The sequence below is a fragment of the Idiotropiscis lumnitzeri genome, chromosome 2 (genome assembly GCF_059441095.1).
Source record: "Idiotropiscis lumnitzeri isolate Australia: NSW breed Sydney's pygmy pipehorse chromosome 2, RoL_Ilum_1.0, whole genome shotgun sequence".
NCBI lineage: Eukaryota > Metazoa > Chordata > Actinopteri > Syngnathiformes > Syngnathidae > Idiotropiscis > Idiotropiscis lumnitzeri.
In genome coordinates, this window is record NC_142392.1 from 2953639 (window position 1) to 3519180 (window position 565542).

The following is a 565542-nucleotide window of genomic DNA, read 5'->3' on the forward strand; positions in this document are numbered from 1 at the left end:
AGTCTCAAGTTACTTTGAAAAAAAAAAAGAAAAAAGTCAAGTAAAGATTTCAAAGTCACAACATATATTTGGGATCTTTTTTTCAGTGATCATAACAAAAAAAAACATTTCTAAAAATTCTATGAACACAAGTATGAAATGAACCGATACATCATTTATTCTGACGGATGAAAATAAACGTCAGAAAACGTCCAAAAAAAAAGAAAATAGAAAAAAAAAACAAAACATATATATATATATATATATATATATATATATATATATATATATATATATATATGTATATATAAAATTACATTATATTATGTATATATATTAAATATATATATATATATATATTTTATTTTTTATTTTTAACGTAAACAGAAAAAAAATATATATATGTATTTTTTTAAAATATATATATATATATATATTTAAAAAATATATATTTAAAAAAATATATATTTATTTTTAAACCTAAACAGAATGAGGCAAGTCTCGAGGTTCAAGTCAAAGTCAAGTCGAGTTTTTCATTCTTTTATGCCAGGCGAGTCATAAAATGAGTGATTTAAATCAACTCGAATCCAAGTCATGTGACCTGAGCCCCTCCCTACCCCCCACGTCTGGGAATTCAATTGGGTCTTTGTTGACGTTCGGCAAACTGAACAAGCAAATGAAAAGACATCATTACATCGTAAAAGTCGACTCTTGACCTTACAAGCCCCCGACGTGGCTTTTCGAGCCGCCTCTAAAAATACGTACGCGTGCTAAATAATGCATTTCATAGACAGTTTGCATCTCTCAATCGTATGATCCGCGACGTCAGAGTGCATTTTGTTGGGATAAATCCAATCTTTGGCCTGGACAAGGATCAGTCAACTTTATGAAGTATTCATGATTGCGCAGCCCCACCCCCCCACGCCCCCCCCGCCTCTTTCAGGCGTCTTTTTGCTGAGGTTTGATCTGAATGCGTGCGATGCAGTCGTTCACAGCTCTCATGGGAAATCATCATCAGACGTTTTTATTTTTTTTTTTTATGTGCGCCACTTCTCGGATGCAAGCCATGAAGAAGAAAAATGGCCAGTGGCACGGCGATGAGCCGTCGCTGTCCGGCCTCGGTGTATTTCGGCACATGCCTGGGATGCCTCCCACTTTGCTTTGCTCTAATTGCCGCCTTAGTCAGCGGTGTCAGCCAGCCCAAAAGGGGTCCAACAACATTTGCATCTCTAATTTGATGCCGTTCCCCCACGGACACATAAAACCCGACACACCACAGGGTATACGTGGCCACATCAGAGTCCCGGAGTCACCCGCGGTTATTTTTAGCCCCCACCACGCCACATCATTTTGGTAAGCCGACGATTGAAATGGATCCAGCTCGGCTTTGTTGGTGGAGGCGAATGTGACGTGGGTCATGCGAAGTCATACAACCGGCGTGTTCTTACAGGCACTTTGAAAGCTTTCGTCGTGATTCTTGACGATTAAAAATCATGCGGGTTGATTGACAACGTGCGTGTGTCGCGCGTAGCCGGCAGGTCGGCTGTATGGATTAGCATCCCGTCTCAACATTACGCAACAATGTCAGCCTGGTCAGTCTGGTAATCTGCCGGCCGCATTGCGTAACCGCTCATTAGCGCTTTTCACACATTCCCTCGCACCTTCTCTGTATGCAGATTTGGCCGGAGAACACAGTATATGTTTCCGTATACGCGACATATGGAGATAACTTATGTTATGATTTGCCGTGCAATAAATAAAATGCACCGACTTGACTATTTACCGGAGATGCTCCGCCACGAGTTGTGCTCGTGTTCAAATTTAGCCATCTTGAGGGTCAAACGGAGGGCAAAGCGACATTCCGAGTCCTCGCTTTTGCTTATCGCCTCCTGGGTCGACAATAATAGGTTGAGCGAAAAAAACAAATTAAAATACGGCGCTGGCCGGCCGGGGGTTATTTAATTTCCGCGTCACCGCCAACCGGCAGGTTAATGATGCCCTCGGTGAATGACGGAGCAAAAGCGGCTTGCGGCGTCCACACAAACAGAAGACGAAAACAAATGTGTGCACGCACTTGGGCCTGCTTCCAAACTTTTTCTTGATTTTGCAAGACCAAGTTTGGAAATTTGCAGTCGTAATCGTCCAACCTTTGTATTTTATTTTTTTTTTGCACTATGTAAAATTTCCATTTAAACACGACCATGTTTCTACATTTTGGTGATGCAAAATTGAAGTGTAGAAAAAAATCTCACATTATACAAATTTCACCTACAAAATTTTTAGTCACTTCAGTCGACTGAAAATGACATCACAGTTGCTCAGGGCTCGCATAACGACCAATTACGGCTCAGCTTCAGAAAACAGGCGAGACAAAATGGCCGCCCCCATGAGATAGCTAAAAACATTTGGATTTTGCTGCTTAACTCCTATTCCACAAACGCAATATTAATCAACAAGCCACGTTTAGACTCGTGGATGCAAGTAGAACATTTTATTGCCAAGATTATTTTGAGGGTTGACCTCCCCTTTAATTTCTCTGAAAAATTTAATCGCACTTCATGTACTTTCGGAATTGTACTTCCTCTAAACCGTGTAACATGTACATTTTCCAGCAGGAAAGCAAGCTCCATTTTGATGATCCAATTCCAAACATTTTTTTTTCTTCTCTGGCTTGCCCTCAAGGAGATATGTCAGCGATTGTAACGATCATGATGACATTGCACATTTTGCTTTACAGTTGCCATAAATGGTCTCCAAATGGAATTTCCACGCTTAGCCCAATTAAGAGCTTGTTATTTACTAGTCAGTAATCACTCTGTAAGTCTATTGCTCTAACCGTTAGGAAAAGCGATCAACCCCCCCCCCCCCTTTGCTGCCGCTGCGTCGGTGCTTAATCCTCATCGGCAAAGCGTCCGTATATAATTTACCCATACTGTATACAAAGAAGTTGCAGCTAAGTGCTCCACTTCCCTTCACTGACTTGATCCATTTAACTGCCCATCCCTGTCTTAAGAGGATACCGAGACCAAAGCTTTAAATCCCCCCCACCCGAGCCGCGACCCTGGGAGGGGTGGCCAGAATACGAGCAGTTGTAATCTCGAGTTTAAAAATAGACGTGGAGACCAATTAACACACTCCGGGAAAAGAAATATATATATTTTTTTCCTCGCATTTGGTTCCCTTTGGGCCCTTTGACCCGAGCGGCGAGCAACGTGATTGGCTCTCTGCTTTGACGGGCATACTGCTGACTGCGTGTCTGTGAAGGCCCGAGCTCGGACGGACACGAGCTGCCCGCTCAGCAGTCTTGTGGCCCGCACACACGAACGCAACTTTTATTTTAGCAGCGCCCGCGAGCGGCTCAGAAGAAATTGCGCCACAATGTGCAGGGACGCTGATAGAAACATCACCACCCCCCCCCCCCCTCAATTTGAAGCCACATCATTATTAATTCACTAGCGTGGCTAATAGCCACATGTCACCGCCAAGCAACACCGAAGACCTTAATCCGCTGGTTCCGATGGCACGACACGGCGGCAATAGCAAGAAAAGCGGCTTCGGACCCCCTCGCCGTGACACAGCACAATAAAAGCCCCCCCCCCCTCTGCCCCGCCCCCTTTGCTCCTATCCTTCACACCTGAGCGCTCACACTGAAATGAACAACACGGCGGGGTCGGAGGAGGGGCCGCCGGGGGTGTTGGGGAGGGGGGGGGGGTGTTAGCTGCTGTGCATTATCTTCTAACTCAATTTGGTTCTGGCCCGGTTAACATGACCGCGGTAATTAATGTGTGTAAGGTGCATTCGTGATTGACAGCTCATCTAAGCTAACCTTAGCGTCATTTTTTCCTTGTGTGCTCATTGTGTTAGCGTCGGCTAACTTCAACTAGCATCAGCGCTAAAGTGCTAAAGTTGCATTTCCTCCGCAGCAAGTGTGGCGTTCTCTTTGTAATTCTTCATTTGGGTCGTTGGGGCTAATGATGCTGATTAGCACAATGACCTTCTCCTTTGAAAAGCCGCACATGCACACCCAGTTAATGAGAATACATGGCGTAGCGATGAAACGTCTCCTAACGAACGGCCGGCTAATTGCACGTCGATGGGCGTCGCACACTCAGCATTTTGAAACACAAGAAATGCCCTTTTTTTTTTTTTTCCTTGCGCGGTGTCATCAAAACAAGACTTGGCGCGTACGTAACAGTCCAATTATTCCCCACGCGCGCCAGCCTTGTCAATATTAGTAGCGGTAGATTAATCAGGATGTCAACAATGAAGCTTTAATTAGCAAAGCGTTGTTGGAGGTGGAGTCATCCGAAATATGGTGGATGATGTGAACGCTGTGTCAAAGCGCCACGGTCGCCAAGCCACGCCACGCCACGCCACGCCCGCCCCGCCGCTACATTTGCGGCGTGCCGTCTTATGACACCTCGCGTGCAAATCAATGTTGCCGCCTCATTCCTTGGATTGTGGCGCGGATGGATTGCGGGGCCTTGAACGGCGGGGTAATTACGGCCTGGAATGCGCACAGCTGAGAAGTAGCGTGTTGGCATGGCAACCACCAAGGTGTTAATTATTTTCTTCCTCGAAGGAAAGGGAGGAATCCCCTCTTCAAAGGGAGAAACACCCGCGAGTCGAACCCCCATCCTCAGTTTCCCGTTTTATGGCCTCCGCCGTTTTTTTCGCAACTGTTTTCCGCTGCCGATTCTCCCAATTTTCACGTCGCGTTCTCGTCTCGCTCTTCCAGGTGAATTGGCGCATCGGAGGCGTAACGGTTGAGCAGGTATTCTCCAAACTGGTCCTACCTCTGACCTTTGACCTCTGTCCACGACCTGGGCAAATGCATTACAAGATTTTATTTGGCTCCGAGTGCAAATATTTTAATTTTATAAATGCGATACTTGACCCAGTTGGGGACGATTACAGGGATGGACAAAAAGCCACTTCCGTCCTTGCTTAGTTTGTCCATTTTACAAAACTTTGTCCATCCGTTCCATCCTTGGGACACAACGGTCATCTCTCTCGTTGTGTCCAAAATATTTTTTTTGAACAAAAGTGCACGGGGAAAGAATGATGAGTTTTAATGATCTTGGAGAAGGCGGAAGAACTGGTTTGGTTTGGACGACACCTTCTTGGCTGTCGGGCTATGACGCAAACCGCACTGAACTTGGGGGAATGCAATTCCACAAGGGAGGGAGGGGTCGAATGATGAAAGCGCGTTTCATGTTGCCGTCTTGGTTTTGTGGAGGAGCACACAGTAGCTAGAACCCTGCTGTCATGACAATTTGGGAGTATTTAAAAATAAATAAATAAATGTCGTTGACAGGCACGTGCGCACATAAAGCTCTTGTGGTGCTCCGGTACCAACAAAGCTCTGGATTTTAAAAACTGCCATCAATTGCCCTTCGAATCAAGACACACATTTGGACTACTACTGAGATCATTTTACGTTTTTTTATCTCCCTAAATTGAGCTTGAAGCATTGTCTTTTGTTCAGTAAAATGAGATCCAAACTCTTGTTTATAATTCCAATCGATTTTCCTTTCACCACTCCATAACAACCAGATTGTTTTTCCTCGGCTTGCCATGTTTAATTTGAGTGATGGGCAAAAACAGGTCCACCCCCATTCTTCCTGCTCTTTAATTGGTTCGTCAACAGGACCCCCTGCCTCTGTTTGTGCGCGAGTCCACAACGCACACACACACACACGGAAAGTCACACAAACCCATCAAAACCAGTAGGGGTGTGTGACCATTCTGACTGGGGCCAACTCTTTCCAAAAAGGGGGAGCGGGGGGGGACGGGCACTCTGCCCCCCTCTCAGCTGATTAGGAAACTACTCGTAAGGTCATGGCAAACTTTCCTCCGACACGGAAAGCACCTTGACATGCACGGCTCGTGTTTGTCTTTGAGGCGCACGGTGTTGGCGGGTAAACACTGGCGCTGGCTCGCTTCTATCGGACTAATCTTCCATTTCAGAGGCCCGGCCCACCCGAAAACGGCCACTGCTTGCGACGACAATACAAACACTGACTCACATTTGACTTTTCCATTGAAAACACGGTTGTTGTTGCACTCATCCCGGCGTGGAATGCAGGGAAAATTCAGATAAAGAATAATAAATAATATTGATTGTGGTTGAAGAATAAAATGGCGGTCAATGGAGTTCATCAAATTTTCTTTGCCTCTGATCAAATAAAAGGTACAAAATGACAAGATGTGACATCAACATGACCGTTACCTGAGAGGAGAAGAAACTCGGAGTTAATCTGAATTTTTTTTTTTCTTCTTCTAGGAATTCACAAAAAATGTAAAAAATAATTTTGAGGAACTGAAAAAAAATATATATATATTCACACATTTTTCTATTATGTATTTAATATGTTTATTTAATATTGTTTAGAGTAGCACTGAAAAATATAAATGTATATGAAAATACACATTTAAATATCATTCAAAAAAATTAAAAAATATTCATATTAACATTTTTAAACAGGCACTGTGCAATATTCATTTTTAAGAACAAAAATTCATTTCACTTGCAAAAAAAAAAGAAATTGCCTGATGTGACGTCGACGCGGAGACAGCGTTCGATTTGTTGAGGATCGGGAAACAGCTCTAGTGGGAATGCTGCCGCATGTCACCATGTGTGGTTTGGGAACGTTCTAAAAAAAAAAAAAGTCAGGACACCCACACACACACACACACACACACACACACACACATGGAAAATAAATGTACAGTCCGAACGATATTTTTATTCAGTCTTATTAGATTAGTTTCAGGAAGCAGAGTTTCTCGAGGTCAATGAAAAAAAAAAAAAATGGTCAAGACGCACTGATTGTTCCGGATGTCTTGGCGCTCGGAAGTTCATCATTCCCGGCTGCTCAGTGGCCTCCCATGTCCAATAACCGGCTACATAGCAATATCAGCAGTGTATTACCGGACGCGGATTAGCACCGCGGTGTGTGTCGAAGGGTCAACACGCCGCGAAGCTCTGCGGGCGAGCTGATTGATGAAAGCGGCCGCAACAAGGTTTCGGGGAAAAGTAATAGAAATCTTTGCTGACCTGCCGCCGTTTTTGACATAAGCTGCGGCTTTGTTCTCGCCGGCCCAATCAAAACATCACATGTGTGAAAGTCTGATAAATGGCATGCTGCCACGGCAAAGTTCAAATTCCATTTAGATTACGAGCACGCACACACACAAGCAGGCATACAAATCACATGAATGTCACTTTCAACACAGTCGAACATGAAATGACGCTGCTAGAAAAGATAAATTCCCAAAAAAATGCTGGGTAGCATTGCAGCAAATTAAGGAGAAACTTGAAACTGAAAGAGGGAGGGCCATTTTTTTTTTTTTTGTCATTGCTACTGTGGGAAGCTCGCAATTCCGAACCAGGACACGGACAAAATGCGTGCAAAATAAGAATATTTAATTGATGACATTTGTCAACAACAAATAAACAGATTTTTTTTTTCTTTCTGCACTCTTGCATGAAAATCACCATTCAAAGATGGCACAAGACAGCGCAACACCAAACCACATTAAAAACTATTTTTTGGGTATTTTTCACAAAAATCAACTCATTCAAAACTTGAATATTATTTTCCTGCATATCATTACAAATCCACAAAAAAAAGACTCGATGTAAGCAGAAGTCATGTCTGCCACCAAGTGGTGAATGTTGAGATTACAACTTAAAACTCCAGTCGCCCTCTGCATTCTCGGCCTTCTCGGACTCGCAATTTTTTTCCCCCGTTATATATATATATATATATTTTTTTTTTCAGTCGTGCTTAAAATTCTTCCCTCTCATTTTGAAAAACTTTTTGGGGCGAGGGAGACTAATCAAGGGGCCACTCAGAGTGCGGCTTCCCCTTTTATGAATTGTTCAAACCCTGCTTATGACGACGCTCCCAAATGCAATATGCAAAACTCGCGAGCTCGCTGACGTGATCACTAAAACGAACCTCGCAAATTCTGAGGTCGTTGACAAAACATTTTCGATGCTGACGAGGAAAAATTAAAAACAAAAAAAAACAAAAAGGTCTGCAAGGTCTTGCAAACCTCAACATCTGCATATGGCGTCGATAAAATGACCATTCCACACTTTTCTACAACCTTGGCTACTTCCCAGGTACTTTTTGTGTGGCTTGGCAAGGCGTTTTAATGAAGACCACGCCGAACCTTGCTCGAGAAACAATCCAGAGTGGCTTTTCGAGTAAACCATTACACTGCAGGACTTTGCCTCGGGCGCAAACACACATGGGCATCAAAAGCAAACAGCGCCACATGTTCTTAGCATGTTCCAAAAAAAAGTGCATGCGTGTCCTCTCACGGTACGTCCCGGCACCTTTGTCTTTTTACGAGCTGGTTGCAAGGGGAGTTCTCCCGCCAGAAGCCCGTTTTCCCTTCCCTCCTGCCTCATGATCAAAGCTCCTGCAGCGCCACCGCGTCGTTTTGATGCCGTGGCAAAAAAAAAAAAAAAAAAAGAAAGAAAGAAAAGGAGAGCCTGTAGTAAGTTTGGATTTCTTCATCCATTCTGCTCGCCGTAAAAGGCAGGCCACTTTCGGGTCGCATTTACGTCTTTTTGACGTCTATATCCGTCAATGGCAGTGAATGCGCAAGTTGAGCTCCAAGGTTATCTATGAGCGATTTAATTTCCATTCCCGAAGAGAGGAAGATGACTTGAACAAATTAGAGATTTAATTTTGTAGTCATCATTTTTTTGGGGGGGGGGATTTAATACAAAACAATTAGTGGGATGACTGCTTAAATATTAGTAAGCTTCCTTACTAAATTGGTTGAGAACGAACACCTTGCCTCGTCCTGAGCCTGGTGACTGACTTCACAAGATGTCCTATTATCTGTGTCACAGTGTTCAAAGTCTCCTTTTTAATCTAAAAAAAAAACACAAAAAAACGTCATCGTCACAAAACCAGCAAAGAAGCTCCGCGGTTGCTTTTGAATAGCTGATTTCGCTCCCCGACATTTGAATGGGAAATACATTTCATTTGGATGAAAAGGAACGGGCAGGTCGAGTTTGATTATGCGCCTTAAAATATCATTAAAAAGCCCTTGACATATTTTTCATATGCCGCCGCCGCCGCTTCATTTTTCGCTGCGCTTCAATTAATATTCAATAAAGCAGAATGATTTGACCTGAAATGGAGATAATGTGTACTCGTCATGTATTAAAAAAAAAAAAAAAACTTTATTTCTTTGAGTCGTGTGCGAGGAAAAAAAAAAAAAAAGAAGAGAGTGTATGATTTGATGAGTTTATTTTTATGCAGGCATGTCCTGTATGTGTGGAGCATGCGTTTAACCTCGATCCATCATGTGAGCATCTGACAGAACACGGTACCGCCCGTCTTCATAAAGGATGCATTGTTGAGACCGGAGATGCTTCGAAGTGACGCTTCCGTGTCCCCAGGCGCAAACCTAAAAAGGTCGCGGAGGTCACAAGGCAGGGATGGCGAAGCGACGCATCGCCGAGTGGCGCTCTTCAAACGCGCGATTATGCGGAGCGTCTTCATGCATTTATTGAACACGGGCCACCATACGTGTGACCTCTCACATATAAGTGCGTCGTGAGCATGTGTGCCCCCCCCCCCCCGTCATTGGCACGTGTCTGACGGTCACCCTGCAAACCGCGTGCGCACGTGATGCCGGCGAACACAATGAGAAGGATAGTCCATGCGTCATCGGCATCATAATCAGCGATAATGGATTTGCAAATGGAATTACGGCGACGGGGGGGAATAATGAAATAGTAAATGAAAATTGAAGTCATCCGTCGCATCTAAAATTTGATCTTAGACTCAGTGTAACCTGATTTTTTTAAATGTAAACTAAAGCTAAAATTTGTATTTATTTATTTATTTATTTAATTTAATTTAATTTAATTTATTGTTTTTTTTGGGGGTATGTTTGACTTCTTTCCAGTGCAGTTGAGCGCGAATTCGCTACGAGTCTCAACCGATTATTTGGTCGTAGGACGCGAGGAACCATCATGGCAAATTTGTTTCATGAATTCATCCACCTAAGCGCAGAAGGAATCTCCTTGGAAACAGGAAGAAAGCTCAAAAGGCAATTGGCTGGCTCCTCTATTTCAACTATTGTCACGCTTGTTTCACAAAAACCAGAACCCGAACATAAAGGGGCCGTGCCGTTTGACCCACGGACGGCTTTTATCCAACTTTTGACTCCCATCCAGAATTCTGCTGCTGAGGGATGACCTGCCATTCCAGTATTTATATATTCGTATGCTGAATTTGGCCCACGGCGCACCACCCACCCCCTTTTCGCACCCCCCCGCCCCTGTCCCTATGGTTCAACATGCAACATTGATGCTACCCTAAAAAGCAACAGCTGTGACCTACCTTCTATGGCTTGATGTCTCTATGTATAGACCACAGACATCCAGAACAGGCGCCCATGTCCCCGATATAAACTTCGAACCTCCTTTCACACCTCCTACAGTATCATAAGCCCTTATGTTTGAGGTGTGAGCAGCCGCGGCGCAACACAGCACGCACGGCTCAGACGACGTGCTGCCGCGGCAAGCGTGTGCTATCTAGTCGCCCTCCGGGGGGAATGGAACGCGCGCGCTGAAGCACAAAATGTACCAGAAGATGATGTGGAATGGGGCGAAAGGTGAAAAGAAAGGATTACAAGAGTCATTTATGAGCAGAACGTCATCATAAGAAGTAGAATTCATCGAATCAGCATTTTAAACGATGAATCGTCTTGAAAATAGATGCCTGCGCAAATTTAAAAAAAAAAAAGATTTTGGAACGCGACATCCGACATCTTGAAGCGTAATTTTTTCCTGTCGTATGACGGCTTTTTTTCCACGAGCCCTATTGACGGCGCGTCCACTCCAAGTTGTGTTGAATGTCAACATGACGCCGTCTGCCGCGGTGTGATGTGGCAACAAACAAGCGGAGACGACGCAAAGGTTGCGGCAAGCGAAGCGCAGACGCGTCGCAGGCCGACCTGCTGCCACAATAGCCGATGTTGACATGACATCACGCAAATATTCCACCATTAAGTTTCCATCACACGTCTTTTTTTTTTTTATTGCATATTCTTGGCCACATTTAACTCAAGCAAATTTCCTTTTGAAAATTCTCAACTGAATCACATGATTGGAATTGGCAACAAGAATTAATTTCTTGATAGTGACGCTCTGGCTGCAGCCAAGCAGTTGTTGCGCGTGCTAGGCGTGCTCATGTTGACCCTCCCAGGATAAATAAAGTAAAACAAAGCCGCAGGGTGGCGGTGGCGTTGGAGGTGGGGGGGCGGGCGAGTGGGGAGGTGAAGTTGGTCCAAGGAGTGTTCCGATTCCTAGGGATATCCCTATCGAGTGTCAGCCTTCGCTGGATAAACATAAAGTCGCTAAGCCGTGACTCACCTTTCCCAATAATGACACATCGCAACCTGTTTGACGAAAATATAACGTATGCGTAAGCGCCCGGTGCGCCCGATGAGTCACAAGCGCAATCATATTCGCGTTTGACTCCGGGTTCTCGTCTGCATTTTGCTGCATTCAGGCGCACTCGGACAAAAAAGTGATCGGCGGCGGCACCAAATGTGACGATTTTGCATCACGAGAGCGAGGTGGACGTCGGCCAAGCGTTTTTTTTTTGTTTTCAGGTGCTGCTGAATTTGCACAACGAACGGGCAAACGCAGGTGCTTTGGACCTGAACTTTTCACCTCCTCAGCATTTTTCTTGCACTTTTTTGTCCCAGAAAGGAAGCTTGTCCAAATAGAAGCGCTTTTGCAAGCTGGTGGCACGGGTGAGATTCAAGCAAGCACGTCTGTTCGCTGTATTCAATTAGCACACCAAACTCATTAACACCTCACGCGAGTTTGCGTCTCATCTTGTGCCAAATTTAACACAGCACGAGCTCACGTGTGATTTAACGCAAAGTTCTCCTAAACGCGCAACTTGTTTCGACTCGTGTATTTCCAACCTCACGCAGTCCGACATGCTCTCATCGGAGCAACTTTGCCGAACTCGGAGTTTGGGAACGTTCACCCTGCAATTGTCTGCCCCCCCCCCCCCGGGTTGCCAAAATGAATCGACATGCTAAAACGACGGCGCTTTGAAATGTCACGACTATATTTAACCGGTGTGAGACGCACAAAGTCGCTGTCTGTGCTCCCCGCAGAATGAGATCTGGATCGGTACCAACGTGGACCATAACAAGACTGACCGATTTTCCGAGCATGCCAACAAGTCCGAGGCGGCGATTATGTTACATAAAAGCCCGCCCCCCCCCCCCCCCATGTGTCGAACACAGCGTGAATTTACGACTCAAATAATGCTATCTTTGGCTGACATCAAAGCGGAGGGGGGGAGGGGGGGGGGGGGGGGTGATGTGAGCTTGGCTGAATCGAATTCGATCCAAACGGACTAGAACTAAAAGCGCAAATGTGGTTGAGGATGTTGCCAAAAGATTGCGCAATCCCGCTCGAAATAACCCCACGCTGCACAGCTTGTTTATTCTTTTTTTTTCGGGATAAGAAACTGTCGCAGAACTTGTTTTAACGCTTTTCTACAGAACCAGACCCGATCAATCAATCCACATTCCCGCACCTCCGACATCGCCGAATAGCTTCCGCCTTCTTTCATCCTCGTGACCCATTTAACCGCGAGACGCTGCGCAGGTAAATCTGCACTGATATCATTGTGCTCCCATTAAAGCCCCCCCCCCCCCCCCCCCCCCCCCACTCTCCGGTGTATCCAGGGTCCAAGGGATCCAAGCAAAACAAGTTAAATAAGAAGTTCATCTGGCACGCTTGTTCGGTCTCGGCCGAGGAGGTTTTTTTTTTTTTTTTTTGCCTTGAACACAATTTGCTGAACATAATGCCTACTGTGTCGCTCTCCATGGTTGTTTAGCGCCAATGAAAACATTTACGGGGCAATTCAATTTATTGAGCATGGACGGGGAGAGAGGCGGCCATCTGTCATGTCGAATTTCCCGGCCAATTATGAGCCGGCCCGTAATGTTGTTTGCCCGCCGCTTCTTTATGAAGAGCGAAAAGAGCCGTCGGACGAGCGGAAAGTAGAAAGACATTCACTGCCATTGACGAGTATCGTAGGCAAAAGGTTGAGAATCCGGCCTTGACGCGTGATGACACCAAAATGTGTTCGGACTCAATCGTCAGGCCGGGAAACGTCAAGTCTCGGGCCATCAGAACATCATCGCAAATCCCTCCCTCCCTCGTCCGCCCGTCAGGAATATACTCGGGGAGAGAGTGAAACGGCGAGAAATCACCTGGAATCTCGTTAGGTTGAATGGCTTTATTCCAGAGTGCGGTCAAGCTCCCGGGGGAGGAAGTGCGTGCGGATTAGTTAACCCCATCGAACCCGAGGTGCTGCTCGACTTTATCCCCCCCCTCGCAGCATAAGCCTCCCCTCTCTCGTCTTCCCGTGGTCTCCCCCCTCCTTATCGCCCCCTTTTCCTCCCGTCTTTTATTTCAATCTTAATCTCTCCTCACCGGTCGCTCGACTCCTCTTCGTCTCGCACGCACGCGCGCCATCTTTTGCCCTCTCGACCCCCACCTTGCGGGAAATAAGATTAGGGCCGTTCTTCTGTTTCAGTTAGCGCGAGACGAAGGTAGAAAGGATTGTGACGTTTAAAGATTTTGATTTTCTACCGTTGGAGTCGGTACCTTTACGGTTCTGGGAACGGTCCCCCAAAATAATAAAATAAATAAATTAATTAAAAAATAATAAATAAATAAAAAAATAAATAAATGAAAAAAATTAATAAAAAAATAAAAAATAAAAATAAAAATAAAAATAAAAAAAGAGACCGTTGAGTGAGCTCAAAATTTCAGCGGAACGTTAGCGTTAGCATTAGCATTACATTGGCGCTAATTAACCAAATAAATGACCTTAAGTGACGAGTCGTCGCAAGTACTCTGACTGCAGTTTTTCCCAAATTAAATTTACAACTCTCCAGCATGACATTAGTGGAAAAACATTCCAGGCTGACCTTGCCGTTGCGCGTAAGACAGCCATACATTTGTGGCGCTTGCATTTTTTTGGGACCAGTGAGCAAGTCATAATAAAGGAAAACGCGAGTATGAGAACACACATTCTCTTGTTGACACTGCTCATAGCCACGATGACACGCACTTTTGGAACTCGTGAGCACACCAAACATTAAAATAACAGCCCGCTGGTCAGTCTAGACGTTTTCTATTTTGCTGGACTCCCCCACACCTCTTCTTCTGTGCGAGGTGACCTCTTGCATAAGCGCCTCCCACACGTGCATCATCGCAACGGTTCGGGACTTTTTGATTTATTTCTGCAAAATGTGTGTACGACTCGAGCGGCGCTGGAACATATATAGGAGGAGTTTTGTTTAGGCGGATGCATCATGGAAAGCGTGGCTCACCTCGCTCTGCCTTATAAGGTAGCGGCAGTGTCTCACGGGAGAGAAATGAGATGTTGTTCCAGTCTCTGGCCATAGAGCCACTAAGTATGCAGCGGTCGGCATGAGTGTGTTTGAGTGAATGGTGAGTATGCAGGGAAGCCAGCTTTTCTATTTAGGGGAAAGAAATGATCCCATGGTCCATTAAAGGGGGGGGGGCGGACGAGCAGAAGGACTAAGATATAGCAAAAGGTACACAGAGAGTCTTTGTTAAAGCAGCTCAGGGAGGATACCTTTGATAGGGCTCCAACTCCCATGTTTGACTACAACCCCCCCCCCCCCCCCCCTTCTCTTGGGGGTCTGCAGTCGGATTAACCCACCGCCAAGGAGCCCTGCTATCTCACGTGAGGGGAGCTTAGAGGGGGGGTAAGCGAGGAAAAGATGAGGAAATGAAGGAGAAGTTTTGATCACAATTTCTCACCCCCCCACCGCCCCAATCCGACCCCCCCACCCCCTCCTCCTTTTTACTTTGTTTAAATGCATTCCTAGGATGGTACGCGCTGTTTATAAAAGAAATCTCTGCATGTGAGTGTGTGGTCTTCGCTAGTTTGGTTTTGTGCGCGACACACTCTACCCCCCCCCCCCCCCGCCGCCGATGAATGGAAATCTCCGACACGTGGCCCCTGATGACTATTTCCTAGAATTCAAGAGCGAGAATTAGAAAGCAATAGAGGATGTTATCTTGCGAGTGAAGGGCAGTAAATAACATCAGGGCACGCCCCCCCCCCCCACCCCTCCATTGCTCACTGCTGAGCAGGGTCATCTCCAGGTTGACCTGACACTGACCCAAGCTTGTTATAAGTCCGAAAAGTTATGAGTGCGGCAAATATAAGCAGATAAAATAGGATTGCAGCGCTCTCAGCTCATCTATCGCAGAGACCCCCCCCCCCTTCGCCCCCCCCCCTTGTTCGGGCTTAAAGGCCGATTATGCCATATGATATTGAATCCTCTTTGGGCTGGAGCTATTGTGTGTGTGTTTAAAGCTGGCCCAGCGGGTGTACGTGTCCGTGTGCCTGGATAGAGGCGACGGCGCCGCGCAAAGCAGCGCCAGCCTCCGCCCGACCTTGCGTCAAGGGGGCGAGTGAGGGGGGGGGGTGTAGGTCAGGAGTTCAGCGGGGGAGCAAAGTAATGACCTTCAATCAGCATCCATCACTTCCTGGCGGGATGCATGACCGCGTCCACGCTGGACAGGTAGACGCTGGAAAGTTTAGCGGCACTGATGAGGCGCCATTTGGTTCGCAGAATGTCCTGATTTTATATTTCACTTTTTTTTACGTTCAACAAGAGCAAGTGCGAGGATAGTAGAAATTCTTTTGTTATCATCTCCTCTTCTGCGAATTGCTTCTGCCGTAGAACAGACTTGAATGTCAAGAAAAAGGCAAATATTTGGTTTCGGTCAAAGCCAGTGTTTAGCCGTTAACACGCGGTGCAGGTTGGTCTGACACGGGAGGCGGACCGCGTTCATTTGGCGAAGGCCGGCCCACGCTGACTGATTTACAAGGTTATGGCACGCCGTTGTAAACTTTAAAACGCTGTAAAAGCGTTTGACTGACAGGTCAACCTGAACTCTTGAGCAGCGACGCCTCTTTTGTTTGAAACGTCGCCATCTCTACGCAAACACAACGCGGGCCGAGCGATGACACACGGCGGAGAGTTTGCAGATCGGAAAAGGGCGATTTGTAAACAATGGCTTCGGTTCAAAGGGCAGTAAGTGAAGAGCGGAAGAAAAATCGTAAAGAGCAAGCAACGTGGTATTTTTTTTAAGGCCGATTCCGATATTTGGGAGGATAAAATCCGATTAATCGGTCGATTAATCGAAACAAATATATAATAATTATAAGATTAACTGCATTACTCACAACATCTTTTTGCCAAAAGAGCCAATCAGGAGCAAGTGTGCCCTTTCTATCGACTTCTTCCAGGAGTCATTTTTGTCTTTCAGGGAATTTGGGTGGAAAACAAGAGTTCTGCTCTCTTCATGTGGTGGTGGGCAATTTTTTCCGACACGGTCCCCTTGCTCGAAAGATAATGTATGGGTGGGGGCGAGGAGGCATTACTGTGGTGAAAGAGTGGCCTGGTTTTCAATTTCACCGGAGCGCAACACACACACACACACACACACGCTGAACTTTGCTGCACCTGTTGCTAATTGTTGCCCCCAAATGTGTGTGTGTGTGTGCAGATTGTCACTCTGTGTGTGTACAACCAAAACATCCCCCTTTTGTATATAATGAGTGATGACGATCGTATGTCACCGCCGCCGCAAGCGTGGACTCGCCCCTCGTTTACTCGACGCTTCCTAAAAAAAAAAAAATGAAGCCGCCATTATTCAGCGTCTGTTTAGCCAATAACAGCCTGCGCAAACTCCCGCCCTGTAATAAGAGCGCCGACTCCAAAGCACGTCAAACCATGTCATGCCACACATACATCAAAGTGGATCCGTTTTCAGGAAATCAGCCCCACTCGACGACCGCCTTTGAATGTCGCCGAGGCGATATTAGGGCCACACAAGACCAGAAACACGACATGCGGGCACCGTTTGTTATTTTTACGGCGCTATTTTTGCTGAGCGGCTGGCTTCGGATCCGGTCAAATTATATCGTCAGCTGACTGCCAGCATGTTGTCGCTTTTATTGGCCGTCGGCGGAATCAAATGAGCACCAGCGTGTCTGTTTTTATGAGCAGACATGCTCATGCGGTTTTCAATGGCTACGGCGTATCCGAGCCCAGCGCCTCCTGCAGACCGCCGCCCTCATTCGGACCGGTCTTTGTCTCGTCTAATTAAAGAGTGCGCCCGGCCGGCCCGCTCGGCTCTGTTTATTTGAGGCCCAAAATTGACACGAGCGCCATTAGCAGTCAGCGCCCGCCTCTTTGGAGAAGCCTCCGCCGCATCTTCAAATCCTTTCCCTTCCCACTCAAAGGCAAGCCAGCGGCGAACAAAGACAGGAAGTGCCCCTGACATTAGCGCCTTACAAAGTTATATTTAGTCGTCGGGTTATATCGGGCGCCATTCTGCCGGATTTAGATCTGAAGCGTGTGATTGTGGAGGAGCTTGTCGCGCGCCTGCAATCGCTTGGCTTTTCCAGTGCAGCTGCTTGAGGTTATTCAGAGTTTTATTGTACGAGCAAAAGCTTGGCCCGTTCTTTGCGATCTCCTCGTGATCTTTCGCCTTCTTAGTTGATCGCGTGCCAGGTTCTCTCCCTTGTTGCGTAACGACTTTTAATGCACTTTGCATGGGAAATACGACTGATTGTTTTTCTGACTAAATCACGCCCCCCTCCCCCGCCCCCCATAAACACCGCCCCCCCAGCCCCCGGTACCGGTATCCCCCATTAACAGGTGGAACGCGCAGGTGACGTGATGTCACAATAAGGAAATAGGGGCAATTCAACCATGATCATGAAAAAGGCTGGATGGTGGAGGGTGGAGGGTGGGGGACTGCCCGGCAAAAAAGGGTCAAGTGCCCAGCTCCGGTCATATATTAATATTAACACCGCCGTCCTCTTATAGTGTTGCTCGTTGCATCCTCGTGTGACCACGAGTCCAAAAAAAAAAAACAGAGCCTCACATTGTCGCCCACTTGCAAATGATCCCTTATAGCGCGAGTGCTTATTACGGATGCATCCATTTGGAATGATTGCAGTGGCCGGTCACCGTCTCTGGCTCTCTCGCCGCCCCCCCCCCCTCCGGGAGCAGCGCAGCCACAATCCTCCCACGCCTGCACTCGCTAACTCCCCGCCGCTGACTCACGACACCAAATTCTGTTGGAGCCCAAACCAACCCGGTGACCTCGGTCTTGCTCTGATCCGCCCGTGGCATGCGAGCCAGTGACCGAGGTTTTGATTCAGGCGGCATCTGCTCCAATAAGATGCGTACGCTTCACCACGAAAGACGGTTTTCACCTCAGTGCCTCACACTGGGTTTAATTCCGAGATATATTATATATATATGAGATAGATTTTCTAAAATATTTGTACTTAAAAATGTCAACATTTTCCCATAGGTGCTCGAAAGAGTGAAACTAGTCCGCGTGAACATGAACATGAACTGAGTCAGTGTTCGAAACGAGGATACGGCTCGCAGGGGGCCAACTTCTGGTCACATGATGCGTCCCAGCGAGACCGTGTAATCACTGTCTGGCTTTGACTCGGACGAGATGAGCTGCCGGTTTTGTTTGGAGTGCACGAAACACACACTCACTCAGTGGGATAGAAAGCTGACGCTTGAGTGAAGTCAAATCAACTGCGGGAAGATCTCAACGTGCGTTGATATAAATAAATATTAATGAATGGTGTCCAAATCCGCCGGCCTGCGCTTTGCTCAAAACCACCAAAAGTGTGTTAGAGCACCTGCACCACAACTTAGACCGGCTTTTACCCGGTCTAAGGTGCCGCCTACTTTCTGTTACCAAATTATTCGGTGCGTGGAGCCAAATCCCAAAACGTGCAAAACTCGACTCGCCTCGGCAGTTTTTACGCCGAGCGGACGTGTGCCCAGTTGGGTCGTCTGTCACTTCACAGCAATGACTTGACTTGCTTTCACGTAGAAATAATAATCCTCAAAAAAGCGCGACTCGGAAAGAAGCCAAAATCCAAAATAGACCCATCAGTTGACATAAGTCCCTCCGAGCGCTAATACAGTTGGAGTTGTTTTGCCGGTCCGACTCTCCTCCAAGAGTTTTGCGGGGCCGCGGCGGCATACAGATGTTGAGAGTTAGTGACAGCGAGAGAGGGGCCGATGCTGCGGCTTGGAAGCGGCACCCAAACGGGGCCCCTCGCTCCTCCAGCAGCTCCTCTCCTTTCTTTGTTATTGTTTTGACTGAGTTGGGGGGGGTGGGGGGGCAGCGGGTTCACGTGGGGGGTAAGGCCCGGCCTATTATGTCTGAGCATCTTGGAATCTAGGTCAGGATTCAACCTCATCTTTTCCACCCGTCCTCCCTCCGTCCCTCCATGGCCACTGCCAAAAAATCTTTAATCCCCCCGCTGCCTTTTTCACTCCTCGCCATCTTAATCGATGCACCCTGCCCGTCTAAACCTTCCCTTGCTCCTCCTCCTGCCCTATCTCGCCCTTGTCTCGTGGCGCCAAATGCCAGGCATTTATCGGGGATAAGCACATGTCCTCTTTGCTTCAAAAAAAATAAATAAATCAATCAAATGGAGACCACATGAGCGGCAGGTGACGGCCGACGTTGAAAAGCCCGCTCACGTTCATCCGCATTTGCTCCCTTGAATGACAACTTTTCCCCCATGAGGAAATTCTTAAATAGTAATTCCACTTTTGTCGATACAAACGCAAATTTACAGGCTTTGAAAATGCGTAAACAAAAATGCAAGGCGCGTCAAGTGTCTGCTCAGTGCCAAGCATGAAGATATGAGCGTCAACACCTTTGAAGGTTAAAGCTGCGGCAGATGCGTCTCATCTCCAAAACAATAGCAGAACTCAGACAGTCCGCCGCCTTCGGGGCAACCAAGACCGGTGACCATAAAAATTTTGTTGGGTTTTGCAATTTTTATTTGAGCAGTTTTTAATCAGAGCAGGTTTTTTGGTTTTTTTAAGCTTTAGTTTTTTTTTTTAGCTTTATTTTATTTTTTTTAGCTTTATTTTATTTTTTTTAGCTTTAGTTTTTTTGACCTTTATTTATTAATTTTTTTAGCTTTAGTTTGTTTTTTTCAGCTTTAGTTTTTTTTTTTTTTTTTCAAAAATGCTTCATTTTAGTTTGGCTTAAATTGGCTCTAGCATTAGTTTTATTTTTTATTTTTTTAATGTGTATTTCTTGTGCGTTAAAAAAACATTGTAGTACGTATTGTGTCGTAAAAATTAAACAAAAATATTTTTTTAAACCATTTTAAAAACCTTCAAATTATCAAAACAGGTACTGTGTAAGATCACATTACAAAAATTAAAATTTTATTTTATTTCATTGATGTTTTTTTATTTGTCAATTTTAATTTAAGTTATTTCTTAGATTCCCCAAAAACTTTGGTGGTGTCAAATGATTCCAGATGCTAAAATGCTTTTATCTTCAATGCACTCTGATAAGCGAAACGAAGCGTCACCTTGGCAGCGCTAATCATTAAAACGCTACAACAACAACACGGGTTGTTGTCGAGGGAGTTCCGCCCCCCCCCCCATCAGATAACAAAACGAAGAATTCTCTCCGACACCCTCAAAGACCGTTCGAAACGTCGACTCCTTGAAAAATCTGCTTCATGTTGTCCTTGTCGCTAATTTTGCAAATCCTCTCAAGCGTCCGCAAGCTTGACTTTTTTTGTCACAACAGCAAAATCATTCTCCTCCTCCGTCACGACAAACTCCACACTCGGCCACCTGACACATGCATCTAATTTGATCGCTGACATGATCCGCGAGGGTCAGAGTTCCACCCGAGGCACGGCGGTGACACGCGAGGACAAGGACGCTCGGACGCAGCCAATTAGAGGCGACTTCGCCGGTTATCAGCAAGGCTGCGATCGACGGACGCCACGCAAACAGAAAGAGGAAGCGATAAGAGGCCCTAAAAGGCAGATTGGCGAGAGTGACTCAAGGTGGTAAAATGCGCTAACGCCCACACTGGAATTGCGATTAGTAAGCCACTTGTATTTCAGGAATTGCGTGTAAACAAACAGCGAGGAGAGGAGAACGGGCTGCTGCTCAAAGCTGTTTGCGCGACAAATATCCAAATTAAAAAGCTTGGCAGAAGAAAGAAAGAAAAAACAAAACGTGTTTTTCGCTCTCTTTGTGGCTACTAGCATCATCCAAGCTAGCGCTAAGCCAGGGTGGGCAAACTACGGCCCGGGGGCCACATGCGGCCCATGAAACGTTTTAATCCGGCCCGCCAAACTTGGAAAAAAATGAAATGAATAAACCTTGTTTTAGTTTCTAAATATTGCGGCGTGTCAAAGAGAAATATTTTTTGTAATGCTTTTGTTCATTTTCATTTTTTTTTTTCTCCGATGAGGTGAGGTGACCAAAACACTCCATCCGTCTGCTCCCGGTCCGGCCCCTCGGTCACATTTTAGAACCCGTTGTGGCCCGCCAATCCAAAAGTTTGCCCACCCCTGATCCGAGCAGTCCTGGCGTGTTCGAACTCGGTACTCAATTCGATGCACAGCTCGAGTCACGTGAACTTTTTTTTTTTTTGGAGCCAAATCATGGAACGCGACAAGATAAAAGGCTTTTATGATTAACAGTTTGGGAAATCCCCTTAAAAGGCCCGGTTGGATGATTTTGGCGTGGAAGAACTTGACAAGTCCATACAGAGTAAGAGTCCGGATCTTTATTTGGATTAATAATGACGGTAATCCACACAATGCAATTTTTTTTATTTTTAGGGCGCCGCTTTTCAATCGAACGCTTATCCTATAATCGTCATCACCGCTATTAATGCGTTACCTTTGCATGACCTTGGCTGCAAAATTATTTTAGCGATGCCTAAAATACCCCCCCCCCCGTCCTGTCGGAATTACACGCCGATGCTTACGCCGGCGCCATTTAATCATGGCGAGCCGCCGCCGCTCTAATCATCCGATCGCCATTACAGTGAGAATCGTTTGCGTTATTAGTCAACAGATGCCGTCAACTAGTTTTTTTTTTTTGAACGCCCCTCATTCTCATTTCCATAATTCGTCCACTGACTTATTAAGAAGATAATCTCCTTGTTACACGGTCGCCATGGAGGAATTCACCAGGGAACCGCGGTGGGTGTTTCCAAGAGGGGTGGGGTCATATTAGGACATGTGAACTCCTTCGCCTTTCCCTCCTCCCTCCTCCTCCTCCTCCTCCTTCATCCGTCTTGCGCCCTCCTTCCTCCCCGCGTCAGCTGCTCGCAAATGCTAATGATTAATTGCTTATTTGCCAAGCCGGCCTATGATTGGCGTGCGTGCCGAGTAAACTTGACGAGCCGCCAAAGCCGTCAGACGGGATGCACGACAGCAGAAGCGAGCGAGAGAGAAAGGGAGAGCGAGGCTGATAGTAAATAGTCTGCGGATCAGAACCGTCTGAAGCTTTTATTGCCGCAGCCGCACATTGCACGCTGGGACGCAGCCAAGGCACCCTTTTAACGAACACATAATAGAGAGAGTGTTCCTTTTTTTTTTTTTTTGGGTGGAGGGGGGGGTGTCGACAGTTTAGCGTGGTAATTATCATCCATTTTGGTTGCACACTTCAAAGATCGTGACATAATAACGGCATTGTATCGGCATCGAACTTTGTAAAAAAAAAAATAAAAAAGCCGAATAGGAATAAACCTGTCTTGCCTAAACCACTTGAACGAGCGGCGTTCTCGCCGACTGACATCGTTCTGTCAATCAGACGCGCGCGCCGCCGCAGCCTCCGTTTTAATCATCGTTAGAGGCCGCGGCCGCGCTCATCGCAGATCAGTGCCCGTCAAACCGCTCGGTCGGTGCCGCAAATGACTGATTGCGTGCATACACATGAAGGAAAGGACAATCAAGGGAAGAGGCGGCTCACTTTCGCAAACTCAATTGACGTCTTCGTCGTCTTCATGAAGGGATTTCATTGGATCATCCATTCCGATGCAAGTTTTTAGCCTTTATGATCACGTTAAGTTTGCAAGCAGCCGAGAAGCGGTGACGCCACGAGCATCCAACCATCTCCGATAAGGACACAGACTAATACTTGTTTCATTTTGCTAACCCAATATTTTTTACTTTGCTTAAACATTATTGTATCATCAGCTTTTTTTTTTTTGCAGACATTTGTTGAGCAAACCCGCAAAAATTAAAATGAGAAAAATCTCATTTGCCCCGAAAAAAATTAAAAGCAACCCAAATTGGGCAAAATAACCAAATATCACTGGGTTATATTTACCCAGCATTGGGTTGAGGAGTTGACCCAGCAAGATTTTGATCCAACAAGGCAAAAAAAAAAAAATGACTTACACAGTTAAAGATTCATCCCAATCTAATCATCCAAAAGAATGAACCCAACGTTGGGTAAAACTAACCCAATTTGCTCAAAATCCTCAGCAAGCCATCAGGTGGCTAAGGAAAACAAGCCAGCAGTATTTCTGGGTGTCTATTTGTTCCATAACCCAATTTACTTGAATTAAAAATAACGTGTTGGAAATCATTTCAATTCCACAAACAAAAGTGCAGAAATATTTTTAAAAAAATAAATAAAGACACGCACGCAGCGATCACGATATACCCGTAAATAGACCACAGCGGAAACATAGGATCGATTTCTTTCTAGGTTGCATGCTCCATTCTTGATTTATTCTTTTCGCTTTTTTTTTTCAGTGAAGAGCAAATAACACTCCAGCATCGACAAGTTGGCTTTCGGCACTCATGAATGCAGAAATAAACAAAACATTTCAGGGAGAATCGTTAAAGCGCGTACGCAAATAAAGGCTGCATTTGATTAATATTTGGTGATTTGCAAACGGAAAGTTCTGTGAGGATAACCTGAACGTCGACTCGCACGGCTGCATTTGACCCCGCAACGCAAACACGTTCCTTTATTTATTTTTTAAATTTTTTTTTTAGTTTTGCAGGGTTACTACGTGACCTTATTTCAAGAAACGAGCATGAGAGTCAGAATGGATTTTTTTTATGATAGTTATGACTTTTGCTTTTTAAATTCAGTTAGTTTGAATTTGTTTTTACAGCAGGTTTGTTAGTTATCGACTTTTAATTGATCAAAAATGCTTCATTTTCGATTTGTTTTCGTGTTAGTTTTAATTTGAAATAGATGGCGTATTTTTCAAGTGCAAGATAAAAATTTGAATTACATTACTCATTTTTTCTCAATTTTCGCTTAATTTTCACATGATTTGCTCGACATTTCTCGTCATTCATTTGATAATCGATTAGTCGTCGATTAATCGTTGCACCTCGACATGACTGAATTTGACAGGAGAAAAATCTGTCTATTTTTATACCGTCCTATAAATGTCACCCATTGCAAGAATGAAGAATAAAAAAATCTTATTGCGGCTACCGACACGTGACTTCCTGGTCCTTGATGTGGTCGATTCAGAAAGCATCGCGTGCGCATTCCTCGCGGCGACGCACCCACGCCGCAGAGCGCATCAGCTGACATTTTTTTTTTTTTCCTGCCAAAAAGATGCCAAATTCATCACATGCAAATACACGCTTCCCCTTTGTCGCACGTGCTGGAATTCCATAGCTGGCACGGCTCCAAATGACCCCCCCCCCAACCCCGCTTACAGTCAGGAGACACTTTTTCACGAGTAGACGCGAGGCGCTTATTTTCGGCATTCTTTTGGAGGAACAGCCGTGAGGAATCGGGCCAAGCCTGGTGCAGATGTAAGACACACAAAGAAAAAAAAAAAAGGCAGATGGGAAGAAGGGATGCAGGCGAGCTGAGGAGAAGCGAAGGATGCTGAGGCGGGAACGGGAGGAGGGGGAGGGGGAGGGGGAGGGGGGGCGCCGTGTCCTCAAACAACCTCTGAGAAATCGGAGGGAGAGGCAGAGATGATGAGAATGAGCAGTGCGGCGTGCTCGGGAACGAGGTTAGTAAACCATTTGGAATTGGATAACAGCCTCCCAGCGTCGTCACGGTTCTCACATGACGACGGCTCAGCGAATGAAAATAGCAGATTAACCGAGATATGGGCCGGGACAGATGGCGCTGATTTAATCCAGCGCGCAAAAAAAAAAAAAAAAAATCCAACACATATGACGGATTTAGCGCGCTCTGATGAAGCGAAGTGAAGTGTGCCGTTTGCGTCCACACTGAGTGAGCCAATTAGGAAAGACTTGATTAGGTTCAATCGGGATGCGGAGGCAGTGGCAGCCAATCAGAAGAAGAAGACCAAAACGGGAGGGGGAGGGGCTGAGGGGGGGGGGGCTCCAAAATGTCTGCAGTCGGAGCTGCAGTGTCACTCTGCCTCTCTTTGTTGATTTTTGGGGAACAATTTGTCCTCACAGGAAAATGTCACGCTACCCTGTCACCCCCCCCCCACTCACTGTACGCCACCCACCACCGTCTCTTGCTTCCTCTCACTTCTCGTTGCAGCTTCCTCCCTCCTCTCACTTCACATCTCATCATGTCCTCCCTCCCTGCGTTTTTTATTTATTTAATTTTTTTAGGCGAGAGGACCCACGGAACACGGTGTTCGACATTTTTACACAAAAGATGGCACCGAGACGGCGGCATCGCTTCACCTCGCTCCCGCCTTCCATATTTGAAGACAAAGAGCTGCACAGGTCACACACACACACACGCACACCCCCCCCCCCCCCCCCCCACACACACACACACGGCCAAACAGTTGCAGTGGCCATCGAAGACAAAACACGCTCAATAAATTGCAGCAGGAAATTTGCAAGTGGGAACTGTCGGACGTGTTGGCAGGCAGGATTGAAAAATAAAAACCACGACAGGTCTTGGAAGGACGCGGGCACGTTTATGTGACAAATATCATATTCGTTCAATGTGACTTTGAAAGTGGAAGGCGGATTCTGTCCTGGGTGTGAAAATTTTTTTCTTTTCCTTGAAATTCAAAGTCAAGGAATCATCAATCATTTTTTTTTTTAAGACATAGGTCTCTCAAGATCATTTTTGGGGGTGAAGCGTTCCTAAAATGAATCCAAGCACCCCCAAAATTTCTTGACATTTTATTGACTGTATATCCTTTTTTTTAGAATTCTTAAAACTAGGTGAGTGTCGTGTATCGGGTACTCGTGGAGGCTGCCGATACCAACCACCGATGCTTAAGCGTGGCATCGAGTAATCAGCTTGACCCACGTGCAAAAAAACAAATAAAATAAAAAAAATTAAAAATTTTCACAATTTCGAAGCCTCAATATATGCATCACTTGGCGATTTTTTTTTTTTTTAAATAAAATTTCCGCAAGGTTGTTAGCGACAAATTCACGAGACGGTTTAATTTTCTTTTTACAAGGCACGTGAAATGACAACTATTCATGATCACTTTGCGCAATAAATCCAAACGGTGACGCTGATGCATATTCATGTCGTCCTTTTTTTTTTTTTAATTTAATTTTATTTTTTTGCATTTCGGATCGTGCGAGTCGCTGTACACGGACATTTAGAGGTTGTCACGAGCACAAGTGTGTCATTATTCAAATCTTGATTAACATCTGACAGGCAACGACTTCCATTTAAACACCATCACGCCCCCTCATCTGTGCCCCCCCCCTCCCATCCATGCTCACACACCCCTCCCATGACCTATTCCTGCCATGGCACTCGTATCTTATGAGCACGCTCGAGCGTCACCGAGCTTACTCAACAAGCCGGAATCCATAAGCATACCCGCACACACACACACACACACACACGAGAGCGCTCCACCGAAATAAACATACGGCGGGTCACGCTCGGGACACTCGAGCACGTGAATGTCAGAGCAAAGTCGAGCGACAAATGCACACACACACACACTCACACACACTCGTTTATATTCTTCCACTCTGGCTTTCCACGCCATTCATGGCAGCGCATCCATTTATAGTGATGACTCAGCGCTGCAGCATCTTTCGTCGTCACGACGATGGCTTCCGATGACACAAGCGGGAAATGCACGCGAGGATGTTTTGGGACTCGGTCAAGGTCACATTGAGAATTGGTCAAAAGGAAGTGCGTCCGAGGTAGTTAGCATTTAGCAACCGACTCTTATTTTCTGTTGTTTTTTTTTTTGTATGTTCTGCCGCTTTGCTTCGGAATGTTTTGTCAACGCTTGTAGGTGCTTGTGTATGAAACGTGTCGTATAATTAAAGCGGTCGCGTTTTGCCGAGCTAGCCAAGGTGGCAAAACGTACACTGTAAAAAAAAATCAACTCGAAACAAGATCGGATATTCCAAATCAAGGGGAAATATTTCTTCTGAGTAGGCAATTTTTGTGTTGGAATAACAAAAAAAAAAAATTAAAAACGGACAGACTTGCTACTTGAGTCATTTTTTTGGAATTGTTTTATAATTTTTGGCCTAAATTGGGTTCTTTTTGACTGAGCTGCAACTTGGCTTAATTTGACGGAATTTTATTTATTTATTTATTTATTTTATTACCCCAAAATACCGAAAATTTTGATTGTTTTGCAGAGTTTTTATGTTTTACGAAATCATGCCAAGTCAAATGTTTCTGTTCTACTGGCGGGTCATTTTCCGACAGCCGATTACGATGAAACATACAGTTTGGTGCGGATCTGGAAGGCGGCAGATAAAAAAAAAAATAATAATAATAATTAATGCTCTTTCATCCCTCACGAAAATTTAAGACAATTGCAGCCCACACTGACTCACACGCAACTTTTCTTTTGTCCGCCAACGTTTGATCCTCAAACGACGCTTCAGGGCTCTCAAGGACCGTTCAAAAGCGAACGCACTTTTCAAAAGACTTGCTTGCTTATTTCCCGGTCACATGCTTCTGGCCCCAAAATAAAAACAACGACATTCTTTCATGACGTGCCGTGGAAAATGCAAAGTATGTCTGGAATGTGCGCGACGCGTGGGCCCGCATTAGCGCGACGCCTATCATGCGCGCTGGCTTACAAATAAGCCACGCACGGTCAAGTGCACGCAGACGCACGTGCACGTGCACGTGCACACGGGCGACGCCGAGGCGTGTGTGTGAGCGCGCGAGGCCAGATCAGGCGGTTAAGACGATCCACGCCTACAATAAGCACCTTAACAATGTAAATGTCACTGCGATGAACTCGCAGGTGCGGAACACGAGACCACCGTTGTTTGAAGTCGTGAACTGTCTCCTACTTACGTGAACTTTTTTAAATAGAATAAACAAGAGTTGCAACATTTTTTTTTTTTTTTTTTGCTTTTTAGGATTTAGCGCCTTATTCGTGCTTCTAATTGGCTGAAATTGCAGGTCATAAAACGCCATCGCGTATTTCGGTCGGATCAAGTACGAACGCCAAAGGGTGCCGCCCTGCTGCATGAATAAATCGGAAAAAAAAAAAATCGGAAAAATTTTTTTTAGTCGCTTATGTCTTGGGGGAAAAAAAGCAAGCCTGAATCTTTTTTTTTTTTTTTTTTTTTTAATTGTACCGCATCCTATTTATTAAACCGGAAAAACAAAGTGTAATTGTCAAGGAAGTTGCCACAAGAAAATATTTTAAAAAAAATCAATAAATAAATTAAAAAAAAAACTTCCGTCGTGTCAGTCTTGCAATGTGGCCGACCAAAAGAACAGTCAAGCCTCTTTTAAATTCGATGGAGAACTCCAACAGAACTCAAAGTCATGTTCACGTTCCGATCAGGATCCTCGCTCAAGTCAACGTGTACGACGTGTACTTTGCGGTCAAGTCAGCTGCAAGTCACCACAGGTAATCCCCACAATGGACCGAAGCGGCTCGCTCGTGAATTCACGTGAAATCAGATAGTCGCCGCTTCAAAACTTGCTCATTGAGTTCAGGGTCACACGTGAAACACACGACAAGGCCTCAAACTGCCGACGTGGAGAAATTCTCATTTCAAACAGATCCAAATGTAGAGATCAGGGACGAAACATCCCGGACGGGCGGCCATTTTGGAGACGGAGGCCGGAAGATTTGAAAAAAGACTGAAAGTTGGTCTGGTGAAAAGGAAGGAGGGAAGTGCTTAAAATGGAGGACGGACGGACGGACGGAGATGGGGACGATTATTTTTTTGTATAAGGACGGACTCCGGCTAAAAGGTAAGAAGGAATACCCCGTGGCATCATGGGAAAAAAAGATTTGAGCATTTAGCCGCCTGAATGTGCTTGACCCAAAAGTACCACAAAAGCGCTGCAAATCCAATGAGGATTTATTTGGGCAAAATGAGGTAGAGAATTCTTTGCCAGGACCGTCGCCAAAGATCCGATTCATGTAACGGCTCTCAAATCCACTCGGACTTAGAACACGCCGCATCGTCTCGGGTAACGTATGGAATTGCAACCGAGTTTTTGGTCGAAGCGGGTCACGTCCCCGCCTGCTCGCTGAGACGCTTGACCCCCTTTTGCGCTTCAACTGTGTGTGCGTGCGGCAAAAAAAAAAAAAAAAGAAACCGATGCATCGTCGAGCCTTGAGAGCACGTGACCATCCCGCGAATCTTTTCTCACCTTTGCTCTCACGGTGACGCAGCTCGTTCGATGCACGATGATGCGACTTTGAATGCTTGCCATCCGCCGCGCGCGCGTGTGCGTGCGTGTGCGTTATCTTTAGCCACCTCACGCCAGCCGTTGACCTTTCGAAAGGTCGCGCTGTCCAGTTGTCCAAAAGGAGACACGCGCGACGGATGACTGACCCGCTGCGGCATGTTTGGATTTGACAGCACATTGCCAAAAGGTTCTCCAACGTATCAATCATCCAATTCATAAACAGTTGATTTTTTTTTTTTTTTTTCATGCGCTATGTAGGGCAGAGGTCAACCCACACGACACGAGTTTTTATTTATATTTTCTCTTTACATTTAATCATAGAAATTTGCACAACACTAATTAACACAAATAAATCGATTTATACTTAAAAGTGCATTATGGACGGACAGAGTTTGCGCAAGGCACCAAAATGCCAAGTGAGGTCAAAGGTCGACGTTGCGTTGAAAACCACGACGGCAAAAGCCGTGGCAACAAAAACAATCCGGATTCGCCTTCAAATTTCATTGGAGGTTACTATAAATAATGTTGGCGTGTCAGCTGGCATTTGGCTGCCACTCAACATTTTGCCGTGTCGAATCTATTCGCGGTCGCCGCAGGGAGAAACAGTCGCGCGATTTCCCTTAATGCGAAAAGATGCGGCGCTGCACGTGATTTCCATCTCGCGGCTTTTGCATTGGCTCGCTTCGGCGACGACGAGTGTGTTGTTGCGTAAAAATGGAGCAGAAGTCACTTCTTGTGCACATGTTTAAAAAAAAAAACAAAATGAAGGAGGTGCTGGAAATGGGCCGATTGGTGGCGGGTGGGGGGAGGGGGGGGGTGTAGACCTTTGCACCAGAGCGTCCTCAAGTCGTAATGTTCAAGTGTGCTTTCAATCATTACATGTTTAACTCCATCAGTGGGATGGACGTACTCGTCAGTCATCATTTGACCTTTGACCTAATAAGTACGCGATCTGGACAATTTACAGTTAAAACAGCAGCTCAGGCCATTAAATCAGCCCTTTTTTTTTTTTTTCTGTCCAGCGATCAGCCGGGCCACCAACAACGCTAGTCCTGAAGACACCCGCCCCCTCCAACTCTGCAACTCTGAAGCGGTGACCTTCCTCTATTTAGCCTGGAGTGTGCCGACGCCTCCGTGTAAGGTTTTCGAGCGCCGTGTTTACTCGCGAAACATCATAAAGGGCTATTCTTGGAGCGGCCAACTGTCTGACTGCGCGTAGCGGAGTGACAGAACCACTTGAAGTAGTTAAGAAGCTTTCCACGCACACGCACACGCTCGTCTACCTTAATCCGAGCGGTCGGTGCCAAAAAAGGCTCAGCTGTGAGTGACACATAACCGCTGACCGATCAATGAAGCGAAGCAAAGAGCACACTTGGCATTGTTTAACTCTAATCCGGTGTACCAGTTTGACCCGGCACTCGCCGATGTTCTCTGTCGCACGAACAGGCCACCTACGGGATTAGGAGAGTTTGTCATTTGCCGTGACGCTTTGTTTTTATTTGAGGTTAAATTCTGTTAGTTGGAATTAATTAAAAATATAAACATTTTTTTCCAGAAAATGCTTTTGTTTTGAATAGCTTTAGTTTTAGTTTTAGTTTTATTTAAGCTAAGGCTGATATATTTTTCAAATTGACGGTTTTTCGCCTTGAGACTTGGCTCCACTTGGCCCGAGTGGACCGAAACGACGGGAAAAACGATTTAAAATGAAACGAACGTAAAAGCCACCGTTGTCAGTTCACCCAAAAGAAAATCGGCGAGATCGAAAATGAATAGACACGCTGGCTGAGATGGGCGGCGCCGGTTCATGTGAAGGTTCTCTGAAAGAACGAATGGCTAGCTGCTGTTTATCGGCGATTTCCTCCCCGGTGTTTGTCTTACTCGGCCCGAGCGCATCATCTCTCATCATTAGCGCGACGGCATGAGAGGCCATTAGAGAGAAATTGACCCCGCTGGCTGTCGGTGGTTCGTTCGCAGCAGGCTGCAGCCGGCGGCCTCCTTCCCCCGCGAGGAGCGATGCTTGATGGTGCTTGAGAGCGCATTGGCACACTTTCAAACATTTATCAATATGCCACTTGACCCCCGGGGCATCGCTCACACGCTCAAACAAGCCGCAGACACTTTTGCGCCGTCGTCGTGCGCCGACGAAAACATCTGCTGGTGATTGGAATATTTTGCAGCTGGACAATTTTTTTTTTGTGTTTAAGTTCTTGCTTTGCCAACATTTATAAATTAAAAAGGAAACATTTATTGTGTATTTTCCAGAAATGATTTTCTCACAGGTGGTCATTATAGCGCCACCTTTCTGTGTGTTTTAACTTCCAGGTGTGAATCAAGGTTGGTATTGTTAAAAAAAAAAAAAAAAAAAAAGTCAAACTAAAATAAAAAAATAAATTAAAAAAATTCAAGCAAAAAACAGGACTTTTCTTGGTTACCCCCCCAAAAAAACTAAAACTAATACACAAAACTAAAAATTCGATTTCTGATCAAATAAAAGCAAAATAAATAATGCTGAAAATACTGTAATATTGTGAGGGTCTATTAATTCCAAAAGTTGATTAAGAATCGCTAAATTGCTCCCAACGTGCAAAGTCAGGATGAACTCGCAAACATGACCTGATGTCATTGTTGTCGAGAAGAAAATATTCCCACGTCAACATTTGAAATGCTGGCGGGTCCGAAGTCCACTTGTGTCATGAGCTTGTTTATTATCGGCGGTGCGACGGGAAGCCGATCGTTACCTCAAGTTAACCAATTTACGTGCGGATGCGAAAGACGGAGGCGCGGCTCATTTTTATCGGCCCTGCCGACACGTCAACACCAGATTTCGATCATTTCAAGGTCCTTTTGCTCGCGCTCGACATGTCTGGAGCAGATGCTTGAATATTCATGGGTGGACTTATGTTCTCGTCGTGGATAGCGGTGCATTTTTGCCTTGAAAGCATCACGTGCGTGTGTGTGTGTGTGTGTGTGTGTGTGTGAGGCTCCAAAGATCAGGCGCAAGACTCCAAAGCTGCAAGCGAGCGAGCTCTCTGGGGGCCGATCCTTGACAGACTCGCTACTTGTTCGCCACTTGAGCGCGCGTGCCTGTCCGTCCACAAGCGTCTGTTTCAAAGCGCCGGTGGTTCCCGACGTTCGCGACGCAACGCTTCACACGCGTTAATAGGACAGGCCGGGGTGCGATCATTTAAAAAAAATTGTTTTTTTTCAGTCGCAGACAAAAAGTCAAACGGGATTAAAGTGCAAGTGTGGGCGTGACCGAGGCAACAAGGCGCTTGATTGGGAACAAGCCAGCCCATTGGGCGGACCCAAAAGGGGCGGGACTTTGCCAGGTGAAACTCACCATCAGTAATTAGAGTGCCAAGGGGTAATTAAGTCCGATGTCAACAAAAAGAAAGTTCCCGGCGAACGGAACATGTGACGTGAGACGCGCGTGGTCTTCCTGTTGTTAAATTCTCAACAATGACACACTAAAGTCACACGCCTTTATTTAGAAATGAACACAAGCGCGACCTTTATTAACGCATTCACTACCGGCCGAGTTAAAAAAAAAAATAAAAAAAAATAAAAATCAATCTTTGACGTCTTTATCCGTCAATGGCAGTAAATGAGTTAATATCCAACTCATTTTTATTCTTGTTCTTTTTTACGAAGTGAGCGCGCGAGTGCGCGTTGACACGTCCTACTTGAGGTGGCGCCATTGGGGAACACGCGCTCGAAAGAAACGAAAATGTCTCACCGCCGTGAGCAGAAGGACGACATGAGCATGACCGAAAACAATGACGAAGTCGCGAGATGTGTCGTCTATTTCCCATTAAATGTCTTGTTGATCGTCTTTCGAAGATTTCTTTTGAACCAACCACAAATTTTACGCAATGAATCGGCAATTTAGCTCGGCGCTCGCAATGAAATGAAAAGATGTTCATTGTGTTTCTCTTCCGTGACGATTCATCCGTAAAACACTTTGGGCTGTTTTACTGCCGCTTCCCGTCTTTGTTGCCCCCCCCCCCCCCGTCTCCGCCCTTAACGACTCTCCAATTCGACTTGACGGACAGAACGGCCAAGACAATCGCTTGAATCGAAACCAAGCTTGCCGTTTTCGTTCGCCGTCTCCACGCCGACCCGCCATCGTGTTGGTACGCGTCCACTGTACGTACTGTAAGCCGGACGGCGTGTTCTCATATAGAGCTCATTTTGCGCTTGTTTCGAGGTGCCAAGGCCAGAAGGGGCTCGGCTGCATGCGCGCGCGTGTGTGTGAGGTGCCAGTCGAGGCTGTCTCGACGGCTGCTTTATTTTGGCTCCAGTTACCATAGCGACGCAGTGGGACTTTGAGTGTGTCTGCTCCAGTGATCCAATCAGCGATCTGGCGGCGCGCCTTTTGTGTGTTTGTTCCAAGTCGCGAGTAAGGTTAAAAATAGCCTTTTTGAATGAGTGCTGATTTTCACGGAAGGTACATAAAGTAAAAAATGCTTTAAAAAAAGAAAAAAAAAGCCATGTTCTTTCATTTAAGTTCTGGTAAAGGCTCGGCCTCTTATCGCTTGCTGGTGGTGACCTCATCGCCGTCGTAGGCGTGTTTACCTGCGTCCCAGAAAATAGTGGAAAGGACAACAGTTGCACAAGAAGTGCATTCCGGTAAAGCTAACAGACGGCTGCCAAGCAGAACTGCAAGAATAACCTTCGAGCAACAATGTTAGCGTAGCGTGGGGTTTATCTTATTCGCCTGACTGAAGTTTGCGTGGAAAAGTTTTATTTTCCAGGACAAATATGCACGTGACGTTCCCACGGCTGACGAAGTAAACAATCGCTCGTCTTGCGTACTATTTGTGCAGACTCATTAACACCCTCCATTTCTCGTTCCTGCCGGGACTCGCGTCGGAACGTCGATGAGTGACGACGAGAGGCATGCGAAGCACGCGGCGTGCACGCCTAGCAAGCACTCGTGAGAGGAGAAAAAAAAAAAAAAAAAAGCCCTGAGAACGCGACTCGGTTTGATGGGCGTGACCTCAGATGGCCCCACGTGCGGAGTTCAAAAATCCAAATCATCCTTGACGAACAAGTGTAGCGAGGATTTTTTTTTTTTTCTCCAGATTCGAAAAATCACCCAATGCCAGAATCCGATTTTGCTATTTGGAAGACACTCCTGCCAAAAATAATTCTTTCCCCATATGGCAAAAAAATTGTGTTTGGGGGTAGTTTGCAGTTTTACGCTAGCTCATGTTAGCCACGGCGGCTACGTTGGTCACATGACTTTGTGTCATGACGTGAAAGTAGAACACGAAAGGAGGTGCGGTTTAAATCTATGCAGGGCCGAGTTTTGATATCTTCACATCTTAGCACCGTTTTTTTTTTTGTGACGACCAATCGAAACGGCTTCTCGCAGTCTCTTTAAATTTGCCGTGCGAAAGGTCTCTGACATGCCTTCAAAGCTATTTAAATTCTCCTCTGTCTGAAAAAATGTTTTATAAGCGGCCCCTAACTGAAGACTTGAAAGCTTAAAAGATGAATAGAAAAAAAAAAAAGAAAAGAATCCATCCATCCATGCAAGTGTTCTGTAACTTCCGTTCATTTAAGGATACGGAGGCGACGCTTTGACTTCATGGTCGCGTTCCATTCACTCTTTTTCCCTCAAATAAATTATGACTGCACGGGTGACGCACAAGCGATTAAAAGGAAACCCATTCAAAGTTTCGCCTTGAAATTCAACTAGTTTCATTTTTTTCATCCTCCATTTTCAAAAAATACATCGATAAATCCAAGTTGCGCAACTGAAAGAAAAGGATCAAATCTGAGTGGAGCAGGAAATATTGACTTCAACAAGTGCCAGTAAGCTTCCGGGACGCCGTGTGTGCTCACGTGTGTGTTTGTCAAGTGTTGAAATCAAGACTGGGGGGGGACAGGATGGCATCACAAGCGAGAAAGTCAAAGGGATACGAGCGCGCTCACGTGCACGTGTGTGTGTGTGTGTGTGTGTGTGTGTGTGATGAACTCCTGCCACCGCCTGACTCATAGCTCCCTTGATGCAAACATCAGCGAAACTCTGGAAAATGAGCCGATAACGTGAAAAGAACCACGACAGGATACAGCGCAACATCGCGCGAATATGCTGACACGGGCGGCCCGGGAGTCGCATTCAAAAAAATTGGTCAAAATAAAGCAGAAAATAGTTCCGTGGTAAAATGACTTTTCAAGAAACCACCGCACCAGAGGAAAAACAACCAATTAGAGACTACTTTATATCCATACAGAGAAAATGTCAAACTTCTTCCTGTTGTTGTGTGAAATCGTCATCGGGCAAAAAAGTTACGCCTTTCATCCGAAATGCAATTTTTATCAATTAGTTTCATATTTCGGCCAATATTAATCATTATCCGGCGAGTCGCTTTGAAGTTCTATTTGCAATCAAATTGGGCTCAGATTGCATCTTAAAAATCTTTCCTTTTGTCCAAACGAAGCTCCCGAAATGTGCCAGAGTGGAAAAGGCCACTTGGCGTCGCTGACTCAATGCTGAGTCATCCTTAAAAAGGCAGCTGAGCTTTAACAAGTGCCAGTAATTTTCTTTTTTTATTTTTTTTTTTTTATTTGACACAACAACAAAAAGCCCGCACATTGCCAAAAGGAAGTGGACTTGTTCATTTATTTCTTTTTTTTTTCCTGGCGGCCTCATGCCATCGTTCATTTGGGGGATTTTTCATGAGGAGACTTCGAATCTGCGGCTTTACGAGGGAGAAAATTTTAATTCCCCGCAGAAATTTCGTGTGAATGCGGCGTGATGCGCATCATCGGCAAACAACGGTGCCCGGCAGAAGTGTTTTTTTCCAGATGCCACACGGTGCCGCCTTCATTAGAGCTCAAATGGGGGAGATGATTTCCATTTTTTATCTCAAAAATCTGGCGGCCTTTTCAGCACGATTCATTTTGAACAAGTTTCAAGCTCACTTCTGATGACGCTTTCGCCCATTTAGGCGCCGCTCAGACGTTGAGGAATTTTTTCTTTTTTTTTTTTTTTCCAATACGGAGAATTCCTGGTATGCGACGACTCGCCTTTCTCTCGCCATGCGCCGCATTCTAATAATAAGCCAGCGTCGTAAAATAACAATTGAAGGATCAGTCGGCAAGGACGCCGCGCGCAACAATACGAGCCGAGGCGTCTGTTTTTGTCGGAACCGCTACGTGTGTGTGTGTGTTTACTCGCGATCCCCACACTCCAAATAAGGACGTGTTTATATTCTCCCCCCCCCTCTCTCAGGTAGCCCCGCCCCCCCCCAAAAAAATACGCTAAGAGGCTCCCCCTTCCTGTCCGCCCCCGTCACCAAAATAAACTTGAAAACAGGATGGCGGGAAGACACTCTGGCTTGCGACCCTGCCGTTTGTTTGTGTGTGTGCGCACGCACGTGTGTGTGAGTGAGAGTGGTAATGGGGGGTTGGGGGGGGGGGGGGGGGGCGACCCCACAACAGAGGAAGCCAGCAGGAAGTCTGAGCCGATTGTTTTTCTGGTTCACCGAGTTCACCACGGCTCGCGTCTTCATAACAACGACCGACCCCGTCCGTGTGTTATTGGAAAAAGCTGCCGTGTGTGTGTGTGTGCGTGTGTGTGCGTGTGTGTGCGTGTGTGTGTGTGTGTGTTGTCCATGTCATGTAACGCAACATGTAATGGGATTATATGAGGTGGGAAAATAGCTCTTATGCCGTTTTGGAAAGCGGCGAAGTGACTTGCGATTACGGCGAATGTCGTCGCTCGTGCCTGAATAAACATTAAATGGAAAAAAAAAAAAAAACACGTGTGCCGTGTTTGCCTTTTGTGCGGAGACGGCGGCACATGAAAGGGATGAAGGTCAGAGGTTATCGGGCGAGTCAACCCTGGCCGCAGCCGCAAAGCATCGAACGTTGCGATCGAGGACTTAAAAAAAAAAAAAAAAAAAAAAAAAAAAAGAATTGGGCAAGCCGAGTGAGGGTCACCTTAACGGGGGGGGGGGGGGGCAAGAGCTCCTGACTGCGACGTCACAAACATGACCTGAATTCGAGTCAGCCCAACCCGCACTCGGAAGGTGACCACACGACCACGACATCATCGTGAAACCCCCCCCCCCCCCAAAAAAGGAAAGAAAATCGCAATACAGCACCACAAACAAGCGGCTACATTTTTTTTTTTTTCACGCTCATCTGAACTTCCCTCAACCCCCGCAGACACGCACGATTAATTCAATTTGATTTGTTGTCAATATGCTTGCATAACCCAACGTGGTCATCATTAAGAATTTCCATTCGGAAAAACTGAGCGCTTGTTCACACGACAGGGAATCCTGACGATTTTTTTTTTTTTTTTTTACAAACCTCCATTTTGCACGTGATGCACTTGATTCAAGTCGAAATTTGCTTTTTGTTGTCTTGACGACTTTTAGGAGGTTCAAATGAGCGGCTCGGCCGCCGATGCGATTGACGACGAGAATTCAATCACAAAAATGTTTATTTTGATCATTACAAACAATTTGACCCGGTCCTCATTCTTCTAAACCACAAAAAGTTGAAAGCTTCTGATTGGCCGACCGCTTCCCGACAGTAAAACCTGGAAATCCGTTCGATTGAAATTCATCCGCTCGCGACGACATCAACGGCGTGACACGGCGACGTGTTCATGAGACGCACCTTCGACCATTTCCAGGAAGCAGCCAAGCAGGCGAGCGTGTAAGCGTGCACGTGTGGCCTTCCGATCGCAGCCGTGCCGAGTGGAAATGTAAACACGCTTCCACCTTCCATGTAAACACGTGCGTATGTGCGTGTGTGTCGACGGACCAGGATACGCCTTCTCCAAGTGGTCCGACAGGAGAGAGCAGGAAGTGACACCCCTAATATATAGATATAGATAGATAGATATTTTTTTTATTATTTTAAATATAAAAAAAAAAAAAGTGATTTTTCCCAACGAGGCCGACTCCAGCATCTCGGGCATTTTCTTTCCCACTTAGCACTTTGCGTTGACTAATTAATCCTGCCACCGCAGCACTTTTGCGGACGCGGCGAGACAGCGGGAACAACAAAAGAGCAGGTCATCATTCGCCAGCGGCGTCCGTACGACGCTAAGTGAAGTACTTTGCTTTTTTAGTTTGGGGAAAAACATACTGTACATTATTTTACCTTGAGGGGCCAAATTCTTTGGCGCTGAGGTCTTCTCAAAGTTTCGCATATAGTACCGTTCGTGTGTAAACGTGTTTGCATTAAAAGTGACATGTCGGGGACGGGCCAACTATCTCAGCGGTTATGAAATCGTACCGATTGTCACATGGAAATTCGATTTTTATTTATTTAGTTGTTTTTTTTTTGGCACAGCCTTCCACTGCTGATATTCCGTCCGACATTGAGATCGATAGTGAATTAGGCCCGATCACAGCTGCTCGCCCTGGAGACAAGACACGCACGCAGGGGTGAGGCGGCATCAGCCTGATAACGCCCCCCCCCCCGCCGGCCAGCTGCAGATACCGACGGGGCGAGACGGGAGGCGGAGAAAAGAAGCTGTCAGACGGGCAGCAGAGAGGGAACGATGCATCGATCAGAGACGCGCAAGAGAAAAAGACAAACAGAAACTAAATGCATGGGGAGGTGGTGAGGAACGATGTCGAGTCCGCCGGGTGTCAAACTCGTTGACGTCGCGTGGACCGTGAAAACCGTCACAATCTTCCCCTCTAAGAGATTTTCAAACGTAAGGAATAAAGTGAATTTGAAATTAGAAGGGATGGAAAAATTGTGGCGCGCAAATATGTGCGGAAAGCGTGCTAGCTTAATGCTAACATGGAACGCAAAACATTAGCATAGCCGTTGAAATCATTTGGAGTGTACGGCAATTCTCAAAACGTGATCACGCGCTGAAATTTCTTGAAATTGGCCTTCGTCTGTATATCGTAAAATAAAATTTTTAAAAACGATCGCTTCAAATGTTGCAAAAATGTGAACACCGTATAGGAACGCTAAAAAAAAACAAAAATGGTTGAAAAGTCCCTAAAGTTTGGATTGCATCTCATTTCAAATCAGGCGCTCGGAGCGACGAAGACAATCCATCCGCCCTACTGGCAGCGCGACCTGATGCCCCCCACTACGCCGCCACCCCCCCCCTTTTTCACATTTCTTGCCCGTACCTGCAACACACATCAGCCCGACTTGTTGACATGAACACTATATGACAATAAACGAAGGCCACCTGTGCTCACTGCTCCGGTTGTCTGGATTGGTTAGCGGGGGCGGGCGAGATTGATGTGGGGGGGGCGGGGTTTGATGGACGTATAGCTGCGGGGTGGGGGGGGGGGTGCTTTTTGGAGCCGTTTTCCAATGGTGCCGTAAAAAGCAGCACCATCTGCGACGGGCTCTCTAATGAGCGCCTTAATGGCTTTGCAACCTTGTGCTTCGCGCTGGCACGTGCACACGTGCGCACTCCCGTGCGCGCTTCGACGCCCCGGCAGTATGGACTTAGCGGGGCTTTGCTCATACTTTTACAAGACGACGGCGCTCCAATAAAAATCGGACATATATTATGGCTTACGTCTTCATGTATATTGGTCTAAAATTCAATTTGGGCTCATATTGTCTCCACCGAGGCTATAAACGTCCCTCACAGCTAGATAAAAAACCAATATTTATTTTATTGCACTCTAACAACGGATTCCGCATACGACCGGCGATGTAAACGGGGTATTTTTTTTCCCCGTATTTCGTCGTCCCTGCGCGCATTCAAATGAAGCACATCCGAAACACGACGGCTGCATGCGATTAATTCGCACCTGCCCAATAAAAGTGAGAAATACCTGCAAGCGGAAAAAAAAGGGAGGATTTATTTATTCATGAGCTGCAACAGTGAGGTAAAACGCTGAAATGAACCCGTATGACGCGCGGCGCAGGAGGAAAAAGATTCGATTGCTCTCAAGTCATCGCCTGCCACTGAGGGAGTCGATTTGCATTTTGCGATGATTAAAAAAAAAATAATAATCATAATACAAAGAGTATACATATGTCGGCACGATAGAAATCCACAGCTCATTAACATAGAACAACCTGTACGCCTCGCAATTGTTTCCCGTAATGAATTCTCTTTATTAGCATTCTCCTCGGAATGCTTGCACGCGCGCGCAAAAAAAGCATTTCATGAAGTTGCCAGCAACAATTAGCGCAGGGGCGGCGTGTACGGCGCGCTCACACCGGCAAATTGGGATCATTAATGGAGTGATTTTTTTTTTTTTTTTTACAAGACAAAGATTACACTTCATGGTTTTTATTTACTTATTTTTTTTTTTACAGCAACAAAGTAATTCATTCTAAAATCCTAAATCTAAAAAAAGGGGAAAAGGAGTTTTTTTTTTTTTGGGGGGGGGGGGGGGGGGGGTGGAATCATAACAGTGCAGGTTGTTGCGTCAGCGTTGCCGTTTCCGTCGGCCTCAGCCGCGAGGAGCGCGCCGTTTGCATCAGCATTGACTTTGTCTTGCCTCAACGCACGCAATTCAAGCGCAAAACAAAATGTGTCAATAGGCTGCAATCACGAAGGGGGTTGCGGGGGGGCGATGCTTCGTTTCTTACTGTCGGTCGGCAAATGCTGACGGAAACCCACTTTGAAACCGGAAGCAGTTGCGCAAATCACATGGCACATGAGGAACTTAAATTTGAAGAATTTTAGGCTGAACTGGCCGCTTTAGAGCGCCTCGTTGTCACGGCGTGGAAGTTGCATATATTCAAAAACATATTTTCGCAGGTCAAATCTGTCGTTACGTGTCCACAAATTAGCAACCATTTTTCCAGTTTGTAGCAGAGTCATTTGATGGGTGCTTGACTGCTGTTTGAGAGCGGAGACAAGGGCTTGACATTTCACGATTTTCAAGCCTCATTTTATATCGATCCAAAGCAGTTAGACAATTATTACACGGAAAACGTTGTCATCTCCGTTCGAGACATTTCGATGCTAAATGCAACACGAGCAGTTGAAATCACCGTCACCAATCAAATGACCTCGCCAGCCGCGGACGTGAACGTTTAGCCTTCCGATAAAACCCAATCATCATTTTTTTTTTTTTTTTTTTTTAAATATCAGTCAAGACGAGCTCAATGTTCATGTAGCCCAACAACGTGTTGGGTTCATTCGAGGTGAGCCGGCAGTTGCTTCGACGCATCTGAAATCCAAGCACGCAAGCATGCAAAACAAGCCCCCGCGCGGCGGTTAAGCGAGGTCGTAAAAGACCGCGAGACGAGTGGAATTATCTACTGCCGCGGCACGTCAGGTGCGCAGAAGCGTCAGGTCGGCGGAAAGCGTGAGACATCTCCCGCATTTTGGCCCGACGCGTCCTCGTGCGTCCTCGCGGCTCCCGCCGGGGGGGCCGAGGCAATCAATGCCAGCCTCAAACCGATTAGCATCGCTTTGAACGAAACACATCTCCGGCAGTCGCTCTCTCACTCTCTCATGAGAAACTCTCACACATACCTGAAATGCTCTCTCATAATATTAAAAAATGATCCCCGCCTCTACTGAATCACTTTCAAACACACTGTTGAGACGCTCTCACACACACTACTAAAACACTCACATAAACTACAAAAAGGCTCTCTCACATATTATTGAAACGCTCAGACATTTTCTGAAACACGGCAACATACAATTAGAATTATTAAAGCAATTCCAAACCAGGAGATTTCTTTTGCAGCTTATTTGCAGGTAGCAGGAGGTGTGTGCATGTGTGCGTGTGCACGTGCGCATGTGTGCGCGCGTGTGGGCGTGTGTGTGTGTGTGTGTGCCAATAGAACAACAAACACACCTTAGCAGCATGTTCTAATAACGCAGTGAGCAATAAGGGCGGGACTCCTGCGTCATAAAATGCCACAAGTGCACACACACACACACACACACACACCTTCACATTTTTGTAATCAAGTCATCCATGTGGACAGAACACACCCTTGCACACACTGTGGACAAAGACACACACATACGTGCACGCGCAGTTCATTTAGTCTCGAGAAATACATATGATAACATTCCCTATGCAAATGCAAGCCTCTCATACATACAAGTGAAATGCTCTCAGACACACACTAATGAAATCATCAAACATGCACGACTGAAACGCTCTCACACAGTACGGTATTACTCGTAATCACACTTTTGAATTGGTCTCACTTTGACTGAAATACTCTCACATTTACTACTAAACGCTCTCACACACTACAAACCTGCTCTCACACTGACATCTTAAACTTGCTTGGCGACTCGTGCTTCTGAAAAGCTCTCCCATGCGAGAGAAACACTCGTTCTCATATGTACTACGGGACCGCTCTCTCACTGCTGGCTTATATACTCTCTCTCTCTATTTAAATGCTCCGTCGCATGCTCTCACGCCCAAAAAGGTCACTCATTTCAGTAGCGTGTGCAAGAGCGTTTCAGGTTTATGTAAGAGCTTTTCAGGATGACTTTTGATCACAGCAGTCATGTCAAGTCTGTCATGTTTTTTGTTTTGTTTTTTTGAAACACGACATTTAAGTGCTTGATTGTTTTTTTGAGGGGGGGAAATGGTCACATTTCTTAGCTCCTCCCTGGTTGCCATGGCACTGAAAGCTGACAAGCGGCTAAAAAATATACCGTATGAAAAAAGGAATAAATAAATAAATAAATAGTAATAATTGTACGGGTCTTCTTTAATGTGTAACTTTTACAACTTGGGAAGCTTTTTAACTGCGGAAATGGTAGCTTGAAGGTCAATAATTAACCCGACGAGTGGCGATTGTACCGGTAAAAGATTTCTCGAGGCGCACATGAAAAGCGCACGTGATTCAAATGATGTGTTATCTTGCGGCGTATGCATACGGGATACTAGTGGGCGTGGCTCACGCAGGACAGTCTTTAAAAAAAAAAATCAATATTTACAAGTAATAAATGTGCTTTAAAAGCAGAAATGGAGACGTGCCATTTGGGGCTTGAATAAACATAATCAAGCACGATACTTGAGCGGCCGAAAGGTGGGGAAGGACTGCAGACACACACATGCACATATACATACATACATATACATACATATATATATATATATATATATATATATATATATAATTACACATTATTAATATTTTTATGTGTTCATTTACTCCAAATATAACATATTATTGTCATATTATGTAATTAAATTGATCCCAATAGCAAAACATGACTCACGCTGGGAACATGAAGTCTTTCCAAAAATTAAAAAAAAAAAAAAATCAAGAAATAAAAACAATATTTACAACGTGCTTTCAAAGCATAAAAATCCAGACATGTTGTTGAATAGACACGTAAATTATTTGTCACATGATATTTTAAGGAGTTCAAGTGTGCAAAAGACTGCAGAAAACGCAACTAAATAAACGAGACCACGCGCATAAATAACTCTAACCCTGCCCCGCTATTTAATTTTTAAAAATTTCATTTCTTAATTCAACCGGAGAGGAAAATGACAAAACATTCATATCTGTATATTTTGAAAGTATGTATATTGTATATATCTCCGAGCCAAAAGACCACCGAGGTGGAAGTGCGGACAAGAAGGAGGAAGTGCAAAGATGCTGAGCTCGCTCCCGTCACTCCCTGGTCGCCCATCAGTCTCTTTGTGTCTCGGGAAGACGGGGAGGGGGGTGGGGTGGCACGGCTTCGCACGAGCTGACACAAACCCGATGCCCTCACACGCACACACACAGGAAGCAAAATGCGCTGCAGCGACACAAGGTTTCAGTGATGGCAACCATAGAACGGGAAGGGATCCATTTCGGTTAGATTTGACGATTGCAACCGTTTTGGTAAGTAATGGAAACATTTGCATGTTTCTGGTTGAAATATTTCAGGCCTGTTAGTAAACGTTATACAATAATGTAGGAGATTTAAATCAGCACACACACACACACGCATATCGTATTCTGGAGCCGTCGTCTGCCCTTCCTCTCCCCTCTGACACAGTGAGCTCCAACCGGAAACTCGGCTCCTTACCATTCTGCAGAGAGAGGAGCTTTTGTCTGCACTACACAGATGCCCCATTCTCTAAACGCTCTACTCCGTGTGTGTGTGTGTGGCAAGTGTGGATAAAAGTTAAGGGTGTCTGAGAAAAGAAAGCGGGTGTACCAAAACCCCCAAAAAAAACTCTGAGAAAGCCCACGTTGGAACGCTACTGGAGCACTTTTAAAAAGATGCCGTCAGCCTGAAAAGCGAGAATGCAAATGAGCTGCAGTGTTTGGGATGACATCACGGCGTGTGTGTGAGCGGAATCGAAAGTTACGGAGCACTCGCTTTGCCCATTGGGAACACGAGGAATGCGAGTATTGATGGCGCCTCGCTGTCGGGCCGCTTTGAAGCCCAACAGGCGGCCTATTGCCGACGCCACTTTCGGGGGTGAAAGGTGAAGAGCGAGGCCATTTTTTTTTTTTTTCCCCCAAATACATCGGAGGCGACCAGTTACTTAACCAAGACTCCATAAATATATATATATATATATATATATTTATATATATATATATATATATATATATATATATATATAAATAAATAAATCTAAATATATATAAATAACTAAATTTAAGAAGAAAAAAAATATATATATATGTATATATATATAAAAATAAATAAATTTATCTAAATATATATAAATAAATAAATTTAAGAAGAAAAAAAATATATATATATATATAAAAATAAATAAATGTATCTAAATATATATAAATAAATAAATTTAAGAAAAAAAATAAATAATATATATATATATATATATATATATATCTATCAGACAACTTGATAGCTTCACATTGATCGCGAGGGACACCGACAAATCTAATTAACACGCTCAAAGCGTATTGCAGTTGATATAAACTAGGATGAAGCTGTTTAAACAGCTCAGCAATCTCCACTGACATGGACCCCGCCCCCCCCCCTCCCCCCTCCCCTCCATTCATCATTCATGAAGCAGACTGGAGCACGGTGATCAATAACCGAGCATGCATGACGCAGCACACGCGGCAAGCTGTGCCTATTAAGCCATTTCCTGCGCGATTTCCCACAATGCCCGGCGGCGTCCACATACAGTAGAGGCGAGCCACACCCGCCCTCTCTCAGCGGCAGTCTTCCCCACGTTTCGGGGATATGACTCAGGCCCGTTTGTACAGTAAACGTCGTCTCTCATGTGGCGAGCATCTGGGATTGATTTCCCCTCCCCACACCATTTTGAAACAGCTGTGGCCGAAGCTTTTCATGTGTCGCGGCGGAATGCGGGACAAGGTAAATTACAGGGAGGGAAGCCGGGCGGCCGCTTCGGAGGTCAATTTGTACGTTGAGGCTTCTGGATTTTGACATTTCTCAACCCCCCCCCGTCACAGTGTGTCACTGCGACAGATGTGGCCTCGGCAGTCATGTGCCGTGACAAACGACTGGACCAGACGACTCGCAACCGTTGGCTTGAAAAGGGGCCCTTTTGCCCACCGCAAGCATGTTCGACTAGTTTGTGAACACAGTCATGCAAGTGTCATACGATCCATCATTCAAGTCAAACTGGGAGAGGCGCAAGTCTTTTTTTTTTTTTTTTGGGGTGGGCACAGATCATGGAAGATTGACAAATTAATTTCTTGGCTACAAATATTTGGGGAGCAGTTTTCATTTTTTTTTTTTTTTTTTTGAACGATCTCACCGAGATGGCGTTTCGGTGTTCATCTGATGAGCATACCATCCGATTTTCAGCACAAGTGCAGGTTGCGACGTTTCTAAAACGCTCCTTCCTGCAACAGGAACCGTTTCCGACTCTTTAAATACACGATGGTTTGCAAAAGTGCCGTTTAGCGCTTCCTTGCGGGGCTCCTCATGTTGTTTTAGTGGGCCGGCGCCAAGAATCAAAAGGCTGCGGAACAGATTAGAAACGCGCGTAATGTACAGCTGTGAAAATGGCTCCCGTTAAGATATAAATATCGACGATTGCCTCGTGCGACTCGGGGCTGTTCCGGAACATGATGCGACCGAGGTGCGGTGCCCGTTATTAGCTCGGGAGAAAGAGTGAAAAAAAGCAATAGTACACTTTTGTATACTTTCTTGTTCTTAAGTTGACATTTCAGGTATATAAATGATATTTTTCTGCCGAGTTTTAACTCTTACTATCGTCAGCTATGCTGAAAATGTTTTTTCATTTTTTTTTTATTATTTATATATTTAGAATTTTTTATTTATTTATGTATTTATTTTAGCCAGTTCACAAAATTCAAAAATGGCCAAAAAATATATGTCTTTGGACTTTCACTAAAACGGTTGAAAAAGTGTGAGTATTTTTGCCCTTTCTGGGAAAACAGTCCATGACGAAAAAAAATTAAAAAAGTTGTTGAGAGACAAGCCGGCACAGGTCTTTTTTTTTTTTTTAGTTGATCAAAGGAGTCGAGGGTTAGCGTTCCGACGTTAATGGACGGCGGGATAAAAAAAAAAAGAGCTTTTATCCGCCGCTTTCAGCAAAGTCATCACAAAAGGCCAGCGTAGCGTCGAGTTCCTAAACAGGAACATCATCCTCTTGTCCTTTTTGATGCCAGGCCAAATTGTTCCTGGAGGGCACGAGCTGCTTCATTTACTTGTCTTATCAGCACGAAAACGCCCGTCAAATGCAAAAACAAATGTTTCCATCAGATGACGCGAACAAGAAGCGCGGATCCGATTTTCACGAACATTTATGGAAAGGGGGCGGCACCGGCACCAAAATCGACAAGCAAATCTTTACAAATATAAAAATAAAATCATCGTATAACGTAACAAAAGCAAGAATGAAGTGATGAGAGCAAGCGCGCCGTCTCAGCCCGTACGCACGACAACGCGACATCCATTTTGGGCCAAGAGTGCACAGGACGCCCCCGTCTTTTCTTTCTTTCTTTTTTAAATGGTGCAGTGGAGCACAGCCCCCCACCCCCACCCCCCCCCCCTCCCCCCGCCGCTCGAGTGCCGTCGTATCCTACGCGGAGGCGGAGGCCGAGAGAGAGAGCGAGAATTTTGACAGAGCGCCAGGCCGACCTCGTTTCCCCCCCGCTTGGCGTGCGTGCGTGTCGCAGTGGCACTGTCGTGGCGCCGGCCCAGCTCACCCATCTCTGCCCTGCACTTTATACACGGAACACGAGCCGCCCATCCAATAACACACGCATATTGCACACAATCCAGCGACTTTCCTCGTTCACTGCCATTGACGGGTATTGAAGTCAAAATGAGTTGAAGGGGGCGGGGTCTATGAATCGTCATGAGGCTCTTTAACAAACATTTTTAGCCGCGTGTGGGCATGCATGCTACGCCATGTGTGTGGTGCTAAAAAAATGCTAGAGGGGCTAATTTAAGACTATTGGATGTAGTGACACACTGATTGTGTGTGTGTGTGTGCATCCCTGGCAAGCCCCCCCCCTGCAAGGAACTCATTGACCTGAATCGGTGCAGAGCCGCACCCCTCCTCACGGCTGCTGCAGAAATCAGAGCGAGAGAGTGAGAGAGCCTCTGGTGGCCGCAGCACCAAATTGTGGATTCCCGGGACCTCATTTTTTTTATTATTTGGTAGTCAACGCGACACGCGTCATAAAAAGCAGTCTGACGAGTCTCGGCTTCATTGCGGAATGTTCGTGCGTCCGGGTTGGAGCGCGTTAATCTGTCACTCACCGGATGGACGCTAGCGTTGAACGGATTAGCCGTTCGCTGGCGAACGAGTGGACAATGAGGATTAGATTTTTATCAATGAGAAGTAAGAATAATTCAAAGAAATAAAGCGGTTGAAAAAAAATAAAAGCCCTAAAGTCAATCAAATATTGACCGATTGAGATTTTCTGGGGGGGTCGGACAAAGAAAAAACAGACGGCAGTGATATTATATTCCCTGCCCGTGGCCTTATTATATTTTTTTTTTCTTTTTGAATGTCGTCAGCAAGAAGACTGATTTGTGATGAGTACATTGTGTGCCGCGCCAGCTTTCAAACCACAAGCGTCTGGCATTCAAAAAATTCGAATCTGGAAAAAAACCAAATAAATAAATATCCAGGTAAAGTGTCTTCGCACACATTCCGCTGAAATGCAGCCGACTGGAAAAACTCATTTTAGGTCAAACCAGGCTAATGAAGCGGTATCGGGTACGAGACGGTTTCAAGTACGAATCCTCGTATCGATATCGATGCATTCCTGTTACATTTGAGTCTGCGCTTATTTTGTGTGTGTGTGTGTGTGTTGACACAGTCACACGCACACACACTCTTCCTAAATTAGGACCTTTTTCATTGAATTTCCAGATGAGGCGCATTTGAGTGGAAAAGCGGCAGCGTTCTATATCAGGAGTGTGCTTTGTGAGTGCATCACAGAGACAAATTTGCGAGTGGGAGCTAAAAATAGCAAAAGAGTTCAGAGGAGCCATCTTTTTAGGGAGGATGCGCGCGTCTGAACGACAAGCAAAAGACTTTGAAATGACAGCAACAAAGACAAAGGCAGAGTGACGGTTATTAATTTTTACTTTTGTCGACGTTTAAGTACAAAGTCAGGCAACTCCATGCAGAACGTGAACATCACTTTAAACGCATCGATAAATCGGAAATTAGGTCCTGATCGGAAAACAAATAAATCAGCTTTTTGTGGTGTCTACTTGTGGCTCGAAATCAAGTTTGTTTGCACAACCGCTGTGTCAGGTAAACCATCACAGTGGACACGTGTGTGTGCGCGTGTGTGTGTGTGTGTGTGTGTGGCTGGCTGCGATTGGCCCGCACGGCACACTCCCCCCCATCGTCCCGAAGCCCTCCTCCTTCTCTGCATCCGGAGCGGCTCAGACACACTGGCCCGGTCGCCATGACGACGGCCACGTCAGGAGGGTAGCCCGGTGTAAATATCTTCCCTCGCGTGAACCTCGCTGCCTTTTTATTATTTTTATTTTTTTTTTTTTACATCTCTTCGGTATGCAGTATTTTGCCACCCTAACATATTTAAAAGGAATGAAAGGAAGAAACTGCTTTCATTGGCCAGCACTGATGTCAGCTGCGACCACACCCACAGCGGCGCATCCCACCGCATACAATAGAGTGCAATTGTTCTTTTTGTTTTTTTTTATTCACCACCTAGTTTCTCCGGTGATGTATTGCACGCGGTGTACGTCATTTATCATCCTATTAAATCCACTTTCGGTGTAGATGAGGATTATCGCGGCGCCATCAAATTATCAGCAGCATTAAGTAGGGAGGGGGGACATATTTGAAACGGATTGGCTTATCGGCTCCAGAGGAAAAGCTTTCTGGGATGACTTTCGTAAGCATTCCCGCCCTGACGCTGAACGCCGATTTGATTTCCGTGCGCAAAAACCAACACAACCAAAATGAAACGAACAAAAGAGTTCGACCAAAAATGTTTTGGTCAAATAATTTCATATAAGCGTTCTTGGGGTTGTGAGAAGCGTGATGATTTTTTTTTAAATGTTAGAAATACACAACATTGTTCTAAAACTAAAACTAAAACTAAATTTCAAAAACACCAACGACAATGAACGTTGAAAAACTATTCTCGTCCTCGCCGGTGAGTCAAGAAAGCATCACTTCAGGTGATGTTGTTGCTGCGGATTATCCGGCTTCTTGGAAAAGCTCCACGTGTGCGCTTCTCGGACACGAAGCGGTCGTCACGTTGCGGACTGACCGGTCCGGTGTGACTCACTCCTTCCGATAAGGAGGAGGGCGAAATGATGCCGAGCTGCGGACGAGCCCCACTTTCCACCCTCGTGAGTGCAATCTGTTATCGAGGCAGCCTGATTCCGGGATGATGCGCGGAAAAGGCGGGGGGGGGGAACCCGCAGCGCAACACGGGTTGAATTATTCATCAGGCGAGACGGCAAAGGAGCGGAGAAGGTGAGAGTCGAGGGATGGAGGATGCGAGGAGGGAGGGATGGCGCAGGAGTCTTAACTCGCCGACGGTCACGTTCGCGCCGTCTGAAAGCAAAACGCGCGCACCTGGAGACGGTGAAAACCACGCGCGCACTCCGAGACGGAACGCGTCACACTCGAAACACATCAAGCGTCTCGGCGAGGGGCCGGGGATGCTTCAAACGCGCCTCACGTGCTAAGACAGACAGACGTGGGAGGCGGTTAGGAAAGAAAAAATTTTTTTAAAAATGGCGGCAGACTTGGAGAGGTCAAATGAGGAGAAGGAAGGCAAAGTCAAAGAAGCAGGCAAAAAAAAAAAATAATAATAAAAATCCAGACCGGGGGGGTGTGGGGGGGGGCTTTTTGTCTTGTTTTAATACCAGCAGGCAGGCTGGCTAAAAAAAAATAAAAAAAAAAAGACGACAGTCTTTGTGTCTGGCACATGCAGTACAAAATGTACACAAGCTAGCGAGCGAGAGCGTTTCGCATTCATCGAGGGGAAGAGAGCGAGATCATTTGAGGAGAAGCACGGATGCAAAAAAAATAAATAAATAAAATAAAAAGCAGCGAGGAAGGGAAGAGCTGCTGCACTGTCAACGGCATGTCCCTCGAGCATCACACGCACGCCCAAAATCCGCCGAACGTCACATCAGTGCCAAGAAAAACTGGCGCAACATGTGACACACAACAATGTCGCTGGTAGACTTCACGAGGGGGGGGGGCGCAAATACATGAATTGGAAAAGAAATATAGGTCAGGACATGTTGCCTCTCTGTGACATTTGAAATATTCCATATTGGACAAAATGAAGTCCCAACTAAAATTTGGCTTGAAATCGTCAGCAGCGACGACCTTTGACCCTGACAGTCCCCCACTGGAGCGCAGCGGGTAAAAGTCAACAAGCGATCCGGTGACTCAACGAGGTGGCCGATGGCTTTGACGTTGCCCATTAGCTCAGTGGCACGAGCTGAGCTTCATGCCCATATAAGGGCATCTTAATTTCACCCCCCACCCCCCACCCCCCTTGTCTAAAAATCCAAGTCCCGTCAGTTAAGACCATGATCCATCCAATACGGGCCGGCGCTAAGCCGGGCATCGTGTTCGCCGCAGTTTCGCGTGACTGAGGCGCATTACGCCGGTCGGCCCCCGTCGAGTGTGCGTGTAAACTTGCGTGTCTTTGTGTGCGTGCGCTTATAAGTGCAATTACATGCACGAGGGGGGGGGGCTCGCATGTATTCAGAAAAGCTGCGGACATGCAGCGTGCGAGAAGCGTCGCATGATTGCGTGCATTTTATTTTTTTTTGCGCATCCATCTGTGTGTGGCCCTCGTTGCACGTGGACAGATGTAATTTGGGGGGGGGGGGCGGCGAGAGCACATGACAGCGGCCCACTCGCACACTCGGGCAGCGAGATGAGCGGCCATCGCTGCTCTTCCTCCTGCCGAGCATGACAGAAGCGTGTGGAGGCGAAAGCGATGACAACCGATCGCGAGTATTCTATGGCCGAGCTGCGTGAGAAATTTCAAGATTTGTGCTTTGTGGGGACTTAGTCGATTTCAGCGCCCCCCTGTGGCGGATTGTGGAAGAAATTTCAAGTTAGTTAAAAATCCAGGTTCGTGCCTCCTACTGATGACTTTTTTTTTTTCTTTTTTTTTCTACTGTTGATCCAAACATCACGAGAGGAAGAGTGCTCCCACTCAATCTCATGTCAGGTTCAAAGATCTTCCAAATCACGTCTCCTTCCCTTCATCAAGACGTTCGTTGATCTATTCATCACTCGGTGTCGGCCTCTCGCTAACCTCGCGGAGCACATCGGCGTTCGGTGGCGCTGCCACTTCGCTCCGGGGGACCTTATTACACCGAGGTGAGAGGTCACGGAGGGGTGTTTTTCTTTGTTTGCTGGGGGCGGGGCGGGGCAGGAGGGGGCGGGGTCACTGAAGTGTACAAGCAATGACCTTACCTGGCTGTCATGCATCTGTTACAGTAAAGCACCGATTCCAAACAAGCAGATGAGGTCCGACCCAGCTGCTTAATCCATTTTGACATTTACAACTCCGCGTGTGCGTGTGTGTGTGTGTGTGTGGCGCTGGTCGCGATGAAGGAAGCGTTCCATAAATGTATCGATTCAATGAATGGCAAGTGTAAACACAGAGGCGGCGTTGCGTTATGCATGAGAGGATAGCGTGCGTGTTTACATGTATGTAGCGGAATAAAACCACCTGGCCGTGATTCCACAAGACCGATCATGCATAATGCATCAAAACAAGACGGACGCGTTTCGAATATTTTTGCTTTCCACCGATTTGCTTTTGTAACACACTCGAGACCGAGGAGGGAAACTAAATGAATCGTAAGCTTGTTGAAAAGAGCAAAAAGTGGCAGATAGGGCGAAAAAAAAAAGAAAATAGCAACAAGTCACGGCCACCACGCCTCTCAACATGCAACTATCAATCAAAAGGTCCCGGAAGGGGAAATGTTCTCGCGTTTGTGCTTCTGTCAATCAGTCGGCGATTGCGACACAAGCACATCTGCGCAGAAATTCCAAAGCACAACTCCAACCAAGTTGGGACGTTATGTACGCTACAAAGACTTCAAATTGACATTTTTATTGATTTTTTTTTTTTTTTTTTTGCAAAGATTGACTCAGTTCGAATTTAATGCCTGCAACACGTTGCAAACTGTTGTAACTCGTCTGATGATGATTTCCAAAAACAATTACAAATGTGGACTCGTCAGACCACAGCACTTTAACATTTTGAAGAATGGCGCTTTATGCGTATTATGAAAATTTTAATTATTTTTTTTTTATTGGCATAATCACAATTTCACACAAGCTAATTAAAAGTTAAGACAATATAGTGTACATTTAAATATATACCGTATTTGAATTGATTGATGCATAAGAGAAATAAATAAGAACCATACATATGTTTTAAAAAAAAAGTCAATATTTTTCAGCATTTAAACGGCAAATTCGGACAATGCGGCAACTTTTTATTATTTGATGAAGGTTTTCGACTAAATTAAAAATCCGGGATATGAAGTGATGTTGCGTAATCGATTATAATTTGCTTTGGGTGACTTCACGCAGTCGTTCAACGCGGCCCATTTGGGTCCATTTATGCCCATGCGGTTCCATTTTTCTACCAACTTATTGTTCACATCGTTAAAAAAAAAAAAAGAAAAAGGGCTGAAATCATTTCCTGGCTGTAAACAATTGCAGCTTGATGAGTGAACTGACTTGCAAGCATAAAAAGGGAAATTTTCTTCCAAAACGCTTAGACTGGCTTTGTTTGGTGGCGCGTAAATATCAAAGTTGACTTGCGTGTTGCGTTCACGTGCGCGATTGTTTACAATAGAGGTTTGTGCGCCTGGCTTTGGCGCACGGCAACCTCGCATGACTGCCAGCCTCTGCTGCCCATTTCTGGTTACTTAAAAAAAAAAAAAAAAAGAAAAAAATTCTAGGGTGTCATATTGTTGAAAAAAAAAAAAAAAAAACATGTGCAAATGGCAAACTTTCCACAACCAGGAGTCAAACCACAGAAATTTGAGGCTTGGCGACCGCATCTCATTGGTGCCATTTTATTATTTTTTTTTTAAAGAATAAATTTCCAATTTCTCTCCCCAAGTGACGTCCAAATGTCCTCCAAGTGCGAGTACATCGCTCGCTGTGTGTTGTCTAATTTTCACGGGTCTTAAAAGCAAACATGAGCCAGCTGTAAATGTCAGAAAAAGTTACAAGTGAGACGTAAGCGATTGGACAAAGTCAGAAAAACTGCGGGAGGGATGACAAATGGAACACACACACGCACCGAGGGAATATATTATTTTCCACAAAGATGTTAAAATATGCTGTCATCATCATGCACGGTTTATAAAAAAACAAGTGTAACTAAAAAAAATCGAATCGCCTTTTCTCCTCCCACTTGGAGGCAAATATTTCTTGAGGAAGGATCACATCAGTCCGGTTCCCAGGACAGCCACCTGCTTTCCCGCCTATCTATTTGTTATTAATTCCACCGTTATGGACGTCTCATCTTCTCGATTTGTCTCCTGCTTGCGGTCAGCAGCTGACACCACGGGGTGTGTGTGTGTGTGTGTGCGTGTGTGTGTGTGAGACTACAGTGAAGAAATGTGAGCATGAGGACACGCATGAGAAGAATCAGGTGACGGGGCGCAGTCAGACCAAAACAATAACAGAGCAGCTCGCACGTGTGCACACACACACACACACACACACACACAGCTGTCAAAAGTCGGCCCCCCTCTCAGGGTTCGCCGCCTTTGTTTTGACCTCTCTGATCATGTGCAAAAAAAAAACCCTTCAAATTCACCTAAAATGAAACCCAAATGACATTTTTACGATCCGCCCAAACTTGGAGCGAGATCTCAAGAATTGCCCCCACTCCTAATCGGATTAGGAGGACAGATCGGTCCAGGGAGGCCTGGATTGACTCGGGGGTTTATGACAAAAGCTACAGATGGCTCCTTTTGTTTCGCCAGGGAAAGGTACGAGCAGAAGTGCTCGCACTCCGCGTATGCAAACGTGATGAACGGAAAGCAAAATAAATTGTCAGAGCGTGGGGGCGAATATTGATTTATTGAGTCGAGCCATCCAGAATTTGGACTCCCTTCGGTGCTCAAGTGAACCGACGCGAACCAACAGGCGTCAAAAAAGGCGGAAATTATTCAGCTGCGAGCCTCACGGGCAAGAAAACAAACGGTTTCAGACGAATCTCAGTGGTCGCGAAACAGATGTCGTCGCCATGACCTGGAGAAAGCGTTTGAATAGCTTTTCATTTCCTTTTTATCGATTTAAACCCAGTCCCAATGAAACATTGGGGGGCGGGGCTACAAACGAGAGGTTCTGGAAGCGGTAGGAGTGCGATTGGGGTCGCCGAGTGAGGCGGAGGAGAGCGCAGGGAACATTTGCATTTTGTCCTGGTGTGACCCGAGGGGTGGAAAAAAGTCGTGGAGCGGAAGAAAATGGAAGGATTCAAAGTAAGAAGAAGGGGATGAAACGTGACAATGTTCGTGAGCGGGGTCGAGGACGAGGAAGAAAGTCTTTGTTGATTTAAAAATCCATCGGCCGTTTTGCTTCTTCTTGTTCGTCAAGACGACGAAGAACGGTTGTCATGGCAACTCGGCATATTGTCTCGAGTCAGCTGTTCGATATTTATTCTTCATTTTCTCTAGTCCGGACAATTTCACTTAAAACGGGGGACAATGAAACAGACCTAATATTTATTTATTTATTTACATTTTCCTATACCGATAACCAACTCACATCGTTTCCACGCAACTCATCACGTCAAAATGTGGCCCGGACATGGTCCATCCCGATATTGGGTTAGTTCTCTCACCTCACTTGGGTTACTTTGAACCGAGCAAGCTACGGTTGCAAGAACACACGCGGACGTGTCACAGCGAGCCCCAAATGATCAAGCAGCCACTTGGATTTGGATAGTAATGCTTTTGGCCCCCAGCCAAGGTCGAGCCTGCTGTTGACACACACACACACACACACACACTCGGAGCACATCCCACACCTTTAAACTGTGGAAAATCAAGATGCCCTTTCCCCATTTGGACGGAAAAAGAAATATGTTTCAATTAGGCCCAAACTCGCCATTGTAAACAGTGTGTGTGTGTGTGTGTGTGTGTGTGTGCACAAGGGGCTCGGAGGGCTCGTGAATAGGCCCATAGAGCGACTGACCACAGGCTGGCCATTACACCTAGTTACAGTCACCGCCGGATCGGCAAGGAGACAGACAGTCTGCGACACTGACAGAACGCCACTGTGCGTGATTTCCAAGCGTAATATTACAAAATCAATCGAGAGCTCGAGATCTTAAATACGTCTGGATTTGCGCCAATGCGTCACTGAGCTTCGAGAGCAATTTCAATCGGAGTCAATAAAATTAATAATGGTGGTTATGAAGGCCAGTTAGCACCTCGTATCAATAAAAGCCCACTCCCAAAGTGTTTACGACTACCTTCGCGTTCCAAAATATGACACGTTCATGCCTCTTTCTGATCCTCCCGGGTTCATTTCGGCAATTTTCCCATTGCTTCTCTGTCTATTTATACACAGTTCGTTAGTGTCCCCCCCCCCCCCACGCTCTCTTGGCTCCCTCGAGCGCCGTTTTTGCCAGCGCACGCCGTAGCCTTAAATGGAAAGTCTATACATGCGGCGTGTTTGTGAGCCGCAGTCGAACAGCTGAACATTTAGAATGGTTTGTTTATGTCTGAAAAGGGCTTTCCACAGTAAGCCACTGTCGTGCGCGGAGCCGGCCGGGTCGCCGACAAGCCGAGGCACACACGGGCTGCTGTGCTGGAGAGCGTCGGGAAGATGGATGGGAGGGTGACGGCTCCAAAAAAAAAAAAAAATTGGAGGCTGAGACGTTTCGAACACGCATCGTATGGAGGAGCCACCCGGATTCTGGGACATTAGGGGCTCAGAAATGGGAAGGAGGGACCGACCCCGCGCTCGAACCGTCGACGGGTGAGGGGGCTTGCCCCTCCTTGGAATTCCGAGGGGCATTTAAAGTGGTCACAAAATCGGGCGTCGCCCTTTTTATTCCCGATGGGGATCTCCTAAACTAACCCGAAGCCTTCCACATTTCCTAAAGTCAAAGCATTTAAAAGCATTCGGATATTTTTTTGCAAACGTTCAACATTACGATAAATTCCCCAGCAATTCAGTTTGGCGCCATCTTTTCCGCATTCCCTTTTACACAAACGGCCTTCTCCATTTTAGTCGTATTATTCTAATCATAGCCCGTACATGGCAGGCCGTGCCGCTGGAACGAGAGGGAGGAAAAAGCGAAGGACGGGAGGTGGAAAAGACGACTCGGGGGGAGATAGGAGGCTTATTATTGGTCGCTGGGAAGCCTGGAAAGTCTGCCTTCCAGGAAAAAAAAAATGTTGGTGGAAGCGGCCTGTGGTTTTGTGCGCACGTGCGCACCCGCCACTGTGTGGCATATTGAACAGCATGCCGCTCTGCTTGCATGTGTGTGTGTGTGTGTGTGTGTGTGTGTGTGGTTTGATTGACAGGTGTCAAGGTACCTTGCACCTGACGGTGCCGAAGAGCAAGAACGCAGGGGGTGGAGTCGAGTGCGAGGAAGGATGGAGTGGTCCTCAATGACAGGCACATGTAGGGGGGGGGGGGGGTCGTTAATTGCCCCCTACTCCATAACCCGCTGAGCTGAGCTGAGCTGAGCTGAGCTGAGGGAGGGGGGGGGGGGAGTAGGAAAGAGTGGAGGAGGGGTGGCGCTGTCTGCCATCTGCTCTGATTTCTGACCCCTCCCGCCTCCCCGCAAACGCACGCCACCAACCTCTCCCGCCATTTTCCACAGTTAAAAGAAATCCCTCCAAGTGTATGTATAATGTACACACACACACACACACCCCCACACACACACACACACACACACACACACACACACACACACACGTGCCTCCCTAATTGGCAGTGTAATGTTAACATTCCAATCGGTTATGTATGCAAAGATGCTCGTGTCAAGCTGTGCATTATGGGAAGAAATCTGATCGCAAGCTCTGTAACAAGTGGCCGCTTCTTCGTGTCTCGATGTATTGATGCGGCGGCAACAGGAGACGGGCTGTCGGGGCCTCGTGATTGACAGCGAGATGAATTGTGGATCAGCGGCGTGTGCGTTTGCGTCCGGGACGACTGCACAGGCCGACAGCACATGTGAAGAGCTGAGGGGTTATGTTACAGAGACGACTAACGCAACAGGATATCTAATTAGCATTTATGTCAAATCCGGTTTGAATTTGCAATGTAAATGCTTTCCGGATTGCACATTCTGCACCGTTTGAAAATGTTGTTCAGATGCAATGTCTAGTGGACTCACAACAAATATCAATATCTGCCGAATCCAGTTTGAGTGGAATTTACCGTGTAAACGCACAGATCAGATGCTGATCCAGATTGCACGTAAACCAAAAACAACGCTTCCAATTTAAATTGGATGAATGTGCAAAATGCTGACAGCAATTCTTTAAAACTCCCATGATTAATGAAATAAGAAAGCAGCAAGTGGGAATGAAATAATAAAAGTGCCGATGAATGAGTCCTTCCTACAGGAGAATTCTGACAATAAAGTCTGATTTTATCTTTGCTGACAGCTTGCATGCTTTTACCCCTCCCTGACCTTTCTGATCTTTCAACCCTCGAGCCCCAAAGGGCGCAAGGGACTTGCTCCCAGGGTAAAGCGCATCCATGAACATTTGGTTCGAAAACGCCAGCGCAGCATTCGCGTGGCAAAAGTTGTTCTGGCGTGACCTCGGTTAGCCCTTCAACGCTGCACCGCCAGCTCCCCAAATTGGGAAGCACCAACAGTCCATCAGCGCTGTGGCATTAATGGCCCCGTCCCAACACCCTTTGGGGGACTGTCGCAAAATTACTGGGCGTTCACCCTCAGGCTCGACCCTCGTGTCGGCTTAAAAAAAAAAAAAAGTGGGCCCATCACGTGGATACGCGAAATACGTGTGCAGCGGCAGCAGCAGCTCCCCAGGGATGTTCGCTACAGAAAGGTCGGAAGGCCACTAAAGGGCCCCTGAGGTGACAAAAATAATCAAGGCACGGGGAGGGGAGCGGTACTCAAGCGGCATGATTACAGCGCTATTCCATCCCCCAATATATATATATATATGTTGCAACCATATGCTATGATGAAGAGAGGCGCTCTATGATATTGATTTCTGCAGCAAAACAATGCAGGAACTAAAGTAAAATGGATCGAGTTCACGCCAAAAAAAAAAAAGTGCCTGGAAATCTTTAAATGGAGTAAATAACTCCGATTGCTGCAGTGGGAGCACATCACGTCACCCTCCGAGCTCGTATCCATTTGCTTTTCGCCAACGCGGGGTTACGTTCCACATAAAGACTGCCGTGCGCATACCTCGCCGCCGCCTATCAGCCGCGCATGCACAGCAGCGATTATCAAGCAAAGCCCGACAAGTGGGGGGCTTATCGGGCTGCGGGGAAGGCCTGGCACTCATCCCCCCACCCCGCCTCCGCCGCCCCCCCCCTGGCCCGCTCTGCTTAGCGCCCAGCGGGGGGGGGGGTCAACACACACACACACACACACACACCCACACACACATATTGTGCCACCGGGTTCCTCGTTTTCGTAGCCAATCACGAGCTCGGAAGAAATTGAGCCATCTTGAAAGACGACTTGTGTGTTTGCCCAGAGGAGGGAAAAACATCAAAGTTTTATTTTTTTTATTTTTTTTTAACAGTATTTGCAGTGACTTTGGAACATAAAAATTGACATTCGGAATCCCCCTTGGTAGTAGATAGACCGATTATCGGCGCCGATATTTGACATTTTGCCGATTATCTGCATCGGCATTTTTTTTTTTAACTTTCAAGGCCGAAAAATTAAACGGTTTATTTTGTCTTGCTGCAGCTCTCTCTCTCGCTCACTCTGCTGTGCTCGTGGCCCTGCCTGCAGAAGTGGAGTTTTTAATTTTTCAAAATTTTGACACCATTCAAATCCTTTTTTTCAGCAAATGAATATCGGCTTCAAATATCAGTTCTCGCCTCCATGACGACTAATAATCTTATCGGTATCGGCCCTGAAAAAAAGCATATCACTCCCCCTTTGTCTGCGGGCAACAATGCATGTGCTGAGTTGGCTGCCACTTGAATCCCCACTGATGCTTTTGCTTTTGTTTTGTGGTCTTTATAAAGGCGATGTGACGCCTGTTCGCTCCACCTGCCAGTGTCACACACACACACACACACTCACACACGCACACACACGCACACACGACTGTGGGACCGCCACAGCTGGCCGATCGGCACGTGTCCTGACCTCAGCGGGTCGCCCTTCCAAACTGATGTGCGTGAGGTTGGAACGGAGGCTTCGTTACCGCCGTGTACTCACGTGGCTCGAAAAGTGACGACAAACACTAGCAGGGATGATAGGCAGGGGGCGCCAGCAGCGGGCCTGGCGCGTGCCGGGGTCAGCGGGGGATACAGTTGGACAAAAAGGTGACGGTTGCTGCGCTCGTTTTGGCTCTTCACGTGCATTTTATCGCCCGGGCAACCTGGCATTTATGGAGGAGAGTGACAGCTGCTAATTAAAAAAAAAAATCTTGTCTCATGACGTCTTACTTTTACTCCTTACATTTAAGAACTGGATATCTGTACTTTCTACTCCTTACTTTGTCCAAATGGGCGCTCAGCTCATCAGTACAACACTAATACAAGTCACTCTTCGCAGAAGATAAAGAATATATGACCGCGAGTACGGTAGCGGCGGGGCTATTTGTTAGCTTTTAATTTCATTGTGACTTTTTTTAATGCAGTTTTTAGAGCAGGTTTTTGTTCATTCGTATTCATTTTTTTTTGCCGTCAATCACTACGTTACGTCGCTAACACCTCGTGAGGTCAGACGTCAAGTCCACTTTCCGCAGATATTAGCCGGTCTACATTACACACACTACCAGTAAAAATCGAATCGCCGGCCACCCACCCTCTTTCTGGTAAACCCAAATACGGTAATCCTCAAACAGAACGACTTGAAGAGCAAAAAAAAAAAAAAAAAAAAAAAAAGGAGAAAGCTGAGGGAGGGATGGCGCGAAGATGGGAGTTCCACCGAGAGCCATGAGCTCATGGGCCCCCGTGCAACTCGGCGCCATTATCCCTAAACCCCAAAACTCCTCTTGTCTCTGCCTCCTATTATCCCGTCTTCCCAAACCCCGACGCACAATGTCACACACTCATCCCACTGTTCTGTTTATTGATGACTCAAGCTTGCCGTTTTCTTTCCGGAAACACAGTCAACGCCGAGCGGCTCCGGCACCTCGGGGCCTAATGGACTGATTTGGACTGTTTACAGCTGCGCTCCTTTCGACAATGACTCACAAAAGGAACAAAGGGGCCTCTGTGTAGATGTGAGGGAGCTTCTCCGGTTCTTGTCAACAAGACCTACACGAGTGCGCTGGACTTTTTCTTCGAAAGCCCTCCGCCTTTGATTAGCTCTTTCCGCAAATTTTTTTTTTTCCCGGCCCCCTGTTTCATGACTCGAAATACACGTGCGTGTATTTTAGTGTGCGGAAATGTTCACACACACACACACAACTCTGAACAGTAATGTTAGCATTGATGCTAACAACATGTGGTGGCCTGACTGGTCTGCCCATGCTACATGCTACATGCTAACATGCTAACATTTCTGTTTTCATATTAAACAAAAAATGTTAGCGTTGATGAAGAATGTGTGTCCTAGGCTGGCGCTAATTTTTAAAGATATGCTAACCACGCGGCTCGGACTGCAATGCTAGCAAAGATGCTAACGCTAACGCAGTGAGAGTTGTCCTGGCTGGTCCGCCAATGTTATAAATTCCTAAATTAAGTGCTCAAAGGGGGTGGCAGTGATGGAGAACTTCACACGTGTGTGTAAAAGTCCTTTGAAGGAACCATCTCCATGTCATAAAACTTTATAAGCAAACCTCTTTTACGACAATGTCACATCCGTCACAAAGAATGAGGCCCGGAAAGAGAAATCAGTCATCTTTGAGAATTTGGGGGGAAGGAACTTTCGGGTGCAAAATTTATTTTTCTTCATTTTTATTTCGGGTGTTCCACAAAATTTGAATGAAGCGATTAAAAGGCTAATTTGGATAATAAGTCAAAACGTATCAAGTGGATTGTCGCCCTCCCCCCTTGAACCTTTCACCCAGTCCCCTCACGTTCCTCCTGTCAGTTGTGCGTCTTTCCGCGCATACCTGAGGGCATGAGTGCCTCCTCGGTTGTGTTTGACATCAAATTTCCACTCGGCGTGGTTCTACAAGACCTGTTTGTTTAGCGCAAAGCCCGGACGCGAGCCCCACTCGCCGATTAACTCGCCCGGGGAACAACACCCAGTTGGAATGTCTGGAATTCTCCACAACAAGGATTAGCTCATCCCTGTCTGTTGTCTCTGGCTTGTGTGTTTGTCATTCTTTCCCCCCGCGTGGGCTTAGAGATGGACCAACTGATAGACACACACTTGCACACACTTACACACACACAAAAGCCCAACCTGAAGGCCTGAGATGCCAGGCCAGCTACAAAGAGCACCAAATCACTCTTGAATTGTCTTGCAAAAAATAGAGCATGAAAGCTGTTACCTGACCTTTTCTTTTTTTTTTTTTTTTTTTTAAGCCGAGTGGATCATTATTTGCATGTGAGGAGCCTTTCCAGCCGTCGTTAACATCAGTGCGCCGCAGAGTTCAAAATAGACCTTTTCAAGAATAAGGAGCCTTTTTTTAACAGTACGTAGACAGAAACAAAGCACAATAGCGACCATTTATAGTGAGGATTGGACTTAAAAATGCACCTTTTCAGGGATCAAAAGACAGGCAGCGTACCACGATCAGCACAAATATCCAATTTCAGTTCATATGCAAATAGAGAGAAAGTGATCTGTTTCAATAAATAATAGTAATAATCGGTATCAAAAGCACTCTCATCACTTGAATTGTTCCGCTTCGTCAACATGATAGCAGAACTAAATCAAAGCAATAGTTGGTCAACATCGCCCTCTTGTGGACAATGTTATATAGCACCAAAAATAAAAGACGATTGCTGACGAAATTATTATTATTCCGGACGTCGTTTTATGAGATAAGATTGAAGAAATGAAATAAAATAAATATATATATATATATATATATATATATATATATAATCCATACAGTATTTACTACTCAAAACAATGACATATTGGTATTCTGTATGTATTGTATTGAATTTGATTTAAAAAAAAAAAGAAAGAAAAAGAAAATTTCCTCCCGACAATTCACTTTACATTTTAATTTAATATATAATTTAATGTTCAGAATTATTTAATCTATTTATCCATTTTCTTGCATTTTCACCTCAAATGTTTTCAATGCTAGTTATTAAAATTATTATAGTAAATATAATTTCAGCATTGATGCATTTAAATTATTGTAATAGTATATTATTATCATTGTTATTGATTCAGATTACAGTATTGGTATCAAAGGTGACAAAGTAAAAAAAAAAAAAAAAAAGACAATGACCCGCGTGTGACTTTGTACAGAGTGAGTGTGGAAATCCCATATGACAAAATGTCACTTGTATTTCCCCACCCTCAAGGCAAACCACCCGGAGCTATAAATGGCATTTATTAAATAAGGAAGTGTCATACAGTTCACGCTGTTTAAGGAAGCGCTTTTGTCATTTTATCAAGATTACAAAAGAGTACATTGTTCATTGACGTTTGAGTCACTGAACGCTTCCTTGCGGCAACTTTTCGGAGAGCACCTGGAAAGCGAACGTTTCAAAGTGACAAAAGCCTCACGGTCGAGCATGTACATGTGCAGGCCTCATTTTGAGTTAAAAGTTGACATAAAAAGTCAACTCACTCCCAGTTCACTCAGTTGTGAGAGGGTGTGCACACTTATGCTAACACATCTGTTATATATTTTTTTTTTCATTTGAGTTGTATTAGTCACATTAACAGTAGGGTGGTGGTGGTGGTGGGGTGGCGTTAAATCACATTGGGAAATATGCAGACTTTGAACGGGAAGCGACGACTCATGATAAAAAAAAAAAAAAAAACAACTATATAAACAAGTGGAGACGCGTACACATTGAGAAACAACCTGTGACTCAGCAGGAGTTCAAAACAGACTGACGGGAAATCCGTGAGGCAAAATATGTGAGCGTGCTGATGGGACGTTTTTTTTTTGTTTTGTTTTTTTAAATGAGGTCCAAGTTCATTTTGGAGTGTTCACGTAGACGAAAAGTACGCTGACTTGACTGAGTTCGAAAGTCATCAGTTGGGACAAGACATGACTTACTTTTTGGCTTTTCCAACGCACTGCATCTTCGTGTCCTTTCTCTTCTGATAAACTAAAACAGGAAAACGCAACCATAAATAAACTCGCATGTCAGAACGTAAGGTCCACTCGAACGTTACCTGCGATCATAAGTAGGAACGCCAAGACGACGACGAAGCAGAGACAAAGCAGGATGTTGCAAGTGGCTCGCGAGGCGAGAACACGCGACGCCTGACCTGTGAAGAAAATTGACGTTCAAAACTTGACTCAGTTGTCATGACTACACTACAGTTGCTTGACGTAAATGATTGCCAATAAAATACATTTTAAAAATGAAAAACGCGTGCTGCCTCCTTACCGGCTCGCTCGGTGACACAGTGAAGGACGGCGGCGGCGTAATCCACATCCATCCGCCTCACCTGTGCAAACACAAACGTGCCATCAAATTTCTTGTCGACAAACCCACGCACATTTCAAATAATGCAAACTTACATGAACACAAGCGCCAACATCCGACAAGTTCAAGACGACGGCTAAGCCTTCGCCCTGGTGAAGACATCATGGTTGCCATGGTTTCTTGCAGACAGAAAACGACTTGACGACCTACCACTTGCACCGTAGCGGAAGCGCCCGTCGTGTCGCACGTGGCAGAGTCATGCGATGGCGTACACGCGTCGATGTGGAAAGTGGCGTTGATCTGGGAGGTCAGCTTCAACTCTTCTTGAGTCAAGGTCACATCCCAGACTGAAAAGAACAACTTTATTTCACTTCGCACCATGGTGCCACAAGATGGCGCCAAAGCATAATCGGCGAGCTCACAAAGAGTAGAGAGTTCCAAATAAAACTGCACGACAACAAATCGTCGAGCTAACTATTAAAGTGTGTTATATACCTTTTTCCTTAACACCTACGAAATATAAAGACAATCTATTATTTAAAAAAAGTCGCACCTTGCAATCTCTTGACAAAAGGACACCTAATCCAGGACTGGTTGCCTGCAGTGAACTACAAAAAAAAAATACATATGTAAGATAAATAAATAAAAACATAATAAAACAAAATTATATTTAATACATTTCAGCAAATTGTGAATATTTTTATATGTTTTAATTTGAATAGCTAAGCTTTTTATATATACATATAAAATCAACTTTATTTTTATTTTTTTTTTAGGATTTATATTGTATTTACATAATATTTTCCTCACTACTTTTTGAGATTAAAGTTCATGTTGAAAATATGATAACAACAAAAAGAAAGAAGTGTTACCTTTATGCACAGTTGAGGGTGAGGGTCCACTTTTGCAAACGTTATCTGAAAGGCAACATTTGAACATTGCTTGTGGGTTGCACAAAACAGTCCGAGCGAAAAGCGCTCCAGCCGCTCGGGCGTTTCAATTTGATGCGTCGTTGCGTGTCTCCAAAGTGATTTAGGGAGAAATTCCACCTTTCTGTCTTCGGCCACAAGAGGGCAGACTTTCACCAAAACTTTCTAGAGTTTTATACAGCTCCAAAGAGATGTATTCTTCTCCTTTTTTTTTTTATCTTGATTGATAAGAATCGAAACTGACGGCAGGTATAAAAAATGAACAGTCATACTGGCAAAGTCATGACGCAGTTCTATAATACCAAACATGTCACAACAGCGTCATAAACTCCTTCCTGAGTCATCCCCAACGTACAATGAACGGAAGACATGACTCATCACAATTCGGCTACCTTTCCCCTGCTGATGTTTCGTCTGGCGTGCTCCACATCCAAGCAGCCGCCGTTCGGCTCGCTCTGACACAGCGCCACTTGGGCCGACAGCGGACATGCGGCAGTCCACGAAAGCGACTCCTCCAGAGAGTCGAAATGGATCCCGTGCCACATCTCCTCCATGTCTGCATGGACGCGTCATGTCAAATTCAAGTTTTGTTTTGTTTTTTTACTGCCCAATATTGTCCAACAATTTCAAACAACTCTTTATGTGCTGACAAAACACTTTTAATATGTTTTAAAAAAGTGCGTTTCAAGCCTGCTCCGCGCACCGAATCGCATATTTTGAGTGGCCCCGGAACGGATCCCATCACTGTAAGCGGGTGAGTAAACGGCAATGAAAGTGACTCACTGTCTTCAAAAGGGCAGACCTGCACTCTCGGGGCGTCGATCACGGCGGACCAGCCCTGTGGAGGATCGGAAACGGATCAATCGGCGTGAGGTGACTCGAATTCGCTGGGGAGTGTTACCTCGATGCACAAGCATGGCAAAGGTCTGGAGAAAGCGAGAACAGCGCTCTCTTGGGGTTCGTCTTTCTTGATCTGGATGGTCGACAAAAAAAAAAAAAAAAAAGATAAAATTGGACGTAGTTAATTCATGATTTTGTCGCGTGGCTTTACCAGAGCGCTGGCCCCCGTGCTGGTGCAGATGAAATCCTTGTGGCACAATCGCACTTGGTAGTCTTGACCCTGCAGCGCGTCGCTCACGGTGACGCGCACCTCCTTTCTCTCCAAGTTGACGTCGTGCCGTATCCGACCAGCTGCCAGACAATCGTTAGCGACGATGGGGCGGGTGGGCACCGTAGATATTGAGAGGCGTACTCACTGATGCATTCCGGGACGTTTCTTCTCAGATCTTTCCATGAGCAGTCTGGAGTGAGACGGGTGAGGATGAAATGACGCGATTGGAACGTCGGTGTGCAAAACGTGCAGAATGCGGCACCTGGAGCCACGTAGGTGGCGCTCCGAGTTATCCCGCAGTAGCTCGGGATGGTGGTCACGGTTACTCTCACTTGCTGCCGCGGGTAAACGTTGACGCAGTCGTTGTCCACCTCCACCTGTAACGACAGATTGTGACGGTGAGAAGGAAAAGTCCCACGTTTGCGGCAATGAAATGTTCATCGGTAGGAATAAATAATAATTTCGAATGATCGTGACGTGTACCTGCATCCCCGCCATTTTCCGCCTGGACGCTTTGGAGATGCCAATGTTTCGGCACTTCGGCAGCATTCCCGGCGTCTCGGAACAAACGGACAAGCCGTGGATGGACTCTGTGGATTGGAAAAAAATCATAATTTGTAGAGATGTGCGATATCACGATACCGATACCTCTAGCACTTCGGATATTGAAAATTGTAATTATCACAATGACAACAAAATTATTTAATTAAAAATTATTTTTGACAGAGCTAATGCCAAAGAGGACTTACTCAATGTCAGATTTTTTTTTGCCTTAAGTATCGTTTGTTGGTATCGACGTCCTCCATGAGAACTCGATACCTTAAAATTAGGCCATTAATAGACCGATAAATTCAGCCCGATTCAGATCCCAAAAACATTTTTTTTAAATGTACTTTGACGCACTGCTAAGGTGTACGACGGTCTTGATCCGAAGATGCAGGGAGCATTTCTGGCTCCCCTCGCACATCACGACGGTGGACAGGCTGAGGTTGCGGAAAACGGAGGCGGCGGCGAGGCCGGCGACGGGCTTCTGGCACGGAGGGGGAAGAAAATCTGTCACAAAAAAAGGTCATTTTTAACAAGGTCGCAAAATTTACTTCCTCCATCATGACACGTGTAGTTCCTGTTCAACCGGACAGGAGACCACTTTGAAATGTGCGTGCGTCCAAACTCACAAACTGGTTTGGTCTTGCACTCAAGCCCCTGAAGGAAGAAAAAACAAGTCCAAATTAGTCAAACATAAAATAAATCAAATTAAAAAAAATCCTGGACTGTCAAAGATCTTCAAGAGGTCCAAAAGAATTATTTCATACTTTGACTCCATTTTAGGGTATATTTCAAGTATTTTTTATTTTTTTTTACCTGAGAACACGTGGTGCCACATGTGTTTATCCTTTCCGCCTCCACGTGTTGTCCATCCGCACCACAGAGGCCGTAACCGGCGTGACAAAGCAGCAAGGCAGCCCACAGGATCATCTCCGCAGTCCACCACAACTAATTCTTCTTCTTTGGAATTTTTCCGGCGGCTCCCGTTCTTATTTGTATGATGTGGGATGCTGATGTCATCCACTGGTGGTGTGATGGGCCAGGGACTTCGTGGTAAATGTTGTTATGACGGGGGCGGAGCTTAGAGGATAAGTTATGCATGTGTCTGCGGAAAAATAAATAATGGGGATTCTATTATTAGCAACAAACGGGGAAGTTATGCGATCAATGTGTGCGGACAACAAAAACCAAAGTGTTTCGATCGACTCGCATTGTAAAGCAAATACCTCCAAAAATATATTCAAATGTAGCACTAGTACATATTTTATGAGATGATACTGAACTCATGTCGAGGAAACATTTACTGGAAATTCTCCAATGGTGCTGGTACGTATACATAAATCCAACAAAAGGAAATACTTAGAAAAAACATGCAACAAAGTTCAAATCAGTCCATGATGCATATTTCTTGGAATCGCAGGTTGGAATTTTTTTTGCCCTCTAGCTTTTTATGTGCTCTTGATTTATCACTGATTACACACTACACGGCATAATTTCCTTCATCTCATAAATGGCACTGGTTGAGAACGTGTGAAATGGCGCCCTCTGGCAGGATGCAAGATGTATTGCAGGATGCCGCTTCAATTACGTCACCACAATAAATCTTACGTCAGACCTTTATAAATACGTGTTTGCAATCTATTATGAAACAACAATTATGGCTGACATCCTGTCCATTTTTTTCCTCGTTTTATTTGTGTATTTTACTTTCCGGGACTGAGCAACATGTTATCATTTATATTTAATAAATAGGTGCCGACTGACATAGCTTGCTTAGAATGTCAGTCAAAGTGCTATCGGTGTTTAATGCACTCAGATGTCGGTTGCATCTCTGTGCAGCATCTACGAGGAGGATTTATCCTGAACCTGCTGTCAGCTGCTGGGAAGCGCTCATCCTCTGCACGCTGCAAAAAGTGCCACACACGACAAGCCTTCTTTGTGTGGCAGTAAGAGGAAAAGGAAAAAATAACATGTCGTCCGTTCGGAAGTTAGATTAGCGCACAAAAATTAAACTAAAATGACACGTACTATCATCGTTTTTCATACACAAAACATGTGATGAAGGGAATGAGGTGGGAAGGACATGAAAAGTGAAGGAACAAGATTGGGAGGAATGAAAGAAGAAGGGATTCAAAAATACACACACAAGCACAACAACAACACTCACAATTTGGATGTAACGTGCGTATCTACTTTTGGCCCACGCTGCATGCTGTAGTTGTGATGCATTTTTAATGAAATAGTAATTACACGTACGCGTACGTGTCTGGTCATATGACGTAAATAAAAGCAGAGGGTGCATTTCTTGCAGCGTGGGTTTACGGCGGCGTCACGTGACCCGCTAATTCCGCGTTCCCGACGCCCGGGATGTTGTCTCCGGCTCTCCATGGAGGTGCGCCCGGCTTTGCCTAAGCCATCCTAGCCGCTACCCCTCCACCCCATTTCCTCCCCCCGGTGCGAGCCGTCCGCGCGCGCCCCGCCATCGATGCGGCATTGAGCGAGCGACCGCGCGGCTTCTCGTCGTCCCGTCGAGCCCTGTCGTCGAGCAGCGCGGCCGAGCTGGGGGGCAATCCGGGGAAAGGGAGCCGCGGCGCCGCGCATCGGCCGCCCGACACTCCGCCGCGGCGCACCACCAACATGCTGACCCGGGTCAAGTCGGCCGTGGCCGGCTTCATGGGTGGAATCATGGCCGGCGGTGGGTCCGGCGGAGGTGGCAGCCCCGGCTCGGACCTGCCGCTCAAATTCCCCTATATGAGGCCGGAGTTCCTCGGACTATCCCCGGATGAGATCGAGTGCTCGGCGGATCACATCGCGCGGCCCATCCTCATCCTGAAGGAGACCAGGAGATTACCGTGGGCCACCGGATACGCGGAGTAAGTCACCAAAATAAGGGGCTTGGGTTTGGGGTTTGGGGTTTTGGGGGTGCATCGTAACAATCATGCATATGGAGCGCATGCGCAGACCGCTAAGCTGCACCTGTTGTGAGCTCCGATGCGTAACCCTTCACCACCGGTGCACGTCATTTGGCGTGCATGTTGCGTTCAAGTGTCCAAGTGGCTTGGAAATCACACCCACGCAAAACAGGATGCATCGAAGGTGAACGCAAGGTCACCGTTATCCATTAAATCAGTTTTTTTTTTCTTGCAATCGCAAGGAACGAGACAGGCTTTCACTGTTTCATCGAAAAATTAATAGTCAATGGATGAATTATTAATCAATTTTCTCTCATCCGGAGCAACTAAGAGTTTATTATGTCCTAATTCCAGGCATTTTACACTTTAAGATACTTATAGGTGTGAAACGTGTGTAATTACAAATATTTGGTCATCATTAATCCAATTGGGCCTGCTTCCTTCATTTTCTTCAAGTTGAACTAAAAATGTTCTGCTCAGAGTAAAAGATAATCTAAAAGATGAGCTGAAAAACTGAAAAATGCCTTATTGTTTTCTGTTCCAGAGCCACGTCAGGCAGATGTGTGCAACACTAAAGCGAAACTAACAGCACTCTAGATTTGTGACACTTGAAGGAGATCTTCATGCTGAATGGCAAGAAAAGCAAAAGTGTTGCCTTTTTTTCCAGCACAGTCAATTTAAAGCGGCACAAAGCGTGAACGCTAAAATGGTTCCTCGCCTCCATGATAGCCGTCACATGGATCGGGTTTGACCGTGTTCACTAGTGAGGCTTGCAATTGAAACAATGTGTTGATATTATATAATCGCGCGTCTACCGTCGCATCAGCCCCTTGCATCTGTGAGTCAGAGACGCTGCCGAGCACAAAACAACCCACAGTCGGGCTCTAAAAATAGTCATGCTAATTTCTCTCACACACCCTCCAGAGATGTCTGATAGGCAAGCGGGGCTCACTTTGATGTCCCCTCCTTCCTTTTTTTCTTTTTTTTGTCCGTGCAAAAGTGAGCTCGAAAATGTGACACACTATGATGCATCCATAATGTTGTCCTTCAGAGTGATTAATGCTGGAAAGAGCGCTTTGAACGAGGACCAGGCGTGCTGCGAGGTGGTGGTGGTGAGGCGGCGGCCCATGAGCTACTGCCCCCCCTTGACACCCAGCAAGACACCCACGGCCAAGAGACGCAACTCGCTGCCCAACGGCGAAGGCCCAGGCCTGCGCTTGGAGCACAGCAAGCTTGGGGAGGTATGGCCATACATTCATTACTGCAGGTTTTTTTTTTTTTATATATAATTAATAAAGTAGAATTTTACATTCCCATTACAACTTAAAATGACTTTTGCTTGTTTCATAAATCAATGTGGCCCTCAATCACCAAGAACCATTTTTGTTTTTCATTAATCAAGTTAGGTTCAGCAGATTTTAATTAAGACTGTTTGAAAGAATTCAAAGCATTGGACTGATAATTGAGCCCTGGGTGACACCGTCGCAAAAAAGTTCAAGGCAACACATTTGGAGGCACTATTTTGCATTTCCAGGACAACGAGGGACTAGTGTTCCACTACTGGGCCTTGTTCGACGGCCATGCCGGTTCTGGCGCCGCCGTGGTGGCTTCGCGCCTGCTCCAGCACCACATCGCCTGTCAGCTGCAGGCCGTCATCGAGATCCTGCACAACCTAGCCTGCCTGCCGCCCACCATCCTGGGCGAGGAGCCCGAGGGTAACCCCTGCCTGCAAGGCAACACGCCGGCCCCCCACCAACGCTCCCTGACCAGGGCGGCGTCGCTGCGGGGCGCGGCGGGGGCGCCGGGCTCGCCCAGCAGCACGCCGCCGCCGCCGCGCTTCTTCGCCGAGAAGAAAATCCAGCATGAGAGCTTGGTGATCGGCGCAATGGAGAATGCCTTCAAAGAGATGGTAGGCGCTCCCGCGGGGCTCCGTTGTTTCACGTTTTTAAGTATCTGGTCCTAAATTTGGACAATTGTTGTTGTATGTGTAGGATGCCCAGATTGAGAGGGAGAAGCAGGGCTACAACATCACAGGAGGATGCACCGCTCTCACAGTGGTCTACATGCTGGGGAAGCTTTATGTCGGCAATGCGGGCGACAGCAGGTCAGTGCGGCTCGCCTAGTTTCTATTTAAACGGCCGCACGTTTAAATCGAACTTGTGATTGACAGGGCCATCATTATCAGGAACAATGAGATCGTTCCGATGTCAACAGAATTCACGCCGGAATCCGAGCGACAGAGGCTACAATTCCTGGTACAAATCATCATCGATGTATCATTTATAATTATTGAGTTTCTGTCTTTGAGCTATTTTTGCTTTTGCAAACCAAATCCAAAACAACGGCGGGCTCGCGCGTCCGCAGGGTTTCATGCAGCCTCACCTGCTGGGGAACGAGTTCACGCACTTGGAGTTCCCGCGCAGGGTCCAGCGGAAGGAGGTCGGGAAAAGGATGCTCTACAGGGACTTCACCATGAACGGCTGGTAGGCGTCGGCACGCACGTCATCGCTTTCTGCACACGAGCAAATGTGCCGCACTGAATGGTCATAAATGTCAATTGGAAGTCACGTGAAAGCTTGCAAGAAAAAGTTCGGCCATTTATTGGAATTACTTGCATTTCTGCGCCATTAATTAAGTCGCAATAAGAGATACAATGGGTTTAAACAAATGCCACACAAAAAACTTTGAAGTATTAATTAAAAAAATATTTTTTTCTCATAAGTGAGACTAAAGTTTCACTAACTACTTTTTGCCTCGTAGCATGCCAATTTTTTTTTGACAAAATATTTAAATGTTTGATTTGTGAAATTTAAAAAATATTTTGTGACTGAAATATACAACTTTATTGCAGTAGTCAAGCCGATCACTTTTATTTATTTTTATTTCATTCTATTTATTTGTATTTTATTTATTTGTATTTTTTATTTATTTATTTTAATGTTATTTATTTTTATTTTATTTTATTTATTTTTATTTTTGTATTTATTTTCCCCCGATGCAATATTACAACAATTTTACAGAATACATTATTTTTTCCTTCTTAAAATATGTTCCTTCTTTTTTTCATGTAATATCACTTTTGTGAAACCGTCACTTTCAGGCATTGTTTTTTTTTTTTTTTTCCATCATTTCCTAACTTTTTTTTTGTGACTTTTATGATGACTGCTGAGCCTTCTGAACCTTTTGTCTGTTGTGACTTGGACAAAGATCAGGACCAACAAAATTTAAAAAAAAAGGCATCACATACTTTTCTTGCAACTGCATAGTCCGTACGTCATACTCACATCTTTGCTCTTGTCTTTCAAACAGGGCGTACAAGACCGTTGAGGACGAAGATCTCAAATTTCCGCTAATATACGGCGAAGGGAAAAAGGTCAGGTTATAACGCTGCAATTCAAACGTAACACTTAAAAGTTCCGACTGAAGGAACGGCGGCGGGTGGATTTTCCAGGCTCGAGTGTTGGCGACCATCGGCGTGACGCGCGGCCTCGGCGACCACGACCTCAAAGTCCACGACTCCAACATCTACATCAAACCCTTCCTGTCCTGCCTTCCAGAGGTGAGCGCTGTTGGGAAACAAACATTCCATTCAGACGCGCACATGACTTGGATGTTTGGCTCGACACAGGTGAAGGTGTATAACCTGACGCAGTACGAGCACGGCGCCGACGACGTCCTGGTGATGGGCACCGACGGCCTGTGGGACGTCCTGTCCAACCAGGAAGTCGCCGAGGCCGTCTCCACTTTCCTCGCCAACTGTGATCCAGACGACCTTCACAGGTTGGGACTCGACTTTTTTTTTTTTTTAATTGAATGTAATTTCCTGACGACCTCTCATTGCCAGGTATACAATGGCAGCGCAAGATTTGGTGATGCGAGCCCGCGGCGTGCTAAGGGATCGAGGCTGGAGGATCACCAACGAGCGCTTGGGATCCGGGGACGACATCTCCGTTTTCATCATCCCGCTGATGTACGGCAATCGTCAGCCGTGAGCAGCCAACGATGCGCCTATATATATAAAAAAAAAAAAAAGTCCCCCGTCCCCGAATCCTTTTTGCACATGTTTCTTTAGGAGTGATCAGCCAAAAAAAAACCAAAAAAAAAAACCTCGTGGCCACAAAACTGGGCGACAGTGACTCACCATTGCCTCTTGATGACGTAAGCGGCATTCTAACCCAAGAGCCTGCAGCTACACAATATGGACTCAAGTTCTGGGACACATTCTCAGCTAAGAGAAGTGTCAGGTGTCTCCGTTTTAGAATCCTTATAGTCTAGCTTTTGAGGTGCTCGTAAAATAGAAGCAAAGGGTTTTTTTCTGTTCCTGCTGCAATGTAGCTTTCAAGGATCTACTTTTCTGAATGTAGCATCCCGGTTTAAAGTCCTAAGATTTATAAAAAAATAAAAAAAAAAAAAGCTTCCTTGCATTAATGCATGGATGCACATTGAAAAATTCGGTTTAAAGCATAAACAAAACACATGACTTGATTGCACTTTAATTCGACCGGCGTCACTTAAAAAAGGACATGAAGAGGAATTAAAAAATGAATAAATAAATAAAAATAACGGTTGTTTTTGTGCATGCATCAAAGTTTTGGGGAGCAAACGTCGACTCAATTTGTATTGCTGTAACTTGTCGTTCGTTTAGTTTTAGTTGTGATGGCGGAGTTTATTTAAAAATACGGTTATTTACCGTCGTGACTACAAAATGAAGGATAAATGGCAGCCTGATACTTTTTGGGGGGGCGAGTGAATCTAAAAGATGTGCAGAGGGAAGAATGAGGAAGTTCCATCTCATTTTTTTTTTTTTGTTGTTGTCATTTTTACAACCTATGCGCTACCTGCATTTTTCCTCCCGTACATTCCATGAGAAATGTATTTGCGTAGAATTCATATGATGCATTTTGTGTGCCGGTAAAAAAAAAAAAAAAAAGTATCGGAAGCCTTTTATCATATCCTCTGATGTCAAACATATCGCGTCAGGGCTCGTGTTGAATGTTCATCCTCGCTTGACTTGTCATTCAGCCTTCATTTCTGTCCATTAGATGAATGTAATTTATTTATTAATTTTTTTTTGGGGCCCCATCGTGCCACCCAACTTCTGCACATCAACTCAGGTTCAATGTTGGGTCAAACCGGTTGATAGAGAGAGCGTGGACGTGCTCAAGGTTGGTGTATTATTTTTAAGGTCACAGCAGATGTAAATACGCTTTGCTTCCCTCTCTGAAGTTGTTCTACTTGTAATATGAAATAGCTGTGCTTTTTTTGTTTTTTTTTTGCCGGGTATTTTACTTCTAGAAAAAACAGCCACGAGTGGGGATCATAGTGGCCTCGTGACCTTCCTGCTTTGTGAATGTCAACTGTACCTTTTTTGTATAAGGTTCCTCCAGAAGTCCAAAAAAAAATACAATTTTAATGTTTACGTTAATGTGCAACGCTACTGTTGCAAAAGTTGGAAGAATAAAAAAAAAATTAAAAAAAGATGTCTGATTGAAATGGCTCAACCCACAATAGGTCACATTAGGACAGAATAAATGCAACATTTTTGACCAATGATGGAAAAGTAGGGCAAGTGAGTATTGGAAAGACAATTTGGAAAATTCTTTCCTTGGTACAAGCAAGACACGTCGAGGGACATGTGAAGAAAAGCCGCTAAAAAGCTTGACACAACTTTATTGAAGATTGTGTATAAATACACATGCACGTTTCAAATGTAAACCCAAGTGAACTCAAGTGCAGCCAAACCCGGAAACTCCTCCTCATGCAAGGATGCCTGGATTATTTCTTTCGTACAAAAAAAAAGTCCCCAAAAACAAGAGCAATCCTTTTATTTAAAAAAAAAAAAAAGAAAGAAAATTCCCTTCCTGACAAGCGTACAGGCAACACCACCTCATCGTCTCTGTTCCCAATCTTTCTGCTCTTGCCAGGATTTTAAATATGCTATCTTACTAAAGGCTTACATATAAATAAATAAACTTTTATCAAATGTGCACTCACAGAGTGAACTCTTATGTACAGTACAGTATGTCTATTGTAGCAGTCTCATTTTCGCTCATTCGGGAGGAGGGGGGGCGAAAAGCAAGGCAAGAAGCATGAAACCAGCTGAAAGCACAAGAAGAGCAACACTCCACCATGGAGGATAAATGCATCGCCGATGGACGAATATCCCGCAACAATCTGCCACAAAATAACTTCATAGTGATTCCGAATACTTTAAAGCCCCCCCCCCCACCTCAACCCTTATCCCCCAAGAGCACAACAAGAAGCATGTCACATTCAGCCAATGGCGAGAGAAGCCATCGTCATCACATATTCAACCAACCTGGAAAAAAAAAAACATCGCCCTGTTGACAGTTTCAAATCCAATTCATTCACATACATGTGGTCAGTGTCAGCGCATACATTACGGCCCTCCTGTAGATTACAACAAAAAAAAAATAAAGAAAATTATGTGGTTTGTGATATGACAAGCAATCATGTTGACATTCAAGTGTGTTTAAAGGGGTCATGCAAAAAAAAAAAAGGGGGGGGGAGAAGTGGGCGAAATTTAAGAGTTAAGGCTGAGCACACACACGTTTGTTGTTATCTCACAAGATGGAGCTAACACGAAAATGCATAGCAGGCTGTTGAAGACACCATTCCGATTTGATGTTTGCACCTATGTATGGCACGTGGTCAATCAAGGTCTTAAATTCAGCACAAAAAGACGCAGGCATTGGGGGAGGAGTGAAGGAGGGTTAGATGGCCAACAGAGGGCGCTAAAGACAGCTGGACATGAAAACAAGGTCACAGCAAGAGTAGCATACCAAAGCTCTGGTGCAAGTTTGGCACTTTATAAAGAAAAAAAAAAAAAAGAAAAGCAGTATTTCATCAAGCGTCCAGACTTGAGCTGCGCATCGCCTGCGCAAATGAAGGCAGATTCCTGTGCACGTTGTTGGGGTTTATCAGAGAAAAGTCACATCACATTCGTCTCTGAAACGACTGCGGTTGTCTGGCAATTAGAACATTAAAAAAAAAAAAAAAAAAAGTGGATGGTTGGTGATTGTGCAAGTTCACAATGCTTCAGCGCAGAATGACAACACAGACTGCTCAGTGTTTAAAATATGTACAAACTAACCGTACTAAAATCATACCGTTCTCTCAGAGATATAAAAGGCTTCATGGGAATCTGAATCAAACGGCCACAAATTCCTTTAGAAACACAAAAGCAACAGGTGACACGCACACGCACGCACACACACAAACAGTGATTCAGCCACAGACGAGGGCTCCGAATTCTCAGCGTACCGCCAACGCCACGCCCACTTTGGCTCCACCTGGCGAGCCCGGGTGGGCCTGATGGCGCCGGCTTGCCATGCTGTGTGTCCATATGGCTTTGGATGGAAAGATACCTATCTCTCGCGCTCGCTCGCTCCGATTGTTCGCGTCGCCGCTCGTCAGTTGGCGCTCATGGTAACATCTCGAGCGGGCGCCTCCTCTTCCTCCTTGTGTCCCGACTCGTTGTCGTTCTTACCGCACTGGTTCTCGTTCGGGTCCTCGCTCGCTGCCGCGGCGCTGACGGGGGTCGCCGCGCCCCGAACCGAGGAGGTGCTCCGTCTCCCTTCGTTCTCATCGTCCTCCACTTCTTCTTCCTCCTCCTCCTCCTCTTCTTCTTCTTCATCCTCCCCTTCCTCCTCTTCGTCCTGTTTCTCCCGGTCGAGCGCGAAGTAGCCGGTGCCTTTGACGGTATCCTGGCGCTGGTAGAAGAGCACGTAGCCCGCTTTGGACTGCACATGAGCACAGTGGAGCCATGAGGATAGATTTTTTTTTTTTGTCCATTTGCGCTTCTGCTGTATTTCACAAGTGATCAAAATAAAAACCGCTTTCATATGATCGCCCTTTATGGCATATTTTCATCCCCCAAACGTGGGCCTGGAATGTTGACTCCATTTCATTTCAAAATGCGTTACACTCCATGTCACCGCGCTCACGTGAGCTCACTTCCACTGCGCTCAGCTGAAATGCGACTTAATGACGTGCTACGACAGGCATCATTTAGCTGGACGACGTGGAAAACTTGAATAACAATTTCATTTATGCTGAGCTCACGTTTTTTTTTTTTTTTTTCCACCGATATAGAATTTCCCAAGTTTATATAGATCATTTAACAGGGTCATTTTTTGATTATTTCCCACTGGGTGCTATTAAAAAAAAACAGACTTGTCGTTTTGATGAGCGCACTCACCACTATTTGATCCTCGCTGGCAGGCGACACGCTGCTGTCATCAAAGTTGTACCACTTCCCATCATCTGCGTTCTTGGCGTAGGCGGTATCTGAGCGGCAACGACATGACGACACGTTAGGGGAAAAAAATAAATAAATAAAAACGGATGCAAAAAGTGCTGGAATGTGGATGCGAATGCCTCACAATGAAGCACATGAGAGTGAATCTGACATGATAGAAAACTGAAATTCATTCAAGCGGATGACAAAAAGCGTCACTTACAGTGGCCTCCGCCCATGCCGCCGTAGTGGTTGGACACGGCGATGAGGTCGTAACGACACGGCCCACTGTTGGGGTTGATCAGAAACTCCGACATGTCCAGATCGCTGGAGACGACACGTGCGAAAGCGCGTCAACAAATCCTGCACGATCAAGGATGAGATGTCGCCTGTACCTGAGCGGGAAGTCAACAAGCGAGTCGAGTTTATCTCGCATGTAGCGACTGTAGGAGAATCTTTTCAAGTGGACCACGAGCACCGGCGGCAGCGACCACAGGTCCAGCTTCTTTGTGGCCTGCTGGTGCTGCTTGCAGTTCGGACAGTACCTGCAGACACGCGTCACATGTTATTTTTATTTTTTGAATACAAAGAGTTAAGTGCAAATGTACTCGGGCAGCGATTGCGCCCACAACCACACTCGGAAAATAAACGGCGGAAATTAATATTGAGCTCACCAAGGGTCCTCAGCTCCCAGCTTCTCCTTCGTGGTGAACAGTTCGATGCAGTCCTTCAGCTTGAAGTAGGCTTTTTTCTGCGGCTTGTACTCCATGCTTTCGTGCTTGTCAAAATCCTGCACAAGATTTACGTTTAAAATATCTGCCGCCGATTTGGTTGTTACGTAAGAGTGTTCCCTTTGAAGTTCCGTCATTATAGCAACATTACCTCCACAACCATGTCGTCAAAGTACTTTTTCTTCATCTCGGGTTCCCAATCCAAAGAGAGATACGATCGGTCTGGAAGAGAATGACCGACTCAAATGAGTAATTAAGAAATGAGAGCCCGCGACGCGAGCACACGAGGGGAACGTTAATTAAAAACGGCAGGCGTCCTACCGTTGAGCCACAAGTGTCCTTCATCGCACCGGATCTGCCTCGTGTCCTCCTTGATGAGCGAGAAGTCCGTTTTTCCCATGTTAATGAGCTGGAATGTGAAAAGTCGCTTTTTGCCGTGCCCGCCGGTCTGCTGTTGGCCTTTGGTGGAGTTCTGCGGGGTCACCGTGCCGTTCTCCAGCTCGTTGTCGCCGCCCACCGAGTCCTCAGACTGGCTGTGGTCGTTCTCGGAGGGCAGCTCTTGATCCTGACTGGACTCGTCGTCCTGCTCATCGGTCTCCATCTCGCCTATCAAAGTCATGTTTGTTCAATAACGATGTCCCCAAAAACAAAAACGAATGTTTCAGCGAGTAAGGACTCACTTGGCGACCCCTCCTCCAATACGCCATTGCTCGCATTGCCGTTGACGGCGTGTTGTTTGCTTGACGGGGTCTCTTCACAGTCGTCCTCATCGTCCACTACGTTGGATCTCACAAAGCGGCTGCAAGAACCGAAACAACTTTCAATCACAGCGAAGCAGTGGGAGGCATTCAAATAATTGCCGCGTTTACGCCGTATGGCGAGATCGAACGCAAAGGCGTCCAAACCCACCAGAGGCGCAGGAGCAGCATGTTGTAGAGTTTGTCCTCATTCAGCGTCCGAGGCACAGCGATGAGGAAAGGCTGTCCGAACAGTGGAGTGCTGGTCTGGTTGTATCCCGACTGTTTATACTTTTCCCGCAGGTGCACGGGGATCACAACGTGGTCCGTGTCCTCCACTCGGTTGACCGCGACCTCAAATCTACAGAGCGTTCATATAACACATCAATGATCGTTTATTTGATTTATTTTTGACGTGCCCTTTAATAGGTGACGTGACACTCACACGTAGATATCATCCCTCTCCATGATGCTGGTAAGATTTTCATTGGTGGCAAAGATCCGGTGGAAACGGTGGCTGTAGATGTCGGTTACGATCATCTGGAGACACGAGCCAGGCAGAATGTGATTTGGTTACACTTTTTTGATCACATTGCAAGATGAAAAGGCTTTTTTTTTTTTTTTTTTTTTTTTTAAACAACAAAATCCCAGCGTATGTAAAGAGTGGATTTCTATTAAGGTTTGCCATCCGGTGCCAAATGAGAATGGTTCAACCTTGGCAGAGCCTTTTCTGATTCAATAAAAAAAAAAAAAAAATGTCACTGTACGTGCTAGTGAGTCTCTGCGATCAAGGACGCTTTAAAGGATTAAATGTCCAGACTGGGCTGCGTGACAGTGGAAACTATGGGTCGGCGTTTTAATGTGACGGCTCCGAAGAGGCGACCTTACCTTCTCAGCGGCCACCCCAGACAAACTGGAGAGGGAGGTACAAAGGTCAGAGATGTAGCCCACCTTTGGCACGATCAGTTTGTACTGCAAAAAAAAAAAAAAAAAGTAAATAAATCAACACGCGAACGAACACATCGAGAGGACGCCGACGGCTTTCCGTTACCTGTGTGGGTTTGGCCAGAGGATCCAGTCGGACGAGATAAACCTCCAGCGTGCGCTCCTTCTTCATGGGAAGAGGCAGCGTCAAGTAACAGAAGGGATCAAAGGTCACAGAGACCTTGGCGCACACGGGACACACCAAGGTGGATTTAAAAAGGCCATGAAAGATGTCCACGATTATGGAGTCGTTCCTCTTGATGTGGTTCTCCCAAGCTTCCTCGGCCACCACCTGCTCAGGACAAATCATTTTTAACAACACGCCCAATTCTCCCTCGCACGAACGCTCAGATCCACCTTATCGGGCCGGCCGTTAGCATCCTTGAGCTGGATGTACGGCTTCTTCCTGATCCGGTTCAAGTCCTCGTGGAGACCGTCCAGGAGAAAAGCCAGCAGCTCATGAGAATCCTGCTGCTGGAAGCCTGAGAATTGAGGGGCAAAGCGGCCCACTTGGGTCTGTCGGGAAACACAGGAAAGGGGAACCCAGGTCAAGTAAAAACAATAATTAGCAAAAATGTGTTTTGTTTTTTTTTCCCCAACCTTGAAAGGCCTTGGCGTAATATAGCTGTATTTGCAGCACCACAGTTGCTTTATAAGCTCAGCGTAGGCTCTGGCAATCTCTCCCTTCATGCCCAGCGGGTTGTCCTCGTTCAGCTCACTCATGTACTTGTCTTTGACGAAGTAGTCCGTCAGGGGAGGGATGTTACTTAAACACTGCGAGGACACGAGAGCGGCGGAAGGACAATGATCATCACATAATGGATGGGCTTCATTTCCATTTCAAGCGTCACATTCTCCTTGGCGAGCCCTCATCTGGTTTCAAATCGAGTGCGGACGGGCCGTTACCTGCACAGCAGAGCTCATGAAGCAAGTGTTGCCGAGGTTCGACAGTCCGCAGAGGCCCGGGTGCTCACTTTGCCGACTCTGCTCCGAGTAGTCGTAGCTGTTGCTGTACGAGTGGTAGGACGGGAGGCTGAAGGAGGAATTCTTCACGCTGCGAGAAACAAGTGAGACACATTTGTCATATCGAGCTAAGAACAAACGCAGAAAAAACATCAACAGTAAGTCGTAACCCCTCCACGTGTCGAAAGCATTTTTCGGGCAATTGACTAAAACGACCAAAGGGCCGCAGCAAGCAGACCTCCGAGAGGGCTGCGGGTCGACGTTGCTGGTTTGGGGCTCCCACTGTTCGAGTGAGACGGCGGTGATGGCGGTGGAGGCGCCGGCCTCGCAGTTGAGCACGCGGTGGTCCACCCTCCTGCTGTCCAGCTCTACCGCTTCAGACCTCAGGCACCACCAGCAACACAGGAGCATGACATCGCAGCTCCACCCCGGCCCATGCCGGCATGCATGTCTCTACGAAACTGAATGAGCGGCAGACTGCTGCCGGTTGCTTTTAAACGAGAACGCAGATTGTGGCGTAGGACAAGTCCAGTCTTAAATCGTAATCCAGCATCAGCAAAATTTTAGGCCAGAACATCTTGAATGAAAGACTCCCAAAGGCCAACAACTAAAAGATTCCAAAACAACTTTGTCCTCTACATGACCGGGAGGAAACTAATCATCAACCATCTTCGCTTGGCAGACTTGTTTACATCCCCTCCACCTGTCCTGTTCCGTCCTGTCCTCTGGTCCGGTCGGCACCTCCCTCTGGCCTGCCTGCTGCTGCTGCCGCTCTACTGCTACCGGGAGATATTTATAGCAGCAGCAAGGATGCTCAAGAGTACCGCTACCGAAGCTCGAGGTGCACAGAGGAAGAGAGAGAGAGAGCGTGCGGCGTGGTGGGCGGAGGAGGAGGGGCGGACAGTACGAGGTGGTGGGGGGGCTGAATGAAGCCAATCGACTGCATCGAGCTGAGGCTGCAGTCTTCACGAGCCTGACGCCCCCTGTAAATGTACACCGATGCATGTTCGTACAAACCATTGCATTCACTACCCCCATGTACACACCTCTTGGGTCAAAGCCGCACTTTGGCACCGCCTCTCTAATGCTCTTTGATATAGCGAGCTATTTAAAAAAAAAAAGGGGGGGATAAATCAATGCCAACCTGAAGAAAATGCATTTTTTATGACACAGGGCTTCGGGCGTACGCGAGGAGGAAAGTAGACGAAGAGTACACTGAAGGTCACCTGCCTGCGAGAACGCGCGCATGGCAATGAGCTCGCCGGGACAAGCGGGAAGAGCCAGAGGAGAGTGAGGAGCTGTTGCAGAAATGCCAGCGACGCGATGCTGCGACCGTGCATTGCCACCAAAAATGAGGGATGGTGGGTAATAAAATAAGACGCGCGTTACGTCATGCTGGACCATTGCGTGTGACAAAAAAAGAGGCCGCATGCATAATTTAGAAGAACGCGCTTCTGCCAGGGAAAGTCTACATTCTCAAACTCAGCAGCCCGCCACCCTAAAAAAAAAAAATGTCCTAAATGTCGATGAAGATGCTGCACGGGCTGTGAAATGTCAACATGAATCCATGCGACTAAACACCTTCAATGCATGTGGATCAAAGTTCACGTAGCAGCTTTTAATATGTCGATATTATCTCTTTTTCTTTTTTTTTTTTAAAACAGCATGCAGCAAAAAGATGCCCCCCAGCCTCCCAAAGAAAATCAATCCTATTTTCCCCTGCAGTCACCTCCAACAATTGAAACTGCATCTTTGGCAATTTTCTCTACGCCCCGAATCCACAGCCAGAGATGTGCGTGCTAGAGTAAAAGATCCTGTAAAGCGATAGTGATGGAATTTGGGAATACGTCGCGCCAAAGTGATCAACATCGCGCCACTCCATCTCTGGCTGCTGACATCCACACATGGACCCCGCCTCTACGACTAAAGTCTTACTTCCTGCTGTTGAAGCTGCTGTTATGATTGTTTGTGAGAGATGAAGGCGAGATCTTTGGCAAAGCAGAGAGATTGGAAGCGCCGGATGACCTTCGAAAAGATAAAAGAATAGATCATGAGTTAGCGAAGGGAAATAAAAAAAATATATAAAATATTTAAAAAGCTGCAGAAAGGTGCCGAGTAAATCAAACTTGGATGAATCAAAAAGTGGGAGTGTGTCAGCGATGACAACTGAAGCAAAACAGTTCACAGGAGAGAATGAGTGAGGTGCTAAAGTGACGTACGGATTGTTTACAGAAGATAATCTGACTCGGATTCTATCATGCTTTACAATAAAATTACAATCTCAATCTTCACTTTGCGCGGAAAACCAAAGTTCTTCCTTTGGGTCCACAAGCAAAAATAAGAGCCGGGACTGCTCTCACTTGGGTGCGTCTGAGCCTCGAGGCCACGAGCCGTCTTCGTTCTTCTGCTCTATGACGAGAACCTGCAAGAGACATCACAATAGGACAAGTTGAGGCGACGCGGGAAGAAGGAGGAGAGAAAAAAAAAAAAAGCCTCCGACTGCTTCTGCTCATTTCGAAAGCAAATGAAAGAAAAATAAATTGGATAGAAACTTTGAGTTGCACGTCAAAACCGATGCGAGGCAAGCGTGATTCAAATTTGCATACATTTCCATATTTTCCCCAAAGTTCTACTCGTCCAACAATTTTTCTCAACCGTTTGTGCGTAATGAGCACAAAGGTGGCTTACCTGTCCTTGGTAGAGGCCGGCATCTTGGATGGTGCTGTCGGGTTTGTTGAGAGGTTCAAAGGTGTTGCTCATGTAGCGGTTCCAAAGTCTGGTTTCCTTCTCGTCGGGGATGCTGAAGAGCTTTCGCATCTCCTTCTCTATTAGGTCTGCAAAAAAAAAAGGAACGCGTACGTTCAATCAAATTTGAAAAACTCACTCGTGGATATAATAAGCGTTCCTCGCACGTGACTTACCGATGGTGTCGGCTTTGCTAAAGCGCCTGGTGATCACGTTGTCCATGTTGCTGTCCTCGCATAGTTTCAGCTCAGTCAGGTACACCTCCACCTTGTAGTGCTTCACAAACATACCTTGCTCGACCACCTGGGAAAGACAACACGGCGGTGAGAGTATTTTTAATGCTCCCTGCCCTCCATCCTGAGAAAATGAACAAGCCTCCTGCTAGTGCGTCAGACATTTCAGCATTGACAAAACAAGCATCAATTGTGACGCGAAAAATTGAGCCGAGAGTGTCTCGTTCTTTATTTGGCAGTTCATGCGCTGAAGGCATTTCTTTTAGGTAACTGTGTCATGGCTGCCACTCGTCTGACAGAAGCACAGTCAAGAGTGGAAGGCCGAAATTAGCAGCACCTTGTGGAAACAGCTGAGGGGTCCCAGCCTATTTATTTCAACACTGCACCGACGATGACACGCACACACACGCTATTTAACAAATGTGCAGCCGTACTGCAGCAACCACGCACGCCGGCTCGTATTCACCCCCAGCCCTCCACACTCGTCCCCGTCCCAAACCTCAAGACTCCGAGCGTGCCCGACATCCGAGTGTCCGTGAGCTCGGAGGAAAAGTCACTGCCGGGGAGAATTCCTCAAATCACCGCCGAGCCAACACTTTTATCCCTCCCCGCCTCCCTTCCCGGTGACGCCACTCGGATTCGGTGTGACCTCAGCAGGCCTCGCTGCGCTTCACATGAAACAAGGGGAAAATCATGTGACGAGCGAAAGAAAGGAGCGCCAATCTCGTGACGCGAGTCCTCGTGCGTGACCCCTACCCCACTAAAAGACGGAAACCCGGGATGGCGAGTCCACGGAAGACGCACGAGATCAAATTAAAAAGCATGATGAACCTCCTGCATGTTGTGCCTCGTAGCTCGCTCCATGTAGCTTTTCAGTCATCCAGAACGTCGCCTGAAAATAGAAACCCTTCGGCCACCCGATACGTCCCAGCGCATACATGGCAAAATGGGAGGGTCAACGGACGGGGGAGGGAGGGTGCGAGGGAGGGGGGTTATCACATCGGCAGCCATGATAGCATGACTAGCCAAATGTGCAGGTGGCATCTGACACTCGCAACGTTGTTTCCACCGACACTAATACAGCTGTTATTTGTTACAACCAGCAAACAATTGCCATCCGTCCCATGAGCAAAACGATAAAAATCAATAAAAATAACAATTTAGTATCATCAACAGATTTGTTTTAAATGCACAATAAATTAGACCACAGCCAATTGCTCTACTAATCAGAAGCACTTTCAACAATCAACCGTGCAACACAATTGTCCCGAGTCATACCTTGCGTGCGATTGGCTCCTGACCCTCCGTCAGCCCATACCAGCTGACCAGCTTATTCCAGCCATCCGTGGGCACGAAGATGTAGTCGAGCTCATCGATGAGATGATCCTTGATGGCCATAACGTCATGATCTAGAAGTAAAGTAAAGAGGTGAGAGACAGGTATGCAGAAAGGCCCGATGGGCACGACAAACAAGAGGTACAAAGCCAGCTGACAAAGAGCACAAAACACAAAGAAGAAGGTATGCCGCAGAGAATTCCATGAACCGTGCAAAAAAGAGAGCCGGTCAACAATGCCGTTTGTGCTCCTCTGAGCAATTTGTTGCCAGAACGACGCGTCTATTCTTATGGAGTGAGTTCCAAAGTCTAAGGATGCAGGTAAACAACTGCCTTACCTCGGAGAAGACCAACGTTATCAATAGGTCCGGGGTAGACATTCTGGTCGCCTTTTTGATATTTGTCCCAACTATCAAATCCCACATATTTCTTCCACTGTTTGATCCAGTGACTGCCTACCAGGTACCTACAATGACGGGAAAAAAAAAAGTCAGAATTTACATGAATTCTCATTGTTATTTGAGACTGTTGAACATGCTTTAAATGTGGATGATTTTCAGAAAACTAAACCGCACCGTCGTTTAACTTTAAAGTGGTAAATATTAGTTTTAGCGCTGGTACCGAGTTGAGTTCGGGTTTCTCAAAGTGTGGCCAGCTGGCTCTGTGATTTTGACAGGTGCTTCTTTTTCCGACTCCGCCCTAAACAAGTCGACGGACGTGCCCACTGACAGCTTCGGGATTAGCTTTTAGCTTGACCACACCGGAATCAATAAACGCGACGTCCCACGGTCATGTCATGAATTAAAAAGCGGCGAATTAAACGAGCCGGGACGGGCACAGTAAGAGGAGAATGACGACATTTGAACGGATTCGGCGAGTCAATGGGAGAGAGCTGACACACATGAAGCTGACGGCTAACTCGAAGCTAACTGTCAACACGGCCCCGCTTTCGCCACTTTTCTCCGCCTTCGTGACGTCGACAGGCGCGGCCGAAAACAGCGGCGCCCTCGAAATGTCTCCGAGGCAACTCTTACCAAGTGTCGCCCTTTTTTAATTGCGTTTTCATCAGTGCCGCGACCTCTCCTCTCTGGGTTTCCAGATCGGCCGCTCCTCCTTCCGCCATCTTTCCTCAGTCATGCCGCGGTGCATGATGGGGAAGGAGGGTGGGGGGAAAAAAGCGGCGGAGGCGTTTCAGAGGCACGTAGTGCGTGAAAAGGGAGTGACGTAGGAGGTTGCAGCCAATCGGGAAGGCGTATGGGCATCTTTTCAAAAGGAGCACAGGTGTCATCTTTAGGTTGTGTCATTTCTTTTTTTAAAAAATGATGACAAGTGTTTATGTTGCAAGAGATTTACGGATGAGTCATTTCAGTTTTTATTTTACATAACAGAAACGCATTTATTTTTTTAAAATGTAAATTCACTTACAATTATATCTATTCATCAGTTTTTACATTTTTATTCTTTAAACCGTATCCATTTTTTAAGATCGTTTGTTCCATAAAGAGGAGGGGGCCACAATTTTTCATCAGTGTTCCTAAATAGGACCACACACTTCCTGACCAGATGACAAAAATGCAAAATATGTGCTCTTAATATATTTAATTTTTCATTCATTTGTCATTGCATGTTTAAAACATCACTGTCCTAACCCAACAACAAAAGGGTTGAAGCAAACAAACCCTTTCCAGTCCAAAGGGCTCTTTGCATTAAAATTGCCATTCAAGGATGGCACAAAACTGTTAAACACATTTTGTGCATTTTTTTTTTGCAAAAATCAACACACTCAAAATTTTTAAAATAAGTTATTAATTTGTCTTGCATGTCATTCTTAATTCACAAAAAGATATTAGGCCTACTCACATTGCAGTATTGGGTTGTAAAAGACCCAGTGTAAGCGCAACTAAGACATGGCTTCCATCCAGTGGTGAATGGTGAGTCTTCAAAACATTTGGTTCACGAGTGCCCCCCCCCAAATTTTGAATTACTACAGATTATTAAAACAGGCAATATCAACTTCCCCTCAGGATTTTACATGTTTATTTAAAAAGACACTTAAAAATTTATATGTACAGACAATTTGTCACAGTATAAAATAAGAGACTACATTGACATATTAGTTCTAACACAGTAATCTTGATGACATTGCATATTTCCATGAAACAAAGAACAAAAATGCCAAATCACTTCTGATGATCCAATTTTACAATAAAAATAGCGCTTTGGAGCCACGTAGAGCTATTGGATACAGAGAGTTGGCTGCATTCACAAGCAAGCTATTAGTGATTCAGTTGTCTTTCATTCTATTCAGCTCTTAAAAATCGAACCAAAATCCACCTGCGTAGCGCCACTTGTGCTTCATAAGTTTGAATCTTGCTCCGACACAGGACGGTAGCCGTTTTTATTCCTGCTGGTGTCTTCCTCCGGTGCAAAAATGGCCAACAATCTCTCTTGCTCTCTCTTGGTTTTAGGCAAGTCCTCCGATGGTGTGATGAGCAGCTGGACGCGCTGGAAGAAGACACAAAACGTGTGCGTGACCCGGAGATGCCGCCGCTGAGTATGTATTTGAAGAATTCTTTCAATTATTTCCGAATAATTACCTCCCTGAACGTCCCCTGCGTGGTGCCGATCTTATACGCCATCCACAGCGGGATGCAGACCATGGAGGAGAGGGCCAGCAGCCAGCCAATCACGTAGCCCCACCACGGATACACATACTCATTGTTGTATTTGAGGGGCGTGTATTTAATGAGTGAGAACGCAAAAGTACCCTGGCGAGACAATCAATAAAAAATGTAATTCCATCCCACAAAAGCACCACATTTTGCGTCCCATCCTAACTCACAATACACGTGGCCGGGGTGAAGAACATCCAGCAGTACTTGATGTAAGGCCCAGGACGGTAGCCAATCATGTCTTCAATGTTCTCGTAAAAGCGGTCAGCACCTGGACAGTCCCATTTGAAATTGATTTTTTTTTGTATTTTTAAGGAAATAATTTTTTTTTTTTACGTTTGATGATGGCTCACCGTAGACCCACGCAATGCAGACGGTCTCAAAGAGGCCCATGAAGAGAAGACACATGCCACTGGCAGCGTAGTAATCAAACAGCTGGAAGACGTACATGCCACCCTGGAGGGAAACAAAACACAACCAGCAACACTTCAGTTAATATAGTTACACACAAATCTTTGAATTATCAACACACACTTTAGGAGGTTGCGTGTGTTTTGAGTTGAGCATCATTTCCAAAGCAGATTAATAATGGACCAAGTGTGGAAAGGATTGAAGTTGAATTCTCGTTACTCAGTTTATTGTCAAAATTACGGAGAAAGGGAGATTAAAGTCAAACGGTATTCCGAGGCTTTACCTCCATGAGCATGATGAGGCCCACGAGGAAGGAGAGGAAGACCACAACGAGGAGGAACAGCTCCCGGCGGTTTTTACGGCGGAAGGTGGCGGGGTACATGTCGACGACGGCGGTCACGAGGCTTTCCACGCACACAAACTACCAAAAAAAAACAAGAGTGTCACTTTAATCATTACAACGGGACTGCTCAGAAATTCACAGAGCGGCGTCGAATAATCCCACCTGACTGTCCAGCCCAAGAAAAACAATCATGATGAAGAAGAGGGCGGCCCACAAGGGAGAGAAGGGCATCATGGTCACGGCACGTGGGTAAGCGATAAATGCTAAACCAGGGCCTGCAAAGAATCACATCCAACAAGCTAGCATGCTATGGATTTCTTTTTTTTTTTTTGTATTTCTATTGCAGCCCAGCCGCACCAGATTCCGCCACCTCCGAAATGGGAACGTTCTGCTCATAAGACATGAAGCCCAGAATGGAGAAGATTGCAAATCCGGCCACAAAACTGGTGCCGCTGTTCAGAAAGCACAAGGCCAGGCAATCCCTGCAACATAAACAGCATCCCTCTTTTTTTTTTTTTTTTTGTGCATACCAGAATTACTACGCATGAGTGTAAAAATCCGACCCTACCTGTAGCAGTTGTTGTTGTATTTGTTATAGCTGCCTAAAGCTGTCAGAGAGCCTAAGCAAATTGCGTAGGAGAAGAAGATTTGGGTCCCAGCATCCATCCATACCTGGAAAAATGATAAAAGGCAAGTTATGTAAAAAGAATGAAAAGCAAAACTTCGAAGCGTGTCTGCAACTTGTTTACAGTCCCACTTTTACAGCGCAGATGGACGCAGCGGGCTCCCCCCAGCAGAGCGCCGTGGGGAACTTGCATCTGGTGCATCCTCACCAGCAGGGGGCGCAACACCAAAAAGGCTCGCATTCGGGATTTTGGACTGGGACTCGAATACATGTCGTCCATCAACTTTTCGTTTATTTTACTCCCTAAAGTTTGTGAAACTTTCGTGGGCGTAGTGTGGCGTTTTTGCTACCTGTGGGTCTGCCAGACGTCCCAAATCAGGGTAGAGGTAAAACTGAATCCCAATCGCTGCGCCAGGTAGGGTGAGTCCCCTCACCAGCAGCACGATAAGCATCAGATAGGGGAAGGTTGCCGTGAAGTAGACTACCTAAATATTCAAACAGATAAAAAAAAAAGAAAAATGACCAGCTTTGTCGCCATATTCCTAAAAAATAACTTTTCACTTGCCACCCACTTTTCCGGTGGATTTAACCCCCTTCCAGATGCAGAAGTAACACATGACCCAGGCGATGAACAGACACAGGACCAAGTCCCAGTTGAGTGAGCCCATGTGGTCGATGCCCGGCGAGATCCTCAGCGCTCGTCTCCTGCCGAGACCCAAAAAAAAAAGAAAAAAAGACAAGCGCGCAGCCGTCACAGCCCGGCACATGTGGTCCATCGTCACAATTTAAAGAACTCACTCCCAGAACTCCATCACCGGAGATGTGGCGTTGCTGGAGATGGTTTGGTTGATGGAAGTGTTTCTCCTCTGGAACTCCACGCAGTTTTCTGGAGAAGAAAATGTTGTCACTCAGGGAGCGCTGATGCAAAATGAAATTGTCCTTTTACCTGTGTTCCACGAGTTGTTGCAGGAAGACCACGGTAGATCCCAGGAGAAGGAGAAAGACAGATAGAACATCCCCCACGCCAGGACGATGATGTAGTAGAAGTTCAGCAGGGTCACGATCACTTGTGTGCCATAGCCAAGACCTGAAGAATAAGGCTCAGTTAAAAAAAAAAATATCATATCCATAAATAAGACAATTTGGAGAGTTTTTTTTTTTCTTTCATTTCTAAATAATACAAATATTTTTTATTTTCAGGCAACAAAAGCACAAAAACAGATTTAAGGACATTTAAAAGCAAAGGGAGGAAATAAACTAGAAGAATGGTTGGGGAACAAAAAGCCACGTTTTTAACCAGGATTTAAAATCTAATTCCATTTGCATGCAGCATAACAACAAAATGCCGCTTCACCATGTTTGCTTTGTACTCTAGGCAGAAGTTTAAAATTTCAACAGGGGTGTGTAGACTTTAACTAATGTAATTCATGAAGGCCGTGATTCCTTGCAGCACATGTACCTTCAAACAAAGGGCTTATTTTCCTCCAGCAAGTGACGCCGCCCTCGCTGGTAAACTGCCCCAGGGCCGTCTCCAGAAAGAAGACGGGAACTCCGCAGGCAAAAAGGAAGATGAGGTACGGAATGAGGAAGGCACCTAAAGGAGCGGAGGAGGCAGACGCATTTATTTCGGGCGTCCATTTTAGAGCTTTTCACTGAAAGTTAAGCTGGAAGGGTCTTCTTTCCCCCTGATGGGTGGCCCGAGATGTTTGGCGGCGCGCTCACATTTCCGCCTCTCGGCGGGGACAGCTGCTGCGAGCGAGGAGCAACAACAGCTGTGTGACCCCGCTAGGCCCTGAACTTCGACCCCGCCGCCCCGCGGAGGCAGAGCGAGGAGAGTGAGCACACGCTGTTTCAAGAACACCCCCCTGCCCCCGTCCCAAAAGGGTGAAAATGATCTCTTTCAAGAGGACTGCATGCAAAGAAGACGGCAACTCGTCTGCATTTAAACAAAGCAGTAGGGGTCGTAAATAACCGTCTGAAACATTGGCGAGAACTAGTTTGATCTTTCCAGATTGCATTTCTTCCCTCTCTTGCGCTCACCTCCTCCGTTCTTGTAGCAGAGGTACGGGAAGCGCCACATGTTGCCCAGGCCGATGATGGAGCCGGCAACGGACAGGATGAATTCCACTTTGTTGCTCCACTGGCCCCTCTCCTCCATCTTCACCTCCGAAGGGGCCGGCGACTCCCGTGCCTGGGCGGCGGCGCCATTCTGGAGGCCCACCTTGGCGGAGTCACCTAAAGAGGACAAGTTAAAAAAATATGTGTTGGATTTTATCCGTAACATCGAAGCAAAAGTGGGCGTTGATGAGCTTACCCATCATTGCACTTGTCCTTGAACGCCTCACGCGTGTGCTGGCCACAGGTGGTTTACCAGTAAATGCTCAAGATTTAGAATTTAAGTAGAGAGAGTGTGTGTGGGGGGGTTGAGGAGGAGGCGGGGGCTTGAAATGCTAAACTTAGGCCAGCCTCCACTGTCTTTTCTGTCATGCGGCTGCTGAAGAGCAAAGTGCATCGCTTACACTTGACAGTCAAATTGATGGCGCCGGACATAGAAGACCACCTGAGTCGTGAAAAAAAAGGTGTCACCTTGTCATTTTGGGGCGCTTATGAATCATATGGTATGCAACGGGCAAAAAAAAAATTCGTTACGAGCGAATGTATCTTTCTATGCTAGTGACCTATAGTGACAGTTTTTTTTTTTTTTCTCAGCATCGCGATTTATTATCAATTTATTTCCTTCCGGGTCCTCTTGTGTATTTTTTAACAAACACAATCAATAAATTAAGTATTACAATAAATATTAGCAAATTTACTCGACATAAATTTGCCCGAAAATAAAGGCGAATGAACCGCAAGTTAATATGAAAGAATTAAATCACGACAACAACTTTACTCTTGCAAATTAATCTGTGGCTCGATCACGTTTCACGAAACTACAAAATGCAAACATGTAACATGTGGACTGCTGCGAATTATGTCACAATCACACAACTAAAAGTGTGCAATTACACAGAAACAAATTCTAAGCATTCAGAATTAAAAACTCTCTCGGGGCATGTGACTCACTCAGACGAAGACGGCGAAAGCGGCTGAGGCGAGTTTGCGCCAGAACGTACCGAGGGGTGAGTTATGACTACACCGCCCCTTCCTCCTTTCCCCACCACATTCCTTTCTGCAAAAGACAAAATAGAAAAACTGCTAGACTGATGGAATTAAGGTGAAAAAAAAAAAGAGCACCTGTAAACATCAACTGTTTGTCTAGGAATCGTTTATTAAAAGGTGAGAAAAAAAAAAAAAAAAAAAGAAAGCCACAATCCATTAGTTTAATTGCTTTTGAGCTATATACATTATAAATAATTCCACTACATTACAACCATTTCTTTTTTTACCTAACCAGGAGTCCGACAGACAAATCCGAAGGACTGCGCAGAAGGAAGAGTCGTTTGTTTAAACGCGACACGTGTTGGCGGTTTGACTGGTGACAGGTTATTGAACGTGTGGGAGATCTGGGAAGCAGCTGGTGGATGTTTCTCGCGCTAAAACTCCGGTTGGGTCCAAGAAGGTTGACAAAGATTTGTGTGTTGAGGTTTGCGATGCAGGGAGTTTAAAAAATAGGCTTGACGCTACTTCATGGAGGGTCTATTGCCATCGCCATTTCAAGTCAGTTTTTGCGGCGTGACGTAGCGCTAACTGTTCTGGTGAGGATCCTCGGCGGGGTTGAGATGGACGGCGACGGCGGCGGGGCGGGACCACGAGACGCCGGCGCCGGCCAGCAGGTTCGGCGTGGCCAGCATCACCACCGTTTCCTCGGCCACCTCCACCTCGGCCGCGCCGCCCCCCCGCCTGGACCCGACGGCCTTGAGGGAGCAGTCCACGCAGATGTAGTCTTCGTTCTCGGCCATTTCGCACGAGACGCCCACGCACACTTGGTGGAACCACTCGTCGCAGCCGCCGTCGCACTGCACCCAGTCCACCTTGACGATGAAAAGGAGACAACACAAAAAAGGTATTGCGGAGGAATGGCGAGGCGGCTCGTGATGTTAAAATGTGAACGACTGTTTCGATTTTTAGAATTCTGTTATTAGAAATTATTTAGCGGACCGAACTTAAACTCGACAAATGTAAATAAAATTGCGCCGGTGGGCCAAGCCTACCAAATTCCACGGCAGTGATTGGCCGCCGCAGACTGGCCATTTGTTAACTTGGTAACGAGCCTCATGTGACGTCTCCCGAAAGGTTCACGCCGGCTCGGTCTGTTAATATGTTACATGTAAATCTCTTTAAGGTGTTCCAGTGCTGTTGTTGTCAGCTGTGGATATACTACGAAGTTCCGTGATGTTCATTTCAGGAAATTGTTTGTGATTAACTCAAAGCAAACGCAACAAACACGAGAAACGTGTCGGTGAAACCCAAATGGGACCGGTTCCTCAAAATTACATAATGGGGGCCGTATTGATTTAACAATTTTTTTTTTGACTGGTTTAAGGATTTGCACTTTTTTTTTTCTTTTACTAATCTCATTATTAATTGCTTTTTTTTTATTGAGAATAAAATTTTCGATATACAGACTCTTGACTTTTTTTATTTTAATGATTAAAGTTCATTATAATAAACTAAAAAGATAATTTTTTAGTTTTTACATTTTCGAACCGTATTAAGGAGTGATCTTGGTGTCTACTTTAAACAAATAAATAAATAATTAATTGTGGCTCTAAATCCCTGGGCAGTGCAATAATAGTTTGGAATTTTTCATTAGTTTTCTTTTTCAGTTACTTTTAATTAGGTTGGTTTTTATTTTATTTTTTTAAATTGTGTTATCTTAATAGTTTCAGTTTTTTATTTATTTTTCCATCAGAAAAGAAATGTTAGGTTCTGTTTTTGTGAGGGCATTATTTTTTATTTCGTTAACAAAACGATTTCAAATTTTTTGTTTGAGTTATTTTGTTAGTTTTAGTCAAATATAATAATATAGCTTGTATAATATATTTCTTGCATGTAATAGATAGTTTTATGGCAAATAGAGGAAATTCTTAAGAGGCCTACAGTTACATATAAACAGTGTAAAATATTGCTAAGATCACATGTTCACTTGTGACTTCTGTTAACATGTAAACCATCGACTATCAATTATCTGTAATGTAGCGGTTATGTTTTTTTTTAAGTGCAATGTGACTTCCTGACAACATAAACATGATGCGCTAACTCAGGGAATAGTGAGTGTTTCTCATCCAAAGTTCTCACCTTGTCTTTACACGGTCTTTGGCAGTTTTTGGCCGCGCACACGGCGTTCTCGTCGTTGGAGTCTTCGGCACCGGACCACTCGTACTTCGAGGGAATGTCGAGAATCTTCTTCTCCTTCCTCTTCTCCAGTCCCTCTCTGATGGCCTCTGCCTTGGCGGCCGCTTTCTCCTTCCGCTTCCTCTCTTTCTCCTCCTTGGCTAAACGTTTAGCCAGCTGCTTCATCTCCCGGTTCTTATCCAGGCCCAGTTTCAGCTTCTTCTTCTTGGGTTTGCCCCCGAGGCCGAGCTCCAGGCCGGCCCTTTTGAGTTCCTTGGACTTGGACGGCCGCGCGCCGCCCAGCGTCCCGACCGCGCCGGTGGAGGACATCAGCATGTGGTGATGGTGGTGGTGCTCGGCTCGCTCCAACTTGCGCTTCCTCTTCTTCTCTGAATCCTTGATCTTGATTTTCAGAGATTTCTCCATTGGACCGTCATCAGGCTGTGGGAAAGAATAGTGATTACGATATCCCATGCAGACATTTAAACGTATGAAATCCCACCTAACCATGTTGAAAATAATGCAAATGGGGTTTTATATTGTGATCATATTTCTGCTAAATTGTTGTACGGTGACTCCTTTTCACAAGGTTGCGGCCGTTAGTTGCCTCCGTACCTCCATGACCTGCAAGAATCTCTCCTCCAATGGGGGATGCGTGGCCTGCAGGATCCTCCAGATGTGCTGGGTCTCATCGAGAGAAACCTCCAGGAGGTCACCGAGCATCATCAGCTCCTCCAGCTGGGCCTTGGCTTGTGGCGACAGCTCCAGCACCGGCGGCTCCAGACTGCGAGGTACCAGAGGAGTCTTCCTGGGTTGCTTTCTTGGGGTTCCCACATCTGGAATATGATTGATTTTTTTAGTACTTTCAGACATGGTAAATACTTGTTTTGCGAATGAGCGATAGAGAAGAGCCTCACTTTGTACAACCGACTTGGAAGCAGAGGAGTAGGCGTGTTCGGCGCAGAACGAGGGCGTGGCAGTCGGCCACATGTGACTAACCACCTCTTCTGACTTAACGGGGATCTCGTCGTCGCAGAAGAGGTAAGGCTTCACTTCTCCAGGGTCCTGGAAACACAACAGTACCAATTGGGAGACTTAGGCGGCTCTCTATGATTGAGTTCATGCCTACTTTTACCTTCATATCGTAACCATACGTCTCCCGGATGTCCTCATCTGAGTCAGTCTCCTCGTCGTCGTAGTCCACAGACTGACGAGGCGACGTGGCTCTGCTGAAGCCTGACTGCTGAAAGGTCTGGATGTGACCCTAGAGGACAAAAATGATGGGTTTCAAATTTTTCTCTATAAAAGTCATAATGCATTTTGCTCGTCGTCCTACCTGCAAGTCGGGGTTGGCCGCGGCTTTCTGCAGCTCGGCGTTGATGATCTTCTCCGTCTTCTCCCGTGCAGCTTGCTCCACCATGCGTTGGCTCAAAACGGACAGCTTCGCGAGGGCGGACGACAGTTCCTCCGTGGCCAGCGCTCGACGTGCTCGGTCCTGGTAGTCAAGTTGACAATGAGTTCAAATAAATTCCCCGGTTTTTCCTCACTCGTGGGGGTTCTGAAACTTGGAACGTGATACCGTCGATCTCAAGTGCATACCTGCCAGCTCATTGCCCTCTCAGTTAAACACTGGAGGGCCTCTCCTTCCGGAAGTCTCACGGGAAGCTTCTGCAGCGACACCAGCAGAGACAGGATGGTCTCCAACCTTGGCCGCCGGGACCGTTGACACAGCGGGCAGAGAAATTTGGAGTCCTTGCTGTTGCTCTGCCAACCGGCGCCGAGCTTCTTCTGCGTTCCCGTCTTGGGCAGAGGCACGCACACGCCGTGGAACCAATCCTTGCACAGCTCGCACTGCAGCATGAAGCCACTGGCCGTCTTCCGGCAGAGGCAGAACTTGACTTCCTCGATTCGGTCGGCCATGGCCATCTTGGCCAGGTTGGCGGCGCGCAGGGAGTGGATGGCCTCCACTTCTTTCTGCTCTTTGGCTTTGAAGGCGGCCACCACGGTGGAGGGGTCTCGCGCCTCCTCCAGGCTCTCGTCCAGGTCACTCAAGGTGTCGGGGTCGAAGCCTCCTCGCTCCTTCTCCAGGAGCTCCCGCACGCGTTTCCGCTTGCTTTTGCTGTTGCCGTACACGCCGATGTCCACGCGCGGACTGAGGACCTTAAAAGCGCATTTGAATCATCAGAGGGGGAAATTCGGTTTCACTCCAACACGGCAATCACCTGACGTCTCACCTGGAGTAGCGTGTACGTTGAGTTCTTTTTCAAAAAGGTGCGGCCAGTCCTTTCCCGCCAGGCTCGCGCCGAGGCCACCTGCGACTCCACCTGGGCCAGCGGATCGAGACGGACCGGGATGGAACGACCCCGAGCCAGCAGGCTCTCCAGCTGCTCCAGGTAAGCGTAGCTATTCCCGCTCTGTGTGTGGAGACAAAAAGTCTTTGTCACAGATCTTAAAACGCAATCGCCACTAAAGCGATGATTCCCCAATCACTGTGTTGCGCCTCAAAAAGGGTTGTAACATGTAAATGCCTAGAGCAGGGGTGTCCAAACTACGGCCCGAGACATGTTCTGTACCTGAATAGCGTCCACCTTGGTAGTCCACTCTTTGGCTTTTTGCAGGGCTTCTCGTAGAGCCAAAATATTCGGTAGGTATGCCGGAATGTTCCTGGCCTCCAGCACGATACTTTCCAATGTCACCATGCTGTGTCGTGGCCTTTGTATGAAGACAAACAGGCAGGCGTGACTCAGCGTACGACATTTAAGCAACACTTTGTATGCAAGACGTTATCTTTGGGCAATTGCGTGCGGCGCAATACCTGGCCTGCAAGCAAGCACGAGCCTTGTCCTCCCATTTCTCGGACACCGTGAGAATCTCCTGCAGTTCAGCCATCGCCTTCTCCACGGCATGATGGGGGGCCAGGCCCACCCCGGAATCGATTAGTCGCTTCATCAGCTCCAGGGTGACGCGGTGAGGTTCCGTTAAGGTGATGCGTACCTTGAAAAGACACCAGATGACACATTCTTACAACCGATATATTTAAATGAAAGGGATTCGGATTTTTTGGGGGGTCCAGCGACCTTAATTGGGGAGACTTTTTCCTAAGGACACCTGTAGCACTTTTGCCAAGTCAGGAATTTGGTCACTATATTTTGCAACTCCTTTGTGGCTATTAAAAAAAAACAAAAAAAAGGCCTTTATTCCCGCTTATTATATTTACTTTGCTTATATTGATAAATTATGTGGACCCCCAAGTTACTATTCGCAGACCATTGTGGATCCGGGAACCCCAGTTTGAGGACCACTATTTCGCAACGTATTTAAAGGCTAACCTCATCGAGCCAACGGGCCTGCTGGAGCTCCTGTTTGAGGCGAGGAAGCTCGGGCAGCTCCACGTCCAGGCCGCTGCCCAGGTCCAGAAGGGCCTGCAGCTTGGAGGAATCCGGCAGCTCGTCGGCCAACGCGATCTGGGCTCGCTCGTGGAAGTCTTCCACAGTCTCAAGTAACTCCTGTAAACACGTGCGACGTGAGGGAAAAAAAAAAATCGTATAGCTCCGACTTTTTTTCTGTCAAACCACACAAAACGGGTCGAACCTTCACTTGTCGGGCCTGGCTGATGATGCAGGGCAGCTTGTAAAGCTGCTCCACAAAGGCCTTGAGCTCGTCCACAGTCAGTTTGCTGCGAGTTCGACTGCTCTCGGAACGCAGGCGGCTGCTGCGGGAGAGGAAATAATAAAAAAAAATAATTAAGAAAGAGCGACTCAGCATATCTTAAATGCACAATTGTCTCACTTGTAACGTCATCTTACCTGTGTCTCTGCTTGCGGCTGAGCAACATCTGCGCAACAGAGGAGCAGGTCTCGGCTTCTTTAACCATTTCTCTGAGGCGACGGAATAGAGAATTCTCAGGGTACTTCCTGTCCTCTGCGTCCTCGAGCAAAACCTTCAGCTCAATTAGATCTACGTGAGAGAGAGGGAAATTAAATACAAATTCTAGAGAGCAAGGCACAAATTTATTCGGGCTGCAATTAACAATTATTTTAATAACACTGGTCGACATTAAATGTTATTCAGAGATGGGTTAAAAATCTCTAAATGTACATTTTTTTTAATAGCACATCAGCTTTGGGAAATATTTTCATGTTTTGCTTCTTAAGTTTTGATCTATAAAAGCTCGCACAAAATGGATTTTTGCATGCATTATAATTTACCGCGATGATTATTATGAAAATCTAATGAATAAATAATTCTCGATTAATTTTATCATTTAATCATTGCACTTATAGCAAAAAAAGCTCACGGCACACCAAACAAATAACATCACAACAACTACAGATTAATATTGAAGTGATGCTGATTTCATCTCAATTTACTCACAAAATTGTCCTAGTGTGAGATTTACAAATTCTGTGACAATTTCCGACACGCAGTGGCCGAGAATCACTGAGATAGAAGATAAGTCGAAACCTTTTTTGTTCTTCTGGTCTGCAGCCAAGGCCTCGTTGATCCTTTTAGCCCACGTGTCGTACGACTGTGCACGATTCTTCACACCATACAGCATGGCCGGAAGCTCCTCCAGATCGTAGCGATACCTGAACATGAAAACTTTGACCTAAGCTTTGCGGGATCCAAGAAAAAGTCAAGAAAAAAAATTAATAATTTCAAGAGCTTGCCTGAGGCACTTGTTGCTGAGAGGGCAGTCGCAGAGATCCGCTGCATGATGGAGACAAACCAGCCGATCAGGACAACATGAGCAGGTGAGCGCCGACAGGAAGCAGGTGGTCTTGCACTTGTGGCACTGGCGCTCGTCATCCGGGACCAGCTCAAAAACTTCCTGCTCAGATGACAGCACCCCCTACAGGCCGAGGAGAAAAAGTCATTTTGCCGCAAAAAAAAAAGACAATAGATGAACCACAAATGACTTACCATTTCTTGTATCGTCTTTCTGAGCTGCGTCTCCTCGTCCATCATTTCCCCCATCTCCTTGACGACGGCCGCGGCCAGCTCCACGTCCAAGCTTTCGGGATCAGCGGCCATCTTGCACAGCAGCTCGTCGTGCGAGAAGACGCAGTAGCGGCGAAGCCGTCGGTAGTGGGCCACGCACTGACGGCCCATTGGTAACTGGGAAGGACGACACCAGATTCGGATTTTAGAGGCCACTCATCACGGGGGGAAATTATTTCACCGGGAAGCCTTACCCAATCAGCGGTGCAGAAGTTGACAGCCTCGGCAAAATTGTAGCCCTGGTTGAATCCGCTGTGGTAGGCTCGCGGAAAGGTGACCACAAACTCACCTGCACACTGATTGGTCCTGTAAACCTGCAAAGGGAATAGATCACACACAAACATGACATTAAAATGAAAAAGTAGCGTTCCTAAAAGTCTGGCTGAGAAAAAAGTCTGCTGGGAAGGATAAATAAATAAAAACCACAATAAATATGGCCAGCAGATGGCAGCATTGGGACTCGTTGGTTGTGATCACATGTATAAAAACAACGCTAGAATTTGAGAAAATAATTGATTGAATTTAAAATAGCAAAATGCTGGAGAGGCTTAACCGGAGCTAGACAGATTTCGTGTGGTACCATCCACGACAAACACACTACAAAATACTACTACTACTAAATATTGTACAAATCATTTGCAGTTCGTCAAATGTAAAACTTTGACATTGACAATATTTGTTAAGACGCTCTATTGCCATCAAAAGCACATTTTCACTGTTGCTGTCGGTATTATAAGGACTAAAAAGGGCTGTTCACGTCACATACAGGCACGCCGTGCTCCATGAGGACGTTGGGGTTCATGATGGTGACCAACTGATGGAGGAGGTCCGGCTGCGATTGAAACAGCTCCGGGGCCAACTTTTTCATCACCGCCTCGAGCTGCTCCGCCGCGGACGCCGGCACTCCATACCAGGTCTTCGGCTCGCCCCTGAAGCCCAAAGACAAAAATTGAAACTTTCTTGCAACGGGGGATCGTGACGAGCGTCTTTTCAATAATCTCACCAATGGAGGAAATTTATGGAGTAACTCCAGTGGTCCTCGATGTGCCAGCAGAAGGACGAGAAACACATGCCCACGTAGAGCCAGGGCACCTTCATGCCCGAGATGTCCACATTGATGTGCGTGAGGACCGACTGCTCCAGCACCGGCATGTTGTTCAGATTCCAGCCAGAGTTGGCGTACTCCTAACAGGAACAATAAACGATGCGCTATTATAAAAAAAAAAAAATCTAATTTATTTGATCTAAATGGAGCAGTCGTCTCACCTCTTCATCTCCCAGCAGCCTCCTCTTGCCGTCTCTGACGGGGAATCCGCTGCCCACATCTTTCGAGCTGATGTCGGCGCCGTACTCCACGATGACGTCCTCCTCGATGCTGCTCACCAGGCGCCAGAACTCTTTCTCCACCAGCTCGGTGGGCACCATCTGCAAAATGAAAAAAAAACTCATTTTAACATGTCTGCACCAAGGTTACTATCGTTCACAAAATGTTCCAAATCATTGAGCAATTCTTTACACACATGGACCGGCATGTTGAAATAATCCGACTTGAACTGGTCGGCCATCTCGCCGAAGCTCTGCAGCGAGTACTCCCGCACGGCCTGCTCAAAGCCAAACGCTTCTCTGGGCTTACTGCACTCCTACGTCGACAAAAGAAGGAAAGAAACATGAAAAAAAAAATACAGACGGGAAAATTGATGACGGTAGTTGTGTTAGGTTTACCTCGGCGACACATTTGGGACAGCGCCAGTCACCTTTGGGCACATCATGCAGCGGCGGAATCAGGCAGAAGGTGTGGTAGCTGTCGTCGCAGCCATCGCACAGCAGCAGGCGTTCCTCCTCGTCGCCTCGTCCGCACATCAGACAAAAGTAGAGGTCGATCTGCGGGAGCGTCATATTCAAGCGAGGAAAGCCGACGGTTGCGACGAAACGGCAGTCCGACACTCACAAAGTTGACTTCCAGCGTCTCCTTGCGCGGTCTCATTTTGATGGCGAAGGCTTGAGCTTTGAGGTGACGATGTTTCTTGTTGTAGCCGTCGTCTAACGAGGAGGGAAAAGGTTTTACGCCGATGATTGAAGTTGACGAGGGATATTAAAATGCAAGGCAGTCTCCGATTCTTACCTGCCGACACAATTTCCAAATCCACCATCTTGGGACTGGTACCGAACAGTTTGAGGCCTTTGGGCTCTTTGTTTTCCCTCTGGGAGATCACAACAACATTTTGTTTTTGTTTTTTTGAAACAAATCCCCCCCAAATTTTCATAAAACGCTGAAAATAAACATTCAGTATATGTTTACAAAAAAAAAAGATGCTGGAAAAAAAAAAAATCGCAAAATTAAAAAAAAATAAATTCTGCAAGTTTTCAAATCCACGAGTTTAATTGCCGGTTTAACTTGAAATATCAACAATCACCACGAGATAGCAGCACTGTCTTTGTTCGGTAGTTTTGTGCCATCCTTGAATGTTCACCAATTCAGCATTTGAAATAATTAAAAAAATAAATAACTTGAAATGAGTTAAATTATTCAGTATACTACAAAATTTTTAAATTTAAGTCCAAATCCTTCTCGATACCCACCTCCGATTTAAGTCGCCTCGAGCGTCTTTCGGCCAGAGGACGCTCTTTCAGCTGTGCCGTATCAACTTCTCCGTCTTTGTCCTCATCTTCCTCTTGGTCGTCCTCCTCCGCTGCCTCCTCGCCAACGCCCTCATCCACTTCCTCGCAGTCGTCTCCCTCTTCGTACAGTGGCTGAATACCCTAATGGAAGGAAATGCGTGAGGATTTAACTACAATATTAAAAAAAAGAAGATTTATGGAGCAGCCTTACAGTTAGAGTGGCTCCTGACTGGAAGAGCTCATAGGGGTAAAGGATCTTCTCATAGTGAGACCGCAGGAGTGAGCCGGTGCCTTTCCCTGGCGGGAAGCCCATTCGACTGCTCACTTTGGACCACCTCTTCTCTTTACATGCCGTCACAAAGCCGCCTTCTGATGACACAACCTGAACAAGTGCAAGAAAAATGATGTTGAATTTGCCACCAGTAGAATCCCCCACACAATAGACTCCAGCTGTACCTTGCTGAGTTGATACAAGTCCAGGACCTTCCGCTCCACGTGTGGGAAACGAATCTTGGATCCTTGCAGCTCCCAGAACTTTGCGATTTGATCCAGGAAGTTGAGCTTCACCCGAGTAAGTGCCTGGAACCAGAGGAGAGAAAAGCTGAAGTGAGAGGACAACACAGACACGAACATCGGGCAGAGCCAATACAACAATTTGAAATGTCCTGAAAAAGAAAGAACTACTGAAATGCTGAGTAACAGACATCTCTGGTGAGGTTGATCAGTGCTTGATGCTGTTACTGTAAATGAGGGTTACGCAACCGAATATGAAATCTTATTCATCATCGGTGACCCAAATGTCTTCAGTAGACAACAAAAACAAAGGAGTTGGCCATAATGAGTTTGCATTATGGTCTACACAGCAAAGTGAGAGAAAGTTTAATATTCAACACAAATAAAAACGTACATATTGATTGAATTAACTAAATGATGTACCCCCAAAATGTTTTTTTTAATTATATTATGATGCAGTGCAGTTTTATGCCACCAAACTGCAGTGTTATTGTTTGTATATTTAACACTCCTTTACAATGTACCTGTATTGACTTCTTGAAAATAATTTCCCATAACAAATATTAAACTGAACACATTTCGTCATAACAATAACAACAAACTCACCTCAAGTTCATTCAATCTTTGTACGCGAGGGGTGAACCGGAAGTGACGCACATCGCACGCAAACGGAGGCTGCCAGTCCTTGTTGAACAAGGGGAAAAAATAAGAAAAAAAGGAAAATTACTTGACGCATAAAAGTAAAATAAGAGGCTTAATCACGATGTAATACGAATTATAGCATCCAATTTTCCGAGCCAGTGTTCCACGACGTTTTTAAGGAAATGGTGACTTTGAAGTGGGTTGTGCTTCGTCCTGGCCCTGCCCACTTTTTCATAGCTTTTTTTGTTAATTTTTATATATATTAAAGGAACTCGTTCTTATAAGAACAATAACAACACGTACGAGGAAATTGATAAAGTTTATAACGGGTACTTTTAGGCCTACACACCCGACAACAACAATGTGAGGCGTGACTGGGCTACCTGAGGCCTGACGTCGAGTTGAGGTAGCTAACGTAAATTAGCAAGCTAAATACAGAAAATGTGAGGGGTGTTTCTCACTATTTTACACCTTGAATAAGATTTTTTTTTGGGGGGGGGTTATATAAAATTGCTACGTAGCATGCAATGAAGGAGTTATAGTGGTGGTGCACACGACAGAAGCCTTGTGTGACCTCTAATTGGAGTGATGAGAAGTGCTCCTGTTTTTTTTTTTTTTTTTTTTTTTAATAAATTAATAAATAATAGGTCCGACTGGGGAAAATAGACAATACTTGGATGTCTTCGCGTTTTCGTGTTGTTACATGGATGTTTTTCAGTTTACCTCCGGGGGTCTGATCTTGCAGATGCCAGTTTTCTCAGCGATGGGTCGGATCTTGTTGATAAATCCAAGGGGGTCCGAGAAATCCTCCCAACTTGGTTCAAAAACTGGACATTCGGGAGGGGGAACGAACTCACCGATTGCAGACATGTTTTGATGTTTTTTTCCTCCCCCGCGTGAGAAGTCAATTAATTGTGTTATAGTAAATATCCCCAAGTTGCTTTCACCAGGCCATGACTGGATCCAAATGTTCCTCGTCGCGTGGAACAACCTCCATCATCTTCCTTGGTGTAAATAACGTCAATGACGTTGAGGATAAGGGATGAAATTGAGATTTTTTTTCACGGTACTCCAGTTTGGAGTCATGTAAAAAGCTTGGATTTGTGGCGCTTTGTCGCCTCTCCTACAGATGACAGAGGGCAGTGTCAGTCCAAAACGCCATCACGCCTCTTCTCTCACGGCGGAGATACACAATCGGGGTGAGTAGACGACCTGATCCACTATTTGAGGGTAAAACACACAAGTTGTTGGAAATGCAAAGAATCCAATCCAGGGGAGCAACGTTAGCTGCGAGTGCTAACCTAGCTCGGTGTGTATACCTGAGTTATACATGATCACTTCGCGATGTTGCACTTCCAATCGAGCGCACCCACGTCGAGCGGTGCGCGACCACTTAAGGTATTCCCTTGTGACTGATAAAATCCATCATGTTCCGTCCAAGTAGGTTACTATCGTCCGGTGTTGACTGATGCCTTCATTCGCCTCCGCCATTCATTGACGCGTACGGGAAACTAGCACAGGGGGCTAATAGAGTTAGCTTAGCCACGGAGCATTGCGCAGCTAACGTTAGCTTAAAACGTCGCTTTGCCGGGGTTCATTTGACATATTGTGATGACGAAAGCGTTACTCGTCGTGGTTAAAATGTTTAAAAAAAACAAAAACTTATTTTTCTCACGTCACTTTTTATTAATTTCATGTCGCCTGTAGCTGTTGTTGCCTCAGTAGTCGTGGTAGCGCCGCTTAGCGGCACGGAGTCGTCATTGGCGTATAGAAATGGTTAAAAAATAATTTAATATAAATAAATCATGAATTCTATAAAATAAACGAAAATTATTACAAGTAGTTGTATAGATTTTATTGAATATACTTTATAATAACAAGCAAGGTACATTTGTGCAACCAAATTAATGTAGCAAATTACGACATACTGGATAAAGAAAAGAGCAATAATGATAAAAATGACCACATTTATTGATATTTCATGCTTGGTCTTCGAAATAATGCATAAAATGGAATGGTTAATACAAAAATACAAAGGAAAAAATTGAAATAATTAAAATCATTTTGACATGACATCGTTAATTGTAATAGATTTGAAATTATATGCTCAGGGGTGTCAAACGTAGTCCGTGGGACAGAGCCAGCCCGTTGAGGGTGTTCAATCTGGAGAATCACATGAAATGCGATTTTTCCGTAAAAGAAACAGTTGTTGCGAAATTTGTCCACTGGAGGGCGCACTGACAAGCAACAAATGGCTTTTCTTCACGATTTGATGATGCCTGATGGAGTTGCAGTTGTAAAGGCTAAAAGTAAGCCTTCTTGCGCTGATGTGTCCACAAATATACTGGTACTTGAGTTTAAAATAAGTTTGACACCCCTGACTTACAAGCACATGCGATATGATTGCAAAAGAGCCGACATGTGCTCCTCAAAATTGTTGTTTAGTAATCATCATGAAAGGGATATTCAGGATGGTCAGCCCACCTGTTGAATAACATGACAAAATATGAATTAAAAGAATATAAATGTCAAACGATGCACTTTTACTCACATGAGAAGTTCCACAAAGCGAATGTTCTTGTTCAGACCCTCGATAGCTTTCATGTCCTCTTCGGAAATGCAGAAATCAAAAATCTGCACAGATGGTGCAGTGCAGGATTTTATAAATGTTTTTTTTTTCAAATTTCCAAATGACATGTCCTAAGCTGTAGAGTCAAACCTGAAAGTTCTCTCTAATACGAGACGGGCTGAAGCTCTTCGGAATGACCACCACTCTCCTCTGTACGTTAAATCTGAGTGCAAGCTGAGCTGTGGTTTTCTTGTACTTATTAGCCAGCGTCACGAGAAGCTCATCCTCCAAAAGTGGCGGGCAGGTTAAGTTGACCCTGCCGGAAATGAAATATTTCAATCTGAGACATTAAAAAAAAAAAAAGAATAATAATTCCCCGAATTGGGAGGGTCTGCATTACCAGGATGCGTCTCTGGACGTCCCCAATGGACTGTATCCCACAATAACAATTTCTTTCTGCCGGCAATACTCCAGCAACTTTGGTTGAGTGTAATACGGATGGCATTCAACCTGAAAAGATGTGTCGTTACAGCCGTGAGTCTTTTGTTTTGCAAAATTTAATTAGTATTAACAACGTAATTTGCCCAGCGGCATGTTTGCAGTTTTATGTCATTTGTTTAGGATAATGACTTTGGACCAGTTTTTGACATCATCGACCTTGTTCAGCAAGTGTTTTTTTTTTTGTCTTCCTTGTACATCTGTCACCTGATTTGAAACCGGTTTGTGTTTCAGTCCAGGTTTGTTGAGGATCAACTCTAACTGGCGCTTGTTGAAGTTGGACACCCCGAGGGATTTTGCCAGCCCGGCGTCCTTGCAAGCTTCCAAAGCCTTTGACAGGAGGAGGGAATGGACAGTTAATAGGCCAAGCAAACAAAATGCACCAAAAAAAAGGTCTACCAGAGTTTGAGCAAATATTAGGAATTCCCAGTCATGCACTTGCTTGTTAACAGTTAATGCTTAACTTTTGAATGACTTTACATTTAGACAGAGGGATGGCGTTTCATTCTCACCTCCCAAGTTGCACAAAGGTCCGTGTCATGATAAATATACTTCCCGTCCTCATCTTTTGGGTAGAAGTTATCTCCTGGCTGCAGACAATCATCAATAGTTTTAGCTAATAAATTCTGCAGTGCGCATTGCTTCTGTTGCATCCGATGCAAGCGTACCTTAAACGCCGTGGGCAACTCGACGATGTACAGGTCGACATATTCCAGTTGTAAGGTCTTCAAAGTTCTCTCCAGAGCAGGTCGGACCAGTTCAGGCGGATGGAAGGTATTCCAGAGCTGCACAACAATGCGGTGTTTACAGAAAATATGAATCCATGCGTCGACGAGTGAGCAGTTCCAAATACATTCGGATGAATTGCAAACCTTTCCGCAGTAGAAAATCTCTTCTCTTTTTACAGTCCCATCAGCAATTTTCTCCCTGATGGCTTGTCCCACCTCATGTTCGTTGAAATAAACCAAAGCGCCATCAATGTGTCTGTATCCTGTCTCAATAGCCACTTTCACAGCATTGTATGCACTGCCTTTAGGAGTCTGTGAGAGGTAAAGGAGTAAAAAAAAAAAAGTCCACAGTGGCCTAATATGAAGTTATTTCTTGATGATCTCCAGATGTGGTGCAATGTTTCTTACCGTGCGTGGATCTGCGTAAGTACCCAGTCCTACCACAGGCATGTTCATCCCGTCGCAAAGAGGGACCGCGTGACTCTCAGCTGTCCAGTTCATATTTTGCAAAATGTGAATGATGAAACGCAATTTCTCAGCTCTGCAAACGTGCGCACCGAATGCTCCACGCTGCAATATCTGATATTTAAATCCTGCAACAAGCAGTTGCTGCGTGCCCTTTGGTCACAGTTAAAAAAAAAACCCCACCCATGTCCAAAGAGCGACAATGTAAATATGGGAAGTGGAACAACAACAGCAGCGTCACGTAACCCATTATTTGACTCCAGACATCAAATTTTTTGTTTGGGAGTCAAATAGAATGACGTAGATCGTATCGAATGAAATTTACCGTTTAACTTAATGGGGCACTGTACCTTTAAGACGCCGCGGTGCATTGTGGGTATGTCGGCTGTTTTATTCAAAAGGAACCGATGAGCGTCTTTTCTAAAGATATAAGCGTCAATAAAACGTATGTAGTGTTCATATAATTATTTGGTCACCACGTAAACTTGTATTTAAAGCAGTTTTAGTCATAAATCCCGTGAGAGACCCGAATTGTATGACTTGAATAACAAATTAATGCGGAAGCTATGTTGCTAACGATGCTAGCTTTCCAGTCCCGCTTCGTTTTGAATAGTTCTGACATAACCTTCTCAATTTGCCAGATTGTGATGACAAATATTGATAATTTATGCAAAGTATGATATGTTTGCCATGTCCCGAGGTATAACGTCAAAAACTAGGCTGGCCTTTGTTTCCCTACGTAACCTACGTAACGCCACATAGACTGACTGCCCGAAGTAATCAATACGTGTCATCGAAATGGATCCGAGTGGCACATCTGCTGCCAACGACGACATTGTCATCATCGTGGAGAACGAGGCAGAGCCACAAGTCGCCTTAGGGCTCATGGACACATGTCCCATCTGCATGTTGAGCTTTCATAACCGAGAGCCCAAACTCCTCCCTTGCCTTCATTCGTTCTGCAAGAGATGCCTGCCTATACCGGTCAGAGGGGTCGAACCCAGGAGGGACCACGCCCTCCACCCCCACGGCCACGTGGAAAACAACCAGCAAAGTGAGTGAAGCTGCAGCACCACCTATCAACACTGTTTGCAAGATGGTTTATCCAGTTGGAAAGTATGTATTTGAAAGTTTAAACTGGTGACTAGTGACATCGGCAAAAGCCCTTTTTAATTATTTTTTTTTATAACTTTCAAGGCTGATAAATATAAAGCTGGTTTATTTTGGGTTGCCGCTGCACACTTCTCTCTCGGCTGTGCTGGTGGCCCTGCCTGCAGAAACAGACTGACCCACCCACAGTGCCTTGTGTAGTTGGCAGCAGCCAAGCAGTTTCCTTTTTCACCTCGAGTCACACGCCTAAACAGACCTAAAATGGAGTGAGCATGAGACTTATCGATGATGCTTATGTGATCTCTCCATCCAGTGGGTACCATCTGCTGCCCAATCTGCCGACAGGAATGCTGGGAAATGGACATGTTGGACAACTTCTTCGCCAAAGACTCGGTCGAGGTGCCGAGCAGCACCATGGAGAAAAACAGCCAGGTTGGCTAGCTGACGTTTGGGCGTCCGCTTTCGTCCAGGCGTCGGCCTCGTCGTTACGTTTTTATTCCCGTGTTCCGGCAGGTGTGTATGAGCTGTGACGACAACACGGAAGCAACGGGCTACTGTTTGGAGTGCGTCGAGTTCTTGTGTGTGACCTGCATCGAGGCGCACCAGAGGGTGAAGTTGACCCGGGATCACACGATCCGGCAGAGGGAGGAAATGTCTCCAGGTGGCATGAATCAAGCAGCTTATATGTGTGTGTGTGTGTGTGTGTGTTTTTTTAAACATCAAACCTCCTTTCACGTTTGCAGAAGCCGTAGCTGTTTCCTCGCAGAAGCCCGTGTTTTGTGACATCCACAAGCAGGAGCCGCTGAAGCTTTTCTGCGAGACGTGCGATCGACTCACCTGTCGAGATTGTCAGCTGCTACAACACAAAGATCACAAGTATGCATATCCGCTCAATCAAAAAAAAAAAACTTGCAACAGTGGCAGGAAGTTTGTCAGTCATCATTTCATTGCTTTTGTTTCAAAATTGTTTTTTGCGTAGCTATCAGTTTTTGGAGGATGCCTACAGGAACCACAGACAGTATCTGGAGAACATGACGCAGCAGCTGCAAGGAAAAAGGAAGGCCATCGAGGAGGTCTTCAACTGCATCAACAATGGGTAAACTTTTAGGAGGTGGGAAATTTCCTTCTTGTCGATTGATAACAAATCTTGTTTTAAGGTTGCATCAAGTCAAAGAAAACCGAAAATCCGTAACGACTGAAATAAAGAAAGCCATCTGCAAGCTGATTGTGGAGATCAACAAGAAGGGGAAAGTCCTCGCCAATCAGCTCGAGGTTGGTTTGAATCGCTCCCACTTGGGAATCGTTGGCACGTCTGACTTGATCAACTTTGTTCTGTGGCCAGACTTTGACGAAAGATCACGAGCTGGGTCTGAAAAAGCAGCAGAATGCAGCCTACTTGCTGCGGCAGCAACTCGATCACGTGATCGGCTTCACCAAGTGGGCCATGGCGAGCCACAGGGGCACCGCGCTTCTCTATTGCAAGCGACTGGTTGGTGACTGTCGAAGCATTCGCCAGAAATGGCCCAAATATTTGTTTTAATACCAAATCTCTTTGCAGATTCTATTTCAGATTCATTATCTAATGGGCGCCAGATGCAATCCCTCCATCATCCCGCAGAGTTCTGTTCGCTTCCAGTGTCGCTCCGGTTTCTGGGCCACAAATGTCGACCTTGGTATGTCCTGGTAGTATGCATTTTATTTCTTTATTTTTTTTTTTATAAAACTTGTTTAGCTGCGGTGTATATATCGTTTTATTTCAGATCGATACCACAACGAGTATTCATTCTTTGAGGTGTCGCTGATTATTTAGATGACAAAAAATGTGACCAAAGACCTTACTTTCTGATTCAAGCTGCTGCACTATAGCGCCAACTACTGCCGAGGAGGACTTACTCAAAGTCCGATTTGTGTTCATTTTTTGCCTTCAGTATCGGTGGCTGGGTTTCGGCCCCCTCGACGAGTACTCGATAACTTTAAATAAGGCTTGATATCCGTCCGTGGCCATACTTTCTTTCTTTATGTTTTTTTATTTCATGATTGACTTGTGGTCTCCAGGTTCTCTTGTGGTTGAACGAAGCTCCGTTCAGGTGTCCATGCCCAACCAACAGGCAGGAGGTGCCAGAGGCGAGCCGGCGTCCGGGGGGTTGTCGTTATCCGCCCAGCAGCGCCAGAGCACGCTGGCCCAGCTGCAGATGCAGGTTGGACGATTTGCCCTCAACCTTGACGCACTCACCGGCGCATTTGGATAACGCCACACATGAAATGTTCGCTCTTTGCTTTGACAAATCCTCTCTCAGGTTGACAACATTTCCCAGCAGCCCCACAGGCAGGCCGCGTCCAACAATTGGTCCTGGTACCAGAATGCCCAGCTCCCCGGGCCCCCCGCCCCCCCCGGCCCGCCACCTCCGACCCGACCCATCCGGGGAGGCTCGTCGCCATCCCTCGGCCACGGCAGCTTGGCGCCGATGGGACGGCGATATGGACCCGCCCACGCCAACACCAGGAGTCCCAACTCGTCTATGCTGCAGAACACCAGGTTCCCACCTCCTCAGGTGAGAGACCAGCACGGAATAAGTTCATCCACATTTGTTCCTACGCTCGTATGGAAACATTTGGAAGTCTGAAATAAGACTTTGAATACGAGCAACCAAATTCCTCCATTGTCCTACATGCAGTCCCTCGGAGACATGCCCAAAACTTCGAGCATCCCTTCCAAACCCGTGGATACATCACAAGGCGCCTTTCGCTACCCGCATCCCGTCTCCGCTGGAGGGGCCTCGCATGTACCACCAAACCAGGTCGGTCCAAAACCCCCGACGCCCCACATCGTGTTCCATTTTTTAAATCTTTTTTTTTCTCCCAGCGGAACCTGGCAGAGCTCTCCTACCTGAAGAGGAGCGAAGCCGGTGGTCCCGTCAACAACTTAAGCATCGCTCAGGCGAGAAGCTTGGCGTCAACGAGTGCCGACAAACCGGGTACGCACCACAAACGTCACACTCGGCGCCGTGATTACTTGTGAGAAGTCATTTTCCTCTTCCTTTTTTTTTTTGTGAAGTTCAAGGAAGACATAACTCGCCCGTGGTTAAACCATCGTCTTCGGAACGAAGCGTAGGGTAAGAATTGAAACTTCCTCGGAAATTGTCTTGGAATTCTTTCGTATAAATAAAAGGGAAATAAAGATAAAAAAATATCACACATGCATTTACGATTTAAAAATGTGAATTTTTAAGACAACTGAAAGAAAAACAAGTGTTCTGACCGAACCGCATCCGAATGGCCTCTCTTTCTCTTGACATGAAGGCCGGCGTCGTGGAAGCCGAGCACCGAGGCGTCGTCCGCCCCCTCGGCCAAGCGACGGCGAAGGTCGTCCCCCGGGCTCGTCATCGTCATCAAGGACGAACCAGAAGACGAGGACGAAGTTCGTTTTGTAAGCGCGATTCTATTTTTTGGCGAGCGTCGCGCCAGTTCTTTGGAAGCACGAGGACTCTTAACATCTTTAGGTGCAGTCCAGCCTTCCCGACAGCAGCACGGGGGCCTGTCCCACCTTGCAGCTCAAAATCGGCCCGCCTTTCTCCACCGGCCAATCGGTGTCGGAGCAGGCGGCGAAGCCATGCCCTCGTCCCGGCGCCGCGCAGCCAGAGTCGGTGAAGAACGCGGCGGTGGAAGACGACCCCAACGAGGACTGGTGCGCCGTTTGCCAGAACGGAGGCGAGCTGCTGTGCTGCGACAAGTGTCCCAAAGTTTTCCATCTGTCCTGCCACATCCCCTTGCTCAACGAGTCGCCCAGGTAACAAAATCCCAAACCCGAACGTTAGAACGTTTGTTCCTTCCTCTGTGAATTTAAAAACTGCAAACCTGCTTTGGGCCCACCCTTTGTTGTCTAATGCGTTTTCCTCTCTCAGTGGCGAGTGGTTCTGCTCCTTTTGCCGAGACCTGGTCTCACCCGAGATGCAGTACGGATGTGACAAGCAGGAGGACGCGCTTGCGCCTGAAAGACTGCCCCCTGTTGACCAAAGGGTGCACATTTGTTTTCCATTAGTGTTTTTTCTTTTTTCTTTTTTTTTTTCCCCTCTTCTTATTGTTCGTCCTCATTTGCAGGCATGTGAGCGGCTGCTTCTCCTTCTCTTCTGTAACGACTTTAGCACCCACTTCCAGCACGCATGCGTAAGATCCTCCACTTTCTGTGAAAAAATGATGGCGTTTCTGTTGATGTGTCTCCAAAATTGCTCAAAAAAAAAAAAGTCACCAAAGATATTCAGTTAGTTTTATTTTTAAAATTTTTGTCTTCTTTCCTGCAGGAGTCCAAAAGATACAAAGAGGTGATCACAAACCCGGTGGATTTATCTCTTGTTAAGAGAAAGCTGGAGAGGAAGGCGAGCGGCGGCAAACGTTATCTTACTGCCGAGGAGTTTGTCGCTGACGTGAGGCTCATATTCATGAACTGCGCCAAGTATTATAAGGTAAATTCATGCAAAACGGTCAAGAGGGGACAGCATGTGTCAGTGATTGGTGCTCTGGCCACACTGCTATTCCGTCGGGAGTTCAGCAAACTTATTTGAACATCCTAAATAACCACAAATGGATCCAAAATGTATTTCTTGACTCGGAGCGTTTGTTTGATTGCAGGCGACCACGGATGTGGGCAGTGCCGGCTTATATTTGGAAGACTACTTTGAGCAGCAGCTGAAGCAGGTTTACCCTGACAAAATTTTCCCCGGCGAAAGCGAAGAAGGCATGATCCCGCCGCTGGAGGACGAGATCGACGACGACGAAGAACAGCACCAAGAGCAGGAGCGGCAGGCGCCGTTGCAAGAAAGCGCGACGCTGCTGCAGGACGGCAAAGCAGCCAGCCCCGCGGAGAACGCCACCCCGCCGGCGGAGGAGACCACGCCCCCTCGGCGGGAAGCCGCCGAAGACGAGGTGAATACAAAAGAGCAGGCGACGGACATGAGCGAGGTGGGAACCGACGCGAATGTGACGACTGAAGACGGAGGCAAGCCGATTTCCAACAAAAAAGTCAAGCAAGAGGACGAAGCTCCGCCTCCAGTTGAAGAAAAAACCTCCCAGGCTGCGGACGAGGCACAAGAGGAAAACACCGCTCTCCCTAACGGGCAGATTTCCGAGCAAACTTGTGATGATCCGAAAAGCACGCAAGAAAATGTCCCGACTGAAGAAACACAGGACAAAGCAGCAGACGAAATGTGTCGTTCCAGCGAGGAAGACGTGGAGAACAAAGTCGGCTGATGACGTCTTGCATTGTTTTTGCAACAGAAACTTTTAGATTACCGTTATTTCATACACTTGGAAGTCTGTTCATGAGCTTCTTTTTGAGATTCTGCAGTGCAGACGTTTTACAGTTTGACAAAAGTTAAGGAGCCGATTTCCTTTGTTGTGAATGTTAAAAATCAGGCCGTCAAAACAAAATGTTGCTTCACACGCATGATGAGTCCTCCGTTCTCTGCTGATACTCACATGTCTCTTTTGTTCTATTACGCGATAGAATTTCTTCTTCTATCCGTAATGTATTGATGACTCGATATGTTGTGAGCCGCTGTGGCTTCTGTCGAGATTATGTTGTCATTTGAATTCCTTTTGATGAACAAAAAAAACAAACAACAGTGACGTCTCATCTGCTCTTTTATTCTCGCCGATGAGCTCATCAAGCTATTTATCAAACGGCAACCCTGTTTGTTTTTAAAAAAAAGTTGAGTTTTTGTCCTTAATCTTTGCTTGCCACTGACCTCTTTTTTGTTGTTGTTGTTGTTATCAGCTGCCGATAATTCCGAGACGTGAGAATTCCTCTCACTGTACGTCCTTGTACTTATGACACATCACAATTCCTCTCCAGGACAAGATTGGAGCGAACATGAGCCAACACGTCAGGAAATGTTTCGTTCTTATTTGTCGTGGGTCAAAAGATAAAAAAAAAAAAAAATGACACTCTTTCTAAAAGCTTTTAATTACAAAGAAAGCAAAAACATTATGCTTATAAGGTTCAAAAACAAAAAAAATGTTTGGAAAAATCTCACAAAATGAGGACAGTTGCGATTTATTATGGTGATAAAATGTACTAGAAAAAAATATTTATTTAAAATTAATATTACGACGTAAATAGAAGCATTAAAGTACATTGTCAATTAATGGCAAATATATAAATTTCGTGAAGTGTACCTAATAATTTGGGTAGAAGGCAACTTAAAAAAAACCTTGTGGACTAAGAAGTATACAAAAATTAATTACAATTACAATTCAATTTATCTTTTTTATTGAAATTGTAAATCTTTTTTTCAAGTGTTCTGAATATTTTGGTTTAGAGACATGGATGGTGCATGAAAAGACAAAATAAGTTGAAGTCAATATTTAAATAAAATTCATTTAAAATTAAGATTTAAAAAAATAAATAAATAAAATAGGGCCATTTTGGGCAGGTAATAAACGTCCCGTTAATTTATGCACAACATTTATGTAAATTAATTTTCTGAAGTCTTGCTTGTGCTGATGCCAGGTTAACACCCCACCCCCCCACCCCCCTCCCCTCACTCCCACCCCATCCCACGACTCCCAAGGCGAGACGCGTCCTTCCGTGCGCAACTTCCATCAAGTCAACACGCAACTCAACTTTGTGGACCACCCCCGATGGCCCTGTGGACTTTATTTCTTGCGATGTGCGCGTTTCCTCGTGGGTACGGTAAGACCAACCAACATCACACTTCCTTTCCACGCAATTTCCAAAACATGATGCCACTGAAATGAATGACATCGCTTCCATGTCAAAAAGATTCCACGGAGTCGGCGCATCCTCACGCGTTGCACGGCTGCTGCGCGGATGGCAAAGAGAGGGCTCGAACCTTGAGCAACTGCAACGACCTTCCCTACATCTCCCACTTCCACGCGTGCAGGTAAAGATCGCACCTGGCTTTATTTGTGCAACCTTTGCACCTCCTGCTATAGGCTGACACTCGATTTGTTTAGTTTGCCCACAATTCCGGTGGCTTTTAATGGGAAAATTCGTTAATTGCATCTTAGGTGGAGATTTTTCGGGAATCGCCTCAGGATTGCAAATCAACGCCACACATTGTGGTGGGACAACATTTTTTGAATTTGAAATGCGTCTCTGCAGCACTCAAAACAGCTGGTCCACATATGGAAGTCCGAGGAAGCATTTTGGGTCAACTTGTCACTCATTTTGGGCTCATTTGCCTCCACGAGCGCTGAAGTTGAACTCAAGGTCCGCAAATTTCTGGTATTTGATCCTGAATCAGGACAACCCTAGACGAAGTCAAAGCAGAAACTAAACATATAAAATTGTTTGTTATTAATATGTTCATGAATTGTAAAGAAAATTTGCATCATGAATTTTGTCATTCGCACACTCACCAATTCTTGGAACCCGATGTTAAGCGATGATGCCTGCATTGTAATAGCGGATGTCGCCATCCGGTGGCCAAAGTGTGAATCACACTTGTATCTTCAATATTTGCTTGCCTCTCATTCCAATCTTTTATTATTGCGCTCTTCCAAAATGAATAGTCACAAAGATGTGTTTTTTTGTGTGTGTGGTGCAGACTGGCCCAAGAACAATGCTGCACCGCGGTCGTGGAGCAGCGGCTGTGCGACAACGGCGCCTCCATGGCCACCTGGCAGGAGGCTTGCGAGAGGCACTTCTTCCCTGGCCAGCCTTGGGAAGCCCAAATCGCCAAGGTGCAACATCACCGTCACATCCCAGCTATGCATTTTTTTTTAATTTAATTTGATCCTCATTCCACTCATTTGTGCGTTCAGAAGTGCTGTGACTGCTGCATGTTGGGCATGGCGTCAGCGGACCAAGACCCGGCCTGCGGGTTGAGTTACATGTCGCTGGGCAAAGAATGCGACCAAGTCGCTCGAAACTGCTGCGTCAAAAACAGCACGAAGGGATTTAATTCGACTACAGGTGATGCACGCTTTTGTTGGTTGAAGAAATGATACTTTAACTACCACTTTACACGCAGTCGTTAATGTTAATTTAATGTTAATGTTAATTTGAAATGTGGTGGTTTTGCAATATATGTCGGCTTTGTTTGTTCCTATTACCATATTGTTGCCATGGCAACGCATACGCAATGAGTTCCCCCACCCCCTAAAAAAAATGTACATAGTCTAGACGACAATTATCTTGAAATGCGGCGTATCGCTCTTATCTATGTACCATTGAAAGTAAGGCCATGTTCCAAAAATATGTTCCGACAAACATGTTGGACGTGCATATCGTGTGACGGACATCGTGTTTTTGTTTTCAGCACAAGTTACCTCACAGATGAGCGCGACTGGTTTCGCGATGCCTCACGTGGATTTTACGTTGGTGCCTCTCATGACGACAGACAACTGCACAGGTTTGACCTTTTTAATGACCTATTTTTTTAAAAATCTACTTATAGTATTTTAATTTAAGAGATGTATTCCTCGTCTTTAAACTCTCCAGTTTTGAATTGCACCCAACGTTGCATTGAGGACGGCGTGTGCGCTTGTTACGTTGGCTATCGACTCCGACGCGACGGGATGACCTGCGATGGTGAGTCGTGATATTCCGTTTCAGTTTTGAATTCATACAAATACTTCTTCCTTTTGTTTGATGCTGCGCGATCCTGTTGGTAGATATTAACGAGTGTCTGCTCGGCGCTCACAACTGCGTCAGCGGTCAAGCGTGCATCAACACGGAAGGCTCGTTCCGCTGCCAACGGGAAACCGGCTGCGGCGCCGGGTACGAGATCACGGACAGTAACCAATGCATAGGTAACGTCGGGAAACAGCGTCGTCATTCACGACGAAGTCCATGCCTCATTTGAGATTTCCTATTTATTGCAGATATTGACGAATGTGATTTGGATATTCATAACTGCGACCCGGATTTCGAGTGCACCAACACCGAAGGTTCCTTCCGATGTTATCCCAAGATGAGGTGTTCTGAAGGTTTAATTCAAGACGCTCTCGGCAATTGCATCGGTAACTAGGATGACACTTTAAAGTCATACTTTTTTTTGCGATCCTAGAAGGTTTTTGGCCTTAAAAACTTGACTGTTCCTTTTGGGGAAAAAATGCTGGCGCTTTCTGATGGTATTTGCGGACCAAGCATGGAAACCGACTTGCTTTGCTGCCCTCTTGTGGTACATGAAGGCAATTACAAACCTTTTAGAGTGTTTTGTTCATGACAACGGAAAACGCGGATCTGCCATTGTGGGGTAAAATATTTTTGGACTGGCAAATAGGTTCGAACGTCCAAATAATTTTTACACCATATCATTAAATAAGCGTTGAGACATAAAAACAAACCCAATGTATAATTTGACATTACAGTAAAGCCTCGGTATTCAAGGGAAACATAAAAATCTGTTGAAAAGTGGTTGCAATTGCGCGTTTACGCCACAAGATGGCGTTAAAACACTAAAATAGGCTGAAAACGCACTAACACCCCGATCATTTTTTAGTTTAATTAAAAAAAAACATTCTCACAGTAGACATAGAATTATGGCAATAATTTAGTGTCAACAATAAAACAATAAAATTAAAGCATGCCTATAAACAATGCCTATCTAAAAATCATTAAAAAAAGACGCTAGCACTAACACTTTGCTCACAAAGTATTAAATCGTTAATCTCACCACTTGGCATTTACAGACGATTATAAATGTTAAGGAATATTGTGCAAGAAAATGAGAGAAACAGAAACATACTTTGACTTTTGGTGCACTTTCTAAAACGACGAATAAAACAGGAAATATTAAACAGATGACAAACAATGAATTAAAACTTAACAAGATTCCACCCGACACAGCCAAAATAACACTTTTATTGCTTTGGAGCAAATAACACAAATAATAAACTTGTGCCACTTAAAACTGACTTGAGGCCATCCATTGTGGTGGTTTTTAACCAAAAATGTGTCGGCTTTAGCCAGGGAAATTAGGACTGGTCTTTTGCTTTTATGAAACATTTCTTTTGCATGCTTGACACAAAATGCATCCTCCCGTTTAGACATCAACGAATGTGTGGCTCCCTCAAATCCGTGCCAACCGGACTTCGCATGCGTCAACACGCTGGGCTCGTACGTCTGTAACCGGAACACGATCACATGTGGACGAGGCTACCACCTGAACGCGGAGGGCACTCGCTGCGAAGGTACGCGCTTTTCCGATTGGACCCGTTTGGAATCTCAATTATTTTGTTTCTTTCTCCGACAGATGTGGACGAGTGCCAGGCGGGTTTGTGTCGGGGCCACGGCTGCGTCAACATGGTGGGCACGTACCGTTGCACGTGCAATGATGGCTTTGTGTTCAACAGCAACAGCAGGCTCTGTGAAGGTAAAAAGAATATTTGATTGAATGTCTGTCGAGTGTCTTCCAGTGAGCGGCGGAAGCCCCGAGCAGCTTTTACGACCTGAATTGTGATAGCCATGATGTTAGATGCAACTTTAATTGGACCGCAGTCATGAGTTCAAAATTCAAAATCATGCTCTCCATTCAAATGAATGGAAATGACATTAATCCGTTCCAGCTCTGCATAAAATCCAACAAAAATGTCTTTAGAATATGATTTCGTACTTTACAAAATATGCACACTAGAAAAAGCCCACCACTTTTTTTTAAATGCATTTGTCGTCCACTTTCAAGATATCGACGAATGCAAGCATTATCCCAGGAAGCTCTGTGCCTTTGAGTGTGAAAACACAGAAGGGTCTTACCAGTGCAGCTGCTCCGCCGGCTTTCATCTATCCTCCGATGGCAGGAATTGTGAAGGTGATGAATTACAAAAAAAAAATGAAACTGAAGAAAATCAAGCGTTCATATTCTTTGGATTGGACTGCCTTTTTTTTTTTCAGACGTCAACGAATGTGAGTCGAACCCATGCAGCCAGGAGTGCACCAACGTCTACGGCTCGTACCAGTGCCACTGTCAAGATGGCTACCAGCTGAGTGACATCGATGGGAAAACGTGCGAAGGTGCGGCTTTGACCTGCGAGGCAAACTATACGCAGGTGTACCTAATAATTTGGGTGCGGCGTGCGCATGATCCATCGCCACTCACGTGTCGCTGCGTTCCGTTCACCGTCAGATATCGACGAGTGCGCGCTGCCCACCGGCAGCCAAGCGTGCGCCTACCGCTGCGTCAACTCACCGGGGAGCTTCTCCTGCGCCTGCCCAAATGTGGGCTACACTCTGGCGTCAAATGGCCGCACATGCCAAGGTAAGGCGAGCACTTTCACTGCATGTCGATAAATCGTTTGCTATGATAAAAAAAATAATAATAATTGATGCAGACTCACATGTGCCGATACGGATGGATGTGTTTTTAGATATTGACGAGTGTGCAACCGGGAGCCACTCTTGCGGCGCTTCGCAGACCTGCTTAAACGTCTACGGAGGATACCGATGCTTGGTCTTCAGTTGCCCGGCTTACTACCGGAAGTCGATACCCGGGTGAGCACACTGTTGGGCCAGCTTTTCTGCGGGTGGCGTTTTGATCATTCTTCTTCTCCGGATTGCCTGTGGGGCAAGGGTGGGCACATTTTTGGGCCAGGAAATTTATAGATGAGGTACATAAATAAATCGTAAAATAAAATAATAATAATAATTAATTCTCATTCATAAATAGTATGTATTATATTTTATTAATCAGAATAATTCTCTAATAATTGAATTAAAAAATTAGATATTTTATTTTTCACAATAAATATTTGACAAATATTTTGTCATTTATAAATGATTTTATTCATACACATTTTTAAAATAAAATGTGTTAAATTTATTGAATATAAAATGTATTTAATATAATTTATTTAATATAAAAATGTATTCATTTATTTAATATAAATTTTATATGATGTAATAAGTTGTCCGTCATTGTTGCGGACATTTAATTTCCAGTGTTTTTGCCGTATAATGTATAAGTGCGTGTTAGTCACCATACGGCACAGTAACCTTTTTTTTTAAGTGTTAAATTAATGTAAGATATATAATAGGACTCTTAATAATGTCGGCAGGATTAATAAAAATTGTGGCCCTTATATGGCCCGAGGGCCATATTCTTGCCCACCTCGGCTGCCCTAAAATGTTCATCTGAATGTCTCGTCGCATCATTTAAAATGAGAAGGGACAGCCTTTGGTTTCCGTGTGAGCTTCAAAAATATAAAGAGTACAGGAAATGAATCAATGTCAGCATCCCTCGTCTTGTCCGAGCGTCCCCCACCAACCTTTCATCTCTCCCTTCCAGCCGTTGCGACCGCGTAGCCTGCAAGTTCACACAGGACCCCCCGTCGTGTTTGTCGTTGCCCCTGAGAATCACCTTCTACAACGTCACCGTCCCCATCTCCACGCCCGTCCCCGTCGACATCTTCCGGATGGGCCCGTCCCGACCCGTCCCGGGAGAGCAAATCCAGCTGAGGATAGCGTCCGGAGACGAGCTGGGCTACTTTGCGGCCCGCGAGGGAGTCATCTCGCTGCGGCGCGCCGTCTCCCAGCCTCAGGATTTCCTTTTGAGCCTGGAGCTAAGGCTGACCCGCTTCGGGACGTCCCACCTATTCGTGGCCAACGTCGCCGTGTTTGTCATGGAGGCGCTACTGCCTTCAACATCGGGACCATTATAGAAAAGAAAAAAAAAGGCCCCACACTCCATTTATTCTCACTTACTCCCACCTCCTAATCACATAACGGGGACATTTTTGAGGATGCTGCATAATTCATTTTCTTGTATTCTTTTCATTTTTGTCTTTTGTGTATCACATCATTTTTTTATAAGGAGCTTCAAAATTAAACGGTGGCCACACTATACCTAACGTGTACGCAAAATGCTCATTTGAAAGAGTGAGCACATCTGCCTCACAGGCCCGGAGTGGCCCATCTGGACCACCGTGAAAATTCCCGATGGGCCGGGACATGCGAGGCCGCTGTTGAGTCACTCCTTCTATTCCTTGATCATAATTTATTTATATTTAATACATTTATAACAATCAAACCGACAATTGGTTTTAATCTAAATTTGATTCTTAAAGGCAATGTCAATCAAAATATTTTTTTTTTCCACAATAGCAGTGAACCAACATGGCTGAGAAATCAGTGTTTGTCATACCATCCACAGTCAAAAATCAAATGCACACAACACATTTATAATACAAACAGGAAAAAAAAAATAATTTGAACGAATGAGCCATCAGTGATTCGATTGGCTGTTAGCTAAAACATGCAAATCAGTTGCATCAAATTACCTCTCACTGGGAAATCAAAGTTGTTTTTTTTATTTTTTATTTTAAGAGAAAAAAAAACATTTCAAGGTAACTCTTGCATTGGGGCAGCAGTACACTCTTCAACCTGTTAGAGGGCGCTGGTTGGCCGTTGACCGCACCATGACTAGATGGCCTCTTTCCATCCCATCTGTGTGGCAGCTTCTCTTCGTGTACCTTTATTTGCGTTTGCAATTAAACCGTCAGAAAATGCATGTGAAAATGACCTTTACACACACGCCCCCCCCCCCCCCCCCCCACACACACACACACACACTACCTGCTTCTTCTCTTCAACGTTCCTGCTTCTGAGAGCAAGTTTTTCCAGTCATCCTCAGCGGACGGCAGGAAAAATAAGCTGGCCACTTGAGTTTTGGGCACCCTGGGGCCCCCGGCCAGCATCAGCACGGCGACCCAATTAGCGGTGGAACCGCTCATGATGGATGGTGCCCGCGAGTGTCGGTGTCAGGTCATTAACACCTCATCTGCAGTAGCCGCGTCGGTCAGCTGGAGAAACGCAAGCGGACACTTTTGATTTTTCCAGTGTTCCACTTTCCTGCGAGGGGTTGATAAAAAAAAAATATAGCATAACTGCGGTGATGGTGAATCTTTGGATCGGAGGAGAGGGGGGGGGGCTCCTTGACAAAATAGCACATTCATCATTTCATATGTAACAGGACAATAATTACAGTATCTGTAGTTTGGGAATCTTATTTTTGGAGTGAGGCTTGTTTGGATGTGTATTACTTGACAAAATGTTGATGTCGTGATGTCACTGGATCACATCAGTATAGATTTTTTTTGGCATCGGGGGTCCGACCGCATGGTCTTGGCCGCGGAGTCGGCGAACAACTTGGACTCACCTGCTGGCTGGATCTGGTCCCTGTGCGCGTTTTTTTTTTTTTTTCTGTGGTTTTATTTTGAAAGCCTCACTTGTATTCACTCGGGTAAGTGTTATTGTAGAGATGGAGCGTCGGGTTTGGACGCATCCCCTTCGGGAAAGGAGGCTATTCAGGTGCTGCCAGGTTTCTCCGGCGGCGGCTTTTTAATATCCAAGTGTTCTATTCTCTCGCCGCAGATCGGTGAACAAGAACACCGTCAGCGCGCGTTGCCACAAGGCCTGCCAGCCCACCAACTTGGCTTGCGTGCGAGACCCCGCCCACATCGTCACCTACACCGTCCTCTCGCTGCCCACCTACAAGGTCATCCCTGAACCCAAAGGTGAACCCGACGGCGTTTGAATCTTCCGCTCCGTGCTGGATAAACGTTCACACTTTCCTCCCTGCAGAAATCGTTTTCCTGCGGACGGCGTTGCCGTCTCAGTACGCCGACGGTAACACCGACGTGCTCTTCGAAATGCTGACGGCGGACGACGCCTACGATGTCGTCAAGCGCTTTTATCAAGGATATGTCATTGGTAAGTCCAAACGGATGAATTGAAAGCTCATTTATTTATTTAACTCATTCACTACCAGCCAAGTAAAAAAAAAAAATCGTTGACGTCTTTAGCCGTCATTGGAAGTCGATGAGTCAATGGGAAAAAAAAACACGTAGCACCAAACAAAAATGTCACGCACCTTTTTGCGTTCTGTGACACGGATTTTACATTTCATACACAAGACAATTCAATGTTCTTCACACAAAGATGGTCGAGAGAATTGAATTTAGAAAAAATGCCTAAAAGGCCTTTATCAAAGGAATGTCTTCAATATTTTTAATCTGACTCCCACGTAACTCACCAAGCCGGGCTAAGCCACACGCATTCAAAGTCACAGATACTACAGTGTAGTTTTAAAAAAAAAAAAAATCTTTTTGGAGTACTGCATTGAATTTTATCCCGCCCTTGCCCGTCTGCGCCATTTTTTCCCCAGGTGTGGTGCGCCAGGTGAGGCCAGTCGCCGGGCCGCGGGACGTCAAGCTGCAGGTGGCCTTGAACTACATCAAGTCGGGATTGGTCTCACACCGCAACGTCGTCGTCATTCACATCTACATCTCCGAGTTCTGGTTCTGAGCCGGATCGCATCCACGGGGCGAAGTATTTCCTGGAATTGTTTAATCCATTCCAGATTTGCAACAAAAATCTAATGTATGGTTTGGGAAAGTGGAATGTTGAAGGCAATTATCACCTCGGGGTGCCCAATTGCTTTGCATTCTATGGAATCATTGTTGAACATTTTTTGCCTGGGATTTTGGAGATATGAAGACCAAGTGTCAACTTAATGGTACTATTAAAAAAAAAAATGTGCACGGAGAATGTTTGGGCAAATGTGCTTCCGTCAGATGCAGCTTTGCAAGTATTTTTTCATACAGAAAATATACATGGATATAATGTCATGGTTTTTTTTGTAAAAAAAATATGATGATAACTTTTACACTGGAATTTCTAGCAAAACCATCCAACTGTGCAATTAGTTGTGACAATTAAAGACTAATTGTAGTGACTGTTTTACACGGAGAAAAGCCACCACATCCTCCATCAGCCAACTTGCAGCGAATGTAACAGAGGTTCCCTCAAGTCATCCAAGTCTTGCAGAATGTCCTGTTTTCCCTGTAACTTTACACGGCCAGTTTCCTCAACAAACTTCCAGTTTGGTGAGGAGATTTCCACTTATTTCCGCTCGCAGGGATGAATAATCAGATATACAATACTGGAAATGTTTTGTTCTGTAAATAACTCATGTTAAAGATGAAAAATGGCTTGAGGGCGAATACTTTGCCACGTATATATAATCAACTGATCTGACTTTGACCACCACCGTCGTGCTGCACATGGCCAACCAAAACACAGGGGGGCAACCATAGCGAGGGGGGGGGGGATCCTGTGATCTAAACTTGACCACACTGCATGGAAATCCCAGATGCGTGTCCTGTGGCAACAACTGTCCCGCAACTTGTCTCGTATAAATGAAAATCTGGACCGCAGACTTTAAACATTGCACTCGCTGAATGGATTTCATATGTCGCTGTTGAACTTGTGTGAAGGATTATTAACTTAACGGGTGTGGGTGGTAATTATATGTAATTAAACGTTGCAGATGTCAAATTTGCAATAAATGTTATCTGCACCTCTGATTCACCTACTCTGAGCGTTTGTTTTCATTGAAATGCGTGAAATACGCATGAAAACACCAGCACATGTTTTGACTCCGCCCCTAACTGCGACTCGACCAATGAGCTTTTAGAGTTACGTCCGCGTTTCCGTCATTCGTATGAAGCGAATAAACATGGCGGCTACTACTAACACAGATGATTTTTTAGCGTCTATCGCGCTTATTTTGAATGAAAAACATTGCCAGCAACACTTGGAAGCTCTCAAAACGTTTACGAGCGCATTGCGGGACCAGAAATACAGGTGGGAACAAAGTCGCGTGTTGTCTCGTTGTTCGAAGCGTAGTTGTTAGCTTTTGCTAAGCTAACCGAACTGTCATGCATACAACGAAAGTCATCATTCGTCTGTGTAAGAGCTGAGTATGCTTGTGTATTAATCTCACTTTATATAACGAGGAGGAATTAAAACTAATGAAATTAGAGTAAGTGAATGTAGTGACCTCATTCAGCTGCGTCACACTGATACAAAGAAACGTTAAAAGTTAATAATCATTTCGGTCCATTTGCTGCAGCACTAATGATGACCTAAAAAAAAAAAGACCATAAAACGTATTCTAAACACTGCTGCATGTACCTCAATTACTCATTTAATTTTGAAATTGCCGCTTGGTCATGTGATAAAAGAAATGTTGTCTTCTGACATTTTGTTTGCTCAACCTGCAGGGATGTTGTGGACAGAGAGGCTTTCTCCACTCTTCTGAAGCTCTTATCCCGACTAAGTGACGAGCTCCAAGCCGATCAAGACCTGAAATCCGTCGCCTTGCCGCTGCAGCTCGCTGCTGAGTGCTTCCGGGCTTTGAGGAACTCCTGCGTGGAAAGTGCTCGCAACCAGAGCCTCCTCAGGTAACAACATGCATAATTCACGTGTGTGTGTGTGTGTGTGTCAATACGTCAGCATGTTTCTTCTTTCAGGGAACTTGGTTTTGTTGATGTTTCCATTCAACTCCTGAGATTCCTTCACACAAATGTAAAGAGCGCGGATGGCGTTATTGAGTGTAAGTTATCAATTCTCAATGAAAACTTTTAATAGCACAGTAATTCCATTTATCTGTTAAACGTACATACTTTAGATACAAGGTGTTTTAAAACTGGCTCAATGATTTACATTGAGGTGAAATTTCAACATTTAATGTTTCCCAAAACAGTGGGATGTAAACATGTTACTCTATAAATAAATAAATATAATATACGACAAAAAAATAAAGCCTACTGACAAATAGACTTAATTTTTTTCTAAAATTGTGTTTGAAAAAAAAAAAAAAATTGTGATTTTGTTCTCTTTAACCCATTTTTCTTCAATGATCTTTTCTAGCTCTGCGTTGTGGGATCCAGTTTCTTGGCAATCTATCCGTGGGGAACCAAATGTGTAAAGATGACATTTGGCGGCTCAGTTTTCCAAGTCTGCTCTTGTAAGTTGATGCAATGGCCAGACAATTTATATGATATTTTTATCAAGTTGGGAAAGAAAATGTAAACATATAGTCTAATATTTCAGAGTGAGTACATAAAATGCTCATCACAAGCACATTTCACCACAACGCGAGCAGGCAGCTGCTGAACGCGGACGACGAGAAGACGGTGAGCTACGTGTCCATGGTGTTGCACACGTGCCTGGATGAACGCAAGGTGGAAGAACTGGCCGAGACGCACAACATCCAGCTGGCGCTCAGGGTGATGGCGCTTTGCCGAACCCAACCCGAACTGGACTGGACGTAAGCGACGATTGGCAAAATAGTCCATGTCGCAGTGGAGTCCGCTTTTTTAAAAACATTTTTTTAATATTATTTACTTTTTTTTTTTTTAACAGAGTCCTGATTGCAACTCAGCATTTTCTCACGTCTGCCGCTCTGGTTGAGAACATGTACTCTGCAATGTCCCCCTGTGAAAGGTAATTATTGTTCATTCATCCACAAATATTCTCTATGTGAATGTTTTTCTCACTTCAGGTTGTGTTTTAATTTTATTATTCAAAAATTCGAAGCAAACCGAGCTGGACTTGGACCCTCCCTGATCTGCAGCGTTAAATTTTTAAGCTCTGAAAAAAAAAAACCATCAGCCGAAAATGTGCCACATTTGTGTTTTTTTCCAGGCTCACCCTCTTAGAGCTGATCTCTGCCCAGCTAAGCGGCGGCGAGTCACTGGATAGCGGCATCCCTCCCGGCGTGGCCCGTTTCCTCGCCTCCTCCTTCCAGAAAGGTTGCGGAGCCGTGCTGAGCCTCGCCACCAGTTCGGCCTCCAGCGACGAGGTACAGCATGTCCGTGACCATCTAAAAAAAAAAAAAGTCCCATTCATGCCTCTCAAAACTAAAGTCTGAGGTCTTTTTATTGATACATTGCTGGAGTTCCGTACGTCATTCAATGTACGTTATTTGTTGTCGGTGTAAAAAGCAGGATTAACAGGATTTGACAGTCTATTATCAGCAAAAACAAGGCGGATCTTAAAATACTTCATGCTGTCACTCTTGTTTCAAATTTACAAACAAAATAGTACGCCACCATCTACTGTCCGGCAGTGGAATTACACCCAAAATAAAGAGGCGGTTGAACAAAATTATTTTAAATTGTACACAGCAGCTGACATGGAACCGTTTACTGTAAATGGTATTGCAATTCCACGCAGGTCCTGCAGGAGGCGCTGACAGTGATCAGTCTCCTCGACGTCTTGTGTGAGATGACGTCACACCAAGGACAGTTCATGTTCCTCCGGGACCATCCGGACCTCCTGGTGACCACCGTAGGTAAATCAAATCCCAAACCTCCTCGAAGAGACCCGCCTCCCCCGCCTCGCTCCTGTCGTAAAGGTGTCATGACGGAAAGCAGATTCCCGCACGCATTCCGGCCCCGTAGTCAATAAAACACGGATTTTAACGCTCTCTCTCCTGGTTTTCATCAGAGCTCCTGAAGCAGGTTCACACCATCGGGAAGAGCAGTAAGAACATGTTCAGCTCGGCTCAGAATTTCGATGCCCCGCTTGACGGGGAGGCGGACCCGTGCGGCCAATCTCCCGTCGTCAGCTTCAAGGCTCACCTCATCAGGCTTGTCGCAAATTTGTGCTACGCTCACTTCAACAACCAGAACAAGGTAGAGAGAGACGCATGTTGTGTAGAAATAACCGCATCGAGCTCGGATGAAACAATGAACAATCGGGAGTCTTCGGCTTTGGCGGAGGTCCTTACATTGTATTTCTTCGCTTTTATTTTCAAGCGAGATTGGATGTCGCGCTTTTTCTTTTTTTCTCGAGCGCGCGAGAAATTAGGCGGCCGCCAACTCAGCTGGACGACGACAGAAAGGAAATGAGTTGATGGACTCTGCGTGTTCCTGTCCTTGCAAAACATGTTCAGGCTCTCTCACTCACTCGCTCGCCCGCCCGCCCGCCGCCGCCGCGATTTTATCAGTTTGACTCCATCGCCTGCTGTCAACATCTCACTCGTCACATCAAGATAAATATTCCAGCGGCGTGGGGAGGAGGAGCTGGCCTCCGTGCGTGCCACAGTCCCGTTTAATAGGAAGCGATTGATGGAATGCTTGTGGGATGGACACCCTCAGTTGGCCTCGCCGTCATATTTATGGACGCTGATCTGCGGCCTGTCAGTGGTCAGAAATCACCCCGTATCTGTTTTCAGCACGTAAGTTCCAGTAAACCACATTTTACTCCGTTCACCGTCTGGAGCGATTGGAGCATAAGATGTCCTCGACAACTGGATGAGAATAAAGCCGAAGTCCGGTTGTTGCGATGGAAAATGCCGTTTGTTCTCGTCTTTGACAACAGCAACATTTTATTTTTTTTTCAGCTTGACTATGAGTTGCGGTGCTCTGTTTGGAGAGCAACCGCCGTGACAAGTGGAGGTCAGCAGCAAGCAAATGCAATAATTGGGCCGATAGACGCAAATAAATGATAAGAAGCAGATGATGCCGTTGTGACAGGCTGAGGCGAACCCACAACTATGCCGCTACTTTTTTTTTTTTTTCCCTGGAGGTATCACTTGCCTTCAAATAATAACTCGGAATTTTTAAACATGGGCTGTATTTCCTCACTTATTATAAGAGACAACCTCGGTTTTGTTGAGCGTGCTACAATTGGACAGGACATGAAGAGAATCTAAATTATAATTTTTTTTTATTTTATTTGATAAATAAACCGATTTGATTTGATTTGCATGCAAATTTGTTTCGTCAGGTGAGAGAACTGGAAGGCATCCCCCTCATTCTGGACAACTGCCGAATCGACAGCAACAACCCCTGTATCCTTGACGCGGGCTCACTTCTTTAAAATGACACATGGAATTCTGTAAGACTCGTCTCTTGGGCCACCAAAAGTGGAAAAAAAAAATGACGCTGTCTTGTCTTTCCTTACATAACACTCCCAGTCATCAGCCAGTGGTCCATTTTAGCCATTCGGAACCTCTTTGATCGCAACCCGAAGAACCAGGAGCTGCTGGCGTCTCTGGAGCGCCGCGGCGACGCCGACTACTCGGCGCTCCAGGACTTGGGCTTTCGCGTGGAGGAGCGCGACGGCAGCTTGTTGCTCAGACCCACCGAGAAGGACGCGTGAGGTTCTGGATTGCGGCCCTCGACCGGTTCAGGTTTTCAAATTGGGAGGACAGTTTAGGACCTTAGCAATGCTTGATGGTAGAGTATTCAAATGTACAGGATTTGCTTTGTAGAAAAGTGAAATTTAGGCTGAAGGACCTTCTAATGCTATTTTTTTTGGGATAAACTGCGCTATAATCCAAAGATTAGAATTATGAAGCAAGTATCATGATGATGATTGCATTTGGATTCAGGGATCGTGTTTTGGATAAACTACGCGATAAGAGACGCGACAAAAACTGCAACTTCATCTGGCGCTACGAAAGCCACAGACAGGTAAGATTCGTTAACGTGATATTGAAAAAAATGACAAGAGTATCAAAGAGCCCATAGTTCGCGAAAATCAATGGCGAGGAAAGCCTAAAAAAAACACTTTGACCAAAACGTGTCGGAGGTGGGGGTGAAAAGTGGCAGCAAAACAGGCCAAAATCCAAATGTCAGTTTCTAAAACAGGGCAAGTAAATTTTGAAACATTTCTGGACACTTAATTGACATAGCTCGAGAACTATTTGGTTCTCCAAAAGACCAGCATGTCGAGTATAGCTCTCAGAATGGAACATCCGGTAAGCTATTTCACGCGTAAGTATGATAGACCCAAGTTGTTGCAACTTGTGAAATTTAGTCAGCGCTTGCATGATTTTCTTTTTTTTTTTAATTAAATTAAATTGAAACGTACAATGCCAGTGACGTCTGCAGCCGTCAAAAAAAAAAGCAAAAGTTACTTCTCGTGCGCTGTTCAACCTCACAACGTTGACTTTTCACACCTCATGCAGCTTTTTCTTGACTTTTTATAAGCAAGCTAACTGTCTTCCCGCTTCGGCCAATAGAACCTGTCATTTACTTTTGCGTTGCGGCGACGAGCCGTAACTCAGGATGAGACGACAAGGCCAGAGAAGCGTCAGTTTACAGAATGGCGAGCCGATAAGCTGAACAGTCCTGACGCTTCAACAATCGTGTTGCTTTACGGGCCCGCCCGCGCTCTGTTTGCTCTGTCTCCCATTTTGTTAATGACAAGATGCACTGAAACAATCGGCCAGACTCTCCCCTCAATCCCGCCGCCATAGTGCGGGGAGCTTACGCGGTTCCGGTCCCCGAGGATTTCAGACAGCTAACAAAACAGCGCTTACTTGCGCTCGACCGGCTGGCTGCAATGCTTTTCAGCGACACAGGAAAGAGGCTGTGCGAGTCATTCAGCGCCGCCACGGCCGTCTGGTCACCTCCTATCATATTAGTCCGGCCCGCGACTTGTCGGGTTTCCCATATCAGCGTTTTATGCTGCATTGTGTTTGTCCCTTCAGCAAAAAAAAAATAATAAAATCCTTGTCCGTATTAGAGATCAGGCTTAATAAAGACATTTGTTTGCTCCCCATATTTTGTAATGACTTTATTGGAGCCAAGAAAGGCCAGATGCGAAAAAAAAAAAAAAACACAACAGGCATTAAGAGGAAGCTCAAAATGTATCAAGGAAGTCGCTTTTAGAAAGCCATAATTATAAAAAGACTGATTTGAATTCACCAGAAGTGAATTTCTGGTCTAGGTTGAATCGTAAAGGATCATCCTAGAATCTGGACTACGTTCATACAGCATGGATTATTTACAAGTTAGGAACAACCGTATAAACCCCCGAATAATTTAGAGCTCTCAAATGTGAAGCCAAGACAATATTAAAACACTTTTTTCAATGGCGACGTCCTTTCCATTTGTGAATGACATAAAGTGCCATGTTCCTCATATAAAAATATACTCTTCAAATGGTTTTTGTCACTTCTGGAAACCCTAAATAAACATTATTTAACACATGATTGGGTGATGGACCAAAAATAGCTGCCCCCGTTTTGGTCTGTGTGGTTAAGGCGCATGCCATCCACCCAGGCGGGCTTAAAGCGCGCTGGAGGCGTGGAATTCCGGGTCCGACGCATTCATGGGAACGTCCGCTGCGGCCCGACCCGGTCGCGGCACCGCGGCGGCCATTTCGCGGCCCTTCAAAAACAACAAAACAATGAACACAGTCGGGGGTGGAAAGTGCCACTCACGAGGTTGGATGCTAAAAATAAAAAAAAAAAAGCCCGTGATTGGCGAATAGGTAAAGGTGACATTTTAGAAATCGCGGCGACAAAAGGTGACAGATTTGCCTGAATATTTCATCAAGACTGACGACGCCGCAGAAATCCAGTTTGCGACAGTCGAGCGCAAAGGAGAAGCAAAGAAATGGTGAGTTGTTGTTTCCATCCTCTAGAATTATGCAATAAAGTCTAACATAAATTATTTACTTTTAATTTCAGTGTTCAAACAGAATACAGTGTGAGTTACAGTCATTAGTGTTCCCTCAATTTTGACTGCAGGACTTCCAGTTAAGAGTTTTCCATTGTCCCCCTTGTGTCGCCATCCTCGGAATTCATTTCCTTACATGTGCGACACCTTTTTTCCATATTGTTGGTTTCAACCAGATGTAAAAGCCTTTCAATAAAATGGTTTCTCTTGCAGGATCTGTTCTTTCCCACGGGAAGTGTCCATCTCCTGTCCTAAAGGATGTCAAAAATGTGCAAAATGTTTGAATAAATACTTGGAATCAAGCCGCTGACGTTACGTGCCGCTTTTCTACTTGCAGGTAAACACTTCGGATTTCTCACTGCAGGTGTTGCACTTGACGACGCAGCACCAGTGGAACTTGCAGTTGCACTGCCAGACCCGCGTGTAGTGGTGCGTGTCGTAGCCCCGACCGCAACACATCACGTTGCAACCGTCCGTGTGCGCCGACGTGCCGTTGCAGAGTCGACCCCGCGTACCCGTGCTCCCCGTGGCCTTGTCCTCCTCGCAGTAGTTCGGCGAGCGCTCCAGGTACACCAGGTCGGTGTCGGTGGGCTTCTGGTAGGCCCGGCCTTCCTTGAGGCGGAGGAAGGAAGGCTGGCGGAGACGCGAGGCCTGGACCGGCTCCACTTGAACGGCCCCACCGTAGCGTTCCTTGAGCAGGTAACCGATCTCTCTGAATTTGGGCAAGGTGATCCAGCAGGTTTTCGTGGTGCAGGAACCCGAAACGCCGTGGCACTTGCACTCCAGCTTCATCCTCTCTTCGAGGATCTGTTCACAAACACACATTTTTTTTTTCAGATCTCCATTTCAGCACCATCTTGCATCGCTTAGTTTGGAAAAGAAAATCCGTACAAAATAGGCGCGCTACTTTTTTCAGTCTCAGCAGGACGAAGACATGATGTACAAAACACATACTGTAAATCGAGAGGTAAACTCAACCGCGATTGAGATCTTGATTGATTGAGGTCCTTGGGTCTTCTAAGCAGAAACAGGGACGGGGTCTTTTTCTCTTATTTCACTTCTTTTTCAACCCGTGTCTGTAAATCTACTTACGTTCTGAGTGCAAGTACTTTTGCCACTTACGTAAGCAACCACCCCGGAGCAGTTTTACTAAATCAGTTTACGTCATATAAGGCATCGTCTGGTTCCAGATACTTTCAATGTGATTCTGTTGTCAAAAGTAGATCGTAGACCGATCTGTATCTTATCACGGTTTTTGGAATGCAGTAATCCCCCTCGATATCGCGGTTCATCTGTAATTTTTAAAGATGGTCTCTATATGGCGGATCTTCACTTATCACGGGTTGATCTTGGACATAACTCTCAACGAGGAGTCATTGTACCATTGGACCAGAGACGGGGTTTACTTCTTGACCTGGACTCGAGTTGACTCGCGTCACTTGTTTCGTTGACTTGGACTTGATCGGAGATGTTATCCGTACGTACGGGTTCGATTAATTGGCCACGACGCTCATGGTCTGACCTTATTGATCTTCTCGCTTTATGACGACCGGATACCGCACGTAAGACTGGATCGATAAGGTCACTCTAATCTAAGCAAGACCCGTCGTCTTGGTTTATGTCTTGGTCGAAACGTGTCTTATAAAAACGCTGGCGTGACCGTTGAGCAACTCTGAAATGGAATCGGATCGATTGTGCTCCCCTGGGTACCTTCCGTCCCGCCTCGTTGTTGTGCAGGTTCATCAGGCGTCGGGCGTTTTTCTTGATCTCGCGGGCGTCCACGAAGCGGCGCGAGAACTCCACGCCGTACTTGACGTCGGCCGAGCAGCCGCCCCACTTCCAGCCCTCGTCGCGGTCGTGGTAGCCCTGCTTGTCGCGGTCGCAGCCGCACTGGATCAGGTTGCCCTGGCTGCACGCCGTGGTCACCGCGTGCGCAACACCGGCAGCCGTGATGGCGTACGTGAAGGCCGCCTCCCGGCTACCTGCAGAGTCGGACGACAAAAAACAACAGAAATGTTTTGAAATGAAGAGAAAAGACCATCATGGAATCCATTTCACGGAACAAATATTAGAATGAAAGTTGTCAGTGCTACTGATGGTTTTTAGGCCAGAAACGAAGTCCCGGTTCGTCCAAACAAGCCATCTCTGGTGTGAGGTAACTCTGGCCAGCGGTTCTTTCAAGTAGCACAAGCAGAATGTGGCTTCGATTAGACGACGTCATCTGGTTTGCAGTACCAGACTCTGCAAGTTGCGCAGGCGGCAATGAAGCTTTTTAATTGCCCGTGATGCCGTAGGCCACCGAAAACACCGTCATACCATCACGGATGCCGACTTTCTCAGCCTTGATATTGGGACGCATCTGGATGGATCCCTTTTTTTGCCTCTTTAGTCAATGAGGACATGAAAAGCCAAGAAGATTTCCAAACCTAATTTTTGAAACATGGACTCGTCTGACCACAGCGGACTTTTCCACTTTGCGTCATCTCAGACACAGCCCGAGCCCAGAACTGGCTTCTGGATGTTATTCATATATGGTTTTCCCTTTGCAAAGGCTGAGTCTCACTTTGATTTATTTATTTATTTCAACCTTTTTTTTGTAGATGTAGTGACCAATTGCATTTCCTTAAAACGTTTCCCCCCCCCCCCAAACTCCTTCCAAGCCCGAGTGGTAATATCCTTTATGGACTCGTGTCAGTTTTTAAATGCCTGTCGTTCAACATCGGTTTCTCCTTTGCATGGCGTGATTTGGACGCATTCTCCGGATATTTTATGGATATTATGGTTTTGTCCATGGAATCCCCATAAATTCCTGACAATTATTTCTTGAGAAATGTTGTTCTTAGACGATTGGACCCTTTGCCCACATGGTGAAGCGCCAAAGCTTTCAAGGATGCCCCCTTAAGACGCAATTACGACACGATCGTCTATTCACAACTTACTTGTCCAATCTTGCGATCGTTCCTCGTGCGTTTTTCTGCTCGTGAAGGCCAATTTTTGTCCGCTAATTCCTGTCAAGTGTGCACAACGGCAGGCTGAAGTCATCAGCAGTTCTGGTTGACTTCTTGTCCAAACTTGAGGAAAGTGACATCTACTGGCTGACCAGAATTTTTTTTTTTTCTTCCCCCTCTGGATAAGCCTTCCTGTTTTGTTTTATGTGTTTCATCAATGGAATTTCTCACACATCTTGAATGTCCGTCGTTCGGCGTTCCACATTGTTTTTGCAAGCGATACGACTGTGGCCGAGCTTGACTGACACATGCCCATTTCCAAGCGTTTTTTTCACGTGTCACCGTTTGAACTGGAGAATAAACACCCCTTATATTTGATGGCATGCTGCGTGTGTGAAGGGGGGGCGGATTAATTTACTGGCACCACGGTGGGTCGGTGTAATACGATATCCGCCCGAGCCAATCAGTGTAATGCGTCCTCTCAACAGGCCGCGGTATTAATGCACCGCGTCTCGGGTAGAAGCCATTCTAATGGCGCCCCTCCAACCTGACAAAGTGAAACCATCGGGCTTGCGGTCCCCCCTCCCCGCTCCCCCCCATCCATAACTAATAACAAACTGAAGTCTTCTCTCATCAGACTAAATCTGTACAATCCACATATATTGTCCGCGGAGCATTTCTCAAGGCATCAGGCGCAGGCGACGGCCAAGCAGCCATCTCCTCTCGCCGTGATTTGTTTGGATTGTACAGCAGCGCATTGTTGCCATCCAGCTGCCGGCCGGGCCTGACTTCCATTAGTGGTTAGCGTGATTCAAACCCCCGGCTCTTTCTCAACGCTTAATGAGTTCAAAGGCGCGGCGGTCAAGCAGATGAAGTGGCGCAGATGGTACATTAGTGGCGTTTCTGTTGACGCTCTTGAGCAATTGCTGGCCAAATCAAAGTGACTTGTGTCACCGATGTCGGAGCGAGTCGTAGATGAGCGGCCGTAAAGCCTGTAAAGTGAAGTCAGAAATTTAGCACAGTTGGTTTGCTGACGTTGCGCTTTGGAGTGCCTCGTCGTTTCCCATAAGTGCACACACAGCATGCACAGAAACGGCAATGATTTAGGAGCAGGGATTGTTTTTTTTTTTTGTTTTTTTTTCAAGTCCAAGTTGAAAAGCAGGACCGGGACTTCGGGTGGCGTTGCCATTTTAGAGTGCCTCGTTGTTGCCGTAAGTGCGAGGGATGTGTGTGTGCGTGTGGGCGGGAGGAGGCAATGGCTTATTTCATTTATTTTTTTTAAATCGTTTTTTAATTTTGTTTTCACTCTACTGCACAGGTGTCAAACTCAAGGCCCGGGGGCCAAATCTGGCCCGCGACCTGATTTTATGTGGCCCGCAAAGGGGGAAGTCATGTGTGTCAACTTCCTGTTTCTAACATATTTATTTCACTTTTAACAACATTGAGATCTGAGATATTGTCGTTCATTTGTTAGCAATACTCCCCCTTTAAAATAAATTGTTGAACAAACAATTACTTCCTGGCTTCTGATTTCAAAACTTGCTAACCCATCAGTTTGTTTCGGTACGCGGTAACGTCATAACGGCCCTCTGAGGGAAACCGTAACCAAAAATGAGTTTGACACCGCTGCTCTACTGAGACTGCTAAATTAGCTAATGCGAACAAAAAAAATACACCTTTGTGTGCATTTTTTTCAGATAAGACGGAGAAGTTTTGAACAGCAGAAGCTTGTGGGTTTTTTTTTTTGGACCTGTCAACATCAATATGTTGTCCGCCTTCGTTCATGTTTCCAGAATTTTCTCAAAGTTTCTGCCATCGCGGTTTTTTTTTTTTCTGCCTGAGACCGCCAATTTTTGATCAAGATAACTCTTTTTACGTTCATCTTTTTGGGGAAAAAATAAATTCTCGAGTACTTAGAAACCGTAACAAATTATTTATACTTTGTTACTATTCACCACTCTATAAAATCAATATACGGTCGTGGAGAAAGTTCTTCAAACGAAGTCTCCGTGGGCAGCAGGAGCTCGATGCAGCGCGTACTCTTCTCGGCGGCGTTTACACGCCACAGAGTGAAAGGAGACATTTCCTTTTGACAAAAGAAGCAAAAGGATCCAGATGTCTGTCTCTGCGGAACAAAAGTGATTGCTCCCAGAGCTGCGAGATTAAACGCGTGTCCAAACCCGCAACTCGCAACGCCACCGCAACAAAACATTTCACATGGCAATACAATTTATAGAAGGAGGAGGGGGGGGGAGGGGTGCTAGCAATGAGGAGCCAACACGCTTGTGTGGGAAGCGGAGTGGACTCGAAGCTCTTTGACGTAAAGTTGTCACATCTTGATGCGAGGGTGACGTTGCGCTGACAAGTCTGCAGTCACATTTCGAAATCAGTTGGCTTGAATATATTTTAGGATGGGCTGTATTTTTCTCGGCTATTTTACCCCCAAAGGGGCTGCTTTTTGCCATTGGAACGTCATTTGCATAATGGATCCAATAAGAGCGGTCAACAGATTTGAATCGATCAATATATCTGAGAAGTCATTATTTCTCCTGCCATCCACAGTCAGAGTTTCATGACTTGAATTACCAGAATTCTGCTCAGATCGGGTCTAAGTTAAAAAAACGGAAAACCTGCCAGGTGATACCCGACGACCAGTCCCGGCCCGATTTAAGGGTTCGGTTTTGCAACAGGTGGATTTTTTTTTTTAATTTATTTTTGGAAACGGCATAGTTGTAAATGACAATGCAAGGTCTCAAGTGTGCAAGCTTTTACGGCTCACTTTGGTCGTGCTGCCCTACGGACATCTAATGGGTCCAAACTTGAACTGTTCTGATCCCTTTCCCATCTCATGGGTTTTACCTTAAGGGGCAGAAAACGCCTCTCAGTATTGTCATTTGTATGCTATGAAAAATCAAAAGTGAGTCGCTAATGGACTGACCTACTCTCAGCTCTTGTCCGAAGACCGTCCTCTCGCCCAGGGCCGAGCAGTTCCAGCGCCCGTAGCGGAACTGGTACTGGCACTCGTTGATGCCCAGCTGGGCGCCCTCCCCGATGACGATGATGGCGTCCGGGCGGCTCTGACAAAGCGCCCGCTGACGAGGCGCCAGGCCCGGTATCTTGTTGCAGATGATGTTGGCGCCCAGAGCGACCACGGATGACAGCGTCCTGTATGCAGACGGAGACCTGGATTAAGTCACGGGTCAGAACCGGATGCGGTTTTCGTTGACAAGGTTTGGTTTCAAAATGACATTTAATGAGGTAAGCGCATCATTAGGCACATCATTAAGTTCTACATCAGTGGTTCTCTAACTGGGGTTCCCGGATCCCAGGATGTCCATGAGCTGTGGAATGATGGCCCGACTTTTTTTTTTTTTTTTTTTTTTTTTTTTTTTAGTAATACTAAAACTTATATCACGACATAAATCTTACCGCTGCATGAATAATATATTTTTTATATTTGAAATATTCCAAGAATATATTTTTTGCCTTTTTAGTCTTTGAATTCACCATATCCCAACTTTTATCTTCTCTAAGAAAAAATGTGAATATATCTTGTAAAATTATGATTTTTTTTTACTTGGAACGACTTGGAAAAATTCCAACTTTATGACACCCATTTAGGCGCCATTACAGGTCCCTGGACTCAAATGTTCTCCCCCACTCAAAACTACAATAATGAGAATTATTATTTCTACTAATTAATCATAATTAATTGTACTTGCATGTTAATAAACAACATCTAAGAATTTGACCATAGATAATAGAGTAAAAAAAAATTGAAAAGACTAGATAGTCCAAGTCACATTTCTTTCTCCTTTTCTAAAAATATTCTGTCTCACCAAAGAGGAAGCCCAACAAGCCCACAGCACCTGCGTCCTCGCGCGGTTCGCCGTGCGTAAAAGTGATGTTATCCGAAGCGAGAGAGGTGCGCAAAAGGAGCGGCGCGGTAGGTGGGTGGGGGGTGCGAAGGGGGGTGGGGTGGGGGGGGACGTACAGGTAGCTACCGCTGGTGAGGATGAGGAAGATCTGCGGATAGTAGACGGACAGCAGCGCGCTGCGAGACGAGATGATGAGCATGGTTGCGCATTGAACGCAACTTGATTTCTCCTTTAATGCGAACCAAAATTAAAAAAAAAAAAAAAAGTCCTTTCCCAAGGCGTCCAGGTAGCTCGTGGGTTCAAGGCTTGCCCGTCGGTGCTCCAGCTCCAGCTCCGAGCTCCACTGGCGGTACGCCGAGGGTAAGCCGCTGCATCCCGAGGCCGAAGTGCGCGCTCCCACCTGGGCTGCGAGAGTGCGAGGGTGGGCGTGGTGCGGGTGTGGGTCGGTGGGTGGGTTCGTGGTTCGTGGTTCGTGCGCATCCGAAAAGTGGCGCTGTGGTTCTCTGCAGCCGCACATGATCCGACTGTGTCGCCCACCTCCAAGACCGGGCCGGCCCACCCCTCCATGTGATGGGATGAGACTATGCTTCAGTCACTGTGGATTGTTCCCCTTGAGCAATGATGAGGACAAATATTTAAAATAGATTGCATGTATAAGAAAATTAAAATATAGAGAAAGCAGAAGCTTTATTTTTTTTAAATCACTTACTTATGACTGTAAACCACTTTCTGAACATTCACACCACATTTGTTTCACGAATGAATGGAAATCCTACTCATTGTGCTCTTTGCAGTGTTTGCAATGTGGCCACCAGGGGGCAATATAGTAAAAGCAAAACTGCACATGGAGGAATTTCACAACTGACTCACGTTGCTGCAACACTTGTGATAGTTTTTGTCCTCTGCAGAGGATGAAGAATATATATGCTTGTAAGTAATGATTTATTGTCTGTCTACATGTGTTGCTTCGCCATATGTATTCAAACATCTGTTGCTTGGTGGCTGGTGATGCTGTTTGTTAGCCTGTCTATGGCGTTTTGCGTTGTGTGTTAGTCCCAAGACGCAAGTTGCGTGACTTTAAATAAATAACACGCCAGTGATTCTTTACTTACCACCAGGGGGCGCTCGCATACCACTAGTGGCCTTGTTAAAAAATAAATTATAATTCACTGGCATTGATAAATGAACAAATATAGTGTTATCTTATTAGATACATTATTCGTTGTGATAAAAAAAAATAATGCTTGGGCCAAGTCATCGCAATTGAATTTAGCGGATCCCTCCTTTGGGTAAATCTGGAGCACACATCTTTGCACAAATCCAACATCTTTTCATGTAGCCAAGCGTATCGAATCATTTTGTCACCTGGCGCTTTTTTAACATGCTGCTTTTCTTTGAATCCTTTTAGCAAAGAGTTGAGAGGTCACTCTTGGTGCTGTCCTGGCCTGGGATGTTGAGTTCATCAGCATTTTTGCGCCCACTTGTGGTAGCGAAGGGGGACGCATCTGCAGCTTCAAATTCAGGTAAATGCTCTTTTTAGTCTTAAATCATGAGCGTAATAATTGGAGAGAAAATTGTGAGCACAAAAAGGGGTCGTCATTGCCGTCTTGTTTATTTGAAAGCGTTTTGCTGTGGGACTGTCACGGAAATTAATAGGGAGTGTTGCGTTTAATTCCTCAGTTTCAAAGTATGAGCTTTTTTTTATTAGTTTCCTCCACAAGAGGACAAAGTATATATTTAATCCGTCGCACTCGTTAATTCTGGAAACCGTACTTTCAAATCTTTACAACCGCAGGGCAATTATGATTTTTTTTTTCCAAATAAATATGATGCGAGACGCCCCCGGAGGAAAGAAGGCTCTTTAATTCCAATTGATTGAAAATGTAAACAGTTGATACTCTGAAAAGATTGCACAAAGGCTCATTTGCCTCTTTTGAAAACTGTCCAATCAGATGTGCAGAGGCCGGATGCTGAAACCTGTGAGTGACCCCTCCTAACCGCGTTGCGAACGCCAAGATCGCTCTTAATAGTGCGCGTTCACGTCTTGGCAGTTGCGCCGCGATATCTGTTTCTTTTCACATTTCGAGACGAGGACTTGACTTTCGGGGGGCCCCTTGTGTTGGGAACGCGTGTGCCGCCAAGCAGGATATCAAATCAGGGATGAGAGAAGCCGTAAAGTCTTAATGAGTTCATGTCCGTCAAGGGTGTTGACAGAAGAGACATTATCTGCTTGGTTAGAGTGATTGACTCGCGAGGAGGCTCAGCACGGGAAGGGTCATAAAACGTTTTTACCGGGCTTGGATGTACGGCGAACCCCCGTTTATGGCGGGCGGGTGCATTCCAGACCCACTCAGAATCCGCAACATAGCGAGCTCATTTTGTTTGACGTCCTCCCTGCAGTTTCGCAGACAGTGAGCAGTTGATCACAAAAAAAAAAGATAAATAAATAAATAAAAAGAAGCTTCAAGCTGTTTGTTGCCACTCCCAGTTACGCATCTCACAACGTGGCCTAAAAAATATAATATTTATGATATTTGAACACAAAAGATGGCGCAACACGTATAGACAGACAGATGTGTGTATTATACTGCCCCCTGGTGGCCAAGGCAGGATCACCTGAAGGAGCGAATCAATGAAGCAAGAAGATTGTTTTTAAGTTCCTTCTCTCCACAATTGTATGTTTACCAACGACTCGTTGAATGTTCGCCTTCGTCACTTCCCCCTTGTGCCTCAATCCTCTCAAATAAAGCACATGAAGTGTGGAACATATCCCAGAGGGGGAAAAAAAATGAAATCAGGCCATAATTGGCCGTCAAAAGTGAACTCCATAAATCAGTGGAAATATTGTAGCGAAGATGACATGAGGAGCTGCTTAATGTGCCTCGGAGCTCATTTAGCAGTCAAAAATAAGTAGGAAGAACACTTGTTCCCATTGATATTGCCAAGGTTGTCTTTAAATACAGCTGTAACCATGACACGCACAATTATGTCTCCTGCACGGAGGAATCGGAGGCTTGAGTCGCGCGCCAGGGATGTGTCAGCGTGACGAACGTTTAACCTTATTTAAGAGGAAAATCTGAACGCGGGAACATCAAGCTGCTTTGCGAGCGCCTTGTAGCCTTTACATTTTATGATTTCCTTTCTAATCTCCGGGGACATCTTTCGCTTCCTCTGCTCGGCGCGCCACGTCGTCAAAACTCCTTCACAGCCAGCCCAGGTCAAGCGAATCGACTTTTTGACTTTGATATCCGTCAATGGCAGCGAATGCGTTTAAATAAGCCGACTGGCTTGAAGATAGAGTAAAATTGTTTTCGAAGGGGTTCCATCCGACCGACGGACCAATCAAAAGCGAGATTCGTTCTCTTTGTAAAGGCCCGCATCGCATTGCGCACATATTGCGGTGACTTCGAGGCATTTGTTGCATAAGCCGTCTCGACACAAGAGTGTGTGTCAAAAGCCAAACTGAACGACAGTGAATTTACTCACATTAGAACGATTATCTGAAAGCAAGCGAGGCCACCAATTGATTCCAGAAGAACAACATTTGGGAAAGGCGTCATAAGCCTCTCTTGAAGGCGGATGAAAGACCTCAGTTCATAAATGTCACTAAAGTGATTTTTTTTTTTTCCTCCCCTTTTATTTCGGCAAATGCTTTTTATTTATGTTCTCGGTGCATGTGGGGTTGCAAACATGTTGCAGATGTGGAGGAAGTGGAAACACGACATGACAATGGAGCCTTTTGAGAACGGCATCGCTCGTAAAAGCGGGAGGGGATTGATTTGAAAGGATTTTTTGATTTATTTTTTAGATTTTTGTTTTCTTTTCGGAGACCAATTTGACTCTTGCGCTATTCAGATTGGACATATTTAGATTTTTCAATGGGCCAGGTTATTTGTAGATGAGGTAAAAGAAAAGAAAAAAATAGTGTGTGCATGGAAATTTTGTAGAATAGATTTGATAATTTTATAGAAATAATTTAATTATAATTAAGTACACAGTGAAAAAAACACCACTTTTATTTTTTGTTTGCTCAAAAACAATTTACTGTTTTTTTTTTTCACTTTTATTTTCAATATGGGTGTCAACGCAAGGGAAATTGACTTCTGTTAACTCTTATTTCGTTGTTGGAAATGAGCAAAATTTTAAATATTTAAAATATTTTGTCAAATTGTCCAAATTGGCTCAAAGTTTGTCGCCTTGAAATTTCACTTTTTTTTTTGTGTAACCAATAATTTAATCGAGAATAGTTTATTGTTCAGTTTCCAGTTTCTTTTACTTTATTTCAACCACATTCAGATATTTTTAAAATATGTCCATGTCTTCTTTTATGTTGTCCTTGTGTGTCTTATTACTATTTATTTCTTGAGTAAAAAATTTTTAATTTTTGCCCTTAAAAATATGTTTGTGAAATTTGTATAGAATCTATTTATTCATTTATTTTTTTGTAATTTTGCCATTCCAGTTACACCGAAGCTACGGCATTTTTACAATTAAAAAATTCATAAATGACCAGAAAATAAAAACTAAAACGTAAAAATGAGAAGCAGCATTTGAACAATTTCTTCTCAAATTAATAGAACAAAATCTTATGAGACTTTCAATAAAAATTAGTCTTGCTCGAACTTGAATTCCGAAATTTCTCTTCTTTTCATTTCAGGCCTGAAAACGCCGCCATCCGAATGCCGCCATCAGGTTGCAACATTCCAGCGATGTAAGTAGCTCCGAGATCCTCAAGGGGGCTCTTCACCCCCACGTTTCATGCGGTGCACCACGCTAAACTGCACAGCAGCTTAGAAAGCTCCAGCAAGAGTTCCACCATTTTAGTTCCTACTTTCCAGATTGGGCCTTTTGCTCCGGCAAGTCCCGGGCATCCCACCTTTTTCCCCCCACATCTTTCACTAAAGTGTACACACCCAAAAACATTCGTCAAGCCGTTTCATCTTCTTACAGTATTTAAAGGAGTATTGTAATCCTGAATTAATGCCACCGTGAATTAAAAGCTGCCCGAGACATGACATCATGCATAAAAGAGGGTGTGTGTGTGCGTGTGTGTGCGTGTGTGTGTGTGTGTGTAAACAACCGGTCGACATGGAATGCAGGCAGTTACATTTTGTCGAGTATGTGGGGAAATATTTGAAGCGCTTGAGGAAGATAATTAATACTTTGCCACGTACTTTCCAGATTGTTTCGTGGCGTATTTTTTTTTTCCGCAAATTAAGACGATTAACTTAACTGAGAAGTTTAGTTCTGAATTTTTATTCTGCATAAGGCAAACGGGTTGATTGCGCCTTCTGCCGTTTACTGGAAGAATATTCAATTGCTGTTATCGGACGATTTAATTAATTAATTAATTTATTTATTTTTTTTACCCACATTGCAACATTGGGACAAGATACAATATACAGGCAATAATATTTTTACTGTCCAAGAGTTAAGGGACCAAAAATAAAGTTGTTTTACTCACTGTAAATATTTTTTTAAATTAATATGACGATGAATCAGATTTATTTATTTATTCTGCCACATGGAAATTGCCATCGGCCTCGAAATAAATCAGTCAGGCCCTCGTTAATGAAGGACCAATAAATTTCACATGTGACGAAAAGTGACGACATCAGGTGCATTCAAACAATTTCTCAGCACATTGACAGAGCGGGTGCGTTCCATAAATGCATATTTTATGGTTTAAATGTGTGAATGTGAACCGTTCGGGCTTAAGGCTTAATTGAAATCATATTCGCGTTTGTGGAAAAAAAAAATGAAGACAATACTTTTTTCATAGACGCTCAATTTATAGCTTATGTGAGTTTATTTAATGTACTGTGTTAGTTTAATTGCATCCATTTGTAACTTTTTTTTTTTTTTACCCGGAGCAGCCTCATTTGATCTGTTTGTAATTTGCATGGGAAACAATTGCGCTGGGAGGGGGAGGGTCTTACAGAGTGAAATAATGATACACTTCTGAAAGTTTCTGTTCTTGGGGAAAAACGCAAACAAATCATAGAAGAAAGAAAACCGAGTCACGTCGTGTTTGTGCTGACCTTGCTGATTGTGTTTGCTTTCAATCACACGGGTCAAAACGCGGGTCAGGCCCCATGGATCATTTACTTTAATGGCCGCTTCCTGCCTTGCTCACACGCACGCGGCACATGCAGATGTAACGTTATTTACTCGACGTGATGCGGCGGCGATGAAAAGGCCTCGGGGGGGGGGGGGGAAGGGAGCTTTTGCGCCGATCGACGGAAAGCGAGGGAACGGCGTGATTTTGTGCCCTGTTGGGACGACAGATGCGCGGGTGATGTCATGTCGAAAGAGGATAGGGCGGAGTGAGCAAAGCGCGGGAGGACGGGCGGATGAGGAGGAGCCTCCAGACGGGAGGGGAGGAACGTAACGAGGGAGGGCAGCGAGGTAGCGGCACATCACATCCTCCATTGCTGTCACGTGACCATTTCATAAGATGGAACCCAGCTTCCAAACTACCTTCGCTGGAGGACCAAACAAAAGCCGGCGCTGTTCTCAGCTGAGCTTGGACGCTACAAATGTGCTGAACTATTTTTTTTTTGTCGCAGGACCTCTCACAAATGGCATCCTTTCCAAACCACACAGGCCGTTGGAGCTATAATTTACTTAGCGCAGTCATTGCTGAAGTTTACCCTCCCATGCCGGGACGGGCCGCAGCATAAGAACCCAATTGTTCTCGCGGTCTCGAGTGACAATGGCTGTTTGTAGCCCTCCAACCAAGGGGGGGAGGGGGGGGCGGCGAAGGGAAGAAAGGAGAGCCATTCCATCCGAGGCATTTGCGATAGATACGCGCTTGCCGTCCACCAATGAGATGCCGTTTTCTGGAAGTCTATCACGGAAATTTGAAATGGCCTCACATGAGGGAAAGGAGAGCCACAGTGGCCAACATTCCAAAAAAATAAAACACGTAACACTCAAGAGCTGCTGTCAGCCGCAGCTCACACACCCACACTCACGCAGACTCACTGCAACTTGGCCTACAGCTGGCCGTCGCATGCCATCTGAGTAGGCCCCGCCCCTTAAAGGAGAATTCAATACACTACAATAATTAGAGTATTTTCTTGAGTTTGATGCTGGCAGAGAAAAACCATCTTGTTTTCTCAACCGTCTCCAAGCAGCCAGACGTGACCGGTTCGAACCGTCCGGGCCACTTTCAAGCCAGCCGTGGTCAAGGGGTCAAGGGGTCAAGGGTGACCACAGAAACCTCACAGACGCCATTTGACTCCATTTCTTCGCCAGGATGTCGCCTGCATGAATGCGGCCCATTCCTGGCACTGTGTGTTTGAACCACACGGAGAGGCTTTGTGCGCTTTTAGGAAAATTGCAGGCAGGAAGGTGCGTGTAAAAAAAAAAAAAAAATTTAAAAAATGGCGCCACTCTGCGTGTCGCTCGCTCATATAACAGCTTAAAAATGAGCTGTCAAAATGCATGACGGGAGCTCTATTGTCATGGTGAGGCGAGGCAAAATATTGGTTGCACATACCTCGGGTCAAAAAGTTGCAACAGCGACCCAAATGAACTCGATTTATCGCCGAATCCTGTGAAAAAAAGATGCAGCTCGGACTCTCTCCCTTGGGGGTCTGACCTGCACTTGAGGACAATCCAGGCCTCACTGGGTGATCATTGACCCGTTACCCGTGGCAACCAAGCCACAACATACTGTACAACCACTGCGCTGCAGATAATAAAGTGATAATGTCTCCACAGGTGCATGAACCCACTCAGACAGTTCACACGGAATGTGTGAGGCCATATCACATTTATATTTCCTCGCGGACATGGAACACGGAAAAATGTTTTGCCACTTTTGATAGTGTTAAGGCCAGCATTGAAGGCCTTGCTGGCCCTGACCACTCGCCACAACTGTTATTATAAGCACGTGCATGATATTAGCAGATAGACAGTTTTATTAGACTTCACAAAGTCCCGGCTCAGATTTCAGTCGGGATCCCACGGCGGGCTGGTCCCGGCTCATTTCTGCCGATCCTCGGAAGCGCAAAATCGATCTTTTAGTGGTGCAAGGTGGGGCGTGCGTCGCACTGCAGCACTTATTTGGAGTGGGGCATGCAAGGGTAAAAAAAAACAAAAAAAAGTGGAAGGAGTTGGGTGGGATGGGAGGCGGCAGTTTGGCCCTTTGCAAGCAAGAGCCACCTCCCACTTCTCACTTTTTCCACACCTCCTCACTCCCCGGCCATTTTCGCCTCCTCACGCCGAACTCCTCCAGAACTCGCCTATGGCCTGGAATTCAACTCAAAGGAGCCTCGGCTTACTTGGTTTCAGCTCATATGGCTTGATAATTATGCTTTCAGTCAAAATTTGACTCGGCCCCCTTCCTTGATACTTTCTTCATCGATGGTGTGAGTGAATCAATAAAACAAGACATTATTATTATTATTTTTTAAGGTGTGTAGCTGATAAAAGCCAAACACCTGCAGCAATAACAAACCAATTATTTATAAAAGTGATTTTACACACCACTGCAAGTTTTCCATTTTTGGTTGTGTTTTTTATTTAAATAAACCACAAAACAGGAGAGTTAAAGAAGTTTGTTTGGAAAACACACCTTATAGAAATTAATTGAACTCCAATTACTTTGATAAAGATACACATTGAGTTTTATGGACAGATCCAAATGAATTATTTTTATAACATGAAATTCAATGCTTTCATTTTTGTATCAGTGTGTTAAGTAATGTGTAGAATATATCAATGGTAGAAAATGTCATATCAAATGTATATCTGAAAAATACATGAATGCAATCATGTCGTGTTAATCAAATGAATGGAAAAGTGCTGGTGTACAAATGGTAAAATATCTCCCACTGCTCCTTTTTTGTTCCATTTTTTAATAAATTCAGACACACTATTACATGACATTATTATGTCTCTCAATATTAAGAAATGGTAATACGCAATTTACAATTTTCATTTCGAATTAATTGAAGTTTTTGACAGCGAGCTCGAGGCTCCCAGTTCAACCGATGGACCGGCAAACACACATTTGTTGCTCATGCACACACACTCACACACTCACCCCCTTCAAGTTATTTGAAGATTAAAAAAAAAGATAAACATTACGCTGTTTTTCTTTAGGTGCTTAAGACTCGATGAGTATGAAAGTCTTGCAACTTTTAATACCTTCAAACTATAGCCTAAATGCTTTATTCGAGACTAGTCAAGGTAAGAACACACACACACACACACTCACACACACTTAATTCTATAGTACTTATATGTTTATGATTGTCCACGCAAATAATTTGGTAGTATAAATACATGTAATATTACCAGACAAATCTAGTAATACATTACTGAAGTGTATTTTGTATTTTAGCTAGTGACACATTTATTTAAATGAATTATTTTTTAGGTAGCTGGAAGAATGATTAGATAAGAACAATGCACTGTAGATAGATTATTTATCCATTTGTCCACAAGGAAAATATATTTGTTTCTGTGAGCTCCAAAATTAGAACACATTTGACATAGCCGGCTGGCCAATTTATTAATAATATTAAATGTATTAAAAAATATATTAAATATTAAACAGTAACTAAAGAGTTTAAGGATATGAAATATATGCAAGTCACCTTCCATTATATCTCTGTGTTTACAATTCATAAATGCAAAAATAAAAATATCAAATGTAAAAGTTTGAGTTTACCTATAGTTGCTTTAGTTATTATGAATTAAGATTATAATGTTAGGTATTTGTTTATTTAATAATTGGGTGCCCGTTTTTGGGGGGTGTCCTATACTATGCCTGATTATTATGGTAGCTAAAAAAAGATGAATATATTTTTTCCTAAATATTGAAACGTTTTTTGAATATAAATGACTAAATGGTCAATCTCTTGCATAAATGGCTGCTCTATGTACTATTGATTTGACTGGTTTCTGATGTGTAGTTCACTTAAAAAAAAAAGGACAACAACATTATCAGGTCCATATGATCACAGCCTCAATTAGGACCCACAACCAGTTATGATGATGACGTAAGTACTCCACAGACGACATTTTGGCAAGAGTTGATCATCATATTTTTGGTTCAATAACTTATTTTTTTCGCGTGTTTAGGTATGGTGAAACTTAATTAAATATATATCAACTTTTAATGAAGCACTAGGAGCTAATTAAGACACACGCTCGTGTGGAAATCCACTTTCAATACTTTCAAAGCTAATTAGCCAAACCGAGCTAAATAGCTAACAATTCACTTTTTTTTTATTTCATGCGTTTGTGTCTTCAAAGCCATGTGAGTCATACACACGCACATTTCCAGTTAATTCCGGTTAAATAGTCATATTACAAAGTGGGTAATCTTCAAAGAAGCTGTTTGCCAAGTATTCTAGAAAGTACATGACCAGGATCGACTTAAACGCCTCTTCTATCACCATATTGTATTTTCTCTTTTTAAATCCACTTGACTCGTGGTTATTTTCCCGTCAAAGTAAGCTTTTAATTATTAATTTTTGTGCACAAAGCTTACATCAGGCAATCTCAAATAGTGCTATTTTTCCCATTCGCGGAAGGGGCGAAAAGGAGGGGGGTGAGGCACAGAGGCAGCCCTTCAATACTCATCTCAACGCAGCCTACTTTTTTGCTGCTTTTGCAACGTCAAGTGTCTTTTCACTCGTGCTGTTGTTTTTTAATATAACCCCCCCCTCTCTCTCCTCTCTTAAACAGACATTAAAACAAGCTTCGATGGGGGAGCGGGGGGCTGCTTGCGTAACGGGCTGCTTTTCACCTCAGCTGAACTTGACGCATCTGCTTGAGCGGCGGGCACAGGACGCGCCGTGTCCCCGCTGAACCGAGCTGCCGTGGCCGGGGGAGGAGGCGAGCCGAGAGCGGAGAGCGGCGTCACCATTACCCGGCTGCCGTCTCCCAACACGGACACTTTTTTTTTTTCATTCTCCCCTTCCCTCCTTCCTTTCGCCGTCTGGAACGTGTCTTTGTGAGAATTGCAGAACGTTGGACTTGAACGCGACACCTTCGGGTATGTACTTTCGCATTCACTCTGTGGTTTGTTTATTTTGTGGTGTCGAATGCAGGACGTGCTCATAAATTACCGCAGGTGCAGAACCGTCTGCAGTCTCTATCGGAAGAGAGGCTTTTAAGGGGATATTAGCCTTGACCGTGACGTGCCAGAGTTCCGACTGGCACATGTCAAATCCTGCCCTTTGTTGTCGGATCGAGGTATGCTCGGCTGGGGTAGCCGCTCACAAGCACGTCAGTGCTGGGAAAGAGATGTCAGGCGAGCCGCTGCAAGTTGATGACTCGTAAAAAGTGGTGAAAAGCCATGACCCGGGATTCACCTATGGTCACATATGGTCCAGGAGTGCGGTTTTTCCCCCAATGTGTCACTGTGGTTTCCCCCTGCGAGATGTTTTTGATGGAAATTAATTCAATGAAATGTGAGCCGGGCTTGCACAGCTGTGGCTGGATGTGATTTTTTTTTTTTTAATGGTTAAAAGGCCTGCGTGGGCTGCTTTAATTTATTCCCAACCTAACACACAGTCCAAAATATATAATAATATCGATCCAAGCGATGAGTGGGAGGGAGTTATGATGGTGTTTACAGATAAAAGGACATTTAAGATTATAAAAGTAGCAAAAAAGATTTTGTCGGCTTTCATTCGACAAAAAAAAAAAAAAACATCTCAAAAGGCACAATTGTGCAATTTTCCCTTTAAAGCTTGCTGACACTTTACTGTGGCTATTGTCACCCACTTAAATCTTTGCAAGAGTCAGAACACACTTATGTCATTTTGTTTAGATGCTGCCCATGCATGCGCCTCGGCTTCCCAAAAAAAAGATCAGGCGACTGGAAGTAGGGAAAGCGCTCCCTATTGGGACGCCCACGCTCGCTCATGTGATGTATTAATTCCCTGACGTTGCATGTTTACAGTGCAAACTCGCTGCTTATAAACAGGAGAGAAAAAAAACCCGCCATTGTGCCTTGGAGAAAATAGAGCAGCGACACAGGTGGCAGGACAATGGCCCCGGGAGGAGCTCATTTCGCCAAGGAGAGTCAGTGGCATGCACATGGCCGTGCAGTGAGAACTGGCAGTCTGATTTTGCCCAGCTCCGAGCTCTTGTGTGGCCAACATGGCTGAGGAGAGAGACCTGCAATCAACCAGGATTTTGCTCAGGTTCGTCATCCCTCCTCCCTGCGCCGTCCTATCTCGCGCGATTGATTGAGCGCCGATATGGCGAGATTAGGCTGAGTTCAAATCCGCCTCTCTATGAAGAGTTGATTGGATGTGCTTGGCATGTTGTTCCTTGAAGGGTATTTCAGGCGAGAGGGCAGAACGCGGCGTTCCGGGATTTCTTTTTTTTTCTTCTTGGGGTACGGCCAAGACAGCTGATATTGCCGTGTAATATGTTCTGATGTCCCGAATGAGGTCATTTAAGGTGCCTTTTAGGCGCACTTTCATGCGTTTTTAAAAGCCATCTTGTGTTCTAACTCACACAGATGGCTTGTTTATCAACTTTGATTTCACGTCTGCATACTTTGTGAACGTGTGTGTTTGCCTCCGCTGTCCTGACCAAACAGTTGCCGTTTTAAATCTGCGTTCATCTCCGTGCAGGGTACTTAAGTGCTTGACCTAATTTCTCGGGCAGCAAAGAATCCACCAGTGAAGGCCTCGCTCTGTGTGTGTTTGTGTGCGCATGCGCGTGTTGCTCTGGGTGTTTCCTCTTTGCCTTTCTAACAGGAAGCTGATGTGGAGTTCAAGCGAGGACAAGGAAAAGGCCTTTTCTTTCCACTGTGAATCATTTGAGAGCGAGGGCGAAAGACGCAGAGAGAGGAGAGGGAGAAAATACTGGCCAAAAAAAAAGACACTGAGGGGGAAAAAAAAGAGAGCGAGAGAGAGCAGGCTTCTGCCTCGATTCAGCAATCTGTCCTGCTCTCACTTGATTTCCGATTGCCTCTCTCCTTTTCTGCTCCCGTTTTCACTTTGTCTTGCAGGAGAGACGGCGGCGTTCAGCAGGGAATGTGCAGGTTTATGGAGAGTTCACAAGTCCTGTGAGAAGATAGGGAGGGGAGAGGAAAGGCGAGAGCAAAAAAAAAAAAAAAAAAAAAGCAAATGAAGCGGACCTCTGTGGGGAGAAGTGCAGGTTCCTCCGGTTTAGTTTAAACATGAGCGCAAAAGAGGCTGGCTTGACTGCCCGGCATGCTCAGAGGCACGAAAGAAAACCATGCCAGTGGCTCTATTAAGGCCAGTGAAGAGTCCCTCTATGCCTTCAATCGGCGATAGCATGGAGAGAACAAATTGCTGCATTCCCGTCGCTATAAATAGCAGATAAACCGCTTTGAGCGTGAGCACCGGATGAAATATTAAAGTCCGTTTCCACTCAGAGCAACACTGAAGAGCAGGATAAATGGTGTTTGCGTCCATCGTGGTGTTACGAGGACGGGAGCGGATGAATGCTCCTCTTTTAAAGGCGAGTCCCTCTATTACAGTTGAGTGGAGTACGTACTCGGAATCACGTTGGAGCAATTAGAGAAGTAACATGTTGCATATTTGAAGAGCGAGTATGCAACATTGCCTCGTCAACCTCAAGAAGATCATTGTTGTCACGACTGAGCTGGACATACCGCAGTACAGCCGAAATATTCCACAACGCATGTTTCTTTGGAAGGCATTTCACTCGAAATAGAAGCGAACAGAAAAGTGCTGTGTCATTTTCCGGCCCTTGATTGTTTTGACCGCAAGGCCAGAAGAATAGAGTCCTTGATTACAACACTTTGCTCGCTCGTCTTGTACTACGTTAAAGTATTTAGCGCAGATCATAAGGCGATAATAGAAGAATTAAAAAAAAGTGTTAATACCATTTTGTGTATTTGATGTGCCATATGAAAATGTTCCACCCAGCCCAAAAAGAAAAACGTGTGTGTTTATAAGAAATATAAGTTGACGAAAAGCAGCAATGTGGTCCGGTGCCAGACAACGCTGACATGTTCCAGCAGGAACGTTGTGTGCTCAGCTTGCACCCACATTCTGTGTGCCACTCGTTGTTTGTCTCGCTTGAAAATCCGCAATCCTCACTTTTTTTTGTGTGCATTTTTTTTAAGCCCATTTCTGTTTCCTGTGTTTGCTGCAGGGACACCAGAGGCCACGAGCACCACGTGCAGAAGGCCGTCGGACGCCTGACGACTGGTGAGTTCCCGTTCATACGAAAAACTACTCTGGACAACGTTTTGGTGTGAATCAACAGTTTTCATTTAAATTGGGAGGGCTGAACAATTAATTACATTTGAAAAATGCAATTTTCAAATTGCAAAGGCTGCAATTTAGAGGGAAAAATATATATATATTTCTATATAAAAAAACATTTATTATTTCGATATATATATTATGCAGTGTCTCAAAGAAGTGTAGCCCGTATTTACGTCTCCTCGTTTAATGAATCATGAAAAAGTTGAAGTGTCGCCGCACGTTTGTTTGCTGTCCTATTGCCGTAATCTGATTTATGACTTTAAAGCTTACGTCACACTTATGTAAAATTAGTTTAATCAAATGATATGAATTTTCCTTAACTTTTATTTTAGCATAAGCCTCGCGTAGAAGACCAAAACATTTTTGTATATTGTTTATTGTGTTGTAGATTAATTAGTTGCTTGTGTTTGCTAAAATATGAATGGGACGAGGACCGTGAAAAAAATAATTGCATATTCAATGAAGTCAATTGCGGATTTTTAGCGGAAATAATAATAGCCATATATGATTAAACTCATGTTGGCTGAGAATATTATGAAGAGCGACGCTACAGACGTCAACAAACCGGTTGGCAGCATGCTGATGTGTCATTTTTATTCTCCTCCTCTACGAAAGGGTGTTGAGAACAACATGAGGTCCTTTCGCCCTCATAAATCCACACACGATGTCGCCGTCGTGGACTTGACGCACTTTGAAAAATGTGGTTTTGAGCGCTTTACTGACTCGAGCGCAGCTGCGGTCATCCGCTGGCAGGCTCGACAGATTCATAACTTTTTCGCTGTGTGAAAGCGAGGCGGGTGTCAGACTTGTGACGGCCGAAACGGTGTTCAAGTAAAGAGTTGCACGAGTGGGATCAAGCCAATTTCAATCAAAATGATTTCAAGTTAAAAAAAAAAAAGGCCTTCCTTTGTTTCCTATTAACACCGGACGACGAGCTTGTCAAATGTTTTTCGGGAGGCTTTGTGACAGGAAATGCTTTTGACAGTAAAGGGAAGGCCGAGGGAGCTCCAAAAAAATGTTTTTCATGTTCCAGCTGGCCAAAATCAGAGAGGTACTTTAAGGTTTTCCTCATGACCCCCTGCACACATGATCCCCCTCCCCGTCCAGTAAAAAAAGGTGGAAAACAACTTTCGGAACAACTCTCTGTTGCCTTGAAATATGCTTTGAAGGGCGCATTTTTTTTTACGCCGTGTCCCAGCGGCTTCAACAATGTTTCCTGCTGTATTATATTCGCAAACAATCAAATGTAGTGTAACTCCAGCCAATATTACACATTAAAAAAAAAAAAAAGGCTTCAGCTGCTCACTTTCAAGCAGTTTGAAAACACCCGCTCGCAAATAAGATCATGATCGATGAACTAAAGCCCCCAAAAATGTTTGACTTAATTGCCAAAGCACAAACGGAACGCAAAGATTTAATCATGAGAACAGGATGCCGATGAAAGATCTCCTGCCAAGATGAGTTGTTCTCCGCCACTTCAAATATTCCAAATATTCGGCAGACCTAATCGATTGGAGGGAGCCATTCGGCAGATTTGCGCCTCGACCTGCAGAACCGCAGTCACCTTTCTGTCGCTTTTAGCGCGAGGGAAGGATAGCGAGCCGAACCGTTTGAAGGGGGGGGGGGGCGAGAGGTCACGAGACTTCAACATTATCAGGAGGATCTTGTGCTAGCAAATTAGTGCTTGTGTGCAGCTGACACAGCATTTAAAAAAAAAAATTAGGGGGGCTGAAAATCTGAGGCACGTAGAAGTGGAAGGCCAGCCAAGAGAAAATAAACACGGAGGTTAAATTGATGTACATGTCATTTCTGGCAGTATCGTCGATACTCTGTCTTGCATATTCGCACATTTATTTGAGTGTTTTTGCAATTTCTTCGCCTATTGTCATTTATTTAATTCACAAAAGCTGGTGGATTTAATTTAATTTCAATATTTAGTTTCTTCCTTTATTTTTCTCTTCGTTTGGGGACATAAATACAAAAACAGAAATCATAAATTCATCAACAGTAATGAAGTGGTTGTCCTTCCTGCTTGCAGTCCAACTCACAGACGCAAAAGACTTGAAAGAAAATATTTCGAGTCACTTGGAAAAGCTGCGCTTTAACAATTTGTGTCAAATTGATATATCAGGCAAGATCGAAATGTGTTGGCCTTTGTACATTCGGAGCAAAATTTGATCAAATGATCATCTTGGCGGCCCACTGCTCAGATCAGGTGTTAACCAGATGTGCTGGAAAGAGACAACCTCAGGCTCCTATCAGCTATTTTGCGGAGAAAAGCCGGAACCAGAAAGCCCTCCCGGGAGGCTCATGTGCTGCGCGCTGTACGAGACGCTAACCGTGCTGCCGTTGCTGTCTAAAAAGAAGCCTTACGACGTCGGTCCTTTTGCCCGTTTGATTGGCTCAAAAGCCCTTCATTTTTTTTTTTAATTTTATTATATGGTCCTTTCTAATATATCTCGATTTGACTTGATCAAACCCAACTGTGCACTTACAGATTATTTGTTGCCTTTTATTAGAGCTGCTCGGATGTTTAATTTAAAAGTAGGCCGCTTTATCTTATCTCGGCTTTCTACCTCCCTTCATGAATTTTATTTCCTCCTAATTTCCTATTCTGTGGGGAGAATCGAATAGAATGATGTAATATGCACGTTTAAGGCGCCATCTCATGTTCAAGATCAAGTTTTGTTTCTAAACAGGATCCAATTAGGAATTGTTGCACACAACGCACGATGTAAATAATACTGGGCAGTTTTTTTTTCGCCCAAATAGGACCGTCCGTGTGTTTGCTGTGCCAGAATGAACCGCGCCGTGGTTGAAATGATCTCTCCTCTCCCCCTTGCTGGGACCAACCGGGGGACTTGCCCAGCCGTCACAGAGTGCTCGGCCACTGCAGCATTGTGGCCTGGGGCCTCATTTGAATGGCCCTTTAGTCTTGCGTGTGAACAAGTCGGCGCCATTTGCATTTGTTCCTGTCACAAAGGTTTAACAGGTCAATAGGGACTGCCTGGTAGAAAACTAACACACCAGGGTACTCCCCCCCCCCCCTTCTTTCTTTCGTCCGCCCCTCTCGTCTCTTTCAGTCGACATCTAGTAGTCGTCCGATCCGAGGTCGTGCAGTGTGTGTCAAGCTTTGCAGCTTTGAGCAGTTCAGCCTTTCTGCGTGGCGTTTGCATGTTGGCTCTGCTCCGCCTGCGCCCCACAACCACAAACACGTATGTGAGCTTTAAGTCACTGCCAGCTGGCCGCGACCCTTGCGCATGAACCGTGTGGCACTGCAAAACGGTTCTTTTAGTTCCACCCGGTTCCGACGAACTAAATCTTCATCGGCCCACCTTGCTTCGAGCGTCGACGTTGTTTGAGCGACGACATTCGCCGATCTGGATGCATCTGTTCATCTGTGAAGTTTGTTCGATGTTGAGAGACCGGCTGGTTGAATAAACAACATGTGGCCGAGGCAAGCTGCGATCGCCGATGCACTTTTCGATGTTTACGGAACGACGGGGAAAGAGTCAAATACACAAACGAGATGAGAACGACCGAGAAGGGCCTGCTGTGGGCCACAACTCATGGCCAAGCGGCTCTCGCACAGGCTAACCTGCTCCAAGCGACGCGCATTAGGCTCCGCCCCTTAACGTTCCATCAATCATCCCCATCTCCAGGAACGTCCTGCTTGTGTAATAACAAACGAGCTCATTAATTTCTCATAATTTTTTTTTTAGCAGCGTTTTTGCATTGATGCAATTTTGTCCTCGGAGCCCAAATCTGAACATGTGCGTTTCCGCTTCTTTTGTGCATGTACAACACATGGATAACCCCAATCACTTGTTTATTTCTTTACATTCTCTCTCATTATGTTCTGAATGTTACAGCTGTTTGCTTTTGTGCTTTTTTATGACTATTGTGGCACAAAAACTTCCCCTGCCGATGTGGCACACATTGCCTACTCGGATTTATTGGCCAAACGGAAAATCCACCCCCGTTTGGCGCGTGCCAGAAGTTAATTTTGGGCCACGCGCGTGTTTGTGCGAAAGACGGCACTGCCATTCTGATCACGGACTATTTACACTCCTAATAAAAGTTGTAAAACAATCCAAGGCGATACGTGGGCATAATTGCGCCTCGCCGCCCCCGCTGCGACTGCGATTGCACGATCAGTGCGACCGCAGTAACACTTTGCTTGAAAGGTTTTTTTACTTCTACTCTCCGTGACCTTCATTCACGAAGATGATGAGGTTTTGCTGTTTGTACTGTTGAGATGTATTCGTTTAGCTTCGGGCTCGGAGTTTTTCTAAAATTCTTTTGAGGATTGTTGAAACTTTTTTATGTGTTCCAGAGCAGATGGTTTTTTTTTTTTTTTTTGGTACTGGATGTATCATTTTAGTTCTGGAGGATTAAGATGGAGTCTGTGCAGATCATATCAAGTGAAATAAATTGTTTCAAAATGTAAAAACCAGCGAACATCATCCCACAGAAATATGTATTCAGCAATAATATTATTTTATTTGGACTTTCATCATCCCAAATAAAAAAGTCAAATGATTTATATCTCGCACACAAAAGTCATTTCCTATGGGATCGCGTTTGAGATCAGTTTTAAAATGGCTGTTTTTCTCATCATCGCAAGACGAAACTCCCTAACACTTTTCTGGTTCGTGTAATTACCCGTATTAAAGTTTGAAAGGTTCCATCCAAATATTTTCACATCTTGATAAAACACCATCTTGCTAATTTGAGCGTGCGCTCGCCAAATATCGCCTCTGACACCGTACAGCGGTTGTGTTTGTGCCAGCAGGCATGTCGGAGAGGAATCGCAGAATCGTTTCGATGAAGCCGCATTGTGACTTTGAGAAAGGGAGCCAGTTTCTATTTTCTCTCCCGAGTAATTCTTCTGCCGCTCATGTGGCTCACATGAGGCTTTCACAGTCCTAAAAATAATTGTGGAAATGTATTTTTCTGCAATGACTCCATGATTATTTGTAATATTTTCCTGAAGGGTTCTTAGTGCACACATTAAGCCATCGCTCTTGAAATAATCCCGGTCCACCAGAGCCACTCCATGTAGGATTCGAGTTCAGTCGGGGCAGCGGGATGTCTCGGTGCTGGCGGAACTTGTCCTGCATTTAAAATGTCAAACGCCCCGGCCGGCCGCGCTGTTGAGCGGTCCTCGAGCGGGGCGGCCGATGGCCGCCTCCCACCTGCCGTCGCCTCCACCTGAGTGCTCACATGAGTGCTGAAATGTGCGGCGTCAGGCGAGCAACGCCGTGCAAAAATCCTTCATTACGATTTCCCCCCCCCCCCTTTTGGGTTTAGTGACATGTGATCACTTGCAGGAAGAAAAAAAACAAACAAAAAAAAAAAAACATGGACGACATGACACATAGTTGGGAATTCCCACAGTGAAATTCCAGTTTGTATTGTTTGCTTTGAGAAAAAATAAATCATCTTTGTATGAACTGAAGTTAGATGAGATTATTTATTATCAGTTACGTGCTCGGCTTCAGAGAATAAAAAAAAGTTTGTCACTGAGCTGTCGCATAGTGTACAAGTCACACCTAATTTAATAAAAAAAAAAATACACACACACACGTTACTAAAAATAATCAACTCGCGTTAGTGTAAAAAAGAAAATTAGGTTGACAAGACAAATCAAATAAACTCCTTTTGCATGAATGAGGTCGATTCCAGTCGGTGTGATGCTGGGTTTTGAAAAAAATAACGCACGTTTGCCAAAGTCTTCATATTGCTTTAAATGTAACAAAGCCGCTATTAAAAGATGCTTAATTGCCATAGCAACGGCGTACAGGTGAGTTAGGTTCGACTCATCTGGTTTTTTTGTTTAGTTTTTTTTCTGAATAGCACAATGAGCTTTCAGTCTTCGCCCGTCATGCTTTGGCAGTACCGCGCGAGCGCGAGCCACCATTTGGACCTGCGCTCCATTCCCTTCGGGGACGTGCGGCAAAGAATTCAGGTGCCGCAAGCTGCTCGCCAGGCCCGCAGCCAGGGCCCCGAGAGCCAGACCTGGCAGCGCTGCGGCCGCGACGTGTGAAACGGCGCACACAAAGGAGCTCGCTCCATCTGTATGCACCCGACATAGGCAGGCTTTTGTTGCAGCCGACAGGCGCATGACTGCTAGCATCTTAACCCCTGAGAGCCAGCGTCTCTCTCTTGCTCCCGTCTGCACGCTGCTGCAGACACCACCTTGAGTTGAAAGACGCGACACTCGGAGCTGGAGCCATCGTTCTCCACGAGGAAAAAAAGAGGCAAATCACATTTAATAAGTTAAGATTCAAATCCATTCCTTCCATTATTTAGTTGAAGCGAAATGAAAGGATATTGTTTGATGAGCTGACTTTAAATATCGAGGTCAGGCTTGAAAAGAGAAACCAGGGAACAACAAATGAACAAAAAAGTCGTCAAGTGCATTATTACACAAAAAGAAAACAAATCTGATTTGAAGTATTTATTTCTAGAAGGGAGGAATAGTTTTTATTTTTAACAGACGAACTTTATGTGGCTTCACTGTTTTAAATGTTAGGACGCCGACAAAATTCATATAAAAATCTAAAGAGCTCAAGCATGCAAGATCTTGTCAAGCGCGCTTCATTTTCCAATTTGCTTCGTCACCGTTCCTGAAGTACAACGTACGCGCTCTTTGCTCAAATCAAACCATATCAAAAATGCGCTTTATTTCGTCGTCTGAAGTGACAACTGTTGCGCACATGAGCAGGTTCGGCAGGTTTCATCTTGACATACTGCCGTCACCCAGACGACTCCATGCGCCACGTGAAACCAAATCTGGAATGGATGATATCGCTTGTAGTCGACGTTTGCCGCAAAATCTCAACGTGTCCCGTTTGCTGCGTAGCTTCAACACGGCTCCCTCCTGCGCCACCTTTCTCGATGGGGGCGGGAGGTGGGGTGGGCTGGTGCGCAGCGAGGTCACGCGGGCCCCGTCCGGGCTTCGATGTGACGTGGCATCGAGCTAGAACCAACAGCAGGTCCGATTCGGTTTTAGAGGACGCGCCACACCCCTGAGCGTACCAGACGCTCTCACACCAGCTCTGATAAGGTCGACCCAAAAAAAAACAAAAAAAAAACAGCTCTGGAAATGTGTGTAGTAAATCACCAATTGCCTTTTTTTTTTTTGTTGTTCTGAAGGGCGGCGTTGTTTGTTACAGCCTTGAGAGCATTTGACTTGCCGTGCAGGAAACTTTTTTTTTTTTTTTTTTTTTTTTGTGCTCCGGCACTGCAGCATATTTGGATGCCAGTGAGTGACGCGCCGCGAAGATGCAGCGTGAGTGTTGGTTTACTTTCTGCAGCGCTCTGCACGCTCCGTTGAAATTGCACGAGAGAAAACTGATCAAGATCAGATCAGTGTGGCCTCCCTCCGGATAAATATTTGTGTCATCATAATATCTATTCAATTGGATCGAATATCTAAATTGGGAAGGGAGCATGTGAAGCAAGAGTTGTCGTGCCAAAAGGGAGAAGGGGGGAGTCTCATGGTTAAAAAGTAGGATGAAGATTCTTCTAAAGCACTGCCCTTTCTTTAAACGAGGGCAGAGCTGCAAAAAAAAAAGGGGGGGGGGGGACAAGCTGCGAGCATTTATCGCCCATTCTGCATTTTTATAAGCTACTAAAGGACACTTGTTCCTAGCAAGCACAGGCCCCGCGTCCCTCTCTGCCTTGTTCCAAACTTTGCCGCAGAGAGAGGCTCGCTTCCCCGGAGGTGAGTGGCTTAATCATTATCAAAGAAATGAATTTATTGCAACAAGAATGGTGGGGGGGGACCCTGGAACAATTTATTTCTAAATGCTTCCCAGCATATTTTTAAATTGCAAAGGCTGCATGAGACGGTTTTTTTGTTTTTGTTTTTTTCATCCCTTCAAGTTTTTGAGTGTGCTATAATATGCAGCAGTTTAGCTCAGTAAACCTTTTGAAAATGATTCATTGAATTTATGTTCACGGGGTTGTGTGCAAAAGTTAAAACATTTCCCGGAAATTTTGAAGCAGCAAAATGCAAAACAAGAAAATTTGCATTTTTATGCTTTTAAAATAATTATTTTGCAAACGTATCATTTTATCCTGTAACTTGAAAATATTTTTAAAAAGTTAAACTTTTATTTTTGTCTTTTGCTTTAAATATATATTTAATAAAAAAGAGCAAATAATTCAAAATGAATTACTTTTGAGTATTAATTCAATAATTTTGTGTGTTATAATTTTCCTTTATTTTGTAGTTTGCTCTTTTTTTTCTTCTTGCTTCTTTGACATTTATATTTCCACCATTGCAAAAAGAATTGTTTTATATTTGTCAGGGAATGAAATACAATATTGTAATAATTGTGAACAGAAATGCGATATAATATTTGGCTCATTTCGGGTTAATTGTCTTCAATTTGGTTACAAAGGAATTCACTTTTTTTTTTTTTTTAACCTTGAGGTGCCTTATTCCCCAAATGCTGTGTGATTTCCTTTATTTTTTTTTCTTTTTTGAGAGCCAAACTTTTAATTGTATTTCTTTTTCATGGAGCGCAAGAGAGGCAAATTCCAAATGATGTGTGAGAGGCTGCGTCACTCAGGCCGCCATGTTGTCTCTTTGCGTCCTCCATTTTGTGCTTGTGACTCTCTACGAGCTCAGCTGCTTCCACCAAAGTTTCCCCTCGATATCAAAGCGACTCATCTTGTATTTTTATATCTTTTTAAGACAACTTCCTCGGACCTGTCTGCTTTCCTGATCTGTACTTTTTTCCCCCTCCTCGTGAAAGGCCTGCCCGATACCAACCTCGTGAACAAGTTGCAAACTTGCCTTAACAGGTGAACCTCCAGGGATCGGGAGTTTATTTGCGCCTGCAAAACATTTTGTCAGTTTTATCAGCGAGAGGTCGCGCGGAGCGTTAGCTTTGACGGCTCCGCGGCGCGAGCGCATGCGACCTCCGAGGCCCGATAATGGCCGCCGAAGGTCACGGAGGTTAATAGAGACTGCCGTACGAGGCCCCTGAGTGACATCCCAAAGGAGACGGCCCCTTAATCCTTATTAGGCCTCGGCGTGAGCGATCCTTACCTTTCAAAGCAAACAGCACGCTCTCTTTGCGTTGGGGGGCCCCAGGCCTGCCCCTGGCGTTTCACTTCTGACCCCGGGGTCGTGCCCTTTGTTCGCAACCCTTCAGCGGCTGACCTCAGAGGTCACGCTTGTAATGGAGAAGTTGTCGCGGCGCGTGCTGCCGAGGGGCCCCTCCGCGGACCACCTTGTAGACGGAGCGGGGGCCGCCAAGCGCGGGCAGCGGGCGGGAGCATTTGGTAAAAGTTTTACATAACGCTGCGAGATTCATCAAATGCAATCTTTTAATTTTTTTAAATTTTTTTTGTTTGTCAGGTCCTCGCTGATGTACATTGCTCATGCTAGCTTAGAGATTTGCTTGCTATATTTTGGAGCAATTCCAACTGCTTTAAAAACTATTTTGTGAAATTGAAAAAAATATATCGAACCACTTGAGTTTCAGATCGTTTGCTCGCGTGTGTTTGACAACAAAGTAGAAGAATGGCAGTCAGTTGCGCCAAGTGTTGGCAAAGGCGCGGTGCCCATTAAGACGTCACACAAGAAGTGATTTATTGACTGCTTGGAAACTTTTGACCCGAGGTGTGTGCGCCCAAGCCGCAAATAATTTGCCAAGGTCGCGATACAACTCCATATGAGAGAAGACGGACACAGCTGGCGGGGGTGGAGGATGTTACTCATTCAAAAAATTATTTTATGATGGATGATTCGTCGGCAAAACTGTTTTTTCTTTTTTTTTAATATTACATTATTAAGCTGGAGAAAAAAATTGTATCACAAAAAATAAAAAATATCCTTGAAGGGAAAAAAAAAACAAAAGCCAAAGCTTGTTTGTGTTAGTTTTTTTATTTTTATTTTTTTCTGTAAATGGGCAAGAAAAAAATTAGTAAAATAGGCAAAACAAGTTGAGGTTCTGTTTTATAGTTTTGTCATCACTTTTTCGTGGTTGTTGGTTGTTGTCGACGATGCCTGTGGGGCGGATTCGTCGAATCCAAAATGCAATTGTTGCCGAGCACGTTGAGACGCATGTCCGGCTCCCGGAGTTGTCCCGAGGCAAACCCGTTAATATCGGAGCGTCATCACTTTGGTAGCCTTTGGCGCCGAGGCGTACAGTGTCAAAAGTGGCACCCGAGCCAAAGCCGGAGCCGTATCCTCGAGTGAACCCTCCGTGACGTGCGGCGGAGGAACAGGCTCGGCCAAGTTTTTTGAATTCCTGCCACATATTCGACAGCTAAACAACCGTCTTGATCGGTGAGGGGCCAGAAAAATGCTGCTAAATGCATTTTGGTCCGCTATTGTTTTGATTTCGGCACGCGGCCGTGGTGGCATTCGGTGCCGGTTGCGATTGGTTGAGCGAACGTGGCGAGATATGACGTCAGCAGGATTCAAACTAGTGACCGTTTTGTGTTTTTCTCATCATGAGTGTCTCCACAAAGAAGCTTTGCTCGCCTCCCGACTCGCCGGATTTGCTGTCACCCGTGTTTACAGCGTGTGCGTGTGGGGGTGTGTGTGTGTGTGTGTGTGTGTGTGTGGCGAGAGCACAGCACTCTGCAGAATACAAGGGGACTGAGTTCTTCATTTGAGATTGTGGAAAGCTGAGAAGAGTTGCACTCACTGCCGTGTGTGTGTGTGTGTGAGTGCATTACATACCTATTTTTTTTTTTTTTTTTTGCTAAGCACGAGCAGAGACTGCGACTTTGCAAAAAGTGCGCTTTCCTTTCCCCCGCATTTGATTAGTTACTGTAAGCATGAAACCAGCAGTGTTACATGATGCGTCGTGTTTCTGGACACTTTTTTCCCTTCCCCTCCCACCAGCCGACTCTCTTTTGTGCAACATCGAGGAGAGGAAAATTTGCTCGGTGCTGAGTTGTGGGCTCCTTTTGGGAAAGAGAAACTGAAGGGGAGGGGAACAGCGTCCGAAAGAGAGGAAGTTTAATTTTTGTTTTTTTTTAAACAGTGGGGGGAAATCTGGCGCAAAGTGCTTAAGGGCATGACAGTAATTTGAGCACTGAAAGAAGTTTGGAGATGGAAGTTGGGTGGAAAGTGGCCGTGGTGCGGATGACCTTGGCCGGGCGGATGCGGCGGCTCGCAAAGGTGTTCGGGACGGGTGACAGACGAAGATAGCAGGGGTGTTGTTTGGCACAAAACACGACGACAAAGACCCTCCGCTCGAATTTAATGCTCGCCAGGATGTTTATTACCGGCGCTTGTGGAAGGACAAGAAAAGCTGAGCGACAGAATCGCGAGTCTCGGGAGGCGCGACGGGGAGTCCATTTTGTCATCGTGACAATTCTTCCCTCATTCGTGCGCAGGTTGGCCCCGTGTCGCTGCGCCAAATCGGAACCCGTTTTTTTTTGTCACGGCCAGGTGCGCGTTTGGCTTTGACTGAGCCGCAACACATCAAGTCATTAACATGTTTGTGGCGGAGGAAAGGGGAAAAAAAAATGACCTTGACTCAAGAACGGCGATGGTGATTGGCTGGCACTTCCTGGCGGGTTGTCTGGTGTTGCTAGCCTCCTCCACGCTCTCCAAGGGTTACTTTCCCATTTGCGAGGCATGTTACTAATATGTTTGGTTCATTGGCGGACTCGCCCACATGTAGCCACGCCCCCTCACCACAACCACCACCACCTCCCTTCCCGTGGCGAGTATTGCACCGAAGCGGTGATGAAACGCGTCGTGCGTACCCACTCCCATAAGTCCCTGTTTCATCATCAGCTGAGCCCTTTCTCCTCCACTCACAAGCCCTAACCCCAACCCCCCCCGCCCCCCCCTTCTCTCTCGCTCTTGCTTCTTTTTCTATCCATCGCCCTCCTCCTTCTCTTCTCCGCCTGGGTCCGAGCCACATGCGAGAGGGTAGACTAGGACGCAGCAGCTCTGAGAGAGCGAGCGAGCGAGGGGGGGAAGAAAAAAAAAAATGCTCTGCTGCTATTTCTCCAGGCGGGCCCTCCCCTCGGTGCCAAAAGAGGGAGGGATATTTTACTACTCGCAGTCCCAGGATTTTAACCCTGTGCCTGCTCCTGCGCCTCACTACCAAGCAACAAGTGGCTTCCTTTCCTCTCTTAATCCCGCGCCGAAGACATTTTTGGGACCTCGGTATTTTTTCACTCGCTTCAACTCTGCTTGCTGATTTTGTCGTAGGCGTTTGTGATCACGAGGCGTCTCACTGTGGATTTTTGTCAAATATTTTCCTTATCTGCCCTCCACCTTCCTCTCCCATCTCTCGACCTCTCCCTCTTTTTGGGTGTTGCGCCCCACCCTCTCTCCCTTTTCCCCTCTCTCTCATTCTCTGCATGTGTGTCTGCATGTCTCGCTCTCTCTTTCTCCTCCTCTGTCTCGCTCGTGGGCAGTCTCCACTGAAAGCAGAGCAGGAGGGCGGAGCGGCCGACCAGGCTTTTTTTTTCTGGGACAGGTGCCAATTCCAAACAAAAGGCACCGAAAGCCATAAAGGAGCGAGATGATTCCGAGGGGGAGGAAAAAAAAAAAAAAGTAACGTGTTTCAGGAACCGATTGGCGTGTGCGTCCGCGGGTCGACTGTTGCACTCGCGCACGACTTTTGTTTTAGTGGATTTGAAGGAGTTGCCGCCGAGCGCCTGAATCGCCGTTCCTCCTCGCTGTGCTCCCGTGAAGGCATTTGAGTTTAGAACCGGGGGGAGAAGGGCGGGGTGGCGTCGGGCTGAGGCAGGAGCAGCACGAGGGAGGAGCTTCAATTCCTCTGCTCCCTTTGCATTATTCATACGGCCGGGCCGGCGCTGCAATCTGACTGGTCGCCCGGCTTAGCATTCGGCCGTCGTGCAGCGGCTCTGTTTGCTAACATTCCTCATTCAAAGCCTCGTTAACTGCCAGACGGGAGGAACACGCGACTCCATGGGAAACCACATGGCCTCCCCCATTGTGGCGGGCCCTGACAGTCTCGGACTGGAAGGTGGCAGACAGCGAGGGAAGCCCCCCTTGTAAATATTAGAAAAGCTTTTCGCCAGGTTCCCCCCTCGATGCTCGCAGGCGGTCTGGGCCAAGGTGGCAGAAACCAGACACAGGGTCCAACAGATGGGCACACACACACACACGCACACACACACACACACATGCACACACTCGACTTTTTTTTTTTTTTTGCGGTAGTCCGGACGCGGCGCTCGCTGGCACACTGGTGCAAAGCTTTGTGACCGAACCCGCGTTGGTTCTCTGCCTCTCCTCCACAGAGCGGATATGCGGACGCGCTGCAATGTGGTGAGCCAGACGTCCGCCACAATGAACGGCGGAAAGCTCTCGGCGTCAAACCTCGCTGGGTAAGTCGCAGAGTGTGTGTGTGTGTGTGGGTGTGTGTGGGTGTGGAGGTTCCGGCGCGTGTGAGCAAAAATGAAGGTGCATGCACATATGTGGCGTGCAAAAGTGCCACAACTACGTCGAGAATGAACGCTTTGTGTGATCCGACTCCCACGTTTGGGTGTCCGCTTGACCACTCGGAAAGCTGACCCAGGGGCAAACGTGGCATCGGCGAAACCGAGCCCATCGCCATTCCGGTGCGTCCCGACTTGCATTTGAAGCCGCACATTTGATGTGTTGGAAAGAGACGAGGAGCACGAGCTGTGCAGTGCTGGGCTCGGGTCCAGGCAGGGCCCGCTTCGCAAGGCCCAGCCCGGCTCCTGACGCTTTTTCGCCCGGTCTTTCGCCTTTTTGATGAATCCCCGAACGATCGCCGACTCTATTGATCGGAATGTGTCTGCGTTTGTAATTATGAATAGAAGGCTTAATATTCCAAAATGGGTCATCGGTGACACGTGGCCGCACATAGCTTGCGCGGGCCTGAGAGGCAAATAGTTTTTGATTTTCTCGTAAAACATGCGCGCACTGAATCTCTTTGAGTTTCATTGTTTGGTGTCGCTTTTTGACATTTTCTTTTCAAGATCATTGTAAGGCAGTCGACCTCAAAACGGGTGCGCCGTTTAGCCGGAAGGTTTGGACACCTTGAAGAAATTTTAATGTTGCAATATTAGCATTAGCATCGCAACCGCCAACACCCCTGCAAGACCATTAGCAGCCTTATTTTTTTAATTGCATTCATCATTTTATTTTAGTCCGTATCTATCTATCTATCCCGTCCCTATTTTTCTAAACGGATCCCTTAGATGTCGGTTGTGTGGCATTCCTCTGCAGTCCGAGGAGAAAGCGCAGTGATGACAAGATAGGAGTGGAGGCAGCGTGAGTCACCAGCGATACGCCGTGGCCATCACACCTACTACCTACTTCTCATCTGCCACACGTTCGTTAACCGTCTCCGTCGCCCCAACAGGAAACCCCAAAAGTTACATTTGTGCTCGATACGTCCGAGGCCCTCCCCTCGGCGAATGTCGAATGCATGAGGCACGCCACTCGCGCTCTTACACGCTCAATTCTTTCGGTCTGCTTTTTGCATTCTTTTCCAGTCCATTTAGTTTTGTAAGATCTACACGATTATTTATTTATTTTTAAAACATGACACACTTTGCAGCACTTTGTGTAATCGGCCTGATGAGGTCATTATCAGTGGCGTTGAAGGCTATGAAATTAATTTGGATTGAGTTGAGTGAAAAAGCAAACGTCATTTTGCAATGACTAAATCACCGTTTTAGTTTGCTCAATGAAATATTTCCAAAGTTCACACGTCAATATTAATTGAAAGTGAGGGAAAACACACACTCGCTCACCCTCTCCCACACACACACACACTCACACACCCACTGAGTGCAAACAGCCAGACACATTTGATGGTGTGCACCCCACAATGAAGCGGCGGCTCCCCAGATGAATGGGGTTCCCACGCCTCTCCCAAGGAGTGCAGGGCGCAGCCGCCTCCTCGGAGCATTCACACGCACAATGGCCCGATACAGATGGCCACTGTCTTACTTAAACACACACAGGTGCATTGGCTTGAAATTTGCAAACACACACACACACTTAAAAGTTTGGCCACGTTGAGCGTGGAACATTCAAATTGAAAGCGCTTCGTATTTATCAAATACACATTTCGTCTTTCGGTCTCACAAGATTTGTCCGTCGGGGTGTGTGTGTGTGTGTGTGCGTGGTCTGGGTGTATTTTTTTTCCAATTCACAACGGATCACATTTTGATAACCTGCTGCTTCATTTTTTAATTTGTGTATAAAAACTATACAATACAACTTTATTTATAGAGCGCATTTCACAACAGCTGGAGCTGTGACAAAGCGAGAGAAAAGCACCGAAATTAAAAACGGCAAATTTGAGACTTTTAAATGTAATGTGGTAAGATTTATTTTGTAACACGACAGACTTTTGGAATAAAGTGGCTGTAATTTTTTCTCAATTTTTTAAAATAAATAGTACAATGTTGTTTATTTTGTTAATTTTTATTTTTACAATTATTTATTGTAATATATATTACTAGACATTTACGTGTGTGTGTGTGTGAGAGAGCTCAAATAAGTGATCATTCAAGTTCACACACACACACACACACACACACCCCAAAACTCGCTCACTTTATTTGCTCCCGTATTTTCAATAACTTTTATGATTCAATTTGCATTTTTCGTGTTTTTTTAAATTATCAACATTTTTGGAGCTTCGAATTTGCCGAGTAATTTCTGCATTCTATTTTTAGCAACCATAATTAGAACCAATTTCAAGGCATTTTTTTTTCTTCCTGTTTCAGCCAAAAGCCACAAAGTGAGTGTGCGCTTAGTGAACGTGAAATGGTCCATTATTGTTCGCAGTCGCCTCTTTGCCAGTCAATAATGACTTTGTGGTGAATGTCGGCCAAAAGTGGGCGGCAGTATTCTTGAACTGTGATCACTCCAACATATGCTGCATCAGCATTTAATGACACACTCATTTTATTACCAAACAGGCTCCATGGACACCTTACTGCGTGTGTGTGTGTGTGTGTGTGTTTCTGTGCGCCAATTTGACCAAATGTAGCTGACTTGTCATTCTTTCATTTGCAGGCTCAGAGTATTTCCGGGCAAACCTCAACTTCAAGGTTTGTTGTTTTTTTTTTTCTCCACTTTTCATTTAATATCCTCTTGAATGAATAATGTGATTAGCAATGCGCCGCTACCTGGTCGGTTCCCTTGTGTCTGGCGCCAATCCGGTTTCCTCTTTCAGAAAGCCCGAAGACTCCGGCGGACGCGACCGGTCCCGTCAGAGGCTCCTTCGAGCACGTTGTTGTGTGTCGAGTCGTCTAAATCGGTACGTCCCTGAGATAATCTCCTCAAAGGAAACGAGCACAAGGGGGGGTGAAGAAGAGGGAAGCAAAGCCGTGGGCCTAAAAGGTCAAACGAAGATTAGAGGGGAAACAGTACACGAGGGCACAGCGGCTGGCACCCGGAACTGCACAAAGGCCTCATTGTCACGAGATCCCTCGGCGTGGGCCTCTCATGCTTGGGAGGACACCTGTTGGCGGCGTTGTTCAACTGCAGCCGGGCCCGGCGCAATGCTTCATCTCAAATGGTTTCAGCCATCCTTCGTGACAGCTTCACGCGGCTTTGCGACTTTATGCCGCGCTCCCCAGACAGGGGAACGATTTTTCCTCGCCGCTCATTAGTGACGTTTATTTTATTACAGGCAGCGTGCATGTGGTTTTAGCTCCTCACCTTTATTTTATTTTTTTTGGGAGTCCTAAAACCAAACCGAGGCAAACTTTGATGATGGCTGTGTGTAAAAAGTCTCAAGTGAGAGTTTTTATTTTATGTGAGCTGTGGCCCTGTGTGAACATTTGCTGACTCAGCTTCTGTGTATTTTACAGGCCTGGACATTAAGTGGAACGACTGTGACATTTATGAGTTAAGACGAACAGCGGTTACAAGAAAAAAAAAAATGTGGTTAGACTCACTCACTGAGTCACTTTCCAAAATTGCGTCTACCTGGGACCGAATTCGGTGCGAGGTGCGGCCCGGACGCGTTGCCAGCCAATCGCAGGGCACAGACAGACAAGCAAGCATTTCATCACATGTTTTGGGAGTGTGAAAGGCAGAACATGTCGACTGCCCCACTTTGAGTCCAATTGGGTCCACCTGCACAGCGAGGCGACGAAATCCAACGCAATTATTTAGTTTGGAAAGTGCTCTCGATATGACACAGTGTGCATCGTATACAGTATCTCCTTTTCTCTCCGTGGAGTGTCTGGCCAGAGCCTGACGCTTTGACAACTGTCACATGATCCTCGGCTGTAAGGTGAGAGCCAAGCGAAAGTCGGACTCTCTCCTCCTCCCTTGCGACCTTCAGGCCGAGCGACGGACACGCGTGCGGCACGAGTAGGACTACAAGCGCACCTTTGCGGTGTAAGTTCTGAAAATGTGGCTTTTTTTCCCCCTCTGTTCTCTCAGGTGGGCAGCCAGCTGAGGGACGTGAGCGCCACCTTGTGGAAGAGTTTGAACGGTCCTTTGGGGTGAGGTAGTAGGTTGTATAGTTTTTAGGGTCCTTCCCAAACTGTCAGATGACTATACAACTTACTGTCTTTCCTGAAGCGACTGTAAAGGCAGCGGCGTCACAAAGTTGTTGTATTCTCATGTGAACGTCTTTTTTTTCCACTCTATCTAGTAGAATGAGTGTCAACGACTGCATTCAGCCTCATGGGCGACTCATGGTGTTCGTACAGGGTGAGGTAGTAGGTTGTGTGGTTTCAGGGTTGTGATTGTACCCCATCAGGAGCTAACTATACAACCTACTGCCTTCCCTGGAGGGCAGCAATTCGTCCGAGCGGTTGCACGTCACCGCGCTCCAAACACGTCAAAAGGGCGGCGATTGATGTCAGAGGGCGCGTCCGTGGTGAGTCTGACTCAATATTTTTATTTGCGTCATATGTATCAGAACTGTAATTGTTTGATTCAAAGACCAATAAAGATGGAAATAAAATACGGGTAGTTTGTTTTATTGCCTGAATGAGCTCATTCAATCATAAATGAAACAAAATAAATTGGAAGGGGGTACACAATGAGGAACGAGCCCAATAGAAGCAAATGACTCAACAAACCCTTCGGGTTCTTATCTGACCACTAGAGGGCGCAAAAGACGATGCATTTGGTGCCAATTTAAGAGCTGTGTGTCTCGTGAGGCGCACTTAATCCAAATTGAAAAATAACGAAGAACCGCAAACGATTTGTTGTTTTAAAATTTTGTGATTTTTCTTGAAAAGAAAATTTACCGGTTTCACCACTTTACCTGAATTATAAATCGCACGTGTTTATGGTCATCCAAATTGAAAAATAACGAAGAACCGCAAACGATTTGTTGTTTTAAAATTTTGTGATTTTTCTTGAAAAGAAAATTTACCGGTTTCACCACTTTACCTGAATTATAAATCGCACGTGTTTATGGTCATCCAAATTGAAAAATAACGAAGAACCGCAAACGATTTGTTGTTTTAAAATTTTGTGATTTTTCTTGAAAAGAAAATTTACCGGTTTCACCACTTTACCTGAATTATAAATCGCACGTGTTTATGGTCAGTTAAAATCTTCATTTATTCATTGTTTTGTTTTAATTTTACAACCCGGAAGTGTTAGCGCTCCCTTCGCTGTGATTGGTCCAAACTATAGGTGTGTCAGGAGGTGTGCTCGTTCGGTCGCTCTCTGCCGACGTCATTTCCTCCGGAGAGACGAAGGGCGTGTTGAGTGAACCCAGGCCGGAGTAGGACGCTGGCAGAGCGGCTACGCTGATCGGACCGTCGCCCGTCTTCATCCGCACTGCAAGGCAGACGAGCGCCCCCGGGATTTGTCATCTGGAAATGCTCCGTAGCGAACTCCCTGCGGTAATACAAACCATTCAAAGTTTACTCGTGTTATGTAAGTGTGATTAAGAGCCGCTAAGAGGATTTTCCGCCCTATCTTCTGAAAGTTCTTCAACAGTCGTGGAGGGGGAAATATTTGTCGAGGTTTAATGACCTTGTCAGGCATGAGGGCGATAGCGAGCAAGTTTAAACTTTGAATGCATTTTGGGGTTTTGACGCTAAACAGATGCCCTTGCAGCAGGGATCAAAAGCCTTCTCACTGTTGTTGCAGGTGCAAAAAAAAAAAAGTTAAAAAGAAAATAAGGGCAGCTTTACCCTGCTGGGTCTGGATCACATATGGCGTTTAGGTTTTTGTTCCTCCACATTTGCTTTGGATCCATGTGAGTCTTTGTTGACATGCATTCTGCAAAGCTCTTGTTTCCTCTCCCCCTGTGACCTAAATATAGAAAGCCCTGGGAAGTAAAACACAATGAATGCCTGATCAGGTGACACTCAGGCCATAACATTAAGTGCACCAAATGAGAAGAGCAGAACAAAAAAAACTTTTGAGTTTATTTAACTTGATTAACTTAATGTTTTTGTGCAAGTGGTTTTGTGAGTCTGCATCTGCAGTTGGCATGAGTAGAGATATGCAAAAATTCATTTAGTTAAGATATGTCCAAAGTCATCTGGAATTTTTACTATTGATGCATTTTTCTTTATTATTTTCGATGCATTTGACCCCTTTTGAGCACGTGTATGTTTGACCTTTTAGCTCAAACAAAGACGTCGATGCCAATTTATTTTGGGGTGTTAATCATGCGGCAGACCACTCGAGTGATTGCAAAACCTTGACACAGTGCCAGCTGCAGAAGTCGTCGGCGTGATCCAACTTTAATGTCACCGACTTGCACTCACCTGGCTTTGCTTTTATTTGTGTGTGCGTGCGATTAAGTATGCGAGCGGAGTGTTTCGCTGGTTCCGCGGCTCGCTGTCGGAACATGTCCTGCAGAACATGCTGTAACACACTCCTTCCACGTCAGTGCTTTTCAAATAGTGGGGCATATTTTTTTTTTTCCGCCGTACAACCATAAAGTGTAATTGCACATTTACGCCAGTAGTTGTCAGTGGCGCGGTCTAATCGAGAAGCATTACTCCACATAAACAAGAGTGATTGGATTGATTGAGAGGTCCACATTTGTCATTTTTTGGGCAGATGTCGGTGTGTTGAACGTTAAAAAATGAATTTGAAACTGTTGCCATGGCAACGTGCAGTTTGCCAAGAAAATTAGCAGATTTTGAAGGTCTACACAGGAAACTGCCGACGCATCAAGACTTGGAACATCATCGGTATTTTATTACTTTGTTGTGCAATTAAAAAAATGGCACAGTAGCACCTTTTACAAATACTTTTATATTTCACCAAGATCTATGAAAATTATATGCAACAACAAAAAAAAATCTCCCGGAGCCATACGCCAAAAAAATCCCATTCCTATTGTTGTCGTCTGAAATCGGGCTGCATTCTGCGCTTCATTAACGTCAGAACATCTGCCGCAGTCAATTACTGGAAGTTGGGGGGGGGGGGTGCGTGTTTTTGGAATGGCTCAAACAGATGTTTCGGCACGCTCACTACACAACATTGGTGTTACTTTTTTTTTTTATGGTGCTTTAATTGTCGGACCCAAAACTTATCAAGTTTCACTGTTGTCTGTCTTCTTTCCGTAGTCGGGTGAGTGAGGTCGTCATCCGGCCATGGCAGGGGATCTCTACTGCCCCCCGTCCCCACTGGCGGACTCCCTCATGGACAGCCCCCTGTGCGCAGACCTCATGGAGGATCTTCGCGACATCTCCCAGTCCATCGGAGACGACACTCTGGGGTTTGATTTCCCGGAGTGCCAGAGTCCCGGTTCGGAGTCGGAGCACTCCATCGCTCTGGGTGAGTCCGATGCACACCTGTGCAGAAATGTGCAATAATAAGACTTAATAATAATTCATTAATAATAATAATAATAAAATTAATAATAAGCCACTAATGTGGAATTGGCGCACTTCATTTTTCGTATCCAGTGAATATCTTTTATTTAATTAATAGTTAATAATTGATAATTGATCATTGATCATCAATGATCAATAATCAATAATCCGTAATCAATAATCAATAATCACTGCTCAATGATCAATCATCAATAAATGAATACAATAACAAAAAGTTTTCCTTTTTGTTTGTTTCCTCCCGTGATGGCCGGCAGACACCTTAACCCCGGCGTCTAGTCCGTCGCCGGGGGGCTGCGGGGAGACACCACAGCCCAGCGAGGTCTTGAGCCCCCTCAGCTTGGAGTGCCGCGTGTGTTCGGACAAAGCGTCGGGCTTCCACTACGGCGTGCACGCCTGTGAGGGCTGCAAGGTGAGCCTCAAACAGTTTGAAATGGAAGCCGCCGCAAGGACTCGGTCACCTTCCCTTCATACGTTCACCTAAATAGTTCTGGCTACGCAAGGCGCATGACCTCGAGGCCAGTGGAAAGTTCCGGAGACGGCGAGCCAACATGTGAGGTCCTCGGTTGGCTCGTCACCTCTCCCCCGCTTGGCTCGCAGCCAGCCTCGGTGACGTTGGAGCGCTTGCACACGCGTGGAGCAATGCCACCTCTCATGGGAAATTGGCCGCGGGTCATCGGGACCAAACGGGCCGTCTCATATTGTTGGCTTTTGTCCGAGGGGCGCTCATAAAAAAAAAAATGTGACGTATACAAGAGGTGTGAGTCGTCAACGCATGCGAGTCCACGCGCTGGTTTTAATTTAAGCAAACTTTTTTTTTTATTGTTTAGCATCTAAGCTACCTCATGCTTATTGGAAATGGCTAATATTACACAGATTTGTTTCAATTTTTGCATTTAAATATTAATTTCAAGTGGTAGTTGATAGGACCGGACCGATTAGATCGGTAAGTTAGTTAACGTTGGCAAAAAAATCTATATTGTTGTTGCTTGCAAGCACTAAAGGACTAAAAAACCTACTTTATGCGTACATATTTTTTTTAATTAATCGAACATTTAATCAATTATTGGAATTCCAGTCTGCAAAGTATTAGAATCGGCGTTGGCCTAAAAAAAAATTCAAAATCCACATTGTTCCAGCAATTCATTTGAAGGCTCAAAAATGTGCTGTCATTTATGCTATTAATTAATTAATTAATTAATTAACTAGTAAAATGATCAACTAAAACCCAAAAAAAATGCCTCTCAACAGGAAGTGATGTCTGAGACTCAGCGCTAAACTCCTTAAATGCGCAAGCTCATCACATTGCGCAATAGTCACTCATGTACGCCAACTTCACGTCAGGATTTTGATTCCCTTCCACCAACCTTTTTGTCTTTGTCGCAGTCTGTCCAGGCGGCGAGCCAGCTCGCCTCAAATTACGCGAGGCCAGATCCGTTGGCCTTCGGCTCAGCGCTAAATCTCTTGAACGCGCAAGCCATCTGCAACAAAGTAAAACAGCTTCTTTCGACTGATTGCGCCGTAATCTGAGCCCGCCTAATGACAGTCACTCCGGAATTTACAGACGTACGCGAACATCGCCGGCGAGGGGAACTTCACTCCATTAACATTCAGTTTTTGCTTTGTTTTCGCTCAACACGAACGCCGCCTTCACGGCCCATTTGTGCAGAAAAATCACAAACGTGCCCCAAGGCTCCGATGTGAGCCCCTTCACATTATCAAAACGAAAGCGGCTCCATCCGACTGATTTCAGAGGATATGAGCGAGCCGAGTGACATTTATTCACGTGCGTGCATTTCAACCGTTTGCGGAACCTCGCGCAAGCGACGCATCATAGTTGAAGCGGCGTGAGTTTGAGTCATTCAGGCATGTTGTTTTTCTCCTCGCGTCGTAAATCATAGCCACGCCTCTTGTTATGTTTGCGCGGCGCACATGCAAAGACACGCTTGCTGGAATTGTTGTTGTTGTTGTTATATGCCGTTTATTAATAGCCCAGAATGATACAATACCACCGGGCCCTTTTGCCGGTACCTGAATGCACCGGTGGTGCTCGGATTATGTTAAAGGCAGACACTCATCGGAATGGAAAGAAAACAAAGCCAAGAGACAAGTTACTTTTCTGTCATTTAAACACCAAAATGTAGCTGAATGCTAACATGTAATGTGAAACGCAATGCACAGGCTAACTCGAATTAGCATAGCATCAATTCATTTCTATTAAAACGCAGCAGCATCGTATATGAAAAAATTAAAAAATTGTTTTGACGCCAAAACTCTGCTCTTGTGGCCGAATGTGGTACTGCACGGACGGTGAGAAATGTAAACATGTTGACGATGTTTCTTTGATGCCTCCGCCAGGGTTTCTTCCGGAGAACAATCCGACTCAAGCTGGAGTACGACAAGTGCGAACGCCGCTGCAAAATCCAGAAGAAGAACCGAAACAAGTGCCAGTACTGCCGCTTCCACAAGTGCCTTTGGGTGGGCATGTCCCACAACGGTAAGGTCAAAAAAATTTGCTTTTAGGTTGGAGGGTTTTTTGTTTTTTTTTTCTTCAGGATTTCTAGTTCAAACCAATATATAAGGCCAGGTGGAAAAAAAAAAAGGTTTTCGGTTCCTAAAAGTATATGAAAAAAATCTAAACCTCCACCACGGAAGTCGGGCTTTATGTTGCCTGCGTTTTCTTTTGTTGTTTTTTTTTTTGAGGGCGTACGTCCCACTGGAGCTTTCCACTGACAAAACACAGAGCCCCCCCCCCCCCCCTATAGCCGGTGCACATCTGGCGTGTCCTCAACAGCTGGGGTCATCGGGTTCGTCCCGGCCGAATCACGAGAACACCGCGGCCGTATCATTTGCGAGCGAATTTACATGCGGGACGTTGAAAGGAATGTTTCGGCTCAACAGCCATCCGCTTCGGCCGCATGCCGCAGGCGGAGAAGATGAAGCTGAAGGTGGAGCGCAAGATGGCGGAGAAGAAGAAGAAGGAGGAGGCCAGCCCCACGCTGTCCGACCACAAGGTTCTGATCGGGCGCATCCACGACGCCTACATGAAGAACTTCAACATGAACAAAGCAAAAGCGCGGCTCATCCTCGCCGGGAAGACGAGCAAGCCGGTAAAGCGAGCGACAACCTTTTTGGCGCTCGTTCGTTTCGCCGTCAGCTCGCCTGAACGCTTTTCTTCTTCAGCCTTTCGTTATCCACGACATGGAGACATTCCAGCTAGCGGAGAGGACGCTGGCGACGCAGGTGGTGTCCGAGAGGGACGACGAGGAGCCCGAGCGCGGCCTCCCGGCGGGGGTTCTGGTCGCCGCCGTGGGATGCGGCGGGCTGCAGCAGAGGGAGGCGGAAGCGCGCCTCTTCCACTGCTGCCAGAGCACGTCCGTGGAGACGGTCACTGAGCTCACCGAGTTCGCCAAAGCCATTCCCAGATTCCAGAATTTGGATCTGAATGATCAGGTAGTTTGGCTGTTATTCATTTTTTCATTTTTTTCTAATTCTACGTTTTTGATATTCTTCAGGTGTGTCAATGGAATTGCTTCAAAGCAGTTGCTCCTTTACTCCTATTTCTGACTTGTTGCGTTTTTTTTTTTTTTTTTTTTTAGGTGACTCTCCTCAAGTACGGCGTATACGAGGCCCTCTTCACGCTTCTGGCCTCGTGTATGAACAAAGACGGCCTCTTGGTGGCGCGCGGCGGCGGCTTCATCACTCGCGAGTTCCTCAAGAGCCTGCGGCGGCCTTTCAGCGACATGATGGAGCCCAAGTTCCAGTTCGCCACGCGCTTCAACTCCCTGGAGTTGGACGACAGCGACCTGGCTCTCTTCGTGGCCGCCATTATCTGCTGCGGAGGTGAGTCGACGTTCCGTGGCGACGATCAACAAGGTCCTCATCCCTTCCTCGCCCTCCTCGTCTTTGTAGACCGTCCAGGTCTTGTGGATGCGACTCTGGTGGAGCGACTCCAGGAAGGCATCGTGCAGGCGCTTCGGCTCCAGCTGCAGGCCAACCACCCGGATGACGCCTTCCTCTTCCCGAGACTGTTGCAGAAATTGGCCGACCTTCGAGAACTGGTCACCGAGCACGCTCAGTTGGTGCAGGAAATCGAGACGACGGAGGACGCGGCGCTTCACCCCCTCCTCCAGGAGATCTACAGGGACATGTACTAAGAGCTGGCTCGTTTACCTGCGGTCACCCTTATCAGTGTACTGTCGATTATTATTTTGGGGAGAAGCGCAGTTGTGAAGAGAGGGCCAGAGATAATTAAAAAATAAATAAATATGCACGTATAATATTGCCTAAATAGCGTGGCGGCCAAAATCTCAAACTCACATTTTATTATTATTATTTTATTATCGGTTTTATGCCTTTTAATGTGTGATTGTGACTTCCACCCGAAAGTGACCACTGTAAAATAAGCGATGAAACATTTGCATCAAAAGTTGGATTTCTTTGAGTTTTGAACCGCACTTTTAAAGGTTGAATTACGCCACAGTTTTCATAACTACAAAATACTGAATGTGCCAATGTGAAATAAATTGTTCTCACAAGTAAGACAATAATTGTTTGTGAGATTTTCTGCAAGTGATCTCAAATTCATTTTTAAAAGTGTATAAAAAAAATTTTATTTTAAAAAATTGTCAAGGTTCTTTTTAAATGTGTGCCTTACTCACTAAAGTGTCTGCTGTGAAATAAATGATGAAACCCCTGAATCAGTCAATTTATTTTGACCAAAAAACACAATCGGTCGGCATTATTTCTTTGAGGGGATGCAGAATGTGATGTTACTTTATAATTATTGGTTCGTGGTTGCTCTTTAATGCATCAAGATGATTTGTAGCGTTAGAAAAAATGTTTTACGTTTCCACACGTATTTAGCATATTTAATTACATTGTGGATATATTGTGTTGTTTATTTATTTCTTTACATGCATTTTGCTACAATGACGGAAAGCCACATGCATTTCTGCCCATTTGAATTCCTGCCATTTCTCTCCGGTCCGCTAGGTGGCGGTAAAGATTCATCCAACAACACAACTGCAGCTGTAGCGGCAAATGAAAAAAGTCGTCCCGTGTTAGCAAAACAATGGAAGAAAGTCCTCGCGAACGCCGTCAAAAGACATTTACATGCCAGTTGTGTGCTCTAAGCTGTCCTTACACTTCCTACGGACAGAAGCCACCTAACACAAGAGCCATTGTGTAAGTGCACAATAAAGCCAGCGTTCATTGTGGAGGCTAACGATGCTAATGCTGTTAGCTACTCCGTGCGGAACATTCATAACTGTCCACTTTTTCCTTCTCCACAAATTTTGATCGAAGTCTTGTCGTCCAGGTTGCTGGAGGAGTGCTATGTGACGAAAGACCCCTTCAGTCCCGATAAGGAGAAGTTTCTCGTTTTGGGTTCCAAATGCAGCATGTGTGACGTCACTGTATGTGTTGGTTCGGTAAGAATTCGGTTCAAATTCCATTGAAATGCTCCATTAACAATTTAGAAGTCAATATTAACTGACGTGTAGTTAAATTTAAATACATTTTATTGTCAAGCCTTTCTGACCTAGAAACATTTTGCAACTTCCCCTTGTGTGTGGTTTTAATAGTTGGCTCTTATGACTTGGGTGTCATGTGGAGCAATGCACACTTAAGTGCTGAGTGAGCGTTTGTGAAATCAATTAAATCTACTTTTAGCACAATAAAATGTCCCCTCTGCACTTCCTTGCCCATTCAATGTGACCTGTCACATCGACTGTAAAGACAAACTCAACCAACTGATTCTCTCAACTGGCAGGACTGCAGTCTGTTCTACACCAAGAGGTTCTGCCTGCGCTGCGTCAACAAAAACCTGCAACAGTTTCCCCGACAGATCCGGACCGAGTTGGCCAAGAAGCTGCCGCCATAGGTTTACTATTATAGATAGATTTTTTTATATAAACATCGCATGGGACACTTCAGAACCGCCACAATCAAATGAAACGTAAACTGTGTTTTTATTCCAATGCTTTTGGGCGGTTTATAATATCTTGTCATTCATTGCTAAATATTTCCTTCATTGGGTCAAATACTGAATTAGGGCTGAATGATTTTGGGGGGAAAAAAAGAAAATGGCAGGTTTATTATACATAAATATTGTGCTTTGAGATTAGTCATATGTGAAAATAAAAGCAAATAAAATAAATTGATGTGAAAGACAAATTATTTACTTCAACCATAGTGTTAGATTTGACCTCTTTAATGATATAATTGACTTTGGCTAGTCTCTCTATAACAGCCTTTGTTCACATATTAGTTGAATTTAGTTAAGGCCGTGTGGTCACACATTGGCTCGGCAGAGCCGTCCCGGAGTACGAGAGAGCAGAAATCATGTGAGAGGGAGTTAGACCTCCTTCTGCATCTTGCAAAATAAGGTTTTGTAAGCCATATTAACAACAAATAAATGTTTAAAGGGCCTCTTATGGAAATGCCGCATACAATCATTTTTGTCGCTTTCCTCACACATGATTAGGCAGCGGCTGCTCATTGCTGACTCCTGTGGAGTCCCAAAGTTGTTACTTTGTACTCATTTTCCTGAGAAGAAAAAAAAAAAGAAAAGATTTTAACTCACATTGTATCTTGTGTACCCGTCACAAGACGTTTGACCTTCAAGGCTGCAAAGGAACAGTTGAAGTTGGAATCCAACACGAAGCCCCGTTGGCGGTGATGTTGCCACAATTTTTATTTATTTTTTTTTCCGAATCCACGCTGAGTGGATTTACCGCGATTCAATCAAGTTGTTTATGGGCTGCCGCAATTGGATCAAGCAGGGCTGTCTTGTCAGCACGGTTCCAATCAGCTGATGCTGGCGATACGATAGTACTACGCGGCCGTGCTGGATGACTTACGTTTTATCTGTTAACTGCAAACAATTGGCCTTTATAAAGTCTTTCCAGTGCAAGAGATTGCAATGATAGAGAATTGGCGCGGTTGGACTTTGGATGAATTATTAACTAAATGAGATACTAGATTGTGTTTTAGTGTGGCTACAATGCAAGTAATTACATTTTGACTATCGCACTTAGTATAAGTAGTATGAAAATAAAAATATGTATTTAGAGTTTTGCATCTCTTTGCTAGATCGTTTTATGTGTATGACAATTAATGAACAATGTGAATTTGGCTTAGCAAAAAAAAAAAAAAAAATTGAGTTAAAATTTTTTGGGGGACTGAACTAAAAAAAAACATATAAAATTAGTGTCCAGAGTTAACGATTTAATTTTGACAGCCCAATTTACACACCAAATGTATATTTTTTATACGAATCTCAGAAAATCTCTTCTGCCCTCTCGTGGCCACAAGCAGCATAGACGTGACCTCAGAACAACCTGATTCAATTCTTTTGTGGCTTTGCCGTGTCAATAATTTTTTTTTTTTCCTTCTTGTTGCCTTTCAAACTCGGCTCATCTCTTTCATCCAACAGCTAAAAGTGAACTGTCAGCAGCTGTGATGTTTTTTTTATATTGTTATTTTTGAGGAGCATAGCAAAAAAAAAAAAAAAAATACAAATAAATGTCCTGAAGTATGAAAGCAATCTGTGACTTTTTTTTGCCAGTTTGTCAAAGAGATTGAATTATTTTTTTTAATATAAAGCTGGAGTGGAAGTCCTGGGCGGTTCTCGTTTTAAGTGTTTCTCTCTCGATTGGTCCGCGCACTTGCTTGGATCCGCCCACCGTCTTGTTCTGTTTAAATCGTCTTTCGCGTCAATTTGCCTTCTTCAGTCTTGCTCACTCGAACGCCATGTTGGCTTTTACGACCTGACTTGTGCGTTTGCGCGACTTCACAGGAGTCCTTTTTTAAACCCCCCCCCCCCGTGCCTTTTTTTGTGGATATTTTTTCCTTTTTTGCATGGCGCACTGGAGTACGCGCGTTGCATTCCCGTCGTGACTTCGCAAGGGATCCTACAAAGCCAAAGGATTTGAGATTGTTGTCGTCGTTTCTATGTGCAACAAAATGTCAGACGTGCGCCTTTCCAACGCCAGTCCGCCGCTGGAGAGGGTCGACGCGCGGCAGCAGGACCGCGTCCGACCCCCGGTGTGCAGGAACCTCTTCGGCACACCTGACCCACAAGAGATCCGGGACCGTTTGACGGACACTTTGGAGACTGACGTGCGCTCGTTCGAGGAGCGCTACAACTTCGACCCGGTCCACGATCGACCGCTCCCGGATGGGGACTTGGAGTGGTCGGAGGAGCAGGCGGCGCCGGAGTTCTACACTCGGCCGCCGCACAGGAGGCGGGGACCGCGGGCGAAGGACTGCGGGGAGTCTCCTCGGAGCCAAACCAGAGACTTTTCGAAGAGAAGACCGTCGGATGCTGCAGGTGACAACAACAAGCACACGCCCTCTCGAAGCTATCTTTGCGGACTTCGCATTTCCTTCGGTTTTTCCCCCCTAGCGAGGACGTGCAGCTCCGCACAGCAGCCCCCCCCCTTCTAACACCCCCAATCCCTCCCCTTCTCCACCTTCCTCCTCCTGATCACTCTTTCTCTACCACCAGGTCAGTCGAGCGAGTGCCCGACGAAGCGGTCGCATTCCGGGGCAGACGACAACGACGAGCCGCCCCGGGGCGCTGGAGGTCCGGCGGGGGAGGTCCAGTGAGCGAGGCTGGAACCAGGTCAGAGCGTGACATTGAACGCACCACAAGACCTTTAATATCACTTACCTCTTTTATGATCACTACTGTTTTGACGATGATGACTACTCTTATTACGTCATTGCATCGATGCACAAAGTCGAAAGCATTTCTCATGTGTTGTTTTTTTTGTAGACAGCATCATGGAGGAGACCCCTCAGCAGACCCCCCCCCCCCATAGGAAGGCAATAGAGGCTGCACAAGCACTGAAATATGTACACTATCAAGTTTTGGCACTCTTATTAATATTATTTTGTATTCTTAAATTGCCTCAGAAGCAGCAGACAATGTAGCAAGAAGTGTGCAAATTTATTTTCCCTCCTGACCCTCCCTCCATTTTGTGTTCTTACTACCTATGTATGTTATTTTTATTTTTAATTTTTTTTTTAATATGTAGCACATAAAAAGCATTCTGCTTTTCATGCCTGTGTTATTGGATATGTGTGAATTTTGACAAGGGCGGCGTTGCAGTGCAATTTCCACCCTAAAAAGATGTTTGTTTTTTTTGTTCAAGTGGTCGTTAATGTGTCATTACTATTCAGGTATTCCACTTTTTTTCGGGGGGTGCAGGTTTCAATGAGTCAGGGTTGTATGGAAGCTTATGTCTTCTGTTTTGTTTTTTGTTTTTTTAAATTATGGCTTTGTGTGTCCCAGTGTTTTAGCGCGTTACACTGGCAAGGTTCCATCTTCTCTGGGAATAGCCACAAAAGATTACGTTTACATGGTCTCCTCATGTGCCCCCTCCTTTATTTCATTTTTTTTTTTTTTAAAAGAAGAAGAAAATCAGGGTTTTGCCAAAGTGTGTGCCTTGTTTTGGCTGAGCGATAGTTGACCAAATTTCACAGTATTTGCCGATAATCCTACGAATTCAAAACATATTTGACCGGCTTTTACTGCAGCAGTTATGTTGAACTGTGGCGTCCAGATAAAAATGTTTTTGGGAAGAAGAAAAAAAATCACTGGGCTACTTATGCAAAATATGTGAAATTCATGTGGAACATGTAATTGCACTATTGTTAATTCAATTTTTTTTTTGTGTTGTCGGCAGAAAAACAAAGTTGCACTGCCTCAGCGAGAGTGAAAACTCTGAAGTGTACCTGTGTGCCTTTTGTTTTGAAAAACACTGAAAAATTATACTAACTTATTTATGTTTTTTGTGTGTGCGTTGTATGAATTTTCCAAAGCAACATTTTTTTTTAAAAAAAAAGATGTTTTAATCATTGTTTGTAAAAGATGAATAAACGGTTGCAAACCTGATCCTATTATGTCTTTCATATAATTGGTCCTTCCAAAGTCAACTTAGGACGCCAAGTTCTTTGACAGGCAGTCTAACCGCTAATCAAAGCTCACCAATATGCACTGGGAGCTTTATTTGCAATACAGTGTAACCTCACATGCACTTGGCAACAACTGCGCGATAGTAAGTGAGCTCAAATGGCCCTCGAAAAAAAAAAAAAGACTCCAGCACAGTCGTCAAAGTAGTGGCAAGAAAGCTGCAGTGAAGGCATGCGAGCTGCAGGAGGGGAAAGAGAAGTGGCTTGCCCCCAGCCAATAGGAGCGCAGAAAAGAAAAGCAGACCACTTCGGTGATAGCCAATCAGAAGCCGGGAGGCGGGACCTCTGGACGGTACATGCTGTTCTTTTCTTAAAACACACACGCACACGTACGCTGCAATTAGTTTCATTGGCTGCCTCTTTCTTGTTGATATCAGCGTGTGGGAGGCAAAAAAAAAATAGAGCGTGTAAGAGAGCTATTCCTGTACAGAAATATCTCACTGCGGTTGTGGGTGCGTAATAAGTGTGTGCTGATTTTCTTTTTTTTTCCCCCTTTACCTTTGACAGCCCAACAGAACGTTACCCTCGCCTGAGTACTAATCTGTGACGTCAAAAGAGTAAACAAGTGATTTTTAATCATTTATATATTTTTCTACATTTTTGTCACGTCTGTTTTTGTCAGTCCCTCCCTAACTTTCTCAGTAGTTAAAATGTGTATGTAAGCCCCGCCCTACTCCTGCAACCTCAGCCAATCAGCTTCTTCCCTGCCCACCTCCCACCCCCAGCTGTTCTTCGACAACTATTTATAGCTCAGGTGTGTATTTTTTTCGTCTGTATTTATTATTATTTTTAAATATTGTTCATAAGTGTGTTGCTTTGACTCACTTTTCAAAATGAACTCCAAATTTGTGAGCGGCCTTCGCTAGTACGGACTGAAAAAAAAGCGTAGCTTCTGTCAATTTACTATGCTATGCTATGCTATGCTATGCTATGCTATGCTATGCTATGCTATGCGATGTCTAAATGAAATGAAGGTATTAATTTAGCAATGTTTACTTTGGTGGTAAAATAGTGTCGCTAAAGTTTAGACAAAGTATGTCTACATCAATAGTGTTGCAGTTTAATTATCATCACTGAACCAAAGTAGCAAAGTAGAAGGAGTAAAATAAATTTTTGGTATGTCTTTACTTTTTTAACACAAAGATTACGTAAGATTTGTTCTAATGTAGAATATAAGCCTTGTTTGGAAAAGGTCACCAAATCTAGTAACTTTTAGGCTGACTTTACAATATTGATGTCTTGTACAGTGCCATATTTTTTTTTTTTTTTTTTTAAGTCATTATTTTTTATGTTCCGGCCATGTCAGGAAAAGGTTTCACATTAGCCGAGTTAATGTACGGTAATTGTTGCTCCAGATAACGACCGAGGGCCATAAACGCTGAAAGCTATGAATAGATATTCACCAGAAGGCCTATAAAAGAATGAGCTCACTTCTTGGCCATCTTTGCCAAAGAGGAAGGCAGAGTGCGGATATTCCTTTCCAATTTGTTTTCGTGTGGAAATACAACTTCCCCAGGCGAGCTGGTTTTAATTAAGCCCTTTTTTCTGCGTCATTTTTTGCCTCGCGGTCACGCGATCGTGATGGCGGCGCTCTTTTAATTTTAGGCGGCGTGGCGCTAAAAGCAACCGTTTGGCCAGACCTTTTTGTGGCGTGGGGATGTAAATAAACAAATGTGCCATTGCGAGCTCTTGCGCAGTTTTGGCTCTGGCAAGCGTGCACTCCATCCGGCGTAACCTTTCCTCAAGTGAAAGAAACAGACAAATTAAATGTGAAAATGCTATTACAGGGTTGACTCATGTTTTTTTTTTTTACACTCTTTAAATAGAACAGGAATTGCACAGATTGTTCAAAACAAACATCGGGAATTTTTCAAGGACTTGTCGCCATGGAAACTAAACTATGACACTGGTTTTAGAAATCTGTACGTAGGACAGTACGCCAAAAAAAAACAAAAAAAAAACTTGCAGTACCGAAACTGACCTGTGAGAGGCAGCGTCATGTAGAAATCTGTTGCTCACACACCAAACATATAAGAATTTGTTATCGTAATTATTGAACAGGTTTAACATTTACGATTGTTTGCAGATCAGGAAGGGAAACTATTAACACCCAACACTTCGCTCACACCGTTACGGACGTATTGCGACCGATAAAATTCCGATAACCGATTCATCGGGCCGATGAATAAAAAAAAATATATCATGAATTAAAATCACACCACGAGGAAGATCTTTTCGAGCCATCCGACAATTTGTACTCCTCTCTAATCCTCTCCCGAGCCATCTCCTCCCGGTTGTGGTTTATGTTTTTCATTAGGCCTCGAGAGCGGAACATTCGAGAGGAGACGCCAATCAAGCGCCGCTCACACTAATAACCTCAGGCCACGACTTTTCCCCAAACGCGTGTTTCCACTCGTCGCCTGGATACGCGTGGCAGTATGTCACCTCAACAACATATTAACCAAAAAAAAAAAAATGTTTTGGAACAGGCTGATCTTTGAACATTTGACCCACACCCCCTCGAGTTAGCGGGCTTAAGATCCCATGACTAATGTTTGACCCGAGGGCAGACGTGCGGCTACAGGAAGTATCGAGATTGGCGGTGGGGTGGCACCCATGTCAAAGTGTTTCCATGTTGCTTTTATTTAAAAAAAAAAAAAATTGTATACTTTTTGGTTGTTCTGTTAATTGTGTCGTGAGCTAAATGTCAGCAACCATGTGCTTGAGATGAGTGCTGTTGCTAGGCAACCCAAAACAAAGCCTGATTTGGAGGCTGGCTCACACGCCTTGATTTATTTTTAATTATTTTTTTTTTCTCATCCTTCATACAAACACACAAACACCCAAGTGTTTTTTTTTTTGTTTGTTTTTTTTAAACTTGTAATCCCCCACTGTGGCCTCGCCACCGCCCACGGTGTCTTTACACTGAGCGTCTCACATGAGAAGCGCTCACTTTTCAGTTTGGGGTGATTAAATACTGCTCAATGTTGAACAACTTACCCTCCATGCAGTTTTTTTTTTGTCAATACGGCACACAGCATGACTTCATTTATTATTGCTAGTCATTATGATACTGTGATAAGCAGTATCGTGTTGTAAAATGTCGGAGTCAATTATTAACGTTGCTTCAATTCACATGACAGATGGAGAGGAAGAGCCGTGGCGAGTAGTCGAGTGAATTTCATCAAGTCAGTGTGGAGGTAATTTCAAACAGTTTGCAAAATGTGTCACTGTGACTTTTTCACCGTAACGAGTCGGCGAGGAAACTGTGAATTGGATTTTATTGTCGTTTGTTGCCCCTCTCAACCCTGTGCAGACGTCGCCGGAGTACGATAAAACCAGATTTCACAGCGCGGTCGTGGCCTTCAACGTGCCAGAGTGCACGCTAATCTCCCCGCCGCGAACCAAAACACGCCCCAGAACAAATAACCAGCTCGTGATTATGTTTCACGACGTGTGAAAAGTGTAAACGAATCACATTGGTGAGGAGAGAAGTGGATCTTGGCCCAAAAAATTATCGCAGCAAATCAAAGAAATCCTCAAATTAAAGGTTACGTTGGATTATAGAATTGTACAAACATAAAAAAAAAACGTCATTCACAATACAACTGAAACAAAATTATTTTCTTGCATCACTTGTTGCTAGGCAGATAAAAAAAAATAAATGAAATCTTTTGAACATTTTTTCCGACAAATATAAAAATATTGAACTATCCAATCATGAATGTTTTTTGATGAAATATTTATTGATTTATTTACTTTTTTGGCTGACCTTCCTGTTTGCAATGACGTCACCTTCCCGGGTCACTTGTTACTAGGCAGATTTCACCAGGCACGATCCTACCTGCCGGCTAAAAACGTCACGTCACTCTGAGTTCATTTCTATACATCCCCGCTCCGTCTCGCTCGTAAAAGTTGATACACTTTGCTCAAGGGAGGCCGTGTGGAACGAGGGCGCTGCAGTTTGGCCCCGGTCCAGTTTCCAGAATGACTGCGGGTTCGACGTGCTTTCTTTTGTCACCTCATGCGTGCTATCTGACAGCTGTTTTAAGGAACGCTGCTCCGTCACGCGATATCAGGTCAACACGGAGTGCAAATCAGGCCGCCGCGGTGATTTATATCACGCTGGACATTCTTGTTTGTTCCTGCCAAATGTATATAAAGAAAGGAATGTTTTCCACACGTAGTCGCCACATGTGGCTGATACGTGCGAGCCGTCCGCAGCGCATTCCAAAATATTTTCGCATAAATCCAAGCGAGATGTCCTGGCGTCTTGCGCGCAAAAACGCGGCAGTTTCGCCGGCGGTTTCGAGGGTGGGGCTGCTCTTGACTGTACAAAAAAAAACATTTGCTTACGAAGGAGCACACAAACACACATTCGGTGCAAAATGTTTGGGTGCAAATCCGTGCAAAAATTGATTAAAAATAAATAAATAATTTTTTTTCAGATTTTGGAAATTTTGGATTCATAACATAACTCCCCCTGTCTTGGAGAGAAAATTGGTATGATCCTCTTGTATTATGTAATTGGAAAATGGTCCCATCGTCGTGTTTTTTATGTTAACATCCACAAAAGTGGCCAGGCTGGACAAACACAAATATACAAAAAATATTTTTGCTTTTCTACGTTTATTTCCACGCAGGATCGCTCACCCCTGCCCCAGAATGAAAAATGGTACGATCCAGTCGGCTTTTATTATTATTATTATTCAGCCTGAAAGATTATTATCTATTATGCTTTTTAGTATTACAAGGCTTTTTTTTTTTTTAATGCACCGTATAGCTTCTGCTCCAATTGAACATTTTTATTCTTTTCATTTGGAGTATCTCATGAAAGAATCGTCCTACTCTCTTGCATAACTGGTTGTGGTCACGACTGCACGAAGGTTGCATCATGTTTGGTTCAAATACAAACTTGTGTCCTTTCACTCTATTTTGGGAACAAAACAAACATTTCGGGACTTTTGTTCCTTGTTTGGGGCTCAGCAAATTCAAAACACATCTGAGGAACTGATTTTCGTCACCAACAACCAAACTGGTCCAACCAGCAATTCAGCAGCCGTGTAACTGTTTCCCCTCCGCAAAAAAATTAAAAAAAAAATGGATGGTTTGACGCAGGTGCAGTGAGTCTGCAGCTCAGTACATTTCCAAAAAGACTCAAAAGTCATTTTCCAAACCTTGGAAGATTTATTTTTTTTCTCAATTTGTCCAATTCCTCATGAAAACTGACGCAAGAAAAAGCCTTTTAATTTTTGACTGCACATAAATAAACGGGTGTGTGTGCGATGATGTGGGCGTGTTCGTTCGTCGATTATGGGTGTGTTCCCTTCCACCATTTGACCTTTTTGCCTTTTTCAAAACAGCATGTAACATGTCTGCTCGGCACACTTGGCGATGCAATAACATGTGGCTCACGCTCGGTCCTAACTCGGCAAAATGTGAGCCAGTATAAATCCTGTTGAGCAAAAAAATAAATAAATAAATAAAAAAAAAAAAGGGCTCTAATCTTAACTGTTCCTGACTCATTAATGATAATAATACCCTTCTGGAGGCTATTTTCGGCCAACGGCGGTTCAAGTCCGAGACATTTTTAGCCTGTTCTGTACTTATTTATTTATTTACCCCCCCCCCCTTTTTTTTTTCCCAGTTTCTGAGGGAAAATAGACGCAAGCCGAAAGACCTCAGACCACAGCACGGAACGATGTCAGGCCCATGAAGAAAAAAAAGTAAGTACAGGGCGCTTGCCTTTCCAGTCACGGAGTGTGATGATGCAAAAAAAAAAGAAACCTAAACACAGACCTTTTTATTATGTACACTTGGCCTAATTGTCCTAAAAGTCCCTTAGCTGTAAAAAAAAAAAAAAAAGAAAAAACATGTCTAATAATGTTAGCAATGAATCTGTCGAGCGATTTCTGCGGATTGATTTCCGATGAGTACAAGCAAGCGTTTGGAATGTGATGGCCGTGACATTTGTCACACAGCAACAACACCCAGGCCACAAACTGCCACATTCTTGCCCCGATGACACACGGCAAACCGTCACAAGGTGGACGTGACACGTGATTTTTGAAAGGGGGGTTTTCGCGATGAAGACAGCAAGAGAAAGTTGGGTATGGAGATGAGCGTAAGAGGAAATGCAAAAATAATTGAAGTGGCCGGAATAACGTGACAGACATGAAACTCCTGCACGGCGACTGTCATTTTCAAAGCATTTTCCGACATGGGCAAGGGTGTGGTGACATTTTTTTTATTTTCATGGTGATTTATTCTTATGATTTGTATTTGTATTTTTTTTAGCCACGCCCTTGTCAGCTGACGGTGCACACCCTTGGAAAAACACACCTCTGGCAGTGTTGTTGGCAGTTGTATTTCCACCGCGGGACTCACAAGGTTCTTAACCCTCATTTTCAGTTTTTTTAAAAATGAAAAAAAAAACATGTGGTGAGAGACACCACAGCATTACCGTTATAAAGACAAAGGTCCTAGAAAGGCGCCTTGAGGTACGCCACAACGACTATGACTGGACACGATGTACACAAAGATTGCATTCAGACCGCAATTTCATCATTCAATTGTTCACTCATTTATTATCCACTATTTGAAGTTCAAATGTAATATTCACTTTTGTTGTATTGTTTGCTTTGTTTTCCTCCCGAGCGCTCTGTCTCGATTATTAGCGGCACATAAAAGCAGGTGTGACGTGGTTCGTTTGGGCGTGCGTGCATTTATCGGGTAATTAGAAAAGCAAGCGATCCACTTTTCATCAAGCATAAAAGATTGGCTGTCATTTTTGATTTTCCAAAATTCTTCCTCGTTGTTGTGTAACTGCATGGCTCGCGTACAAATGATCAGGGTGGAGCGCATGCTCTCTTGTTAATTACCTTGTGTGGCGTTTGTATTTAAAACAAAGACTTTTCTCATGCTCCGGCTTTTGTTTCGACAAAATGGTCTTATTTTGAATTTCGATGAAACGCGTAGCTCAGCTTAGGTTTCATTTAGACAACATGATCGTCACCGGTTCTTTTTATTTATTTATTTTTTTGTATATTCCGAGAACATCCTCCGGCCTGATTTCATTTTGACTACAAACTACACTTTGTCTTAACTGGGTTAAAAATAAAAAAAATAAAAAAAAACAAAAAACAAAACAGAGGAGGGCATTTCATTGATACGTGCGGGATTTTTTTTTTCCTGCTACGTGTAAAAATAAACAAGCACGCTTTCATGGCTGCTAAAAGGAGCCAATTAGAAACAAAATTGCTGATCGTAGCAGAACACGCCGCCAGGCCTCCATATGTGCAAAAGAACTCGCAGCTGAGGTCACGGCATACATGCACACGTGCATGACGTCCACATTTTGTGTACATACGTGCCTCCGTTTGAGGGCCACTTCAATGCTGTGTTGTTAGTGGGAAGGCGGGGGGACTCCCGTTATTTGCAAGTCCGTCACAATAAACGGCGTCTCACACACTTACGCATGCATACTTGAGGCCTTTTGTTGAGCTGTGGCGTGCGAGCAGGCTTATGTACTCAATCACGCCTAAACACCGCTGACAGGCCGGGCACGCACACGCACTTTGAACATCACGCAAACTCCACAAATATGCAGCAAAGCGTTGTTCCCCAGGAGGGCCAAATTCACACTTTTGACGAGATTGTGCAGTCAGCACCTGCTGTGCTAAGTGAACGCCAACAAACAGCGTAATTTTTTATTTTTTTTTTTGTGTTGGTGTGCTTTGTTTGTTTTCCGCCACATTCATTTGGGTAAATAATATAAAATAAAACAAAATTACTTTATGTATAGCAAGACTGATAATACTCAAATAATTTTTAAATTTTTTTTTTCTTTAAATAAAATTCAGGAGACGTATGATGTTTCACACCCAAATGTTATGAAGTGTTTTAAAACATTATTGACATGTTGAAATTCTAGATACAGCATGAATTCATTTTTATACTTGAAATTAAAATAATTAAAAAAAATACAATAAAAATAAAAAAATATATATATATATGATTTTTTAAATTATTGATATTAAGTTTTATGAATTATTTTTTTTATCATGAAAAATAATTCATAAAACCTTTAATATCAATTATTTAAAAAATCATATTCATCTGCAATTTTTTTGATTTTATTGTTACATTTAAATTGTATAAATAAGACAATTCTATTTAAAAAAAAATAGCTAAAAAATATTCAAATGTGGGGAAAGATTTTTTTTGTACAATGTCACAAATAAAACAATTCTAATGCATTCAATGTTGCTGAATTAAAAAAGTAAACAAACCTTAAGCTCAATGTTTCAAGTGCGCACTCACTCAACACGAGTCACAAAAAATGTAGCCTGTAGCACTGCTCAGACTCCGCTGTTTACTTGGACTACTTTGGAGAAAAACAACAAAAAAAAAACATTGTGCAACAATGACGCCATTTATTCCATAATATTGTATCTCTCGTTTTATTTTTCAATCAAGTTGAACCTCCTGAGAACAATTTTTAGGCTGCATCTTGCGCAACATCCTGCGCCGCTATTTCAATGCCGACTCCGTACTTGGTAATGATTACTAAAAATGATTTTGAAAAGTATTTTCCAGCTTCCCGCGTTCCCTCCCTCGCATCTGTTGTGCTGAGACGTGTCTGCATTGGAGCGCCCGGGGGCCATGGGGGGGGCCATGTTTCTTTACCGAGCAGGAGGCAGCACACGCGACTTCCACTCGTCCATTAATGCCGGCGGATCAGCAACAGGTGGTTCGCATAATTCCGACGAGGCTTTTTTCCGACGCGGGGGGGGGGCGCTCGGAAAAAATATATGCTTCGGCTGACTTGGGATAACATTCTATAAGATCGCGGGGGATTACGTGTGATGGCGTGTCCCCTCGCTGCTTGTTTCTATTCCAAGCATGACAATCGGGTTAGTTTGACACGCTCGCAATCTGCGGAATTGATTTCATCTCTCAATGTGAGATTTTCAAACGTGTGTTATGTCTGCGGTCAGCCAAGCGGCGAGCTCGTTGAACGTGGCGAGGATGCGTCATGTGTCTGGAAAATGAGCAACAGGTGAAGGTCCGACGGCATCAGACATCCATGTGAATGAGGAGTTTGTTTGTTACGACCAGATCAGGAGTTCTATAAAAAAAATTAAATAAATAAAACACTTAATGTACTCATTCTACGCTCCAAAAGTTACCAACGGCTGCAAGCAAGTTCATCTTTGTCAAAATGTACACTTTGCAACGGTTTGGTTTCAAATATTGGCAAAAAGACGCTGCTTTCTCTAGCAACGGGCAGATTGCGCCGTTGTGGGCGTGAACACAGCCGACTCCATTCTGCAATCAAAGTGGCTTTTCTAAATCACAATCGAATGGCGGAATCTCCGTGTTCATGTGGTAGGCAAGTCGATCAAGAGTTGACGCCCAAAAAAAGTCTTAAAAAGTCATACCCACAAAAACGTTTAGAATCGAAGCAGCCACAATTTGACATTTTCCTCCCGCCATTAAATTTGCGTCTGCATTAAGGTGTGCTACAAATGAGCCTCACTGTATATTTGCCACCGCAGAATATTCCCGCGTGACCCCAATCTTTCCCAAACACGCCGTCTTAAATTGTTAACTGTTACTGACGGCTCATGAGCCACTCTCAAAATAACGCCGGGTATGTTTTGGCACCGCCATGAAAAGAAACCATGAAACTCTTCACGTCCATTTCGGTAGTTTTATTGCAAAGGTAAACATTCGGAAGGCCGTACATCAAAGCCGGGGGGTGTCGGATAATCCCCCCCCCACCCCCGGTTCATTTGGATCTTTGTGACCATGTTCCGACCTCGTCAGGCAGCGGGTGAGAAGGGCTCTGTGCTTTAGTTGGAGGCCCACCAAAAAAATGCAGAAACGTCACATTTAATCCAGCCGGGACGCAACTTGGCAAATGCCATTTTTTTGTTTTTTTTTTGCAAGGAAAATTAATATTTTTTGGGCCTCCGTCGTTTTCGTTATGCGCCAACGTATTGCGTTGTATTGTACTGCGAGAACTGTTCCCAGGAGAGTCCTAAAATGTCCAAACTCACCTTTCTGCCCCTCCTCATTTTCCATCCCGCCACAGGCTGTAAAAATAACTTGTTGAATATACGTCCTGGATTGACCCACAAAAAAAAAAAAAACAGAGACAGGAAGTCAGCCCTTTTTAGTTTGAAGCTGAGGGTGATTATTAGAAGTCCTTCAAAGAAAATTGAAACCACGGAGCCATGATGAGCAGACCCACAAAAAAAAAAAAAAAATCATTAGAGGACATGTCCAAGAAGATCAAGAAAATCGGACATTTTGGCCAATTGCAGTCTTAGAAAGATTGAAAAAAAATAAAAACCTGAAAGAAAATTCAGCTATGACATTTTTCTCTGTCAGGTTATCGAAATTTTAAATATTATTTTCCAACATATTTCAACCCAAATTGCACTTGCGCAACTTAAAACGAGCTCGGCCCGTTTTAAGTATTTCCTGTGGATGGCTCTCAAAGCACCTCGTAAAACATTTCGTGCCAATGTTCTGTTCCGCCAAGAAAGGTGTTTTATCTCGGATGATGTGATCACAGGACCAACCCTCAACTAAAAAAAAAAAAAAAGTCCATAATTGGTCACAGGTTTCAAAGTGTGCCGAGCAGCTGATGAGTGGAAATGTCAAGCGCAAAATGTGTGCGGGTTTTGTGTTTCCTGCCTCGCTGCTCCCTTTTCCTCCTCACGACTGGCCTCCTTTTCCTGCTTACTGGCCTCACGTGAGCTCCCCCGTCCTCCGCTCGGTCTGCGTGGGCTCGACGACGACACCGCCCTGTCTGGGTCCTGATTGGCCCGGGACTCCCGCCTAGCGCGTCTGGGACAAAAATACGAGGCAACAAGCCAGCTGCTGTCCCGAGGGGCGAGCGCTGGTTGGCTTAAAGGAGACATGATAGGATTTTCTTTTTTTTCTTTTCGCAATTTAAAATAATTCCGAGAGTTGAGTGTTCGCAGCTTGGCATCAATCGACGATTTTTATTTATTTATTTTTTTTTAATTAATTAATTAATTTATTTATTTATTTTTATTTTTAAATTTTATTGGGGGGGGGGGGAATATTTTGGTTTCCCACCCCAAAAAATCTTTCCAATACATTTCATTGCGGTCCAACCCGATCCATGTCCTTTGCAAATAGCGAGCTTCCCTTGTATAGTTTTAAGTTGTAATATCCCCATTCACCTCTAGATGGCAAACTTGATTTTATACTGCTGTGTTCTACAAGTATTCATTTTTTGCAATATTTGACATGCATGACAAACATCGTAACTCAATAATATTAAAATTCTGAATGAATGGATTTTTTTTTTGTGGTGAAAAAAACGCTCAAAATGAGAATTCCTGTTGATTTACTGTTCATTAGTTTTGTGCTGTCCTTGAATAATTAATTTCGTTTGGCTCAAACATTTTATTGACTTCATAAATGTATTGCAAAATCGAATACGAGCTACGCCTTCATATTGATCACATCTTTGAAATGTGCTTTGCATTTTAGGAATTCTGAAGATCTTTTTGTCTGGTGGACATGATGTCACCAGATAGCAAGTGGGGGAATTCTTCAACATTCCTTCAACGGGTATGTGAGCGTTACTGTCAGTTACCCCCCTTCAAACCCGCTTGTACACTTAACAACTTCACGATGCAACGCAAGCACCCATTAATGTGTCGGGATCCGTTGGAATGAGACGTTGCTCTCAAGAGTGCGCATGAAAGTGAAAAGGAGACTAATGGAGGGCCACAAAATGTCATTTCTTCGCATATGAACGCAGATGAAAAATCCAGATGTCCCCCAGCATAGGTTGTGGTTGTCTCCCGCCGTGCATTTCAACTTCCCTAGTGGAAATAATGCGTCATAAAAAATGCATCAAGACGTAGACGAGGCACTTTCCACAATTCCTCCAATGACTCACGAGCGCAGACAGGCCCCTCTCATGTCCTCGTTCGTCGCTACTTTGTTCTCGTTTGAAAGCGCCAGACATTGACAAATAAATAAGCTCTGCGAGAGTCTGCGACGGGGGCCTTTCATCACTCGCCGATGCGTCAGCCGCTTCAGACGTCTGTAATGTGATCACGTTTGACCTCTGACCCCACCGGCCCGGCCCCTGCAACCTCTCATCTTTGTGAGGAGGGTGTGACGTTTAAATGCTGCCAGACCTGCGGGACATCTGAGCGCTATTGAACGTGTGACCCTTTAATTAACACTCAATGGACTTTTTTATTTTATTTTAATTTTTTTTTTGATAAATTTATTTACATTTTTAGAATTTTTTTTGTCAATGTTTCTATTTTAAATTATATATTTAGAAAATATATTTTTTAGATTATGAAATAATACTTTTTTTTTACCATAAATATACATTAAAAAAGAAAATTAGAAAAATGGTACTTTTACTTCTCCGTACCTGACAATCGGAACCGAACCGTCTCAAATGTGAACGGTCCCCATATCTATATAAATACCAGTTTATTATTTGAACCAAATGCTTTTTATTCGTAATACGACATTTTCAATAATTCAAAATCAATAGTCCATACTGTACATCTTTGCTCATTCTTCCAGTGACATACATTGGTGTTGTTTTAGCCCCCCCGCTGTTAATTTCCCTGGCAAAGCATCTGTGTGGAAAAACTGACATGTCATTTCCATAAACAAATGAATGAACGATGTGAGCACATGCGCCACATGTGAGTGTTGGCTTCGCCCGCCGCCATGTTAGCAGTTTTGCATGGCGCTCGATAACCGCTGGCTGGCGTAGAAAAGTGAACGGCGTGGGGGGGTGGGGGGGGCTGTTGAGGTCTGAATAATGAGGAACTATAACTGTCACGGCCCGAGCACCCTCGACATCACACACACATAAGAACAATCCAGCCAGAAATATCATCGAACATAAATCCTTAATGAATCCGTTCCAGCAAAATTGATTTTTTTAATGCTTGGTTCGATTTTTTTTTGTGTTTTGTGAAAAAATTATTATTATTATTATAGGATGGTGACAATATGTGTTTAGAATTGACTCTTCAAATGAAATGTGTGGAAAAAAGTTTGTGTTACAATCTCGTGACCAGACATTCACCCGAAAGACACAATTTCTTACCTATTTTGTTGTATTAAGTTTTTCAGCGATGTCTGCCATCTAGTGGTGAACACTGTCATTACAACTTAAACAAGGTTTTCGCAAATCAATCCAGGCCAAGGTCTGACCTATGGTGGTTGAATCGTCGGATTAGTGGGGCACAAGTGTGCGTGGCGCGTTGCTTCCTTTTCTTGCCCTGACCAAGACACACACACACACACACACACACACACACACACAGAGCATTCACTTGACCGTGCACTGTCACATGTTCACATGTTTATTATTAAAAGTGGCTGTATGATAGACATGTGGTGAAAGCCATGCAGTGTTGAGGGAGGAAAAGACGAAGAAGAAGAAGAAGAAGAAGAAGAAGAAGGATGTGAAGGTCAATGGGTTCCTCCACGCTCCGCTTTACCACAGAATCCCTCCTCCTCCTCCTCCTCCTCCTCCTTTTTGCCTTACCACACACCAACGGTCTGACTCTCAAAGTGGGCCGCTTACGAAATTTGCCCCCCCCCCCCTGGCAAAGACGGCCGAGATGCAAACCAAATCTTGCGCTGCGTCTTTCAGCGATCATCTCAGCGGGCCGTGGCCACATGTGCGCGTTGAGCGTCCTGCTTGCGGCGTACTTGTTGACACGGAGTCTCACTTTTCGAGGCCTCATACTGCTCGCCTCACGCTGGTGGAGAGGAACCTCAATGGCGAGAATGAAAAGAAAAGAAAACCGAGGTGGCGGATAGTTGGATGCAGAGCTAATAAGTCGGGAATTGTGGGCTGTGTGATGGCAACGCCCGCAAACACCACTTCTCCATTTCATTGCCAGCGCTTTAAAGGGGAAGTCAACCCCAATTTTTTTTTTTTTTTTTTGCAAGAATATGTTATATGCAGGCACACTAGATGAAACATGGCATTCTGATTAATTTTACCTTTGAGAAATATGCGTTAAGCAGCAAAATTCACCATTTTTTAGCCATCTCAGGCGGCGGCCATTTTGTGACTTTTCGCTGAAAATGACATCACAGTTGAACCAATCATCACTCAGCTTCAGAAAACAGGTGAGCCATGATTGGCCGTTATCTAAGCCCTGAGCAACTGTGATGTCATTTTCAGTCGACATAAGTGACAAAATGGCCGCCCACTAACATGGCTAAAAATCGCCGCTTAACCCATCTTCCACAAACGCAAAATTAATCAGAATGTCGTGTTTAGACTCGTGAAAGTGCACAGAACATTTTATTGCAAATCATTTTTTGAGGTTGACTTCCGCTTTAAGGGAATATTTCTGGACCGAAACGCAAACTCTTATGAGTTTGAATTTATAATTTGATAATAAATGTCACGATAAATAATAATAATAATAATAATAAAATATTTTAAAAAAGCTTACTTCGGACAACTTATTACAAAAGTGCATTTTCATTTCCTTTGTTACAATCCAGCAAGTTAAATGTATGTCAATTTGAAGTATTTGGTTTGGAACAGAAAAAAGAAATTACCACAAAAAAAAAAAAAAAAATGTAGAAGACCTAAAACAAGCAAGCTGCCATCTTCCTTTTTTTTTTTTTTTTAACTTTTTTATAGTAACGGCTTGTTTTTCTTCAGCGCTCAAACGTGATACTTTCGACAACCACAGTGACCTTTTTGTGCGTTTGTATTCTGCCCACAGTATGCAAATGACACACACGCCGTGTGCAATAATTCCTGCTCATATGCACGTTAAAAAAAAAAAAAAGAAAAAATGCATCCGGTATTTATTTGTGCAGAATAATTTTGTATGTTTTTGTCCTGTTAGAAATAAATAAATAAATAAATAAATGAATAAATAAATGATCACCTGTCAGGGGAACCAACGAGACAGGAACCAACTACTACTGTCGGTCACTCCTCAAACTTCACTTTTCCGCAGAAACCACTGAAAGTTTTTTTCCTTTTTATTAAGCCTCATTTCCTTCTAGGGATTTGATATCAGATTCCAGAAAGCGATTTGACCTGAAGGGGGGGGATTATGCCTGGTTTGCCACGTGAAATCTCTGATTAGCGGCCACTTTATTTACGCTTAATATAGTTGTCCAGATAAATCGAGCGTGCTAATTGCACACCATTAGTAAAGAAAACAAACAAACGCCAGAAGGACCAGAATCCAAACGCTGCTCGAGCGGCGTGTCCGAAACGTTTGCAGACACGCTTCCGATGTTGCCGCAGGTGTCGCCCCGCCTCTCGCTCAAAGTCAGCTGGCTGGCTCCAACGCACCTGCCAACCCGAAAGAGTGCCACTCATGAGGTCGTCCTGCGCGTGTCCGGAGCTCGTTTTATTTGTTATGACATGACATGATTAAGAAAGCTCTCAACACTGCACTCTTCATCTTTTTTTTTTTAAAGTTGGATCTCATAAAGCCCCTCTTACCTGGATTTCCCGTTTTGCTTTTATCTCGGCTACCTCGGCTTGCGTCGCAGTCCAGACGTGAGCGTTCCAACCCTAATTCCGCGTCTTCAAGGGCCTCCTTGCTCGTTTCATTTCAGTCCAGATGCGAGCCCACGGATGAGTCAGTTGGCACCCGGGCCCTTTCTTTGCCAAAGTGCGACCGGTTCTTGCTCCAAAGGCCCGGAGACGAACAATCGTCCAGATGTTTTGCGGCGCTGATTGGCTTACTTATGCACTCAGCAAAGCCTAGAAGGGAGCACATTTGCAATCAAAATGCACATTTTTTTTATTTTTTTTTTTTAGTTTGCTAATCAGCAGCGCTTCCGGCTTTATTCCATTTATTTTTACATGCACACGTTAACATCCCAACCCAACTTAGACTTGCAAAATGAATTCTGGTCTTTCATCTAAAATGTTTCATCGCCGGGTTTAGCGTTTGTTTGCGCAAATTAGGTTTAAATCCGATCACATTCATATTAATAAGACACCTGGTAAATATTTTTGATTGGGAACATTTTTAGAATAAAAAAAAAACTTCCTTGGTTTCAGTCTTACAAACCAGTTCTTAGTGTGTGAAAGTTTGATTTAAATTCCTATTCGGAAAAGTTCACAATTTGGCATATCAATCGGACACCCGTTGTCTTTGCAGATGTGAAAAAAAAATGTCAATGTTGAGGTTGTTTTAGTCTAACCTGGCGTTTTTTTCAGGGCACTCTTTCAGATTTTGACTGTTTTTTTTTTTTGGTCCTTAGCAGCTCGACATAACAATTGTTCACTTGTTTTATTTTCACATGGAATTTTTAGGCTGTGGTTGTTGTTGCCAAAATAGTTTTGGTTTTCACTCTTTCAACCAAATTCCAAGTACAAGAAACCATGAGGTAAAGTAATGGAGTACTTTCTGGAAAAAAAAGCTCACTTTTCAGATTTTTCACTCTTTAGGCGGCATAACAATTGTTTGTGTTTTATCACAGTTTTAAGAGATTGGCATAACAATTTTTCTTTTTTTTTTTAAGCCATTGTTAATCGTCATCTGCATTTTTTGCCACTCGACTTCACCAGTACGTCGACGCTCTCGTCTTGAGTCTTGATTTGCTAACTGGTGCAGCTCGAGTGGCTTCTCACCGGAGAACCCTCGGCCAATCCTCTCGTGCCTCCACGTCCAAAACAACACTCAGGCCCACTCCAGAGCACTCGGATGAGCTTTTTTTTTTCCCTCTGGCGCAGTCACCAGTACAATAATCTGGCCGCCGTCCAAAGACAATATTTGTCAGAGTAGCCCCGTTCCAGCCCTTTTTCTGTTTAGTACATTCTGCAGCCTGGGAACAAAACGGTTTTGGGTTTCAACCTGGAGTCTGAAGAAGTATCAAGCCGGTTGTAGCGCTCGTTATGCAGTTGAGTCCAAAGCTGGACGGGAACATGACGCATGAGGAGGAGTGCTGCTCCAGAAAGAATGTCAGCCGTCGGCGGCATCCTTCATATTTCGCCCTCCGTCTTCTTGCAGGAATGTCTCGGTTTTAAGGCCAAGGTGCTGATTGCTCCAAAAAAGAAAAAAAAAGGAGGCTGGCATGCTTGGTATGCGGCAACACAATCTACCCTCGCTTTCTTCGTCTCATTGAAAAATACTTTCTGGCGTACGCAACCATTGATATAAAAAAAATATGCACTCGAATAAAGCCGGTCCATTTGCATTTTAAAAAGTGTCGATTGCGCAATATTTGAGCTCATTCCGCCGATGATTTTACATCTTACAGGAAGTGCGAGGCCTCAAGCATTTCCTTTTCCAACACCTGCTTCAACAATTTGCTCTTGATGGGGTGGCTTCATTTGTCCCGATCGCCTCCCGTAACATTTTTCTTCCTTCCCAACCCAATTTCAATTTGGGCATAACAATCGTTCACCCGGTTGCTGTTTTTAAAAACCTTGGGCCAATTTCGCATGTGGATTTGAACCACAAGTGTAGTTCTGATTGTCTTTCCGTTTTGACGTGTGTTGATCACTTATTGAAGAGTTTGGGCAAGACAATTGTTCACCCGGTTTTCTTTCTGCCGATTTTGTAAAGCATTTAAAAATAATTGAATTTGAAAACTCCCGTCAACCTGCTTTCAGTCTCGACAGAATCGTGAAACTGTTGTTCTCGAGCTCGGGAGCTCAGGACAAAGTCTGTGTTTGTTCAATCGTCTCATACAGGACGCGTTTCTCAATGAGCCCGAGTGATGGATGATTATGGGAATCGTCATTTTTTTTTTTTTTCTTCTTCCCTCCACTCGGAAGGGTCCAGTCGGATTCCACAGACGCCTGCCTCACTTCCCAGGAATTCTTGTGCATGGCTGAGTCTTTGTATTGCTGTTTGTTTGTTTTGAACAAGTCACATTTTCTACAGCAGACTCAAGTTTATTTGAACAGCCTTAATGATTCCAAGCGCTTTTCGTGAGTGTGAATCGGTTCTTACCGACTTTCTCGGCAAAACATCTTTTGCTCTTTTGGACGTGACAAGAGCGGATGAGCGATCCGAGCGAGGATCTGCACAAATTGACAACATGTGTACGAGAGGGTAATGCGACACTGAGCTCGCCGACAACCCAAACACAGGCCACCTGCTGCGGGGGTTTTTTTTGTTTTTTTTTTTGCGAGAGAGCAAAGTCGATCTCGCGCCACCGAGCAGGCCTTTCGGAGAGCGACGGTTGAAATGAGGCCACAATGGCACGAGTTCAAAAAAGCAGCCTGACATCCAATGTTGAAAACGGCGGAATTTTGCCCTTTGCAGCTGCAGAACAGGATGAGTTTGAGGTACATTGATTTTGAAACTACTCGTCATGGACATTAAATACCTAAACTTAGAGTTGGGGCCAAAACCGTTCCTGGTTGTCAGTGTAGAGCCAAGAAAAAGCCCGACTTAAAATAATAGAGTACTTTTTAATCCCAAAATTTCCGCGTCACCTTATTTAATGGTTTTGCATAACAATTGTTCACCCGTTTTCCGTTTTGCAGCAAAAACTGAGGATTAGGCTGAAAAACCAACCATGGTTTCTGTTCTAGAACCAAATTCTTAGTAGGAGGAAACCTTGACTTAACGTCATCGGGTTATTGTTTTGCTCGCTTATCTCATAGTTTGGCAGAACAATTGTTCGCCCGTCTTCTTTATAGATATTGTTTTTTTGCAGCAAAAATTGAAGGTGAGGATAAAAAAACCAACCCTGGTTTTGTGTTTTGGACCCAAATTCTTAGCGGGAGGAAACCTTGACTCAAAGTAATAGGCTTATTGTTTTGCTCACTTATCTCATACTTTGGCAGAACAATTGTTCACCCGTCTTCAGTATGCACGTTGTGTTTTGAGACTTCAGTTATTGAACCATTTTCCATTCCAATTGTTCACTCGGGTACCTTATGAATATTCTCATTACGGCATAATAGGTCAATATGTTCCGTATTTGGCGGGAAAAAAATTGTTTTTGCACATCTTGATGTCATTAACTCAGTTACTCTTCACACTGAGTGCTCTTCCTTGTCACTACTCTCTGTTTAGTATCCCAACGCCGTGGTGAGAATATAGATGCATTGCGACCGCTTGCCAACTCACACGCGCACACACTCTCCGACAGACACACACGCACTTGTGCTTGTCACTTTTAGAACGACCGTCAGCGACATGGGCGGCACACCGATAACACCGGGCCGGCCACTTCCTCTTTTCCCACATTTATCATCGCGCTTGCGTTCGCTCATGTGAACGTGTGCGGCGACGTCCATGCACATGTCACGAGCACGACTTTGTTAAACAGTCCAAACGGGGCAAACATCTCGCAGTCGCGTTAAGCCCCCCCCAAAAAAAGTGGTGTCAGATGATGTCTATTTATAGTCGATGCCGCACTTCTGGCATGCCGGAGCGGTTTTCTCGATCAAGCCGAGATCTGGAAATGTCCTTACCACGATCACGCACATTTTCTCCGATGGATCGGCCATGTGCTTCCCGTCCCAAACCCGCGGCCTTGTGTAAATCATCGTGGAGGGGGTTATGGGGGGGGGGGGGTCTTTCGGCATCGATCACGATGACGTGACAGCGCGGTGGCACTAAAAACGGACTCGGTGCCATCTGCAGTGGGTTCCGTTGGAAAAAGTTTCCAGACCGGTGGTGGTTCTAACATGGAGCAGCACAAATCAGAGTGACATGCCTCCAATGGAAATTAATGAATGCCCCCCTCAAAAAAACATGGAAAATGGCCATCCACATGTGGACCTTAGGGTCTCACCCCTTTTGCGTTTTTTGGATTTTGTCGTTTTCACCCGAGTAGCAACACATAAATAATCTCGAATGGCAGTCAGGGGAGCAAACATCTCCACCAAGGCATAACAATCCTACGCAGGAGTTCAACAAGGCCAGCGAATCCTACTGGACCAGTTTGGTTACTGCCGCACTGGACCCCGATGCAAGTGGACCTCGATAAAACTCCTAAAATATTTTTTTAAAGTCCTTTTTGTCAGGGGTTCTCATTCTAAGAATTTGGTGCTGGTATCGCTTTTAGTTTTATTTTTTCCAAAATATCTTAGTTAGGTTTTAGTGTTAGTTTTATACAGAGTATAAAATGATAATAATAAATAATAAAATAATAAATACCCGCATAAATAACCACAATTTGGCCTTCAACAACCGCAAAATTGTGAAAATTGTCATAACAATCCGGATCATCACCCAAACAAATTTTATATCATCCCAACAAATTGACGCGCTTACGATTTGACAGCAGCTTAATCGCAAGAGCGCGTACACAGCAAGTGCAAATACTATACCAGGTCTCACACACACTTTCCTGAAATGTAAATCATTGAGGACGCTCAAAGTGAAAGCCGGCTAAAAGCGCCTTTGTGACAGCTCTGCAGTAAAACAAACAGTCACCAGCAGATAAGGCGACCATAACGCGCCGTGATGAATCACTAAGTGACAACTTCAAGACTAACTGCAAGTGGCTCACTGCCTACCGAGCGCCTCGTTAAAAAAAAAAAAAAAACACTCCACTCACTGCTGTTCAATAGTCCAAATGAGTTTTTAATCATCACCACTTTTTGGTCGGGACTCTTCGTCGAAGGTATGACGAGATCACATTTCCAGCCAGAATTCGATTTTTGCAGATGGTGGGGAGGAGGGAAAAAAAAAAAGCAAATTGTTGTCGACTGACTGGCAGTCGCCATGTTGACGTTGGCGAGCGAGCGCCTCGGCAAAAAGAAAGAGGAAGGAGGAGGAAAACTTGTAAACGAGCCTGTACTCGAGCGTTGAATTTAATAAACTCGCGCCGAATGAAATGTTCTCCGGCTCGTAATTTAACGACGGGAGGCTCGCTTTTGTTTGAGACATTAATAGTTGGCAGGGGAAGAGGATTCACTGCCTTTTTGTTTCACTTCTGGGAAAAAAATACATTTCAATTTAGTGATTTGCAGCTCAGAGAAAACAATCCCAAGTGTAACAGGTTTGAATTGTCAACTTTGCGCTATTCATCCGCAGTCTGGACGCACTTTCAATCCAACGACGTTGCATAATTGAATCCGAATTGGGATTGTTGAGCCAAAAAGCAGGCGATGCGAAGCATTTTCGATGGGTTGAAAGGAACTTTGGGAACACACACAAAGCGCAGGATGGGGAGACATGAGTTGACGTACCGATGGTGCGGACCACCTTGGAACTGCGCTGACAAAGACTCCCCACAATTTGGAGTGCAAGATTGCGTGTCCACTCAAGAGACTACACACACACACACACACACACACACACACGCACACGCACACGCATGGTCTCCTCAAAGTGGGATGCAGGGAGGATGTTAGAAATTGGGAGATTGAATTTTTTGGTTGTTTTTTTTCCAAATGCTGATTTTACAATTTGGCTTAATAATCGTTAAAAAAAAATCTCATTTTTATTGCATACATGCCGTGGATGACTCTGCAAAATAACTGCTGATGTTGTGGTTGTGGCAGCCAAACTCAAGTTTTACCGTTTGGTTTTTGCATTTTTTTTCTTTTTTTAAATAATTTAAGTTTTTAATTGTTTGTTGTAATTTTCAGTCCTTCAACCAATTTAATTGTGCCGGAACCTTGATTTAACTACTTTTTTTTTTTTTTTTTTTCTTAAAGGGGCGTTGTTTTCTAATCTTTACTATTTTCCCCACTTATTTAACCATTTGGCATAACAATCGTTGGCTAATTCGAAAGGCGAAAGGATGGGTGGCAATGTTGTGACTAATGTTGGTGTAATAGCTACGTGGGCACACATGGACGCACGCATTGCAGCTGCAGACCACGAGGCGACGGTCGTGAGTCCGCAGTGACGCACCCTCATCAGGCCTGCGAAATCGTTGTGTGTGGCCCACGCCGGACTCGTCCCCCCCCCACCCCTACTCTTTGAACTCTTGCTCGCCGTCTCCCTTTTTTTTTTACCATGAAAAGAGGACAAACATAGGCCTGAAAAGAGGGTCAAGCGCATGACCCACAAGTTTTTTTTGTTTTTTTTGGGGGGAAGGGCTTCGGCTTTGATTAATTTCTCACACACCTTTCACTTTTTTGTTCCTCTTTATGCATAAAAAAGGGGAAAAAAAATCTCCGCTCACAGGCAAGTCATATTTAATTTTACGCTATTAATTTAAACACAGACCAGTGAGCCGACACAATGCAGCCCACTCTGAAAAAATTAGTTTTTAAATAATTAAAATAAATAAATTTGACGATCATATTGTAGTGTCTAAAACAAGAGAGTAATAACATAATTTAATGTAAAGAATTGTGTGTCATAATTTGATGCTGCAATTCATTCATTGGGCTGCTCCTTCTGATTTACCTACCTTGGCCACTGGGAGGCAGTATAATTTTGAATGTATTATATATATATATATATATATATATATATATATATAAAATAAATTCAAAATATAATATATATAATCGTAATATATATTTCAGTCCTTCACTCATTTCCTTATTTTTGGTGAAAGTGTCCTCCGAGCATTTGCGGGCAATTTCTGTGGGAATTACAATTGCCAGCATTCCCAAATGGCCTTTGATGGCTCCCCGTCCGGCCATCGGAAATGATTCAGGGCGCTGGCATGCGCGTCGGAGCTCGCAGCTGGACGTTGCACCTGCAGCCGGGACAACAAGCAGTCGGGTGCAACTTTTTTTTTTTGCCACACACTGTTTGCATGTGTGCTTTGCAACCATTTTTTTTTTTTACGTTAAACTCCATTGCACTCTATATGTCAGGTTCTACAGTAAATCAAACTCAATGACTCCGTTTACGGGAGAAAATTGTAGTTTGACGAAAGTACTCCAAGGCAACCTATAATAATCTGCCGAAAATATCATATTGCACAAGGGATATTAAAGTAATAGAAGAAAATGTCCATAGCGGGTTGTTTGATTGATGGGTGTGGCGGAAGGTTTAAAAAGTATGAAGGAAAATGACATGGGCTTTCCATTGTGACTGATGGCGAGTGACGCTCGGTTACCGCACCTTCCCTAAAGCGCGCATTACTCCATAAATCATGTAATTAGTACAAGGCCACCTCGGGGGAGTCTCAAATGTGGCTCGCAAACTTTAAAATGAGGTCAATAAATCTCCGGAGAGAAGTCATGTCAAGTTGGTGGTTTGCTTTTAATGGACTGTGAAGTTCGCATGATGCTTTCCACACAGTGCCGTTAGAAAGGTTTGCCCCCTCGCTGATTTTTATCACACTTAAATCAAGACGGACAGCGCTGAGCTGGATTTGAAGCCAATTTAATATCTCAACATTTGATAAAAACAAAATCATGCTTGATGGTGACAGTGAGGCGCTCTTGCTTTGTTACTCCAGGACCTGGACCATTTTTGCATTTCCTCGTTTTGACTTTATGGGATGTTAAAATTGATCTTAAACACTTCAGTCTGCTAAAATAATAATTCAAAAGCAATCAAGGACGGGGCAAAATACATTTTCACTGCACTCTATGTAAAGCGTGCCACTTTTCCTTTGCAGGAAGATAAGACTTCCCTTGCTTTGTGAGCAAAAACATGTGACACATGCGTGGAGAAAGATATTCCGCAGAGAAGTTGGAAACCTCCGGGGGTCAACCCTTGCTGACTGGAATTGATTTAAACCGTAATTACCTCCGCAATAACGCGCCCGTCGGTTTGAGCTGAAGCCCAGGTGTAAAGCAGAAAAGCAGTCTGGGACCGTTTTGGGTTGATGGCATCTGGCCAAGTGTCCATGCACACACAAACGCCATCCCCTCCCCAGACCCCCGCCAGAACCTGAGAGAGCAATCTGTCAGCAGCTGTCAGTGCTCGTCTCTCTCTCTCTCTCCCTCTCTCTCTACATTTTTCTTTCTGCGGGCGTCTTGAGATCTGCCCATGGCATAACTGCTTTCCCACCTGGGGGAGCACATGGAGCCACGGCTGTTGATTTGCTAACCACTGACAGATTTACTGTACTTTACTGACCTGTTTTATTTATATATACATATATAGTGAGTGAGAGAGAGAGAATATTGTCCATTTTTTTTCTTGTCAATATTTTCACAAAATGTGTTTCAACAAAATCTTAGTCCTGAGGTGTGCCACAAGGTTGTATCCTTGGCCCCTTCATGTTTTCTTCGTATTTACAATATTCTCAGCCATAAAACAGCCATATCTTATTTGCGTTCCCACCGGCAGAAAATCATATTTACAGCATATATTGGTGGTTTGTCTTAATCGGGTCGATATATGAATGATGTCGCGTGTGTACACAGCCTGCAGCCGCATTTATCGTGTTAGCGGCTCATGAACGTATTTAATAGCTGACATGTCTGCGATTTGCATGTGCATTGAGTGTGCAGCACATTTGTGTTTATGCATCAACATATGTCCATCGGGTGCGACGGCGCACCAGCCCCGAAGGCTTCTCAGGCCGAGACAATACCCGACGATGTTCTTTTCTCCGCACCTGCGTTATGCTTTCACGGCGACAAAAGATGTGCTCTTCCTCTTTGTGGACGCCTTTATTTCCATGACTCACATCCCAAAAATAGTGCTTGGCGTAAGCCAAAAACTCTTTGTAATGACGAGGCCTGGATGTCTTTGAGCACACAAACACGGCGGTCGTGTGGTTTGTGAATGTTTGGCATGCGGACCAGTCATCGGGTACAATTGGCACGCGATTGCTGAATGAGCACATCGTTTTTGTGCTGCCTTTCGAACCTCATCCCCTCCCTCCCCAATCATGTTGTAGGGAAAACAGAGCTATTTAAAAGTTGCGTCAAATTGACCCCTTAGGACAAAAAAAATATATAAAAAAAATAAAAGTTAATCTGGATTTTTTTTTAATTATAACATTTATATACACAAATATCAATTATTAAATATTATTGTTAGATTATTTTGTATTAGGATCTCAGGATTGGACATGCAGCTGTACCTAATATTTTGACCAAGTGATTGGTTGCGTTAAACGGTGCTGCTCACCCCAAAAAAAAATAAAAATAAATAAAACAAAACACAAAAAAAACACTACTGCCCCCTAGTGGTTCCTGATGGGTATTATGACATTGTCATTTAGATACACTGTTTTCATTTTAATACATTTTACTGTTGAATTAGGTTGCATGAACATTTTAATGTTATTTTCACAGTTTAAAAAAAAAAAAAGTCATCATCCATTCGCGGTGATTATTTCTTGGACAAAAATTTCATTCTGTTGCCTGTGGAAAAAAAAGAAAAAACAAACCGAATTAGATGGGGATGACGAAGACGCAGCATCGACTAAAAACTGATCAATGTCCTCACCTAAACCTTTGAGAAATCTATTAACTCTCCGGTGTTCGCTCTCGTGGATGGTGTCGAGATATTCGTGCACCCTCATTTCAAAAAGCCCTGAGGAGACGTTTAAAAAAATAAAATTATTTGACGACAAAGCGGGGGAATTACCCGTACCTCTCAGACTAGGCGCGTGTTGCTCCCTCTCCTGGATGAACCAACGGAACATCTGCGTCTCCATGAAGACCTCCAGGAAGCGCCTCGTCGTCTTGGACGGGACGGCTTTCCGGAAGGCCTCCCGTTGGAAGGAGCAAGGGACGGACGGCGCCGAGGAGACGTCGTCCTCCCGTTGGCTGAAGAAGAAGAGCGGGTAGTGGCCCACCAGCTCCACGAAGAAGCGGACAAAGGCCTCGGACACAACGGTGCTCAGGTGCTCTAACGAGGAGACGAGTCGGCAAGATGGGTGATTATCCGATGTCACGAAAAGAAGGTTTCGCCACTTTACCGCCGATTGTGTCGCCTCCGCCGGCGAGCTCTCGTCTCCTCTCCAAAACGTTCTCCAGAGCGGACTGAAGCTTCCACGGCAGGATGGAGTCCTCGTCATCCATCTTAAAAAGACGCCCCCTCAAATAAAACTAGATGTTCTCCACATGCCGGCTTTCACAAACAACCCACCTGTTTTAGGAATCGACTTTTCCCCAGATTGACGACCAGAACCTGCGCGGCGACAAATCAGCATCATTAAAGAAACTCCACGTCTTGGCGCGTAAACATCTGGCCAACCTCTTCCAGGGGCAGCTCGGCGAGTTGGGGCAAGGCGGCGGACAGCAAGCCCACGATGAACGGGGTCGGGGTGCACGCGATGTCCAGCATGGCCGAGGGGAGCACGGGGATGTAGGTGTGCTGCCACACGAACGGGTAGAGGAGCGCCACCACCGCGTGGCAGCACTGGGACAGGGTACTAGAAAAAAAAATTGGGGATGAGTTTCTCTCTCTGATTCTGAAAGGAGCAACCAACACTTCCATCACGACGTCTACTCAAGTCAGTGTTAAATTCCGCCATCTAGTGGCGAATTAGTATATCCTCCATGCAACACGTCCAAACCTGAGTTTATCCGCCGTAAAGACCACCCTGCGCTCCAGAAGCAAAGACGCAAACACCCTGAGAAGAAGCTTCACACTCAGGCACGAGAAAAGACACTCAAAGTCCACGTGCTCCAAATGCGAGTCGGACGGTCGACGCAGCTCCATCACCTAGCGGGGGGCGGAAGGGAGGAAAACACGGCAGCTAGGAACGCCCATGCTCACCTCTAGACTTTCACCGACACATTGTACCTCCGTGCCCGAGCCAGGTAGGAAAGTCTTGACTGCGACGGTCCTGCCCGGAGCTGGAAACTGAGCCTCCATGATGGCTCTCATGAGCGGCTGCACCAGCGCGGGAGACAGAGCCCGCCGCCTCTCCACCTCGTCCAACACCTGCAGTGGAGAAGTCACGGAATTCAGTATCCAAACGTGGAAGAAAAAAAAAAAAAGCCTTACCTTGGAGAACAGTTTAAAACAGCCGAGGCGGCTGACGATGCAGTAGACTTCTGGCAAACGTTTTCCTCTACCATTGGGCTGAAACGCAAAATTGGACGGCATGAAATGAGGTGATGTTGGATCATTTCACGCACACATGCTGCCCTTTCCCAGACACACGCACTTCCTGTCTTCCCACCAGCATGCCAACATTTCTGGCGCGGTTATTTACTCAGCCGTGATCGGCGGTATTTGGCCGCTTCCTGTTTTATGATTTACCAGTAAACGGCGGCAGTATCCGAACCTCCTGCTCCCGTCCTCGCCAGTCAAGACGAACGAGAACATCTCACTAGTGGAGGGATAAGTCATGTTAAAGACACAAATGTAGACGTGATTGGCATGTTATGACTGCGGGGTTTTGAAAATAGACTCTGCCAATGATGATGTCAACTAAGGGTGGGTAAAGTAGGGCCCAGGGGCCACATGTGGCCCCCCTCTCTTCGTTATTCTGGCCCACTGAGCATTTGCGTAATCAACTAACGGATGGATGGATGATGTCTGTGAATGCAAATGTTCCATTTGTGAACAACATTGGATGCCGAGAACTGGAGGGGTCTTAGAGTACAACCTTGTGGAACACCGCAGATTTTTTTCCCCTCGCTTTTTATCTCAAAATTGGTGAATTTAAATGTATTATTTGATTTTTTTTAAATAATTTTTATTAAATAATTTAATGATAGATTGATTCAAATAAAATTTATTAAGTGAAAAAATAAATCCTTAAAATAGGTTAAATGTCTAATTTAATATCGATTTAATGAATTTATTAAAATGATTAATAAACAATACACTTAAAATGAAAAATAATATTCTAGGAAACTATCGTATGTATTATATATATTTATATAATAAATAATTGTAACTTTTTATCTTATTTATTTTTCTTTCATCCATGCCCAAAATGTGGCCCTCGAGGACGCAAGAGTTTGCCCACCCGTGGTATAATCTCAGAGGGCCTTTTTCAATCCATCCATATGACATTCCTGTGAGCTTGTATGATTTATTTTTTTTGCTTACAAATATGCCGTGACATTGCCTCACCTCGGGTAGCTGTCTGCCGGCTCCCAGTCTTTCGCATCTGGGAAGCAAAATTTGGGAATAATCTTGAGCTGATCCTCTGTCTCCCTCAAGAATTTGAAGTTTCGCTCCAGCTGTAATACAACAACAACAACAACATGACGTTATAGCGTGCCACCAAATATGGAACATACCATGTCTGACCTTTGGGGGGAACTGCTGTGTGACTTCGGGGACGTAGTGTCCGGCCGTTTTGGCCTTCTGAAGCGACACAACCAGGAAGTACTCAAAGAGCTGCCGATGGTGATTACTATCCAAGTTTCTGGTTTTGGTGCTGCTGCACCGGAGCCCCGTTTGGCTTGGGGGGCTCAGTATGGACTGCACCGAGACCAACCTCTGTTGGTGCGCTGCGTCGGAACAAAGAGTCCATGAAGGAAAAGTTACAAAGCTCTTCAGAGAGGTTCCCTACCTTTGGCTCGCTCTTCAAGTTCACTCTCGGAATCGCTGTTTTCGTCGGTCACTGTGAAGAAGAACGTGAGACTCAAATCGCGAAGGGCACTTTGACGTCAAAATTAAATCGAACTGGACATCCTGAAGGTGATCACCTCTCCCTGAGCTGGTCTCCGCATAATGGTAAATCCTCCGTAAGTGTTTCTTCCCGATCCGAGTCTCAAAGATCCCGTTGATCCTCAGGACCACCTTGAAGAATAATTTTTAGCACTCCAGCGGAATCAAGACAAATCTCGCACTAAACATACTGTTGGTATCCTGCGGTAGGTGCGGCTGTAGTCGTCCGAGGATGACCACGGAGTATCAGTCGGGGTCGACGGGGGGCTGGGTTGGGATGGGGAAGCAACTCCGCTGTTCTGCCGGTTACCCCGACGCAGGTCCAGCAGCTTAAAACTCCGACCGGAATTCTGTCTAAAGAAGCCGGGCCTTAAAGCCTGGGGAGAAGAACTCTCAGAATGACACCACCGCGAACAGGCTGCAATTTTAGAATCCATCAATCCAAGACGAGACCCCCCCCACCCACGAGATAGTGTCAGAACCTTGCTTGTGTCAGCACCAGGAGAGGACGGTAACGAAGACCGCTGGGAGCATTGACTCTCCAACTCAATGTCCTCATACGGGTTCTCTTTGTCTGGAACAAGACCAAAGAACAGGGTTCCAGGTGGTCTGGAGCCTTTCGCCACTGCCACATGCTTAGTTTTGTGGTTGCCATGGTTACCCAGTATGTCTTCATAGTGATGCTCCAGAGTCAGTGAGAGCGTTGAAGCTGGCATGTCTTCATACTCAAGTGTTTTCCTTTAATAAATTATAACAAATAAATATTTGTAAGGGAACTTGAGGGGTCAAAATCTATAATATTGCGGCACATCAGAGAATCTGAATTTTGTTTAAAAACACTAAATTCTCGTATATACTGTAAGCATTTGTAGAACTTGAGGGGGCCAATGATACAACCTTGTGGAACGCCTAAATTAAAGCAATATTTTTATAAATGCAAAAATTATTTTTTACTAAAGAATAATAGCAAAGTATTTTATAGAAATTTAAACTCAATAAGAAATTTCTAAATTAAAGCAATAAAATTTTTATTTAAAAAAACAAATGCAAAAATTATTTTTTAATAAAGAATAATAGCAAAGTATTTTATAGAAATTTAAATTCAATAAGAGATTTCTAAATTAAAGCAATGATATTTTTATGAAAAAAATAAATGCAAAAATTATTTTTTAATAAAGAATAATAGCAAAGTATTTTATAGAAATTTAAATTCAATAAGAGATTTCTAAATTAAAGCAATGATATTTTTATGAAAAAAATAAATGCAAACATTATTTTTTAATAAAGAATAATAACAAAGTTTAGAAATTTAAATGTAATAAGAAATTTCTGTTTACCTGTTGTTTTGGTTTTGTCGCCCCCTGTTGGCTCCAGGCAAAGGCCTTGAGGCTGTTTTGGGCAGCGGAGGAAGGTTGCGGTGCCCTTTGCTCTCAGGATGCTGGAAGGTGCGCTTGGGCTTGGGGAGCGGGTTCACAGTCGGAGACATGTTGTCTTTCCTCTTCCCCTCCGCTTGCTTGTCCTTGCTCGGCGGGCTGAAGTAGTTGCCGAGCTCCGGGGGAGTCTTCCCGTGATTGGGTCCCATGGCGTCCAGCTTCTTAAAAAGAGCAAATACGGCCCGCGTATCTTCGTTGCTTTGTTCTAATGTTTTTGTTGCGTTTAATGTCTTCCGTGGAGGCGAGCAAGGCCTTGAATCAAACGTTTCCACGTTCTCTTTCTGCTCGTCGTAGGCTCCGTTATTCTCCGTCCTCGATTCTGCGCCCACGTTGTCTTTATCGCAATGGATTTTCAGAACTTGTGCTTTCTTGACATTTTCCATCTCACTCTGCTCACCCGTGCTCTTCAAGCACACACAGGAGGAATTTAAGAGTTCTTTTCCTTCCCAAAGAGTGATCTTGTCCTTGATGTTGCCGCCGCTGCCGCATACGGAGCGCTTGTTGCCTACCAGGAGTCTATTCTCATTAATCCGACGGTCCGAATTGGGCCTCGGGTGAGCCATTGTGAGCTAACGTTGCTACACGCTTTTTTTGACGACAGATCTTCTCTCACTGCACTGCTTTAATCTAAACAGATTAGGAAACGAGAGCAATTTTGAGCGAGTGAGTCACAAAGTGTGGCATTAATACTGTTAGTGGTTCACAGGCGCCCTCTAGTGGTCAATCAGTGTTCTAACTGCTTTTGATAGCGTGGCTATTTATTTTTAATTTAGTACCGTCCATTTCAGTAGAGTTCAGTTGTATTTAACTTTAATGTGCAATAGATTTTAATTTATTCTTTTAGGTGGTACTACAAATAATTGGCTAATTCATCAACATGATAAAAATTAATTTGAGCAAAATTAATTTTAAAAAATGTATGTCGTTTGTTTTCCAGCCCATTCGCCTTGCAAAATACTTAATTATTATTATGAAAAATGTATGCATGAGGAAAAAAAATCTAAAAAATAAATTACTTTAAAAAAATTTGTTAAAAATTCGTTGACCAGCGTTAGGATTAAATTAAATTTGAATATGTGTAATAACCTGGTTATACTCTACTTGTATATATTTTTGATGAACTAATTGGTCAGTGAATTTGTTGACAGCAATAAAACACATATTAGGAAAAATAAACAATTTTCCATTCATACAAAAGTTTGCACACCCCAGCCTCAACAGAACAAACAGTTGCACTCATACACTAAAAATAAATCTGACATTTGCCATTCTGCAGCAAAAAGCCTGAACAGACTTTTAAAGAGGATCGTGAACTCCCCAATGAGTCACTTGAGATCGTCCCGTTCCAGCAACGGTGGGAAAATGGAGCCGCCCGGAGAGGCCTATGAACCCCGAGCGTCTTCCTCTCATCGGCCTTTGTAAAATAAACACATAGTTGGATCGTGGCCCGTTTCAGCAAACGATTATGTTTTAATAAATAAACCAGAGGAAACGGAAAGCCCTAATTGGCGAGATGTTTTGTTGGCGACCGCAAGGCAAATGTGGCTTTTATTTCCCAAGCACCGGATTAAGTTTATTGTTTGTAATGTTCTGCTTTTCTGTCCTTTCTGATCCTTTTAATAGCCACTGTGACGACTTTGCACCTCAGTAGGACTTGAGTATGCATTTTCGTTTTTACTGCCATGGGGGCTCTTTATTTTTCTCAAGTTTCAAGCGCATATTTGTCGGCCAACCTGATTGCAGGCTTCACTATAAGAAAAAATATTTTGAGGCGAACTCACTATCAATACTTAACACTCGATTAAGTCACATTAAATTCAAAATAAGTTTGATAGATTTTCAACTTACCTCCCGGTACAATGCACTCTCCTCCTGCAGGAAAAGCGGACTTGATGCAATGGGTGTTCCATTAAAAGTTTCCACCACTGTGACTTGGAGACACTTGCATTCGAAGAGGATTTTTCTATCTCGCTCCATTCATTTGCTTCACTACATTCATCTGCTGTCATTCACGCTCCCTGCACGGAGCCTGAGCTCTTTCTCTCTCTCTTTCTCTCTCTCAAGGGACGTTGCACGCGTCACAGGCGACTTGAATTCAAGCAAATAAGATGCACTTTTTTTCCCCAGTCATTCTTTTTCAAATATGGTCAATAGGCATGTGTTTGTAGACAAATTAGGTTCATTAAAAAAAATGATATGAAATTCTTTATTACGCCAGATTCTCAGAAGCAAAATATTCTTCATCTATGGCCTTATTTAAAAGAATTGTTTAAAAGAATACCCTGTGTCCTGTGCGAGCCTAAAAACTCAAATTCTTCCCATTGATCTGAAAGGCACATACAAGTAAAGTGGTTTTTGTTTGTTTTAGTTTTTTTTGTTTGTTCAGCAGTGACTTTGGAATTTGATCAAGACGATAGTTCATAAAAGGAAAGAACTTCTTACTTCCTTGTGTCAAGTTATCAATATGGAGTTTTCTGTATAGAACTGACAGAAAAAACTATTTTTACTTTGGTACATTTCAATCTGTACTTTTTAACGTTTACTGACGAAACGTGTTGAATCAATAACCTAGCAGAGTATATATATATATATATGTATATATTGTAAAATACACTTTCAATTCCTTTCCAGTTGAAATGCGCCTAAGAGTTGTAATACGACCCCTGGCCTGCTGGCGGCGGTAGCGGCCCGCAAAACCACGTGCACGCCCCGCCGTGACGTCACACTGACGCGTCTGTACTGTAAACAGATGTTTATGGTCCAAGCTGCTAGCTTATATAGCAAGACACGAGCACGAAGGTAAGAACCATCGCTGTGTTTTTTGTTGGTTTTTTTTTTGCCGTTTATCAACTAAAATCGTTCTTTCGTCGTTTCCTTTCTTGTGGGCTGTCTCTTTTTTTCCCGAAGAAATTGATGGAGGTACAAATGGAGGCTTAGTCGCAACATTTAAAATGCTTAGTTGGTCTCCCAATGAGGCACATGACAACTGTTCGACGTGTATCTCTCTCGCTCGTTTATCTCTCTAAAATTAAAAGCAAACTACTGAAGGTAAAAAAATACTTGAACATATTCATGTCAGGCGAACATTTTTAATTCACCACGAGGGATTGTCATTGTTTGTAAAAAAAAAAAAAGCGAATTCTTGTAAAAGAGCGTCGAATCTTGAGCCGTTAATCGTGACCGGTGCTGCGTTCAAGGTACAAAAAGACACTTGCAATCGCATTTTATTGCTGTCATTTCCTGTACGCAGTGAGATTGAATAAAATGTCTTTTTTTGTGTGTGTATGTGTGTTTTACTCAAGTAAATAATGAAATAACTTGAAATATTGTGATACAGCCAGTGAGCTCTTTTTTATTGCTTTCACTGGTGCAACGTGAGAGGGAATAAAATGACATTTTATTGCAAGTCAATGAAACTTGCACACGCACTAATAAAAACGAACTTGACATGGAAAGCTCTTGTTACTAAGCAACGTTTGACATTGACTTCCCTCTTCTCAGGCACGGTGTCTTTTGCCCCTGTGATGTGCTTGCACCGCTTGGCCTTTTAGCTCAACTCCCTACCCGTCCTTCCTCGATCCCCACCACCCACAACCAATCTCCAAATTCTCCTACTCCTTCCAGTCGCCCCTGTGATGCCTCCCTCGTGCTGTGGCTACCTGTCACAGTACACCCATCATCACCTGGTTGTGTTCCTCCTCACCTTCTTTAGGTAATTTGTCAAATGTAGATGTGTTTTTTACATCCGAAAACTGTGTGGTGTGCTTGGTGTTCAAATTTTACTCTCAGGCGGGCTTGTACTTTTTTCTTTTTTTTTTTTGCACGGACCTCTGGAATGTAGTTTCGAAACAAGGTGTGAATCCATGTCAGGTATTCATGCGGGTCAAAAGTCTTTGGTGCACATGTTGTCACGATAGTTTTTTTGCATCTCATGCAAACTGGTTTATTTCTAGACCTGCTGCTGTGCCTTCATTTGTTTAAGGTGTGCTGCTTATGTTAATGTTTAAGTACTTGTTCTGGTGAGGTGGAGCGAAGCTCTTCAAAAAAAAAAGATAATGTGGTTTCCTGCACCGTTTCCTGTTTTTAGACTCTCACTCTGGTGAGTTTTTCAGAAATTCATGGGAAAGATAAAGAATAAATAGAAGCGTGCCAGTCAGCTCAAACAGGGTGGTTTGATTTATGTATTAATTTTTAATTTGCTTTGCAATTTTAATAGATTTTCCCCATCAGGTGATGGAAAATGTCTATTTCTTCAGAATTGAAATAAAAAAAAAAGAATAGTCACTATCAGCAAGTGAAGTGACAACTGTCCTCGTCATGTGAATTCTTAGCAATGATTTTTCTCTCCCGTCCCAGCTATGTGTTCCTGCACGCATCCAGGAAGACGTTCAGCAACGTGAAAGTGAGCATCTCCGCCCAGTGGACGCCTTCTCCTCAAAATGGCAGCGCCCCCGCTCTCTTGCCCGATGAGGTACGCCTTCTTTTCCCGCCGTAGGAACCTCCAAAGTCCAACCATGAGCTCTCATTTCCCAACCCGCACATCCGTTTGTTTTAGACGTGGGAGAAAAACCGACTGTTCGCCAATGAAGAGCAGGCGACGCTCTTCTTGGGCGCTCTGGACTCCATCTTCCTCTTCTCCTACGCTGTGGTGAGGCACCAGTGGTGTTTTTGTAAACTGATAACTCGTGATAGACCGATTTATCGACTGGGCCGATATTTGGCATTTTGCTGATTATCAGCATTGGCCTTTTTTTTTTTTTCAACTATCAAGGCAGATACTTTTTAAATCCGGTTTATTTTGGCTCACTGCAAATCACTTCCCTCTCTCTCTCTCTCTCTCTCTCTCTCTGCTGTGCTGGTGGCCCCGCCTGCAGAAGCAGATTGGCCTGCCCACAGCACCATCTCGGCCTCCATGACTACTCATAATCGGTTTCGGTATCTGCCCTGAAAAAAAAAGCATATCGGTCTATCACTACTGATAACAAAAAAATAAATGAATCAAAAATCTAAATCGGTCTTCCTCCACACAGGGTTTGTATCTGAGCGGCGTGATAGGCGACCGAGTGAACCTGCGCTATGTGCTCTGCTTCGGCCTGTGCGGCTCAGCTGCCGTGGTGAGTGTGGCACATAGCGTGCAATCCTATTTCCGTATAGTCGATGCTTTTACGAGTATCGAGCTATCAGTTGTCCTCGGTGTCATCTTACCGTCCGGTATTTTTGTCTCGCCCCTGTTTGTACAATCGAGCTCATCCGCATCCCTCATCAAGCCAAGCGCGATAAAAAATCGGTAAATGGCTTTTTGTTGATGATGCAATAATGTGCGTGCGTGTGCGTTTGCAGAACTTTGTGTTCGGCACGTTGACCGAGTGGCTCCACATCTACAACGTCTACGTCTACTGTGGCCTGTGGGTGCTCAACGGCCTGCTGCAATCCACCGTCTGGCCCTGCGTGGTCGCCGTCATGGCCAACTGGTTCGGCAGGACCGGGTGCGTGCGTGTGTGTGTTTGTGTGCCCTCTTATCAACGCGCATCAAGAGGGATAAATTTGCACAAAGGCGAGCATTCATCATCTCTGACGGAGATGCCATCGAGGCTTAGCAACAGGACTTGTCAAGGAAATGAGCGGGAGGAAATGTGTTTGTTTTGAGAGGGCGGTGTTCAAAAATGAAGAGGTCGTCTTTTTTTTTTTTGTGTGTGTGTCCAGGCGTGGCTTCGTGTTCGGCCTGTGGAGCGCTTGCGCACATGTGGGCAACATCTTGGGCGCCTTCTTGGCATCCAGCGTGCTCAAGTACGGTTACGAGGTATGGAAAGCATGTTACGTCACATTTATTATTATTTTATTTTATTTTATATTTTTTTTTAAACCTTAGCTTTGCAAGAATCTTGGAAGATTTCTTGCTATTTTCCTCGAAAATTGGTCAATTAAAATCTGTTTAATCCCATTAAATGATTGGTTGAATAATAGTCAAATCAAAACTATTGCAGAGTATATATATATTTTTTTTAATTCATTCATTATTTTTTTTGGTTTTGTTTCTATTCATTTATCTCAATTAGTCCTGCAACGTATTTTAATAATTGATTCGGCTGTCTGTTTTTTTTTTTTAACTGTTTTCAATTAACCGCACGCGATGAATCACATTTAAAAAAAAAAAATAAAAAATCAGATTTCCATTCCTTGATTTAATAACAGGGCTTTATTTCAAAGTTTTCAAAAAATACTCAGTTGGTTTTAATTGAGGACGAGAGAACTTTTGAGAGGCTGAAATTCCAAGAATTTGGCCAATTGTAAATTACGCAGGGTCTTGGAATTATTAATTAATTATTCTAATCGATTAACTAGATAATCGATTAATCGTTGCACCTCTTATCTCAGTAACTGTTTAATAGTTTTTTTTTTTCCTAAATAATACAATGAAACTATTTTTTAAAAAATTTTACAAATGATAATGATCATTGTTTTTATCGGAATTAACAATATTTACAGATTTATAATTAAAAAAAAAATATTTTGACTATTTCCTTTGACCTCATCTCCAAATGACTTCTTCAAAATGACTCTCATGTGCTTCCTCTTTTGCAAGTATGCCTTCCTGATAACGTCCGTGGTGCAGTTCGCTGGCGGCGTTGTGCTCTTCTTCGGCCTGCTCACCTCCCCAAGTGAAATCGGTAACTAACGTGCTATTAAATCCGCTTTTGCAACACCTTGTTTTTGTTGCCGATGTCGAAGATTTGTGTGCGTCAGGTCTGAGTATCGATGGTCAGACGGGACTCCGCCCCGTGGACTCGGACACCCGCAGGCCTCTGATAAGCGACGAGGAAGAGGAGGAGGATGTTAACGACCGTCACGGCCACTCAGTGCAGCGGCAGGACGAACCGCCGGACGAGTCGCCGAAAGCCGTGGGTTTCTTCCAAGCGTTCTGCCTGCCCGGAGTTCTGCCGGTGAGCTGCCAGCACTTCCTGGCTAATGATTTCCCGACTGAACTTTAACCCGTTGGCGTGTGCTCGCTCTAGTATTCCCTGGCGTACGCGTGCTTGAAGCTGGTCAACTACTCCTTCTTCTTCTGGCTTCCTTTCTACTTGAGCAACAACTACGGCTGGAAAGAAGTCGAGGCTGACCGGCTATCCATGTGGTATGACGTCGGGGGGATTATCGGTGAGTGGTGCACCGGTGCGAATGATGGAGTTTTAGTTTATACATCCCAAAATCTTTTTTTTTTTTTAATTTAATTTAATTTTCCTCTCTTATGATATCAGGCGGAACCATTCAAGGTTTGGTCACGGACTTCATGGGAAAGCGGTCACCAGTGTTGGCTTTAAGTCTTACACTCGCCATGGCTTCTTTGGTGGGGTACAGCCGTGAGTTGTCACTTTTTTTTTTCTGCACCCAACATGATAAAAACAGGGACAAAAAGTTTGGAGAGTTTTTTTTTTTTTTTGCAAATGTATTCACCACCTTTACTCATTTTTTGATGCACCCTTGGCAGAAATCCATAAATAAATAAAATATATTTTTTAATATAATTGGCAGGGCAGTCGATTAAATTATTTTAGGAATTATATATTTTATTTTATATTTTTTTAATTAATCAGTAATCTGTATTTTTTTTATTTTCTGCCAAAAATTGGCCTAAAAAATGCACAATTTTTTTTTTAATGTTTTAGCATTTTTTAGGGCATTTTGGTAATATCGTCTTTATGCATTGTATGAAAAACTATTTTAGGCTGTAAATATAAATGAATTAAAAAAAAAATTAGGACCATTATAAACCGCGGCCTCCAGCCCTCTACCTCCTGAATTTGCACTGCCGCATTTCAGACTCGCCAAACGACAAGACGACCAACGCCGTCCTGCTGGCCATCACGGGCTTCTTCATCGGCGGTCCGTCCAACATGATCAGCTCGGCCATATCCGCCGACTTGGGGCGGCAAGACGCCATCAGGGGCAGTCGGGAGGCTCTGGCCACAGTCACCGGCATCGTGGACGGCACGGGAAGTATCGGAGCAGCTGGAGGACAAGTACGCGTTTTCCGTTTCATGACGGCGTGTCAGGAATGTCGATTTAATGAATGAATGTTTTTTTCCAGTACCTGGTGTCACTCATTGAGAGCAAGTTGGGCTGGATTTCCGTGTTCTACTTCTTCGTCGTCATGGTAAGACGATTGATAAAATAGTCGAAGCAGATAATTACATGACTTATAAGTGCCTCAATTTTTTTTTCACATCAAATTGCATTATTTGACAAGACATTATTAACATCCCAGACAGGGGGCAGCATTGTTTTCATCGCCCCCCTGCTCATGACGGAGCTGCAAGCCATGTGGCGAGAGCGGCAGACGCGGCATCACCAGCTCTGAGACAACCGTCTCCTTTTGACCTCCTCGAACGGACTTGAAACAAAATCCCTCCGGAGGTGAGTTTCCTTTTCCTCCGCTCCACCCACGGTGGCGATTGAAGAACGACCAGAGGATGGCGTCCTCTCTAAAAGACTTGACACGAGCGTGCGCATCTTCTTCAGCATTTGCAGTTTGACTGTCCGGAGCTGCGAAATGTACATATTTGAAATTGCTGTAAATACTAAAAAAAAAAAAAAAAAATGCACAGTGGTGTTACTTGGAGACATATTGCAATCCGGGCTTGCCCATAGATGACATAGATAATGCACTATATTTAAGTCTTGAGATTTCATAGTCAACCTCCGCCTTTTCATTTTCTCATCATCGGGTTAAAAGTGTCCTTTCACTGATTGTTTGTTTTCCTCCCCATCATTCCAATTTCCTTGAATGACTGCAACACTAACGCTCTTGTCGTTTTGAGTCTTAAATGATATGTTGACTATCAGTCGGGCGAGAATTAATCCTCTTAAGGTGTGCGCAAGACAACTCAGTAGAAGTCAAAAAGGCAGACTTTGTGTAAGTGCAGCACAGCGCGCCTTTTCCATGTCCATTTTTATCTGTATTTATGTGCACATTTCAGCACGTTGGGATGTGTGCAAGAGCATTTTTGTTTTAAATAAATGGGCCTTGCAAGATGAATGTGTGGCTTTATGAAGCGCTCAAAAGTGTGCAGTGTCGCCTTTCACCACCAGAGGGCGCTGTTGACCAGCGAAGAAATCTCACACGCTTGAACTCCATGAATCGAAATTATTTTTATTTATTGGAGCACATGTAATAAAACGGCCAGCCCAGCAATCAGAATCTCTTCAACAATTGCAAACAAATGTATGATTCTGTTTCAAAATCTCACATGATTACAAATGGTGTACAAACGATTATCATATCATTTATGCAGAATACAAAAAGGCTGGCAAAGATTGCATGAAGGCTAGCTTGATCTTCTCGAAAGACGATGAGGAAATTGTGCCCAATGGGAAAGTGTGAGGAACCAAAAAAAGCTTAGTAAAGAGTTGTCTTTTTTTTTTTTTTTTTTAAAGATTATCATACAAAAATAGCTCTCTGTCAACAATGTTGAAGTAGTGCAAAGATCTCAGAAATGACACAATTAGTAATCGCAACAAAAAAACGGGATTTTCATCATTCTCAACAAACACAATAAAAATAAGTTATTTTTTTTTTGTCTTTAACACAACCTCGTAAATGTTTGCCACACACACGCGCTACTAAAATAATAGTTTTCTCAAATCAACCCTTTTAAAACCACAACGGTGATTTTTGCAGTGAGTGAGGCGGTTGCAGCAGCAAAGAGAGATTGAGGGATGAAAAAAAAAAAGAAGAGGTAATTAATCATGATACTGCCATAATAAAAAAAAATGACTTGATTCCAAAGCGTTTTCTCAGACGAGCTTACGTCCCCCTCCCCCACTTTGCTGTCAAAGCAACTCAAAGGCCGAGTGAGTGACAACAAAAGCGCCGTGCACCCCCCCTCGAGGTCCCCCGCGAGGGACATCGCTGACTCTTTTACGCAATGTGAAACTGAGCGCTACGACTTTGACCACGAAAACAACAATGAAAAAAAAGAGTACCCCCCCCCCCCCCATCTCTCAGTTTGTCTTTACTGCCTCAAGATGCAAACAACCTGAGGTACATTTTATTTATTTATTATTTTTGTGTGTATTTTACTGAATGAGGTAGTCAAGGATTCATCCAACTTATGACTTTTAAAAAATACATTTATTTTTCTTTTTATTTTATTTTTTTTAACACCCCATCGGCCCCTCTGAAATAATTAAACCACATGACCAAAAATGTTTGAGATGTCCCAACACTTTTTGTCCACATGATGTAGTTACAGTATACAAACTGGCCTCAGCTACCGCCACCTTTTCACTAGTAGCTCCCCAAAAAAAAAAAATAAAAAAACTGGAAACAAAAACAACAAAATAAAGTTTGTCTGGACTGCTGCCGGAATATAAAAGATGTTAAATATCCCTTTATGCGATTAATACAAAGTTAGAAGCGCGTATAGTGTGAATTATTTTTAATTTTTTTTTTTTTGCAGTGTTGTGACGTTTAATCGATGTTTCCTAGCGACCACGGCGGCGCCATAATCACGCAATTTTGGGGGCAACGGCACGCGGATCCACAAACATCTTCTTTGACCTCGTTTTCACGTTGCGCATCAATTTGAGTTTTTTCCACAATGATCTAGCATTGAGAACAATAAATAAATAGTCTTTATTATTCCGATTGCAATTATTAATCAAACCACGTGACCTCATCGTTGAGCCCCCCCCCCCTCCTGACGTTGATCTCTCACCTGCAGCGAATTTATTTATTTATTTATTTTTTATAACCCCGCCTGAGGTTTTGATGGGGGTGTGAAACAACGACGACCAGGAATTGTAGCTCATCGAATCCAAACTTGTTAAGCGAGGCGAGGTGAGCCCCGTTTGTTGGCTGCGAGAGTGCACGTAATATCATTTCACAGTATAGCGAAAAAGCGGAAGAAAACAGTTTGTAGAATCTAAGTTTGAAATGCTACATATGTACATGTGATAATCGGCGCATCGGTCCGAGGTGGTCCTACTGCCGGGTTGGGGTCTTGTAATGTAGAAGCCGCTTCCGCTTCACCTTGAAGAAATCTGCAGTGGGACGACAACGCAGCGGTTGGTGAATCGGGTCGTCGTATTTTTTTTCATAATTTGGTGAATTTACCGGTAATGGAGGCTTGTCTGCGTTTTTCAGGCCGTTGCAGCCGGTAGTACCCCCTGGCGGTCACCTCCAGGTACTCGTCGCCAGATCCGGAGGAGCTGCCGGACGACGGGGACCGCTCGGCCGACGAGGTGGAGCTCCGCCTCACGGGCTTGCCCGACCGCGCCGCTGGCCTCACCGTGCCGCCGCGGTAGAAGGCCGGCACGTCCTGGCGCCGGACCTCCTTCCACTGGACGTGGGATCCGGTGCCCGGCGTGTCTCGGAGGAAGTCGTAGTTCCAGCGTTTGTTGGCCGCCTCCATGTTCATGGACAGCAGCCGCTGGAAGTCGTCGCGTAGCTGCTGGTGGTCCACGGGGCCGAAGAGGTTTCTCCGCACCGGGCCCACTTTCAACCTCAGGGCCTCGACGCCACCCAGGCGTGAGATTTCGGACTCAGTTGTTGACGTCGATGGCATGTCCATCGCCATGTCCCTGTTGGGCAACAAACACGTGAAAAAGGTGAGAGCTCAGCTCCACTCGTGACTCATGAGATGGAACCTTTTTTTACTTGGCTGGTCGACAAACGTTTACTTTTATTTTATTTTGACTTTTGGATGTTATTAATTCGTTTTTAGAGCATGTTTATTAATTTTTGGAAGAAAGTGTTTTTTTTGTTTTTTTAGAATAGTTTTTATAATTTATTTATTGACTTATTTATTATTATTTCGCTTTTATTATTATTTTTATTTATTTTAATAGATGGCATATAATTAACAAGGATGGAAATAAAGGACATTTTTTTTCAATAATTTCAGTTGTAATGACAGGAATAGTTTTAAACTATATATTAAATTTAGCAAGTTATAGTTTTTTTTTTAAGCACTGTCATTTTTATTTTGTTAACGAAGGCGGTTTTACGACATCAGTTTAAATCATGTCAGTAATTTTTGTATAATAATATAAAATAACCTTGTTCCGAGGGGGCGGGGGGCATTTTCTAAAGACTCTCTCATAATCCTAACGCCAATCAAAAATAAGTAAGAAAAAAATGTCCCTTTTAAAATGATACACAAATTTTTATTTCTTGCAGACGCAACGGTTGGAAGCATCTGGGATGTTAATACAACAACAGCAACAGGTGAGTACATGAACACCACATCATTTGATTGACTCGCATCGCACCACAACTTGCTCTGGTGCGTTTGGGCCGAAGGGCTGAAGTAAAGGTGAAGGGTTGCACGTACGGTATACTCATGAGGAATGCTTCATCGCATTCCTCGGCAGATGTCTGACAAAACTAATTAGCACACTGCTGTTGCGTTCAGAGAACATGATCTTCAATTTTACATACAATCTCAAAGTAGCCGTTGGACACACAATTTATCCGTATTTTTTTATCACGAGAAATTGAGTTCTTCAAACGTATATTTGAGCAGATTATGTTATCTGTTCATGCATTGTCTAAACCAGGGTCAGCCAACGTATGGCAAACAAACTATAGATATTCCTTGCATTGCATTCATCACATTCCAAATAACATTTATCATAAATGATGTCCATGAGGACACAAAAGAGGCTGACTCCTTGTATTGTGAGTTAATCTGTCACAACCACTAATTGGTGCATAATCCGAAATGAAATTTGCATTTAATGTCGTCGTCTCAGATTAATTGAGAGGCGGTGGGGGAGAGGGGCTTCATCAGATTATTCATGACCCCTGCGGTGTCTTAATTAGGCCTGTCTGTCTGCATATTAAATAGAATAATAACAGCACCGTCACCAACAGGTGGTCTGCTTAACACAACATGAAACTCTTCCACGGCTTCATTAAAATGACACAATTTTTTATTGGTCATTGCATATGCTCGGTTAAGAAAGCAGAGCTGTGGAAAAACAAGTGGGTGGAGCATGTTGCAAAGTAAAGTAAGCAGACAGAAAGTACAGTAAGTGCACTTTGCACGTCAGACGGAAAAAGCACGAAACCACTGCACGTTTGAACAAATCCAACCACTTGTCTGTGTTTTTCACAAATAATATCGCTCCAAATACACATTTAGATTCGTTCGAGAAAGTTGTTTGCGTCAGAAAATGAAGTGGGCGTGTCATGCAGATCAAGTTACAGTACACTGTGTACGCACTAAACCCAAGCTGTCACCTTTCTCCAAATATAAAAGCATTACAGCTGAGAACTTGGAATTCACGCTGCAAAGGATCGGAAAATTCCGATCGGCTGTACTCGCGGTAATCGATGACGCAGTTTATTTGGCAAGAGGATGTAGGTCAATGAGATGGGACACACAAACCACAACCGCAACTTGTCAAAGCTCCCACCGCACGCAACAATGTAAAACACGCGACTATATCGATACAAAACTACAACGTGTGAGACATTATGGCAGAAAAATAGCAAAAATAAATTTAATAGAGCGTAAAACTTACCATTGAAGTCTGAAAAGAAACGAAGTCAAAATTTCCGACGGTAATTTTTTACAACTGAAGTACACGCCAAAAATACGCGAAACGAGTGGAATAAGACGCGTTCGTGACAAGCTCGTAGAAAACGTTGTCACGTTGAAAGTCCGTCTATGGAGTCCGCGCAGAAGGCTTGCTCTCGTTCGCTTATTTCTACCACTTGGTTGTACGCGAGAAGTCACTCACGTGGTTCCAGCAAAAAAAAAAAAATCATACATTGTACGACCGTTACTTTCAATAACGCTAAAATAACCGTAATGCAATTAAACGCAGCAACACGATGAAAACAACTTTATGCGTACAGCTTTCTTTTTGAAGGAAAAATGGAAAAAACGGACAAATTGACTACCAAAACTAGTATAAATTTTAGAACCTCAATACAAAAGTATTTTAAAAAGGTTACTTACCCTGTTGCCATGTTTGAAACGAATAGTTTTAGCGCGCTCAGCCCCAGACGTGTTGCCCTCTGCTCACTTTGCCTCCTCTGTGCTGCTTTGGGCGCTGCACGGAAACTAGGTCAAAGAAACTTGGCAGGGATTGCCATTTCCCTTCTCCCGCAAAATGTGACACACATTCTCGAGTTGGCCTTGCATCATGTTTTTTTTTTCCCTTTTTCTAGAGCCACGCCCACCTAGTGCAGTCACGTTGCACTGCAACGTGAGCACACTTTTTTTTTTTTTTTTTTGCACTCTTCTTGAAGATGTATAGCCACAACTGTGTGTGCCTTATTTTATGCATGCAAAGGAAAATAAACCTTGTTGTGCGCATCGGTAAACTTTGCTAGATGCAACAGCTTTCTGACCGCACCAAGTGACCCTCGGCGAACAAATTGAACTCATGTTTGTGCTGTTTACTTTATTGCACAAACATGATAAACATTCAAGACAATATGCAAGCAGCCTTTTTATAATTGCCTTGGCAAAAAAAACAAAAAAAAACTATACTGCTATTTTTAACACAAGCCACCACCCAGAGGGCCTCGTTTCGTCTGCTTTAGCTTTGAAACGTCTGCAAATCTTTATTCCATCGAAACAGCCATTGCGAGGTTGTTCTTCCCACGTGATCGCCACGGCTATAGGCGTGCTTACGTCTCTCCTCCGGGATGTATCCCTGTTGAAAAACAGAAATCATGGTTACAATCGTGGTTAGTTTGGTTGGAGTTCAATTGGTTGTTGCACGTGTACTCGTATTTTGAAGAGGGTTAGAGAGTGGCCATAAAAAAAAAAGAATCCTTGGAAGCTCTTCCACTCGTATCTTATCCTTGTACCAATTTATGCTGGCCAACATTTCCCTCCCGTCTCTTAATGAAGCAACTGTTCCCGAACCTGAGACCTGTCCCATTTGAGCTCTCTCATGCTGATACATAATGGCGAGTTAGCAATGCTGACCCAATTCCTCACGAGCAGACTAATCTGTGTGTCAAGTGGCTCTTTATACGCCGTCATATTTGAGGGGCCACGGCTGCAAAACGAGGCCTTGGCTCCAACGGGCGCACAATGTGTTTGTCAGCACGCTGACCTGTTATTTACAGTCAGCTTACTGCGCCACATTAAAATCCTAATCCTCTTCTTGTTGTCTTCGGGCACCGCTTCCCACCCGACACATTTCCTAATCCAGGCCTGCGTGTGCACTATTTGAAAGCATTGTCTTCCCTCGGCAGTCTTTGCCCCTTGAATAAATTAGCTGACCCGAGAAAAAAAAAATGTCCTGTGCAACAATGTGAGTGGAAAAAAAGCACTTAATGTGTTTTTTTATTTATTTTTTTTTTTATACCATTCAGGTGTCACAGTGGGGATGAGATTTGCAGTGGACCACACGCGTGTCCTCCCTCGCCGGAGGCTTTCCGGTGAATTCGGTGGTTCGTCTCGTAATTAAAGGTGTTGCGGGAAAGGGCATGACGTTGTCCTGTGACCGTGAGCTTGGGGGTTGTCCTATTCTTTCTAGTCTTCTTTCTTAATTATTTAAAAAAATATACTTTGTCTTCAATCAAACAAAAATAATTCTTATTTTAAACTTCATTTGTTTTTACATTTTTGTAAAATTTTAGATCCTTTGCCAATAAAATGTTTTTTGATTATGAAATGATTTAAAAAAATATATAAAAAATCCAATATTAGCTTTTAAAACACTAAAATGTATTTCGACACCAGTCTATTTTAGAAACAACCAGCCTCTATAAAAAGAAAAAAAAACTGAACTTGATCTTGCATGAGCAGGAAGTGACGGAATAGTAACGACAAAGACGAAGTCGTTGCCTCACAGGCCCCATTTGAGGCTTTCCACTTCCGTTTTGTTTCTCGATTGCGGAACCAAAACGGAGAAGCGGTACGCCACAGATAATCGATTGTCTTTTTCCCTCCTGTCGGCCTTTTTTTGGCTAATTTGAGTTTGATTGTAGGTGCATTTTCCAGTTTGTCAGGACAAATGGCTCTAAATTTGCAAGTGTTGTTTTGAGCGTCCCAACGGGGGCCGCTTGGGGTGCTTGTGTCCCATTTTTATTCCCACGCGGTGCTTTTCAGCCTGTTTAGGTATTTCTTGCGTGAGTCGGCACTTTTTCAGCATCAGCTGTTGGCTCATCATGGCTTTAAGTTAGTTGTCGGATAGATTGTGGGCGTGTTTGGCAGATTAGGGGCCGAGAAAGGGGTTAAAGGTCAACCCCCCCGCCCAGGGTGTAAATTGATCCTTTTGTTTTCGTCCTGGCGTAAGTGTCTGAGAGGGAGGACTTTGAGACCTCGTCCGTGTCCCGATTTCGGGGAAAAGTGCTTCCTGAGTATATGCATCTGTGGGGGGGGGGGGGGGGGGGGGGTTGGGGGCGTTGAGGTGAAAAGGTGCCGTGTTTTAGCAGAGGTGTTTTTTTGCTCCTTATCTTTTTCTATGAGACATCTGGTTCACATCTGGGCCCGGCTGCGTACTGTAATACTGGCATGTGTACCAGCATGATAACGCGCATGAGACAAAAGTTGTCCTAAACACAAAATGCCATTCGATCGTTCCAGTGGCTCAAAAAAAAATTCATCAAAGTCAGATAGCACTCGAAAGTATTGTATTTTGCAAAATAAAGTGCAATAATGACGTGATTAAATATCATATTTGATCATTCAAATGGGGCATTGTTGTGCCACTCCTGCGTGTTCGCCTGGGCCACCAGGGGGCAGTGTACAGTCATGCATGCAACTTTTTTTTTTGTCCTAGTCAGGAAGTTTTCCATACACTCCGCATCCTTGGAACTTTTAATAAACTTTGGCATTCGAGGGCATGTCACGATCCACCGCCTAACTTTTTAATAACCACCTGCCAGCCGCTCCAAAATATTCCGACTCAAAGAAATGCCGCGAAGGACATTGAACCTGTTATGTGCTCTTTTTTTTTTTGAGGAGCTTGTTTACTGTGGACGACATATTTGAACCAGATTCCTGAGCCTCACTGAGTACCGAATGAGGGCGTGCCTGCTTCCCGCCTTCTCATGTCACAATTCCTAGAAAACGTCGGCGCTTTTGGAAAGTGTGTGCGCGCTGTGCTTGTGAGCGTGGAACCATGTGTGCGCGAGTGTGGGACAGGAAGTAACAAGGGCTCCTTTCTTCGTTCGTAAAGCCGCGTCAGAGAGTCTGTAAAAAGATGTCAAGGTTATCTCCGGTGTGTATTTGTTGGAGCTCTTTTGGAAAATAGAAATAGAAGTAGCTCAGTGAGGGGCAAAATTCACCACGTGTGACAAGGTGCTCAGCTTCCACTTTTTAGGAAAATCATCAGAAGCTCGAAGTCTAGTGAGTAAGAGGCCAACGAAAGGGGAAATAATACACTTCCCTAAAAAAATAATCGTCTGAAAAACATCTCTTAACGTGACCTCTATTGCTGTAGCGCCACCTGGTGTTTAATAAAGTCCTCGCGTCATTCTTGTAAGATTGTTGTCCTAAAATGTCTGCTATGAAAATATTCTAACTGTAGTCTTTGCAACAACAGCTCCCTCTGCTGGTGAAAATTGCGAATGACGGCTTTCAACATGTTTCTATTGATGACCTCCAGCCTGTTTGGTCGTAAATACACGTGACAAAACAGACACACACACACACACAGTCCTGTGTTTAAAAAAAAGTGTGTTAATACGATCATGTCATCATAGTTTCACCTCTAAATCAATTTCGAAGTGATGGCAGAGACGTGTGGAATTTTTCATTGGCTCGCCCCCGGGGCACCTCGTTGCATGTGCCTGCCTGTTGCTATTTCTTCTTCTCTTTTTGTTTCCACCCATCCCTTGCGTCTCTCTGTCACACTTTTTTTTTTGTATTCTCTGTCAGCCAGGAGGTTGTTGCAGCGGATCACTCTGTTGTTTGTCCATGGCCTGTCCTCCTTCTGCCTCCTGCTCCTACACGGTGGTTCTTATCCCGCTCAGGAGCAGCCTCTGCAGCCTGGACGCGCTTCGCTTCTACTTGTGGGTGAGTTGCATGACAGAATAAGCTTTTATTTAAAAAAAAAAATCCTTCTTATTGTAATGTCAATTAAATATCAGAAAATGATAGAGGCAAAAGTCCAAATATTAAACACTTTGCTATACAACCAGAATTAAAAAAAAAAAAAAAAAGGATCCCTTCATGGACATTTAAAAAAAAAAGAAGCTATTTGTCCACGTATTTTACTTATTTAAATTTTACTCCTCCGTGACAGTCCGAGCGAGTGCAGGCTTGCAAGCAAGCCGTTAAGCGCTGACACAGTATGCCGAAAGGGGGCGTGGCCTGCGTCGAGTCAGAACCAAAGGACTTTGCACCACACCTATTTGCGTAATCTTTCCATCTGCAAGTTTCTATTTATTGTCCTGTGATGCGACTCAAATGTATTTTAAGTCCATTTTTTTCCATCTTGGCTCGCGCTAGCTTGGCGTTCGCCATCATCGGTGTGTTCCCGCTGAAGGCTCAGAATAACAACCGAGTGGAAACATATTCTCACCTCGCTACAAATAACATCCACGCAGTCAATTTAAATAAATGCAGACTTCCCTCCAGAATACTCGGTCTCTTAAAGTGCTTTGAGTCCAACTGAGTGGTTTTTTTTTTTGCTCTGTTTCAGATTAAGCATCTCAAGGATCTGGAAAAGGAAAAAGACATCCTGTACTGCGGTCTGGAGATTCTGGAGCAGGCCCGACTCTGGTACCGCCATCGGCTTGAAAAGAACAGGGCCCATCAGGATGACCCCGACGATAAAAGTCGGGTCGACCCAAGCCGGGAAGACGTAGGAAAGGTACCGAGATCCAAAGTGACTGTGGCGCCGAAAGTTCTAGCAGTGCGATTCGGATGTCAAATGAGGTCCGACTTGGTACCACTTTGAGCATGCTTGTTGTCCCCGCAGGCCGAGTCATGCTGTCTCAGGTCACGCATGCAACGGGTCAGCACATCGCTGGCTTCTGTCATGGCTGAGCCCAACGGCACCGCTACCGGCAGCAGCAGCAGCTGTGATGCTGCAGCAAACAGCGCCCTCCTGTGGCAGCACTCCATAATTACACAGGTCAGGACTAACTTTCGAGAAATTCTGCATGTAAAAGCGCAACATGAACATTCAAGATCACACGTGTGTATGTACAGTTTTAACAGTGGCTCTTTATTTTTTTCTTTTTTTTTTTAAATAGGAATTGAGTCTCAAGAATCGCCAGATTTCCATGTTGGAGTTGGAAAAAGACGAGCTCCTCAAACAACTAAATGACGTTTAAACTGCAAGGTGCACGTCTGCTCATTTGTGAAGATGTATTTATTAAATGTAACGTTATCGTGGATCGTTGGACTGACATTTTGTGACCGCGGCGTGACGGGAACGTTTTTAGCTAACATCAATTCCTGTCATTATTATAAAATAGTCTTTATTTTCAACACTTCACATTTCAGTCGCTTTTCACTTTAATTTCATTTTTGTATTTTTTTTAGATTTCTTTTAAATTTTATTTAAACTACTCCGATTTATTGATTTCTCATATTTACATATATGCATTTTTTTTTCCCAACCGATGAAATTGCAAATAACAAAATGAGATCAAAATAACATCCGGCGCAATCGTTATTATTGTATTAAGTCAGTGCATGATCTTCCGTTTCTGTTACACGTGTGCATGTGGGCTCCTTTGCCTCGACACGCCGACCCATCCCGGTGGTCCCGTACTGATCTTACTTGTGCTGATAAACTTTATCTGAGATGGTCATCGCGCAAGTTTACGGGAATTTTCAGCCCCCTCCTCTCACCCTTCTTTTTTTTTCGGCCACAGTATAACCAAAAAAAAAAAAAAAAGCTACCATGCTGTGTTGACTTAGACATTTTATTCGCTCTAATTACTTTTTGCGACTAGTGCCGATATTCTGACGTGTGATTATTTTGTTGCATTTTCCAAATTGTCCAGGAATATAAATCTCCGTCATGCCCTCGTGAGCGCCTTTGCACACTTCCTGCAAGGAATCCGATTAAAATCAGCCCGTGCGCGTCCAAAAGGAAAACATCCATTCTGGAGGAGGCTTTCATTTAAGTAGCTTCATGCTCTCAACCTTCACAGCGCCACTGAACCATCAAGGTCAGGGTACCAGCACTTGACGATTTCGCGGCTCCGATTCACACGCCAGGCAACTTTGTTTTGGGTCTGTCACGCCTCAACGGTTCGGCTACCGCGCGCTCCATACGGGCATGTCCAAAATCCCGAACGTACAATGTCAATCTGGTTTTATTTTCCTTCCGATTTTTTGTGGGTGCAAACGTCAAGTGGCTTCCGTGCAGGTTTTTGCGGCGGTGGCGAGACGTAGGGGTCCCTGATAAATGAGGAGAAAACTTCCTGTCGGCCTCGCAGCAAAAAAAAAAAAAATAATGGCTTTGTATTTACACAGAATTCACATTTTCCACGAAAAGGTGCACTTCATTTTTTTTTAATGATGCTTTAAGGTAAGTAAATAATACTGGAGCAAAAGTGAGCATTAGCTCTGTAAAAATAGAATCAGGATGACCTGTTAAAAAAAAGATCTTCAAGGGAAGTTTTCCATTTTTGTCCAAGCTAATGTGCTGTCGTGTTTGGGGGCGGTCAAAAGTAGGTGCCAAATATATTAAAAATGCTTTTCTCATTTCCTTCCTTTTACTCAGACCTGTTTTTCACTTGTGCATCCTTTGCTGACAGTTTCCTTCTTTCTTTCTTTCCTGTCTTCCTTCCTTCCCTCAGAAACACTTTTTTTTTTTTTTTTAATTTTTGCATCATTCCTTACATTTCCCACCTTGCTTCCTTCCCTCAGACCTGCTTTTTATTTTGCATCCTTCCTTTGTTTAAAATGTCCTGTCTGCCTTCCTCAGATTATTTCGTACATGTTAAAAATGAAAAATTAAATCAAGTTCCACATCTACTTTTTAGGCAACTAGTATTTAAGGATATCCAAAGTCCTCACTGGTATTGAGGCGGTTTGTGGCCAGCTTGCAGTGAGATCCCGGCTACGTTGCCGTCCAAAAGGCCCTGCAGATGTTTGATATAGTCGATGGCGGCCCGCAGCGTCTCCACCTTACTGAGCCTCTTGTCGTCGAACTCCCTCGGCAGGCGCTCCCGCAGGCGCGCGTAACCTTCGTTGACGCATCGCACCCGGTGGCGCTCCCTCTCGTTCCTCTTGCGAATAAACGCCGGCTCCAGCGAGTATTCGCACACGCTCACCGGACCGGGACACGGGTAGTAATGCACTCCTGCGTATGGGAACTTGGGGCTGCGGTGGACGCGGTCGAGGTAAGACGGCTCCAGGTGGAAGGGGGGCAGACCCAAGTGATGATGCGCTGCGCTGATGTCCACGGAGAAGCAGTGGAGCGCCAACGGGGGGATGTATGGAATATGCTCCATCATCTCATTACGAGAAGACATTTTCCCCCTTGAGAATAAATTAAATAGTCCTTATTTGCAAACTTGTCGCTCTTTGCATAAAATCAATCAAACTTACCCTATTGGTGCCTCATTCCGAGTTTGTTTTCAAATATGAGTCGTGCCAAACAAAAGTCTCTTCTCAATGAGGACTTGAGTGTGTGTGACAACTTGTTACAGCCTTTTTTTTTTTGATGGCACACTGAGCGGTGGGTGTGATTTGGGGAGGAGATCTGTAACAAAGATAACGTTTTCTTCCGTTTCTTGCAACTGTAATTCACACTCTTTATACTGTGATTGATTTTTTTTTATCGCAACATTTTATATCGTAATTCTTTTCAAAACACATAGTTATTGTTTTTTTAAAAAGAAACGTGGACTGTTATACAAACACCCACATCCCACGTACATGGAAATTAATAGGGGGCCGTGAGTGTAATAAATTACTATATTCTGTCCCCTACTGGACATTTCAGGCAAAAATTGTATTTATTTATTGTGTGTTCAGTATATATTTAATCGAGCGAATGTTCCTTTCGGGGTTATTTTTTTTTAAGTGTGCATCGTAAAGGACGGGCAGCGTCGTAAAAAACGTGTGGCGTCGTAAAGGACGCACAGCGTCGTTGCTGTGGCAACCAAAGTTGCCCCGCGCTCACACACGCACACACAGCTGAATTGAGTGTAAACCGTGATTTGATTAGGTTTATCGAATCGTATTTAGCGTTCTTTTTGTTTTATGTAGTTACGTACAACTTATTAGAAGTTGTTGACAAGGTAGGTCAACTTTGCTCACTTTTGTTTGGGATACTTGACGACGCTGTTTTTTTTAGCTTTAGCTGGACATGCTAGCGCCTATGACGTCAAAACGGACAAGTTCCGTCTGTTTTATTTTTGTATGAATAATAGTGCGTGTTTTAAAGTGTTTTCTGTCAGTTTTAAACGATGTTTTTTATTAATTCAAGGATGAAAAGTAAATTTATTAAGAAATATAATAAAATTATAAAAAGACTGTCAAAAATTCTGCTTGTATCTACTTTTCCATGTTGACATATTATTTAACATGCTTATAGTTGCAGGAGGCAGACTTTCAAGGTTCAGATATCGATCAACATATTAACTAATTGGATTTTCCCTCAAAATCTTATCTAATGTCCATCTATGCCTGTCAAAGTTTCCAGAAATGGACACTGAAGTTGAGAAGGAGGACTCCCCTCTTGTGGCCTTAACTGATGCTTCACTTTTGGAAATGACACCTTCTGCTTGGTCTACTTTTCAACTTCTGGATGAGGTATGAATTTTGAAGTTTTGATTTTCACAGTTGGAATCATGGCTCTGGTGTCCGTACTGGATGTTATCGGCTTGCAAGTTTGTATCGGGGTGATGATGAATGTTTATTTTTTTAAAAAAAAGTGACATCACTCATTATAGCCATTGAAATGGTTCTTTATTGTATTTTTTTAAATATCAAAAGTGCATATCCTTTGGAATGACAATGACTATGAATGATAGAAAAGATATTGTACACATACGCAAAGCTCCACACACGCATCAATACACTACGAATGGCCACAACAATGTCTTCTTCATTGCTGAAATATCAACATCATCATTATTATTATCAGACCTTCCTTTTTTATGACTTCCGGACATATAAAGTCTATCAAATTTCACAAAATAAAAATAAATACTGTACACATCCTTAATATGGAAACAAATCTTTCCTGCATTCTGCTCATTCACAGTGTGTTAGAAGGAATAAAATGATGTAATACAGTGATTTGGCGTTAGGTGGCAGTATTATACAAGTGCTGAGACTTCTTTTTTTTTTTTAAAGTGACTTTTTCCGCAGTCTTTCCTTTCTCCAGTATGTATAGGTTTGAAAAACAATGTTATCTTTCTTCTTGCAGAGTCCTGCTATTTATATGCTGTCTAGTACAATGAAAGGTATCATTAATAAAACACAAATATGCTTCAAATTGTACAGGGTGATGGAACATGGGCCGAGTGAGTTTAATTAAAAATCAACAATAGGGAGGCTATTACTCGTCTACCAGTTCGGCCCTCTCCAAAACGCGTCTCCGCAGCTCTTGTATAACTCACTTGAATAGCTGTTGTTAATTATGAAAGAATTTAGAGTGGTGAAAATGATAGCTCATTAGTTTAACTACTTCTGTGCACTGAGCTGAGTCTAAGCTGGTTTAATAAAAAGATGCAGCAGGACAGGAAGTGGATTATTGTCAGAGAACCAGTGGAAAAAAAAAAATCGTCCATAGTAACACCCCGTTTAGTATGATGGCCCCTGCAGGGGCGCTAGCTTTTTCCCAGCGCCTGCGATATTTCTATTAGTCGGTCGTTGTTCACAGTCCATTGTCCTTTATCGTCATTTTAATTCAACATTTGGAAGGCTTTATACGCCACAGTGGAGAACTGAAAGAACTTTTGTTTTTGTTTGGACTAGGGATGCACCGATACGACACTAACTCTGACTTTGGAATCTGTTTGCTTTTGAAGTGGTGCGTGTTAATCGTTAGAATGAAATGAGCGATCGCAGGAATTGATTTGACGACGGGTTTGATCAACCAGGTAGCCTGGTGACGGAACCGGAGAAGCTCTACGCACTCGTAGCCTTGGCGATGTGCTATCGGTGTCGTAGTATCGGAGCATTTTTACACATCTATCGATATCGGCGCATCCCTAATTTGGACTGATTTTCAAAACGCCCCTCAGGTTTGCCATCGTGTTTGTCGACATGTGTAAGTAAGTTTCCGGTGCTACTTCCGTCTGTCCGATTTTTTTTCCATATTTCGTCACCATTCCTCTTACGGAACGTAATTCTTGGGCCGTATCATCATCTTGACCGTCTTGAAGGCCTGCCTGTAGTTGGTCGGGTAGTACTCCGTCGACATGTTATGCCACGTCCCCCAGAAGATCCCGTTCCGGACCCCCTTGTACCTTTTGTGGTAGTACTTGCCGTTGAGGTTGGCCGACATGCAGGCGTCAAACCACCAGCCGGAGCTGTAGTAGGCGCCGCAGTTTCCCGAGGGGTACATGTCGTTGTCGCGGTCCGGGGTGGAGAAGAACTTTTGGTCGTGGTTGAAGTGCTTGTTGAAGCTGATGGCGTTCCCGGCCGTCCCGCTGCAATGACACATCGCCGTTTTTTTAACACCTCGCGTGCTCGCTTTTCTGGTTTGGATGCTGCGCTACCTGTAGCCGCTGATGGACAGCCTGTAGCGTAGGAAGTCATTGGCCACGTAGAACTGGTCGTACTTGGCGTACTCCCGCACACCCTCAAAGTCCTCCAGCTCGATCCGCAGTGTCATGTCTTTGGCCTTTGTCAGCAGATGGATGTGGTCGTTGCCCAGCCAGAACTCCCCTCTACGGCACCGACAAAAAAAAAAAAAAAAGCCAGAGAGATGGAGATAAATGATGGCGCGACTGATATAGTTGTTCACGAGAGGACACCGTCTGTCATACTGAATTCACTTTACGACCACACGGGAGGGGAGGTTGCAAGGGGAGAGTCGGGTGACAGTAAACGAAGGACCAGACGGCCCATAATTCTCCCCGAGTCTTTTACCTGAGGTTCCCGAAGCCTTTCTTGTATTCACTCCAGGTGCGGTTGAAGCTGACAGAGCCGTCAAGTCGCTGCTGTATCACCGTCCAGCCGCCGCCAAAGGACTCCATGTCGCAATAGGCTTCAAACGTCCCGTTGCGGGGGTCGGGGGTTATGCGATACACGCCATTCTTTCTGGTCTCCAGCACGTTGTAGTCCGAACAGTCCCGGGGGGCTAAAATGACTGCGGGGGCGACACAAAGTTCGCTTATTTGTGACTGGATCATATTCAATCTTCTTTTTGTACTTTGCTCTCACTGTTAGTTTTTTTTTCTTTCTCCAGCTCCGCCATGAGTACCGTAATAGAAATGGCGCCCGAGGCAAAGGGAGGCTGAAGAAAGTAATTCAATTTTTAATCATAATGAAAGTTTTCAGTGCTGAATTAAATCCTCGGGCGCCGTATTCCAACGCAAAACGCTTGGCCGACTTTTCCCCGTACTTTGTGAAAGGTCTCCCCGTGTGAAGCGCGTATCACCGGGGACGTCTTCAGTTTTGCATACCAAACTTCGGCAGTATCCTTATCGCGTGGCGTCTGCGATTCAGAATCCCGACATGAAAGAATATTACGGACAAAAGATGAGAAGACGCAGATATATTGTTTTATTTCAAACCTGCCCGCTTGTTTCTTGAAGACTCATCCCCCAAGCGGTAGCAAAGCATGCGGGGCTTAAAAGCGCCTCGGGCGTTTGGGAATGGCCAAGAACACACTTGTCAAAAATGTGGGAAAGTGTAACGCTGGATTAAAGCGGCTCTTCCCATGGGGGCCTACATCTTGCTGACACCGGAGCAGACTGCGCGGGGACTCGTTTTTGATCGATTTCTTTTCTTGTGCTGGCTTGTGGGTTCTGGAGATTGGGAACTTTTTTTTGCTTTACACGATTCCCGGCGCGCCGTTTGGATTCCTTCATGTCTTTCCTGCTCACTTGACGAGTCACGTGACTGACAGTTACGACTTGAATTATCGCAGAGTCCTTTTTGACTGCGGTGAGATAAGTGACTGGCAACAAAATGCAACATGACAGCCCGTCCTCGTGTAAGAACAGCCTCCTGTTGGGAATACAAATGTGCTTCCTTGCAGATAGTCTTGCAGTCCACTTTTTAAAAAAAAATTTTTTTTTTATGTGCTTTGCCGGATGAGGTGATACGTTTCATTCACAAGGAGAACTGGACTGCGGCGGGAACAGTTCTCACTGTTTGAGTGAGTCAATGTTGCTGAACGTGAACATTAATTCCTGTCAGTTCCCCTCAAGGCCGTAATCCGTCCCCGTGCTGGAGTGAAAGTGAAGATTAGCGGCGGTGGCAGGGATGTGGTCTGGCAAAATAAAGTTGGGATAAATACACGGAGCCGTGTTTGCTAAAATGGCAACTTTGCTTTTTTTTTGGGGGGGGGGGCTCGTACTGCACGAATGATGCTTCCGAGATGACTTTTTAAAAGCCCATTCAAAGCGCTGCTGCAATGCGCTCGCTAAGTCGCGCCGCACGTGATCCGTTTCAGATTTGTTGGTGCAATTCTCCTCTGAGCTTTACTGCTTCGTCTCGTCTTAAATAGCACATTCAAGCATTTCTCACTGCGGCGCGGCAGCTGCTCGCCGATTCCGAAGTAAGGGGGAGCCCTGCACATTTCTCCTCGAAGCACTTTGACTTCTGAAAAATGGGGGGAAAAACATGAAAGTTTCGCCGGGAATGTTTTATCTCGGCGAGCGGCGTTCATTTAACATCTGGGAAAACAAGTGCGCCGAAACGGGGGTGGGTCGGTGCGCCGCGGGAAAAAGCCTCAAAGATGCCGTCATCAGATTGTCGCCGATCTGGAAAGGCAACAGCTGTTTCGTTTTTCTTTTTCATTTGGATTCACTTGAGACAGTCCGGTCTCGACGTGTTGGTGACCCCCCCCCCCCCCCCCCCCCACCGTCAACCAACCAACCGTGTCTAACGTCAGGAAAGCTTGTTGTCGGCACGAGATAATGACAATTAGTTGTTTCACGCAGGAGTGAGCACACAAGAGCACGACCTCCAAAACGGGCGAGGCGGACAGGAAAAAGAGGGATGAGATGGCGAAGGAGGAAGGAAGAAAGCGGAGCCAAGAGGAAAACGTCAGAGCAGAAATTGGAAGGAAGGATGAAGGGCGCGTGCAGATCAACATTTGAGAACGGCGTTTTGAAGGAGAAAAAGACAAGTTGAAGGCCGGGATTTCCTTCGCACCATTCGCCCGACTAATCTTCTTAGAAATGAGCTCACTCGGTGAGCCATGCCCAAAAAAAAAAAAAACAACTTTCCGCCGTCATTCATAGCCTGTTTGTTTTCTGTTTCTATTTTTTTATCTGCTCTCGTTCCTCCCTCTCCCCATTTTTGGAGCACCGAAGCAAAGTGGAGGAATGTCAGGGCACTTAAACGCCGCGCTCTTACGTAAGAGGTCCATCGTACATTCTTCTTCCCTCCCGTGCAATCATGACCCCAACGTGAAACTATTCGTACTGAAGCGAGAGCCCCCTCCAAACGAGCCCAAAGTCGTTTTCCGGGAATTGAGCCGAGACGGAGCGTCCCAGCCCGTTTGGCGCCGTGGCACGACAAGCGAGAACACGACGGGGCGCTTACACTGCGGCGTGTTCTGGACTGCGCATTGCGAGGTGCAGGTGGAGCTCAGCCTGTTGACGGCGCCGGTGATGTTCTCCACGCGCCTGTCCACCATGGACTGCACGTTGTCCATGTTGAGCAGGTGGAGGCCCTCCATGCGACCTTGCAAGCTGGAGATTTGGTTGCGGGCGTTGCGCAGGCTCACCGACATCCGGTTCAGCTTCACCTGGAACAAAACGGATTTTGCCTTTTCAAAAAGCGGGGCGACTTACCCCAGCGACTCGGCCCGAGCGTCCGATTGCAATTTTGAGAATAGCGAGAACCTTGTCGGATGGCCGCCAAAGCGCACGTGCGAGTCAACAAGCTCACCGTTTACCGTCACGTGGAATTCCCAACACAAGGAATTTTCCCTGGTGTTGTGCTACCGGGTCAGAACTTTGATTCCATTTGATTGGATTTTTCTCATTTCTTGCTGATGAATGCAACCGTGTCGCCGTTTAAACAAACTTCTTGTTAAAAGCAAAATGTGCTTCTTACCTGCATCTCCTGCATACTGCTCGGACCCGGTGTGATTTTCCCCAAATGATGTCCGTGGTCCAGTCCGGTGCCTTCAACGGTACCTCCGGACACCATGCCATTGTCGCGTTCCTCTTGGCTGGCCCCGCTTTGCACGTCCTGCCTACTCGGGTCCGTCTGTCCCTGATCCGCCTGCTGGTGCCCGTAGACTCCGCTTCCCCTCGCGCCGCCGCACTCCTGGCAGCTGCTCTTCAGCTTGTTCACCACCTCCTTCAGACTCTGCAGCTCCTTCATTGCCTTCTCCAGGAGCCTGAACTGCTTCGGCAGCTGGATGGTGAGAGGAGGCAGGGTCAGCTGGTAGGGGCACTCGTCGCCCTCCTCCGCTCCGGCCCCGGCGCCCCCGCAGTGGCCGGACGGTCTCAGCTTGACGGCGCATGAGCCCGAAGTGGCAGAATCCGCTCCCGAAGCGTAGGGTCCTCTCGCGTCCCACTTTGGGTGTGAACTCCCGGGGAAGTCCACAGCATGGCAGGTGCTTTCTGTGAGCAGGAGAGTGGCCCAAAGCAGAAGAGTCCTCATTTTTTTGTCGAGTCGCCAAAGAAACGGGTTGAAAGTACGCCGAGAAGAGGAAAAAAGTCGGCGCAAATCCAGTGGAGTGCGAGAATGAGCGCAACCTGCAAGGGATGAGAGAGTGCAGGGGAACTGGCGCTGCCTGAGATGCTGTGTCATTAATATGAGGACGAGCGAGCGAGCGAGGGAGGGAGGGAGGGGAGAGAGAAAGGGAGGGTGGCCAAGCGGAGAGGATGGGAGGGGCAGTGCTATTACGTAATGGCCTTCGACATATTGGTGGCATTGTGGAAACTTGAGCAATGCCGCAGGATCTTGTGGTTTTTATTTATTTTTTAAAATTTTTTTTATTTTTTTTTAATGCGAGGAAAACGTATGTCCTTCTGCTGCGGCCATCGCTTAGTGACAAACTACCTCACTCTGAAGTCAGCCCGTCCCCCCGAGGATGGAAACGACTCAGTGCACAGGAACTCTCCACTCAACTGACTTTGGGGGGGGGGGGTGAATTTTTATTTATTTATTTTTAACAATTTTCTCCCGACCGACTTTACCCTTCTTGTGAACCGAACGCAAGTGCAGGCAGCAATCTCTCCACTTCCAAGGGCACACTTCCCTCAGTAAAAACCCGTCGACATAAAAGCGACTTCACCGCTAACAAGCTTCTCCAAACCTCTCGGACTTGGCTGGCTTGAAATCCAGCAAATTAATTTGTGCTCAACCAGTCATTAGAGACTCACAAATGAGTGTTATGGCTTATAATATGTCCTGTATGAATTTTTAATGTTTTCCCGCTCTCACAGGGGAATGAGGGGGAAAAGCATAAAAACAAATTTGTACTCATCATCGCTGGTGTTTTTGTGCCCAATCACACGAATGCCGGTCCGGTTGCCTCCAGTTGCGGTCGTTGAATGGAAATGAAAAAGAGTCATTAAGACGTGTGTGGATGCCCTCGCGTCTCCGTATGCTGAGTAACTTCCATTTATTTTTTTTTACGTTACATCAGATGCTAATTAAGCTTTCTTATGGTTTATTCCCCCCCAGAAAATTACAATCTTCTTAGTAAACTTTCAATTTTTTTATTGGATTGAGGTCATTTCTTTTTTTTTTTTTTTTTTTTTTTTTTTTTTACACATATATTAAAAGGACATCTCTTCTTCTTTGCAGGTTAATGAACTCGCCACCGGCATCCATTTCTGGCCCGCCGTTATTGTTTTTCAGCGCTAAGAGAATCTTTTGTGACTCATATCGCTCATCGCACAAATATTACAACTGAAGGGCCCTCACCTCCACGTCGCCATTCTGTCTGCCTGCGGGCTCCATTCCGAATCAAAAAGTCAATATGGGAACATGACAGGGAAGATGGCGAGAGATGATTATTGCCTCTGCGTTGTTGTTGTTTTTTTTTTTTCTTTTCTCATGGAGGTTTGAAGCCTGCACAATCGAACGAGATCAATGTTGTCGGTCCCGCTCCCTTTTGATGAAATTCATATTTCGTGCTCTCTTGCATTCTTTCCTCACCTTGCACATCCATATGGAGTTCCAGGCCGCCTGCTGACGGCAGCCATAAATATAATTTAGCGATTGTCTCACTTCAAAGATGGCCGGCCACATGTTACGCCTTACGCGCTCGCCCCATAAAAAAAAAAAAAATTCCAATTCTCTTTTAACGGCTGCAGATAAGTCTCATCACCAGAAAGGGGCGGGGCCTGCCTCCAAAAGCTCCAGGCTGTTTCAGATAAAACCTTGGCAGCTTTCACCGCCCGCGTCACGCGTAACGGTAAAAATCACAGCGCCGATTTATTTTTTTCGGGTGACTCATCGACAGCTCGCCCATCGATTAAGATTGTTTTCATTCCCGTGGGGTGAGCTGTACGATAATAAAAGTTCTATCCCGGCGCCTGTGATGGATTTCATCCACATGCAGGTCCGGATGACCCACTTAATATTTCAAGACGGGAGATTGTGGCCGATTTTTAAGGGGAGACGCCGAGCTCGTCCCGACCTGACATTGTCTGACTGCTAACAAGCGCGAGCCGAGCCACATCGCAATCAATCTTGTTTAACGACAGCCCGATTGTCTGATGAACCCATATTGGCTTCTTTTCGAGCCCCTCGCGTTTGGGACTTTGCAGGCATGCGCCACGCGAGCCAGATATTTTTTTTTTTTTTAATGGAACGAATCGTAAACAACTTAATTGCCTCGGTTTAAAAGTCACGTCGCAAAGTATGTGTGTGGCTCGCCGGTGTTTAGACAAGTCAAGGTTATCCCCTCATTATCCCCCGCACCCCGACCAGCCTGGCTCCCAAGATAAGAGCCGAGCACCTGTCCGCCTTTTCCATCATTGTGACAGGAAAGTAGCACCAAATTTACCCGCAGCAACTCATTCAGTGAAGGCGACGGATAATCGGGCCAAAGGCGCTTTTGCACAAAAAAGGGAAATCAGCGACGTGTTCTTCTCATCGCTGGATAGCTTTCATTGCTTTCTAGTCTTTTTTTAATTGATTTTTTTGCGCTCCGATTCTTTCATTTGTGTCGATTGAAGGTTTATCGAACTGTTTTAAAGCCTTTTAGCTTTATCGCGAGACCATTTCCGACCCCTCGTTAACACGAAGAATGACGACGCATTTATTTGTGTTTTCATGCTTGCGTTTTATCGACGCCGTACCGTTTTGTTGCCTTTTTAGATGCTGTCGCGGGGCAAGCTGAGTCAAAGCAAAGTGGAGAAGTTGAAAGCCGTCTACAGGCGACTGAGCGATGAAGTGAGGAGGTATGCTTCGTTGTTTTGAGTGGAAACAAAAGTCGACCCCCTTGCATTTTTCTCTGGTTGATACGCGCGAGCCAAAGACTCCAAAGCGCAAGTCGAGAAGAAAGGCGGAGGTGCCAAAACTAATGCGGCCATTTTAACCCTTAGTGGAGTTGAACTCCAGAATAAATTCTTTTAAAGCCCATTCCATTTTTTTTTTTGGTGATCAGCAGTAGAACTTGGGTTCGTTTCATTTCATTTTTGGACCCAAAACGCAATTTAGTCGTAGTAGTATTTAGTAGTGTGTACGTGTCCTTGCGTCATCGCTTCTACTTTGAAAGTGAAATAATCTCCCTCATCTTTTTCCACTTTTGTGACGCCCTTTCTAGTAGAATTAATGTGACAAACACTTGGTTCATGTTTTTTTTTTTTTTTTCAAGAAGAATGCAATATTTCCATCAATTGAATGTGTCCACCTGTTGGCCAGAACATACCTCATCACGCCTTCCTCCGACAGTGCCCAGAATTCCGAGGCCCGTCTCTTGGAAGAGGCGAAGAGACTCCGCGTGGATCTGAGGCGGCTCCAAGCCGAATCGAAGAGAACGGAAGATCCGAGCCGCTCCGAGGGGCCCGCGAGTGAGTCGGGCGAGCTGAGACGGCAGCTCCTGCGGGCGTTCAACGAGCTGAGAGCAGCCGAGGACAGAGACTACGTGACGCAGCACCAGCTCAAGTGGTGAGACGCACGCATGCATATGCTTTCGCCACCGCCGGTCGCGCCGAGTCCACGTATCAAAATCTTTGACGGCGGTAAGCCACTTTTTGAAGGGGGGGGGGGATAAAACAACAAAGTCTCTTTTTCTCGTTACTTCTAAAAAACAAACACGAGTCGCCGGCGGAATTTAATGTTTCCTCCCTCTCAAGTGTTTACATGTCCGAGCGCTCCGCGCAGGTTCGCCTCTTGACGTCAGCGCTGGAGTTATTTCTGCTTCCCGCTCTCTTTCGCCCATCCCTCGCTAGCCATTTTCCTCAATTCTGCCACAGGCCTCCCTTTTTTCCTTCCTGCAAATCCCTCAACGCCGCAAACGCTGCGTCCAAAGGGTCACATGCACCCAGAGAAATGGAAAAAAAACACTCCAGTGCTCCCCCGGAGGTCACGGGGAGGTCACTGGAACATTACTAGGCAACGTGATAACGTGCATCGGTGCTTCCTGAACATTCAGTCCGATGACCTCTTTGGAAAAAAAAAAAAAGAAAAAGAAAAAAAAAAAAAACTCATGAATCGCTACTTTGGGCTCCCCCTTTGTTAGCGATTTTTATATTTCTCTCGTTTTCCTCTCACATTCCTTTCCCGTTTTTGTGCAGGCTCCGGGAAGAGAAGCGGTGCCTGCTGAAGGAGAACAACATTCCGCCGAAACTTGATGTAAGTTTATCGCAGCGCCTGTCACGTGGCGTCACAGGGACGAGGATTTCGCTTGAGGGAAGATGACGTTAAGCCTTCATCCGCACGTCGCCATTGATATTTTTCGGAAGATGTGAAAACAGAAAAATTGTCTCTTCGTCATTATAAGTGGAGCATCGTGGGTGATTCGTGTTGCATTTTATTGATTTTTTTTCTTTTCTCAGTTTTTTAATACGAGGTAAATGTGTCGCTGTACGTTGAGTATATTCACGAAATGACATAATAGGGAAAGTCATCCGACTGCATAAATTGAGTTTGTAATAAATAAATAAATAAATAAAATGATCATTTTGGTAGCAACACGCTAATAATCCAGTCCAAATTTCCCGATAGAACGGCCACAAGAGGGCACCATTGCCGGTATCTGTGCCAGAGTATCGACATCCTTTGCGAGTACTCCACACCTTGAAAAATCGATAAAATGACACGAGCAATTATTTGGTACATGAATATCATATCTAGCCGACAACTACTGAGTGGCGGCAAGCTGTTTTGAAATGAAATGAAATTAGCATCAGTGACCGCACATTCCAGAGCTGAATAATTAATTTGCTGTTAGATCTCGCAGGAACTCGAGAGCACCACGCCGACCCTGCAGGACAAATGTGAGAAGCTGAAAAAAGAAGTGGCCCGGAGACAGATGGACATCAGGTAGTTTTTTGTTTTCCCTTGCCGTTTCTGCGGAACATTTTCAAGAGGGATGTCGCAGCGAAAACATGAATTGTGTATGAAACATCAGCGTGTGTCTTTGTGTTTGTCCCCCTGCACAGAGGTCTGAAGGAAGACATGGAAACATACCAAACGCAAACGCTCAAGGAAGCCAAAGCGCTGGAAGAAGCCGAGAAAATGCGACAAATCAAAGAGGTGTGTGCACGCGTGCGGCGAAGCGACCGAGCGAGCCGGCGAGCGGGCGCCATCGCGCCATCAATAAAATAACAAATCTACTTTCTCCCTCTCGTGTGCGTTTGTGTTCTGCAAGGCCGAGAAAGCTCAACTCCTCGCCGCACCTGAGCAGATTTTAAAGGAGATTGTGGAGAAGCGCTCCAAGAGGGAGTGAGTGCCCGAGACGCGTTTAACAATCCGTGTCCAATAAGTGGCGGAAATGTTCCGAATGTAAACTCCAAATGAGCTGCTTTAGACTCCAGCGCCAGAAAACAGAAACGGCTCAATTGGCCACCTCGCACGCTCGCCTTTTGTCTTTGCAATCGCATCTCGATCCATCTTATTGTTGATTGTGGTTTTCTTGCTTAGAGTAGCGAGCGCGGAACTCGAGCCTTCCTTATTTCCTCAAATTGCCCGTCAGAGCTGCCGTCAAGACGTTGGGAGCGATGGACGCCCAGTTTGCAGACATCAAGCGGCAAGCCAAGGAGGCGGACGAGCAAAAGCACCTCCTCCGGGCGCAAAAGGAGGAGCTGGCCAAGGAGCTGGAGGCTCTCCAGGCGCAGGTGGAGGCAAGCCGGAGGAAGTGCGAGGAGGTGCAGAAGGAGCAAGAGGTCATCAAGGAGGAGGAAGCTCAGCTGATGGGGCGCAGGTTCGACTTTCGTCGCTCAACATTTTGGACATTTCAAGTGATGTTTGCGTACTTTTTTTCTTTTCGTTTTGTCTCAACCAGAGGGGTTCTGGAGATGAAGTTGCAAAGTGTCCTGTGCGAGCGAAAGCTGCTTTGTGAGAGTCGCTCTGCGCAGCTCAAAGAGAAAAAAAGGTAGAAGAAAAAAAGTTTTTTTTGCAAATGACGTTCATCGCTTGCCAAGAAAAATTTGCCGTTCCCTTTCCCTTTAACATTTTCTGATTTCCCGAATATAACATGCCCCTCGGAGGCATGTAGTCCTCGTCAATTTGAGGTTTTTCCAAGCTCACGCGTGCTCACAATTGATTTTTTTCCCCCTCCCGCGCACAATTCCGCGTTTCATGAGGCCGTTGATGAATATTTCAAAGACGTTACTTGCGTCTCCTCAGGCAGATGCAGGCCTTCAAGAGGTTAGAGCGAGCGCTGACCACGGCGACGGAGCAGCTCCAACACACGCAATCCACCTGCACGGATTTGCAAGCGCAGGTGAGCTATTGCGCGATGCCTTTAAGTCCGTTCGGGCTCGCCGGCGTTTTGCTCGAGTTCTGCTATCACTGTTATGACGACGGTTAACGCCCGCGGCGTGTTTGGACAAGAATCGTCGCTGTTCCTGTTATCGGGAACATTTGTGTCATCCATTACATTTATTTTTTTTAAATCCTTTGGCTTCCTCTCATTTGACTGCTGCGAACAGTTTGGGAAGCGAAAGAGTGACGAGAAGGGGACTCAAGGGAATGCTGTCAGCACATCTCACACGTCCATGAAAGGAAATCTCGATGACACGCCGGGGATTTCACATATTTCGGAAATGTCGCAAACAAGATGTTTCTGCAAATGGACGTTTTTTTTTTGCGGCGGTTTTTATGTGGTGCTTGGCTGGCTTTCATATTTACAAGGTTCATCAACACGTGAAAGCTGCGTCATCATTTATTTGATTTCAGCTTTTTAACAATTTCCCAAATGCTTCCATTTGTCGCACGCGGAAACTTTTTTTTTTTTTATTCCGCGGTGACTTTGCGACTTCCATTTCCAGTTGGACGCTCTCCCCGAACGAGGGCCCGGCGTCGCGCGGAGGATGGCGCTTCAGGAGGAAGTGGATGCTCTCAAAGTGAGCGTTGAAAAACAGGTGAGGACGTGGGCGCCATGTCGTTAGCGGCGGCAACGTGTGCCGCCTCATTAGTCCCAGTTGCGGAGACGACTCGCATCGTTTGGATGTTTTTTGTTTTTTTTTACCTGCCCGCATACTTTAAAAAAATAACGCTGTCCAAAAGTAATTTTTGTTTTTTCCCGAGCTCAGAACAATGATACATATTCTCCCTCCTCTTCCCTCGCAAGTTATCAAGAGCCGACATGGCGAGCCAGAAGCAGCGGCAGTCTGGGATCATTCAGGAGCTGCTGAGGGAATCCGACGGCCTGAGAGAAGAACTGCATCACCTCCGATGTCTGACATACATCAAAGCGGACGAGCGTGGCCAGAAGCACCGTGAGATGCTCAGAACCGAGGTGCGACTCTTGCACACGTAATCATCTGCAATAGCGGTTCAAGCGGACGGTTCAAGCGGACGCAAAGATTTCATTCTTGGGCTGAAAATGATTCATCGAATAATTTAACTGAATAATTGAACGTGAAGCTTCGCCGTGATTATTTTTTTCCACGCGGACTAGCGTAACAGATTCACTCTGGCTAACAGTTAGCCAGCTGCACAAAACAGCCAACTCTTCAAAATAATTTTGGATTTTTCATGATCATTATTTCATTTTGAGTTTTTGTTTTGAAATTGAGTTAATTTTAATTATCATTCGTTAAGCTTTTTTTTTTGTTTGGGTTTTTTGCTTTAGTATTAACTTTAGTTTTTCTTTTAATATATGGAATATGTGTCGAATGCAAGATTTCAAAAAAAATAATTGATAAAAATATTATATAATAAAAATATTTTTTAAAAACCAAATAACACTAAATATTAATTCACAAAGACAAAAACAGAACATTATTGTTATAATTATATTTAGTTGTTGTTAGTTTTATGAACGTAAGATCCAGTTTCAATTAATTTTCTTGTATTTCGTTCATAAAATGCTTCGTTAATTCTCTGCCTCCCATGTCATTCACCAGCCCAGACTCCACCTTTTAAAGCCACACGCACTCCAAGTCACAACTATTATTGTGAACGAAAAATGAGAGCATTTTCCAAAGAATAAATAATTCTAACTCACACTTTTCCGGATTCATCCGTCGGGGGCTCCGTTCAAACAATATTCGCTGCAGCCCTACTCATCGCTACCGCCGCCATAAAATGCTCCACCTGTGTGATTGAATCCATCCGCAGCAAATGAAGCAGCACATCCAACAGGAACTGCGTGAGAAGGAGCTCATCGTGATGCACCACAGCAAGCTGAGTGCCATGCTGCAGCGCAGGTGTCGCTCTCTCCTTTTTTTTTTTTTTCCTTCTTGGTCATTCTTCTTGTGCAGACATCCACCCTTATTTATCGCAATTCATTTCATGTTTGCGAGGGTGACGACATGATCTCGATGCAACAACGACATCGACCTGACACCAACACCAAAGCTTTCTCTCTCTTCAAATGCATCTGTTGCCTGATTTCGAGCCGCTAATGAATTGTTTTCCTTTTTCCTCAGAGTGCTACAGTACGGCCAACTTTACGACGTGATCACAGAGGAGAAAAATAAGTACGTCAGGCTGAAGCAGATCGCCTCACAGACCATCGTGGAGTTGATGGAGCAGGCCAAGGTGCTGGAAAATGAGCTGGAGATCCAAAAGAGCGTCGTCGCCACGAAGGACAGGTGAATAAATGACGATTTGGGAGAATTTATGCTGTATTTTTGATTGATTGATTTTATTTATTTATTTTTTTTTACAGTTTACTGACCAAAGCTCAAAAGAAGGTCTCCAATAGCCTCAAAATGAGGGATAAACTCCGAGACGATATCTGCAAGGTCTTCTGACGTTTTCTTCTTTGTGTTCTTCAGAGTTGGATGATGATGATTTCTTTCTTTTTTTTTTTTTGGTTTGTTCAACATCCCGCAGGTAACTTTGCAAAGGCGCCAGGTTAGTCAGGAGCGCGAGGATACCCAAGTGGAGCTGCAGAGACTCAGGCGAGTGATCAGCCTCCAGGAGCAAGCGCTTTTCGACGTGAGCCGCAACCAGGAAGGGGCCGTCCGGCGCCGCAATTTTCTGTGCGTGCGACATTCGAAGCGAGCGACACGTTTAACAGTTCAAATAAGCGCGCCTCATATCTCGTCCGCGTGTTGACCCGCCAGCGGCATCCAGCTGCTGGAGCACGAGGAGGTGTTGTTCGACTACCAGGAAAAGGTCACCTCGCAGGAGGCGGCCATCGCCGAGGGCAACGAGGCCATGGGGGACCTGGAGACGGAAGTGCGGGACTTGACGGCAATCGTCAGCGAGGCCAAGAGGAAGGTCGGCTTTAAAAAAGAGGAAGTGCTGGTCCAGAAGAAGATGGAGGAGGAGCTCATCATGCTGCAGGTCGAGGTAAGCATAAGCGGTTAACCTCCCACTTCAAAGTGCCGACATCTCCGGATTCCAGGAAGGGCGTGAGTGAGCTTCAACGTGCATGTTAGTCGATCCGGAGTCGTCTTTAATTGTCGTCTTCGCACCGCAAGCAAAGTGAGAAGAACCCAGCTCGGGAAAAGTTTTTAATGAGCATTATATCGGCGGACTAGAAGAGAGTCGAGTTTGTTAAAGAAGCAAGTGTGTCATTTGAACTCTCCCTTGGTTTAAAAAAAAAAAAAAAAAAAAAATTCTGGCATTAATTGGATTCTTCGGTTTTTTTGTTTTGTTGATGCACACTGACTGAGGAAGGCTTAAATGCGCCTCAAAATGTTTACAACGCTCCGAGCGACAGTTTTTTATTTTTCAAACGACAGCTTTTTATGGCGTCAAAAAGATCAATCATTCCGAAGCAGCATCTATAACCTGTTGTAATCTTTTCAAGAGGGGAAGTATAAATAATAAATTCACGTAGTTGCACAAGTGCGCACCCCCCCCTTTCTCGATTTATCTGGGCCTCACAAAAAGCTGAAATTTTTATCGTCATCAGTTGTCAGCGTGCGTCAAGAGATCGGGCGTTGTCACTTGGAATCGCGCTGACGCGTTTGAGCTCATTGTTGGATGCCACTTTGCCACGTGTTGCCGAATACGCAGACAATCCCAGACCCTCCCGCCTCCCTCCCATCTGTTTTCTCTGTCTGCCGTTTAGTAATTGTTTTCACGCAGTCTCCCAAACGCTTTTGCGCCACGTTTCCGACGATTGCTCTCTTGTCACGTCATCAGCGCGATGACGACTGGATGGCTTGTCTTGATGCTGCGAAATAATCATTTGGACTCGACGGTTGTCATTGTTTAACATCGGCTATTCTTCTCGGTTCATCTGGCCATCCATCCAGCACTTGCCAAATATTCTCCCCCGCCCTCCCTTCAATGTAAAATGGATCATCTTCCAAACTGCTCAGCTTGCTGCACGAGGGGCCGGCGGGTGGTGGTGGTGGTGGGGGGGGGAGCCGAACGTAATCTATTGCAGGAAGCTTGCCAGTTGATTTCATTCTCGATGTGAATTCAATCCCCATGCAGGTTGTTTAGTCATCCATTTCTCATCTATTTGTATTCATCTGTGACCGCTTTATCTGCTCGTTGCAACCTGGACGCTCCCCCCCCCCTCACTTTTTGATGGCAAATTTAAACCAAGATGGATTAGGCCATCTGCGAGACCATTGTAGTTCAATACACGGCGGCTGTCATTTGCTTGGAATTTTAATTGTGGCAAAGTAAACACAGACTGCCGTTGGAGTCGGTGTGTTGATGAGCTGCTGTGGATTTTTTATTTATTTATTTATTTTTTTAAAGTGGCATAGCTCCCTTGCAACAGTTCCAAACAGCCCCCCCCCCCCTCAACCCCCCCGCCTCCACCGTTTACGTGGTGCTTGTGACGGTATTTGGACAAGAGCCCCTCACTCCATCACTTCATTCTTCCAGGGAGGGGCGGATGACATGCTGCACACTCCCTTGTGGTGTGTGAGTCATATTGTGTCCGTCCCGAAATTTTCCATCCAACCTGTCTGGAAACGGCCGCGCGGGGAAATCCACAGTCGAGACACGTGGAGCGGCAAGATACGGCAACAAAAACGGGGCTTTGCTCGAAGCCGTTTGTCGGGCGAGAGCTCAAATGTTGCTCATAGCATTTCGCCCATATCACTTCCTGTTCCTCCCCACCGTTGGAAAAAAATGTGACACCTTTAATAGATAAGTCCTCCCCATGCAAAGAAAAAAAAAAAATCACTCCCACTCTGCTTATTCCCAACACCTTGTCCGCAAATATTCCACATTTTATCACAAGCTTAGCTTTATTTTTCTACCTCCTACAATATAAAGACTTTTAATTTCATGCATGGCCTGGGTCCTAGTTATCATTCTTTTAATGTGTTCTGAGACTTGCTGAAGCCTGAGGTCCTGTGCTTTTTCTCTCTGTTCCTATCTATTCCTGACAAGCAGTAAAAAGAGGCGGGTGGCTCCGAGTTGCGGGGGCGAGGGGGGGGCAATTGTCAGGGCTTAATCATCATCAAGTAATTTGCCGGGGATAATCAGGCTTTAGTGTTGAAACTCCTCCCATTTATTATTTATTTTTTTTAATCCAATTTGGCTTATCTGACATTGTTTAAAAAAAAAAAAAAAAAAAAAAGCAACACTGTGTTCACTCGGCTTTCAAAAATCATGGCTAGTAATTAAGAGCCTGTTGTTGCCATGGAAACTCTAGATCACATACTTGAGTGGACTATACATGAAGTCGCCCGGTGTTTCGGTTAAAATGATTTTAAATGCAAATTTACAACACCGGCCGGGAAGTAAACGCCTCGTTGTCAGCCTGCTTTGAGATGAATTATTCTTCCAAATATTTTTTTATTTCATTCTGGAAGAGACATGTGGCTGAAATGTGGTGCACGCTTGACCCCGGAGAGATTTCTGAAGATGTGCGACATGATTTGTGTAAAGCGTTGGAGGCGACGCATGTTGTTGAGAGGTGCTTGCAGATGGCAGATTTTTATTTTTTTTTCCTTCTCATTCATTAAGCGATCTTACGTAGGCAGGGCCGTGATGGCACTTTGTCGCACCGATGATATTGCCGTTGTTTTTGTCAAATGTGTAAATTTCTGTATTATTCTGCAAACGGGAGATAACCCAAATCAGTCTGTCAGGCCCATTTTTCTTTTCTTTTTTTTTTTTGTTTTGCCTCACTTCAGCTTTCATTCTTTCACTTTTGATTTCACATCCTTTATCTGCTGCCGTTTGATAATGTTCTGCTCCTCGGCTTTATCTCCTTCCTCTATCGCTCTCAGCGGATCTCCGTCTCGCTCTCGTCGGAAGCCCATAAGCGCCGCGTTTCGCCCCCTTTCACGTGACACCCGCCGCAGCTGTATTTAAAGGGCCGAGACGTCACTTTGAATCACGCCGGCCGCCCGTTCACACTCGAGAGGCTTCGTTAAGCTCGTGAAGTCAGAGGAAATGGGCATCATCACTTTGTTCCACGCTGGCTTTCGTCCTTTTTTTTTTTATCTGCTGCGCACACCTTCACACACGTTGCGACGCAGGCGTGCAAACGCGCATGATCCGCGTGGTTGAACTTCTGTTTCATAAGACGGGTCACGCCGGGTCACGACCGCCTGTGTCTCGCTTTTTGTTTTCACACCCTCCACCTCATCCCCCCCCCCACTTCTGTCTTTCCAGTTACTTCCTCAAGCTTGATCGCCTTTGACGTCTATAAATATTTTCTCCTGTTGGCTTTTTTGCTGTTTTCGCAGCCCTGGCGATGGGTACCCGTGTTGACTTTTTTTTTTTCGATGTTTGCCAAGACCGTATAAGAATAGAAAACATTTATATAGTTCTGCTGCGAATATGCAGCATTTTGTGAGTAAAATATTGCGAGGATTAAAGATAAAGCGACTCAGATACAATTCCAAATTACATCGAAAGCCTAAAGTGAGCGTAGATAATAAAATAAAAAAATGTCAGAATGACTCAAATCGCATCATTTGGACTTTGCTATACATTTTCAAATTTTTATTTCATTTTTAATTTTTTTTTACTCATATTCATTCTCACGTTAATCTCCTTGCATCTGAATTACGCAGATGTTAGAGGTGCGAGACAAGACAATCGATAATCTAAACAAAAGAGCAGATTACAAAGAGCTCAAAGGCACCGATCCTTCGTCCCTCGAACTGGTCAAGAAGATCGAGAAGGTACGAAGCAACTTTTCCACGCGTGCTCAGGTGGACGTTGTGTTTTGAAACCTCTGTGTGCGCGTCCCTCCCGGTGTAGCTGGAGGCCAGCCTTGCCGAGAGGGAGAGGCGTCTTTTGGAGAAAGAGCACCTCGTGGATCAGGTGACGCGTCTCTCCAAGAATCTCCAAGAGCAGAACGACAACTGCAAACAAGACAAACTGTCGCTGGCCAAGAAGGTAAAAGTCAAAGATGAAGCTCGGGTAACACAATCTTCATGATGTCTCTCTGATCTAGTTGAACGAGCTGCGAAGCCACATCATCGACACCAGCCGCCGCTTGATGGCAACATCTGCAGAACTTTCCATGAAGCAGGCGGCCGTCTTGGGCCTTCAGCAGGAAGTCAAAGAGAAAGAGCTTCAGGTCAGAGCGGAACCGGGTTCCTGCAGGATCCTGGCCTCTGTCAAGTAGATTTTTCCGGTTTTGAAAACGGATGATGACACATGCCCCCCCCCCGAGAGAGAAGGACTTAGCTAGAAAGCGAAGCGCGGAGAGTCTCCGTTGCCGAACTACAGTCAGTGAATCAGTGGTTCAAAATATTGACGCTCTCCTTTATTGCGTCATCCGCTTCTTCCTTGTCAATCTTGCTATTTTTTTGTGGTTCAATAAAATAAATAATAAAATAAAATAAAAGACATTACAATAGATTGGATGTGAAGCCTCAAAACCCAATCGAGGGTTTCCGTTTTTCCGTCGCAGCGCCACAGTAAATGTGCAGTTGTATTTTTGTTTTGGTGATTTTTGTGACTCTCGTAAAAGTTGAGCCTTAAACCACAATTTTTTGTTTTCTCTCTACGTTCATAAAAGAGAAGACATTTTTTTTTTTGTCTTTTTATTACATTGTGCCACGATCTTAAAAAGGTATTATACGCCCTAAAAAAAAAATCTGTTTGACTTTTTACTAGCTGAATCAGTACTTCTGCTTTGACATTTTTTTTTTCCAGACCATGAGTACTTTTGCCAACCTCAAAAGTCAATTTACGACGTGTTGTTTTATCGTTACGTGCCTCCAGATGGACAGATGCCAGAGGCGCTTGGAGCAAGGCCTGCCGCCCTCCCCCGAGATGGAGGAAGACTGGAGGAGGATGCTCCGGGACAAGAAGAAGAGACAGAGAGACAAAGAGGAGCGAGAGCGGGTAAAGAAATACACTCACAAAGATCATTGGTCAAGACTTGATGAATGCGCCTGAGGGAGAGGAGGGGAGGAAGAAAAGAAAGAGAGACAAGAAGCCAGGCAGGAATTGATTAAAGCTGGAAGGCACGGAAGTGTTGCTTTATACCTGCGCGCGTGTGTGTGATGAGACTGAGGAGGAGATTTAACACACACACGCACGGCAGACAAGGCCAAGATTAGCTTTGTCAACATTTGCAAGCAAGACGAAAAGGTGGAAACTGGCACACCGGCCGAGCAATCCGGCTGGTCTCACCTCTTAGTTATTTTTATTTATTTATTTTTTTTCAAATCTCGTGCGCTTTATTCCTGTTTATAGCCGCCGTCCCTGAAAAGAAATTTTCCACATGCAAATGAGAGAAAGCTCGTTAGCGGGATTCAAAGCGCGCCAATGAGCCACTTCTAAGTATTTAAGCTCTTCCCAAAACGCCGCGCAAACGTCCCACTTGAACGCGTTTCCTGTTAGCCATCCACGCGTCCTCAAGCTAATATTTCTCGTGCCGGCCGATAATCCATCCACATGCTCGGAAGTCTCTGCCATTTCAGATCCCCTCATTTCCATGCTGCGTGACTGTGAGGTCACGGGGGCATGGTTGCGTTGACCCACTTAGCGTACGCCAAACTGGATGCACGGAATGCGAAACGTTATACGTGCTAATTCATTCGTGGGCGACGTCCAAACAGATCGGGTAAAGCAAATCATTTTGTTTTTACGATTAAGCTAGCTGGTGGCTAGCGCCTCTCAGTTGCATGTAGTCCCGCCGGAGATAATTTGACGGCTCAAACACGTTTAAATGCAGGTGTTCAGGTTTTTGAAGCGTCATTTCTTATAATTGGCGACATTTCATTCTTAATTGGCCACTTTTTTACTTCACAGGCTCTTTAATATCATTTCTCCACTCCCTAATTTAAAAGGCCATTTAGTCCAATCAGAAGTCGATTTTTTTATTTTTCTTCCCACATGTTCTGCAAGCAAAACACGGTTTGTGAATTCATAAAAGGCGAGTCGCGACACGAACAAAGTCTCCAGACACATTTGCAGAAAGTGCCTCCAAATTCTTGCGGGGAAAAAGTGCATCTGGGTCAGAGCTTGGCCAAATGGCTTTAATGAGCCAGAAGACCACGCGTGGCACCTTAATCACGGCACTGCTGTTGTTTGTTCGCTCTCCACTTCCAAAAAAAAAAAAAGTGTTCTGCATTCTTGAGAGAATAACCGAGTGATATATTTTGGTCATTCCGAGCACTTGCGTTTTTGTTTTGACGTATGGCAAATATTGAATTTATTATTCCATTTTCGTGATTATACTCGGGGCAAAATTGAATTTCAGCTGCGCGCTCCCAAGGTCACGCATCAATATTAAAAGGTTGCCTCGCGTGCAGCTGGCGGACGGCGACGAGTGGAAGCGCCTGGCGAGCGGACGGTACACCACGGCGGAGAGCCGACCCGATGCCTACCTCCCCGACGCCGAGGCTCTGCCGCTGCCCAAACCTTACGGCGCGCTGGCCCCCTTCAAGCCCTCCCAACCAGGTGCCAACATGAGACACATGCGCAAACCGACACATCTCAAACCCTTGGAACTGTAGAAAAAAAAAAAATTCTATTTACAGCCACTAGCTTGTTTCATTTTCGTCGTCTCCGGGTGCATTGCCGAGGGTTTTAAGCCGTGAGCTAAATAAATACGAAGTGTTGAAAAAACAGGCGAGGAATTCAAGGTGGTGCCAAAAGGAATGAGAACACGCTAAATATTCACTTGATTCCCGGATTCGTCGTAGCTTGGGAAAAAAAAAAGAAAGAAAGAAAGGCACGTCACTAAATTGGCGTTGCTGTTGCACTTGAGTGATTTTGAGTTTATTTCTGTTTTTAAGACAGTTGCCAGGGGTGGAGTAACTCGACGTTTTATGACTCAAATGTATTTGGAGCTATCTGAAGTACAATGTTGAAGACGTCTTGCCAGAAATTTACATATTAAACTCCAAAAGAAGTTTCTGGAATATATTGAATAAATAAATTATTTCATTTTTTTTTTTTTTTTTTAAATAAGTAGCCCACAAAGATAACTTTGAAACTTTTTTTTTTCAACAACATAAAACAGATTTGTTGGTTATTTGGAAATAAGCTTAACATATGAAAGTAAAATTTACCAGTGCTCAAAGATAAATGCAAACTCGTTTCGACTAATCGCCACAAGTTTTAAAACAAGTCATGCGTTGTGGAAAAACTACTCGGTTAAACTTTCATTTTCTGGAATATACTGGATAGACAAATTATAACAGCAAGTAGCGAACAATTCTTGATGGGCTGAGGTGACGGGTGACCTTTTTGGTCATTTTTTTAAAAAAATGATTAATAATGCTGGTAACAAAAAATTCTGCTAACCCAGAATTTCTATCTGACTATTCTTGAAAAATGAATCATGATCTAAAATTGAAGTTTTGCTTAAGATATGTTTTAATCTAGTTATAGTCTAGATGCTCGTTTCTAAAAGCAAGAATCGGTAACATGTTAGCGCGTCTCACACGTAACGGAGGAAAGGACAGGTCAATAAAGTTGTAAGATATTGTGTTCGGGAGTAATGGTGTGTGTGATCATCCGTTGCTGGCAGCTGCTGAGAGCTGTCGGATTCATTTAGTGCCAAAGTGTTTGGGCTTCATTAGGCCATTACATAACACGGACCGGACGGAGGCCGGGAGGGGGGGGGGGGGGGCAACGACAGCGGAACTCAAATTCCCGCTTCAAGAACAGAAATTCCGGAAAAAAAATTTTTTTTTGTTTAGTTTTTTTTCCGATCCAAGTCTCTCGCTGAGATCATTTCCTGACTGCTGATTTGAAAAAATTCAAAACATGCAAACCAAATGTTTGGAGATATTTTGTAATACAATAAGAGTAAATTGGAATCATATTAAACATGAATAAAATTAAAAAAAACTCAGTGAAAAATGTTCTCCCTTTTATTCCAAACCTATAGAATGTTTGCCATTTCACGCCCAAAAATAACACGTACCACACAGACATTTTCCAGAGACAGCTTACAGTAAAAAAAAAAAAAAAAAAAAAAGTGGACCGTGATTGATGGCTCAGTCACGATTCAAAACAGACCAACTCATGCTTTGTCTTGTTTTCATCTCCTTTTTCGTTCCTTTTGTTTGACGTGATCCATTCCCAAAGCATTTGCTCGACATCTTTCTGCAACGTGTTGTGCAAATAAACGTCCTGTCTCATGTCGCCCCGTTGCTTTGTTCCTTCATTATCTCAAACATGACCAAGTGGATCCAAATATTGGAACAATGTGTGGCAGTCAAATCATTACAGGAAATACTTCAACGTGTCAAACAATCCCGATGGAGAAATCGCTCACTCAGCAGTTTTCCTCCCAAATAAGGACATGGGATCTTTTTTACCATCTTTCTTTGAAACTTGACAACTTTATCAAAGCATTTTTTCTTACTGTGCTGTAGAAGAATAAAAAAAAAAAAAACACTCCCAATGATTTCCCTCATCACTGACCAAATGTCACTCACTCCATTTTCCAAAACAATCGCTTAATCGTCCCTCAAGCGCGTCCCGCCGCGCTCGTCTTTATCTCCTCATTTCGATTTGCTCTGAAGTCATAATTGCATCCCGTTTTAAAACGTCTCCCCCGCGGCTGTTTGTCCTACGCGGAACAGCTGCTCGCCCGAAATGCGTCTGTGACCAAAAGCAGGCCGATAAGTCGGTCAAGGTCCACATGAAACTCGACTGTCGGCAAAGGTTGACCCAAAATATGTTCGCTTCACGTGGACTGCATTGAGATACAAGCGATGAGTGAATTGCGCGACGGCGGCGATAAATTCAAATTCTTCATTGCCACGTCGTCGCTTTTGAGTTTACGATGAAACGGGACAATAACGCCATCCCATTAGCTTAACGCTAACAAACCATTTAAAACGCGCTGCACGGGCTAACAAATCATCTCACGAGCATATTTTCTTTATCCTCTGTGACGAATGGCTAGTATGACTGCAACTGTGACCATCTCCACATACTGCCCCCTGGTGGCCAAAGTGCACACGCGCACAATCAAAATATCGTAGTGTGTGATTTTCCTGACTCTACTTTGATGTATTGTAAAAGAATGTGCAAGGATTTTGGTTGTATTGATTTAAACCCCCCACCCCAAAAAAAAATATAAAAAATTCCCTGACATGAATTATCGTGTAAACAACTGTAAATGATTTCTCCCTTTTTGCCGACATCCCAGCTTGCGGCCTTCTCCTTCCATTGAATCATTTTTCATTTTCCCTCAAAGCCCAGCGAAATAAGCGTCTGTTTCAGAGCCGTCTCCTCCACGAACGCGGCGTCCACGTTCTCCTGCTCCTCGAAGGGGTTCAGAGCTGGAGCACCGGAAAGAGGAGCAAAGCTTCTTTTTTTTCTTTTTTTTTGGAGACGATTCCACGTGAGACGCATCCACACTTGCAAATCCACGCACATATTACCTTGCTGCTCCACATCACAAAGCACTTTGGCCAAGTACGCCAGCGGCAGCAACTCGCTTCCGAAGCCTGCTTTGTCTCTGCCGGTGAAAGCAAATCCCTGCAGAAAGACGAGTGGGAAAATGCTTCTGACTTTCAAACCTTTTTGGCTTCTGGCAAAAAGAAGCGAGAAATGAGTTGAAAAAGGCCAAAGATGTTGCGGAATTTGGAGAAGCCGTTCTGCATATGCATTGATAACCGCTCGTGTGTGTGTGTGTGTGTGTGTGTTACCTTGTTTTTATTTTGTCTCCCCAACAGATTACTGACGTAATCTCTGGAGATGGAAGCTGAACTGACAGGATGATCCCACATATGGTAGAATTTGCTTGCCTGCACACAAAAAAAAAAAAAAAAATTTCAATTTCGCCATGCGCTTCTACAAAAAAAAAAATAGGAGCGTATGAAAACGTCACTTTCTATTTTGGGGCTTGTGAAATATCATCCACCGTGCTAATATTTAATACTAAAAGCAAAAGGAATCGACGCTCCATCGGTCATGTTGATACAGAGTCGCGTTGCGTTTCTATTAACCACATCCACACTCGCGCGGGCGCGCCCATCAATCAGAGTTGAATTATTATTTATTTTTTTCCCGCCCAAGATGAATATTTTCAACCCGATGGTGACACTTTGCCACTCAATTATTTACAACACTCAGCCTCGGTATCTCGGTCTGACCGGCTCGCTTTGACATGGCTGCAAATTACAGCCCCGGCGCAATGGCATGCAAAATAAATCGAAAGCAAACGGAACGCGATAAAAACCGTCGTGGCGACCGGCGAGATTTGTTGCATCACACTTTGACGCTTTGACTACAGTAACGTCGCCTAATAAATTGTCAATTCAGACACACTTTTTCCAAGATAGATAAATGGATAGATTCAAAGGGGGTGTGTGTGTGTTTTGCACACCTTCCCAAACTCACCCCAAAAAAAACCATCTGACTGGCAGGAAACAGAACAGAGACACAAAACACTCAACATTCCTCTAATCACAATGCAGACAGGGGGCACACACACACACACACACACACATTTATGAACATACCCACACCACTTAGCACGTGGATGTTACACAACAAGTAACACAGTGGTGGACCACTCCCAAAGATTTGGCCCGAAAACACGTCCACTATTTGGTTACGCAATTGATTTGTGGTTTGTTTGCGCCAGACTTAAAATAACTACGTCGAGGACATTGAAACTTCCTCGCGACTCGTAGATGCGATTGTGCATTGTTGTAATGCGAGACAGGTGGAAATAAACAAACGTACCCCAGGAAGTCGCTTTAATACGCTGAACTTGAGTTGCTCGTTGGCCGCACTGTTGTCCAAATCTGAACACACCAGAAATACAAAGAAGGGATTTACGCTTTTATTGACGCATTTGATATCACAGGGCTACCTCATGTGGTCGGTGATATTTAACGTAATTGTTGTTTCAGAAAACAATAAAACAATTTTTTTTTTTTTGGGCATATTATATTTTTTTATTCATGTTACTGTATTATTGTTCATATTATTACATGGTGAGAAATTAATCTTTAAAGTCATACTCCATGACAAATTGAATATTTTTGCAATGCTGCGCCTCCCCAAGACGTATATATACGTCTTTGCTTTTTTTAGCTGCATGTTTTTATATCTTTAGAATATTCTGCAGGGCTTGCAAAATGAGTCAAAATCCGTGAAGACGGCTGGGATTAAATGAGTTCCGTTCACTGTGTTTGTTTTTCCATGCACCTGTCATGAGTCGAGACACGAAGGTTTCCGTGAGCTGAAGGAAGCGGTGGTCGACGTACTGCAGGAACGTGTGACGGGGGAGGCAGCGCAAAGCCAACGCCGCCAGCAAGGTGTGATAGCCTGACCGAAAGAAAGCAACAGATTACTACGGGTCACCACGACAGACGAACAACCGAGTCACGCGTTTGAAACGGCGCTCATGTTGAACCGGCTGCCATTTTCTGATTTTAGCTGCTTGTGTGTGTGTGTGTTGAAGGTACCAGGTGGGAGGGGCATACAAAGACCCCTGGCGGCTTCCAGGATCCGAAGCATGAAGTGAAACACGGCCCACTCGCCCGGTCCGGCCCGCTGTGTGCTGGAACGAGACGGGGGGAGACATTTGGACGTGGAAGCGTTTCGAAATGGAACGCGGCCATCGCAGTCAAGTAAGAGTACTGTTACTTTGGAATACGACTAACGGGTTACTCACAAGCACAGAACTTGAGGGCCAAGATTGTGCTTCAGCCAGACTGACTCCAGCATGTGTCGGATCAGCTCCAGCTACACACACACACACACACAAGAGGTACAATTAGATTCTAATGAAACTCCCGCTCGAGGCAAAGGCGGGAATTTGAGCAAACATCTTGAAGCCGGAACACAACGCATCTTTTTTGCATCATCCATTTTTAAAAAAAAAAATTTTATTTATTTATTTATTTTTTCGGTTGGCTCGCCCATGTGCTCACTTCCCTCTTTGGAAGCCACACTTCCCATTTTCAGTTCCACCCGAGCCCGGCTGGCGTGTGAACGCGCGAAACGACACGCCAGCGGGCACATCCGTTCGCCATACGTCTGTCAGCGATGTTGGATCGCTCGACTGCGCTTGGTGACACGAAAACGTGTACTCAATCAATGACACACACACACACACACACATGATCTCATACTGAACATAACAGGAAGACACTCAGCTACTTTCCACAATCTCCAATTACCTTTTTTTTTTTTTTTACCACAATCATATTGAAAAATCGTCTAAAATATTTAATTAGATTTTATTGTGTCAATAATTTGCTTTGGAACGCGCCATATGAGTCAATGTTGTCATAGCAGCGTACCCGTTAGCCGAGACTCTCGATTGATGTTTTTGGCGATTAGTTTCGGTTATTCAAATAACAAAGGTCCCGGCTGTTTTGGCTCACTCAATTGGCTACTTCTAGCTTCTTGTAAGGTTATATAAATCCATGTGAAATTCTTTCACAGCCGTCCTCGTTTCAAGCGGGCGCCTGTTTCTAAATCTGTTGAAAAGGTGAAACACGGGGTCACACACAAAAAAAAAAAAAATCCTTTGTTCGAATATGAAAAAAAAGCGTCATTCCGATGAAGAGGGAAGTAATAACCATCATCCACAAGAGTGTTTCTCCTGCATAATTAAAAACCTCCCCGGCCTTTTTCAAAACACAACTTTCAATATGTATTCAGTGACTCCTCGCCCGGTCCTTGCGCTGCATAATAAAAAGCGATGTATCGCCGTTGTCCGTAGCAACGGGGGCGACGGCGAATAAATAACGCTGACAATAATGTAGTGTGGAGTCGCAATCTATCACAGCAGAACTTCCTGGCTCTTTAAAAGCTGTCATCTATTTCCCTCCCCCCCTCCCACCAACTTGTGTCAATGCAGCCATTCGTCTGAATAAGCGGCAAACGGGTCCTTGTGGAGGATCCGGAGGGCGATGGGCTTTTGGACGTTTGGCCTGAGTTGTCCAATTGAGCGGGTGTGTGCAACGGATCATTACCCCCCCCCACCCCTTCCAATTCCAAATCATCTGCATTCCAACCGGCGGCGGAGGTTATATGTTTGTTTGTCAGCCAGATTAAGGAAAAAAAAAATACTCAACTCATTTCCATAAAACTTGGTGTAAAGTGCCGCTGATACAGAGAAGGTTTGCATTGCATTTTGGGGCGGAGCCAAAGCATCCATCTTGATGACAAATAGGTGGATGTGAAGGTGTAGGATCACATTTTTTTTTTTTTTCCACCGACAGATCTACGCCGGGCTCGGTGCCATTCACAGTTTTCTTGTTTTGATAAATGTCACATTGTCTACTCTGGGTGAAGCATGAATGTACTTTTTGGCGTCTATATCCGTCAATGGCAGCGAATGAATAAAACATAATATTAGCAATCCTTGAGAGTGATTTGGAGGGGAAAAAAAAAATCTCCAGTATAATCTTGCAACACGCACACACTTGGAATATTAGTGGGGACGTTTTGTCACAACAACTCGGAGAGACTGACCAGTTTGGCTACATAGTTAACCACCACCGAATCTATCTTCTTCTTGCCCAGGCGAGGCAGGTGCGTGTTCAGATGCCCTCGTAGCTTCTCCACCGTCTACAACACACACAAAATAAAGTAGGGGAAAAAAACACACACACACACTGTTTGGGCTCATGTAGATGAAAGCAGAGCGGCGGGAAAAAGATGGAAGCGGGCGACCGGACGACCGGGTCGTTCTAAGAATAGTCCAAGCGGCGCGCTAACATCTTGGGTGAACTCTTAAACTGAAGCTATCTGCAATTTTTGGAATCGCGCTGAGCGCAGGCAAAGCTGCGGGATAAGAAATTGTTTGGGGGGAAAAAACTTCAAGTGTCGCCTTTTTTTTTTTTTCAGAAATTGGTGGCTCATGTGATTGTGTGAGGAAAGTTCACCAGATAACACTTCAGGAGGGAAATAATTGCCTTCTTTTAACGTCGGCCAGCTTTCATTCACCGAAAAGCCCGAAGCTCCAAAGTTGTAGTCATCAGTTTTCAGATTGGAGAGCGAGGTTCACATTTAAAACGGAGATTTTGTCAAACCCTTGTATGGTCGTCGAGAATCGCTTGATGTAAAACGCTTCGTAAATATACAAACCGCCGTCGCTGTATTCTAAAAATACAAAGGGAGGCAACAAGAAGGAAATGAAGAAGAGTTTGAGATACGTGAGAAGGCGAGTAGCAGCGATAGCCCCATTCATTGACTGACACAGACTCTCCACGCTTCGCTTTTTCATCCAGGATCCATACGTAACGATCATAAAGCGGCCATTTCTGATCTCGGCGCATATTTACGGTCGCCGCGGGTAACCGTATGATTCCTTCTTCTCACCAGGCCGATGAGCAACCTCTGCTGGTGGTCGTCCTCTTGGAAAAGTGGCACCAGTTTCCTGTCTGGAGGAGACAGCAGACGGAAAAACTGAACATTTCCGGAGTCTCAGGTGGGCCTGTGCAATTCACCTCATTAACCTGGTCATTATTAGCATTGGATGTTTTTTAAAAAAAAAAAAAAAAAAGAAGCCTTAAGCAGAGCGGAGGATTGTGGGTAATCTAAGACATTAATGGATTCTTTTTGGGGTGTGTTTTGGCTTTGAAAAAAACATCACAAAGCTTGGGAAGGGGGGTGATGAGACTGCTTTCCCCGCTGCGGGCAGATGAATAATTTCACACTTTCATATGTAATCTTTATTTAATCGCGCATACGCGAGAGGCCGCCTTTTTGATGTCATCTGTAACAACTTTCAGAGCGCAGCATGCGAGCGAGCGAGCGAGCGAGCTGCTTAATATGCACGCGTATTATTTTTTTAAAAAGATGCAGGTAATCGTTCTCATTAGCGGAAACATTAGCATTAGCTCCTTATTTGCATTTTCGCTTTCGGACGAATATTTGCCAGCTTCCAGACACGCGTATGTAAATGTTTTAATAGCGTCGCTGTTCATTTTGCACGACTACTTTGGCGTTCCTCTGGGGGGGGGGGGGGTTTCCTCCCTTTACATTTTCCACATTGACATTTTAGAGATGAATCGGAGGGGAGGGGGGGGGGTGCCTCCAGTTTGATGAATAATGAATGAATGAATGATGGAGTCCATCAGTTGATAATGAAATTTTTCCACACAAGTTCCGAAGACACGCGAATGCAGAACATGATAAGAGCGTTTAAGCTTGCAGTTGCGCCACTGAGAACGAGAGTGAGCCCAATCCATTTTTTGTCATTTTTTGCAGCAGCGTGACTTCACATTTTATGGCAGCAGTAAACTCTGGGAGGGGCGGGGGGGGGGGGGGGGTTTATATCTTAGTAATTTATAGGCCAAGAATAGTTCCACTTGGTACTTATTTTTCACAAAATTGTGGTTTATTTCAGACTTTGGGCATTTTATATCTTAAAAAAAAAATTATACTGATAATGAATCCTTTTTTTTTTTTTATATACATGATATAATATTTATTCAAACATTTAATTCATGCAGTCGTCTATGCCCAAATGTTAAATCTATTAATATTTCAATGAAAGATTAAATAATGACTTATACGAACATGCACTGAGTTTCCGCCGGGCATTAAGAGTCATTAAATGACATTTACAAGCATTAAAAATGATGTCCCGAAGCATAAATTTTGTTGCAAGCTGCTGGCTAGCTCTTAATTTGAAAAGTTTTTCTGACAAAAACAACATGGCAAACGTTGGAAATCTGGATTCCATCATCATTTATGGGCTCCCCTTTGAATGCATGTTATGATCGTGCGCTAGTCTGTCTGTACGCCGTATGAGATCATATATGAAGTCATAAATCCAATGCAATTGAAGAAGGCGAAGATTTTTTGGGGCTTGATGCTCAGCAGCTGTGCAGGAGGCACCAAAGTGGGAGCGCTGTTACGTAAGCTCAGCATTCTTCACCTCTCCCTATTCTGTTACTCCATTTTTCTTTCGCCATTTTTTTTAGTTTTTTTAATAATTGAGGTTCGACTGACTTACCAAGATGCCAAGTGTCCACCATGGCGAGGACCCTAGAAAACAGAAAAAAAAAAACTTTTGTTGTGAACCTCCTCCCACCATGTGCTTGAAAATCAATAAGGTCCTTCCTCTAAACGTGGAGTCATCGTTCCTGATCATCTGAAGATGGTTCTATAAAATGCAGCCGGTAAAATGTTGACCAAAAAAAAAACATTTGCCTCGACCGCTTCAAGTGTATTGACTGGCCTTCAAAATCAATAAGCTATCTGCTCGGGAAGGCATCCTTGAAAGTCCGAGCAAGATTGTTTCAAAGATGACATGCACACAGCTGGAAAAATGACCAAAAGGCAATTTTTTTTTTTTTTTTTTTGCTATCTCAATCAGCTTTTGCTTGATATTGATAATCAATAGGATTTGGCGTTTAAAGATCGGAAGAAATGCGACACGCCGGGAATGTGACTATTGGCCGGTTTGACGTTTGACCTCGACCACCTCTTGATGAGTATAATTCCAAATCGATACGATTCTTGTCCCTCTGCGTTTTAAAGATCGGTTGGTAACCCTGACAAGTCGAATGCACATTTGACATTTAACTCATTCACGACCAGCCAAGTAAAAAAAAAAAATTTTTTTTAATTGGACAATTGACGTCTTTAGCCGTCAATGGTCATGAAAGTGGCCCGTACTTTTTCGTATTCTCCAACAGATGCGTCACGTGGCTGGATGGTTTCTCGGTCACCTAAAAGAAAAGAACGCAAGGGCGAGCATGGAACAGACTTGAATATTCTCAGCGCGTTGGCCTGTTTTTGCTTCACAGCATTACAATTTTGCTCCAGCAGGCCTGAACGCGGGAGGTTCGGTATCTGGGGTCGGGATCCGCCTCGAAATATCTTGTCCTCTCTGTGTTCCACTGCAGCTCCGACCAGAAGCCCGGGAGACTCCGGGCCTGCACCGAGCAGCGAGACAAGAACACAACACAGCCAGCACACTGCATAACTTTGTCGAACTCAGGTTAAAAAAAATAAAAAAGAACTCAATCAACAAACTGGAAATTCAACGCTTTTCCAAAACGAAGAGTGAAAGAAATCATCTAATTTCACGCACCTTCCCTTTGAAGACGGACTCGGTATGCAAGCGAGTGGTGCACAGCACACCGGGGATCTGCGTCAGGCACGCCGGCACCTCCTGCGAGGTCGAGAGTGTGAAACAGGTGCGAGGGCGAAATCGAATGGTAAGTGGAGGCTACCTTCGTGTCAAAAACCGTTGAGCAAGGCAGCAGTTTATCCAGGCTGAGGAACCTCTGGTAGCTTATCCTGTATAAAGATGCTGTCAAAAAAAATATATGAATTAATTAATTAAGAAATAAATTAATTAATTAATTTAAAAAAAATAAATTAATTAATTTTAAAAATTTATTAATTCATTGAAAATAAATAAATAAATAATTTCGGGAATGAAATGAATGTACTTTTTGACTTCTATAATTGTCAATGGCAGCTGTGATTTAATGCGCACCTAGAATGAATTCCTGGATCTGGTCAAAGGAGTCCAGAACTTTGACATTGTCACACAGCCACTCAATAATCTGCAGGCATACAGAGCCCCCCCCACCAAAAAAAATAATCATTTATTTTGAACTTAAAAGTTTGTTTACGTGTCGAGGACACGCCGCGGCGCTTAAAATGCCAGCCTCTCTGCTTCGGCGCGTACCTCCAGTTCCACGTTGGGGTCATTTCCGCTGTGAAGAAGCAGGCAATGAAGGGCGGCCAGGCGTTGAGCGTCGGCCGCGTTGTTTGGTCTCCTTGGGTGATGGATGAAGTGGAGAAACATCGTAAAACTTTCACCTGAATCAGGCTGATGCTGCTGCCTTCTCCTTCCTGTAGGTGGCGCTCACCCGAGTGACGAGCGAGAGTGGAGGATCTGCAGAAGGCGGGCTGCGCTGAGTTGGACGGCGTGGATCGTCCCGCCTGTCAGGTCCAACAGAGCCGTGCTTGACTCCTCCTCCGCGTGCATTACTGTGAAGCTTCCGGACTTTGACGGTAGGCCCAAGTCGGCATCGCGGCCTGTTTTTTTTTTATTTTTTTTTTTCAGAAATGGATAGCTAGAATATGTTATGCTGAAGGAAACGGTCACAAAGGTAAATTGCGTACAGCTCCGAGCACGTAAAACCAACGCCGCTCAGTGGGATAACACTAAATGAGAGTTAAAAAAAAAAAAAAAAATGAGGAACACTTTATCTTACCAGACAGGAAGAGGGAGTGGCAGAGCATCTCCTGCTGCCTGGTGTTGATGCAGTGCAGAAAGCACGCGTGCAGATACACCACCACGTAGTAACCTACATATGGAAAATAACAACCTCGCTTGTCAGCGCGCACGATGCTCGGCTGTCCGTGTACGGACGTTAATTAGGCCGAATTAGGCCACACACTCTCAGCTGTGTTTGGAAATTCTCTTAAAAGAGCCGAAGCGTCTGTCTACATGTGTGTGTGTGTGTGTGTGTGCGGTTGACCTATAGGGATGAAGAGCGGCTGGAGCTGCACGCCGTCCCGTGTCGGCTGCCCCAAAGTGACCCGGAACGTCTTGCTGCAGTCTGAAAGAGGATGAAAAAGGAAAATGAGTTGACATGTTGGCCCTGCACAGCGGGAGACGCGTGACTGCAGGTAACACACACACACGCACACACACACACCTTTGTGGAGTAGAACCAGCGAGTAGATGAGCTCCGATTTGTCGCAAGCGGCTCGACTGTAGCACACGCTCATACTTCCTGGCGTAAAATATAAAAAATATATTAGCGTGATCATTTTCACGATACGCGTGAGCAGAATTTGTAAAACGTTTGAGGGCAGCGAGAGAAGTTGATTGCGCCGCCGACGGTATTCAAATCAGGATCTCGTCATTCAAAACGCATCAATCAGCGAGGCGAGGCCACGTGAACGCAGATTCCGAGCAGCTTTTAATCAAATAGCGGAAATCCAATCATTGTTTCGTTGCGTCGGGGCGAGGGACTTACGTTCTCGTTTTGCCAACGAGGAAAAACAAACAAACACAAGACGGCGTTAAGGTGTGAGTTAGTGACATTTGAACGGAAGCGGCGTGAATGTGAAATGCGTTTTACCTAATCGGTTTGTGAATACTTCCATCTTGACTCGGTCTGGCTTCGACGCGGAATGGTGGTCGAAACCGAGGTTCACAAACCTGTTACACGCACACACCTTTATATCTACGCACTGGCCACAACATTAGGTACCCCTGCACAAATTCGCACCGCCAGGTTGTCGGGATTGTGCTCGAGTACCTAATGTTGTGGCCACATGCCAAAATATTCCAATACATTTTTGTCAAAAAAAAAAAATGGCAAACAGTTGACTACTTGTTGTCGCCTTACTTGACGGCGCTGAAAGCGTTAGCCGGCAGCTCTAACGGGAGCTCCAACTGTGAGACAGCAACACAAAGCAGCACGACGATAAGAATGATAGACAGGACATCTGCACGACTCGCAACAAGCTTTCAGCAGGAATGTAAATGAGAATCGTAAAAAAAAAAAAAAAAATCATTGGCGCTTGCTTCAAAGGTTGTTTTGTTGTTGCGCATGGGTGCCACAAGAGGGCGACAAAGCGATTTAAAAGTGAGGCGGGTTTGTAGTCACCACAGTTTCGCAATTGCGGTTGTCGTAGAACTGCACACATCGCAGCACCGACTTGTCCTGTGGAAAAAACGCTTTTGTTTAAATCGGATTTGTACCTCGCGTATTTAATATGCGCCAAGTATTACCGTCTGGGTGAGGTGGTAGAGCCTCTGCGTGCGCACGTCCCATTGCACCCAGCAGAAATCCTCCGCCACCCGCTCGGCCGTTCTGGACAAACGCTCCGGATTGGCCAGCACCTGTTTGCCCGACACGACGTGCCGCTCAAATTGTGTTTTAAGCCCTAAAATACGTTTCGGTTTGCTCCCCGTAATTGCAACGATGGGCCGTATTAGCGGCTTTTCGCAGCTCAAGTGAAAGCAATTAAAAAAGAAAAAGCACATTTCTCATTTGTAGCGGCGCCGGGGAGAAGTCATTACAATAAACGTCAAGCGTGTTTCAGGAATGAAACGTTTCAATTCAAGCTCGGAATTTGAATCACCCGCGGGGAGGTGCGCTTTGATGGCAGGCATGCCGAGTTCACCTTACCACTTTGTAACCGTCATGCCGGCTCAGCAGCACGTGGTACTGATCCACATCTGAAAACGCACACAACAAGATGAACACGCGGGCCGCTTTTTTGGGCGATCTGCGATGGAGGCTCACATCCGTCTTCCGTCAGCAGCAGCAGGTGGCTCTCGTGCGCTGACCTGCGCTCCGTTTCCGGATGGAGGAACTAAATCAAAGCGGACATTTGTGGAAGGCCGCTCGCTTGCTCGTCGCGCGTCGTCGCGGCACGCTCTCACCTGAACTTTGACCCTGCAGTCGACCGCCTTCAAGACCTTGGTGTTGTTGATGGGATGGATCTCAATCAGGAGCGTCAGGCACTTGGACACTAAGGGCGGGGAATTAGAACAGACGCGTACGAACCAAGCGGCAGCTGAAGGTGTCTTACGTGGCTTGAGGTGCTCCTCCCCGCGGGTGTTTTGCGCCAAGCTGACAGCTGCGAGACGGAAAAGAGAGCGCTTAATTCGCCAGCATCTTCGAGTTGCGAATTTGCCATTTTTGACGTGGGGCTCACCTAACAACGTCTCCTCCTTGTTTAGGGAGCAGCTGCTGACGCTAACCTGCTCGTCGAAGGTGTACAGGAGCTGTTGCCATGACAACACACACACACACAGGCGCATATGTCAATGTTTTGAACTCGGAAAAGTCAAATATGTGGAAAAGGTCACCTTATTCTGCTTGGTGCTCGAGTCATATTTCCCGACTCTGGTGGTCCCGGTTGATCCCTACGAGATGATTGCACCGTTTAATTAATTCAAGGACTACGCAGCAAATAATAAAAAAAAAAAAAAACTCTTTGCAGGGCCATCGTTGACCTCCAAAATCTGTTTGGCGCGCGTGTCATTAAAAATGTATGCCGCGCAGAGCGGTTTCAGAAGACAACTTTATTCGCTGAGGGTTTAAAAAGTTTCCCGAATCCCCAAATAGTTTCGAAGGAGTGGAAGGAGGGAACATGCACTTTATGCAGTTTGATTTTGGAGTCCATTTGATGAGACGTGGCGCACACACAATATCCAACGCTAGCAATTTTTTTTCCCTCAATTTTTTTCATTTTTTATTTTATTTTTCATGAATATGAAATACGTCACTACTTGATAACATACACAAAAAAGTACAAATCTGCGAGGCGGTTAATTGAGAAAAGACGAAACAACTTTTGTCAAAATGAAACTCCTGAACTCAAGTGGCCACAAGTTGGCGCTAAAGTAACACTTAAATGAAAGCTAGCAAGCTTTCCTGCCCACAATTTCAAGCTTGGTCTCGTCAGACCACAACGTCGATTTTTGTTATTGGCCAGTGATTACAAGGTTGAACATTATTCCAAAAAGTGGATTTGGAAGCCTGAAGGTTTTGTAGGTTGACTTTAAAATATCAAAAAAAGAAACTTGTATAATAACCTTCCAGGAGTAAAGGATGCCCCCATCTCTCTCGGTGTTGAGGATTAAAATGTCCACTGCTCCGGAGTAGTCTGCAAACACAGCATCGTTATTTGAATGATGCTTATTATATCCCATATCGGAGTCAGCCTTGATGATTTACATTTTAAACGTCTACTTGTCAAAAAGTAAAATAGCTGTTGTTACACACGCACACACACACACACACACTCGCTATTTTGTTCCAAGCTTACGGTATTGCGCCATAAAAGGTTCCTGACACTGTCGATCATTTTCATTTGCCCCGGTGCTGCAACATCATTTTAGCACAGTATGCTCGCTTGGAGCATTTTGTGCTTCAGAGACACCTGGGGATCAATAACCTTCCGCATCGTTTCCCCTTCTTTTGAAGGAATCGTACATGTGCAAGTGTAGTTTAAAATCAAGAATAGAAATGCTCTCAAGGCTCATTTTTCTCAAATATTGCTGACAAATCTGTGGTTGTGAGCACTTCTCCTTTGCCGAGATAATCCATCTCACAGCTGCTGGCATATCACTGAACAGTAAAAAAGCAATTTTCGACCTGGCCTTTTATTGTGCGCAGCCTGACTGTGAGAAGCGCTCACAAACTTGATGGGAATTAAGTGAAAGAAAAACAAAAGTCTACGTTGCATATTTTGAGTTTCTGTCTTTGTACGAGTGCCATGTGACCGACAGCATGTGAACGCCTCACCTTTCAACCTGCACACCGCCGCCTCCTTCCTGCGAATGTCAGCCTCCACATCTTTGCGCAGGTCAAACTTTGGCTGCAGTTTTAACATGAACACAAGCAAACGTCGCTGTTAAAAAACACACAATCGGATCCAGGAACGCCACAGAGCATTCGCTTCCCTGCAGACTCTGCACTTTTTCCGGGTGGGGCATCACATGACGGAAAGTCTTGTTAACTTGTTTTTTTTTTTCTTTCTTGTAAAAGTCAAGGCAGCCGAGTTTCAACTTTTTCTTCAGTCATCCCGGAAATGTTCCGTAGCCGTGCTGGAATCTCTCACCACCAGCCCACCACCATCCAGTCACTCGGGCAGCTCACAATCGTGTGTCACATTCATTTGTTACGCGTGCACGCACTGGGCACAGTAAGGTACACTTCACAACTCCGTGTCACCATGGAATGTATTTAAGATACGCCTTAAAAATTTTTATTGAGCAATTATTAATTAAAATGACAAGTAGATGCACCCTTAGTTAGATTTTATATCCTAAAGTTTTGCTGTTTTATAACCTTTTTCTTTGGACAAGGGTTCATAATTAATGTGGCCAACACTGCCCTCTTGCGGACACTTTTAGGACATGCTTGTCTTATGTCACCTAAAAGAAGATTTTCAACTGAGAAGAGCGCCAACTTTTATACATTTTTGTCCTGTCAAATTTTGAGCACACGATTGTTTTGATTTTAAAATACAATTGTGAATGTATGATAGTTTGCATATCTTTAAATTGTCTTTTTTTAATTACAGTCAATATGGAATTGAAGTGTGGTTAAAAAAACGCCTATGACGAATTACTCTCAAATAAACACCCTCATGTTGTTAGTACCATGAACAATGAAATGAAAGCAAAGCCCATCAGGAAAAACATTAACAGCGAAATGTAAACCTGACCTCTGTATATAGATATAAAAATATATGATTAGTAATGTTGAAATAAAATCCGCGAATAGCTGATGTGCCGCTGCCTCGCTTTTCAGAATGAAGCCTCAATCCTCAATATACGATCTTCGGCGACTGCAACGCTTCCTGGTTGGCTCGCGTCGTGAGGTTGCCGGGCAGAACCGAGTGGAGCCGAGCCAGTTCGGAATTTTGGAACGCGACCACCCATTTCCCTCCCCCCTCGCCCCCTTGTTCTCAACCCCCTCCGTCATCGGCTCGGTCCTCCGCCTCCTCCCCCCTTTCGCCCCAGCTACGTTATCAGCCAGAAGTCCCCGGCAGCGGCACGGCGCAACCCACTGACAGCTGCGACTGACTCACAAGCGAAGAGGGGGGCAAAGATGGAGCACAGGGACGCCGACTTCAACATCTTGCTCGCCACCGATTCTTACAAGGTACCGTCCCCGGGTTGGGGTCGCTCTCGGACGGGATGGGGAGGGTGGGATGGCGTGCGGGGCTGATGAATGGATGGATGCATGGATAGAAACGCATTTAGTCAAGGTGCTTCCACCATCAGTCCCAAGGCCACCGCACTGAGGTGGTCGACAACAGGCCGAGGCGAGCGGAGGATGCGGAGAAGGGGGGGTGGGTGCGACTGAACAAAGCATCTCGCTGTCGGCTTTAAATTCCTCCCCGGTTGGACCGGTCGGTGCTCGGTTAGCCCTGCTAACCTTAGGCGCTCATTGTCAAATGAGCTAACGTGCTAAGTTCGGTGCAAAGCAATGGGGAAGATGGCTATTAACAAGCTAGCATTGGTTAGCATCGAGCTAGCAAGTGCTCCGTAGGTCACCCGCTGCGCTCCTCCGTGGGAGAAGTCGCAGTCAGGAAGTGTTTTTATTACAATGTTATTAGAGCAAATAGACCGAGGCGACTTGAGGGACGAATGAAAAGTTAAAGTGGAAACGACCTTCGCCTCGTAGCGACTTTGTATGGCTGTGGAGCACCATTAGTAGGGGCATTTTATTAGATTTTTTGGGGGGGGGGCGGTTAAATAAATAAATAAATTATATTTCATAAATATACCATATTTATGAGGAAATTTAGAAAATAAAATAGTTTGTCACAATGATTATCGCTTGGACGCCTGTCAGGTTAGTTGCCATGTCACGTGATTGCTGTTTAATTTGTGTGATGCAACTATTTATATAATTATTTGGCTTATTTTTATATAGCTGTACATGAACTCAAAGCACTGCATGTGAATAAAACTCGAACCTTACAAGCCGTATCTCAGATTCATAACTTAATGCGTGACAGAGAAGCTTCAGAACTTGTTACAAAAACTAAGTTTCAAACCCAAACTACTTGTTTTCCCTTACAATGTGGTCCGGACAATCACCTGGGCTCTACTAAAACATCATGCAGCGTTTGCTTTGCTTAGTGCGGTAGAAGAGGCGAGAGGTTGTTCCCAATGATCTGAGCATCGGACAGTTCCTGCCTGGAAAGAACAACACCGTTTTGGCATCATAGAATACAATACAATACAATTCAACTTTATTCACGTAGCGCATTTCACAACTTTTACGATATAAACTTTCAATCCATGCCAACCAATTGTTTGGAAACATCCATAATAACAAGTATTGGCATTGCAGGCCTTTGGGGGAGGGACTTCTGACATTTAGTTGATTGTCAGGGGCACCCCCCCCCCAACCACCACCTTCCTTGCTGCAACTCAGTTTGAACACTCTCTCCAGTACAATTCGGACAGAAGTAACCTTAACTTCATTATTTTTATTTAGTTTGGCCCGATCACATTCCCAATCCGAGCGCTTCATTTTAAGTCGGTACGAATCGCCCAAGATAAAGCTGCATCGTCGTCGAGAGTGTGAGTGCGTGGGCAGCTCCACGTCCTCCAGTGAATGTCTTGACTCTATTTTGAGTCCTTGAAAGGACACTGACAGGGGTCAAATAAACCGAGTCGCTCGTTGACATTTATCTTTACCTCTTGTTCCCCCCCCCCCCACCACCACCCTTCTCGGCGACCGATCTCAGCTGTACTTGAGCCTGTTGTGCCGCACAGGAAACAGAAAGCAACATCATAAATAACTGAATGTCTGACCTCTTACATTATAGCAAAAAAAAAAAATCACATTCCATTAGTAAGTGCGTGTTTGAGTGGAGTTTTTCCACAAACTGAAAATACATAGAGGGCCGTCCATGCCGGATTGTGCAACACTCTGTCGGCCGCCAGTTATGCAATTTGACGATAATGCACATCTTAATAGATTAGTCAGACGTTGAACTTGGTGTAGCGGTTGAAGGGTCACGTACTTTATTTATCTCATTCACTGCCAGCCCAGGTAAAATGAACGTACTTTTTGGCTTCTCGTCAACGGCAGTTTAATAATCTTTATTGGCAGTCTCTGCGGTGACGCGCCTCCGTCGTGCCCTTTGTGCCAAGTTTTTGTGTTCTGTCTGTGCAGGTAACGCATTACAAACAATACCCCCCCAACACGAGCAAAGTCTACTCCTACTTTGAGTGCCGCGAGAAGAGGACGGATCCCAGCAAAAGCAGAAAAGTCAAATACGACAAAACGGTCTTCTATGGCCTTCAGTACATCCTCCACAAATACCTCAAAGGTAAATCTTGTCTCCTTTTGTATTCTTTGGAATGTGAAAATGTTATCGCGACCATCAAAAAGCAAATGTTTCTATTTCGTGCGACATAATCATTAGAGCTTAGTTTATACACGTGATGCAGCATATCAGCATTTCTAGTTTTCACTCGTTAAGAAAAAAAAATGAAAAAAGTCCTCAGCCTCCTAAGGGGATTTCATGGTGCGGCGTTGGGGAGGGCAAGGGACACAAAAGCACAGCTGCTCTTTCAGCCAATCAGAGCGGACGGCCGCCACCGCAATGACCGCCCCCCCATTTTTCCAAGCAGGCTTAATGATTAACCTTTCCATTTTCATCCTTGATCCCGCAACTATTCAGACCTAAGCGTACTCTTGTTGTTTTTGGACGAAGACGAACCAGAACTCGATCGGATGCGTCATGAGCCTCATAGCATTGTTGCTTAAAATGTCATTTATGAACAATTTTTACACCAGGATGGGAACTAGAATGGCGGGCGTAAAAAAAAAAAAAAAAAAAAAAATTAAATTAGGAGCATTTTAATTGAAGTGATTTTTTTTTTCCTGCCATCAGAACAGGATAATTTTGTCAGATTTTAGTTTTTGTACTGTAGAAAATCCTGACTGAATTTTGGAGTCTACCAGCAACATGCAAATGCTGCAACACTCCCAAAATTAATTTTTTCATACAAATAATAAAAACCGTATGTACTGTTACTCCCCTAATTGGTGCATTCCTTCCATTTGGAATTGTGCAAAAAAAGGCAAAACAGTGTACCAGAAGCGATCCACTATAACGCTCCTCAGTGAAATCGGTTTACTCAGTAAATTTACCAACGGGGTCTTTATGCGATTTGGGGAGCTTGAAGCGAGAAATACAGAATATCAAGAAGTGAGTGCGACTTGAGACAAAGAAGCCCTGTCGCCGCGCTCGGGATGCTTCTAATTGGATTACAACCATGGACAGTAAAACAGCATTCCTACGCCTTGGGTTTATTCTCTCTTTTTTTTTTTTTTTCATTTCACACGAACTGCTTCTCCTTCTCGCGTCCAGGAAAGGTCGTCACTCCGGAGAAGATCCAGGAGGCCAAGGAGGTGTACCGGGAACACTTCCAGGATGACGTTTTTAACGAGAAAGGTTGGACGTACATTTTGGAGGTGAGAAACGCAATCCTTTTTTGGGAGCTTTCAGGACCTTGGAGAGCGCGTGACACGCTTGGCCTTTTTCCAGAAGCACAACGGCCACCTGCCCATCGAAATTAAGGCGGTCCCGGAGGGGAGCGTCATCCCCCGCGGCAACGTCCTGTTCACCGTGGAGAGCACGGATCCCGAGTGCTACTGGCTCACCAACTGGGTCGAGGTGAGGACATTTATTTTTTTAATTATTCTGGTTCGCAGCAAATTTATTTCTTCAAATGAATTTTATTGTGCGTTCTACTAGCGTTGCTCAATTATGAAAACATTAAATCCGTTAAGTGTGCGCATGTTGGACTTTTTTTTTCTTCTTGCGTAATCCCACTGACTGACAATCGGAGGTCAACTATTCAAAACAACCCCGCGTGCAGGGATAATAACGTAACCTTGGGTGACGACACACACATAAGCGAGGCGACCTTCACCCCATGCCCATGTTGCGCGTGCGTGTGCGTGTGCGTGTGTTATGTCAGTCCAGCTCATTTTCACACTTGTTAGCCTCGAATGCATTTGGGAACGTCAAGAAACGTGTTTCCCACTTCTCGGCGTGTCGGTTTCAAGTTTTAGCTCTCCTCTTTTTGGCAGACCATCCTAGTGCAGATCTGGTACCCCATCACCGTGGCGACCAACTCCAGGGAGCAGAAGAAGATACTGGCCAAGTATCTCCTGGACACGTCCGGAAACTTGGTTGGGCTCGAGTACAAATTACACGACTTTGGCTACCGGGGCGTCTCCTCGCAAGAGGTACTGAGGGAATTTCATCGGACAGAGAAGTCATGTTTTTTTTTTTTTTAATATTTTTTTGGATAAATAATCTGTTGTTTTCCACAGACGGCGGGTATTGGCGCCTCTGCTCACTTGGTCAACTTTAAGGGCACGGACACTGTCGCTGGCATCGGTGTGATTAAGAAGTACTACGGCACCAAGGATCCAGTGCCGGGGTTCTCTGTACCTGCTGCTGAACACAGGTACACACACACACACACACATTGCGCAACAGAATACTTTAAAAAGTGTTTGTACGTTTGTACACTGTGAAGCGCATGCCAAAGCAACAGGTGGCGCTCTCCTCCATAATGGCCTCTTTGGCCCGTTAGAATTCAATGATGATTAAATGTTATCCTGACCACCACTCTTCACAAGAGCAAAGCTTCTCTCTGTTCAACGGAATTTCCCAAATCCACCCAGAGACATCTGCAGTCTGTCGGGGGGCTCGTTTGGCTGCCAGTGCCGTGATTGGCTGGTGGTAGGAAGATGATGATTGGCTGTCGCAGCGTGTACACATGCTTTTTTATTTTATGGCACTGGGACATTTATGTCTCACGCGTGCTTGCGCTCACACACACACACACACACGGCGAGTCCTCCTCGCCGTCAGGGGCACTTACTGCCGCTTCGATTCATCCTTCATTCCCGCACCAGTGCATCGTAGGATGGTCGCATTGTTGTCATGGCAACTGGTCTAGAATGACACACTCGTCTGTTTACCTTAGCAAGGCCTCCATTGCGCCGTAATGAATCGTTTCTGCTCGAAATGTTGTGGGGAATGCAATGTTTGTAAAGCGGGTGTCCTGTACTAACCATCATCTTTGTGTCGTTCCATTTCGGTCGCAGCACTATCACAGCGTGGGGGAAGGACCACGAGAAGGACGCCTTTGAGCACATCATCAAGCAGTTCCCCGGCGTGCCCGTCTCCATCGTCAGCGACAGCTACGACATCTACAACGCCTGCGAGAAGATCTGGGGCGAGGACCTCCGCGGCCTCATCGAGTCGCGCAGCGCCGACGCGCCGCTCGTCGTGCGGCCGGATTCGGGGAACCCCCTCGATACTGTCTTGAAGGTAAGCTCGTCGGCTTAGTTCATTTGAATGAGTTTTAGTATTTTTTTTTTTTCTTCATGGATGAACTTGTGTCAGGTTTTGGAGATCCTGGGTAAGAAGTTCCCCCCAGAGGAGAACGACAAAGGGTTCAAGGTGCTGCCTCCGTATATCCGAGTCATCCAAGGAGATGGCGTGGACATTAACACACTACAGGAGGTACACGCGCTCGTAACTTGGACGTGTGCGTTTCCGTTTCCTCACTTGATTTCGTTGCTCACAGATCGTGGAAGGGATGAAAGAGCACCGGTGGTCCATTGAAAACGTTTCCTTTGGCTCCGGGGGGGCACTGCTGCAGAAACTGACCCGAGATCTGCTCAACTGCTCCTTCAAGTGCAGCTACGTGGTCACAAACGGACTCGGGGTGAGACGCACAAATATTTGCTTTTGAGCTCTTGTCACTGGAAAAGGTCAATCCTAAATTTTTTTTATATGCACGTACTTTCTTTTGCTTGGGTATGAAATGCGTTTTGCTCACCTCCTACCAGGTGAACGTGTTTAAGGACCCCGTGGCGGACCCCAACAAGAGGTCAAAGAAAGGACGCCTGTCTCTGCACCGGACTCAAAGTGGCGAGTTTGTCACCCTAGAAGAGGGCAAAGGCGACCTCGAGGAGTACGGAGTGGTAAGTTGACGATAATGACGAGATGAGTCGTTTTTAACACGGCCATCCGGTGTGCGATTTTCATTCCTGACGTGTTTCTTCTCCCTCTTCCCGACTAGGACCTGCTACACACTGTCTTCCAGAACGGCAAGATTGTGCAGACGTACACGTTTGACCAAGTTAGAGACAATGCCAAGCTCAAGGAGAGTGAGCTTGACTAGCTGCTGCTCCCCAGTTCGCCATTCATTAAGCCCCGCCCCAAGCCCCTCCTCCTCGGTCTCTTATGTCACCCCCCCGAAAATAATCCGAGGCCTTGTGCACTGATGATACATCCTACAATGAATTCCTCTAAAACTGTGACTTCCTTAAAAAATAATAATAATAAAAATGAAGCAAGCCAATGGAAGGATGGATGCCCCGCCCTCCTAGCAAAGCGGATGATGTGATTGGCCACCGCCATCTGTCCCCCACACGACGACCGCCGCGCCCTCTGTAATCTTCCTGCCTTTGTCTTTGCTGTGAAGGATGATCGAAAGACACTTCCAGCCCAAATGTTTCGATGAAGGCCCTTTCGAAATTGCCGACATCTCGCCCAAAGAGCATTCCCATCATCAACAGGCCATCTTATCTCACGTTTTGTACATGTCTGTTCGTTTCTGAAGGTAATATTGTCTCACGGTCCTTATTGTTGGCACTGAGGTCTTCACGGCGGCGGAGGAAGGAGGCGGTGCTCTCCCAACGACCAAGCGTTGATGTCGAGTCGATACATCGCACCAAAAAAAAAAAAAAACTTCACTGGAATGAAGAGGATCGAAGTACATGAATGATTTCCTTTCCGTGTGTGTGTGTGTGTGTGTTAAGTGTCGCTTGAGACTGCGTGAGTTGTCTGACATCTCCGTGTTATGCAAATTCTAATTCTGGGATGTTTTTTGTTTTCACTAGCAAGGTATTTATTGTGGAGTCGAAGCTGCGTGTCTGACAGGGGGGAGTCCGCTCAAAAATGATCCTTGGCAATGACGGCAGTGTCGGTTTCCGTCGGTATCGCTGCCTTAATGTGGCGCGTCGCCTCGGATCGGTCGAGTTGAGGAAACGGACGCTACGAGCTGGTGACCTCACAGGTATCCAACTAACCAGCGAGAACATCTCTTTCACTAAATTGTCTTTTCGTTCCCGTGACATGGCTGCAAACCTGCGATGTCACCCACTCGCATCTCCCTCACACCATCACACTCGATTAACGGCGAGCTGATGCAACCAATTGAAGGAGATCACACTTTTTTTTTTTTTTTTTTTGTGTCTGTTTGTTTGATTTTTACAACTGCTGTTCAAAATCATCTCCCGGTTTATTCTTCCTTTGTATAACTAGGACGCGCATTTTGGAGTGCTTCATGTTGATTTATCGACTCTGTTTTTACCTCAGATGAATATTATTTTGTATATTGCAGTAAATATCCTTATTGACGGACGGTGTGGCCATAAACTGCCTTTCTCAACTGTACATACGACAACTCGTTTGACTGAAAGCAGACAGTGGGAGGGAGGGTCCGAGAGACCACCACACTAAATATTTTTGTTAGAAACACCTTTTTTGTACCAACACAAATATCTGCTTGACTGTTCGGACGCACTCGTGTGTGAGCGTGTGTGTTGTTGTTAGGGAAGGACAAGTGTTTGTGAGTTATTTTCTTTCCGTGTGTTGTTGACTTCCATTGTGGGTGTATATGTAGGTAGTCCCGGAATCTCACTGACACTTTTAAACAAACCACATCGCTGTCTTTGTCGACGACAACAATTAAACAAGCCACCTGTCAGTTTGATGACCATCGATTATTTTATGAATGGGGGGCGTGGCTTAAAATTCTGTTCAATGTCCACTATAAGTGGAAACACGTTGAATTGAACTTAAGAGGACTTGTTTTCCTGTAAAAAAAAAAAAAAAGAAATCTAGGGTCAAACTAAATATTTACTCATAGTCAAATTGTAGCTAATATTTCATGCTCGTACATTTAATTACTATATTGAAGTTCGTCTGTAAATTTTAGGTTTATGCTAAAAGGTCTAGACTTGCAAATATCTTAACTCTTTTAACCCTTTTGCACGGTGTCTTATTTAGTAAGCGCTGGAGCACAATACAATACATTTCCCATAATGCATTGCGTTGGTAAGCGTCTTTTCTCACATCCGCAGTTTCACCACAGGAATGTTTTAACTTCTTAAGATAAATTAGCAAAACGTCCATTTCAAACAAAATAGAGATATACATTTTCAAGTGAATGAAATTATTAGTAATTTTTTTTTAAATATTAAAAGAGTGCGGGTGTTAGGACGTCAGATGCTCGCGTGACGCGAACGTCGAACGTGTGTTTAGTAACTATTAATTATTGTTATTATTATTTAATTAATAACTAGTGGAATATTTGCCCTTCTTTTCGGTACCGAATCGACAGAATACATCGTCGAACTTTTCCCTTTTCCTCCACTTTTTTCAGTGCTCATTCTTTGCAGCGTTAGTCAGCAGAACCACGTCACGCTGTCAAATCACTCCCACTTTTTTTTTTTTTTTTTTTTTTTGCTTTGCCTCCGTGTGTGGGACCAACATCACCGATTCTTGCAAAGTTCGGCGCTCGGCTTCGTCAAAAAGTTTTGGACCCAAAATCGTGATGACCGGATTTCGGCTCAACTTGTCCCCGCTCAAGGAGCCGCTGGGCTTTGTCAAACTAGTGGAGTGGGTAAGTTAGTTCTTTGTTAAAAACTTAATGTGTGTGTGTGTGTGTGGTCAAGAAAGTGGGTCAGAACCAGAGGACAAGGAGGCGCGGTTCTTTCTTTCCTTCCTCATGTAAACTACTCATTATGTAGCAATATAAAGTCTTTGGACAAGTTTTCTTGACCTTTTTTTGTTGGTGCGTTAGAATTAAAAGCATCCTTAAAAAAAAAAATGATGACGTAATCAAGGCACAAAAAGCGCTCGATCAAGCTTTGTTAAGCTATAATGAAATAATGTGCATCATGATTAAATACATGTTGGCCAGCGGGTGGCAGTGTAATACTGTCATTAACTATGAGCAACTCAAGCTGCAGTAACAGTAGTTTTTTTTGCAGAGGATAAAGAATATATGCATGTGTGTTTTGTCTGCACTCTCTATGTTCAATCATATTGCTCAAGACTATAACACCGCAACTATCCGATTCCTTTGCTTAGTTTGCCAATTGTGTGTTACTGTGTAAAACTGTTGGGACGTGGAGAAAGGGAAATGGTGGCCATTTCACAAGCTTCCTGCCCTTCAAATGACACGGTTACAGATTAAAGCCACGTTCTGTAATAATTGACCTTGTGGAATATCAGTCAGGGGGAAATGTACCGCATATTTGCGCATATGGAGTGAACTAGGCGCGTTCCGGAGTCATGTGCAGTGACTCGCCTCCATCAGCTTATTGAATTTTATATTCCTCCCAATGGATCCGCACATTACGTACTGGGTCACATGTTGATTGTGAAAGTCATAATTATGTCATTAGCTGAGTCGAGAAACGACACCCAGGAAGTTGATGTCATCATTCCGTAACGGGAAGTGGACCGAAACACTTATACTTCCTGAGATTTAAATGGTTCAAATGTAAACAGGAAGTTTGGAATGCATTGGAAGCGAGGAGGAGGATGACCGCCATGTTGTCGTCTCATATGTGTTCTAATCGGTTGGGGGGGGGAATAAGCGTTTTAGCAGGATGTGGACGGGGGCCGGAGACATATGGAGAAACATCTGGTTCAAGGCCTCGAGGTGTGTGTGTGTGTGTGTGTGTGTGTTTAAAGTGCACATGTGGTTCTTGAGGGCTGAAGCTAAAATGCTAAAGCAGCACTTTCAAACAGAACACACCCTTAACCCTTCCAGGCTGCTCGGCACCAAATTCGACCCAATACGGTCAACCATGACGTCCGTTGGACTTCTTAGAACACGATTCCAAAGAATGACATTTGTGTGTGCGCATTCGCATCACAAGGTCTCCTCGCTAAATCGCATCCTGCCCCCACGCGCTGGGAATTTTGCAGTGGAATGCTCTCCAAGGAGACACTTTAGTCCCCAGCATGCGTTCGAGACCATCGCAGATAACAAAAGAATGATGAAATGCTGTGGAATTAATTGGATTGTTGAAATGTGCAAAATGACTTTGAAGCACTAAAATGGAAGTTGCATCGTGTTTGCTAAGGAACTTTGTCGAAGTAAGAGGAGGAGCTTCATTTAATTAGCGATGTTCGGAAAAACGATCAAACTTGTTTTGGGGGCGGAGCTACTGCCAAATGAAGGCGACTGCAAATTGTTTCCGATTCCGCTTTGATGCGTTGCTGTCTTGTTGTCCCAAACAGCTCACAGCTATATTCGCTTTCGGAAGCTGCGGGGGCTTTGCGGCCAAGAACATCGTGTCCATTTTCTGTGGCGATGGCAGGAACGAAACGCTCAACGTCAACTTCCACTACCCCTTCAGGTGAGAACGTCAACTCGTTATTTATTTATTCATTTTTTGTCTTTTTAAAGGCCTCCGTTCATATGGATTTTTGTCCCTCAAATCGGCAAAACGGTAGCCGATTATTCACATTTTGAAAACACGGCCGTAACGAATTAATTGGTCAGGCTGCCCCTCTTTATTTTTTTTTTTTCAACCGGTCGATGTGTTTTGCGTTGTCAGGTTAAGCCAGGTGGCGCTCATCGAGGGCAACTCCACGATATGCAACCACTCCGTCGGCACCACGCACCTCATGGGAGACTCGTCGTCGGCGGCCGAATTCTTTGTGGGCGTCGCCATCTTCTGCTTCCTGTACAGCATGGCCGCCCTTTTGGTTTATCTGGGCTACATGCACGTTTACAAGAACTCGGACTTAGGACCTATTTTGGTGAGCGGTTTGAATAAAGTTCAGCTGTTCAAGTGCGCTTTCGTTATTCATATTTCTTCGGGAATGAAGCAAGGAATTCACGCGTCCAACCTCTTGTAGGATTTTGTGATCACGGCGGTCATCGTGTTCCTGTGGCTGGTGTGCTCGTCGGCTTGGGCCAAAGGTTTGCAGAACATCAAGGACGCCACGGACACGGAAGGCATCGGCGCCACCATAGTGCTGTGCAAGGGGAGCAACGTCACCTGCGAGGTCACCGAGTTCGCCAACCTGCGGACGCTCAACATCTCTGTGGTGAGATTTTGCAGCCGTCACTGAAATTTGCGTTCAATCCCAAACGCTGGGCGACTTGCCTGGTCATGTGACATTTGCGCAGCCTGTTGTTGCTAGGCAGAATTTGTGAGGCTCAATTAGGTTTTGCTCCATCAAACTTTGAGATACAAAATGTATTTCGGGGACAAAAGTTAATGGAATGTTTTGCAAGAGCGCCATCTATTGATTTTATGCAAAAGTGGCACCACCCTTTTTTTTTTTTTTTTTCATCCCAGGCGTCCTGACTCAGAGTCATGAGACGCTGAGCAACACTTCATTTTTTAACCCCCTCGGAATCAACACAAACAATCCTCGTTTCTCATTTCCAAAAATGTCTTTCAAAAATCCCCCCCCCCCCGCAGGTTTTTGGCTACCTCAACATGTTCGTGTGGGCCGGCAACGCCTGGTTCGTGTACAAGGAGACTCGCTGGCACTCGCAGAAAATCTCGACCCAAACGGGACCGAGGAGGCAGCAGGTTCCGGCAGCTATCTAATACACACACACACACACACACACACACACATCCCCACACACACGCGAACGCCACAAACAAACGGCTTAATTGGCAAATTGGCGTTTTGTACAAAAAAAAAAAAAAAGATTTCCTGATGCGTTTAGAATATCAAATTCCTACTTTTTTAAACAAAGATTACGTTTCATGCTCATTTTTTTTTTTTAGCTTGACCAAAGAAGTTCAGGGTCCTCACTAGGGTACTCGTATGAACTCTTCGCTTGTCCTAAAACCTCAATTCCTTACTATTTACGTACATGCTGCATTTTGATGTGCATTCGTATTTTTTTTTTCAGAGAAGATGACTCATTCTGAGCTCAGGCTGCTTTCTCTCCCCCCTCTCTCTTTCTTCAGCAAAAACATTAATGAGGCTCTCAATGCATTTATATGATTAAACGTTTCCCAGCTTTCTTCACTTCACAAAAGGTGCTCGCTGCACGCATCTGAAAAAAGATGGACGCCTAATTATATCAGGAGAGCTTATTAATTTTGCCCGTGCCTTTATTTGATTCATTAAAGTCCCGATCAAGTCAAAAGAAATGTCTTCTAAATTTGACGCATCACAGATAAGTGTCGTTAACAACCCGGACGAATGTTGAATGATGTGCGCACACTCATGGCGGACAATGAGGCGCTCTAGAGCGCATGAATTTTCGGAGGTTGTAGGGCTAGGTAATATATTCAGAAATACATCTCTGAATTCGCTTTTCAGGTTTCTTTAAATCCGTTTTAGACTTGTCTAGTTTTTTTTTTTTTTTTTTTTTTTAAACCATCAGAGTTGTGCAATGTACTATCTTTTATTTTTTTTTCCCAGCAGCAAGCAATATTCTTTTCTCAAATGTGGAATCAAGGTTTTTTAAACACACCCTAATCCATCTATTGGAGTTCTGGCAATGATAACCAAATAACATGTCAGGATTCCATCGGCCAAATCGGTGTCATTCTGAGGGGAAGCGATGTGAAATGTGCCGCGAGGAAGACATCTTTCGTCCCATATGTCAAATATCTCTGGTGTTATTTCCGCGCCATTACTTATGGATGAGGCGGCAGCGACGGGATGTTGAATAGAGTTGACGGAGATATTCGACACTCAATGGGGGTAATTTCAGCTTTAACCTCATGAAATATTTTCATACTTTCCATTGGCCGTTTTTTTTTTCTCTTTCTGTATTTTTTGATTTATTTGCATTGAGATGTATTTTCAAGTTCTTTCCAATGCATTGATATCTGTTGCTAAGAATGTAAGTACATATGGATGTAGAATAAAAGACTAAATTTTGGGGGGGCTGCGGGGGTATACTGGTGATGCCCCCGCACATGCTGACTCCCAAATGGCACCAATGCATTTAATTTGTTGAAATAATTTGACAGAATGTAGAAATGTCTTTTTTTCTGCAATACAATTTAAATGTATATGGTTGTGTTAATATCTTCCTATATTATTGCGTTCGTAAAGTAAGGAAAATTTGCTTCTCATTTATCCTAAAGTGCAGTTGCTTATTTTGGCCACAAGAGGTCAGCGCAGTAGAATACATTTTGTGAAATTGGCTTCTGATTAATTTAAACGTTAGGTAGCAGTGATAAATACTGCACTGAAATTGTGCCATTTGTTCCATGAAATTGTATTGATTCGTTCGCAACAATATATTTTCTTAATTATTAAAAAATACTAATTTAATTCTCTTAGCGGCTCTTCTCCTACGACCTGGATGTGGATGTTTGATTTTAAGGGCTTTTTGTATCTCCAGGAAATTCTCAAATCAGCACTTTTTCGTTGGTGATGAACAATATTGAAGTTTGCAGCTCAAGGTTGTGGAGTGCTGGATGAATTAGTTGGATAATTAATTTCATACACAATATTTACAGGATAAAAAACACATAAATTGCCATCGTGTAAACGATAAACTGAGCAACATGTGAAATAGTTTATTTAAAAATATATGAAAGCTGTCAATTTCTCCACGCTGAACTTCTGACCTCGCCAAGTCTCAACCCTTGCTTGTCACTCCGACGCGAGCCGTGCCTTTCCGAAACCTGCCGGAGATGACGTCACGGGCTGGTTCCGCTCCTGCTGCGTGCGAACCAGCGAGAGAGAGAGAGAGAGAGAGAGAGAGAGGAAGGAAGGACGGCTCGCGGTAAAGCAACAAGGAGGAAGAGCAATGGCGACACTGGCTCGCCTCATACCAAGTCCGGATAGCTTCCTCAGCGAGCCTTGGTCTTCGTTCGTCGGTGCGGCTCAACTGCGTCTCGTTGACGGTAAGTCGCGGAACGGCACGCGGCCGTTGACGCTCGCCTTTTTGCGGGCAAAGTGTCAGGAAGTGCTTCCCACCCGCCTCGCCGCCCCATCCCCGCAAGTGTTCTGTGATTGACTCGCCTCCTCTACCAACACGCAGCGTCTGTCAAAAGCAGCCAAGTAACTGTCAAAAAAAAAAAAAAAACCGAGCGTCAAACGGAGAACCCGACTTGTGGGCCACGAACTCCTCGAGGCAGCGAGGCGAACATTGACGCTGCGTGTTTTCGGCCCACTTGACTCCTACACCGAAGCTATGTTGGAACTATTCACTACTTGGAAGTTTGGTAGCTGCTTTTTTTTTGACAGCGAGGGGGGAGGAGGGGGGGCAGCCACTGCTAACATGCTAATGCTAACTACTGTGTGTATTCGTGTGTATGTGGACACACACACACCCCAACACACGCACACTCGACCCTTACAAACTTTTGAATGCATCTTGTTTTCGAATTCGTTCTAACATTTCGTTTGCTCGCAGACTCGCTTTTGGAGAAGTGCCACGGAGAGCTTTGTGGTGTCAATGAAGAAGGTGAGTTTTTATTTTATTTTTTTTGTTTTTTTTTTGGGTGGGGGGGTGAAGCTGTCTCAATTGGCAACAAGTCGAAATAATGCATTGCGGTTCATAGAGCGCTTGTTTTTTTTATTATTTTATTTTTGGGAAACTGTAAAATCAAATCTTGTCAATGTTTACATTCAGGAGCATGTTTGTATTTGCCAGACAAAAACATTTCCATATTTTGTTTTTACGCACAAAAACAATGCCAGTAAAAAGGGATTGACAACATTACAACATTGTTTTCTTGCCAACAACAAACAAAAAAAAAATTAAAGGGGAGAAACAGAATGTCCTGTGATAATTTTTTTAAATGAAAAGGAATGCAGCTAGAACGAACGCGTTCCATATTTATCGGATTATAAAGCTCGATGTCATCAAACGGGTCTATTTTTCGACACTTTGCATACAAAAGGCGTATTATCTTTATGAAGTATTACGTTACTTTATTCTCGTTCGATGCAGTGTTAGGCCAAATTACTTCCAAAATATATTACATGTTACTTGCATGTGAAAGTACTCCGTTCCTTTTCAATATTGTCTTTGCAGAGTAATGAGTTACTCAAGTTTAAGTTACTTTTAAGTTTTAAGTCATTTAATAATAATGAAAATGCAAAATGTTGCGGGTATAAATACTCCCGGGCGCAGCGCGTCACTTTGTTGAATCATTGCCGAGCCGCAGACCTCGTGTAGACACACACACACACAAATAAACACGCAGCCGGGGAAACTCTTCACATGGACTGGTCAAATACCAACCCCCCTGCCCCCCCCAAAAAAAAACCAGAGTGAATGTGTTCATGCTGGCTTGCAAGCCGCGAGGAAAACACACCTTGCACGTGTTTGTGTCGTGTTCCCCCGCTATGTTACAATTCAAGCGTTTAAACTCGTAAAAAGTGAGCAGCGTGATGGGCCGACGTAACGGCAGCAAAGTGACGCGCCAGCTCGTGAATTGCAATTTCTAAAGGAGATTTTTTTTTTTTTTTTTTTGAATGAGCTCGTCCTTGCCGAGCTGCTCGACGCTAGTGACTGAAACCGATATCTGAATGCGATATTTTTTTTATGAGCTCTATTTGTATTTAAAATCAATTTTTTAGGCACCAGGCTGGTTCGCAACAAGTTATCCGGTCTTTGTCTGAAGTGAAACAGGAACTTGGAGTAACTCGTAGTGAAACTGGCGTCCACGTTGTGAATGCTTCAGTCCCACTTTCACTCTTTGGAGTTCATTTTCCAGCCTGTCAGCTTCTTGGCAGCGTGCGAAGCGTGCGACTTGGCTGGAGTCTCCCTCCCTTCCCGGGCTGCCGAAATAGGTTGCGCGCTCACTTTGCATCTTCACGCTGCAGCTATCCATCGGGGGCAAAGTTTTGCCCCTCTGAATTGTCACCGTGACACGCTCTTGTACACAAACACCCACACACTCTCCAGCACGTCGCCAAACGCGGATACATTCAAAAATGATGACGGAAGTACGTCTTTTTATGTTAATCGGGTGTTTCTACAAGGAGTGGGCAGGAAGTCACTGATTGGCCGCTTTGTGTGATGACGCCGCTTCTCTTCGCTGTCCTCCTCAGGGATGCTCCATCGCCGCCGTCTGTTTCCAGTGCTGGAGGACTTTCATCTCGTTGTCTGCCATGTCTGCAATCAGGTGGTCACCCCTCAGGGCTTCCTCACACATTACGGTAAGATGAACCGTGTTGAGGGATTTTTTATTTAGGCGTTTATTCTTTCTCTCTGCTGACAATCGTAGCTGTTAAGTTTTATGATCTTTAATCCTTAAAATGGGGTGCACGCATGCTGACACCTTGGAATATTTTCTCTCGCCAATGTGCTTGGAGATCGTCGGGGCTGACTATAAAAACATTTAAAATTGTTAAGGCCAGGTCGATTGGGATATTTTGGGGAGGTGATTTTCGGCAAAATAAAATGGCGAAAAAAAAAACACACAAAAGAAAAGCAAAACGTAATGAATAAAATAATTACGTTTTTTGTAAATAATAGAAATTTAAAAAAGGAATAATAAATATATATAATATAATAATCAAAACATATTTATTTTATTGTTTTACAATGCTGTTTTCTTTAACATGTTTAACTTTAAAAGTGAAAAATATGTTCATTTTTGAAAAACAAAAAAATATTTTTGGAATTTTGCCTGATTAAAAAAAAACAACAACAAAAACAGCGAAACAATTATCGTCTGATAAAATCAGTTAATTAATTAGTTGGGACCCGAATAAATTTACACCATCGCCTTGTGTGTGGTTGACAGAATTCTTCCAGGCCGTGGACAATTTTGACATGAAACTAGTGCTCAAACGATTAAATCAATTTTTGTTTGACTGCGCACGCGCTTACTCACGGAGCGCTTCCGGAGAGAGAAAAGAGACACCGGCGTAATTGCATGCGCACGCAGTCTTACTTTCGTTTTCTCGGCAGAACGAGGTCAGTGGTATTGTGATAGACGCAAGCTCCCGGCAGCCACTGTTGTTTTTGTCCCCGCTCCTGCAGACCCCCCCCCCCTTTTTGTCCTTCCTCCCACCGACTTCCAAGACTTGTGTGCAGCGGTCCTGCTTGCTGACACGCACGCCATCGGTGAGGGAACGACAGGTCGCGCGCACGATGTCAGAACAAGTTGCCGTTAGGCACGCGTGACGTTTGTAATCACAAATTGAGTTTGAGTCATGACTTCAAATTACGGACTCGAGAGCGTCAAGCATGCATGGAATATATAAAAAAAAAAAACGCTTTTTGTGTGTGTGCACTTGTGAGTATATGTTGTGACAGCATAACAAATACTTTAATTATTTTTCAAGTAAAAAAAAAAAACTATGGCGTCCATTTATTTCTTCATCGAACGAGAAGTAATTATCGTGACAGGCCGAGTTGAGTGTAAATAAAAGAGTCCGCACGAGAATGGCGTTTTGTTTTCCTGCTACAACCTCGTTATTTAACTCTCTTAATTTGCTCCCCTAAACTATTGATCAGAGCCCACGACACCCCCGCCCCCCCGCCGGCCTTTCGCTGTGTAAACCACCCAGCTGAGCTTCCTCATCACGCACCCGGCCCGGGCCAATCGACAGCCGGCTCGCCTGGCCTCTCGCGGCATCGCCATAACGACAGGCAGGCAGGCAGGCAGGCGAGAGCGTCGCCGGGGTTGCCCTTGCACTTGAGTGGCTGAGCGACCTTGCCCGGGCAGCCGTCCGTGTTTTGTAAATCGCTACGCCGAGATCCCGACCGGCACCGGATGAGCTCCGACAGCTCGTCTGGTCGTCCGCGCCGCCGCCGAACGTCGAGCCAAAATCGCGGCGGCGTGTGAAATAATCTCTTCGTGTCACAGATTTGACGCGAGCTGCGTACCTGCCAATGCGACGGTGGACTTTGAGCTCGCTTCTCTGAATGCAGCTGCCCTGAGTCCGCTTGCCTGTTTACTCACCTGCCACACACACAATTAATCATGTAAAGAAGTCGAGCAAGACTGACACGCTCGCATCTCATCACGTTCAATGTTTATTTTTCCTGAGTGTGTTTTCTTTCCCTCTCCCCGTTTCCCGTGTGTGCCTTCATTCAGGTAGTTGGGGTTTAGTTTCCCAGTGAGACAGAGCGCCAGAATCCTGGACCGCACCCCCCCCTCCATCCCCTCCCCACTTTGCTCCCACAAAGACATGCATAGCAAGAACCGTAAGTGCGAGCTCCTCTCTTGATTTATTCCCGCTCGCTCGTACGCTCGGATCAGCTCCGGCTCCAAATGGATTTATAATTGATGGCCGCTGCCGCACGCACGAGGGACACCGTTGGCTTTTCAACGGCGCGTCGTCTCCTCTTTTTGTTCTGGTTTCAGAGAAGCGCCACGGCTCTCCCGTCCCGTCGAGGAGCCCGCTGGTCCTCATGAAGGCCAAAGCCCCCGCCGTGGCGAGCGGTACCGGTGACGCCCTGGCCTTTCGGATCCCCAAAGATTATCCTCACTCGCGCTTCAGCAAAGCACCGCTCGCCGTCTATCCTCCGAAGGGGGCTCGGAGCAAGACGTGGTACGCCATATAGTTTCGGACGCACCTGTGATGGGAAAAATCGATCCAAATACTAACAAATTGAACAAATTCTATACTGTGTTCTGTTTTAATTTGAATTAAATGAGTTTAAATAGTTTAAAATGTTTATTTGTCACGATCAGTCAGTTCACCACAAAACTTGACACACAAACCATATCATTTGGTGAAGCAAAAGTCTGCTAGCTTAATGCTAACCAGAATGTGAAACACCATAGACGCGCTACAGGAAATTAGCATGCATGTTGCAACAAAAGTTGCTGAGCTTTTTTTTAAAATTTTTTTTAATTTTTTAAACAAAAATAAGCAAAGAATTTAGTTGGACGCGTTTGAGTCGGCCTGTTTTTTTTTTTTTTTAACTCTATCAAGCAGAAGGAAGCCCGTCAGCCACAATGGTAAATTTGCTTGCAAATTAATTTCCACCTGTTTGCCGATTCGGCTCGTTTGCTTTTATTACATCACGCATGTCCTATAAAGTAGAGTTTAGGAAGATGATGTCATCATCGTTGCGGCTTGTCCGTAACATTCTAATCACATTTTTTTTTTTAGTAAATTAATTTTATCATGACGCCCCCTTTTTCCCTCCAGTGTGTCCCTTCCAATCGTGAGCTTGGAGAAGATGCCGTGCCTCAGCCGAGCAAACTCCACCTCACAGGTCCGCCTCTCCGACTTGTCGTCTTCACCTTCTTCGTCCCCTCTCAAAAACCCGCCGCACCCTCCCGCCACCTTCTCCGCCGAGAAACTCCCCAACGGTCGGGGCACCGGCGGGCCGTCCACGCCGCGCTCGTCGGCGTCGCCGTCGTCTCTGGACGGGCCGTCCCCCTCGCCGGCGTCGTCGCCCGCCCACCGCCCGGCCTCTCAGCTGTCATCGCCGTCACCTTCCGAGAAGAAGAATCAAAATGGCGCCAAAGCTCCGTCCCGGGTGCACAACAGACTCTCAGGTTTGCATTCCGTCTCCGTGACCGACGTTTGCGAGGAATTCCTGCGCTGGTGCACGCATGCGCTTCCCAAATTCACACGCTCACTCGTTCTTATCTCAGCAACCTTTGGAGGGCGTCCAGCTTGAATATTTGGCTGCAGACAAGATGGTCGTGACAGGCGGAGAGCGAGCGAGCGAGCGTTTCCTTCCTCTTTTCAACACTTTCTCACTCTCTTTCCATCGCGGCGCTCTCTCGCCCCGCCACATTTCCAATCTGTTCACTTTCATTCTTACGACTCACAATGTCTGACTTTAAATAATATTTTTCATCTTTTTTTTTCCCCCGCAAGTCACAAAGGCCTCACTTATTTTTATACCTCACTAATCATAAAATCTTTTGCCGGGTTGCAGCAATTAAAGCAGATGAAAAAAAATTGTAAATGCTAATTGGGACCGTTATGTTTGAAAATAGCATTTTAATGTCTGCTATTTTTTTATTTTTTTTTAAGGAAGAGTATTCGACCCAAACAAGCACTGTGGCGTCCAGGACCCCGAGACCAAACAACCGTGCACACGCTCGCTTACCTGCAAGGTATCGCGCCATCCGTCTCAAACACGCTCCAGTATTTGTTCAGTACGCCAACAAAGGAATAAGCGCCCGCCCTCTAATTGCAGACGCACTCGTTAACCCACCGCCGAGCCGTGGCCGGCAGGAGGAAGCATTTCGATGTGCTCCTGGCCGAACACAGAGGCAGGAGCAAGGAGAAGGAGAAGGAGAGGGAGGGAGCGAAGGAGAAAGACAAGAATGGCGGCGGCACAAGCGTCGCCTCGCAAGACGCCGCCTGTCCGAGCAAGCCTCACTGCCCCAATGGACGGCCCCTGTCCACGCTGAAATTGAAGCTGGCAAACGCGCACATACCCAGGTAGGGAAGGGTGGAGGCGGGATAAATTCGTTTTGTTTCTATTTGCACCACCAGGGGGCGCTCTAAACAAGAATGGAAGAATCTTATTGACAAAGTGTTTTGGGAATCGCATTTCCTCTTTCTGGTCACACACTTGATTTTTTGTTTTGTGTTCCAAACTTTTTTTTCGCTTTTTGTCGCAATCCTAATGTGCTTCGTTTCCCTTTTTGCCTTTTTAATGTCTTTTACCCTCCAATTCTTTTTTTTTTTTTAACTTAGAGTGGTGCATTGAATATATTGTGAAAAAATGTTGTCGCTGTCACATGGACGCTGTGAGTTTTATTTTTGTGTGGTTAGCATGACGCTATAAGCGGTCGTTCCTAATTTTTACGTTCAGAGGTTTTGTCGCCCCATCCATTCATTTCTTCCCCCCTCCCTTTATTTTTTCCCCACGCCAGGGTTCCAGGCATCGCCACGTCCTTGCCTCAGCCTCCACCACCGGCATCCTTTCCGGCACCACCACCTTTCCACGCCCCGCCTTCCCACGTGGAGCTCTCACCCCAACCTTGGACGACGACGACGGCGAAGGCGGGCGGAGATGGCGAGCGGCTCTCCAGCGACGAAGGCGACGCCCCCACTCCCGAGGATGCTCGCCGACCTGGCTTTCACTTCTCGAACAAACACCCACAGCCGTCAGGGGTGATTACGGACTTATTTTGTCATCGCTGGCATTTTAGCATCTAATGTTTAATATTCTCCGAGACCACGTAGAGGGATTATGTTATCATTTTGTAATTTCTCGCCATATATTGTCCTTCAGTTTTGCATATTCAGCAGCAGGCTGATAGGACGAGGCCACTACGTGTTTGACCGGCGGTGGGACAGGATGAGGGTGGCGCTCCAGAACATGGTGGAGAAGCACCTCAACGCACAAATGTGGAGGTCAGTGTGTTTTGTGTGAGTTTCACACCAAATGAATGAACATAAACGTCACATTGGAATACAAACGGATCATCACAAAATTCTGTTGTCATTTTTTTTTTTTTAAGCAAAATTTTCATTAACTACTTTTTGGAGAAAAGTTCTCTTTATTTATTTATTTATTTTTTTTTTTAAGAGAGAATTCCTAAATAAACGGATATTAGTAGAATAAAGTTGTTTTTTTTTTTTTTAAATTCACTTCTATGGCAAACGCTCGTCCATTGACTCTAATATCGTATTTCGAAATTTTTAAGTTTATTTCCAGTTTGACTTCCTGTAAGATTTATTTATTTATTTTTTTTGCCAACAAAAGATGTGCTAGTTGACAATATGGTCCTTTCCTAAATGATTTGTGCAGCATTTCAAGAATAAAGTTGTAATTTTTGTTAACTCCTGCAAATACCATTGAAAAAAAAAAAATCCCTTTATTCTCCGATTTTCTTTTTTTTTTTCTCTCTAAAATATATATTTTGTAGTATACTGTACTTAGTAGTAAGTACAGTTTGAAAAGTTTTAGAATCCAAGTGATGCAAATGAGTCGTGAACGGAAACACGGAAGGTCAATTACCGGTAATATATTTAAAAAGCTCATTAAATTCTCGTGATTAAATGATTTTAAAATGATCGTGACCGGCGACAAAGGTTAAAAAAAACATTTAGAGGATTATGGCAAATTGAATTAAGTAGAGAAGCTAAAAGGGCAATTTTCTTCTGAAATGTAGCTATTTCCTGTATAAAAAATAAATAAATGTATTTTTTCTGGCAACTTTTCCCTTCTTGATGTCATTTTTTTCGTATTTTTATTTGATTGTGTTTAATGATTGTGAAAATTGTCTCCGATTTTGCGACCCCTAGTCTTAAAGAGACCTTGTGCGTCTCGTTCCAGAAAAGTTCCTCTTGCCGCCGAGAGCCTGCCCTCACTTTCGCCCTCTGGCACGTCCCGGCAGGCGGCCCCGCCCTCTCCCTCGTCAGACGCTTGTCCTCCTTTAACCGCCCCGTCCGGTTCTCTCTCCTGCGGTCCCCCCTTCCCTCATCCTGCATCATCACCTGCAGCTTTGACTTTCAAAGACGCCCCTCGGCCACTTTCCACTCTGGGCGCTTCGCGTCACAGGCCAAGTCGCCCCACCAAAGAGAGAGAGGACTCTATAGCAGACACGAAGAGAAAAAACTCTCCCTACTCCTGCTCCTTTCGGAACGGGACAAGCTATCATACGCCGATGGCGGACGCCGCCGCCGCCGCGAGGAAAAAGGGACACGGTCGGGCGGGAAACGGCCTTTGGAGCTACAGCGGCCACTGGTTAACGAAAGGTGATGCCCCTCACGGCCAAAGCTCAAACAACAGGTGGGTAGAGGTCGCGCTCGTCTCTGCGCGTCCGGTTAAATTGCAACATTTGTTCGCCGACATCCAGACGGCGCTTCCTAAATGTCATCTACTGCAAATTCCCCTCGTGTGCTCCCCAGTGATCTCGGCAACACCAATATATCCTACTCGTCCGGCAGGGTGCCGGCAGCCGCCCCCTCCTCCGGAGCCTTGAATTACGGGCAAAAAGCAGAGGCGAGGAAGAGGAAGAGCGGCCCTAGCGAAGGAAAGACGGGCAGCAAGCTTAGCAGGCTGGGAGGTGCCGACGGCTTCTTTGGGAACGACAGCGAGTCGAAAAGACAGGTAGGATTTCTTTTTATTAGACACACTTTGTTTAAAAAAAAAATATATATATATATATATATACAGCATACCGCAATTTTACCTTGCCCCTCACGCTTTAAACATATTTAAAGTAATTTAAAAAAAAGGTTTAAATTAAAAAGATACTTTCAAACGCTATTCCTCACTTTGGCGCACATGCTTCAAGCTAGCTCTTAAATTTCGTTTCTTCAGCGAGTTGTTTCCCTCTTCAGCAAAGAGAAAAATCTCTCACCCTGCTGACACTTTCGGCTGTCACTCGAGCTTTTGCCAGAGCTGTCCAGATTTGTCCTATTTACTGGAGAATTATTTTTTAAAAAGACAGGATGATCGCCGCAGTTCTTGCTTGCGTCACAAAATAAAATAAAACGTTGTGTATTTAAACCCCAAAATGTTCCGCCAAACTGAATTTCATCCAACAAAAGTACACTAGCTTAATGCTAACGTATAATGTAAAGCACCATAGACGGGCTAAGGGAAATTAGCATTAGCACAACTAGAGCTTAGAAAAATACTTTTTAAATTTTTTTTACTTATTTTATTTTTTTTTCATAAATAAATACAGAAAAGATGTGAGAATTGCCGTTCGTTGTACGTGAAGCAACTGGCTGCAAATGAAACGTCTTGTTTCCGTCTGCCTCTCCCCGCAGGCCAAGTTGCATCACTGACACCTGTTTGGTAGAATGTCGGGCAATGACCTTCTCGCCACTTAACCGCCCCCTCCCCCAAAACCCCCCACCCCCGATGGGAGCGACGGCTCCCGTTTAGTTCCGTTCACTGCAGCAAAGCGGGCTCAGGACTCTTGAGCCGCTCGTTCTGATTTTCTCTCTCCCGTCTCGACTTCGGAGGACGCGGACAGAAAGGAAAACTGAGACGATTCATGAGGATTTTTTTTTTTTTTTTTTTTTCACTTTTATAGAAATTTTTTTCTGGTCAGCTAACAAGGAACTACTACAGGACTGGCACATCCGCTTCACCATTTTTTGGGGTTCTCATGACACATTTGCTTGACTGCAAACTTCTCGGTTGGGTTTTAACCAGCTTCTTCGCCCTCATACCTTCCTTCTCTCCCTTCTTCCTTTTTTTTTTCCACTCCTTGTTTTACATGAAATCCGCTTTTTCCGCGGACTCTCTTTGCAGTCTTTTGTCCCGTGTGCATTGTGTACACCCAGCATGGCTGTGTTTAAAGTGCTCTTACTGCCCTCGTCCTCCCTCGCAGAAGCTTCCAGCAGTGCCACACTCGGGCCCCTTTGCATTAAAAAAAACAAAAACAATTAACCATCGATGCCGTTCAATGCATTCTATTTCAACATAGGAGGAAGTGTGAACTAAAGCTGTATTAACAGATTTTTTTTTTCTCGGGTGCCACGTATGTTTTACTGTCAGAGCTAAAGGAATAATTGACATTTTGAAGAAATGTCATAAATGGTGTACGTGTGTGTTTTTTTTATGACTCTTTGGTATTTATTGTTCCCCTTTTGTGCCGAGAAGCGACGATTCAAACAATATTTGGATGAGCATGGCCTGGTTTCCAAGAAGATGCAGTTTCCGCTTCACCCTAAATAACAATCCAAGCTCAAGTGTGTGTCCATTGACCCTTACGCGACGCACGTCCTCATATGTGCGCATTACAAGCGTTATTGAAAGATCAAAGAGGGGGAAATGTTTCATCGCCATTCCCTGCAGCGCTTCCTTTTTTTCACTCACGCACACTATGAATGCTTTCGTGAGGGAGCGTGTGGCGTGTCGTCACATGGCCGCCGAGGGCCTGTCATACAACAGGTGCTTTTCAAGCAGTATGAATTTCTCATTTTCTAAGGCCTTTCTTGACACCTTGGACAAGAATAAGTGTGTGCGCGGTATTCTCATCAAGTGCCCTTTTCAACACTATTAAAGTTTATGGAGAGTGGATATAAAAAGTCTGCACACCCCTTTTCTGTTCTCATGCCAGGTTTATGCGGTATTAAAAAAAAAAAAATGATGATCCATCATTATTCTTGTGATTATTTTTGCTTCTCCCAAAAAAAAAAAAAAAAGTTTTTGATTTCTTCAATTGAGTTGTACAGTTTGGAAGTCACGATTTCTTTTTTGTCCCCCCCCCATGTCACGCAAACCTGCCATTTGAACAGGGGTGTGTAGACTTTTTATATGCTCTGTAACACATGGGAAAACCAGGCATTTTGCGTTCTATTCCAAAAATTATCTCACATTCCTGTTTTCATCTCTGGTTTTCCCAGATGTCTTTGGTTTTTTTTTTTTTTTGTTTTCTCAAAGACTGATCCCAAGTGTCATTTTTGCGAATTTACTTGGTGGGGATTAAAATGCCTTTTTTATTTTTTTTTTGGGGTAGGGGGGAGCCACTGGGTTAAATGTATACATCTGACAACTGTTTGTAATGTTAATAATCTGGGAGCTTCTCAATTTAGGTTCTTCATAGGAAGCCCAACGTGAGGGTGATGTGACGATGCAGCTAAAACAATGACAAGGTTCACAAACGTTGATTTTTTTTAAATTTTTTTTTTTAAAGTTTTGTACCTCAGTATCTTTGCTTGTTGTTATACGCTTCCCCTTCCTTTGGTGTTTTGCACTTTGTAACAAAATCTTTAACCAAGTTCTATTTATATATTATATATATATATATTTGACACGTTCAAAGTCAAAGTTTATATTTGTACGTCAACTGCAGTTAAAAAAAAAAAAAAAAAAAGAAGGAATAGTTTCCAAACAAACAAAACAAGCTCCTCCTGATACCAGCGCACTGTTCTTTTGTTTCAGGATGCAAACTGTGTTGAAGGTTGAATGTCTGCAACTCGCCTTGTTATTAAGCGCGTTTGTTTCACTGCCATCAGGTCGGACGGACGTTGTGGAAACGGTTTGAAAAGGAAAAGCTTTTATTAAATAACTCAAGTGTGAATTACTTGGAGAATCGTTTCATGGTGTGTGTCACCTGCTCACATGATCTCTTCTGATTAACGTGGCTGTGAGAAAATGTCGGCAGTTTTATTTTTCAGTTTTGATGTGTGGCCTGAGTCTCACCAGGTTATGTCCACTTGTACACGGGTAGTAAAAAAAAATAAAATAAAAATCTGACTATACAGTACAAACAAAAAATTAAAAGCTCACGTAAGGAGTTACTCAAACTCAAAACTTTATCAATAATTTTTGAAATACCCGTGTGTGTGTGTGTGGCCATAGCCCACAGCAGCAAATACATGCGCCACTTTGCTCCACAGGCGACTAGGTCCAGCCAAAGAACGTTAGCGTGCAAATGCCCCGGAGACGTCAGCCGTCGTTCATCATCGTTGGAAGTATCCGGGCTCACCTGAAATTCCACTGCAGTCGCCCTTTGGAAGGTATGACGGACGTTATCTGCTCATCGCGGATTGTAGAATAGATGCTATTAGGTTGAGTTAAAAACTCCAAGTTTTTTTTTTTTGTTTTAATTATTTGGGCTTTGTATCGTTAATCGTGCTGCGCAGTACTTTACGCATAAATTTAGCCCGCTCCCCGCTCGTCCTCAATGCAAACGGCATTCTTATGATAATGACTTATGCTGGTGCTTAAGTTAATTGTGTGTCGTTGTGACTTTGCTTTCATTCTTAGCAAGGAAAGGCCCAAAAGAGATTTAGCGCACATTTTTTCCCCCTTCAAACATTTTTGGTTGCTAAATGACTCATTTCTTAACTAGTAATTCTCAGTGTTGTGCGCAGGTTCCCTCTAGTGGTATTTGAAGGAATTACACTGTAGAGTTCAGTTGTGTTTTACTTTTGAGTAGATTACGCTTGCATTTAATCTTTAAGAATTTTTTTAGTTGTATTTTGGTACACATAAAAAAATAAAACTTTTTTTTAATTAATATGCAATTAGAAATGGTGCAAACATTTGTATTTTTTTTTTTGCATATTTTAGATATTTGTAGTCACTTCTTTCCTACAGTCCCTGGGAAAAAAATGTAACACTTGTTTGGCTCACCTGCTTTAAATCGGTAAATTGGCAGTAATTTTTTTTTTCGTAATTAGTCGACGTCACGTGTTAAATGTCACTGCTGAGTAGTAAAGTGGACTAGTAGATTCGCCGTTCTACCTGTTGAAAATTCCGTTCCAGAATTATTTGAAAACTTAAATGCAGAATAAATCAGCAATTGTACTTTTACTAGACGCACAGAGTACTTTTGTCAGCTCTGACAATGCGATTAGTCGACTTCCGAGGATGCTGAGTAGGAAAGTTGACTAGTCGATCCGTCTGTTAAATTTACCGAACTTGGTGGCAATTCTATTATTGAATTTTTTTTTAGGCGCTTGAGTGCTACCAATATAAATTCCTGAAGTTTACCTGATGTAAAAAAAGAGGAAAATTCTGACTCTTACACTTTAATATTTTTAATTTTACATCAACACAGGAGTTGAATCATTATTTCTACTGAAAGTCAAATCAGTTATAAAGGCTTTATAGCGATAGAACAGAGAAGTTGATGTTGTTTTCTCGCTTGAGCAATTTAGTGTTGTGGCAAAACTGCGCATGTATCCCGACGTGAAGTTTAAAGCGCCCCGTTTGCGTCCCGTTGGAGAGTTCGTGTTCTCAAAGGCTCGCTTGCGCGTTTTGGAGGCGACACAAATTTGGCGCTAGACGTGTGTGGCCTTTGGATTAAAGCTGCAAAGAAATCGAAGGGGCGATCGTAGCGACGACGCGTCGTTTTGCTTTCATGTTTGCTTGCTTTTTCCTCACTCGAAATTCTCATCTGTTGTCACCCTCGCTTGTCTGGCAGCCCGAGCGGGACGGGGGGAAGCGGGTGCACCTTTGCGCAGAGGCAGCCTCGGCGCCCGAGCGGCTCCTCTGGGTGCACAAAGGCAGCGGCACGCAGTGCAACTTCGCTCGGCACGAGTGAACCGGCCACATCGAACACGCTCCGGATCCGCCACATCGCCTCGCGTAGCTCCCTCGACACGGCACCGAGCAACCCCCATCCACGAGATACACGGTAAGTACTCGTTTCGTGGTGCTTTGGCGATGCACGGAAGGCTCTCGGCGCCTCCGCTTCGAGCTTCCCGAGCGTGCTTGTTTTTGCAGAAAATGGCGTCATCGCCCTCTTGTTTCGGCCCGGCCGCGGCGAGCACGCTTCCAGGGGGCTTCGGGCAGCCCGCACACGGCGAGCTAAGCCCCGCGGGGTGTGCACACAGCCTCGGCGGCGTGTTTTCGAGCGAAACGAGCGCCCGAAGCGGCGGCTAGCCGACGCTTTCGTGCGGTGGAAGGACGCGCAAAGATGGAAGGGTCACCGGTTCTGTGCGCCAGGCTGCCGCCTCTTGGAAAAGGTGCTGGGGGGCTTTTGGCGCACATTAGCCGCTTCCGCCGCGTTACCACCGAGGTCACTGTCGTGTTCATTCGGTTTGTGTGCGTGCTTTTATCCGGCTCAACTCGTCTTTACGCCCGCCGCACTTCCCTGCCATGCTGCAGTCGCGACGAAGGGGGCCTCCACCACGATGGCGCGGAAGGTGCATTTCGAGGCGAGCTAACCCGCTTTTAGTCGCTCTTGATCGCCATTTTAGCGACTAAAAGGAGATTTTTGTGCAGGCTTGGGGCTGGGGGGGTGGAAAGGCGGGCCGATTCGGGAGAGGAAACAACCCCGCGCGCTGCCTCGCTGCTTCTTTACGCAAAAACACGAGTGGGGAGAGTTTGCACAAAAAGTGGGGAAGTCCGGCCGCTGCGCAAGCACCACGACGGCGCTGCTGCTTTTTGCGCAGCTGGCCCAACCGCCAAACATGCACCGACCAACCTTTTGTAAATAGTTGGGACTCTTGGACACAAAAAAAAAGGGGAGCACAATAGTCACCGCGCAGGCCCCCTTTATGGCTCGTCAATGCGCTTCTAAGTCCCACTCGGGCTGCCCCCCCCCACCCCACTACCACCCCCCACCCACACCCAACCATGTCGGATCAGGCAGTGCATGCGTCCTAGCGGCCACCACCGCCACGGCGAGGCCACTCTACTCACTTTGCATGTTTTTTCCACGACACAAGCACACGATCTATCGCGACATCTGCGCATCACTTGACTTTTAATCAGAGCAATGCATCCAAAGCGTGCGTTGATCTCATCAACCGGGTCCACGCGCGGCCACGACACCGGGACGTGTCATTTCTAAATCGCCCGGTTGTGTTCGCGTCACGGGCCTCCGTCGATGCATCCGCGCTGGAGCGGCGCGAGAGTGTCGAAAGCCGGCCAACGGCTCCACACCACCTCGCCGTGCATCGAAAACGAGTTCTTGTTATCGCAAGTGAGCAGGCTGGTCGGAGAAGCACGTCCCCCATCCCTTCGCGGGGTGGGCAGGTCACGCGTGGATCGTTTAGTTCCCCCGAAGGGATGGACGCCAAAACGCGCTGGACAAGGGGGGAGTCACGCGTGGGCTTGTCTGCTTCCACAGTGACGCGCCACGCGTTGCTCCTTGGCTTCCACTCGAGCAAAGCGCTCTGAACTTCTCAATCACTTCAAGTCAGGAAATGCACGTTTGTTCGAGAATAGCTGCAGTGCCTATAAAAAAAAAAGTCTAAGCACTCTTGTTAAAATGCCAGTTGTTTTTGTGGAACACAAAAAGTGAAGAAAAACATAAGAGCACCAGAACTTTATTTTAGCTTAATCAAATGCACTTGAAATGGTTCCAAGTTGTTTCACATGACGTCAATCATCAATTTTGAACACAGCTTCATCTCAGTTATTCGAGGGTGTGCACACTTGTGCAACCAACTTATCTCTAAATGCTTCCGCTTTGTCGTAAGTTGCATTAATATATTTTTTTTAATCTGAAAAACATGTCATTTGTTGAGGGGTGTGTAGACTTTTTATCCCCTGAAATTAGAACACAATGCGACTCAAGACGAAAACACGATGCGACTGTCAACAGGTAGAGCATGATGCAAATGTATCTACTATTTTATCTCCTCCATCCGTTGTTTTTCTCTCATTTGTCTTAGCTTTTAACGAAAATGAACCGCGCGTCTCGTCGGTTATCGGGCCGTGTTGACAGGGTCGTATATCAAGTGTTGTTGCGGGAGCAAGTGTAAACAGATGAAAGATTAAACGGCCTACGTACGAGCCATAGACGTCTGATTGCATCTTTTGTTTGGATATTTGAAGCGTAAACTGGCATTCCCTTTTGTAAACTGTTCTAAACGGTGACAAAAAATAAAAAGAAAGAAAAAAAAAAAATAGCCCACGTTGATTATATTCGCCGATGATGGTCATAGAACGCCACGTCGTCCTTCCCGTGATCCTGTAATATGATTGGTTCCAGAATGCGGCGCCGCTCCATGAGCAGGAAGTCCCGGCTGGATGCTCGTGCGCCACCGGCAGGCCTCGTTCTCCAGTCCCTGACCATTTGCACGTTTCTCTCTCGGGTTTGTCGCTCGCTCGCCGGCTTAAACCACGCTGTGGATTATCACTGAGGATGCGGCATCACGTATTTGCTCATAAATTATGTAACTCGCAAGACTTGGAGATGGATTTGCGAGACACATTTCAACATGATCTCGCAATAAAACGATCCATTTGCTCACGCCGGAGACGGCTGGTCGAAAGCTTTGGAAGTGTTTGCGTTTGTTGAGGTTAAGAGTTTGGTGACAGTTTGTTGGCGGGTTTGCAGCAAAATGACAATTCTGCAAAATTTTGTAGAGGAATGGGTCCAAAAAAAAAAAAAAGAATATTGTGATGCAGATTGAGCAAACGGATTGGTGCAAACGTGTGACAAATTGGTTTAGTGTGGATTTAACTTGGACATAATGCTGAATTACTTCACTGATGTCATCCTTTTCGTTTAGCCCCCCCCCCAAAAAAAAAAATGTTGCATAGTTGGCCGGTCTTCTCTTGCTGGGCAACAGGTGTCCTGCCTGCTGGAGTCGGAGCAAAACCACTGAACTTTTTACATTTTTGGAGGGGGGGGGACACAGGCCATTTCAATCGCAGCTTTGTCGCCCTCTGTTGGACTCTTGCGTCAACTACATCTATGAACACGGCTGACTACTGTTTATTCAAGCAGATTATTATTATTATTATTATTGTAATATTTACTTGTACAGTTTGCTGATATTTTAGAGTTGAGTGTTAAGTAATGACCCTATGATCGCGCAAGTGTTACTCACCTTTATCTTGCCAATTCGTTTAATGTATAATTAAAGGTGAGACACTGATGGTAATGAAAATGTGTGTGTGTGTGTGTGGGGGGGGGTTGAAGTTTTTGCAATGACGTTTATAACTAGTTGTAATAATATTGGAGTTTTGCAGTGTTAGATGCTGTTTAAATGGTCAAAATGTGTGCGAATTCAGGATCATTCATTTAGTTGACGTTAAAATGAGCACAATAACGTTGTGCGTCCACAAGAGGGCGCCATCAGTACAGTTTCACATTCAGGGATTTTATAAATGGAAGTCTACCTGAGTCATTTTTACCACTTTTTTATTTTTTAATGTTAGTCTCTCTCTTTTTTTTAATTTTTTTTTTTTTTTACAAACATGATACCGACATTAGTATAATGATTTCTATAAAAAAAAAAACACTTTTGTTAATCCTCTTCACATTCAAACAGGTCCACTACTTAATTTTCAAGTTATTTTTTTTTTTTTTGTCTAATTTGTCATGTCGTATGTTCCAGGTGAAGGTGCTGGCAGTGGACGTGGCATCTCGACACCATGGTGAAGACCAAGTCATCCGGGAGGAAGAGCTCTCACGTTGTCCGCCAAGCGGTACGCAAAAATAAAACAAAAAACGGTGAAGTCCCCCGTGTTCTTCTACATTTAATTGGCTACCAGGTGTTCTTATTTGCTGTATCCATGACGGTTCCGTAAAGAGTCCAGGTGGCTCACGTTGTGCCGCGCTGACGTTCAGCAAGGCGCCGCGGTGTGGAAGTCATTTATCCCCTTTCAAGGGCAGCGGGGATGTGGCCGAGTGAGGGAGACAGACGAGGGGCAGTGAGCGAAGAAAGATGAGGATAAATTGGTGGGTGGAGGTGGAGAAAAGATCAGGGGGGAGCAGCACATTTCGTACACGCTCATTGATTGGCCTGCAGTCACTAATCTACTGAGGTGTGTGTGTGTGTGTGTGTGTGTGTTGGTAATGCCACGAGGTTAACTTCGCCTTTGAATGCTAACGCTTGATGACATTAAATATAATTTAATCAGCATAATGTTAAACAGGATGGGGAAGTTCACTCGATTAATGCTAACATTGAAGTGAAAACGCCATAGACGGGCTACCAAATTTAGCATAGGTGTCAACGGCATGATAAATCTTCAAACAACTGCTAGTGTCACAAACGCAGAGATGTCAAATTGAGAGCACGAAACAGAATTAAACATTGCATATTTAAACTAGCTAGCTTAATGCTAACATTTCATGCAAAACACCTTAAACTGGCTACCAAAATTAGCATAGGGCTTTGTGATTACAAACCTCACGCTGTCTTAATTCCCCCTCGCTGATTTAGTCCCCTCAGCCAGATGCAGAGGAAAGTCCACCCCGTGTGAACACGCAACGCACCCCGCCGACGAGCCGCCCCTCCGACCACCTCTGCGCTCCCACCGAAGCAGCGCCTAAAATGCTCCCCGAACCCCCTGAGGACATCCAAGCAAAGGGCGACTGCTCTGCCCAGGCCAAGCCGCTGTGGCGGCCCATCCCCCCTCTGCTACCAGAACCCGACAGGGGTCCCGCCCCCGACACCCGGGACCAGAGCTGCCAGACCGAAGACTCTCTGCACCAGAGCGCCGCTGGCACTCACAGCGCAGGTAACAATCGTCCAACTTTTCCAAAGTGACGGATGCTCCAATTAGAGCGAACACAGCCTCGTTCTTTGCCTCCTTCAAGGTCACTGCGTGGAACCTGGAGACCCTCCCGTGCTCCAGCAGCCCCTGCACACCTCCAAATCAGGAATTCACCAGATCATTGAATGCTTTCGTTCAGGTTTGGAACACACACACACACACACGTCATTTTTACTTTTCTGTAAAGTCAGTTTATCGTGAGGTTTTTTTTTAACAAAGAAGCAATAATCTATTAAAATAAACAATGGTTGATGTATTATCTATTGTTTTGGTCTCATAAATAAATTGTGAATCATGAGCTCATTTTTTTTATTTATGGGAATAAATTCGAGTGGTTAACCCACTGAACATTTTGGCTTGGAGTCTCTTAAGCGTTATCGACCTAATAAGGCAAACAAGTCTGTGGCTTTATCACTTTTCATGTTTCATTAAAAAAAAAAAGATACATAAGCGTGCTATTTATTTTTTTAATAGAAAGCTCCCTGCTTGACCGAAATGAGGCACAGTTTTTTTTTTTTTTTTCCCCTCTCTAATTGGTGCCATTGCGATTTGAAAAATTGCATTCTGAAGCGCGGGGATGTCGATTTGAATTTGATTAATTGTTCCGTCCTAAACCTCAGGGCACCACTTTATAGGAATTTTTCTATGGTCCGTTACAAAATGGCCGACACTACGTTGGTCCTGATAAAGTTGTTCAGGCGTGATTTGTGTTGACGGCTTCTTTTGCGCTCGCAGGCACCGGCCAGCTGAGGCACATGCTGCTGAGGGAGGTGGACACCATCTTTGAGTGTAAGGTGTGTCGAAGTCTCTTCCGAGGCCTGCCCAACCTCATCACGCACAAAGAGTACTACTGCCTGTCACGTTTGCCCGACGACGACGGTGAGTGGTCACCCTCGCCGCGTCAGCGTTCCGCATTCCGATGTCGCGTTCCTAATGTGGAGGCACATCTGCAGGCGACGACCGGCAGAGTGTGGCCCTTCAGGATTTGACGGACATCATCTACCACCGAGCGGACCGGACGGACTATGTGGTCCGACTGGAGCCCATCCAGACCACCAGCAAGGCCATGTACCAGTATCTTACCACCGAGGAGGAACTGGCGCGGTATCCGTCACGAGCGCCCAGGTACTCGTGCTGGCACGCTAGCTAACCTCGCGTGTCCTCACCTTCGCCGCCACTGAGAACATTCCACATTCGCAGTGCCAGGGAGAGTCCGGTCGCTTGGGAAGGGGAAACGGGGGAGACTGAAAACACCCCGAGCGGTCAGCCTCGTGGTCCGGAGAGCCCGGCGCACAGCCAGCACAGCAAGAAGTGGGACGCGGAAGAGGAAGCGGCGAAAGAAGAGGCGCCGCCGCCTGAGGACGAGGGATCCACGAGCGGCGTAGGTGGCAACAGATAAGTTGACAAAGACGTCGTCAAGCCACACTCAATGTTTTCTTCGGCGTCCAGGTGGAGGACGTTACCATCTCGTGCTGTCTGTGCGGTCAGGACTTCAACTCGCGCCGCAGCATCCGACGCCACTGCCGCAAAATGCACAAGACCAAACTGGAGGAGCTCCGCAAGTTCACCGAGACGCGGACGGTCCCGACGAGCCTGCTGTCGATGGTGAAAGGTGAGTCGAGCTTGTTTTCAGAGCGCAGGCTGCACCGCATCACAATGGCCAGCAGGTGGCAGCACTGAGATAAAAAAAACAATGGCGGCGTCTTTGTTTTTATTGCGCAGGTCGGCCGCAGTCTCTGAGCAGCCCGCCCGGAAAGTCGTGCCCCGTGTGCCTCAAAGTGTTCGCCACCAAAACCAACGTCCGTCGCCACTTTGACGAGGTGCACCGAGGCCTGCGACGGGACGTCATCACCCCCGCCATCGCCTCGCGGCCCGGCCAGCCGCTGTCTCTGGAGGCCGCGCCCCCCAGGAAGGGCAACGGCGCCTCGCCGCCGCGAAGCAGCAACTCAAAGTCGGGCGCCGTCAACGCCAAAGCGGCGCTGCCGAACCAGAACCGCGCGAAGCCTCCGAGTCAGCCTCCGCCGACTCCGCAGGCGTCGACCCAGCCGCCGAGCCGCTGCACGCTGTGCAAGAGGAACTACAGCTCACAGGTTAGAAACGTTTTTTAAAATTCCACTGGAAAGAAGAAGTTAGGTCATTTTTAAATAAATTTGAATTCAGTTTCATTTCAAATGCACTGAAGTCTTTTGAAAATGTAACTTGTAAAATTGCTGCAAAACAATTGCTGATTTCATGCCTTGTCTGTCTCTCAGCTAATGTTGAAGCGACACATGCGCATCGTCCACAAGATTTACAGCGTCAAAAGTAACCGATCGGCAACCGCGTCAGCCTCGACAACGCCGACTGCATCCGCGACCAACAGCAGCGGCGGCAGAGTGTTGCCCAGCAACAGCGTCCAAATCAAGCAGGAAGCGGTTGACGCTTCAGAAGATGAGCAAGACGAGGACATGGAACAAAGTCCGCCTGCGTCTCCGGCTCACAGTACCGGGTCGGCAAAAAACGCCGCCGCCGTCCCCGCCGCCCTGAAGGTGAAAGAGGAGGAGACCCCGTGGAGCCCGAAGGCGGCGGCGGCCGGCGTGGCGGCCAAAAGCAAACTGTCGGTGGGCTTTGACTTCAAGCAGCTTTTCTGCAAGCTGTGCAAACGCCAGTTCAGCTCGCGTCAGAACCTGTCCAAGCACATCGAGCTGCACATGGACGGCAACGACATCTTCATCAAGTTCTACCGCTGCCCGCTGTGCCGCTACGAGTCGCGGCGCAAGCGGGACGTCTTGCGCCACGTGACGGTGGTGCACAAAAAGTCGTCGCCCTACCTGGCCAAGATCATGCCCAAACTGGAAAGCCGGGCGGTCAAGCGGCTCGCCGAGGCCGTCCTCAACAACGCCACCCCGAAGAAAGCGGGCGGCGGCAAGGGCGAAGTCAACGGGCGCCACACGTCCACCGCGTCCTCCCCGTGCCCGTCGCCTCCCGTCACGCGCAAGCAAGACGGCGCCGCGCCCGCGTCCTCCGCGCCGCCTCCCGCCGCCGCTCGGAAAACGCAGGATCTTCCGGCTCCCTCTCCCGCGCCCTCGCCGCCCGTCACGCGGAAGCAGGACAGGCAGCAGAGCCATCAGCCACGCCCCGTCAGCCCCCCGATGACCCGGCGCAGCGACAAACACTCGCACCAGCGCAACCCGTCCTCCACCTTGGCGCCGCACACCCGCCGTCAAGACGCGCCGTCTGAGAGCAGCGCCGCCGGGTCGTCCTCCACCGAAGTCCGAGTGACCAAGAACTTCTCGTTGCACGCCTGCGACCAGTGTGGGCGTGCCTTCGCAAAGAAGGTAACTCTCAACTTAAGATTCCAATTCGCTCAAATCCTCACTCGTCTTTTTGTCCCGACTTGAATCGATTTCATCATATCAACATTAAAATTAAAACAAGACTCCTTGTACTTAATGGACTTAATTATAGCAAAATCTAAATCTTGGATATTTGAATGTAATTCTGTTACATACCACAAGAGGGAGCCCTGTACCACTCCCGCAGTTGAACGCCAATATTAGGACAAAATTAGCAAAAAACTAATGAAATAATTATTAGAGAAAACTAGATGTTGATATTAAGAGTTGAAAATATGATAACGGCACACGCTAAGCAGTCTAAGTATATTGAAAGAAAAAAAAAAAAGTTTCACCGGTAAGTCATTTCACACTAAATGTTTTTTTAGTAATAGTGCAATATTTGTTTACAAAATGCTTGAGTGATGTGACTACATTCACATTTATGTTCCCAGCTGTACTTGGAGTCTCACAAGCGAAGTCACCGCAACGCAGCCACGGGGGCGGCCAGCAGGAGGAAAGGCGTCAGCACGCGCTCCAAGTCGCTGGTGTGGTAAAGAACAAACGCTGCGTAAGGACTCTCTTGGCACACTTAGCCTGTACTTCTCCGCTCCTCCCTGTTTCCTTTCTCCCCCACCGCACCCCTTTAGCCTCCCCCCACACCCCCCATCCGCAACATTCACCTCAACAAAAAGCGTGAGTGCGTACTTGAGTTAGTGCAGTGCTTCTCAAAAAGTGGGGCGGCCCCCCCTGGGGTGGGGGCGCGTGTGACCCTGGGGAACAATTTTTTTTTTTTTGCGCCTACGACAATAAGGTGTAATTGCACCTCCACTCCGTTAGGTGGCAGTGGCGCTCTCCTTGCCCATTGTGCACAGCGAGTATTAATGACGGTGTAGGTTGCAACAAAAAAATATTTATATTTGTGGCCGAGGGTGGTTGGTGGAGGGGGCGCAAATTGTTTTGTTCTTGCTAGGGGGCGGAGCGTAACAGAAAATAAATTGAGAAGCACTGAGTTAGTGGCTTAAGACGTTCATTTGCGACCGTATTTTTTTATTCTATTTTAATTTATTTTTTTTGGCGCATGTAGAATACGAGTCCCATGAAGAGCTGAGTTGAAACGTTTACCAGCTGTTTCCTTTTATGTTGATGTGAAATCGAGCCCTTTGTCTCATGCGTCCTTTTTCCTCCTGATGCATTTCCTCCCACCTTCCGTCTCCTCCCTGGCTGGCACAATGCTCACCTCGGAAAGTTGATTGAAAAACGCGGACCATGAAGGAAACAAACAAGAAGTACGGGACACACTTCCACTTATCATCACCCCCCCCCTGAAGAAACGAGTCTAATACTTTTGACTCCAGAAGAAAGCAGCCTGTAATGCAAAAACTGTCCAGAAGATGGCGCCGTTGTCCATGAAACTATAATCTTCAACAAGAACCATTGATGGATGTCGAATTTTCTTTCCTTTTTGGTGGACAAAGCACCAAATGCATCCCCTACATTATTACTTCATAAAATATATAAACAATATTGATGTATCCTTTCACTTTTAGGCCACATTGTTCCATGATCCGTAACTTTTGAGTTAGCAATGAAATATGTCTATCTGAAGGTTGTTTAAAAAAAAAAAAAAAAAAAATGTGACCCAGGGAAGACAACTCCTCAAAGTATGTATTGAGTTTTTGATTTTGCATACTTTAGCGCACACACCCATTTTACTTAGCGATTTTGTCTGAGGAGGTGCTCTTAAAGATGAAGTATCATTTAGGTGGTCAGGTAGTCTGTGAAACACTGGTGGGATGAAGACCAAATGTAAATAATGTTCAAACAGAAAAGCCAGAAATGGAATCAAGGCTGGAAAGTTTATTTTTGCACAACAGAGAGACGCAAGTGCAACATGTTTGCTATGAGAAGGGTTGACATGTATAAATTATTCTTCCTCTATGGATATCTTATATTAGATGAAATAGTAACAATAGCTCACATCAAATATGTCTGACCAGCGTGCGGTGAGAAGGAAAAACCTCAAGAAAAGCCAGGGACTATTTTCTTGTACATGTTGTCATCTTAAGTTAGATAGCTTTCAAATGTGACCAGAATGTACAAACCACACACAAATAAACATTCAAACTTTTAAGGGGGACTTTGGTCTGACTTTCTTTTGTAGCTCACAGATATGAATAATGAAGCCACATTCATCATATTTGTTTATGTCTTTCACAGACAGATTTCATTTAGCGTGGCTGCGATTGCTTTTGCCCACATTTACATTTTCTTGTTTCCCCGTGTCATTTCCGATTTGATAATATAGCTTTGTTGATTTTTTTTTTTTTGGGCAAGTCATTTTTTCTGATGTCACCAAGCGTGATGAAATGAATTTGTTTTGAAGTAGTTTTCATATTCCTCCCTTGTGTATACATTGTGGAGCCAAGTGGAAATAAAAAAAGGACACATCTGGGGAGATGAAGTTTATTTGTAGGCGACTGAAATAGTCATTTAAGATGGAACAACTTTAAAATATAAACTATCAACATTAATAGAAATAGAAATAGAATAGAAATGGCAGTAATGTTAGGTAGGTATATGTTTTATAGTTTGCAAGTTTGTTGCCTTGGTATTTTAAGCTCACCCAAAGTTTTTTTTTTTACAGTGTATAAAACGACAAACATCGACAAAAAAATCGCTAAATGAATGCGACTAGAACAAGACTCGTTGCTATGCTGCCATTGGCCACAAGATAGCGCCATTGCTCCACGTCTCCCACCAAGAGCCGCAGCAGCGCCCCAGCTATCAAATTGGACATGTTGCAACCCCGTTGTAATTCCCCCCCCCACACACACACACACACACACTGCCCTCCAATCAACATACAAGCAAACCCCCGTGAGGCTCCTCCAATCGCGTTCCTCGTGACTGATCAAATTGTTATTATAGCGCAGATGGGATACGTCTCATTTATTTTAATACTTCTCCCGCACCAGCATCCACGACGCTTCCGTTCCTCGCGGTGGGCGTGGCTAATGGTAATCAATGGGCGTAGTCGAAAAAAGACTCAAGTTGAGGCAATCGATTGAGCCGATTTGACGACATACTGACGCGCCCGTCTAAAAAAATGTAATCCGTTCTCTCGTTTGCCAATCCGGATCGATTTCGCTTCGCCCCAAACTTGATTGACGTTTTCGCGCTGCAATTAGGAACCCATTTGTTGACGCACCGCGATGCCTTGTGGGTCACGAATGCAGGTGTTTTCTGATTATTGACGTGTCGTGACGTAGCTCTGACTTTCTCTCTCTCTCTCTCTCTCTCTCACACTCTCGCTCTCTGTCGCGCGCACGCTCTCCCTCTACCTTCTCGTGCCCGCGCGCGCGCTTTGGGGGTGCGTTTGATTGAAGCAGCTGCGCGCTCGTCCCACGGACTCGACTGTGTTTGGTTCGATATTCACCTGTAAACAAAAACCAGGAGCACTTCTACCAACATTTACCCCCACTTCGGCTTTCTGCCCCTCTTTTTTGGAGTAATTTCCCTAAACTGTCGCGGAGAAGGATATCTCACTCAAGGACTGCTAATTTTTGGCGTGTTTTTTTTTTTTTTTTTTTGGTGGAAGGACCCCAGCACGGGAGCAGACTGGAGATCCACTCAATGAGGAGACACTCACCAGCTTCACTCTTTGAAGACCTTAAGGTATTTTTTTTAATTAATTTTTACGCCCCCCCCCTTTCTTTACATTCCACCAGTGACATTCTCCAATATTTCCATGGTTTGCGTCGTGCGTGGGTAACAAGCCCACCACAAAGCGTTCCCCTCAAAGGGATGTTGCAGTGGTGTTTCCTCAGCTTTCACAGAGAATGCCACTGTCTCATAATGAGGCTGTATGGGACCCTATATGACATGCATAATGAGCTGGTAGGCGAGTATTTTTTATTTTTTTTTAATCATTACTCCTTCATATTTAGGGATGGATACAGCTAACTTGTATTTTTCATTTTTATTGTCAAAGCTTCCGGTGTCATGTATGAGGTGGTGCATATTTATTTTGGACGCTCAAACCAAACCCACCAGTGGGGCCCGTGATGTTTTATCAACTACCAAAAATGTGCATTTGAGAAAATTAAATTCCCGCCAACTGGATCAAAATCCTTAAAATGATTTTATCAAACAAGTGCAACACTTTTTTTCTGTAAATGACAAGATTAATCAACATTTAATGTGGTCTAGTCGGGTGATTGGCTCCACTTCATCTCGACTTCAGCCTCTTCGGATGACGCTGACAGCAGAACTATCAACGTCTTGTTCTGCCTGTACATTCAGCAACAACATTAGATTAAAAAAATAATCCTTGCCTTCTCGATTTGATTTTTCCTCTGCATTCCAATTAGTTTTTCAAACTGCTACCTGAGTCCAATCTTCACATGGCGAATAAACCGGACCGTTCCATTGCATAGATAGGCACTCCAAAAAATGATAGATTAATCATTTTAATGTGTCATGATTAAACTGTAAATGGAAGTAATGCTCAATTTGATTTCTGATGAAATGTTTGTGATGCCCTAGGCTGTGTTTGCCTCATGCCTCACAGATGAAAAATTAATTTGATAATATGGCAAGGTAGATAATTGCAGCAGGTTAAGGCCACATTGAAACGGAATCCAAAATGAGCAAAATGTTTTCATTTCGGTTTCTCGATGGGTGTGGCATTGCAAAACAGCAAAAAAAACCCCCCAAAAAAACTTGTTGGTGCTGGTCCAAAAGGAAGAGTTTGCCTTGGTGGAGGTCTCACCTCGCTTGGGGGCGTGGCCAAGCGGGAGTTCTAGTCCTATCTTGTTATCTGAAAATCGTGCATCCCAGACGCGAGAAAAAGCGACACCTGTGCAGATAAAACTGAAATAAATGGCAAAGACAAGATGAGAATCCAATTCGCAAGAATAACACCTACTGTGATTGAGTTGGGGGGGAGAGGGGGCGGTGGGGGAGAGTGGGGGGGGGGGTGCTCCGGTGGGGTTAGGAGGACTGTCACTTCCTGAAAAGAGCAGCGAGCTCCCCCGGAGACGAATGGAGGCCTGCACAAGAGTGATGGAGCGATGATGGCGACGAGGAGGCGGAGGCAGGGATGCATCGGGGAGGAGGGTGTAAATAAGACGAGGGAGGAGGTGCAGGCGAGGGGGGGGGTGCTACTCGGGTGGGCGTCGAGATGCGGTGAAGGAGCGTCGAGGAGACTGCGGCGGGAATGAAAGGGGACAAGGTAGAGTGGAACGACAAGTGAGCCAAACTCACCGCTGCCGGTCCGATGAAGAGGAACGATGAGTCAGTCACGCACTCTCGTGATTTTTTTTTTTTTTTTTTTAAACCTCCAAAAGAAAACACATTTTATCCAGTCATCTGGAAAGAAAGTGGAATTGACGTGAAGTGAATTGCAGTCCATCACCAAGGCTAAAATATTTGGAGCAGCACCACAATTGGAAGATGAAAAGTCAAATCAATCCTTCCTTGGGTTTCTTCCGAACCGAATCACCAAATTTCGTCCAAACGTTTTTCACTAATCTCGTTATTTTGTTTTCGGATTCACAATTCCATATTTGGACAACTCATGAAGTTTCATCCAAATCCGTTGTCAGCTTTTTCAGTTGGCGTACTCACAAACGATAAAAAGGGAATTTTTAACGTTTTTCTTTTTTTCCGATTTTTCATTAAGTTGTTTCAAACACACGCACCCAATTTCGGTAAAATCAGTCGTAAACGTAAAAAGTCGAAAAGTAAAAGTTTGACTTGACCATGTTGAGTTGTTTTGTTTTTGTTTTTCCGACAAAAAAAATAAAATAAATATTCACAATTCTAATTTGGATCTCTACGCTTTGTTTTGAAGCTCCACGTCAAATGTAATCCAAATTTATTGAAAACTTTATGCGTTATTGTGGTCGCAAAAAAAAATACGATTTAAAAAAAAAAGGTGTACACCTGCCTAATTTTATTTTCTGATGATAAAATAGTCACATTAGTTTTTTAGATAAACAGAAAAGATTAAATCAACTTCTTGACGTCAAAATAATGTCGATGAATATTTTTAGCATTTTTTTTAATGCTGACTCATCATATTGTGCGTTACTTATTTAATTTCTTTTTTTTCTTCAGCAATTTTTAGCATTTAGCTTCCGAGTAACATTCCAACTTCTCGTAACTTTTGATCCCTTGCATGCCACGAAGCCGAGCCGTCAGATGATCAAGCGCTTGACCCGCGTGTGTTCAATAAACAATATCGTGCACCCGACGCTCGCAGATCTGGCGGCTTCTTCATCACGAGCGTCCGCTTGCCTGCCGTCGTGGCTTTGACCCAAATTCCATTCCGAGGCGAGGAAGTGATGAATTAATTGGGACGCGATTGAATTAGAGCTGGATCCTCGCAGCCAGTCAGAGAGGGAGATATTCACGCCGCCGCTGGAGTTTTAAACCTATTAGGGGCCCCTCAAGATGAAATTGGGCACAGTTGCTTTTTCTCGAGACGGCAGCCGCCTCCCACGTTGGATTGGCCGGAAGATGTGACGGTGAAGTTTCAACGTTGTCTCAACCGTCATATCAAAGCAAAAATCATTAAGTGTGCCCTGGAAATCATTCAGTCTTACTTAACTCATTCACCACCAGCCAAGTAAAAAAAATGACGTCTTTAGCCGTCAATGGCAGTCAATGACCTAATTGCTTTGTAAAGCTTTTAGTCACGACAAATGATGAATTGTAATTTCCTGTAGTGCCACAAGATGGCGGCAAAGTGCCACGTTTGTGAATGAACTTGCGTACATTTTCCCTTTAGATAAAGCAAAAAAAAAAATAGCGCTTAAAAAAAAAGTTCTCGTCTAATGATGTCAATGAAATGTTTCTCCCACTCGATGGCAGCAGAGGCGACGTACCGATGTCCGTTCTTTTTTGTTTTTTTTTTAACCTCGCTAAAATTTCAAGTAAAGGGGCACACTGTTCTTTGATTTCAAAATCAAAGTGTGAATGAAGCCCCGGAAACGAGTGGCGGGTAGCATTTTGGTGCCGAGCAACTACGTTGAATCGAGATGAGGCGCTTCTTTTCTTACTGGCCACTTTGTTTCCGAGTCTTTAGTTCTTTTGGGTTGTGGTTTTAATTTTAAATATTGTATTTCTAATTCTGTCAAGTAGATTGAGTTACCTTGCGTATGAAACGTGCTTTATTTCAAGACTTATTTTTATTTATTTATTTTTTTGGTTGTCTGAGCTTTTCCAAATCATCATCATCATATCGAACTTTGAGTTCAAGCAAAGACACGATCCCCGTTGGATTTGTTTGCCTTTCTCCCTGCCCATTCCGCATCAATGCCACTTCAGTGTGAGACAACGGCCCATCCGTTGACTATTTTGGCTCTTGGACGAGTGCTGCGCTTCTAATTAAGCCACAGAAAGCGGCTAATTAGCTTAGCATTGGCAGCGTGCTGGGCTCCTGGCGATCCAACCGCCATTTCTCATTCATTCCCTCTCTGCAGGCAATAAAGGCAATATTTGATTCCATTTCTTTTACTCGTAAGACTAAATTTTTTTATTTTTTTTTTACTTGGCCGTTTGCGCCGCGGCTACAAAGCTAATTAGTTGGCTAATCAGTGCGTTGTCGGAGTATGCCGCTATTGACGCAAAGGGGACAATAATGAAGGTGGCCTCGATATGAAGAAACGATCTCATAAGAAAGCAAGTGGCCTTTCGTGGCTTTAAATCCGGATGAGCTCAAAGCTTATCTGAAGATGTACGCTCGCCATTAGCCAACGCATCAAAAAAAGACAATCCGCCATTTGAACCATGAACCGCAATCTAGCGGCGGGGCACGTCTCAATTTCCCCAAATCTAAACGACAGCTGCGTTTGAGGCCAGTCAAAGTCGTGAATTGAACGCTTAAAACGTCAATGGCGGCGCACCTTTAGACCGCGTCTGCGCCCCAAAAAAAAAACAAACTAAAAAAAGATGAACTCCCGCAGGCCAGGGCTCATGAAAGCATATTAGCACTCGTGTCATGACGGCGCCGGCCGCTTTGTCACAAGCAATTTTCAGCGCCAGCCACAACCCAGCCGCGGCGGCGGCATGCCAGATATGATGACTTCCTCGGTGTGAGCTCCTTTTCGTGAGCGGCGGCTGCCAATGGAAACGTTCAACGCACGCGTTGCGAGTGAACAGGTGCGAGACCATCTGTGATAATCCTCGACCTCACGAGTGTGGCTAATCGGACTTTTTGGGCGCTTTCTTAATTACGGCACGGGAGCGCCGGGTTTTGGAAACGGGCGATTTGCGCCCGCGGCTTTGTGTCTTGGTGTGCTCCAGTGAACCTTTGTCAGGCCTTCGAGCGCTTTACGCACGCGTGTGGTGGACCGCACGTCCCTGTGGCCGAGTCAGTGGTCACGTGACCTCGGTGCTTATGCCGCATCCCCAGAAACGCTTATTCACAATTCAACATGTCATTTCGGGGGATTCTTTATTGCGCAAAAAAAAAAAAAAAATCCTTTGACTTTGTTTGAACTCATACACCCTACCTCCCAAAGACGTATTTATACGTCTGAGCCTTTTTTTTTTTTTTTTGCATCATAGCTCCGTGTTTTTTACAGCGTGAGAACACAATATTCTGCTGGGCTCGCAAAATCAGTCGAAATCCAGAAAAACGCAGGAATTGAGGGGTTTCCTCGAGTGAAAATTTCTGGGATTAAATGCGTTGGACTGCCAATTTTAAAACGTCTGGACTGAAAACTAAGACAGGAGAGTACATCAATGTTTTAAGAACATCCCTTAATTAAAAGTAGTGAATAAATAAATAAAAGGTGAGTTGAGGAGCATCATTTAGACAAAAGTAGTGCTTCGCCACCATTTGATGGTATCTTTAGGCAATTTTAGGGAGGGGTCAATGACTCATGGAATTTTGCTCCTTGCATCAGGGCGCCGTCCCGCCAGCGATGACCACAGAATTCAGACTTTCTTCTTCTTGTGCGTCTCCCGACAGATGTGAGCAGTGGATGGACTCCCTAAAGCGATTATTGGAAACCAAGTCCGCCATCCCCTCCTGCCGATGCGTCTAATTTGGAATATGACTCAGTCATGGGGCTCAGCTAGCGTCACCCCTTGGCTCCTCCCCCCCGCCCTTGTCAGCCAGTAGAATCCCCTCACCCGCGGAGTAGAAAACCCTTCCGAGATCCCCTCCAATCATGGAGCCTCAATGGAACCCTCAGCCGCAGTCCAACCCGGTCGTCTTGGTCCTGCTGGCCGTGTGGTCCGCTTGCCTCTTCCCCGTGGCCTGGCCGCAGCGACTCCCCATCGACCCGCAGGCCGCGCCGGAGTACGCCCACTCCATCCGGCTGGATGGCGACATCATCCTGGGCGGCTTGTTCCCGGTCCACTCGCGGGGCGACCGCGGCACGCCTTGCGGGGACCTCAAGAAGGAGAAGGGCATCCACCGCCTGGAGGCCATGATGTTCGCCATCGACTTGATCAACAAGGACCCCGAGCTGCTGCCCAACATCACGCTGGGGGCGCGAATCTTGGATACCTGCTCCAGGGACACGTACGCGCTGGAACAGTCGCTGACCTTCGTGCAGGCCCTGATCGAGAGGGACGGCTCGGACGTGCGTTGCGCCAACGGGGACCCGCCCATCTTCACCAAGCCGGATAAAATCGTGGGTGTGATCGGAGCGGCGGCCAGCTCCGTGTCCATCATGGTGGCCAACATCCTGCGCCTCTTTAAGGTAAGACCGCAGTCGTCTTTTTTCTGTGTGACATCTGATCGACAGTCCTGACTTTGAATCTCACGTTGCTTGACGGGGTCGCTAAGTGCTTTTTATTTTTATTTTTTTAACGTTAGTAATCGAGTAATAACAATGTAGTTACTGTGATTAGCGGGGCAGTGACAGGCAAAGTGTGATATTTGTGTCCAGCCTTCTGTGTAATTTTGTCTTCGTCACTGTCATCGTCGAAAATCCCTCAAAGCGAGGAAGTTGGAAAAGGAAACAAAGCGTTTGCTGAAAAGCACCTGTTTCAATAGACTTGCTGATTTTGCAAAGACTGAAAGTCTTGTGATCCACTTATGCCGACTTTCTGTGCCACCGGATGTTCCTTTCAGCCGGGAACTGTCAGATGCTCGGTGCATTCTGAGCAGAGCCGAGTTGTCGTGCCGCAATTCTTGCCTCTTCTGGTCGATGTCAATCTTGTGTCCTGGAACTTTTCTGACACACCGCACACTCGCCGGCGAGCTTTTTTGCGTTATGAGGACGTTGATGCCAACGATGGCGGCCCATCGCGAGGTCGATCAGGTTTGCGGGATGAAAGTCGACATAAGCGCCAAAGTTTGTCCCGTCCGTGGCAGTCCACTTTCCACTCCCGCCAGCCAAACGCGTTCCTCCGCCCAACAAGATTTGCATATTCAACCCGAGCGCCGCGCCGCTTTGAAGCAGGGATGTGTCACAATAAGCAAACGGAGAGACGACTCTGCCGCCGTTCATTTGCCTAATACGATTTACGGCCTTGTTGGCGAGCATATGTACACGCGTGTATGTTGCATTGTTTGACGACAAACGCTCCACGTGCGTCCAACGGCGCGTTTGCGTTTGCGCGGGCGTCTTTCAGTGATCGTATCAAACGCAAGGCCCGTGGCGTTTGCCGTTCTATCCTCCCAAGATTCTATCGCGCGCTCTGTCGGCTTTCGCTTCGGAATAAATGGCAGTCTGAAAATCCATATATAGGACATGGCACGCGGCAGTAAAACATGTCGTTTCTCTTGCAAATGGTCTAATCTGACGGCGCCAGTCACAGCTTGACGCCCACTCAACCCGAAGGGGCTCCCAAAGAAAAAAAAAAAAACCCGATTCAAACAACAGATTGTTGTCCAAATCCGTAAGTAAATAACACACTTGCAATATCTCGCGAAAAGCGGCGCCTCGTCGTCTCCAAAGCGCGAGCGAAGAACAGCTTGGAAACGGCGCCGAGTTGCCTTTTGAAGCGGCGAGAAGCTCGTTTGATCGCATCTGCGTTTGTTATCGGCATCTGTACGCGTTCCAAAGTCGGCCGCAAAGTCTCGTCGAAGATCTATTCTTGAAGAACCCCGAGTGTCGTCGAGGTTTGCAAACTTGGATTAAGTCGCAACTGCCTTGGCCGTTTGCTCTCAAAAAGATTATCCTTATCAGCACGCGGCGTCAAGTCAGCGGCGATGACACGGGGACATATTACGATAAAACTTAACAATAATCCTCATGGGGTGGAAAGCGAGGCTACGACAGCAGCGGCTTGACTTTTTGGATTTGGTTCACCGGGCATTAAAACACGTCAACTGGGTAGATGTTTATGTCACGAGCGCGCACAAAAAAAAAAAAAATGTCGAGGATTAGGAACGCGATTTCCCGTGTTAAATTTACATCGTCATTACAAGCCGTCGGCTAGATAATTTTTGCTTGTAGGCCTTTAAATTTTTGCACGCATGTATTCTTTATCCTCCATGCCGATAGACTACTGATCAATCACTACTTGACCTTCGACAAAATATTAAATTACTTTACTGCCTCTTATTGTAAAATAAAATATGATGGCGAGCTTTTTGTTGTGATGTTGGCGAGGAACGGATTAATGGCATTTCTATTTATTCTAATGGTGGAAGATGATTTGAGATGATGACTTAATAAAATCCACCCCATCTGTGCAAATAAATCGCGGCCGCCTTCAGCGATCCCCTTTCTAGTTGCGTCGTCGTCTTTTGTGCCTTGTTGGTGTTTGTTGATCAAGCATTCCAAGGCGGGAGGTCAGACACAAGTGGGAAGTCTTTCCCACGGCCTTCTGCGCTACCCACAAGTAGCCCCGCCCCCCCCTCCGATTCCCCCTCTCTGCCCCACTTTGCATCTCATCTCGGCGCCGCGAACATACGACGGCAATCTTTGTGATCGCTTCCCTACGTCCGCCTACTGATCATCTCGCCGTCTGTCGGGGGGGAGGAGGGGGGATGAGCGCCGCCGCTGCTCTCCGAAGAATTCATCTGCTGCCTTCAGCTTCCTGGAAACGTGTTTTGTCAAATTGGAGAGCTCCAAACGCAGCCCTCGTCCCTAATTCCAAGCGGGTGTGCACACTTTTGCAACCCGATTAACTCGAACCCTCCAAAATTATTTTTACGGTTGACTCACGCAGGTTATAGGTCACGAGGAGCCGTAGCGTAACGACCGATTGTTGATTCATTTGTCAAGACGGCGTACATAAATCAGTTGAGGATGACGATGAGGAAGACAAAAGAGAAAAAGAAAAAAAACTCATTAGGCCTCCCGCTTTGCTTCGACTCGTTTGTTCCCGGGTGCGCTCCCATGGCTAGCCGACCTTTCCTAACAAAGGCGGCCTAATGAGACGCCACACGTCATCGTCCTTTTGGAATAATGATTTCCTGATTTATTTTATTTATTTTTATTTATTGATGTATTTTTTTTCTGGACCAGATATTTACATATAAATCATATATACATCTTTTTTTTTTTTTTTCGCTTAATATTGCAGTAGATAAGAATCTGTCTACTGGGTGAAACTCCTTCCTTTGTAAAAATGTCCCCCCCAAAAAAAACTGAAAAAAACACGCAGCATTGAACTCAGCAGACCTGTTAGCAGTCCATTACGCACACACTAAATGAAAGTTTAATCAAGTTCTCTGATGAGAAACAGGAGATCATTACATTTCCGCGCAGGCAAAGTGCTGACGGTGCCAGCGTTAATGTGTACAATTACCTGAGCGCCCCGATGCGAGCCAGTCAGGCTCGTCCTCGCCGGATTTAATTGAATTGTTGTGTTTACGACGTAGATAGGACAAAGAAGCGCTTTAATTGGCTTCGTTCAAAACACAAAAACCACTTCACGTTCACTTCCTGGATTCCTTCGGAGGGGGAACTTTTGACTTGACATGATTTTTTATTTATTTATTTTTTTCCCCACCCGGGAAAACTATTGCCGAAGTTAATGAGTGTGACATGTGGCGCAGCTGTTGAATGTGACACTCGCTGCCTAGATGGGTTGGGCGGAACGGTCACGGAGTGTCATGAATGAAACGCGAACGTGTTCGAAGAAAATACGGCGGTTCGGCTCGTATGACGTATTCCTTCGTTTTCGTCTGATCTGGTGAGGAAAATTTTAGTTCAGCGTTAAACTAAACGAAAGTCCTGCTAGCTTCATGCTAACACGGCATAGGAAATTGCATTAGACGGCTAATAAAACTAGCATCAATATAGTAACATGTAAGAATATTCTTTATCCTCTGTGTGGAAAAATGATAACAGCAGCTTCCTAACACCGCCTTGAATCGGATCACGCCAATTTTATCGAGATTCTGAACCTATTGGATCGTCTTTAAGGAGAGATGCAAGCCAGGTGTGAAATGGTTTGATTTTTGCTGATGTTTAATTGAATTCACTTAAATAGTTTGCTACAACCGTATCGTAAGGAATCGTAATTAAAAAAAAAAAAAATCGTATCATAACCGATGTATCGAGTTGCGTATGGAATCGTTTTTATTGGCGAACACTAAAACATCCTCCGATGAGCACATATTTGGCAGCGGCATCACCGAGCGTCAATCCCCAGATTCAAACCCAATCGAGAGTTCTCCCCCGCCGCGAGAGGTCTGAATTTTTCGGCGTGCCAGAACGCGCCATTACCGATTCGCATTTAGCGAGCGTCGGATTGTTCGGGAGCACAGGTGACAGAATGAGCGCGTCGGTGAGAAGTTCAACACGGCGCTGTGGGGCCACACAGGCGAGGACGACACTCAAGTCCAAACTGTCGCTCAGTTGTCGCGTCGGGTTTGATACCTTTTTAAAAGCACAGATCTAAAATGGATCAAAGGCACGCGGCTCATGGATTATTTCTGACTGGGATGCAGACAGGAAGTGAGAGAGAGGGAGGGATGGAGGTATAAAAAAAAAAAAAGGAAAAAAAACGGCGTATTTAAATGCATTTTTAATATTCGGGATGGGAAAGAGTGCACTTCTCTTTCAAGCACTATTTGCGATGACAAGGATGCATATTCGGGGAAGTTGAAACGGGAACACCCCAAATAGTTCAAAGAACTTTTTTTTTTTTTTTTTGCTCCCTTTAAAAAAAATAAAAATAAAAAATAGGCCAGATAAGAAGAGAGGATGGAGCTTTGGGATGACGTCTCACGAGAGGACGGATTCTTTCCAAAATAAGCCCAACAATAAAATCTCATATCATCGCTTGCCATGAGCGTTAGCTAACTTGTTTTTCTTCATTTAAATACTGTAAGTGGAAAACGGTCACGGGAGGATTCGTCCCAGCGACGGAAATTCCTCAGATTTATTATTTTATTATTGTCTTGTCCACGTGTATTTATGTGCTAGATTTTTCAAGAAATCATATTAATTGCTGCCGTCCATATATTTTTTTTTTGGTCACAATTTTGCTGTTTTCCTCTAAAGTCGATTTTCTAAATGCCAAACGGTGCGTTCAAAGACTCAATAGCATCCGATTTTCTTGCCCAGGTTGCGATCGCGTTCGTTTGCGCTCTCGTGTTCTAGGCTATGCATTATTTTTTTTTCAAGTGTTGGTGCTTTATGATCATCTATTTTTTTTTAAGTGCTTTGCTGCCATCTTGTGGCCTTTCTATGCAAATTCAAGCCTCTTTTGAGGACGTGTATGAGATGAGGTATTTGTGGATTTTTGCTGCTGGTTTCGGGAAATAAAAAATGGATTACTTTTAATTTGAAAAATATCTTGGCTCAACTCAGTCCGCAGTTCACTAAGAGCACAGCGCACAACTCCGGGGACGAGGACGGCCTGTAAGAGGTGTTGTTACATCTCGCCGCAGCGTTGCATTCGATCAGACGGGAGAAGTGAGAGGAGGGAAAAAAAAAAAAAGAAAAAGAGAAAACAAGATTAAGTGTTTGGCGTCTCCGCGCCACCGCTCGGCTGCTCTTGGCATCTCTCCGTTTATCCGTCTTCTTTTGCTGTCCTGGCGCCGTTCACGCCGATAGCGGCGTACGAAGCACGGGCGCCGAGTCATGCAAAAAAAAAAAGGAAGCTCACCTGAAGGTCTTAAAAGTCGATAAAAGCGTCCCCCTGCGTTGACAGGAAGCGTGTTTGAAAATAGAACTCCGAGAACTTCCGGACGATGCATTATTTACACACGCCGTGCGGTTATCGACAACATTGATTGATCGATCGATTTGCGCTAAAATGGGAAGCTTAGTTACGAGGCGGCGGAGGACCGGGTGAGGTGTTTGTGTGAGAGTTTTTTTTAACCTCTTGACTCATTTACAACCGAAAAATGGATCATTGACGTCTTTAGCCGTCAATGGCAATCACAATATGGAGGAATATTCATTTGCAAATTGCTCTTAAAGGGGAAGTCAACCCCCAAAAATTCTTAGTTATAAAATGTTCTATGCGCACTCACGAGTCTAAACACGGCATTCTGACGAATATTGCGTTTGCGGAATAGGAGTTAAGCAGCAAATGCCACTTCAAGGGGCGGCCATTTTGTCACTTCTGTCCACTAAAAATGACATCGCAGTCGCTCAGGGCAAAGTAACGACCAATCGCCACTCTGTTTTCTAAAGCTGAGCCTTGATTGGTCGTTAGCTTAGCCCTGCGCAACTGTGAAGTCAAAATGGCCGCCCCCTGAGATGGCTACTAACTCCGCAAATGCGATATTCATCAAAATGGCATCTTACGACTAACGGGCATGTGTAGGACATATTCTTGGCAAGAAAATTTTGGGGTTGACTTCCCCTTTAAGAAGTCACCGTTGGCGAAAGCAAATGTTTAAAAAATTTTTTTTTCTTTTTTTAAGACATCCGTCTTCCTTAACTTGAATTATGAACACATACTACGTCAAAATCAAACAGCCTCACCCTCTCCTCCGCTTTCCCCATTGTGACCCCCCCCCTCCCGTGTTCCCGCCTCGGTGCAACGGCGTGCCCATGTATATTTAATGGCCACGCCCGCCACGCTGGAATCCCGGCCTTGAATAATGCAGCGGCGATGAGTGAGACAAAAGCGAGCGAGGGCACCGCAAGTGTGAGGGAGCGATGCGAGAAGACCACAAAGAGAATAAGAGATGCGGGGGATACGCCAGCCGTCGGTGTAATCACATCGGCGAGGGGGGGAGCCGGGCGCAACCTCGCACCTCAGCTTCCCGGGGCCTCCTCTTCTCTTTCCTTTCCTGTTATTTTGTCACCTTTCCCCTTCACTGCCCCAAAACGCTCACATTTTTATTTTTATTTTTTTTTTAAAGAAATCCTAGCAGGAAAGATCGCGAGCACAGCTGTGCACTTTTTCCAGACGAGAGCAGATGCACGTGAGCGAATACCGAAGCATATTCATGACTTGAGGTCATAGATCGGACAAAATAGCGGTATGGCGCCGTGTTAGCGCATGGATGCCCTGTAGGCTAATGTTGATATTTTTGGTGGATATGTTCAGATGTAGCGAAATCAACCGCTTGAATATGCAAAAATTGTTTGGTACGTATATTTGCGAGTTTGTTTCCATATCGCCGTCGATAAGTCGGCAAAATATGTCTTTGAGAGGACACTCCAAATAACTTTATCTTCAAGACGTTAGCGGCCAATAATTTACACGCTAACAGTTAGCTTCCTGTCAGTGTGGGCGCTTTTGGCTAACGTTAGCATTGATTTAGCGCGTTAGCAACACGATTCCGTGAGCGAGCCGTATCCCGTTTTCGAATATAATTCTGTTTTGACGGGACAAAATGGACACCCACAAAAAATGAAATGATGAAAATTCCCAAAAAGAGTTGTAAAAAAAAAAAAATTAAAAAAATTATTCTGCTTTGCTAGTTTGCCCCTCATTATTATTTTCCACGTCAAATAAATCCGAGAGGACGCATGTTTGATTGCTCACCCTCGGCGGAGGTTGCGCTCGACGGACTGTGATTCCGCTTTTATATTTTTTATTGTTATTTATTAGTCTTGATGCCTCGGCAATCCGGCGGGAGCTGGTCCGTAAAATGCGGTTTGGCCGCCGCGCCGACTTTTATGAATACGACAAGGTGTTATATGGTCAAGAGTTGTATTGTTGCCACGCTCGACTCGACTGCGTTTTATGCGTCCGTATATTCCGTCCAATCCATATATTCCGTTGCGTTGCAGCGCCGCCAATTGCTTTGGATGGCGCGTTATCAATTGTGTTAAATTAAAAAGAAGACAAATGTAAGCTTTCACCGCCGCCGCGGTCCAACTAATTATTTATCGGAGCCAGCTGCCAAGGAAGCAATCGCACTTCAAATGTCAGCAAAAGTTTACTTTTTTTTTTTTAGTCACGTCGCCGACTCGCGCTCATTGCCTCATTTCCGGTTGGCGCCGCTCCAATTTTGCAAGTTGGGTGATTCATTGCGGCCGCTTAAGTGACGAAAGGAAAACCTCGAGGCGTCTGTTTTTGGGATTTGTTTTTTGATCGGCGCAACATCCGCGGTAATTAGGATGACATTTCGGAGGAGGAAGGTTTCCGGTCTGCGGCATTTGTTGTCCTTTTATTCATTTATTTATTTTTGACATTTGTGGACAGTGCCAGCTTTGGTTGCCATGGCAACCCGCTCTGTCATCGTGTCCTCCCCGCATGTTTGCATTAAAGTCTGGTTTAAGATAAAAGTAGCACTTTGGCGCCATCTCATAGCCTCTCTCAATCGACCCTTTTGAGTGAATCGCTAGCGCCTCCGCTGGTGGCAGACGATTACTGCGCTCTATTTTGCCTCACTTTGACCCAAAAACTCTGTCGCCGCTTTGCGTTGAAGAAACGTTGCTCAATTTTGAGCTCGCTCACCTCGTTGGTGGATTTCAATTTAAAATGCCTCCTCGCCTCCTCGACTACCCCTCCCCCCCCCAATTCAGATATTTATGATTTTTGCTTTTGGCCTCAAGTCACGCTGACAACTTCATAAAAAACAATTATGTGCACGAAAAAAATATGTGGTTGTTATCTCTCTCAAATAAAAAATAAAAAATAAATAAAAAAAATCCGTCAGCCGCTCTGAGAATTGTTCTATTAATGGCCGCAATACTTGACGTGTTCCTGTTGAGCCAATTTTGAGCATTTGCATAATTGTATTACAGCTGTACATCATTCCGACACCACGCTTGATTTGCATTCATTTTTACAGCAATATGATATATCACCTTGATACCACGGTTTAATAGCGGTTGGCAAATCGTCAGCGCCCGCAAGCGATGATACCTGCGGAAAGAGAAAAGAATCTTTTTGGATGCGTTCCGCATGTCGACCGCCACGCCTCCGATCCATTAAAAAAAAAAGAAAAAAAAAAGGCATCTTTGGTAACAAGTCGCACGTAAATCTCGCACCGTCTCGGCGGGGATTTAACGGCTAAGACAAGACAAGTCGTTCCCGCCTCTCGCTGAGCGCCGTCCAAGTGGAGCTGGACACACGCCAGCGAACCGCTTTGGTTTACGCACACGCACGCACGCTTGCGGAGACATCGGAATCACGTCGTCTAGTCCGCTTTAGAGTGCTGATTGGTTTTTTTCCTTTTTTTTTTTTGGACCTCGGTGATTGTCACGATGGTAACAAAGGCCATGTTTTGTCTTGAGTTAAACAGTTTTTCGCCATTTCAGAGGTCGGCCATTTTGTCACTTCTGTCGACTGAAAGTGACATCGCCGTTGCTCGGGGCTCAGCGGACGACCAATCACGAGCAACGGTGATGTCATTTTCAGTCGACAGAAGTGACAAAATGGCCGCCCCCTGAGAGATTTTTTTTTTGTATTTTGGGTTTAAGGATGGGATTGGATGCGATCATTTGGATAATTGCCGCCAATTTCCTTCGTACCCTGACGAATGAAATCATCTCGTCTTAGTTCAGAACTCTTGGCATTCGACTTGCAAACACATCTTCAATTATTATTATTTTTTTTCCCTCTGGCAAACGAATGAGCGTCGTTTCCCTCCGCCAAGTGTTTCATGTTCACGTCGTTCCTCAGCCAACTCTTGCGTGACAATTTCCAAACTTATTTTGTCTTTTTTTTTTTTCCCCCCTCCTTAATTCTTAGCAGCTTAGCTAAATGTGTAAAAACAAGCTTTGACATGCGTTCAACTTAAGATGTGACGGAAATAAACGCCGCTTTGGGTATTTAAAGGTGCCGCTTAATGTCAGTTTACGACTCCTAACTGTCGCGACGAAACCGCAAGAAAATCCGATTCCTTCGTTTTGGACACCGGGAACGAGAATAGGCACTCGGCTTCCAAGAGTTCAGTCTTAGCGGGAATAGTTCCGATAACGTTCGGTATCGGCCCAACTTCTTCCAAGCTGTTATTCAAAAGCTCGGTACGGCGTCCTTTGCATGCGTCCGCAGCCCGCAAGCCCATTAAGCGTCCACGCCAAAGCCGAGGGTCGCTTTTAATAGCTTTAAACCCGCACACTCGGCGCCGGCGACATCACGCCGCTATCGGGAAGTCGGCGGTGAATAATGCCCGCCATTAGGGCGGGCAGCAGAAGCCGGCGAATAAAAATGTCCGTGTCAGCGAGATCGTCTTCACGTAGGTTAGAGTACGCGCAGCCAAGCGAGAGTTTAGAGGGGCAGTCGTGTGAAATAAGCGGGGATACTTCACTTTTTGAATCGTTATTGTTTTACTTTGTGAAGTGACATCGCGGAAATCAAACTATAAAGTCTTGTAGCCTAAACGCCATAGATGGGCGAACAAAACCAGCATCAACGTTGCGCGAGTCGATTCGTCGGCGTAGCGACATATATTCTTTATCCTCCGCAAAACACGACCATGACTGCAGCTTCCTGTTCATTTTCAATGTTCCTATTCTGCTGCCCCCTGGTGGCCAAGGCACACACTTGGATGTGTCCGTGCCATTAAGTTCACACTGACAAATGTGATGCATATTGGCTGTTTGTGATTTATAGAATCTTTATCACCTTCTCTCTGTATTTCCCTGCGAGGTGTTATGCGGGTTATTTTGGAGCCACGCTGCTGTAATATTCGTGTGTGTGTGTGTGTGTGTGTGTGTGCGTGGGCGCCTGAAGCCCGGTGAAGAGGCCTGGAGGGATCCTGATGAATTTATCCCTCAATTGGCGATAAACAAGCCGCCTTACGAAACGTACCCATGAGTGCGTCTCGACACATGCAATTTTTTATTTTTTTATTTTTTTGAAAGACAAGGATGCAAAACAAGCGCACGTCGTTGGCATGCGCCGCACGCATGGCGGGTGTGTGCGCCGTCCGAGGAGAGACACTCAGATGGGGAAAGGAAAACGCAAAGGGAGAGCACAATATGTCGAGTTGAACCCTTGTCAGATTTTTGCTGCCGTGGCGCCTTTTTGACACTTTTGTACATTTGTGTTGATTTTGCGTGTGTGTGTGTGTGTGTGTGTGGACAGTGCGTCAGGTGCACCCAGTTGGCATAACCAATATTATTATTATTTTTTTTTTTGTGCCGATATAAAATAAATGAATTGAAAACTGAAACGCTATCACAAATCATTACGTTCCAAATTATTTAATAATGATAAAATGTTTTTTTGGGAATGTGTTTTTAATAAGAAACAGTACATTAATGTATTTCATAAAAACTTTTTGACGCAATAAATTAAAAATTATCCAAAACTTTTTTTAATTTTTATTATATTTATTAATTTATTCATTATTTTTTTAATTACTTTTTTTTTTTTATTTTGCTTCAATTGTGCAGCTCCTGTGGTGCACATCATGGCCACCAGGAGCGGTATAACAGAAATGCGTTTTGCATCTTGGTCGTTCTTCGCAGAGGATAAAGAATATGTTCAATTTTCAAATTTTTTTTTCTTTTTCTGTCCACCCTCTCGCCTGTCACTTTCCCAAGAGGATTTTTTGGGGCTCCATTTTGGATTTCTCTCCATTTGGCTTGCGGCTGTGCTTACGTTTAAGCGGCGTAATGGCCACTTCACGCAAATGTTCCCATCAAGGTAGCGACAGTTCCCCGCGTTGATCTCAATTTGAAGTCAAATTGAGCTTTTGGTGCGCGCTTTGTGATCGCTGAGTTACTCGCCTCGAGGTGTCACGGCCGCGCCGCGAAACGTCGGTAAACGGGATAACGAGAGTTGCTTTTGTGCTCTTTGCAAGCCGGTCTTGGCTCACAATGACCTTCTCTCCACCCCGCCGCATTAATACCATAAAATATGTAAAAAAAAAAAAAGTTTTCTATTCCGTTCTCTTATTCCTGCCTGGGAGTAATTATGGCTGTCTAATTGGGACTGGGGGGGAAAAATTGTGTGCGCGAATATGAATATGTACAAAGTGTTTCCGCAGTTCATGAGAATACAAAGCAAAAAAGCGGCGGTAAAGGTGAGCTCGGAATCAAACGACGTCTTGTCTTGACATGCCGACGACATAATGGAAGCTCTTGTTAGTCTCGAGTGTTTATTTGCGCTTTTCAAGTGCGATTTGAACACGCGTTCTCCTCCAAAGCCGTTCCGGGCCCGCCAGCAATAATTGAACCGTTTCTGCATCGCCCGCCGCTATTTTTAGCGAGCTGGGAAGATACGAGAAAAGACGCAGACCTCCTGTTGAAAAATTCATCGGTGGTACAGGTGGCCTGCGGGAGGGAAAATGAAGCTCCGCCCACCGTTCAGGTTGGGTTTAGGTCGGGACCGTCAATGTTGCCAATCTGGTTTCTGGAATTTTTTTGGATGGTTTTGGTGCCCTTTCTGGCTTGACCACCTTGAATTCTTTTGCCTTTTTGTGTTTTTAGTTCCGTCTTGTGGGTTTACATGAGACGACGTTTCGAGGTGAGGCAAACATTATTCTTGCCTCACCGTGGCGGACTCGCATAAAGGCTATTGCGTAAAAAGAAAAATTCTGTATTGATGTGCCGCAAAACATCTGAAAAAATGTTTAACTCATTCAATCCATAAGACATAGATATGTTTTCAAAAATGTAGTCCTTGCCTCCCGAAGACGTATTTATACGTCTTTTTTTATTTCGTCCTATCTCCGTCTTTTTTAGCATTAGACCACATGAGATCTGGAAACGGCGCGAGTGTTTCACCTCACTTCCTACCGCATTGTCCTGCCGACGAGACGCTTGGCGAAGTCGAAGCTTGTTCGATAGATTTTGACGTGCTCAATTCCAGCCGCGCCCAAACGCTGGCGCACGCCTCGCCGGCGGGACCTTCATAAAGCCGAAGGGCTGCCACCAAAAGCAGCCGTCTGTGACGCCCGTCTGCCGAGAAGGTCGCACGCACGCCGCGGCGCGGCACGGCGCGGCTATGTGAGAAGGTCCCTCTTGGCCGCCGGCTTTTTTAATTCTCTCCTCCTGTCATGGCTGACTGGCACCTCCAAGGCCGGCGCGACACACAAACACCAACTTTCCTTTTTGTCTCACACTGATAAACCGGCTGTCGCTTTACGATACCTGCGCAAATCGGCCCGCCGCGTTCTTTTTCCTTCACGCGCGTTAGCTGCCGGCGAAAGAAGTGCCATCAGCTCTCGGTGTTTTCATTATGTCTTTTATTGTCGCCCCGGACGTTGACGTGAAGTTTAGAGGGGGTGACCAAATGGAGTTATAAACTTCTCTTGTGTCTTTGTTCCAACACTTCTAAAGTCTGATAAGTGCTTTTATGAGGCGACGCCCGGAGATGAGCTTGGAATGATGTTTTGCGGATTTTAAGAAGGCGCAAGTTATCCCGCCCCCCAAACGTCTTTCTACTCTCCGTCTCCAACTTGTCGGCTTTCTGCTCCAATATAACTGTCCCCTCGTCTCTCCGTTCGGGCTCTCATTATCTCCTAATCCATTATTTTCCCTGTTGGCAGCCCGACTCTTCGCTAAGGCTGTTTTTTTTTTTTGTTTTTTTTAATGGAGAGCGGCCGTTGTGCCGCCAACATCACAACATCACCCAAAGCAGATGAGCCTTGAAATCCATTTTGGAAGAAAACAAAATCAAAAAGAATCCCCCCCCCATCCAGCTCATTTGCTCTTTTTCGTCTAGCACAGCTCCCGCTTTGGCAACTTTCCCTCCCTCCCTTCCTTCGCTCGCCCCTCCCCTCTCTGCTCACCCGTCATATATATTTCTTGTTTTTGGCAAATGAGATCGCCTGCTCCCAGCAGCATACGTTCCCCCCCTTCCTTCTCTCTATCCCATTCAGTGCACACGTGAATGACAGCCGCTTTGTTTTGTGTTCCCTCCGTTTGTCATAGCTAATAAATTCCAAATGGAGGAAGACGGGCGAATGCGATGCGCCAGGACGCCAGGGAATGATGGGAACTGAAGGGGGGGATGACGGGGGCGGCGGCGAGGGGGTAGTTGCGTATTGGAGGGCGCTCGAACCTCACGTGGGTTCTAGTTTAGGGCAGTGGTCCCCAACCACCGGGTCGCGGCCAAGTACTGGTCCCACTTTGGACCGCATGACAAAAAAAAAAAAAAAAACGATGACTTCGGACTCTTGATCCATGCTAATTATCTCTGTAGCATTCCGCTAATATTAAACCCGCAAGCTAGCAAAATGAGTCCAAAATAGCCCAAGTATGAAGCCCGCTCCACAACACGCGGCACAAACGGTCGGAAGTGTGCAGCGTTTCTCCGCGGGCGCTGACGGCAAACGTGCAAGAACAATATGCGCGGTAACCATACGCCGACGCTCACACTTTCACACGTCATCTGTTGAAATCGGCGCCTGCCCGATATGTGTCTCGGGGTGTTGATTAGCCTACGGCGCTAAACGCATCAACCAATGACGACATGGCGCGTTCATCCGCTGCTAATTTAAATTGTTATAGTTCATTTACTAGCAGCTAGCATGTGCAGACGTGATTTTTTTTGGAAGTTTGCCGCGGACGCAACAAATGACTTCCAAGCGGCATGAGTGTGTAAGAATCTTTTTTTTTTTTTTTCCCGGCTTTTAATTAATCACAGCCAAACATGAATGAAGCGAATGAGCTGTGATAAGCGGCAGCGCCCAAAAACTGAACACATGAGCCGGCTAATTAAGGATTACCTTATCGCTCCTGGACAAACGGTGTCTGCATTATCTATAGGGTGGAATTATTACTGTTTTTTAATTTTTTTTATTTTTATTTTTTCAAATACGTGGAAGAAGAGGAGCTTTAAAAAAAAAAAATCTTTTATCCGATTGAGATCATGATATTGAGGATATTTTTTTGGGGGGAAAAATTGCTCAGCCCAAATAAGCAATCATGAAGCGATTTTGTGAGTGAGTGAAGTAAAAAAAAAAAAAAGAAAAACAAGCGCCGCCGTTTTCGATCACCTTAATAACATGAGTTCCAATCCAGCACAATATTTGGGTTTCTATTCGCATTACGGCCCCAAAAATGACTCGGTCACGCTTGAGCCTTCCTCCGACTCCATCCGTGGGTCGTTCTGCACGAATGTATCAACGCCTAAAAAGGCGACCTTTTAAAATGTCACGCTGCTAGACATATTGGATTTTTGTATCTTTTTTTTTTTTTCTCACGCTCGTAGTTTACAGGCTTTTACACGTTTTAATGTCACTCCGGCCCATTGCGAACATTTCCATCAACCATCAAAGTGAGCTGCCTTGCGTTGGAGGCTGAGAGGAGGGGGGGGGTGCTTCTGAGTAATTAAAAGTGGACGGAAAGAAAAATTGACACAAAATACGGAATGAGAGAATGGATGGAAATTACTTGAGAGAGAGTAAGAGAGAGAAAGCGCTACCTGAGCTGTCGAGATCTCATCAGAGCAAAGTAAGGCCTCGGGGCATCAACAGCTCCCGCTAATAACGCCAGATTAATCACCGACACGCACGATGGTTGTCTTTGGGCACGTTTTTAAAAGATCTGCCAGCTTATCGGCCGTATTGAGCCAACTTGGCTTTGCCTGAGTAACAATTGAACACTTTTTTTTCGCTCATCAGATTGTTTTTTTTTTTTTTTTTTTTTTTAAAGCAGTTTCAATCTGAGGTTTTATTGGTGGATGTTGTCGCAGAATTGACCCTTTTGATTTCTCACACATTCTGGTCAAGAGACTGATTTTATTTATTTATTTTTTCCTGCCAGCATCGGTAAAATGAGTTGAATTTTCGACGTATAAATCCGTCAATGGGAGTGAATGAGTTGCAAATGACGCGATCATCCCGAGTCGCTTGGGCCATCTTCCGAAATGTATTGATGGAAGCTAAAGTGAGAGAGCCCCTGTCGCATTTATTTATTTTTTTTATTTGACCGATATCTGACCTGATGCATCTAGGTCAGCCGGTCCACAAGCGCATAAGACTCTTGTTCTCCCAACAATGGACTTCTGTTGAATTGAGCGGCGGCCACTCTCTCATCCTCGCTCGCATTCGACATCAACGCGTCCTCTTTTCTTTTCCCGCCGTCGCTTTCATCTTTGCCCCCTTAACACTCGCGCCGTCGCCCGCTCTCTCTCGTTCATTGTTATGCCCGAGCCTTCCTGTCTTTGTCTCTTGAAAAAAAACACAAATAAGTCCCTAATTAGCTCGTCTACCGCATGCATATTCATATACGTCTTATTTGAGAGGAACGTTTATTTTTCCGCCGTTTCGGAGGCAAAGTGGGCGGTTTAAGTCGACCTGTCTGCTTGCATTTAATTCCTCCGAGGAGATCAATGTCCTTGAGTGTGTGTGTGTGTGTGTGATGGATTGTGACAGTGCGTTCTGAAAAGAGGGATCTGTTGGCTGTCATCTGCTGATGCCCACCTGGATGTTAATTGGCATTTTTGACAGAAGTTTTCCACTCCGGGTTAAACTTGCTGTCCATCGCCTCTCACATTCTTAACGCCATAAACAAAATGGATGACGGCCCATTTTCACGATCAAAGACATCAAAGCTAATTTTTTTTTTTATGCAGCTGTAATTTCCCGTCTTTGCGCCATTGATATTTTGTTGCTCGTTTGCAGCACCAGGTGAGCATTTGTGGTAGCGTTCCATAGTGGTTTCGATCCAATTTTGTTTTTAGTCTTGGTCACTGTCGCGTGGTGTTCCACAGGGTTCAATTTTGGGGCTCCTGTTGTTGTCGTTGTATTTGCTGCCCCTTTGTTCAATCTTAAGAAAACATAACTTTGGACCCCTTGCATGTTAGCTCAAGCCATCAGTCTCAAATTTGGGTTTTAAATTCGACCGTGGTTTTTATTCAGACCGGCATATTGGTTCTCTGCGTTTTATTGGATTTCCTGTCATTCTGTGATTAAGTTAGCGTTTTAACCGTCAGAACTGTGGATTTCTATTCTTCTTTGTTGCTAATATTTGCGGTAGACGGTTCAAATGGGCAGATGTGTGTTGGGCCTGCATGAGGTTCTGATGTCGCCTTGAGAGCACCTATCAAGTAGCAGCTCAACACACAACCACCACACAGCCCATTCACGTGGGACGGGCTAATTGAAGAGCACTCATTGATTGGCGGGTTATTTGAGATTGCAAGTGCTTGGAAATCTATATAGCCAGTGGCCCCCAGGTGAGTGTGAGAGGGGAAGGGTGTGTGTGAGAGGCAGACAGATTTCACTGATTCTACACACTGACGGAGAGCGAGAGGCTCGTGTGTCTCCATTAGCGCCGATTCGTTTGGTGCGACTGAAAGCGACATTTGGGCTTTTTGAAAAATGCTGATTTCATACATGAGCCGATTAAAAGTGTGTGTAAAAAAATAATGTCAAGCCTGTTGGCTGGATTTTTTTTATTTTTTTTTTCGTCCGCAGTGAATGCAAAATACGAGAAAAGTGAAAAATTGTCGCGACGCGCCCAAAATCAATCGTCTCCAAATTGGCATTTGACGACGTTGCCTTAATCAACTAAGTCGGACAACGTCGTGATGATCCATCGATTCCGAAAAGAAAGCATTTTTCTTTTTGCGACAATCAAATCAATATACCGAAAAAGATTATGTTCCGACACGCTTCCAAGCAATTACACATAAAGTGCTTTTGTTAAGCGGCTGAAAAATGCAATGTGAGACCCTCCTCACATACAAATGCGGAAAGCCCCGAAAATAAATAAATAAATTAAAATGAGTGAATATAATTGAGAAATATTATCATGCCAACTTGCGGGGGGTGCCGAGGTATTTACGCATTAATTGCGCTTGCTTAGGATTCCTGTGGCGGCCTTTTTGAGAGCAAATGAGCATGATTTAGTTGTACCTCTGGCCTTTCGCTCCCCACCCCCGCTAAAACGAATCAACGGAAAATTCCAATGCAAAAAAAATCATTAAAAAATATGAGAAATGGCTGCGACACCCACGTCACTCACAGATGCCACAAAGTGAATCATGTCGATGATGAACTGCTCGATTAATTGATTCTAAAACATTCAAAGTGAAATCAATCCATTTCCTCCCGTAGAAGCAACTTGGCCATTTGGCCAATCCCTAATTCACGATCACATTATTAGAGGCTCAAAGACCTGCTCGCCGCTACCGGCTCCAGTGGCCAATAATGAAAAGATGGATTATGTGCAATATAGTCCTCTGGTGTGACATTACCCGATTGCATTAACGCGCCGGAAAAGTAGCAAGCTCCCTCTGCGGCGTGGAAATCAAGTCAACTTATCCCGGCGATACATGGCGGTCGCTGACATTAACATTATAGACCGGGACTACAATTAATCGCGTCTTTAACTGTGGCTTTCTATCGCATTTTAGAAGGACTTTTCCCTCCGTTTTTTTTTTCTCCCCCGTCTTTTGCTTTAATGCTCTTTTGAAGTGAAACCCACCTATATACTTTTTGTCCCCCCCCGCCCCCTCCCAAGATGGGTTATAACAGCCGCTGGAGGGAACTTCCTTCCTGTTTGGTGACACAGTGAAAACATTCACAGTGGGGCATGTGCACACACACACACACACACACACACACCCGCACTCAGCTAGCACTCCCCCCCAGGAGCTCGGAGAAACAGATAAAAGAGCATCTCTGTCTAAGTATCCGGAAGTGTGTGTGTGTGTGCGCGAGGGAGTGGGTGGCGAGCCCCGCTGATGGGAACGGGGGATGTGAACAAATGAGTCGAGGGCTTGTGTAGAAGGCGCTCTCTCTCCCTCTCTCTGTAGATTTGAACAGATTGTTTCCCTTACTTAAAAAAGTAAAGGAAGAACATTCCACTCGTCGTCCCGGCTGGACTTCTCGAGGGGGGGGGGGGGGGGTGGCGCTGACGGACTTTTTTTCGGTGGGTCAGTCTGCGTGGGATTGTGTGTGTGTGTGTTGCCAAATTTGCATATTCAAGTGAATCCTGTTTGGAGCAAAATCACATGATTAGCAAAAGGCTGCTAGCTTAATGCTAGCATGTTGTGGGAAATGCTATGAAGAGGCTAGCGAATAGCATCGGCGTCACAGCGTTATAACTCTTTAAGCCAGGGGTCCCCAACCGGTTTGTACACCTTCATATGTTTTTTTTTTGTTTTTTTTAAATGAATTTTGCTAGCTTGTGCGTTTAACATTAGCGTAATGAGACAATTAGCATCTTGACATGCGCCAAGAATCCATCATAAAGAAGCGGCTCACTTTTCAAAATAAAATATTTTTCAGCCTCGAATTATAAATAAATAAACAGGAAGCACTGTTAAGTGATTTTTTAAATTTTATTTTTATTCTATTTTATTTCTTTTTTTTTTTTCTGTCAGGGGCCCGCCGCGGCCTGGTCGTTGGGGACCACTGCTTTAAGCGCCAGATGTTAGAGTCGCTGTCGACAGACGCAATATATTCTTTATCCTCTGCGAAGAACAACGAACATGACTGCGGCTTACACGTCTTTCTTGTTCTTGTGTTCTCCTGCGCTGCGAGGTGCTTTGGCTCAATAATGATTAGGAAACGCCGGCATAATCCAAATCGTCCAACTGGGACCGTGACTCTCGCTTATCTCTATTACAGCTCGGCTTCACAGGAGACGCATCCCGTGAGGGGGGGGGTTGCCCCCCCCCTCTCAGGTTTAGCATGCAGGAAGTGCTTCTTAGCTTTAATCCATGCAGGGTCCCCCCCCCCCCCCCTTGTTGATGTCTGATTATTTTCTGAATTACATCCAAACACACTGTTATCGGCGTGCACGACCTGCATAGCGAAGCTCTCACGGTGGTCTCAGTGGCATCGAGGACTTTCTCTTTATTTGTTTCTTATCTGCGTGCCAGCGATACGCGACCGCCGCCTCTCGGCGGGGTTTGTAATCAATGCAACAATTGGCGGCGTCAGCTTCACGTTGCAAAATCGGCATCAAGTTCGAGAGTCAACATCGAGTTGCTGAGCACGCCCCCACCCCGGGGTGCTTCATCCTCCCGAATGCAATCGGCAGGTCACTTTGTTCTCCGGATGATTTTTTTTTTTTTTTGTGTCACAAGTTGTCAAGTGAAAGCTGCAATATTCGCCACATCAAAAGAATCAAGAAAAAAAAAAAAAAGTCAAGTGAGTCTTTTCACTTCTTTGTGTGCTCGTGTTGCTTTTATGCGGATAACAGAGAGTGATGTTTTGCCAAAAGAAGCCCTTGAGCTCTTTGGAAAGTCTTTCGTTTGAAAGGTGAAGAAAACTAAGTTTCGCACTAAACTATTTTCACATTTCAATATTTTCCTCGCAATATTGCGATTGAATATATCAGGGGTGTCAAACTCAAATACACAGTGGGCCGGAAAGTAAAACTTGAACAAAGCCGCGGGCCAGCATTTAACTTTTTAAAAACAATATAAATGCAGATTTTTTTTTTTATTGAAAATTTTAATTATTAGTGGTTTTATTAATGCAATGCAATGTTTAGTTTTTAAAATTACTTTTATCATATAAAATATTAAATGGCATAATAGTCATTTTTGCAGGCCAAATATGATTACACTGTGGGCCAAATTTGGCCCGCGGGCCAGAGTTTGACACCTATGGAATATGCGATTTATTTTTTTTTCCCCCCATTTTTTTTTTTTTTTTTTTCCAAGCAATAAATTGATCTGTATTGCAATAAACAATCAGATTTGTTTTAATACTCAACAACTTTGAATGTGAGGATGTACAAACCACAAAAATCGTGGTCGTGCAACGTCGCACGCAGCAAAGTACGAAGAGAAGACTTCAATTTTCTCGGCCTTCACTACTTCTGAAGCTGTCCGGTTAAATAACTCTCAGGACCTTTTTTTTGGGGGGGGGGGGGTTGTTTTCTTCTCCCGGTTGCAGCCTGCCGTGATGTCGTCCTCTCACTTCTTTTCATTCATATTTCACAAGCGTGTATCAAATATGAATGCGACCGCGGAGGAATAACCTCGGCGTGCTTATCAGTGTTTGGGTTATTTAGATTTCAAACTAATTATATGAAGAGAGCTCAGGAGAGTTGAGATTTTTAGTTGTTTTTTTTTTTTAAAGGGAGGGATTTTGCTCATAACTTTATTAGCTTCTTGTCTAGAAGCAACACTAAAGAAATGCAGGAATTTGTGGCAAGTGCTGGTTGTTTTGGACACGTCACGGCAATCTACCGTGTTTCAAGACGGAAGAAGAAAAAAAAATGCAAGCCGGCTCCGTTTGGCTAAAAAACGCTTTTGTAATCTTCCCCGTGGGCATTGTGAGAAAAATAACGTCCCCCCGCCCTCGCTAACAACATGATTAGCTCGGTGCGCGGGGCATCGCTTGCCGTTATGACGTAAACAATTAGAGATGCGGCTTTACAGGCTTTACACGTCCAGCGCTGGCACCTGGGCGGGCGTCATTTCTGCGCCAGACGAGCCGCGCCAGCTCTTTTTCGTGTCTCCGCGGAGACATGAAAGAAATTGTTGCTATGAAAACAATCTGGGCTCGTCAAACGTGCCAGTAGACGGCTGCACATGGAGAAATGACTCGGCGCGAAATAAGTTCAGTTATATGGGCGCCGATGTACTGCTTTTGTTCAAATATGAATTGCCGGATAGATTCTAACAATGGACTGATGCTATTTAGCGGATTTTTATTCATCACACATTACATTATACGACAAAGATAGACATGCAAACATCACCCCGAAAATAAAGTAGACAATGTTTAAGTGAAATACTAAGTTAGTTTTATTGTAACAAATATCAGAATTGTCATCAGCCTAAAAAAAAAAAATTCCAAGTTGTTTATGCCTTAGTAATAACACTGCAACATCAATGCTAGTTTCGTTAGCCATTCTATGGTGTTTTGCATTGTGTCTTAGCATTAAGCTAGTGGGCCTTCACAGTGTTATGTGCATGTTTTTTTTAATTAATTTTTTGTGTACATTGCAACAAAAAATCTGAGTCAGGTCACTCGTAAGTGGAGGTACCACGATTTTCGAGATCTGTGATCCAGCGTTGTCGTGCATGGCGTCTCTAAAATGAGTCCCTTCCGGTAAGAAGGCGGCTTTTAATTCAGCGCCACAGCCCTATCGCATTGAGCCATGCTGCTTTTTCCACCTTACTCTTTTTGTGTATCATGCCGCACCAACTGTCTGCTCTCCTCAGTGGCCGTGTATCAGCTGCGTGTGTGTGTGGGCGTGTGTTTGTGTGTGTGTGTTTGTTTCACACTGAGGGCAGTGTGCCAAGGGGATATCCGGCTTTTGCCAGCTCACTGACCAGTCAGTTATTGGTCATTCACCACAGGGCTGTCCCTCGACTTGTTGGGCAAACACACACATGCTCACACACACACACACACACACACACATGCAGCATGCTGTGAAAAGCCATAAAAAGTTCAGCACACATTAAGTCCATTGACACATGAACTCCGGTATTAAGAACACACTTTTCCTGACATAAGCCCCTTGGTTTTATTGTTTTGAGGTTGATTATTTTATTAATTTAGGGAACTGTCAAGCTAAACACCCAATTTTGAAAATGACACGTTGTGCGTTAAAAAGAATAATAAAGAACTATAAGCCTTTAATTAATGGATGTTTGACCACCAAAAGTGCTGCAACACACGTAGACAGACAACGCACGATTTCCTGGCATATATTCTTTATCCTCTGTGAAAAACTACTCATACTGCATCTTACTGAGTCAGTTAGGAAACACTTCTCTATTTATTCATTTTTTTTTAAATACCTATTTTTGGCCGAGGCGCACACCGAAGGAGCACAACGTAGGGCTGGAATGGTTTAAGGGCTTAAATACTCCGAAATGAGCCGCGATGCCGCACGTCAAGGCATTATTTTGTGATTGTTATTCCGCAGCGTGGTTATTTTCTCCACCCTGCACATGGCGGCGGCGGAATTGCTTCCAACGTAAACAGGTTACCTCCGTGTGGAGCGAGTCCATTGCGCGCCGTAATGTGACCCCGCCTCGGGCAATTTTACCCAGTATGGATATTGTCTCCCGGATGTCGGTGGGCGCTATAAAGATAAATGCAGAACGCGCGGGCACGCCGTCAGCCAGTCATTCAGTGTGTCAGGGCTGAAAGTGTTTGTCTGTAACGGGAAATGGAATTTGATGATGATGAAAGTACCCTTGAAGACGCACGTGTGCCTCCTGAATTTCACGGACATGGCTTAGTGACAGAAAACATGTTTTCTTTCTGCCCACACACGGGGGTACGCTTCACGGGTTGCACGTCGCCCGATGAGTGATGGCGCCACGGAAAATGCTGCTAGGCAGGCGAAGATGCTAATAGAAGTGGCGTTGAAGAGGCGACGAGATAACACAAGGGGGGGGGGGGTGAGTAAACGATGGCGGGCGACGGACGGGGTGGGACTCAAAGAGGACGCCGTGGAGGTCAAGAAGAAAATGGGGAATCCTTTAGGTCAGCAGGAGTAAAGTAATGAAAGATGAAAAGTGAGAGATAACAGAAGGCACCCGTGAAAAATACGTTTTTTTTTTTTTTTTTTAAAGCGCTAATACATGCATGCGCTTCTGCAGAGATTGCCGTTTCTTTCCGATAAAGACTAGATTTTTCTCGACGACATTAGCCGCCCGCACCAATAAAGGCTCTCGAGTTTTCTATGTCCCCCTTGTGGCCTACGTCGCGTTTCCACTCCACTGCGAGAGTAACTTACCGACGGCGTTATAAAAAAAAGCGCTGACACAATATTTTTATTTTCTGTGTGTGTGTGAATTCGACCTCCCCGCAGGCTCGAAGGTTTGCGATAATGCCTCGCAAGTTCAATGATACACACCCTCTGAGGTCCCAGTGTCATATTATGTCATTTTCGAAATACCGAAAAAGTGCCGGAGACGCGCCTGTCCTCATATTTTATTGAATGAAATTGAAACTGGAAAAGATTCCTGACGACTTTCTGGACTGGAAACTGCGTGAGAAAGCGCAAGTGGTGGTATGCAGGGTGAGCGAGATCGGCGCCAACCTCCGAGAGTGATCCTGAGGATTTCTTGACGCGCCAAAAGGACCGGGACCCCTCGGATCGATTAGCGCCATTGATTAAGTGTCCCATAACGTTGTCCGATATCGGATTCGCCGCACCTTTTGATCAATGGCGCCCTAAAGGCAGTCACATTAGCAAGCCGTTTTCAGATGCAGGAAGGTTGCCGCATCACCGCGCTGGGCACTCGCTGCCGGCCTGGCCCGAACTCTGCAGACACATCCGTTTGTCTTCCGTCCGTGTTCCTGTCACTCCCGCTAACCTAGCTCCGTCGTTACTCACGTACTTCTTCCTGCCCCTCCCATCAACGTCATCCGTCTAAAGCCGCGTCAATCAAGTCTCGATTCTTTGTCGGAGAGATAAACCCGTACGTCTCTGTCTCCCAATTACCAGCCTGTGTATTTAAGCGTCGAAATCAATGAGGCGCTCGCCCGACGTGACCTCAGATGAAAAGGACAATTGTCTCATCAAAAGCGAGGACGAGTCGCGGCCGCTGGCCTTTGCCTCCGTACCGTGTTGTCGTTAGCGCTCGCAATTATGAATGTCAGATTCAATTAGCTGAGGCAACACATCTATTGATCAAAGCCCCCGCATAACCTCGCCCCCCCCCCCCCCCTCCCCTTCTTACCGCCACGTCGGAGGTCATCTGCTGCTTCCTCAATTAAAACCTCCTACGCGGCAAAGCACTCATTGGAAATATGTTGCCTAAGCGCCGCCGTCATGAACACGTCGCCAAATCCAACACCTTGATGCATTCCTTTTTAAACTCACTCCCTGATTTCTTTTTTTGGCCGTCCAGTTGCTGAATGAAAGCAGAGCGAGCCAAAATAGCCTCTGCTAGCCGCAACGGTGTTTGCATGCTAATGAGCGTGAAGCCAGCCAGCCGTAATAGCTCAGAGCAGAGAGGTCCTGCGTGTGACGCGTTGCTTCGGAAAGAGAGGTGTTCCAGCCCCCGCCCCCCTCGCCCCCCCCCCCCTCCTGCCTGGTGGGGAGGCAGTAGCTTGAGGGGGTTCCTGCAAGAAGAAGACGCTGGTCTGGAAATGACTAGCCTGGCTGAATAAATGGCCCCTGACAGGGTGGAAAGAGGCTGCGAGTGGTTGAGTCGGGGCAACGGTTGGCCCTGTGGGAGAGGGGAGATCAGGCCGGTGCAAAGAAAGCGTGGTCGTTTAGGACCGCCGGCGTTTTGGCTCGTGCGCGCAAACGCGGCTGCCGAGTCCGCGCCGGAGAATGACTGAAAGCTGATTGAAATTCCCGGAGTGACTTTGCATTTTGTGCGTGAGAAGAAACCGCTGACAAGAACCAGTCTGTGCTCTTCAGTGGAGTTGATCTAAAAGATTTTTTTGCCTGCAGTCATACAGCCCTGCTCTCTTTGGATCTGTTTTTTTTTTTTTTTTTTTTTTGGTTGTTGTCGCCGTCCCATGCTGAGCTCATTTCATATTCGACGCTAGCTACCTGTTGAACCGGCGCCGCTTTGTTGAAACATGTGCTTGTTTGTTTTGTTCTCGTCGCATCAGTTGTGCCGTGAAGCCAACGCGAGGGCGACAAAGATGGAAGGATCCTAAGCGTCGCTCCTCTTGTCATTTGATGCGCTACGACCAGAAATAACCTCGGCGCACTTGCTCGACGATAAAACCCCTTAAAGTCGATCGCGTCACACGGGCTTTTGTGTTCTGCAACCCTGTCATTACAATTAAGTCATTCAATCCATTAGACCTTTTCAAAAACGTAGTCCCCGCCTCCCAAAGACGTATTTATACGTCTTAACCTTTTTAGCATTAGAACAGAATATTCTTTTGGCCTCGCAAAATCAGTCAAAATCCAGAAAAACGGCCGGAATGGAGGGGTTTCTTCTTGTGACAATTCAAATGAGTTAATGGATTTCAAACTGTCACTGGTGATTTAGAATCAAAAGTTGCACGCGAAAGTGGAAGCGATTGTCAAAAGCAACGAGATCATTAAAGTGTAAAATTTGAAATCTAATAACTCTTAGGGCGAGTTTTAATCAGGAAGAAGTTAATTTGACTAAATGACACCAATTTGGCAGGATTCCTTTGTGCGATCTTCCGTTACGTTCCACTCCTTTTGATTTTTCTTGACAGTCATGTAGGTTCGTCTAAAAAGGGGTCAAACGTTCCGAATGAGTCATTGCTCAAAAACGGTGATGTAACATTTGCCTCTGGGACTTTTTGGCGTCCTGTCTCTCATGGAGATACCTTGGATTTGGTTTGGAGCAATAGAATCCGTAAAAAACGCGAGTGTTTGTGAAGTCTTGCAGAACTGATGTCTCAACAGATGCATTTCAAATCCAGACCAAGAGTTCTTCTAGAATCCTCCCTAGCTTCATCGTCACGATCGTCTTGATGTCGTCCAACTCGTCAAAAAGGGTCCGCTTGATGACCCTTTTACCTCCTGGTTGACCCTCTGGTCTCTTGGCGCAAACTCTCAGCCAACGATGCCCCTCGTACTTGGACTGTCTTGCCTTCTTTGAGCTTGGGGGTCTTCCACCGAAGGCTTTGAGGTTCTGCCTCATGACCCATTATCGGTGAGGTTTTCGTCTCCTGATCGTGCAGACGGTATCTTTACCGTGTCACAGGGTATCGGTCTGAAAATGATCTCCTTGTGGTTCTTGTGTGCTGATGACATTGGCACTGTTCTTTGAGCGGGTCCTTTCCTGGAACCTTTAGAAAGCTCTTTCATATGTGTTGTCTTTTTTTTTTTTTTACATTTGGGATTGGTCTGAAACGATTCCAATTTTGGATCCGTTTTCCTCCTTTATTGGGAGCATCTGTCGCTCAACCACATCTGACGGCGGCGTCTCAAGTCCCGCTTGGTTCATCCTTTAGTGACGGACTTACTTGAACACAAAGAGAAAAAAAACAAAAAAAAACAACATCTTTGGGATCTTTGGGGAATACAGCCAAGAACATGTTTTGCTCGATTATTTTTCTGCAAATTCCGCTCGGTTCCATGTGCGTGTTGGTGTGTGTCGGTTAGCATATGCTTCCATGGGCGGGTGTGTTTGCACGAGGCGGCTGCACACAGACGTGCAGTGGCTCGAGACACTGGCGGTTTTCATGTCACCTTGTAAGATGCTTTGTTGCCCCCCTTTGGCCATCTTACCATCTGCTCGGCTCAGGCCGCTCAACACGCGTGATATTTATGTCCTGGGAGGCAGCGCTCGTCTATCTTTAGGATGTTGTCAAGGAAACACTTTGTCCTCGGGTCCAAGGCGGTATTTCGACGTTGGTTTTTGGCACGTTGGGTTTTGAAAATCTATTCGCGGGAATGCCGACCGACTGCGTTAGCGACGAGTGGCCCCGCGCAGAAGGCGCAATGTGGCGTTTGGCTTAGCGAGCTCGTACGACTTTGGAGCAATCCAAAAGTTGCCCGATGAATGGCGGGCGCACCTGCGAGCGTGCGCAATCTCAAGCGTTCTCTCGCTCTGTTGATTTGTTCATGAATATTGATGGGCAAAGGAGGACAATTCCTGACTCCGCAGCGGGAAGGCTAAAGATCTCAGAGATGAAGTTGCCGTGCATCGGAAGCCGACTTTGCTGAGTCGGCACCTTATTAGAATTAGTATCTTCGATTTGCTTATAAATATTCAAGCTCGAATCCGCCCAGGTGCTCACATCAGACGTTTCGACCTGCCCCAGCGATATTACGTTGCGATAGGCTCTGCCACACACGCGCGCACACACACACACACACACACACACACACTCAAAGGGTATGCATTCATTCATCATTCATGCACAAGCAGATAGAAACTGTTGATCACGTCCCGCCCCCGCCCTTGACCTTCACTCACCTGTCCGCAATGAGATGCACAAGCGCAGTCCGACAACCCCCGTGAAGAAGCGACAACCGTGTGTGTCTGTGCCGGCGTGTGTTAAAGTGCACTGAAAGGTCTGTCGCACCAGTGACTCATCTCTGCTTATTGCCATTCCGCACGGCGCCTTTGCAAGCACCCCTCCCCCCCACCCCCCTCCCCAAACGCCGCCCTCAGACGTGTAAATCATATCACGCTACGATGGCGAGGTCAGATTAAAACACAAACCAGTGGTCCGAAAGTCTTTTATTTATTTATTTTTTTACGCCACAGTTTGTTGCCTAGAAATCATTCGTTAACAAATCGCCGCCATATCGTCCATCATTGTTATCGCGGGCTTGGTTTGCTCCATTGTAGCGAAATGAGAAATAATTTTCTTGTCATCTGTTTGTGATGATGATTTGCTGTCAAATTGTGAGGGGTGATTCATCCCGCGAACGTGCTCGGAGCGTTCCATCATCCTGAAGGGCCTCATTTGCAACAATGACCTGCTCGCAGAGACGTTGGTCCCCGTGAAGTGAAAATGATACATTTGTGTGTTCGAGTTCGACAAGCAACGGGGGATTTTGTTTGTGAGCTTTCTTGTTTGCAATGTTGGTTTTCCGCCATTTGTTTGGAGCGCTTTGTCACGCCTGAGAGGCTTGGAGGCGACGACAAAACGGTCTGCCACATTTCCCGATGACGTCCGGCGTCTCCGTCGAAATGGCCTTTTCCGCTCTCCGCTCGTTTGGTCCAAACACAACAGCTGCGAGGGATTAACTCCAGCCAGTGTGGTCTGGCACCGTGGCAGTAATGGTCCATCCAAAGCGCGGCGCAATCAAAGAATGCTTTACAACGGCCGCTTGCGCTGCCAGTGCGCTGATGTGATTACCGGCTCCCTGACACGGCGACAACACGGTGATATCCGACCGTATTGAATTACGACGGGATCGTCGTCGGCCGCTCACCTCGGGCGCCCATGGGTGATTCTTTGCAAACAGAGAAACGGATTCCCTTTCAAGTGCGATGTTCCTCGAAAGATGTTATCTGTCGGGGGGATCGAAAGGCGCGCGCCCGCTCACATTTATCTCCCGGCAGTGCTCAAGGTGCTCGTCTGGCTGAAATTGCGCTCAGCCCAATCGCAGATGTCATGTTTGGGTTGTGTTGGAACGCAGTTTTGCCGTCTAGGGCAGCACGAGTGATCTTATTTGTTAAGAAAGAAATACGTTGAGAGAAAAATGTCCTGGGTCGTACGTACGGTCCAGTGAACTCTCGTTATTTGGCGCGAATGGTTGCGATGTACGTACCTTGTACCTACCGAGCCCATTTTACATCCATGATTGTAAAATGATCCATCAGTAGCAATGCTAGCCGAAATTTGTAGCCGCGTCAGGAGAAACAAGCTTTTTACTGCACTTTTGCAAAATAGGGCTTCTCAAGAAGATTCCACCGGATGGCGCTAAAGTGCTACTTTTCTTTAAACTTGAGAACAAAAAAAGAATCGATCGACTCACCTAATCACGGGTTGTCAAAATGTTTTTTTCATCAATGACGAACTTCAGACCCAACTTTTCCCGCCTTTTCACCTGGATTTTTTTTTTAACCCGTAACAAATCCCGGAAAAAAAACCAAAAATGTTTGATGGCTTGAGACCCATCCGCTGCTCTTGCGTGTCAGATTTTCATCGACGTCACTTACTGCCGGTAATGCAACCCCACATCTATGCGGAATGACTCCTGCGGCGACGTGAAGAGATCCTCATCACATTCCCTGCGTGAATTCCCACCCCTTACCCGTGCCGTGTAATATTCCACCTGAATTAAACATGTGCGATTCAAAATTCATTTCAAGTGGTATTTTGGAGAACCAGTTGCGGCATGTATGCAAGCGTATCCCCGCGCGGGAGCCGCTCGCGATCAGACCCGACGTGTTCCCTCCCGCTCGGCTATCAGCGGGCCTTTGAATTATTCGTGCCGTTGCTCAGAATCTCCACGAGCGTGTAACAACAATGGCGGAGGATGTTCAAACGAGGCGCCCCCCCCCAAGGGGTCCACGTAATCCATGTTGTGGAGAAAAGTTTCACAACGTAAGAAGACTAACGATGATGTGGAAAATGCATTTGTGTCGTTTCAACTTAAATGCGTGTATTGGCTTCAGGGCAAAGCATGGCCGAGGATTCATCTGCATGACACGATTCGATGAGGCTCATCGATTGGCCCGGCACGGCCTGTGGCCTGGCGAGTTGAGGCCAAGGATACCTGCCGCTTTACATCCTCCCCGACACGTTGCGTTTGGACAGCGGCGGTCGGTGCAAATGATCGAGCCTTATCGACCCATCGTGCTCGTTCCGAGCAGATGTTGCAGCTTGAGTGTAGATTTTCTCAACAAAGGCATAAAGTTGGATCCCCTCGTGACAGAATGCGGCTGGATCTTATGAAAACGCCCCGTGTGTCGGGGTCCCAAGAGTTCCACGTTGAGGTTCTGTTGGCGTCAGAGATGTGTGTATGTCCTGGAAACCAGATCTTTGAATCTTTTAGAATCGATTATTCGACCGATGAGCCCATCGATTTAGTCATCAGATAGTAGATCGAGTGTGTTTGGCTCTAAAAAGCGGGGTCTGGTCCGGTGACTGACGTGGGTGTCGACGGACAAATTTTGGCTGTTTCATCGGCCTGCGTGTTGAGTGACTCTGCGTTATTTGTGATTATCCCTTTGTTTTTTTTGGAGTGACGTAAAGGTCTGGTGAGTGACGTGGGTGTCGCCATACAGGAGCATAGATTTGGCTGGTTGTTAACTGGAGAGTAGTTGCAATTGGCAGTAATGAATCTTTTTTTAAGTGTGACATGACCCTGAACCTTTGCACAATCCCTTGAACTGACTCTTTCCTCCTTTGCATACCCGGTGCCGAGTTGACCCCCTTTACACGGCAAAACCCGTTATGACTTACGCTGAGTAACGTAATGCACTCCATTTTTCATGAATCAATTCCAGACTGTCAAAAAAGAGTTCAGCTTCTTTTTGTGCCGCTTTTCTTGTGGCGATAAAAATCGAGTAAATTTAAATTGCCGAAAGACTCCTAGAGTAAGTCAAAGTCCAGCTGAGGTGACCACGGGATGCTCCGAACCGGCTCAGTAATCTTTCATTTTCCTCTTCGTTGGAAAAAAAGTCAAGTCCTTAATCAAATCAAGTGGCAAAATCAAATTTGGGATGCAAGCTTTTCCAGCATGCAGCATATTACAGGTGACAAAGCGTAAAACACTCCCCACTTAGCGCGCTATCGCAGGTGTCGGCGCCGCCGAACGCACGATAAATTTGTGGATGCACACAAATTTAAAAACGCGCACGCTCGTCAATCTGCCGCGTGGCGCAACATACGCGGCCGTCACATCGAATCAAGACGCAACCTAAACAGTTGGATTCGCGCATGCTTTCTCCCTCCCACCAATCAGTCACTTGCACCGAAACGGCGCCGGCGCTCCACAATGGCATAATATCACCGACTCTGAACCTCTTTGATAAAAGCACTCGCCACCGCCCGCCGCCAAGCAATTCCAAACACATTTCCGCAGACGCGTTCTGCCGCGACACGAACTGTTACATCCATCACGACGGCCAAATAAGACGTATTGGCCCCACAGATACAGTACGGGTGTGTAGAAGTGCGTGTGTGCGCGCATCGTTTCCCCCTTCACATCTCAGCAGAGCCGTCGTGCCAAAGTCGGACTGATCCGTGCCTCAACGTCCAGATATATATTTAATGACATAAGGCAATGAATTAAACATCTCCCCTCATTCCTTCCCAAACTTTAAAAAAAAAAAAATCTATTTCGGTGTGAAAGGGTTTAAAAAATAAAAAAAAAGCATTCTACGAACATAATGCTAACACAATTCAAAACCTCAATGACGAGCTAACAAACCCGTATCACCTTTTAAGCGACATATATTTGAATTTAAACAGTGCGGCAACAGAGGCATATATTCTTTATCCTCTGCAAAAATTATTAATTATTAATTTCATTATTTTTAAATTTTATTTATGTATTTATTTATTTAATATTATTATTATTATTAGTAGTAGTACATTTTATTTATTTATTATTATTATTATTATTATTATTATTATTATCATTCATTATTATTATTTAATATTAGTTATTAATTAATCATTGTGCCGAGTCGCCATCTTGTTCATTTTCATATCAAATATTGTGGTGTTTTTTTTTTCGTCTAAAAAAAAAAAAAAAAAAATACACAAAAAAAACACAGATGTTGAAAAGAAATGTACATAATATTCATATTAAAATTTTTTTTTTAATGAAAATCTAGATTATAATAATCAGGCCATTTTCTCTAATGACCAAATATAATTGGACCATAAAGACTAAGTCAAATGTCCCAGAGGGTATTAAAACCGTATAATAAAAAAAAGTAAATCGACCGACCTCGTGCGCTTACCTCTCGTAAATTGTAATGGTATAAAAACCTATTTCAAGTCCTTATTTGTTATCGTCTATGAAAATGGCTGCCGAGAAAGGAAAAAATAAAGTAATAACATATACTATTTGAATAATTTATAATAATTAAATTTTTTTTTTTCCTGGTCGTTTTCGACAAACTTCTCAAACAAAGGCGAGCTTTCAATCCCGAAAACGCGTCCCCTCCGGTTTTCTGCTCCTTCATTCCGAATGGGATGGGCCCTTCCCACACGATTACCTCGTTAGGTATAACTGAATGCGCAGCCCTATTTGACCGACTGACTTCCAAATTTGCTGACGTGCGAGACGTGAGCCACTTAACAGCACTCATTAAAAGCTGACTCACTTATTCTTTCTTTTTTTTTTTTTTTTTTTTTAACAAAGATTTAAAAGCCCTAAAGTGAACTCATTGGACTGACCTCGGCGTGAACTCCCTCGCTCTTCAAGTTGGGTACTGGATACACTCACAGGACACAACATTAGGTACACCTGCGCAGTCCAATGACATCCCCTGACGTAGACAAAACCGCAACTCAAGCGATCCGATATATCGCCCACTGCATCTTAACTTCCATTCCGACTTTCAACGTCGCCTCCTTCAGGCGATCACCCCCCCGTTTGATAAGGTGTCCCTTGAAGGTCGACACCTATCAAGAAAGTCGCGCGAATCGTTAGCAGCGAGCGCGAGAAATGTTGTGTTTTTCTTTAGCCCTCTTAAGTTAAAACAATTCGCGGAGTCTGTGATCTTCTGAGACGACTCTCGCTTTTTCAACCGCCGCACGCATGAGAGAGTTTAAAGAAAGCGCCGCGAAGGAAGCGACCGAGCGCCGCGCCGCGCCGCCAAATGTGTGACAGGAAAGGAAGATTGTTCGGGAAAGATGCGAATGGAGGAGAGAAGGTGAGAATTGCTGCAAATGGCGTTTTGGTTGCGAGGGAGACAACAACACTGTTGAGTCATTTTTGGAACCATGCAGACGCGGAACCTTGTGTCAACGTGACATGGCAATACATAGAAGCTGAAATCTGATTGGACGAAAAAAATTAATAAATGAAAAGAAGCGAAGAAATGAAAAGAAGGTAGAGGTTTTTAAAAAAATTTTTTATAAAATAAATAATTTTTGGCGTCGATACCCGTCAATGGCAGTGAATGAGGACCAAAACTGATTAATCGGCGATCAGGATTTTATTTAGCCAAATATCGAACTAACGACGAAAGCCAATCAACACCTCAAGCCCGACGACTCCCTCACTTTTTATTATTTTTTTTGCGATGATATGACATGAGTTTAGCGCGCTTATAATATGCGCGGCGGCTGGCGAGGGGCTCTGAGGACAGGATGGCACAGGACACCCGCGGGGATGTGAGAACAGAGGTGTAAATAAGCCAGGGCGAGGAATAAAAGCAGGAAGCGATGGCGCTGGAACAAGGTAGCGCTGATGAAAAAAGGTGGCGGTGGTTGTGTGAGCGCAGGACGGTCACGTTTGAAGCACAGGACGCTTTTAGATTATTTTTTTCCGCCATACATCAGATGACTTTTTAATTAGCAATACAAGGCGATTCCATATCGCTATAATAGCGGGGAAATTTGAGCACAAAGGGATTGTCTCGGGGAAAAGGTTGTCTGGTGTAAAAAGCAGCTGGCTGCAGGTTGACACCGGAATCATAATTGCCGAAAGTGGCATTCATCAGTTGTGCGGGAAAATGTCAGCGCTTATTAATTAAATACTCATCGGGAGACGCACAAATGAGTTGACCTTAGTTGACTGTTTTTTTTTTTTTGGGCAGACTGATGAGGACGTGTTGGTAAAAAGCGGCCGGGGTGGGGGGGGGGGGGGGGCGTCATTGTCATCCCCGGCGCTTTTAGCTCGGTGATCTTTACGGAGGTGAGAACACCAAAGCGCGGCAGGGGTTGTGAAAATGAGAAACATGAAAAGAGAAGTGTGAGCGGAAGCCAAAAACAATCGAAAAATGCGTCCGGGTATGCCGGGAAAGTGAAAGCGGCGTGGAAGAGTCCAAACGGGGAAAAAAATTTAAAAAGTCAAGATGATGTATTTGAATTGCTCGCAATTTTTCAGCATCCAATCAGATTGCAGCGATTTAATCTTTTTTATTTTTATTTATTTTTTTTACTCGACTGACTGTCATCCCACTAGTCACATCACACAACGCCATTGACGTCTTTTTCCGTCCCCTCATCCGTTTTTTTTTTTTTTTGCATTTACTTTCATATTTCATCCAAGTATTACTTCTAGCCGATATTTATCTCCCCGTTTGTCCTCTCTCAATTACCGCATTTTTTATTTATTTTTTGTCGTGTCACATCTCTCATCCGCTCAGAGTGACAAACGTCACCTTCCTACCACCTCCACCCAGGAAATAATTCATTTATCCGTCTTCTCCGTTCATTATCTCACGCCCTCCCCGACTTTGTTTCTCCCACGCATCCGCTTTTCATTAGCGGGTCCTTTGAGAGCGCGAGCAACAACGCTTGTTATCGCGGACTGCTTACGCGTTTTTTTTTTTTTTTTGCAAACGGGCGCCTTCTTGCCCGCAAGATTACCCCAAACCGTCTTTGACTGAAATCATTTAGTCGGCTCGGTTCTGCGTTAGCCTGTTTGCCTGTCCCGTGGCTGTTTTTTTACATTATTTCATTTAAATTAAAAATCTAAATTGTACCACTTGAATCCAAATTATTATTATTTTTTAATTAAAATCAATATATTTTTTTTATAACTGCTCCTTATTCGTGACAAGGAACGAGCATTTGATTTGATTCCCTTCCACATTTAATATTTGGCCTTGGCCTACTTTGCTTCCCGCTAATGACTCAAGGTGGCCTCAACTTACATCAACGTAATTAGCTTGTTATTTTTCGTCCGTCGATAAAACTTCATGCACAATTAAGTTTGCAACCCACCTGAGCGGTTTTATCTGCCGGCTAAAACGCAATAAACGCCTGAGTCGCTTTTATGCCACTGGTTGCGATGTACATGAATGTACCGTGACGATAAAGATGGCGATAAATAGCATTGGGAACTCAGATGCCCCCCCCCGAAGAAAAAATTTAGCTTGTCAACGTGTGACTCAAATAGTGCGCAAAGAGTTGTCTTGCTCGATTGGTAAGCGTATCGGGCAACGAAATCGCTTCCCGGTGCATTCCTCCCTAAAAATAAAATGATGGCGCTTCCCCGGAGAGCGCGCCGTGCGGATAACGAGGCGGTCCTCCCGACAGCCTTGACGGCGCTCTCCCCAGCGGCTCGAGAGAAGCGGCCATGTTGCGAGTGTTGCTCTCTATAATGAAGCTGAGCTACTGTTGAGAAACTTAATAGAGCGCGGTGAGGAGGTGGGGGCGGGGTTTACGCATTACTTTGACCTCTTTAAAGGCACGGCGGCGAAAGTTGGAATAGAAAAGTTTGCACCTGCTGTCCGGCACTAGCAATCGAGCAATCCTCATTTTCCACTTTCCGGATTCGTCGGTGGATACGCCAGAGATGATGTGTGGACTTGTAACCGCTCCCGTGTGGCACCCCCTGCTGGCCAGTCTCTTAAGTCTGAAAAGCGCAAGCAGCACGATTTACACTCGGGATTTTTATCTTATCAAGTCTTTTTTGGGAGAGCGCTGAGAGCAAACAGCGAGCGAGAGAGCAACCGCGGTCCGTGCTGAGGCTCAAATTGGTGGGTTTAAAGCGCCAGCTGTGTGCGCGTCCTTTCGAGGATGAAGGGCAGCCCTCAACGACGTTCAACTAAAAAAAAAAAAAAAAAATCGTTTTGAAGCAAAATCAACATTTTGGAGGAATTGCCTCTTTCCGGGACATCCAAATGTCTTTAGAAAGTGTTTGACTGGAAATGGCACAGGACAGCACAGGATAGCACACAAACTTGAAAGTGTGTGTGTGTGTGTGGGGGGGGGGGGGTGATGAAATTGTCAGGGACATGGAAACACTCCCACAGCAGCGCCATCGCGTCATGAGACCAAACTGTCTGTGGTGGTTTGGCGCTCTCACGTCGTATAACATCTTCAATCCTGTTCCTCGAGGTCTACTGTCCAGTCTGTTTGCCATCTCTCCCTGCCGCAAAACATCGCGATTCAATAAATAATCAGCAACGTCATCCGGCTTCTGCAGACCTCGCTGATTATCTGCGATGGAAAACAGGACAGGATTGAAGACCTACGGCGTGTAAAGAAGAATAGCAGTCGGTCCAGTGCTCTCGCAATAAAATCTTGTAACGCTTTTATTTTGTGATAAATGAGCCTCTCTAACAGTCTGACTCTGACCGCCGATGAATAATTCTCCTGACACTTGCCCGTGTGTATAATCTTTTTTCCATCTGCAAAGCGCCACTGCGAGTGTTTCGATTTTATATATATTTTTTTTTTAGTTCATCCCCCCCGCACAAATTCATGACATTCGTGGCTACGGTCGCACACCAGGACGCCAGACAGATGCGGCGCCGTCGCGCATGGACGGCGGCAGGTGTCAAGTGCTCATGTCGAAACCGGCGCGCTTGCCTCCACACGCACACAACCTCCCCCCACCCCCACCCCCACACACACACACATTGATATATATGCTTAAAGTGGCAATGGAGTGGTGTCGGGAATCACTTTTGTTTCGCGGCGGGGAGAAAAACAAAAAGCAAGAGGAGAAGCTGCAGGTGGCCCGCTCGGATCATCGAAGTGGGCCGTGTTCCTCCTGTGCGCTCGAGCTCGTGAGATTTATGCTTCTCAACATTACCCGACGGATAGATGATTTCAAAAGTTACCGTTTTTTTTTTACAAAAAAACACCCAAAACAAAACATTAAAATCCTTCAGTTGCGCAAAATGTTGAGTTGTGCGTTCTGCGTTGTGATGAACTGTCCTTCAATTCCCGGCGTGACCTTTTTCCTCAGCAGCAGGTGCAGATTCATCACCTCGGCCGTAAATTGTTTCCGGAATAAGTGCAGCCTTTAATAAGGTTCCTCTTGAAATTCAAATTGACCCCTAAATTCAAATTGCTATCTCGGGGCCGTGGAACGCTTCTCCCCGGGAAGCCAAGCGTTCCGTGTCGCCGTCGTTAATTCAGTCTCGCCCCCCCCCCAGCGGCTGTATGACGCGTTCACTTTTAGCTCGTGCCTCGGCACATAGGAGAATGTCACACGACGGACGTTTTGTGCTATTTGTGTGCCGAAACACACAGGGCCGTTCTCGATACCCTCGGCTAATTGAGAGGAATGCTATCCAGTAAAATTTGAATGAAGAACATTTAAAGAGATCAAGCTTGTCGGAATTTAGTGGCGTGTTTTCCGTGCCACAACATGCCATGCGGGGTCATTGCAATAACGTCAATGCTGATTTCTGTTAGCCCATCTATGGCATTTCACAGCATATGTTAGCATTAACCATAATGTGCTGACTTAAAATGGCTCATTTTGACCTTCCAACGATGTATAAAATTTGTCTTATCGTTCTGATTGTTATACGACGAAGTTGACAGCTGCCAAGTTAGCAGCGCTAACCAACCACAATGCTAATTGCGTGGGGAGAATTAGCGCTCATTTCTTGTCCAATAGCAAAGGATTCAACTTAAATAACATAGTTGATGGTTAACTTGTTCAATACCATTGACGGCTAAATACGTCAAAGATCCATTTTTTTTTTACTGGGCTGTTAGCGAATGCGTTTGAACGGCTATTCCTGCAACGACGAAGCTAATAATGCAATTACCAAACGCATGCTAAATGCTAAGCCGTGTGTGTCCTCGGAAGGCAGAGAAAGTTAAACTTGGAGACGATTTGGAAATGAAAGTGTCCTCTGACTAACATTTAGATGCTCACAATAATTAAACCTCCTTCAATCCGTCCGTCTGTCTCGTCGTTTTTTGTCTTCCTCGAGACTTTGCCTTGCATCTTCGTCTTGCTTCTTTTTGGGCTCCTATTAAAAGTTTCCCTCTTGTTGTTGTTGTTTCCTTTTATTTCTATTTTCCTACAGCTTCCGTTTCACCTATCCTCTCTCTCTCTCTCTCTTGCCATCCCTCATCTTGTGTATCTGCCTGTCGTACGTTTAAAAAAAAAAAAAAAAAAAAGATCCCACGCGGTGATTACGCTGTGATGTGGGGTGCAATCGCGGGGCACAAGCGAGCGGAATAAAAGGGAATGTCAATGTTGTTTAGTGGCAAATAAAAGCGGCAAAAGGGAGCGAGAAAGTGCAAAGTCAATGCCGTGCCTTCCGAGTTGCGAATCGATACGTTATGGAGTCGCGTGATTTAATTTGACCTCTCTTTGGATTCAAAGCCGACGCTGTAAACAACAATATTGCTTGTAGCGTAAAGAGATTTTGAAATAGTGGAAAGGTGCGCTCATAAATACGGAGCGATGGGGATGACTTTTGTGTGATATTGATCAGTATTGGCCTCTCTTTTGTTTTCATTTAGCAGCAAATTTACCGCTGTTGAATTTTTTAAAAACTTTTTTTTTTTTTTTTTGCATCAAGCACTTGAGTTTGACTCATTCACTGCCATTGACGGGTTTTGACGTTGAAAAAAGTGAATGTGTTAAGTATCTCAGTAATGCATTAAGAAAAAAAAAAATGGTCTCGTATTATTTTGATGGTGACAAAAAATGGATAAAAAAAATCCCAACCAGGACTTTTCTAGTGAGACACATCAGAAGTCTTTGCCCTCGCCGTCTCCTCGTCCCAATTAGACCCTGAACCCGACTTGGCCCGTCCAATGCCCGAGTCGCATTTCCGGCAATTAAAAGCAACAGCAGGTGCGCCTTCCCTCCTTCTTGGAACTCTGCAGGGTTGCCCCAATTAAAAAAAAAAAAAAAAAATTTTTAAAAAGACAGATGCTTGATTCTGGCTGTCCTGTTCTCCATCACCGTTTTCGTAATGTATCTTCAGACGACATCTCCCTTGAAGTTGTTTAAATGCTGATGGCTTTGATGGTGCTGGTTTGTTTTACTGGCTTACACTAATCACACCTATAAACTAAAAAAAAAAAAAAAGAATGCAATTTGCCGTCACAGCACATAAAGCAAATCGTCATGACGATCAGATGTTTGCATTTAATGTAAAGCGAGCACGTGCACGCTTTACATTCACTCGGGTTAATTAGCCGCAGACCGAGGTGATCAATCAGGCGGTCACGACAGCTCCATTATTGCAACACGCGCACGCACGCGCGTATGTCGGCATTCAGACGTTATCATCATCCCACAGATAAAGGCCGGCCTCCTCGGAAGGTCACGCGCTTTCCTCCCTAACGAGTGATATTCCGCAAGGTTCCTTTTTTTTAAAAGAGCAAATTTGGACCTGAAATTTCCTCGATTTCACTGGGCCTGGCCAAGAGGCATTTGGAAAGGTCGCTTTCGTCTGAGGGGGTCGCGGACGGCGACAGCAGTTTGCTGACATTTTCGCAATGCGCGAGTACCTCTCAACTTTTTAAAAAAAAGTTTCAATTTTTTTTTAAATGGTTTTGCGGTGCTGAATTGGACTTGACGACAACTTTATTCCAAGGAGTTTCTCCTGCCTCTAATTGAAACGCCGTTTACGGCGACATCCTTTTCCCCTCCCTTTATCACACGCGCTCTTCTCGACACACACATTCATTAGAGCAAATGGAATTATGTGGGGATTGGAAGTATAATCTCCTTCCCTCGGCGGTGTGGGTGAAACCAAGCCATTAATTTCCTGGCCGCTAACTCCCAAGTCGGCAAAAGATAGCCGCTTCCGTCTCACGCCGCGTTTCGAAATTCGACCGAAATGATCACTCGGCGGACAAATCTGCATGTATTTCAAATTTATTTTTTTTTTTTGTGAAACAAGTTCCTACCACAGGTTGTAGTGACCGCACTGGGAAATGGCGGCGTATTTGCATATTTCCTCAGTCGCTGCGCTTTTTTGTAGAATCCCAAATAACAAAAGATCAAAGTCGAGCGTTTGCGCGGGTCACTCGGTCGCCTTTCCGCCGCTCTTGTAAACAGATAAATATCCCTCGCCACCGCGCCTTTATTTCCTCTTTGAAATGGATATGCGTCGATTTGCACAAAGTGTAGGAGGGCAAGCCGAACAGGCGGCGTGCTCATTAACATATACAAACGCGCGGGCATTGTTTTACCGATTGTTTGGAGTTTTAGCTTGTTTGCCATCTGTGGCCGTGATGAATAATGCAAAATAACGCCTTTATAATTGTCATTTGTGTTGTTGACGGCGGATAGAATGCGACCGACAAACGAGAAACGCTATGTCAACATTAAAAAAAAAAAAAATTGGCAAAGAATAAACTAAATTGCAAGCTTTTTTTTTTTTTTCAAACGATGTCTATTCTAATATTCTTTCTGTAATTTCCATTCCATTTAAACAGTCTTTGATTTAAAATAGCCTTCATATTTGGTGATTTTATTTTATTTTTTTATTAATTCCAAGATATTATTCAAGTAAAAATCTGTTAAAAGCTTCACAAAAAATAGTAATCGAAAAAAATACGATAAATCGTAATTACCGATTTTTTTTATTTCTCGATTTACAAGTTGGAAAATTTTAATCGCTTGACAGCTCATTAACTAATAAATATAAATTTTATATATATATATATATATATATATATATATATATATATATATATATATATAATTAAATACATCTTATTGACCTCCCTGTCGAAATCTTTTTTTTTTTTTTGCATTTTCCTTTTAAAGTGTGGAAATCCTTCTGAAATCAATCAAACAAAACTAAAAATAATGAGCTCATTACTCTTTCCTGACAGTAATATTGTAAAGAAATGGATTACTTTCAAGTGATATGTGCTAAATGACATCACGCGAGGAACTTGCCCGACTCTTTGGGCGACCTTTTAAAAAATGCCAATGTGCCGATGCAAAGTTGCACGCGCTTCTCATATGTCACTAAAAGGGAATAAAGACGTTGAGGGATGGGCATTTTCAAATGTTATACACGCACACACACCTGCAGCGTCTGTCTTTAATTGCTTAATGTCATCGTGATCCCGGTTGGGCTGCGCTCAGCACTTTTGAACCTTCTGAAGAGTTTGTGACAGACAGCTGACACTGAAATGGATGTTTGCCTGTCGACTGCCGCTGAACTCTTTACTTTCCAATGAATGCTAATGAGACTTCTGTTTAATGTGTGTGTGCGTTCGTGTGTGTGTGTGCGTGGGTCGGGCCAGTACACACCTTGATATGTCCCTTACCATCAGCGGTAAAATCAATCTGCCTGTCAGCCGTCGAACGTGTTTAGCGCTTACAAATACCGTGTGTGTGCGATTCGGTCGCGGTCGTGGTCTCGGGCGACCCCTTTCGCATCCCGGTTCTGGTTTGTATCCACACCACCATCCTCTCTCGCTTTGAAGTGAAATTAAGTTGTATCATCTTCCCACCCGCCTCCAATTCATCTGCGGGATTAGCGAGCGCCCGCCCTCCCCCTTGGAAAGTCAGCAGGAGCCCGGCCTCCCCACCAGGACGCCTCCCAAACGGATCTCGCCTACCCCGTTTCTCTCGCTCACTTGCTCTCTCTCTCTTCGCCGTTTCTCCAGATCCCTCAGATCAGCTACGCCTCCACGGCCCCCGAGCTGAGCGACAACACCCGCTATGACTTTTTCTCCCGCGTGGTGCCGCCGGACTCCTACCAGGCGCAGGCCATGATGGACATCGTGACGGCCATGGAGTGGAACTACGTGTCCACGCTGGCCTCCGAGGGCAACTACGGCGAGAGCGGCGTGGAGGCGTTCGTCCAGATCTCGCGGGAAACGGGTAAGTAAAAAGCATTCCTCGTAGTCGTTAGATCTGCTTAGCAGACATTGTGGTGTCCTGGCCGGTGCGCCCAAATAATCCAGCGTCGTCATGGCAACGAGGCACTCTAAAGCGCCAGCCTCCCCGTCTTTTTCTGCGTGGCCTGCGTGCACTCATGGCTGACAACGTGGCGCTCTAATGCTGTCTTGGGTAGTCCTTCTGCGTCTTTGTTCAAATGGAAACAAATTTCACTTTATGCGGCCGGTCTTTAACTCATTCGCTCCCATTGACGGATTGATACGTCATTTTACCTATACTGCATGAGTTAAGGACTGAACCAAGCCAGTCTGTTTTTTGATGCCTTCAAAAATGAGCAAGACGCTGACGTCGAATGTGTATTCATTTGTGATGTCTCTCAAAGGTAAGTCAAAATGAAGGGAAAAGCCAACATGTGGTTGTATTCTTCCGTGATGTCATGTCTCTTTTCATGTCGACGCCTCACAACCTGAAATAGACGCGCATGTAAACAAAAGCAATCTAGGCCACTTCCATTTGTATCGAAGTCATCCCCCCGTATCCCCCCCGCCCCCGTCGGCATGTTCAGCTGTGTCATATTTGATCACGCATCTATTTAAAAGCGGCTTAGCAGTGAATGGGTACAATGAAGTGTGCAGTGTTAAGAGTCAATTTGTAATCACTCCCGCGTTGAGCGAACGAGTGGCGAGCGTGCGAGAGAGAGAGGGAGCAAATTGCATGAGAGTAAATGAGAGCGACACCTTAAAAGGCTGGGCTGGAATCTAGATTTTTTTTTTTTTCTTGTTGTGTGGGTGACGTCCCTGCGGCGCGTCGCATCAGCTCATGATATGCGCCAAGTGATATTGACGGATCAGAAATGGGCCCGGCTTCCTTGTCTTATTGGAAGACATCACTTTGGCAAAATATTTACTGACTGACGGGCCTAAAGACGTGAAGGCCGTCTTTGCCCCCCCCTCTCTCTCTCTCTCTCTCCCTCTCAATCTGAGCTCTTCACTCAATGTTTGTGCACGACAGCTGTGTGTGTGCGTGCAGGTCCGCGAGCTTTCATTTCCGACTCATCTCTGTGTGCATGTTTGGAGCCGGCTCGCCTCGGGGCTGCGAGCTGCGGAAGTCAGCACATCGATGTTTACCGTGGTGTCACTTCAGTGCATGCGGGTGTGCGTGCGCGTGTGTGTGTGTGTGAGAGGAGTCAGCAGATAGTGTGTGCTCCTGCCCTCTGAGGGTGTGTGTGTGTTTGTGTGTGCACGTGCAACATGCTGTGACAGCAGTCAGTCACTTGTGTACTCTCGGCACATGTGAACACAACTGGGGACGCGTCAGGAGTGGCTTACGAAGCGAGAACAGAACGGCTAACAATGGCCGCCGTATGTGGCGCTTGGAAATAAAAAAATGGAGGCATATGGTCCGTTCACGACAAATGAACAGATGTCCTCGTAATAAAGCGGATTCATTTCGACCAATTTTCAGTTTGAATCCGGATCAGATCCAGATTAAGCAGGACTGTCCATGGATCCGTTTTCTGGCCGTCTGGGTCAGCTTACTTTAGGTTATAGACGCTACATCCTGGACTGGTTTCTTCAGGAACGACAAAACTGGTTCAGTCGCAGTGCTTCCTAGCACCTTAAACCAAACAAAAAGATCCAAAACTGGATTGGATTGGCCATGGTCATGAGTTGGAAAAGGATGTCGTGCGCTCTTCCGGTCATGGATGAGATCCTGCCCCCTAGTGGAGGAGCTCAAGTTTCTTGGGGTCTTGAAACGATTGAAGACCAGAGCCTGGGTATCTAGCCTCCAGTCCCACGTCCCAATAGGTGGAGGAATACCCAGAATTCGCTGGAGGAACTGTTTCCCAGCTGGCCTCGCATCACCGTAGAATCCCCTCGGGAGGGCTGGATGAAGTGGCCGGGGAGGGGGATGTTTTCAGAATTTAGTATGTTGGATAGAATTAATTGTTGGATCTGGACTTAGTTTCGATAAAGGTAACCCTGAAGTTCTTTATCTCCTTGCTAAGTCTTGTTAGTGTAGCCTCGTCGACCGGAGATGATATTGATGTGAGGCACCTCTGGACTGCGAAAACAAACGCATCATCACAGTAGCACGTGCATGTTTCGAGAAATAGGTAGGCATCGTCTTTTTTTTTATATGCACGTGCAACCGCAGGGAATTTCCTGGTGATTATTTTGTGATTGCAGTGCGATGATTGCATCCCTATGAAGCGCTCCGCATTCTAATGGCGGGCATCCATTTTAATTGGCGCGCCATTGTTTACTCGCCTCAGTGAGCGCGTTTGCATGCTAATGTCGTAAGCACGCCACGGAAGAACGGGACCTAAGGTGGCCGTGGCAACCGTTTGTTGCTGACGATCTGCAGGATGCCGCCGCGTTTCAAGCGGGATGTGCCCTACTTCTGCGTGCAGCCCGCTATGTTCGGCTCCCTGGAGGAGCCGCCGAGAAGAAAAAGTTTGGCGCAGCTAATTTTTCAGTCCACATGACAGTCAGCAAAATTTTTGTGGTTAAAAATGACTGCTGTGGGCGCAAACTTAAAATAGCTTTTTGTGGGAGCATCCTGGATTCTCATGTTGTAGCATGTTTGCGTGTTGTTGTTGCATGTGGAAACGTCATAATTGGCGCTTTGATGATGCCTTCAAAGTATCATTGAGGCCTTGATTGTTATTTTGCCTCCTCCAAGGAATTTACTGCCCACTCTCCTCCATTTTTCAACTCGGATTTTGTGTTTGTAGGAATTGCGGAATGAACGTTGGAATCCAGGATGTCGACGTATGTCCCGAATAGATTGAAACCGGATCTGATCCAGATCCAACAAATCAACAAAAGTCGTCATATTATAGTTTCTGGAGGAGCTTGACCCGCTTTTGGCGATCGCGATATATCGCCGGCTTGATTGATTTGCCCGTTGACAAATGCGCAAGACTTGGCAGCAGTTTCCGCTCTCTGGCCGCTCTCGGAATTTAAGGTCTTCGGAAATCTTTACAACATTGCAGCCAACCTGCTGTCACCTCCGTAGATTCGACGCTTTTGCCCTGTCAAGCGCTAATAAAACTCGGCATGACAAACACATTTTGTTTCTTCCGAGGCTCTCGTATATCCTCGGCGGCGGCGGCATCGGTGGCTTTGTGTCCGTCGGCGGTGGCTCGCCTCTCGACATCGTGTCACGTAGCACTTCAAAGCGGTGATAATTCACGTCGACCATCTGTGATCTGCGCTTGGATTTTCTTGAACGGAACAGGACGGCTTATCTCCGGCAGGGGAAAGGCCAGTGAGTTTCAATCTGCGGCGGAGCGGAATTTTTCCGCTGTGTTGCCGTCTTGATTTTTATTGCTCAGCAAAAGATGCAGGTGTTCCAGCGGGGAGGTGGGGTTCTTCTAGGTAAAGGGGGCGCCCTCCCCCTCTCCTGCTGTGGAAATTGATGTCCACGCCTCGCTATAGCTTGACTTGGCAGCACATTGTAAAGCATATGTAAAGCTGAAATGTGCTTAAAAATACCAGAAACGCTTTTAAAAGCAAGCCGTGACCTACTCTCGCCTCCTGGCGCCGTTCTTGCATGACCCACATAGATGCGGCGACTTTTGGGCCAGAAGAACCCTCGCACCGGCGGCTCCGCCGAAGCCCAACCGGCAATGACGACGGCAAGAAAAATGAGAACGTATCAATCATTTATGTCCAGATTCATTTCATTAGTTCCCGAGCTCCAAACTAATCTGCCACCTCGCAGAGTCTCTCCTCTTTCGTTGCCCCCCCCCCCATGTCCCCCCTCCTCACAAAGACGACTTGTCTTTATCATGATCACGTCTATTCCTTGCCCCGCTGTGAATGTTTTCTTCAAAGGAGCGAGATAAAACAAATCTTGACTCAGAAGACATTTTGATTCATGTCACATGGATTGTACAGATCAAGAACTGTCTTGTAATTGAAAGACCCCAAGGACAAGGTCCTTGGTACTGCTGGGGAAGCTCCCGCCCCCGCCCACATGTGACTAATGGGCCAAGCAGAGATGTCACCTTACCCTCAAGGTCTGTAAATCCGTTTGTCTGGCCTGTCTGGAAGTATCTTTTTAACTAGGTGCTCGAGAAACGCACCTGCGCACCACCTGCCAAAACTCAGGTCATAGAACCTTTGTCTATTTAAAGATGCTGTTTTCTCTTCTCTTCTTCTTCCAAAAAAATGGTCCTCACCAAATCCTCACAGCTGCCAACGACACTTGATTCTTTATATTTTGGTGCTGAGATCATTGTACGTTGGTGGAATTCATATTTCATTCTCAAGGATGTTGCAAATGCTCTTTGACGCAACGTTGTCCCCCGGGTCACTTTAGCTCCCCGCTTCTTGTCCTTCATTAGACTCATTAGAAATGTTGGAGGTTTCATCTGCGCGCACGCTGAGTCACGCGCGCCGATGTGCTTACGGGGGGTTTGTGCGAGTGGGTGTTGTGTGAGCATCAGCCCGTCCATGTGTCACTAATTAAAGCCGCCTTGGTATTCATCTCAAGGTGAAGTTGTCTTTGGAACGTTCAACGTGGAAGAAGGCCCACGCGCTCGCACTCGGCTCATCCTTGACACGGCTCGCGTTTTCCGAGTCGGAGCTGCCCCTCAGCCCTCGGTGTGATTCATTTGACTCCAAATCATCGTCCGTAGGTCATTAGCATGGACGATTGGATTAGAATGGAGGTGATGCCGGCCGTATGGTCGCGACCTCCCGGCTGGGCGAAACCAACGATATCCGTTAGGCGTTAACAACCCCTTTGTGGCGCGCATCGCCGTCTCCACAGGACGTTAAAAGATGGTCATTATGACCTGAGCACAAATTTCTTCCCATCTGGCTCAAACGGCCGATTTCAATCACGTATGATGACCAAGCAGAATTCCCCGCCGAGTCACTGAATTGATTTGGTCTTTGCTCGGTGATCATTGGTTATGATTTGCCGGTTTGGCTCAGTCGTTCTAGTCCAGTGTGGGGAGAGGGGGGGGGGGGGGGGGGGCACGTGTGACCCTGGCGAACATGCTTTCCCCCCGCTGTAGTACAATAAAGTGTAATTGCACATCCACGCCAGTAGGGGGCAGTGGCGCTTTCATTGCCCATTGTGCGCAGCGAGTATTAGCTTTGTTTTGGAACGAAAATAAATTATTTGGAGAGTGAGTGCTGGTTGTGAATAGTTTTTTTCATGCTAGGGGCGGGGCATAACTGAAAATAATTGAAGCACTGTTCTAGTCCATCCTGAAGGTGTTTGGTGGGCTCGCAACCAAACTCGTTCAAGCGTGCCTTCATGGATCTGGATTCCTTGCGTCCTATTGGTTGTTTTGCACATTACCGTCCATTAGCGAGCGTAGTGGTTGTACAGGCCGCCCCCTCCTCGCGTGACACTCCCATTTGTAGCGCCTTCCTCCCAGTCTTGCTGCTAATAAATCACCCGCGCATGCCCACACGTGCACGTTCCCAGAGACACACGCTCATATCGTCTTCGCCTCCAAAGATTGCGAGCACACGGCCGTCGTCCGACAGGCCCCGGCTGATGGATGGCGGGCCGGCGAGAGGCTGATTAGCCCGAGCGACTGGGCCAGAATTACAACTGTGTCGGCCGTCGCGATTGCATTGTTACGCTAGCAACAAGCCGTGCCGGAAAAGCCGGGATGTGCGGCGAGGGATCGATGCTCTCCATCCATCTCGTTTGACTGCTCGTTTCTCTCCGTCGTCGTTCAGTCGTCTGTCAATCTCCTCGCAAATTATTCACCGTGAGCTTCAACGGAATTCTTTTGATCTGTCCGACGGAACGTAAGCAATAATTTGAGGTCGGGCCCGGGATTTGTGTTGACTAATCGACTATTTGGCTTAATTGGATCTCGATTTAAATTTTGGTATGAAATCGAAAACGCCTCGCAAAATGTAAGCGTTTATACTGCGCCCGTTGTCATTACGGGAAAAAAAGTCGTGTCAAGCATCAAAGTGGCGCGCTTCCCTTCTCATATTTACATCGAAATGGATGTTCGGCGCCAAAGACCCAATTATGCCGCTCTGCAATTCAACCTGACAAATGCCGATCGCCGCGCGGAACATTCCGCTACTTCTTCTCGGCAAACTTTGACAGTGGCGCCGTCATTTATTCGCGCAAAAACCCGTCATTTGAAAACATTTTTCTTGCTGTGACAAATCTTTTACGATTCAAATGAGAAATTGTAATTTACGCAGCACTGTATGTGCCACCAGCCCATATTTTTCCTCTTGATTTTTTTTCCCATTACATTTGCAGCCTCGTTAAATCTCATTCACTACCGGCCGAGTAAAAAAAAAAAAAAAAAGGATCTTTGACGTATTTATCCGTCAATGGTAATAAATGAGTTCATCTGGACTGGATTCACATTATTTTGTTTGCCAAAATGCGTCGTCATCCTCCCCTCCCCTCCGCAGCGTCATCTTCCGCTTTTAAGTCTGCTGCTGCAAGCGACTTTCAGAACTCTCGTCAAACTTTCTCGGGCTCAAAAATGGAAACTTTTCCGCAATTAAATGCCGGTTGACAATTTACGTCTTGACTTATTTGATCCGAGATGGACGCAAAAGGGCCGCATTACGCGTGCATAGATTCATCACCTCGTCCCGCCACAAAGTACGGATTTAGTCAATGTGTGTGTATTGAGATGCGGCTGCTGTGTTGCCATGGCAACGCAGGCAGAGGAACGAGAAGAAAGTTTCCGACTTGTGCTGTGTTTTCCTTGTTGCTTCTGACCGACTTTCTTCTCCTTTTCCCACCCACGCTGCGGTCAGATGCCGCCAGAGATGCGCCACCCCCCCCTCCCAAAAAAAAAAAAAAAAAACAACTCTTTAGACGCCGTCAAGCATCTTAGATTAATTTGTAATACGCAGCGTTGCCGCTCACGGGGGCCGACTCATTTGGGTCATTTCTGCAGTTTAAAGCAATTAGAGGAAAACAAGATAAGGCTCGGGAAAAAAAAAAAAAGAGGGAAGAGCACCGTCCCGATCCGCTCCAGGCGCGACCTTATTCGAAATTCATGAGGTGAGGAAAAATCGGAGGAAATGCAGCACGGCGAGCGCTGAGCAGATGCGATTGTCGACAAGCTGCGTTTTTGCCGCTTATAGGGCCAAGTCGGCGTGTGCGCGGAATGTATATATGCCGCCGTGCGGCGTTCTCGTGCACGCACGGCCGCCAAGAGCTCTACTTTTATCACTTTTTGTTTTTTGTCGATGCGGTTTGGGATGAAGTTGTAAATGGGAATGGCGATGTACTTGGACAGGGGTGTGCAAACTTTTGGATTGGCGGGCCACAACGGGTTCTAAAATTCGTCCAGATGGAAAAAAAAAAATACATTTAATTTTAAATGAAGGTGAACAAAAGCATGACAACAAAATATCTGTCTTTGACACACCACATTATTTAGAAATTAAAACATTAACAGGGTTTATTCTTTTAATTTTTTTCCAAGTTTGGCGGGCCGAATTAGAATGTTTAATGTGCCACATGTGGCCCCCGGGCCGTAGTTTGCCCACACCCGTACTAGGAAATATGCAATTTATTTTTTTAGATTGTCGTGCAAAATACGAACGCCACGAGCTCTGGCATATGACCAATTTTAATTGATGGTGTTTTCAATTATTATATATTATTAAAGACCCAATTCTCGCCCCACACACATAAAAAAAAACAAAAAAAAAAACGGCCGCCTGCAGGTCTAATCCATTCTTGGTAAACTGACAAATTGTCAGTCGGTTATTTCCCGCGCAACGTTAGCAACAAAGAACCAGATCTCATTTGCGGCTTTGTATCGACTTTTAGCGGCTCACATCTGCGGGATGGCGCCGAGGCAGCCTGTTAAATTGAAGAAGTCAGCTGTGATTTATTTTTTTTTATTTCTTTACGAAGCTCCTTAAAACAACTTTTGGAAGTTGTCTTAAAAAATCTCCCACTGATCTGACTTCTTGGGGCTTTTTTTTCTTTTTTTCTCCTTTTTCCCCATATATATATATTTTATATATTGTGCTGCCAACGTCAGGATCAGTTTGACTCGTCTTTGCTCACAAGCAGCTGGAAGGCCTGAAAATGTCTTTCTTTCCCCGAGCCAGTATTTAAAGTTCAGCTGCGGCTGAAACTTTAACGCTCCGCTGCTGCATTTTTAGCTCCAACTTAAGCTTTGCGTTCTTTTCTCCACACAATTTTTAAGTCGTAAAAATATCAACAAAAAAGTGACAAAATGCAGTTTACCTTTTGCTGTGATTAAAAAAAATAAATAAATAAATAAAAAACATCCGCTGCTGTGTGTGTGTGTTGATGTCAAATCAACTTCTGAGCTCGTAATCGCGTTACGCACCTTTTGGATCCGCCGAAGATGAAAAACACCAAGGTGACGGCATGGAAGAGAATGCCAAGGCAACTCCGTGGGTGTGTCGATTCGCTCAACACGAGACTCGGTGTGTTTGTGCAAACATCCCGATTAGACGCTGTTTATAATTAGATCATTTTAATCGCTTCAAAGTCCCCGCGATGCTGTCAGGCACGCTTGTATGCAAATCGTCTTCCGTCCTATCGCCGTCAACTTGGAGACTCAGCGAAGAAGAGGGGATGAAAGTTTGGAGGCGGGCCAGTCGCGAACCTCCACGGATGGATATTATCTTGCCGAGTTTGAGTGCTGACTTTGAACATTTGCGAACGCTTACTGTGATTTAAAAATCCCTCTCAACAGCGATTGTAGAACTTCCAGCAAAAGCGTTCTTGCGCTTTATTATCAGCGTCGTATGTTTTAATAGTAAATGAGCACATTCAGTTCAAATGAAGCTGGGGGGAAAATGTGGAATTTGGATGGTTCATGCGATACAATTGGCTCGGACGGTGGAACCTCTCCGTTCCATCTCCCGTTTGGTCAAATTACGTCAGTCGACTCAAAGGAAAATACATCGTCAGTAAAAACAACGGCATAACTAGCGTCATTTTAACGAACAATGCAAAAGGCAAAAGGAGGAGCAACACATGTAGACGGACAATAAAGCAATTCTACCAGGCATATATTCTTTATCCTCGGTGAAAAAGTCACTAAGTTTAGTTGTGATTTATGCTTTGAACTCATTCACTACCAGCCGAGTAAAAAAAAAAAAAAAAATGGACGTCTTTATCCGTCAATGGCACTCAATGATTCAAATGACTCGGAATGTGGTCTTAATTCCTGACACTGATTGCGCAATTGTCCGTGCGCGCTCGTCGATAATGTTTACTTGCGCGGTTCCTCTGGCTGCCGTGAGCCCGTTCAGGTATTTGCGAATTCATAAGTCAACACTCGCATGTGCCAAAACGCACAAACCCGGCGGCGAGATGACGCTGCGGGATGAATGGCCTTAAGCCCCCTCGTTCCCCGTCCAATTGCTCTGCTGAGCCGCTTTCTTTTTTTTTTTTTTACCATTACACCCTGATCGCATGTAAGGAGGCCAAGGTTTTTATTTATTTATTTATTTTTTGGGATGATTTCACGACCCGTCTTCCCACCATATGTCTTCATGAAGCGCCGCGTGTGCGGGGTCTTTCGCTTCCCTGCAGTGTGCATTTCCTCGCGTGTGCCCGCTCAAGCGGCGAGAGAAGCCGTTGGCAAGTCAATGCAAGCAGGCTTGTCTGTATCTCCACACTTAATCGATGAATCATTCCTGTTTTGTAGGTTGCAACCAGACAAATATTGAGCACTTCCAAGTCGTTGCTGCATGCATGAGGAAAATTTTTAAAAAAAATAAATAAATAATAAGCCCACAACAATCCGTCAGCTAATTAGATTGGCGCTTTTTTTTTTTTTTTTGAATGAGCTTAATTGGCAGTGCAGCTGTTTGTCCAAATGTGCGCATGCCGACGATGAGATAATCACTGGGAAAACCACGGCGCTGTAAAGTGCAAGATCGTCGTTATTCCTCTCCAAGTCTATCAGCGGGCCTGGCAATATTTCGTTTGATTTGTTTATTTATTTGCTTTGAAAGGCGGAAGCGGCATTTAAGACGGCGCCACTTTAAAAGTCGCATTTGTTGTCTGGGTGGCAACGCATTTGCATAAAGAAAGGGATTTCGTGGCATTACTGTCGAGTTTGCTCTGCGTTGGAGAGTCACTTGTGCGCTCGCGAGGTCTGAAATTTGCTTATCTTCCAGTCGACGGTAAGATGGGAGGAAATATGAAGAGCGCCTCCATTGGGGCGGATTTGATTTGCATTTTGATAACGCTCACCTGCGACGCCATTTATAACCGTTTAATGTTGTGTAAAAAAAAATCTATAAAAAAATGGGTAAAATTATATCGCGTTTTTTGATTCAATTTGCAATTTCCTTCGCAACGTTAACAAATATGACAAAAAATGTCATTATATCATTCAATCCATAATACATAGATACCTTTTTTAAAACATAGTCCCTGCCTCCCAAAGACGTATTTATACGTCTTAGCATTTTTAAAAATTGTTCTATTTATTTTTTTGGCGTCATAACTCTAAATGTCCTTTAGCATAGCTAAATTGATTAAAAATCTAATTTTGGAGACCAATTCTTGTGTAAAATCGCAATAGTCTTTGGTGCAAATATTATTGATGAGATTATAAATATGTTATATACGTTTGACACACGATTTACATAAAGTACCCCAAAAAAAAGCCGTGCTGCTGTAGCATAAGCTAGCATTAGCACCTAGCGCCAAAGCCGACTCGAATGCGCAGCGCGGCGGTCACGTGACTCGCGCCGCCGGCCTAATTAATCAACGAGGCGGACCCCGGCATCCAAAATGGCGCCTGTCTGATCTATTACCGGGACCCGAGTAGGCATTCGGAGTCCGACGCTGTGCATTTTTTTTTTTTTTTTTTTGCACTCCTGCGACCTGCTGCTGCTGCTGCGGCCTCACTCAAACAAATTGAGATTGAGAAATGGAGGGAGAGCCCGAAGCGGGAAGGGGAAAGATGAGCGATGCGCGCGGGGAAGAGAAATCTCATAAGCTCCTTCCACTCCCTCACTTCCTCTCCTCTCGCTGTTTACCATCAGTGCAGACAGACGAGCCCCGCAGTCAATTACAGGTGCTTGTTAGACTATAAATGGAGCAAAGAAGTCATGTTGCCCTTCCAGGAGAATACAAATGTAATTTGTCGGAGCACACCGCAAATGACAACACAACTGCACTCCCACCTCAACTCGACCGGATTTGTGATCCTGTTTTCGTAAAGTTTGACTTTTTTTTTCTCATTGGTGACAAATTCTTGAAAGAAAGTTTCTTTTGTGATCTCTTTTCATCGCACCGCCGAGATTTTGCGTAATCCACCCGACTTCAAGTGGACCTTCTTTGCGTATATGCTCAGCGAGCCGGCCGGGAATCAAAGAGCATATATTTTTTTTCCTCACTTATGCGCCATCAAAGTGAGCCGAGCGATTGACTTGACTTTTTTTTTTGTTTAAATTAGACCTTCCGTGTAGACTGAAGCCGAATGAGCTTTTCTTTCCCTCCGTGACTGACAGGCAGATTAGCGTCACTGTATTGATCTAGAGACGCGTTAAAACCTTTTCCCACCGTCTGACCTTGTGAATGCGCTCTTTGAACACCTGAAAATGAAGTCACACCTAAACCTGCTTTGATTGCTTTTGTCTGGCGTTCAGGACTCAATAAACAAGTCCTTTTTATTTAGATCATGCCAATTTCGCTACGGCATTTATCGCACTGCACTTAACACGAATGAAGCGAGCCTGTGCTACCGAGGACTTGGTGATGGAGGCAAACAGAACTCTTTGGGGTCAGAATAGAGGGACTTGAGGTCAGAAAAGCACAGGATCGAGGGGTTGCGCAATCCGGGGAAGCACAGGACGACAACTAGCACCTGGTCTTTGTAAACCTGTAAATGAAGTCACGGCAAAACTTCTTTTGATTGGTTTGGTCTGGCGTTCTGAACGCAAGCAACAGGACATTTTTATTGCTATAGCGCCAATTTCACAACGACAGTTATCGCAATTAACACATCGAGCATGGCGACACCATGTATAAATATAACACAGTGAACAATCCTGTGCTACCAACGACTTGGTGATGGAGGCCAGGGGAAAAAAAAAACGAAAGAAGAAACCTCAAACAGAACTCTTTGGGGCGACAGCATAAAGTGCCGGAGGTTAGCTCGACAGAAAAGCACAGGATTGATTGGTTGCGCAATCGGGGCAGGCGCAGGACAACAACTGGCACTTGCTCTTTGTCCACCTGAAAATGATGTGACGCCTAAAACTTCTTTTGTCTGGCGATCCTGAACTCAATAACCAAAACATTTTTATTTATATAGGGAGGCACAGGACAATAATTAGCACAACAGCTGTTTTGAAAACTAAAAATGTACTAAATTAAATTTTTTTCCACCGCCAATCTAGAACGTAGTCCTCCAAGACAGAAATAGAAAAAAAAAATAAAATCAAGATCACCTGGCAGTCTTCGGGCAGCGTAACTAAGAGATTAGCCGGAACGATCCTGAGTCATCCCTGACTAAAAGCTCAAATTCAATTAATTTCAATCCGTGCAAAGCAGATGTCCTCATAAATACGAGTGGCGTCGACCTGGATTCTCATCGTACGCTTCCCGACGTGCGGAATGACTCACGCCGACATTCTCTCACCGGCAACTCCAGGTGCGACCCAACCTATAAATGGCACCGCCACTGGTTCCGACAAGCAATGATTGGAAAAGACATCGAGCAGCCATCGCGACACCTGCTTCCTTTTTTGGCGCTCTCTCTTATCCTCACAAATTTTCGAACCCGCACATGCTCAATTCTCCCGCTGGCCCGTCCGTCCACGCTCTCTCTCTCTCTCTCTCTCTCTCTCTCTCTCTCTCCAAAACGCTCCAGAGCGCCGGAGTCAAGTGTCCTGTGTCTTTTGCTTTATTGAAATGCCATCGTGTCTCTTGAGGGTCAGCACATATGTCACACTGCGTGTACTCGTCACACACGACCCGAAACATTCGCTTTGACGGGGTCAACGGCGAGGGGGGTGGAGGGGGGATCTTCTCAACGTCTCGCCGACGAGACGCTTCGGATACATTTGACGAAACTGAAGATGATTTTGTTGGATCTGGAGCTGGCGTGAGTGAATACGAATTGGGATGCTCTTGTGAAGCTTTCATTTAAATATCTCCGCTCTCTTTGTTGAAAACATTTTTTTTTTTCAGTGCAGGTGCGGAGAGGCTGGTTTAAAAAAAATAGAAAATAAATTCACATCCCCTATAGGCATCTATAAACCCAAATAAATAAATCATATGGTGCGGGGAGAGGTGCTTAGCGGTCGAAATGGAAGAAGGCGGGTCCCTCAGGGTGGCGCCGAACGTGGGGTCGACGTGAAGGTCTTCATTGCGAGTTTACGCGGCGGCCCCCGCAGGACATTTAAATTTCACGGGCTACGTACACGTAACGTTTGATTGCATCGGTTACGATGTTGGGCCTCAGCGCGAACCGGAGATGAAAATACAATCGGCCGTATTCGTGGGCCGCATTATTGATGTTCGCCCTCATCAAAGAGCGGCGCGTTAAATCTTTCATACAGCGCCAGCGTGGATTGCTTGATTGTTTCTTTTATTAGAACCGAATCAGATTCGGCTCCTCATTGCGTTCAACGCCTCATCAAGGAGCGAAGACGACTGGATTAGAAATTTTCGTTTGGGAACATTTCATGAGTCTGAAGCGTTTCTGGCCCAAAAAAAAAAAAAAAAAAAAAATCACTCGCCGCCGATTTCAAAAGTTCTCACGCGGCGTAAAAGCATGCAGGTTGAGTTAATTGGACCCCTCCTTCTCGCCCCACGTCACGTTCATGCTTCATCTCATCAAACCTCGCCTGTTAATAATCATTTAATTGCCAGCAGTCGCCCCTCAGCCTCCTAATTGGCTTGTCGGCTGCAAACGTGCACGTGCACGTGCATCCCGTGAATGATCCTCGTCCCCGTTGGAAATCGCAATAAAAGAATGTTGTTCATTGTCTGACAGGTATTTCGGAATGAAGGATAATCCGTTTACGGTCCAAAGCGCGTTTGTTTGTTGGCTTATATCTTGGAGCGAAATGTTTTGTTCCGTGTGTGTACTCATTAATAAGCGTGTGCGCGTATTGTCACTTTAAAGCCCGCCGCGATATGCGCGTATTGTCACTTTAAAGCCCGCCGCGACTGGTGTCTGGCCGGCCTGATTCGTTTTGCGCCAATCGCGGCTTATGTTGTCCTTTCATGGCCTTAATTACCCGCCCGCCAAACGTGCGCGTTTGTGCGTTGCCGCGCGCGTACGGTTAATGTTCCCGGCACACGCTTTTGTTCCGACACGGGCGAAAAACACAAGCTGGCGCCGAGTTTGACTGAGCTTTAGTACATTGTCGCGTGCAGATGTTCCACCGCGTTCACAAGAGCAGCAGGTGCTCGCTTAATTATTTTATTTTCTTCATCCGTAATAATCCCCCCGCTGTTCACCCGCTACATACCGAGCTGAGCGCTTAATAATATTGACGGAAAATGTCGGCGTGGTGCAGTTACGGCGCCTACCTTTTGGGATGAAGAGTAACGGTCGCCACCTAAAGCGGTCGTCACTATAGAATGGATTGGTCGCATGATGGACTCTTGTGGAATTTCGCTCCGGTGGTCAACGTAGGTAAGGACCGGACTGGGTCACTAGCAAAGTTTTTGTTACCCGCAGATTCAACGATGCATTTGAATTTTTTGTCGACATTTCAGAGAGACATGTCAAATGAAATTGGAAATATACTCAACAAACACGCCACCTCTGCGAAGGCTAGCTTCAAAATAAAGCTTAGCAAGCAATGCAAGGAAGTCATTGATGGCTAACTTGATTTCCGTTTTTTGGACGTTTCGGGTTTCCTTATCGCGATTTTATTTATCGTGACGTAGACATCGACGCCATCTCAATCGCTAATTTTGGACGCTAACAAAGTGCTAGTTCATTACGCCGTCATGGTATGATACGGAACAAAGTCTCCGGCGTTAGCGGCTAGCTGTTAGATCAAAAGCTTTTTTATTTATTTATTTTACTGCTTGTTCAACATTGTTGACTTTTATTACTTTCAGGTCTTTTTTTTCATTCTGAAAAAAAAAAACAAGCTAAATAAAGTTTTTGTCTATAAAAGACTTTTTAGCTCTTAATTTAAGAAAACTGATCTCAAAATGGGTTGTCATTTTATGTCTCGCCTTATATTGCGTTAAATTGCGTTCCTAAATCCTCAACGGTCATATTAGACATTCGAAATTGATTGGGTCTTTTTTTAAATTTTTTTAACGAGCTGATCGATCCGTGATCCGATCCAAAGCGCGACTTATGTGATCCGTCGCCGCACTAACCTGATCCGACGAGATTTGATGGCGGTGTCAGGGCTCTTGGCAGCCGTCGGTAGGCCAACTGGCAGCCTTCCAACCATCGACGGCAATTTCCGTAATTTGATTTGTAAACGCTTCATCCTTGCCCCGCAATTGACCGCCATTGACCCCACGGCGCATCATTTCATTTCAACTCCCCACCCTCTGAAAAAAAACTCACAAAATGTCTAAAGCACAATCTTCAAAATGGACTTCTTTGTGCACCTGTCGCCTCCACATTTTCTCCGCATGATCCTTTGGTATTTTCTACCCGCTGGCCCGATTATGAAACGATCGCAGGACATTATTTGGAGGATGACTCGTGGCGGCGCAAGGACGAAGCGCCTGTCCGATTCCTGGAATTCGACGAAATGCTTAACAGAGACAGATTTGAGGGCTGACATAAAGAACGAGGTTGTCGGTCTGTGAACAGAAGGGGGGAGGATATTAAGAGATCTTTACGCACCAAAGACTGACTGAACTCTAAAGACCCTGCGAGGGTTTGACGCAGGCCTTCGGAAAAACAAACCGACGCAGACGAAACCTTTAAGTGGAAGTGAAATGGCGATGAGGATCAGGTGAGGCTGACAGACGACGGATGGAATTAATTTTGAGCGTATCAAAAGACTCGGGATAAAAGGTGCTATTGATAAGCTGCAACCTTTATTTGATGTCTCCCAACCCGTCTCTATTAGAAAGGTCACAAGCGTATCATCTCATCGCTTGGAAACTCTGTATTTCTTTGGGAAGTGAGCGTTAGCCTCTGTATTTCTCGGGATCACCTCGTTTTGGTGATTAAATCGTCCGTGGGTACGACTGTGCCCGTTGTTTATTCCACTTTTGTCCCAGAGGTCAGCCGGTTATCGGTTGATCGGTTTTCCGAGACTTTGCGGTCACAAAATCGGGATCGGAGCAAGGTTGTGGAATGAAAACGTCCTCAGCTTTTGAACAGTGCCTTTGTTTTTTTGGGGGGGTCCAAAGAGGACGCTAAATCAAGCGTCCCTGATTCCGTCGCGTTACCCGTGGTCTTGTTTACAGTAACGGATCGCTCAAAATGGGGTTTGCACGGACAGTTTTGATTTAGCAACTTGGGACCAAAGCTAATCTCAATCAGACGCACGAGATTTCCGGCGATGAGAGCCGCTCAATACTCGGCGCCGCCTCGCAATCAGATTTGCCGATTAATCAGTCGCGGAGCTATACCTCAATGTAAGCGTCAGAATCGCACCCCCTAGTGGGAAAAAGAGCAATTACATTGGATGGTGATGTCTGCTGGACTGCCGGAAACAACATTTTGACACGTTTACACGAACACAATCGTAATTCAGTCATCGAGTCAGGATTCCGGTGACATTAATCAGCCAGGTCGGCTCGGTTTCACCGCACCTGTTGCGCAGTTTTGCATATTGTCCTGATTCTGTGTGTTCGGTCCCAGAATGAAAGAAACGCTGGATCACACACTCCAGAGGGACTCCAAAAAATCCAGAGACTTCTCTTGTATTTCTGTCATGGCCGAGGGAGGGATGACTCGACGAGGCACTTTCACGCGAGAATAGCCCCGCCCCCCCCCCCCCCCCCCCCCCCCCCTTTGCTGCCTTCCTGGCTAAAACTCATTCATGCTAGCATAGAAGCCGTGTTCATGTAAATCGTTTTCCATCTCGCCCCTTTTGTGTTCACACCCCCTCCTCACCCCCCCCCCCCGAGTACCAGCTGCTATTCTGCTCCTTTCCTTTTTGGGCGCATCTGAAGCACCTGCGTGTTATTGAATCTTTGACGCATGAAAGGCGAGAAGGGGGATGATAAAAAAAAAAAAAAAAAAAGAGAGGCCGCTAGAGTGTCGAGAAGAGGGGGGGGGCGTGGTACTCTAACGTCTTGCCCCTCTCTAAGCAAACATTTCGGTTAAAGTGCTGTAAATATTGTTTAGCCCATTTGCGTCTCGTTTATAGCCTCTTTGTGTCTCCCCGCTTCAGCAGCTGGTGATTCAAGCTGTACAACCTTTTTTTTTTTTTCTTTTTTTTTGTAAGGCAAGGTCCACAACGTTCCTGGCAAGAGCACTTAAATCAAGCACGCACTTTCCTTTTACCGATCCTCTGCCGTCTACATTTACATTGACTTGCGAGCACTGCGCGGTAGCGGCGACTTTCGTTAGCTAACTGACGGCGAATGCTAGCATAGGCGACGATTAACATCTGCCGGACTGAGTCGGAAGCTTTCAAGCAACGGGTATTGGAACACATTCGGTGCAGCAGCACCTGTTGACAGACAATGTAGAACTCGCAGTGACGTACCGGATTCTTTATCTTCTGCACGGAACAAATCTAAGGAACCCACTTGTATTCTAGGCAGGACTCCAGGGAGGAAAGTAAATTTCTAACAAGTCCACTTGCAGTTGTAGTTTGGTGAGCGGCGCCGAAACCCGAAAAGCTGAGCCAATTATACCGTCTCCGTTTTCATTGGCTTATTTCTCTAAGCTTTTTTCTCCAGTCTACTGTTTCCTCGCCATTAGCTAGCGGAGGGCTCAGCTACTAAGTCGACTTTCCAAAATCCTGAACGAAACCTCCCAGACGTTGCGGCTGACTTTTATTTGCAATCACACAAATGAAATTGCTTCGGCGGTCGGGGGTGAGAGGGGAGGAGGTTGCTGCAATGAAAAAGATTGCAATCCGGGTCCCTTCATTGCACGGTCGAGGTGATGTTTCCATAAATCTCCCTCGCCCGGCCCGGCCCGGTCGGCGTGTGCACGGGGCGATCATGGCCGCTAATACGTGCACGTGGGCGCCGTGTCTTCCCCTTGTTAGCTTTGATCGCTGTTATGGATCTGCCTCATAATCTTTTACGGGAGCCGGCCTCATCGCTCGGGAGGAACCAATTGGCGGGAATGAGGATGAAGAGCGCAAGGGAGGGCGTTTCACACGCGAGCGACAGGTGGGGTTAAAAGTGTCCGAAATGCAAATGTTGAGATTTCAGACAAAAAAAACACAAGCAGAGGCTGCAAAGTGATTTGAAGGCCCGGCTGAATTTCATCACGTCCCCCCCCCTCCCCCCCGTGGGCTGCAAACGGAGACGAATACAAGGACATTTCTAATCGTATCTATATCTCATTAAAGCAAATTATCCTCCGAGATAGCCATCCTCTGCCTGCGCCGTTCACAATGCTTAAGAAGCGGCGTTATCGCACATCTTCCCTAAGTGATGAATCAATAAGTCATTTCAAATCAACGCGTAAAGGATGAGTTCTGCCTTTGCCCGAGTTTCTTTGTCGTTGTTCGCTGGGTGTCTTTGAGGAGATTTTCAAGAGGCCGGTCTCGATTAAGACGTCGACATGTTTGAGAGAGAGAGAGGGAGGTGGTAGGGTTGGAGGAGGGAGGCAAGTGGTTTTCAAAATGAGATGTGGGTTGTTTTGTTTGGACAGTTCCTCCAAAAATAAAGAAATAAATGAATAAATTAAATTAGATAAATAAATAATGAATTGTAAATTAAAAACTAAATAAATAAATGAATAAATTAGATAAATAAATAATACATTATAAATTAAAAAAAAATTAATAAATGAATAAATTAAATTAGATAAATAAATTATAAATTAGACACTAAATAAATAAATTAATAAATTAAATTAAATAAATAAATAATACATTATAAATTAAAAACTAAATAAATACATGAATAAATTAAATAAATAAATAATAAATTATAAATGTAAAATTAAATAAATAATTAAATAAAATAAAATTAATACACATACACAGACGAGCATGTATTCTTTATCCTCTGCAAAGAACAACCGGTCTGATATTACTGCGGCTTAACATATCCGTTTTCCATTCGTTTCAACGCTTCGAGAGGGATTGAGTTTGAAAAAAAAAAACTGGACTTTCGCTTTTCCATATTTGAGAACGAGCTCGCGGTTCTGAAGTTACACACACGCGCAAAACGCAAAGTGGCTTGTTAATGTTCACGTCAACGCCGAGAGAGGAAATATCCACAAAGTACGTGTGTTATGTTTTAAAGAGGCATAGTGTGTATGTGTGTGTGTGTGTGCAGGTAATAACTCAAACTCTTGCTCGGGAGGGTAGGCGGGAGGTTGACGGGGGCCTCCGTTGGCATCCAGCTGGCTTTTAATGGCACCACAACAGTCAGTCGTTCCCTCCAGCGCTGCCACTTTGTCCCTTCAGTTGTTTCATCGCGTCTTTTGCTCTCCTCTTCACTGTCACTACTCCTCCTCCTCCTCCTCTCGGGCGTCGCTGAGTGTGCCGCATTTTGCAAGCCCGCACAAAATCACCGTATTCATCTCCTCGCCGGCGCCATCATCCTTACTCGGCTCCACCAATTTAAATGCCTGCCTATTTCTATTCCTCCCCCACGTTATTTGCTTCCTCTTGCATCTTCACCCCCCCCAACCCACCTACACGCGCCCCCCCCAAAACCCTGCCTGCCATCTCTCCTCCACTCTTTCCATCTTTAATCCCCGCTCACATTTTTTCCCGCCAGCCTGCAGGGCTCTCCAGCGCACAATGTGAATGTTTAATGAATCTTGTGTCTTTTACAATATCTGTCAAATCTACCTCCACTCTTCCACCTGTCCTCCACCGTTTCACAGCATCTACCCCCCCCCCCCCACAGCTGACTTTATTTACTGCCCTACAGCTACCCAGCTGGTAACAAGCAATAAGAGCCGCCCGAGGGACACCTCAAGTCAAAACGGGGAAACTATTTCCCTTTTATTTTTTTTAATTTATTTATTTATTCACATCACACGGCAGCAAAGTGGAAAATGTTTAAGGAAATCTCGCTGCTTGATTGGCTAGATGGTAAATTTATTGAAAAGATGTCGAGAAAGGTCTGGTCACTTCCATGAACAACACGGCGTTGTTCCAATTTTATTTTTTTTTTGCAGCAGCAGCAGCAGCTTGGGCTCTTCGGGGCCGCTCGAAATTGATCCGCTGCGGAGCGACTTGTTTGCTTGGCCGGGGGCTGCCAATAAGACTCGGAATGACTTTCTGATCAGCTTATTGATTCGGTTGGTCGCAGAATCACCCCACTGAACGGCTGGCATGGCGCCGAATGAGGTTCAAAGGTAGCCAATGTTGCCCTAATAGGAGAATCAAGTCGTATTAAAAAAAAAAAATAAATGTTGCAATTGTGACTCCAAAAGAAAAAACAGCTTGGTCCCTTTAGAGCACCCCGTTGTGGGCCATGAGTGTGTGCATGTCACGCAGAGAATAAAAAAAAAAAAAAGTTCAATTTAACAGCCGTTGCGCTTCTTTATGGAGTGGCCGCTTTAGAGCGCCTCGTTGTTCCAGCCACCAGAAGATTGAAAAAGATTTATTTTTCCCGCTCAAAAATGTTGTTATGAGTGCTAACAATTTTTCTCTTTGATGTGTGCAAAAAAAAAAAAATAGAAGACATTTATTTTCACTTGAAAAAATGATATTTTATGCACAAGTTGTTGCTATGGAGCTGGCCATGTGTTGCTAGGGAGCTGAAAAAGTCAGCTAATTTCCAATATTCAAGCGGTCTGACGTCGCCTTCGTTTGCAACCTGAACATGCCACAGGGACCAACCAGACCCGTTTTTTTTTCTTTTTCACTGAATTAATTCCACCCGACCAATAAGAGCCATCTGTGTAAATATCCAGTGAACAATTTTTTATCTTAATTTCATCTTGTCTTCTCATGCATTAAGTCATTCTCACATGACACGTTCATATATGATCGCTCAACCGTGGTGTGAACGTGGGGAAAATATGGTGGTTGACATTCTTTAAAAAAAAAAAATTGCGCTTATTAATGCTCAGGTGGAAAACTCTCAAAAGTGCATTAATCAAGTCTGTAATTATGTGCCCTGTCAAGAACTTTTGGAGTTTTCTTTAATAAAGCAGCGTTTGGAATTTGGAATTCCTTCTGATGGAATTACCCGAGGCGATTTCATTCGAATGCGGAATTAGTTGGAACGATGACGCGAGTTGTGTTGGCCGCCGTCGAGTTTGAAACGCAACACTTGGAGAGAGCTGTCCGGTCTCTCTGTGTTTTTTTTTTTTTCCACCGTCGAGCCTCAAGGTGAGGAAAAGGTGGCGCTTTTATTTTTCTCCCGTTAACTGACATCAGGCTGTCTCCCGAGTCGGAAGCCAAATAAAAAAAAAAAAATAGTCTGAGCTGATTACTTTGGGGGGGAATTTAAGTCGTTAGGAAAGGATCGGGGAAACGAACACTCGCTCGGAAATTGTCGAGGAAAATTGCTGGAGAATCTGTGTTTGGTTTTGCATCTAAATTGGATTTTTACCTCCGTCGTCGTATAATGACAAGTGTGAAACATACCTCAAACGGGTGTAAATTGTTCTCTGTCTGCTGCGATTATCCGTGTGTAGTTTCAGATGCCGCGCTAAATTTAGAAAAGGGCTTTTCAGGATTTGAACGCTCGTCTTGTTACGACTTGTGGCGCCTTTTTGGTAATATTTCTGCCCTGTTGTCATTTAAAAAAAAAAAAAAAAAAAAAAATAAATTAATGCAAGGGGCGTGCATTCGAAGCCGATCCGTCGCGGACACGCTGTCAGACGTTTCTTCACTCCCTCCAAGGATTCCTCCTCTTAAATGTCCGGACGCCGTCGCCCGCGGACGTTCTGTCATCGTCTTAATTGAAAGAGAAACACTTGATAGGCCGGCCGTGTCGAGCTGTCATGCAGCGGCCTTGCTCTTAATGTAATGTTAATAGAACATTAGCCTCCCGAGGAAACGCCCTCGAGGTCCGCCTGAGTGATGGGAAGCCTGTCGTGCGTGCGCTTGCGCAATTTATTCGTCTGTTTCACGCGTGACGCCTGACCTCGGCTTCAATTTTGTATTTGTCTTTACAAATTTGTAGTCACCCTCCTTTAGCATGCTGTTAGCATTTTTGGCAGAAAATGAACAATTCGTCACAAAGAATCAACACCGACACTCTCAGTTGAAGTTCCAAATAAAACTAATATAACACACAAAGATGACATTTTATGTGAGCAAACGCTTAACTTCATCTAGAAAATGGCTGCTAGCTTAATGCTAGCACATACGCTAGAGCCTAAAAACACATATTGGACTTGGCGTTAGCTCATCAGAACGCAGTCTGAATCAGAACGATTAAATACGCAAGCTAGCTAGCCTAAAATCACATGTTGGACTTAGCATTAGCTAATCAGAACAATTGAATATGCAAGCTAGCTATAGCCTAAAATCACATGTTGGACTTAGCATTAGCTAACCAGAACAATTGAATATGCAAGCTAGCTATAGCCTAAAATCACATGTTGGACTTAGCATTAGCTAATCAGAACAATTGAATATGCAAGCTAGCTATAGCCTAAAATCACATGTTGGACTTAGCATTAGCTCATCAGAACAATTGAATACACAAGCTAGCTAGCCTAAAATCACATGTAGGATTTAGCATTAGCTCATCAGAACAATTGATTACGCAAGCTAGCTATAGCCTAAAATGCGCTGGTCAAAACGATGCTGAAATGCTAATTCCGTCCACCTGTTTCATTGATTGCTAGTTCCTAGCGCCTTTGCTGACAGCTTTTGACCACCGGGATGAGGCGCGTCCATGTCAAGAGACGTAGCAGTTGTTAAAAAAGGAGATCTTGGCAAAGCGCCGTGGAACCCGTTTATTTCCCCATTACAGCTTGTATTTTTCCGCGCTGAGCTCCTTTCGGACACGGCTTGCTGAGGTTTGATTATGGAGTGTTGCCTGCGAGGGCCTTCCCGGATCTGATAGATGGATGTCATTTTTAGAGCGGGTGGATATTTGTAAAGTCGATGGAAGGCGCTCGGGGGGAGGGATGGAGCGCACGAGAAGGCGGACGTGCGAACGCTGAGAGGAAAGACGTCGACGGAGGACAGGATTAAAGAAGCCCGGGTGAAAATCGATGGCTGCGGACTGACACCCTTTCACGTAACGTCGTTTTGTGACCACTTGATTGGCCCCGAGCCGCACGGGGGGCGCCGCTGAGGAGCAGATTAGAGCCATACTTTCTGGATTACTGGGTCAAAGAGCATCCAGGAGAGAGACAAATCACACTTGATGTTCTTTAATGGAGCAGACGGGACAGAAGACACCTTTATACTCCTCCAACTTTATACTGCCTGAGATGTTTTGCTGCTCGTACTGATGCAGGGGAAGACGGACTCCTCCCTGCGAATCGGTACGCTAACAAAAATTTGTTTTTCGACGTAGAGGATAAACAAAATGTGACTGAGTTCCATCATTTCGTCCCGTTTGTGTTCGGCTTCATTTCTTCTCAGGCTTTACCGCACCACAACAGATTCGATTGAATGCTAGCGCTAAGCTAGCTAGTTGTTTTGAACGTGCGGTGTAATTCTCGTTGTTCGGTGTAAACGTGAACTGATGGTGAGATTAAACGGTGGGCGTACCTTGGTGTTCAATTAATTCTCGGGTTATCGTCGTTTCTATTCAGGATGTTTTAATTTGTGTCTCGTGGCTAAGCGCTACGTCTTTGCGAGTCGACATCGACCGTGACATTAGCGCTGATTGTTATCGCTCCGCCGGACCTGGCACCGAGCTCGCTCTGCAAAATGAGTTTCATCAACTTTGCGTCCGTACCTCGCCTCCGTTACGCTCCTGCTGGCAGCGCACGCGTGTTATGAAAATGAAGGGCCTCTTCCGTGCAGTGCGCGTCGCGTTGGCTTGAGCAAGCTCGGAATCACCATCGTGCCACGTCCACTTATTGTAGCTCTATCATTTCGCCGTGACACAACCCGACTTGAGTCCTCCTCCAGCTCGAGTGCGGTCGGGGCAGCGAAATGCAAACGGCTGCAGAGGAGACGACAAGCTTTGTGTGTCATTTCGCGAGTGCCGCGGGTTTGGAGGAACGCGCTGAAGAAAATACAGTGTGACAGCAAGAAGCGCCGCCTCGGGCCAACGCGGTCAATACCTGAAGAATACTTCATGCGCAAGGCGTATTGATCGCTTTCAATCTATGCACGAGCTTTGCCAAAGCAGTGTCGCATCGACGGGAGCTGGCCGAGGCGTCTTTATATTGACGCCGAAGGAAACTGCAAAATGTATGAGACCCTTTGAATGGGAACGTGTCAACACACAAGTCGGCGTAAAGTGAAAAATAATTGACGTGTAAATTTGACACGCCACTGAGAAGACAAATTTGAATGATTAACTCATTCAATCCAGAAGACACACATGTACGCTTTCAAAAATGTAGTCCCCGCCTCCCAAAGACGTATTTTTACGTCTTTGCCTTTTTTCGTCACAGCTTTGTGTTTTTATGGCATTAGAACACAATATTCTGTTGGCCTCGCAAAATCGGTCAAAATCCAGAAAAATGCTGGAATTTCTGCGATTAAATGAATTAAAAAAAAAAAAAAGCAATATAAATGCAGTGCGGAAACCACGTGCCGCTCATCTGTCAACCGTCAATCAAAGCCCACACGCCAACCCAGCCGTCACCTCGCTACACGTCTGCACTGCAAAAACAGCATCCGCTTCAAGCTCGCACTCTCACGTATTCAAACCACAACCTCAGTTCTCACCACACGCCATGCAACCCATTTAATCCTTTTCTCATTCACGCGGCACTTTTGGCGGTTTCTAATTCCACTTTTCAAAAACGGCAACTGGAGCAGCCTTGGTATTCGGCATCACAAAGCAGTCGCCTCAATGGAAATAGGTCATGAAATGCCCCGATTTATTTTGTATAAGTGAGTAAAAACGCCCACTCCCCAAATGTTTTCCGAAAAAAAACCGGCGCTATATTAGCATAGCGCACAATATAGCCCATCTGTGCCAGGTGTGCACTCGGCGCCGGACACACACAAAACACACGCGGCATAATGTATTCCCGTCCATCGGAGCGTGCTGTTTGCCCACACGGATGCTATCAGCAGCAATAAATCCCGTTTGGTCGTTGCTATTCACAAAGCATAATGTCGCACCAATATTCCGTTTATGGGGGAATTCAAAAAGAAACAAATTACCGGCTGAATATTGGATGGAGCGGCCGATTGGCCAACTGCGCGCCCACTGCCGATTTATCGGTGAGGTGCGGGGGGCTTTTGAATATTTAATCCTTGTGCGCCGCGCGTCTTATTTGGCAAATGGCGTAATTGTCACGTACGGGCGGCGACATTAACTTTCTGATGCGCAATTGTCAGGCCGCCATTGGCTCTTTGTGTGTTGCCGGGTTACCGATCGGAGGGAGATAAACTGCTAACTGACGTGCGTTTGCGGCCGCGTAAATAGCGACACGATTCAGGTTAGGCGTAATAGCCCGGCGAGGCAAATCAATCCCGACTTATTATGGAAGTGCCGCAGCTGTGTGTGCTTCTCGCTCAATGATTGCGTTTAGCTTAATGCTATATCACATTTTGATTTTGGTCCAACTTCGATATTAGAACTGTTTAATATAATGTGTGTTGATAATCATAAAATATCCCCAACATAAAGCAAATTCAACCAAATACCCGAACAAAAGGAATCACCGCAACTGTGATCACGTTGAACTAAACCAGTGCTTCTCAATTATTTTCGATTGCGACCCCCCCACCCCCCACCCAACCCACTCTCCGCCACAACTAAAAATAATATTTTTGTTCCTAAACAAACCTACACCATAAAGTTAATATCCGCTGCCCACAATAGGCAATGAGAGCGCCACTGCCACCTACTGGAGAGGATGTGCAATTACACTTTATTGTAGCACCTTCCCCAGGATCACAGGCACCCCACCATTTGAGAAGCACTGAACTGCTGTCATTTCCCGACTATAAAGTGTAAAAAAAAAAAAAAAATGATCGAGGTACATAAAGCTACATACACAGATTGTGAAAGCAGTGCCTTTTAACACGGCAACAATTTTGCTCTTTACAACAGAGCAAATCCAAGAAAAAAAAAATCGAGATTTATTTAGCGTATTTTCTGAATGATAGAGCACTCGCTACCGGTGAAAGAAAAATCCACAGAAAAGCCGCACCGTTGTATTCGCCGCATGGTTCAAAATCTTATAGTCCGCAAAATACGGTAAACGCATTCCAAAACGGCCGCTTATTATTATTAATTTCCCAATGCCTGTACGCGATTTCCGTACGTAAACACGAACGGCCGCCGCACTAAATTGCAAACTGGCATCCATGTCCATCTCTCGGCGACCGCTTCTCCAGGAGTTCCAGTCGAGTGGCTTCATCCGGCCGATAAGGCCAGCTGGAGGTTAGCGGGGCGTCCCTGCCTGCGGGGGACCCAAAGCGCTTCTGACGCGCTGCCGGCTGGCGTTTGTGGAGAAAACAGCTTCAACACCTATATCGTGCGCTCCGTACTCCTCCTGGCACATGGCCGCCGTCCAAGACTCCGGCGGTAATTGGATGTCTGATTTCTGCCGGATAATAAGTGAAGAGAAGAGGGCGTGCGAGCTGAGGAATTGCCCGGGAAAGGAGAGAAAAATCTTCTCGGAGGGTGAGAGGCGCGCTGTCGGCGGCGTGAGGACGTGTTCTCTCTTTGTGATCTCGCAGCTTAGCGTTGACCTTGCGCTTCTTATCTGTGCTCTGACATCCAATCATCCCTTGCTTATCTCCTCCTCCCTCAACCTCGCCGACGATAGTTTTCATCTTCTCCTGTTGCCTCCTCTCGCCTCATCCCTTTCGGTTCCGCCCCCCCCCCCCCCCCCCGCCCCAAACTCAAATCCCACCACGCGGCAATATCCCCTTTCCTCTCGTCTGTCCGGCTAAAGGAAAGCCTTTGGGATTCTTGCCATTGATTGGATTGGAAGACCGGTATCGAAAAGGTGGTAGCCCGCTCAGACGATTCGCTCGGTCACCGTCTGCCGGCCCACCGTCCACAACTCGCTGTTTCCAAGATGGCTCTCGCTTCTTCTCCGTCGTGTCTCGAGGAGAGGCCCGGCACCACTTTGAGCGCACTCGCGGTGTGGACATTAAAAGTAAGTGCCCACCCGTCTCGCCGCAGACCTCACCAAGTGCTGACTCCAACGCTTGCACTGTCGGACTCCTGCGGTGAAGGCGGCCCGGCCCACACACACACACACACACACACACCCACACCCCCCCCACACACACACACACTCGCGAACAAACGCACTGCGTAGGAGATTGCACATGGAGGCGGATGTCAATTCCAAACATTGTAAAAGCTTTTTTTAATTCATTTTTGAAATTCCAAACATTGTAAAAGCTTTTTTTTCCCAAACATTGTAAAAGCTTTTTTAAAATTTTTTTTAAAAATTCCAAACATTATAAAAGCTTTTTTATTTTATTTTTTTATTCCAAACAATGTAAAAGCTTTTTTATTATTTTTTTTTTTAAATTCCAAACATTGTAAAAGCTTTTTTAATTTTTTTTTTTAAATTCCAAACATTATGAAAGCTTTTTTATTTTATTTTTTTATTCCAATGTAAAAGCTTTTTTTAATTTTTTTTTTTTAATTCCAAACATTGTAAAAGCTTTTTTATTTTATTTTTTTATTCCAAACAATGTTAAAAGCTTTTTTTTTTTTTTATTATTATTATTTGTCTGGTAGGCTAATCCTTTCATCTAATATGATCTTGAAGCAGATGGTTTAGTTACTATAATCAAAAATTCTTCCCAAGCAATTGGATTTAAAAAAAAAAAAAAAAAAAAAGCAATTGTTGTTTGTCCCAACTCTGAAGTCCATGCTGTACTCGATTTTCATTCATTTGAAGGTCATATTACTTATTGCCTAAGGAGCTTTTTTTATTTCCCATTAGGCACGTAAGAAAGACAGTCGATTTTTCTCCCAATAATGTCCCGTCTCTGCAACGATGATGAATGTTTGAGGATGAACGATGTCGGATTCAGACGCACTTTTGCCGCTCGGTTTTGCCTGCGACTTCATTTGATATTTGGAACGTCTGCTTTGCATGCAGACAGTTACTGATGATACGACTCAAACAAACTTGTGGCTTAATCACTTCTAAACCGCTCCAAGGACAACGCGGCGAGAACGCGACGACGCTCCCGCACAAGAGCGCGTGCGTGACGGCCTAATACCACCGGTCCATGAATACCAAAGTGCACGTCAAGTAGGCGATTATCCTTGAGAAAGTATTTGGAAGTATTTGGCTTTTAGTTTTCCGAGACTTTCGGTTTTTCGGCTAATGAATATTTGCACGCACGCGCGCGCACGAGCGTCGCGGCCACGCCGACAGACTGTACGCACGCGCTCGACAAACGACCTCATTCCGCTTGTCGCAAACAAAACACGACGCAAGACGGCGAGAGATTTATACAATTGTGGCGGGCTTTTTAATGTGCGGCAAAAACGTTAATCCGACACCTTCGCACCTTGAGCCGAGCTCATGAGACAATAAAGGCGAGCTCATAAAACAGCTTAAATGTGACGCGTCTGCTAATGCGGTCAAAGCGCTTTTGCCTTATTGTTGTCATCGTGCGCAATTAAGAACGGGAAAAATGGTCGGCGCTCGAGCCGGAATGGAGGCGAGAAACGATCCGTTGCCTCGATTTGACCGTGCGGTTTATTTTTAGCCTTTCTATCATGTTTTCTGAACGTGAACAATGAAAGGGAGCGATATTATTTTGATATTTTTTATTTAATTTTTTCTTACGTTAGCAGATTAGCGGTTCAAGCTTGATTACATAATCACCCCCCCTGCCCCCCCCCACCCCTTTTGCTCCCAGGTGGTGTTTGTATTGCGCAGTCCTTGAAGATCCCAAGAGAGCCAAAGCCGGGGGAGTTTGACAAGATCATTAGACGCCTGTTGGAGACCTCCAACGCCAGGGCCATCATTATGTTCGCTAATGAGGACGACATACGGTAAGCGCCGACTTGTGACAAGTGTCCCGCTGTCTGTGCACCCACTCCAATTTTTTTTTATTTTTTAAAATTTTTTATAGCAATTTTTTTTTGACACCTCACACGTCTCAAAATTTGCTGCGCCGGCTTCGTCCACAGGCGCGTTTTGGACGCCGCCAAACGGAACAACCAAACGGGCCACTTCCTGTGGGTGGGCTCCGACAGCTGGGGGTCCAAGATCTCGCCCGTGATTGGCCAGGAAAGAGTAGCGGAGGGCGCCATCACCATTCTTCCCAAGCGAGCGTCTGTGGACGGTAAGCGGCGAGCGGAACATTCCTTCAGAGTCGTTCAAAAGTCATCTGCGGCTCCGAGAGCTTTTTCGATTCGACCGCCGACGCTCGGAGTGACGCGAAAGGCGACGATGCGGGGAAATGAAAACGAGGAAGAAATCTGTTTATGGCGCTCTTAGAGGAGAAATCCAATCAGGTGCAGTTTGGAGATTCCGGGTCAACTTTGGCTCACGTCAAATCGCGGAGACCAAGCTGTGTCTTAAACTGGACGATGTCCCAAAGTATTTGAAATGCATCGCTTGGATTTGTTGCTTTCGTACTGATCCCATTAAAGGCCGCTCGGTCGATCCCGGCTTCGGCGAGTAAAACTCTCGCCACGTTCCCGACGAGCTACGCAGGTGCGTTACGCTGACAGCCGAGGAGATTAATCAAGGCGGCTTTTGTCAGCGTTTAGTCGACGGCTGACGTCAGTCTTCTGCTCTCCGGGGAGTCCCCCCCCCCGCCGCCGCCCTCCACAGTTGGTTTCACTTGCACGCCGGTGGCGTCCCAGCGGAGTGAGCTGTCAATGGATTTTTTTTTTTTTTGCACTTTTGCAAGAATGTCTGGCGGGATACAGCGGGGGTCTTAACATCGGCGGAGCTCATTAAAAAAAAAAAAAAAAAGCTTTACTATCGACATCGCAAATAACCCCAAAGACGTCGTCGCATGTCAGCGGGCATCATTCGTGCTCTTTGAATGTTCCTCGCAGCTTTTGACCGCTATTTCCGGAGCCGCTCGCTGTCCAACAACAGGAGGAACGTTTGGTTTGCCGAGTTCTGGGAGGAGAACTTCAACTGCAAGCTGGGCATGCACGGCAAGCGACCGGGCATCCTGAAGAAATGCACAGGTGAGCCTGAAATCTGAAAGCGTTGAGCCGTTCAGCAGTTTCCTTTTTTAAATATGCTTGTTGCGGTCATTTTGGTCGGAGCATGTGTGCGTCGTCGGCTCGCATCTGCGCTTCGACCCGCATTTCCTGCTGTCGTGTCGGAAATGCTTTTGCAGCTTGTTGTTGGAGACAAAGCCAAGCACCGGAACCGAGGGGTAACCCATCTGTGTTTACAAGCCGGAGGTGTGTGTGTGTGTGTGTGTGTCTGCCGTTACATGCGAGCGTAGCTCAACTCCAAGCGACTTCAATTCGCCGACATGAAACGTGAATCCTGCTTAGTGTGTTTGTGCGCGTGTCGCAACGGGTGTCCCCCGCCTGACGGCCGCCATTAGTTTCCGTAATTAGGTTTGCGAGGGCCGCGACTCTCAATGACCGTCTATTTGTCGCCGTGGCATTTTCCGCCAGCGTGTCGAGGGGGACAACCGATGTCGGACAAGCGAGTCCATTAATTCCAAGTGGCGGAGTTTGCGACCTCCGAATCATCGACGCAAGAAAAGCCAATCGACGGGCCCCTTCTGCTCCAGGTCACCGCGGCGATGCACCTGATGGCGAGCATATGGAAATGAGCGCGATGATTATCGCCCGAGGGGAGAAAGCAAATCAAAATACGAGAGCGCCTTTGAGTGGAGATGGAAGCGGTTCTGCTAATTCTAATTAAACTGAATGATGGCAAAAAGGAGTAAAAGAAAAAAGATATACGTTTTCAAAAACATAGTCCCCGACTCCCAAAGACGTATTTATACGTCTTTGCCATTTTTATTTATTTTTTTTTGCGTCATAGCTCCGTGTTTTTGTAGCATTAGTTCACAATATTCTGTTGGCCTTGCAAAGTGAGTCAGAATCCAGCCTCGAGTGAAAATTTCTGGGATTAAATGATTTAATTAAATCAAATTGAATACCTTGACGAAGCTAACTGTTTATGCTAACTGCGTATTTAACAGCTAAATCCGCTATCTTAATGGTAACACAGATGAAAATTACTGGCTCGTATTGCTGTTGCAGTCCAGTGTACCGGAACACAAACGATGTAGCAGCAGATGTAGACAGACAATTTAAGAGCAACTATCACACCGATGTTCGATGTTCGCAACTTAACTGAGAGTCGCGTAGTGACGAAATACGACAGCACTATAAAATGGCAAATTCAGAATGACAAGCAGAGGGCGCTATACTTGTATTCGTCATGCTCTCGGAGTGTCTCTATTGCGATATAAAGGCCACGGACAGCGTCGGTCAGACGCAGTCTGAAGGTGTTAGCCTGCTCTCGGTGGCGTAGCGTCGTCATGGCAGCGAAAACCACCCCACGAGGTCCGCCAACGCGCCCGATGTCAGACGCATTCATTTCGGATGTCCCCCCGGTGCCGTCGCTCGCGTTGCACCCACCTACCTGTCACCCTCGCTAATCCCGTCATGCGGGCGCCACGGGGGGCTCTTTGCTCGCCATTGAAAGTCAAGTGGCGACGCCATGTGTCCAACGCGGCCCATCAAGAACATTTTTATGCTAATGCAATGTGCTCATATTTTTGAAGGAGCTCAGGTGCTTGAAACTGAGGACAATGTTCCCAAGTGCTCTGAAAAGAATGAAATCATTACTACTGTTTGTTTTTTTTTTTTTGTTGTTGTTTTTTTTAGTGTGAATTAGGCAAAGAAAAGTTTCTTTATTGGTGCGTATAGCCGAGACGGGGCATTTTCTTCCACAATTGAGCGCTTTTAAAAGGTAATTTGTCGAGCTTGCTTGCTGAGGCGTTTACAATAATGCGCGCGTTATGTCATCGTAATGTATAGAAGAAGTTTCCCCCGCTGCGTTAATGGCACCAATAAATCGTCATTTTGAGGTGATTTGTGACAATTAATGGCGAGGCGGGGGAAAAAAAATGGCTTTTAGGACACTCCTCTTAATTTATGAATTCATTCACCATCAGCTGTTGGATTGAACCCCTTCTTGAGTCCTGATTCTTAAATCATCAAACGTCGATGCTTCCAACTTCTTTCGAGTTGGAAGAGCTCCGCTTTTGAAGATACAAAGCCCCCGGTGCTACCAGTGTGGATGCGCTCGGTGTGCGTGAGGCACTCTCTGAAGTAGCTGCAAATCAAGCGTATGCTAACAAAGTGGCTGTGTGGGAGTGCGGGGGGGGGGGGGGGGCTGAGAGTTATCGGGCTGTGAAAGGCTCAAAGTGAAACGCGGAGACAGATGGCCGTCGATAGCCTCCGCACGCTAAGACGTGACGCATCGCATTTGTCGTCACCCCAAGTGCCATTTAAACGGCGCCGAATTAGCTTTTGTCTCCGTCCCGTCGAGGACGAGCTCACTTTCCCGCCCGCCCGCGCACGTGACTGACGGATGGATGCCCGTTTACTTTGGAGTTGAACGCGTCGCTGTTGAAGCATCCATCCATCGCGACGCGCCGACGTGTCCTGCGAGGGCTTTGAGGAGACAAGAAAAGGATGTACGCAATGTTTAGAGATATGAAAAGTCTACACACCCCTGTGCAAATAACAATGTTTTTTGTGGTATAAAAAGTGAGAGCAGGGTAAAGCACTTTTTACATTTTGGAGACGTAAAAAAACAACTGAGATCATGTGCTTGTGGATCTTGTGTAGATCTTGTGCTATTATTCTAGATTTAGACAAACTTTGACTCTGACTCTGCTTTGGACAGAGAACATAAAACCAAAAGGAGGAAAAAAAAAAAAAGGAATTGCTGGCAAGTACTGTTAGCTGACAACAATCTCCTATATTCTTCATATGTGCGTCTACGATATGGGTGGCAAGACGATTAACTTTAACTCCCATTGACGGCGAAAGACGTTTTTTTACTTGGCTGGTAGTGAGCGAGTTAACTCATTGACGCAGGGGTGTGTAGACTTTTAATAACCGCTGTCGTGACCTCTACTGAGAGTTGCTTTGCTTTTTTTTTTTTGAGGTGCTGCCCCCGGAGTCAAGACGCGATGAATCGGTTTAATCCCACTAAAACGATGGTTGACTCCAAGTGAACTTTATGGCGAAATGATCATTAGAATTTATTTAATGTCATTTCCTCTTCTCTCTCGCGCACGTCCCAAGGCGACGCTGCACCAAACACCACCAAACATTTTTATGCACTTAAAAAAAAAAAATGTAATTTCACCTTAATGTTTCCTCTCCCGTTTGCTTTATTTGTCTCGTACCGCCGTCGTTCTCGCCGCCATCCTCCGCCACTCCCTCGGCTCGCTGGCATCAAACCGCCGATCCCTCACCGTGACGTTCCCGTTTCCGACGAGCGGCGCGGCTCCCCAGATCTAACGGCGAATAAAGTGAAACGGCACGGTGATGCGGCATCATATGAATAATGACTCATGAATATTTTATTGAAGCTCTTTGTATCTGCGCTAATATATACCCGGAATAACAAAGTCGTGTAATATATATTAAGTGCTTATGTCAGCAGTGTGGCATGATTCAGGGCGAAGTGCTGCAGTCAATTTGTGACTTTGGAGATTCAAACTTTCTTCTCTGACGGCCTTTGGCGGGCTCAGAAACTTTAACGACAGAACTTGTTTGAGAACACGTTTGCCTGATTCGCTCTCCGTTCGTCAAAGCGCTCTCGTGTCTTTTCCGGAGCGCCTTTACGCTGTCAGAAATCCGATAACCCCCCCCCCCCTCGTCGCTCTTCTGTTTATTTTATCCACAACGCAATCGGCTCGGCACGTCAACACATTCTCCCGGCTAATGATAGCAAATTGACATTTTAGGCGCAATCGGCAAACAGAAACAAAAAAAAAAAATGCGCCGCTAATGACGCAATGCATCCTCATTTTCGGGTCGTATCGATGCATTCCCCTCGGCTTGACCGTCGGCGCGTTTAATCACGGCGAAGCCGGAGCTCGAGCCGATCCTCATTTTCTATTCTTCTGCCATTGATTATTCATTTTAGTCTTGGCAGGTTAGCCTTGAAGCCGACGAGTCGAAGACAACTTGAAAGGAACAAATAATAAAAAGTTGCCGAAGTTGACGTCTCGCATGCGTCGTTTGCGCCAAAATGTAATCAATGCTAATGTATTCGTGACCATTCCAAATGATTGGGTGTGTTATTCGCTTTTCATTCCCCCGCGTATTTATTCCTTATGGGTGCGATAAACAAAAATCTGGCACGTATATTTTCTGTTGGGAAAAAAAAGTGTGGGGGGGGGGCTTCTTTAATGGGCCCAACTGGCGAGGCGAAGGTGTGAATTGAATTTGCGCTGCTAATTGATGTTTAATTAAGGAACTGGTTCCAATCATTAGTGGGCCCGTCAAGCGCGAAGCCATCAATCACGCGCCGCCGCAAATGGCGCTTTGCACGCTGGGCCGTGAAGGCATCCATCACGGCGCCGCCCGCGACTCAGCGCTGTTGAGTGAGCTTACCTAACCAAACCTAATTTAATGGCGGCGCCGTCGCGTCCGACGCAACGCGGGCAAAATAATGGATTTTTTTTTTTTTCAAGGTAACACGGCGGCACCGGTGCAATAAAGTACCAGAAAAGCTAAATAAATCCAACATTTATTTGGAAGTCTGCTAAATATGGAACGGTGTGGTAGCATTAAATATACAATGAAGCCTTGAGTGACCGTTTCAAATTATTTCGTGACTGCGTTCGTAACGCAAATCGTCTTTTTCAATTGAAATGAATGGAAATGCTGTTAATCCGTTCCAATAAAAAAAAAATAAAATAAAAAAAAGATTAGAAAAAAAAACACTTTAACATTCGATATTCTGTAAATGGAGACAGTCGCGCCTTAGTGAGTTGAGAAAAAATCATTCTTCGCAGAGGATAAAGAATTCATGCCTTTAAAACATGTTGCCCTTTTTGTTTTGTGTTCAACTTCAACTGCAACTCAAGTTTATAATTCAGGTGAAAAAGAAAAAATCGGGAAAATCTCATGAAACGATCGAAGCAGTGTGGCCGGTCGCCATGACGACTCTTTCCAGAACCAGATTAGGTGTGTAGCCAAATAACAAGCATTTATTTATTTATTTTTTTTTTTGCCTGTGACACGTCTTAACAAATAAAATAATTTTCTGGCTGGAAGGCAGAAAGAGATGAGATTGTTTGTGTCCTTGTGCTGAATTTGGCTCTCGGGTCTCCTTCTTTGTCGCGAGCGGGCCGAAACCTGCGGAATAATGCAACAGGGCGAGACGACCGCATCATAAATATTACGTGCGTATTATTCGAAACATTGCCATTTTTTTTTTTCTTCCTGCTGTTCACGTCAAAATGTGAATATTCCATTTTATTCTACGACGGTTCAACACCGGGCTGGGTCGCTATCTCCAGAAGCACCTTGAATTGGAGATGGTTTGAATACGCCACAGGAGTTCACCCGTCGAGGTCGTGTCATGACATCTCGATAGCAGCCGGACTCATAAATATCCGCTTGGATTCAATTGATTCCAATCTGGTCCTCAAGGTCAAGAAAACATTTTGTGCCGTTGCCAACGTGCGACGTTTAGCACGCGCGTTGCCTGCACGGACGCATTCGCGGCGAGCTGCGGACAGCGAGTGGGTGTGGAGGGCCGCGCTAAAACGCTCGGCACCTGACGCAACCCCCAGAAACTCGTAAGGACGCCGCTCATTTAGCCGTCTCCAGGCATGATTGCGTTTTCTTGCCAAATGCTGATTAATGACGCGCCCCCCCCCCCCCCCCTCCCCCCGCGTGCCACTGTATGAATACGCGAATATGTTGCGTTCCTTTTCACGGCCGATGCTAAGCTAATGTCGATTGGCTTTTTGCGTTTTAGCTTTTTATTTTGAGCTGATCACAATCCGCGAGTGAGTTAGGAATTTGTAAAGCCAAAGTTTGAAGCAGTCATCATTCCCGGCAGCGGGGTGCAAGCGTTGCTCAGGAGATGGAGAACGGTGCTGTTAGCCACGTTTGGAACGGCTAACGCCAAATGAATGCCTCGTTTGGCGTTATTTATGGCATGTTAGCGTCATTAGCGTGGCGATTACGCTAACGTCACTCAGGAACCCGCTCGGGGGTGGTAGTGGTGGTTGTGGGGGTGGGGGGGGGGGGCTTTTGTTGATTTGTCGACCCGTGTTCTGGAATGCTTTGTTTTCAGACCCAATTAGAGTTGCGCCGTCTGCTTTTATGCGGCACAAATGAACCATTCGATATAGCACGGACAAAAAAAACAGAACAACCTCAAAGCTTTTAGGAATCACCGAGAAGTTTGACCAGCCATGTTTGGCCACTTTCTGAGAACATTATCAAAATATCCTTAAGCGACGCGCTTAACTGGAGAACCATCCCCGGGGAGGCTTTTTTTCGTGACATAAATGGAGGTTATGCAAGGAGTCCTGCACTCTTGTTGTTCCCCTAAAACTCTCAGCGTCGTACGTCCAAGGGAAGGCAAGCTTTATGGTCTTCAATCCTGTTCCTCGAGGGGTCTTCCATCCTGTTCCCGTCGCAACACACCTGATTCAAAAGATCAGGATCGTTATCTATCTTATTCAGGTCGTCTGATTATCTGATCACCAAGGAGAGATGCAAAACTTTGAAGAACAGGATTGAGGACAGGGTTGTTTTATGGCTTTTTGATTATTTCTGTACTGCTTGAATGTCGCCAGTGCTTCACGTTGACAGTCGTCATTGAGTTTTGTGTTGTTTGGACAGCCTTTCGTGCAGTTTAACAGTCAGGCGTCGGATTGAGACAGGACAGGACAGGACCGCAATCCAGAGAAACCAACACGACATTTCAAATCAACTTGTTCCTTGCAATCCTGGCAGTTAATCGAATATAAAAGCAGAGCCGGGTTACGATCTAACAAGACTAATGCAGCGGACGTGACACCATCATAAGTCCTTCCGCATCGATGACTTTTTCCCTCGAATCTGTATTTTTATTTATTTATTTTTTTTGCCAGCAAACTGGTCACTCCCTACAATGGCTTGCATACAAATCACCTTGTAGCCATCGAAAAACGAGCGACTCCGAGAAAACGGGTCTCTGGACCCTATTAATACCTCATAGACGCTCGTATTGATCGAAGGGCCTCTGCTATTGTTAATGCATCTCGGCCCAGATGGATTTTGATTCCGTTGCCCAAGGTAGCTACTTGCTAAAAAAAAGAAAAAGGCCAATAACAAAGAACGTAGCTGCGGGGGGAGAGGATTGCCATTGTGGCCTGAAATTGGTGCTAACGTTAAATGGAATCGAAAGGAGAGCTGTAGTCCCAACAAATGGTGGTTAAATTTGGTTTTGGTGTCCCTCCGTCTTTATTCCTAAAATAATCGTCCTGTCCCCGTCTTCGTGCTTTTAAAGCGCTTCCGTTCTTGCGGTGCACGTTCAATGCAATTAAGATGTTTATTTTGGCTCTCAATTGCTTCTTCACTCGCTTTCTCTCAGGTGAACTTCCATTTATAGCCACTAGGGGGCAGTATAGCACACATGGATTTACATGTACAGGGTCAGGGCTGCAGAAAAAAAAAATAGTCCCGTTTTGTGAAGTATAAAAATGATATGGCTGCTACGACGGTTCGTCTACGCGTGTGCTAACGCTAACGGCTAAATTGTCCAAGGAAGTCACTCAAAGGCCAATACTGTATTGAATGCATTTTTTTTTTTTTTTCTTACTACTTGCTGCACTTAATTATTAACTGCGGTCCTAAAATAGTGATGCGGGTTAAGAAATCTTCCTCCATAGGAGCACTTGAGCGGCCATACTGCTGAAGAAAGCCAGTAAATGTTTTAGCACGTTACATAGTGCACATTATCACATTATGCACCGCGGCGAGATGACTTTGTGATACAAATGTATGGCGGGGGCAGAAGGGGGGCGGGGGGGGGGCGTGGGACGGTTCAAAACGCGGCCACTCGTTTATTGTGTCCTGAAGTCGTCCCCGTACACGGAAACGCCATTACGAGAACATCCCGACGTGTTCTTTCACCTGCGACTGCAACCGGGGCGTGAATGGACTGCGGGGGAGTGCTTTTATTTTTTTCGTCAAGGCACACTTTTTTTTTTTACGATTTGGCCGTATTCATAATTGAACTCGTCCTACTGCCCGCGATGTCTTGGAAAAAAAAAAAAAAAAAATGATTGTTTGCCACTCAGGTTTGGAGAAGGTGGGCCGCGACTCGAGCTACGAGCAAGAGGGCAAGGTGCAGTTTGTGATGGACGCCGTGTACGCCATGGCGCACGCGCTGCACCACATGCACCGCAAGCTCTGCCACGGCTACCCGGGCCTGTGCCCGCGCATGGCCGGCAGCATCGACGGCAAGGAGCTGCTGGGCCACATCCGCGCCGTCAACTTCAACGGTGAGTGGAGATCCATGAAGGACAAATTATGAAAATTTTTTTTTTTTTTACATGGAAACAATTAAAGGCGGAATTTGAATCCGGCTTTTCTACCGCCTGGTATGGCGCGTCCATATATTATGTAATAATTAGAAGCCGTTCATCCCCGTACAATATCTGTCATTATAAAACATTTCTCCTGCTTTCTTCGTCGCAGGCAGTTGATTGAAATAAATGAAAGCGCCCGTAATGCAATTAGAAATTCTAACAGGATTGCCGGCAGTTCATTTGTTTGACTGCAGCCTCCTCATAATTGCGCCGAGAATGTCATTTTCGACTGCCGACGCATTCCCGTGTATTCTGGTTAGCGGAATGTGAGCATCTAATTAATAAAAAGGTCGAAAATATATGGCCGACGTCTGTGCATATAATGAGGAATAAATAAATTCTCTCCAGGGTACTCATCCCATGGTGTCTCATTGTAAACGTATTCAAAAAATAAATAAATAAACGGAGTCATTAATGACTCCAATTTGGCCCAATGCAGGTGCTGAATTCTACCTCCCCCCCCTGACAATTTTAATTGGGCTCCCTCATTTCCTCCTAAATAATATCAGAACCTTTATATTTTCATGAATGTTTTCATCTTGCCGTTTTCTTGTTTGCGTCCACCGCCCCTCCCCGATACCGCTCGCTCTGCCAACTTTTCATTTCCTGTGTCCCTGATGCGTTGTGCGGCAAAGATGGCCTCTGATTAGTTAACAAGACGCGCAGGGAGGAATTCATATGAAGAGGATTACAAAACAAAACAAAACCAAACCAAACCAAAAAAAAAAAGTGTGCAAAAGCGCAGATTTGGTTTGAGCCGCTGTCTATCGACGGGGACTCGATCTGCACTCGGGCGCTCAAGAGGGTGTTTTTCAGTTATTGCCGGCTTAGAGGCGCGCCAGATCCTCCCTTAACCCCTTCGAACGACTTAGCTCCGGTTAGCACAACACGGCGTGACCGTCCCCGGCAGAACGCAATCAAGGGGAGTATTGCAGACTCGCTGCCACAATCACAGAGGCCGCCATGTTTTGGTGGCGGCCGTAAGATGTTTAATTCACAGTAATGTCTTCAAAGTGTAAATAAGTCATTGCGCGCTTCCCGGCTCGATTTCCCGCGCCGGGTGAGGTGAAAGCGAGAGGATGTCTGTCATGTTGGATCTTCACGCTGGCACTTGATGTAAAAAGCTGTCAGCGATGAAAAGCCGGTGGAGTGTTTGTGCCATTTTCTGGATATTCGGCTGAACGATTAATCGAATTTTCAAATCGAAAAAAAAAGCAAAAATTGCTGAATTGAAGTTGTTCTCTAGGCTTTATTCTTTTTTATTTATGTAGATTGTATGTCAGGTGGAGATGAATGCATTGAAAAAATAGCTGTCAGTTGAGGAGAAAAAAAAATCGTATTTTAAATTGTGATCAAATCAAAGGAAATAAATTGCCATTTTTACAAAATCGTTCCGATAAAAATCCATGTGCTACTTAAAGTCAGGTCCAGTCGGACGCAATTAAACCTGACTAATAAACTCCTACGCAGCACTAGTAACACCAGTCGTCTCAATCAGTAGGCGTGTCACGCACTAGTAGCCTCCTGGACTACTAGTATCACCAAATTGCCTCTTGTGATTTTGTACACACGGCAGAAATTTTCCAGTCACAATGGTTCGACTAGTGTGCCAAACAAGAAGATACTAGTACTCTCTGTGTTCACCAGTAGAACAACTAGTTGGATGTGTTACTAGAGAGGCGAGACTGTGCACTTGTAGCCATTGTGTGCCGCTAGCACTACTAGTAACTTTATTAAATTCAACTTGTCAACTTCTAGCGCTTCACTAGTCAAGCAGTTGTCGACAAGTACACAGTCTTGCCTAATTAGTGACATGCGGTTGTACTAGTGTGCAGAAATGTCGTCGGAGATCAAATAAAACCGCTTTGCATCCGCCACCTGTATCGGTGTTTTAAATCGGAACGTTCGGCCATCAGCCAAAAGATTTCCCCGACGCGGCGGCTTCGGTTCGGTGCAGTGCACAAAGACTCTGGTTGCTCCCTCGCCTGTCATAAGACAGCACACGCGGCCCCTCCCCTCCCAGTTGCCATGGCGACGGCTCGCCCATGCCATCGTCTCATCGCGACGTTGCCAGCGTTAGTTAGCCTGTGTTAAAAAAAAAAAAAAAGTGCACAACAAAGAGAAGGCAGCGCAGCACAAGAAGGGGGAAGCCAAATGAGACAGAAGCCCATAATGTGATTCTCCTTGAAGCGTACGCGAAACGCCCGCCCGATAATTCAATCGGCTGGCGGGACACAGAAAATCAACTTCTGCGGGCATATGAAACAATTCCATGCAGTCGGCCTGTCGTCAGACTTTTCATCTCTCGCGAAACGGCAAATAGATGCTGAGCTACTCTCGTCTCCTCGTGATTAATACATGGCGGCATTAATGATGAATATCGCGGCAGCCGCAGCCATGCGAATCGGCTCCCGAGAACATCTTGTGGCGATGCCATGACATCATTTCGGTGTCGTTTCTTCCGGCTGACAAGTTACCAGCGAGCGTTTGTGTTGAGTCATCGCTGCTGACAAATACACACTCGTATATCGTTCGCCTGTTAACATAATTGCGCAAGTTGTTAAATTCAATAAATAATAAATAAATAAATATAAATAAATTGTTGAATTGCGGCCAACAATAAATGCAAGAAAAATTGACAAAAAAACCTGTTCAAAGACGGTGAGCGTTTTCTGCTTACAAAGGATGATAAAATGCAGACGCGTGTCCGCTCTGGTTCCCCGGCGCCCACGTCACTCACCAGGCCAGCCCCGCCTTTAAAATGGCAACCCCAAGTGGATGAAATATCGTCACCTCACTTGCATGTTATTGAGTTTAAAAATTAAAATCTTTTTTTTTTTTAAATCCGATTACTCAATTAATCGATTAGGATGGTGAGTAGACTAGATTAGTCGATTCTCGATAGTCGATATTTTACTGAGACAACCCCGCAAGCGGATGAACTTTAAATTCCCTTCTCACAGTCTTTAAAAATTAAGACCACCCGCCTTTCTTGCTCGACGTCCTTCGCTAGCGTCCTTTTTTTTTTTTATTTTATTTTTTTTTTTTGTCCTCTGCATCGCTATCTCCCTTCACATTCTGTTGCTTCTCAGAACCGGCGCTGACTCACCAGCTAATGTTTGCACTTGTTCTCTAAACCTTTTTTAGTTTTTGAGTGTGTGTGTGTGTGTGTATGAGAGACAATGTGTGCATTTTAGCCCAAAGACAAGAAACATCCCATTTTGCTCCTCGACTGTTCCGTCCACTGAAATAAGCAAAAGCAAAAAAGATCCGTAAAAATTCTTCGACTTTTTGCAAGATTAACACAGCACTTAAATATCGGAACATTTTTTTTAGTTAAAAACGCTCACTTCTGAATGATTAAATGCAAACGTGCTGAACTGAAGTGAACTACAAATGAACTGCTCTTTGGCGTTGATCCTTTCGTGTACCACTAGAGGGCGCCGGCGCACGGCAATTTTGACAACCTCTGGAAACGATAACACCGGCTGACCTCTGCCAAGGCTCATTAAGACGCACGCTTGTTAGTGTCGACTAACCTCTCGAAAGTTGAAGATCAAATCTTCGGCGTTGCACTCAAGCGTATGTTGGCGAGTGTAAGACAAGACGGCAAAACTTTCTCTGCAGTTTGCCCGGTCACGTCTCCCGCCAGGAGACAAGATGGACCCCGACGTGGGAAGCAGCTTGCGCTAATTAGAGCGGCTTGACTTTGAGGGGGGCTGAGATGCGTACCTGGCATGGTAACCCGGGTGGGAGGTTCCAGAACTTGAGGGGGGGGAGAAGGGGGGGGGGTTGCCTTCCCATAATGACCTGAGGGAGGTTGCGCGCCGAGCACAGTAATGGTGGAATTTACTTGCCCCGGGATGATGAATTTGACCAGGACCTAATGATCTCGGGGAGCAAGAATTCGCCGAAGGGACCGCGGTGACCTGACCTTGCAAAGAGGCGAAGGAAATCAAACCATATGGACGGATTGTGGCGGAGAAGGCGAGGCCAGAAAAGGTGATGGACAGCCTGTGAGACAAACGCCGCCGAAATGCGAGAGAGGATCCGGCAAAACGTCGTGCCTATTTAGCGCAATTGGCGTCGAGAAGATTTGACGTGACATGAGCTGCGGACTTGATGAGCACGATGACCTTCATAAGTTGAGAAAGTGATCGCGGGGCTTTGCCGGGGCACCTTGACTTTGACAAGCGGCAAACTTTAAGAGATGAGAAGAGAGGTGCTTCGTTTTAGGTTTTTTTTTTTTTGCACTAAATTGAGAAAGATGAAACATTTGGGGAATGGTAACAAAGTTTTTAATTTTTTTTTTTGAGCACTGAGCAACATTGAAACAAAATGGCCGCCCCCTTACGTGGCTATTTTGCTGCTTAACTCATATTCCACAAACGCAAAATTAATCAGAATGTCGTTTTTAGATTAGTCAAGGCGCCTAGAAGATTTTATTACAATTTATTTATTTTTTTGGGGGGGGGGGTTGACTTCCCCTTTAATCTAAAAAAAAGGCTCAGGTAGTAAATTGAGGAAAATTATAATTGATTTTCTTTTTTTAATTTTATTTGTATTTTTTTTTATTTTGGTTTCAGCTGTTTCGTGCACTAAATAAAACAACCTAGCGCCTGTATCGACTCTTCTTTGTGAATGCAATTAAATAAACAAATTCGGCCCCGCGCCACATCAATTGTGTCTATTCAGTACGGATTCACCTTTTTCGAAATAATCCCACTGCATGCAAAGTCAAATATTGGCAACATTTCTCCGTACGATGTCACTCCATCGGCAAAGGCCTTGAAAAAAATTGCCCTTGCAAAGTTTTCCGTCAGAGAGATTGGCGGTCGGCCAGCGACGAACTCGCTCAGCATCTGGCGGCGGCGGCGGCGGCGTCACAACGCCAAATTGATCCCACTACAGTCGAAAGTTTTAAAAGGAGACTAATTGTCCGCTGAGGGTCTTTGGGCAAGCCAAGAAAAAATGGGGACAGCGGCGGAAAATGCTTAAATATTCAAAAGCTCCCGGCGATTAGATAAGATTAGATTAGATTAGATTAGACGATCTATCTTTGCGGAGGATAAAGAATCTATGCCTGTGAGTGTTGTTTGAAAATCTGCGTTGAGTGCGAGTTGTTGCTGTTATTTTCTGTCGAGCTTTCTAATAACACCCAGGCTGAACTTTTGAAAGAGGACTTAAAAATGTTGGCTGTGGGGAGAAACGGAGCAAAGCAAGCGAGACGATATATATATATATTTTTTTCCTTTTTTTTTTTTTTCCAGGGTGTCGAAAGGGAATGACGCGATGAAGCAAGACTAAAAGTTAAGGCGAGACAGACGGGGGGGGGGGGGGGGGGGGTGGGATAGCGAGGCAAGAATACGAGAAGCAGAAACGGCTGCTGGGCGAGGCGTTGGGGAAGGCGGGCTCGGCTTTAAGACGGCAAAAAAAATGAAATCTATATAAAACGTCCGAAAGGAGGAAGCGCCGCATGTTGGACGGATGTTTCACTTCTCACCGATTTCCGTTTCCGTCGTGTTGCATGCCCGGAATCGAAATCCAAAATCCCGAAAGCCACGCGAGCTTGTCGGCGACATGCTTTCCCAAGATGATGAGCCGACCGCCGCGTCAATTTGCGCCAATTGCCGAAGCTTTTTAAAAGCCCGCCGTTATTTACATCTGCAAACACAAAACGCCCCCAAGTCTGATTTATCGCCCGTCGGCTCAAGGTAAGCGCGAAGAAAGAAAAGAAATAATTCCGCTGCGGCGTCGGTTTAAAAAGATGTCAAATAACAGTCAAAGCGAGGGCGATATATTTCGAATTTACCTGCAAGGTTGCTGCGGTGAATTATTTATCGGACATTTTTTTTTTTCCCCACGCGTATTGACGTCAATGGATGCCGTTCAGCAGAGCGGAACCAAAGTGAACACGCCCGACGCTTCGAGTTCCTTCAACGGCGCTTCCCGAATTGTTTTCTTCCTTTTTCTGCATCCCACCATATCAATGACTTCAACTCGCCGGCTTTTATTTCCATAATGCGGCGCTTCCTCCACATGTACACGGTAATTGGATTTCCGCCTGCGCTCCGTCCGTGTCCGCAATCCGATTGGATTGTGTCTCCATAAAAGAACGAGTGAAGGAGGAAAAAAAAGGGAGAGCCCAAACGGAACCAAAAGAGAAATAAAGGTTATTGGCGCCGAGCGCAGGCAGGACATAAATGTACTCATGCGTGTATTTATTCACACTCGAGCGCGTATGCGCTTTATTTTGTCTGCGAGAGCGGGCCGAACGGAACATATATCGTTTAATAAATCAGTTGTTATCCATTTGTGGGCCAAACACTTTATTGATAATCTCATAAAAATGTGATCGCGAGACTCGCAATATGGCGTCGTCGCCATTAAAACGCGGTTTACCGAGGTGCACATCAAGCCACTAATTACAATCATATACTATTTTATTTTTTTTTTTCGTCTTCAGGAAGTGCCGGCACGCCGGTGGTTTTCAACGAGAACGGAGACGCGCCGGGTCGTTACGATATCTTCCAGTACCAGATCACCAACAGGTCCACGGCCGAGTACCGAGTCATCGGCTCCTGGACCAACAAACTGCACCTCAAGGTGAGAGTTTTGAACGGTGAAAGCGATCAGGCGCCATCTTGGAAAATCCTCACAGGACTTCATTAAAATGAAATAAAAATAAAAAACTGACAGCTGAGAAGACTAATGGGCAATAAATGCTTCGCGCATGATGGACGCCTAGCCGACTGTGATGGAACATATGTTCTGTTTTTGTTTGTAAATCTGGTCGGCGTGATGTCAACTCGTTTGCAGAATAGCCGATATAGAGTGGATGGAAAAGGATTTTGGATATTGACAAAGAATTTAAATTAAAAAAAAAACGGGGGTGTGTAGACTTTTTACATTAACTCATCCAACTGCCGCTGACGGCTATAGAAGCCAAAAAGTGCATTTATTTTACCCGGGTTGTAAAAAAAGAATGAATGACGTGTTTATCCGTCAATGGCAATGAATGAGTTAAATGATACCACCTGAGAAAACCTGACGTAAACAATTTTTGGGTACGACAACACATTTAGTAAGACAACAAAAAACAAACGTACGTCAGTCGAATCATTTTTACGCTTCTCTTATCTGCCAAAAATTGGGAAGTCAATAAAGAAAGGACGAATCGGTGAAGGCAAATGTAGTCTGTCAGAAGCGGCGCGAGATGTTTTTCCAAAAGTTTCCAAAGCAACCCTCATTTGCACCCGAGCACACGCGTCGACACATGGCGACGTGAAGTAATTATTTCCGCTGACAGTTATATTTGCATCCCCAGAGGAAACTGCCAAGCGGTGGATGACGAACGCTCTTGAATTCTCATTTTGGCGTTGCCACTTGTAAATTCAGTTCAAAGATGTCGTTTAAATCCGTGTTGTTTTTTTTTCCAGTTTTTTTTTAACTGGTTGATTGCATTTTAGGTAGTCTTTCTCAATCGAGATTCCATGGAATAATTTGCAATATGTCAGTATTTGTTTATTTATTTATTTTTGTATTTATTGATTTTTTATTTTTTTATTTAATTAATTAATTAAAAGCCCTTTGAGACTGTCTGTGATTAAGGGCTATACAAATAAAATTGACTTGACTTGACTTGACTAATTAATTTATTTATTTTTTATTTATTTTTGTATGTATTTATTTTCTTGTTTATTTTTATTTATTTAATTTATTTATTTAATTGTATTTATTTAATTGTATTTATTTTATTTAATTAATTAATTAATTATTTTTTTTATTTTATTGTATTTATTTATTTATTTTAGCTTATTTTATTTACTTAGGTAGACACAGTCCAGTTGCTCAGTTGCACCGACAGTTCTTTTTGCCCCCCCCAGGTTGAGGCCATGCGCTGGAAGACGGGCGACCCATCGCTGCCGCCCTCCGTGTGCAGCCTCCCGTGCCGCGCCGGGGAGCGCAAAAAGGTGGTGAAGGGGGTACCCTGCTGCTGGCACTGCGAGCGCTGCGAGGGATACCACTACCAGGTACGCCGATGAGGAAAAGTATTCTGTTTAAGGTCAACGAACGTGAGGAGAAGTATAAGTAAGTACGGCGCGGTTCCGTTGGGGTACCAAGAACATATCAAGCCGCCAGGCTGGCGATTGTCAGCGGGAGGGAGGATCAATACTCATTTTGCTGACACGAGCAGCGGCAAGCGGATCAATAATGCGCTGACACATTTACTGTAGATTTGGGACTTGAGTGGAATTAGGTATGGCGCCATGACAAAAATGCAGGCGCGCCACAATAATGCAAGTGGAGAAATAAAATGCAAGTCACTTGTTTTTATGAACTTTGACGGATGACGTAAAAAGATGTTAACTAGAGATTCTCTAATGTATAATAAATAATAATAAATAAAATAATAATAAAATAATTTGCTGTTTCATTTTTCTCTGGTCAGTTCCCGACATTAGCAAAGCTACGGTGTTGCTAGCTTAAAAGTCGCGCCACTCAGCTAGCTTGCGGGCAACCAGGTAGAAACCGACTGAATTGTCGCGCAATGTGTGGAGTTCGGAAGTTAGTTGTCAGTTTTGATCACGAGACAGCCAATCGGAAGTGAAAATGAGAAAAAATAAATAAATCGTAGTCGCGAATTTTTGTGGTTCCGTTAAAAAATAAATCGTTATATCATTTATGAAACAGATACTTAACTTAACTTAACTTACATGAGTTGAATGAATGAATAATTTATTTTTTTTTTAACTCCGCAGGCTTCCGAGTTCATGTGCGAGCTGTGCCCGTACGAAATGCGCCCCGACGCCAACCGCACGGGCTGCGTCGCCATCCCCATCATCAAGCTGGAGTGGCACTCGCCGTGGGCCGTGGTGCCCGTTTTCCTCTCCATGCTGGGCATCGTCGCCACCTCGTTCGTCATCGTCACCTTCGTGCGCTACAACGACACGCCCATCGTGCGGGCCTCGGGCCGCGAGATGAGCTACGTGCTCCTCACCGGCATCTTCCTGTGCTACGCCATCACCTTCCTGATGATCGCCGCGCCCGATGTGGGCGTGTGCTCCTTCCGCCGGATCTTCCTGGGCTTGGGCATGTGCTTCAGTTACGCGGCGCTCCTCACCAAGACCAACCGGATCCACCGCATCTTCGAGCAGGGGAAGAAGTCGGTCACGGCGCCCAGGTGAAGGTCAACACTCGCGATGGAGGTGGATGTAATTGGTACTTGGCGCTCCTCACGAGAGGCCTTCGCCGCTTCTCGCCGTCATTATGTTTTGGTCGTGCATTATTTATCACTCGCCGAGTTGCGCCGTTTGGGCTCGGCGGGAGACGCTCCTGCCGCGCGGTGTCAACCGAGTGGCTGAAATGTTGATGTCGGATTTAATGGACGTCAGGTTCAAGTGTCCGCCGGCACTTTTCTTGCCAGGACTGCCCTCGCGCAACCGAGCGATACTTTTGCCGCAGTGGTCGGTACCGGATGAGCGCACCAAATTTCAACCCCGAGCCCAAAAAAAAAGGTGGCGGCACAAAAGTGAAAAAAATTCCAATTAAGATTGGAGGGCAATTACTTTAAGTCGAAACCTTTGTGGAGTTTGTCTGTTGTGTGGTGTAATCCCACTTTCGACCACTAGATGGTGGCACTCTTTTTTTGACATACTTTGAAAGTAGAAAAATTTAGTTTTTTGCAGATTAATGAAAGCAAAATCCTCTTCAATCCTGCGTTTTACACCGACAGAAGCTATTATATATATTTTATATTTTTTTATAAAAAAAAAAATAATAATAATTTTTTTCCCAATATTTTTGTATTATTATAAAAACATGCCTCGGAAGGATTTAAATGAGTTTTTTATAAATTGTGGATTGGCTGGTCTGGACTCTAACCTCCTCCCTCTCGTCGCAGATTTATCTCGCCGGCCTCCCAGCTGGTCATCACCTTCTCCCTCATCTCGGTGCAGCTGCTGGGCGTGTTCGTGTGGTTCGCCGTGGACCCGCCGCACACGGTGGTGGACTACGGCGAGCAGCGGACGCAGGACCCCAGATCGGCGCGCGGGGTCCTCAAGTGCGACATCTCGGACCTGTCGCTCATCTGCTCGTTGGGCTACTCCATCCTGCTGATGGTCACGTGCACGGTGTACGCCATCAAGACGCGCGGCGTGCCCGAGACCTTCAACGAGGCCAAGCCCATCGGCTTCACCATGTACACCACCTGCATCATCTGGCTGGCCTTCATCCCCATCTTCTTCGGAACGTCGCAGTCTGCCGAGAGGGTACGCGTTGGACCTCGAGTCCGGTCGGGTTATTTTGGATCCTTTTTATTATCTTGCCGATCAGCAGAGAGGGGAAGCGGCAGTAAAACAGGCCAAAATGCTGATTTTGTTTTTATACTCTAGGTGGTTAAAATTCTCAACAATTCAGCGACAGGTTCGTGTTCTTCCTGTGAGTGCGGCTGAAGTCTCCTCTGCGCGTTTTACGACATTATTACATTTTGGAATGACCCATTTTACAGTTATGGATTTCCATGCGTCGCTGTTGCGGAACGGATGCGTTGGCTCCCTCACCCAAAGCCCTTTTTTGGGAGATCAAATATGCGTTTGCCGCTTCTGTAATTGATGGCCGCCAAGAGCGCTTTGGCCGCCGCAGCTGCGCTAATATGTTGAGTTGACTCGTGTGTCGTCTTTGCATTCGCCCGTGTCATGAATCGATGCACGTGTGTTTTAAAAGTTGAAAAAGGCCAAAGGGAATTGGAGCCGATGGAGCCGCGCGCTCCAAAATGTCAGCCGTCTTGCCCCATTTTGTCATCATTCTTCTCCAAAACCAGCTCAGTACTTTCGAGTCCGCTGAAGCTTCGCGACTTCCCTCCCACTCCTCCAGTGGAAGAGCCGGCGGGTAAAATGTTTGGAGTGTCACTCATGCCTTTTATTATTTTTGATTATTTCTCCCAACTCTGCCCCATTTTTCATTTTTCTTGGGCGGTCGGCGTGAGCTGACAAAGAAACAATTTTATCAATGCGTATGAATATATATATACATATATATATATATATATATGTGTATATATATATGTGTGTATATATATTATATTTCTTTATATACATTTATTTCTATACATTTATATATTTTTTATATATATTTTATATATATATATTTATATATTTTTTTTATTTTTATATATATATATTTTTTTTTATATATATATATTATATTTTATATATATATATATATATATTTATTTATTTATTTTTATGGTATATATAACCGTAAAAATTTTTAATCGAGTGCAACAAAAATTCACATTGTTTGATTTTGTCGGCAACTTTTTTAACTTGTTAAATCCCATTGGCGCTTTGTTGTACATGCCTCCAACCTCTTAGCCAATCAGAGGGCGCCGTCCTCATGAATATTCAATTCTGCTGATCTAATCTCCATCTGACCTAATGAGGCCATGACCTTGCATACATTTTGCCGCGTCGGTGTCGTTTAAACGCAACGAGGCGCCTTTGCCGCGATATTGTCGCGTTTGCTCTCGTGACGTTTACTCACCTAATTAGATGGTGCGACTTTGTGTGTGCGTGTGTTTTTGTGCGACGGCGTGCTGTGTGTAATTGGGATAGCCACCAAGTGTACGCTTTTATGTGTCCTTTTTAATTGGAATGCTGTGTCCAACGTGCGGCATCTGGCCGGTTGCGAGGGAACGAGGAAGGGAATAAACAGGTAATGATGTGGCTCGCTGATGGGGGGGGGGGGTGCTTTAATGAGGAGAGTTCCGCTCAGGTGCGCTCACATTACGATCCGCGTTCTCATCACGTTGTCGTCATCGTCGCCCGTTTGCCGCTCGAGCTCGCCAACGACAGGATAATCTGCGCTCGATTACTCGTATTTGAGTTGGACGCGAACGGAGCCGTTTTGAAATATCACCGAAGTTAAATTCACGACAAAAATCACGCAACCTCACCGGAAATGAATCTTTTTGATGTCACTCGCAGTTGAGGTTTGCTGCCAAACTAAACCGAAAATGCCATAGACGTGCTAACAAAATCTGGCATCAATATTAGGGTGGTTATGAATTGCACCCCCCCCCCCTTTTTTTTTTTTTCTTTTTTTTTAGGATTTAAACTAAAAAAATGATTGTGAATTTCGGCACGTCGCTTTTGTGCTAATGCCAAGACATTTGCATGTTATTTCCCAACTGCCGAAAGTCATGTCTGAAAAATGAGGAAGGTAACAGAAGCGTGATGAGCAATAAAAAAAAAAAAATGAGTCGAGAGAATATGAATGACGCCTTTGATCCGATTCCCAACAATGCTTGTTGGCTGTTCCGTGACGCTTTGCGACACCTTCCACCACTCCCTGCTCTCATTTCTCGTTTTTCACCTCTCGCGCTCTCGCTTCCGCTGTGCCTCAGAGGCGCGTCGAGCATTCCGAGAGGGTCCGGACAAGTGCCGCGGGGGGGGGGATGAGATCGGCGAGGGGGGCCGTGGTGCCGTAATAGCAAGATGGGATGGGAGGATGGAGGCGAGGAGAGCTGAGGGCGGTCGAAGGGACACATGAGAGAAGAGGCGAAGTGCGGCGCGGGAGGGAAACGCGCATTTTCCTTTTCAACGGCAGGTGCGAGGTAAACGTAAACGAGATCTTCCTCTTTTGCTGCCGTCCAATCGATCTAACCGAACACACAAATCTATCAGACTGATTTATGGCGGCGGCGGCGAGCGAGTGACCAATAAGAGCCCCTCAGCTGGGCTCGCCAAAGTAATCGATCCAAAAGTAAATATCTGCAAACTAGCGTTATAAAAAATGAAAAAAAAAAAATTCAAAGGTTGGTGAGTGACGTGGGTGCCGGCGATTGAGAGCGTCTGATTGGCTGTTGTTGGCTCACGATAGCAGCGCTGACTGTTGGCCCGTCTGCGGGTTGAGGGCCGCTGTCGTTTGTTCAATAAAGCTTCATTAAATTTCAGTATTTCTATTTACTTAATTAAACACGATTAATTTTTAAATATTGAAATAAAATATTCATAAATTGCACATTCGCTAAGAAAAAGATGGCACCATTTTCTCAAGTCGAGCTTCCACTCGGATGTGAAGTTGGAATGTTGTCGGCTGCTCACCATCACCGCCGTGTGTTTGCTCGCAGAGTATTTTAATTGGCTGCCGTCCTCCGGAGCAACACAAAAGAATCTCTTCATGGCTTACGTCCGATAAGAGCGCAAGTACCACCATTTTTTCTTTTTTTTTTTTTAACATGCAATGCGACGTGGCCCACACCCTCCGACACGCGCATAAAGACGGAAGTCTCTAAGTAGTCTTTTGTTGAGGATAATGAAGCCGTCGTGGACGGCGGCGGTCACGCCGGGGTCCAATTAAGCCGCCCCGATGCAACGTTGAGTTATTACGCCTGTGTGTCCGATTTTTCTTCCGTTTTAATATGTCTGAAGGATGATGGGAGTCATTTACTTTGTAGATGTAATCATCACCGAGTCAAAAACAAGAGGAGGGATAAAGCGTTAATGTCACCTTGAAACGAACGTTTCGTTTAAATTGTCGTGCACGTGCATGGAATATAAAATTGAGTCAGAGATTTTTTGGGGACAATTTTAACCAACATATGTTTTTTTGTCATTAGCGACTTGTCCAAAAATGTATCTTTTAATTGTAGTTGACACTATAAGACATTTAATCTTAATTGCATAATAGAATTAAAATTTAAATGAATTAAAATTAAAATTAATATTTAAATTAATTAAAATTAATTCAAATAAAAATTTTAATTAAAATTTTAATTAATTACAATTAGAATTAATATTTACATTTATTAAAAGTAATTAAAATTAATTAAAATAAAAATTTAATTAATTAAAATTAAAATTATTTAAAATTAATAAAAATTATGTTGCACACCGAGTACAATAAAAATAAAGGGCATTCTGATTCTCATTCTAAAGACAGAAAATAAGAATTTACAAAATGTCCTTTTTTATGGATTTCAATTGGCCAAAGGGCCCAATTAAACGTGAGCAGTATATTTTTGCATTTGAAGAGTCGAGTAAGTCGACTCCGAAAAGCAACGCGCTCGCAAGTGAAATTCAAATAGCAGCTTCTTGACTCTAAATCACATCAAAATAGCTCCCGTCTTCCAAAACGAATCCAAGTCAAATCTCCCGAGCCTCCCATTGCTCGGGTGATTAAAAATGATGAGCGGTCCCGTTGCGGGCGGTACACGACGACTCCGTTGCGTGTCGATTAAATCCACAAAGAGGCTCGGTCGAAAATGGCCGTAAAGTTCCCGTGTGGGCCGGAGGCGTCCTGTAATGTCTCAGCTCAGGTGGGAACAGGCACCTGCCAAGGACGCCTAAAAGGATTAGCGGCATGCTAAATGATGCAAAAGGAGTGAAAGGAGGTTGACGCAACAGATCGCTGCCACGTTATTTCATGTTTCCGAGCCGTCTCGGTTTACTTTGGTTCAGGTGAAGGCAGCTGTTGCATCAGCGCTTTGTCTTCCCCCTCCTGGTATTTGCTCAGCCGGTGAGTTTTAGCAGCCTCTGACAGAAGGGAATTCACGAGAGGGCGCGCGTGATGACAGATTTAATAGGATGTCGCTCGGTGAAATGTTGAGCTTCGGAATTTTCAAATTCGACTAGATTGTGGTCAAATATCCGTCGATAACATTTGTAATTCTAATGAAATAGTAGTTAAAGAATTTTATTTTTTTTTTTTTGCTTCATTTCATTGCCGATTGTGCTGCTCCTCTTGGTGCCTGCCACCAGGGGGCAGTAGAAAACTGACTTAAAGATATAAATTGGCAGACGTCCGGTGGAATTATCGCTTTTCAGGCGACCAAAACGTTTGCTTCGTCAAAAAGGGTCTTCAAAAATGACAAACGAAAATGAACATTTGTGGTTTGAAGCCAGCACCGTCAACAAGAAGGCGACACAAAATGCTCAGTAAGATGCGCTCATAGGAGTGATTCTTTGCAGAGGATAAAGAATATATGCCTGCTTGCATGTGTTGCTTACAATAATCGTAGCGCAAAGCTTTCATGAGTCATGAGAATGAATGCTAGTGTTGTTAGCCTGTCTATGGAGTTTCTCATTAGGCATTAGCATTAAGCTACTTCGTCAAATGCACGCTGTGTAATTCCCGCCGTTTTGTATTTACCTTGACAGGAAACGTGAACTGGCAGCGGCAAGAAGCAGTTTGAAAACTCGCAAAGATTTATTCGCAATCTGCCAGTCAAACACGCCCCCCCCAAAAAAAAATTGATCTAAAGGCGCCACTTTGTTTTTTTTTGTGTGTAGCTTGACATCGCACTCGCCTGACGTCAGCCCCACGAGTCGACACATTTTCATGGGAATTACATTTTATCCGACTCATCTCCGCGCCTGACTTTAATATGCTTCGGAAGGAGGTGCAGATATGTCGCCATGGCAACGCAATTGCTGTAAAGCCAGAGTAAGGATTAAGTAAGACGGGGGGTGGGGGCGGGTGCTTTTTGCTCTCGTTTTTCTAACGTTTATCCCGTTCAGGGTCGCTGCCACATTAAATTGTATGAAATGGAATCACATCACAATGTTCGCGTAACTCCTGGTTTTGCTTTTTGGGCGCGCGTTGAGCGTTTGAGGGCCTCTGAATGAGCCGCGGCGCTATCACGTTCTGTCACGATTGCGTGGAGCATTGTAGTAACGTCTGCTTTGAGGCTTGACTCGCAGCGCTAATTAAAAAATAACGAGGTTAAATCATCCCAAGCACTTTTGTATCATTGACACAAAAGACGGCAACTCCTCTCGAGATGCCAATTAAAACACTCCCGCGTAATCAAGTCGGCAGCGGCGGCAATTTGACTCGCCGACGAGCTGACGGCTCGGCGAGAATACAACGTCGGTGTGGAGCCGCAGGTGGAAATATTCGTTTGGACCTTGAGGGAGGGAGTTAATTGTTTACTTTTGCGCAGCATCGTGTCAATATTGTCGCCATCCTTTCAGCCGACGGGAAAAGAAAGAAAATGCGTGTTCGGGTACGTGCTCGCTAAATTCGGTTGGCCTCTGCAGCGATAACTAAAATGGAGCGTTTTCTCAAACTGGCATTGAGTCTTTCATATCTCAGTGGAAATATTTCGACCCATTCTTCTGGAGAGATTTACTTTAATTCAGGAAAACTGAAGTGGTCTTGAGCATGAACGGCTTTTTTTTTTTCTCACAGCAATTCAAATTGATTCCATCCAGCAGACTTTGACTCTGCCACTCCAGAACGTTCCGATGTGTCCGTCTATATTTTTTTCTTTTAAATGTCAACTCATTGCTGTGTTTTGGATTGTTGTCCTTCCACAGAACCAAAGCCACGATGAAATGAAGGCGGAACATTCTCCTTGAGAATTTTTAGGTCGACGGCAAACTGTCAAAGTATCTTATCCAGGTCGTGGAGAGACAAAGCAGCCCCAGAAACGCATACCGCCACCACCGCTACAGTTTTTTTTTTTTTTTTTTGTCTAATTTTTAAATGCCGTCTTAATTTTTGTCTTTTACTTTATTTCTCATTCACCGCACCGACTTTGTGACTTCATATTTCCTTTTGTTCACCCGAGCAGCTGAATGATAACGTTGAGTTTTCAGTCAAACATTTACCGTAATTATTTGTGCGGAGGCTCGCCTCGCTTTGTCGGGCTCCCGGCTGCGCACTTTTTTTTCCCGCTAGCTATTGTCCGTGTTATCTGCTCACACCTTTAGTGCAATACGCGCATGTCCTTAGACCCCGCCGGCCCTTCCTCGAGGCGATGCGTTTGAGTGCTTGCAAGCCGAGATATTTTTAGCCGACGGAAAATGCGGCTTCGTCCAAAACATTTGGAGTGAATTTTCATTGATGGTGTCGTGGGTCAAATAGGAAATGAATGGACCGCCTCAAAAGCGCGTTTTAAGGAGACTAGATGAGGCGCTTTAAAAAGGTTTTCCAATAAGAACAGCAGGGGGCGCCACATTTTGTATCCATGCTGAATGAAATGACATTTTTGGCGCAAATGTTCGGTCTGCATGTTTTAGATTACAATTTTTATAGTGGCATCTGCCCCCCCCCTCTCATTCCAGATGTACATCCAAACCACCACCCTGACCATCTCGCTCAGTCTGTCGGCCTCCGTCTCCCTGGGGATGCTCTACATGCCCAAAGTCTACATCATCCTCTTTCACCCCGAGCAGAATGTACCCAAACGAAAACGCAGCTTCAAGGTAAAGACTCCACTCGGGTGTCACAAAATTTCAAACGGCCCTCGATGCTCAACACCGACCATGACGCAGGCCATCGTGACCGCCGCCACCATGTCGGGGAAACTGTCGCAGAAGGGAGGCGACCGGCCCAACGGCGAAGTCAAGACGGAGTTGTGTGAGAGCATGGAGACCAACAGTGAGTAAGAGAACACAACTTTTTTTATACACACACTTAGCAGGCTAAGGACTCTTGGATCACCGCCTTTGTGGTTGGTTCATCTAGAAAATTTGGACCTTAAAGAAACGCAATTTAAAATTAATTTTCCTCAATTTTATTAGTGTATGAACTTTAAAAATGCTAATATAAAAAATAATGACATTTTTGTGTCCACTTTACAGAGTCAGGTGGCGTCAATCCTGTTCCTCGACGGTCGTTTGTCCTGTCTCTCCTTGTTGCAACACGCCTGATGCAAATGATCGGGATCATTATCGAGCGTCTGCCGATCATTTTGAATCGGGTGTGTCGCAGCAGGCGGAGACGGAAAACGGGCGGGACATCGACCCACGAGGGACAGGATTGAGGACACCTGACAAAGATTATGTAAAGTGGTCACAAATATGTCATTTTTGATATTGGAATTTTTAATATTCATACATACTCATAAAATTGAGGAAAATTCATTTTAAATTGTTTCTTTAAGATCCAAATTTTCTAGATGTTACATGGCACGGGTGATCCAAGAGTCGACGCCTTCAAAAATGCACTTTGTCGCTTGCTGTTGGCTGAAAATGACGTCACATGAGGGCTCAGCGCAGCTAATATTCACAAGCTGAGCTGTGATTGGCTGTTCCCCGAGCCCTCATTTTCAGTCAACAGCCAGTGGCGAACTGCATCATGAAGTGAGCAAATTCTTTCGAGGCGAGATGAGTAAATTACCCCTATAAAGTATACGAAATAAAATAAACGTGAGCATGTGTTCGTTATCATCTGAAAATATTGTGATATTGCCACAAAGAGAAAATAGTCGTCACTTTAAGGTATATTTATTTATTTTCAGCTGCAAAAATAAAGTCAACATTTTGTGTCAAATTGGTTGACTTCATTATTTTCCATGCACTATTCACACCAAGGTTCTTCAATCCTGTTCCTCGAGGGCCGCTGTCCCGCCTGTTTCCATCGCCCCCTGCCGCCACACACCTGATTCAAACGATCAGGTGTGTGGCGGCGGCGAGTCATGGAACAGGATTGAGGAGCCCTGATTAACATCTTCAATCCTGTTCCTCGAGGGCCGTTGTCCTGTCTATTTTCCATGACTCGCTGCCGCCACACGCCTGATCGTTTGAATCAGGTGTGTGGCGGCGGCGAATCATGGGAAATAGACAGGACAACGGCCCTCGAGGAACAGGATTGAGGATTGTGATTAACATCTTTAAAAACGCGTTTTGCCACGAGCTGTCGACTGAAAATGACATGACGTGAGGGCTGGGGTAACAACCAATCACAGCTCGGCTCGTTTTCACAAGCTGAGCCGTGATTGGTTGTCGCCCGAGCCCTCACGTGATGTCATTTTCAGTCGCCCGCCCGTGGCCAAATGCGGTTTTAAAGATGTTAATCGTGCATGGAAAAGAAGGAAGTTACCAAATGCGTGTTGGCGACTGTTGCTAACGCTGCCGTTCTTCTGCCTCGCAGCTTCATCCACTAAGACGACGTACGTGAGCTACAGCAATCACGCCATCTGAACGCCGCCGAGTGTCGTCTCCAGGCGAAGAGGGACAACTTCCTGCACACCAGACCGAAGGACGGGCAACGAGCATGAGACATTTTCTATCATTTCACGTCACCGAAGTGAGGGGGGGGGGGGGGGGGGCTGCTTTCTCGCCGCTCACCGGTCCGACCATAAACGTACCTGTTGAAAATATGAGAAAATAAAAAGGACAATGTGACATCTCGAGCCTTGACTGGACTAACATACAAAATGGATGAGAAAAAAAAAAAAAAAAACTGAAATCAAGTATCCATTGTATGCAGACGGGCCAGAAATAGTTATTAAAAAAAACAACAAAAAAAGAGAGAGATAAATCTATGAGACTAAAAACATGTTTGTTGTTCTTCTCTAATTGTAAGTATTTTTGTGGTTGTGGCAATTTTTTCATTCTTGTCTCACCGTTGTCGATGAATCGTCCTTGCATTGAGATGAGTGTGTTTCCTCCCACTGTCTTGGCTAACTGGGTTGTGAACCTGTAACACACCATGGGTGACGCATGCCGCTTTTGATACCAAAAGGAGATTTATTTATAATAAAGGAATGTTTTTGCAAATACCTCGACTGCGCTCTCTTTTTCAGACGCGGGAGACCGCACGGCGACAAAGAAAAAACTATTTGATCAAAAGCCAAACTATTGTTTGGTTGACGTGAATTAGCCCAAGAGGAAGGTGTGCAAAAAGTGGTGAGCCGCCACCCCCACGGGGAATTTTTTATTTTTTAAATAATTTCTTGACCAGTTTAGCCTAAATTGTAATTGTGAAATTTTATACAAAAATGAGCTCTCGTGCCATTTAGCCAACAATATAAAAAGGTAAATGTAAAATTGTATTTTTTATTCACAGGCGGGTCGTCGTCGAAGCCGATTTTCAAAACAAAAAGAAAGACTTCCGCCGTTCCGCCTTGCGTGACAACAGGAGAGCGGCGTGTGGGTTTCTCTTCCTGAAGCGGCAACAACACGGGGAACATACCACTCGTGACATCAGCGAATCAAAACTTGAGTAATCGCCGTCTGACGGTTTTGTCCTCGAACTCGACATTGTTGCAACTTCCGGAGGAGAAACCCAAACGCTGCTCTCACGTATCACACGACGGACTGCGGAAGCAAAGTCTTTGAAAACCGACACCGCCTTTTCACACCTTCTTCCTCGGGCTAAACAGAACAATAGCTCGGCTTATCCCCCGACACGCCGCTCCCTTCCTGGTGGGTTGTTCAAACGACCCGCTGTGGCGGTGCTCGGGTAAAGTGAAAAACGCGGTTCCTCCTACCTCATGATCCAAACAGCCAAAAATCAGAGCAGCGGTCCCTGCAAATGAAAATATCAACAATACAACTTTTATTAACCGAGCGATAATGTTGACAAATTCAAACGTTGCGTTCCATTCGCCTCGAATCCCAAAAAAAAGTATTTTTTGAAAAGACAATTGAAGTGGTTTTCCATGGTGGGGACGGCGGCGCTCACCTGCGGCCCGGATCAAATGTTGGAGCAAGTTTTTCACCGGCAGCAAAGCTTGTGTTCTGTTTGGCAGCTGCCCTGAAACATTGGAAAAGACAAGCAAACATTTGCTCAACATGTTTTGGAGTCGTTTCAGATTGTGGACGTGCAACACAAACAAATATCCGCTAGTGTGGACAACTCACCTGAAGCCAATCGGATGACGGATGACGAACATGTGAGAGAATACTCCAGCTGGAGCCGCACCTAAATAATACAAAAAAAAAAAAAACGGATCTTATATTTATGTTGGACAGGAAAAGTACATTTTTCTTTTCAAATTAAGAGCAAATCAATTGGAACATGAACCAACTGGTTGTTCACTTCAATTGGACGTTGACGCGCATTGTCCTGAGGCTTTGACGCGGCTTTCTCGTTACACGAGCTGGCTTGAGGAGTTGCTGAATAAAAGATGCCTCCAAAGTGATGAGCAAGTGAAAAATGTGAGCGTCCACCTGGCTCTCGAAGAGGGTTTGGGGGCGTGGCGCCTTTTGGGAGTTGTGGCAACCTAGCTTGGTGCTAACTGCTCAGGGTGTTTGAATTTAATGCTAATTAAGGTCTTACTTAAATCACGTAAAATATATTTGCATTTTTTTTTTTCATTTAATGTTGATGAGGAATCCGTTTTATTGAAGTATTTTTAAGCACGGTGTTCCCATCCAAACTGCTTTTATTGTAGCTTCATATGAAATTTTGGGGCAATAAAACCACTGTCGTGTTTTTTATTCCGACGCATTCTGGCGGTACGATTCCATTTTTAAATGCCTAATAATTATTGTTAATCATGGATGAGTTGCTTCTGAAACCGCCGATTAGCGTTGGCGGCGGATTGAGGGCGTCGGAAAGAGAAGACAAACCAATTGTAAATTTTCAACATTTACTTGACAATAGGAATTAATTTCAAATGGCCCGCACGTCTCGTCGCCTTGCAAAATTGCGTGTCAGCGTGCGCTTGGCAAGTCTAATCATAATTGTAACTTCAATGTCTTGCTTTTTTATTTCATTTCATTATTATTTTTTTTTTTAATGGCAGTGCTGGAAAAAAACAAAACAAACACTTTTAGGTTTTCCGGACTTTGTGGGGGAAACCATGGGAGGTCCCAAAACGTTAGCGCGCCTCGGAATCCCTTTGTGCTCTCTCTCTCTGATATGCAAATTAGCGGAGAAAAAGGTAACTGTCGGTTTCGCGTTGTTTGGGCGCTCTCGCTAGGACAGCTTCACAATTTGCAAAAATAAATTAGGAGCAATTGACTAGTAATCGACTAGTTGGATCAATATTAATGGATTGGTTAAAGGAATATTCTCAGCTGCATGGACGATTTTGATTGATTCTGAATTTGCAGGGCAGATTTGATGAATGTGGCGACACATTGAGGCTGAATTCTGATTGGACGGGAAAAAAAAAAATAATAAAAAATTCCGAGGCAGTGTTGTCGATGCTTTGGATGTCCTTAGGGAGGACAAAGACGTTTTTGGTCACCGCTGTGAGTAAACACGGTCGAAATTTGCAATCAGTGGAATTGTGCCGTGATTACGCCGCGCGACACGTGATTCCATGCACTGCAGGTGCGCAGGCAGAATTAAGACCTTGGCTGATTCTCGTGCTGTGATAACTCACTGCTGCTGCAAAATAATAATAAAAAAAAAAATATTAACACTGTGCTTAAATACAGAAAAAAAAACTTACTTTTGCGCTCTCTCTTCAGATGCGGGAGACGACGCGGCTACAAAAAAAAAAAAAACGTGAATAATGAAACTGCAAAAATATCACACATGAAAGTTCGAGTGAGAATCACAAAAATATTTTAGTCCCGTTTGCATGTGAAAAAAATAAATCGCACGTGTCCCGGTGCAAAAAATAAAAAATAAAAAACTAAATGTTGAATGCTGCTTCATCTGCTGGCGTTGCGCAATTTCTGCGATTAGGCCAAACTAATGGGGAAAAAAAAAACAAAGAAAACATTACATAGAGTAAACAAAAGCAGTGTTCTCCTTAATTAAAACGAGTCGCAGATAAAACTGCGGGAAAGGCAACATAATGCCCCCTAAATTGTATTTGCCGACGTGATTAGTGTATCTGCGGGCATCCAGCTTGTTTTGTTTGTGCTCATTTTGCCTGCTCGAGATTAAAAGACTTCAACGGAAAGTTGCAAACCGAATAACATATTTTGTCACTGAGCTGTGATTTATTTATTTTTTTGTCACGCTTTGTAATAATATATATATTTTATTTTGTTCGTCTTTTCCAGGTGGATTACTGCCACCTACAGGCCTGGAGTGGCGACGTTTGTATTCTTACTTTGTTTTTTTTAAGTCGGCTCGGCGACAGACGATTAGAGGTCAAAAGGTGACCGTGAGGGCGCACACGCGAGTCGAAATCAGCTATTAGCACCAAGAAACTTTGCGGAATTTTGCCCAAATGTGAATCAGAAAGTTAATTGGTTCAAAGCGTCCGAGCTTGCGTTTTGATGGCCGCCGTCGCCTTGTAAAGTATTCACGCTTTTAATCAAGTTCTTATTTATTTATTTATTTTTTTTGTGTTGATGGGATTATGTAAAATAAATAAATAAATAAAAAATAAATGCACATGATCTGTTTTCCATAATGTGGGCGACAGCATCTGTTGAGTCATTCGACTGCACTTTGATGTACATTTCGAGAACATGCCGCAACAGACACGCCGCCCGTGTATGAAAAAAATCTAATAAAAATAAATCCGATTTTACGTAATACGTATTTTGTATGACATGACTTTAAGATGACGTTTATTATGACATGTTTAATATGACGTGATGTACGGTAAGACTTCATGACGAACTGACGTGTTAGGACAGTACGATTCTGTGATTTTTAGAATTTATTTTAATAAGCCGCAACCCAGAGGTTGGGAACCACTGATTTAAAGCTAATTTTGCTGATTGCAAATAATGTTGGGGGTTTTTTTTGCTTAAATTTTAGAAGCTTGTAGATTAATTAAATATGATGTTTGTTTTTTTTGGTTTTTTTTTAAATAATTTTCTAAGTATATGACTTTTTGTTTGTATTATGAAATATGTACTGACGGAAGAAAAATACAACTATCATGTTTTTTTTTTATTCCAAACGCCACCATATAATTTTATTATTTTTTTGGGGGGTGATATGTTTATTTATTATTTTTTATTTATTTCAATATGTCTTCCTATATAAGCATTTTCTTTGCCATAAAAGAAAATACCCTGACAAAACCAAAAAAATGCCTCGCTCCGTAATATGTCATTAAGCAAAATATAAACTAAAATTTAATAGGTGGGCCAGGTGTGCCCACGTGCACGTGAACGTGCGTGTTTACAGCGCTATGCTAAATATGTCCACTCGTCTCCCGTGTCACCAGGAGCCCCCCGGGCTCACGCCATGACGTTAATAGTTTGACAGGCCCCGCTGCTCCCTTTCGCTCCCTCCGTCTGCTCGTCTCGCATCCCTCCGTCCCTCCCCGCGGCGGTGAAGCCACTCTCGGCCTTTTGTCGTCTCACCCCGCCGTCACACACGCGTACGCAGGTTGAGGCGTGCACGGGAGGCTGTCGACAGCAGTCGGGATGCATGTCTTTATGTTCCTTTGCCAAATGTGACTTTTTGGCCGACTATTGTTGACTGACTTTGGTATTTGGAGTGCGAACAATGACGCGGGCGAGATCGAGGCCATCAGGAAGGCGCTCGCGTCATCCCGTGTTGACGCTAACTTGAGTCATCGTTCATGCTGATGAGCCGCAGAGCATCACGTGCAGTCACCAGCCGGAATTAAACCTGACCCCAACTTGCCATGAGCAGCTCACTATTTTTAGACAAGGCCCAAAGCCTTACTATACGTGATTGGCAAAAAAAAATAAAAATAAAATTCATCAAAACGCGTTATAATATATGGTCTTTTTTTTTTTTTTTTAAAACAAGCCTTGCTATATGTGGTCTTAAAAGAAAAGCCGATGTAAAATAAAAAAACGCCTATACATGGTCATTTTTCAACAAAAAACGCCTTACTATACATGGTCGTTTTTTAGCAAAAAACGCCTTACTATACATGGTCGTTTTTTAGCAAAAAACGCCTTACTATACATGGTCGTTTTTATCAACAAAAAACGCCTTACTATACATGGTCGTTTTTATCAACAAAAAACGCCTTACTATACATGGTCGTTTTTTAGCAAAAAACGCCTTACTATACATGGTCGTTTTTTAGCAAAAAACGCCTTACTATACATGGTCGTTTTTGTCAACAAAAAACGCCTTACTATACATGGTCGTTTTTATCAACAAAAAACGCCTTACTATACATGGTCGTTTTTTAGCAAAAAACGCCTTACTATACATGGTCGTTTTTTTCAACAAAAAACGCCTTACTATACATGGTCGTTTTTTTCAACAAAAAACGCCTTACTATACATGGTCGTTTTTTAGCAAAAAACGCCTTACTATACATGGTCGTTTTTTAGCAAAAAACGCCTTACTATACATGGTCGTTTTTATCAACAAAAAACGCCTTACTATACATGGTCGTTTTTTAGCAAAAAACGCCTTACTATACATGGTCGTTTTTATCAACAAAAGACGCCTTACTATACATTGTCTTTTTTTTTGGGGCAAAAAACGCCTTACTATACATGGTCGTTTTTTAGCAAAAAACGCCTTACTATACATGGTCGTTTTTATCAACAAAAAACGCCTTACTATACATGGTCGTTTTTATCAACAAAAAACGCCTTACTATACATGGTCGTTTTTTAGCAAAAAACGCCTTACTATACATGGTCGTTTTTTTCAACAAAAAACGCCTTACTATACATGGTCGTTTTTTTCAACAAAAAACGCCTTACTATACATGGTCGTTTTTTAGCAAAAAACGCCTTACTATACATGGTCGTTTTTTAGCAAAAAACGCCTTACTATACATGGTCGTTTTTTAGCAAAAAACGCCTTACTATACATGGTCGTTTTTATCAACAAAAGACGCCTTACTATACATTGTCTTTTTTTTTGGGGCAAAAAACGCCTTACTATACATGGTCGTTTTTTAGCAAGAAACGCCTTACTATACATGGTCGTTTTTTTCAACAAAAAACGCCTTACTATACATGGTCGTTTTTTTCAACAAAAAACGCCTTACTATACATGGTCGTTTTTTTAGCAAAAAACGCCTTACTATACATGGTCGTTTTTATCAACAAAAAACGCCTTACTATACATGGTCGTTTTTTAGCAAAAAACGCCTTACTATACATGGTCGTTTTTATCAACAAAAGACGCCTTACTATACATTGTCTTTTTTTTGGGGGCAAAAAACGCCTTACTATACATGGTCGTTTTTTTCAACAAAAAACGCCTTACTATACATGGTCGTTTTTTTCAACAAAAAACGCCTTACTATACATGGTCGTTTTTTTCAACAAAAAACGCCTTACTATACATGGTCGTTTTTTAGCAAAAAACGCCTTACTATACATGGTCGTTTTTATCAACAAAAAACGCCTTACTATACATGGACGTTTTTTTCAACAAAAAACGCCTTACTATACATGGTCGTTTTTTTCAACAAAAAACGCCTTACTATACATGGTCGTTTTTTTCAACAAAAAACGCCTTACTATACATGGTCGTTTTTTTCAACAAAAGACGCCTTACTATACATGGTCGTTTTTTGGACAAAAAGCGCCTTACTATACATGGTCGTTTTTATCAACAAAAAACGCCTTACTATACATGGTTGTTTTTTAGCAAAAAACGCCTTACTATATATACATGGTCGTTTTTATCAACAAAAAACGCCTTACTATACATGGTCGTTTTTTAGCAAAAAACGCCTTACTATACATGGTCGTTTTTATCAACAAAAAACGCCTTACTATACATGGTCGTTTTTATCAACAAAAAACGCCTTACTATACATGGTCGTTTTTTAGCAAAAAACGCCTTACTATACATGGTCGTTTTTATCAACAAAAAACGCCTTACTATACATGGACGTTTTTTAGCAAAAAACGCCTTACTATACATGGTCGTTTTTATCAACAAAAAACGCCTTACTATACATGGTCGTTTTTTAGCAAAAAACGCCTTACTATACATGGTCGTTTTTTTCAACAAAAAACGCCTTACTATACATGGTCGTTTTTTTTCAACAAAAAACGCCTTACTATACATGGTCGTTTTTATCAACAAAAGACGCCTTACTATACATTGTCTTTTTTTTTTGGGCAAAAAACGCCTTACTATACATGGTCGTTTTTTTCAACAAAAAACGCCTTACTATACATGGTCGTTTTTTAGCAAAAAACGCCTTACTATATATACATGGTCGTTTTTTTAGCAAAAAACGCCTTACTATACATGGTCGTTTTTATCAACAAAAAACGCCTTACTATACATGGTCGTTTTTATCAACAAAAAACGCCTTACTATACATGGTTGTTTTTTAGCAAAAAACGCCTTACTATACATGGTCGTTTTTATCAACAAAAAACGCCTTACTATACATGGTCGTTTTTATCAACAAAAAACGCCTTACTATACATGGACGTTTTTTAGCAAAAAACGCCTTACTATACATGGTCGTTTTTATCAACAAAAAACGCCTTACTATACATGGTCGTTTTTATCAACAGAAAACGCCTTACTATACATGGTCGTTTTTATCAACAAAAAACGCCTTACTATACATGGTCGTTTTTTAGCAAAAAACGCCTTACTATACATGGTCGTTTTTTTCAACAAAAAACGCCTTACTATACATGGTCGTTTTTTTCAACAAAAAACGCCTTACTATACATGGTCGTTTTTTAGCAAAAAACGCCTTACTATACATGGTCGTTTTTATCAACAAAAAACGCCTTACTATACATGGTCGTTTTTATCAACAAAAAACGCCTTACTATACATGGTCGTTTTTTAGCAAAAAACGCCTTACTATACATGGTCGTTTTTATCAACAAAAAACGCCTTACTATACATGGTCGTTTTTATCAACAAAAAACGCCTTACTATACATGGTCGTTTTTTAGCAAAAAACGCCTTACTATACATGGTCGTTTTTTAGCAAAAAACGCCTTACTATACATGGTCGTTTTTATCAACAAAAAACGCCATACTTTACATGGTCGTTTTTTAGCAAAAAATGCCTGACTATACATGGTCGTTTTTATCAACAAAAAACGCCTTACTATACATGGTCGTTTTTTAGCAAAAAACGCCTTACTATACATGGTCGTTTTTTTCAACAAAAAACGCCTTACTATACATGGTCGTTTTTTAGCAAAAAACGCCTTACTATACATGGTCGTTTTTATCAACAAAAAACGCCTTACTATACATGGACGTTTTTTAGCAAAAAACGCCTTACTATACATGGTCGTTTTTTGGGCAAAAAGCGCCTTACTATACATGGTCGTTTTTATCAACAAAAAACGCCTTACTATACATGGTCGTTTTTTTCAACAAAAGACGCCTTACTATACATGGTCGTTTTTTGGGCAAAAAGCGCCTTACTATACATGGTCGTTTTTATCAACAAAAAACGCATTACTATACATGGTCGTTTTTTAGCAAAAAACGCCTTACTATATATACATGGTCGTTTTTATCAACAAAAAACGCCTTACTATACATGGTCGTTTTTTAGCAAAAAACGCCTTACTATATATACATGGTCGTTTCTATCAACAAAAAACGCCTTACTATACATGGTCGTTTTTATCAACAAAAAACGCCTTACTATACATGGACGTTTTTTAGCAAAAAACGCCTTACTATACATGGTCGTTTTTTTCAACAAAAAACGCCTTACTATACATGGTCGTTTTTTAGCAAAAAACGCCTTACTATACATGGTCGTTTTTATCAACAAAAAACGCCTTACTATACATGGTCGTTTTTTAGCAAAAAACGCCTTACTATACATGGTCGTTTTTTAGCAAAAAACGCCTTACTATACATGGTCGTTTTTATCAACAAAAAACGCCTTACTATACATGGTCGTTTTTTAGCAAAAAACGCCTTACTATACATGGTCGTTTTTATCAACAAAAAACGCCTTACTATACATGGTCGTTTTTTTTCAACAAAAAACGCCTTACTATACATGGTCGTTTTTTTCAACAAAAAACGCCTTACTATACATGGTCGTTTTTTAGCAAAAAAACGCCTTACTATACATGGTCGTTTTTTTCAACAAAAAACGCCTTACTATACATGGTCGTTTTTTTTTTTGGCAAAAAGCGCCTTACTATACATGGTCGTTTTTTTTTGGGCAAAAAGCGCCTTACTATACATGGTCGTTTTTTTTCAACAAAAAACGCCTTACTATACATGGTCGTTTTTTAGCAAAAAAGCGCCTTACTATACATGGTCGTTTTTATCAACAAAAAACGCCTTACTATACATGGTCGTTTTTTTCAACAAAAAACGCCTTACTATACATGGTCGTTTTTTAGCAAAAAACGCCTTACTATACATGGTCGTTTTTATCAACAAAAAACGCCTTACTATACATGGTCGTTTTTTAGCAAAAAACGCCTTACTATACATGGTCGTTTTTATCAACAAAAAACGCCTTACTATACATGGTCGGTTTTTTTTGGGCAAAAAGCGCCTTACTATACATGGTCGTTTTTTTCAACAAAAAACGCCTTACTATACATGGTCGTTTTTTTCAACAAAAAACGCCTTACTATACATGGTCGTTTTTTTGGGGCAAAAAGCGCCTTACTATACATGGTCGTTTTTTTCAACAAAAAACGCCTTACTATACATGGTCGTTTTTTTTTGGGCAAAAAGCGCCTTACTATACATGGTCGTTTTTTTCAACAAAAAACGCCTTACTATACATGGTCGTTTTTTTCAACAAAAAACGCCTTACTATACATGGTCGTTTTTTTGGGGCAAAAAGCGCCTTACTATACATGGTCGTTTTTTTCAACAAAAAACGCCTTACTATACATGGTCGTTTTTTTTTGGGCAAAAAGCGCCTTACTATACATGGTCGTTTTTTTCAACAAAAAACGCCTTACTATACATGGTCGTTTTTATCAACAAAAAACGCCTTACTATACATGGACGTTTTTTTCAACAAAAAACGCCTTACTATACATGGTCGTTTTTTTAGCAAAAAACGCCTTACTATACATGGACGTTTTTTTCAACAAAAAACGCCTTACTATACATGGTCGTTTTTTTGGGGCAAAAAGCGCCTTACTATACATGGTCGTTTTTTTCAACAAAAAACGCCTTACTATACATGGTCGGTTTTTTTTGGGCAAAAAGCGCCTTACTATATATGGTCGTTTTTTTCAACAAAAAACGCCTTACTATACATGGACGTTTTTTTCAACAAAAAACGCCTTACTATACATGGTCGTTTTTTTCAACAAAAAACGCCTTACTATACATGGTCGTTTTTTAGCAAAAAACGCCTTACTATACATGGTCGTTTTTTTTTTGGGCAAAAAGCGCCTTACTATACATGGTCGTTTTTTTCAACAAAAAACGCCTTACTATACATGGTCGTTTTTTTCAACAAAAAACGCCTTACTATACATGGTCGTTTTTTTCAACAAAAAACGCCTTACTATACAATGTCGTTTTTTTCAACAAAAAACGCCTTACTATACATGGTCGTTTTTTAGCAAAAAACGCCTTACTATACATGGTCGTTTTTTTCAACAAAAAACGCCTTACTATACATGGTCGTTTTTATCAACAAAAAACGCCTTACTATACATGGTCGTTTTTTTTCAACAAAAAACGCCTTACTATACATGGTCGTTTTTTAGCAAAAAACGCCTTACTATACATGGTCGTTTTTTTCAACAAAAAACGCCTTACTATACATGGTCGTTTTTTTTAGCAAAAAACGCCTTACTATACATGGTCGTTTTTATCAACAAAAAACGCCTTACTATACATGGTCGTTTTTTAGCAAAAAACGCCTTACTATACATGGTCGTTTTTTTCAACAAAAAACGCCTTACTATACATGGTCGTTTTTCAACAAAAAACGCCTTACTATATATACATGGTCGTTTTTATCAACAAAAAACGCCTTACTATACATGGTCGTTTTTTTTCAACAAAAAACGCCTTACTATACATGGTCGTTTTTTAGCAAAAAACGCCTTACTATACATGGTCGTTTTTATCAACAAAAAACGCCTTACTATACATGGACGTTTTTTAGCAAAAAACGCCTTACTATACATGGTCGTTTTTATCAACAAAAAACGCCTTACTATACATGGTCGGTTTTTTCAACAAAAAACGCCTTACTATACATGGTCGTTTTTTAGCAAAAAACGCCTTACTATACATGGTCGTTTTTATCAACAAAAAACGCCTTACTATACATGGACGTTTTTTTCAACACAAAACGCCTTACTATACATGGTCGTTTTTTAGCAAAAAACGCCTTACTATACATGGACGTTTTTTTCAACAAAAAACGCCTTACTATACATGGTCGTTTTTTTGGGGCAAAAAGCGCCTTACTATACATGGTCGTTTTTTTCAACAAAAAACGCCTTACTATACATGGTCGTTTTTTTTTGGGCAAAAAGCGCCTTACTATACATGATCGTTTTTTTCAACAAAAAACGCCTTACTATACATGGTCGTTTTTTGGGGCAAAAAGCGCCTTACTATACATGGTCGTTTTTTTCAACAAAAAACGCCTTACTATACATGGACGTTTTTTTCAACAAAAAACGCCTTACTATACATGGTCGTTTTTTAGCAAAAAACGCCTTACTATACATGGACGTTTTTTTCAACAAAAAACGCCTTACTATACATGGTCGTTTTTTTGGGGCAAAAAGCGCCTTACTATACATGGTCGTTTTTTTCAACAAAAAACGCCTTACTATACATGGTCGTTTTTTTCAACAAAAAACGCCTTGCTATACTGGTCGTTTTTTTTCAACAAAAAATGCCTTACAATACATGGTCGTTTTTTTCAACAAAAAACGCCTTACTATACATGGTCGTTTTTTTTCAACAAAAAACGCCTTACAATACATGGTCTTTTTTTTCAACAAAAAACGCCTTACTATACATGGTCGTTTTTTTCAACAAAAAACGCCTTACGATACATGGTCGTTTTTTTTTGGGCAAAAAGCGCCTTACTATACATGGTCGTTTTTTTCAACAAAAAACGCCTTACAATACATGGTCGTTTTTTTCAACAAAAAACGCCTTACTATACATGGTCGTTTTTTTCAACAAAAAACGCCTTACTATATATACATGGTCGTTTTTTTTGGGCAAAAAGCGCCTTACTATACATGGTCGTTTTTTTCAACAAAAAACGCCTTACAATACATGGTCGTTTTTTTCAACAAAAAACGCCTTACTATACATGGTCGTTTTTTTCAACAAAAAACGCCTTACTATACATGGTCGTTTTTATCAACAAAAAACGCCCTACTATACATGGTCTTTTTTTTTAGCAAAAAACGCCTTACTATACATGGTCGTTTTTTTCAACAAAAGACGCCTTACTATACATGGTCGTTTTTTTGGGGCAAAAAGCGCCTTACTACACATGGTCGTTTTTTTCAACAAAAAACGCCTTACAATACATGGTCGTTTTTTTCAACAAAAAACGCCTTGCTATACATGGTCGTTTTTTTCAACAAAAAACGCCTTACTATACATGGTCGTTTTTTTCAACAAAAGACGCCTTACTATACATGGTCTTTTTTTTAGCAAAAAACGGCTTACTATACATGGTCTTTTTTTTAGCAAAAAGCGCCTTACTATACATGGTCGTTTTTTTCAACAAAAAACGCCTTACTATACATGGTCGTTTTTTTCAACAAAAAACGCCTTACTATACATGGTCTTTTTTTTTTAGCAAAAAACGCCTTACTATACATGGTCGTTTTTTTCAACAAAAAACGCCTTACTATACATGGTCGTTTTTTTCAACAAAAAACGCCTTACTATACATGGTCGTTTTTTTTTTTTTAGCAAAAAACGCCTTACTATACATGGTCGTTTTTATCAACAAAAAACGCCTTACAATACATGGTCGTTTTTTTCAACAAAAAACGCCTTACTATACATGGTCGTTTTTTTTCAACAAAAAACGCCTTACTATACATGGTCGTTTTTTTTAACAAAAGACGCCTTACTATACATGGTCGTTTTTATCAACAAAAAACGCCTTACTATACATGGACGTTTTTTAGCAAAAAACGCCTTACTATACATGGTCGTTTTTATCAACAAAAAACGCCTTACTATACATGGTCGGTTTTTTCAACAAAAAACGCCTTACTATACATGGTCGTTTTTTAGCAAAAAACGCCTTACTATACATGGTCGTTTTTATCAACAAAAAACGCCTTACTATACATGGACGTTTTTTTCAACAAAAAACGCCTTACTATACATGGTCGTTTTTTAGCAAAAAACGCCTTACTATACATGGACGTTTTTTTCAACAAAAAACGCCTTACTATACATGGTCGTTTTTTTGGGGCAAAAAGCGCCTTACTATACATGGTCGTTTTTTTCAACAAAAAACGCCTTACTATACATGGTCGTTTTTTTTTGGGCAAAAAGCGCCTTACTATACATGGTCGTTTTTTTCAACAAAAAACGCCTTACTATACATGGCCGTTTTTATCAACAAAAAACGCCTTACTATACATGGACGTTTTTTTCAACAAAAAACGCCTTACTATACATGGTCGTTTTTTAGCAAAAAACGCCTTACTATACATGGACGTTTTTTTCAACAAAAAACGCCTTACTATACATGGTCGTTTTTTTGGGGCAAAAAGCGCCTTACTATACATGGTCGTTTTTTTCAACAAAAAACGCCTTACTATACATGGTCGTTTTTTTTTGGGCAAAAAGCGCCTTACTATACATGGTCGTTTTTTTTCAACAAAAAACGCCTTACAATACATGGTCGTTTTTTTCAACAAAAAACGCCTTACTATACATGGTCATTTTTTTCAACAAAAAACGCCTTACTATACATGGTCGTTTTTTTTAACAAAAGACGCCTTACTATACATGGTCTTTTTTTTTTAGCAAAAAACGCCTTACTATACATGGTCGTTTTTTTCAACAAAAAACGCCTTACTATACATGGTCGTTTTTTTCAACAAAAAACGCCTTGCTATACATGGTCGTTTTTTTTCAACAAAAAATGCCTTACAATACATGGTCGTTTTTTTCAACAAAAAACGCCTTACTATACATGGTCGTTTTTTTTCAACAAAAAACGCCTTACAATACATGGTCTTTTTTTTCAACAAAAAACGCCTTACTATACATGGTCGTTTTTTTCAACAAAAAACGCCTTACGATACATGGTCGTTTTTTTTTGGGCAAAAAGCGCCTTACTATACATGGTCGTTTTTTTCAACAAAAAACGCCTTACAATACATGGTCGTTTTTTTCAACAAAAAACGCCTTACTATACATGGTCGTTTTTTTCAACAAAAAACGCCTTACTATATATACATGGTCGTTTTTTTTGGGCAAAAAGCGCCTTACTATACATGGTCGTTTTTTTCAACAAAAAACGCCTTACAATACATGGTCGTTTTTTTCAACAAAAAACGCCTTACTATACATGGTCGTTTTTTTCAACAAAAAACGCCTTACTATACATGGTCGTTTTTATCAACAAAAAACGCCCTACTATACATGGTCTTTTTTTTTAGCAAAAAACGCCTTACTATACATGGTCGTTTTTTTCAACAAAAGACGCCTTACTATACATGGTCGTTTTTTTGGGGCAAAAAGCGCCTTACTATACATGGTCGTTTTTTTCAACAAAAAACGCCTTACAATACATGGTCGTTTTTTTCAACAAAAAACGCCTTGCTATACATGGTCGTTTTTTTCAACAAAAAACGCCTTACTATACATGGTCGTTTTTTTCAACAAAAGACGCCTTACTATACATGGTCTTTTTTTTAGCAAAAAACGGCTTACTATACATGGTCTTTTTTTTAGCAAAAAGCGCCTTACTATACATGGTCGTTTTTTTCAACAAAAAACGCCTTACTATACATGGTCGTTTTTTTCAACAAAAAACGCCTTACTATACATGGTCTTTTTTTTTTTAGCAAAAAACGCCTTACTATACATGGTCGTTTTTTTCAACAAAAAACGCCTTACTATACATGGTCGTTTTTTTCAACAAAAAACGCCTTACTATACATGGTCGTTTTTTTTTTTTTAGCAAAAAACGCCTTACTATACATGGTCGTTTTTATCAACAAAAAACGCCTTACTATACATGGGCTTTTTTTTAGCAAAAAACGCCTTACTATACATGGTTTTTTTTTTCGCAAAAAGCGCCTTACTATACATGGTCGTTTTTTTCAACAAAAAACGCCTTACTATACATGGTCTTTTTTTTTAGCAAAAAACGCCTTTCTATACATGGTCGTTTTTTTCAACAAAAAACGCCTTACTATACATGGTCGTTTTTTTCAACAAAAAACGCCTTACTATACATGGTCGTTTTTTGAACAAAAGACGCCTTACTATACATGGTCTTTTTTTTTAGCAAAAAACGCCTTACTATACATGGTCGTTTTTATCAACAAAAAACGCCTTACTATACATGGTCGTTTTTTTTGGGCAAAAAGCGCCTTACTATACATGGTCGTTTTTTGAACAAAAGACGCCTTACTATACATGGTCTTTTTTTTAGCAAAAAGCGCCTTACTATACATGGTCGTTTTTTTCAACAAAAAACGCCTTACTATACATGGTCGTTTTTTTTGGGCAAAAAGCGCCTTACTATACATGGTCGTTTTTTTCAACAAAAAACGCCTTACAATACATGGTCGTTTTTTTCAACAAAAAACGCCTTACTATACATGGTCGTTTTTTTCAACAAAAAACGCCTTACGATACATGGTCGTTTTTTTTGGGCAAAAAGCGCCTTACTATACATGGTCGTTTTTTTCAACAAAAAACGCCTTACAATACATGGTCGTTTTTTTCAACAAAAAATGCCTTGCTATACATGGTCGTTTTTTTCAACAAAAAACGCCTTACTATACATGGTCATTTTTTTCAACAAAAAACGCCTTACTATACATGGTCGTTTTTTTTGGGCAAAAAGCGCCTTACTATACATGGTCGTTTTTTTCAACAAAAAACGCCTTACAATACATGGTCGTTTTTTTCAACAAAAAACGCCTTACTATACATGGTCGTTTTTTTTCAACAAAAAACGCCTTACTATACATGGTCGTTTTTTTTAACAAAAGACGCCTTACTATACATGGTCTTTTTTTTTTAGCAAAAAACGCCTTACTATGCATGGTCGTTTTTATCAACAAAAAACGCCTTACTATACATGGTCTTTTTTTTTAGCAAAAAACGCCTTACTATACATGGTCGTTTTTTTCAACAAAAAACGCCTTACTATACATGGTCTTTTTTTTAGCAAAAAGCGCCTTACTATACATGGTCGTTTTTTTCAACAAAAAACGCCTTACTATACATGGTCGTTTTTTTCAACAAAAAACGCCTTACTATACATGGTCGTTTTTTTCAACAAAAAACGCCTTACTATACATGGTCTTTTTTTTTTAGCAAAAAACGCCTTACTATACATGGTCGTTTTTTTAAAAAAAAAAACGCCTTACTATACATGGTCGTTTTTTTCAACAAAAAACGCCTTACTATACATGGTCTTTTTTTTTAGCAAAAAACGCCTTACTATACATGGTCGTTTTTTTCAACAAAAAACGCCTTACTATACATGGTTTTTTTTTAGCAAAAAGCGCCTTACTATACATGGTCGTTTTTTTCAACAAAAAACGCCTTACTATACATGGTCGTTTTTTTCAACAAAAAACGCCTTACTATACATGGTCGTTTTTTTCAACAAAAAACGCCTTACTATACATGGTCTTTTTTTTTTTAGCAAAAAACGCCTTACTATACATGGTCGTTTTTTTCAACAAAAAACGCCTTACTATACATGGTCGTTTTTTTCAACAAAAAACGCCTTACTATACATGGTCGTTTTTTTTAACAAAAGACGCCTTACTATACATGGTCTTTTTTTTAGCAAAAAAACGCCTTACTATACATGGTCTTTTTTTCAACAAAAAACGCCTTACTATACATGGTCGTTTTTTTCAACAAAAAACGCCTTACTATACATGGTCGTTTTTATCAACAAAAAACGCCTTACTATACATGGTCTTTTTTTTAGCAAAAAGCGCCTTACTATACATGGTCGTTTTTTTCAACAAAAAACGCCTTACTATACATGGTCGTTTTTTTTGGGCAAAAAGCGCCTTACTATACATGGTCGTTTTTTTCAACAAAAAACGCCTTACAATACATGGTCGTTTTTTTCAACAAAAAACGCCTTACTATACATGGTCGTTTTTTTCAACAAAAAACGCCTTACGATACATGGTCGTTTTTTTTGGGCAAAAAGCGCCTTACTATACATGGTCGTTTTTTTCAACAAAAAACGCCTTACAATACATGGTCGTTTTTTTCAACAAAAAACGCCTTACTATACATGGTCGTTTTTTTTCAACAAAAAACGCCTTACTATACATGGTCGTTTTTTTTAACAAAAGACGCCTTACTATACATGGTCTTTTTTTTTTAGCAAAAAACGCCTTACTATACATGGTCGTTTTTATCAACAAAAAACGCCTTACTATACATGGTCTTTTTTTTTAGCAAAAAACGCCTTACTATACATGGTCGTTTTTTTCAACAAAAAACGCCTTACTATACATGGTCTTTTTTTTTAGCAAAAAGCGCCTTACTATACATGGTCGTTTTTTTCAACAAAAAACGCCTTACTATACATGGTCGTTTTTTTCAACAAAAAACGCCTTACTATACATGGTCGTTTTTTTCAACAAAAAACGCCTTACTATACATGGTCTTTTTTTTTAGCAAAAAACGCCTTACTATACATGGTCGTTTTTTTCAAAAAAAAACGCCTTACTATACATGGTCGTTTTTTTCAACAAAAAACGCCTTACTATACATGGTCTTTTTTTTTAGCAAAAAACGCCTTACTATACATGGTCGTTTTTTTCAACAAAAAACGCCTTACTATACATGGTTTTTTTTTAGCAAAAAGCGCCTTACTATACATGGTCGTTTTTTTCAACAAAAAACGCCTTACTATACATGGTCGTTTTTTTCAACAAAAAACGCCTTACTATACATGGTCGTTTTTTTCAACAAAAAACGCCTTACTATACATGGTCTTTTTTTTTTTAGCAAAAAACGCCTTACTATACATGGTCGTTTTTTTCAACAAAAAACGCCTTACTATACATGGTCGTTTTTTTCAACAAAAAACGCCTTACTATACATGGTCGTTTTTTTTAACAAAAGACGCCTTACTATACATGGTCTTTTTTTTAGCAAAAAAACGCCTTACTATACATGGTCTTTTTTTCAACAAAAAACGCCTTACTATACATGGTCGTTTTTTTCAACAAAAAACGCCTTACTATACATGGTCGTTTTTATCAACAAAAAACGCCTTACTATACATGGTCGTTTTTTTTAACAAAAGACGCCTTACTATACATGGTCTTTTTTTTAGCAAAAAAACGCCTTACTATACATGGTCTTTTTTTCAACAAAAAACGCCTTACTATACATGGTCGTTTTTTTCAACAAAAAACGCCTTACTATACATGGTCGTTTTTATCAACAAAAAACGCCTTACTATACATGGTCTTTTTTTCAACAAAAAACGCCTTACTATATGAAGTGAAATATGGTTTATTAATGTTGTTTTACCACATAAATGCTGCATAATAACCATTTTATACCTATATACACGCGTTAGTAGATGTCTGTGTCGATGTGTTATGAGAATGGGAATAATTGGAGGGAATTCGCACAGGGACTAAGCACCAGGAATGTCTGACTCATGCGAAAAGGTACAGCCGATAACGAAAAAAGGGAGTATCGAAAAGGGAGTAAGGATTGGCAAAGGCCAAGGTTGTGCGAAGGGCCATGCGAACCATCAAAGCGCACTCGAACGGGAGGGGATGGGGTGCGATATTGGCTATAAGAATGTGACGGAGGCAAAACGTAAGTGGAGTCGGCTGAGGGTTCTACGCGCGGACGCCCAGCATCGTATTTTTTGCTCGCATTACTGAGGACGCCGGGGCTCTCCGTCCTTCCAGCACACGGTAATGAGATTTATGTATTGCATGTAATCTATGAGCTGAGATACAATTGTTGCTTGCTTGCTTGTACACTTTATACTGTGGGTTAAATAAAATGTGCCGCTTGTTTAACGCAGTAAAGTGTTTGCTGTCCATGTAAGTCGCCGACGATCCGCGATCCTGAAGTTAATAAGTCATAGCAATTGATCATGAGTTGTGACTATTATATTATTTGATACTGTAATTGATTATAAGCAGTGTCTACTCAAGGGCTCACGCTTGTCTGATTGGATATAACAGACAGCTTAACCCATTGTAGCCTGGTGATTGGGCATCAGTCTCGCAACTAGTCACTCTTATTGATGCTGTAATTGATCATAAGCAGTATCAGAATTGTTTCAAAACACTATACATGGTCTTTTTTTTTTTTAGCAAAAAACGCCTTACTATACATGGTCGTTTTTTTTGGGGCAAAAAGCGCCTTACTATACATGGTCGTTTTTTTCAACAAAAAACGCCTTACTATACATGGTCTTTTTTTTTAGCAAAAAACGCCTTACTATACATGGTCGGTTTTTTTTGGGCAAAAAGCGCCTTACTATACATGGTCGTTTTTTTCAACAAAAAACGCCTTACTATACATGGTCGTTTTTTTTGGGGCAAAAAGCGCCTTACTATACATGGTCGTTTTTTTCAACAAAAAACGCCTTACTATACATGGTCTTTTTTTTTAGCAAAAAACGCCTTACTATACATGGTCGGTTTTTTTTGGGCAAAAAGCGCCTTACTATACATGGTCGTTTTTTTCAACAAAAAACGCCTTACTATACATGGTCGTTTTTTTTGGGGCAAAAAGCGCCTTACTATACATGGTCGTTTTTTTCAACAAAAAACGCCTTACTATACATGGTCGTTTTTTTTGGGGCAAAAAGCGCCTTACTATACATGGTCGTTTTTTTCAACAAAAAACGCCTTACTATACATGGTCGTTTTTTTTGGGGCAAAAAGCGCCTTACTATACATGGTCGTTTTTTTCAACAAAAAACGCCTTACTATACATGGTCGTTTTTTTTGGGGCAAAAAGCGCCTTACTATACATGGTCGTTTTTTTCAACAAAAAACGCCTTACTATACATGGTCTTTTTTTTTAGCAAAAAACGCCTTACTATACATGGTCGGTTTTTTTTGGGCAAAAAGCGCCTTACTATACATGGTCGTTTTTTTCAACAAAAAACGCCTTACTATACATGGTCGTTTTTTTTGGGGCAAAAAGCGCCTTACTATACATGGTCGTTTTTTTCAACAAAAAACGCCTTACTATACATGGTCTTTTTTTTTAGCAAAAAACGCCTTACTATACATGGTCGGTTTTTTTTGGGCAAAAAGCGCCTTACTATACATGGTCGTTTTTTTCAACAAAAAACGCCTTACTATACATGGTCGTTTTTTTTGGGGCAAAAAGCGCCTTACTATACATGGTCGTTTTTTTCAACAAAAAACGCCTTACTATACATGGTCGTTTTTTTTGGGGCAAAAAGCGCCTTACTATACATGGTCGTTTTTATCAACAAAAAACGCCTTACTATACATGGTCGTTTTTTTTGGGGCAAAAAGCGCCTTACTATACATGGTCGTTTTTTTCAACAAAAAACGCCTTACTATACATGGTCTTTTTTTTTAGCAAAAAACGCCTTACTATACATGGTCGGTTTTTTTTGGGCAAAAAGCGCCTTACTATACATGGTCGTTTTTTTCAACAAAAAACGCCTTACTATACATGGTCGTTTTTTTTGGGGCAAAAAGCGCCTTACTATACATGGTCGTTTTTTTCAACAAAAAACGCCTTACTATACATGGTCGGTTTTTTTGGGGCAAAAAGCGCCTTACTATACATGGTCGTTTTTATCAACAAAAAACGCCTTACTATACATGGTCGTTTTTTTTGGGGCAAAAAGCGCCTTACTATACATGGTCGTTTTTTTCAACAAAAAACGCCTTACTATACATGGTCTTTTTTTTTTAGCAAAAAACGCCTTACTATACATGGTCGTTTTTTTCAACAAAAAACGCCTTACTATACATGGTCGTTTTTTTTTAGCAAAAAGCGCCTTACTATACATGGTCGTTATTATCAACAAAAAACGCCTTACTATACATGGTCGTTTTTTTTGGGGCAAAAAGCGCCTTACTATACATGGTCGTTTTTTTCAACAAAAAACGCCTTACTATACATGGTCGTTTTTTTTGGGGCAAAAAGCGCCTTACTTTTCATGGTCGTTTTTATCAACAAAAAACGCCTTACTATACATGGTCGTTTTTTTTGGGGCAAAAAGCGCCTTACTATACATGGTCGTTTTTTTCAACAAAAAACGCCTTACTATACATGGTCTTTTTTTTTAGCAAAAAACGCCTTACTATACATGGTCGTTTTTTAGCAAAAAACGCCTTACTATACATGGTCTTTTTTTTTAGCAAAAAACGCCTTACTATACATGGTCGTTTTTTAGCAAAAAACGCCTTACTATACATGGTCGTTTTTTTTTGGGCAAAAAGCGCCTTACTATACATGGTCGTTTTTTTCAACAAAAAACGCCTTACTATACATGGTCGTTTTTTTTTAGCAAAAAACGCCTTACTATACATGGTCTTTTTTTTTTAGCAAAAAACGCCTTACTATACATGGTCGTTTTTCTTTCACAAAAAACGCCTTACTATACATGGTCTTTTTTTTTTTTAGCAAAAAACGCCTTACTATACATGGTCGTTTTTTTTGGGGCAAAAAGCGCCTTACTATACATGGTCGTTTTTTAGCAAAAAACGCCTTACTATACATGGTCGGTTTTTTTTGGGCAAAAAGCGCCTTACTATACATGGTCGTTTTTTTCAACAAAAAACGCCTTACTATACATGGTCGTTTTTTTTTTTAGCAAAAAACGCCTTACTATACATGGTCGTTTTTATCAACAAAAAACGCCTTACTATACATGGTCGTTTTTTTCAACAAAAAACGCCTTACTATACATGGTCTTTTTTTTTTTAGCAAAAAACGCCTTACTATACATGGTCGTTTTTCTTTCACAAAAAACGCCTTACTATACATGGTCTTTTTTTTTTTAGCAAAAAACGCCTTACTATACATGGTCGTTTTTTTTGGGGCAAAAAGCGCCTTACTATACATGGTCGTTTTTTTTCAACAAAAAACGCCTTACTATACATGGTCGTTTTTTTTTAGCAAAAAACGCCTTACTATACATGGTCTTTTTTTTTTTAGCAAAAAACGCCTTACTATACATGGTCGGTTTTTTTTGGGCAAAAAGCGCCTTACTATACATGGTCGTTTTTTTTCAACAAAAAACGCCTTACTATACATGGTCTTTTTTTTAGCAAAAAACGCCTTACTATACATGGTCGTTTTTTTCAACAAAAAACGCCTTACTATACATGGTCTTTTTTTTTTAGCAAAAAACGCCTTACTGTACATGGTCGTTTTTTAGCAAAAAACGCCTTACTATACATGGTCGGTTTTTTTTGGGCAAAAAGCGCCTTACTATACATGGTCCTTTTTTTCAACAAAAAACGCCTTACTATACATGGTCGTTTTTCTTTCACAAAAAGCGCCTTACTATACATGGTCTTTTTTTTTTTAGCAAAAAACGCCTTACTATACATGGTCGTTTTTTTTGGGGCAAAAAGCGCCTTACTATACATGGTCGTTTTTTTTCAACAAAAAACGCCTTACTATACATGGTCTTTTTTTTAGCAAAAAACGCCTTACTATACATGGTCGGTTTTTTTTGGGCAAAAAGCGCCTTACTATACATGGTCGTTTTTTTCAACAAAAAACGCCTTACTATACATGGTCTTTTTTTTTTTAGCAAAAAACGCCTTACTATACATGGTCGTTTTTCTTTCACAAAAAGCGCCTTACTATACATGGTCTTTTTTTTTTTTAGCAAAAAACGCCTTACTATACATGGTCGTTATTTTTGGGGCAAAAAGCGCCTTACTATACATGGTCGTTTTTTTCAACAAAAAACGCCTTACTATACATGGTCTTTTTTTTTAGCAAAAAACGCCTTACTATACATGGTCGTTTTTTTCAACAAAAAACGCCTTACTATACATGGTCGTTTTTTAGCAAAAAACGCCTTACTATACATGGTCGTTTTTATCAACAAAAAACGCCTTACTATACATGGTCGTTTTTTAGCAAAAAACGCCTTACTATACATGGTCGTTTTTATCAACAAAAAACGCCTTACTATACATGGACGTTTTTTAGCAAAAAACGCCTTACTATACATGGTCGTTTTTTTCAACAAAAAACGCCTTACTATACATGGTCGTTTTTTAGCAAAAAACGCCTTACTATACATGGTCGTTTTTATCAACAAAAAACGCCTTACTATACATGGACGTTTTTTTCAACAAAAAACGCCTTACTATACATGGTCGTTTTTTAGCAAAAAACGCCTTACTATACATGGTCGTTTTTTTCAACAAAAAACGCCATACTATACATGGTAGTTTTTTTGCAAAAAACGCCTTACTATACATGGTCGTTTTTATCAACAAAAAACGCCTTACTATACATGGTCGTTTTTTTCAACAAAAAACGCCTTACTATACATGGTCGTTTTTTAGCAAAAACGCCTTACTATACATGGTCGTTTTTATCAACAAAAAACGCCTTACTATACATTGTCGTTTTTTTCAACAAAAAACGCCTTACTATACATGGTCGTTTTTTAGCAAAAAACACCTTACTATACATGGTCGTTTTTATCAACAAAAAACGCCTTACTATACATGGACGTTTTTTTCAACAAAAAACGCCTAACTATACATGGTCGTTTTTTAGCAAAAAACGCCTTACTATACATGGTCGTTTTTTTCAACAAAAAACGCCTTACTATACATGGTAGTTTTTTAGCAAAAAACGCCTTACTATACATGGTCGTTTTTATCAACAAAAAACGCCTTACTATACATGGACGTTTTTTAGCAAAAAACGCCTTACTATACATGGTCGTTTTTTTCAACAAAAAACGCCTTACTATACATGGTCGTTTTTTTAGCAAAAAACGCCTTACTATACATGGTCGTTTTTTAGCAAAAAACGCCTTACTATACATGGTCGTTTTTTTCAACAAAAAACGCCTTACTATACATGGTCGTTTTTTAGCAAAAAACGCCTTACTATACATGGTCGTTTTTATCAACAAAAAACGCCTGACTATACATGGTCGTTTTTTAGCAAAAAACGCCTTACTATACATGGTCGTTTTTTTCAACAAAAAACGCCTTACTATACATGGTCTTTTTTTTTTAGCAAAAAACGCCTTACTATACATGGTCGTTTTTTTAGCAAAAAACGCCTTACTATACATGGTCGTTTTTTTCAACAAAAAACGCCTTACTATACATGGTCGGTTTTTTTTGGGCAAAAAGCGCCTTACTATACATGGTCGTTTTTATCAACAAAAAACGCCTTACTATACATGGTCGTTTTTTTCAACAAAAAACGCCTTACTATACATGGTCGTTTTTTCGCAAAAAACGCCTTACTATACATGGTCGTTTTTTTCAACAAAAAACGCCATACTATACATGGTCGTTTTTTTAGCAAAAAACGCCTTACTATACATGGTCGTTTTTTTAGCAAAAAACGCCTTACTATACATGGTCATTTTTTTAGCAAAATACGCCTTACTATACATGGTCGTTTTTTTAGCAAAAAACGCCTTACTATACATGGTCGTTTTTTTCAACAAAAAACGCCATACTATACATGGTCGTTTTTTAGCAAAAAACGCCTTACTATACATGGTCGTTTTTTTAGCAAAAAACGCCTTACTATACATGGTCATTTTTTTCAACAAAAAACGCCTTACTATACATGGACGTTTTTTAGCCAAAAACGCCTTACTATACATGGTCGTTTTTTTCAACAAAAAACGCCTTACTATACATGGTCGTTTTTTAGCAAAAAACGCCTTACTATACATGGTCGTTTTTATCAACAAAAAACGCCTTACTATACATGGTCTTTTTTTTTAGCAAAAAACGCCTTACTATACATGGTCGTTTTTTTTTTGGCAAAAAGCGCCTTACTCTACATGGTCGTTTTTATCAACAAAAAACGCCTTACTATACATGGACGTTTTTTAGCAAAAAACGCCTTACTATACATGGTCGTTTTTTTCAACAAAAAACGCCTTACTATACATGGTCGTTTTTTAGCAAAAAACGCCTTACTATACATGGTCGTTTTTATCAACAAAAAACGCCTTACTATACATGGTCGTTTTTTTCAACAAAAAACGCCTTACTATACATGGTCGTTTTTTAGCAAAAAACGCCTTACTATACATGGTCGTTTTTATCAACAAAAAACGCCTTACTATACATGGACGTTTTTTTCAACAAAAAACGCCTTACTATACATGGTCGTTTTTTTCAACAAAAAACGCCTTACTATACATGGTCGTTTTTTAGCAAAAAACGCCTTACTATACATGGTCGTTTTTTAGCAAAAAACGCCTTACTATACATGGTCGTTTTTATCAACAAAAAACGCCTTACTATACATGGTCGTTTTTATCAACAAAAAACGCCTTACTATACATGGACGTTTTTTTCAACAAAAAACGCCTTACTATACATGGTCGTTTTTTTCAACAAAAAACGCCTTACTATACATGGTCGTTTTTTAGCAAAAAACGCCTTACTATACATGGTCGTTTTTTAGCAAAAAACGCCTTACTATACATGGTCGTTTTTATCAACAAAAAACGCCTTACTATACATGGTCGTTTTTTAGCAAAAAACGCCTTACTATACATGGTCGTTTTTTTCAACAAAAAACGCCTTACTATACATGGTCGTTTTTTTAGCAAAAAACGCCTTACTATACATGGTCGTTTTTTTAGCAAAAAACGCCTTACTATACATGGTCGTTTTTTTCAACAAAAAACGCCATACTATACATGGTCGTTTTTTAGCAAAAAACGCCTTACTATACATGGTCGTTTTTTTAGCAAAAAACGCCTTACTATACATGGTCATTTTTTTCAACAAAAAACGCCTTACTATACATGGACGTTTTTTAGCAAAAAACGCCTTACTATACATGGTCGTTTTTTTCAACAAAAAACGCCTTACTATACATGGTCGTTTTTTAGCAAAAAACGCCTTACTATACATGGTCGTTTTTATCAACAAAAAACGCCTTACTATACATGGTCGTTTTTTTCAACAAAAAACGCCTTACTATACATGGTCGTTTTTTAGCAAAAAACGCCTTACTATACATGGTCTTTTTTTTTAGCAAAAAACGCCTTACTATACATGGTCGTTTTTTAGCAAAAAACGCCTTACTATACATGGTCGTTTTTTTTTCAACAAAAAACGCCTTACTATACATGGTCGTTTATATCAACAAAAAACGCCTTACTATACATGGATGTTTTTTAGCAAAAAACGCCCTACTATACATGGTCGTTTTTTTCAACAAAAGACGCCTTACTATACATGGTCGTTTTTTTTTTGGGCAAAAAGCGCCTTACTATACATGGTCGTTTTTTTCAACAAAAAACGCCTTACTATACATGGTCGTTTTTTAGCAAAAAACGCCTTACTATACATGGTCGTTTTTTAGCAAAAAACGCCTTACTATACATGGTCGTTTTTTTCAACAAAAAACGCCTTACTATACATGGTCGTTTTTTAGCAAAAAACGCCTTACTATACATGGTCGTTTTTATCAACAAAAAACGCCTTACTATACATGGTCGTTTTTTTTTAGCAAAAAACGCCTTACTATACATGGTCGTTTTTATCAACAAAAAACGCCTTACTATACATGGTCGTTTTTATCAACAAAAAACGCCTTACTATACATGGTCGTTTTTTTTTAGCAAAAAACGCCTTACTATACATGGTCGTTTTTATCAACAAAAAACGCCTTACTATACATGGTCGTTTTTATCAACAAAAAACGCCTTACTATACATGGTCGTTTTTTTCAACAAAAAACGCCTTACTATACATGGTCGTTTTTTCGCAAAAAACGCCTTACTATACATGGTCGTTTTTTTCAAAAAAAACGCCTTACTATACATGGTCTTTTTTTTTAGCAAAAAACGCCTTACTATACATGGTCGTTTTTTTTTGGGCAAAAAGCGCCTTACTATACATGGTCGTTTTTATCAACAAAAAACGCCTTACTATACATGGACGTTTTTTAGCAAAAAACGCCTTACTATACATGGTCGTTTTTTTCAACAAAAAACGCCTTACTATACATGGTCGTTTTTTTAGCAAAATACGCCTTACTATACATGGTCGTTTTTTTAGCAAAAAACGCCTTACTATACATGGTCGTTTTTTTCAACAAAAAACGCCATACTATACATGGTCGTTTTTTAGCAAAAAACGCCTTACTATACATGGTCGTTTTTTTAGCAAAAAACGCCTTACTATACATGGTCATTTTTTTCAACAAAAAACGCCTTACTATACATGGACGTTTTTTAGCCAAAAACGCCTTACTATACATGGTCGTTTTTTTCAACAAAAAACGCCTTACTATACATGGTCGTTTTTTAGCAAAAAACGCCTTACTATACATGGTCGTTTTTATCAACAAAAAACGCCTTACTATACATGGTCGTTTTTTAGCAAAAAACGCCTTACTATACATGGTCGTTTTTATCAACAAAAAACGCCTTACTATACATGGTCGTTTTTTCGCAAAAAACGCCTTACTATACATGGTCGTTTTTTTCAACAAAAAACGCCTTACTATACACGGTCTTTTTTTTTAGCAAAAAACGCCTTACTATACATGGTCGTTTTTTTTTTGGCAAAAAGCGCCTTACTATACATGGTCGTTTTTATCAACAAAAAACGCCTTACTATACATGGACGTTTTTTAGCAAAAAACGCCTTACTATACATGGTCGTTTTTTTCAACAAAAAACGCCTTACTATACATGGTCGTTTTTTAGCAAAAAACGCCTTACTATACATGGTCGTTTTTATCAACAAAAAACGCCTTACTATACATGGTCGTTTTTTTCAACAAAAAACGCCTTACTATACATGGTCGTTTTTTAGCAAAAAACGCCTTACTATACATGGTCGTTTTTATCAACAAAAAACGCCTTACTATACATGGACGTTTTTTTCAACAAAAAACGCCTTACTATACATGGTCGTTTTTTTCAACAAAAAACGCCTTACTATACATGGTCGTTTTTTAGCAAAAAACGCCTTACTATACATGGTCGTTTTTTTCAACAAAAAACGACTTACTATACATGGTCGTTTTTTTCAACAAAAGACGCCTTACTATACATGGTCGTTTTTTTTTTGGCAAAAAGCGCCTTACTATACATGGTCGTTTTTTTCAACAAAAAACGCCTTACTATACATGGTCGTTTTTTAGCAAAAAACGCCTTACTATTACATGGTCGTTTTTTTCAACATAAAACGCCTTACTATACATGGTCGTTTTTTTCAACAAAAGACGCCTTACTATACATGGTCGTTTTGTTTCAACAAAAAGCGCCTTACTATACATGGTCGTTTTTTTAGCAAAAAACGCCTTACTAAACATGGTCGTTTTTTTGGGGCAAAAAGCGCCTTACTATACATGGTCTTTTTTTTTATAGCAAAAAACGCCTTACTATACATGGTCGTTTTTTTTTAACATAAACCGCCTTACTATACATGGTCGTTTTTTTTTCAACAAAAAACGCCTTACTATACATGGTCGTTTTTATCAACAAAAAACGCCTTACTATACATGGATGTTTTTTAGCAAAAAACGCCTTACTATACATGGTCGTTTTTTTCAACAAAAGACGCCTTACTATACATGGTCGTTTTTTTTTTGGGCAAAAAGCGCCTTACTATACATGGTCGTTTTTTTCAACAAAAAACGCCTTACTATACATGGTCGTTTTTTAGCAAAAAACGCCTTACTATACATGGTCGTTTTTTAGCAAAAAACGCCTTACTATACATGGTCGTTTTTATCAACAAAAAACGCCTTACTATACATGGTCGTTTTTTTCAACAAAAAACGCCTTACTATACATGGTCGTTTTTTAGCAAAAAACGCCTTACTATACATGGTCGTTTTTATCAACAAAAAACGCCTTACTATACATGGTCGTTTTTTTTTAGCAAAAAACGCCTTACTATACATGGTCGTTTTTATCAACAAAAAACGCCTTACTATACATGGACGTTTTTTTAGCAAAAAACGCCTTACTATACATGGTCGTTTTTTTCAACAAAAAACGCCTTACTATACATGGTCGTTTTTTAGCAAAAAACGCCTTACTATACATGGTCGTTTTTATCAACAAAAAACGCCTTACTATACATGGTCGTTTTTTTCAACAAAAAACGCCTTACTATACATGGTCGTTTTTTCGCAAAAAACGCCTTACTATACATGGTCGTTTTTTTAAAAAAAAACGCCTGACTATACATGGTCTTTTTTTTTAGCTAAAAACGCCTTACTATACATGGTCGTTTTTTTTTTGGCAAAAAGCGCCTTACTATACATGGTCGTTTTTATCAACAAAAAACGCCTTACTATACATGGACGTTTTTTAGCAAAAAACGCCTTACTATACATGGTCGTTTTTTTCAACAAAAAACGCCTTACTATACATGGTCGTTTTTTAGCAAAAAACGCCTTACTATACATGGTCGTTTTTATCAACAAAAAACGCCTTACTATACATGGTCGTTTTTTTCAACAAAAAACGCCTTACTATACATGGTCGTTTTTTAGCAAAAAACGCCTTACTATACATGGTCGTTTTTATCAACAAAAAACGCCTTACTATACATGGTCGTTTTTTTCAACAAAAAACGCCTTACTATACATGGTCGTTTTTTAGCAAAAAACGCCTTACTATACATGGTCGTTTTTTAGCAAAAAACGCCTTACTATACATGGTCGTTTTTTAGCAAAAAACGCCTTACTATACATGGTCGTTTTTTTAGCAAAAAACGCCTTACTATACATGGTCGTTTTTTTCAACAAAAAACGCCTTACTATACATGGTCTTTTTTTTAGCAAAAAACGCCTTACTATACATGGTCTTTTTTTTAGCAAAAACGCCTTACTATACATGGTCGTTTTTATCAACAAAAAACGCCTTACTATACATGGTCGTTTTTTAGCAAAAAACGCCTCACTATACATGGTCGTTTTTATCAACAAAAAACGCCTTACTATACATGGTCGTTTTTTTCAACAAAAAACGCCTTACTATACATGGTCGTTTTTTAGCAAAAAACGCCTTACTATACATGGTCGTTTTTTTCAACAAAAAACGCCTTACTATACATGGTCTTTTTTTAGCAAAAAACGCCTTACTATACATGGTCTTTTTTTTAGCAAAAACGCCTTACTATACATGGTCGTTTTTTTGGGGCAAAAAGCGCCTTACTATACATGGTCGTTTTTTTCAACAAAAAACGCCTTACTATACATGGTCGTTTTTTAGCAAAAAACGCCTTACTATACATGGTCGTTTTTATCAACAAAAAACGCCTTACTATACATGGACGTTTTTTTCAACAAAAAACGCCTTACTATACATGGTCGTTTTTTTCAACAAAAAACGCCTTACTATACATGGTCGTTTTTTAGCAAAAAACGCCTTACTATACATGGTCGTTTTTTAGCAAAAAACGCCTTACTATACATGGTCGTTTTTATCAACAAAAAACGCCTTACTATACATGGTCGTTTTTATCAACAAAAAACGCCTTACTATACATGGACGTTTTTTTCAACAAAAAACGCCTTACTATACATGGTCGTTTTTTTCAACAAAAAACGCCTTACTATACATGGTCGTTTTTTAGCAAAAAACGCCTTACTATACATGGTCGTTTTTTAGCAAAAAACGCCTTACTATACATGGTCGTTTTTATCAACAAAAAACGCCTTACTATACATGGTCGTTTTTTAGCAAAAAACGCCTTACTATACATGGTCGTTTTTTTCAACAAAAAACGCCTTACTATACATGGTCGTTTTTTTAGCAAAAAACGCCTTACTATACATGGTCGTTTTTTTAGCAAAAAACGCCTTACTATACATGGTCGTTTTTTTCAACAAAAAACGCCATACTATACATGGTCGTTTTTTAGCAAAAAACGCCTTACTATACATGGTCGTTTTTTTAGCAAAAAACGCCTTACTATACATGGTCATTTTTTTCAACAAAAAACGCCTTACTATACATGGACGTTTTTTAGCAAAAAACGCCTTACTATACATGGTCGTTTTTTTCAACAAAAAACGCCTTACTATACATGGTCGTTTTTTAGCAAAAAACGCCTTACTATACATGGTCGTTTTTATCAACAAAAAACGCCTTACTATACATGGTCGTTTTTTTCAACAAAAAACGCCTTACTATACATGGTCGTTTTTTAGCAAAAAACGCCTTACTATACATGGTCTTTTTTTTTAGCAAAAAACGCCTTACTATACATGGTCGTTTTTTAGCAAAAAACGCCTTACTATACATGGTCGTTTTTTTTTCAACAAAAAACGCCTTACTATACATGGTCGTTTTTATCAACAAAAAACGCCTTACTATACATGGATGTTTTTTAGCAAAAAACGCCTTACTATACATGGTCGTTTTTTTCAACAAAAGACGCCTTACTATACATGGTCGTTTTTTTTTTGGGCAAAAAGCGCCTTACTATAACATGGTCGTTTTTTTCAACAAAAAACGCCTTACTATACATGGTCGTTTTTTAGCAAAAAACGCCTTACTATACATGGTCGTTTTTTAGCAAAAAACGCCTTACTATACATGGTCGTTTTTTTCAACAAAAAACGCCTTACTATACATGGTCGTTTTTTAGCAAAAAACGCCTTACTATACATGGTCGTTTTTATCAACAAAAAACGCCTTACTATACATGGTCGTTTTTTTTTAGCAAAAAACGCCTTACTATACATGGTCGTTTTTATCAACAAAAAACGCCTTACTATACATGGTCGTTTTTATCAACAAAAAACGCCTTACTATACATGGTCGTTTTTTTTTAGCAAAAAACGCCTTACTATACATGGTCGTTTTTATCAACAAAAAACGCCTTACTATACATGGTCGTTTTTATCAACAAAAAACGCCTTACTATACATGGTCGTTTTTTTCAACAAAAAACGCCTTACTATACATGGTCGTTTTTTCGCAAAAAACGCCTTACTATACATGGTCGTTTTTTTCAAAAAAAACGCCTTACTATACATGGTCTTTTTTTTTAGCAAAAAACACCTTATATAGTCGTTTTTTTTGGGGCAAAAAGCGCCTTACTATACATGGTCGTTTTTATCAACAAAAAACGCCTTACTATACATGGACGTTTTTTAGCAAAAAACGCCTTACTATACATGGTCGTTTTTTTCAACAAAAAACGCCTTACTATACATGGTCGTTTTTTTAGCAAAAAACGCCTTACTATACATGGACGTTTTTTAGCAAAAAACGCCTTACTATACATGGTCGTTTTTTTCAACAAAAAACGCCTTACTATACATGGTCGTTTTTTTAGCAAAAAACGCCTTACTATACATGGTCGTTTTTTAGCAAAAAACGCCTTACTATACATGGTCGTTTTTTTCAACAAAAAACGCCTTACTATACATGGTCGTTTTTTAGCAAAAAACGCCTTACTATACATGGTCGTTTTTATCAACAAAAAACGCCTGACTATACATGGTCGTTTTTTAGCAAAAAACGCCTTACTATACATGGTCGTTTTTTTCAACAAAAAACGCCTTACTATACATGGTCTTTTTTTTTAGCAAAAAACGCCTTACTATACATGGTCGTTTTTTTAGCAAAAAACGCCTTACTATACATGGTCGTTTTTTTCAACAAAAAACGCCTTACTATACATGGTCGGTTTTTTTTGGGCAAAAAGCGCCTTACTATACATGGTCGTTTTTATCAACAAAAAACGCCTTACTATACATGGTCGTTTTTTTCAACAAAAAACGCCTTACTATACATGGTCGTTTTTTCGCAAAAAACGCCTTACTATACATGGTCGTTTTTTTCAACAAAAAACGCCATACTATACATGGTCGTTTTTTTAGCAAAAAACGCCTTACTATACATGGTCGTTTTTTTAGCAAAAAACGCCTTACTATACATGGTCATTTTTTTAGCAAAATACGCCTTACTATACATGGTCGTTTTTTTAGCAAAAAACGCCTTACTATACATGGTCGTTTTTTTCAACAAAAAACGCCATACTATACATGGTCGTTTTTTAGCAAAAAACGCCTTACTATACATGGTCGTTTTTTTAGCAAAAAACGCCTTACTATACATGGTCATTTTTTTCAACAAAAAACGCCTTACTATACATGGACGTTTTTTAGCCAAAAACGCCTTACTATACATGGTCGTTTTTTTCAACAAAAAACGCCTTACTATACATGGTCGTTTTTTAGCAAAAAACGCCTTACTATACATGGTCGTTTTTATCAACAAAAAACGCCTTACTATACATGGTCTTTTTTTTTAGCAAAAAACGCCTTACTATACATGGTCGTTTTTTTTTTGGCAAAAAGCGCCTTACTCTACATGGTCGTTTTTATCAACAAAAAACGCCTTACTATACATGGACGTTTTTTAGCAAAAAACGCCTTACTATACATGGTAGTTTTTTTCAACAAAAAACGCCTTACTATACATGGTCGTTTTTTAGCAAAAAACGCCTTACTATACATGGTCGTTTTTATCAACAAAAAACGCCTTACTATACATGGTCGTTTTTTTCAACAAAAAACGCCTTACTATACATGGTCGTTTTTTAGCAAAAAACGCCTTACTATACATGGTCGTTTTTATCAACAAAAAACGCCTTACTATACATGGACGTTTTTTTCAACAAAAAACGCCTTACTATACATGGTCGTTTTTTTCAACAAAAAACGCCTTACTATACATGGTCGTTTTTTAGCAAAAAACGCCTTACTATACATGGTCGTTTTTTAGCAAAAAACGCCTTACTATACATGGTCGTTTTTATCAACAAAAAACGCCTTACTATACATGGTCGTTTTTATCAACAAAAAACGCCTTACTATACATGGACGTTTTTTTCAACAAAAAACGCCTTACTATACATGGTCGTTTTTTTCAACAAAAAACGCCTTACTATACATGGTCGTTTTTTAGCAAAAAACGCCTTACTATACATGGTCGTTTTTTAGCAAAAAACGCCTTACTATACATGGTCGTTTTTATCAACAAAAAACGCCTTACTATACATGGTCGTTTTTTAGCAAAAAACGCCTTACTATACATGGTCGTTTTTTTCAACAAAAAACGCCTTACTATACATGGTCGTTTTTTTAGCAAAAAACGCCTTACTATACATGGTCGTTTTTTTAGCAAAAAACGCCTTACTATACATGGTCGTTTTTTTCAACAAAAAACGCCATACTATACATGGTCGTTTTTTAGCAAAAAACGCCTTACTATACATGGTCGTTTTTTTAGCAAAAAACGCCTTACTATACATGGTCATTTTTTTCAACAAAAAACGCCTTACTATACATGGACGTTTTTTAGCAAAAAACGCCTTACTATACATGGTCGTTTTTTTCAACAAAAAACGCCTTACTATACATGGTCGTTTTTTAGCAAAAAACGCCTTACTATACATGGTCGTTTTTATCAACAAAAAACGCCTTACTATACATGGTCGTTTTTTTCAACAAAAAACGCCTTACTATACATGGTCGTTTTTTAGCAAAAAACGCCTTACTATACATGGTCTTTTTTTTTAGCAAAAAACGCCTTACTATACATGGTCGTTTTTTAGCAAAAAACGCCTTACTATACATGGTCGTTTTTTTTTCAACAAAAAACGCCTTACTATACATGGTCGTTTTTATCAACAAAAAACGCCTTACTATACATGGATGTTTTTTAGCAAAAAACGCCTTACTATACATGGTCGTTTTTTTCAACAAAAGACGCCTTACTATACATGGTCGTTTTTTTTTGGGGCAAAAAGCGCCTTACTATACATGGTCGTTTTTTTCAACAAAAAACGCCTTACTATACATGGTCGTTTTTTAGCAAAAAACGCCTTACTATACATGGTCGTTTTTTAGCAAAAAACGCCTTACTATACATGGTCGTTTTTTTCAACAAAAAACGCCTTACTATATATACATGGTCGTTTTTTAGCAAAAAACGCCTTACTATACATGGTCGTTTTTATCAACAAAAAACGCCTTACTATACATGGTCGTTTTTTTTTAGCAAAAAACGCCTTACTATACATGGTCGTTTTTATCAACAAAAAACGCCTTACTATACATGGTCGTTTTTATCAACAAAAAACGCCTTACTATACATGGTCGTTTTTATCAACAAAAAACGCCTTACTATACATGGTCGTTTTTATCAACAAAAAACGCCTTACTATACATGGTCGTTTTTTTTTAGCAAAAAACGCCTTACTATACATGGTCGTTTTTATCAACAAAAAACGCCTTACTATACATGGTCGTTTTTATCAACAAAAAACGCCTTACTATACATGGTCGTTTTTTTCAACAAAAAACGCCTTACTATACATGGTCGTTTTTTCGCAAAAAACGCCTTACTATACATGGTCGTTTTTTTCAAAAAAAACGCCTTACTATACATGGTCTTTTTTTTTAGCAAAAAACGCCTTACTATACATGGTCGTTTTTTTTTGGGCAAAAAGCGCCTTACTATACATGGTCGTTTTTATCAACAAAAAACGCCTTACTATACATGGACGTTTTTTAGCAAAAAACGCCTTACTATACATGGTCGTTTTTTTCAACAAAAAACGCCTTACTATACATGGTCGTTTTTTTAGCAAAATACGCCTTACTATACATGGTCGTTTTTTTAGCAAAAAACGCCTTACTATACATGGTCGTTTTTTTCAACAAAAAACGCCATACTATACATGGTCGTTTTTTAGCAAAAAACGCCTTACTATACATGGTCGTTTTTTTAGCAAAAAACGCCTTACTATACATGGTCATTTTTTTCAACAAAAAACGCCTTACTATACATGGACGTTTTTTAGCCAAAAACGCCTTACTATACATGGTCGTTTTTTTCAACAAAAAACGCCTTACTATACATGGTCGTTTTTTAGCAAAAAACGCCTTACTATACATGGTCGTTTTTATCAACAAAAAACGCCTTACTATACATGGTCGTTTTTTAGCAAAAAACGCCTTACTATACATGGTCGTTTTTATCAACAAAAAACGCCTTACTATACATGGTCGTTTTTTCGCAAAAAACGCCTTACTATACATGGTCGTTTTTTTCAACAAAAAACGCCTTACTATACACGGTCTTTTTTTTTTAGCAAAAAACGCCTTACTATACATGGTCGTTTTTTTTTTGGCAAAAAGCGCCTTACTATACATGGTCGTTTTTATCAACAAAAAACGCCTTACTATACATGGACGTTTTTTAGCAAAAAACGCCTTACTATACATGGTCGTTTTTTTCAACAAAAAACGCCTTACTATACATGGTCGTTTTTTAGCAAAAAACGCCTTACTATACATGGTCGTTTTTATCAACAAAAAACGCCTTACTATACATGGTCGTTTTTTTCAACAAAAAACGCCTTACTATACATGGTCGTTTTTTAGCAAAAAACGCCTTACTATACATGGTCGTTTTTATCAACAAAAAACGCCTTACTATACATGGACGTTTTTTTCAACAAAAAACGCCTTACTATACATGGTCGTTTTTTTCAACAAAAAACGCCTTACTATACATGGTCGTTTTTTAGCAAAAAACGCCTTACTATACATGGTCGTTTTTTTCAACAAAAAACGACTTACTATACATGGTCGTTTTTTTCAACAAAAGACGCCTTACTATACATGGTCGTTTTTTTTTTGGCAAAAAGCGCCTTACTATACATGGTCGTTTTTTTCAACAAAAAACGCCTTACTATACATGGTCGTTTTTTAGCAAAAAACGCCTTACTATTACATGGTCGTTTTTTTCAACATAAAACGCCTTACTATACATGGTCGTTTTTTTCAACAAAAGACGCCTTACTATACATGGTCGTTTTGTTTCAACAAAAAGCGCCTTACTATACATGGTCGTTTTTTTAGCAAAAAACGCCTTACTAAACATGGTCGTTTTTTTGGGGCAAAAAGCGCCTTACTATACATGGTCTTTTTTTTTATAGCAAAAAACGCCTTACTATACATGGTCGTTTTTTTTTAACATAAACCGCCTTACTATACATGGTCGTTTTTTTTTCAACAAAAAACGCCTTACTATACATGGTCGTTTTTATCAACAAAAAACGCCTTACTATACATGGATGTTTTTTAGCAAAAAACGCCTTACTATACATGGTCGTTTTTTTCAACAAAAGACGCCTTACTATACATGGTCGTTTTTTTTTTGGGCAAAAAGCGCCTTACTATACATGGTCGTTTTTTTCAACAAAAAACGCCTTACTATACATGGTCGTTTTTTAGCAAAAAACGCCTTACTATACATGGTCGTTTTTTAGCAAAAAACGCCTTACTATACATGGTCGTTTTTATCAACAAAAAACGCCTTACTATACATGGTCGTTTTTTTCAACAAAAAACGCCTTACTATACATGGTCGTTTTTTAGCAAAAAACGCCTTACTATACATGGTCGTTTTTATCAACAAAAAACGCCTTACTATACATGGTCGTTTTTTTTTAGCAAAAAACGCCTTACTATACATGGTCGTTTTTATCAACAAAAAACGCCTTACTATACATGGACGTTTTTTAGCAAAAAACGCCTTACTATACATGGTCGTTTTTTTCAACAAAAAACGCCTTACTATACATGGTCGTTTTTTAGCAAAAAACGCCTTACTATACATGGTCGTTTTTATCAACAAAAAACGCCTTACTATACATGGTCGTTTTTTTCAACAAAAAACGCCTTACTATACATGGTCGTTTTTTCGCAAAAAACGCCTGACTATACATGGTCTTTTTTTTTAGCTAAAAACGCCTTACTATACATGGTCGTTTTTTTTTTGGCAAAAAGCGCCTTACTATACATGGTCGTTTTTATCAACAAAAAACGCCTTACTATACATGGACGTTTTTTAGCAAAAAACGCCTTACTATACATGGTCGTTTTTTTCAACAAAAAACGCCTTACTATACATGGTCGTTTTTTAGCAAAAAACGCCTTACTATACATGGTCGTTTTTATCAACAAAAAACGCCTTACTATACATGGTCGTTTTTTTCAACAAAAAACGCCTTACTATACATGGTCGTTTTTTAGCAAAAAACGCCTTACTATACATGGTCGTTTTTATCAACAAAAAACGCCTTACTATACATGGTCGTTTTTTTCAACAAAAAACGCCTTACTATACATGGTCGTTTTTTAGCAAAAAACGCCTTACTATACATGGTCGTTTTTTAGCAAAAAACGCCTTACTATACATGGTCGTTTTTTAGCAAAAAACGCCTTACTATACATGGTCGTTTTTTTAGCAAAAAACGCCTTACTATACATGGTCGTTTTTTTCAACAAAAAACGCCTTACTATACATGGTCTTTTTTTTAGCAAAAAACGCCTTACTATACATGGTCTTTTTTTTAGCAAAAACGCCTTACTATACATGGTCGTTTTTATCAACAAAAAACGCCTTACTATACATGGTCGTTTTTTAGCAAAAAACGCCTTACTATACATGGTCGTTTTTATCAACAAAAAACGCCTTACTATACATGGTCGTTTTTTTCAACAAAAAACGCCTTACTATACATGGTCGTTTTTTAGCAAAAAACGCCTTACTATACATGGTCGTTTTTTTCAACAAAAAACGCCTTACTATACATGGTCTTTTTTTAGCAAAAAACGCCTTACTATACATGGTCTTTTTTTCAACAAAAACGCCTTACTATACATGGTCGTTTTTTTCAACAAAAGACGCCTTACTATACATGGTCGTTTTTTTCAACAAAAGACGCCTTACTATACATGGTCGTTTTTTTCAACAAAAAACGCCTTACTATACATGGTCGTTTTTTTAGCAAAAAACGCCTTACTAAACATGGTCGTTTTTTTGGGGCAAAAAGCGCCTTACTATACATGGTCTTTTTTATTATAGCAAAAAACGCCTTACTATACATGGTCGTTTTTTTTTAACATAAAACGCCTTACTATACATGGTCGTTTTTTTTTCAACAAAAAACGCCTTACTATACATGGTCTTTTTTTTTTAGCAAAAAACGCCTTACTATACACATGGTCGTTTTTTTCAACAAAAGACGCCTTACTATACATGGTCGTTTTTTTTTGGGCAAAAAGCGCCTTACTATACATGGTCGTTTTTTTCAACAAAAAACGCCTTACTATACATGGTCGTTTTTTAGCAAAAAACGCCTTACTATACATGGTCGTTTTTTAGCAAAAAACGCCTTACTATACATGGTCGTTTTTATCAACAAAAAACGCCTTACTATACATGGACGTTTTTTAGCAAAAAACGCCTTACTATACATGGACGTTTTTTTCAACAAAAAACGCCTTACTATACATGGTCGTTTTTTTCAACAAAAGACACCTTACTATACATGGTCGTTTTTTTCAACAAAAAACGCCTTACTATACATGGACGTTTTTTTTGGGCAAAAAGCGCCTTACTATACATGGTCGTTTTTTTCAACAAAAAACGCCTTACTATACATGGTCTTTTTTTTTTAGCAAAAAACGACTTACTATACATGGTCTTTTTTTTTAGCAAAAAACGCCTTACTATACATGGTCGTTTTTTTTTCAACAAAAAACGCCTTACTATACATGGTCTTTTTTTTAGCAAAAAACGCCTTACTATACATGGTCGTTTTTTTCAACAAAAGACGCCTTACTATACATGGTCGTTTTTTTTTTGGGCAAAAAGCGCCTTACTATACATGGTCGTTTTTTTCAACAAAAAACGCCTTACTATACATGGTCGTTTTTTAGCAAAAAACGCCTTACTATACATGGTCGTTTTTATTAACAAAAAACGCCTTACTATACATGGTCGTTTTTTTAGCAAAAAACGCCTTACTATACATGGACGTTTTTTAGCAAAAAACGCCTTACTATACATGGTCGTTTTTATCAACAAAAAACGCCTTACTATACATGGTCGTTTTTTAGCAAAAAACGCCTTACTATACATGGTCGTTTTTATCAACAAAAAACGCCTTACTATACATGGACGTTTTTTTCAACAAAAAACGCCTTACTATACATGGTCGTTTTTTTCAACAAAAGACACCTTACTATACATGGTCGTTTTTTTCAACAAAAAACGCCTTACTATACATGGACGTTTTTTTTGGGCAAAAAGCGCCTTACTATACATGGTCGTTTTTTTCAACAAAAAACGCCTTACTATTCATGGTCGTTTTTTAGCAAAAAACGCCTTACTATACATGGTCTTTTTTTTTTGGGCAAAAAGCGCCTTACTATACATGGTCGTTTTTTTCAACAAAAAACGCCTGACTATACATGGTCTTTTTTTTTTAGCAAAAAACGCCTTACTATACATGGTCGTTTTTTTTTAACATAAAACGCCTTACTATACATGGTCGTTTTTTTTTCAACAAAAAACGCCTTACTATACATGGTCTTTTTTTTTTAGCAAAAAACGCCTTACTATACACATGGTCGTTTTTTTCAACAAAAGACGCCTTACTATACATGGTCGTTTTTTTTTGGGCAAAAAGCGCCTTACTATACATGGTCGTTTTTTTCAACAAAAAACGCCTTACTATACATGGTCGTTTTTTAGCAAAAAACGCCTTACTATACATGGTCGTTTTTTAGCAAAAAACGCCTTACTATACATGGTCGTTTTTATCAACAAAAAACGCCTTACTATACATGGACGTTTTTTAGCAAAAAACGCCTTACTATACATGGACGTTTTTTTCAACAAAAAACGCCTTACTATACATGGTCGTTTTTTTCAACAAAAGACACCTTACTATACATGGTCGTTTTTTTCAACAAAAAACGCCTTACTATACATGGACGTTTTTTTTGGGCAAAAAGCGCCTTACTATACATGGTCGTTTTTTTCAACAAAAAACGCCTTACTATACATGGTCTTTTTTTTTTAGCAAAAAACGCCTTACTATACATGGTCTTTTTTTTTAGCAAAAAACGCCTTACTATACATGGTCGTTTTTTTTTCAACAAAAAACGCCTTACTATACATGGTCTTTTTTTTAGCAAAAAACGCCTTACTATACATGGTCGTTTTTTTCAACAAAAGACGCCTTACTATACATGGTCGTTTTTTTTTTGGGCAAAAAGCGCCTTACTATACATGGTCGTTTTTTTCAACAAAAAACGCCTTACTATACATGGTCGTTTTTTAGCAAAAAACGCCTTACTATACATGGTCGTTTTTATTAACAAAAAACGCCTTACTATACATGGTCGTTTTTTTAGCAAAAAACGCCTTACTATACATGGACGTTTTTTAGCAAAAAACGCCTTACTATACATGGTCGTTTTTATCAACAAAAAACGCCTTACTATACATGGTCGTTTTTTAGCAAAAAACGCCTTACTATACATGGTCGTTTTTATCAACAAAAAACGCCTTACTATACATGGACGTTTTTTTCAACAAAAAACGCCTTACTATACATGGTCGTTTTTTTCAACAAAAGACACCTTACTATACATGGTCGTTTTTTTCAACAAAAAACGCCTTACTATACATGGACGTTTTTTTTGGGCAAAAAGCGCCTTACTATACATGGTCGTTTTTTTCAACAAAAAACGCCTTACTATTCATGGTCGTTTTTTAGCAAAAAACGCCTTACTATACATGGTCTTTTTTTTTTGGGCAAAAAGCGCCTTACTATACATGGTCGTTTTTTTCAACAAAAAACGCCTGACTATACATGGTCTTTTTTTTTTGGGCAAAAAGCGCCTTACTATACATGGTCGTTTTTTTCAACAAAAAACGCCTTACTATACATGGTCTTTTTTTTTTAGCAAAAAACGCCTTACTATACATGGTCTTTTTTTTTAGCAAAAAACGCCTTACTATACATGGTCGTTTTTTTTTCAACAAAAAACGCCTTACTATACATGGTCTTTTTTTTAGCAAAAAACGCCTTACTATACATGGTCGTTTTTTTCAACAAAAGACGCCTTACTATACATGGTCGTTTTTTTTTTGGGCAAAAAGCGCCTTACTATACATGGTCGTTTTTTTCAACAAAAAACGCCTTACTATACATGGTCGTTTTTTAGCAAAAAACGCCTTACTATACATGGTCGTTTTTATTAACAAAAAACGCCTTACTATACATGGTCGTTTTTTTAGCAAAAAACGCCTTACTATACATGGACGTTTTTTAGCAAAAAACGCCTTACTATACATGGTCGTTTTTATCAACAAAAAACGCCTTACTATACATGGTCGTTTTTTAGCAAAAAACGCCTTACTATACATGGTCGTTTTTATCAACAAAAAACGCCTTACTATACATGGACGTTTTTTTCAACAAAAAACGCCTTACTATACATGGTCGTTTTTTTCAACAAAAGACACCTTACTATACATGGTCGTTTTTTTCAACAAAAAACGCCTTACTATACATGGACGTTTTTTTTGGGCAAAAAGCGCCTTACTATACATGGTCGTTTTTTTCAACAAAAAACGCCTTACTATTCATGGTCGTTTTTTAGCAAAAAACGCCTTACTATACATGGTCTTTTTTTTTTGGGCAAAAAGCGCCTTACTATACATGGTCGTTTTTTTCAACAAAAAACGCCTGACTATACATGGTCTTTTTTTTTTAGCAAAAAACGCCTTACTATACATGGTCTTTTTTTTAGCAAAAAACGCCTTACTACACATGGTCTTTTTTTTTAGCAAAAAACGCCTTACGATACATGGTCGTTTTTTTTGGGGCAAAAAGCGCCTTACTATACATGGTCGTTTTTTTCAACAAAAAACGCCTTACTATACATGGTCTTTTTTTTTAGCAAAAAACGCCTTACTATACATGGTCGTTTTTTTCAACAAAAAACGCCTTACTATACATGGTCTTTTTTTTTTAGCAAAAAACGCCTTACTATACATGGTCGTTTTTTTCAACAAAAAACGCCTTACTATACATGGTCTTTTTTTTTAGCAAAAAACGCCTTACTATACATGGTCGTTTTTTTCAACAAAAAACGCCTTACTATACATGGTCTTTTTTTTTAGCAAAAAACGCCTTACTATACATGGTCGTTTTTTTCAACAAAAAACGCCATAATATACATGGTCTTTTTTTTTAGCAAAAAACGCCTTACTATTCATGGTCGTTTTTTAGCAAAAAACGCCTTACTATACATGGTCTTTTTTTTTGGGCAAAAAGCGCCTTACTATACATGGTTGTTTTTTTCAACAAAAAACGCCTTACTATACATGGTCTTTTTTTTTCGCAAAAAACGCCTTACTATACATGGTCTTTTTTTTTTAGCAAAAAACGCCTTACTATACATGGTCTTTTTTTTTAGCAAAAAACGCCTTACTATACATGGTCGTTTTTTTTTCAACAAAAAACGCCTTACTATACATGGTCTTTTTTTTAGCAAAAAACGCCTTACTATACATGGTCGTTTTTTTCAACAAAAAACGCCTTACTATACATGGTCGTTTTTTTCGCAAAAAACGCCTTACTATACATGGTCGTTTTTTTCAACAAAAAACGCCTTACTATACATGGTCGGTTTTTTTTGGGCAAAAAGCGCCTTACTATACATGGTCGTTTTTTTAGCAAAAAACGCCTTACTATACATGGTCTTTTTTTTTTTAGCAAAAAACGCCTTACTATACGTGGTCTTTTTTTTCAACAAAAAACGCCTTACTATACATGGTCTTTTTTTTAGCAAAAAACGCCTTACTATACATGGTCGGTTTTTTTGGGGCAAAAAGCGCCTTACTATACACGGTCGTTTTTTTCAACAAAAAACGCCTTACTATACATGGTCTTTTTTTTTTAGCAAAAAACGCCTTACTATACATGGTCGTTTTTTTCAACAAAAAACGCCTTACTATACATGGTCGTTTTTTTTCAACAAAAAACGCCTTACTATACATGGTCTTTTTTTTAGCAAAAAACGCCTTACTATACATGGTCGTTTTTTTAGCAAAAAACGCCTTACTATACATGGTCGTTTTTTTCAACAAAAAACGCCTTACTATACATGGTCTTTTTTTTAGCAAAAAACGCCTTACTTATACATGGTCTTTTTTTTAGCAAAAAACGCCTTACTATACATGGTCTTTTTTTTTTTAGCAAAAAACGCCTTACTGTACATGGTCGTTTTTTTCAACAAAAAACGCCTTACTATACATGGTCTTTTTTTTTAGCAAAAAACGCCTTACTATACATGGTCTTTTTTTTAGCAAAAAACGCCTTACTATACATGGTCTTTTTTTTAGCAAAAAACGCCTTACTATACATGGTCTTTTTTTTAGCAAAAAACGCCTTACTATACATGGTCGTTTTTTTAGCAAAAAACGCCTTACTATACATGGTCGTTTTTTTCAACAAAAAACGCCTTACTATACATGGTCTTTTTTTTAGCAAAAAACGCCTTACTATACATGGTCTTTTTTTTAGCAAAAAACGCCTTACTATACATGGTCTTTTTTTTAGCAAAAAACGCCTTACTATACATGGTCTTTTTTTTTTAGCAAAAAACGCCTTACTATACATGGTCTTTTTTTTAGCAAAAAACGCCTTACTATACATGGTCTTTTTTTTAGCAAAAAACGCCTTACTATACATGGTCTTTTTTTTTTAGCAAAAAACGCCTTACTATACATGGTCTTTTTTTTTTAGCAAAAAACGCCTTACTATACATGGTCGTTTTTTTCAACAAAAAACGCCTTACTATACATGGTCTTTTTTTTTAGCAAAAAACGCCTTACTATACATGGTCTTTTTTTTAGCAAAAAACGCCTTACTATACATGGTCTTTTTTTTAGCAAAAAACGCCTTACTATACATGGTCTTTTTTTTAGCAAAAAACGCCTTACTATACATGGTCTTTTTTTTTTTAGCAAAAAACGCCTTACTGTACATGGTCGTTTTTTTTCAACAAAAAACGCCTTACTATACATGGTCTTTTTTTTTTTAGCAAAAAACGCCTTACTATACATGGTCGTTTTTTTTGGGGCAAAAAGCGCCTTACTATACATGGTCGTTTTTTTCAACAAAAAACGCCTTACTATACATGGTCTTTTTTTTTTCGCAAAAAACGCCTTACTGTACATGGTCGTTTTTTAGCAAAAAACGCCTTACTATACATGGTCGTTTTTATAAACAAAAAACGCCTTACTATACATGGACGTTTATTTCAACAAAAAACGCCTTACTATACATGGACGTTTTTTTCAACAAAAAACGCCTTACTATACATGGTAGTTTTTTAGCAAAAAACGCCTTACTATACATGGTCGTTTTTATAAACAAAAAACGCCTTACTATACATGGACGTTTTTTAGCAAAAAACGCCTTAGTATACATGGTCGTTTTTTTCAACAAAAAACGCCTTACTATACATGGTCGATTTTTTAGCAAAAAACGCCTTACTATACATGGTCGTTTTTTTCAACAAAAAACGCCTTACTATACATGGTCGTTTTTATCAACAAAAAACGCCTTACTATACATGGTCGTTTTTTAGCAAAAAACGCCTTACTATACATGGTCGTTTTTATCAACAAAAAACGCCTTACTATACATGGTCTTTTTTTTAGCAAAAAACGCATTACTATACATGGTCGTTTTTTTCAACAAAAAACGCCTTACTATACATGGTCTTTTTTTTAGCAAAAAACGCATTACTATACATGGTCGTTTTTTTTTTAAGCAAAAAACGCCTTACTATACATGGTCGTTTTTATCAACAAAAAACGCCTTACTATACATGGTCGTTTTTTTCAACAAAAAACGCCTTACTATACATGGTCGTTTTTTTCAACAAAAATCGCCTTACTATACATGGTCGTTTTTTTGGGCCAAAAAGCGCCTTACTATACATGGTCTTTTTTTTTCAACAAAAAACGCCTTACTAAACCTGGTCGTTTTTTTGGGCCAAAAAGCGCCTTACTATACATGGTCTTTTTTTTTCAACAAAAAACGCCTTACAATACATGGTCTTTTTTTTAGCAAAAAACGCCTTACTATACATGGTCGTTTTTTTCAACATAAAACGCCTTACTATACATGGTCGTTTTGTTTCAACAAAAAGCGCCTTACTATACATGGTCGTTTTTTTAGCAAAAAACGCCTTACTAAACATGGTCGTTTTTTTGGGGCAAAAAGCGCCTTACTATACATGGTCGTTTTTTTTTTCTTTTTAATAAAAAAAACCCTTACTCGACATGGTCGTTTTTTTCAACAAAAAACGCCTTACTATACATGGTAGTTTTTTAGCAAAAAACGCCTTACTATACATGGTCGTTTTTATAAACAAAAAACGCCTTACTATACATGGACGTTTATTTCAACAAAAAACGCCTTACTATACATGGACGTTTTTTTCAACAAAAAACGCCTTACTATACATGGTAGTTTTTTAGCAAAAAACGCCTTACTATACATGGTCGTTTTTATAAACAAAAAACGCCTTACTATACATGGACGTTTTTTAGCAAAAAACGCCTTAGTATACATGGTCGTTTTTTTCAACAAAAAACGCCTTACTATACATGGTCGATTTTTTAGCAAAAAACGCCTTACTATACATGGTCGTTTTTATCAACAAAAAACGCCTTACTATACATGGTCGTTTTTTAGCAAAAAACGCCTTACTATACATGGTCGTTTTTATCAACAAAAAACGCCTTACTATACATGGTCTTTTTTTTAGCAAAAAACGCATTACTATACATGGTCGTTTTTTTCAACAAAAAACGCCTTACTATACATGGTCTTTTTTTTAGCAAAAAACGCATTACTATACATGGTCGTTTTTTTTTTAAGCAAAAAACGCCTTACTATACATGGTCGTTTTTATCAACAAAAAACGCCTTACTATACATGGTCGTTTTTTTCAACAAAAAACGCCTTACTATACATGGTCGTTTTTTTCAACAAAAATCGCCTTACTATACATGGTCGTTTTTTTGGGCCAAAAAGCGCCTTACTATACATGGTCTTTTTTTTTCAACAAAAAACGCCTTACTAAACCTGGTCGTTTTTTTGGGCCAAAAAGCGCCTTACTATACATGGTCTTTTTTTTTCAACAAAAAACGCCTTACAATACATGGTCTTTTTTTTAGCAAAAAACGCCTTACTATACATGGTCGTTTTTTTCAACATAAAACGCCTTACTATACATGGTCGTTTTGTTTCAACAAAAAGCGCCTTACTATACATGGTCGTTTTTTTAGCAAAAAACGCCTTACTAAACATGGTCGTTTTTTTGGGGCAAAAAGCGCCTTACTATACATGGTCGTTTTTTTTTTCTTTTTAATAAAAAAAACCCTTACTCGACATGGTCGTTTTTTTCAACAAAAAACGCCTTACTATACATGGTCGTTTTTTTCAACAAAAAACGCCTTACTATACATGGTCGTTTTTTTAGCAAAAAACGCCTTACTAAACATGGTCGTTTTTTTTGGGCAAAAAGCGCCTTACTATACATGGTCGTCTTTTTTTCTTTTTAATAAAAAAAACCCTTACTCGAAATGGTCGTTTTTTTTAAAGCCTCACTACACATGGTCTTTTTTTTTTTTATAAAAAAGGCTTTACGATACATGGTTGTTGTTTTTTTTTTTCATAAAAAAGCCTCAATATTCATATTTTTTAAAGCCTTTTTCTGTACTTTTTTTTTACAAATAAAATGCCTTGTATACATGGTCGCTTTGAAAAAAAAAACACCTTACAATACATTAACATTTAAAAAAAAACCAAGAAAAACACCTTACTTTTCATTTCATTCATTTTTTTCCTGCAAGCAGAGCGAGAGAGTCTTTTACACAACATGCAACAACTCCCAATTAATGTTTTCGACAACCAAGACAAAGAAAACTCATCATTATACCTCACCAAAGAGCTTAATGCACAATAAACGTCCATAAAAGTATCAAAGTCTGCATTTCGCTGTCATTATAACATTACTTGAGACTGTTACTTGAATCATGTCCAGACCTCCAAATACTTTTCATTTCCTGCACCAGACTTGGCAATCAGCCTTCCGCTGTCAATCTGTGCACAGAGAACATCAAAAACCTCCATGAGAGCAAAACACATTTTTCACCGCAGTGGGACTCGACAGAAAGTGTCTTCAATGCGCGCCCCGACTCGGAGGCGCCGGCATATTGTACACCGGTTCGGGGAGCTCGTTTACATAAAAACTACCAATCCGAGTCCAATCAGCGCAGCCATCCAGCGTGAATGATCTTCTGCAGACATCTGCCCGCAATGATTCATAACCTAAACATTCATCTCGGCTTCCAGGCGCAATTTCACGTCATGGAGCTTCACCGGCGGTATCAGAAGTGACAATGGGGTTACGCCCGCGACATCGTGCTCTGTGATCACATGATCCCAAATGAGACGCCATGTTCGAGATGGCTTCAATTATTATTGTTTTTTGTTTTTTTTTTAATTACGAGCCAAAGCGGCCCGTCCGACAGGTCATAAATCAAATGCAGTCTAGTGCCACGTAAAACATCTCTGTGAGGCTGTCAAGTTACATTTTTGACACAGTTCGGCCGAAATTAGAGAATATTTTTCACAGTACAGCGACGACGTAAAATAGTTCATTTTAACAGTAAAATAATTTTTATTTTATTATTTAGAATATAATTCCAATTAATTTGTAATTGTTTTAATTTATTCTTTGCAATATCTCCATGAATGAATTCTTCAATGAGACATTTATATCAATAAATATTTTTTTTAATGAACCCATTTGAACTTTTTATTTTTTTCTTAAATAATAATTTGTTTTAAAAGTTGAATAATTAATTATGTTTTATTTTTTTATTTTAGTATTTAGAATGTAATTATAGTCAAGCCTAAAATATGTTGCAGTACTTAATTTTACAACATATTTTGATGAGATTATTATTTATATGAGGGAAATTAAATATATTCTGTGTTAATCCATTAATAATTTTGAAATTTAATTTTAATGCATTAATATTTTATTTTATTTATTTATTTATTTTTTTATAAACAATTGTCAACCCCTGAATTACAGAATCTAATATCATGTCCTGCAAAGTGTTTTTTGGCGTTGGACGACTATTTACCTGAGCGGACCAGAACACGTCTCACAGCGACCGCGTCGCTATGGAAACGCTGCACTTTTAAAAGAGGAAGGATGAGGACGAGGAGGGCGCCTCGGCTTAATCTTGTTTGCTGGTCATGCATAACTAGTCATCATTTCCAGGAAAACAGCAGTCTACTCACTTCACATGGCAACATAGCCGGGTCTGGTCAGGGGCAGGCGTTCACACAAACACACACACGTACACAAAAAAAAAGATATTTAGTAATGATCAAGACAAATGAGCGCACTGGTGAAGCGCGTCAACATGTCACACAGTCGGCCCAGATGACAAAAACACTCGCTACAAATGCAAAAAACATTTAAAGACTTATTTAAATGCTAAACGCTCATGTGTAAATGACAAGAATTTTTTCTCTCCCCCCCGGGAGGTCTATTTACAAACATTTTGACAGGTCGGCGAGCGTGACAAAATTGAAGTTGCTAAAAAAAACTCTCTTAAGGCACAGGCACAATAGCCTGCAGGCAGCCCTAAAAAAAATAAATAAATAAAAAATGGAAAAAAAAGGGGACATGAGTTTTCTGTTCCCGCGAGTACAGTTCACCTTATCTGCGCACTGCATGAGCAAGATAAGCGTGAATGTTGTGATGATAGCACATTGAAGCACTGACTGAATCGTAATTAAGTGTATCATTGTTTCCTCCGCAGCAACGACTCGATCCGCTCGCCTTTTAACTGGAGCTCGCAAGACGGATCGCGTAACCTCAATCTTGGCCTCTCTTCACTGGCTTTAGAGTTCGCTTTAAGATACTTCCGTTCGTCTTCCAAGCGTTAAATGGCCTCGCCCCAACGTACCTCTGCGAGATTTCCACCCTTGTTGGTGGAGCCCAACAGAATTTTTCTTTTTTTAATTTTTTTTTTTGACTGATGATTCCAGTATTTGGCAGGATAAAATTCTGATCGCCGATTAATCGGCTGATTAAAATAAATAAATAAATATTGTCCGATTAATCGGTCAGGCCCTACTTTCGACCTATTAAATACGCGATGGTTGTAAAATGCAACTCTAAAAGGTATTTTGGGCATTGCCGAGACAAAAGAAGGACCAGAGCAACAGGAGTGGCATTTAAATCAATGACTCATTAAAAGCGAGCATTAAAACGCGTTTCATGGAGATGGAGCAGAATGAATCATTTTAACAAGTGGAATGAACGCGCTCGTAAAGTGTTACAGTGCAACTGCAGCCCAGCTCGGATTTGTTTTTTCCGCCGCTCATATCCGACAACTTCTTCCTGACGTTCCGATCAGACGCTACGTGATTGGATCGGCATGTCGAAGCGGCGACACGTGAACAACAATCAGACCAAACATTTATGGCGAAAAACGCCCGGCGTGTAGGGAAGAAAGGAAATGAAATGAAGTGGCTATCTTTAAAAAATAAATAATAAATGGAGGTAAATATATATTATTCATTAATTCTTCCGATTAATCGCGCGATTAATCGTTATCAAATACTGGAATCGATATCACCCTAAAAAAAATAATATCAAATTGATATAGAAGGTCATTTTTTTCGCAAAAATGCCTTACTATACATGGTCGTTTTTTTTTTGTTTTTTTTATAATAGGTTTCCGCCAGACAACAACGTTACAACAGACTTTCCTAAGAAATGTATTCATTCATTTATTTATTTTTTTGTTGTTGTTTCCACAGCAATAACGCATCAAATGTGCCATCTCACTTCTGTGGAGTGACGAGCTTCCTTCACGAGGTCATGTGAAGGGTATAAACATGCGAGTGTTGTGGCTGCGCGCTCGCGGCGGTGTGTTACACTTAAGATGTCCCCTGGGCGTCGTCCGTCAATAACAATACGTCCATCCGTCCGTCCATCAAGTGCAGCGCAAGAAAATTGACGCCATGAGATGGTCCACATGTGACTTAACCTTTGACACCAAACGCGCCACGACAAATTAGATTTTTATCTCCAATTGATTTCACGAGGGGGTCCCCTCACCGTACGTACGACGTGTGTTCCATACACACGTCGTACGTACGGTGATGATGGCACGCGGACCTGGCGAGCCGAGCCGTTGCATCAGCAAAAAAGGGAAAATATTTGACTCTTACGCTTATCTTGTTAACCGTTGCTTGGCTGGCTTTTGTTCTGCGTCGACTTTTTATTTTTTGCAAGCGGCGCCACAATCGCAACAATCCGGGAAGGTCGTCGTTTGAGCATTGTTTAAAGGCATCATCATTTCTTGATGATCCGATGAGATACTTCTTGAGGGGGTCGATGACTTTTCAGAACATTTTGTTCTCGGCCTTGGAGAAAAAGGTACAAACCGGTGCCTTGGAATGCCGTAATGAGTCTGAAGGGATGCATGGCTGGCAGCTTGAAGGACAAAAATTACAACCTTTCGCGTCTTCGCTGCCAATTAGAAAGTATTGAAACCTCGGATTGGCACAAAATGAATCCCTCCCACCTATTTTGCCGCTGCATCCCGCGTCCGACGTACACAACCTGGACACACGTCCTCAAATTCTATTCCGAGAAATAGCTGGCTAATTTCCTTTTAGCATCTACTTACCGGAACTCCAAAACACCTGATTCGTTCAAAGACGATCAAGGTGCAACATCAAAAATAAAACTGAATTTCATACTTGCAAAAAAATGATAAAATAAGGACGAGAGAAATGGAATCAACACAAAGAAAATTTGAAAAATGTTCTCATTCGGTCCCAAAAATGGGCGTCGGTCTATTAAATTGTACGATGACGCAACAAGACACGAGCCTCTAATGAGCAGCAAAGTCTGAAAACTTGAGAAAAGCGCACTAAATAAAGTCATTTATCACCCGACGCCGAGAAGCGCCAGCCGATGACGTTTTCCTTTGAAACATTAAACCCGGAGTCTAATCTCGTCCCCGGCTATCAAGTTAGCAATTCAAATCACAAACAATGGCGCGGATGCTCGCAGCGTTCTCGGCGACACCCCGGGGCGAAAAGCCCTTGCCTTTGCAAATATTTGTAAATGTCAGTGGCAAAGAGGTCGAAAAAACACCATTACCACTTCACCAGTGACATTTGTGTGCATGAGGGTGGCATTAGAGAGCAAAACTGCTTCCACTGGGAGTCAACCGGCTCCAGTGAAAGACCTCAAGTGGTGCGAGATGCTTGCTTGGCATTTGGATTCTGGACCGGACTGGTCCAATTTGGAAGGAGAGAATTTGTGTTTCTTAGCATCAAGCTAGCTGAACGTAATTGTTTTCCAGTTTTTATCCAATCAGAAGTCAGAAAGCTCGTGTTGCCGGGCAGATTCGTCCGAGTCCTTCAGATACAAAAGTGGGGCATCTGTTCTGTCAAAGTCAATGAGCTTTCAGATTTGTGAAAATCTCAAATATATTCTTGCTTTTTTTTTTAAACCACAATGGCCGTTGGAGGGAAAAGTGTGGATTTAATTGCAGATGCACTTGCGCCGTCATTTTCATAAATAAAAAAAAATCTAAACGAGTAAATTATAAAAAGGTGGTTGCGACTCAAATCAGAAGCGGATGCATTGAATTCAACTCTCCGTTACACGTTCACGAGCTCCTTTTCCCCGGATCTGCCGCCCACGTTCGAGAGCACGGGTTTGGGTTTGAGGAGATGCCGCCGACCCGCAGGCGGAAGCAGGAATTATATCGGGTCTTAACTAAGGGTTGCTGTGGACATATTAAAAAAGTATCAATCTCACACTTTATGGCTTCCCGCCGCTGGGGCTCAGGACTTCCTGACTCATTACCTCCACCCCGCTCGCTGCACATCCTTCATACCATCGCCTTGGACCGACACATCCTTAACGCGCCGTATGCCGTGAACTAACGCGGAGGATTATTTCATCGGCAATTTAGTGGCCGCTAATGCAATTACGTGCCTTTTATGGGCCGGCACATGTCCTGATCCGAAAGGGATCCCGAGGCAGTCTCAGGACAGATTGGATAAAATCCTGCGTGACTCTGCTGAAATGTGCCTGGAAAGCCACAAATATGCCTGCAACACCTCAACTGACCTCTTTTTTTAATGGCAGCCATTCCAATCTGAGGAGCTTGCGGGATGTGATTTACGGCAGAAAAATTCTCTCACCGGAAGCCGATGAGTAAAAACGAAGAGTTTAGGGGTGCGTTGGTGTAAATGTGAAGCGCTTTGCACCTTTAAGAGGACACGTGACTGTTAAAGATATAACATATTTGCATACACCAAATGTAAATGGTTGAAAAAATTAGAGGTGCAAAGATGTCTGTGAACTCATTTGCTCCCATTGACGGATAAACACGTCAAAGATTTTTTTTTTTTTTTTTCTTTTTTTACTCGGCTGCTGGTGAATGAGTTAATAAGTCGGAAATAATGTGAACAGTGTTTAACATTTCAAATTGTGGTCAGCAGTTCACATGCCACCTTTTAATTGAATGTGAATATCGATTGTAGACTCGCTGTATATTCTAATTGGATGTTTCCTTTCTGGAGAAAATCACAGGTTGTCGTATTTTTGCTTGCTTTTTGAAAAAAATAAAATAAAATAAAATCATTACCAACCTTTGCATTATGTATTCAGTGTGCACCTTTTTTGGCATCAATGAAGGCAAAATTACAGCGTACTATAAATGCATTTATGCATGAGGGCCATAGCCGGCTAATTATGTCGATGGTATAATGCGCACACGTCGTTGAAAACACTCTTCAAATTTGTTTTAAGTAATTTATGAGCGACGGCGTCGGCAATCAATGTCTGTTTTCTTTGCACATCTTTGCCCTCCATCGCCTGCTCCCCATTTTCAGGATTTATAACCTTGCGCGGACGCGCTTCCATGCGCACTTCAATTGCATTCGGCAAATCCCAACTTGCTATGATTATATTATCGTCTTTCCGTTTTATTTTAGTTTTTTTTTGATCGCTTGGGGAGTTGCATTTCCTCCGGTTTAACGGACTTTTCAGTCCTGTGGCGTACTCGGCATCATGCTGGCAATGATTAGTGACATTGTTTTGCCACAATAGCCAGGCGGCCGCAGCTAGCGCGGTGGAAGTTAGCTTGCTTAGCCTTAGCATGAACTCATTCACTACCAGCCGAATAAAAAAAAAAAAAAAAGGATCTTTGACGTGTTTATCCGTCAATGGGAGTGAACAAGTCAATAGTCACAACGGAGCAGGTTATGAATTTTGATTAGCGCTCACAAATCAAATTCTGAATATTTGCCCAACTCCAAACGGAAGCAATTTGAGGTAGCGAGCCCCTGTTGCGTTCTTATAATAAAGATGAGATGCCGCTTAAGAGTATAGACGTATTCAAATGTTGCTCTTTATAGGCCAACAGTCCTGAAGCGACACTAAATTGATTAGCGCAAGTCGTTTTATTTTCTGTATGGAACAATTTCCGAGTAGGTCCCATTGGCATTGGCTCTTGATTTGTTCTCCTTCAACACGTTGGAGGAGGAGGAGGAGGATGCTCGGCGGTGTTTGAGATCTGATGAATAATAACTCACTAAGTGAAACTTGACGCTTTCTGCGTCTGACAAAATAATCTTAAATTGTGTTGCCGCGCCCTTCTGGGGAGCCACAGGTGAAGAGGACTTTCACAACTAAAAGATTCGGAAAGATATTTAGGGCCCAACCCATTTTTGAAGATCAGCCCGATAACCGATTCAATAGATTTATTTTTAATTCACTTTTTTTTTTTTTTTGCCATTCTTTGTCTTATATTGTAATTTATTTTTGGGGATGATTTTATATTGGATCCTACTTAACAAATGAGTTAATTGCAGCCAGAGCAGAGGAAAAATAATATATGCCTTGAAGTATTGTCTGTCATTGTGTGTTCGCATTCAGCTAGCGGACGTTCAACGTCGTGCGGTTGTTCAAGAACACAAAAAGTCATTCTCTTCATTTTATGTTCGTTTTTTTTTTTTCATTCAGACGATGTCCCAAACGGCTATTGGTTGCGATCTCACCCTGACTCCCGAATACAAAGACAGGAGTTTAAAATGCAAATATTTCTTTGTGGAGGCCGTCAGCATCAAAACCAGAAAAGCACAGTTGGAATGATGTTAATTACCACATGTTGCATAGAAGCCGAGACACTTCCAGGCTGCTGGTGTGAGGGCTAAATGCGGCAATTCAAGTGGAAGTGAATTACTTTTTCATCGCATGGAGTGTGACAAAAAACGGCCACTATGAGGACAGCTCAAAATTGAAGGGGGGGTGAAATAAAATAAAATCAAAATCCACACGATACTTATAATCGGTGGATTGTGAGGAAATCAAATCACGCCTCAGTGGAAGAATACAGACTATTTAGCTTTCAATCCCGCGTTGCACAGCTTGCTCTTGAACTTCCGGCGTCGGGTTTTATGTACGGTAAATTCGGCTGCAGAAGAAACGGCTCCAAAATGTGTCCGACAAAGATAATTAGTATTGCAAATAGTGCAGAGAGACAGGTTTGCGCGGATATGCCTACAGGCAGAAAAAGCCGCGCCACTGACCTCCGCTCCGATGATTCCCTCGCCGCCTACACACTTAAACCACAGCGTCGGAAGCTGTCTCCTCTGTCTCCCGACACACCAGCAAATGTTTTTTCTTTCCCGAGGCCGCCTAAGTGGAGCGGTCCACTGCAGCCTAGCCTCCGTAATTAACTGTCACAACGTTTCAAAACTAACAAATGGACTTTGTGTCAAGGAGAGCCCATTAATTTACTGGGCCGCACTCGTCCATCCTGTGCCTATTATCTCCATTACGGCATGACTTTCATGTCCGGGGCCTGCCGTTTCTCTCCTGCTCGCGTTTGCGCCCATGCCCTGCAATGTTGCGGTCAACTTTCAACACACGGGGGAGAAGAGGGAGCAACAAGGGCTTCACTTTAGGGGGGTAAAAAAAAAATCTAATTGCGATTTCTTTGCCTGATTTATTTAGTAAAAAAATAAATAAATAAATAAAAAATGGATCTTTGACGTATTTATCCGTCAATGGTAGTCAATGAGTTAATATTGCAATTGCGATTTAATAAGCAATTTTTTTTTTTTTTTTTTTTTTGCAGGACGATAAACGACATTTATTTTACATGAAGGTTTGGGTTCTAATTCTATATACTTTTTTTAATTCGAGTTAACTTACTAAACACTTTGACTTGCAGTCAAGAAATTAAGCAGTTTTTAATTTTTTTTTTTTAATTTATTCTGCTACATTCTCACGCCAATTTCAATTTGATCAATTGTCCGGCCCGAGACTGTCTGTAAATAACAAATGCGTGACTAATGTGATAATGCGATAAGCGGCGGCGTGGGTTGCAAAAGTAGGTACGCACTGATACGCTTCATCCCCACGCAGATATTTCCCTCCCGGTCAAACATATAGCCCGATTCCGCTCATCCGCGCTGACATGACAACCCGAGGGGAGACTTTTTGGGGATTGCCACATGACTGTAACGTTGCCGTCGTTTGCACGCTTCCACTGTACGCGTTCGCAACACGTTTCGCCGAGGCCCTTTTTCGCTTCCGTTGGTCCATAAAGGCATGCTCTGCTGATTTTAAAGCGGGGGAAAAAAAAAAAACGAAAAACCCCGACCTCAACCCCACCCAACACATTTGAACTACAACTGCTTCAGAACGACTCTTGTGGATGAATGGACAAGAATTCCCCACGGACACGACAAAAACGTCAGACGGTGCGCCAAAATGATATGTCGGGTTCTCGAGGATGTAAAGTCCAGTCGGCTCATTTTCTCGCCTGCAAATATGTTGATGGCTCTCTGAAAACAGGTAGGCGCGAGTCGCCTTCTTCAGTTTGCGTTTCGTATGATGGCACGCGCGTGGGCACACGAGAGCAATTCAGATATTATCCCTGACGAGACTTGAGCACTGTTGCGCAATCACTGCGCCGGCATGAATAACGGCCAAAATAAATGGGCGCCAATGTAAAATTGCACTTCAAGGACAAAGGCCACGAGACAATATGGAATCTAAATCGAAAAAAAAAAAAAAAAATCAAGGAGGAGAAATGTGGTTATTTCTCAAGTATGTTTTGCATTCATCGGTAGCAAGGAAGTACAGCCGCGCTCAACATCAAAAAGTCACGCAATCAAATGAGACTTCTGTGTTCAAATGTTGGGATTTTTTTTTCCCCTCTCCCTCATTTTTTTTTTTTTATCATGTGCAAGATTGAATCCTTACCAATAAAAAGGCAACGTAAACAACAGCGAGTCCGCTTGAAAATGCGCCGGAAACACGCGGCTCGTCTTCTATTTGAAGGCTCCCCCGCTGAGCAACACGCCGTTTGTTTGCGCGCCTCCAACTTTGTTCCGAGCACCACGTCCGACTGCCGCTCCCTCCTCACTTTCCTCCGCTCGGACTCTCTCGCCTTTGCGAAGCGGCGGAATACCAACGGAGCGCCGCCTTCCGTCTTGCCCGTTATGTCGAGCCGCGTTTGCGTTCATGCGTATTCATGTGAGCGCAAATTACGCACATACTGTAAAGATGCGCACGCAATTGTGATGCACCGCAGTGTGGTGACGAACGAGTTCAACTTTCTCATTCCGTGGCGGCGAGTATATTTTTACCATAAAAAAAAAAATAAATAAAAATTACGCCGGGTACACCCACCGCCGTGTCGCGGCACTCCAACGCTAAAGTGACCGCGGGGCTCGGTTAGCATTCTGTTGAGGAACAGCCATTAAATGTCACCCAGCTGGCGACTGATAAAAGGGTGGGAAGAGTCGTCCCCACATGCCCCCCCCCGAAACCCCCCCCCCCCCCACTCGCATCACTCGCTCAATCCTGCTTTTGTACACTCTAAGATTAGAAAGAAAAGAATTGAATTTAATTATGCATGGTCGTTAGCAGAAGGCTGAAGTAGCGAAAGTCCACCCCCCCCCCCCCCCCTACAACATACGACCCCCGCGCAAATATTCCGGAAAAGCCGCAATCGCAACGGTACATTTTTTTTCCCGGTCAAAACTCAATCACAACAAACTTCTGTTATCTGAAATTGAACAAGGGAAGCACACGAGCGTTGAGAATGGAATTTTTTTATTTTATTTTTTTTTTGCCCGGACCACGGCAGTGGGCGATTTATAGATGCTTTGCATATGTATTTCCGTAGCGCTGTGAGCTCATTTGGTCTCCATTTTCTTTTCCGCACATCATTGCCTGACCGTATATGACGCGATGAAAGTCATCTCGGGTTCCCCTTGGATCTTATCGGGGTGTTTGTCTCCCCAAAAAAATATTCTACGTGACCTGCTCATAGTTGAACGACTTCATTTTTTATTTTATTTTTTTCAAACTTCCACTCTTTGTAAGAGCTTGAAGGAGTCTGAGTGTGAAAAGTTTGAAGCAGCTCATCGGAATATCTTACCGCATTCCGTCGTAATGTTTCACGCTTTAGGACCGGAATAGAAAAAAAAAAAAGTCTGCAGACTCGGGTCAATTAGTAAAGAATTTTAAATTCAGATTAAAAACGACGGCCGACGCCCAACTTTTACCGCATTTCAAATTTTTTATTTTTTTTTTTGATGCCACAAAATACAAAAATCCCGCAACTTGGCCGGACACAGGCCAACTTCCTCGCCTCGTACTGTGGTAAGAGCATGTTCATCTCATGTTACCATAGCAACAGCAGTGGCAGGCGAGCGAAAGGAATGAACGGGATGAGTAGAAAGAGCGCACCACAAAAAAAAGAAAAAAAAAGAGAGAGTCAAAGGGAGAGCTAACGAGTTAAGAATTAAAGGAGAGCGAGAAAAAAAAATCAAGAAAGAACATGTCGATAATTACGACGAGGTCGTTTAGATGAGTGAAGCCATGTTAAGAACGGGGGGGGGGCAATCAAAAAGCCGCAAAAGGGTCACGCCATTCAGCCTCTTGACTCAGCGGCCGATCCGGACGTCAAGCCGTGAGAGCGCGGCGGCGTATTGTGCTGCCGGGCTCCTTGTGACGCCGCTCGTCATCATTTCCACGCGAGCGGGACACGGTGGCCTGTTGGCGGCCTCCGTCGATGACATGTTCCCTCCTCGGGATGTACGCGCTGTTCTCGTTGCTCTCCTCGCAGCCCGAATGGCGTCAAACTAGTCTGGCGCCCCCGCATACTCCTGGCTTGTTTGCATCAACGTGTCAACTCGCAATTTTCAACCACAACTTTCGAGTCGTCAGTTAGCCAAACATTCTTTTTTTTTTTTTTTAATGTGCAAGGAATTTAGACGAGTCGGAAAAAAGGGTCTGGATTTTAAGAACTTCTCCAAATGGGAGCCGCGAAGCATTATGTCGCCTGAAGATTATTCTAACGAGGTGATTTTTTTTTTTTCATTTCAGTTAGTTGGGAAACATTGGTTTGATTGTCTGCTCCCAAAAGTGACGACTTGACGAGCGAAAAATGCTCAACTTGACGTGTGTTTTCTGTGTGTGTTTAGACAACATGACAACATGTGTCTGCTTCTCCGCCGGAGCCCTTCTGGCGTGCTCTCCTTTTTGACAAACTAGGGCATGAAAATAAGCCTTGCGAGTGCCAGGAGAATTCTAAACGCCGGGGCCGCTTTTCTTTGGCCTCGCCTCTTTAATCAACCTCCTCTTATCTCCGCCTCGCATCCTCACGTTGGAGAGGAAGCCAAAATCTGCGCGCACGCCGCCCAGCTTCTTCTCTTCCTCCGGCCGTGGCCGCCCGTTCACCTTCCCGCCGCCTCCGTCGTCGTCGCACCGTGGTCGCAAGCGCAATGCAATGATGGCTCGAATGTGCAGTGTGTTGTAACAACTCGGAAACGCAGGAAGAAAAATAACGTGGAAACACGTCAATGGGTTTGAGCACGGGCGTTACCATAAACTTTTACTACAAAATGTCTGACACTATTCTCCGTATATTATTACAACACTGTAGGGCACAAAAGAGCTAATTCATTCAAATCCACAGGTAAGGATTGGCGTAGCATTCAAAGAAAATGTTTCCCATTTTTGATTTATAACCTCGATAATTTCGCCCACATTTCTTTCCTTCCTGCCTAGCGTATCGCGGCTTCCGAATTCCTCCTCCGAGCGTGTTTTGGAGTATATTGGCTAATAAATCCTCATTGATGGGACCAAGTCCAGACTTGCCTTGCTTAATTTGCACTCAAGGACAATTTTCTCCGCTGTTATAAGCGCCGCTCACCTTCTATTTGACTCTCAGTACTTTTCTGGCCCCTTTTCATTCCCTTTCCGTTTGGTTTGGACGCGGCGTACCTGAAAATTTCTCGCCTTAACGCACACAAAGGCTCTTACTCACTCGATATCGGATGCTACCTTGCAAAGAGTTTGCGAAGTTTGCCCGCGGCGACAGTTTGTATAGCGTATGAAGTGATCCGCGAGGCGTTGCCGTGGCAACAGGAGGGCGCGTCAAGATCTCGCCGACAAACACGGAGGTAGCAAAGTGGACTAAAAGCAAAAAGGTAAGGTTTAAAGGCTCGGGCCTAATTTGACGAGAGCGTCATTATTTTTGGGCGGCTTACGCCGCGACGATGCGGAACGGCGACGCTCATAAACAATGCTTTCTTCGCGAGCCCGCCGCGACCGGGAGAGAGGATCGTTTTCGGCTTTTAGGCGCAGTCAAGCACGTGGCTTGCAGCCAATCTCGTGAAATCAGGACGATCGGGGGGGGGGGGGGGGATTTGTTGCCGTTTGTCGCAATCGGGTCCAAAATTGTTCATCCGGCGCACGCCACAAGGTCATGAACGCGGTAAAGTAATTATTTTCATTTTAGCTCTCGAGGCTTTCCATTTTCAAGCATTACTCGAAATGACGAGGCCTTTTTCGGGAGATTTTTTTTTTTTTGCTCAAACCTTCGGCGCTTTCCCCCGCGCTGTCGACGCTCGAGTGACAAATGTAGCGTTAAATTGCCCCCCCTTTTACTTGCGTGGTGGTGGAAATGTCTCGTGGGAATTTGTGTTAATATTTGATATGTTAATATTTGTCTTGCTGTCAGCCAATGAATAATGCAGAGAAAGGAAGGCAGAACGGGCCCGCCTTGTTCTTTTCATAACGGCTGTGACGTGGCCTTTGGCATGTTCTTTCAAAAATAAAAAAATAAAAAAATTACACATATATATATATAATTATATATTATAAATATATAATATAATATATTATATAATTTAATATATATATATATAATAAATATATATATATATTTTTATTTATATTTATTTATTTTTTAAATTTTTTAATTTTTTTTCTCCTTCGTTTAATAGCCCGAGCAGCGCTTGTAGAAACAATATGAGCTTGATTGCATTTCCTCCCACAGCAATCCGCTTTTCCTCCGAAGCGATGCAGCACGTAACGTCAACAATTGCGACTAACATGAGCGCCGTGATCATTTAACTCACCTCAATAGATTGTAATTGTTTTTTTTTTTGTTTTTTTCTAAAGAACTCACAAACTGCTGTTAAAAAAAAAAAACAAGCCGCGTCATCAGTCGTAACCTCAGTCGCGTTGGATTGACCGTTTCCGCCAAAAGATACGAGAGCGCCTCCTGTGCGCGCGCCGTCGGAATTAAACTTACTTTGAATCACCCCGCTGAAGTATAATTAGCATTTGATTTGTATTCGTATGGAAGTGGGGCTATAGCCGCGCGGCTCATTAAGCAAATCAAACTCTGACTTGTTTGCCGTTCTCGCCCTGATTTCACATGATGGGCAAAGGAGAAGAAGAAAGCGAGGAAGGGGGGCGGAGAGATGAAGGGTGCAAATAATAAACACCCTTAAATAGATGTAAAAAAAAAAATACTTATGCATGACGACGTCCTTGCATAACCGATGGAAAATAATAATAATGATGATATCGCACCTAAAATGCAAGTGAGACCATGTGGAGGAGGACATAAATAAAAAAAAGTTGAACAGCGTCAAGGTCCGTGCACATTACAAATGTGATTTTAAGACTTAAAAAGTCTCTCTCGCCATTGATTGATGGTCTTAAAATAAAAAAAAGCTGAAGGAAAAATAAAAAGGTAAGAGACAGCCGTAATTCAGAAACGCCGCCCTTATCTGACTCGCAGCCAAGTCAATTCTTTTTTCTTTTTTTTTTTTTGGGGGGGGGGGCAGTTTGCTGGCCCTGCTTTGTCAGCTCAAATTCTGGAGAGCTGCCCTGAAGAATATTCTAGTAAATATATTGTCTTGGAATGATTAGAATGGACAGCGCATAAAAGCCGGTGGCACGAGTTATAAAACAGTCTGGAGGTGGCATAGCAATTTTCAATAATATTAAAAAAAAATAAATGAATGAGTCCCGCAGATTTGATATATATTAGGGGTTGAACAATTCACTTACCTCACAATTCGATTCAAATCACAATACTTGTGCGGCGATTAGATATATATGAAAATTATTGATTATTTGGGGATTTGTGATTTTTTTTTTTGGTCGAAATTTTTTTTTTTTTTTTCTGATAATATTTAAACGATTCGATTTACTCCGGCTGTGCGGCTCATGCACTGGCTCATTCAGATGACGTCGGGGTGACTCGTCTGAATGCGAAAGCCCGCTGACTCACCTCCAACAAATTGGCACCACGCTGCCATCTGCTGGCAGTAAATGGTAGCTTTTTGAAAAATCGTGAAAATCGATTTTGTGGGACTCTCAGAAATATAAAATCCGGTTGAGTGAATCGATGTTCATGCTGATTTCACGTAAAAACATTTCTTGAAGGGCAGACATGAAAATAAATCCAAATCCAACAAAATAAATGAAAATACAACTCACCATGAGGCACTTTGTTGTGATTAGCAGCAGACGAGTGAGTCGAGAGCGTCGAGACTCTCCCGTAAACCGGCCAACTGTAAGACAAGACGCCGAAACGCGTGATTAGCGCTTAGCCAACTTCAAGTGTTCGTCAGCGCAGAGAGCTAAAGTCGACAAGTTAGTCAATTGGTTCTATGCACCCCCAAAAATTTGTTTATTCAACCCCCCCCCCCCCCCCCCCCCTATTGAGTGGGTGTGAATATTTCGACGTGAAGGACGGATACTAAGTGACTGTCACTTCACGGCATGAAAACACGCTGGAAACTTCAGCCCCCTTGAGAGTTTTGCTTGCATTTTTGTGTGTTTGCGCCGGGTGTGTGTGGGAGATGATTGACAGCTCGGCGCTGGTGGGTTAGTCCACTACTGAGAGCAAAGCCCTAGAGAGGAGGCGCACACCGGCGAGGCAGCAAACCCAAACGCGCACACACAATGACGTTTTTCTTTTTTTTTTTTTTTTTGGGTGTGTTTATCTTACTTTTTTATTCCCGCTGCTTGCATTGCCGCGCGCGCGTGTGTGTGCGTGCACGCGCGCTGAGGTCAAGTGTGTATTAAAGCAACGATGAAACACTCTAATTCAACTGGCGGCTATTCAACATTTAAAAGCACTCGACCGGCCCGCCTGCAATTAGTTGACGTGCTGACTTGTTTTAATGGTGAGCACCCGCCTGTGCTTTTTAAGCACGGACAAAAGCGAGCAAAACAATCAGGGAGGATTTCATTGGCTTCATTTGGACGCTTAAATAACGTGGAATTCCGTGCGTTGTCGTGACCGGAATAAAAGCAAAGTCGTTGGGATTGTTGCTGTCGATTTAGGCCGTCGGATAATGAAAATTTAATGACTCTGTTTGAGGGGTTAAATATCGTCTCGGGATGTTTCAATTTTCGACCGTCCCATGATTTTGAGTATCCGGTTAAATGGGATTTTTTATTTATTTATTATTTTCATTAATTTTTGAAGATTACAAAGCAACAAATAATCAAAGATATTGCCAAATTAAATTTTTTCGGTGGGGGGGGGGCTACATTTTTTATTAAATCAACAAATAATCAAAGATATTGCCAAATTAAATTTTTTCTGTTTCAATTTTCTACTGTCCCATAATTTTGGGTATCCGGTTAAATAAGATTTTTATTTATTTATTAATTTATTATTTTCATTAATTTTTAAAGATTACAAAGCAACAAATAATCAAAGATATTGCCAAATTATTTTTTTTCTGTTTAAATTTTCTACTGTCCCATAATTTTGGGTATCCGGTTAAATCAAATTTTTATTTATCTATTAATTTATTATTTTCATTAATTTTTGAAGATTACAAAGCAACAAATAATCAAAGATATTGCCAAATAAAAAAATTTTGGTGGGGGGGGGACATTTTTTATTAAATCAACAAATAATCGAAGATATTGCCAAATTAAATTTTTTTCTGTTTCAATGTTCTACTGTCCCATAATTTTGGGTATCCGGTTAAATAAGATTTTTATTTATTTATTAATTTATTATTTTCATTAAAAGATTACAAAGCAACAAAATTTTATTTTTTCGGTGTGGGGGGGGGGGGCTAAAATTTTTATCTAAACTCGGTATCAGCAGATACATAAAATCAAAGCCCTTCAAATGTGATTGATAAAGCCCGAAAAAATACACCTAATATTTTCTGTTTCATATCTACATTTCAATGACAGCCCACTGCCAAAAAAAGAAAAGTCATTGATGAATAGAAATGTGATGACACAATGCGCATGGCTTTATGCAATGTGACATTACTCCGAACTCTTGTGACATCAGAGACGTGTGATAAAAGACGAGCGGAAAAGAAGCCCCTGTTATTTTTGTTGTTGTTCCGGTGAGGATGAGACGCATGGATATACATCACCGTGACAAGACGAGTTGAGAAGAAAACGAGCAACTGTGACAGCTTTGTCGCTTCCTCGACAATCGCTTCATTTTTACACCCTAAAGAAACGCGAGCTAGCAAGCGGCGCCGCGTGGCCGCGCACCGTTTACGACATTTTGTCACAATGTTTCGATAACCTGCCAAATGCTGGCCGCTCAACTCCGTCCGTACAGCCGCTCGGCATCAAATTTCAAATTCCGCTCTTCACACTTGGGCGCTCTTCCCACTAACAAGTTTAAAATGCTCATCTCTTATCACGGGCGAGATAATTAGCATTCGGAGAGGCTCGGGCGCCGTAATTGCATGCTAGTGTATGCGAGTTAATCTACAATTCAAGTCAGATTTATTTCGAGTGCATCATCAGCCAGCCGAGGTCCCAGAGCACATAATAAAACACGCACGCGGATAATAAACAACAAAAACTACGTGACACTAATCCTCCACGCCTTGTGTATTCAAAAACAAGTGCGGCCAGACCCAGCGTGTGCGATTAGGATATTGACGCCGCTATTGCCGCCAAACAAAGATAATTAAAGATCCTCGCGTGGCACTCAGTCACCTCCGATCACCGCTTCTTAATCCTACACAAAAGTAAATATGACACTGGCGTTCATTATGCCCGTAACTTTCGCGTTACGCTTGAACTCTCTCGCCACTTGCGACTGGAGGTGGACAAACTTGGTGCAAAATAATGAGCGTATGAGCAAATTAACAGTATCTAGCGAAAATCAGATTTGTGTGTCGACAGTGCAGTGATAAATATGATAAAAGCGTCCCCCAAAAAAAATATATAGATTTTTTTTTTAAATTGCCTTTTTGGTGCACTTTACTAATGTAAAAGTCACTAATGGAAGGTCGACGGCACAATACAGACGCTGGGCCACCCACCGTCTGGGTAGCTTGCACATTCCGCCCCCAAAATGTCGTATAACTTCTTCAACTATAGTATGGAACGCTTTAAACTGGAGCATCAATGTTTGGACAGCAGTTCCGCTAACTTTTTTTTTTTTTTATTATAAATGGCCTGTCTGCCTGCCATCCTGGCCCAGAAACGCATCTTATGGAACAACCTACATATCGATGCCAAGATTGTTGCTCAAACTGAAGCAAACAACTAAAAATAATCCAGTGTTAGCCTTTTTGGATTTGACACTCAGAACACGTGATTATTATTAATATTCCCATTATTAAAACATTTATTTGGCTTTGCTCACACAAATTTGCTTCCATTACTAACCAGTAAAATATAATTCTGTCAGCTAACTGGCCAAAAAAACATGCTAACAGTGTTGTTTTAGAGAAATGCTGATCATTTGAACGCTATCGCTAGCTAGCGAGCTGTTGAGCTAGCTATCACCGCCGAGTGTCGTATTAACGGGGAGTACGTTTCGACTTTAGCCGCATGTCGCGTTCTTAGTGTTCATCCTCGCTCGAGAGGGACCGAATGAAATTAGCTTGGCCGTGGAAACGAGTTAGCAGGTATCAATTAAATTTTATCCTGATAATCATAATTAGATTAGATTAGAACATTGTCAGAAAACACAAAATCGCTTTAGTTTTGTTTTTTTGCGAGTGACTGGCAATGCTAAGTAGCTAGCTAGTCCACACTTAAAAGCTTCCCGTCGTCCCTTCAATCAAAGAAGCTAATCGACAGTGATTATTTTTAACCTCCAGGCGAAATTAAAAACCAGCAAAAGGCGGAGAGGTCTGTTCTCTATTAAAATTCTCTCGCCTCTCTTTATGCTCACTCAAACTGCCGTTCACTTCAAAGCGACGCATTCGGCGCCGTTTGGTCGTCGTCATGAGGCCTTTGTGGGTTCAGAAGCTGCGAAAAGGAAGTAAGCGAAGTCTCAATTGCTTTCCTCAGCCACATCACGACGAAGCCTGACAGAAAAGACACCTCGTGACGCTCCATGAAGCAGGATGTGCGCACTTTTGCAAGAGGCTCTGCAGGGGGGGGGGTTCTTTCGCCATGAGAACATTCTGAAGCGCCCCGCAGCTTTGACGTTCATTTGTTTCGACAACACTGCCCTGGGACTTTGCATGTTTTGCGACCTAACTTTGCCGTTAAATTATTGGGATGGTCCGAGGCCTTAACGTCGGAACCCATGGCATCCTGTTTTCCTGGAAATGATTGCTGTTAATTCATTCGCATCTGAACTCGCTTTACTTTTTAATAAGACAATGGTCGTATTCGTTATTCAAGGCGTTACTTCTTAATCCATACTCTGGTTTGGCTCCTGTCCTCCATCCTTGAACGGCCAATGAATGAACATCTCATCAATTCAGCGGAGCTTAGAAACAAGTGCGCCGATAGACTCGCTGGCAGCGTGTCAAGAAGACTTGTCGGAAATCCAACTTGGCTCGTCTTTCCCGGAGTTGTCAACATCTCTGTGATCACACACGCAATTTTTGGGGATCAAACAATCCGAATCAAGTGTGCCGGGCGCTTCCGCTTGGAGCGACTGCTCCAACCTGCTCGCTACCACCAGAACATCATTCGATCATGCTCTCTCAGAACAAACGTCATCCCACATTTCTTGAGACTACAACAGAGTAAAAGAGTAAACTGGTTATGCATGGCACGCATGTCGTACAACGAGAGGATACTCCAGAGCGGAGCGACATATAAATAACGGATGGAGTGTGACCCGAGACAGCCGAACTAAGTGATCCATGGAAAATGCCCGCACTTTCTATAGCGCCTGCTTTCCATTTACATAATCGTATGCATTGCTTGCTGCACTTCCTTCCCCCCGACCCTCGCGTGAAACAAGGAGAAGCATCTCATCTATGACATGCTCTTCTCAAAGGCAAACATTTGCAGATGATATCAACTTGAGTACCACGGAGGACCACCGCCGTTTCTATGGTCATTTATTATTTGATTCTGACCGACTGGCGTTGCGGTATTTGTGGTCTTGCCAAGTTGACGAGTGACCTCTACAAAATTACAGGAGAAGAGAGGAGACAAGTAGGCCAGATCGCAGACTCATTTAAAGTGTCCAAACAAAGACAATGTTGGTTTGAATAAACACCTCAGATCGACAATTTGAATTGCAAATGTGTTTTTGTTGTGGTCAGACAACAGCGCGTTTGCATACAGAGAATGTTCCCGTCTGATGAGTCGGAGCTTCCTTTGATGCACCTCCTGGGCGAGTACGACCCGCCGTGCCGCGGAACCCGAATCGTTGACGGAGCGTTTGCGGCGTGTTGGCGGCAAGATGAGCAAATGAGCGGCGTGGCATCAGGTTCGCCATATGGCTATCTGATCTTTTCAGCTCGGAGCAATCTGCCAAAGCCGTGGGAGCTTGGCCTCGTTCACTGCGCGCTCCATTTCAAACGCTTTCTGATAGCAGTCGCAGCCGCTGGGCTCAAACGGAAGATTTATACCAAAGAGATACGGTCACAACTCTTGACTGAGGACAGTACTGAAGTCGAAAAAGTAGGACTCAACAGAGCAACGCGTGATATTACTACGACAATATCAGGACTCAATTCAACCTGGGCGCACCCTTCCGGCAAATGGTTCCCAATCACCAATCCCAGATAGGAAAAACTCTTCTGGACCTTTTTATGTGGGACTAATTATATCGGAAAGAACCTCTTTGGTTTAAACGATAACCAACGCTACTAGGCCGAGGCAGAAGTAGCAACAAAACCTTGACGAGATTATTTACGAAAGGCGGTATCATTAAGATTGAGGTTGCTAGAAATGGGAATAAAGGTCACGTTGCATGTTTGTCTCGAGGGCTTTGACATCTTGAAATGTGTTACAGGCTAGTTGGGTGCTGCTTCACAGGGACACTCCGGTCTTCGTTTCAGGATCACTTGTCAGGATCCGTGCGAAGGAACTCCAGGACGACTGCCTCTGCGATATCATCAGGTAGGAGGAAGTGCTGGGATAAAAACACAAGCTCTTCATGATCAAAGATACGGAGGAAGCACGACGTTATAGGAAGAGAGGAATGTCTGAATAAATCCCTGGAGACCCTCCATCAGATCTACAGACGTAATCCGCACAAGATGTGTTAGAATGGTGCCACAAAAAACTGTATATTCCAAACCCCAAATATGAGTTTTTGCCCTTTTGAAATAGGCCACACCATCAACCGGCATCTTGACAAAGAGATCCTGCGGCGTTTGCTTTATTCAGTCCGCTGCAAGCGGCGAGAGGCGGGACAACTCGTGGCTGCCATGACAACGTGCCGGCACCGAATGCCTTGAGCAGCCGACAGAACATTTCCATCCAGGAGCAACCTTCCGACTCACCTGACCTGGCTCTGTGTGACCGTTTCTTCTTTCCCAACCGCAAAGGGGTCTATCTAGAGTACCCGTTTTGAAGACTTCAAGATGACTGTGACGACGGCGCTGTGGTGGATCCCCGAAGAAACCGTCCAGGAGTGCGTAAAGGCGTGGGAAATGTTTGAACTTTACTGACACCTATGCACACTCGGCGTCATAATAAATAAGAAAGTCTGGAGTCGTTTTTCCTCGGACTGAGACATTCTTTCTATCCTGACAAAAACAACAACGACTGTGCGATTTTGGAGAAGTTTCTGTCGTCCTGTCAGTCGCAGGTGGCAAGAGGGCATTGAACAAGCTGTCAATCAATCAATTAATCATTTTTAAAGCACGGTGGCTTTAATCTGAAGACCTGAACGGTTCAAATTCACAAGGAAGGAGACCTTGTGTCCCGGCAAATTACGCCTTTTCGCTAAGTGCCGGCTTTTCGAATAGTCAAACTAATATAAGATCTCTTTAAAAGTTTCATTCCGCGTCGTTACGAGACAAATGAGGACGAGCAGAAGATTTATGCGGCGCAGAAGACAGCTACCTGAATACTTTCTGCCCGTGTGAATCGCACCCATCAGTTGAAATTTCTTTGGTTCACTGCGACTCTGCAGGCTTTTCCTCTTGATTAACTCGGGTATGTTTGCACAAATTACCGGCGTGGCCAGAATCGTGCAGTTGGCGACCCGTTCATTAGGAGGCAAATTACGCTTTACGTCTCCCTTACAGAACGTTCCGTCGTCAGCAGCAGACGGAAAAAGTGTTGTTTGTTTCAAAAATGGAAATAAGATGCGGATGCCGTTGACCTGCGCTGAGGCTGAATACAAAATTGCGACTATAAATGTTTTCATTTTCACCAGTGACTCACGTTCCTCTCTCCAACTTCCTCTTTGTCTCATTCCATCTGTCCTTGACAACCTTGCCACTCACGCGCATGAGTCATTACTCTTCCATTTTCCTCCGATTAGACCGTCTCCCTTCAAAGTTAATAAGAGAGACGGTCCGAGACGAAAGACAAAAAAAAAAAAAAACGCTGGCTATGTCGTTGCAGAATCTACTGCTTGGCCCCCCCCCCCTCGTTTAAACGCATGCATACATTGACTTTCCAGTGTTGAGCCATAAAAAAATAGCTCAGTCTGTGTCACACTTTATGGTTTCTCCACTTTAATGATGTGAAAGTCGCCCGGTGATGGATGACCGCCGGAATGAGCATGGACGTTCTGGATGAGCACAGTCTGTTCTGTTTTCCGCCATTGCCAAAAAGAAACGCGCTCGCTCCTTCGGCGCGTGCCATCCTCACCCGTCTTAATCCCAGGAACAGGTGGGCCTCGTTTACCATCGGGGTGGACTTGCGGGAGAGATTAATATTCATAAATTGATTGCGGCAATTACGGATGACAAATCCGAATGAATGTTCATCAACATGGCACGGCTAATGGCTCAATGAAGTAGTTGGTTACCCCGTTTAGCCGGATGAGATTCTCCTCGGTGTGATGTTCGGTTCAAGGAAACCACAATAATGACAACGCGTGACAATTTTATTCTGCGCTAAACACACACTAGATTGGGCCAGTAACGTTGTAAAGTCGTGCCCTTAAAAATATGCGATACCTCCTTGATACCGTATATTACAACGCCAAGTAGAAGCGAGTGAAACAAAAGTGGCGGTCGACACTTGCACGGTTTGTTGATCTCAATGGATCGGTCCCTCCCGTCTAAATGGGGCAGAACTCACAGATGCATGTTCATTCGCGATAAAAACAAAGTGCCCGATCGGAACGTTGTTCACAACCGTGACATCGGGGAAGCTTAGGGCTTCCATACTTTGTCCTGGCTGACCTGTTTTTCCGTTCCTCTTTTTTTTTTTTTTTTAACCACCTCGCCTAATGGTCCGGAGGGCAATCGGTGTGTTTCAAGACTTGATGAAGTGGGGCTTATTGTAGAGAACAAAGTCTTACTCCATCTTGGTTCTCTCTGGCTGACGCGATCGATCCCTGGGGGAGTTTGAGGCACTGCGCCGGTTGCTCCGTCGCGTTGGATGGTTCGGGAGACGACGACGAATGATTACATGAAACAATTTAGCTTTTGTTCAGACCCAATTGATATCAACTCGGCTTCGGTCTTATGTGGTACTACAAGAGGTGACTTTCAGCACTGGTGTCACAAAGGCTGCCTTTCATACCCAAACAGGGAGTTCTCCCTTCGACTGTGCGACAGACCATCAACCGGCACGTCTACAAAGAGAGCTCATCGTTCTGAAGTCTTGGACCACTTCAAAATGGCCGCAATGCCAAAGAGGATCCCCGCAAGAAGTGGGGGAGGAGGAGATTTCTTCTGTGACGAGTGGCTCTTACATGCTAGTCGGGAGCAAAAACCACAACACCGGTTTTCACGGTAGTTCCTCAAGAAACCGCAACAGGTGCGTCGACGTCATTGCGCCAGACTCGGTACGGATGGTATCCGTCGGAGAAGCAAATGCAAAGTTGCTAATTTCACATTGCAAAGAGGAGCGCTGGCTCACAGCAGATGCCACGCGAGTGACAAGACATCATGTGTGAAATGGAGGAAGCGAGGTCCTCTGGGAAAGACTCCTCTGTCACGGCGTAGCGCCGCCCGTCACATCTTTTGCCATGTTCCACTTCGTCTCTTTTGTTTGTGTCAGATTGCATTTCATTTCTCTCAGTGCGTTAACGGTGGGGTGAAATGAGGTAAAAGCGCTTTTCTTCCACTTACTGATCATTTGGAGACTAAGGAGGAGTAAACCACTTGGGCATTGCTTATAGATGTAGTCTCTGTCGTGTTTCTTCCTTTCTTCCTTTCGTTCTTTCAAGGTCTATTCTGGTTTATGCTGACACTTAAGCTTTCTTCCCTCTTCTTTAGCGTCGTCTTCCCTCTTGTGCCAACCACCTCTGGCAGCTTTTCAATTTCTGCCTCTGTAGTTCTTGTTCCCACTGCCGGGAAGCACAGCCCGGCTTCCCTTGGGGATAAACACACAGAGACGGCGCCACACTCGCCTTCGGGGAACACAAACACATTGTCCGGTCTCACGTTATGTTCGTTGGAGATGCCACAAAACCGATGTGTTGTTTTCACCGAACAAGTCTGGAATTTGGGCGTGTAAATGGAATATTTTACGAAAGCTGGCTCGACATGGGTCAACAGTCCAAACTGCAGCCACAGGTTCAAGCAGCCAAAGCTTCCAAAAAACAAAAGCCCCAGTGGAGCTTAATTTTCTGAAAAAGCTCTTTAGTAGCCGTTATTTACATGAGGGTGCCGCTCAGGTGGAGCTCTAATTCATTGACATCGGCTCCTGTCAGTGGTGACAAATGGCGGATGGGGGTGACGGCCTAATATGCGGCAGGGGTGCGTTTCACAAAGTGGCTGACTGGAGCCCAATGGAAGGAAATATAGAGTCCATTATCGGCGCCGCATGGGTCGGCTGAGTCAGGGGAACATCGGTAAAAGGAGGACGGGGGGAGTTTGGGAACTAGTTGGGAGTTTTTTTTTGGTTTTCTTTTGAAACGCAACAAAAAAGCTACATACACAAAGTTCCCGCGCATGCAAGCGTGTAAAGTTGACTTCTGCGGTGGACAGCAGCACCACAAGACCCTCGCCGCTCACCTGACACGTCCGCAATCCCATTATTAGTGACTAATTTCTTTAACGGGCTCGGAATTTGTCTGTTGATGCGTTCACAGCTGTTGGGGACTCATTAGCGACTTGATGTAATTGTTTTTTAGCCCGAACATGATTGAGCATGCCCGGCCCAGTAATTGTTCTAATCCATTTGGCTTTTGCAGCTCTTGCACAAGGAGGCTTTATGCATCGAGTCAATGTGAGAGCCCCCCCCCACCCTCTCCCGTTCTCCTTCCCCACCGCAACCATCTGCGTCACTTCATTAATGACGGGATTTTGTAATGAATTCAAGATTGGCTTAATGTCTCCGAAGACTCTGTTTAGGGAAAGGAGACAAGCTTTGTCAGATTAATCCAAAAGCATATGGCTGCAATGACATGGAAACAATAAAAAACATTTGCGCTTGTGGACATTCAGATATTCGACAGACCGACACACGCATAGCCAACACTTATTAGCACCCGCGTGGCCTCTCGCGCGCACGCACGCCATTCTCATTAGTGAGCGCTAATCCAATATTCGCTATTAATGAACAAACAAAGTAAATAAAGCAATCGGGCCCGCAGGCTCGAGCAGTGATGCAATGCGCTTTTTGGACTTTAATTAAAATCCTCATGTAACAGTTATTTTGAACAAATGACCTTGACGATATACCGCGTAAATATGTTGAATTAGCGCAGCGGAGGCTCCTTCCCCTACGCGTTGAGACAAAGATTTCACTGTAACCGCTTTTAAATAGTCAATCAAAAGTCTTGCCAGGATGGATAAAAAAAAAACGAGCTCCTGTGAAAGTTTCCAATTAAACTGCAAAGTTGAACCCTTAGAGAAAAAAAGCAAAGGTCGCGCAATTACTGAATGACAATTTTACATCGGCGCTTCGAGGCTAGCTTGGCTTGGTGACGATACCGTTGGATCTGCGTCAATAGCTTCTATTAATTACTTCAGGTATTTCTGACCACGGTTCTGGAGAAACTGCTACGACCAACTGCGTTCCCATGGAATGCCAGCGACCACTTGGCTAGCTAGCACGGCTAAACGGTGTCCGCTAACCATGCGGGTATACGCTTTCAGGTCAGACTCGTGTTGTTCTCGCACGAAGAGAGAGCAGGATAAGATGTGAAATGTAGAGTAGCGAGACACTAGACTAAGGGCCTTGGTATCACGGCACCCGTTTAACGGACTCGTTCATACTTTAAACTCTCAGCAGGCATATTGAGAGAAGAGCAATGTCAGCTCGAAAGGACCCCACCATGATGAGAGCGGAGCTTAAGCGATTGGTTTCGGAGAGGAACCAAACAAATCTGTTTGTTTACAACAAGTGGAGGTCCGGTTCAACTGGCGCTGCCACAAACGGTACGCAGGCGCCAGGATGACTCTCTCTGCATGCAAAATGGCATCCGAATATCTGGCTCGACAAAAGAATGTCATTTAGCAGCGATACAAAAAACAAAAAAAAAGGGATTCCGAGAAAACCGGTTGACCCGTATTATCCAGCTGTGACGGGTGGGGCGCAGCCCACTTCCTCCGGCCCATTGCGGAGTAATGAGAGCCGGTCAAAAGCTGTGCACTCGGCCTCCCCAGATCGTTAACTTCCCACAACACGAAGCGCGACTGGCACAAAAGGTCTCACAAAATGAGCTATGGAAGTCCCAAAGGTCCCATTAGTCACTGCAGGATTTAGCCAAGCGGCGGGATAGTACTCAGCATGTGACAGTATTTCTCAGCTTCTTAAAAAAAAAATATGATTATGACCATGGGTCACTTGAAAGAAGCATAAGTCGTGCATTTTTACCGTCAATCAACCTCCATCAAACTGCGGTCAAGCTCTCATTTATGCCGCCACCATTTCAACGTACGAATGGAAATACTTCATACTATAATTCTTTCAGTGAATGCAAAATCCATATGGGGCATCGACTCCTTTGAGATGACACACTGAGATGGGTTATTAAAGAAGCCCCAGCACTATCTGGTACCAACCACCTGCCGACTTGAGGTCACTAAAGAATTTATGAAGAAAAGAACAGCTAAAGGCTAATTGTTGCCACCGATTAAGTCACTTCCTCCTCGCCGCGTTCACTTCCATAATGTGCTCCCGCCATTGGTCAGGAGGATAGATGAGAGGAATGCACGCATATCTGCACTGGCGGCGGAAGAACCCGAAGAATCCCGGAAAATGAAGGCGTGCGAGAACACAGAGGCAAAGATAAGAGACTGGCCTCTTCACAGAGGACACAAAATGGAAGCCTGTTACAAATATATGAAAATTCCAGTATCATTTAGTACATTTTAAAAAAAGCCACAATGCCAAAAGAAGGGGCCCCAACATTGAGCCTTGTGGAACACCACACATGTTCTGTACCCATGAAAGACGCCAAAGCCGTCAAATCATGAAGTAATAGGAGAACTACTCCAGTTAAAAAAACTCAGCATGTAGTGCAGTCCTTTGGGCAAAGACTGGACAAGATAGGTTTTATTATAAAATTAATTTCATACGCAAGATAACTCAATGATTTCTGACTTCTTCCTACCCCTTTTCGGACATGTTGAAAACGACTTATGTATATGTGATGTATTGCTTGTAATGTTTTGGTTATTTTTTTATTTGTTATTTTTTTTAAAACAGACTAAACTCCATATATGCTAGATAGAGTTGGTTTACGTTTAAAGATAACATTCTCCAGGCTTATAGTTCATGAAGTCAAAACTACTCGCGCACGCTCTATTATTAGTCGCACTAGTTTTGATAAAGAAAATATGTCTGTGCATATTGCTAAATTGTCTACATGTGTTGCTGCACCATTGCACGAAGCGCGACAACACCACCACTTGAATGCCACTCGTTAGCCCATCTATGCCGTTAGCATTAGGCTAGTAGCCTCGCTTGCAGCATCTTTTGCCGGAATTATTCTCGCCCGAATCGGTGCTCGTTGTGACGCCTGGGGCTATCATTTTGGGCGAATGGCCGACGACTAAACGTCGGCGACAGTTTACAGCCAGTTGATGACACTGAAGTTGTAAACGTTTGAGCGAAAGGAGACGACAAGGCCTCGGTCATAAGAGATAGTGCCTCCATCGCGCGATAAAGCTCATCAAGTGAAGATTGATGCCTCTCGCATCGTTGGGCTATTATACAACATCTGATTTATATCGGCGCGGATAGTAAATTGGTGAGGGGGAACTGCATTGTGTTGTCCATCTCTGTGCAGGGATGTGTTAGAACGGCTGTTATGACTTGCGGGCCGAAGCTCTCACCCCTCCGAGGAGGGTGACGATAAAAAAAATAAATAAATAAAAAATTGAAAAAAAAAAACTAATCCATAACAGGATGAGAGGTGTTCTACATGGCTGCTCCTCTCATTACTTGATGGCGCTATTTTGCCAATTGCTCCGTTCCATCTTCCCGCCGTGTCGCCAGCCAGCACACGGACGGGAGCTTTCAAATTTTTACTCCCCTGCATTGCCGCGAGAAAACGCTGCAACGGATTTAAATGCATGCTTTATCTAAGTGAATTTTTTATTCACCTGCATATCTTTAATTCACATTTTTGTTGTACTTTGCACTTTCTGGCGATTTTTTTTTTTTTCCGGTCATTGGTATATTTGCAAATTACGCCTCTGATGAATTAATTGGTAGCACTGCGAGTGTTTCTATTCTAGCTGAATCGGCAATAATGGAAGTCCAACTAGTTAAGTTGAGAATCCAATCAGATCTAATCGGTGAGATTGGGCTGCCTTTGTACCATTAAACACGCCGGTATTTGGGATTGAAATTGCCGTTTTAGCTGGGAAAAGCTCCGAGCAAACGAAGGCTCATAATAAAAGTGTGTTGTGAAGCTTGAACTTAACTCCGTGGATCTTGGAAAGAAGCTCCGACGGGGATATGAACAAGGGAGAAAGACAAATAAATGGAACTCAAAGTGCAGGCTTAAAAAAAAATAATAATAAAATAAATAAATTTTAAAAAGCACGCAAAGTGTAATGTATACGATGACCTGCATTTTTTTTTTTTTCAGCGACAAGGGGTTTAGTAGTCAATCATTCACAGGCAGGCAGGCAAAGAGTGATAAGCATATAGAAAAAAAAAAAGAACATTGTGCCGTTTGCTTGGCGTTTTCGGTATATTTATAGAATGTGGAACACTTTTCCGGGAAGCTATTCAAGCATTACAGTATTTGAATTCTTCTATTCATGTTTTTCTAAACGGGTACGCTTTCACGCGCCAACGGGCACGGCGTAATTCTTAAATGGGTGCCGTGTAGAATCGCTGTAAAAGCACCCCGAAAAAAACAAAATAAAAAACAAACGCAATCCACATGTGTTTTCCTATTTTTTTATTTTTTTTTATTTCTTCGTTTGACGTTACGTTTAAAATTTTTGCTTTGGTAATTATTAGGATTTAGCTTCATGCGTCCGACTCTCCCGACAAACTCGAGTTACTTTAAATCCTATCTAGGGACTTTGTTTTCTTTTTTGTCAGAATACTCTACAAACAGTTTATCAATGCCTCAAAGATTTTTATCGCCAAACTAAGACTTAGCATTTCACAGTAGACATCAATAACCATGCGAGAAGATTAGAAAATCAACCCATCGCTTTCTGTCGGCGTAAAAAGCAGGATGACAGCAGATGACATTCAATCATTTTTCAAGCACTGAAATACAGTACAGTAATTTTGTGTTTCTTACACCAGCTGAATAAGTCTGCGACCATCTAGTGGTTGATACTGGAATTACACCCAACTAACGAAAATAAATAAATAAATAAATCCATGAAATAGCAGGATCACAAACCGGGAATTCTCTCGCTATCGCTTTGCTTCCAAATTCCATGAGAAAAAAAAAAAAAAAAAACCTCGGCCCGGGGATCAGAGCGTCCTGCACCCTGGCAGGACGTCTGACAACCTTCCACGCCAGGAAGGCCTGCAGCACTGGCAGCAAGTAGGCAAGCAAATCCAAAGAACCACGGAACCAAGTCCCAGCTCATTTTTAGTCTCGACTCTAATTAGGTGACACAGCTTTGGGTTATTGCGATTTTTTATTTTTTTTTTAATTCACAGTTCAGTGTTGTTGAACGAATAATAAGAGAATATTTGCCCTTCTCGAACAATGGCGATTAAAAGCGGGCGTTATATTTAGCTTTTGTGTCGCAATACGAGACCAGTATTCCTTTTTCCACACTCCAACTCAATTTTGGGTGGCTTGTTTTCAAGAATTAACATTTGAAGTTAGGCTGGGAGTTGAACACTGCCGACAGGAAGTCGGCTTCTATCGGGCAAACGAGTGGCACATTGTTCTTGTGGGCTTGCTTTTGGAAAAAAAAAAAAAGAAACGGGGCGGAGGGGGGGGGGAAGAAAAAAAAAAAAAAAAAACAATGTTGAATATTATGCTAATCCTACAACTGCTTCCCGCATTTAAAATCAGTTTTGCGCGTCACACACGCACATGCAAAAAAAAATAAAAAATTCAGAAAGTATGCACATATATTAAACAAGTTCTCAGACAACGCAAATTGTAGCATTCAACTCTATGTCCTGTTGCATTATATAAAAAAAAAAAAAAAAAGCCCCCGGGGGAGGCAACGTGGGGGGGGCGGACGAGGCCGGGCGTAGCGGGGTGAAGATGTGAAAACGTTGCTAAACATTTTTTGCTCGACATGCCGGGCTCATTTTCTACTTGAGTGCAAAAGTAGAGTAGCGGCGTAAAAGCCTTAATACATAATTCACCGCCATCTGTCCGCAGCACATGTTGTGTAATAAAAGCTGTCTTGTCTCTCGCACTCTCGCCGCCACGTAGGAATACTTCCACTTGTCCCTCCCCGCGCTTTGACACGTCTCTCACCAATCGGCGTCATTAGCGGACGATCTATTGTCTGGGACGGCGTTTTTTTTTTTTTTTTCGACGACGAGGTGAGGTGACCAAAACACTCCATCCATCTGCTCCTCCCTCTGTCAAATTTTAGAACCCACCGTGGCCCGTCAATCAAAAAGTTTACCCACCCCTGGTGTAAAACAATACGGATTGGCAAAATCCATTTTTTAAAAATCATCCCATTCTAGAAACGAACGCAATAATGCGACGAGTCCCCCGCTTCCCCCCTTTTTTTTAAATGACTCTTTGATTGCGCGCGGCTTTTTGCTGATTGCCGTCTTATTTGGCTTCACTTCCGCCCGCTTTCAGTCATTTGTTTTCCCTCCCGAGCCGTTCAACATCCCCAGACTATATATTTGCGTTTCTCGACGCTCTTCCCATTTGAGGGACCACCCCAATTATTTTGCAGTGAAGAGGCCAGGGAAAAGGTCTCGTCGCTTAACCGTAGATCACCGGCGCCTATTTGCCATTCCTCTTCCCGCTCGTGGGGGAGGAGGCACGACTGTTTTAGTAAAGTGCCGCTCTTATAAATCCTCCTCTGTCGGTGCGTGGCAAAGAGCGACGCAGAGGAATTGTTGCATTGTTCGAGACCGCTAAACCCGAAAGGTAGTCTAGCAAAGGCTGGGGCCCACATACATATTTAAGACAGAAAGGGAGGGGGGGGGGGGAGAAAATAAATAAATAAATAAAAAATTCTTCCCAGAGCTACACTTGAACATTTATTATTCCTGCTTTTGCTCCTTGCTCGCAGCAAGGAATCTTTTGCAAATAAAAAAAAAAAAAAGATGGCTTACAAACGTGGCAAATGTTTCTACGCAGTGGCGTTTCAAAGCGCCATAAAAGCATCACGTCCAAATATTCCGCCGCACTCGGCAGGTTGCGAGGAAAATGCTCGTTTTGCAATTTACTGTCTGGAAATCGGCGACTTGAAGGGCCTTTTTTTTTGGAGCGTGTGATTTCATTGGTCAGGCCAACCTGCGCTTTTATCTCATCTTCTTTGCCTTTTTTTGGGTTCCTCAAACTTTCGGACCAAAAAAGCCCACATGTCCCGCTTGATTGCAAAACAAGCACCTCCGAATGCAGCCAAGGCTAATATTGACTGCCGCCGGCGAGAGGAATCCGACATCATCTCGCTGAAAAGACGATACAGAGAAAGTCAATCCCGTCGGGTGCGAGAGACAGAACAAAGTTGCTCTGGCATTTTTTCTACACCTAAAAAAACTTTTGTTTCTGAAAGTGCGGTACAAAACATTGCAGTGCTAAAATGTCGCGGACGAGCACGTCTTGCGTGAGCTTTCGCCCACGATTGTTGTTCCGCTCTCTGATGTCACTCTCATTCGGGATCGTGTGTAATTATGGGATTTTTTTTTTTTTTTATTATCATGAGCAATGCCGCGCGGCGCAGCGTTTTTAAAACGCGTGGAAGTGTACAGTCACACCGTGCCTCGGTAATCTGGCCCATTAGGAATGACATTTCAAAGTGGGATGAAAAAATAAAAAATAAAATAAATAAATAAATACAAATTTCCATATGGATGAATTCACCCTGCTTTTGCCTTGCTTCAATTTTCTCAAAACTGTCATCTTTTCGCTTGTTGTCGCTTTCCACTTATTGTTCTCGATACTTAATTCCCTTAACTCATTCACGACCACCCGGAAAAAAAAAAAGGATCTTTGACGTATTTTGCCGTCAATGGGATTAAATGAGTTAATGTGGCAGCTCTTAACAATTACTCGTGTTTTTTGGGGGGGGTTTTTTGTTCCATTTCTACTTCCTGTGCTTGGTGGGAAGCAAGTGAGGCACTTAGGTGATGGGGGGGCAGGTATCCTTGAAAAAAAGTTGCCCAAAAAAAAAAAAAGAAAAAAAAAAAGCACTCCAGCAACTTGAAGGTCAGTCACGACGCACACAATTTCACGCGTAAAACACAAACTGCTCCCAATACGTAGGCGGGGTCACCCTGGAGTGCTCCAAACTCGGTACCGTCTATATATGGTGTGACGGCATCTCAGTCGATAAGGGGTGGACATATTTCTACAAACAAGAAAAAAAAAACAACAAAAAAAACGACGCCATTGCTACGAGCGTGAAATTCATGAAAAGCTCGACCGATATCCCGCGGATAGTTGAGGGCCAAACAATTCGACAGTCTGAAAAATTTCAATGTACTTTCAGTCCATGCAAAAATGATTGAAAGTTGAATAGGAGCGGGAGGGGGCGAGGGGGGTGAAGGAGGGGCGGGGGGGGGGGCTAACGTTTCCAATTTTCTCCACGGAAGAGTGAGGGGTGATTTGGGGAAAAGATTCCGACCGAAAGGTAAGATTGCGTGCAGAATCCAACGCAGGTGAGGCATATGCGAGAGAATGACTCAGCGGCAGACGAGTCTATTTGGAACTGGGGGAGAATTGAAAACAAAATGGCCGAAGGAATTAAGCCAATACGGAGCAAAGATGCGCAACTTCGATAAAAGTCCAAACCAAACAAAAAGTGTCAACTTTCCAAAAATCCAACGAACACATTGACGCCGCACAAACCTCACTTAACAAGAACGTGCTTCACCTTCAATTGCAGTCTTTTAACACCACCCCCCCTCCCCCTTTTATCTTGTCCACCATTGTGATGAAAAATGCAGTGGGGGGCCAAGTGCAGGGCTGCCACACTGGGCTAAATTTGTCTATCGACGCAGGATTTATGAATAAGTTATTAGCCGTGTCAGGGGCTGAAGTGTCGACTTGAAACCACGGAAAACAGAATGTTTTGGTTTGTTGGTTGTGGCGAACAAATAACCAAAGGGATGATGTCAAACGTTTGCTTCCAGATTCTGGTCCACTTACTATGGAATGAAAAATGGATTCTTATTTCCACACTTTTGCGCGTTTACTATTTTGGGATGGTTCTCGCCGTTATTTCGCAGTTCATCCAGAATCAAAATAATACATTTGGAGGAAATCATACGTACAGGACATACTGTAAAGCAAACAGCAGGGGACCAAAGATTGAACCCTGCGGGACTACAAGTTTCTCATGAACGGTGTAACCATCTTAACTGAAAACACTCCAAACATTTTTCCACATTATAATGATTGGAGATGCCTTAAACTGACTTGAGACCGCCCCCCCCCAAAAAAAAAATTGCAATTGGAAAAAAAAAATAGCACTAGAATATTCTTCTTGATAAAGACACGAAAAAAAATTTAAAAACTCATTTAAGGAAGCCGAATGTGGTCGCTTCAAGTCGCCGTTAACATTTCACACTTGAGTGAAATAACAAGCAGCAAGCCTTCACGTGTCACTAAGCCGCTCAATGAAAACGATTCCCACAATGCACCAGTGACTCAAAGTCACGGCAGCGCGGTCAACGGAGCTTAATTGAAAACGCGAGGACGTGTGTCGCTAACGTCGCTAAAGAGTGAGATGACACCTTTTCGGCAACTTTTGTTTACTTCCGCTCGGCTCGTTTCCTCGCTGCGAGCGTGAATAATTGCGGGTGGCGGGTAATGACGGCGGAAATGGGGTGGGGCGTATGTTTGATGGATACTCTTTTTTAGGACCCAAGGGCTTCTTACGACAAGTGGTCATATATTTCCAATCTAGCCAGTGGCAAATTTGCTCCGAAACATCTTTAATGGATGTGAAATGTCGGTATGAAAAGTACGGAAAGCTCCTGTTGGCGATTTGTGCAATTTGTGACAGCCGCCATTGTGTCTCTTGATATAGCGGCAAAACGGTGGAGTTCAATTAGTCACATTTGTCAGTGTCGCGCCAAGCTTGTTTACACATTCTGCCAGGGACAATGAAGTCCCATCAGTGACACGCCGGCGCTAGTTTGACAGTTTGCAGCGTCGTTGACTGAAATATTGGTCTTATGTTATATGTGCTGTCGATTAAAGCGGCCCACATTTAATGTCGCTGGTGTGCTGTGTGTTACGTAATTATTCCCCACTCCTATTTAGAGCCAGAAAGAGAAACAGTTTTGCCTTGAAATTTTTTTTGCCTGTTTGACGCGAACAAACAACGCAAAACACCATTAATTACATATTAATAACACTTGATGGGTATATGAAGAAAATCAGTCGTAATAAAAATAGTCACAGGCATATATTATTCCTTATCCTCTGCGAAGAACGACTAATATTACTGCAGCCTACTGAGGAGCGGCAATGTCTGTATTATACTGCCCCCAAGTGGCTTGTATGCACACAACAGAAGGAGCAGCACAAATGTCCATTGAGTTGAAGCAAAGAAAAAAAGTTATGTTAAAAAAAAAAAAATGACGAAAATAAATTATTTTAGCGAGTCGGGAACTTATTAACGCCTTTTCCATTTATTTCAATAGAAAATAAGTTTTGAGAAACGAATTTAACTTTATCGCAAGTCTAATATTGAGATTTGCATTAAGACTTTTTCTTTTTTTTTTTTGCCAAGACGAAGCAAACGTAATATTCTGTCAGATTCTCATCTTGTGTATTGAAGTGTTTCTCTGTGCTACAATATTGCCGGAGTCTACATGACAACTTGATTGTTACATGCGGAGATATTGGCTGTCAGAAAGAAAGCATATTCCACGACTTCCTTGGATATTGTAATGTATATTGAATAACCGCATCTTCGGGCGAGCAAGCGCGCCGAAAAACAAACAACTGACACTAAGGAAATGGCGGCAGATGGAGAAAAAGGTGCTGTCGAGGGAGGAGGCAAGAGAGCACGCCAGCGGGAGATCAAACAGCGGAGATGACATCAAGCGGGAATAGAAATGCGCCAAGGCAACGCACGATGACAGCTGGAATTAAAAAATAAAAATCACCACAAAAAAAAAAAAAAAAATCAAATTGAACGATGATCAAACAAGGGAATGACAAGAATAACAAGGGATGCAAGAAGCTTAAATGAAATACGGAATTAAAACCCGCACTGGCTTTATGAATAAGACACGCACACGTAGTGCAATTATACAAAAAAAAAAAAAAAAAAAAGGAGCCGTAAGGGAGGTGGAGGAGAAAGTTACAAGAGTGCTTATTATGTGGTGGACGCCTGCACGTCACACTTGGCCGCTGAGCGCTATTGATGCAGTGCGCTGGGGAGGGGGCGGGGGGGCACAATCTTGTCATGTGCCAACATATTGCGCGTTGGCGCCGAAGCACACCGACTGCTAATGCCATCCCTCGCTTCGGGAAAGAATATTATCAGGGCGGGGGAAGACGGGGACCAGGAGCAAATAAGAGAAGAGAAAGGCTGCGATAAGGAGTATAAAAAAAAAAAAAAAAATGTTAAAAAAGAGGGGGAGGGGAGGTGGTGCAAATGAGGAAAAGGCAAAGCGCTTGTTGGCGCGGAGCTCGGCGCAGGTGAGAGGGAGTTGGAAGAGGATGAGAGTGCGAAGGGAAAGTCAGGAAGTGCACGTTGAATTCTAAATGCCTCGGAAGCGACGCAGGGTTTCGTGGGCGGCGGCATTGGCGCGCAGGACGCATGCTGGATTTAACCTCCCAAAACACATGACGCAACCGCGTCGTAACGTTCGCGGGTCGGGAGATTTTTTTTTTTCTTGTTTGTTTGTTTTTTTATTGTGGATTCAAATCCCACGCGTTGTGCTAAGACGCTTACGTTGTTGTTAACACGTGTAGCGGGCATGTATTGTGTGGAAAGCGGTTGCTGTATTAAAGAGGGAGGAAGTTTCAATGTTTAAAAAAAAAATGGAATAGGGGGATTTAGTGTTGTAGGGGTTAAAGGACGAAAGATTTTTTTTTGGATTAGTTGACTCGAATGTGATGAAAGTCAAGTCGAGGTTGATTAACTTATTCGCTACAAGCCGAGTTAAAAAAAAAAAACTTTGACGTCTTTAGCCGTCAATGGCAGTAGATGAGTCAATCGATGATGTCGATCAATCAGCCCCACTCGCCGAAACGCATTCTGATTAATATTGCGTTTGTGGAATACGAGTTAAGCGGCAAAATCCAACTCAGGGGGCGGCCATTTTACTCATTTTCCGTCCCCTAAAAATGACATCACAATTGCTCAAGACTCAGATAACGACCAATCACGGCTCCTCTATTTTCTGATAGTGAGCCATGATTGGTCATTAGCTGAGCCCTGAGCAACGGCGATGTAATTTTTAGGGGACAGCAACTGACAAAATGGCTGCCCCCTGAGACATACAAAAACGGTTTTGCTTCTATTCCACAAACCCGATATTAATTAGAATGCCGTGTTTCGAGTTGTGGGCTGCACATATGCAAGCACATATTATTGTTCCGATTTTTTATTTATTTTTTTTTTTTTTGGTAGACTTCCCCTTTAACGACTTGTCGATTCGCTGACTAGTCGATTTTACTGCTCTGCATTGATGTTCAAACTTTAAGTCAAGAAATCACAAAAGACATGTTCTTGGCATCTTGGCCATTGGAAAAATTGGCAAATGACATTTTTGAATCGCTCACCTGCTGTTGTCGACGAGTCAACTAATTGACTAGTCGACTCAGAAGAAACTCAAGCAGTGCTAATTAAACTAAAAATGTAACCTGTCGTGTAACCTCAAGTTATCTCCCTCAGAAGTTAATTTATTCTTGTTACAGTTGGTTCCAAGTCCCGTTACCCAAATAGATGGTTGCATTATTTGAATGTGTCAAAAAGTCAGCTCGGAGCCTCGGGTTAAGCCGCCTTCATGAGAACCACTCATGAGGCACTGTTAAAACGGGAAAAAAAATTGCTTTTTCAAGTACCTTCTGAAAATTGGAGATGAATTCAAAGACAAGTTAAGATTGATTACATCAAAAACCCAAAAGTTGATTGAGGCCATTTTTCAATCTATTTTGCTCCCCCCCAAAAAAAAAAAAAAAAAAAAATGTTTTCTTTTCGCCACCTTTGATCGAATTTAGCAGCAAGCGCCTGAAGAAAGTTAAAAGCGAAAAAAGAAAGTGCGCCACAAAAGAGGGGGGGAAAAATTAAAAAGTATTGGATGTTGAAAGGCTGCGAACGAAAGAGAGAGACAATCAAGAGTGGGTAAAGACAGACGCAATTTGAGGTGACCGACAAAGGGAACAATTGTAACAAGGCTGAAAGGATGGCGAGCGGAGTGGGGGGGAGTGGGGGGGGGGGCGGATAATGAAAGTGAGGCAGAAGAGGAAGTGGAGTGAAAATGAAAGTCAGAAAGACAAAGAAGTATGAGAAAATTGATGAAAGCTTAAACAGGAGAGAGAGTCGCGCTCGAGAGAGGTCAACGGAAGAAGAAGTCGGGGCGCCGGAAGTTTGATTTGTCCGAGTAGTCAAACGGTCGAAGAAAGCCGAGACGTCGACCAGCGACGGAAATTTAGGTCGATTTTAGTGGGTAAGTATGTTCAAGTGATACGTTTCTGCTGAGAAATTTTTTTTTTTAGCCCGGGTTGTTAGCGGAGAGACTTGCACACACAGACTAAAATTCTTTAATTGTGAGCGCTTTGAAAATTATATTTGTCAAGCAGCTCGATAAAATATTCTGTTACCCCGGAGACGAAGACGCAATTTTCCACAACAGAAGCCTTTTTTTTTTCATCATACATATCAGCGTCGTAGATCAAATATCCTGTGACCTCCTTTGAGAGGAATGAAACGCAAATGTTTTGACTTCTTCCATATTGCAAAAAAAAAAAAAGGCGCTCCGATGCATCTCGTCGGGCACTTCAACGGCGTAACATTTTGCGGTTCGGCGTCAGCTCTCCTGCAAACGTCTCCGTCATGATCCCGTGTTTGTCCTTAGCCGCGAACGAGCGGTGAATAACGGCGCCCCCGAGCCCGCGGCTCCCCTGAATGGAACGCGGCCTCGCTGTCGGAAGGGTCACGGAACACGCTCGCAAATTGTCTCCTCACATACGATTTATTCCGTACCTGACGCTGCGGCGATTCATGGCCAAGCCGCCGAGGTAAAGGACGATTACGAAAGCGGCGCTATCCACACGTCGCCAAAATGACTAAACGCGCTTTTTTAATATTTAGATTTGGCGTCAAAAAGCTTCAAAGAAATCTCCAACCTGTATAGACTGAACACAACAATATGATTCTTCCCACAGCATCTTTTTTTTTTTTTTTTTCGGTGCGTTCCCCCACTCGAGGCTCTCGAGATACACACTCGCGATTGGCCCCCGCAATGGCGCCGAGTTGGGGCATAATTGCTCCGTCCTCTCCGCCGCCGCCGGCTGCATGCGCTGGCTAAGCCGGTCTAAGATCATCATTTCAATTTGCTCTTAGCGAGGTTGTCAACACGCCTGTGTTCCTGAGGGGGGGGGGGAAGGCGCGTCGCGTCTGACCCGCCGACTAGTTGCTAATCCTGTTACGCTGCTGAGCGATAACGAGAACAAAAGCTTCGTACGGCGGAGGAAAACAAGCTAAAGCGCCGCCACATTTGGATTCTGTCAAAGAGGCGGTGGGAGCTCCAATTTACAATTACACGATGTAAACATATACAGCCCGTATGATGTGGCTTACGTCTTGATTTTTTTTTTTTTTTTGCCATCATGAATTTCAAGAAGCTAGGGTCAGCACGTACACTGCAGTTGCAATAAATCCGCACATTTTACCGTGACTTTTTTATCGCAATAATCGCGACAAAGGGAGAGGTGCTCACTGACAGTTTGTGAGCATCGCGTTGCATTTGAAGATGCATGAGCTGTCCAAGTAGAAGCAAAAGGTCGAATTTGGCAAAGCAAACGAGGCGCATTCGGGCGAGCGTACACTTCTATTTATGATGTCACGCGGGCAGAAGCCGTAGACGACGCATATGCCCTTCATCGGTTCCTTGTTATGCGCCGTGACACGTTTGCGCATATGCGTGTGTTTGTTTGTGTCTTTCTGCGAGCGCGCCCGCAGTCAGTAATGGGATTGGACAGATTATGCTCCGGCCATTGTTGGCATGTCCCCGTGTTTTGCCAAATGCCTCGCCGTGAGATGATGCGGCTGTGACAGCCAATCCCTCATCTTCAACTCATTCATGGGTCTTTAACGTATTTATCCGTCAATGGGAGTGAAAGAGTTAAATTTAGCCAGTTTGTTTTTTTTTTGTTTTTTTTTGTCCTCCCACATGCGTTGTTATTCAAGCAGTCGTCTCTTACTTTGGAAAGACAGTGACAATAAATACAATTATGGAGGAGGGGGGAGTTTAAAAAAAAAAAAAAAATCATCTGTGTTGGCTGCTAAGCGACCGTGAAGACATCCAGGGGAATCATTCGTCAAATAAATGGACTTGGACGTGGACGGCAAAGCACTTGAATGATGTATATGTGTGTTATTAAAGCAACACGGTTATTTATGCGCGCGTGCGGACCTTGGAACGAAACAAATAACGGATACATAAAATAAGATGTTAGTAAAAGAGATCCAATCGATCCAATACTCGCCATGTGGGCAAGTAATGAGAAACAAGACGGCGTTAACAACGCAGCGAGACACTGATGGAGCAGCGTTATGATCTGCATCTGCTTTACGCAGTCACTCAATAATCTCGCTCGTTTTCTTGCCGTGATCCCAGTTGGGAAAGTTGGGCAGCGAGAGTGATTAATGATGTATTGTGAGGCTCAGACAACGGCAAGAGCGAGACTGTTACTGCACATGCGCATGTTTGTTAGCCGTGAAATGTAAAAATTAAAAATGCAAAAAAAAGTGCATTACTGCCACCTACAGGATCGGAGGGGATTGATTTTTTTTTTTTTTTTCATCGTTATTTAAACGATTACATTTTTCTAAAATAGTGTTTGATATGGACAGAATTTCCAGCGGAAAGAAACGAACAGTGGGTATAAAAAGTTTACACACCCCTCTTGACTGCCATTTATTTTGTGACTTAAAAATGTGACCAAGATAAATGATTTTAAAATGCTTTAATTTCGCTTTCTAGCAGAATTCTGAAGGTCTCATCGTCTCGTGTATTTTTTTTAAATCGTTTAAAAAAAAAAACAATAATAACGTTTTGAAAAGGGTGTGCAGACTTTTTATATCCACTGTGGAGACGCACGCCTCGGCTCACTTCTGGGTGCCGCATGTTTGTCGTAACACATGTCGCACTTTGGCGGCGCGAGCGTTGTGTAACGAGCGAAACAGCCCGTGTCGTTACGCATCTGATCACGTCGGTTTACATAACGGTCCTTTTGCATATCTGGTGTCTTTCCTTTTTTTTTTTTTTTTCTCCCCGGCCGATTCGTCATCCTGTTCGTCTGCTCGTTATCTCATTATCCCATCAGTCAGTTAGTCGTCACTAAGCATCTGTTTCCCTCACACACACATATTTTCTCACACACACACACACACACACACACACACACAAGTCTGCAAGTCAACACCATTAGATGGCGGGTCCGTCACTGGCTTGCCGCCTGACACTTGTCCGATTCATCCTTGCCAGTCGTAATCAATCAGCGGAATCCGCCGATGGTTCTCGATGCAATGTGGCATGTTTTGTGGGGGCTAATGTGGCCCAAGGAGCACAAAAAGGCGTCATCCACGTACTGACTGAGCACGAGATGGATAACGACGATACACACTCCCAGTTACACACTCCAAGTGCTCATTAACAGACTCAAAGGATGGCGTCAAAGCAGGTCATTAAGTGACAAATATCATATCAAAGGCAACCTGGTGTGTTTTTGTTTTTTTTGGTCATATTGCCATATATGGTCAACAGCATCAGCTCAACCTGAACAATGAGTCAGAAATTCATCTTTAACAAATTCAGTCTATTTCAAACAACCACATGGCTTTGACTTATACTAACGTCTGCTAGCTTAATGCTAACAATAGCGCCGCGCAATAAAATGTACTGTAATCATGATTTCACATATTAAAACCCGCACCATATATTATTTATCCTCTGTGAAAAATTACTTCAGTATATTGCGTCAGGTAGTTAACGTTTCTTTAGGTGTGTATGTTTGTATCATACTGCCCCCTGGTGGCCAAGATGCACACTCAATGAGGAAAGCTGATTTGACTCTTCCACTGTCTCCTTCTGATGACACTGTGACACTCAAAGCTGTGTGTGATTTCTATCAAGGACAGGGCGTGTGGTCCCGGTAGGTAAGGAGGCAGCCGTGCGGTTTGTCATCATGTCACGGGCCAGTGATGCAACGTCGGTGTCATCACAATCGAAAAAAATACGACGCTCGACCCCACGCAATTGATTGCTCTCAGCGGAGCCGCCAATCAAGCTGTCCGTCATCCTCCCGTCTCACCAAAGACAAGGCGCAAAGTTCCCAAATTTCCGTCTCTCTCTCTCTCTCCCCGTCTTCTGCTTTTTGTGTCCCCTTCCGAAAACGCAACAAGCGGCGGCGAGCCGCGGACCTCGATACGTAGCGCGTCGGAAGGAATGAAAGATCGAATCAGTTTGGCGGCGGCAGGCTGATAAAAATAAGAAGAGAATAGATGCCACAAGACACATTGTCACAATGCACTTTTCCCTCTCGGCGAGTCGCAATCAAATGCAATATGGCAGCCCATTACAATATACAAGGCTGCATATTGCTCAGGAATAATTTATGAGGCTTGAAAGATTATACCGGCTTAAAATGTGAGTTAAATATCCACATTATGACTCATTATTGGCCGTGGTTTCAGAAACTTTACGCCGCTGCTGCATGCTGGGGGATTGGAGCTAATTATCGATACGCAGGTTACTTAAAAAGCGCAAGACGGCAGGCTGCGAATTAAGTGCATGGTAGGCGATGACCACCCACCAGTTATGACCGAATATGCACTTGATATTTCATACAAAACAGTTATTTGATTTCTTCATTCTATTGTAATTAATACGTTGGCGTGATAATCCTGACGGGACTTTCGTGGCATTTGATTCTTTTTTCTTTTTTTTTTGTCCGTGGCACTTATAATGGTGCAGTTCAAGTTCTGCCTCGCCACAAGTGACCATGAAAAACAATGTTTTCACTTCACCTATTCGATAAAAGATATAAATGCATTCATTTGAATGGGTAAATTATTATTATTATTTTTTTTTTGCAATATTACAAAAAATACAATAAGTATGCTTGATAATTGAAAAAAATAAATGAATAAGAATGAATAATAATCATTAATAAATTAATTATATATATATATATTTATATATATATATATACATAATTTATTATATATATATATATATATATAATTTATTAGATATTATATCTATTATTATATTTTGTATTTTTTATATTTTATTATATATATTATTATATTTTAAGGCGCATGCTCTTTTCTCTTTTTTTGGGGGGATTACAAAAACTAGTCCATATCACTGGAAAAATAAGAAAAGAAAAGCAAAAAATGACTGCGCACACCAAATAAAGCCGTTATTAAATAAGTAATATCGCAACCCAGTTTCTCGTACCTTTGCTTTTTGCGACTCGCTCTTGTCCGAACATGTGACCCAATCGTCCAGCTTTGTCCATTTGTCCTGCATCGCCTGAGATCGTCTTTCCTCCTCTTTTCATGGAACACCCTGAGACAAAACAAAGTGATAAAATGACACAGGTGCAAAATAAAGTTCAAAAGGCCCCAACTATAATTACATCGCCGTTTTGAATTTAAATGAAGCCTGAAAGAATATGTAATCATAATCGCTTGTAAAAGCAGCGCGCTCTGTTCCTCCGTTGTTATTCCAAACTGTGCTTAACCGAGCTTCCCGCGGCGATTGTGCTCGAGTGGGGAAAGGATCGCAGAAAGGTCGAGCATGCTTTACTGCCCTAGCTAGCCTAGGCTAACGGGAAAGGGGGGGGGGTGATGACTTATGGATGTGCGCTTAACTCATTCACTACAAAAAAAAAGAAAAATAGATCTTTGACGTTTTTATCCGTCAATGGTAGTTAAGTGATGGATGGCAAAGGCAGCCATGTGCTTTTTCGCGCGTGGCTAACCTCGCGATGCACCGCGCTACACAAGAAAAGGTGAATTTCGATTTGAAAAGATCCAAAGCAAAGCGGCGTACATTGTTTTGGAGAGTACAGAGAGATGCAGACGTCAAAAGTTTGTTGTTTTTTGGGGGGGTGGGGGGTGGAGGGGGAACAAATGTCTCATATAGACGCGCAGACCTTTCAGGATCTTTGAAAGAAATAACTCGAGCTGCAAAAGTAACAATTTGTGGTATGTACTTTGATTTTTTTTGGGGGGGGGGGTTTTGTCCCCGTTTGCAAACTCTTGCTAACTTCCAAACTCCATCAGCATTGACAAATTCATTATATCGCCAAAGCAACGGCTCTTTTTGACTTTGCAAACAGGCTTTTAAGCCCACTCAGCATCATTCTTTATTTGTTTATCTCCTTCTCCACAGAAGGCAGGCTGACACGGATCCAGACCCCCCAAAATAGAGCTGCTCTCATCCCACTCCGATTACACACGTCGGTGTCTGGTGCCAAAAGGATCTCGCTCGCTCGCTCGCTTCCACGCACACACACACACACACACACGCAAAACCATTTTATGTGAACGTTATGTACAGCCAGTAAAAGAATAACGCATAATGCAACGAAAGAACTCCTGAGGGAGTTTTAAGAGGTCATATGCGGGGTAACGTTTACGATTCACTTTAATCATAAAAATGTATTCATGACACACAATACATTACGAAAAAAAAAAAAAAAAAAAAAAAGGCGGGGCCTGGACTGGTGAGTGACATGGGTGCCAACCTTTAAGCGTAAAAATAAAACGCCTCATATTCTATATTTTACCCAGTTTTTTTTTGTTTTTTTTCCCCAACTCTCCCGCCTCGTACAAATGAGCCTCGCCCCGTCATTTCTTCCGCACGAGGTCAACGGGGGTTAAAACGCGGCCATTACGGGACATTATGCACTCTGGCAGCTCAACGACACAATCAGACGTGAGGAACCGCGTTTGCCTCCGGGCTTCTTTTATGCTCACATCATCGTGTATGTGGGTCAAACATCCAGTGGACATGAGTGTAGTGAAGTCAAATGAGCTCGTCATTATTTTATGATGATTGCGATGTTGCGCTCGTGGCAATATCGCCACATATACCGCCTTTATAATGCGTCGCGAAATGCGCGGTAAATTGGCCGCCAGCGGAAGTTATTGGAAATGTTTGTGGGTTATTAGCATAAAAATTGAAGGACGTAAATGGTTGCAAATTTTGAGGGGGGGCTATTTAAAAAAAATTGTAATCATCTTTTGTGAAAGGACAGAGTGGCATCAGAGATCGCAATCAATCCCATTTAGGCGTCGGTTAAACCCAGGATTTGTATCCATTATTAAACAGCGTGAAGCCAGATTTGCGTATAATTTACAATCTGCCTCCGAGCGAGCGTTTAGCTCGGCGGTCGCTCCCGCTCACTTTCATGCGGCACTAACGAAGGAAAAATTCATAAATATCCATATTGTGCTCTTGGATTCGCTTGTGGACAACTTGGGCTGCATGCTTAGAAACGGGATTGTGATTTCTCCTCGTATGCATACAAAGTGACACATAACCGTATTATGCATCCACACACACACACACACACACGGACGAGGCTGCTCATGTGTGGTGTACCATCTGTGTCGTGAACAAGGAGTCCTTGCGTGCAAAAGGGGGGGGTTTCGCTTCTCATGTCCTCACGTACGCCGTTATGTTCGACACCTTCTTCTCCGTCTTTGCAGACGACATGATAGCTCCTCGAGACGCGTGCGCCTGGGGTGTATTTGTCCCGTGTGTACATTTCATCTCCACCCGTGGCAAGCGTGTTTCTGCACTGCGTCTAAAAAAGTGAAGTACTGCGCCGGCATTGTCAGCCGGGTTCTATACCCGAGCGTGAACAAAGAGCCTTTCCTGAGTTGTTGCGTCATGTCGTCCTTCAGGATCAATTTAAAGCGTGACGCAAACCAAGGAGGACTTATAATAAGGAAACCTTTTCTGGCTGTTTCCTTTCAGCAAGTATATTTACCGGAATTATTTGACGACTGATGAGTCCACGCTGGTTGAGCGTCGGGGTATTTGATACAATTATTCATGGCGGCGTTCCACTGAGGTGGGAAAGGACAAGACGGCGCAAGGGCCGGAATGAAGTTAGTAAATTACGCTTGTGTTTGGCTGCGGTGGAACTTTTGGGACGCAACGCGGGGGGGGCAGCCAAATATTTTGGCGGCCCGTTCACGTCAATTGATATGGCGCGAGACTCCTTGGCCTGCTATCAATATGCAAAGTAAACACATTTGACGGAACCTCATAAAATGTCATTTCAAACGAGCTGCGTTGTCGGCGAGCGCGAACTGGACTGACCCCCGCTCGCGACATCACCATCCATTTAAGATGAAAACTGGGATGAAATTAAAAGTTGGCCGCAACTCTCTCGACTCATCTCGCTTCGTGTTTGATGTCGCTGGCTTATGGGAAGTTACAAGCGCACTGCGGGTCTTGCCGGTCACGCGGGGTCAGGCAAAGGGCGGCTGTGGCGACCTGGAGTTGAATCGCGCTTAGCGGCGCTCGTTATGTCGCTGCTAAAATTTATATTTCAGTTTTTAACTACAGAATTCTTTTTATTAGCCTCTGTAATTGCTAAAAAATGTTGCTTTGGCGCCATCTTGTGGCATCTTACTGCCATAGAGCGACACTAATGCGACTTGAGCAGCTTCATTTCGACAAAGGTAGTGCTTTGGCACCAAACGGAGGCATCTTGGTGCCAAAAAAAAACTATGTGGATGTGGGTTGAGGAGCTTCATTTAGACAAAAGTAGTGCTTTGGCAACAAATGGAGGCATCTTGGCGCCAGGACCTACTCCATGCTAAACGTGAGTTGAGCAGCTTTATTTAGACAAAAGTAGTGCTTTGGCACCAAATGGAGCTATTTTGGTGCCAAAAAAAATTGTTGATGTGGGCTGAGGAGCTTCATTTAGACAAAAGTAGTCATTTTGAAAAAAAAAAATGTCCTTTTGCTACCATTTTGTGGCCTCTAGAGGTAATTCCCGAACACAGTACAGGTTGTGCAGGTGCGCCTAATCGTCTGACCGGTCCTTTTTTTTTTTTGCACAGTCTACACACTTTTGGAGCACCGCGTTTAAAATATTTTCCCTCCACAGAGCTGTCACAAAGATGAATGGCTAAGCGACAGAGCTGAGGATCCATCGATGGCGCGTTCACAAAAAAAAAAAAAATAAATAAATAATGCAGTCATACTGGAAGCCGTTTAAAAGCATCACAGGCAAGAAATAGAAGCTTGATAATCCCGAATACCTCTCAGCCACTTTGCACACCCTCCCCAGACAATAGATTACCCTTTTTCCAAGCGCACCCCCGATGAATTTTCCGTCGGCCGAATCTCCAGGGGAGTGCGGGCGGACAGCATCCCAGATGGCGATGTGTTGGCTCCTGCTGAAGGCGACTGTTGTCCCCACACGACCTCTGACATTCCTTCAATCAGCAAATAAAAAAGAGAAGAAGCATTTCATGATGACAGAATAAAAAAAATAAAAAAAAGAATTTGGAGATCACGGTTAAAGCAAGTGGTTACTCCTTTTAGATGGCTGAAACGTTTGGATTAACATTTACTATCTCAGATCTGGATGCTAAGTTCAACAATCAGACGCGCCGGGTAGATTGCAGGACTGTCATTTTTGACACGGTCATGATCACCAAGAATAGAAATGGCGACAAAACACACACGTCGGGTCGGGTAAAGCTAAAGTCACAATTGGCGAATTGGAGCTGACCGATTTTCTCGAGGTCGATGCCGACACCCATGTCACTCACCCCGCGGGCCAAATCGCACCTTTTGAAGCCACATTGAGTGAATTGTGTAACGGGCTCATTTTTGGTGTTTAAAATCAATTATGATCCAATGAGAGAATCGGAATAATCAATTCTAAAAATATTTGATAGTTACAGCTTTATTCAGGCAATACTTGTTCCATAATACGAGAGGATATTTAAAAAAAATAAAAAAAATAAAATGGAAGGACGTACGTGATGGAAACAAAAGATTTGAGAATGCAGGTGGGGGAAGCCTCCATTATGTAATCCAACGGCGACGGTGCTTTTCGAAAGTGGAAATGGATGAGCACAGTATATGTCTGCAGTACTTCAGGGGGACTGGCGCAACTTTATGAGGCAATAATGGTCCCACAGCGCCATCTGTTGATTGCAAGGGGGAATAAAATGAGCACGCGTTTGGTTAGGAAAAAATAAATAAATAAATAATATTTTTATTTATATATATATTATATTTATTATATATATATATATATTTTTTTTTTTTTTTTTGGTGGGATTTATCTGCTTACCTATGGCTCGAATGTAAAAAATGTAGGAGTATTTCTCCCCCATCCCGTGAGCATTCAAGGCAACAAGGGAGTCAATTACTGAAAATGTGACACATTCACTTCTAATTGGAGTGTTATGTTTGTCCTCTCTTGGCACTTAGAGACATTTTCCCTTTCCAGTCATTCCCTTCTCACGCAGAAAAGCACTCGCCAAATCGATAAGCGCTCATTGATCAAGGAGCCATTAAACATTGGGAGATTAGACACAAACGTGGGAGCTTTCCTGAAAATTATCGATTGGGATGAAGACGCGTCAATCGTCCCTGGGGCGGCTAAAACAAAACAAAAATGAAAACGCAGGAGGAAATCAATGTTTATGTCACCCAATGGATGGCACATACAAAAGCCTGCAAAGTCCGTTTATCATAAAACAATATTGAGCCTTTTTACCAGCTGCTGCTTTGCACGCTCACAATAATCCAAAATGAATTATACCGTCGTTACCATATAAGGCCATAATTCGTCGTCGTCTCCTTTGCAGCAATAATAGCCAAATCTTTTCTTCTTCGTCTGCTTCTTCTGGAAATGGAAATAAAAGTGCTATTTTTGGGGGCATCTTAATAAGAATGTAATCTACTCGACATTATGCCAATTGCATTCCAATTGGCCTGTTATTCTTTCATGCGGAAATGAACAATGACTTATCTTTTTGGCGTTTCCTCCATTATTAAAAAAATAAAATAAAATTAAAAAAATCGAAAGTCCTAGAGAAGTTCATTGGAGATTTCCAGATTACCACCTCAGGCATGTTTGATGGGATTTGATGACATCCACCTTTTATCTGCCAGTGAAAAAAAAATCACCCCACTCACAAGAAAACAAGAATTCACGTGCACTAACAGCACACATGTATTCCCGCGAGGGAACGTCACATGACCACGTTCGGCTCTCGCAAGAAAGAACGTTCCCACGGGGAACACGGGCTGCCTTATAATTGGCGACAGGCTTCAAATGTGGACTCCGATTGAATTTCGATTCCTTCCTTATTAAGACAGCGAAGGGAAAGACGCTCGGATATCCAAAGCCAGCCACCCGCTTTGATCGACCTTGCCCCTAATAGGAGCGCCACTTGCGCTTCTTCTTTTTTTTTTTTTTTTGTACACTCCAACACTCCAAATGAGAGGAATTACAGTTTGAAATATGTCTAAAGCGAGGGAGGAGTCAGACAAAATGACCGAAAATTGTCCTTCCCATGGCGGCATCAATAACCTGAAAAAAAAGAGCTGTTGGGATATTTTAAAAGTGTTTATTTAAACGGACGTACAGGAGGAAGGTCAAACCGCCGTTTGAGAATTGTTTTTTACTTTATTACGTAATACTTAGAGATTGAGTGCATTTTTGTATTTTTTTTTTAATGTGCATTCTATATTTATTAAAAAAAAAATACTTAAACTAATAAAAAATTAACTAAAATGAAGCATTCTCAAAAAAATTAAAATAATAATAATTAAGACAAATTAAAAAATGACTACCATGAAAAATCCAAAACCTTAGCAGCAAGATCCCACAAGGTGGCGCCAAATAAATACTCCTATACTAGGCGGCATTTTGGCTTAAGCACAAAAGCAGAAGTCAGTTTTTCAGCGAATAATAGAAGATAGATTTTAAAACCACGATATATATATCTATATATGTAATAAAATAAGTAACTTTAATTAGTAGCACTGTGAACCGCATGCTTTATAATGAGATGCGCAACCTTCATCCATTCGCATGCACTCTCACACCACTTACGCACAAAAACGACATTGTTCTCAAGTAAGTCTGCCACCGCACAAATACACGGAAAATAAAGTAGAATGCTGCATATTAGCCACCTTGCCAGGAAGGATTTCTGTGCGGCGCAGTTAAATCGCTCACAATTAGCGAGCGACGCACAGTGAGTGACTCTTGACTGTTTACACCGATGGAGCCTTTGCGCAAAGTGCTTATTAAAAGCCCGTAAGAGGGCAAAGACGAGAGGGTACGTATGACTGCATTATATACGCTCATTTCTGTTAGCCTGTTTATGGCGTTTCACGTTGTGTGTTAGCATTAAGCGAGAACACATTGGTGAATAAGTGCACGATTAATTGAAATACCTCGGCTCCACCGCTGACATCCTCTGACTTTTCCTGCAAGCAATTTCCTCCCCTAGTTTTCCTTTTCATATCTTTACTGTCACCCGTGATCCTTTCCGGCCATTACGCTCGCATTCACCTGTCAGCGGCGCCCATTCGGGGGCGACCTGACCCCTATTTGGCGTGAGGGCAACATTGCGGACCGCCGCCTGCCAACAAGACTGACGTACGTCTACGTGTATGCATCATAATGACAAAATAACACAGAAATATATAATGCTGCAACACTTGAACCGAGCAGTGCAAAAATTGAATGTCGAAGCCCCAAATAAAAATCGCCCCCACAAGAAAAATAGCACTGTATGGCATTGTACATGATAAAAACAAACACTCGTATTACTAATAGATGGTGGAAATTATTACAGTTTACGCATCTTGATGAATGAATTGCGCCTTTTGCTGTTCATGCCTCGGCCACAAGGGGGCCTCATAATACACACATGTGAAGGAGACTCGCAATTTTGGGGAAATGTGCAATTCTAGTGGTCATTTTTTGCAAATAAAGAATACAAACGAGTATTGTCACACTTCAATTCACCGCTATATCGATGCTAGTTTTGTTAGCACATCTATGGTGTTTTGCTTTCAGTGTTAGCGGCAAGATAATGATAAAATGATATGATTATTTTTTTAATACACTTGTAATTCATGTCATTTGTTTTATGTTTAGTTTGACACAAAAGTTTAAATGGGCCACTCTTTTTTTTTTTAAATGTTGACATTTTCAAACGCAAAAGCCCTCACGTGAAAAACAAACAAAATATATTTTTGGGTGATTGTAGTTGCGTCATACTGAGACTGTTTCCAACATAGCAATGCTACGGAGGGCTTTTTAAAAGTATATTCGGACTTAAAAACACAAAAACACATTGCCATCTCAAATATTTTCATTTACATAATCGATACAATAAAAAAAATCTAAAAAATATATATATTTGTTAGCAGCTTAGCCTGGTGTTTGTTTACCTTCACAATCTTCATCTTGCTTGCAGCTTTCTTGTACACGCGAGGGTGACGCCTGGAGAAAAACAAACATAAAAATATAAAGTACACCGTTGGAAGCAGAAAGCATATTTATGAAGATGGAAATTGCATTAATAGTTTCTTTAAAACAACAAGAATAGAAGTTAAATTGTTCCTCACCCATGAGGCCATCGACCGCGTTGGCGTTAATCATCCACATGGAGTTCGGCGGCGGTGAAAAGGTAACTCCAAAGGGGTGTATCATATAATTTGTTGGATTTTTATGATTTGACTTTAATGCAAAATTTATAATAATGTATTAAACAATTGAAAAAGGCGAAAAGAAGAGCGGCGGATGTATCGAACGCAACAAACAGTTACACTGGAAATGATTGAGCAACTCTGTCAGCTGGGAAGGACAACCGCAGACGAAAGTGTAGCGACGCTAGCTGGACAAGTGCGGAACTGCAGGCAGGCGCCGCCCAATTCATCAGCAGAAACGCCCGGAAAAAAAGCATATTATTATACACGCAGGGAGGCACGAGCATTAGTAGTAGATGAAAAAAAATCATTACAAGAATGTTTAATTTTAACTTAGTTGTGGACTTCTAACAGAACTAAATTAAATCTATATTACTTTAAGTTGTTTTAGTGTAATTACATTTTTTTTATAAATGTTGTACACTAACAATAACAATGACATGATTGTTTTTTTTTTGTTTTTTTTATCTAAAATATTCAAAGATGTTGGTACATTTTTGTTTGGTACATTCAGGGAGGCACCACTAAATTAAAGCAAATTTTAATCAGTTGGTTTTGTGTCACTAGCCATATTTTTTTACGCTGAAAAAAATGGCGTCATTTTTTTAGATATTGAGCAGAAAAGCTGAAAAAAAATTTACGAAATATATTACTGTTGTACTTATTATCTTATTAAGAAAATCTGATGTGAATGGAAAGAAGTTAGCATTTGCATCGCTGATTAAAAATAAAAAAATTAATTAAATAAAAAACATATAAAATATTAACAGAAATATCCAATTCAACATCTGAATTTAAATTAAAATAACCAAAAATATCTGTAAATGTTATTTCATTTCCTGTACGTCCTTTTTTAAAATATATATTGTCCCAAGTGTTCTCCAAATTAGGTCAACCTACTATTAAAAATAAAATAACAAAAAAGTACTGGATGGAAATATAAAGCAAGCAGTTCTACTTTTTCTGGCCCGAGTGGGTAATACCTCGTCACCATGAGCTCCTCTTCTCGTCTGGTCCAAATCAAAGACATCTCTCAGCATCTTTTGTGCTCCATTACCCCGCACCGCCCATCAATGTGCATTTCTCCTTATTTTCATCATCACTTCCACCTTCTTCTTCTCTTCCTCCTCCTCAATCAGGCTGCAGGTTTGAGAAGGTCAGCGGAAGATAAGTGCAATTCGTATCCGTCTGGCATCTTGTTCGCCCGGCAGATTGCTTCTGCCCGCAGTCACGCCAGTGGACAATTCACCTCTCACCCTCACTTTTGTCTTCAATCTGCCTTTCAAAAAAGGTCGACTTCAATCCCTGTGTGAGTGTAACCGAGCTACCGCGAGATCAAATGACCCGTTACTGATATTTGCGAAACCTTCAAATGTGCGTGATAAGACTGTGAAATTAATATTAAATAAGTTTGACTCGTTACCGAAATAAATGTTAGAAAACAAGAAATGTACGATGTGGGATTTTTGGGGGTGTGTGTAATTCAGTGATTCTTTCTCACACCACTAGAGGGCGACCACTGCTACGATTCATGATAAAAACCTACATAAACTGTTAACTAGTCAGCTTTCCAGAATCTGAGGGGCCCTAAAACAGACCCATCATGTGCACCAAGCTGTCCCCTTGGCAACTTGGGGCTACTCTAGGTAGAATAGGTCACAAAACGAAAAAAGTGGTGCAGAATTTTTCATTTCGTGTTTATTTGAATAGGAACAAATGTCACAACATAGATAAAAAAAAAATCCCCAATGCAAAGCATAACGAATAATTTTTGTTTCTATCAGGGCTTTTAAACGAACAAACAAAAAAAAGTAGTAGTGATATAAAAATACAAACCCAAAATGATGAATGCAAATGTATTGTACTTAACAAATGTACTGCACTGGATTAACAAAAAAAAAAAAAAAGGTTTAAGTCACAATGACATTACACACAGTTCGGACATTTAATTAAGCAATTCTTTCATATACCACTAGAGGGAGCCCACGTGCTACCAGAGTTAACAAGAGACAAAATCTTTCTGGCCCATCATATTGTTTCCATGGAAACATATGCCTGCCAAGGAAATCGGAAAGATTTTTTTCCCCATCGTGTCCTCTGTGGCTCAGTTGTCGCGCAATCATTACATAAGCTAACACGCCAACGACAAATCAACAGCTACCTCCTCTTTGCCGCCACCTGCTGTTCGGGTGATGTCATTTCCCTAAATAAATGACACACTTTGCCTTCGCCTCATTTGCCGCACGGTAAGCCATCGCATATTACACAAATAAGCATCCCCCCCTCCTGAATTGCACCTAACAAATGAGTTTAAATAAGGCCGTTTAGGTGTAAGTGCGCCACTTCATCACTTTCCAGCGTAATCGTTATCGGGGACCGACGCACAAGTGGCCGGCTCGCTGAATTATGCATGTTTGTTTGTTGCTTTCATTACGCCAGCAGGCGTCTGCGGCGGAATAATGGAGGATTTGCCAGCGTTATTATGTGGCGCTTCCTCATACTTTCCGCTTAGAGGGATGATGAGCGCTTTGGGGGCCTCTTGGCGTCACGCATCGCCGAGACAAGCTTCGTGTTTCGTATTTCTGCCCCGTGAGCCGTCGCTTGTACTCATGTGCCGATTGGGATCCAGCTGTAGTGAACAGGCAGTCCTATTAAAAAAATAAAATAAAATAAAAAATAAATGACATAATACATCCAAGAAGCCAAGTTTCACCCAAAAACAGCATTCAGATCTCACACAAAAAACTAAAAAGTGTCACACTCACCCCAAAAACATTTTGTGGGAGCGTGAAAGTTTTTGTTTTTTTTGTAACTGTGAGAGAATTTTTGTGTGAGACGCAAAAGAGATTTTTTATGAGATTTTTGAGGATGAGTGTAAGTTTATGTGAGTAGTTTTTATTGTTGTGTGAGATTTTTGTGAATGGGAGACATTTTTTTGGGAGAGCGAGTTTAGTACGAGAAGTTATTTTTTATGTGAGAGATTTTTAGTGTGAGAAACATTTTGCGCTACAACAGCTCAACATGTGTGAGTTTTTCAGTTTGTGAGTGCCATTTTAGTAAGACCGAGGGTTTTTGTGGTTATGGAAATTGAGAGATTGTGAGATTTTTTGATGGGGATGTGTGAGCAGAATGAGAGATCTTTTATGCGTTTTTGGGGGTGAGTGTGAATTTGTGTGTGGGGGGTGTGTGTGTGAGATTTTTTTTGTCATGTGAGATTTTTGTGAGCAGGAGATATTTTTTTTTGGTGAGTGAGTTTTTTGTGGGGGCGTTGAGAGGTTATTCACAGTGTGAGAGATGTTTTTTTTTCATGAGAGACATCTTAGGGTATAACAGCTCTACATGTGTGAGGTTTTCAGTTTCTGCTGCATGAGAGGTTTTTTTGGGGGGGTGAGCATACGAGTCTTGAGAGATAAATGTAATATTCAGCTTATACAGCCTTTGATTAAGCAAACACTTTTTTTTTGCTCTCGTATTGGATGTCATTAGAGTATGCAAGAAGTGTATTTTCAAAAGTTAGCTTCGCAGCTTGATGAGAAAAGCCGCTTGAGTTTGACAGACGTGCATGGCTTGGTGCTTTCCGGCTTGACAGCCAGTCGGCAGAATTCCCAGCAGGACTCCGGAGGCCCGCTGTTAGCCTGGCCGCCATCCGCTTCTTGCTCACAGGAGGAAGCGCCAGGGCCCCCCCCGGTGGTCCGTAACGAGCTGCGGAGCCAGCACCTGCATGCACCGCACTAAACCCACGCTGACACTCGGCCTTGTCTCAAGACAAGCCCGAGAGTTGACACTTATCTCCGTGCAGGGCGATGACAGATATAGTTCAACAGCAGCAAACCTTTTTTTTTATTTAATATATGAGATAATGTGACAAGAATATATTCTTTATCATCTGCAAAGAACGACTAATATCACAGAGTCTATTATTTATACCGATATGTCTGTATTATACTGCCCCCAAATGGCCAAGTTGCAGACACTGGAAGGAGTGTCGTTGAAATGAAGCAAAAACTGTGAGTAAAAAAAGTCATAATAATAATTCATTATATTCAATTTAATTATGTCATGGGGGAACAATTATTTGAGATACAAATCTGGTCACGGAAGGTATTTAACTTGGATTCTAAGGCACCATCGTATTTATTTAGTTTTTCTTTTTTACCTAAAAAAAATAAATTTATTATCAATTATTTTATTTCACATTTTTTTTAAATGGATGTCATCTGAATATTGATAACTACAGAAAATTTTTTTTTATTGAGGCATAATTTCAACTAAACTGCAGTTCATGGACAAAAATATTGGGACATAGGGCCATTAGCTGTTTTGTATTTTATTTGCAATCTATTTTTATTTTCATTTAAATGCATTTTTCTCTTCATAGCATACTTTTGAACTCTCACACACACACTCAGAGTCATGCAGTTTTGCTGATTTCAATAAATTAGTTGATTTTGAAATTGATTGAATTGAGATCAATGTTACATCTCGCCGCTATAGTGCCATCTGCTGTCCATTATTAGAATCGTTTCTTCATTTCAGACGACATAAACCCGCACGCGCATGTGGCTGTACAAGTGATGTTGAAAACATGAGATGAGAGCATCAAAACACACCTTGAAATTGCAGCCAGAGATTGGATTGGAACATTTAGAAGCAAACACGTGAGAGCTTCGAACTCGCATCCAGAAAAAGCAATACAAGAAGTGGTTATATTGAACCAATCAGATAAGCATATCACAATCGGGCCATTTAATCATGCCGCATGCTCCTTTTGCAAACGTTGCCGTAAATAAGATCCTCCGGCTGGATAATTCGAGCACTTAAAACAACACGCCGCCGTGGCGTATCAGTGCGACGAGCCAGACAATTCGCTGCGATTGTGTCTCATTAGGCCTAATCTGCAGAGGCGATAGTGCCGAGTCTTTAACTAATGATCTCCGCAAACAATAGATGTCCTGCGGAGAAGCTGCTGTGAGATGGGAATATATCTGCTGCCGCACTGCGTGTCACGATTTGGAGAGCTTGAGAGCTGATTGGTGGCAATATAAAAATATTTTTTATTATTTATTTTTTTTACACGTTAGAATGTGATTTTTTTTTTTAAATATTCATGATTATTGGAAGTGCAGAATATGGATGAAATAAAGTGGATATAATGTGGGGTGAAGTTGCGAACAATTAATAAAGCTTCATTGAATAAATACTGAAAAAAATAAATAAATAAATAAATAAAAACCCGGATATGGGTCAAAAAGCACCGAACATGTTCAAATGTTCCAAGTGGCTTTCAGAGCACCTTATTAGGCAATTTAGCATGACCATGACAACCCCATGTCAAAAAATTAAGAAAAGAAAATGTCACTTACGTTGACAAACCAGCAGATGGCAGCATCCACAAATGACATGACTGGCCTCTCCGTGTACAGTCCATCCATGTACGGCCAGATGGCACAAATTGCTGTCAATAGAAACCAAAATATATTTCAAGTTTTGAAGGGCAAGTGTGAGGACAGCAGCATTGTCTAATTTGTTCAGGGAGTAAAGCTTCTCGTGGGGACATAAATTCGATCAAGCCATGCACCTTCACTCCTATTTATGCATGTGATGTTGTCGTTGTCACGTTTTCTACTCTAACACGTTCACTGTGCGTGCGTGTGCACTCACGCGTATAATTATAATAAAACAAACGCATTAAATGAAACCGCCACGGGCCTGGGTGTGTGTGTGTGTGTTTTTTTTTTTTTGCCTTTTTTTAACACGCCCCAATAAACTCGAGATTCTCTCCATGAGCACACAATCCTAATTTTTGCCTCTGTGCATGCGTGTGTGTGTGTGTGTGTGTGTGCCGGGGTGTGTGTGTGTGTGTGTGTGCCCTTGACACCCCCCCTCTTCTGTGTGTGTGTGTGTGTGTCAGCTTTTGCGTGTTTTTTTTTTTTAATGCATGAGCACATCAGTGGGAGAGCCGCTCCCCTTTTTATCTGCACCCGGACACACGCACACGCACACACACGCGCGCCAAGAAGCGGGGGGTCTCCGTGGGGACTCACACATACAATAGACATGATAATTACATGTGAGATGTTGCCCTGTTGCACCTTCACTTACTCTGGAGGTATTTCAAGGTCGAAGGCAGTCTTTTATTTCCAGGATTTACCTGCACAGTCGGAATAAACGCAAAATGGGACATTGCACCGGAGGGAATTTTGGCCCCAGCTTTTTGCTCCCAAATGAATGCGTGATTTTGAACGCGCACGTTGAACATCGTGGCGTTTGCGGTTACAAGCGCAATGTGAATCGATCGCTGAGAGCACTTGAGATGTAATGTGGCCATTTCATTTAGTCCTGAAAGTGGTTTGAATTATTGACTAAGAAATCGGTCATACGGATATCCATGAAGGGCTGCAAATAACTATTCTTTTAATAATCGATTTTTTTCCCCCGATTAATCGATGAATAGGATGATTCGATTTATTTAAAGAACAGGACATGGTTTCAAATTGATAGTGCAGGAAATACACAAATGTGAATTAATTATGATTTAGTCACGGATTTTATGAAATATCAAATTCCCTCACTTTATAACGATCACAGCGCCTCCTGTGTGTGATAGGAAGAAACTGATTTTTTTTTTTTTTTTTTTGCATTTATCAACGCGGGCGTGGCTGCCATTTCCGCCGGAGGCAGGGGTAGAAGAGGGGGGGCAGGCGGGGGGTCTGCAGCCGTGGTCTGCCCGGGGGGGCTTGTGGATGCTCCAGTGATGGATGAAGAGTGACAGATCAGGGTTAGCCGCCAGGGGAGTCCATTTTCTTCGCAGTGAACGCAGAGATATAGCAAGAAGAGAGGAAGGCGTGAAGAGAAGAGGACCCCTCCTCCCCCTCCTCCTCCTCATCTACACTCTCTCTCTCTCTCTCTCGCCCTCCACTCCGGTGCATCAGTGAGCTTCAGGCGGCTCCACGCCGCATTGACGCTGCTCCATCCCGCTCAAGTCACACACAGCGACTCAAATAGTGGACGCTGGATTTTGGATCTTGGGTGGCTGCCTTCCACGGATATGCAACACATCCCCTCCTCTTCCGTCCAATGAGGAGGCGCAGCCCACTGCCCGGCGATGATGAATGCAGATGCGGCACGGCAACACATTTGGATGTAAGCCATAACTTTGCGCTTGATGAACGCGGCCATTTGTTTGTGTACATCTTGACTGAGACGGCAATTCTACCGCGCTGTCTCCAATATGGCTGTTGACTGAACGGAAGAGAGTACATGAAGGCGCACTTTCTGGATTTCCAACTCCGCAATCCCCCCCCACACCATGCAGATCCTCTCACCCGGGATGTTATTTGTGTTATTCCTCGTCAATGCACATGTGTGTTTGTCCGTGAGAAACGGCGGGCACGTAAAAGAGGACGTGAGCCCGCACCCCGCCAGGACTTCTAGCGGGTCACCCCGGGACGTTCGGCAAAACAAAGCCAGAGACCGCGCCACAGGTGAGTCCCCGGCGGAGCTGCAGGCAATCCTCCGAGGGACCTTTAACTCCTCGTATCCGTGGAAACGAGGGGCGGCGGGGGAAGTGAGGCGTTTTGCACGCAACAAGCACGACTTGAATAGGACGGTGACATCGGTGAAGGATGCTGTCTCACATTGGGACCTGACGCGCCACCGTAGTAAGAGGATAAAGTTGAATGGCGGGGTGAGTGGTGCGGGTGCGCCGGCAGGTGGACATCACAATGCGCCAAAGCCCTCCTCAATGGGAGGAGGGAGGCCCACGGAGGGAGATCGACACAGGAGGGGTACAAAAGAGGAGAAAGCTTGGAAGAGGGGGCGAACCCGCCTGAACAAAAGCTCAGGGGCTCTGGCGTCGCCATGGGAACCTATCCCCAAGCCGGTGGCCCTCACAGCCACCGACGCGCCCTTTGACATCTTCACCAGAAGGCCCGAGCGCTTCACCTTCCGGGAGGAGAACCCGTGGGACGCCACGCCGATCACGCCGCCCGGCTCGCAGGACTTCGGGGACGAGCTCAAGAACCCGTTCTACCCCGTGACCAGCGAGACGTACGGCGCTTACGCCATCACCTGCGTCTCCGGGTTGATCTTCCTGGTGGGCATCGCGGGCAACGTCGCCATCTTGTGCATCGTGTGCCAGAACTATTACATGAAGAGCATCTCCAACTCCCTGCTGGCTAACTTGGCTGTGTGGGATTTTGTGCTCATCTTGTTCTGCCTGCCCATGGTGGTCTTCCACGAGTTGACCAAGTCATGGCTGCTGGGGGAGGTCACCTGCAGAGTGGTGCCGTATATGGAGGTAACATGATTTCAATCTTAACACTGTCAGAAAAAAAAGGATACATTTTTGCCTCTAAAGGGTCACTGAGACAGAATCCTCATAGGTATACTGATTTTACCCCTTAAACGGGGACCTTTAAAATTGTACAAGGGGTGCTTTCTAGGTCAGGGATGGGCAACTTATATAAACACTTCCCTTACCCCGCCTGAAAAGTTTGAAGTTGTCATAACATCATTGGCAGACATCACAGGAGCACCTGTTCGTCCCTGTTAGCCTAATGCTAACACCGACTGGCTAGCGCTATACATGATGCAGATTTTTTTTTTAATGTAAAATCAGCTTGAAAGGAAATCAGCCTTTTTCTCCATGCATGATGATGTAATTACAATCTTAGACTTGTCAGAACCTCGTTTAGGATCACACGTCCCACGACCTTTTCCCGCAAACATCGTCAATCTAGGCCTCCCTCACCTCAATCTGTCATTTCCCCGCACTGGCAGCCACCTTTGAATGACAGGTTGTTTACATCATGTTGATTCCTTCCCCTTTGTGCGCTCATCGCAATTCCATCAGCGTCACCTGACAGGAGATGATTCCCTTTTGTATTTAGAAACGGGTTGTTTTCAACGCGACGGTTTTGTTTTTTTTTGGGAAGGGCCATTGTCATGAGGACAGCATATGAAGGCGGGTTTGAAGGCTTTCCTTGTGACATAAACAAAGCGAGCAGAGCAAATAAGGAAATGAGCGAGTCTTTTTTTATCTTTGTTGTCAATCTTGAATATAAATTTCAAAGGTGTACTGATTTTACCCCTGAAACGGGGACACACCCCAAAACACTGACTGACGTCGTCACCAAATTCCGCGAGGAAGTGTCAGCATCTGGCCTATCTAACTCGGCACGCATGCACTACCACGAAGCCGCAGATAACGATGCCTTCGGTGAACCTGTTTTCATTCGGACGACAAGCGGGGCGGAGATTTGGGATGCAGCCAGCCTGTATTATTTCAGATAAGCTGAGTTGTCATGCGGATGTCAGACGGTGGTGCACAGAGCAGCACATTTGTATGAGCGGCTGTTCAGGAGAGCATTTTGGATTACTTACACACGATTGAAATGCTCTCAAACGCGACTAACGATTGTTTTTTGGTTTTTTTCAGTTTTATAATGCGCTACTGTAATGCACTCGTACGTTTGGGAAATGTTCTTTGTTTTTTTATTTAGGAATTTCTGCAGCGTAAGAAGAAGGAAGGTCATTTGGGAATTAACGTGTATTTTACTTAAATATGAAATTATTTTTATTTCGTTGTAGTGTGTTTTGCACTTGACAAATATTCCATATTTTAAAAAAACTAAATCCAAGACTAAAACTACTCAAATCGCAACATAACAACAACTGAAAAACCCACTCCAAAACTAATTAAAAGAAATTTAATTTAAAAACCAAAGTCAAAACAAAATAAAAACAATAAAAATACTATTTAAAAAATATTTAAAAAACTAATTATTAAAATATTTATGATAAATTTCCATACATTAAAAAAACAACTAAAACTAATACTAAAACTAATCTAAATTAAAATATAATTTATGAAAAATGAACACTTCTGAAATGACTTTGCTCACATACACTCTTGATCTGCTCTCATGCACATTCCTGAATTCCTTTCACACATTGTTTTGTTTTTGCGGGGACTTTAAAGCCTGCAAAATAACAACCAGCAAAGGAAGCATTTCGATAGCTGCAGGGGACAGGGATTGTTCTGTTCCACTTGGAGCTAGAGTGACAAAATAATCTCAAGGAAACATAATAGCAACCAAAGCATACTTGTAGGACACGTCGACAAACAGTTAGCATTCCAAAGCGCGATAAGATTGTTGTTATAATTGAAATAAACGCCCCGTGTCTTATTGCCTTAAATGCGCAATGTCACACATGGTCACGCATTATTTTTTTTTTGAAGCTATAGTGGGAGACGAGAACACCAACACGCACACGCTTCTTCCCATCTGGCGTCATGCTAATTGCCTCTCATCATCTGGGAACACAAATCTAACAAGTCCCTCAAGGCGCGTGAAATCCGAGGTGAGTCTTTTGGCAGTTGGCCAGTGACAGTCGTGCTACGTGATCAATATGTCACGTGTCAACGACGGCGTCATAAACATACGACGAAGGGATTTTTCATTAGGATTTTATTAGGTACACCGACTTGTTCTAAGAGCCAAAGAACGGACGGATGCATTACGAATCCTAAGGGCATGCTATTTCGCTGTTTTTTTTGTTTTTTTTTTTTTTCTTTTTTTTTTGGTGGAACGTATTTTTGGAGAAAAAAAATCATTCTTAGCTTTGGTTTGTTTATTCTATTTGGACTTTTTCTTTTTGAATATTCAGTTGTTTTGAATTCATTTTTAGAGGGATTACTATTTTTTTACTAGTTTAAATTTTTCTCAAAAATGCTTCATTTTAGATTTTATTAATTTTAGTGTTTTAGTTTTTTCCACCAAAATGCTTCATTTGAGATTTTATTAGTTTTAGTGCTTTAGTTTTTTGGTTTTTTTTAACAGAATAAATAAATAAAAATCTATTGAATATAAACCCTGACAGTTTATTTACGTAATGAATTGACAAAGTTTACGATAATTATCGTCTTAGTTATGGTCAAATTGAGTTTTGCACGCAAAATATTTTATAAACGTAAAATGTCGTTTTTTTTTTTTTTTTTTCTAATTAGTCTCGTTAACCAGACACCAGAAAATTTGGTGAGATTTACTCATTGACACGTTCCCATTGGTTGACTTTGAGGCAGTTTTGGCATCGTCATTTTCTCGTCCGCTCGAACACATGCAAAGTTTAGTGGGGCATGCTTATCCGGCAGATGGGTAGAACGGCCTTCCCTTCCCTTCCCTGCACTGATCGCTGCCCGCAGCGATTCTCCCTGCATCAGCTATCTGTGATTAGACAAAAGCCTCGAGGGAACACACACACACACACACTCACCGGCTCGCACACATTAAGTACAGTGTTGAAGCGTTCGGTCGCCTCATTCGACAGCTACTGCAGCGACATGCCACTAAATGAGACGCGGAATATAAAATTGCACATCTGTCCAGACAACCTGGAAAAGTGACTTTAGCGGCAGCTCAAAAATTAGAGGCAAATGTTTTTTTTTTCCAGCTCCAACGGAAATATGCCCAGGACTGTGATGTAATTTAATAGAAGAGGAATTTATTGTCCAGAAGAAAGTGCCCGTGAGATGCTATAAAACGCAGGGAGCGGCATCACTAAATGGAGCTTTTGATATTTGATCTCATGAGAGGCTCTACTTAGACTAATTATTGGATTTCATTTTGTTGCACACTGCTCCAAGCCTCAAGGCAATTCATATAAAACATTATTAGGGCATATCATCAAATCCTGAGCGCCTTTGTCCAGAAGTGCGTGGTGGTATGGTGGAACATTTTTCAGCCCCCGGGCGCATCTTACAAAAAAGTAGACTGACAATTTCGTTGAGGTCATCTGATTTCACCAGTTTGGGACAAAATTGCTGAATCTTTGGAAAAATTGATTCAGTGAAGCCGACGTCATGATCCGCAAGGGGGAATCTTGCAGTCCCCAGCAAGTCTATTTTGGTTTCCGGGAAAAGACTCCTTCCACTATTTTACTGACCCGCCACCTTGAATGACAAAAAAAAAAAAAAAAAATCCAACATACCATTTTATTTGAGATGTCAGAAGGCTTGACCCATTTGAAGCAGCCAATTATCCGACACGCCCCGGCTGGCAGATGGACGATGGTTGAGTTAAGGTCTGGTGAGGCTTCTATGGCAACACACACACACACAAAGATGAGTTGAAGTGTGTTGTGTGTGCACACTATCCTTATTCATCCTCCGGCGAACTCTCGTTCCCGTTGACAGTGACGGCGGTCACATGACCCAGCCGGCTCCACCAGTGCTCGTTTGGAGCCAATTAAGAACGCGCAGCCTTTGTGGCACCGTCGCACCGAACCTTTAATCAGGAAGTTAATGACCTTTTATTGAATAAATGCACCGAGGGACACCTGCTGCTCGTATCAATGACCACAACATAAAAAAAAAACATGTTAGCGTCTTAGTCCAAGATTAATGCTGACAGCAGAACGGGATTTTGGAATTCAAAACCAGACCGTCGCAGCAGACTTGAGTAATACCTGGCTAATAATAGCCGTTCCAACGTATAAATTATACATGAAGCGAAATTACGTTTTAAATATGGATGTTTTCCCCGCCTTCCGATGAAAGTGAGCTGACAAAAAGAAGAAAAGTAAAATAAGTGACACTCTGAGTGACTTTGTGTCACGGGGCTTTTCTTCCCATTTCGATTCTTCTTGTCGCTGTTTTCCCCGGCTCATCTGCATGAAATCCGACCCCCCCCCACCCCCTGAACACGGCTTTGTCACGCCACCAAAAGCTCGACTTTTGGACGTGTCTCTTTTAAATCACCACCCCAGGGAGCAAAGCTTTTTTGTGGCGCCGTGGTGCTCCGCCCTGATGCGCTGATATGTTTTACAAACGTCCATTCGTCAAATATTCATCGGGATTTTGCTGCTGAAGTAAAAGATGACATCAGGTTAGAATGAAAGACCCGAAATTGAATTTCGACTTGACAGTGAGCGTGCGGATCGTTCCGCTTTAGAGCGCCTCGTTGTTGCGGCGGGTGGGAAATCTGCCCAAGAAGTTTTGTTTCCAGAAGCAAAGCTGAGGCTCAGTGGGGCCATCTGGGATGCTGGCTGTCGTAATTAAATTTGATATGACGGCAGGGATTGTGTCGGTGGGAGGCGGCGTCGCGGCGAGGAAACGGATGTTTAATGGGGAACGAGAGGGCGAGGAAGTAAAAGTCACCGGGAGAAAAGCCAGAGACGGAATGAGGAGGATGTTGGGAATAAGAGGGAGTTTTACGGCCTCAGGCCAGTTCATGAGATGGTTGGTGTGAAGACACACACACGGACACACTCCAGCTGCTGTGGAGAAATACATCGGAGGGTGCCAAAGTGGCTGTTAATCCAACAGATCCTTTTTGCGTGAGGAACAATCCTCCTTGTGAGCTTTAATAGCAGCTTGCAGCCTTCTGTTGAGTGTCAGACAGCCTCATCTTGCCTCTGTTGCGAAATCCACATCTAATGAAAAAAAAAAAAAAGTAATTTTTGACGGCTATTTCCGTCCATGGCAGTGAATGAGTTAAGATTCCGGCAAGTGGAGATAATATCGTATGCTGATTGTGATGTCATTCTCCGACAAATTCCGAAGGTGTGTCGCAAGGTTTGTCAGATGAGCACTTCCTTTCCTGGAGGTGATGTTGGCTTTAATGTGACGTTAATCCTCGCCTCCTTTCAGGTGGCCTCCCTGGGCGTGACAACCTTCACCCTGTGCGCGCTGTGCATCGACCGCTTCCGGGCGGCCACCAATGTGCAGATGTACTACGAGATGATCGAAAACTGCACGTCCACCACCGCCAAGCTGGCCGTCATCTGGATCGGGGCGCTCCTGCTGGCGCTTCCCGAGCTGCTCATCCGGCAACTGGTGGTGGAAGACGCCGAAATCCCGGACGAGAGTCCCGTGGAACGCTGCGTGATCCGGATCTCCACGGCGCTCCCCGATATGCTCTACGTGCTGGGCTTGACGTACGAGGGCGCCCGGCTGTGGTGGTGCTTCGGATGCTACTTCTGCCTGCCCACCCTGTTCACCATCGGGTGCTCGCTGGTGACGGCGCGGAAGATCCGGCACGCCGAGCAGGCCAGCGTGCGCAGCAACAAGAAGCAGATCCGCCTGGAGAGCCAGATGAACTGCACGGTGGTGGCGCTGGCCATCGTCTACGGCGCCTGCGTGGTGCCCGAGAACATCTGCAACATCGTGTCCGTGTACATGGCGGCCGGCGTTCCCGAGAACACCATGTCGGTGCTGCACCTCCTCTCCCAGCTGCTGCTCTTCTGCCGGGCGGCAGTGACGCCCGTGCTGCTGCTGCTGCTGTGCCGCCCGCTGGGCAGGGCCTTTTTGGACTGCTGCTGTTGCTGCTGCTGCAGCCGCACGCCCTCGTCCACCACGGCCAGTGACGATAACGAACACGAGTGCACCACCGAGCTGGAGCTGTCGCCGTTCAGCACCATTCGCCGGGAGCTGAGCAACTACACGCCGGCCGGGTCGCACTGCTGAGATCAAAGTCCGTTTGCCTCCGCCGATCCCGTCCCGATGGAGGGCATTTCCTGGCTATTTCAAATCTCAATATTTGCAGTCCAATGAAAAATAAGGGAAATGGTCAGCCTTTACACCCAAATAGAAAATGAAAGCACTCACAACGAGCATGGCGAAGATGCTAACGATGAATTAACCGTGCTCAGCTGCCCTGAAATCAGCATATAATGAGTTTAGAAGCGAGAATTACTCAATTGACATTTCTTAGCAATTATCTAAGAAATATTATCGTGGAACTTTAATTTCTCAGTATTTTTTATGACTCACTAAATTAATTGTGATGAAGAGGGGAAAAAAAATTAAAAATTGTCAATGAATTTTACTCTCATCATTAATATTTTCTAATAAGTTAGAAAATATTTAATAATTGCGAGTAAATGTTAAATATTTTCAGCAAATTTAATATATAATATAAATATTAATATAAATTTACTCAGGACCACCAGTTATAAAAAAAAATTACATTGAAGAAAATATCACTCGATTTTTTTTTTCAAAATAATTTGTAGGATTTTAGATTTTAATTCATTTCAATCGGGAAATTTGATTTGATTCGCAACCTTGGTCGGGGGACGAAAACTTCTTGTGATGCCCTCGCATGTGGGAAAGGCGAGCCACCCGGTCAGGCCCCGCCTCTTGACGGCACATGATTCTACTCACACTAAAATAACGTACAGTATTATATCATATTTTTTTTGTGTGTGTTGAAATATTTTTTACAGTGTGTTATTAAAATAAATGGTTGAAATACATTTAAAGAATTTTTTTTTTTTTTTAGCCTTGGCGAACGATGCTGCACTGACTGCCATCGTACAAAAATTCACAGGAATGAACTCAGCTCATGCCGCTCGGTGCTCCTAAAGGCGGTTCATTCCATTTCCCAAACAATTCCTTCGTACAATAAAAACATGAAGCGAGTCATACGTGTGCTCGGACTGCCAAACATTCTTTTTATCCGCTCCTTTCAAATTATGCCAAACTTGTATAATACATCCAGTCAGTCGACACTGCCTGGCCGGATTCTGTTTACATACGAAATCGACCGTAATTGTACTCGTCGTTATCCGCACATTTGTGACGGGAGAATGCACGTCCTGTTGAAATCCAGTCGAAAATTGTGCAATATTTAACAGATGTCGATACAGTCGCTTGTGCAAGTGCGCTAATGAGGTGTCCTCATTGTACATATTGAAGACATTATCGGGACTGTGTTGGACATTACTGGGCTGGTCTCAGAGAAGCATAAACAAGTGGAAATAAAAAGGTTCTGGACGGGCTCATCAAAAGGACCGCGATGGAATATGAAAAAAGCGCACTCCGCATGGACAAAAAAAACGGACGGACTGCCCATTACACTGTTGTATCATATTACGCCTTGTATATTAAAAAAAAAACTGTAAACTCTTTAGTGCTCTTATGATGAATGCGCTGTAAACAACAAATCAATCAGTTCCACTTCGAATGGCGAGTAATTGAACTGCACACTTCATTTGTGGTCAAGAAGACAAATGGTGGTTTATTTGCGAGTGTGGACGATACTCACAATGAGCTAAAATGAAAAAAAATAAATAAATGTTGGAGTAACTGATCAGCTCGAGAGTAGAATGCGACCACAAGCATGTTAAACAGCACCAAAGTGTGTAAAAATAAATCGATACTTGTATGGTACTGTCATTTTTTTATTTTGTTTTTTTTTCACTGACAAACCTGGCGGAAGATTATTTCAAAAATATCCCTCGTTACAATCACGACGTTGAGGGGAAAACAGCCAAAAAATTGTTTTACATAAAAAGTCGCTGCTGATTAACTCATTCACTACCATTGACGGCTAAATACGTCAAAGATCCATTTTTTTTTTTTTTTTTTTTACTCGGCTGGTAGCGACTTGTTTTTTTTTTCTTCTTAGATTGACCAAAATGAATCAAACCAGGCCTTATCACAATCACTTCAATTGCGCACTGCCAAACACCTTTCTATCCGTCTTGTGGTAGCAGCCGTTCCTAGCCCGCGCGAGGTCAGTTTGGCTCCAACGTCGACAATCCCAAAAGTTGCCATTAACGTTGCCAACTCAGAGCTCACGATTTAAATTCAAAGTTTTTGTGACGGAAGTCAAACTGACCTCCCAAATTTTCCCGGGACATTTTTACGCGATGGGGGATTCTATTAAGTGTGTAGTTTTGTGCGGTTCAAGCTGTTGATGAAGTGGTTCTTGTGGCATACGGTATGTAATCTCAACTCTGTCCATAATTGGTAAGCACATGCACTGTTGTCTTCAAGTCCGCTCACTGGCTTCTAAATCGCTTTTGATATAGCCAAAAAGTGTCCCTTTGTCTATCAAAGAATGGAAAACTGCATTAAAACCCTTCAAAACAAGAGTTTACTGCTGTGTGCTGTTTTCATCCGGAGATGACCATGGGCCACAATGGGTTCTAAAATTTGACAGAGGAGCCGGACCAGGAGCAGATAGATGGAGTGTTAATAATAATTTTAAATGAAAATGAACAAAAGCATTAGAACAAAATATCTGTCTTTGACACACCACAGAATTTAGAAAATATAACATCAACAAGGTTTATTCATTTAATCTTTTTTCAAGTTCAACGGGCCGGATTAAAACGTTGAACGGGCCGCATGTGGCCCCCGGGCCGTAGTTTGCCCACACCTGCTCTAGAATGAATATACTTTCACTGAATATTAAAAAAAAAGTCTACACACACCCCTCTTCAAATGATACAAAAAACAAGACCCAGTTACATCATTAATGTGACCTTATAACATGTACCTTTAAAAAAAAATCTCTTCAAGTGCGGGGAAGTCAAAATAACTGAAATACCGGGTTTGCAGAAGTGTGCACACCGTCTTCTACCTAGAAACGTGGCTGTGATCAGAATTTACCAATCGCAGTTAAACTAACGTTTAATGGAAGTCCAAAGATATCCACCATTCTGATTAAATTTGATGCTCCAGTAGGCTTTTCCTGCCAAAAAGTTAAGTTTAGAAATGGTGGATGGATCGGTTAGAAAACTAAATAAATATCAGGAAAAGCCTACTTGAAGAGTTCAAGTTTATTAGGGGTTAATCAGCAAGGTAAAAAAGATCAAATTAGCTCATGTGCAATGTTAATGCGACAAGTTGTAACGTCGCTATGGCAACAGCCTCTGATGTCTCTTATTCGTTCTATTTAAAGCAAAGCAATAATCCATGCCGCCATGGCAGTCGGGTTGTTGCTATGGAGACACGTTACTGTATCGATATTGCTCTGCCAGTGAGGTAAATAAACTTGTGATAAAAGCAGGCTTGTCTTCAAGAATTCGGATAAATCTTTACGCCGCCGCCAATGAGATGAGCAAAACACCGGAGAGAACAGCATGCTGTGTCATGATTAGTTGTCCCCGTCGTGCTTCTCAAGCTGTTCGTACTGAATTAGTTGGCATGTGAGCAGGAAAACGGAAAGGTTCGCTTTTGTTTGCCTTGTCACTCATTTCTAGGTCACGAGGAAAATTGAACGCTTGACAGAGCTTGAAGCATATTTATTGATGATCTCGAGTGTGCGCGTGTAGAGAGCAAAATACCTTCAACACAACACACACCTGCACCACTGCTGCAATAATAAGTTCCGCATATGCCCTTTCTCGTGCCAGGGAGCAACTAATGAGGTTTTGTTACTTCAAAAGGTCTTTTCTCTTCCAATCTAAACGGCGAGCCAGCAGGCCGGTTAATGATACATTGGCGCATACAAAAACGTCCGAGATGTATTTAATTCGCTCGAAAGGTGAAGGACCTCAATTAAATTATGCAGATTGCTGGTATACAAGCACATGTAACAGTCATTTTACATGGCCGAGTTGTCACTGAGGAAGTGTTGCCCCACCGGTGTTGAACCAAGGCACGTATTTTACATTTAGAAAATATTTTATAGCATATTCAAATTTTATATATTATATATATATATATATATATATATATATTTTTTTTTTTTCTTTTCTTAAATATATATATTTTTTTTTAAATATATATATATTTTTTTTTTAAATAATTATATATATATATATATATATATATATATATATTCCCCAGGGCCCACCTCATATCGCACGACTCATCTCCATCCTAAACCTTGAAATTCAAATTTTGCAATATCAAAAAAGAAAGGAGTGTTTGTCAATCAATTACGCAAACATGCAAGAGTCTTCATTATCACGAGAGCCACAGACGGGACACCTGCTGCTGACTACTTGATGGGCCCACTCTAACGAGCGCCCCCTTATTGCCATGGAAACCCTCCAGCCGGCAGACTGATCATTAGCCAGCGGCGATCCTTCTCCAAGGTGGCCTCGTTCCCTCTCTGTTCACATCCCCTCGTTCCCTCTTGTGTCATCTCTCCCCCCTGTGGTGCTCGAGGTTATCTTTTGCCGATTAATCGACAGCATCTGCGCTTTTATCGCATTCATCATTCAACCTGTTTTTACTCCCGTGTTCTATCTTTAGGCTCCTCAGTCTTAATCTATGTTCCTCCTTCCAGCACTTCACCGTCTCATCAATAATCACCCTTTGGTAGTTTTAATCACAGAGAGGAGGACTAATTGAAACCCCAATTAATGCCCTCCAACTCGTCAGTGCTCAGAGGCAGCTAACACGCCGCTCGAGTCCCACAGATACATCGGTTTTCATGGCGACGACTACGGCGATAGCAAAGCGCCGGGAAATAATCAAATTAGTTCCGGACGCCATCACGGGGTGTCATAGTAGGTGACATCATCACATTATGGGATGGATCGGCCTTCATTTTGTGATGTCACATGTTAGTTTTGCAACATGATGTTTTTACGAGGCCACGACCGCTCCAAAAAAAGTCTCGTGTACACTCTCCCCACCATGTGACACACAACAGGGGCTTCCTTTTCTTCTGCGCCTCCCTGTTGAGACCATCTCATTGCTATCTTTCTTTCAGATTCACACACACACACATTACTGATAATCTCCCATTGATTGCTCGGACCTGCTGAAAGCCCTTTTCACATCATTCAGTCTGAAACTAGAAATGAATTGATGACTGCAGCAGATCCTGCTGGGCATCTTCTGGATTTGCTCATGCGTAAATGACTGTTTCAGAAACCGATAGAGATGACCCGGAATCTACGGTATTCCACCGCAGTTAGGCTACTTTAAAATCCAGTGTGACAAGAACCCAGCTCGGCGGACTGTGCTTCGTCTGTCGGTGAGGTGTGACTGCATGATTATTGCTCTCAAGCCACAAGCTCCGCCAGACGCTCCTCACGGGGAGGCGGCAGTCGATGGCTAAGTACGTCGGAAGCACAAGACCAATTTGGTCGAGCCGAAAAAAAAATCGCGGATGCTTTCCTTTGTGTCTCCAGCTCATCCTTGAGTGAATTTGCCATTCATTTCCTGGAATTGACGCTTGGAAGACAATTACGCTAATAGGTTACCTCATTGCCTCCCATTGACGGCTAAAGACGTCAAAGATCCATTTTTTTTTTTACTTGGCTGGTAACATACCAGACTCGTCCAACGCTGCCTCGACGTTGTGACGACATCATGCTATGACCGCGCCGACGCCAATGACTGAACGTTCCGACACGGCGGGACGCTGCGGATGATGTCATGACACGACACATTAGAGCTGTGAGCGGCCGCGTTGCTGTGATCGAAAGAAGCCCGTTGCGGCTGTCCAGCCTTTAGCTTTGTCAGTTACACCGTTTTACAAGCTCCTGGAGCCACGCTTTATCATGAACCGTGAGTACGGCCTCCACCGGTTCCCCGCTCCCTCCCGCCGCCGCCGCCGCCGCCGCATAATCCGTATGGCAGACTCACCCTCAAACACTCTCTACCTCCAGTGACCTGAATCCACATTTCAATCAAGCCAATTAACCTTCACAGATCGTCGAAAGCGGTCAATTTGTAAATGGAATGGATAGACGTACAAACACCATGCGCAAAAGAATTTAAGTTTCACGATCAGCTTGACCCGACGGATGACATGTCAATATTATTCCACTATGCAGCATGGAGTGATGAAACAAGTTCATCTGGAAGTGTTTTCGGTGAGGAATTAGATCTCAACGTCGGATCTTTGATATGCTCCCCCTCTGCAGAATACACGGTGGAGAGTGTTTTGGGGTGCGGTTCGTTCGGAAAGGTCGTCCACTGCAAGAAGCTGGCCACCGACGAGTCGGTGGCGCTAAAAATCATCATGGAGAAAGAATTCAACAACGACGCGCAGAAAGAGGTGGAGACCCTGGAGGTGCTGAAGAATTTCAATTTGGAAAAGTACAACATCGTCAAATGGTACAGCTCATTTGTCTACGAGGGACATTATTGTCACGAGTTTGAGAAGCTAGATATGAGTCTGTACCAATATCAGGTCACGGAGAAAGAAGCTCTCGAGCTCAAGGAGATACGACCCATCCTGCAGCAGGTTTGCTTCCCCCGACCGGATGTCGGATTTTTTTAAATGATCTACCGTGGTGGAATGACAAATCTTCCTCGTTTCAGGTTGCGTTATCGCTGCAACTCCTGAAGAGCCTCGGCATAGCGCATACCGACCTCAAACCCGATAACATTATGCTCGTGGATCACGTACATCAGCCCCTGAAGGTGAAAGTCATCGATTTTGGCACGGCCATTTTGATTTCAGAGAGGTGCAAGGGCTCGGAACTTCAGACGCTCTGGTTCAGGTGAGCTCGTCGCCGTGACGACAGACGATAACTAGCGAGAAGTAAAATGGTTATTAAAATGTGAAATGTTTGGTAAAGATCTCCAGAGATTCTTCTGGGTGCTTCCTTCAATGAGGCTATTGATATCTGGTCTCTAGGCTGTATCGCGGCGGAACTGTTCATGGGCAAAGCATTGTTCCCGAGCAGCGATGAGTTTGATATGGTGAGTCCGCCAAAACAGACATCCCGCAACATTGCGATAAACGTCGATAACTCTGATTTGACCAGATGAGACACATACTACGAGTCATTGGAAAGCCACCCAAACATCTGCTGAATACCGGAGTGTACACCAAACAGTATTTCCAACATTATTTTGCAAGATGTGAGAAAAGGAAACCAACCCTTTGGATGTTTAAGGTATGGAACGTTTTCCAACTTTTTCTATTCCGTCCGTCTTTTCCAAGTAATCCAAATAAAACATCCGATTTAGTCAAAGCTGTACAGCTCCGCTTGCATCCCCTGCACCCTCAACAGCCTCTACGACCTTCTGGAGGTAAGACGCCCGAAGTTGCTCCGAGTCCTCCCGATCGGGAATGAGAATTGACTTATACGTGATTGTTCTTTTGCGAGGGATGCGATGAACTGACCGGAGAAGACGCGAGAGCTGACGACCTGGACCGGAGGAGCTTTGTGGACCTGCTGGTGAAGATGCTGCAGCTGGATCCCGACGAGAGGATCAGACCCAATCAGATTCTTCAGCATCCCTTCATCACCATGAGCCACCTCGTCGGGGACTTCAATGACTGCCAATAGTAAGCTCTCATCTGGTCTTCGTTCCGTCGTCCGGGTGGTTGGCTAACCCAAACTTGTTTCCTAGTGTGAAATCCTGCTTGGATCTCCTGAACAGGCATTTGATCGAGGCCTCGTTGAACCAAGGAGACTTTCAACAGTCCAGTGCGATGTGACCGCGCCCTCGGAAGACCCTTCAGGTGGATTCAGGACGATGATTGACGATTCAGACAAAACAAAGATGACACTGATGTGACTTTCTACTCTCGGCTTGGATTTGGAGTGTTTCAATAAGAACAATAAGTGTCCGGAAAATATCAAGTGAAAGGCAAAAATCAAAGAAATGTGTTGCTTCGTAAAATTCCGCGTGAGAGCAAGACATTGAACGGCAACGCCCCCTAACCCCCCCGTTCAGGTCCTCCCGTAGTTTTTAAATCAGACAGGTACTTTGACCCAAAACAACTGGTTCCCGTGACTTCATGACTGATTTTAACGCAAATAAATGGCTGCCCTGAAGTATGATGGAAAAACTTGGCAGCGTGAGACGGCTTCTCCCTCGTGGCGCTCGTTTCTTACACAACCGACAAGGAACTGTTCAGTTCCAACGCTTTTTTACACGGGATTAAGCCGCATTGTAAATCTTCGTTTCGGGGATTTTGGGTATCTCCTGGTCGGATACTCGAGCTGCCGTTCAATTTGAATGTATAATCAAGGTGAGTCGCTTTGCGGCGTACCTTCATGAGCGCTCGTAATTGAGTGTCACGCATCACAGGACACAAAGATGTCAAATTTTAATTCGGATGAGTGCTTTTTTTAATCCTCTTGAACACCTAAGAGCCTTTCTCTTTCATGACTCAACCAGTGCAGTATTGATGATGCAGAATTACGAAATACGGCACAATATCTTCGAGTGCACCAGAATTCGGTCGACCGCAGAATCTTTTTCTATACCGGAGTGTTTTCTGACAATTCTGGGTTTGTGGAAAGTTCAACGTGATTTGCGAAATTGAGGACACACACACACACACACACACGCACCCCCACAAGTGTCAGGAGAAATCTTTGCATTGTCTCCCGCCTAAATGCCAGCGCCTGCCTTCATCTCCGCCCACAAGAGGAAATAACAGGAAACACATAAAGCAGCTGTGGGCAAACTGGCCCGGGGGCCACTTGCGGCCTGTTAAATCTTTTAATCCGGCCCGTCGAAATTTTATGAATAAACCTTGTTAATTTTTTATTTTTGCTGTAATTTCGATGTGTCCCCACTAGGGGGCGCACTCTTAGACCGATATTTTGTTCTAATGCTTTTGTTCATTTTTATTTATAATTTAAGCACATTTTCTCTCTATACCAAATGTATTTTTTCTCCATCTGCTCCTGGTCCGGGCCCTCTGTCAAATTTTAGAACCATTAGTGGCCCACAAATCAAAAACATTTGCCCACCCCTGACTTAAAGGGTGTGTGCAAATAGTATGCGTCCACCCTCCACACAAGAGCTAAAAGTGTCTTTAATTCTGGTGTCCTCTGAAAACGTTCAACCCTCAACCCACAAAAGAAAAGCCCTGAGCCATCGTAAAATCATTGCAGCGCCATTTTACCGATGGCCTCAATGAGTCAAAAACTGAGAACTCGTCCCTCCCCCCCACCTCTCTTTGCAAACACCCACTCGCTCGGTTCTACTCTGGTTCAGCCCGAGTTTAAAAGGGGTGACATGGCGCATAGCCTGGACGCTAATGAGAGGAATCAGAGTCAACACAAATAGGACGTGATTCCGCCGCGAGTGCTGTTCGCCAGGACTGGAACCTCTTGGTGACAACGAAGTCACGTTTTTCGAGATTATTTGTACAATTTGACTCAAAATACTCGAGAATGTCAGGGATATTGGAGAGAACCTCGGGGTTCTGACAACTTTCTGTCACACACACAAAAAAAAAAAACATTTTATTCATATAATTGCCTGTGCATTTTTTTTTCAATTTATTGTCACAATACAAATATTATAATTTTGTTTTTATTTCCGGTAGAATCTCAATCATTCGGGTCTTGATGCATAATCCGACATTTATTTATTTTTTATTTTTTTTAAATCTGGTTTACAAAAAAAATCGTAGCGCTCAGTTTGGATTGAGATCAGCCTTATTATTAGATTTAGATGCTTAGATTGATCTCATGTAAGAATCCAATATGGCCGCCATCCTTATGACATTCTTATTCTTCACCGTAAACCGATGATTACACTCCTAAATCTCCCTTTCATTCTCTGGTTTACCTTGCGCCTCACCGTTTGAACAGATTAGTTAAATCCAGACACACACACACACACACACGCAGTTCTAATCTTCTGTTCATAGCTGCCGATGACTCAAGCAAAATGGATCAGGGAATCGGGGACTATGTCCAATGAAAAGGAATCGGCCTCATTGCAACGCACGCACGCACACAGAAAGACGACAGTTCTCCATTTTTAATGTCGCACAGACAGCTTGACCTAGTATCTCGGTGTGCGGTTTGCGTTGTGTTTCGAGGCGGAAGAGCGCACAAATTCATCGTTTGTGTAAATGTTAATGCATATGGAGGTGGAGCCGCATCCCGAGTCGCGCGGGCGTCCCGCCTGATGAGTCACAAAAAAAAACGTCACGTTGTATCAGCATATCGTTCGGCCCACCTGAGTGGAATTGTCAAACGTAACCAAAGGAAAAGACATCGGCTGCCATGCGACCGCTTTTTGACCTCCCTCCGGGCCTCGCTTTTGCCGTGGCCTACATCCTCGCCAGCTGCAACCCTTTCCAACTTGAAAATACAATGTTTTGGCAAAGCGCGCTCTTGTTGCCAAGTCAACGGCGCGTAGTGGAAAAAGGGTTGGGAATAAACGCTCGCAACACAAAAGAGGGTCGCTCGTTAAAATAAAACTCAACTTCGGAGCGGAAACTATTAGCTGAAACGAGGTGGGTTTTTTGGGGGGGGTTTTTTCTCCCAGATTCAGAATATTACAAAGTGTAATGAGATCCCGTTTAAGCTCGACAAATGACATTCTGATCTGATAAGATTTGACGGAGATAAAAGCAGCCGCTGAGCGTGCTGAATGGGATTTGCCATGTTTTTAAATTGCTGCCTAATCTGGTTAAAATATGGATAAATCTTGAGATGAGCTTTAGGCTGACGGACTATATTACATATAATTTTAGCATTTAGCATCATGAGGAGATGCTTTAGGCAAAAAAAACAAAAAAAAAAGCCCATTACTTTAGAAAGGTGAATTGCGTAATGTCAATGCTAGCATGCTAGCTAATGCTAATGAAGGGCTTCAGATAAAAGTGGTTTGTTTGTGTGAAATCATTTAACACGTTCATTGCCATTGACGGAAATAGACGTCAGAAAGTTGCATTCTTTTCATCTGGGCTGGTCGTGAAGGAGTTAAATACCGAAAACATTTATTGATGTTTCATAATCATTTTTTTACAAACCTGTTTAAGGAGAGGCAATTATTTGTGGGTTTTTACGCTGCCTTTAGGCGGTGCGATCCTATTTTGTGTATTTGTAAAATTAGACATTAAATATCACTTTGTATGAAAGCATTTTGATCAAGTTTAACGTAAAACTCACATGAAATGAAGACAATTACACACTTTGTATTTAAGCTAACACATTTATCTCAATGCTAACGCATAATGCAAAATGCCATAGACGGGCTAACTGACAGCATCGATGTTGCGCAATCATTTTTAATGTGTAAAAGATGTGCTATTCGTATATTGAAGTGAGAAAGCTGTGTTTGATAAAAGTTAATATTTTATTAAAAACATTTTCATAAAAAAAAAAAAAAATTAATAATGTAATAACTGTTTGTCAAAGGTCGGTGCGTGACTTCCACGGTCAAAAGGGTCGCGCGAGAACAATACCCGTTGTGTGCGTGACTCTGTGTGTGTCCGTGTTTGTGTTGGCTCGTGTGGGAGTGATCCAAACGGGACCGGTCAGTCCCCTGTCACCGCACGCGCACGCACGCACGCACGTCTTACCCGGCCCACTCGCACGAAAATGTCGATTTTGCCGATACGCCGCCCTGCACACACCAAGTGTACAGTGCGCTGACAAAGGGGAGGCAAGTGCGCAATTTGCGAGTCAAAGCCGCACTTGTTCTCGCAACACAAACACACACTTGGACAAAGACGACGGAAAACAGGAAGGGAAGCTGTAACTTTCCACCGAGGCTTGGCCACGACCCGAGTTCACTTTCTTTGGTGTGGTCATGGCAGCCTTTGTTTGCGTGTGTGTGCGTGTGCGTGTGCGTGTGTACCACCTTGCATCCTGTGGGCATGTCAGCACGACTGGATGAATACAAGAGGTGCCAGACAAGGTCGGCAGCCTCATTTCAACAAAACCTTTCTCTCACGACTCTGCCGCTTTATTTTCACATTGACCGCCTCATCCCTCAATTGGAACTACTTTTGTGCGCGGAGTAGTCTTGCAAGATTTATACATGTGGGTCATTGTCTCAATAAGTGTCACAATTTTATTTTACCCACTACATTCGATTTGTGGGCCGGACTAAAATCAACCTCCGGCCTTTGTTAATCGAACCCTTGTTTAAAATTTGTCCGGCTAAAAAAAATGGACGTCCGGCCGGGCCGTAAAGCCGGAATATTCCGCCCCCTCTTTAAATTTCAAGTACATTTTGGCACTCATTTTGGATAATTGCTTGTTTTTACACATTTCAATGCAATTTTCATTTCATTTTTAATTACAATACATTTTAACTTCACGTCGACATGTCTTCAAAAATTATCAATTTGTATGAAGTGGCCCGTGGGAGGAAAAACATTTTGGGGACCAAGTGAATCGAACAACCTCTCCTATTTTGAATTAGCATTTAAAATAATAACATTAAAATTGGAATCTGGGTGCTCTTGTTAGGTCTGAAATGTGAATTAAATTCTGTTGTGTTTTGTGAGAACATTTGTGCGCACATCAGTGAATTAGTCAATTGAACAAGCTCCTCAAATGACCCAATATTTGCCGCGTATGCCAAGTGAGCACTCAGGTACAATTACAAAAAAAGATGTGCTGCACGCGGTCATTGCCATAGTAACCGCAAAAAAAAGTCTCCTTTTGAATATCTTCCCTTAGAAGATTTCGCGCAGTGGAAGCCGTCAGGAGATATGCACGGAGATCAACGTGAGAGCACGTAAATCCGCTCCCAGTGTTCCCAGCTGCGGCGTGCGATGGGATGGGATGGGAGGAAGGGGGAGGGAGGGGGCAGGCTGTTGCTAGGTGGCGCCGCACTAGTGCATTTCAGGCAGATTAAGACAGGGTTAACTACACTTGAAATGTGCTGAAAAGCACTCGTTTACATTTAAAAGAAAAAAAAACGTGCTGGTGGGTGGACCTGCATATAAAAAAATATAGAAGATGAAGCGAGGCAATAGCAGAAGATGGATGGAGAGGAGGATGGGGAGAAAACACGAGGGGAGGAAAGCGCACATAGAAAAAGGGAGGGGCAATCAAATCCCGGAAGTGCAGTTTGATGGAGAGGCACTCACTCGCCATAATATTAGGAACACCCGCACAATCAAATGAGAGAAATGCTCAATTGTCATTGCATTATTTTAATGCATTATAATTATTATTATATGCAAATTAGAGTCGGTTCTGATTGGCTCTTGTTCTAGATCAGGTGTGGGCAAACTACGGCCCGGGGGCCACATGCGGCCCGTTAAATGTTTTAATCCGGCCAAACTTGAAAAAAAAAAAAAATGAATAAACCTTGCTAATGTTTTATTTTCTAAATATTGTGGGGTTTTTTGTGGTTATATATATATATAGATATATATATATATATTGTTGTAATGTTCACTTTCATTTAAAATTAAATGTATTTATTTTCTCTGATGAGGTGCGGTTACCAAAACACGCCATCCGTCGGCTCCTGATCCGGCCCCTCCGTCAACTTTTAGAACCCATTGTGGCCCGCCAATCAAAAAGTTTGCCCACCCCTGTTGTACAAAATAACAAACTGCGTCAAGTCTGACTCCGATTTTAGTCATGTCTTTCTTTCTGAGTGGCGCTGGCCATTGAGTTGTCATCTTGGATGTTTTGCCAAGTGGTTAGTGGCTAATAAACTCTGAAGTGGCTAGCGTGACTTCGATACCCCGTGAAGACCCCAAAGCGGCAACTGCTCTGCATCATACTGAGAGCCGCCGCTAACATTTAGCCCCTCGCGCACCGCCTTTCCGAGGACAACAAGCAGCTCTCATTACCAAAAAGCTCACTCTCAATTACAAAAGGCAGATTTGGGGCTTCTCGACAGCAGCAGCCCTGCGAATAAAAGAGGACAAACAGCGCCAACCGATTCATGTTTTGCCCGTCGGATTGAAACAAGGGATTGGTTCGCGCAGGGTGATTATTTATTGATTGCGTCGCGGATTAGGGGGGGTTTATTCATCTGCATCTTGTTGAATCTGAGCTACGGTCTGTCGGTTAGCCAACAATGTGACAGAGCCTTTTAAAATGTCATCTTGGTAAGCCAAGATGCAGACCAGAACAATAAACAGTTGAAGGCTCAAGGCGGGCAAAATTCCAGCCAACACGGAATCAGTCCTCGGCTTAATGGGTGACAAATCCAAACTCGCACACGAGAGCACACACCTATGCGCTGGCTGTGGGCCAAATGGAGTTCACCATGGCAACAGGAGAGTCCGACACAGGTGGTCTGATATGTGTGGACGCACCTGCACACATGGATGCACGATTGAGTAGTCCAAAAAAAAAAACAGAGAGCCTAGCCTACAGACGACTTAGAGATTTCTTCTTCTATTTAAATATAAAAAATCTTTATTTTGGAATAATATGCTTCTAATTTACATAAAAACGTTTTTTACTTCCCAATACCATTGTCCAAATATGCACACAGAGGGTAAAAGTCGGAGAATCCACAAGAATTACGCGAGCGCCCTTGGTAGAATAGAATCCCCGTCTGCCATACCGCAGACGGACTAGGGGAGACGAAACGAAAGAAGGCGGGGCTAGAGAGTCAGTCGGGGACAGAATGGGGTCAGGCGCTAATTCTCGCACTTCCTCACTGTTGTATGGCGTTCCACAGGGTTCAATCCCGGGGCCTCTGCTCTTTTCATTGGATGTGCTGTTCTTAGGTTCCAACATGTTTTTTTTTTCTCATCTGAGCCAGATGGCTAAAGCCAATTCTCCTAATCCAGGCCTTCAACGACTGAATAGAACTTTATTAAAAAGTGCTTCACACTGCGGCGACACCTCGCGGAGCCGAGCCGTATACGTGATGAATGTGATTCTGTCTCCGAAGGCTGATGGAATAACGGATGGGTAGATACAGCCGACACATATGTGTGAGCCTCATAAATAGATTGTAAAAAGATTCAAATCGTCTCCAGAGACATTTTTACCGAATCAACCAGCAAGAATCTGGAACGTACGCACAGACACACACACTTTGTACTCCGGCCGGGATGTATTTCAGACGCACTTTGATCCGGCAGATTTCTGAAGGGTGTTATAAGATTATAGGGATCGTTGGCGGCAGATATGGTGAACTCCCCCCCCCCCGCCCCGCTCTCGTTATCTGCTGTTGTCTCTCTCGCTCGTGATAAATCAATTCGGAAGATGATTTCTGCGCAACGGGAGGAAAAGTCAATATGAAGCAAAAGTTGAATCAGGCCAGATTTACATGAATGATTAATCGAGCTGGGTGAGCGTGCTGCTTTCAGCACCTGAGCACGTTACTTGATTATGCACTTTAAAAGGTACGGGGGTTAGTTATTAATGCATGACCGGGAGACAAAGAGGCAAAGGCGACGTCGTGAACGCAGACGAAACGACGAAAAATGAGAAGTTGAACGCAAGCAGATGGAGGTCAGCGGGGGGGGGGTATGATGAATTCAAGAAAAGGGGGCAGCAAAGAGATTTATGGATGATTTATGGATCTTTTCGCCGCCGGGGCGGCGTGCCGACGAGGACGGCGAAGCCCAAGGTTGAATTATTCAAAGAAGTCGTCGGGTAAACACGTGAGGTTGACACGCGCATTCATTCGGCCGTCCTCGGAGCTCCTCGCAGACAGATGGGACAGGAAGTGTGTCAGTGGGTCAAAGGCAGACGTCGGAACCACGGCGCCAACTGTCACCTCAATTAACCCCCGTGGGGGGAAATTGGTTGTTATATTTAAAGGCTACTAGTGCGAGTCGGATTCCCCTGATTCCGGCATATGTTCTTTATCCTCTGCAAAGAATGACGAATATGACAGCGCCAAAGACGCAATAAATTGTTTCTAATTGGATCTGCCAGCAATAACGACACGCCCCAAAGCGGAGCACCGAATTCTAGTTGAGAGTACAAGAGGTTAATAAACAAGTTCTGGCAATGACTGATTTTTTTTTTTACGATTGCACTATTTATCGTGACATTTATTTTAATCCGATGCGCATCAGACTTTTTTTCCGCAAATGCTAATGTGCCATTTCCATAAGAAACCTTTTAACCATTTAATGGGCCGTTGCGAAAGGTTAAAAGTGGCAGCTCAGCTTTCTGATGACACGAGAGAGCGTTTATTATTACCGACGTTTATTTGTTCGAATGAGAATGAGCCATGGTGTATTTTTTTTTTTTGCCAAGTAAATAGCGTAAAAAGATTGATTGTGTCCCCCACTTTGAGTGAATCGTGCAGGGATAATCGTCGTCATTTAATTTGATATATTTTCTATACTTCTTTTTGTGTTAGCGTCATTGAGGCGAACCGTCGGACCCTCGTCACCAAAATGGATGCTAATTAACGTCGGGATTATGCAAAATCCAAATTGAACTATGAATTTTTCCACGGCGCCAATGACCTTGTCTTCTGATTGACAGCGCGCTGGTCCTCAAAAAAAAAAAAAAAATATATATTATTTGTGCCGCACGTGGCGTGTGTGAGGAGGGGATCCATGTGCCGGCCGTTGGAGGCCCTGCTGTCCATGTGCATGAGATGAATGATAATTTGCTCATCAAAAAAAAAAAAAAAGGGCTGTTGCCGCTAAGTGTGTGCGCAACAGACGAGCAGACAGCAGCGAGCGTGGGCGCCGCGTCGTGTGGGAAGTGACGAAGGAGCGTGCGAAAGATGGCGTCGGCGCCAGGATGGCAACGAGGGAGAGAGGAAATAAAAGAGCAGAGGTGAGTCGCCGACGCGGGCAACAGACGGAGAGAGTCAAACGAGAGCCCGTTTTCAACAAGGCCCGACCTCATCGGGAAGCACGCAAATGTCATCGGAATGTTGAAAAAGTCGGAGGTAAATTTGTTGTCGCGTTTTGTTGCGGCTTTTGTTTGCTCGCCGGGCATTCTGAAGCCAGTTCAAAAAGCTCATGTTGGACTCTTAACTCATTCACTGCCATTGACGGCTAAAGACGTCCAAATTTTTTTTTTTACTCGGCTGGTAGCGAATGAGTTAACTGGAGCTCGTAACAGGTTGCTTGCGTATTTTAGAAATCATTTTGAGATTATTTGATTTTATTTCTACGAAAAATATTTGAAAGACTTTCACAGCGTTGAGGCTTCCGCCGCCTCGTTTGGCAAGACCGTCACATGCTCGTTTTACCTCCATTCATTTCCACTCCTCCCCCCGACTCATCCTTCAGTGACACACGGGATCAAATTTGCTCTCTTGGGAGTATGATGCAACTTAATATTAGTCACCGATATGCAGAGGAAGGCTCTTTTCTCCCCTACTGGGAAGACTATGGACTGCGTTTGTGTATGTTTGTCGTGTTTGAGTGTTAATGTGAGATAAGTATAAGCGAAAAAAAAAAAAAAAAAAAACTCAATCGGATATGTGAACAAGAAAGCAAAAGGAAAAAGACCCTTTATTTTATCTGAGACATTTCAACATCATAGACAAGAAGATGGCGTCTCATCTCCATTTCGGCGTGGACGTTTATTAAAAGACACACTTTGTGCTAAGAATAGATTTTGCAGAGCAAGATTACGCTTCTGAATGTTTTGCGTCTTCGACATCTGATCATATTGTTTCAGGTTAATATATGTCCATGCATTCATTTTGTTTTGTTTTTTTTTGGGGGGGGGGTTAGTCACTCACCGGGCAGAGCTTTGCATTTTAAAGCCATACACACGGCAAGTCACAAATACCGTATTTTCACAACCATACGGTATTAAAAGGCGCTGTCGCTGTAACGGGTGCTAATTCTGTATTTAACACGTTCATTATTATTCTGTGTCGGCATGGTAACACATAAACTAGCTTAAAACATAGACTAGCTAGCATGCATGCTAAAACGTAAGATAGCATTCATGCTAGCTTACGCTTTTAAAAAGTCAGCGGGAGCGCAAGTGAGTTTGGTTGTACATTATTGAAATATTTAACACGCCGGGTTCGCTCTCGGCATTGTCGGGGTCCGTTTCGTTGCCGTGCGGCTCCTCAGAAAGGATCCCGGCTTTTGCGAAAGCTCGAACAACAGCGCTAGCATCCACAATCCATTGACAAATTGTGGTGTTTAATTTTTGCAAAATGTCATTTTCAAACTCGATTATTGGCAACATGATTAGTGACTTCTAATAAATGTTCCGATTTAAATTTTTTGTTCACTAAAATACCAAAATAAAGCCATCTGAAGGTCACACCGCGTTGCTCCCGGCGCCACACTTGATCGTCAACTTCCTACGCTCTGCCTCGTCTGTCTGAGTCTGAGTGGATGCGGGGGAGGAGAGGGGCGAGCGAGAGAGCAACAACAACATCAGCAAGCGTCCATGCGACTAAACGCCCAAGTGGACGTCGGCCTCGACCAATCGCAGCGCAAGTGGAGTCTCCGTAACCCATGGCTACAATCTCCCACAACCCCCTCGGGGCCTCGGAGAGGACGGCGAACAGGATGTGAAAAAGATGCACAAAAGGCCCGCAGTATACAGTTTCAACGTGAGAAGAAAAGCCGAAGCAGACATCTTTCAGCTAAATTGGATCATACACCGACTGAGCAGGCGCTCGCTGGAACCTGGAGGTGGCGACGGCTACACGGAGCCAGACAACAGAGTGTGTTGCCAATTTGACAAAGGGGGGGGGGGGGGGGGGGGCGAGTATGACAGGTACCAGGAAAGGTCAACAAGGTGGAACAAAAGACTTGTAAATGTCAGTTGCTATAAAGTTGCCATTGACAACCAGGCCCGAGCTCAAAAGAATGGTGACAAATCATCTTAATTAGATTGTCCTCCATAAAGAGGCTCTTGGTGCTTTTTCGGCAATGAGGAAGACTTTCTATTGATTTGAAGACGACAACTGGAATGCAGCGGCAAGCACATCATGTGTAAAAAAAAAAAAATTTATGACCGAGATTCCATCCAAAGATTTTAGCTCACTAAGAGCTAATTGGGGTGTAACACGAAAAAAAAAAGAGAAGAGGTGAAAATGGAGGTGAGGTTGAGGTTGGCACGGCGTACAAGCGAGGAGGAGGAGGAGATTGGGGTTATTTGAGATGATGAGGTGAAAAGGAAGGTCAGCGGAAATCTGTTTTTCACTCATATTGCTAGCTTGCGAGTTTAATATTAGCCTCAGCCTCAAAGACCGGTATCAGCCCACGGACCACTGGTTGGGCACCACTCTCACAGTCCATTACCAATCTGGCCTAATACCGCCGTGAAGTCATAATTTCAGAAAATATCCATCTTTTATATGGAATAAATATCTGATAAATTTACATTTTCAAATTTGAAGCGTTATCTTTTTCACGGATTTCAATCATATTATGCTCTGAGATACAACTACAAACACATACAATTAATTTATACATTATATCTGACCTCTCCATGTATGACGGATGTGTCTGGCAATATACCCGAACAATAGGCTGCTTAATGAATAATAAAAGAAAGAAGCCACCAGGGTTGGAGAGGTTCATTAAATCCAAAAGGGAGGCGAAAGGCCGGAAAAGATGGCGACAAGTGATATTTGGGCAAGTTGATTACAATATCACCTTAAGGCGAGGAAGGGGGACAGAGGAGATGTGGCTGTTTTGCTTCTTTGTGACAGGGCGCACACTCCCCGGTCAGGGGAGGGGGGTCGCTTTGAATCCCAAATGAGGGAACTGTTGAACGCCTCGCGGGAATAATGCAAAGCTCCTTTTGGGAGGAATGTCTTTTATCCTCCCTTCATCCTTCCCGCCGAGGCACAAATCTTATCCGAGCAACAGGAACCTTGGAAATATCTCCAGTGCAGGAAACATGACAACACGGTGTAAACAATGAAAGGCAACTACAAACATTTGGATGATGAAGGCCTCTCATTGGCTACACAAGAGCACGAGGTCATCTGCCCATTCATTAATGGCAAAAAAAATGGAGGAAATGGGTTCTGAAATTACATTTTCTGGCCGTCTCATTCCAAGTGCACAGCCGCAGACTCACATTAATTTCCGGAGGGACTAAACGAAGGGTCAGCCAAAGTCAGATTCATCTTCCGGCCGTTGGTCGGCTGAAATGAGCCTAATGGAACGGATTTGATGAGAAAATGTTATTGTCGTGCTGTGGAGCATCTTAATGGGATGAAGATGTGAGTGGAGCATTTTGGTTTAATGGTCTTGACAAGGAGGAAAATGCTATTAAATGTTTGATGAAGCACAGGATGGGGGTGGTGTTCGTGTCAGTGTTGTTTTTCTTCTTTTTTTTTTTTGCTACATGTAACCATTTTGCTCATGTTTTCTGTGAATGACGACAAGATTTTTAGCTCAGAAGGGGCCCGCCCAAGACAGTACCCAAAACGTTACAATGCTGCCATCTACTGTTCAATTTTAGTACTCAAGTATTATGCTATACTCCTCATTTGCAATAAATTTACATCAGAATACAAACAAACACGGGAGGGAGGATATCAAACTCTCGCTGCACAGACGACGCGTATGTACGGAGGCGGAAATATCAAATTACTTGCCATAAATAGACGTCTATAAGAAATTAGCATGGAAGACGCGAAAGTGTCGCTTTTCCCAGAGGTACATGAACGCACCAATAAGTCAGCAGATGCTCGCAGCCGCTGCGTTTAACTGCATAGCGCCTTTGAAAACAATGTTTCAGGACAGGGAAGCAGATGCATCTCGCTGACTAATGATGGCCCGTCGTTCCAGAAACAGATTTCGATTCTGGAGTGATGAGTCGAGCGGTTCCGGTTCCGATGAGGATGCGGAGAGCGCACGGTGGTTGCCGCTATGGATGCGGCTGTACTTGTACGGAATGCACGGCGTCACCCTAGATGTGCTGCTCTCCTCGTTGCGGGGGGTTCTGTCCGACCGGGGCCCGAAGTTGGTGGGCTTTTCCTCGCTGTGTATGTGCGTGGTGCATTCACTGACCCACTTGGCGCTGGAGAAGGTCTACTCTAAGAAGAGTTGCTTTCAAAGGAGGCCTTTGTATTTTCACCTGCTCCTCTATCCGTCATTTTACATCGGACTGCAGATTATGATCGAGGGCGTCATCAACCTGCTGACCAAGCAGGTGAGGACGCACGTGGTCTTCCACTACATCCTGGCTCTTTATTTTAGTCACGTGTTCCACAAGTGGGTGTCTCGGCTGCAGTACGATCCCACCAGGGGAGTCCTTCCTCTCCAAAGCATCCCTGGGTACATCCGCTTTTTGTTTTTCGGCATGCACGGCTTTCTGGACGAGGTGGCGTTCACCTCCGTGTTCAACCTGGTGGAGAACCAAAACCTGAGAGGTCACACATCCCTGTGGTCCTTCCTTATGTACGGTAGCTGCAGCTTCGTGGTGGAGAAACTCTACATGCACCTGCACTTTAAAAGAAGCTGGGGCACCTGGCGGAGGCTCCCCATTTACATCTGCTTCATCTACACCTGGGAGCTGTGCTGGGGTTTGGGTCTGAGGCAGTTTGACGCCTGCTCTTGGGACTACTCGCACTATCCGCACAACTTCATGGGACTGATCACCCTCCTCTACCTGCCCGGGTGGGCCTGCCTGAGTCTTTATCAGGATGTGCTGTCCAACATCCTCCTCTGCATCAAGTGCACCAGAGAGGATCTGCAATCAAGCGCTTTGTATCGGAAAAAACTACTTTAATATTCACTTTTGGGCTTAGTTGTGTTAGTTTCTTTTTCAGTATTTTTCAGACCAAAGACGAAGCTATAAGGAAGTGAAAAAAAAAAAAAGGAGAGGCTTTAATTACAGGACTGCAAAGATTTGCCTTACTGGTTTCCCCGTGCAGTTGCAATGCGGAAACATTGTTTCAATTCTCTCAAGAAGAAAAATCTGTTTAGTTTTGAACCATAACGTTGTAGATTTCGCTTTATGTTTAGGATTATCGGTTTGTGGGAAGGTAAATCCCCATCTCAGTCTCAGGTTTTTTGCAGACTCCAACAGGTTTTCGTCCAAAATGGCCCAGCAGTTCGCCAGGAGTGATCACGGGCCTGTTAACGGCTTCTCTGATCAGCGCTCTCTCATTCGGCCTCCTTTGAGGACAGATAAAATGCTGGTCGTAATGTTCATTAGACGGTTTCTTAAAGGAGCAGTTGCCACATAATGACAAAAAAATATACCTTTCACTGTGATGATCCAACCAAATCACTGTTAGAACAGTTTAGCTACAGTAGTTGTTGTTACAAGTACGGGTCATGACTTAAGCCAGAGAGATAACATCTGTTTTCTGCTCATCATTACAAACGCGACAGTCCTAACAGGAGAAACTTGTTTGAAAGGTCACGTGACGAAGACCGGGTTTTAATGTGATGACGTCTATTTGCACTGTGATCCAAAAAAAAAAAAGAAAAAGTGAAATAAAACGAATGTTAAATGTTTTTTGTCTCCCTCTTGTGGTAACAATAATCTCTGCAGTTCAGTTAAGTTGTATTGAACATTAATATTCAATACATTTGCATTTTATTTTTAACAAGTGTTATTGCTTTTTTTAAAACATTCATTTAGGTACAATTGTTTTTAGGTGCAATACATTTTAGTTGACGCACTATTTTTATTTTCCTATTTTCTGGTGACTGTTGAAACTGCGTAAAATGTAACATTGGTTTACGACAATATTAAATGCACTTTTTTTTTAGGTAATAAAAGGATTGTTTTATACAATCCAAAAGAGTTTATTATGCAAGCAATACTTCTGATTAAACAATATGTAATCCTTAAACGTATTTTATTTGTGTGCCTAAAGTTACCATTGCCGCCAGAAAAAAATAATAATACACACAGTTAGTAATTATTTGAGTCCCAAAACCTCTTGGTTGATTTAAAACCACAATTTAAGCTGTATTTTAATCAAACATTGCTAAATTTTCGGAATCTGTCTTTTTCTACTTCAGTAATCCTTTTATAGTGAAGTGCTGCCCTCTTGTGGTTAACTTGAAGAGTTTCGGGGTGGATTTTTGATAGGAACTTTCATTAATTGAATGGCCGAAGTTTTATTTATTAAAGCAACTTTTGCAGACTGCCAACTTGTAGGGGGTGGTCGTACTCATTTTGCTACCTTGCGGGTGTAATATAAGCGTAATGCAACCGAGACAATTAGCATCTTGACGTGCGTCAGGAGTCCGATGTGACCAAGAGAAACTGATCACTTTTCAAATTAAAACATTTATCGGCCTGGAATAATAAATAAACCGGAAGTACTATAATTTTTTATTCTTTCATCTTTGCGTTCTAAAGTGTATTATTTTATTTATTTATTTATTTATAATTTTATTTTATCTGACATTGCCATTTTTAACCCATCTTCCCATTGTGTACGGCATACTGACAAACTGTACCAATGCCAACATGATGAAATATGTATGTGACAGCCTGCAGGGCACGTCTTCCTCCGCCATCCAAAATATAATATTCATGTTGTCCTCTGCCCTCCTTCTCTTGATTTGTTGGCACAGGCTAATATTTCTTGAGGGCGACCCCCTACTTGGTGTCACACACAACATGACCAAGCAACCTCACAACTGACACATTCTTCTCTTACATGACGGCCTGGTCATTTGCATATCAAGTGACATTGGCTGTCACTGAGATAGTTTCCAATACGCCGAGTGTTTCACGTGACATTTGCTACTCGCAACTGCAGAATTTACCTGAAAGCGGGCGCCAGCAGATCATTCAAAACTCCCTTCCACACATGAAAAGGGAAGTTAAGCCACTTATGTTCTTTCGGTGTGGCTATCGGAAAAAAATCAAACCAGGTGCAGCAATGCAGCATTTCCTGGGTTTTGTTTCTCCACTTCACTTGTCAGTCTGGTTTTTCTCGTTGGTCAAGCATTTCGTGCGTTGCAGTGAAATTCGGTTGACCAAAGACCACGTGCAAGTACAGATTTGTTGAGAAAAATGTAGAAACCAAAATAAAACAGACTTAAAGTGGATATAAAAAGTCTACACACCCCTGTATTAATCCCATCCCAGTCAAAAGAGGGGGTTTTATATCATGAAAAAAAAAACAGCATTTTGAACAAAGGGTGTGTAGACTTTTGTGCATTACCCTGCTTCTGACAACATCCTAAGTGCTAAAAACCTGAATGCAATTCAAAGTTCATTCAGAAGGCTGTCATTCACCAGCCAAGGCACGATATGACAAGAATTTGTACGCAAAAATGTCGCCAGATATGGAGCAGTCACTACCCGCCCCCCAAGGGCCCACATTGGACGAGAAAGCCACTTGAAACGGGACACTGGGCCACGCGTTTAGGAATACAAAAGCACAAACTGCGTCTTACAAGTACCACAAATAAAGCATGCGGCAAAGAAAAAAAAACATCTGGAGTATATTTTCTTTTTTTTTTTTAATTTCCACTACGCCGCCCTGCCGCGTAACACCCATTGATGAGCCTGACGGAGCATGTTGCAAAAACATCCTCAGGCTTTCTGTTGAAATAAGTATGAGTCATGCAGACCTAGATGTACACTTGCAAATGGATATTAAGCAATATTCACTTGTGGGGAATAATATGCCTTGTTAAAAAGGGGAAGATGATACAAATATAATATCGAGGGGATGATGCGAGACCATGACAACAAATGTATTCATGTACGTCCTCACCACCCAGAGGCTACCTACAGTAACTGGAGCAGTCTTAATTTTACTTCAATGTATTGTGGACCATATTTAGTGCATTGTGATGACTCATCCTAGCAGCATTCATAAAGCAGGGAGAAAATTAAGATTCAAACCCCGGGAGAATAAATTCTTCCTGTTCCCATAAAGCTGCAGACCCTCTTTTCAATCTGAATTAAGCAGCACAATATTATCTAAGATAGATCATTGTAATACTTTTAGATTTGCATTAATTTCAGATAAAATCCTGCAAGTAGCTCACATTATTATGCTGGCAACATGCACCTTGTGTCTTACCTCCTCCCATTCTGCACTGCACACATTCCTGTCATAAAAGCCAGGGGCGGACAGGACCGTACCACACCTGTGGAGGAAATCGCGAGAGAAGTTATTTTCTGAACAAGCATAAAGCTACCGAGCTTCAAGTGTGATGTAATCATATTTAATCACGAGGTTACGTTGTTAAAGTGTGTTTTTATGTCTTACTGGTTAATTTCGGAGTCCGTGGGACGCAAGCGTAGGAAGACGTAACCCCCCCCCCCTCATTCCTCAAGAATGGACTCGTCCTGACACTGCCATGTTGGATGGAACTGGCTGCGGGCGCTAAGGCAGCCGGACTTCCCAGGAAACTTTTTTCGTTTTCCGCTCTGTTTCTTGCCCCTTTCCCGCACAGAATCCGGATCTGGCGTCTTGTTCTTCAACACTTGTGGCATCACAGCCGTACAATTATCGCGTGAAAGTGACTTGAGTCTGACTCAAGGAAGCGAGGAGGAGGGGGGCGATCGGACGGAGGAAGGCCACGGATGACCCGGGGATTGTTTATGGATCTTTCCGGACTCCGTTTACCTTCTTAGAGTAAACGTTATCGTTTGGTTCACAATGAGTGGACTTCATCCGCAACGGCAAACAAATGTCGGTTCCATACTACTGACGCCTCAAGAGAATGACTACCTTTTTAACCACCTTGGCAGGAAATGCATCGTAAGTTTACGTCAGTCTTTCGCGTTTGATAACTTGTCTTCCTGTTTAACGACGGTCGTTTGAAGTGAGCTTTTTTTTTTCTCCCGTTTCCGATTGGACTGAGGAGGGTTGGTTTGTTTTGACAGCCGAGGCGGCATGGGGGGGCGAGCGGAGACGTCGAACCTCGTTCGGGACGCTCGCTGTCGAGCGACACGGAGTCGGAATCCGATTTTCGGGGCCTCGAGGTTGACGCTTGACACACCTGAAGTCGCGGAAATGTTGCGCTGTGTCTTAGCACCGAAGCTCCGCCGCAACGGAGCCGCCGTGGCGTGACTGGCGTTAGCCTCGTCGTCAGTTAGCTGCTAAATCAATCAACAGCTTATAAAAGGAGGCGTTTGATTTTATTTTTTTATGTTTTGTGTTCCGCTATTACATAACGTCAGCCGAACCTGGGTTGTTTTCGGGAAGTGTGTCCACTGTAGGAATGTGCCGACAAGGCTTGGCAGGGGACAGCGCTGACTAGTGAGAACTGATCGGGACCTTCTCTCTCTCCCCCCCCGACACTTTTATAGTCATAATGTGAAATCCTGCTCTACCAGTCTAATTGTGGTGAAATGTCACGATTCTAAAATTAGAATAAAACAAATCACTCTCGTCTGAACTATTATATGACTTAATTTCTCTCCATTATTTATCCAGTTCTCCCACCACTTAAAAGTATCGATATAGGTGCCCCGATACCATGACATTGATACCACATGACCAGTCTTGCAAACTTCGAGCAGTTAGGATGCAGAAAAGCTGCATGTGTTGCTGTACATTTATGGCATGGATAAATGACCGAAATATATCTTATTTGTAATAAATTAAAAATAATTTCTTGAATTGGATAATTTCTCACAGCGCAGTGGTTTAAAATGACTGGTATGGAGTATCAAAGTATTAGGAAATTCATTTACCACTTAAAAAAAATATAATTATATTAATAGGTGCCATGGCATATCAGCCACATTGTTTTGTAACAGTTCTTGTGTTATGCTCTGACTTTCACATGCCCTCACGTCGGATTGTTTCCTCATAGTGTTCATTGAAAGTCAAGTGCACAATAATTTGGGAAGCGGGTTTTATATTTTTGGGTTGCTCACCTGACAGCGGCGAGCTACCCGCGTTTCATTTCGCGCCTCGTGACTCTTGACAGACGTGTCTGTGCTGAGCTCACACTGCTCGTTTTGTCTTCTCCTTTTCGCGTGAGCACACAGGTTTAGTGGGGTGTGCCGCAGGTTGACGTAGGCCCGCTCAGAAATGCGGCGACGACATTCCTCCGGCGCCCTTTGCCGCCGATTTTGTCACTCGGCATGAGACGGGCGAATTGGGAGTATTGTGTCCTAACAAAAGTACATTGGCTGGCAGTGATTTAATGGCTGTCTTGATTTGTATTCCTGGTTGACTGTGCAAAATGGGTCAAGCGTGGTTTTATTGCTTAGTCATTGCAATATTAAAAAGAAAAAAAGAGGAACAGTATTTCACGACTGCTTTGACTCATGCACTTGTAGAGATGCTCATTGGTATTCCCTCGCTTTTCACCATCAGCAGGAAAAAAGTGGCAGGGGTCCAATCCATGCTGTGTGTGTGTGTGTGTGTGTGTGTGTGTGTGTGTGCGCGCAGACTGCCTGATCAGCAATTCCCATCCGACAGGAAGTCCCGTGGTCAGACCCCCTTTGGTGATTTGTGTTGGACGAGTGGAACATGATTCCACTCAATATCGCCCCATTTATCTTCTTCCTGCTTCTATTAAAAAAAAAAGAAATCTAATTTTAACGGCAGCTATTATCTATTTCTCCCTCCTGCACAAATGAGGTCAAGCTTTCCTGTCTCCTTGTACTGGAAGAGGACCGAAATGAAAAAAAAAAATGTCCGTTGATGGTTTGAGCACAAATAAGCGCAGCGAACGCGCGGAGCTGCGCTTCCTGTCGTCTTTGACCCTGTCAGGAACTATCAGCACTCCACGGCCAGATGAAACCTCGGGCTCTTCAGCGCTGACGTCATGAAAAAGACCTTAATATAGCTTTCTTTTTACGCCCACTGCATTTAGCTCCGTTGTTTGGCAAGAAATGATGTCCCGAGCAGCACTTGTCACTTGTGTCAATATTTGAGCAAAAACGGGAATCGATGTTTGTACTTCTCACAAGATAAAAAACGACACCTGAGGATCCGTGGATGGTGACTCCTCCCGGCTTCGAGATGTTTCGCCCAAATTCGAACGCGAAAACATGTTCGGAATTACAACGAAAATAGGCCGGCGGCTCAGCATGCGTTTAGATCCCCGATGCTTTTATCTGCGCGTTAATAGCTGGGAAGCTGAACCCCCCCCCGCGGCAACCTGTAAAAGCAACACGGAGCCTGATCGGTGTCTGGAAGTGTGCGCCGCTCGTCTGTGCTTTGATGCGTCTTATTCTTTTAAAGAGGGAATAATTTCTTTGATTATGCTTTTTACATCAAGTACCACCAAAAATTAACACTGCGCTTCTTTTTCAGAAAAAAAGCTTGAATAATAAATATTTTGAAAGTTCGTATAAAATATTTAAGTTAAGTTAAATACTACCCAATTGTACAGTACTTGACTAAAAAATAAAAGTTCAAACTGCTTTTAACATTGAATTTAAATGAGAGATTCTATTGCTTACCACTAGAGGGAGCCCTCATATGACACTTTTGAGAAGATAAAGATCAAGTTGGCCTTTACTAGTCCCACAATGGGGAAATTTGCAAAGAATTGCTCTCTTAAGGGTTATTAAACGTCACTAAACTTAAAAGTTGGACTAAAATGGTCCAGATTTTTTTTTCTTGTCTCTTCACTGCATCCGCACTTTCAGTTGACTCTGTGGCCGTGTCCCTCCCTCCCCCTCTACGTCCTAGTCGTTATCCTCGGCAGTGGTCCAGGTGTTCTTGGCGGACCGGAACGGTACCTGGACCAAGAGATGTTGCGGCGTGGCCTGCCTGATCAAGGACAACCCGCAGCGTTCCTACTTCATCCGAGTTTTTGACATCAAGGTATCCGCGGGCGACGCGGTCGCGTGTCCTCCCACATGTGAAATCTTAACATGTCGTTTTGTCACAGGACGGCAAGATGTTGTTTGAACAGGAGCTGTACAACAACTTTAGCATAAATCCCTCCAGGCCTTTTTTTATCTCATTTGCTGGAGATGTGAGTTGAATTTTTTTTTTTCTTCTCCCTTTCGCAAAAAATTATCACTAATTTTACAATCAGCTATGCATGATTTGAAATGAGAATGTTTTTGTGCTCGTTCCAATGTCTCTGCGCTCCGAACCTTCAGTCGAGTCAAGTGGGCCTGAACTTTGCCAGTGAGGAGGAGGCCAAGCGTTTCCGAGGTCACCTGGCAGAACTCTTGGGCAAAAGGCAAAGGAAAACTGGTACGGACTTCCTTATCGCGCCTCAGCCGTCACTGTGCACGAATGGCACGCTCAGCGTTTCTTTGTCTTGGGTTTAAAACAGCCCGTCAATGGCAACATAGCGCCGTCGAGTCATTTTCCTCGAAACACGACACAGTCGTCACCATCTTCAATCTGCTACTGTTGAAAAAGAAAATGTAATGCCATCACTGACCTGAGGGGGGCACTGTAGACCAAATGCAACAAGAGCTGTCATGAATTGAAAATGGTGATTTAATAATAATCCTTAACAAGTACATCTTTCATGAAACCATGACGATAAAGTGTATTTTTTAATGCACAACTTCATCGCTCAGGTTTTATGAATGATGTTTGTCTCTTACGTCTTCTAAACTCTCCACCGGATCCTCCACTTCCCTCTTCAAGCTTTCTGCCTTTGCACTCTTTGCTCACAAGGCTTTTTAAAAATTTTTTCCTCACTGGTCTCAGGAGAACTCAGCGGAATCCTTTTCATCCGGTTCTCTGGACTTTTTCAACACGCGTTCTATTGGATGTAGATGTGTGATGTCGCTCACTAACTCTCCCAGCTTCGCCGAGCCTTTCGCAAACTCCTTTCTTTGTCCGTCCGCCTCTCGCCACGGCGGCATTGAGCGCAACGTTGTAACCGTTTCGTTTGTCTGTGTCCACAGAGAAGAGACGCGAGCCTCCGAATGGTACGTTGCCCATCATTTCCTGTTCCTAAATACAAGAATGTATGTCCCAGTCGCCGTAATTTCCGTCTTTTCCATCCCTTGACGTTCTCCTGACCTTCGCCGCGTTTTCATAAGCGCAGGTTTAATCTGAGATTAGGCGTGCGTGAAGCGTTACATAAAAAAAAAAAAAAACGAGCGCTAAATCCTTGAGTAATATGCCGGGATTAGAGCGCCGCGTGTGTGCGGTTTGACGGGAAAGGAGGGAGGAAAATAGTGCGAGTGGGCGGAGAAACGACACGGCGAGCCAAT

The 565542-nt window shown here is 43.9% G+C and overlaps 31 protein-coding genes and 6 long non-coding RNA genes across 72 annotated transcripts in view; 22 read left to right on the top strand and 15 right to left on the bottom strand.

The window, feature by feature from the left end:
• Positions 1–6367: 6367 nt before the first annotated feature.
• On the bottom strand, positions 6368–69286 carry il17rel (interleukin 17 receptor E-like). 2 transcript variants are annotated; one of them, XM_088280507.1, is made up of 18 exons: positions 67998–69286; positions 67811–67838; positions 67539–67688; positions 67119–67225; positions 66898–67012; positions 66781–66825; positions 66576–66715; positions 66426–66497; positions 66308–66362; positions 65917–66080; positions 65468–65512; positions 65149–65203; positions 64806–64942; positions 64691–64744; positions 64557–64617; positions 64339–64434; positions 64220–64271; positions 6368–6635 (listed from the first exon to the last, which is right to left on the bottom strand). In XM_088280507.1, exons 1-18 carry the CDS (start codon positions 68109–68111, stop codon positions 6611–6613), a joined length of 1515 nt encoding a protein of 504 aa, XP_088136633.1. In that variant the 5' UTR covers positions 68112–69286; the 3' UTR covers positions 6368–6610. The 2 variants fall into 2 exon arrangements, with proteins under 2 accessions (XP_088136633.1, XP_088136631.1); XM_088280505.1 differs by lacking the exon at positions 6368–6635 and adding an exon at positions 54013–54084.
• Positions 69287–69490: 204 nt separating this feature from the next.
• ppm1h (protein phosphatase, Mg2+/Mn2+ dependent, 1H) lies at positions 69491–74382 on the top strand. The gene is made up of 10 exons (XM_088280504.1): positions 69491–70054; positions 71145–71334; positions 71628–72002; positions 72085–72197; positions 72264–72348; positions 72458–72576; positions 73403–73466; positions 73545–73652; positions 73722–73873; positions 73938–74382. The coding sequence occupies exons 1-10, from the start codon at positions 69819–69821 to the stop codon at positions 74083–74085; spliced, it is 1590 nt and encodes a 529-aa protein (XP_088136630.1). The 5' UTR covers positions 69491–69818; the 3' UTR covers positions 74086–74382.
• A 1347-nt stretch (positions 74383–75729) lies between these two features.
• Positions 75730–87257, bottom strand: usp15 (ubiquitin specific peptidase 15). 6 transcript variants are annotated; one of them, XM_088280407.1, is made up of 23 exons: positions 87115–87257; positions 86419–86546; positions 86025–86155; positions 84690–84816; positions 84457–84602; positions 84129–84190; positions 83704–83793; positions 82007–82150; positions 81712–81859; positions 81406–81579; positions 81163–81321; positions 80873–81097; positions 80710–80793; positions 80267–80361; positions 79994–80182; positions 79765–79883; positions 79406–79690; positions 79236–79306; positions 79028–79143; positions 78749–78898; positions 78577–78680; positions 78315–78403; positions 75730–77856 (listed from the first exon to the last, which is right to left on the bottom strand). In XM_088280407.1, the coding sequence occupies exons 1-23, from the start codon at positions 87201–87203 to the stop codon at positions 77527–77529; spliced, it is 3255 nt and encodes a 1084-aa protein (XP_088136533.1). In that variant the 5' UTR covers positions 87204–87257; the 3' UTR covers positions 75730–77526. The 6 variants fall into 6 exon arrangements, with proteins under 6 accessions (XP_088136533.1, XP_088136552.1, XP_088136525.1 ...); XM_088280426.1 differs by lacking the exon at positions 82007–82150; XM_088280399.1 differs by having other exon boundaries at positions 81163–81579.
• Positions 87258–88100: 843 nt separating this feature from the next.
• On the bottom strand, positions 88101–93647 carry LOC148341260 (sodium- and chloride-dependent GABA transporter 2-like). The gene is made up of 17 exons (XM_088280492.1): positions 93521–93647; positions 93198–93303; positions 92446–92691; positions 92172–92366; positions 91591–91725; positions 91078–91218; positions 90930–91017; positions 90704–90836; positions 90482–90616; positions 90075–90178; positions 89864–89988; positions 89669–89781; positions 89447–89584; positions 89106–89208; positions 88923–89023; positions 88678–88848; positions 88101–88585 (listed from the first exon to the last, which is right to left on the bottom strand). The coding sequence occupies exons 3-17, from the start codon at positions 92450–92452 to the stop codon at positions 88436–88438; spliced, it is 1839 nt and encodes a 612-aa protein (XP_088136618.1). The 5' UTR covers positions 92453–92691; positions 93198–93303; positions 93521–93647; the 3' UTR covers positions 88101–88435.
• On the bottom strand, positions 93383–105908 carry kdm5a (lysine demethylase 5A). Of its 2 annotated transcripts, none has more exons than XM_088280387.1 (29): positions 104907–105908; positions 104148–104225; positions 103485–103607; positions 103240–103410; positions 102990–103169; positions 102532–102610; positions 102358–102449; positions 102132–102290; positions 101930–102049; positions 101676–101834; positions 101413–101594; positions 101176–101338; positions 100604–100723; positions 100332–100526; positions 100079–100260; positions 99873–99997; positions 99215–99365; positions 99000–99117; positions 98738–98914; positions 98224–98402; positions 97982–98120; positions 97643–97822; positions 97008–97568; positions 96745–96903; positions 96544–96672; positions 96326–96473; positions 96024–96244; positions 95373–95849; positions 93383–94105 (listed from the first exon to the last, which is right to left on the bottom strand). In XM_088280387.1, exons 1-29 carry the CDS (start codon positions 105051–105053, stop codon positions 93818–93820), a joined length of 5202 nt encoding a protein of 1733 aa, XP_088136513.1. In that variant the 5' UTR covers positions 105054–105908; the 3' UTR covers positions 93383–93817. The 2 variants fall into 2 exon arrangements, with proteins under 2 accessions (XP_088136513.1, XP_088136505.1); XM_088280379.1 differs by having other exon boundaries at positions 99000–99120.
• On the top strand, positions 104440–108229 carry LOC148341262 (uncharacterized). Of its 2 annotated transcripts, XR_015839666.1 has the most exons (3): positions 104440–104589; positions 105313–105382; positions 107485–108229. It is a non-coding gene; the product is annotated as an uncharacterized LOC148341262 (long non-coding RNA). The 2 variants fall into 2 exon arrangements; XR_015839665.1 differs by lacking the exon at positions 104440–104589 and having other exon boundaries at positions 104748–105382.
• Positions 106014–109333, bottom strand: LOC148341263 (aldo-keto reductase family 1 member D1-like). The gene is made up of 9 exons (XM_088280508.1): positions 108387–109333; positions 108123–108290; positions 107919–108035; positions 107763–107840; positions 107458–107580; positions 107153–107262; positions 106903–107068; positions 106735–106817; positions 106014–106667 (listed from the first exon to the last, which is right to left on the bottom strand). Exons 1-9 carry the CDS (start codon positions 108477–108479, stop codon positions 106625–106627), a joined length of 981 nt encoding a protein of 326 aa, XP_088136634.1. The 5' UTR covers positions 108480–109333; the 3' UTR covers positions 106014–106624.
• On the top strand, positions 108782–115180 carry trim24 (tripartite motif containing 24). Of its 4 annotated transcripts, none has more exons than XM_088280456.1 (19): positions 108782–109497; positions 109867–109985; positions 110067–110214; positions 110297–110429; positions 110533–110649; positions 110711–110825; positions 110896–111042; positions 111112–111226; positions 111609–111751; positions 111851–112105; positions 112229–112351; positions 112417–112528; positions 112609–112666; positions 112854–112980; positions 113054–113340; positions 113456–113570; positions 113652–113717; positions 113852–114013; positions 114180–115180. In XM_088280456.1, the coding sequence occupies exons 1-19, from the start codon at positions 109242–109244 to the stop codon at positions 114795–114797; spliced, it is 3216 nt and encodes a 1071-aa protein (XP_088136582.1). In that variant the 5' UTR covers positions 108782–109241; the 3' UTR covers positions 114798–115180. The 4 variants fall into 4 exon arrangements, with proteins under 4 accessions (XP_088136582.1, XP_088136591.1, XP_088136607.1 ...); XM_088280465.1 differs by having other exon boundaries at positions 113060–113340; XM_088280481.1 differs by having other exon boundaries at positions 113153–113340.
• A 934-nt stretch (positions 115181–116114) lies between these two features.
• fbln1 (fibulin 1) lies at positions 116115–125576 on the top strand. 2 transcript variants are annotated; one of them, XM_088287834.1, is made up of 17 exons: positions 116115–116241; positions 116332–116452; positions 117119–117254; positions 117336–117486; positions 117833–117925; positions 118015–118104; positions 118188–118325; positions 118398–118535; positions 119565–119708; positions 119771–119890; positions 120200–120325; positions 120409–120528; positions 120641–120772; positions 120882–121005; positions 123883–124025; positions 124093–124221; positions 124676–125576. In XM_088287834.1, exons 1-17 carry the CDS (start codon positions 116190–116192, stop codon positions 124813–124815), a joined length of 2097 nt encoding a protein of 698 aa, XP_088143960.1. In that variant the 5' UTR covers positions 116115–116189; the 3' UTR covers positions 124816–125576. The 2 variants fall into 2 exon arrangements, with proteins under 2 accessions (XP_088143960.1, XP_088143961.1); XM_088287835.1 differs by lacking the exons at positions 123883–124025; positions 124093–124221; positions 124676–125576 and adding an exon at positions 121799–122283.
• Positions 125577–125985: 409 nt separating this feature from the next.
• On the top strand, positions 125986–131871 carry atxn10 (ataxin 10). Its single transcript, XM_088282426.1, has 11 exons — positions 125986–126156; positions 126576–126755; positions 126825–126907; positions 127225–127321; positions 127460–127624; positions 127720–127800; positions 128002–128158; positions 128533–128650; positions 128806–128993; positions 130090–130153; positions 130280–131871. Exons 1-11 carry the CDS (start codon positions 126014–126016, stop codon positions 130462–130464), a joined length of 1461 nt encoding a protein of 486 aa, XP_088138552.1. The 5' UTR covers positions 125986–126013; the 3' UTR covers positions 130465–131871.
• Positions 131872–131885: 14 nt separating this feature from the next.
• Positions 131886–140058, bottom strand: wnt7ba (wingless-type MMTV integration site family, member 7Ba). 2 transcript variants are annotated; one of them, XM_088282455.1, is made up of 5 exons: positions 139716–140058; positions 138660–138886; positions 134484–134755; positions 133133–133580; positions 131886–133024 (listed from the first exon to the last, which is right to left on the bottom strand). In XM_088282455.1, the coding sequence occupies exons 1-5, from the start codon at positions 139796–139798 to the stop codon at positions 132963–132965; spliced, it is 1092 nt and encodes a 363-aa protein (XP_088138581.1). In that variant the 5' UTR covers positions 139799–140058; the 3' UTR covers positions 131886–132962. The 2 variants fall into 2 exon arrangements, with proteins under 2 accessions (XP_088138581.1, XP_088138588.1); XM_088282462.1 differs by having other exon boundaries at positions 132880–133580.
• A 20881-nt stretch (positions 140059–160939) lies between these two features.
• Positions 160940–170484, top strand: LOC148341268 (uncharacterized). Its single transcript, XM_088282474.1, has 4 exons — positions 160940–161139; positions 167106–167192; positions 169867–169901; positions 170027–170484. The coding sequence occupies exons 1-4, from the start codon at positions 161107–161109 to the stop codon at positions 170463–170465; spliced, it is 594 nt and encodes a 197-aa protein (XP_088138600.1). The 5' UTR covers positions 160940–161106; the 3' UTR covers positions 170466–170484.
• An 884-nt stretch (positions 170485–171368) lies between these two features.
• Positions 171369–179323, top strand: LOC148341269 (peroxisome proliferator-activated receptor alpha-like). The gene is made up of 9 exons (XM_088282440.1): positions 171369–171688; positions 172459–172670; positions 174357–174567; positions 174881–175035; positions 176982–177120; positions 177525–177733; positions 177807–178076; positions 178223–178466; positions 178536–179323. The coding sequence occupies exons 3-9, from the start codon at positions 174384–174386 to the stop codon at positions 178778–178780; spliced, it is 1446 nt and encodes a 481-aa protein (XP_088138566.1). The 5' UTR covers positions 171369–171688; positions 172459–172670; positions 174357–174383; the 3' UTR covers positions 178781–179323.
• A 273-nt stretch (positions 179324–179596) lies between these two features.
• cdpf1 (cysteine rich DPF motif domain containing 1) lies at positions 179597–181066 on the top strand. Its single transcript, XM_088282487.1, has 3 exons — positions 179597–179810; positions 179944–180055; positions 180397–181066. Exons 1-3 carry the CDS (start codon positions 179698–179700, stop codon positions 180505–180507), a joined length of 336 nt encoding a protein of 111 aa, XP_088138613.1. The 5' UTR covers positions 179597–179697; the 3' UTR covers positions 180508–181066.
• Positions 181067–182354: 1288 nt separating this feature from the next.
• On the top strand, positions 182355–184527 carry cdkn1ba (cyclin dependent kinase inhibitor 1Ba). Its single transcript, XM_088288266.1, has 3 exons — positions 182355–182958; positions 183136–183252; positions 183406–184527. The coding sequence occupies exons 1-2, from the start codon at positions 182580–182582 to the stop codon at positions 183234–183236; spliced, it is 480 nt and encodes a 159-aa protein (XP_088144392.1). The 5' UTR covers positions 182355–182579; the 3' UTR covers positions 183237–183252; positions 183406–184527.
• A 766-nt stretch (positions 184528–185293) lies between these two features.
• On the top strand, positions 185294–223515 carry slc37a3 (solute carrier family 37 member 3). 2 transcript variants are annotated; one of them, XM_088282404.1, is made up of 19 exons: positions 185295–185358; positions 187748–187804; positions 190252–190330; positions 190902–190994; positions 196140–196220; positions 217117–217284; positions 217987–218197; positions 218842–218956; positions 219041–219133; positions 219516–219599; positions 219826–219971; positions 220189–220285; positions 221069–221153; positions 221230–221426; positions 221499–221640; positions 221742–221843; positions 222304–222503; positions 222572–222637; positions 222749–223515. In XM_088282404.1, the coding sequence occupies exons 7-19, from the start codon at positions 218121–218123 to the stop codon at positions 222839–222841; spliced, it is 1497 nt and encodes a 498-aa protein (XP_088138530.1). In that variant the 5' UTR covers positions 185295–185358; positions 187748–187804; positions 190252–190330; positions 190902–190994; positions 196140–196220; positions 217117–217284; positions 217987–218120; the 3' UTR covers positions 222842–223515. The 2 variants fall into 2 exon arrangements, with proteins under 2 accessions (XP_088138538.1, XP_088138530.1); XM_088282412.1 differs by lacking the exon at positions 217987–218197 and having other exon boundaries at positions 185294–185358.
• LOC148341273 (DENN domain-containing protein 2A-like) lies at positions 209590–216483 on the bottom strand. 4 transcript variants are annotated; one of them, XM_088287515.1, is made up of 19 exons: positions 216334–216483; positions 214390–215112; positions 213714–213790; positions 213535–213626; positions 213244–213429; positions 213091–213184; positions 212955–213005; positions 212690–212892; positions 212510–212619; positions 211688–211757; positions 211430–211507; positions 211226–211366; positions 210996–211144; positions 210674–210851; positions 210566–210607; positions 210396–210498; positions 210068–210325; positions 209921–210007; positions 209590–209835 (listed from the first exon to the last, which is right to left on the bottom strand). In XM_088287515.1, exons 2-19 carry the CDS (start codon positions 215046–215048, stop codon positions 209804–209806), a joined length of 2610 nt encoding a protein of 869 aa, XP_088143641.1. In that variant the 5' UTR covers positions 215049–215112; positions 216334–216483; the 3' UTR covers positions 209590–209803. The 4 variants fall into 4 exon arrangements, 3 of the variants coding, with proteins under 3 accessions (XP_088143641.1, XP_088143640.1, XP_088143643.1); XM_088287514.1 differs by having other exon boundaries at positions 213244–213626; XR_015841098.1 differs by lacking the exons at positions 209590–209835; positions 209921–210007; positions 210996–211144 and having other exon boundaries at positions 210287–210325; positions 211199–211366; positions 213244–213626.
• Positions 223516–224613: 1098 nt separating the features above from the next.
• On the bottom strand, positions 224614–229506 carry cdkn1d (cyclin-dependent kinase inhibitor 1D). 2 transcript variants are annotated; one of them, XM_088288852.1, is made up of 4 exons: positions 229230–229506; positions 228453–229155; positions 225599–226065; positions 224614–225525 (listed from the first exon to the last, which is right to left on the bottom strand). In XM_088288852.1, the coding sequence occupies exons 2-4, from the start codon at positions 228461–228463 to the stop codon at positions 225467–225469; spliced, it is 537 nt and encodes a 178-aa protein (XP_088144978.1). In that variant the 5' UTR covers positions 228464–229155; positions 229230–229506; the 3' UTR covers positions 224614–225466. The 2 variants fall into 2 exon arrangements, with proteins under 2 accessions (XP_088144978.1, XP_088144979.1); XM_088288853.1 differs by lacking the exons at positions 228453–229155; positions 229230–229506 and adding an exon at positions 228013–228440.
• A 1375-nt stretch (positions 229507–230881) lies between these two features.
• sapcd1 (suppressor APC domain containing 1) lies at positions 230882–233803 on the top strand. Of its 3 annotated transcripts, XM_088288531.1 has the most exons (6): positions 230882–231678; positions 232003–232073; positions 232342–232475; positions 233104–233274; positions 233383–233538; positions 233660–233803. In XM_088288531.1, the coding sequence occupies exons 2-6, from the start codon at positions 232028–232030 to the stop codon at positions 233738–233740; spliced, it is 588 nt and encodes a 195-aa protein (XP_088144657.1). In that variant the 5' UTR covers positions 230882–231678; positions 232003–232027; the 3' UTR covers positions 233741–233803. The 3 variants fall into 3 exon arrangements, with proteins under 3 accessions (XP_088144657.1, XP_088144659.1, XP_088144658.1); XM_088288533.1 differs by having other exon boundaries at positions 232003–232475; XM_088288532.1 differs by lacking the exon at positions 232003–232073 and having other exon boundaries at positions 232338–232475.
• Positions 233804–235038: 1235 nt separating this feature from the next.
• Positions 235039–236047, bottom strand: LOC148341276 (achaete-scute homolog 5). The gene is made up of 2 exons (XM_088288798.1): positions 235974–236047; positions 235039–235904 (listed from the first exon to the last, which is right to left on the bottom strand). The coding sequence occupies exon 2, from the start codon at positions 235895–235897 to the stop codon at positions 235436–235438; it is 462 nt and encodes a 153-aa protein (XP_088144924.1). The 5' UTR covers positions 235898–235904; positions 235974–236047; the 3' UTR covers positions 235039–235435.
• A 1269-nt stretch (positions 236048–237316) lies between these two features.
• On the bottom strand, positions 237317–243304 carry fgl2a (fibrinogen-like 2a). Its single transcript, XM_088288717.1, has 5 exons — positions 242616–243304; positions 242100–242304; positions 239472–239691; positions 239099–239269; positions 237317–239029 (listed from the first exon to the last, which is right to left on the bottom strand). The coding sequence occupies exons 1-5, from the start codon at positions 243168–243170 to the stop codon at positions 238714–238716; spliced, it is 1467 nt and encodes a 488-aa protein (XP_088144843.1). The 5' UTR covers positions 243171–243304; the 3' UTR covers positions 237317–238713.
• A 2520-nt stretch (positions 243305–245824) lies between these two features.
• Positions 245825–260080, top strand: ccdc146 (coiled-coil domain containing 146). Its single transcript, XM_088281643.1, has 21 exons — positions 245825–245926; positions 246420–246635; positions 247265–247322; positions 247921–248012; positions 248132–248225; positions 248341–248414; positions 248665–248892; positions 248974–249063; positions 249318–249414; positions 249962–250054; positions 250264–250431; positions 251256–251344; positions 251567–251731; positions 251809–251884; positions 251976–252124; positions 252209–252437; positions 256088–256198; positions 256278–256415; positions 256474–256599; positions 257250–257372; positions 258788–260080. The coding sequence occupies exons 1-21, from the start codon at positions 245844–245846 to the stop codon at positions 258989–258991; spliced, it is 2703 nt and encodes a 900-aa protein (XP_088137769.1). The 5' UTR covers positions 245825–245843; the 3' UTR covers positions 258992–260080.
• A 46-nt stretch (positions 260081–260126) lies between these two features.
• LOC148341279 (uncharacterized) lies at positions 260127–275581 on the top strand. Its single transcript, XR_015839780.1, has 9 exons — positions 260127–262231; positions 263668–263767; positions 263914–264082; positions 266790–266895; positions 269324–269418; positions 269525–269638; positions 270291–270446; positions 270923–271067; positions 274952–275581. It is a non-coding gene; the product is annotated as an uncharacterized LOC148341279 (long non-coding RNA).
• Positions 260339–275084, bottom strand: gsap (gamma-secretase activating protein). Of its 3 annotated transcripts, XM_088281609.1 has the most exons (32): positions 274709–275084; positions 273997–274067; positions 273268–273324; positions 273114–273183; positions 272988–273035; positions 272839–272927; positions 272699–272768; positions 272582–272631; positions 272182–272292; positions 272057–272113; positions 271796–271842; positions 271526–271605; positions 271097–271174; positions 270917–270997; positions 270650–270742; positions 270302–270470; positions 270118–270208; positions 269923–269992; positions 269654–269733; positions 269512–269592; positions 269231–269353; positions 269094–269146; positions 268429–268460; positions 266787–266848; positions 265938–266033; positions 264127–264197; positions 263918–264012; positions 263658–263777; positions 263190–263251; positions 262148–262246; positions 261881–261977; positions 260339–261778 (listed from the first exon to the last, which is right to left on the bottom strand). In XM_088281609.1, the coding sequence occupies exons 1-32, from the start codon at positions 274794–274796 to the stop codon at positions 261678–261680; spliced, it is 2592 nt and encodes an 863-aa protein (XP_088137735.1). In that variant the 5' UTR covers positions 274797–275084; the 3' UTR covers positions 260339–261677. The 3 variants fall into 3 exon arrangements, with proteins under 3 accessions (XP_088137735.1, XP_088137726.1, XP_088137717.1); XM_088281600.1 differs by having other exon boundaries at positions 272839–273035; XM_088281591.1 differs by having other exon boundaries at positions 260339–261977; positions 263637–263777; positions 272839–273035.
• Positions 275582–275739: 158 nt separating the features above from the next.
• nampt1 (nicotinamide phosphoribosyltransferase 1) lies at positions 275740–283743 on the top strand. The gene is made up of 11 exons (XM_088281619.1): positions 275740–276073; positions 278105–278261; positions 279309–279412; positions 279486–279614; positions 280034–280192; positions 280280–280416; positions 281063–281288; positions 281364–281483; positions 281548–281688; positions 281813–281947; positions 282046–283743. The coding sequence occupies exons 1-11, from the start codon at positions 276020–276022 to the stop codon at positions 282145–282147; spliced, it is 1464 nt and encodes a 487-aa protein (XP_088137745.1). The 5' UTR covers positions 275740–276019; the 3' UTR covers positions 282148–283743.
• sypl1 (synaptophysin-like 1) lies at positions 282899–288969 on the top strand. The gene is made up of 6 exons (XM_088281630.1): positions 282899–283044; positions 284543–284655; positions 286287–286405; positions 286607–286811; positions 286911–287102; positions 287483–288969. The coding sequence occupies exons 1-6, from the start codon at positions 282927–282929 to the stop codon at positions 287612–287614; spliced, it is 879 nt and encodes a 292-aa protein (XP_088137756.1). The 5' UTR covers positions 282899–282926; the 3' UTR covers positions 287615–288969.
• Positions 288970–289593: 624 nt separating this feature from the next.
• atxn7l1 (ataxin 7 like 1) lies at positions 289594–302341 on the top strand. Of its 7 annotated transcripts, none has more exons than XM_088289003.1 (13): positions 289767–289888; positions 290401–290451; positions 292047–292154; positions 294048–294153; positions 294314–294500; positions 295107–295459; positions 295947–296029; positions 296113–296360; positions 296798–297038; positions 297160–297281; positions 298207–298662; positions 298782–298983; positions 302235–302341. In XM_088289003.1, the coding sequence occupies exons 2-13, from the start codon at positions 290443–290445 to the stop codon at positions 302325–302327; spliced, it is 2208 nt and encodes a 735-aa protein (XP_088145129.1). In that variant the 5' UTR covers positions 289767–289888; positions 290401–290442; the 3' UTR covers positions 302328–302341. The 7 variants fall into 7 exon arrangements, with proteins under 7 accessions (XP_088145134.1, XP_088145133.1, XP_088145136.1 ...); XM_088289006.1 differs by lacking the exon at positions 302235–302341 and adding an exon at positions 299652–301915; XM_088289004.1 differs by lacking the exon at positions 302235–302341 and adding an exon at positions 301777–301915.
• A 1251-nt stretch (positions 302342–303592) lies between these two features.
• Positions 303593–314253, top strand: znf800b (zinc finger protein 800b). 2 transcript variants are annotated; one of them, XM_088280366.1, is made up of 12 exons: positions 303593–303979; positions 307641–307731; positions 308472–308769; positions 308849–308944; positions 309541–309684; positions 309759–309930; positions 310006–310186; positions 310255–310417; positions 310528–310895; positions 311058–312122; positions 312575–312690; positions 313369–314253. In XM_088280366.1, exons 2-11 carry the CDS (start codon positions 307678–307680, stop codon positions 312674–312676), a joined length of 2643 nt encoding a protein of 880 aa, XP_088136492.1. In that variant the 5' UTR covers positions 303593–303979; positions 307641–307677; the 3' UTR covers positions 312677–312690; positions 313369–314253. The 2 variants fall into 2 exon arrangements, with proteins under 2 accessions (XP_088136492.1, XP_088136483.1); XM_088280357.1 differs by having other exon boundaries at positions 312575–314253.
• An 840-nt stretch (positions 314254–315093) lies between these two features.
• On the top strand, positions 315094–421613 carry grm8a (glutamate receptor, metabotropic 8a). Of its 2 annotated transcripts, none has more exons than XM_088287620.1 (14): positions 315094–315797; positions 321103–321841; positions 363163–363379; positions 392407–392542; positions 392681–392835; positions 393560–393697; positions 401812–402015; positions 408569–408708; positions 409989–410135; positions 410865–411286; positions 412007–412373; positions 419175–419315; positions 419385–419494; positions 420985–421613. In XM_088287620.1, exons 2-14 carry the CDS (start codon positions 321305–321307, stop codon positions 420995–420997), a joined length of 2727 nt encoding a protein of 908 aa, XP_088143746.1. In that variant the 5' UTR covers positions 315094–315797; positions 321103–321304; the 3' UTR covers positions 420998–421613. The 2 variants fall into 2 exon arrangements, with proteins under 2 accessions (XP_088143746.1, XP_088143744.1); XM_088287618.1 differs by having other exon boundaries at positions 315095–315797; positions 419385–419490.
• LOC148341286 (uncharacterized) lies at positions 420895–421671 on the bottom strand. The gene is made up of 3 exons (XR_015841555.1): positions 421617–421671; positions 421460–421533; positions 420895–421075 (listed from the first exon to the last, which is right to left on the bottom strand). It is a non-coding gene; the product is annotated as an uncharacterized LOC148341286 (long non-coding RNA).
• A 52-nt stretch (positions 421672–421723) lies between these two features.
• Positions 421724–424481, bottom strand: LOC148341287 (uncharacterized). The gene is made up of 4 exons (XR_015842226.1): positions 424241–424481; positions 422700–422760; positions 422521–422592; positions 421724–422364 (listed from the first exon to the last, which is right to left on the bottom strand). It is a non-coding gene; the product is annotated as an uncharacterized LOC148341287 (long non-coding RNA).
• Positions 424482–516772: 92291 nt separating this feature from the next.
• LOC148341288 (uncharacterized) lies at positions 516773–521264 on the bottom strand. Of its 2 annotated transcripts, XR_015839796.1 has the most exons (4): positions 521080–521264; positions 520903–520954; positions 517461–517628; positions 516773–516908 (listed from the first exon to the last, which is right to left on the bottom strand). It is a non-coding gene; the product is annotated as an uncharacterized LOC148341288 (long non-coding RNA). The 2 variants fall into 2 exon arrangements; XR_015839797.1 differs by lacking the exon at positions 517461–517628 and having other exon boundaries at positions 516806–516908.
• A 1646-nt stretch (positions 521265–522910) lies between these two features.
• On the bottom strand, positions 522911–561623 carry LOC148341289 (uncharacterized). 3 transcript variants are annotated; one of them, XR_015840187.1, is made up of 5 exons: positions 561393–561623; positions 560468–560534; positions 533152–533258; positions 526524–526615; positions 522911–523808 (listed from the first exon to the last, which is right to left on the bottom strand). It is a non-coding gene; the product is annotated as an uncharacterized LOC148341289 (long non-coding RNA). The 3 variants fall into 3 exon arrangements; XR_015840184.1 differs by lacking the exon at positions 533152–533258; XR_015840186.1 differs by lacking the exons at positions 533152–533258; positions 561393–561623 and adding an exon at positions 560657–560685.
• Positions 527880–536174, top strand: gpr37b (G protein-coupled receptor 37b). The gene is made up of 2 exons (XM_088286468.1): positions 527880–529459; positions 534812–536174. The coding sequence occupies exons 1-2, from the start codon at positions 528470–528472 to the stop codon at positions 535625–535627; spliced, it is 1806 nt and encodes a 601-aa protein (XP_088142594.1). The 5' UTR covers positions 527880–528469; the 3' UTR covers positions 535628–536174.
• Positions 541665–543156, top strand: LOC148341291 (homeodomain-interacting protein kinase 1-like). Its single transcript, XM_088288976.1, has 6 exons — positions 541665–542102; positions 542180–542361; positions 542440–542563; positions 542629–542760; positions 542834–542896; positions 542974–543156. Exons 1-6 carry the CDS (start codon positions 541665–541667, stop codon positions 543154–543156), a joined length of 1122 nt encoding a protein of 373 aa, XP_088145102.1.
• tmem229a (transmembrane protein 229A) lies at positions 556110–557927 on the top strand. The gene has a single exon (XM_088288437.1). The coding sequence runs from the start codon at positions 556231–556233 to the stop codon at positions 557191–557193; it is 963 nt and encodes a 320-aa protein (XP_088144563.1). The 5' UTR covers positions 556110–556230; the 3' UTR covers positions 557194–557927.
• The window catches only part of LOC148341293 (actin nucleation-promoting factor WASL-like), a 10180-nt gene continuing 5320 nt past the window's right edge, over positions 560683–565542 (top strand). The window contains exons 1-5 of one of the 3 annotated variants that reach the window (XM_088286479.1): positions 560685–561151; positions 564047–564181; positions 564249–564335; positions 564466–564562; positions 565231–565254. In XM_088286479.1, coding sequence (XP_088142605.1) covers positions 561050–561151; positions 564047–564181; positions 564249–564335; positions 564466–564562; positions 565231–565254 — 445 coding nt within the window. In that variant the 5' untranslated portion in view covers positions 560685–561049. The other 2 variants (XM_088286488.1, XM_088286497.1) reach the window with 2 other exon arrangements.

Excerpts from the sequence above, each read along its gene's own strand:
- il17rel (XM_088280505.1), bottom strand. The coding sequence starts at position 68,111 with ATGATCCTGTGGGCTGCCTTGCTGCTTTGTCACGCCGGTTACGGCCTC. Across the intron at positions 67,689-67,810 it reads GTGCAAGACCAAACCAGTTT|ATTTTCTTCCCCCTCCGTGC; the intron begins GTGAGTTTGGAC and ends TTTTTGTGACAG. Across the intron at positions 64,943-65,148 it reads TTTTGTCAAGAGATTGCAAG|TCTGGGATGTGACCTTGACT; the intron begins GTGCGACTTTTT and ends TGTTCTTTTCAG.
- ppm1h (XM_088280504.1), top strand. The coding sequence starts at position 69,819 with ATGCTGACCCGGGTCAAGTCGGCCGTGGCCGGCTTCATGGGTGGAATC. Across the intron at positions 72,349-72,457 it reads GACAGAGGCTACAATTCCTG|GGTTTCATGCAGCCTCACCT; the intron begins GTACAAATCATC and ends GCGCGTCCGCAG. Across the intron at positions 72,577-73,402 it reads GACTTCACCATGAACGGCTG|GGCGTACAAGACCGTTGAGG; the intron begins GTAGGCGTCGGC and ends TCTTTCAAACAG.
- usp15 (XM_088280399.1), bottom strand. The coding sequence starts at position 87,203 with ATGGCGGAAGGAGGAGCGGCCGATCTGGAAACCCAGAGAGGAGAGGTC. Across the intron at positions 81,860-82,006 it reads GACCCGCAGCCCTCTCGGAG|CGTGAAGAATTCCTCCTTCA; the intron begins GTCTGCTTGCTG and ends TGTTTCTCGCAG. Across the intron at positions 79,884-79,993 it reads ATGCTGCTCCTGCGCCTCTG|CCGCTTTGTGAGATCCAACG; the intron begins GTGGGTTTGGAC and ends CGGTTCTTGCAG.
- LOC148341260 (XM_088280492.1), bottom strand. Across the intron at positions 89,782-89,863 it reads TTCGGAGGTGGCGGAATCTG|GCCCTGGTTTAGCATTTATC; the intron begins GTGCGGCTGGGC and ends GATTCTTTGCAG. Across the intron at positions 89,209-89,446 it reads GCCTCATCATGCTCATGGAG|GGTGGCATGTACGTCTTCCA; the intron begins GTAAAGCCTCGG and ends GTTTCCCTCCAG.
- kdm5a (XM_088280379.1), bottom strand. The coding sequence starts at position 105,053 with ATGTCTGCAATCGGTGAGTTCGTTCCCCCTCCCGAATGTCCAGTTTTT. Across the intron at positions 102,050-102,131 it reads GTCCCAAATGTGTCGCCGAG|GAGTGCAGTAAGCCCAGAGA; the intron begins GTAAACCTAACA and ends TTGTCGACGTAG. Across the intron at positions 98,403-98,737 it reads AGGCCCGTTGGCTCGATGAG|GTACGCATCACCTTAACGGA; the intron begins GTTAGCCTTTAA and ends TGTCTTTTCAAG.
- LOC148341263 (XM_088280508.1), bottom strand. The coding sequence starts at position 108,479 with ATGAACTGGACAGCTGAGAGTCACGCGGTCCCTCTTTGCGACGGGATG. Across the intron at positions 108,036-108,122 it reads AGATTTTCTACTGCGGAAAG|CTCTGGAATACCTTCCATCC; the intron begins GTTTGCAATTCA and ends ATTGTTGTGCAG. Across the intron at positions 107,069-107,152 it reads ACGTCCAGAGACGCATCCTG|GGTCAACTTAACCTGCCCGC; the intron begins GTAATGCAGACC and ends CATTTCCGGCAG.
- trim24 (XM_088280456.1), top strand. The coding sequence starts at position 109,242 with ATGGATCCGAGTGGCACATCTGCTGCCAACGACGACATTGTCATCATC. Across the intron at positions 112,529-112,608 it reads AACGAGTGCCGACAAACCGG|TTCAAGGAAGACATAACTCG; the intron begins GTACGCACCACA and ends TTTTTTGTGAAG. Across the intron at positions 112,981-113,053 it reads ACGAGGACGAAGTTCGTTTT|GTGCAGTCCAGCCTTCCCGA; the intron begins GTAAGCGCGATT and ends TAACATCTTTAG.
- fbln1 (XM_088287834.1), top strand. The coding sequence starts at position 116,190 with ATGGCCCTGTGGACTTTATTTCTTGCGATGTGCGCGTTTCCTCGTGGG. Across the intron at positions 116,242-116,331 it reads CGCGTTTCCTCGTGGGTACG|ATTCCACGGAGTCGGCGCAT; the intron begins GTAAGACCAACC and ends CATGTCAAAAAG. Across the intron at positions 118,326-118,397 it reads GGACAGTAACCAATGCATAG|ATATTGACGAATGTGATTTG; the intron begins GTAACGTCGGGA and ends TATTTATTGCAG.
- atxn10 (XM_088282426.1), top strand. The coding sequence starts at position 126,014 with ATGAAGCGAATAAACATGGCGGCTACTACTAACACAGATGATTTTTTA. Across the intron at positions 126,756-126,824 it reads CGCAACCAGAGCCTCCTCAG|GGAACTTGGTTTTGTTGATG; the intron begins GTAACAACATGC and ends TTCTTCTTTCAG. Across the intron at positions 127,322-127,459 it reads AGTTTTCCAAGTCTGCTCTT|GCAGCTGCTGAACGCGGACG; the intron begins GTAAGTTGATGC and ends CAACGCGAGCAG.
- wnt7ba (XM_088282455.1), bottom strand. The coding sequence starts at position 139,798 with ATGCTCATCATCTCGTCTCGCAGCGCGCTGCTGTCCGTCTACTATCCG. Across the intron at positions 134,756-138,659 it reads CGGACAAGAGCTGAGAGTAG|GTAGCCGGGAGGCGGCCTTC; the intron begins GTCAGTCCATTA and ends CCGACTCTGCAG. Across the intron at positions 133,025-133,132 it reads CGTCAAGTGCAACACCTGCA|GACAGGAGATGGACACTTCC; the intron begins GTGAGAAATCCG and ends GACATCCTTTAG.
- LOC148341268 (XM_088282474.1), top strand. The coding sequence starts at position 161,107 with ATGCCAGTGAGTGACGCGCCGCGAAGATGCAGC. Across the intron at positions 161,140-167,105 it reads ACGCGCCGCGAAGATGCAGC|AGCGGATATGCGGACGCGCT; the intron begins GTGAGTGTTGGT and ends TCTCCTCCACAG. Across the intron at positions 167,193-169,866 it reads TCGGCGTCAAACCTCGCTGG|GCTCAGAGTATTTCCGGGCA; the intron begins GTAAGTCGCAGA and ends TTTCATTTGCAG.
- LOC148341269 (XM_088282440.1), top strand. The coding sequence starts at position 174,384 with ATGGCAGGGGATCTCTACTGCCCCCCGTCCCCACTGGCGGACTCCCTC. Across the intron at positions 174,568-174,880 it reads GGAGCACTCCATCGCTCTGG|ACACCTTAACCCCGGCGTCT; the intron begins GTGAGTCCGATG and ends GATGGCCGGCAG. Across the intron at positions 177,734-177,806 it reads CCGGGAAGACGAGCAAGCCG|CCTTTCGTTATCCACGACAT; the intron begins GTAAAGCGAGCG and ends TTTCTTCTTCAG.
- cdpf1 (XM_088282487.1), top strand. The coding sequence starts at position 179,698 with ATGGAAGAAAGTCCTCGCGAACGCCGTCAAAAGACATTTACATGCCAG. Across the intron at positions 179,811-179,943 it reads CCTAACACAAGAGCCATTGT|GTTGCTGGAGGAGTGCTATG; the intron begins GTAAGTGCACAA and ends CTTGTCGTCCAG. Across the intron at positions 180,056-180,396 it reads TCACTGTATGTGTTGGTTCG|GACTGCAGTCTGTTCTACAC; the intron begins GTAAGAATTCGG and ends CTCAACTGGCAG.
- cdkn1ba (XM_088288266.1), top strand. The coding sequence starts at position 182,580 with ATGTGCAACAAAATGTCAGACGTGCGCCTTTCCAACGCCAGTCCGCCG. Across the intron at positions 182,959-183,135 it reads AAGACCGTCGGATGCTGCAG|GTCAGTCGAGCGAGTGCCCG; the intron begins GTGACAACAACA and ends CTCTACCACCAG.
- LOC148341273 (XM_088287514.1), bottom strand. The coding sequence starts at position 215,048 with ATGGCTCACCCGAGGCCCAATTCGGACCGTCGGATTAATGAGAATAGA. Across the intron at positions 213,627-213,713 it reads TCACTATGAAGACATACTGG|ACAAAGAGAACCCGTATGAG; the intron begins GTAACCATGGCA and ends GTCTTGTTCCAG. Across the intron at positions 210,852-210,995 it reads TTTACGGCGGATAAACTCAG|TACCCTGTCCCAGTGCTGCC; the intron begins GTTTGGACGTGT and ends TTTTTTTTCTAG.
- slc37a3 (XM_088282404.1), top strand. The coding sequence starts at position 218,121 with ATGCCTCCCTCGTGCTGTGGCTACCTGTCACAGTACACCCATCATCAC. Across the intron at positions 218,198-218,841 it reads TTCCTCCTCACCTTCTTTAG|CTATGTGTTCCTGCACGCAT; the intron begins GTAATTTGTCAA and ends CTCCCGTCCCAG. Across the intron at positions 219,134-219,515 it reads TCCTCTTCTCCTACGCTGTG|GGTTTGTATCTGAGCGGCGT; the intron begins GTGAGGCACCAG and ends TCCTCCACACAG.
- cdkn1d (XM_088288852.1), bottom strand. Across the intron at positions 225,526-225,598 it reads CAGACAAGCCTCCATTACCG|ATTTCTTCAAGGTGAAGCGG; the intron begins GTAAATTCACCA and ends GTCCCACTGCAG.
- sapcd1 (XM_088288531.1), top strand. The coding sequence starts at position 232,028 with ATGACGGCTTTCAACATGTTTCTATTGATGACCTCCAGCCTGTTTG. Across the intron at positions 232,074-232,341 it reads GATGACCTCCAGCCTGTTTG|GAGGTTGTTGCAGCGGATCA; the intron begins GTCGTAAATACA and ends TCTGTCAGCCAG. Across the intron at positions 233,275-233,382 it reads GCCGGGAAGACGTAGGAAAG|GCCGAGTCATGCTGTCTCAG; the intron begins GTACCGAGATCC and ends TTGTCCCCGCAG.
- LOC148341276 (XM_088288798.1), bottom strand. The coding sequence starts at position 235,897 with ATGTCTTCTCGTAATGAGATGATGGAGCATATTCCATACATCCCCCCG.
- fgl2a (XM_088288717.1), bottom strand. The coding sequence starts at position 243,170 with ATGAGGACTCTTCTGCTTTGGGCCACTCTCCTGCTCACAGAAAGCACC. Across the intron at positions 242,305-242,615 it reads GCAGTATGCAGGAGATGCAG|GTGAAGCTGAACCGGATGTC; the intron begins GTAAGAAGCACA and ends GTTTTGTTCCAG. Across the intron at positions 239,030-239,098 it reads CTGTCCATCAGCGGCTACAG|CGGGACGGCCGGGAACGCCA; the intron begins GTAGCGCAGCAT and ends GTGTCATTGCAG.
- ccdc146 (XM_088281643.1), top strand. The coding sequence starts at position 245,844 with ATGCTGTCGCGGGGCAAGCTGAGTCAAAGCAAAGTGGAGAAGTTGAAA. Across the intron at positions 250,055-250,263 it reads AAGTGAGCGTTGAAAAACAG|TTATCAAGAGCCGACATGGC; the intron begins GTGAGGACGTGG and ends TTCCCTCGCAAG. Across the intron at positions 250,432-251,255 it reads GTGAGATGCTCAGAACCGAG|CAAATGAAGCAGCACATCCA; the intron begins GTGCGACTCTTG and ends ATCCATCCGCAG.
- gsap (XM_088281591.1), bottom strand. The coding sequence starts at position 274,796 with ATGTTAAAACTGCAGCCAAAGTTTGACCTGCGCAAAGATGTGGAGGCT. Across the intron at positions 271,606-271,795 it reads AACGCTTTCAGCGCCGTCAA|GTTTGTGAACCTCGGTTTCG; the intron begins GTAAGGCGACAA and ends TGCGTGTAACAG. Across the intron at positions 266,849-268,428 it reads GGTGGACACTTGGCATCTTG|ACAGGAAACTGGTGCCACTT; the intron begins GTAAGTCAGTCG and ends TGTCTCCTCCAG.
- nampt1 (XM_088281619.1), top strand. The coding sequence starts at position 276,020 with ATGGAGCACAGGGACGCCGACTTCAACATCTTGCTCGCCACCGATTCT. Across the intron at positions 276,074-278,104 it reads TCGCCACCGATTCTTACAAG|GTAACGCATTACAAACAATA; the intron begins GTACCGTCCCCG and ends CTGTCTGTGCAG. Across the intron at positions 281,948-282,045 it reads ACCTCGAGGAGTACGGAGTG|GACCTGCTACACACTGTCTT; the intron begins GTAAGTTGACGA and ends CTTCCCGACTAG.
- sypl1 (XM_088281630.1), top strand. The coding sequence starts at position 282,927 with ATGATCCTTGGCAATGACGGCAGTGTCGGTTTCCGTCGGTATCGCTGC. Across the intron at positions 283,045-284,542 it reads ACGAGCTGGTGACCTCACAG|TTCGGCGCTCGGCTTCGTCA; the intron begins GTATCCAACTAA and ends ATTCTTGCAAAG. Across the intron at positions 286,406-286,606 it reads AACTTCCACTACCCCTTCAG|GTTAAGCCAGGTGGCGCTCA; the intron begins GTGAGAACGTCA and ends TTGCGTTGTCAG.
- atxn7l1 (XM_088289007.1), top strand. The coding sequence starts at position 289,792 with ATGGCGACACTGGCTCGCCTCATACCAAGTCCGGATAGCTTCCTCAGC. Across the intron at positions 296,361-296,797 it reads GCAAACGCGCACATACCCAG|GGTTCCAGGCATCGCCACGT; the intron begins GTAGGGAAGGGT and ends TCCCCACGCCAG. Across the intron at positions 297,282-298,206 it reads CTCAACGCACAAATGTGGAG|AAAAGTTCCTCTTGCCGCCG; the intron begins GTCAGTGTGTTT and ends GTCTCGTTCCAG.
- znf800b (XM_088280357.1), top strand. The coding sequence starts at position 307,678 with ATGGTGAAGACCAAGTCATCCGGGAGGAAGAGCTCTCACGTTGTCCGC. Across the intron at positions 310,896-311,057 it reads AGAGGAACTACAGCTCACAG|CTAATGTTGAAGCGACACAT; the intron begins GTTAGAAACGTT and ends TCTGTCTCTCAG. Across the intron at positions 312,123-312,574 it reads GGCGTGCCTTCGCAAAGAAG|CTGTACTTGGAGTCTCACAA; the intron begins GTAACTCTCAAC and ends TTATGTTCCCAG.
- grm8a (XM_088287618.1), top strand. The coding sequence starts at position 321,305 with ATGGAGCCTCAATGGAACCCTCAGCCGCAGTCCAACCCGGTCGTCTTG. Across the intron at positions 408,709-409,988 it reads CCAACAAACTGCACCTCAAG|GTTGAGGCCATGCGCTGGAA; the intron begins GTGAGAGTTTTG and ends TGCCCCCCCCAG. Across the intron at positions 410,136-410,864 it reads GCGAGGGATACCACTACCAG|GCTTCCGAGTTCATGTGCGA; the intron begins GTACGCCGATGA and ends TTAACTCCGCAG.
- gpr37b (XM_088286468.1), top strand. The coding sequence starts at position 528,470 with ATGCAGATCCTCTCACCCGGGATGTTATTTGTGTTATTCCTCGTCAAT. Across the intron at positions 529,460-534,811 it reads GAGTGGTGCCGTATATGGAG|GTGGCCTCCCTGGGCGTGAC; the intron begins GTAACATGATTT and ends GCCTCCTTTCAG.
- LOC148341291 (XM_088288976.1), top strand. The coding sequence starts at position 541,665 with ATGTCAATATTATTCCACTATGCAGCATGGAGTGATGAAACAAGTTCA. Across the intron at positions 542,564-542,628 it reads GCAGCGATGAGTTTGATATG|ATGAGACACATACTACGAGT; the intron begins GTGAGTCCGCCA and ends TGATTTGACCAG. Across the intron at positions 542,897-542,973 it reads GCCTCTACGACCTTCTGGAG|GGATGCGATGAACTGACCGG; the intron begins GTAAGACGCCCG and ends TTCTTTTGCGAG.
- tmem229a (XM_088288437.1), top strand. The coding sequence starts at position 556,231 with ATGATGGCCCGTCGTTCCAGAAACAGATTTCGATTCTGGAGTGATGAG.